The sequence below is a fragment of the Grampus griseus genome (assembly GCF_964374135.1).
Source record: "Grampus griseus genome assembly, chromosome: 3".
Taxonomy (NCBI): domain Eukaryota; kingdom Metazoa; phylum Chordata; class Mammalia; order Artiodactyla; family Delphinidae; genus Grampus; species Grampus griseus.
The window spans coordinates 155,267,394-155,844,109 of NC_139019.1; the positions used below are offsets into that span (position 1 = coordinate 155,267,394).

The following is a 576,716-nucleotide window of genomic DNA, read 5'->3' on the forward strand; positions in this document are numbered from 1 at the left end:
TCACGAACCCATGTCCCCTGCATCGGCAGGCAGACTCTCAACCACTGTGCCACCAGGGAAGCTCCATATGGTTCAGTTTTAAATATTTCTTAGTTTGCTTTCTGCTAAGAGTTATTTGGTAATACATTATTTACTTTCTTTCTTTGTTTTTCCTTTTCTTTTTTCCCTCCCAGCTCCCTTCCTCCTCCTTCCCTCTCTCCCTTCCTTCTCTCTCTTTCTTTCTTTCCATTTCCATTAGGGTTGGAGAACACAGCTGGTATGATATTGAATTTTTGGAATTATTAAAGTGTCCTTTACGGTGCAATCATATGTTTGCTTCTTATAAATGTTCTGAATGTGCTTGAAAATTATAAGATTCTGTTTATTGTGGCTATAGACACATACACACATATACATTTAAAAAGCATTGTGCAGGTCTTTCATATCTCTGCTTATTTTTTTTATCTGCTGGGTTTATTGGTTTCCGAGAGAGGTGTGTTAAAATTATTGATTCTGTTACTTCCTACCATTCTCTCAGTTTCTGAGAATGTATGTTAGCATTATTGACTTATTATTTCTCTTAAAAATTCTTCCAGTTGTGGCTTTCCATAACTCAAGATTCTAAGTTTTGGGCCAAATATGCCTGTGTGGATATATTTTTTTCTATTAGGGTAAATGTATATGTAATTTTGCTAGATATTGTCAATTTCTGCTCCACAGGGTTATAAAATGTGGGCTTCCTACCCAAAGTATATGAGAGTGACAGTTTCCCCAAAACCTTGCCAATAGGGTGTATGGTTAAGTTTTTAGATTTTTGTTACCGTGATGGATGAGAAATTATATCTCAATGTAGTTTTAACTTGCACTCCTCTTATTATAAGCTAAGTTGAGTCTTTTTCATAGATTTGAATGGCATTTCCATTTCTTTTTCTGTGATCTGTCTCTTCATTTCTTTTGTCCATTTCTCTTTTGGGTTGTTGATTTTTTTTCTTTTCAACATTTAGAAGATCCTCATATATTAACCATAATAATTCCTTGTATTATAAGTTTCAATTTTTTTTCTCATTTATCTTTTCACTTTGTGGTGGTTTTTGCCATGCAATTCATACTTTAATGTAATCAAATATATACGTCTTGTCCTTATTGGTTTTGGATTTTGAGTCATATTTAGGAAATCAGAATTTTGTTTCAGATGAGAATCATTGTGTGAGAAAACCTCTGAGGACCTTTGCCTGAAATGATTTCTTTTTTTATTACTCTCTCATATTGGAGTAAAATTTGCCTGGATATTTGGCTAGGTTCAAGTTTCTTTTACTTTGAAAAATTTGACTTGCTCATTTTGTGTCATTCAGTGTTCTACTGAAAAGTCTGATGTCAATCAGGTTCTTATTCAGTAGTAGGTGAACTGTTCTTTTGTTTAGAAGTTTGCAACTATTCTCAATGTCTTTGATCTGCTTAAATGTCATTATACTGTATCTAGCATGGTGTTTTTTCCTTATATCTCCTCTGTGTCACCCTGTGACTTTTTCAATTCAAGAACTTCCATCTTGCTTTGATTCTGGGAAATTTATATCCATTTTTGTTTTCAGGAATTTCTTCTGATTCCTTCTTATCTTTCTTTTGTGGGTCTGTTATCATCTAAATATTGACATTTCTACCTCTATCCTCTAAATCTCTTTCTGTCCCTTTTAATATTTTCTAACCCATTACCCTTTCCAGCTTTCTTCTGGGAGAACGCCTTCATCTGATATTCCAAATGACCAATTCTCTTTTCAGTACTACCTCTTGTATTATTTACACCATCTATTGTGATCTTGATTTCTACTATTACATTTTTGATGCCTAATTTTCCACTTATTTTTTATAGTACTTTTTGTTCTCATTTCCTGTTGCTAACATAGTCCCCTGAAGTTTCCTTAAGCTTATTTAAAGTCTCTGTTTGTTCTCTCTAACACTTTTGCTTCAGATGATGTATGTTATCCGTCTCTCTCTGTCTCTCTAGTACCTGTTGGTGCCTTTTGAGCTGATTGTACTCCTTGCATGTCTAGCTATTTTGAGGGTATCGGACATTTAAGCTGGCCATGAGATTGAAGAAGGGCTGTCTGAAGGTGAGGTTCTAGACTGGTGATTAAGGAGTGAAAGGGGATGGGCCCCACGATGGACTCTGAGATACCACAGAACCACCACTGATCACTCCTTGTTTGCTGCCACCACCGGGCATCTCTTCAGCTCTGAAATTTACCTTCGAATCCCCATGTTTAAAGGCAGCACCAAGAAGAGGCAGTTTCTATAGGTTGTAATCCTCTAGCCATGGGAACTGGAGTGAAAAAGTGGAGGAGTGATGCCCTGTGAGCCTACACCTCTCTTCATCAACTTTTTTTCCTAGCAATATGTTTCTTATTGTGATAAAATATACACAATATTTTATAATGTGATAACAGTTATCATTTTAACCATTTGTAAGCATAGAAGTCAGTGGCCTTAAATAATTAAATACATTCACAATGTTGTATATCCAGCACCAGTATCTATACCACAAATTTTTTCATCATCGCCAGCATAAACTCTGTACCCATTAAACACTAGCTTCCCTTTCCCCCTTCCGACAGCTGCTGATAACCTCTATTCCACTTGGTACCTGATATAAGTGGAATCAGGTAATACTTGTCCTTCTGTGTCTGGTGTATTTCACTAAGCATGTTTTCAAGATCCATCCATGTCAAAATTTAACTAAATTGATTGTGGCAATCATTTTGCAATATATATGTATTTCAAGCCATTATGTTATACACCTTAAACTAATACAATGTTATATATCAATAATGTTTCAATACTGCTGGAAAATTTTCATTCCTTTTTATGCTGGAATAGTATTTCTCCATCAGCTTTTATCTCAGCAGTTTTACACTGCCCTGACACCACCTCACGATCTGCAGCACCCATGGTCCAGGCAGTTACCACAGGTTTCTAGGGAGGACGTGGTGTCCCAAGGAAATGGGTGGGTTGGGGGCTGGGGGGTGAAGTAAAAAACTCTCTTCAATCTGCCTTCTCACTGCAGCTTCTGGCTTTACTTAAGTTTTTGTCTTTTCAGCGCTTTCTCAGAGATTTTTTTGGGGAAGGGGGATGGTTAGTTCCTGGTATTCATGCTTCCTTCTCCATTCTTGGGAGCAAGTCTGCAGCTTTGGTTTGCAAGTTGGCAGGAAGCAGGGCCATTGTGGCCTCTGGATTTTTTCTTTATCTTTAAAATTCCAATTTTATTTTATTTTTTTAATTTCAGTTTTATTGAGATATAATTGACATACTGCATTGTATAAGTTTAAGGTATACAGTGTGATAACTTGACTTAACATATATTGCAAAATAATGTTTACTTAACATTCATCATCTCATATAGATAGAAGAAAAAAAGAGAAAAAAAAATTTTTTCTTGTGATGGAAACTTTAGGATCTACTCTCTTATCCGCTTTCAAATAGACTATACAGCAGTGTAAACTATAGTCATCATGTCGTATATTTCATCCCCAGTGGATTTTGAATTATGGTTTGAAAGGCCTTTCTTCCATCTAGTGGACACTTTTAATCTGGAAACTCGTATCCTGCTTTTCTGGGAATGGTTTCAGATTATATCTTTGATAATCCTGCCTGCTTAGTTTCCTTGGATTTCTGTTTCTGGAACTTATATTATTCTTTTATTTTATGTCTTTGGGGTTTTCTTAAAATCCATCTCCCTGCCCCACCATCTCAAGATTCTAAACACTCCTATATTTTGCTTTAATACTATTATAGTTTTATTCTTTGTATCTATATATTGATCTGTCTGGAATTTATTTTTGTGTCTGATATGATACAAGATATAAACTTCTTCCCCAAATGTTAGCCATTTATTCAAACACATTTATTCAAAAGTCCGTCTTTCTTCCACTTAACTTGAAATGCAAAATATTGATATTTTGTATGTTGAGATTATAGCTCTCTATTTTATTCTTTTATTAATTCTTCACTTACCAATTGATTCTCCTGAACTTTCTAGGCAGGCAATCACATCTTTTGCAAAATATTGTCAGTTTTTTTTTCTTTTCCAACATTTATATCTTTGTCTTTTGCTGATTGAATACTTCAGGCTATGGCATTTGTTTCTTGCTATAGGTTTGTGGGGAGACATTTTTTAATTTTATGAAGTTAAACAATCTTCTTTCTATTCTTCAACTTTAAAATAAAATCAGGAATGGGATCAACCAGTATAAAATGCCTTATAGACACAGGTATCCCCCGCTTTATGCCACTTCACTTTTGCAAAGACTTGCATTACAAAGACCTGTTTTTGCTTTGAACTGAAAGAAATCTGAAGAGGATTTTTGCTTTTACAAAACAGTCAAGAAGCAAAAATAGCATTCAGCATTTGTTTTGCAGCCAGACGAGCTGGTATAGAGGCAGCCACTTCCCTGAGCATTAGAGCGGCCCCACCAAGCTCCCTCCCTGGGAAAGATACTCAGCACCTCAGCATGGAGCTGCTGAAGCTGTGAACCATGTCTGTGAGCATCTGTGCTTTACCTCGATTTATTCTGTGCATGCTTTAGCAAGATGTATCCTAAGGTAATCGCTTCCTAGCTTTATTGCCCCCTTTTTTTGTTTTACGAAAGGTTTCATAGGAACGCTCTACTTTTGGAGAGTAGGAGAAACCTGTGTTTATCGAGATAGTAATGAAATTTCTCTCACTGATCTGTTAATGTGGTAAGAAGAGATTTTTTACTCTTGAACTATTCTTGTATTTCTTTTTTAAAAAAATTTATTTATTTTTGGCTGCTTTGGATCTTTGTTGCTGTGCACGGGCTTTCTCTACTTGAGGCGAGTGGGGACCACTCTTCATTGCGGTGCGCGGGCTTCTCATTGTGGTGGCTTCTCTTGTTGCGGAGCACGGGCTCTAGGCGTGCAAGCTTCAGTGGTTGTGGCATGCGGGCTCAGTAGTTGTGGCACACGGGCTTAGTTGATCCACGGCATGTGGGATCTTCCCGGACCATGGCTTGAACCCATGTCCCCTGCATTGGCAGGTGGATTCTTAACCACTGCATCACTGGGGAAGCCCCATCCTTATATTCTTGAAATAAGTTCCACTTGGTTATTACTATTATTCTTTTAATAGAATGCTGGATTCTATTTACTAATATTTTATTTAGAAATTTTGCATTTGGTTTGTAAGGAGATTTTTTCCCTCTTTTCCCTTTCTTCCTTCCTTCCCTCCTTCCTTCTTCTCTTTCTTTTCTTCCCTCTGTCCATCTTTCTTCCTTTTAAAAAACATCCTTGTTTGTCTAGTTTTGGTGTCATGATTATGGCAGCCTCCAAGAATATTGTGGTCAGGGAAGGCAAATTTATACCCCAAATATGTGTCTGTCTCTGTTCGGACAAATCGCTGTCCCCTCCATGATAGAAGTGCCCAGTGTAATCACCTGGAGTGGGCTGAGTGGTCTCCCTGGGAAATGGTGCCATCATTGCATCTGCCTTTGGCAGGGTAGGCACTCAGCAGTGGCTGTGGCCAGAGCAGTGTCTATGAAGGAAAGTCTACACAAGAGCTTCCATGGCCACTTTGTACCTAGACCTAATGGACAAGCACTGGGCGGCTGGGGAAGAGGCTGAATGACATCCATAGAAGGGGTATGAGAACATTCTCTTCAGGGGATGGGTGCCGTCTTCTAGGTAGTCTGCTTCATTCCAAGTTCCTGACCAGCTGGCCAATCTGTTAGCCACTTCCCGTGAACCACTGTAGACCCATATCATAGGCCATCTTTCCTTCCATACAACATGGACCACCAGATGCCTTGTCTGAAATTCTGCCTTTGGGAAGGTCTCCCCTCCCTACTCTCTTTCAGGGTTTTCCCTGAGTGGCTGTCCACTTCAGGCTGGTGCTGGCATATTGTGCTTTTTTCCTCTTCATTTTCTGGTCACAGGGAGTCCCCACGAGATCATGGAATAGCTGCAGGCATGGCAGCAAAGCAGTAGGGGCAGGTCCTGTGGGATGTGACCCATAGGTAGTTTATTTGGGCCTTCTGGAGCCACTCAGACTGTCTAGCATGTACCACTTCCATGTTATAATGGAATGCTTCTGGGAACACCCAATTTTATGATTTGGTGGGTCAGATAGCACCCAGTTCCTAATGGGCAGTTTGGTAAAATTATCTCATAAAGAGGTTATATTTTTAATTAGATTTATCATTCACTGGTATTTCTTGTATTGTTTGTCTTCTCTTATCTTGAGGTCATTGTTCTGATTTAATTTTCATGTTCATGAGACTATTCTTGAGTTATTTCCTCAGAAAGGGCATATTTATGGTGGACTTTATGAGAAATATGTTGGAAGTGTGTGATTGTCTTTGGCAAGTATCCTGTTCTTTCTTCCTGGAAACTCCTAAGATTTTCTTTTGACAATCATAGTTCAAAAATTTTACAGGAAATGTCTATACTTATGACTTTAAAAGTTAGCTCTGCTTGGTACTTAGCTTGGCATTTTCAATCAAAAAATTCAAGCCTTTTTTTCAGATAAGGGAAGTTTTCATGTATATTTTTTAACATCTTTATTGGAGTATAATTGCTTTACAATGGTGTGTTAGTTTCTGCTTTATAACAAAGTGAATCAGTTATACATGTACATATGTTCCCATATCTCTTCCCTCTTGCGTCTCCCTCCCTCCCACCTTCCCTATCCCACCCCTCTAGGTGGTCACAAAGCACTGAGCTGATCTCCCTGTGCTATGCGGCTGCTTCCCACTAGCTATCTGTTTTACATTTGGTAGTGTATATATGTCCATGCCACTCTCTCACTTTGTCACAGCTTACCCTTCCCCCTCCCCATATCCTCAAGTCCATCCTCTAGTAGGCCTGTGTCTTTATTCCCATCTTACCCCTAGGTTCTTCATGACATTTTTTTCCCCTTAGATTCCATATATATGTGTTAGCATACGGTATTTGTCTTTCTCTTTCTGACTTACTTCACTCTGTATGACAGACTCTAAGTCCATCCACCTCACTACAAATAATTCAATTTCATTTCTTTTTATGGCTGAGTAATATTCCATTGTATATATGTGCCACATCTTCTTTATCCATTCTTCTGTTGATGGACATTTAGGTTGCTTCCATGTCCTGGCTATTGTAAATAGAGCTGCAATGAACATTTTGGTACATGACTCTTTTTGAATTATCGTTTTCTCAGGGTATGTGCCCAGTAGTGGGACTGCTGAGTCATATGGTAGTTCTATTTGTAGTTTTTTAAGGAACCTCCATACTGTTCTCCATAGTGGCTGTACCAATTCACATTCCCACCAGCAGTGCAAGAGTGTTCCCTTTTCTCCACACCCTCTCCAGCATTTATTGTTTGTAGATTTTTTGATGATGGCTGTTCTGACCAGTGTGAGATGATATCTCATTGTAGTTTTGATTTGCATTTCTCTAATAATTAATGATGTTGAGCATTCTTTCATGTGTTTGTTGGCAGTCTGTATATCTTCTTTGGAGAAATGTCTATTTAGGTCTTCTGCCCATTTTTAGATTGGATTTTTTGTTTTTTTGTTATTGAGCTGCATGAGCTGCTTGTAAATTTTGGAGATTAATCCTTTGTCAGTTGCTTCATTTGCAAATATTTTCTCTCATTCTGAGGCTTGTCTTTTGGTCTTGTTTATGGTTTCCTTTGCTGTGCAAAAGCTTTGCAGTTTCATTAGGTCCCATTTGTTTATTTTTGTTTTTATTTCCATTTCTCTATGAGGTGGGTCAAAAAGGATCTTGCTGTGATTTATGTCATAGAGTGTTCTGCCTATGTTTTCCTCTAAGAGTTTGATAGTTTCTGGCCTTACATTTAGGTCTTTAATGCATTTTGAGCTTATTTTTGTGTATGGTGTTAGGGAGTGTTCTAATTTCATACTTTTACATGTACCTGTCCAGTTTTCCCAGCACCACTTATTGAAGAGGCTGTCTTTTCTCCACTGTACATTCCTGCCTCCTTTATCAAAGATAAGGTGACCATATGTGCGTGGGTTGGGCATTTATGTATTTACTTAACAAACATTTTTGAGCACCTCCTCTTTGCCCAAATTCAGACACTTGGGTTATATCATGAACAATACAGAGAACCCTGCCTTCATGGAACTTACATTTTAGTGGGAAGAGACAGATGATTAGTAAAGAAGTAGATTCCATAATATATTCAATATTTGAAGATGATGAGTACTAAGGAAGAAGGAGACAAGTAGGGTAGGGTAAGGAGCGTTGGGAGTGGTGATATAGGGATGATCTGCAATTTAAAATGGGGTGCTCAGGGTAGGCCTCTTGAGAAGGTGAGAGTTAATAAAACAAGGTGAGGGAGTGAGCCTTGCAGGACCTGGGGAAAGAACATTCTATGAGGCAGCTAGTGTAAAGGCCCTAAGAAGGGAGTGTACCTTGTGTGTTGGATGAAGAGCAAGGATGCTCGTTTGACTGATACAGAGTGGGTATGGGGGTTCTGATGGGTAACAGAACCTGTAGGGTCTTGTAGGCCTCAGTAAAGACTTTGCATTTACTCTGGCTAAAATGAGAAGCCATTGTAGTGTTTTGAGACAGAAGAATAACTTGATCTGACTTATTATAAAAGGAAGAGGAGATTAGGGGTGGGATGGAGTGGGAGGTTGGGGTTAGCAGATATAAGCTATTATATATAGAATGGATAAACAACAAGGTCCTACTGTATAGCACAGAGAACTATATTCAATATCCTATGATAAACCATAATGGAAAAGAATATAAAAAAAGAATGCATATATGTGTATAACTGAGTCACTTTGCTGTACAGCAGAAATTAATACAACATTGTAAATCAACTACACTTCAGTAAAAAAAACTTTGTAGTATAGTGTTATAAAAAATCAGAGGATCTCTCTGGCTAACATATTAGGCATAGACTGTACAGGTATAGATTGTATAGGAATAGATTGTAAAGGTAGAAGCAGGAGACCTAATAGGAGGTGCTTCTTTAACGATAGGTGATAGTGGCGGGGATCAGGGTGGTAGCTGTGGAGGTTGGTAGCAGTGGACTCTAATGGTTAGTAGAGTTGCCACAAGCTGAAATGAGGAATGCTATGAGAGTAAATCAATAATTAAAAAGAAAATAAATTTATTTATTTTATTTTTGGCTGCGTTGGGTCTTTGTTGCTGTGCGCGGGCTTTCTCTAGTTGCAGTGTGTGGGGGTTACTCTTCGCTGCGGTGCGCGTGCTTCTCATTGCGGTGACTTCTCTTGTTGTGGAGCACGGGCTCTAGGCACGCAGGCTTCAGTAGTTGTGGCACGTGGGCTCAGTAGTTGTGGCTCGTGGGCTTAGTTGTTCAAAGGCATGTGGGATCGTCCCGGACCAGGGCTCGAACCTATGTTCCTTGCGTTGGCAGGTGGATTCTTAACCACTGCGCCACCAGGGAAGCCCAAGAATTTGGTTTTGAATATGTTAAGTTTGAGAAGTCTAACATCCCAAGTGGAGATGTTGAGTAGGTAGTTGGATATTTGAGTCTAGAATCCAGGAGACAAATTTGGCTGAATCTACAAATTTGGGAGTTATTGGCATAGAGATAGTATTTAAAGCTATAAAACTGGATGAGGTAACTTTATTGGTCAGGATAGGCTAGACTTCTGCCTTGGTAACAAATAGCTTCCAAATCCCAGTGGCTGACACACAGATGTTTATTGCTCAATGATATGAAGCTTGATGCAGGTCTGTGCTCATTTCCAGGACATCTGTCTTATAGAGTGACTCAGTGATCAGGCTGCTTTGGTTTTTTGGTTCCATACATCAACGTGAGGATTTCTCTGTATAGCTGCAGCAGGAGAAAAAACAACTAGAGAGTTGTATGCCAGGCTTTGCTGGGAAGTGACCCATCTCTTCTGCTCAGTCTGTTGGCCAGAACCAGTCCCATATGGTCTTCTAGTTGCTGGAAATATGTGGGAGGAGATGTGGATGTCCCCAGGGAAGGCAAGTAGATAGAAGGAAAAGAAGGTCATGGAGAGGAAGAGGAGCCAGCAGAGGAGATGGAGAAGAAATGTTCAGGGGGTGGAAGGAGTTCCAGGAGATGGTATCCTGGAACCCAAGGATGAAAATGTTACAAGGAGGAGGGGGTGACCAAGATGGGACAGTAAGATGAGGACAGGCCATTGGATCTAGGTGGAAATGATCTGTAACCTTGAGGAGAGAAATTTATTACTGCCGTGTGCAAAAGCCTGGTTGAAGTGAGTTAAAGAGAGATGGTGGGTGGGGAGGGAGGAGTTTGAGACAAGTATAGACAAGAAATGGGACAGATGTTGGCCGTGGAAGTAAGTTCAAAACTAGGGTGTTTTGGGGACTTCCCTGGTGGTCCAGTGGTTAAGACTCCTTGCTTCCACTGCAGTGGGTGTGGGTTCGATCCCTGGTCGGGGAACTAAGATACCTCATGCTGTGCTGTGTGGCCAAAACCGCCCCCCCCAAAAACAAAACAAAACAAACAAAAAAGACTAGGGTGTTTTTGCTGGTTCTTTTCAGCTGGGAGAGGTAACAGCATTTTTATATACTGTTGAAGAAGATCTAGTAGAATGAAAGAATGAGAACTGATGATGTAGCAGAGCGAGAGCAATGTTGTTGGAACAGGGCACTTGAATAGGTAAGGAGGGACTGGCTGTGGGTGGCAGCCTGGACAGTCCATCTCAGGGAGTGGGTGGAAGGTAGAAAAGGTGGACAGATTCTGGTGGAAGGGGGCTGGCAAAGGCAGAATTTTGGGGGTTGAGGAAGAGAGGGGAAAGTGTGAAACAGCCTCTGGAGACTGGGGATTGGACAGACCAGGGAAATGCAATGTGACCTGGGCAGGACAAATTGCCTCTTGAGGTTCACGGTCTGGAATTGGAGTGAAGCCCGTCAGGTCCATGTGGCTTGTGATTTTCCCAGTCATCTTCTGCTGGAGAGTTGGATTTAACATGGTTAAGGTTTCATCAAGAAAGTTCAAGGAAGTGAGGAGGGGCAGGAGTTTGGGGTGTGTGCAAGGGAGTGATAATCATGATAATGTTAGCTCTTCTTTTCGACCTTTGGATCATGAATTATGTTGCCAGCAGCATCCATTTTATTTTTCATTACCTCTACTGAATTTTATAATTTGAATGTATGTATATATGTTATGTATGTATGTATATAGAACAAAAACTGTATTAAAAATAAAGTATACAAATATATAAAAATGTATAAAGTTAAAATTGTAATAAAAATCTAAAAAATAATTGTAATGAGAACTCTTAAGGAGAGTCAAGAAGATATCACAAAGAAACAATAAGAAAAAACAAAGATTTTGGAATATATCTATTCCAAATCTATATCTAATTTCTGTCTCTATCTCTATCTACCTATATAGACATAACTGTCTTCTTAAGCATTCTCATTACAGTGTTTCTTGTGTTTCTCTCAAAGCTATTTTTTGTTTCCTCTCTGAAGTCTGCCTCTCCTGGAGCCACCTGCTCTGATGGTGGGCCTCTGTCCCCTTCCCTCAAGCCACTGGGTCCTTTGTATCAGTGCTCTCACTGTGGTCCTGGACCAGGACATTAGCATCACTTGGGAGCTTGTTGGGAATGCAGATGCTCAGGCTCCGCTGGAGACCCCCTGAATCAAATCTCTAGGGGTGGGGCCCAGGAATGTGCATATTTACTAGCTCCCCAGGGATTCTGTTGAGAACTGCTGCTTATATCCCTGTGGCCTTTACTCTCCTACTCATGTGAGGGATGTGGGCCCCTCCAGACCTGCACTGGTGAGGATCGGGGGCTCTTGGCCAGCTGCACTAGGGAGCTGGCATGAGGCATGGAAGCAAGTCCTTCCTTCTCTAGGGGTGTGGGGACAAGAGAATGGTGAGTGAGCTGGCCAACAAAGTCTGGCTCCACATTTCTCCACTTCTCCATGTGTATGTTTTGGGTTGAGTTGGCACCCAGCCAGCCCTGTGCATGTTAATTACTGTTCTTACCTCACTGTTCTCACTGTGATCCTTGAGGGCTTTCTTGGGCCTCTTCCTGGCCCAACAAAGGTAGGACACTGAGGTCTCAGACCCAGATATAACACAAAATCAGCTGAGTTTCGAAATGGATTTAAAGAGCTTACGGGCTTCCCTGGTGGCGCAGTGGTTAAGAATCCGCCTGCCAATGTAGGGGACATGGGTTCGAGCCCTGGTCCGGGAAGATCCCACATGCTGCAGAGCAACTAAGCCCATGCGCCACAGCTCCTGAGCCTACTCTCTAGAGCTCACGAGCCACAACTACTGAGCCGCCTGCCACAACTACTGAAGCCCAGGCGCCTAGAGCTCATGCTCCACAACAAGAGAAGCTACCACAATGAGAAGCCCCCACACCGCAAAGAAGAGTAGCCCCCACTCGCCACAACTAGAGAAAGCCTGTGCGCAGCAACAAAGACCCAATGCAGCCAAAATAAATAGATAAACTAAAATAAGTTTTAAAAAAAAAGAACTTACAACCGAGGAAAGACTAATTTGAAAATCAAGGTTTTTTTTTGATTTGCTTAAGCTAATCCTGAAGGACTCTTGTCTAAACATTTTTATGTGTGAAGAACTGAGTGGGGAAGATGGCAGGTTGATGTAGGAGCTGAGAGATAAGTCCACTGCCTGGGAGCCTGGCGGGACTGTGTGTGGGCTGTGAGTGTGTGCAAGAATTGCCATGAGCCTGAAAAGCCTGCTGGCTGCAGGGTCCCAGCACTCCAGCACCCCAAGGGCTGGGGACAGGGAGAGGAGCTGAACAGCCTGGGTCTCCTGAGAGAGAACCTCAGGGACGTTCTCAGTGGTGACAAAACACGAAGAGTGCTTCCCCAGCAGGTGGCCGTGGCTGGGGGTGAGCTTCAGTGGATGCAGTGGGCACAGATGCCAGTCCATCTTGTGCTGCCTTGGAGGATGCTGGTGGAGCTGGGACCAGGCATCCATTTCCTTGAAGCCGGGGCTCCACCTGAGGAAAGGGGGACAGGGTGGGATGAATCTGCCTGAAATGTCCGAGTGACCTTAGATGGGACTGAGTTTTCCTTCAGGGGACTAGATGAGGTGTACAGAAACTGGAATCAGAAATTCAGATTGCGTTATGAAAAATAGAGAGTTAGGTTTTGAACATGTAACTTTGAGACTGAGAATTTGTACTTGTTATTTATTTATTTATTTATTTTTGCGGTACGTGGACCTCTCACTGTTGTGGCCTCTCCCGTTGCGGAGCAGAGGCTCCAGACGCGCAGGCTCAGCGGCCATGGCTCACGGGCCTAGCCGCTCCGCGGCACGTGGGATCTTCTCAGACCGGGGCACGAACCTGTGTCCCCTGCATCGGCAGGTGGACTCTCAACCACTGCACCACCAGGGAAGCCCCGTACTTGTTATTTTATACTTGAATGTGAAAATATCGTGCATACAGTTGGTGCCCAGTAGGTGCTAGTTAACGTCTTTTCACTTATGCACAGAGCCTACATATGTGCCCACACATCAATGGAAAGGATAATGGAGCAGAGAAAATGTCCAGGTGATGCTGTCATACTATTTTTTTAAAATAAATTTATTTATTTTATTATTTTGGCTGTGTTGGGTCTTTTGTTGCTGTGCACAGGCTTTCTCTAGTTGCAGTGAGCTGGGGCCACTCTTTGTTGTGGTGTGCGGGCTTCCCATTGCGATGGCTTCTCTTGTTGCAGAGCACGGGCTCTAGGCATGTGGGCTTCAGTAGTTGTGGCACGTAGGCTCAGTAGTTGTGGCTCATGGGCTCTGGAGCACAGGCTCAGTAGTTGTGGCGCACGGGCTTAGTTGTTCCACGACATGTGGGATCTTCCTGGACAAGGGCTCGAACCCCTGTCCCCTGCATTGGCAGGCAGATTCTTAACCACTGCGCCACCAGGAAGCCCCTGTCATACTATTTTCATTCAGAAATTTGTTTGCCTTTTAGCACATTTTGGATCATACCATGTAGATGATTTTTATAACTTAGAGGTAATCATTAGTACAGATGATTAAATTCTTAGTTGATCAGAAGACCTAGGTCTGAATCCTGGGCTCACCACTCCCTAGGTGTGGAACCTTGAGCAAGTACTTTATCTCCAAGAGGCTTCCTTGTCAATGGAGATAATGCCTGATTCACGAAGCTGGTGGACAGCAATGAATGTCTCTTGAGGGCTTATACCTACCTACCTGGAGTTGTGCTAGGCAATTTAATAGGAGTTTTTTAAACAGTAGAGCAACTAACATAGGGCTAGGCACATATGCAGAAGACAGTGAAAGAGTAATTCTGTTCTCCCATGTACACACACAACACACACACCACATGCACACACACCACATACACACAACACGTGCACCCCAGCAGTACACACTGCAGGCACACATACCACAAACATGCATACTATAGACACGGTGCATGTACATACACAGACAACAAATACATGCATGCACACACAGACACCTAGACATACAATACATGCACACACACCACACAGGTGAAACACATGCACACATGCCACAACCTCACATATACCACGTACCACCCACCCACACACTTGTATCACATGCACACACAATACACATCACACATATGACCTATGTGAACACACACACGCACATACTCCACCACACACACGTACATACACTCCATACTTTCCATGCATACACACAAGTGTGGTAGCCAGGAACTGCAATAATTAGAGATACCACCAAGTGGCATCATGACACTTTTAATCAGGCATTTTTACTTGTCTGTTTTTATATAGTTGTGATTATACTCTCTATTAGTTCTCAAATGTTGCCAAAACTGTTTTCCTAAAAACACTAAGATGTCATTTGCCTTTTTTCACTGTTTCTCCCAGGAGTATACAGTGGAATTTTCCAGAGACTCCATTTTGTGTGACATTGCAACAGATTGAAGGCTGAGGCAGATCTGAGAATCCAGCTGTCTTCTACTAAGCCAGACATTAAAGAGGTTTGTAAATGTAAAATAATGCCACCCTTCTCACTACATTTTTAGAAGACATAGTTATTTTTCATAAAAGTGTTATTTATATTAACATGTATCGGGTTTATTATTGATATTTTAAAATAAATAAGTAAATATTTCAAAATCTCCTCAGTTTCACTAATACAGTTAAAATCGATAGATATAACTCACATAAACAAAAGTTATTTAGGGGGTCTGCAATATATTTTTTTAAGAGTATAAATGTATCCTGAGGCAAAAACATTTGACAGTCACTCTTCTATATGTAATCACACGTCCATAGATACATTTCAAGGTTTTTCTTTTATTATAAATTTATAAAGTACCAACACATTACAGAGAAAGGGAAAATCACTTTTAAAAAATACATATTTAATTTTTTATTACCAATCAAAAATAAATTCCATATATTGTCTAGCAAATATTATCATTGTTTTGTGATGAAAGACACAAGGGTTGTAACAACAAAACTCCCTGAGAATCAAACTCATAACAATGACAAAATAAATCACAAAAATATACAAATTAAATCATATGCAAAATTAATATAAGTTATTTGCTGTGATGGCTGTGACTTGCCTACCCATTTGGAGGCCACTTGGGAAGGTCTCCTGTTCATGGGAAGACACACAGGGGTGGACTGGTTCTAGGGTATGGCCAAGAGATGAGAGAGAATTGCTATTGATGTTTTGCCATGTTTTGACCCAGTGTTTCTGCACATATTTCTGCACAGCTGAGGTGTTCTGGATATAAGCTCAGAGTCCCAGGTTGCATCAGCCAAGTCCTGTCTTGTTGATGTTGACATGTGCATGTGGCGGCTCGGAGCCTTCACCTGCTCAAGCTGCAGCCCAGGATCCTAGGCGGGCCATGCCCCTCAGTATTTTAATGGCCTTCAATGGGTCTTACTTGAATAACCCTAGTTGCCTCTAGGTTGTCACCTGTGCATTCGGGCTAAGGTGTGTCCCCAGGTGATTTTACCTGCAGGCAGCAGCCCTCGGGCCCCCTGCCTTTGTCCCTCTTGGCCTTTGTGGGGTGTGGAGGGTGTCTCCCATCCTGTGAGGGGGCCATGGTCTTGTGGTGCCCTGTTCCTGCTCCTCTGACCTCTGCTCACTCTGCCCTCCCGGGTCAGGGCCCCTGCCATGACCTGCTGCTCCACTGATGCTATTTTCAGGCTCTTTGTGGGCCCCATGGTGTCCACTTCTTTAGCACCTGTGGCAGGGCCAGCTCCCAGGACCTTCCCATGCATCTCTCTCCTATGACAGAGCTGAGAAAAGCCTGCCTGGCCCACGTTCACCTCTCAGAGGGTATAGATTGCTGGAACTGCAGAGTTACATAAGACTCTTGGCAAGCCAAGGTGGGAAGGAGGTTCCTTGAACAGAGCAGCCAGTGAAGGGGGACTCCACCCTGCCTCCCCAGGGCCCATGGGACTCCAGGCAGGGCTGCCCAGGAGGGTTCAGGGCCAACCTCCTGCTATTGATACTTCTGCTCACCAGCACATGCCCTGTTGTTCCCTCTGCTCACCTGCCTTCTTCAGCCTCCTTCCCTACCATGCAGCAGACATGTTTCAATGTGATTGTGAGCCCAGTTGAAGTTCTTTCCTATGATTCGTCTGGGCCCTCAGAAAAATCTAGAGATGTGCCCAGACCCTGAACCCCACGAAAAGTGTTCCAGACTCTTCATGAGAGCACCGAGCTTTGTCTGCCCAGAGCCCGCTGAGTGTTGGGGGCTGTCCAGCTCCACAGATGAGCCTATCTGTCCCTCAGCTTCAGCCGGATACCATATCCAACTCCACACGTATACATTTTAAAATTGAGGTATAGTTCAGTCAAATGCACAGATCTTAAGTGTATAGATAGATGATTTTTGACAAATATTTATATATCTGTGTAGCCAACTCCCCAATCAAGGTATAGAACATTGTCATCACTCTAGAAAAATTCCCATCAGCCCCTTTCCAGTGTATGCATCTCCCCCCTGCCCCCATCCTGCTCCCCAAACAACCACTATTCTGATTTCTATTCCAAAAGATTAACTTTTTTTTTTTCTCCTGGTTTGAACTTCATATTAATGTATCATAAAGTATGAACTCTTTTGGATCTGGCTCCTTTAGCTCAAAACACTGTTTTTAAGGTTCTTCCTCGTTTTTGCTTGTATCAGTAAACCATTCCTTTTTAAAATTGTCAAGTAGTATTCCACCGTATGAATATACCACAATTTGTTTATCCATTTTCTTGTTGATAAGCATTTGAGTTGTTTTCAATTTTTTCTATTATGAATAAAGTTGCAATCAACATTCTTGTACAGGATTTGTGTGGACACATGTTTTCATTTCTCTTGGGTCAATACCTAGGGGTGGAATTGCTGGGTCATAAGGTAAGAGAATGTTTAACAGTATAAGAAGCTGTCAAACTTTTCCACAATACTTGTATCAATTTATACATCTTTTTAATGTGAACATCTTAGTGTGTGTGTAGTAATATCTTATAGTTTTAATTTGCACATATGTTCAATTTTACATATATATATATATTTTACTTATTAGTGTATTTAAACTCTGCCTTATTCTAAGAAGGATTTAAGGCAGTTAATTTGCTTTCTATATTTTTTCTATAATATACTGCCTTATATCATAATGTATTTTCAAAGTATTTAAAAAATGATTGTGTACTTTTTAGAACAGTTTGTACCTCTTAATCCCCTGTAATGCTCCTCTCCGCTTCCCTCTTCCCAATGGTAACCACTAGTTTGTTCTCTATATCTGTGAGTCTACTTCTTTTTTGTTATATTCACTAGTTTATTGTATTTTTTAGATTCCACATATAAGTGATACCATACAGTATTTGTCTTTCTCTGTCTGACTTATTTCACCTAGCATAAGAACGTCCAAGTCCATCCATTTTGCTGCAAATGGTAAAATTTCATTCCTTTTTAACGGCTGAGTAGTATTCCATTGTATATATACACCACATCTTCTTGATCCATTCATCTGTTGATGGACACTTAGGTTGCTTCCATATCTTTGCAATTGTACATAATGCTGCCATGAACATTGTGGTGCATGTATCTTCGTGAATTAGTGTTTTTTTCATATATATACCCAGGAGTAGAATTGCTGGGTCATATGGTATTTCTATTTTTAGTTTCTTGAGAAACCTCCATACTGTTTTTCACAGTGGCTGCACCACTTTACACTCCCGCCAACAGTGTACAGAGTTCCCTTTTCTCCACATCCTTGTCGACATTTGTTATCTTTGGTCTTTTTGTTGATAGCCATTCTGACAGGTGTGAGGTGATATATCATTGTGGTTTTGATTTACATTTCCCTGATGATTAGCAATGTTGAGCATCTTTTCATGTGCCTGTTGGCCATCTGCATTTCCTCTTTGGAAAAATGTCTATTCAGTCCTTCTGTCCATTTTAAAATCAGTTTTTTTTTGATGTTGAGTTTTATGAGCTGTTGTATTAGGCGTTAATATGTTGGATATTAACCCCATATCGGTCATATCATTTGCAAATATTTTTTCCCATTCATTAGGTTATCTTTTCATTTTGTTGATGGTTTCCTTTGCTGTGCAAAAGCTTTTAAGTTTAATTGGGTCCCATTTGTTTATTTTTGCTTTTATTTCCTTTGCTTTAGGAGACAGATCCAAAAAAATATTCCTACAATTTATGTCAAAAAGTGTTCTGCCTATGTTTTCTTCTAGGAATTTTATAGTATTTGGCCTTATATTTAGGTCTTTAATCCATTATGAGTTCATTTTTTATATGGTGTTAGAGAATGTTCTAATTTTTTTCGTTTACATGTGGCTGTCCAGTTTTTCCAGCACCACTTCTTTTTTTTTTTAAGATTTATTTAATATTTTTTTTTTTTTTTGTCTGCGTTGGGTCTTTATTGCTGCGCGCAGGCTTCCTCTAGTTGTGGTGAGCAGGGGCTACTCTTCTTTGCAGTGTGCGGGCTTCTCATTGTGGTGGCTTCTCCTGCTGCGGAGCACGGGCTCTAGGGGTGTGGGCTTCAGTAGTTGTGGCATGCGGGCTCAGTAGTTGAGTCTCGCAGGCTCTAGAGCGCAGGCTCAGTAGTTGTGGCACGTGGGCTTAGTTGCTCCACAGCATGTGGGATCTTGACAGACCAGGGCTCAAACCCATGTCCCCTGCATTGGCAGGTGGACTGTTAACCACTGTGCCACCAGGGAAGTCCCTATTTTTTTTTTTTTTGATAAATTTATTTATTTATTTTTGGCTGCGTTGGGTCTTTGTTGCTGCGTGCGGGCCTTTTCTAGTTCTGGCATGCGGGGGCTACTCTTTGTTGCGGTGTGTGAGCTTCTCATTGCGGTGGCTTCTCTTGTTGTGGAGCACAGGCTCTAGGTGCGCGGGCTTCAGTAGTTGTGGCTCATGGTCTCTAGAGCACAGGCTCAGTAGTTGTGGCACACGGGCTTAGTTGCTCAACAGCATGCGGGATCTTCCCGGACCAGGGCTTGAACCCATGTCCCCTGCTTTGGCAGGCAGATTCTTAATGATGGCGCCACCAGGGAAGTCCCGAGCACCATTTATTGAAGAGACTATCTTTTCTCCATTGTATATTTTTGCCTTCTTTGTTGTAGAGTAATTGACCATAAGTGTGTGGATTTATTTGTGGGGTCTCTATTCTGTTCCATTGATCTATGGGCCTGTTTTTATGCCAGTACCATTTTGTTTTGATTACTGTAGTGTTGTAGTATAGTCTGAAGTCAGGGAGTGTGATTCCTCCAGCTCTGTTCTTCTTTCTCAAGATGTTTTGGCTGTTCAGGGTTTATTGTGCTTCCATACAAATTTTAAAATTATTTGTTCTAGTTTTGTGAAAAATGCCATTGGTATTTTGATAAGAATTGCATTGAATTTGTAGATTGCCTTGTGTAGTATGGTCATTTTAACAATATTAATTCTTCTAATCCAAGAACATGGTTTATCTTTCCATCTGTTTGTGTCAATTTATTTAATCAGTGTCTTATACTTTTCCAAATACAGGTCCTTTACCTCCTTAAGTAGGTCTATTCTTAGGTATTCCCAGGGATGCAAGGATTTTTTAATATCCACAAATCAATGAATGTGATACACCACATTAACAAATTGAAGAATAAAAACCATATGATCATCACAATAGATGCAGAAAAAGCTTTTGATTTTGACAAAATTCAAAGTCCATTTATGATAAAAACTCTCCAGAAAGTGAGCATAGAGGAAACATACCTCAACATAATAAAGGCCACAGGTAACAAACCCACAGCTAACATCATACTCAGTGGTGAAAAGCTGAAAGCATTTCCTCTAAGATCAGGAATAGGACAACGATGCCTATTCTCACCACTTTTATTCAACATAGATTTGGAAGTCCTAGCCACAGCAATGAGAGAAGGAAAAGAAATAAAAGGAATCTAAGTGGGAAAGGAAGAAGCAAAACTGTCACTCTTTGCAGATGACATGATACTGTACATAGAAAATCCTAAAGGTGCCACCAGAAAACTACTAGAGCTCATCAATAAATTTGGTAATGTTGCAGGTTAAAAAATTAATATACAGAAATTTGTTGCGTTTCTATACACTAACAACGAACTATCAGAAAGAGAAATTAAGGAAACAATTCCATTTACCATTGCATCGAAAAGAAGAAAATTATTGTGCATTTTTAAATGGTTGCATAATAATCCAGAATGTGAGTGAATAGTATACTTTCTTTTGGCTGTTTTAGGCAGTATGCATGGAGGTTAGAACAATGGGCCCTGGAAACAGCAGTCTGGGTTTGAAGAGAAAGTGACTCAATCTCTCTGAGTCTCAACTGAGAGCATGTTGTGAGCATAGAATAAGAAAATGCATGTGAAAACCTTAGTGGAGTAATGTGCAGTAAATTCTTCTTTCTGTTATAAACCACATTACCCTTGTGCACAAAGCTTTTTTCCTTATTTAAGATTACTCCTTTAGGATCAATATTCAAAAGTGAAATTACTGGGTCAGTAGATGTGAGCATTTTTAAGAATCTTGATATCTATGCCCAAATTGCTCTCTAAAAGGAACCCATTTATCCTCCCACCAGCAGCATATGAGAGTGTCATCGTCACCACAACGTTCCTAGAAGTGATGACTTTTTACCATAGTGGAATGTTCTATCTACAGTGGGAGAAGTCATGTTAATAGGCAGTGACTCAGGAATTACTCCCTACATCTGCTGCAGTGACACCTGACACCTGTTCAGTGTCAGTTAGCTATTGCCACAGTTATGCTGCTTAACAAAACATCCCCACATGTCAATAACATACAGTAATAAGTATTTCCTACTAATTAGTTTGCAAATTGGCTTGTGTGCCCCCGTTTCATTCTTCCTGGGACTCTCACCATCCTCCTGGGACTAACAGGGACATACTCATCGCAGGCGCCTGAGAGAGGGCACACCTGACCACTCAAACACATTTCAATTTTTTGCTTGTGTCGTAGCTGCTAATATCTCATTGGCTGAGCCCAAAGTCAAGGGGTGGGAAAGTGGATCTCACTCACTAGGAGACTGTGGCAAGGGTGTGGATGCAGGGAGGATGAAGAACTGGGGCCAGTAGTTCAATTTACCACTCCCTGCTTCCTGTTGTTGTAAGTTAAAAGAAACTTCTTCATTGGATTTAAAAGGACAAAGGAGAGATTTCTTTTAAGCTTAATATGTTGATATATTAGTAATATATATAATATATATTAGTTATTTTAGAAGTTTTTCATACTTCAGCAATTCAACACTCTCTTTAAGAGAACCTGTCAGGATACAACTTTTCCTGTGCAGTTCCTGATCATATATGATCTCTCTTCTATCCCAGGCAGCTCTCCACCTAGCATGATCTGATTTACTGAAAAGGATATGTGATAATTTAAATGCATATCTTAGAGGTACTCCCCACCTTACTTCTGGCCTTGAGTGAGTTCAAAGACAAAATTTATAAACACGTTCATTAGCTTAAAAGAGCAAACCTGGTTTACTAGTCCAATTATTTAGTAAATCAGAGCAATTTATTGAAAATCAAAAATTGAGTTATTTTTATAGAGTATGAGAGTTATAATTGGATGCTTTGTAAAAGATTTGTCCTTGCAGTCGGCCAGTATCATATGAACTTTGAGAATGATTTCACTTCTTTCCCTCCTAGCTGCTCCCATTAACCCTGCAACCAGTTCCCTACCACAGCGAGCTCATTTGAGATTTTAATTCCAGATTGAAATTTAACTTTTTATTAAACCTAGTGCACCAACTCTAAGTTTTTACTTTACTTCCCCCTCCACTGTTTATTGGATTCTATATCTTCCATTTTCTTTGATTCTTTGGGGCAAGCTTTAAATAGCATGAACTGACACATGCTTGAAGATGTCTTTATTTAGCATCCCCACTTGAATGCTAGTTTGGCTGGGTATTAGATTCTAGGTTAAAAATGATTTTTCCTTCAGATTATTAGAGAAATTGCCCTACCATCTTCTAGCATTCAGGGTTGATAATGGAGATGTCTAATGTCAAGCAGATTTTCATTCTATTGGGATAACCTATTTTCTCTCTTTGGAAGCTAGTAGGATTTTCCTTCCACACTTGGTGTTCCAAAATTTTACCACAATATGTCTAGATTTTTGAAATTCTATTTTACTTTTCATTCACTCTGCTTAGCACTCAATGAACCCTGTTAGTCTGAAGATGGATGTCTTTCTTCAGCTGTTGAATTGTCACCCATCATCCCATTATTTCTTTGAGTATTTCTTCACTTCCATTTTACCTGTTCTTTCCTTTTGGTACTCCTGTTACACACATGCTGAAATTTCTGGGTCTACTGTTCATATCTCATGACTTTTAACTCATATTTTCTATTTCTTTGTCCTTCAAACTTAGCTTTAGGAGAATTCATTGGTTTGATATTCATGTCACTAGTTTCTTCTGAGCTGTGGTATTCTGGTAACACCCTATTTTTTTTTAAAAGGTATAATTCAGTTTGCCTATTTTTCAAAATTTATTTATTTTATTTATTTATTTTTGGCTGCATTGGATCTTTGTTGCTGTGCGCGGGCTTTCTCTAGTTGCAGAGAGCAGGGGCTACTCTTTGTTGCGGTGCATGGGCTTCTCATTGCGGTGGCTTTTCTTGTTGCAGAGCACGGGCTTTAGGCACGCAGGCTTCAGTAGTAGTAGCATGCGGGCTCAGTAGTTGTGGCTCGCGGGCTTTAATTTTTTTTTTTTTTTTTGCGGTACGTGGGCCTCTCACTGTTGTGGCCTCTTCCGTTGCGGAGCACAGGCTCCGGACATGTAGGCTGAGGGGCCATGGCTCATGGGCCTAGCCGCTGCGCGACATGTAGGATCTTCCCGGACCGGGGCACGAACCCATGTCCCCTGCATCAGCAGGCGGACTCTCAACCACTGCGCCACCAGGGAAGCCCGGCTCGCGGGCTTTAGAGTGCAAGCTCAGTAGTTGTGGCGCACAGGGCTTAGTTGCTCTGCGGCATGTGGGAACTTCCTGGATCAGGGCTCAAACACGTGTCCGCTGCACTGACAGGCGGATTCTTTTCTTTTCTTTTTTTTTTAACACCTTTATTGGAGTATAATTGCTCTACAATGGTGTGTTAGTTTCTGCTTTATAACAGTGAATCAGCCATACATATACATATATCCGCATATATCTTCCCTCTTGTGTCTCCCTCCCACCCTCCCTATCCCACTCCTCTAGGTGGTCACAAAGCACCAAGCTGATCTTCCTGTGCTATGTGGCTGCTTCCCACTAGCTATCGATTTTACATTTGGTAGTGTATATATGTCCATGCCACTCTCTCACTTCGTCCTAGCTTACGCTTCCCCCTCCCTGTGTCCTCAAGTCCATTCTCTATGTCTGTGTCTTTATTCCTGTACTGCCCCTAGGTTCATCAGAATCTTTTTTTTTTTTTAGATTCCATATATATGTGTTAGCATACGGTATTTATTTTTCTCTTTCTGACTTCACTCTGTATGACAGACTCTAGGTCCATCCACCTCACTACAAATAACTCAATTTCGCTTCTTTTTATGGCTGAATACTATTCCATTGTATATATGTGCCACATCTTCTTTATCCATTCTTCTGTTGATGGACACTTAGGTTGCTTCCATGTCCTGGCTATTGTAAATAGAGCTGCAATGAACATTGTGGTACATGACTCTTTTTGAATTATGGTTTTCTCAAGGTATATGCCCAATAGTGGGATTGCTGGGTCGTATGGTAATTCTATTTTTAGTTTTTTAAGGAACCTCCATACTGTTCTCCATAGTGGCTGCATCAATTTACTTTCTCACCAACAGTGCAAGAGGGTTCCCTTTTCTCCACACCCTCTCCAGCATTTATTGTTTCTAGATTTTTTTTTTTTTTTGTGGTATGTGGGCCTCTCACTGTTGTAGCCTTTCCCATTGTGGAGCACAGGCTCCAGACACACAGGCTCAGTGGCCATGGCTCACGGGCCCAGCTGCTCCACAGCATGTGGGATCTTCCCGGACCGGGGCACGAACCCGTGTCCCCTGCATCGGCAGGCAGACTCTCAACCACTGTGCCACCAGGGAAGCCCTGTTTGTAGATTTTTTGATGATGGCCATTCTGACCGGTGTGAGGTGATACCTCATTGTAGTTTTGATTTGCATTTCTCTAATGATTAGTGATGTTGAACATCCTTTTATGTGTTTGTTGGCAATCTGTATATCTTCTTTGGAGAAATGTCTGTTTAGGTCTTCTGCCCATTTTTGGATTGGGTTATTTGTTTTTTTGATATTGAGCTGCATGAGCTGCTTGTAAATTTTGGAGATTAATACTTTGTCAGTTGCTTCACTGGCAAATATTTTCTCCCATTCTGAGGGTTGTCTTTTGGTCTTGTTTACAGTTTCCTTTGCTGTGCAAAAGCTTTTAAGCTTCATTAGGTCCCATTTGTTTATTTTTGTTTTTATTTCCATTTCTCTATGAGGTGGGTCAAAAAGGATCGGCAGGCGGATTCTTAACCACTTCACCACCAGGGAAGTCCCAACACCCTATTTTTGAACTTAATCTTCAGTTTTTACTATTTGCAATTAATTTTTATGGGTAGAATATCCTCTCTTATCTTTCTGAAGATAGAAATTATAGTTATTATAATGTCTTTACTTTCCCTATTGACTGGTTGTAGTTCTTCTATGTTATGTTTGATATCTTTTTATTATGGTGTTGATTTTTCTCAAATGTTTGGAGATTCTTGGTTACCATTATGTAATTCTTTTTCCTTTCCTTTTCTCCCCCCCTTTTTTTGCTTCTTTTAATTAAACAAGTCTTTTCTGTCATTTATGGGATTTTAATTAGGGAGGAGGTCAAATGGGGGTGCTTGGTCCTCCATCTGGGTCTGATCTGCATTTTTAGCAAAACAACTAAGTTTGGAAGGTTGAAACAAACGACACTAGGGCTGAGAGATTTCTTAATGTAAATATATTTCAGCACAGTTAATGAAAACTTGGAGTGCTTACAAAGTTGGATATATTACATGTGTGACAAATTATATATAAACCAGATTTCATTTCCTGTTTTTTTTTTAATCAGCAAAGGAAAAATGGCAAGAAAACCAAATCTCCTATATTTTAGCTACACATTTTAAGGGATAATACATATTTAAACATTTTCAGCATTTGCTGCTAAAATGAATAAAACTTTACAATAAAATCCCCCCAAAGCATAAGTTCTAGCCAGCGATTAGCCCCTCATTCGAATGCTGACCAGGTTTTGCCTCAGAGGGCCTGCCGGCCTCAGGCTGCTGCTGTTAGCAACCACAGAGCCATTTCTCTCACTTGTCTCTCATCACTATGGAGATTCTCGTTAAATAAAGTGAACAGTCCTAATCATGTGCACTGGCCCTTATTTGGCATTTTATCTGTGGCTGTCAGTTTCCACAAAACAACTGCCATCTAACCGATAAATACTTGTTGAATGCCTACTAGGTGCTTGGACTGAGAGACACAAAGATCAATAGGACAAAATGCTTTCCCTCAAGGGAAGAAAATGCAAAATGTGTAGATTGCATAGATCATCAGCAAGTGCAGCCCAACTTGACACATTTTTGTGGTTCCTGAATTTAAAAATGTTTTGTTTGTGTAGGTATAATCCTTTAAAAATAATGTTTAATTTTCAAATGAGAGGTACCTTACAGGGTTCAAAAATCAAAATGACATGAAAAGTTATCCCCATCCACTCTTTCCTCATGTTCCACCCCCTCTAGCTAACCATTTTTATTAGATTCTTGTTTCTACTTCTAATGTTTCTTTATGCATAATATATGGATACGTATTTTAATTTTCCCTTCCTAACAAGGGTGACATGCAATATACTTACCAAAATACCCTGCAGATCTTTTCATATCAGTCCACAGAGATCTCCCTTGTTGTCTTTCACAGCTCTTAGTAGTCCCCTTGGTGGATGTATCATAGTACATTAACCAGCCCCCTATTGAGGGCCACTTGGGATGTTTCCAATCTTTTGCAATTACAGCGAACACCCCAATGAATAATCTTGTGTCTGTCATTTGTATGTGTGCAGGGGTAATTGCAGAATTGTTTTCCAGAAGTGGGGTTGGTGCATTAAAACGTACTTGTGTCTATACTTTGGCAGATTTTGCCAGCTGTCCCTTCAGAGCTGTCCCTTTACATCTTCCCCTCTCCCAGCAATGTGTGACAGCACCTCTTTCTCCTGGATGAGAATATTTCTAATCCTTTCTTGTCATCTAGTACCAAATAATACCTTTTCCCCTTTTCTTTGCAGTGTTGTCTTTGTTCTCCAGTATTGCCCAGGTTTCTTTTAGCACAAGTTTCTTATAGCTGCTCATAAGTAGACAATGTGTTATATTTGCTTTGTGGTATGCCAGATGAGGAATTGTTGAACCCAGAATATTTAAGGGATGGTGTGGAATTCAGGGTGGCTGGGGTCCATGTTCAAGCTGCTGAGTAGTGAGAAGGAAGCTCAGGGACAGATTGTGGAGAACTTGGGCTGCCAGACACCAAAAGCTTTGGATTTTTCCTGCAGGCAACAGGCAGTCACTGAAGGTTTCACAGTAAGAGGGAGGAGATGGTTAGAGCCATGTCAACGCAGATTTTAATTCCAGTGGCCTCAGGATGGGGGAAGAGACTAAAGACCGCAATTCTTAATTCTTACATGTACCTGCTGTGGCTTGCTATGGTAAGAAATGTGTAATATTGCTATTTAGCAGTTGTCTGTTACATCACATGCAGGGGGTTCGGGGGAGAATTCATTAGTCAGGAGGGGTAATTTCTCTATTATGCTTTCTGACTGGAAGAGGCAAGGGGCCACTTTCCCACTTGGCCCCTCAAGGGTTGGCCTCATCATTGTCATTCAATGCATAATAATCGAAACACTGAGTCCCTTTAAGCTCACAGAGCAGCTGGCCTCTTTGAACCAGGATTTCTTATCCGCTATTCTTTTGATATTATTTCCCATCCTCCAGGGAGAGGCGGTCCTCCTGATGGGGCAATCCCTCGTTCCAGACATAAGAAGAGAGGGTGTCAGACCGGAGAAAAGAAGGCCAGCTTCCCAAGGTTTCGCTCAGCTGTTTTCTATCCACCGAGTGGCCTTGCCAAACACTGTCGCCTGCTCCGTGAGAGTGCGAGAAGCCGCGATGCTGTGTGCGGTTTCCATGGCAGTGGGCTGCGGAGGCCCGCGGGGACAAGCCAGGTGGCTGGCTCGTTCCGCTCAGAGCTGGCTCACCTGCTTTGCTGTTGGTAGCCGCCCTCTTCGCTCCTCTTATTTCCTGGAGCTTTAGAATTTCTTTTGTTACTCCTTTTATAAGTCTGGTCTCTGTGTGAGAGAACCTTAAAGTTCTGAGCTTATAAAAAGTGCGACTTTAAGCGATTGAATGGGAGGAATTCAGAATGCGAAGGTGGAAAAGTACCGGGAGATAGCACGTCTCTCTGAATGGAGGCTGAAACTCCGAGGTGAGGCCGGTTCTGAGGGCTGAACTTCCAACAAAGGGTGGCAGGAGGACGCATTCCACAGCGGAAAGACAGGGTCGCCCCCAAAGGGCCACGGGATTCTCTTCACAGATGTCATTGGCACGTGGGCTGTTAGAATTAAGAGTCTGGCCATCTTTGTTTCGTAGGATCTCTTCATTTAATTAACTTCAGGGAATTCCCTGGCGGTCCAGTGGTTAGGACCCCGTGCTTCCACTGCAGGGGGCCTGGGTTAGATCTCTGGTCAGGGAACTGGGATCCCGCAGGCCCTGCGGCAAGGCAAGGCAAGGCAAGGCAAGGCAAAAAAAAAAAAAAAAAAAATTAACTTCAGAAGACTGTATGTGTTGCAGCTACTTGCTGACAGAAATGTCAGTTCAAACATTGTCCATAATTTTACAGTGAGGACACATTATCACAGGATTACTAGGAACTCAGGGTCATGGAAGGGAAATGAAGGATCTCAAATGGAGAAGGATGTCAAAGTCAGGCCCTAGTTCCCCAACGCTTTTTCAGCAAGTGCTTCTGGTTTCTATGTCAGCAGGCTGCAGTTGCTATGTTTTCAGCCCTGTGGTGTCTGGCACCAGCCAGCTCTGCAGGCATGGGACCCTGTGGGCTCTGCCCAGCAAGGACACCAGGCTCAGGGCTCTGCCCTCGGGGTAAGTTCTGGTGGACCAGGCTTTATTTGATGAGTTAACGCTTAAAAGGATTCCATGATGGGGATGGAGACAAAGGCTTGAGGTAAGGGACAGGACTTTGGCTTGGGAAATGAAGATGGAGTGGGTTCCATCCAAAACAGTCATGGTGGCACAAACAGCAGGGGCCGCCAGGACATGGAGCAGAGCAAAGCTCTTCTCAACTGCTTAAGACCCTAAAGAAGTGGCCCTGAAGCCACATATTCTCCTTGGACATACTGAAGAATCACTGAACAGAGTGGATCAAGTGCCACTGATCAAGTGCCACTGGGAAACAAAATATTAAACTCATTTTAAGCCCGTATATGAGTCAAAGCAATTTATTTAGTTTTCATCAGGGACAAAATATTCTTCATCCTAAATCATCTGCAGTTAGGTCATGAGCAGAGACAATGAAATTCCCTTTGGTAACCCCCTAAACTAATTAAACACATTTCTTTGGTTCTGTATCATGACCAGTAAAAGGAAAATGAGAGAAGGGAAGAGCGAGTAAATTAGTCCATTTGATGACTCCTTGGGTAGACATTTTTTGAGCACTTACTGTGGTTCTTGGCTCTGAAGTAGGAACTGAGTGAAGCCAGCCCAAGCCCTCACCACCAGGGACTGAGTTTGCTGGGGATTCAGGGAAATAAGCAACCAGCCAGGTGATAGCCCAAGGCCTGACAACTTGGGCTTAGACCCGTGGAGCAGTTGAGGAGGTGGGAAAGTTGAAGAAAAGGTGCAGCGGTGAGAGAGGGAGGCCCATTCCAGGCACGGAACTGAAGCGGGCAGTGGCTGAAGTAGGAGGTGTGGTGAGAGATGGGCAGAGCTCACTGGCTTAGGGGTGTGGACTCCATGCTGTGCAAGAGAGGTGTCTTTAAACAGGGAAAGTGGGTTTCTCAGAGGCCACTGTTGGCTGGTGGGTGGATGGGGAGGGTGAAGCTGTCATGCGGGCAGGGAGTCCAGTGAGATGGCTACTGCCAGAGCCAGAGGGAAAAGAGGTTGGGGTAGGGGTGGAGGGGTGGGCACAAATTCGAGATAACCACACTCCCTCACCTGCTCCCTCTGCCCGGCTGACTGGGTATATGAGGGGTGGGAGGGAGGAGTCAGGTCACACCCCAGGGCTTCTGACTTGGGGAGCTGCCAGGCAGGCCATGCAGTCCATCAGGATAGGACCGTGGGAGGGCACCTGGGTGGGAGCAGTGGTGGGGCAGAGGGAGCGAGAATAATGAGTTTGAGTTTAATTAATGGTATTAAGCAGTGTATCATTCAGGGTTCTTCCAGAGAAACAGAATCAGCAAGATATTAAAGAGAGAGAGAGAGAGAGAGGTCGATTTATTGCAAGGCTTACATGTAGAGTTGCCTAGGCAAGTCTGAAATCTGTAGGGCAGGCTGTGAGGAATGGCAGGCTGCAACCATCAGGGAGGAGCTGACACTGCATCCACAGGCAGAATTTCTTCCTCGGGGAAACTTCAGTTTTACTCTAAAAACTTTCATCCAATTGGATGAGGCCCATCCAGGTTATCAAGGATAATCCCCTTTACTTAAAGTCACTTGATTGTAGAAGTGAATCATAACTGCAAAATATTTTCACAGCAATATCTCAATTAGTGTTGGGTTGAATAACTGGATACTATAGCTTAGCCAAGTTGATACATAACACTAACCTTCATAGATGGTTCTTTCACAGAATCGTGAAATATTCAAGTAGTAGGGAATGAGTAAAGTAAAAAGGGTGTTCCCCCCATCCCAAACTCCTGGACCTTCTCCCCAGAGGAAACCACAGTTAAAAGTTCCTGTATGTCCATCTACAGATGGGAGAGGGACCTGGGCAGAGAATAGAGGTCTTAAGCATTTGGGTAGGATGTGAAGCCATAGGACTGGGTAGGAGCACCTAAGGAGAGTGTGAAAGTCATGGACACAGGAAGAGAAGGGCAGACTCTGAGGATACCACAGGTGGAGACTTGACAGGCAGGGGACCAAGAGAGGGGGCATAATGCAGCAGAATTCCAATCAGCTTGTGCATGGCGAGCAAGTCCAGAGCAAGTACCCAAGAAACCAGGCTGGGTGGGCAGCAGAAGGACAGACAGTAGACCCCCTGGGAGGATGGTGTTATTTGTCTCTGGTCTGGCTGGTAAAGTGGGAGGAAACACCTCACCCTAGCCTACCCTTGCAGTGGGGGCCCTGCTAAGAACAGACCCAGGTGTGTTGAAGGAGGAGGGGGTCAAATCTTCCTTTCTGTGCTGCTGAGGGCAGAGACCAAGGGTCCTTGGTGTTTTGCTTAAGGTTCCCCTTAGTGAGTTCATAGTTGAGTAGAGGTTGTCCTGGAGCCTCATTTGGGGTTTTGTATGGGAATTTGAGGATAAGAGACTGATACTGCGGGAGAAGAAGAGAGTAGACCCAGACCATGGCAAGAGGAGGTGTAAGGAGGATAGATGGCCAGTGAGCTCTGCTCAGAGGGGCTTTTGCAGACAATGCAATTTTGATGCTGCATCCTGTTGTATACAACAGTGGCTCCCCCATTACTCCACCCTCCCCCATTACTCCAAAAGCTGGAGGGGCAGGTTAGCACAGACTAACAAAACATTTACTGAGTGTGCATTGAGGTCTGGGCACTGTGCTGGGCCCTGTGAGTTTCAGTGATCCTTAGAGGTTACCTGGTTCCTTTCCTGAAGAAAGGTCTTTTCTAGCCTCCCATCACATGGGAGCCCAGAGATGGCAGCCACTGGCTTACATGCAGGTCCATTGTTGTCTCAGAGGGGTTCAAGTAGGAGGGACATTTTCTCCTAGTGATCAGCCTGTTTCCTGGGCCTGGAATTGCCTGTTCTTCTGAGCCCAGAGGAATAAGTCCCTTGTAGCTTCTTATGGACACAGCTCTCTGGTATGCCATCCTCTCTTTCCCAGGCCTTCTTTCTTGGTCCCCTTGACTGCTCTGAAGACAGGTTTCAGCTTCTCACTGTCTTGGGCACACTTATCTTGTAGTCCTTATGTTGTATGATAAAGAATTTGTCTGGTTTTTGTCTTGGGTTTCTGGGATGAAGCTTCTAAACTCTTGAAATTTTCCAAATGACAGGAGAGTCTTTGTTATTAATGGTGGCCCTTGAACCACACCTGAGTTTAGGCTAATAAGATGACTCAGGGGACTTCCCTGGTGGCACAGTGGTTAAGAATCTGCCTGCCAATGCAGGGGACATGGGTTTGAGCCTTGGTCCAGGAAGATCCCACATGCCACGGAGCAACTAAGCTCATGTGCCACCACTACTGAGCCCATGCTCTGCAACTACTGAAGCCTGCGCACCTAGGGCCTGTGCTCTGCAACAAGAGAAGCCACCACAATGAGAAGCCTGGGCACTGCAATGAAGAGTAGCCCCTGCTTGCCGCAACTAGAGAAAGCCCACATGCAGCAACGAAGACCCAATGCAGCCAAAATAAAAAACAAACAAACAAACAAAAACTTAAAAAAAAAAAGATGACTCAGGATGGGCTGGTCAGGCCAGGAAGACCATGGGATTGGGGCTTTGAGCCATGGGATATTAGCCCAAACTCCCAACCTCTGGGGATGGAAGAGGGGCTGGAGGCTGAGGTTAATCATATGGCAAATGATTCAGTCAACCATCCCTATGTAATGAAACCCCAGTAAAAACTCTGGACACTGAGGTTCAGGTGAACTTCCTGGTTGGTGAACACCTTGATGTGACAGGAGGGTGATGTGTCCTGATTCCAGGGGGAAGGCTATGGAAGCTCTGCATTTGAGCCTCTCCCAGACCTTGTTTTATGTGTCTCTTCATCTGGCTGATCCTGATTTGTATCCTTTATAATAAAACTATAAGTCTAGTGCTTTCCTGAGATCTGAGTCATTCTAGTAATTGACTGAAACTGAGGGGCTCATGAGAACCCCCAAATTTGTATCCAGCTTGTGTCTGAAGTAAGGAAAGGCTTGTGGAATCTGATGCTAGCTCTTGGTGGTTAGCATCAGAACCTAACTGAAGTATTGTACTCTGGCTCAATAATCCCAGTAAAAATGTGGCATTGAGCGTGCAAGGGGACAGTAGCCTCTGTTCCTTGGTGTGGGAGCCATGTTAGTGTAACCTAGGGTACCCCCAATACCATGGGCTAGGACAGCCCCCTGTTCCCTCTCACATGAGCTGTGGTCGAGACTGAGTTATTTGGTGATAAACTCCTTGGAACACCTGCAGGGGCTCAGGCAGGAGTTTGGCAGCAGCGTAATTCCAGACCTTCACACTTCTTTTTGGGGGGGGGCTCACTTTAGATTTATTTATTTATTTTGAGCTGTTCAGAACATTTATTACTCCAGAAATGATTTCTTTTATGAGTATACACTTAGTGGACTTTTAAAATTAAAAAAAAAAAAAGAAAAAACCTTGATTTGCCATAAATAAATGAGAGGTTATAGGGAATTCTCTGGTGGTCCAGAGATTAGGACGTGGCGCTTTCACTGCGGGGCCCAGGTTTTTTGTTTTGTTTTGTTTTTTTATATTGCAGATTCTTATTAGTCATCAATTTTATACACATCAGTGTATACATGTCAATCCCAATCGCTCAATTCAGCACATGACCATCCTCACCCCACCATGGTTTTCCCCACTTGGTGTCCATACATTTGTTCTCTACATCTGTGTCTCAACTTCTGCCCTGCAAACTGGTTCATCTGTACCATTTTTCTAGGCTCCACAAACATGCGTTAATATACGATATTTGTTTTTCTCTTTCTGACTTACTTCACTCTGTATGACAGTCTCTAGATCCATCCACGTCTCAACAGATGACTCAATTTCGTTGTTTTTTATGGCTGAGTAATGTTCCATTGTATATATGTACCACATCTTCTTTATCCATTCGTCTGTCTATGGGCATTTAGGTTGCTTCCATAACCTGGCTATTGTAAATAGTGCTGCAATGAACATCGGGGTGCATGTGTCTTTTTGAATTATGGTTTTCTCTGGGTATATGCCCAGTAGTGGGATTGCTGGATCATATGGTAATTCTATTTTTAGTTTTTTAAGGAATTTCCATACTGTTCTCCATAGTGGCTGTATCAATTTACATTCCCACCAACAGTGCAAGAGGGTTCCCTTTTCTCCACACCCTCTCCAGCATTTGTTGTTTGTAGATTTTCTGATGATGCCCACTCTAACTGGTGTGAGGTGATACCTCATTATAGTTTTGATTTGCATTTCTCTCATGATTAGTGATGTTGAGCATTCTTTCATGTGTTTGTTGGCAATCTGTATATCTTCTTTGGAGAAATGTCTATTTGAGTCTTCTGCCCATTTTTGGATTGGGTTGTTTGTTTCTTTAATATTGAGCTGCTTGAGCTGTTTATATATTTTGGAGACTAATCCTTTGTCTATTCATTCGTTTGTGAATATTTTCTCCCATTCTGAGGGTTCAGACCTTCACACTTTTTGTCCTAAAAACCATGCAGAACAGTGGAGACCCTGAACTTTCCCCCATCCCCCAATAACAAAACAAAGCTCCACCTTTGGTGAATCTAGGAGACAGAGTGAGGTAGGAGATAGATGTGCCCCTGGGCCAGACAGCTGGTGTTTGTCAGGTGGAGTAAAACTGAAGCTTTGTTCTCACCCAGACACTTCAAGGACAAAGCTAGTGGCAGAAGCTGAGCTCTGCTAAAGTAAAGAGATAAGGTGCCCACCCCTGAGGTCAAGGAAAACTTCCCTGTCTGCACATGTGCAGGAAGGCTCCTTGGGGATCAGAAAGGGAGGTGGCGCCACCCCATAACATGTATGGACATACACCCATAGGCCTCTGCAGTGGGATCCATCTTAGGAAAGAGTTGTGCAGGCATCTTGGGGAGGGTCCTAAGACTAGTCAGGTGTGAAAAAAAGAAACAAGATAATTGGCCAAATGTAAAAAAAGACCCAGAAGAACTGTCCTATATAAGTGATTTAAATCACCTCTTCATGCACTCCTCATTCAGGACGCTTGCACTCCTCTCTGGGTGTGTATTTCTGCTTTAAATAAATAAACTGTTTCTCTGTGTGCTCTCCCATATGTTGTGCTCTGTCTCTAACAATAAACTTTTTACCTGTTTTGAAGTTTTTGCCTCCTTGAAACATTTTTGCTTTCAAATGGAGTAAGAATCAGGGAACTTTGCTTCTAGCCTCTAGTCCCTGGTGGACTGGCAGCTAGGTTCAATCCCTGAACAGGGAAGTAAGATCCTTCTTCAAGACTACTGTCCCTCCAAGAACAAGAAGAAAGCTCCAAGCCTCAAATTGCATTTAACTGTGGCCAAAATCTCTCACAGTGGAGCACTAGGACTGGCAGAGAAGCAGGGGGAGTGGGGAAGAGTCTAATGAGCAGTCCTAGAAAGAGAAGGCCTCACCCTGAGGAGAAGCTGCCGTGATAAAGATTGAAAATCAGCTGGAGGAGGTTGAGAGAAGATGTGGATGGGCCTGGAGGAGGCCCAGATGTGGCCAACCTAGGGATAACTGCTTTGGAAAAAGAGTAGATCTCTGGAAGGCAGGCTCAGTGTCCCTTGGAAACAGCAGCTGCTGGTGAAAGAATTGAAGGAGCTCAGAGACTGGGAAGGCACCCTTCCTTAGGATGGTTTGCTCTCCTTTTTCCAGTGTCTTAATGTAAACCATTAGGTTACTGATTTTAGATCTTTCTTCTTTCTTAATACAGACAGTAACAGCTATAAATTTCCCTCTAGGCCCGCTTTAGCTGCATACCATAAGTTGTGGTATGTTGTGTCTTCATTTTTATTCATCTCAAAGTACTTTCTGATTTTACTTTCAATTCCTTCTTTGACCCACTGGTTATCTGGGAGTGTGTTGCTTAGTTGTATTTGTGAGCTTGGGGGAGCCCTTCTAGTCTGGTGGCCTGGCTCTGCAGAGATATAGGTGAAAGAAACTGTCCTTGGTAGTCACAGAGGAGGGAGCCCTGGAGCCATGTCCCCCAATCCCACTAACACCCAGGACTCCCCTGATAATAGCTACTCTAAGAAAATAGAACTCACCTAAATATCAGCAACATAATAGGTATTGCAGCACATTCATAAGAATACCGTAAGAAAAATCCTGAAAAGGGACAACAGAATTATTCTGCAGATGAAGAAAATACATCAGAAAAAATGCTGCTAAAGGAGGGGGAAAATTGTACCCTGACCGTACAACATACATTAATAATAATAACAATACCTCAATGAAGTATTTGCAGCTTTGAAGAAAGACAGCAAAGCAGAAATTTAAGACCTTAGGAAAGAAAAAGCCAAACAAGAGGAGGAGATGGGCCGATAGTCAGTGGACATTAGGGCCGTGTAGAAGTTAGGAGAGAAGCAGAAGAAAATACAAAATCACAAATGAACACAAAATTTAAAGGAGCTCAAAGGAGAATAGAGCAGAAAGCATGGTAAGACATATAGAGGTTATCAATGAGGAAAGAACTTGAAACAGAAATAAAGTGATAAAACAGATTAGAGAATCAGAACAAATTGTGAAAGACTTTGAAATGGGCCAAAAGAATTATTGGGCATCTTCAATGGAAAACTATGCTTTGGAGTGGGATAGAAAACTAAGCACTACCTTCTGGATTATTCCCGCATGTGTCTGCGCCTTTCATTGTCTTTGTGCTATTTTATAATTTTGTAAATTAAAGATAACCAATAGCAATGCAAATGATTTTAATCTGTACATATGCAAATTAATTCTTTATGATGGAAGAACAATTGACCCCCCATTTTTGTAGGCAGAATAATGCCCCCCCCAAATGTTCATGTCCTAATCCTTGTAACCTGTGAATGTGTTACTTTCCATGGCCTAAGTGGTTTTGCAGATGTGATAAGTTAATGATCTTGAGATGAGGAGAGTCTCCTGAAGTATCCAGGAGGGCCCAATGTAATCATAAGGGTCGTTTTGACTGGTCAGTGTTAGAGAAGGAGAAGTGTTAGAGAAGGCTACAGGCCTGAGCCAAAGAATGAAGGAAACCTGCCTAAGCTGGAAAAGGCAGAAATAGATTCTCCCCTAGAGCCTCCAGAGGGAAACAGACCTGTCCACCCATTTTAGACTTCTTGACCTCTGGAATTGTAAGATAATAAATTTGTTGTTTAAGCCAGTAAATTTGTGATAGCAGCAGTAAGAAACTAATACATACACCCCTAAAAAGGTCAATTTTATATCTATTTGTAGATTCATTTCAGGCTTTATGTATGTCTCTGTCCTTTGAATTCTCCTTTAAATTGGTTGCAACATCTTACTGATTTTATCATTAATCAATGAGTTAAATTAAATATTTTAATGTATTTATTTTATATTTTTATGAATTCATGATTTCAGTCTTTTAAAAAAGTTATTTTTGACAATGTTGCCAAGACCATTCAATTGGGGAAAGGGCAGTCTTTTCAGTAGTGTTGTGAAATGGTGCTGGGAAAATTGGATATCAACATGAAAAAGAATGAACTCTACCCTTATCTAACATATGCAAAATTTAAGTCAAAATGGATAAAAGACCTAAATGTAAGAACTAAAACTATAAAACTCTTATTTATTTTTTTGGCTGTGTGGTTTGTGGGATCTCAGTTCCCCAACCAGGAATTGAACCTGGGTCACAACAGTGAAAGCACAGAATCCTAACCACTAGACCACCAGGGAACTCCCAACTATAAAACTCTTAGATGAAAACATAGGGGAAATTTTCATGACATTGTATTTGGTAATGATTTCTTGGATATGAGACCAAAGGGACAGGCAACAAAAGAAAAAAATGGACAAATTAGATTTCATCAGAATTAAAAATTTTATGCATCAAAGGATACCACCAACAAAGTAAAAAAGTAATGGGATGGGAAAAAATATTTGCAAGCACCAGTTTGATAAAAGACTGATATCCAGAACGTATGGAGAACTCCTAAAATTCAATAACAAACCCCCCAAACAACCCAATTCAAAAATAAGCAAAAGACTTGAATAGACATTTATCCAAAGAAGATATATAAATGACCAGTAAGCACATGGAAAGATGCTTAATATCAGTAATCATAAGGGAAATGCAAATAAAAATCACAATGAGATATCACTTTACACCTATTAGAATGGCTATGATCGAAAAAACAGAAAATAAGTGTTAGTATGGACATGGAGAAAATGCAACCCTTGTACATTGCCGGTCGGAATGTAAAATACATTTGGCGATATTAAAACAGTCTTCCAGTCTGCTTCTGGAAAGATGGAGTAGATATAATTTTCCCTATTCCTCCTGCTAAGTGCAACTAAAACTCCTGGAAGTTATTTATAAAACAGATGTAAGAAGACTCTGAAAGGTAGAGAGATAAAAGCAGACTGACTAAAAGACTCAACAAAGCCTGCTCTCTGTGGCCAAAGGACTAGAAAGAGACAGCCTAGCAAGACAGAAAACTTTTAGACAATAACCACTTTACTTCAGCCAAACTCCACAGAAAAAAAATGATGGCCTCACCCCCATCTCCATCGTTAAAGGCTGTGAAGAAAGCCTAGACTTCATTCTTGCCAAGCTGTAATGAGATAGCCCAATCTATGCCCCCATCAGAAGCTTGGTGGCAGAGAAGGCCAAGTGAGGAGCCAGGACTTGTATCCTTGTTGGGTGAAAACAAAGCATTACCACCCCAACACCCTGCTTGTCAGTGGAGACCACATGGGGAGCCTGGACTTCCACCTCCATTTCACCTTTGCCTCCTTGTTGGGGTGTTGTCAGAGGAGGCCTGAGGGAGGGTCAGGAATTTAACAATTGCTCAGCAGTAATGAGGCCGCCTCCTCAAGGGGATCAGATGTGGGTTGCGGTAATAAGGTATTCCTTGCCCTCCTGGCAGGGTGGTTCATTGGAGGCTTAGTAAGGAGCTTGAACTCCCATCCCTGCCCAGCAATAACAAGGAGCCCCTTCTCCAACCTGGATGTCAATGGAGGCTGAGTGGAGAACCTGAGCTTTTACCCCACTTGGTATTAATAAGGCAGCATTCCCTTCCCCACTGGAGTAGTGTCAGAGGCAATTGGCTAAAATACAATATTTAAGTAAGATCCAGAGCCCTATAGCATAATCACCAAAACATCCAAGTTTCAACAGAAAATCATTCATCACACCAAGAAACAATAAGATCTCAACACGAGTGAGAAAAGACAATCAACAGACACCAACACCAAGATGACATGGATGTTAGAATTATCTGACAAGAAATTTAAAGCAGCCTTCATAAAAATGCTGCAGTGTGCAAATTATGAATATGCTTGAAACAAATGAGAAAATAGGAAGCCTCAGCAGAGAAATAGAAGATATAAAGGAGAACTAAATGCGAAATTTTATAACTAAAATGTACAATAACAGCAACAACAAAAACCTCAATGGATGGGTTTAGTAGCAGATTGGAGATGATAGGGGAAAGAATCAATTAAATCAATTAACTTAAAGATAGAATGATATGGTGCTCGCTTCAGCAACACACATACTAAAATTGGAATGATACAGGGAAGATTAGCATGGCCCCTGTGCAAGGATGACGTGCAAATTCATGAAGTGCTCCATATTAAAAAAGAAAGATAGAATGATATATATTACCCAATTGAAATAACAGAGAGAAAATACAGAGCGATAAAAAAGAACAGAGCTTCAGGGACATGTGGGTCTATAACAAAGATCTAACATTTATGTCATCAGGGTCCCAGGAGAGGAGAAGGCATGGGACTGAAAAGTATTTGAAGAAATAATGGCTGAAAAATCCCCAAACTTGGTAAAAAACATACATCTAGATGTAAGAAACAACTCTAAATAAGATAAATCTGAAGAAAGCCATGTCAATACGCAACAGAGTCAAACATCTGAAAAATAAAGACAAATAAAAAATCTTGAAAGCAGCTAGGGAGAAACAATATATTACCTGTGGAGAAAAACAATTCAAATTACAGCAGATTTCTCACCAGAAACCACGGAGACTAGAAGAAAGTGGTACAATATTTTTCAAGAGCTGAAAAAAAATGACTGTCAACCCAGAATTCTGTCAACCCGATGAAAATATGCTTCAGGAATAGAAGGATAATCAAGATATTCTCAGACGAAGGAAAACTAAGAGAATTTGTTGCCAGCAGACCTAACATAAAAGAATGGCTAAGGAAGTTCCCCAAACAGAAAGAAAATGAAAAATGGTGGAATCTTGGAACATCAAAAAAGAAGAACAATGGAAAGAGCAAAAATATAGATAAATACAATAGACTTTCCTTCTTGATTTTTCCAAATTAGTTTTGATGGTTGAAGTAAAAATTATAACACTGTCTAATGTGGGTCTCAATATATATAGAGGTAACATTTAAGACAACTATAAATAGTAGAGGGTAAAGGGACTTTAAAGGAGGTAAGGTTTCTTTCACTCAAACTGGTAAAATAGCAATACCATTAGACTGTGATAAATTATGTATGTATAATGTAATACTTACAACCACCACCAAAGGGCTCTACAAAAAGATACATTCAAAAACATCAGAGGGCTTCCCTGGTGGTGCAGTGGTTGGGAGTCCGCCTGCCGATGCAGGGGACACGGGTTCGTGCCCTGGTCCGGGGGGATCCCGCGTGCCGTGGAGCGGCTGGGCCCGTGAGCCATGGCCGCTGAGCCTGCGCGTCCAAAAAAAAAAAAGAAAAGAGGGAAAGTCTCAGATCAATAGTCTAAGTTTTCACTCAAGAACTTAGAAAAAGAACCCAAAGCAAGCAGAATGAAGGAAATAATAGAGATAAGATCTGAAATTAGTGAAACTGAAAAGAAAAAAACAACAGAGGAAATCAATTAACAAAAAGCTAGTTCTTTGAAATGATCAATAAAATTGACAAAGCACTGGCAAGGCTGACAAAGAAAAAAGAGAGATGACACATATTACTAATATCAGGAATAAAACAGACCCTGTGGACATTGAAAGAATGAAAGGGGAATACTATGAACAACTGTAAATACATACATTTGACAATTTACATGAAATGGACCACTTCCTTGAAAACACAAATTCCATACTCACCCAATATTAAATAGTTAATTGAATTAGCTCTATCACTATTAACAAAATTTAGTTCATAATTAAAAAACTACCCCAAAGGGAATCTCTAGGACCATGATTTCACTCCTGAATTCTTTCAAACATTTAAAGAAGAATTAACACCGATTTTACACAATCTGTTCCAGAAAACAGAGGAGGAAAGAATACTTCCCAACTCATTTAATGAAGTCAGTATTACCCTGCTAACAAAAACGAAGACAATGCGAAAAAAAAATAGAAAAGAAAAAAAAAAGAAAATGAAAAAGAAAAACCTACAGACTAGTGTATATATCCTTCATGCATATAGACAGTATGTATATATCCCTCATGCATATAGATGCAAAAATTCTTTTTTCTCTGCTAATTTAGTTTTATTTTACAATTTCAGTTTTATTGAGGTATAACTGACATATAGAATTGTAAGATATTTCAAAAATTCTTAACAAAATATTAGCAAAGAGATTTCAGCAATTTATAAAAACAATTATACACCATGATCATATAAAGTTTGTTCTAAGGATGCAAGGTTGTTTCAACATTCCAAAATCAATTAGTATAATCTGCTATATCAACAAAATCACAAGATTGTATCAATTGATATAGAAAAGCATTTGACACATTTCAACATCTATTCATGATAAAAACTCCTAGGTAACTAGGAATAGAGGAGAACTTCTTCAACTTGAAAGAGAACATTTACAAAAAACCTGTAGCTAACATCATACTTAGTGGTGAAAGATTAGATCCTTTCCCCTTAAGATCAGGAACAAGGCAAAGATGTCTGCTCTCACTGCTGCTATTCAACATAGTACCAGCAGTTCTAGCTACTAAGTGAAAAAGCAAGGTGCAAGATAGTGTGTAAATTATGTTATCTTTCTGTAAGGAAAGTATGGAAAACAGGAATAAATATATTTGCATTCCCTTATGTTTGCATAAAGAAATATAGAAAACTAATGAAATGATTACCTATAAAGAGGGTGTGGGAGTTAGAATTCTCTGTATATTTTTATACTTATTTTATACCACTTAATGTTCTTTTGACTTTTGAACCAATGTAAACATTCAACATATTAAAAGCCAGTTCAGGTGGTAGGGAGGGAGTGGGAATGGGGAATGACTATTGATGTGAATGGGGTTTCTCTTAATGATATTGAAAATGTTCTAAAATTAGATGGTGGAGATGGTTGCACAACTCTGTGAATATGCTAAAACCACAGAACTCTACACTTTAAATGGTGAATTTTATGGTATATGAAATGTATCCTGTTAAAGTTGGAAAAAAAGGGCACACATGCACACCAAAAATTTCAGAAATGAAGAGGAGATAGACTCAAGATAAAGCAAAGACAATAGGAAAATAACATGGAAGATTTGATGCCCTTAAATCCAGAACTTTCTAAAAACATCTAGAAAATACAATTAAACAGCACTGGCTCAAGGAGGAAGAAAAAAACCCTAATAATATTTAAAGAAACTAAATTATTAGTAAACAATACTTTGTAAATGAAACAACAGACTGAGGTAAGTTTAATAAAACTTTTAAGGAGAAGATCATTTCAGGGTTATATAGAATCTGGAAAAAAATACTCTCCAATTCAAATTTTAATACTAAAATAACCGAGATACTAAAACTAGACAAAATTAGAAGAAAAGTAAATCATAGGCCAATCTACTCCTGAACATGGGTGCAAAACCCTTCTAAGTAAAATATCAGCAAACTGAATCAAAGCAATATATATATTAATATAAGCATGTCAAGGTTGTAATATTCCAGAAACTCAATGTTGAGTTAGAAAGTCTACTAGTGAATTCAACACATTAATAGGCTGAGGGAGAAAATAGCAAATGATATTCTCAATACATGCACACAAAGAATTTGATAAAATTCAAAAGCTGCTCATGATTAAAAAGAAACAAAACCCTGGGCTTCCCTGGTTGCGCGGTGGTTAAGAATCCACCTACCAATGCAGGGGACACAGGTTTGAGCCCTGGTCCAGGGAGATCCCACATGACACAGAGCAACTAAGCCCATGTACCACAACTACTGAGCCTGAGCTCTAGAGCCTGTGAGCCACAACTACTGAAGCCCATGTGCCTAGGGCCTGTGCTCCGCAACAGGAGAGGCCGTGGTGGTGAGGGGCCCGTGCACCACAGCGAGGGGTAGCCCCCACTCGGCAACTAGAGGAAGCCCATGCACAGCAGCGAAGACCCAACACAGCCAAAAATAAATAAATAGATTAAAAAAAAAAACCCTAATGAACTTTTGGCAAATTAGAAATAGAAGAAGCTATATACTATATGGCAAACATTACACTCCAGGGTGAAATGCTAGAGGTAGTTCTTAGCCAATCAGGAATAAGATTGGATACCCAGTGTGCTCTTTCCATCTGGTATTGTCCTATAGGTCCCAGACAGTGCAGACAAAGAAGAAAAAGAAATTCAACATAAAGGATTAGAAAAAGGAAACCAAATAGTAATTATTGTCTGATGATATGCTTGTATAAATAGACCCCCTCCCTCCATTTAGAGACAGAAGACTGGAATTTATAAGGTAGTTTAGCAAGCTGCTGGATATATAATCAATAAACAAAAATCAATTGTCTTTGTATATACTCCAAAAAACAATGAAAATAAATAAATCTACTAAGGCAACAAAAATATGGGGTGGTTAACAATAAAGTCACAAATATTTTGCAAGGGACTTGTAAATGTCACAGTTCCAACAGCCTTGGGTCCAACCCAGGCATGGCAATGGAGGAGAGAAAAGGTGGAGTCTGGGGCTGTCACCTCAGGCACAGTCTTCTGCTGTGGGATTTTCTGGTACCAGCCTCCAAGATAGAGTCAGAATGTCTTGAGTTAAAGAGAATATTAAGTAGAGCAGCGGTCCCCAACATTTTTGGCACCAGGAGCCAGTTTTGTGGAAGACAATTTTTCCACGGACCTGGTGGCGGGGGAATATGATGGTTCAGGCGGTAATGCGAGTGATGGAGAGCGGCAGATGAAGCTTCGCTTACTCGCCCACCGCTCACCTCCTGCTGCGCAGCCGGTTTCTAACAGGCTGCGGACCGGTATGGGGGTTGGGGATCCCTGAAATAGAGGACGTAGGAATCTGCCCAGCAGCGACTATCCTAAAAGCTGGACCACTTCATCCTGCTTTCCCCTAGTTGCAGCTGGTGGCGTTGACCCAGCAGGGGCATCTCCAATCCCACCTAGACCACTCACCCTCACCAGATGTGCCTGCCAGGCCCAAGGGGAACAAAGGGCTTTGGCGGCCGGCCTGGTATGTTCCAGCCTCAAACTTCCATACATATTTTTAAGATAAATTTAATTTTGTGAATAGGTAATACATTTGTATTGTTAACCAAACCAAACCAAACCAAAAAACCTTGGTGATGGGTTACAGATGGGACACAGAGCTTGGAGCAGGAAGCAGCTTATTTGGAGTGAGCATCACTGGCTGTCTCAGGGCTGCTGTCCCAGCATTCCTTTCCTTTGAAGCTATCTTCTGCCTCATTCTCTCACTCTTCCCTTTATCCTTTGACTCTGTCTCCTGTAAAAACTGCATTCTCTGGCAACCTCCTAGAGGAAGGAAGAACAAAGACAGCGTTTCCTTAAACTGCTCTTCCACCTGAGAAGACAGCCCAGCTCCTCCTGTTCCCTGGGCCTGATGTGACCAAGAGGCAGGTGATGGGTCTAGCTAACCTCCAGGGCAGATTTCTCCTTGTGTTCCTGACCCCAGTCCCACCCCGTGAGCCATTATTGCCTTCCCTACATGGGGGGACAGGCAATGGCTGACCGTGGGAGCACGACTAGCCCATCAGGGTTGTCTACACCAGAGATGTGGGGGACTTGGAGAATGGAGGTAGTTGATCTTCTTTTGTTGCTGGGGTGCAGGTGAGGGAAGCCACCATGAGGGGTGTAGTCCTGTTTTAGGGGCAGATTGGGAGGGGCATTATGGTCCAACAGCAGCACTGCAAAGGCATGAAGGCAAAATGTGCTTGGGGCCCACATCTCAGACAGGGTTCAAAGCCTTCCTGGTCAGGAATGCACTGCCTGGCTGGCACAGACAGAAGAGGACTACTGCACTCACAGTGTTTCCTTTCCACGTGTGCTCCCTCCTGGGGACCTGGGAGGGACTGGGGAGGAGGCCTGTGTGTGTGGCTGAAAGGCCAGGGTCCCAGGATAAGGAGAGCCTGAGAGCAGAGATCTGGCAGAAAGCGAGGAGCCTCCTCCCCCCAGTCACTTGGATCCTGTTTGGGACCCGGGCAGAGGTGGCAGCTAGTTGTCACCGTGGTCTTGGGACTGAGCCTGGAGCAGGGCTGGGGGCTCTGCTCACCCAGTCCCCTGACCTTGTGTGGCTCAGTGAGTTTCTGAACTATATGCCAACTGCCCATTAAAAGCACCCCAAATTGTCCGGAGCAAGAAGGTGGTATGTTGTGATAATAGCCTCAAATTTCTGGAGTGGGCAGTGGCCTTGGGTTGTTGGCCTTGTCATTCCAAGGACAGGGAGAGGGGTTGTTCCTCTGGGTAGTGATGGATTAATGACAAACCTTAGGAGTCTGGGTGTCCTTGCCCTTTAAATCAAGCCCCAACATAGAATTTAGCATTTTCATTCTGATTGGAATTTAGGGCTTATTATTGCCACTAGAACCATCCCAGAGAGTGTGGCTTAAATGTCAAGATATATTTTTCAGGTGCATAAGACACCAAAGATCACAGCTGTCTGGAAGAGTGAATTTTAATTAGCAAAGGGATCCCATAAAATCTCACCAGCCCTGATGAAACAGCCATGCCAGGCTTTGTTCAGCCCCGGTATTTATTACATACTCAGATGGCTGGTGATAGTATCCAAAGGACCTCGGGACTGTGTTAGTGGGAACCGGTTTTAACTTTCAAACCTTATCTGTCAAGTCCCTTATGCCAAATACCTCTGGAGAAAGAAAGAGGGCTGCATAAAGGCACTCTATGAATACCTAATAGTGTAGTGTTGCCCCTAGGGTCTTCCATGCACTGTGCTTCCTTAGCAGTTAATTTATATGGTCTAGAAAGAATTTGTTCTTTGAGGGCTTGGGGAGCCACTCACATTTGGAAAGGAGCCCCGTTACTAGTTCTTACTTCATTTTCCCTCACACCTGCTTTCTCTACTCCCACTCTTTGAGTCCTCAGCACTGCCAGAGAAAGCCAAGGGTATCCCCTTCTTTGATGCCAGCAAAGACTCATCCAGTTCAGTGACAGTCCAGCCAGCCCTGCCCTGGTAGCTGGGTACTCAGAGATGAGTGGGGATGTCTTATGCTTTGAAGAACTCACAGTCTCCTGATGTATAAGCAAGCCGACTGTGACACTGAGTGACAAGGTACCCTGGCTACAGTGTGACTGAGGTAGGCAGTGAACACAGAAGAAAACTGAGGAAGGTGTGTGAGTGTGTGTGTTGGGAAGGTGGTGAACTCACTAAGTAAGAGCTGGATTTTACAAGATGAATAAGACTTTACTAAGCAAAAGAGGGGATATTACTACCGACGTTACAGAAATAAAAAGATTATAAAGGAATATTATGAACAGCTATTCGTCAATAAATTAGATAACAGATGAAATGAACAAATTCTAGGAAGACGAAGTGCAAAAGCTGACTCAGGAGGAACTCGAAAATCTGAACAGACCTACAGCACATAAACAGATTGACAACAAAATCACAGGCAGCAAAAGGAAAAAGAGATAAGTTGTACTTTGTCAAGAACTTTTGCGTTGTGAAGGACACCATCAAACATGTAAAAATATTTGTATATACGATAGGGCCCTGTATTTAAAATATTGAAGAACTCTTACATTTTACTAAGAAAAGACAAATAACCCAATTAAAATGGGCAAATGGGGAATTCCCTGATGGTCCAGTGGTTAGGACTCCACGCTTCCACTGCAAGGAGCACAGGTTTGATCCCTGGTTGGGGAACTAAGATCCTCCATGCTGTGCTGCATGGCCAAAAAAAAAAAAAAAAAGGACAAATGATCAGAATATACATTTCTTCAAAGAAGATATACAAGTGGCTAATAAACACATAAAAAGATGTTCAACATCATTAGCTATCATGGAAATGAGAGTAACATCGACATATATACTCTACCAATGTAAAATAGATAGCTAGTGGGAAGCAGCAACATAGCACAGGGAGATCAGCTCGGTGCTTTGCGATGACCTAGAGGGGTGGGATAGGGAGGGTGGGAGGGAGGCTCAAGAGGGAGGGGATATGGGGATATATATATACATACAGCTGATTCACTTTGTTATACAGCAGAAACTAACACAACATTGTAAAGCAATTATACTCCAATAAAGATCTATTTAAAAAAAAAACCACAATGAGAACCACTTCATACTTGGCTTGGCTAGAATAAAAAAGTCACATAACAACAAGTGTTGGTGAGAATGTGGAGAAATTGGAACCTTCATATACTGATGGTGGGAACATAAAACAGTACAGTCATTTGGGAAGACAATATGGCAATTCCTTGAAAGGTGAAACATGGAGTTACAATATGACCCAACAATTCCACTTCTAGGTATATGCCCAACAAAAGTAAAAACGTGTTCACACAAAAACTTGTACAGGCATACCTTGGAGATATTGTGGGTTCGGTTCCTGAATACCATAATATAGAGAGTCACATGAATGTTTTGGTTTCCCAATGCATATAAAAGTTATGTTAACACTATAGTCTATTAAGTGTGTAATAGCCTTACATTAAAAAAACAATGTATATACCTTAATTGAAAAATACTTTATTGCTAAAAATTGCTAACCATAATCTGAGCCTTCAGTGAGTCGTAATCTTTTTGCAATAGTAACGTCAAAGATCGCTGATCACAGGTCGCCATAACAAACATAATAATGAAAAATTTTGAAATATTGGGAGAATTACTAAAATGTGACACAGAGACACAAAGTGAGCAAATGCTGTTGGAAAAATGGCACCAATAGACTTGCTCAACACAGGGTTGCCATAAACCTTCAATCTGTAAAAATTTCAATATCCTTGAAGGCAATAAAGTGAAGTACAATAAAATGAGGTATACCTGTACAGGAATATTCATAGTAGTTTTATTCATAATAGCCCCAAAGTGGAAACAACTCCAAAATCCATCAACTGATGAATGGAACAAAATATGGTATACTCATACAGTAGAATATTATTTGGCAATAAAAAGGAATAAAGTTCTGATATATGTGACAGCATGGATAAACCTTGAAAACATTATGTTATGTGAAAGAAATCAATCATAAAAGACCAATTATATGATTCCATTTATATGAAACGTTCAGAAGAGGCAAATTTACAGAGACAGAAAGTAGATTACTGGTTGTTTAGGACTGGAGGGGAAAAGGGGGTGAAGGCTAATGGGTATGGAGGTTTGGGGGAAAGTAATGAAAATGTTCTAAAATTGATTTTGGTGATGGTTCATAACTCTGTGACACACTAAAAACCATTGAATTGTACACTTTAAAAAGGTGAACTTCATGGTATGTTAATTGTATCTCAGTAAAATTGTTAATAAAAAAAGAATTCACTAAGCAGTAAGAAGAGCGTGCTGGGCTGGGGAACGGCATTATAAATGGGTGTGTTTGGGAACTTGGAACATTTGATGTGATGATGGCAGCTGGCAGTGAGTTGGGGGCACTGGTGTAGCAGAAAACGAGAGCAGTGGGCATGGGCTGGAGCACATAGGCTGTGGTGCCTGGATTTTCTTTGAAGGCCATGAAAAACATGAACAGGAGGGTGGTAAGCAGAAGAAAGACTACTCCAGAATGAAGAGCATGTGGCTGAGGCCAGGGCTGAACCGGGGCAGTTGGTGTCAGGCGTGGGGAATAGGAGGTGGATTTCAGAGCCAGGTGGAAGGTACTAATCTTTTCACAGCTTTCTTGATTTTATTTTAATTGGAAAAGATGACAGAAAAACTCAAAATGGAATTTGAAAACAAACCAACAAATGAAAAGCCTCTGAACAGTCCTCTCTACCTTCAATGAATGCTCCTTTTCCTTGGAGAGTTGTGGCTGGGGATCACCGTCAAGCTACTTAACTCTTTTTTTTAAATTGATTTTTAAAATTGAAGTATGGTTGATTTACAATGTTGTGTTAATTTCTGCTGTATGCAAAGTGACTCAGTTATACACATACATTATTTTTTATATTCTTTTCCATTATGGTTTATCCCAGAATATTGAATATAGCTCCCTGTGCTATACAGTAGGACCTTGCTGCTTATCCATTCTATATGTAATAGTTTGCAACTACTAACCCCAAACTCCCAGTCCATCCTGCCCTCAACTCCCACCTTTTGTAACCACAAGTCTGTTCTCTATGTCTGTGAGTCTGGTTCTGTTTTGTAGAGAGGTTCATTTGTGCCATATTTTAGATTCCACATATAAGTGTGGTATCATATGGTATTTGATACCATGTCATATGGTATTTGTCTTTCTCTTCCAGACTTACTTCACTTAGTATGATAATCTCTGGTTGCATCCATGTTGCTGAAAATGGCATTATTTTATTCTTTTTTTATGGCTGAGTGATATTCCATTGTATGTATGTATCATATCTTCTTTATCCTTCATCTGTTGGTAGACATTTACATTGTTTCCATGTCTTGGCTATTGTGAATAGTGTTGCTATGAATATAGGGGTGCATGTACCTTTTTGAATTATAGTTTTGTCCAGATATATGCCCAGGAGTGGAATTGCTGGATGATACAGCAATTCTATTTTTAGTTTTCTGAGGAACTTCCATACTGTTTTCCACAGTGGCTGCACCAACTGACATCCCTGCCAACAGTGTAGGAGGGTTCCCTTTTCTCCACACCCTCTCCAGCATTTGTTATTTGTAGACGTTTTAATAATGGCCATTCTAACCAGTGTGAGGGGGTATGCCGTTATAGTTTTGATTTGCATTTCTCTAATAATTAACCATGTTGAGCATCTTTTCATGTGCCTATTGACCATCTGTATGTCTGCTTTGGAGAAATGTCTACTTAGGTCTTCTGCCCATTTTTCGATTGGGTTGTTTGTTTTTTTGTTGTTGAGTTGTATGAGCTGTTTGTATATTTTGGAAATTAAGCCCTTGTTGGTCGCATCATTTGCAAATATTTTTTCCCATTCCATAGGTTGTCTTTTCATTTTGTTGATGGTTTCCTTTGTTGTGCAAAAGCTTGTAAGTTTGATTATGTCCCATTTGTTTATTTTTGTTTTTATTTTTACTGCCTTGGGAAACTGACCTAAGAAAATATTGATACGATTTATGTCAGAGAATATTTTGCTTATGATCACTTCTAGGAGTTTTACAGTGTCTTGTCTTTAAGTCTTTAAGCCATTTTGAGTTTATTTTTGTGCATGGTGTGAGGGTGTGTTCTAACTTCATTGATTTACATGCAGCTGTCCAACTTTCTCAGCACCACTTGCTGAAGAGACTATCTTTTCCCGTTATATATTCTTGCCTCCTTTGTCAAAGATTAATTGACCATAGGTGTGTGGGTTTATTTCTGGACTTTCTATTCTGTTCCATTGATGTATGTCTGTTTTTGTGCCAGTATCATACTGTTTTGATTACTGTAGCTTTATAGTATTGTCTGAAGTCTGGGGTTATGCCTCCTGCTTTGTTCTTTTCCCTCAGGATTGCTTTGGCAATTCTGGGCCTTTTATGGTTCCATGTAAATTTTAGGATTATTTGTTGTAGTTTTGTGAAAAATGTCATAGGTAATTTGATAGGGAACGCTTTAATTCTGTAGATTGCTTTGGGTGGTATGGCCATTTTAACGATATTAATTCTTCCAATCAAGAGCATGAGATATCTTTCTGTTTCTTTAAATCATCTTTAATTTCCATTATGAAAATTTTATAGTTCTCAGCATATAAGTCTTTCACCTCCTTGGTGAGGGTTATTCCTAAGGCTACTTCTTGAAGCCTCGGTGTCCTACCTCGGTGTCCTAGCCTACCTGCCTGAGAGCCGTAGTGAATGTTAAATGTGATAGTATATGTATGTCACTTAGCACTGGTCCCGGAATAAAATGAGGGCCAAATAAAGACCCATTCTTGCCCACACATGTGGTTACTTCTTGTATATTTGGAAGGATGAGATGGATCTCATTCTGAGTTCTTCTTTCCCTCAATTGGGCATCATCTGTGTTTTTTTCATACTGTGTGTTTGTCTGTGTGTGTTTCTGTTTGTTGATATTGAGGAGGAGTTTTTTTTTTTTAAGTGGGAAGATGCACAAAAGAGACTATTTACTTTAAGCTTTTATTTATTTATTTTTAATTAATTAATTAATCCTTATTTTGGTCTCCTGCACTGTCATGGAGAAGAGATGTGAGCTTAAGGTTTTAATATTCATGGGTCTATTATTCTTTATATCTTCTGTAATTTTTGCTTTATGAATATTGATGCTATGTTATTTGTTATTTAGGTATCAGTATCTATGTTGAGAATTGCACCTTTGACCATAACAAAGGGCCAGTCTTCATATTAATTAATGTTTTCCACCATGAACCCAACCTCCTTTATACTTTTTCTCCTGCATTTCTGATATAAGTTGTTCATACTTTTATGTTTATCTTTCCCAATTATTCTGTTTTAGTTATATCTCTTGTACCTAGAGTGGAGTGGGATGTGGCTTTTTGGGACATTTTTGATTGCATAGGTTTTTTTTTAGAATTACAAAAAATTATTTATTTATTTTTGGCTGCGTTGGGTCTTTGTTGCTGTGCACGGGCTTCCTCTAGTTGCAGTGAGCGGGGGCTACTCTTCATTGTGGTGCACGGAATTCTCATTGCGGTGGCTTCTTTTGTTTCGGAGCACGGGCTCTAGGCACGCAGGCTTCAGTAGTTGTGGCTTGCGGGCTTTAGAGCTCAGGCTCAGTAGTTATGGCTCACGGGCTTAGTTGCTCCACGGCATGTGGAATCTTCCCGGACCAGGGCTTGAACCTGTGTCCCCTGCATTGGCAGGTGGATTCTTAACCACTGCGCCACCAGAGAAGTCCCAATTGTGTATTAATCTATGTACTAGCCCACATGACAAGTGTGTTTTGTCTTAGTTCTGTCATATAATTTAGTTTTTTAGGCTGTTAAAAAACTCCGTATATTATGTCTTTTTATGTGTATTTCTTCCGATAATTAGAAAGGTATCTATTATTATTATTGTTTTTATTGAGATAAAATTGACATGTAACATTGTATGAGCTTTAGGTGTACAACATAATGATTTGATATACGTACTACTTAGTCTTTATATCATTTTAAGGCCACATCCGCATTCTATTGTGCTGGTGTGTCATCATTGCTTTTTAGTAAATCTTGTGTGGTAGACTGAGATTGTCTCTAATTTTGCAGAGATGCTCTAAGCATCTCTGTGTTTAGTCCTGGTTTTAGTCAGGACTCTTTGGTTGTAAGTGACAAAGATGACTTGAGTAGATGAGGGATATTGGTCCCTAGGCCTCCTGGGGGAAGGGCCTTGCCCAGGAGCCCCATGTGCACCAGTGCACAGATTTCATCATGCCCTTGCCAGCATCCAGAGCTACCATTTAACTTTCCTATTCTTTGCTAATTTAATGGGTGTAAAATGAAACTTCAATGTAGCTTTAATTTTAATAGCAAGGGGTGAAGATATCTATAGATTTGTTTGGTGTGGGCTCTTTCTCCTGTGGTGGGACTGTGTTTATTCCTTAGCTACTGCCCATGGGGCTGCTTTCAGACTGTGCCGGAGAATTGGGGCACAGGGCCTGGCCTCCACGTGGTCTTCCCATTTCTCAAGAATATACAGAGCACGTCTCCAACTGTGTAGCAAAGGCCAGAGTGTTCTGCTCCCACCATGGGGCCAGCTCTGTTTCTGTGGGCTGCCTGAGAGGGGCCAAGGAGGTGATAAGTGAAAATCCATCACAACTTCTGGAACCAACTCAAAGGACACACTCGCTGCAGGAACACCAGCAGGACTCAGCCAAGCTCAGAGATGTTGTCAGGAGAATGATTCCATTTCAGCAGATGCAGTCCTTGTGTGGGGAGGTCTTTGGAGGATAGCTTACAAAAAGCCTAAAAACTGTCTGAAAGGTATATGTGTAGGAGGAGAGAAGGAGAAGGGAATTTGGTCTTTGCTTGAATCCAGTGTCCTTTGTGTTCTTCTTTTGTGGGGTGTCTGTGCAGCAGCTTCACCCTCAATTGTTTATTTTCCTCTTTTGGACAGAGCTGTGAGCAAAACATGACAAGTGGTGCTTGGTGTGGCAGGAGTATAAATCAGTAGTGGGACCTTGGTTTACACAGTGTCTTATACAGTGTCATCTATGTCTTATACATACGTCTTTTACTTGAATAACAACCTTTAGATTTCAGGAATTCCTGAGTGTGCTTCAGTTTTCTAAAATCTTTGAATGGAAAATGGTTTATAAGATGAATAGAAAATTTTATCTGATTAGTCATATTTTTCCTTATTAGAATTTTGGATTTCATCTCTGCAGTGTAACTGCAGGCACATGCCCTGGGTCTCAGGTACGTTTGGGTGTCGGGATCCCTTTGCAAGAGCAGCAAAGAGGTTTGGTGTGAAAAATAAATCCTCACCCAAAATGAAAGTTCCTCTGCTCTGATTTCTCTCATAAGTTGGATCTTATTTGCTTTCTATTTTTCAGAAATTCCTCAAAGCATGTGGTCCATCAAGAGCATCATTTTTATTTCCCCATATTGTTGGGGGGACTTATTCATTTGAAAATGCTGTTTTCTCCTGCTATTTCTTAGCTATTTTGGAAGTAGGGGATATGATATGAATATGGTTCACCATCTTGAATTGGCCATCTCTGTTTGGCTCATTTAGCTTTAAATATTTGATCCATGAGAACATTATTTTAGTGAAAGGAGTATGGTTGTGACCTGGCATTAAATTTTTAGTATTATTTTTAACTGATTAAATTTCCAGTTGTCTTAATGCCTTTTATTGAATGAGCTATGTTTGCCCTCTGATTCAATGGTTCTCCTCTAACACATATCAAATCCCTGCTTGTACTTATACTATTTCTGAACTCCCTTGTCTGCCCTGATTTCTCCTTCTTGGCGGTGGTGCTGGGTGGGTTTATCACATCCAGGAGAGAGTGCTAGTCCTGCTTTGTTACTTTTGGTTTCCAGAAATTTCCTGGATATAACTTTATTTTCCTTCTGATAGATTGGCTTTTATTTAAATGCCAACATTTAATTTATTTTTTAATATTTATTTATTTATTTATTTGATTGCACCAGGTCTTAGTTGTGGCTTGCGGGCTCCTTAGCTGTGGCTCGCCAGCTCCTTAGTTGCAGCACATGGGCTCGTTAGTTGCGGCTCCAGGGCTCCTTAGTTGTAGCATATGAACTCTCAATTACAGCATACATGTGAGATCTAGTTCCCTGACCAGGGATTGAACCCAGGTCCCTTGCACTGGAAGCATGGAGTCTTATCCACTATGCTGCCAGGAAAGTCCCAATATTGGCTTTTAAATCTCTTCCTTTTCCAAAAAAAGAAAAGAGAAGAAAAAAGTAGAACAAGATACTATCCTAAACCAGAAAGAAAGAAAGGAAGGAAGGAAGGAAGGAAGAGAGGAAGGAAGGAAGGAAGGAAATATCAAACCAAACCAAACTTCAAACCCAACCAAATCCTGTTAGGATTTTGTTTAGGATTGAATTAAGCTTATAGTTAATATGGGAGAGAATTGAGATCTGTATTAGTTTTCTAGACTTCAGTGACAAATTGCCACAAACTACATGGCTTAGAACAACAGAAATTTAATCTCTCACAGTTATGGAGGCCAGAGGTTTGAAATCAAGGGGTCAGCAGGCCCTGCTCTTTCTGAAGTATCTAGAAGAGAATGTGGTCCATGCCTTCCTCTTAGCGTCTGGTGGTTACTGGCAGTTCTTGGCATTTATTGACTTGTAGACATGATTCCAATCTCTGTCTCTGTCATCACATGGTGCTCTCCCTGTGTGTCTCTTGCCCTTTTCTTATGACACCAGTTGTTTTAGATTAGTTGTTTTAGACCCTACTCCAGTATGACCTCATATTAACTAATTACATCTTAAATGATCCTATTTCCTAATAAAGTCACACTCTGAGGATTCAGGGAGAATATGAATTTTGGGAGGACACTCAAACCCTGTAGAACATTTTTAAAATTTGTATCAGTATTGTATTCAAGAACAAGGTATGTCTATTTATTCAGGTCCTCCTTTACATCATTTAATATTTTTTTCATACAGTTCATTACTAGTTGAAAATTTTTTTGTCCTTTTTGTGAATGATATAGTTTCTTCTGTTACACAAGCTAGTTGGTATTGTTCTATGGGAAATCAATCTTGTTTTGGATATAGATTTTATAACTCAGTGTATTATCTTATTATTTTTAGTAACTTTCAGTGAGTTCTCTTGAGTTTTACAGGTTTGTAATTGTATCATCTACAAATAATGATACTATTGCCAACTCTTTAAGAATAGTTAAACTTTGTATTTTGTTCTCACATTTAATTGTGAGATTCCAGACTTTGGCTAAAGTGGTATTTTGAGGTCTTCAACTTCTAGAGTTACTTCTCATCTGGATGGAGCTTGGGGTGGTGAGAAGACAGCTCAGGTTTTCGGGGTAAGGCAGGCCACTCCTCAGGCCAACCACTGTCAGCATTAGAATCCACCAGGGCCTCTGGGAGCTACTCCTGCACCCCTGGCAGGCAAGTACCAGGGGTGGACAGCTGCTTATGCCTGCCCTGAATCTATGACTCCTACCTTTGTAGGGTAGTAGACCTCACTCCTCCCCCATCCAAGTCCATGTTTTAGGCTGACTCCAGTACTCTAGGTATGGCCAGTCACTGTATTCCATTCCCTGGGAATGGCAATTCACTTGGGGCAGGGGTGGGGGGTTGCACTCGACTCAAGCCAGGGCTGGGCAAGCTAATTTTGGGACTCTTTTTTTTTTTGTGCTACGCAGGCCTCTCACTGTTGTGGCCTCTCCCGTTGTGGAGCACAGGCTCTGGACGCGCAGGCTCAGCGGCCATGGCTCACGGGCCTAACCGCTCCGTAGCATGTGGGATCTTCCCGGACCGGGGCACGAACCTGTGTCCCCTGCATCGGCAGGCAGACTCTCAACCACTGCGCCACCAGGGAAGCCCTTGGGACTCTTTTTTATGAGGAAGTCTCTGCCTTGTGAACCTGAGATGGGGAAAGAGTAGCCCTGAAACTACTAGGGCTACACATGAAGGACAGCCTGCCTGAGGCTCAAACTAGCAATAATGACACCAAGTTATAACAGCATCATTTACTTATCTGGATGCAGCCACACCTGCAACTAGTTACTCTTAGATTTTTAAGGTACATGAGCCAATAAAGACCTTTTCAGTTATGTCATCTTAGTTAAGTTTTCCACTTTCAACTGGAAGACACTTGAAAGACATTCATCCTATTAATCTCTTGTCTTAAGCTTGGGAGGTTAAACCCAGGGCTGTACTCACCTGCTGTTCAAAAACAGTGTGGTCATGAGACATTTTGTATTTACTCACTCAAATAATACGTGTCGAGCACCTACTATGTACAAGTGCTGTTCAAGCCCTCGGGATACATCAGAGATCAAAACAGAAAATGATTCCTACCTTCATGGAGCTCACTTTTTAGTGGGGAAAGTGGGTAATAAGCACTAAAAATTAATGAATAAATTATCTAAGATGCTAGAATATGATCAGTGCTGTGGGAAGGCAAAGAAGGGTAAAGTAAGGGGGATGAAGATGTGTTTTCGGCATTAAAAAGGGTGGTCAGGTTAGACCTCATTGAGAAGGTACTTTTTGGGCAACAGTAGGTGGGGCATGAGGTCTGTTACTGGAACACCCCCCACCCCCTGAACTTGGGGCAGGGAGGAGGTGGTAGAGATGGAGAAGCAGGTGGGTTTGCTGAGGATAATTAGGAGCTAGAGCTGGCAGGACTGTGTGATGAGCAGGACACCAGGGAGGAGGACAAGGGAGGTTTGAGATGACTCCTAGGTCTGGGCCATTTGTCAGATGGGCCTGGATAGAGCAGGGAACTCCTGTCCTCAGGCAAGAGCTGAGTGTGTTGAATTTCGGTGTCCTGGAGACACCTAGGAGATCTGGACAGGCCCTGCCTCCCATGGGGCTGGTCTCATGGACTGGGCCCTGGTGTCCTTTCCATTATGTCTTGGCTGCTGTGTGCCTGTGGTCAGCATCCCTCTATATGCATGGTTGCTCGAGCTGGGAAGTGGGCTGGACAGTTGTGGGCCTGGTCTCAGGCCTGTCAGCTCCTGGTCCCCTCCCACTCTCCCTGCCCACTCCTGCGCTCAGCTGCGGGCCAGGCTCAGCTGCTACCCTTGTGTCTGGCCTTGGACGGGGACCCGGAGTCTGTTTCCCTCTTGGGCAGGCAAATCCAGAGCACCTGCACTGAGAGTGCCAGGACTGCGCCGGGGGTCTCCCAGGACTCCTTTCCCTCTCCTCTCTCCTCCCTCAGCCAGCACCCACGAAGTCCACACACTCCTGTTCATGTTTGTTGTTCACATTTCTCTGACGGATTTATTTGCCCTCATTTGCATAAGAAATACCACACTCCCCAACTTAATGAGCAGGCCCATCTGGCAGCGCAGGCCTCCTCTCGGCTGAGAGCTGTGCGGCCGTGAGCTGTTATAATTAGGCTGTTCCCTTTCAGGATTGAGGAAGGACTGTCCGAGCGAGCAGGTTCTTGACACAGCCCCTGAACCAGGGCTCTCCGCAGGGGGCCAGAGCCGGCTCCCTGGGCTGCTGGCTGTTTCACCCGTACGCCCATCTGTTTGTGCCGTCTGGGTTGGCCCTGCTTCTCCTGAACTGTCCTTGGCTGGGCCAGGGCTTGGCCACCATCAAAGTAGGCATTTCATAGTAATATTGCAGAAACAAGCTGGTAGCAACCTCATGGCCACTTGGTTGAGCTTGTCCCAGGATGGAAGCACTGGAATCCTAAAATATGATGTCTTGGAAGGGATGCTCTGGAAATTCAGCTCTGGGCAGTGCTTAACTGAGCTATGTCAGAGGTGACACTCCAGAGAATGTGCCCTAATCTCTCAGATGTCACTCTGATGACCTCCATACTAACCCCTCACCCGCCCATGGCTTCCATCCACAATGGTTACTGCCCATTCTTCTGTGCCAAGCAGGCTCCGTGCTGGCCTCAGAAGAGGTGAGAGACTCCAGCCTCATGGGGGTGGGAGCTTTAGGACACAGGCACCCCCATGTGAAGATGTACTGCTAGAATCGGGTGAGGGTTGAGGGAGCCCGGCCAGAAGAACGTCTGTGTCTGACTTGAGTGGGTCATGCCTGGTCCAGCACTGGGGAGTGTGCCCCCGGTCTGCCTGCCTGAGTGCAGAGTGCCAAGCCACACTTCTCTGCCCCAGGCTTCCTTAAAGCTTGGCTTCATCATGGCTATCCTGGCTCCACTCCTGCCCCCTGCCCACTCCAGGAGTCCTGTGTGCTTAGTGAGCACTTCTTGCCTTATTTCTAGTAATGAGATAAAAACTCATGCTGCTAAATGAGCAATTTCCAATAAGGGGTGATGGAACCACCAAGTATCCTAGGAGGGTGGGACAGGGGAGAACAGTGGTTGGAGAAGGTGGCAGTGGGTGGCATGCTGCAGTTCATTTTCCCTCCTTTTTGCCTACAGGAAGGCTCAGGGGAAATAGTAAGTCAAAGGGAGAATATGCTAAGTTCTAAGCTGGCAGCTGGAGAGAGACTGAAGGGCTCCTGTGAGTGCTCCTGAAGGCTAGAAGGGGATGGAACTGTGCCTGGACCCCTGAGACTGAAATCTGGGCTTGAGGAGGAGGATCCTGATGCTGGAAAGAGCACGAGGGGCCTGAGCGGTGACCGGTGAGAGTTAGTAAGTTCCTTAGTCTTAGTGTTTCTTCCAACTGAATTCTATATTTGTATTTTTAGAAAATTGAGGTATCATGACAAAGTGCATAAAGTGCACTCATATCATGACCAAGCAGGACCCTATAGGGCCTTCCTGGGACAGATTCACCCCACCCCCCAAACTCCGCCTGCCTCATGTTTGCAGAAAAACTTTAGTCTCCTGGGCCTTCCAAAGAATAAATTTAATCAGAGAAGTGAGAAAATGCAGAAACAAAGGAAAACAGTCAAGCAAGTCAAAATGATATTAGTTTAGCCATTAAACAAAGTCAAGGACATTTAGTTCCTCCTCAAGAGCTATAGATAATATTCTGAGCCATATCCTTTGAGCTGTTTTGCAGATACTGAAACCCCCACCATGTGGAAGAAGTTAACTGTATGCTACTCACAAACACCTAGACCCCAGAATGGTTGGAACTGGAAGGTTGATGATGTTGACTCCCAATTACCTCACCACCAACCAAGCAGAAGAATGTCCATGAGCTGATCACCCACCTCACAACACTCTCCCTCACCCTGCCTTTAAAAAAGCCATCGGTGGGGGGGGGGGGGGGCTTCCCTGGTGGCAGAGTGGTTGAGAGTCTGCCTGCTGATGTGGGGGACGTGGGTTCGTGCCCTGGTCTGGGAGGATCCCACGTGCTGCGGAGCAGCTGGGCCCGTGAGCCATGGCCGCTGAGCCTGTGCATCTGGAGCCTGTGCTCCGCAGCGGGAGAGGCTGCAGTGGTGAGAGGCCCGCGTACCGCAAAAAAAAAAAAAAATGCCATCGGGGGTTCAGATTTTTTGAGCATTAGCCACCTGGACTCCTTGTTGGTGCCTGCAATATATGCTGCATTTTCCTTCACCACAACCCTGTATCAATAGATTGATTTTCCTGCACATGGGCAAGCCAATCCAAGTTTGGTTCAGTAACAATATTAAGCAGATCTTTACAGTGAATATCTCTACCTGTATAGAGAGGCTTATCAGCACTCTGTAAGGCTCCTATACTAATTACATTTTTACTTTCAGTATTTTATCATGCTTTGACACCTTCTGATGCTTTGCTGGCTGGAGTGATACTGCCCCTTCCAGCCTAAAGGCAGCAAACAACTTGTCTATAAGAGTGTCTTTTATATGCAAACCAACCAATCCAAACTGCTTCCTTTATTTAACTCACAGGCTAAGCCAATATCCCCCTGCCCTAACTCACCCCCGGGACAGGAACCAGACAGCTAGAGACCATCCCCATAGTCCAGAGCTTGCCAAAATTATTCAAACTATCCAATCCTAAACTTGCCTACTTGCCTCTCCCATTTCTTCCCTGGGAACCACAATATGAGCACTGGCCATGCTTTCCTCTGGGTCCTTCTGCCTCCTGACCAACCTGGTGCTTCCCTAGGTGGCCCTGCATGGCCTGGCATGCCCTCTTCTCTTGGGAACTGTAAGTAGTAAACTTTTCTTTCAAAGGCAGTTGTCTCTCTGTCTGTCACCATAGCATATCTGATTAAAAACAAAATTCCATTTCAAGACAGCCCCCATCATGTCCCTTCCTAGTCTATATACTCCTCCATCCCAAGATGTACCACTGTTGTGATTTCTATTATAACAGGTTTGCCTGTTCTTGTCCTTTATATAAATAAAGTCATTCAGTGTATTCTCTTTTGTGTCTGGCTTCTTTCACTTGGCATAATAAGATTCATCCATGTTACTGAGAATATTCCTTTCTCTCTCTCTGTCTCTCATAGTATTCCATTATATACATAGGTCACAATTTACTCATTTCTTTGTTAATGGGTATTTGAGTTTTTGACAGTTTCACTCCCTCTCTATACCTATTTCTCATAGAGTTTCACACTTCATTGTTATTAGACTCTTTGTCAACTATGAAGTAAATTTCAAGTATCTTACAAGTCGCAACTGTGTGTGTTTTGTATTCTGTCTCTTAGAGCCCAGTGCCTAGTAACAGCTATTCTACATCCACTTAGCAAATAGTTCTTGAGAACCTACCATGTGCCAAGGTGTTGTCCTAGGTGCTGGACTACCTCCCACAGGGGGCTGCATTCTAGTGGCGATGGTGGTAGTGGGAAGAACAGATAGCAAATAAGCAAGAAAATAGATCATATAATTTCAAGAAATGGTATACATGAAGGAGAAACTAAAGCAGGGTGAGAGTATTCAGTGTATGTGTGGCAGTGATTATTACAGGCCAGGAAGTCAGGGCAGTGCTCTCTGACAAAGTGCTTTTTAAATCAGATACCTGAATGCAGTGGGGGCGGAAGCCCTGTGGGAGAAGAGCATTCTAGACAGAAGGGAATAGCATGTGAAAAGGCCCTGAGGCAGAGACATACTCTGTTAAGGTGCAGCAAGAAACTGAGAAGGGCTGGAGAAATAGACCTGAGGGGGAGAGTGGTAGAAGTGTGATCATATGGCCCTGGACTTGACAGATTGACTGACAGACACACTAAAAGTTATTCAGACTTAAGTATGTGGAATACATTCTATTGAAAAAGATCTAAGCTTGTCTGTTCAAAGAAAACAACTGATAGTATTTGTGGCTGAAGAGAAAATTTGAACTTTCAAGTGAAAATTAGAAATTTGGGAAACATGTACCTACCACTGTGAGTTTAACAGCTTCTCAATACATAACTTTTCTGATGAGATTAATGATGATTTAATGAATGTGATTTTTGATATTGTTTAAAGCAACGTGTCGACATTTGGAAGCTCTGTATGATTTAGAGAACCAGTGTTTTCCAAATGGCCATGCATCATGTTTCTGTTGAGAAGACAGTCCTCCACTGGGGCTTTCTCCCACTCCCACAGGTCTCACTGGGTGTGCCAAGAATGCAAGTCCTGATAATCTCTTTATTCAAGCTGTTTCTCGGAATTGTTTGTAGTGAGCTGCCTTGAAGGATGAGGCACTGTCTCCCTTTAGGTCAAAGAGCAGGCTTGCTTGCTGTGTGCTATAAAAGACATCGGTTCCCAAGCTCAGGGTCTGTCACTTGCAACACAAACCCACTGCTAGTGTAGCATCTATCTGGGCTGCTCTGCATCACCTCTGTGGGACTTGAGGGGCGAAGAGAAGTGCTGTAAACAGGTTGATGCTTACAGTGCTTGCTGTAGAAGCATGCTGCGAGTAATAAAGTCCTTTGTCTCTGACAAAGGAATCTCATGTCTTTTGCCAGCATTCATGAAACAGCAACAAGCTGATTTAGTACCTTATAAGTAGGATAAAGTCAATCCCAGTCCTGACAGTTACAAAATCATGCATGGGCAAAGGACCCATTCAAAGTACAAGACAGAAAAGTGAATTTTAATGGAACAGAGTACAAAACAAAGCTTACTGCTGAGGTTTCAAAGTTCACACTGCAACCAGCAGGGCTGGTGGTAGGTGGAAGGAATGAAGTGCAGGCACCTCACACCCTTGAGAATGAGTGCCTCCTTGAGTTTGTACCCTGAGTGCCTCACTCACCCTTGTTCTGGCCCTGGCAACTAATCTTTAAGAAACAGCTTCTTTAAAAAAAATTTTTTGAGGAACCTCCATACTGTCTTCACATATATATGTGGAATATAAAAAAATAAAACAAACAAAAAAATTAAAGACAAACAGACTCACAGATACAGAGAACAAACTATCGGTTACCAGTGGGGAGAGCACTGGGAGGAGAGGTAAAATAGGTCAAGGGGGTTAAGAGGTACAAACTACTATATATAAAATAAATACAGAGAAAACCATAATTCAAAAAAACACATGCACCTCAATGTTCATAGCAGCACTATTTACAATAGCCAGGACATGGAAGCAACCTAAATGTCCATTGACAGAGGAATGGATAAAGATGATGTGGTACATATAAACAATGGAATATTACTCAGCCATAAAAAAATGAAATTGGGTCATTTGTAGAGACATGGATGGACCTAGAGAGTGTCATGCAGAGTGAAGTAAGTCAGAAAGAGAAAAGCAAATATCATGTGGAATCCAGAAAAATGGTATAGATGATCTTATTTGCAAAGCAGAAATAGAGACACAGATGTAGAGAAAAAATGTATGGATACCAAGGGGAAAAGGGGTGGGGTGGGAGGAATTGGGAAACTGGGATTGACATATATACATTATTGGTACTATGTATAAAATGGACAACAGATGGGAACATACTGTATAGCACAGGGAACTCTACCCAATGCACTGTGGTAACCTAAATGGGAGGGAAGTCCAAAAGGGAGGGGATATCTGTATCTGTATGGCTGATTCATTTTGTGCAGTGGAGGCTAACACGACATTGTAAAGCATACTCCAATAAAAATTAATTAAAAAAATAAAACAAGTTACAAGGATGTAATGTACAGCACAGGGAATACAGTCAATATTTTGTAATAACTTAGGAGTATAATCTATAAAAATATCGAATTACTATGTTGTACACCTGAAACTAATATAATATTATAAGTCAACTATACTTCAGTTTAAAAAAAAAGAATGAAACGGCTTCTTGTTGAGTTCTGGTGTAGAATCAAGTAAGAATATCTGTAATTCTCTGAAAAAGCTATTAAAATACTCCTCTCTTTTCTAGTTGCATCTCTGCGGGAGTCCTGAGCTTCTTCTTATGCTCTAACCAAACAACACATCATAACAAACTGAAGCAGTAACAAAGATGGGAACCCAGCTGCCTCTCTTAATCCAGGCATTAAAGAGATTTGCAAAACTACTAAACAATGGCATACTTTGAGCTACATTTTCCCATTTGTCTCAGAAAATATAGCTAGTCTTTACTAAAAAATGTGTTATTTATAAAACCATGCAATGGGCTTATTATTGTTATTTTTAAACCGAGTTAAGGAATAAATATTTTTTAAATGTCTCAGTTTAAAATTTTAATGTGGTAAACATTGATGGGTGTAACTCACACAAAACAAAAATTCTTTGAGGTTCTCAATAATTTTTTTTTTTCTTTTGCGGTACACGGGCCTCTCACTGTTGTGGCCTCTCCCGTTGCGGAGCACAGGCTCAGTGGCCATGGCTCACGGGCCCAACCGCTCTGCGGCATGTGGGATCTTCCCGGACCGGGGCATGAACCCGTATCCCCTGCATCGGCAAATGGACTCTCAACCACTGCACCACCAGGGAAGCCCAATAGTTTTTAAGTGTACAGGTGTCTTGAGATCAAAAAGTTTGAGAACTGCTGGTCTAAACGTTTAAACGTTATGAATCAAGCTAATGAATTGGTAAATAAAATACGTTGTTGCTCCAGCCTTGAAAAACAAATCTTTAAAATGGCCTGGAAATCCAGATTTAAATTGAGAAATATTTTTTTAATAAGTTAATTTTATTTCCTTTTAAAAAAATAAATTTATTTATTTATTTTTGGCTGCGTTGGGTCTTTGTTGCTGCGCGCGGTCTTTCTCTAGTTGCGACTATTGGGGGCTACTCTTCCTTGTGGTGCGTGGGCTTCTCATTGCGGTGGCTTCTCGTGTTGTGGATCACGGGCTCTAGGTGTGCCGGCTTCAGTAGTTGCGGCACACGGGCTCAGTAGTTGTGGCTCACAGGCTCTTGAGTTCAGGCTCAGTAGTTGCGGTACATGGGCTTAGTTGCTCCGCAGCATGCGGGATCTGCCCAGACCAGGGGTTGAACTCATGTCCCTTGCATTGGCAGGCGGATTCTTAAACACTGCACCACCAGGGAAGTCCCCTGATTTTATTTCTTACTCAAAAAAAATTTTTTTTTTGGCCATGCCACATGGCTTGCGGGATCTTAGTTCCCCGACCAGGGATTGAACCCCTGTCCCTTGCAGTGGAAGTGCGCAGTCCTAACTGCTGGACTGCTGGGAATTCTCCAAATTGAGAATTGTTGAACTCATCAGAGTTCTATGCTGGAGCGTGGTGGAGAGGGGAGCTGTGGCCTGGCATCACCCTCTCTCCTCACCCCAGGTTCTAGTCACCTCTGAAAACAGAGGTATTTTGGTCACCCTCTAGGATACCCTCTAGGACACCCTCTAGGACAGATCCATGCAAGAGGCCTGCACAGGTCCTGAAAGTGAGCTTGGGCTTTGGGGTCAGGACCTGTGGAGTCTGGGAGACCCAGAGCACAGTCTGGAGGGTAAGGGAGTGGGCTTGGGTGGACACCTCCCCTTGACCCCGTAGATACCTCATCCCATGGAAAAGGACATGGCTAGAAGTTAAGTCTGAAAGGAAAGTGCAGGGTAGGTTCTAACAGGAGTCCTGCTCCCTAGCAGCTGTCTTGGTACTTAGCACCCAGTATAAAGCCTTGCTGACTGATTGGAAGATTCCAGGGCAGCACTGGAGCTTGTGTTCTCTATATCTGCCATCAAGGCCCTTCTTGACGCTGGGCTGGTCACTTCATTTCTCCTGGTCTGCACTTCCTTGTGTTAAGACTTGGAGGGTTGATAGGAGTGTCCCCAAGTGCTCTTTTGGGGGTCACTTTCATTCCAAGAGTCTATGATTTCCGAATTGTTGTTGAGACCCTGATAACCCATACGCTGAATGGATTTAGCTGGTTGATTAGAGAAAAAGTGTTTTTTCTTTTTTTTGGAAAAAAATGAATAGAAATATTTATGAAGACTTCTTTCTTAAATTACACTGCTATCTATTTAGTACAGGAGCCAAGTGAGATAGGCTCGTACTGAACCGGAAAATAAGACTATTTCTCTCATACATGTTTTTAGTCAGTTACATTTTCAAAGTAAATTTTAAAGGATACAATCATCTTTCAGAAAATAGCTTGGAAGTGTAATCTGGTCGGGGGGATGGCCATTACAAAATCACTCCTACTGATTTTTTCAGATTTTCATACAAATACTACATGGTACAGGTAGGATCTGAGGGCAATGTCTGGACACAGTCTGTTACAGTTAAGAAATACTTTGTGAAGCCTGTTTTGTGGAATTCACCATGGGCAACAACAAAGAAATAAAATGTACAGACCTACCTTCAGAAAGCTTACTTTCTGCTAAGAGAAATCCATCTATTTATCCATCTGTCCATCCATCCATCCATTCGTCCATTTCTCAATCATCTTCCCATTTGTTCATACATCTACCTATTCTGCCCATCTATCTGTCCATCTACCTATCACCTACTCATTCACTACTCATCCATCCATTCATCTATTTACTTATCTATCATCTTTCTATCAATCTATCTATCCATCTGTCTATCCCTACCATCCAACTACCCATCAGTTCATCTATTTATTCCATCCATCCGTCCATCCATTTATCCATCCAGCAGATATTTGGATCCTCTATCTGAGAGGAGCCAAACCTCATATAGGTCATGTTGTTGGGTGATTAGAAAACACCTCTGGGTTTCTAGGAACTGGCTGTGCCCTGGCCCTCTTCATTAAGTTTGGTGACGGAAGTCACTGTAGCCTGACACAGTAGAGGCAGATGTGTCTGCTCCCTTAGCCAAAGGAACAATGTGGTTATTAGTTCAACAGGTAAATATGTCAATAGGAAAAAAATGTCAGTCATGTGACTAGGAGCAATATTAATTTCTCATATAGACCTGATAATGGTGAATGAATCTTCACTCTGGACATTTTGGAAGTGAGCAATCTGCATCCCAGAGGGGAAGACCCTGTGACTCCCACCCTTTCCCCGCCAACTGGTCCAGAACTACCACAACCCCAGAGTCAGCAGACCATGAAGCAAACATCTCAGCAGGCTGGGAATGCCCAAGTGTCTCTGATCTTGGGTCTCTGCCACTCATGGGAGGGGCAGGGTCAAAAGTAAGGAAGTGGGGTACACAGATGGGCCAAGTTTAAGACACAGTCCACACTTGGGGCAGGAGAGGTGGTAGATTGCCCACTCTCCCTCAACTCAAAGGTCTGAGCAGAATCCCAGTGGAATGGTGGAGTGGCCATCCCAAAGAAAGGGACGTTGGGAGAGGACAGCAGATGTTCACTCCCTGGTCACCTATGGACAAGTGTTCTACCAGCAGGACTCCCATCCGGGATCTGCCCCTGCATCCACATTTGAATACCTACCTCCCAACTGCTAACAAGTGGGCACAGCTTGTTCTACATGCTGCAGTGTGTTTTTGCAGCAGCTGTCGCCTTCCAACATAGGTCACATCCCAGAGGCCTGGCTCTCCCCATTATGCTGGGTCACCTCATGCAGCTGGAGGGAAGCCATGACTTGTTCCTGCTGTCTCTGAGGATGAAGGGCCTGTCAAACCCTCCATCTGCTCATCCCTACAATGCCATGGCCTCAAGAGGGAGACGTGACGGGTAGGTGGCAGAGTGCTGGCATAGTTCTAGACTGGGGCCTTGTGCCTGCTGTCCAAGGCTGGTTAGTATTTACTGAGTAAAAGTCATTGCCCTGGAGACGCGGGGTTTATTGACACTGAGAGATGAATGCTGTCTGGTCTGTGGGTCTGCAGAGAAAGCCTCCTGTGTTTCTGGGCAGAGTCTCAGGGAGAAGATGTCTGCCAGAGGCTGGCAAAGCAGGGGGTACAGTGGGTGGCTGGAGGTGGCCTGGGCACAGGAGGCAGGTGGGCACTGCATTTGTGCTCTGAACAGCCTGGGGTCTGGGATGCTGCCTGCAGGTTTGCCCTGAGTGACAAGTCCTGGCTTCAGGATCTGCCTTCCTCTAATTTTCCTTTCATCTGGGGCCAGCTCTGCCCTGGTCCCTTCAAGGATTTCTGTGTTGGGCTCAGCCCTAGGTCCTGGGAGGGAGGGTCTAGCGACACCCTAGTCCCATACCTGGGGTCTCTGAAATCAGGATCGCTTTTGACCTGGGTGGTTGGGTCTTGCCCTGGGTCCCCCAGGCCCTCCACACTTTGGGGTGCCTTTCTTGAAATTGTCTAAGTGCCTTGGACCAGCTGGCAGATGTGACCAGGAGGTGCTCTCCAAGCCTGAACAGGACTTGTGTGGGCCTTGAGCCCTATTTTTCTTCCTTGGGCACGATCTAGCCCTGTACTCAAAGTGTGGAGTTGACCATATGCCTCAAGGGGCCCCAGGACTCAGGCTGATGGTCATTCTGCAGGCCCTATGGCTGGGCCCTGGTTCTAGGAAGGTGACCTAGTAAGTAAATGCTTCCCACTGGCTGGTGTGATCTTCATTTTGTGCAGTCAGGTGAGGTTGGGCTGCCAGAATGATGCTGACATGCTGATTTTGGGTGACTCAAATAGTTTACATAGACAGAGTCCCCATAAAAGATATTTTCCCAAGGGCCTGCACACCCTCACCTTCAGCAACTCACAAGCTGTCTGCGTGGTACCAGTAAATGCCTAAGCACCCCACCGTCTTCCCCCATTCTCGACCCCTCTTTCCAGCACAACCCCTGGGCAGACTGTCGGTTGCTTGTCCAATGGCTTTTTCTCCATCCCCAACTTATCTTTTGTAGCCATCACCCTGACTTTGATCAGAAGAGTTCTGGTGGGTGCCAGGCAGTCTTCACTCCCCTTGGCCACTCTCTGCTCCACCCGTCTCTGTGCCTGGCATTGAGGGACTGTAGGAATGGTCCATGTCCCCATCTGTCTGTGTCCCATGGGTGTCGGCACCTGCCACCTCCCTGGGCAGCTGCTGGGTCTGGGCATCCCCTGTTGCCATGGCCAGCCTGCCCCAGACAATGGATGTCTGTGAGGACAGGTTCGACGTGTGCAGGGACCACAGAGTGGAAACTTCACCCGGGTGACAGATGCTTCCTTCCAGACAGCAGATAAATATCGATCTTAAATTCCAGAATAAAAGCATCCACTTATCTGGAAAATGTCAGAAAGAAGAATGGCTGCCCTTTGCCGAGCTGAGCCCTGCAGGGATCGGGAGGGAACTGAGGAGGGCGAGATGCATGCCAGATTGGCTCAGGGGAGTCCACTTGTTCACTCCGGAAGGAAAGGACAGCGGTGGCCTCCCCCACAGGGTGGTCTTGAGGCCTGGGATCACTGGGCCTGGGCATCAGGGAAGGCGGCAGTGTGGTGGGGAGAGGGAGTGGGCGTGCCAGATCTGGCTGGAAGACTTGTTCTGCTAGATGTCACCCACAGTGATGAACTGCTAACTTGACATCAAAGCCTGGGTGTTTGGCACCTCTGAAGAGGGCTGCCCTGGGCTGACATCCTGCTGGCTCATCAGCAGGAGCTGGGGGGAGCCGCTCCTTGCGGGGGCCTGGTATTCTCCAGCTGCCCACAGTCCTGGGCCAGGCTGTCTCCCGGCTTGCTGGCCTGCCTGGCCCCAGTGGGCACCCCGGCTGGGGGCCCAGTACTCTGCTGTGAGCCCTCCATCAGGCCAGGTGGGCTCCAGGTTGGTTCACACCATTCCCACCTCTGCTCCTTTCTCTCGGGATGGCTCCCTTTCTGGAGCTTCTGTCCTTTCCTTTCCGCCCTGGTTCTCATCATTTAACACAGTTCTGCTTGATTCCGAGGCTATGGGCGTTCTTTCTTGCCTTGCTGCAACCTCCCCACAGTATCTCTTTCTCTATGGATCTTGTTCCAGAGTCAGATTGTGCTGGAAGCCCCACCACTTCCAGGGTCTATCCCACATCTCAGTCAGGAAAACCTAAAATGCCAAGCAGCCCTCTTCCTGCCCAGTGTCCTTCCCCAGGCAATGCACACGACAGCACATGCTCCGTTACCAGCACTGAAGGCCTAGGAACATCTTCCTCACAGCCCTCCTAGTGTGATTGGTGGTGGATGCTGGACAGCCCTAGACTAAATTCTGTGAGGGCTGGGCCTGCATGCTCTGTAACCCCAGTGCCTGGAAGAGTGCCCAGGAAATATTTGTGGGAGGAACTGCTACAGAAAGACTGCATTAGTCTGCTTGGGCTGGGTTGCTTAGGCAACAGAAAGTTATTTTCTTCCATTTCTGGAGGCTGGAAGTCCAAGATCAAGGTGTCGGCAGAGTTGGTTCCTTCTGAGGGTTGTCTCCTCAGCTTGTAGAGTGCTGTCTTCTCCCTGTGTCTTCACATCATCTTCCCTCTGTGCACGTCTGTGTCCTAATCTCCTCTTTGTATAAGGACCCCAGTCATATTGGATTAGGACCCACCCACATGGCTTCATTTTCACCCATGCAGGTGGGGCTGTCACACACTGCTAGCAGCCACTGCTCTTGGCCCTCAGGGATGGCGCAGCTGACAGACTGTGGGTCTTGTGGGGATGTCCCAGGTGGTCAAAGTGGTGTGGACAGCTGGCTTATTCATGAACTCCCCCTCCCCATGGGTAAGTTTGCCTGGGGCTGGAGATTCTGCCTGAGCAGGTGGGACCACGAGCCACTGCCTCCGAGTTCACCCTGTGGATGTAACTTCACCAGTGATTTCCTCACTTTGATGAGGTCTGGACATGTCCCTGCCAGTATTCATGATATGTTTGGGTGGCGCCTTAGGTCACCATCACTTACCATTTCAAAACTCATGGATCTCTGTGGACATTTGTGGAGAAAATATTAAACTCCACCCTCTTGAACTTTTAAATGAACATGTAGCTTTCACGAGAAAGATGCATTTCTGCCATCATAAAAATTAACGTGTATGTGGACACCTCTCCCTCAGTAAAATTTGAAATGCTGAGCTGACGTGAAAGACAGATGTCTACACTGTATCTGGTGCCGGCACAAGACGCTGCCTGTATGCCATTTCACTGAATGCCCAAAACAACTTCATGAGGCAGATTGCATTTCCAGTCCCATTTTATAGACAAAGAAATTGAGACCCGGCAGGGTTGGGCACCTTCCTGAGGTCACATGGCTAAAGAGTGCTGGGGCCCAGCCTCAGCCACCAAGCTGCCCTGTGAAGGATAACAAGGACCACCATGGCCTGGGGAGGCTGAGAAGGAGGAGCTACTGCTGCCACGATTTAGGACTTCACAGCGGAGCTTCTTCTGAAATGTCTGAGGGCAAACCCCATACCTAGATTCTCTTTTCAGGCTCACAGCAGGCTGGTCGTCATGTCAAAGTTCAAGCTGGCAGACAGAGTTGATTAGATTTGACTTTATCTCTGGCTTTGAATTATTCATGCCTCTACCATAATTTCCCCCGGACTAATTTAATAATGCACAGCAGCAGGAGGGTGCCTGGGTGCGTGGCTCTGCACCGTGCTGGCCCAGGACTCCAATAATATCCCCTGGGCAAAGGCTGCCTTGGGTACCTTTCCTTTATTTATTTATTTTTAACATCTTTATTGGAGTATAATTGCTTTACAATGGTGTGTTAGTTTCTGCTGTATAAAAAAGTGAATCAGCTATACGTATACATACATCCCCATATCTCCTCCCTCTTGTGTCTCCCTCCCACCCTCCCTATCCCACCCCTCTAGGTGGTCACAAAGCACTGAGCTGATCTCCCTGTGCCATGCAGCTGCTTCCCACTAGCTATCTATTTTACATTTGGTAGTGTATATATGTCCATGCCTCTCTCTCGCTTTGTCACAGCTTACCCTTCCCCCTCCCCATATCCTCAAGTCCATTCTCTAGTAGGTCTGTGTCTGTATTACTATCTTACCCCTAGGTTCTGCATGACATTTTTTTCCTTAAATTCCATATATATGTGTTAGCATACGGTATTTGTCTTTCTCTTTCTGACTTACTTCACTCTGTATGACAGACTCTAGGTCTATCCACCTCATTACAAATAGCTCAATATCGTTTCTTTTTATGGCTGAGTAATATTCCATTGTATATATGTGCCACATCTTCTTTATCCATTCATCTGTTGATGGACATTTAGGTTGCTTCTATGTCCTGGCTATTGTAAATGGAGCTGCAATGAACATTTTGGTACATGACTCTTCTTGAATTATGTTTTTTTCAGGGTATATGCCCAGTAGTGGGATTGCTGGGTCGTATGGTAGTTCTATTTGTAGTTTTTTAAGGAACCTCCATACTGTTCTCCATAGTGGCTATATCAATTTACTTTCTCACCAACAGTACAAGAGTGTTCCCTTTTCTCCACATCCGCTTCAGCATTTATTGTTTGTAGATTTTTTGATGATGGCCGTTCTGACAGGTGTGAGGTGATACCTCATCGTAGTTCTGATTTGCATTTCTCTCACGATTAGTAATGTTGAGCATTCTTTCATGTGTTTGTTGGCAATCTGTATATCTTCTTTGGAGAAATGTCTGTTTAGGTCTTCTGCCCATTTTTGGATTGGGTTGTTTGTTTTTTTGATATTGAGCTGCATGAGCCGCTTATAAATTTTGGAGATTAATCCTTTGTCAGTTGCTTCGTTTGCAAATATTTTATCCCATTCTAAGGGTTGTCTTTTGGTCTTGTTTATGATTTCCTTTGCTGTGCAAAAGCTTTTAAGTTTCATTAGGTCCCATTTGTTTGGTTTTCTTTCCATTTCTCTAGGAGGTGGGTCAAAAAGGATCTTGCTGTGATTTATGTCATAGAGTGTTCTGCCTATGTTTTCCTTTAAGAGTTTGATAGTTTCTGGCCTTACATTTAGGTCTTTAATCCATTTTGAACTTATTTTTGTGTATGGTGTTAGGGAGTGTTCTAATTTCATTCTTTTACATGTAGCTGTCCAGTTTTCCCAGCACCACTTATTGAAGAGGCTGTCTTTTCTCAATTGTATATTCTTCAGGCACCTTTCCTTTAAAGTGAAGCCCTCTCTGAGTGTGCTGGACTTGGGAACCCTGCCTGGGCATCCCAGAGTTCCAGGAACCTCCATCTTCCTGTGTCCCTGGCCTGAGACTCCCGCCCCCAGCCCTGTGTCCTGTCTCCCTGCAGGACTCCTGTGCTCGGCACCTGGCCGTGCTTCTGGAGCCCTGGACTCTGCTTCCATCACCCCTGGTCCAGGCCACACACCCCACAGCCCCAGAGGTGTGCGATAAACTACTCCAGTCACAATGCTCTCCTGTTCCAGATCCTTCGGGAGCTACCTCCCTATCTTGGGCAAAGGTCCAAGCTTGTTAGCTTGGCATTCAGGCCCTAGCCTACAGGGTCAGCCATTCTCCTGTCCTGCTCCCTACTGTGTGGAGCTGCTTGAAGGGCCAGCATACCTGCTGCTGTATCCCCTGGTCGAGGGCAGCTTCTTCCTTGGGAGGAACACAAGGCCTGGCTGAGGGCCACTGGCCCTGACCACAGAGCTGACCCCAATCTTGGGCTACGAAGAGTTGGCGGACTGCCTCAGGAGCCCTGCAAGACCCACCCCCCTCAGGCCAAGTGAGGTGCTGCCTGGGGCCCTGGCAGCTGGTCTTCTCATTCTGCCAGGGCTCCGGATGCTGGACCATACCTCCCACCAGCTAGGGAACAGATAGAGGTCCAGAGCCAGAGTGAACGCTTCTCTGTGGCCTTCAGAGGGAACAGAGAGAGGCCCAGGGCATGAAGGGGACAGCAAGGATCAAAGCCAGCATCTTTTCAGTGGTTGCCATTTGCTGGGAGCTGTGGTGAAGGCTCTTCATGGATTGTCCCATTGACCCGACAACCTATCAGGTGGGTTCTGCTACCGCTCCCATTTTATTGAGGGGGACACTAAAGCACAGAGAGGTTAAGTGACTCTTCCAGAGTCGCACAGCATTGCAGCCAGAACCTTGGTGTGCCTGATTTCAAAAGCTTTTCTGTTGGTTTTTACCAGGAGGTGCCAGGAGGGAGAGATAACTTCAGTGTCCTCATCCAGAATTGGAGAGGGCTGGGCTGCAAGGTTTCATTCACTCCCATCCATCCTTTCTTCCCTCCTCCCTTCCTCCCTTCCATCTATCCATGCATGCACCATCAAGCATTACTGAGCATTTACCACATGCCAGGTCCCATAATGGGTACTGGGAACCTAGACATGAATTGGGCCCAGTCTCTGCCCATGAGACTCCCAGGATGGGCAGAAAGAATAAAGTCCACTTAGAGCTGGGGACACCCTGAGGGTGCCTTGGTAAAAAGGGGCATGGTCTCCCTGGAGAAGGTGTAGTGGCAGGGCTGGCTCTGACCCTTCACTCTGGGAGGTGCCCAGGTGGTGAGCAGTCGCTAGGCAGGGCCTGGCACCCGTCATTCCTCCTGTCCCGTCCCCCTCGCTGACCCCACCTACAGTCTTGTCCCTGTGCTTGCTGATAGGATGAGGTCTGCATCTGGGGACACTAGTCTCTTTTGTCCCCAGGCTAACCTGGCTGATGGAGAGGATGGAGAGGCTTATTGGATTATGGGGGTGGGGCACAGAGCTGCCTTGAGTGGAGGCTGAGACCTGGTGATGAGGATGCTGTAGCAGATCATGGGGGAATAGAGGTTAGTGGGAGGTCAGCACAGGATGGGGTGGCCTCAGGCCACAGGGCCATAGGGCATCTGATGGGGGTGGGGAGATTCTCAGTCCTTGTAGGACAGGGGGTTTGTCCCAGGCTGCACAAAAATGGACACCGATAGGTGATTGATGAAGAAGAAACCCTGGTGTGGGGTTGGGGAGGGGATGTCAGGGATGGTGCCCCTGATGGACACAGGACTGTGTTGTGTGGGGATGTCACAGAGTGTTACTGAGGAGCAGAACTGTGTAGTGGGTAGAGAGCAGAGGCTCAGGGTGACTGTGGAAGATGAATAATGGCCCATTCCCCAAGAAGTCCCCATTCTAATCCCAGGAACCTTTGAATGTTACCTTATATGGCAAAAGAGACTTTGCAGATGTGATTAAATTAAGGCTCTGGAGATGGGAAGATAATCTTGGATTATCCACATGGGCCCTAAGTGTAATTATCAAAGTCCTCATAAGAGGGGGGCAGAGGGAGATGTGATGACAGGAGATGTGACAGTGGGAGCAGAGACCGAAGTGATGTGCTTTGAGGATGGAGGAAGCCAAGGTAGCCACTAGAAGCTGAAAAAGGTAAGGAATGGATTCTTCCCAGAGCCTCCAGAAGGAACCAGTCTGTCCACACCTTGACTGGAGCCCTGTGAGACTGACTTTAGACTCCTGACTGAAAGAGCTGTAAGAGGATAAATTTGTGTTGTTCTAAGCCACTGAATTTGTAGTAATTTGTTACAGTGGCAATAGGAAACAAATACAGTGACCATGCTCAGGGTGATCCAACTGTGTGGAAAGGTCACATTATAAGAGGTAGAGAGCCAGTACAGTGGAGGGCATGATTATCCTCTGTGCATGCCACTGGGATCTCAGTGTTTGGGCATCAGTTCTGGACTCTACACTCTGAAGGACAGAGACAAATCGGAGGGGAATGGCCACTTTAGTGGGGGTGTGTTTGTCCAGTCTCTCTCCTCTGAGAACTGCTCACCACCCCTCCCAAGGATGGATCACGATAGCTAACTTTATGCCACATGTGACTGTCGCACTGATCACACTTGGTCTGGCCAGGATGGACATTTGACCCTAGCTCGGTCGAGCTGATGTTCTCTTCTGGGAGTCTATAATTGAAGCAGGTTCTTGTTGAGTCTGGGCTAGTTGGTAAATTGAGGTGAGGTGAACTCAGACCTCTCACACACTCAGAGAGGCAGAGGAAAGAAGGTGCTGATAGTGAGGTGCTGTGAGCTGCAGAGAGGGACCTGAGGCCCATGGCCCTCTGACTCACAGGCATAAATTTGTTTGTGATAACCTCTTATCTTTTTTTTTGAAAGTTTTTGTTAAGACAAAGTTCTCATGACATAAAACTCACTGTTTTAAAGCGTACAATTCAGTGTATGAACAATTCATAATGTACAATTCATAGGGTACAATTCATAATGTTGTGCATCCGTCCCCTGTATCTCATTCCAGAACATTTTCATCATCCCCCAAACAATCCCTGTACCCATTAGCAGTCACTCTCTCTTCACTCAGCCCCTAGCAACTGCTCATGTATTTTCTGTCAGTATAGATTTGGGTGTTTCATATAAACGGAATCAGGTGCTCTGTGGCCTTTTGTGTCTGGCTTCTTAACATGTTTTTGAGGTTCATCCATGTTGTAGCACGTGTCAGTAATTTAGTCCTTTTTATGGCTGAATAATATTCCATTGTATGGGGAGAAAACATTTGCAAATGAAGCAACTGACAAAGGATTAATCTCCTAAATATACAAGCAGCTCATGCAGTTTAATATCAAGAAAACAAACAACCCAATCCAAAAATGAGCAGAAGACTTAAACAGACATTTCTCCAAAGTAGATATACAGATTGCCAACAAATGTATGAAATGATGCTCAACATCACTGATCATTAGAGAAATGCAAATTAAAACCACAATGAAGTATCATCTCACACTGGTCAAAATGGCCATCATCAAAATATCTAGAAACAATAAATGCTGGAGAGGGTGTGGAGAAAAGGGAACCCTCTTGCACTGTTGGTGGGAATGTAAATTGATACAGCCACTATGGAGAACAGTATGGAGGTTCCTTAAAAAACTTAAAATAGAACTACCATACGACCCAGCAATCCCACTACGGGGCATATATCCTGAGAAAACCATAATTCAAAAAGAGTCATGTACCAAAATGTTCATTGCAGCACTATTTACAATAGCCAGGACACTGAAACAACCTAAGTGTCCATCGACAGATGAATGGATAAAGAAGATGTGGCACATATACACAATGGAATATTACTCAGTCATAAAAAGGAGCGAAATTGAGTTATTTGTAATGAGGTGGATGGATTTAGAGTCTGTTATACAGAGTGAAGTAAGTCAGAAAGAGAAAAACAAATACCGTATGCTCACACATATATATGGAATCTAAGAAAAACAGGTTCTGAAGAACCTAGGGGCAGGACAGAAATAAAGACACAGACATAGAGAATGGACTTGAGGACACGGGGAGGGGGAAGGGTAAGCTGGGACGAAGTGAGAGAGTGGCATGGACATATATACACTACCAAAGGTAAAATAGATAGCTAGTGGGAAGCAGCCGCATAGCACAGGGAGATCAGCTCCGTGCTTTGTGACCACCTAGAGGGGTGGGATAGGGAGGGCGGGAGGGAGACGCAAGAGGGAGGAGATATGGGGATATATGTATATGTATAGCTGATTCACTTTTTTATACAGCAGAAACTAACACAGCATTGTAAAGCAATTATACTCCAATAAAGATGTTAAAAAAAAAGAGAAACAAATACCGTATGCTAATGAACATATATGGAATCTAAAAAAATGGTACTGATGAACCTAGTAGCAGGGCGGGAATAAAGACACAGACATAGAGAATGGACTTGAGGACCAAGGGGAGAAGGGGAAGCTGGGATGAAGTGAGAGAGTAGCATGGACATATACACTATCAAATGTAAAATGGATGGCTAGTGGGAAGCTGCTGCATAGCACAGGGAGATCAGTTTGATGTTTTGTGATGATCTAGAGGGATGGGATAGGAAGGGTGGGAGGGAGGTTCAAGTGGGATGGGATATGGGGATATATGTATACATATAGCTGATTCACTTTGTTGTATAGCAGAAACTAACACACCATTGTAAAGCAATTATACTCCAATAAAGATATAAAACATATTCCATTGTATGAATAGATCACATTTTGTTGATCCATTCATCCATTGATGGACATTTGGCTTGTTCTCCCTTTTTGCCACTATGAATAATGCTGCTAGAACATTTGTATGCAAGTTTCTGTTTGGATGGGTTTTCAGTTCTTTTGAGTCAATCCCTATGGATAGAATTGCTGGGTCATATGGTAACTCTATGTTTAACTTTTTGTCCTCTTGTCTTTTGAATGTCTGGAAGATCTTTAGTGATATCTTCTTTTCCATTTCTGACATTATTTTCTGGTTCCTTTTTTTCTGGCTCAAGCTCCTCAGGCTTTATCACTTTTATTTTGCTTTTCAATGAACCAACTTTTGGCTTAGCTGATCCTCTTTATTGCATAGCTTAAAATTTTAATTAACATATGCTTATGTTTTATCATCTCTTTCATTTTACTTTCTTTGATTTATTTTCCTGTTATTTTCAGCCTTGTCTTTTGTATTACTTGTGTTTAAAACCATAGTTCCAAGTAAGCATGCCTTCAATTGCAATCTCACAAATTTTGTTATGTGGTATATTCATTAAGTCCAACATATTTTCTAACTTACATTATGATTTTTCTTTTTGATCCATGAATTATTTCAATGTGTGTTTTTCAGTTTTCAGACAGCAGCTCCTTCCCTCTTGAAGCTCTCAAAGTGTCACTCAGGGTCTCAGTAGCGAATGTATTTTTTTTCAAATGACTACAAATTTAGCAGCTTACAGCAACACCTGTTCATTAGCTCACAGATGTGTAGGTCAAAGGTCTGGCACTAGGGGACAGGGTCCTCTGCACTAGGGGACAGGGTCTTACCAGGCTGAAATCAGGGTGTTGGCCAGGTTGCATTTCACTTGGAGCTCAGTGTCAGCTTTCAGTCTCATTCAAGTCTTTGGCAGAATTCATTTCCTTGCATTTGTAAGACTGAGGTCCCTGTTTCCTTGTTGGCTGTCAGCCATGGGCCATCCTCATCTCCTAAAGGCTGCCTGTGTTTCCTGCCATAGAGCCCCCTTCATCTTCCAAGCCAGCAAGAGAGAACCTTCCCCCACAGAGAATCTCTCTCACACTTTGAATCTCCTTTGCCAGAAGAACACTGTCCCTTTTAAGGACTCATCTGATTAGGTCTGGCCCACCAAGGATAATCGACTGATTTGGAAAATCAATCACATTTGCAAATTCACTTCACAGAAGCACCTAGATGAATGTTTGAATAAACCAGAGAAGGTAGGTATACACCAGGGGCAGGGATCTTGGAGCTTATTTAGAATTCTGGCTACCACTGTGGGTAGCAAAGGGGACACCTCTCAGACCTCCATCCTCCCTCAGGTCCTGGCAAGGGAGTTATTTATTATCTTCTTAGCTTTATGATGCAGTCTAACAGATTTTAAAATTTTTGGTTCAGTTTTTCTGCTTTTCCTCAGTGGGATGGTTGGTCCACATTACAGACCCATCATTATTGGAAGTAGAAGCTCTTCTATTCTTGATTAAAAACAACAACAACAAAACCCCCAACCAACTAAACTCTTAGGAATAAAAGAAAACTTTCTTAATTTGATAAAGAATGTCTGCCAGAAATCTAAAGCAAATATCACATGTAAAGGTGAAATATTAGGTTGATTTCTATTAAAAGTCAGGATTGAGATAAGTTCAAGTTCTCCGTCACTGCTTCTAGCTAAAAACTGGAATCTTGGAAATAAAAAAGCTAAAATTGCAAAGGAAGAGAAAAAAACCCTGTCATTATTTGTGGGTAGATATGATCCTCTACCTAGGAAATCCAAGAGCTTCAATCACCTGTCAAATTACTAGAGTTAGAGAGTTCAGCAAACTGGCAAAATAGAAGATCACCCTAAAAATCAACAGCACTCCTAACTGCAGCATTAACTAATTAAAAACATAATAGAAACAAGATACCAATGGCAATAGCTATGGAATACTGGAAATGCCTGGGAATGAATCTAACAAAACTTGAGAGGATTCAAATGTTGGAAATCATAAACCTTACTGAAAAGCATAACAAAAAATCTCAGTCAATGGAGAGAAATGTCACATTCAACGATGGAAATATCCAATATCCTGAAGACTTCATTCTCCTCAAATATAACTTCAATGACAATCTCAATCAAAATCTTAGTAGGGAGGATTTTTTTTGTGAAGCCTGTCAAACTGATCCCAAAATTCATGTGGAAGACACCATGGGTAAGAATGAAATGTTTCTGAAAAATAATGACAACAGGGCTCTTCCAGGTATCTCTAGAGAGTGAGGGACTCTAGAGTGTGCAATAGTGTGGTGTTGGCACAAGAAACAGAACAGCTGTGGGGCTAGGAGGAGGCCAGTGTGATCCATGCACTTATGGGAACTTAGTGCAAAATAGAGGTGGCATTTCCAATCCATGGGAAGAACTTTTTTTCTTTTTTTTTTAAGCAAATAGGGTAAGGTCAATTGGCTCTTTGCATCAGTCAGGGCATACTCAGGAAAGGAAAAGAGTATTCATAATAGAAGGAATTGAATGCAGGGAACTGGTTACACAGTGATGGAAGTAGCTGGGGAGTAGGGGGCAGAGATGCAGCCAGGTCTGGCCTAGGTTGGAGGGATAAAGTGGGTTGGGGTCAGCTGGCAGAGGCTGGGCGCACAGTAGGCTTACCTAGGGAGAGCCAGGGCCACAGAGCAGGTGTGGTTTGTTCCAGAGAGGCTACCTAGGCAGAGTGGGAGGGGCAAAACACCCTGGCTTTCCTTTCCTCCTACTCTCCAATCTCCTGCCAGTGCTTCCTGTAGCCTGAGCCTAGCTGGAAGCTAGGTGACATGGTGGGGCCGGGAGATGCAGTCTGCAGGGTCAGCTCTGCATGGGGCAGGGTCAAGCAGAGGAAGGGCCAGGATGCAGCTGGAGGCAAACAGGCAAGACTGGCAAACTATACTCTTGGGAGAAAAAAAAGTTAGATCTCTATTTCATGGCTTTAAAAAAATAAATTCCAGATCAATCGAACACCTAAAAGTAAGAAACGAAAGAATTGAAGCATTAAAGAAATATAGGAGAATATGGTTACAACCCTGGAGCACACAATGCTTTAAAGAACACACAAATTAAAAATAAACCATAAAGAAAGGACGGATACAATTTGTATTATGAAACTGAAATCTGCCATGGTGGTCTAGTGGTTAAGACTCCGAGCTTCCACTGCAGGGGGCACGGGTTTGATCTCTGGTTGGGGAATTAATATCCCACATGCCAGGCAGCACGGCCAAAAAAAAAAAGAAAGACAAAGGATTAATACTAGAATATGTAAGTAAGCACTTCTACAAATTGGTAATAAAAAGACAACGCAACCCAAGAAGGAAAAGTGGCAATTCCAAGAAGAGAAAATGAGGAAATTCTAAGATGGGAAACTACAAATAGATAATAAAAATGAAATGATGGCCAATTTCACTAGGTATTGGGAAAATGCAAATTAAAACAAGTGAGACACCATTTTAGGTAAACACAAGGGATAAAGTAATAACTGCAGGTGAGGGTGTGTGACGGAGACTGAAACATACCCCATTACCCACATCCCGTTTTTTGACAATGACCAGACCCCACACATTCAGCTTCACACAGGGCATCCCAGAATAAAGGCTGCATTTCAGTCTCCTTTGCAACTAAGTGTGGCCTCGTGGGTAGGTTCAGGCAATGACATATAAGGAGAAGGGTTGAAGGGCAATTTCTGGAGTCTTCCTTGAAGATAGTCTGTGGGTACCCTTTGCCCCTCTTTTTTGTCCTTTCCTTCTTCCTAATGCTGGGAATGCAGTTGTGATGGCTGGAACTGGAGCATCAATTGGGAGACCTAGGAAAGGGAGGTCAGGTATGATGGAGCCACCAGGTGGGTCCCTGGGGATTTGGGGAAGCAGCCCCAGCCTGCCCACCTCTGGGTTTTGAGAGAGGCCTACACTTCTATCTTGTCTGTTTTCAATTCCTGTTACTCTTAGCCAAATGGATTCCCAACTGGTACAGGGCATAGATGAGGACAGACATTGTTATAGGCTGAATTGTTGTCTTCCCTAAAATTTATATGTTGAAGTCTTAGCTCCCAGTACCTCAGAATGGGACTGTACGAAGTAAAAATGGGGTCACGTGAGTGTGCACTAATCCAATATGACTGGTGTCCTTAAAACAAGAGGAGATTAGGACACAGACACGCCCAGAGGGGTGACCATGTTTGGACACAGCGAGAAGGTGACCATCTACAAGCCAGGGAGAGAGGCCTCAGGAGAAACCAACTCTGCTGACACCTCGATCTTGGACTTCCAGCTTCCTGAACTGTGAGAAAATAGACTTCTGTTGCTGAAGCCTCCTAGTCTGTGGTCTCTGGCCTGAGCAGACTGACACAGGCACGCTGGCAGGCAGTTGGGCTGTTTATGAAAGTTAAAGCAGCTTCTACTCTTTGATGCAACGATCTGCTTCTCCTAGTGCAGAGGATACTCATGCCAAAACCTGGAGCTGTGCTTGGCTTGCAGCAGGCGCTGACTAAATAGTTGTTTCAATGTGTGAATCGTGCATAAAGCTCTTGGCCACAGTATTATCCACGTGAGCGTTAGCATGTGGACAAATGTCCAGATACACACATATACCCATGCCGTGCTGACAGTGGCACTTACCCCAGCAAAGGGAATGCGGGGCTTGGACTGCTCATGGGTACCTATAGCTTTATCCATTGTGTTTCAAATGGTTGAGAATATCAGATAACTAAGCAGACTTCAACCTCTCCCTCTCCACTCAGCAGTGGGCAGTGGGCACAGCAGAGGCCGTCCCTGGCTCACAGCCGCCACCCTGCTGCCCTGAGCTGAATTTTGGGCATGCTTGAGTTGGCTTGGCCAGAACTGGGGCACTGGCTCTCCACTGGGTCCACATGCTTCGGAAGGCAGGGTGCCTTCTGACCGGTGCCTGGAGCGGGAAGTTGGATCTTCAGGGCATGGGTGGTAGGTCTGTCCACTGCACCCGGCGGGGAGCTCCCACCTGGTTGTGCTGCTCAGGGTGGGGTTGGGGCAGATGGTGTTGTCCCTGTTGCCCACAGATCTGGCCTCCTCATTGGCTTCCTTGTCTCTCCCCGTCATGGAGTCTGCTCTTGGCAGGCCTGCCTCTGGGCTGCCTCCCTGCCCTTCTGGCCTGGAGTGGCTGGCCTTGCACCCAGCAAAATCAGTGCATGTCTCCTAGAGTTCACGGCCGGATTACAACCCAGGGAGAGTGGCTGGAAGTTTACAGCAGCCCACCAACATCTAAGGGCCACCTCAGCCAGCTATGAGGAACTGACTGAGCCACACGCTGGGGTTTCAAAGAGACTTTCTCAAGCCCCAGTTTTCCTTTGTGCATGATGCAAACCTTCAGGAGTACATGGCAAGTACTTGCTGAAATTCAAACTCTGAAGGTGGGAATCAGAGCAGGCTGGGTGGCTTCCCAGGCCTGGCCCTGAAATGGTCCGGAGGTCTGTGTCCACAGACACCCCTGCCAGCCAGAGGGCAAGTGAGTGGGGGCAGTGGTCCCAGTATGGACAGCTGGTGTAGATCGGCACCTGTCACAGGTAGGGGGCTGTGACCGTCCCTGCCGTGCTTACTTCAGTGGGGACTTAAATTACTTTCAGCGACTCACACAGAAAATGGAACCCATCCCAAATCCCCTGCCAGCCACCAGGAAAAAGAATTAAGCAGAAAACACAAATGTTCCCATTATTTCCTTTCTCCTGTGGGCCTAGAGGTCTGGAGGACAGGAAGGGAAATGAATTGCTGTCTCCTTCTGTCCAGAAGTCACTTTTCTCTGGGAGCCTCATCCTGCCCCATCTCTATGCCCTGAAGCTGCTGGGAGGAGAGAAGTCACCGTCTTGGGGTAGCTGTGCTTCTCTTTCATCCTGCAGCATGAATGTGTGACCAGACTCTGCCTCTGTCTCTGCCTTTCCAGACCCACTGGTGACCCCAGGCCCTGGACCCCAGCCAGCCTGGACAGGAGGATTCAGCTGGCAGGGCTGTGGGAGGCTGAGCCCTGTGTGTCCGTGATGCCAGCGTCCTGGGTACCCTGGACTGGTAGGAGCTGCCGCCCTACCTGGGGGTCTGTCCACAGGACCAGCCGCCACCTCGGTTACCAGTGTTCTGATGGCCTTGCGGTTTGCCCAGTGCTTCAGCTTGCTCCACAGTGCCTGGATCTTGTCACTAGCTGGGCCCTATTCTGGTGAGAACCACCTGGGGCACTTTCCAATCCTGAAGGTCCCCCACCCTGTCCCACGGCCTCCTCAGACCCAGCCCACCTCTGCGTTTTGTCTGGGACACTGGGTGGGGGAAGGGTCCCCTCTCCTCATTAACCTGAATAGCTCTTTCGGCTGGATCCTGCCTGGCTGCCATCTCTCCTTCCCGCCAGCTGGACAGGACTGCACAGGGCATGTGCCCTTCTTCCTGGTGGGCTGTCATGGAGGGGCGTGGGACCAGGGCACTGGCCAGGGGCAATATGGCCCCTGGATTCTGCAGCCTGGGCAGTGGGGCAGGAGCCTTCCTGGATCCGACACAAGGCCAGAGAGGCTGCCCCTCAGGGTGATGAGAGGAGGAGTGTAGCTGGGAGCTGGGCTACCCAGAAATGCTCAGAAGAACTGTTCATCCAGGAAGTAGTGAGGGGCGGGGTCCTGGTGGGCCGGGTGGTGAGGACAGGCGGGGTCTGAGAGCTGCTTCCCGGCTCTGAGTGGGGCAGGCCCAGGAAGGTTCTGTGGGATCCAGGGGAGCTGCAGGTCCTGATGGGGACATTGTGGATATGACTCTGAGGCTGTGTGCAGACCACCTGCTGCAGCCAGAGAGGCAGGCCCGGGCTCTCTGAGCCTCTACTTTCCCATCTGTGGAAAGGGGATGGTAACATTTACTTTGGAGCTGGTGCTGTACTTCAGTAAGATAAAGGCTATGAAGTCCCCAGCACTGGCCCAGGGCCAGAAGGACCCAACCGGCCTTTCAGCAGGGAAGGCAAAGGCTCAGAAATGAATTCCTCACAAGGAAAACCCAAGTCCCACTCAGGCTGACCGTTCTCTTGGGTCCCTCCTGGCATCTCACCCTCTCTGTAATGAACGTTGTTGTGTGTGCCAGGTGGACGCCTGCAAAGAGCCTTACCTACAACTTCTCAGTTGCTCCTTCCACAGCCCTGGGAAATGGGGGCTGGAATGCTCTTGGTTTTATGGATGACACCCCTGAAGGTCAGTCCGGGAGGCTCTGCACCCTGCCCGTGGTCATTTCGTGGGGAAGTGCAGAGGTGAATTTGAGAGCCAGCCACACACTCGAGGAGTTAAAGGCAGGCTAGCCCAGGCAGATTAGCCCAGGAGGAGCCTTTGCCCAGGGGAGGGACTGGGCACCAACTTTTGTCCTGGGAGAAGGGGGTGGAATGGGGAATGAACGCCTGTGTGTGGAACCCCAGAGGTCCTGTGAGGGCCCCAGAGCGGACGTGTGGGATGTTCTGAAGATATCTATTCTCTAACGGTCCCCAGAGAGGCTCAGAGACTAGAAGTGATTTTTTTTTTTCCCTTGAAACTAATTACTATGTTGAGATTTAGAGATTTAGGGTTCATGGAAATGTTTAAGCCCCTGGGAGTGGAATTCAGGTATCTCTCTTTGTGTTTCCCTCCTTGGTTCCTGTCTGAAGACTTACACAGAGAATCCTTCCTGCTCCCCTTGTGAGGGGCTTTGGCTTCCCGAGCCAAGAGCACGGGATGCTGACTTAGGAGAGGGCAACGTGACTGTGCCCAGGTGCCTGGGAGGGATCAGTGCCCACAGTGAGGCCAGAATTCTGGCAAGGTGAGCAGGGAAGGCAGGGCAGGCTTGAAAATGCAAGAGTGGACAAAGGAAAGCCCTGCCTTTTCCCTTGCCCATCTACTTGGTCCCTGACCAACAACCACCTTCATCAGCCTCCTGTGTGTCCTTCCAGTGTCTCTTTAGGGACATACACACAGATGCAGCTGTGTTGTCTCCCTCACCCTCCAGCTTCCTCACATAGCAGGTAACTACTATATACTCTTACTTATATGGCACCCTGGAAATCTTTCCAGATTGATACCTAGAGTGCATCCTCGTCCTTTTTATAAATAGCTGCTGCATCAGTCAGGGGCCTGGCAGGAAACAGATGGCTCACTTAAATTGGGCAATTTGAGGAGTGTTTACTGAAAGAGATTCTTTACAGAGGTGAGGGCAGGACATAGGGAAGTCATAAGCCTTCATCCTTACCGTCCAAGGTCAGAGGGGTGAGGGGAAAGGGGGAGAGACAGGTGAATAGGGCCGCCTGGCAGGAGCCATGACCTTTGGTTAAGGGTGCAGCCAGGCTTGGTGACCATGCAGGAGGTAATAAAGACTCCTACCTCTCTCTTCCTGCATCCCCTCCCCGATGGCTGAACCAGACCTGAACTTAGAGGGCAATGCAGCCATTGTCCCATACCACAGCTTTCAGGGGCCCTGAACAGGGTGAAGGGTGGACAGTGAATCTGAATGGGCAAATGGGTTTTGCATGTTCTTCTAGTTTGCTGGGCCATACTCATTTTGTTTTTTAAACAAGTAGCTTTGCTTAGATTTCCAATCTGTTGTTCTTAACACATGCAGGCATATGTAAAAGATACATTTCCAGAAGTGAAATTGCTAGGTCAAAGGGTAAATGCATTTGCTGTTTTGATAACCATCGTCAAATTGCCTTCCATGGGGAGGTACCTCTTCCCACATAGTTTCCCCAGCAAAGGGTATTGTCAAATATGTATTTCTGCCAAGCTGATAGTGAGAAGACACCGTAGGGCTAATTTGTATTTCTCTTAATGAGTGAATCGGGTATCTTTCTATGTCTGAGGTCCCTTTGTATTTCACTGTCTGTTCCTGTCCTTCGTCATTTTTTCCCTATTGCATTATTGATCATTTTCTTATTAGTTTCCAAGAGTTCTTCATATATTAGGGATATTAGCCCTCTGACAGTGATCTGAGCTGCAAATAGTTTTTCCCAGATGGTCTCTTGACTTTGCTTATAGTGATTTTTGCTCTGCAGAAGTTTTTGATCTTTGTGTTATCAATCTTTTACGGTTGTTCAATTTTGAGTCATAGTTTTTTTTTGCTGTACGCGGGCCTCCCACTGTTGTGGCCTCTCCCATTGCGGAGCACAGGTTCCGGATGCGCAGGCTCAGCAGCCATGGTTCACAGGCCTAGCCTCTCCTTGGCATGTGGGATCTTCCCAGACCGGGGCATGAACCCGTGTCCCCTGCATCGGCAGGCAGACTCCCAACCACTGCACCACCAGGGAAGCCCTTGAGTCATAGTTTGAAAAGCCTTCCTCGCTTCAAGTTGTAAAGCTTGATTATTCCCACACTTTTGTGGTTTCATATATACATTAAAATTTTTGATTCATTTAGAGATTGTCCTGATGTATGGTGTGAGGGATGGATCTAACCTGATCTTTTTCCAGAAAACTGCCAATCTCTCCCAACATCATTTATTCAAGAGTTCATCTTTACTAAAGGAGATGCTACTTTTATCATTGACTGACCTCCTGTGTATGTTTGGGTCTCCAGCTGCTCTCTTGGTCTGTCTCCATTGTATCTGCATATTGCCACACCGATTTGATATTAAGGTGTTACAGTATTTTAATATCTGATAAGATGGTTTCCTCTCATTGCTTCTTTTCAGTGTTTCAGGTACTTTTAAAGCTTGCATTTGCAAACTGAAGATTGATTAGGCATATACTTTCCTCATTTCCCTGGGCTGTGCCTCCCTGCCCTTCTCCTCCAGGTGGATATCCAATGGCGGAGGGTACCTTTAATCGGCAAGTTTATTTTTCAGCTGCTGTGTGTTCAGAATTGAATAAGGAAGAAGAAAATAATGTTTTTGGACACCACATTTGTGATGTAAGATGTAAGCCGGCCACACCATGTCCAGCCCTGCTCTTTCCCCTGCCTGTCCTCACTTACCCTGGCTCTCTTTGGGCACTGTAGATGTACCCTGTACCCTCCTCCACAGGCCTGCTTTTCCTCTGTTTCCAGGGCCTCATCCCTCCTCACCTCCCTCAGCAGACCTCTGCCTAAAAGCCCTTCTCTCAGAGGTCACTGTCCTTTATCTACATGATTACTAGATAGATGTCTGTGTCCCTAGGTGGGGGCTTCCTGGGGGCAGGTCCATGTCTCTGGCCCAGGGTGTTGCTAGGTGCCCAGTTATCTAAAACTCAGTGTGCCTACACTAGCTCACTGCCTTTCTTCCCACACCCTGTGGCCAGGCCCCATCGATTGCTCTTCTGTGGCCCTTGTCTCCCCTAGGGGCACCTCTACTCACGGGCAGTTCACACAGCCCACATGCCTCCCTCTTCTGTCCTCTGTCTACTGCTCACTCCATGTTCCACCCTCCCAATTCCACCTCTCAAATGTGTCTTGTATGGGTATCTCTCCCTTTATCTGCGTGGAACTTCCGCCAACTGGCCAATTCCTCTTCCTTCTTGAATTGCTCCTTCCTGGCAAGGACCCTTCTGGTCTGCTGTCTAGAGGCTGTCAACACGATCTTTCTAGAATGTGCATCTATCAGGGTCATTTCCCTGACTAATGCTGCTCATGGTCTCCCCATGGCTTTCAGGATGAAGCTCAAACTCAGTGGCTTGGCATCCTTAACCTTCAGTGGCCTGGCCTCAGTTTACCTCACCAGCACCCCAGCCCATCTTCACAGAGGCTTTCTCCTCACCCTTCACCTGACCCGCAGCCCCTCAGCCTTCAGGTCTCAGGATCTGTGTTCTCTGGGAAGACCCTTCTGGCCCACAGGTCTGGGTTGGAGGCCCACAGATCTGGGTTGGAGGTCCCCTGAGTGTGCAGCATAACCATGGCCTGGGAGGGCCGATCCTTACTGGACAACCTGGATCCTAGTGCCTGGAATGTTGGAGGAGCTTTTCTTACCTAAATTAAGAAATTAAAGCCCAGAAGTCAGGACAGCAGCAGTTGATAGAGAAGTATAATGTTTTTTAGGAACATCTTTGGATCTGCCCCTTGGCACTGAAATGCTCTCTCAGCGTCTGAAGGGCTTAAGGAAGAGTGGGCATCAAGCCAGCCCTGTAGACAATTGAAATGAGCCCAGGCAAAAGCTTCCATAATGCGTGTGCCACACCGCCAGTCCCCAGAGATCCATGAAAGATGGATTATGTTTTCAGCAGGAAGAAAATAAATTTGTCATCTCCAGTACTGGGAGCCAAGGTCACCCTGACTGTGGAGTTGCCTTTTTGATGACACCAGGAGTGTCCCTCAGGTGTTGGGAGAGGCGGGCGGTCTTGGAGGCCAGTGGGGCAGGCACTTCAGATTATCACTACCTCCTGGGAGGGGTGACACTTCTGGAGCGTCCCTGGCATGACTGAGGAGGGGCCCAGGGCAACCCTCTTCCCAGGGGGCCTCCCCGCATGCATGCCCCTCAGTTGTGGTGGTGGCATCTCCAGAGAACCGTGGCTCCCACCCACCCCAGCCCCTGGTGCTCCCGGGGTCTCCAGCCCCGTCCCTGAAGACCATGCTCCCATCTCTCCTACGGGCAAGAGTTGCCAACACACAGTGACCAGAGAATATGGCCTAAGAAGGCAAAGGCTGGACAGTTATTGAACGTGGTATAAACTACCGAGATCCATTCTTTTTTTTTTGCGGTACGCGGGTCTCTCACTGCTGCGGCCTCTCCCATTGCAGAGCACAGGCTCCGGACGCGCAGGCTCAGCGGCCATGGCTCACGGGCCCAGCCGCTCTGCGGCATGTGGGATCTTCCTGGACCGGGGCACGAACCCGTGTCTCCTGCATCGGCAGGCGGACTCCCAACCACTGCGTCACCAGGGAAGCCCCTGAGATCCATTCTTAAAGCCCTGACATTACTGTCCACCTAGCTGCTCCTTGTGCCCCTTCCTCCTTGTCTGTCAACTCCAGGGGCTTTACCCTCTTCCCCACCCGGTCTCAGCTTCTTATAGAGAACACGCCCAGCTGGGAGTTCCACCTTCTCTTGCACCCTGGGGGAAGATACCGCTCCATCTTTGAGGCTCAGCGTCCCCATGAGAGCTGGCAAGAGGGGGTACAAGCCTGGGTCAGACACTCAAAGCAGCTGTCTGACAGGAGGGGGCTGTCCCTGGTACTCACGGCTCCCAAGGGGCTTGGGACAGGGAGGGAGTCTGAGTCAGCCCGGGAGCACTAACTGGGCAGTAGGTGTCCAGTAAACGTTGTTTCCCAAGGATCCTTCAGTGGGGACAGCGGTTGAGCCTTGGGTGTGAGGGGTAAAGTGAACAGTTGGTGCAGACGGCGGGGTACAGGCATGCAGGTGGTTACTATAAGCAGGACCAGAGCAGCAAGTGCCCCAAGCCAAGAGTGTAGGAAATCAGGACTGACTGCCTGGTGGGAGGGCAGGGCAGGGTACTTGACCTTGAAAGATGTGAGGATTTTGACAGCTGCGCGTGTGCAAGGAGGGCTCTTCAGGCCTGAGCAAAGAGGAGGAGAAGGAACGTGCTGGGTTTGTATGGGTACACAAACGGGTGATTTGTGTTAGAGGTGAAAACGGGCAAGAAACACACAAAGAGGCCTCAACCCAATTATAATCAAAGGATGCAAATTAAAGCAATAAAAAGATGCTTTTCCCCTGCAAATATTAAGTAGGCAAAGATAAAACCAAATTAGAATGGGAGTTGGGAGATTGACCCTCTCACCAGTGTAGGCTGAGTCGATGTGGTGACGGGTGTAGAAAGCCGGAAAATGTCTATATGCCTTACCCTACTTCCAGGATACTTTTCTAAGGATATAATTAAGACTGGGCATCAACATTTAGCTCTACAAATTTTCATCAAAGCACTGTTTATGACCACATAGAAGTCTCAGTGTTTAACAGAGAATTGGTTGAGTAAACTTTGATCATTAAAAATCTTGCAGTAAAAGAACAGTTATTAATGGGAGAAAATGTTCCTGATAAGCTGTTAGGTGGGAACAGCAGGCTGTAAAACAGGATGAACAGAGTGAGGTGGGTTTTGTAGAAATGGACATAGGCACGTATGTGTGTGTGTCTTTCTCACTCCCAGCAACAGGACGCGGGGCGCTGTGGGCTCCTTCTTCCTTGATTGTCCTCTAGTGGGTTACTCTTTCTCTGAAGTGGCCACAGGTGCCCACTGAGCAGGGCCTGCCTCTTGGACTGTCCCGCCTTGCCTCGCAGGCGTTTTGGAGAACTGGTGCCTTGCCTGGGGGAACTGGGCACACACCCAGCTAATAATAAAAGGGGCACTTTGATTTGCCATGTACCACTGTCCTCCCCTTCCTATGGCTTCCTCGAAAACCTTGTGGGCAGGGGATGGCTGGCTCAGGAAAGGTTCTAGTGTTTCCCAATCCTGCCATAATTTATGCTTATATTTTTGAATACTTACTTTCAATTTTAAAGTTTAAAAGGCACAAAAGGGTGCAGAGTGAAAATACGATTTCTAACCATGTCTTCTAGTCCACCAGAACTACTCAGCATTATCAGTTTCTTGTGTAGCCTGCCAGAAATGTTTTAGAAATCTGATGAATATTCAGACAATTACATGTATGTAACCTCCCCTCCAGCGGCTTTCACATGACTGATAGTGCATTGTACCTGCTGCTCTGCAGCTGTCTTTCATTTAATGATGTGACTTGATGATGACTGCATACCAGTTCATGGAGAGGGTCCTTGATTGTGGCTGCATAATATTTCACGACACGCAAGCACCATTATTTATTTAACAGTACACGTTTAGGTTGTTTCCCATCTTTTGCTATTACAGTGAAGAAGCCTTTGCACAAGCAAATTTGAACATCTGTGACACTCCGTGTAGGATAAGACCACAGAAGTGGGCAAAGCTTTGTATCTTGGAAAGTTGGGTCAAAATTACCAAAGTATCTTCCACAGAGGATGTACCAATTTACACCCCACCACCATTTTCCACCCCCTTTGCCATCACAGTCAGTCCTCAGACTTTTAAATTTATTTATTTTTGGCTGTGTTGGGTCTTCGTTTCTGTGCGAGGGCTTTCTCTAGTTGTGGCAAGCGGAGGCCACTCCTCATCGTGATGCGCGGGGCTCTCACTATCGCGGCCTCTCTTGTTGCGGAGCACAGGGTCCAGACGCGCAGGCTCAGTAATTGTGGCTCACGGGCCCAGTTGCTCCACGGCATGTGGGATCTTCCCAGACCAGGACTCGAACCTGTGTCCCCTGCATTAGCAGTCAGATTCTCAACCACTGCGCCACCAGGGAAGCCCAGTCCTCAGACTTTTTGATCTTTGTAAAATAGTTTAAAATTGTTTCACTTATTATGGAAGGTGAATATCTTTCAATTTTTAAAAAGAATTGGGAATTATAGCACACATACAGAGAATTATACAAAACATTTATACAGTTAAAATGAATGATTATGAATAAATGCTCAGATAACCAACAATTAAATCAGGAATTAAAAGAGACTAGCACCCTAGGATCCACTCCCACTGTGTGCGCTCTCTCCTGTCTTAAGGTTCTCTCCACCCATAGGTAGCCACTCTCCTGAATCCTGTGATGGTTCTATTCTTTGAGTGGTCCCCCTAGAAATCACTGCACATCCTTAACTTATCAAAGCCTGTGGTTAATCAATACCTCCATCTTCCTCTGAGATGACACAGACCGTTGAACACTTGTGTCGTTTACGCCCACCCCCAACTTATACATTATTGTGGTCATATATTTTAACTTTACCTCCTTCTTAACGATTTCTCGGCTCTTTTTGTGTATTAGGAAATTATCTCTTTTTTGGTGATATGAGTTGCAAATATTTCCCTCCAGTTTTTTCCCTCCAAAATTTTTCTTTTGGCCATAGTAGTTTTGCCATGAAGAATTTTCCCAACTATATATATATTAATCAAGAGAGACTAGCAGGTTTTTTCACCAGAATGAGAGCAGCCACAACCAATGTTAGTGGTGGAATTATGGCTCATTTTTTTGTGTTTTTCTTTTGCCTTTTTAAAGTTGCTGGGTTGTGTGTGTTTTTTTTTTTTTTGTATTGAGAATATATTACTTTTGTAATCAGAAAGAAATATAGCAGGTGCCATAAAAGTAGAGTTGTTCATCTATAGCAGGACTGTCCAGGGCCTCGTGAACCTGGGGTGCTGATGGAGTCACTTTGCATCAAGGCTCAGGTGGGTTTGGGTTCTGTCTTCCTCCCACCCTGGTCACTGCAGTCCCCAGGGTCTTGGCCTCCCCCACGATCTCCCCAGCCGTTTCTGGCAGATCCAAACAGGGCTCTGAGGGGTCTTCACCTGTCAATCCAAGATGCCCCATGCTGCTGGCATCTGCAACCTCAAAACTCCCTACCAGGCTGCCCCAACACATGCCAGCACCCCTGGTCCTCAGGGGATTGTCCTGAGATGAGTCACGAGAGCTGGGTGGCCCCTTGACTCTGTGGCACCTCCTGAAAGCCGAATAATTGCAGGCAACTTTAGTTGAAACTTTTCTCTTTCCCTCTATAAACTTTACATCCCCATGCTACACCCAGTAGGTGCTTAGTTAATGCTTTCAGACTAAAGGTATGAGGGAGTGAGGATCTGAAGATCTGGGCGTCCAAAGCAGGAGTGGATGGAACTTGCAAGGTCCAGGGACATCCTGAGGAGGGCTTGCTGGCATTCTACTCCACCAAGCAGGAGGGGCCCCTGGGACATAGTCATTGGAGATCTCTCCCCAGAGTGGGGGGCGGGGGTGCTATTCTGAGGGTATGAGCAGGAGCAGGAGAGGCTGGGTACCATTCCCAGGGCGAAGCAGCTATACAGTCTCCTCATCATCCAGGTGTGGGAGCAGGGGGTCTAGAACCTTTCTTGTCCCACCCACTCACCCCCCCGTCCCTGCTTCCAAGCCCACAGCTCAGGAGGAACACCCATCAATCCTCACCTCCCATTGTCCTTGCATTGCCATTCCTTGGGAGACGTTCCTGGGAAACATACCCTGGGATGTCTCCTGGGTAATCGTGTGTGTGTGTTTTTTTTTTTTGCGGTACGCGGGCTTCTCACTGTTGTGGCCTCTCCCGTGGCGGAGCACAGGCTCCGGATGCGCAGGCTCAGCGGCCATGGCTCACGGGCCCAGCCGCTCCGCGGCATGTGGGATCCTCCCGGACCGGGGCACGAACCCGTGTCCCCTGCATCGGCAGGCGGACTCTCAACCACTGCGCCACCAGGGAAGCCCCCGTGTGTGTGTTTTAATGTAACCAACCCTGAAGCTTCCAGCAGACAGGTTTCTTTTTCTGGTGAGCTGCTAGAAAACGTTGGGACACATTTGTGGCTCGCTATAGCAAGCTTAGGGCTCATTTGGCCTTTGTTTTCAAGTTAGCCTTCTTTCTTGTTCCTCTTTATGTCCCTACCCTTGTTTTTCTTTCATTTTTGGCTCCCACATTTAATTTATGCGATCTTGTTATATATGTGTATCCTTGTAAGCACCTTAAATCCTTTCCAGAAACGTTGGGTAGAAATCATAAATACCATTTCTATCTTCATCCGGAGTCTGGAGGTGGGTAAACATCTCAGTGACAGCCCGTCTTATTAACCCTTACCTGGGCAGGCAGAGCGATGACTCCTGAGCAGAGCGGGCCGTGGGGTCCAGAAGCTTCCCCTGAAAGCCCACAGAGAGGTCCTGAGGAGGGGGCTGGTAGAGGGGAAGATCCGCTTTGGGTTGAGTGAAGGTGCTGGGTTTACGTAGGGGCCGTGGAGCCTGGGGGTGGTGGTTGGGAGCCAGGCACATGTGCTGCCGAGGGCCACTGGGGACCCTGGGTTTCTGTGGGGTGACTCTCCAGCCACCTCAGCCCCCTGGGTACTTGATTTTCACTGGTCTGGGATAGGCTTGTTTGGCAGTAGGATGAAAAGAAAGGTTGCTATGGGTGCTGACGGGAGAGTAGCTGAAGGGCTTAGCCACTGTTCCAGGCTAGGCAGGGCAGGAAGAGAGGTTGGGGAGTGTTGATAAGACCCAGTCAGGATGGGGGGAACCCCATCGGCTGGGATGAGGAGTTCAGGATCACTTCTTAGTGGCGGTGCTGTCCTGGGTGGTGAGAAGTTTTCGGGTTGGCCTCAGGAGAGGCTGGCTGAAGTGGTGTGGCAGGAGGGCCACTGGCTGCATGGATGGGTCACCCCTCTGGACACTGATCTCTCCTTGGGGGTGGCAGCGGCAGGGTGGGTCAGTGAGGAGGGGTACAGGGTGGTAGAACTGCGTGGGCAGCCCTCCCAGGCTGGTGGAAGGACATTGTGGTTGGGTCTATGGCTTTTCCTGTCCAGCAGCCATTTCGCCCTTCTCCCAGGGACAGTGCTGAGATGCCTCTGGGAACCTGCCTCCCCTTTCACCTCCATTCTCAGGCCACATGGCCTCAGTAGGGCTCCACCTCTTTTTCACAGCTGCAGTGTGAGGCCCTTCCACCAAGTTGGTTCAGTTGTACTGAATCCTGCGACTCATTTGGGAACTTCTGGGAAGAGATGCTTTCTTTCTTTTTGAACTTGAATTGGGAAGATGAGGCCCTGAAACTACTAGTGGCCACATTCTCACCATGAGGATGCTGAGGGCACAACCATCTGGAGTCGACTGGAGAAAGGAGTATAGAGACTAGAGGAATAGCAGATGTTTTGAGTCCCCAAATCCAGCTGCACCTGAAGATCATATTTTTTCTTTTCCTTTCTTTTTTTTAAATTGAAGTATAGTTGATTTACAATGTTGTGTTAGTTTCAGGTGTACAGCAAATTGAGTCAGATTATATATATATATATATATATATACACACACATATATATACACACACATATATATATACACACATATATATGTGTGTATATATATATGTGTGTATATATATATGTGTGTGTGTGTGTATATATATATATATATATATATATATATATTTTTTTTTTTTTGCGGTACGCGGGCCTCTCACTGTTGTGGCCTCTCCCGTTGCGGAGCACAGGCTCCGGACGCGCAGGCTCAGCGGCCATGGCTCATGGGCCCAGCCTCTCTGCGGCATGTGGAATCTTCCCGGACCAGGGCACGAACCCGTGTCTCCTGCATCGGCAGGTGGACCCTCAAACACTGTGCCACCAGGGAAGCCCCATCCATGTTTTTATGTGTATTAGTAGCTTAAAAAAAATTGCTGGGGCTTCCCTGGTGGCGCAGTGGTTGAGAGTCCGCCTGCCGATGCAGGGGACACGGGTTCGTGCCCTGGTCCGGGAAGATCCCACATGCTGCGGAGCGGCTGGGCCCGTGAGCCATGGCCGCTGGGCCTGCACGTCCGGAGCCTGTGCTCCACAACGGGAGAGGTCACAGCAATGAGAGGCCCGCATACCGCAAAAAAAAAAAAAAAAAAAAAAATTGCTGAGTAGTATTCCAGTTTATGAATTATCGTGTCGTGGACATATGAGTTTTTTCCAGTTTGGGGCAATTATGAGTAAAGACGCATTAAACATTCTTTTTTTTAAAAAATTTATTTTATTTATTTATTTTATACAGCAGGTTCTTTTTAGTTATCTGTTTTATACATGTTAGTGTATATATGTCAATCCTAATCTCCCAGTTCATTCCTCCCACCCCACCCCCTGCTAAAGACGCATTAAACATTCTTAAGCAAGTATTTTTGTGGAAATGTTTTCATTTCTCTTGGGTAACCACCTAAGAGTAGAATTGTTGGCTCATAGGATATGTTTATGTTATACAGTTTTCCCTTGGTATCTGCAGGGGATTGGTTCCAGGACCTCTGTGGATACCAAAATCTGAAGATGCTCAAGTCCCTTATATAAAATGGAGTAGTATTTGCATATAACCTACGAACATCCTCACATATACTTTAAATCATCTGTACATTACTATGCTATGTAAATAGTTGTTAATACAATGTAAACACCATGTAAATACTATGTGGACAGTTGCTGGTGTGTGGCAAATTCAAGTTTTGCTTTTTAAAACTTTCTGGAATTTTTTTCCTGAATATTTTTGACCTGTGGTTGGTTGACTCCTCGGATGTGGAACATACGGATATGGAAGGCTGACTGTGTTACAAAATGCCAAACGGTTTTCTAGAGAGCTTCCACCATTTTCACTTGAGCAATGCATTAGAGTTTCTGCTGCTCTACATCCTCATCAACACTTGGTGTTGTCAGACTTCTAAATTTTAGCCAACTTACTGGGTGTGAGGTAGTATTTCCTTGTGGTTTTAATTTGTGTTTCCACAGATGGCTTTGAACACTGGAATGGCATGCTCGGACAGGACATTTGACCGAGTCTCTACATTAAGGATCTCCTGGAGTGAATTGGCCTGGTTGCCCCACCTCTTTCTTTTGAGATCCTGGCTCCCAGCTTCTCTTCTCTCCCCTGTTCTCCCCACCTCTCAGTCCCTGTCAGAAGGATGTGTGGCTCCGGCACCTGCAGGTTGGTCTGCTTGTCCATTGAGAAATGGGGGCCAAAGTCCTTGTCAGAAGCTTCTCAGGGACACAAGCCAGGGGACCCGGGGACTCAAGGCCAGCCCAGTGCAGTGGTGTCTGCCCTTGGCAACTGCCGGCCCCCGGAAACGGGGGCTGGGGCTTGTTTTCAGAGACAACTTCTCAGGGTGGTTTCTGCTGGGGAGGGCACTCCATACCAGGGCCACCGTGGTCACTGTGGGTCCCGGAGTCCCCTCCCACTGCCCCAGTTTCTAGATGTCACGCTCTCCTCGCTCTCTGCCTTCCTCTCTTTCAGGGCCCCTGGCTCCTCAAGCCCCGCATGTAGAGCCTCCTCTCCTTTCTCATCTCGCTCCCCTTGGTGGTCTCAGCTCTGGCTCTGGGTTCCGAGGGCCTGGGGGAGCCAGCAAGTCCTGGCTCCCTCACTCGGGTACTGGGGGTTGCTGGGCTATGTGCTTGGCTCTGGGCCTTGGTTTCCTCGTCTGTAGGCTGGGACAATGACAATCTTCCTCATGGGTTGGTGTGAGGATTAGAAGGGACGTCCCACCATGGAGAGTGCACACAGCTGGGCCACTTCTAAACTCAATCTGTCCAGACTCAGGACGCCTTGTCATCTGAGAGGGGGAGGCCAAACACTGAGGCTGCTCTCAGGGTGTCTCCACTGCGGGCTGTGAGGGGCATCCCACTTGGCCACTCATGGTGATTTCCTGCATCCATCCTGTGGTGTCCTCTGGAATTGCAGCACTATCTCCTCACCCCCCCACAGTGTCCTTCTCACTCACTCTCACTTCCTGACACTTGCCTGTGTTCTCCCTCCTGCTTCCTCTTCTCTTCTCCCTTTCCCACCTGTCTCACCTGACCCATCTGTCTTTCCGGATCCACCTGTCACACCTGAGCCAGCTCACCTGAAATGTCCGTCTCCGTGCCTGCCAGGCTGAGCTCAGTCCACTGCAGTCATGGAGAGTGCCGGTACCTGGTGCATGGGTGGGGCCTAGTCTGAGTGTGTGTCCCCAGCACCGGCTCAGGAGCGTTCTTCCCTTGTCCACCCTCAGGTCCTAGTTCAGTGACAATCGGGAGGCATACAGGGGGGCATCTGTGGGGGCCTGCAGGGCCCCAAGGGGCAGGAGAGCCCTGCAGAGAAGGGGCGTGGGGGCAGCATAGGACCACAGTACACTGACTTTTCACAATTCATCTTTTCTTTTCCATCTCTTCACAGAGCCTCAGAGGACAGGACCATGGCAGACAATGGGGTGCCTCATTTCTTGGAGAACTGCCCCAGAACCTGCTGGAGGGAGTAGAACTTAGGGCTCCTCCCCTGACCCCCACCAAGCACACTGGCCTAGGCAGGCTCCTTTCTGCTGGCCCCTATCCCAGCGCAGGGCCCTCCCAACTCTGCTCCTTTTGGGTCCCCAGGGCAGAGGCTTTGGGGGCCAGGGTGGGAGTAGAGATGGGCTGGGGTGGGGCTGGGCAGGAGTGGATTGGCCCCTTTTTATTTACTAGGATTTGTGTTTTGAAATTGTGTTGCAAGGCCCACTAAGAAGACCAGCAATGCCAGGGACCAGCATAGAATTCCTTTGCTGACCTGACTCTGAGTCCTACCCCCACCCGAGGCCGGATAGACCAGGAGCCCCCCAGTGGCTGTCCTGCAGACCTTGCTGGGGGTGAGGGCTATTCAGGAGGAGGTGCATGAGAAGGTAGGCAGTGTGTGGCCTGACCTCAGGCACTGTCAACCTGCTGGGGATACGGCTGTGGCAGATCGACCGATGAACCAGGCCTGCCCTTGAGGCATTAAACCGTCCATCAGGCAGGGGAAGTAGACACTGTCTGTCCTGCCTGAACGGCCAACATTTGAAAGCCATGTATTGCATGGTGTAAAGACAAGAGTCCTGGTGGCTCTGCCAGGGAATGGGACAGGGAATGGGCCCAACCCTCCAGAGAGCAAAGGGACACTGCCAGTCAGACGGAGCATGGCCAGAGTCCCTGCAATGTCACCCCTGATGCTGTTCGTCCTGGCTGGCATGGGCACCCCAGGGCGTCAGGGCCATCCTGAGCTCTGCCCCAGTGAGAAGCTGTGAATCCCAGGGGTGCATAGTGCTGTAGCTGGGCCTTCACTCAGGGCTGAGTGGAAAAGTCAGAAATGGGGAGGTTGTTCTACAATGTAATGTCAATAAAGGCCCCCCCTCCCCATCTCACAAGGACATTCAAAGTGCAAAGACACGCGGCAAAGGCCCCAGATGCTGACCATGGCATTTGAGAGGTGGGGCAGGAGTGGGGATGCAAGGGGACAGAGAAATCACAGAATGAGTCATGGGCCTGTGGACCCTTATGGGATGGAAGCCACAGAATGAGGAATCTGAACTCAACCCCTTCCCTCTAAAGCCCAAAGCATGATGAACAAACAAGCAAGTAATTGTAGATCTCACAATTGCTTGGAGGAACTCAATGTGGAGAGAAAGGGATGGGAAGGAAGCATGTGAGGTGAGGCCACGGTCAGTGGGTGCTCAGGGAGCATCTGGGTGGGGTGGAGGTGAAGGGTCCCTCTGTTGGGAGCTTCCATGGGTCACAAGCAGCTGGGAAGGTTGGCTTCTCCCCATCTTGCGTGCACCTCCTGCTTCTCCCAACTCAGGTTCCAAGTCGGAATTGTTATTTAATCTTCCCTGACTCCACAGGTGGGGCATAGGCCTCAGCATAAATGCTGTTGTGCATTTGGGTCTCAGAGCGGTTTTCTGTGAAATTAGGGTCAGGGCTCAACCTGGGATTCAGCATCCAGGAGGTGGCTCTGTCCTGTGACTCTGCCCCCTGTTGATGAGGATGGCCTCTCTCCGTTTGGTTCTGGCTTGCCTGCTTTCCCAGAGCCCACCCTCCTGCCTGCTCCCCAGCGAGGGGGAAGGTGGGTCCTTGGGTTTCAAGGTCATTAGGTGGGTCAAGGCCTCAGAGCTGTGGCAAGCAATAGCTTTGGGGATTGCCATGGCTTCTGATAATACCAGAAATTGGACTAACACCTCCTGGGGCACTTCCATTTGTGCCATTACATTTGGGGCTCACTCCTGCATGTGCATTCATGTCTCCATTTTAGAAATGAGGGAGCTGAAGCTTAGTGGGGGAGCGCACTTGGAAAGGCCACCAAAGCCAAGGGGCAGTGGTCAGACTGGGTGTGGGGCTGCTACTGTTCCCTTACCGATGGCTTGTCTGTCCCAGGCTCCTGGCTTAGGGCCGGTGGGAAGGCTGTCAGGCTGCCAGGATCCCAGGAGTGGTGATGAAGCTGTGATGGAGCCGCATCCCAGGCCTGCTGTGCCCAGAGCCTCTAATTGCTGGGAGCTGGCCAACTCAAAGGACAGGACGGTTAGTGCAGATCTGGCGGAGTGTCCTATTCCTTTGGGTGTCGTTTTTTTCCATTGCAATTGAAACGACTTCACTCCTCGCATGACTGGGGCTGGCCTCTCCTGGCCTTGAGCAGCTGAGCTGGCCGAGGGAAACTCTGACTTGCTTGGGCTGCCTGGAAGTGTGGTGCTGTCACATCTTCAGCAGCTGGGTCTTCCCCTGGTGGTGACCTCAGGGGTGGGCCCCAGCCAAAGCCCTGGGCCCTGGGCAGGCGTCTGGGTCTGGCTTCCTGGTCCTGAATTTCCTGCCAGGGCCAGCTGTGGTTCTCATCTCTGCCTTGGGCCACCCGGGAGGAATGCGCAGCCTCTAGTGTCAACCCGACCTAGACTCCCACCCTAGTCAAGGGATCTGGACATAGGGAGCTTCAGCCAGGGCCTAGCTGAGGCTGCTGGACCTGCGTGCTCGGTAGTCTGAGCAGAAAGTAGGACCCCAAGTCGGGAGCATGAAGAGAGGAAGAGGCACTGGCTCAGTGCAGTCCTTCCTGGGACTCAGTGCAGTCCATCCTGGGCACAGTGCAGTATATCCTGGGCGCAGGGGTGTCAGGCTGGGCTCCTGTTCCTGCACGTGGGACAGCTGGCATGGAGACGTGTGCTCTCACTCCTGCCGGGCACAGGCAGCTGAGTGGGGCTTTCCTGGTATCAGGGAGGATCTGGCCTGCCGCTTGCTCTTGTGTGCCACCTCTTAGAGGTCTTGATCCTTGGGCTCCCCGGAGAAAGCAGATCCGTGCTGAGCTTCAGCCATAGCAGGGCCTGGGAGTCTGGGGGATGATGGGAAGGTCTGAGCTGGCTGGAGCTCTGCCACCAAGAGCCCAGGGAGAATCTGCAAGAGACCACACTACACCCCTGAGCCTGCCTCTGCCATCTCTGGGACATTCCAAATGGACACTCAGGCCTCCTCTGAGGGGCTGTTTAGAGCAATCAGTCTTCCAGCAGGAGGCAGGGTCCACTCAGGTGGAGCAAATAGAGGGAGGGAAATGAAGGCACCCTTGGGAGTAGGGAGGATTTGGGGCCGTAACAGTGAGGGAGTGGTACTGTCCTGGATGAGCAGGGCCAAGAAAAGACGCAGGCAACTTTTTTTTTTTGCGGTATGCAGGCCTCTCACTGTCGTGGCCTCTCCTGTTGCGGAGCACAGGCTCCGGACGTGCAGGCTCAGCGGCCACGGCTCACGGGCCCAGCTGCTCCGCAGCATGTGGGATCTTCCCGGACCGGGGCACAAACCCGTGTCCCCTGCATCGGCAGGCGGACTCTCAACCACTGCACCACCAGGGAAGCCTGGCAATTTTTAATTAAATGTACTTCTAGCAAGTTTGGATAACGGGTTTCTAAAAGGGTATAGTAGAGAAGCAGCAAATTCATGTGTGTGATTGTGTGAGTGTGTCTGTGAGGCATGAGTATGCAGGCCTGCGACACTCTACCCCAACCCATACCCTCTACTGCCCCACCAACGCTGTCATCCTCGTACTGGATTAAGGCACTGTGTCCTTTAATTCCTCTGTGCCTTCTCCAGGATCCTGCACATAGGAGCTCATCTGAAAATACCTATGGAGTAAATGATTCAATGAATAAATACGTTAATAATTGCAGCAGAAAGGGAAAAATGTCAGTCTGATATGTAAGAAAGGAAATAAAAGGAAAAAAGCCAATAAAAGTAGATGAGAGAAATATAAAGGCATTGCAATGTGGGACTCATCAGAGCAGCAGCCACGCATTCTATACAGCTGGAAGGATCCCGAGATGGGCCTCGTTCACCATTGGACTGATGGTCAGTTGGAAGCCTTGTTTCATCTCCTCCTCTGACTCTCTTGCCATTTTCATTCTGGTTCCCAGACACACTCACTTCTTCCTTTTGGTCTGAACATGCCAATAGCTTCATGTCATTTGGCTTTTGCTCATGCTGATCCTTCTATGTGGAATATCCTGCCTCGTTGACCTTATAAATTCTTCTTCAAGGTCAAGTCAAATGCCTTCTCCTTTGTATAATACAGCTCCCACTCCCAATTTATCCTCCCACTGGGACCCCACCGTGAGCTAATTACCTTATTCCCACTGCAGCAACTCAGACAGGCTTCTAGCCAGTCATTTCCACGGCTCACTGTGATGGTCTGGTTTTGCGTCCTCCTCTCCCATGAGTTCTTCCGGGGTTAAGAGCATTGTCTAATTCTTCTTGTAGAAACTCAACAAATTTGTTGAATCAAATCGAAGTTTGGGTATTTAAAGTCTCAGGTCTTTCAGAAATATGGCTAGTGAGAAAATCACGCCCCAAGGATCCAATGTATTTGAAGTTTTCTTTCAAAGTTTTAGGAGATAAGACCCATAAAGGTAGAGAACTGGCTTAAACCATTTCAAGGGAATTTGTCCAGCATTAGACCAAGATGCCTTATAGGACAGAACTATTTTTCAATAGCAGGAAGTTGAACTGTTAAACTGGACATGCTGGAAGCCCAAGGCTGCTCATGTCAATTTTACTTTCTTCCTCTCTCATTCCCTGTCTTTTAGAAGCGTCATTCGTTATCGTTTAATTCAAAATAGTTTCCAACCCTCAGGCCGCTGAGTTCAGCCAGTATTTACTGGGCCTGTGCCCTGAGTCAGGTCCTCTCTGGATGCTGAGCTTGGAGCTGTGTGAGGCCCACTTCCTGCAATGGGCTGCTCACCCTCGGTAGAGGAGGTGGGAGCTGTGGTGAGAGGGGTGGGTGAGCACAAAGGCCAGGTTGTCTGGGAGGCGGAGGCTGCAGGAGGCAACACGGGGGTGTGCATGGTGCAGAGGTTGGTGCATGCAGGGAGATGACGGTTCAAAGCCTGGCTCCCAGGCTGCTGGCTGGTTGAGGTGGCTGCTCTCCTCTCCGTGCTTTGTGTCGTCATCCGTAAAGAGAGTGAATGTCATGGAGTGCTTAGCATGGGGCTGGCACCAGGCGGGACTCAGGACATGGGGCTGTGCTTATTATGAAGCTGTCTGGGATTACGTCACTGTGAAGAGGGAGGCATGGTGGCCTGAAGACAGAGGCCACATGCTCAGCCTCACTCCATGACCCTGCTCAGTCCTTCTGCATCCTGCCATCGGGCCCCCTGCCACCAACAAGTCCTGCTCTGCTGCTAGGGCTCTGGCGCAGGGGCGAACCTGGTGGGGTCCAGGGTGTCGCCCCAAGGTGAACATCAGTCTCTGAGTGTGTCCGTGCTTTGAGCTCTCTGGTGCTCAGGCTTCAGGGGAGACTGTGAGGGAATCCAGATACGCCTTCAGGGAGGGTGAGGAACAGGCCAGAGCTGGAGGAGTTCCTGGAGATCGGCTTAGTGTCTGTCACAGCCAAGACTTCCCTCTCTGAGGAGTGATCTAGAGCCCAGAGCTTCTGCCTCATCCCAGACCACGCTTGCTCACAGGCCCTGGCTGTCTTCTTCCCTCTCCAGAGTCCATGCAGAGCTCAGACCCAACCGGGGGGCCCTACTGTCCCTGCCGCCTCAGTGTCTCAGGATTCCCGTGGGTGGAACCGATGCTGCTGCCGTCCTTGCATGCTGGGGCTTCGGGGACCGTGGCCTTCCCAAGATAGGCCTCTGAGGGCGGCTGTCAGTGACGGAGAAACTTTTTTACAGATGGAAGCACTAATTAAGACATTTGAATGTCTTCCATATTCCTAATTCTTTGTTCTTTTCCTTTATGTAATAGAGAAGATCCTGTCTAGCTCATTACCAGCTGGTCTAGTAAACATCTAGAGACTATAAGCGTATTTTATTTTAATTCCCTGAGCCTCAGGATTATGGAAACAAGATGGTAGGGGGAAGGGCTCTGCAATGAGGCTGGAAAGAAATGCTCTTCGAGAAGGGGTCACTTGGAAGCAAGTAGTCGGTTTACTTTGATTGTTGGAGCGATTTAGAGTTTTTGACTGGGACCCAGGAAAGATTGAGACCAATTTGGAGGAACAGATGGGCGGAGCCTGAGCTGCTGCCTGGTTGACGGGAAGGCAGGTTTGAGCCAGTCAATTAAACACATTTCTCCTTAATAAACGTGGCAAAACTGCATGAAAATATGAGTTATTTTCTAAGTTGCATGAATCAAAGTCTGGCAAGGGGCCTGAGAGGCAAGAGCTGTTTGCTCTGTGACAGACATGCACACAGACTCCTGATGCCGGCTCTGGGTTTAACTCATACAGGGAATGTGGCCCGCTTTCCAGAACAGGGCTCCCGAGCCAGCCAGGGTAGCAGCAGTGGATGCTGACCTACAGGCCGGCAGGAGAAGGGCAGGTGCCACGGCAGGGGTGAGGCCGCCCACTGGGAGGAGCTGCGGATGAAGGGCCACAGGCAGGCCGGGCCCCAGCTCAGCTGCGTGGACCCCATCAGGGTGAGGCCTTGAGGCTGCCTGCCCTGGGCTCAGGGCTCCAATGTGTCCGAGTGCCCCAGCTATTTTAGCGTGGGCTGAGGTGGGCCTGCAGAGGCCCAGTGAGAAGGCTGAGGCTGGCAGCTTCCCCCGTGTCCTCCCAGTGGGTCACTCCCAGGTCTGACCTCTGTGCTGGAAGAGCAGGGTCTGGCAGCAGCCTGCTCTGCTAACTAACATCCAAGGTGTGTGGGGGTGGTGAGGCCGTCCAGCTTTCCAGGGTCCAGCAGCAAGGGCCCACTCCATGATCTGGCTTTTGGAAGGTTCTGGTACCTCCGTGAACAAGCCTGACATGTTGTTCTCAAAGTGGGCACCCCTAGGATGTCACTACCCAGAGGGGAAGCAGAGTCAGCATCTCCTGGGGCCCTCTGTTACATGCCTGTCCCACCTCCCACAAGTGCTCTCTAGAGACGTCCTCTCCACCCCTCTGCACTTGGCCCGGTGGCTCTAGGAGGGAGGTGTGGCTGGGACTTCTGCCCACACAGCCCTGGGGGCGGGGCTGGCCACCCTGGGAGCTAGGCTGAGGATACTGCCTGGATGGGAGAAGCCAGAGCTGCTATGTCCTGTCCCCACTCCCCACAGGTGGCATTTCTCTCTGCTTAGCTGGCCTTAGAGTGCCTGCTTGGCCTTATTAAGAACTGGGATCCACCATAAGTGCTAATTCCCCACTCTTAACCCACAGTGTAGCGTTTACAGTGAAGAGAAACTCATTAGGGCCGAGCACTTCCCAGGCTGAGGAAGTGCTGGGCTCATTAGGGAGGCCAAATCCATCCTGGTGGTTCTAATGAGCTGTGAAAACCACTCAGGACAAGGAGGATTAGCAGAGAGGGTGTCTTCAAATTCCCAGAGGAGAGTTTTCTGCCTAATTTTGGAGTCCACAGGCCCAGGCATTTCATGGGAAGGGGGCTAGCAAACCAGGCCTTATCTTCTGCAAATCTAAATTAAGCCTTGGGGACAAAATTCTCCCACAGAGGAGGTGCCACTGTCCTGGATCTCTCAGCTTTTGGTGGGGAAGGAGAGATGAGGTGGGAGGGGATGGGGGCCAGGCTGTAAGGCCGCCAGGTCCTCAGAATAAGGTGGGGCACTCAGGCACTGGGACTGTGGTACTTGGGTAGGGACATGGATGGTGGTCATCAGGAGTGCAGACGGGGCCTGGCTGGCCAGACTGGAGCTCTGCCTAGCTCCTGGTTCAAGGAGGTGGGTCCATGGGGAGAGAGGTCCTGAATGGAAGGGTGTGAGATCTGTGTCAGTTTATTCTCAGAGACCTATCCCTGATGGGCTTAAGGGGGAAACGTGAGCCAGTAATGGGAGAGGCTGGTGCAGTCAGGCCCAGCTCCCATCTTGTCGGCAGGGATCAGTTCCCTGGTCCTTCTCAGCCCCCTGAACCCTGAACTCTCTGCAGCTCCTTCTGCAGGGACACGCTCCTCTTCCAGGACCTTGGCAGTTCTGGCTCCTGTTTCTGCCTTACTCAGCCCAGTGGGTGGAGAGGGCCTCTTGCTTAGAACTTCAGGAAATGCCCCAACCATGAGACTCATCACACTGGCCGTGCCCTCCCTGAGCTGGGGGCCAAGTTCAGTCACATTGTTGATTCTCATATGGAAGTGAGGAGGCTGTGGGCACCGGTAGAGCCAACCCCAAGTGATCCTTGAGTAGAAACACTCAAACCCCTGCAGAACATCTGGTTCTCCCACCAAAAGTTTACTGCAGGTACGGGAACACAGGGACCACGGGGTGACCAGGCATGCAGGGGTTGGGTCCTCTTTCTGGAAGGCAGGCAGCTACTTTCCAAATGCTGGCAGCCTCCTCCCCAACCCAGGATAATGATCCGTGCCCCTTGGTTCAGGTCAGCATGGTCAGGTGTCTGTGGGTCTAGTGGCCTGAAGGCCGTGTGCTCCCCCGTGTATATATATAAGTGATGGCAAGTCTCCAACTCACAGACACATCTGTGCCCTCTTGTTTCTCAGCTCATAGACTCTCCATGGAATTTCTCAGCTCACAGACCCTCCATGGAATTTCTCAGCTCACAGACCCTCCATGGAATTTATCAGCTCACAGACCCTCTGCAGAGTTTCTCCCTTTATTCTCTTGGCGTCCCTGACACAGCAACCTGCTATGTTTCTTTCTACTCTGTTGACTTCTCCTTCTCAGTCTCCCTTTCTCCCTATTCCTCTTTTACACAATCTTTAAACTGAGTCTCAGTCCTTGGCTTTCTTTCCTTCTCACTTTGAACCATCTCCAGGCAAAGCTGTCCAGCTGTGACTGTAAGACGCTTTATAGGCTGACGACCCTCGACTCTGTATCTCCAGCCTTGAGGTTTGGACTCACCCACTTGACATTTCAATTGGTCCCAGACTTGCACTTGCTTTCTCCTGTCCCATCTGCTCCTCCTCCTGTCCTCCCCGTGTGAGCAAATCCTTCAGTTGCTCCATCTAGAAACCTGGGGCAAGCCTGCACCAGACACCCCTGTGAGCTGGCTGGGGCTGCCAGCCAGGAGCTGAGTGCTGCAGTGTTCCCAGGCTTTGCACAGGCATGGCCCAAAGCAGACTCGCTCTGGATTGGAGCTTTCCATGGGTGTCCCTCCTAGTTCCTATTATCTTACTAGCACCTCCAACAAGTCACCGAGGAAGGGGATTTTGAGTGCAAGCGTCTGGAACAGGAAAAAGGAGTCCAGAGTGTTGGGGGCTTCTTGGCACCCAAGCAAGGAAACATTGATTTGGAAGTGCTGGTTCTTCCCCTTGCTCTTGTCACAGAAGCTGCCAAAGTGTACCAGGAAGTCATTCTGGACATCTCTTTGCACAACTGCCCATATCCAAACAATCCCAAGTGCTGTTTATCTTACCTCTCAGATGGATCTCAAACCCACACTTTCTCCTCCCTCTCCCTGTGACCTCTGGGCCAAGTCATCATTTTCTCTCTCCTGGACTCTGTAGTGGCCTCTAACTCATCTCCCTGTATCTTCTTCAGTCTGTTCTCCACTCAGCAACGATCACAGTCCCTGGCACCTAGTAGGTTCTCAATTAGTGTTTATGTTATGGAGGGAGGAAATTCCTCTCTGTGGGTCAGCAGGACCAAGTGGATGAGCTTTGCTTCTAAAGGTATATTTCATGCCCCTGGATGGTGGGGATTATTGCTACTATTTTTTGCCTTACTGGGAAGAAAAAGAACAACTCTTTGTTATCAAAACCGGAGAGGAACTACTGTTTTGTCAGAGCAGGTAGGAATTACAATGAGGACAGTTGATGTGTCACCCACAGGTCCACCAAGTTCGTGATTGGAATGATCTCTACTCATCTCTGCAAGTCTTGTCCTGTGCTTTTTTTAACTTTTAATTTTGAAAGAATTAACAGGAAGTTGCAAAAATTGTATATAGAGTCCCTTGTAGGCTTTCCCCAGCTTTCCCCAATGGTGACATCTTATATAACTGCAGTACAATATCAAACCCAGGGAACTGACATTGGTATAATACTATTAACTAGACTACAGACCTTATTCAGTTCTCACCATTTTTTAATGATGAGAACTGAATAAGGTCTGCAGTTTTAATTTTTTTTTAAAGAACTTTATTTTTAAAATTTTTTTTTAAAGAACTTTATTTTTTAAATTATTTATTTATTTTTTGATATGGACAATTTTTAAAGTCTTTATTGAATTTATTACAATATTGCTTCTGTTTTATGTTTCAGTTTTTTGGCCGAGAAGCATGTGGGATCTTAGCTCCCCGACCAGGGATCGAACCTGCACTCCCTGCATTGGAAGGCCTAGTCTTAACAAGTGGACCTCCAGGGAAGTCCCAGGTCTGTAGTTTTTAACTTGCAATAATGTATGTGTGTGTGTGTGTGTGTGTGTGTGTGTATGTGTGTGTGTAGTTCTGTGCAATTTTATCCCATGTATAGACCACCACCACAATCAAGACACAGAACTATGAGATGCCAGTAGCTGTAGTCTTGGGCATACAAAACAAGTCACCAGGAGGAATTTTCTCCATGTTAACATTACCAAGAAAAACCACAAGCTACAGAGTTCATGCAAATGAAGATGGGTTCCCATGGAAGAGATTCCTGTATTAACATAATTGCCAAGTTTGCCTGAGAATGAAATACTCATTTTCATGTTGTTTTTCAGGTACTCATACTCTCTTCCTTCAGTTACATCATTTGATGCATAGCTAGAAGATATGTGTATGAAAGAGAAAAAATACATGGTAAAAATATCTTTATTGTAATTATTGTGAGAGAAAACACCCTATAAAAGAAATAATAATAGCAAATACCTGGTAGTGTTTACTATGTGTTCAGGCACAGTAAAGCTTAAAAAAAAAATCCATCATCACAAATGTCACCTTGTGTCACCTCTTTGTATTCACAGCCCTGCCTCCCCTCTCCCTGTCTCTGTCCCCAGCTACTACTGATTTGTCCTCCATCTCTATAGTTCTGCCATTTTGAGAATGTTATATAAATGGAATAATATAGTGTGTCCACTTTTAGATTGACTTTTTTTCCACTTAGCATAATTACCTTAAGACCCATCAGGTTGTTGCACGTATCAATAATTTATTCCTTTTTGTTGCTGAATAGTGTTCCTTTCTATGGATGTACCAGAATTTATTCAATCATTATGAATAAATGTTCTATGAATATTCATGTACAGGTTTTTGTGCAAACATCAGTTTTCATTTCTCTGGTATAAATGTCCAAGCATGCAAGGACTGGGTTGTGTGCTAAGTGCATGTTTAGTTTTGTGAGTAACTGACAGTTTTCTAGAGTGGCTGTATCATTTTATGTTCTCACCAGCAGTGGATGAGAGGTCCTGTTTCTCTGCATTCTTGCTAGCATTCGGTATTATTGCTATCTTTTATTATAGTTGTTTTAATAGGTACATAGTGATGTCTCATCCTGGGTTTTCTTTGCATTTCCCTAATGGCTAATGATGCTGAACATTTTTTTCATGCTCTTACTTGCCATCTTTATCTTTGGCGAAATATCTATTCATGTCTTTTGCCCATTTTGTAATTGGGTTGTTTGTTTTGTTCTTTTACCATTGAGGTTTGTTTTTTTTTAATAGTAAAATATGCATACCAATAACCAGTAAACTTCTCTTCTTTCTTTTGATATTTTTCACAGTAATATAAGTTGATATACACCCAGAAGTCTGTGTAACATACCCATATCAGGGATTAGTTAGGGTGAGTATGGTAGCTGCTATAATAAATAACCTCCACTTTGAGAGTTTAAACACAATAAACATTATTTCTTGCTCACACAAAACCAGAAGTGTGTTGGGTGGTTCTTTTCAGCAGCTTTTGCTAAGCAGTGACTGTGGGATCTGGGTACCTTCCATCCTGATACTCTATCAGCTGGATCACATGGCCTCCAAAGTAGCTCTGGATAGGTAGAGAGAGAAGGGAAATACACAGGGATTTTATTTTTTTGACCAGTTCTAGTGGTGGTATACATTCCTCCAGCTTACATCTCATTGGCCAGAATTTAGTGAACTGATCCCAAACCAACTTCAAGGGAGACTAGGAGTGTGCTCTTCCTGTGTGTCCTGGAAGACATAGTAGGTTGGGTGAACACTGGGCCCATTTCTGTCATTATTGAGGCATAAGATGGAGTGTCGTGGAGCACACCGTGTTTGCTCAGGTGATACTTGGCTCACAGCTCCAAGGTGCCTTCGGCATCAAGCCTTGGATGAAAGGGATTATCACCACTGCATCTACTACCTTTTTAAAATGCTTCTATCCATATAGACTAAAATATAAGCCTATATTTTATTTTATTTTTAAAAAATTTATTTTGTATTGGAGTATAGTTAATTTACAATCTTATTTTCAAGTGTACAGCAAAGTGATTCAGTTATACATACATCTATTCTTTTTCAGATTCTTTTCCCATATAGGTTATTACAGAGTATTGAGTAGATTTCCCTGTGCTATACAGCAAGTCCTTGTTGATTATCTATCTTATATATAGTAGTGTGTATATGTTAATCCCAGACTCCCAATTTATCCCTCTCCCCCCACCTTTCCCCTTTGGTAACCATAAATTTGTTTTCTAAGTCTGTGAGTCTGTTTCTGTTTTGTAAATAAGTTCAGTTGTACCATTTTTTTAGATCACACATATAAGTGATATCATATGATATTTGTCTTTCTCTGTCTGACTTACCTCACTTAATATGATAATCTCTAGGTCCATCCATGTTCCTGCATATGACATTATCTCATTCTTTTAAATGGCTGAATAATATTCTATTGTATATATGTACCACATCGTCTTTATCCATTCTTCTGTTGATGGACATTAAGGTTGCTTCCATGTCCTGGCTATTGTAAATAGTGCTGCTATGAACATAGGGGTGAATGTATCTTTTTGAATTATGGATTTTTTTTCTGGATATATGCCCAGGAGTGGGATTGCTGGATAATATGGTAGCTCTATTTTTAGTTTTTAAGGAACCTCCATACTGTTCTTCATAGTGGCTCACCAATTTACATTCCCACCAACAGTGTAGCAGGGTTCCCATTTCTCCACATCCCTCCAATATTTATTGTTTGTAGATTTTTTGATGATGGCCATTCTGACTGGTGTGAGGTGATATCTCTTTGTAGCTTTGATTTGCATTTCTCTAATAATTAGCGAAGCTGAGCATCTTTTCATGTGCTTTTTGGACATCTGTATGTCTTCTTGAGAGAAATGTCTGTTTAGATCTTCTGCCCATTTTTTGATTGGGTTGTTTGTTATTTGACATAGAGCTGCTGAGCTGTTGTATATTTTGGAAATTAATCCCTTGGTCACATCATTTGCAAATATTTTCTCCCATTCTGTTTGTTGTCTTTTAGTTTTATTTAGGGTTTCCTGTGCTGTGCAAAAGCTTTTTTTTTTTTTTTTTGTGGTACACGGGCCTCTCACTATTGTGGCCTCTCCCGTTGCGAAGCACAGGCTCCGGACGCGCAGGCTCAGCGGCCATGGTTCACAGGCCCAGCCGCTCCGCAGCATGTGGGATCTTCTTGGATCGGGCCACGAACCCATGTCCCCTGCATCGTCAGGCGGACTCTCAACCACTGCGCCACCAGGGAAGCCCTGTGCACAAGCTTTTAAGATTAACTGGTCCCATTGGTTTATATTTTTTTCATTACTCTGGGTGGTGGATCCAAAAAGATATGCTGCAACTTATGTCAAAGAGTGTTCTGCCTATGTTTTCCTCTAAGAGTTTATAGTATCCAGATTTACATTTAGGTCTTTAACCCATTTTGAGTTTATTTTTGTGTATGGTGTTAGAGAATGTTCAAATTTCATTCTTTTACATGTGGCTGTCCAGTTTTCCCAGCACCACTTATTGAACAGGCTGTCTTTTCTCCACTGTGTATTCTTACTTTTTGGTGTAGATTAATTGACGGTAGGTGTGTGGGATTATTTCTGGGTTATCTATCCTGTTCCATTGAACTATAATTCTGTCTTTGTGCCAGTACTGTACTGCTTTGATTACTATAGTTTTATAGTATAGTCTGAAGTCAGGGGGCCTGATTCCTCCAGCTCCATTTTTCTCTCTCAGGATTGCTTTGGCTATTTGGGGTCTTTGGTTTTCATACAAATTAAAATTTTTTTTGTTCTAGTTCTGTGAAAAATGCCATTGGCAATTTGATAAAGATTGCATTGAACCTGTACATTGCCTTGGGGAGTATAGTCATTTTGACAATATTGATTTCTCCAATCCAAGAACATGGTATATCTTTCCATCTGTTCATGTCATCTTTGATTTCTTTCATCAGTGTCTTATAGTTTTCTGAGTAGAGGGCTTTTGGATCCTTAGGTAGATTTATTCCTAAGTAGTTTATTCTTTTTGATGCAATGGTAAATGGGATTGTTTCCTTAATTTCTCTTTCTGACCTTTTGTTGTTAGTGTCTAAGATGCAAGATATTTCTATGTATTAATTTTGTATCCTGCAACTTCATCAAATTCATTGATGAAATCTAGTGGTTTTCTGGTAGCATCTTTAGAATTTTCTATGTATAGTATCATGTCATCTTCAAATAGTGACAGTTTAACTTCTTCTTTTCCAATTTGTATTCCTTTTATTTCTTTTTCTTCTCTGATCACTGTGGCTAGGATTTCCAAAATTATTTTGAATAAAAGTGGCAAGAGAGGACATCCTTGTCTTGTTCCTGATCTTAGAGGAAATGCTCATCTTTTCACTACTGAGTGTGATGTTAGCTGTGGGTTTGTCATATATGGCCTTTATTATGTTGAGGTATGTTCCCTCTATGCCCACTATCTGGAGAGTTTTTATCATAAATCAGTTTTGAATTTTGTCAAAAGCTTTTTCTGCATCTATTGAGATGATCATATGGTTTTATTCTTCAATTTGTTGATGTGGTGCATCACACTGATTGATTTCCAGATATTGAAAAATCCTTGCATCCCTGGGATAATCCCACTTGATTGTGGTATACAATTCTTTTAATGTATTATTGGATTTGGCTTGCTAGTATTTTGTTGAACATTTTTGCATCTATGTTCATCAGTGATATAGGCCTATAATTTTCTTTTTTTTTGTGGTATCTTTGTCTGATTTTGGTATCAGGGAGTTGGTGGACTTATAGAATGAGTTTGGGAGTTTTCCTTCCCCTGCAATTTTTTTTGGAACAGTTTCAGAAGGATAGGTGTTAGCTCTTCTCTAAATGTTTGATAGAATTCACCTCAGAAGCCATCTGGTCCTGGACTTTTGTTTGTTGGGAGTTTTAAAATCACAGTTTCAATTTCAGTGCTTGTGATTGGTCTGTTCAAATTTTCTATTTCTTTCTGGTTCAGTCTTGGGAGATTGTACCTTTCTGAGAATTTGTCCATTTCTCTAGGTTGTCCATTTTATTGGCATATAGTTGTTTGCAGTAGTCTCTATGATCCTTTGTATTTCTTTGATGTCCATTGTAATTCTCCTTTTTCATTTCTAATTTCATTGGTTTGAGCCCTCTCCCATTTTTTCTTGATGAGTCTGACTAAAGGTTTATCAACTTTATTTATCTTCTCAAAGAACCAGCTTTTAGTTTCATTGATCTTTGCTATTGTTTTCTTCATCTCTATTTTATTTATTTCTGCTCTGATCTTTATGATTTCTTTCCTTCTATTAACTTTAGGTTTCATTTGTTCTTCTTTCTCTAGTTGCTTTAGGTATAAGTTTAGGTGGTTTATTTGAGATTTTTCTTATTTCCCGAGGTAAGATTGTATTGCTATAAACTTCCCTCTTATGGGATGCTTTTGCTGCATCCCATAGGTTTTGGATTGCCATGTTTTCGTTTTCATTTGTCTCTAGGTATTTTCTGATTTCCTCTTTGATTTCTTCAGTGATCCACTGGTTTGTAGTAGCATATTGCTTAGCCTCGACATGTGTGTGTTTTTTGCAATTTTTTTCTTGTAGATGATTTCTAATCTCCTAACGTTGTGGTTGGAAAAGATGCTTGATATGATTTCAATTTTATTAAATTTACTGAGGCTTGCTTTGTGACCCAGCATGTGAACTAGCCTGGAGAATGTTCCATGTGCACTTGAAAAGAGTGTATATTCTGCTGCTTTCAGATAGAATGCTCTATAAATGACATTTAAATCCATCTGGTCTAATGTGTCATTTAAGGCTAGTGTTCCCTTATTGATTTTCTGTCTGGCTGATCTGTCTGTTGATATAAGTGGGGTGTTAAAGTTCCCCACTATTATTGTATTACTGTCAATTTCTCCTTTCAGGACCGTTAGCATTTGCCTTACATATTGAGGTTCCCGTAGGTTGGGTACATATATATTTACAATTGTTATATCTTCTTCTTGGATTGATCCCTTGATCATTATGTAGTGTTCTTCTTTGTCTCATGTAAGAGTCTTTATTTAAAGTCTATTTTATCTGATGTGAGTGTTGCTACTCCAGCTTTCTTTTGATCTCCATTTGCATGGAATATCTTTTTTTTTTAACGACTTTATTGGAGTATAACTGCTTTGCAACGGTGTGTTAGTTTCTGTTTATAACAAAGTGAATCAGCTATACATATACATATATCCCCATATCACCTCCCTCTTGCGTCTCCCTCCCAACCTCCCTATCCCACCCCTCTACATGGTCACAAAGCACCAAGCTAATCTCCCTGTTCTATGTGGCTGCTTCCCACTAGCTATCTATTTTACATTTGGTAGTGTATATGTGCCCATGCCACTCTCTCACTTCATCCCAGCTTACCCGTCCCCCCTCCCCGTGTCCTCAAGTCCATTCTCTATGTCTGTGTCTTTATTCCTGTCCTGCCCCTAGGTTCATCAAAACCATTTTTGTTTTTAGATTCTATATATATGTGTTAGTATATGGTATTTATTTTTTTCTTTCTGACTTACTTCACTCTGTATGACAGTCTCTAGGTCCATCCACCTCACTACAAATAGCTCAATTTCATTTCTTTTATGGCCAAGTAATATTCCATTGTATATATGTACCACATCTTCTTTATGCATGCATCTGTCCATGGACACTTAGGTTGCTTCCATGTCCTGGCTATTGTAAATAGAGCTGCAATGAACATTATGGTACAGGACTTTTTTTTTTTTAAACTTTTTTATTGGAGTATAATTGCTTTAAAATGGTGTGTTAGTTTCTTCTTTATAACAAAGTGAATCAGTTATACATATACATATATCCCCATATCTCTTCTCTCTTGCATCTACCTCCCTCCCAACCTCCCTATCCCACCCTTCTAGCTGGTCACAAAGCACAGAGCTGATCTCCCTGTGCTATGCGACTGCTTCCCACTACCTGTCTATTTTACATTTGGTAGTGTTTATATGTCCAGATATATACTACTACTCTCTCACTTTGTCACAGCTTACCCTTTATCCTCCCCATATCCTTAAGTCCATTCTCTAGTAGGTCTGTGTCTTTATTTTCATCTTGCCCCTAGGTTATTCATGACCATTTCTTTTTTTTTTTTTAGATTCCATATATATGTGTTAGCATACAGTATTTGTTTTTCTCTTTCTGACTTACTTCACTCTGTATGACAGACTCTAGGTCCATCCACATCACTACAAATAACTCAATTTTGTTTCTCTTTATGGTTGAGTACTATTCCATTGTATATATGTGCCACATCTTTTTTATCCATTCAGCTGTCAATGGACACTTAGGTTGCTTCCATCTCCTGGCTATTGTAAATAGAGCTGCAATGAACATTATGGTACATGACTCTTTTTGAATGATGGTTTTCTCAGGGTATATGCCCAGTAGTGGGATTGCTGGGTTGTATGGTAGTTTTATTTTTAGTTTTTTAAGGAACCTCCATACTGTTCTCCATAGTGGCTGCATCAATTTACATTCCCACCAACAGCGCAAAAGGGTTCGCTTTTCTCCACACACTCTCCAGCATTTATTGTTTGTAGATTTTTTTGATGATGGCCATTCTGACCGGTGTGATGTGATACTTCATTGTAGTTTTTTTTTTTTTTTTTTTGCGGTACACGGGCCTCTCACTGTTGTGGCCTCTCCCATTGCAGAGCACAGGCTCCGGACGCGCAGGCCCAGTGACCATGGATCATGGGCCCAGCCACTCTGTGGCATGTGGAATCTTCCCGGACCAGGGCATGAATCTGTGTCCCCTGCATCGGCAGGTGGACTCTTAACCACTGCACCACCAGGGAAGCCCTCTCATTGTAGTTTTGATTTGCATTCCTCTAATGATTAGTGATGTTGAGCATCCTTTCAAGTGTTTGTTGACAATGTGTATATCTTCTTTGGAGAAATGTCTATTTAGGTATTTTGCCCATTTTTGGGTTGGGTTTTTTGTCTTTTTGATATTGAGCTGCATGAGCTGCTTGTAAATTTTGGAGCTTAATACCTTGTCAGTTGCTTCATTTGCAAATATTTTCTCCCATTCTGAGGGTTGTCATTTCAACTTGTTTATGGTTTCCTTTGCTGTGCAAAAGCTTTGCAGTTTCATTAGGTCCCATTTGTTATTTTTATATCCATTTCTCTAGGAGGTGGGTCATAAATGCTCTAGCTGTGATTTATGTCATAGAGTGGTCTGCCTTTGTTTTCCTCTAAGAGTTTTATAGTGTCTGGCCTTACATTTAGGTCTTTAATCCATTTTAAGTTTATTTTTCTGTATGCTGTTAGGGAGTGTTCTAACTTCATTCTTTTACATGTAGCTGTCCAGTTTTCCCAGCACCACTTATTGAAGAGGCTGTCTTTTCTCCACTGTATATTCTTGCCTCCTTTGTTAAAGATAAGGTGACCATATGTGTGTGAGTTTATCTCTGGACTTTCTATCCTGTTCCATTGATCTATAGTTCTGTTTTTGTGCCAGTACCATACTGTCTTGATTACTGTAGCTTTGTAGTATAGTCTGAAGTCAGGGAGCCTGATTCCTCCAGCTCCGTTTTTCTTTTTCAAGATTGCTTTGGCTATTCAGGCCCTCATGTGTTTGCATACAAATTGTGAAATTTTTTGTTCATTGTGAAAAATGTCATTGGCAGTTTGATAGGGTTGCACTGAATCTGTAGATTGCTTTGGGTAGTAGAGTCATTTTCACAATGTTGATTCTTCCAGTCCAAGACATGGTATATCTCTCCATCTGTTTGTATCATCTTTAATTTCTTTCATCAGCGTGTTATAGTTTTCTGCATACAGGTCTTTTGTCTCCTTAAATAGGTTTATTCCTAGGTATTTTATTCTTTCTGTTGCAATGGTAAATGGAATTGTTTCCTTAATTTCTATTTCTGATCTTTCATGTTAGTGTATAGGAATGCAAGAGGTTTCTGTGCATTAATTTTGTATCCTGCTACTTTACCAAATTCGTTAATCAGCTCTAATTGTTTTCTGGTAGTATCTTTAGGATTCTTTATGTATAATATCATGTAATCTACAAACAGTGACAGCTTTACTTCTTCTTTTCCGATTTGGATTCCTTTTATTTCTTTTTGTTCTCTGATTGCCGTGGCTAAAACTTCCAAAACTATGTTGAATAATAGTGGTGAGAGTGGGAACCCTTGTCTTGTTCCTGATCTTAGAGGAAATGGTTTCAGTTTTTCACCAATGAGAATGATGTTGGCTGTGGGTTTGTCATATATGGCCTTTATTATATTGAGGTAAGTTCCCTCTATACCTACTTTCTGGAAGGTTTTTTGTCATAAATGGGTGTTGAATTTTCTCGAAAGCTTTTTCTGCATCTATTGAGATGATCATATAGTTTTTCTCCTTCAATTTGGTAATATGGTTTGTCACATTGATTGATTTGTGTATATTGAAGAATCCTTGCATTCCTGGGATAAACCCCACTTGATCATGTTGTATGATCCTTTTAATGTGCTGTTGGATTCTGTTTGAGAGTATTTTGTTGAGGATGTTTGCAACTATGTTCATCAGTGATTTTGGCTTGTAATTTTCATTTTTTGTGACATCTTTGTCTGGTTTTGGTATCAGGGTGATGGTGGCCTCATAGAATGAGTTTGGGAGTCTTCCTCCCTCTGCTATATTTTGGAAGTTTCAGAAGTATAGGTGTTAGCTCTTCTCTAAAAGTTTGATAGAATGCGCCTCTGATGCCATCTGGTCCTGGGCTTTTGTTTGTTGGAAGATTTTTAATCACAGTCTCAATTTCAGTGCTTGTGATTTGTCTGTTTGTATTTTCTATTTCTTCCTGGTTCAGTCTCGGAATATTGTGCTTTTCTAAGAATTTGTCCATTTCTTCCAGGTTGTCCATTTTATTGGCGTATAGTTGCTTGTAGTAATCTCTCATGGTCCTTTGTATTTCTGCAGTGTCAGTTGTTACTTCTCCTTTTTCATTTCAAATTCTATTGATTTGAGTCTTCTCCCTTTTTTTCTTGATGATTCTGGCTAATGGTTTATCAATTTTGTTTATCTTCTCAAAGAACCAGCTTTTAGTTTTATTGATCTTTGCTATCATTTCCTTCATATCTTTTTCATTTATTTCTGATCTGATCTTTATGATTTCTTTCCTTCTGCTAACTTTGGGGTTTTTTTGTTCTTCTTTCTCTAATTGCTTTAGGTGTAAGGTTAGTTTGTTTATTTGAGGTATTTCTTGTTTCTTGAGGTAGGATTGTATTGCTATAAACTTCCCTCTTAGAACTGTTTTTGCTGCCTCCCATAGGTTTGGGGTCGTCATATTTTCATTGTCATTTGTTTCTAGGTATTTTTGACTTCCTCTTTGATTTCTTCAGTGATCTCTTGCTTATTTAGTAGTGTATTGTTTGGCCTTCATGTGTTTGTATTTTTTACAGATTTTTTCCTGTAATTGATATCTAGTCTCATGGCACTGTGCTCGGAAAAGTTACTTGATACATTTTTAATTTTCTTAAATTTACCAGGGTTTGATATGTGACCCAAGATATGATCTATCCTGGAAAATATTCCGTGAGCAATTGAGAAGAAGGTGTATTCTGCTCTTTTTGTATGGAATGTCCATATCAATTAAGTCCATCTTGCTTAATGTATCATTTAAAGCTTGTGTTTCTTTATTTATTTTCATTTTGGATGATATCTCCATTAGTGAAAGTGAGGTGTTAAAGTCCCCTACTATGATTTTGTTTTTGTTGATTTCCCCTTTTATGGCTGTTAGCCTTTGTCTTATGTATTGAGGTGCTCCTAAGGTGTGCGCATAAATATTTACAATTGTTATATCTTCTTCTTGGTTTGAACCCTTGACCATTATGTAGTGTCCTCCTTTGTCTCTTGTAATCGTCTTTATATTAAAGTCTATTTTGTCTGATATGAGAATTGCTACTCCAGCTTCTTTTGATTTCCATTTGCATGGAATATCTTTTTCCATCCCCTCACTTTCAGTCTGTATGTGTCGCTAGGTCTGAAGTGGGTCTCTTGCAGACAGCATATATACAGGTCTTGTTTTTGTATCCATTCAGCCAGTGTATGTGTTTTGGGTGGAGCAATTAATCCATTTACATTTAAGGTAGTTATTGATATGTATGTTCCTCTTACCATTTTCTTAATTGTTTTGGGTTTGTTATTTTAAGTCTTTTCCTTCTCTTGTGTTTCCTGCCTAGAGAAATTCCTTTAGCATTTGTTGTAAAGCTGGTTTGGTGGTGCTGAATTCTCTTAGATTTTGCTTGTCTGTAAAGGTTTTAATTTCTCCATGAAATCTGAATGAGATTCTTGCTGGGTTGAGTAATCTTGGGTGTAGGTTTTCCCCTTTCATCACTTTAAATATGTCCTGCCACTCCCTTCTGGCTTGCAGAGTTCCTGCTGAAAGACAGCTGTTAACCTTATGGGGATTCCCTTGTATGTTTTTCCCTTGCTGCTTTTAATATTTTTTCTTTGTATTTAATTTTTGATAGTTCGATTAATATGTGTCTTGGCATGTTTCTCCTTGGATTTATCCTGTATGGGACTCTCTGTGCTTCCTGGACTTGACTGACTATTTCCTTTCCCATAGTAAGGAAGTTTTCGACTATAATCTCTTCAAGTACTTTCTCAGTCCATTTCTTTTTCTCTTCTTCTGGGAGCCCTATACTTCAAATGTTGGTGCATTTAATGCTGTCCCAGAGATCTCTGAGACTGTCCTCAATTCTTTTCATTCTTTTTTCTTTATTCTGCTATGCTGTAGTTATTTCCACTATTTTATCTTCCAGATTACTTATCCATTCTTCTGCGTCAGTTGTTCTACTGTTGATTCCTTCTAGAGAATTTTAAATTTCATTTATTTTGTTGTTCATCACTGTTTGTTTACTCTTTAGTTCTTCTAGGTCCTTGTTAAATGTTTCTTGTATTTTCTCCATTCTATTTCCAAGATTTTGGATTATCTTTACTATCATTACTCTGAATTCTTTCTCAGGTAGACTGCCTATTTCCTCTTCATTTGTTTGGTCTGGTGGGTTTTTACCTTGCTCCTTCATCTGCTGTGTGTTCCTCTGTCTTCTTATTTTGCTTAACTTACTATGTTTGGGGTCTCCTTTTCACAGGCTGCAGGTTCGTAGTTCCCGTTGTTTTTGGTTTCTGTCCCCAGTGGCTACGGTTGGTTCAGTGTGTTGTGTAGGCTTCCTGGTAGAGGGGACTGGTGCCTGTGTTCTGGTGGATGAGGCTGGATCTTGTCTTTCTGGGGACAGGACCCTGTCCGGTGGTGTGTTTTTGGGTGTCTGTGACCTTATTATGATTTTAGGCAGCCTATCTGCTAATGGGTGGGGTTGTGTTCTTGTATTACTAGTTGTTTGGCATAGGGTGTCCAACATTGTAGCTTGCTGGTCATTGAGTGGAGCTGGGTCTTAGCGTTGAGATGGACATCTCTGGGAGAGCTCTTGCTGGGAGAGCTTTTGCTGTTTGATATTACGTGGAGCTGGGAGGTCTCTGGTGGACCAATATCCTGAAATCAGCTCTCCCACCTCAGAGGCACAGGTCTGACACCCAGCCGGAGCACCAAGACCTTGTCAGCCACATGGCTCTTCTTTTGGGCTTAGTGTAGTTTCATTTGCCTGTAGTGGCTGTGTGAAGAAGCCTCACACCTAACACACGGGATTAGTGTTCCCAGCGAAGAACTGCTGCGAGCAACATCACAATTTGGCGTGCAGCCCTGTGGAAGAGTGCTGCCCAGGACACCTCAATTCAAGATGGCCTGCATGGAATATCTTTTTCCATATCCTCACTTTCAGTCTGTATGTGTCCCTAGATCTGAAGTGGGTCTCTTGCAGACAGCATATATACGGGTCTTGTTTTTGAATCCATTCAGCCAGTCTCTGTCTTTTGGTTGGAGTATTCAATCCATTTACATTTAAGGTAGTTATGATATGTATGTTCTTATTGCAATTTTGTTAATTGTTTTGTGTTGGTAGGTCTTTTTTCTTCCCTTCCTCTTTTGTTTTCTTCTCTTGTGATTTTTTGTTTTCTTCTCTTGTGATTCTTCTCTTGTGATTTTCTTATCTTTACTGTTGTTTTTGGATTCCTTTGTGTGTGTGTGTGTGTGTGTGTGTGTGTGTGTGTGTGTGTGTGTGTGTAGCTATTGTAGATTTTTTTTTTTTAAACATCTTTATTGGAGCATAATTGCTTTACAATGGTATGTTAGTTTCAGCTTCACAACAAAATGAATCAGTTATATATATACATATGTTCCCATATCTCTTCCCGCTTGCGTCACCCTCCCTCCCACCCCTCCAGGCGGTCACACAGCACCGAGCTGATCTCCCTGTGCTATGCGGCTGCTTCCCACTAGCTATCTACCTTACGTTTGGTAGTGTATACATGTCCATGCCTCTTTATTGCTTTGTCACCGTTTACCCTTCCCCCTCCCCATAGCCTCAAGTCCATTCTCTAGTAAGTCTGTGTCTTTATTCCTGTTTCACCCCTAGGTTTTTCATGACATTTTTTTTTTTCTTAAATTCCATATATATGTGTTAGCATACGGTATTTGTCTCTCTCTTTCTGACTTACTTCACTCTGTATGACAGACTCTAGGTCTATCCACCTCATTACAAATAGCTCAATTTCGTCTCTTTTTATGGCTGAGTAATACTCCATTGTATATATGTGCCACATCTTCTTTATCCATTCACCCGATGATGGACACTTAGGTTGTTTCCATCTCTGGGCTATTGTAAATAGAGCTGCAATGAACATTTTGGTACATGACTCTTTTTGAATTATGGTTTTCTCAGGGTATATGCCCAGTAGTGGGATTGCTGAGTCATATGGTAGTTCTATTTGTAGCTTTTTAAGGAACCTCCATACTGTTCTCCACAGTGGCTGTATCAATTTACATTCCCACCAACAGTGTAAGAGGGTTCCCTTTTCTCCACACCCTCTCCAGCATTTATTGTTTCTAGATTTTTTGATGATGGCCATTCTGACTGGTGTGAGATGATATCTCATTGTAGTTTTGATTTGCATTTCTCTAATGATTAGTGATGTTGAGCATTCTTTCATGTGTTTGTTGGCACTCTGTATATCTTCTTTGGAGAAATGTCTATTTAGGTCTTCTGCCCATTTTTGGATTGGGTTGTTTGTTCTTTTGTTATTAAGCTGCATGAGCTGCTTATAAATTTTGGAGATTAATCCTTTGTCAGTTGCTTCATTTGCAAATATTTTCTCCCATTCTGAGGGTTGTCTTTTGGTCTTCTTTATGGTTTCCTTTGCTGCGCAAAAGCTTTTAAGTTTCATTAGGTCCCATTTGTTTACTTTTGTTTTTATTTCCATTTCTCTAGGAGGTGGGTCAAAAAGGATCTTGCTGTGATTTATGTCATAGAGTGTTCTGCCTATGTTTTCCTCTAAGAGTTTGATAGTTTCTGGCCTTACATTTAGGTCTTTAATCCATTTTAAGTTTATTTTTCTGTATGCTGTTAGGGAGTGATCTAATCTCATACTTTTACATGTAGCTGTCCAGTTTTCCCAGCACCACTTATTGAATAGGCTGTCCTTTCTCCACTGTACATTTCTGCCTCCTTTGTCAAAGATAAGGTGACCATATGTGCGTGGGTTTATCTCTGGGCTTTCTATCCTGTTCCATTGATCTATATTTCTGTTTTTGTGCCAGTACCATACTGTCTTGATTACTGTAGCTTTGTAGTATAGTCTGAAGTCAGGAAGCCTGATTCCTCCAGCTCCATTTTTCGTTCTCAAAATTGCTTTGGCTATTCGGGGTCTTTTGTGTTTCCATACAAATTGTGAGATTTTTTGTTCTAGCTCTGTGAAAAATGCCAGTGGTAGTTTGATAGGGATTGCATTGAATTTGTAGATTGCTTTGGGTAGTAGAGTCATTTTCACAATGTTGATTCTTCCAATCCAAGAACATGGTATCTCTCTCCATCTATTTCTATCATTCTTAGTTTCTTTCATCAGTGTCTTATAATTTTCTGCATACAGGTCTTTTGTCTCCTTAGGTAGGTTTATTCCTAGGTATTTTATTCTTTTTGTTGCAATGGTAAATGGGAGTGTTTTCTTGATTTCACTTTCAGATTTTTCATCATTAGTGTATAGGAATGCCAGAGATTTCTGTGCATTAATTTTGTATCCTGCTACTTTACCAAATTCGTTGATTAGCTCTAGTAGTTTTCTGGTAGCATCTTTAGGGTTCTGTATGTATAGTATCATGTCATCTGCAAACAGTGACAGCTTTACTTCTTCTTTTCCGATTTGGATTCCTTTTATTTCCTTTTCTTCTCTGATTGCTGTGGCTAAAACTTCCAAAACTATGTTGAATAAGAGTGGTGAGAGTGGGCAACCTTGTCTTGTTCCTGATCTTAGTGGAAATGCTTTCAGTTTTTCACCATTGAGGACGATGTTGGCTGTGGGTTTGTCATATACTGCCTTTATTATGTTGAGGAAAGTTCCCTCTATGCCTACTTTCTGCAGGGTTTTTTATCATAAATGGGTGTTGAATTTTGTCAAAAGCTTTCTCTGCATCTATTGAGATGATCATATGGTTTTTCTCTTTCAATTTGTTAATATGGTGTATCACGTTGATTGATTTGCGTATATTGAAGAATCCTTGTATTCCTGGAATAAACCCCACTTGATCATGGTGTATGATCCGTTTAATGTGCTGTTGGATTCTGTTTGCTAGTATTTTGTTGAGGATCTTTGCATCTATGTTCATCAGTGATATTGGCCTGTAGTTTTCTTTCTTTGTGAAATCCTTGTCTGGTTTTGGTATCAGGGTGATGGTGGCCTCGTAGAATGAGTTGGGGAGTGTTCCTCCCTCTGCTATATTCTGGAAGAGTCTGAGAAGGATAGGTGATAGCTCTTCTCTAAATGTTTGATAGAATTCGCCTGTGAAGCCATCTGGTCCTGGGCTTTTGCTTGTTGGAAGATTTTTAATCACAGTTTCAATTTCAGTGCTTGTGATTGGTCTGTTCATATTTTCTATTTCTTCCTGATTCAGTCTTGGCAGGTTGTGCCTTTCTAAGAATTTGTCCATTTCTTCCAGGTTGTCCATTTTATTGGCATAGAGTTGCTTGTAGTAATCTCTCATGATCTTTTGTATTTCTGCAGTGTCAGTCGTTACTTCTCCTTTTTCATTTCTAATTCTATTGATTTGAGTCTTCTCCCTTTTTTTCTTGATGAGTCTGGCTAATGGTTTATCAATTTTGTTTATCCTTTCAAAGAACCAGCTTTTAGTTTTATTGATCTTTGCTATCGTTTCCTTCATTTCTTTTTCATTTATTTCTGATCTGATTTTTATGATTTCTTTCCTCCTGCTAACTTTGGGGTTTTTTTGTTCTTCTTTCTCTAATTGCTTTAGGTGCAAGGTTAGGTTGTTTATTCGAGATGTTTCCTGTTTCTTAAGGTAAGATTGTATTGCTATAAACTTCCCTCTTAGAACTGCTTTTGCTGCATCCCATAGATTTTGAGTCGTCGTGTCTCCATTGTCATTTGTTTCTAGGTATTTTTTGATCTCCCCTTTGATTTCTTCAGTGATCACTTCGTTATTAAGTAGTGTATTGTTTAGCCTCCATGTGTTTGTATTTTTTACAGATCTTCTCCTGTGATTGATATCGAGTCTCATAGCGTTGTGGTTGGAAAAGATACTTGATACAATTTCAATTTTCTTAAATTTACCAAGGCTTGATTTGTGACCCAAGATATGATCTATCCTGGAGAATGTTCCATGAGCACTTGAGAAAAATGTGTATTCTGTTGTTTTTGGATGGAATGTCCTATAAATATCAATTAACTCCATCTCATTTAATGTATCATTTAAAGCTTGTGTTTCCTTATTTATTTTCATTTTGGATGATCTGTCCATTGGTGAAAGTGGGGTTTTAAAGTCCCCTACTATGAATGTGTTACTGTCGATTTCCCCTTTTACGGTTGTCAGTATTTGCCTTATGTATTGAGGTGCACCTATGTTGGGTGCATAAATATTTACAATTGTTATATCTTCCTCTTGGATCGATCCCTTGATCATTATGTAGTGTCCTTCTTTGTCTCTTCTAATAGTCTTTGTTTTAAAGTCTATTTTGTCTGATATGAGAATTGCTACTCCAGCTTTCTTTTGGTTTCCATTTGCATGAAATACCTTTTTCCATCCCCTTACTTTCAGTCTGTATGTGTCTCTAGGTCTGAAGTGGGTCTCTTGTAGACAGCAAATATATGGGTCTTGTTTTTGTATCCATTCAGCCAATCTGTGTCTTTTGGTGGGAGCATTTAGTCCATTTACATTTAAGGTAATTATCGATATGTGTGTTCCCATTCCCATTTTTTAAATTGTTTTGGGTTTGTTATTGTAGGTCTTTTCCTTCTTTTGTGTTTCTTGCCTAGAGAAGTTCCTTTAGCAGTTGTTGTAGAGCTGGTTTGGTGGTGCTGAACTCTCTCAGCTTTTGCTTGTCTCTAAAGGTTTTAATTTCTCCATCAAATCTGAATGAGATCCTTGCTGGGTAGAGTAATCTTGGTTGCAGGTTTTTCTCCTTCAACACTTTCAATATGTCCTGCCACTCCCTTCTGGCTTGCAGAGTTTCTGCTGAAAGATCAGCTGTTAACCTTATGGGGATTCCCTTGTGTGTTATTTGTTGTTTTTCCCTTGCTGCTTTTAATATGTTTTCTTTGTATTTAATTTTTGACAGTTTGATTAATATGTGTCTTGGCGTATTTCTCCTTGGATTTATCCTGTATGGGACTCTCTGTGCTTCCTGGACTTGATTAACAATTTCCTTTCCCATATTAGGGAAGTTTTCAACTATAATCTCTTCAAATATTTTCTCAGTCCCTTTCTTTTTCTCTTCTTCTTCTGGAACCCCTATAATTCGAATGTTGGTACGTTTAATGTTGTCCCAGAGGTCTCTGAGACTGTCCTCAGTTCTTTTCATTCTTTTTTCTTTATTCTGCTCTGCAGTAGTTATTTCCACTATTTTATCTTCCAGGTCACTTATCCGTTCTTCTGCCTCAGTTTTTCTGCTATTGATCCCATCTAGAGTACTTTTAATTTCATTTATTGTGTTGTTCATCGTTGCTTGTTTCATCTTTAGTTCTTCTAGGTCCTTGTTAACTGATTCTTGCCTTTTGTCCATTCTATTGTCCATTCTATCTCCAAGATTTCGGATCAACCTTACTATCATTATTCTGAATTCTTTTTCAGATAGACTGCCTATTTCCTCTTCATTTGTTAGGTCTGATGGGTTTTTATTTTGCTCCTTCATCTGCGGTGTGTTTTTCTGTCTTTTCATTTTGCTTATCTTACTGTGTTTGGGGTCTCCTTTTTTGCAGGCTGAAGGTTCGTAGTTCCTGTTGTTTTTTGTGTCTGTCCCCAGTGGCTAAGGTTGGTTCAGTGGGTTGTGTAGGCTTCCTGGTGGAGGGTACTAGTGCCTGTGTTCTGGTGGATGAGGCTAGATCTTGTCTTTCTGGTGGGCAGGTCCACGTCTGGTGGTGTGTTTTGGGGTGTCTGTAGACTTATTATGATTTTGGGCCGCCTCTCTGCTAATGGGTGGGGTTGTGTTCCTGTCTTGCTAGTTGTTTGGCATAGGATGTCCAGCACTGTAGCTTGCTGGTCATTGAGTGAAGCTGGGTGCTGGCGTTGAGATGGAGATCTCTCGGAAATTTTTGCTGTTTGATATTATGTGCAGCTGGGAGGTCTCTTGTGGATCAGTGTCCTGAAGTTGGCTCTCCCACCTCAGAGGCACAGCACTGACTCCTGGCTGCAGCACCAAGAGCCTTTCATCCACAGGGCTCCTTAATTTGGGATGATTGGTTGTCTATTCAGGTATTCCACAGATGCAGGGTATATCAAGTTGATTGTGGAGCTTTAATCCGCTGCTTCTGAGGCTGCTGGGAGAGATTTCCCTTTCTCTTCTTTGTTCTCACAGCTCCCAGGGGCTCAGCTTTGGATTTAGCCCCGCCTGTGCGTGTAGGTCGCCGGAGGGCGTCTGTTCTTTGCTCAGACAGGACGGGGTTACAGGAGCCGCTGATTCGGAGGCTCTGGCTCACTCAGGCCCGGGGGTAGGGAGGGGCACGGAGTGTGGGGCGGGCCTGCGGCGGCAGAGGCCGGCGATAAGTTGCAGCCTGAGGCGCGCCTGTGCGTTCTCCCGGGGGAGTTGTCCCCGGATCCCGGGACCCTGGCAGTGGCGGGCTGCACAGGCTCCCCGGACGGGCGTGTGGCTAGTGACCTGTGTTCGCACACAGGCCTCCCGGTGGCGGCAGCAGCGGCCCTAGCGTCTCATGTCTGTCTCTGGGCTCCGCACTTTTAGCCGCGGCTCGCGCCCGTCCCTGGAGCTCTCTCAAGCAGCGTTCTTAATCCCCTCTCCTCGTGCACCAGGAAACAAAGAGGGACGTAAGAGTCTCTTGCCTCTTCGGCAGCTCCAGACTTCTCCCCGGACTCTCTCCCGGCCAGCCGCGGTGCACTAACGCCCTGCAGGCTGTGTTCACGCCGCCAACCTCAGTCCTCTCCCGGCGCTCCGACAAAAGCCGGAGCCTCAGCTCCCAGTCCCGCCCGCCCCGGCGGGCGAGCAGACAAGCCTCTCGGCTGGCGAGTTCTGGTCGGCCCGATCCTCTGCGCTGGAATCTGCCCGCTTTGCCCTCCGCACCCCTGTTGCTGTGCTCTCCTCCGCGGCTCCCAAGCTCCCCCACTCCGCCTCCCGAAGCCTCCACCCGCGAAGGGGCTTCCTAGTGTGTGGACACTTTTCCTCCTTCACAGCTCTCTCCCGCTGGTGCAGGACCCGTCCCTATCCTTTTGTCTCTGTTTAGTTTTTTCTTTTGCCCTACCCAGGTACGTGGGGGGTTTCTTGCCTTTTGGGAGGTCTGAGGTCTTCTGCCAGCGTTCAGTAGATGCTCTGTAGGAGTTGTTCCACGCGTAGATGTATTTCTGGTGTATCTGTGGGGAGGAACGTGATCTCCGCGTCTTACTCTTCCGCCATCTTCCCGGAAGTCCCCTATTGTAGATTTTTGGTTTGTGGTTACCATCAGGTTTTGATATAGCAGTCTGTGTGTGTATTTGTGTGTGTGTGTGTGTATATATATATGTGTGTGTGTGTGTGTGTGTGTTAAGTTGCTGGTCTCTTAATTTCAAATTTATTTCAAATATCCTACGTTTATACTCTCTTCTCATGATTGTTGGTTTTGATATCATATTTTTGTGTGGATGATTTCCTACCTTTACTGTATGTTTGCCTTTACTGGTGGGCTTTCTCATTCATAATTTTGTTGTTTCTAGTTGTGACCTTTTCTTTTCCACTTAGAGAAGTTCCTTTAGCATTTGTTTTAAAGCTGGTCTGGTGGTGCTGAATTCTCTCAGCTTTTGCTTCTTTGTAAAGTTTTTGATTTCTTCATGGAATCTGAAGGAGAGCCTTGTTGGGTAGAGTATTCTTTTTTTTTAAACATTTTATTTTATATTGGAGTATAGTTGATTAACAATGTTGTGTTAATTTCAGGTGTACACCAAGGTGATTCAGTTATACAAACACATGTATGTATTCTTTTTTCAAAATATTTTCCCAGTTAGGTTGTTACATAATATTGAGCAGAGTTCCCTGTGCTATACAATAAATCCTTTTTGGTTATCCATTTTAAACTAACACATATATATGGAATCTAAAAAAAAAAAAATTGTACTGATGAACCTAGTTGCAGGACGGGAATAAAGAGGTAGACATAGAGAATGGACTTGATGTTATGAGGTGGGAGGGAGAGAATGGACTTGATGTTATGGGGTGGGAGGGTGAAGATGGGACAAAGTGAGAGTAGCATCAACATAGCTACACTACTGAATGTAAAATAGTTGACTGGTGGGAAGCAGCAGCATAGCACAGGGAGATCGACTTGGTGTTTTGCGATGACCTAGAGGGGTGGGATAGGGAGAATGGTAGGGAGGCTCAAGAGGGAGGGGATATGGGCACATGTGTATGCATATGGCTGACTCATTTTGTTGTGTAACAGAAACTAACACGGTATTGCGAAGCAATTATACTCCAATAAAGGTCTATTAAAAACAAACAAACAAACAAACAAATAAATAAAGCAGTGTGTACATGTCAATCTGAGACTTCCTAACTATCCCTCTGCCTCACATTTCCCCCCTGGTAACCATAAGTTCATTCTCTAAGTCTGTGAGTCTATTTCTATTTTGTAAATAAGTTCATTTGTATCATTTTTCTTAGGTTCTGCATATAAGTGATATCATACGATATTTCTCTTTCTCTGTTTGATGTACATCACTCAATATGACAATCTCTAGGTCCATCCATGTTGCTGCAAATGGCATTATTTCATTCTTTTTAATGGCTAAATAATATTCTATTGTATATATGTACCACATCTTCTTTATCCATTCTTCTGTTGATGGACATTTAGGTTGCTTCCATGTCCTAGCTATTGTAAACAGCACTGCAATGAACATTGTGGTGCATGTACCCTTTGAACCAAGTTTTTCTCTGGGTATATGCCTAGGAGTGGGATTGCAGGATCATATGGTAGCTCTATTTTTAGTTTCTTAAGGAACCTCCATACTGTTTTCCATAGTGGCTGCACCAATTTACATTCCCCCCAACAGTGTAGGAGGGTTCCCTTCTCTCCACACCCTCTCCAGCACTTATTATTTGTGGATTTTTTGATGATAGCCATTCTGACTGGTGTGAGGTGATATCTCATTGTAGTTTTGATTTGCATTTCTCTAATAATTAGTGATGTTGAACATCTTTTCATGAGCCTCTTGGCAATCTGTATGTCTTCTATGGAGAAATGTCTATTTAGGTCATCTGCCCATTTTTTGATTGGGTTGCTTGTTTTGACGATATTAAGTCACAAGATCTGTTTGTAAATTTTGGAGACTAATCCCTTGTAGGTCACATCATTTGCAAATATTTTCTCCCATTCTGTGGGTTGTCTCTTCATTTTGTTTATTGAGTCCTTTGCTGTGCAAAAGCTTTTGAGTTTAATTAGGTCCCATTTCTTTATTTTTGTTTTTATTTCCATTACTCTGGGAGATGGATCAAAAAAGACATTGCTACAATTTATGTGAGAGAGGGTTCTGCCTATATTTTCCTCTAAGAGTTTTATAGTATCTGGTCTCACATTTAGGTCTTTAATCCATTTTGAATTTATATTTGTGTATTATGTTAAAGAATGTTCTAATTTCATTTTTTTACATGTAGCTGTCCAGTTTTTCCAGCACCATTTATTGAAGATACTGTCTTACCTCCATTGTATAGTCTTGCCTTCTTTGTCGTAGATCAATTGACCATAAGTGTGTGGGTTTATTTCTGGGCTTTCTATCTTTTTCCATTTATCTATGTTTCTATTTTTGTGCCAGTACCATACTTTTTTGATGACTATAGCTTTGTGGTATAGTCTGAAGCCAGGGAGCCTGATTCCTCCAGCTCCATTTTTCTTTCTCAAGATTGCTTTGCCTATTTGGGGTCTTTTGTGTCTACATACGAATTTTAAGATTTTTTGTTCTAGTTTTGTGAAAAATGCCAGTGGTAATTTGATAGGGACTGAATTGAATTTGTAGATTACCTTGGGTAATATAGCCATTTTGACGGTATTGATTCTTTCAATCCAAGAACATGGTATATCTCTCAATCTGTTTGTGTCGTCTTCAGTTTCTTTCATCAGCATCTTATAGTTTTCAGAGAACAGGTCTTTTGTGTCCTTAGGTAGGTTTATTCCTAGGTATTTTATTCTTTTTGATGTGATCGTAAATGGGATTGTTTCTTGAATTTATTTTTCGGATCTTTTGTTGTTAGTGTATAGAAATGCAACAGATTTCTGTGTATTAATTTTGTAACCTGCAACGTTACCAAATTCACTGATGAGCTCTAGTAGTTTACTGGTAGCATCTTTAGGATTGTCTATGTATAGTATCATGTCATCTGCAAACAGTGACAATTTAACTTATTTTCCAATTTGGATTCCTTTTATTTGATTTTGTTCTCTGATATCCATAGCTAGGACTTCCAAAACTATGTTGAATAAAAGTGCGAGAGTGGACATCCTTGTCTTGTTCCTGATCTTAGAGGAAATGATTTTAGCTTTTCACCATTGAGTATGATGTTAGCTGTAGGTGTGTTGGATATGGCCTTTATCATGTTGAGGTACGTTCCCTCTATGCCCACTTTCTGAGGAATTTTTATCATAAATTTGTGTTGAATTTTGTCAAAAGGTTTTTCTGCATCTATTGAGATGGTCATACGGTTTTTATTCTTCAGTTTGTTGATGTGGTGTATCACACCGATTGATTTGTGGATGTTGAAAATTCCTTGCATCCCTGGAATAAATCCCACTTGATCATGGTGTATGATCCTTTTAATGTGCTGCTGGATCCTGTTTGCTAGTATTTTGTTGAGGATTTTGGCTTCTATATTCATCAGTGATATTGGCCTATACTTTTCTTTTTTGTGGTATCTTTGTCTGGTTTTGGTATCAAGGTGATGGTGGCTTCATAGAATGAGTTTGGGAGTTTTCCTTCCTCTGCAATTTTTTGAAACAGTTTCAGAAGGATAGGTATTAGCTCTTGTCTAAATGTTTGATAGAATTTGCCCCTGCAGCCATCTGGTCCTGGACTTTTTTTTGTTGGGAGTTTTAAAATCACAGTTTCAAATTCAGTACTTGTGATTGGTCTGTTCATATTTTCTACTTCCTTCTGGTTCAGTCTTGGGAGATTGTACTTTTCTAAGAATTTGTCCATTTCTTCCAGGTTGTCTGTTTTATTGGCATACAGTTGCTTGTAATTGTCTCTTATGATCCTTTGTATTTCTGCGGTGTCTGTTGTAACTTCTCCTTTTTCATTTCTGATTTTATTGACTTGAGTCCTCTCTCTTTTTTTCTTGGTGAGTCTGGTTAAGGATTTATCAATTTTGTTTATCTTTTCAAAGAACAAGCTTTTGCTTTCATTGATCTTTGCTATTGTTTTCTTCATCTCTATATCATTTATTTCTACTCTGATCTTTATAATTTATTTCCTTCTACTAACTTTAGGTTTTGTTTTTTCTTCTTTCTCTAGTTGCTTTACGTGGAAGCTTAGGTTGCTTACTTGAGAATTTTCTTGCTCCCTGAAGTAAGATTGTATTGCCACAAACTTCCTTCTTAGAAGTGATTTTGCTGCATCCCATAGACTTTGGATTGTTGTGCTTTTGTTTTCATTTGTCTCTAGGTAGTTTTTGATTTCTTCAGTGATCCATTGGTTGTTTAGTAACAGATTGTTTAGTCTCCATGTGTTTGTGTTTTTTACAGTTTTTTTCCCTTGTAGTTGATTTCTAACCTCAAAGCATTGTGGTCAGAAAAGATGCTTGATATGGTCACCTTATCTTTGATAAAGGAGGCAGGAATGTACAGTGGAGAAAGGACAGCCTCTTCAATAAATGGTGCTGGGAAAACTGGACAGGTACATGTAAAAGTATGAGATTAGATCACTCCTTAACACCATACACAAAAATAAGCTCAAAATGGATTAAAGACCTAAATGTAAGGCCAGAAACTATCAAATTCTTAGAGGAAAACATAGGCAGAACACTCTATGACATAAATCACAGCAAGATCCTTTTTGACCCACCTCCTAGAGAAATGGAAATAAAAACAAAAATAAACAAATGGGACCTAATGAAACTGCAAAGCTTTTGCACAGCAAAGGAAACCATAAACAAGACCAAAAGACAAGCCTCAGATTGGGAGAAAATATTTACAAATGAAGCAACTGACAAAGGATTAATCTCCAAAATTTATAAGCAGCTCATGCAGCTCAATAACAAAAAAACAAACAACCCAATCCAAAAATGGGCAGAAGACCTAAATAGACATTTCTCCAAAGAAGATATACAGACTGCCAACAAACACATAAAAGAATGCTCAACATCATTAATCATTAGGGAAATGCAAATCAAAACTACAATGAGATATCATCTCGCACTAGTCAGAATGGCCATCATCAAAAAATCTAGAAACAATAAATGCTGGAGAGGGTGTGGAGAAAAGGGAACACTCTTGCACTGCTGGTGGGAGAACAGTATGGAGGTTCCTTAAAAAACTACAAATAGAACTACCATATGACCCAGCAATCCCACTACTGGGCATATACCCTGAGAAAACCATAATTCAAAAAGAGTCATGTACCACAATGTTCATTGCAGCTCTATTTACAATAGCCAGGAGATGGAAACAACCTAAGTGCCCATCATCGGATGAATGGATAAAGAGGATGTGGCACATATATACAATGGAATAGTATTCAGCCATAAAAAGAAATGATATTGAGCTATTTGTAATGAGGTGGATAGACCTAGAGACTGTCATACAGAGTGAAGTAAGTCAGAAAGAGAAAGACAAATACCGTATGCTAACACATATATATGGAATTTAAGAAAAAAAATGTCGTGAAGAACCTAGGCATAAGACAGGAATAAAGACACAGACCTACTGGAGAATGGACTTGAGGATATGGGGAGGGGGAAGGGTAAGCTGTGACAAAGCGAGAGAGAGACATGGACATATATACACTACCAAACGTAAGGTAGATAGCTAGTGGGAAGCAGCCGCATAGCACAGGGATATCAGCTCGGTGCTTTGTGACTGCCTGGAGGGGTGGGATAGGGAGGGTGGGAGGGAGGAAGATGCAAGAAGGAAGAGATATGGGAACATATGTATATGTATAACTGATTCACTTTGTTATAAAGCAGGAACTAACACACCATTGTAAAGCAATTATATCCCAATAAAGATGTTAAAAAAAAAAAAAAGAAAGAAAGGGAAAATATAAATTTCCAATCTAAAAAAGAAAGAAGAAAAGGTGCTTGGTATGATTTCAATTTTCTTAAGTTTACTGAGGCTTACTTTGTGGCCCAGCATGTGGTCAATCCTGGAGCATGTTCCCATGTGCACATGAGAAGAATATGTATTCTGCTGCTTTTGGATGGAATGCTCTATAAATGTCATTTGAGCCATCTGGTATATTGTGCCTTTTAAGCCCTGTGTTCCCTTATTGATTTTCTGCCTGAATGATATGTCCATTGATGTTAAGTGGGGTGATAAAAACCGCATCTATTATTGTGTTAATGTCTATTTCTCTCTTTATGGCTGTTAATATTTGCCTTATATATTGAGGTGTTCCTATGTTGGGTGCATATATATTTACAATTGTTATATCTTCTTCTTGGATTGATCCCTTGATCATTATGTAGAGTCTTTTTTGTCTCATAACAGTCTTTATTTTAAAGTCTGTTTTGTCTGATATGGGTATTGCCACTCCAGCTTTCTTTTGATCTCCATTTGCATGGAATACCTTTCTCCGTCCCCCCGCTTTCAGTCTGTATGTGTCCCTAGATCTGAAGTGGGTCTCCTGTAGACAGCATATATATGGATCTTGTTTTTGAATCCATTCAACCAGTCTATGTCTTTTATTTGGAGCTTTTAATCCATTTACATTTAAGGTAATTATCGATATGTAAGTTCCTATTTTCATTTTTTCCCTTTTTTCTTTAGAACACAGTGAATTGCTTTTATTTTGGTATGCATCCACATCTCAACATTTAGTGGTCCTGAACAGAAAAGTGGAAAAACACAGCAGTTTGCTAGGAATCTTGGGGATCTGCCATGCACACCGAGTTCTTTCTTAATCTCTGGTGAGGGCCATGAGAAGCAGCAGCACCAAAACCAAAGTATGCACTGAATTCAAGTTTCTTTTTATTCCAGTTCTCAGATTCCAAAGTAGATCCAAATGGATTGCAAGGATGACCAAATGAGAGCCCTGCTTAAAATTTCTTCAATTCTTAAAAGCAAAAGCAATTATAGGAAAACCTTTCAGAGAGGTCACATGTGCTTACAGGTGTCTTCTGTGGCCTTTCTCCAAGTTTAATTACCAAGGACTTTGAGAGCTGGCAGGTCTGAGTAACACTGGTGGCTTGCTCTTTTTACCTTAGCAAAACCTGAGCTAAAAAAACACATCAGCTGATGATGACAGCAGAGGGTGGCAAGGCTGAGAACCCAATATTCATTTCCCAGGTGGGTGGAAAGTAAATAAATGTGGTTCCAAAACTAAATGAGGGAGGTCAGAGACTCTCTCCAACCTTACCTGATGGCTTCTGGCCAAAGCATGGAAGTGTCATGGAAAGTGTTGGGTGGTGCATGGGCAAAAAGTGACTTGAGGAGGTTAAAGGAAAAAGTGGGGGGAGAAGATTTGGGGAAAGCCCTGAATTCCTCACCAAAGGCCAATTTCAGAGGGGAGAAGTGGGGGTTACAATCTATGCTTCAGCCAAGGGTGGTAGTGGGGAGTGGGGAAAAGGATGATGGCTTGGAAGGAGAGCATCATTTAACACACTTAGAAAGAAACCAGGGATGCAGACAAACCACCCCCACACACCCAGGAGTAGTCCCACAGGCTGTGACATGAAACCTTCACATCTGCTCTAACTAGCCACTCCAAGATGGAGGGCTCTTGCAGGGAAGGAGGGAGGCAGAGGGAGGGAAAGGGGGAGAAGGCAGAGGCCCCAGGCCATGTAATCAGCAGCAAGGTGATTGTGTGATGTGTCTTTTCACATTTGAGTTAGATATGCCCCACCAGTTTTGATGGGAATCAATTTAAATATACTTTCTTGATCCCAGAAGTTCAACTATTTGGACAGTGGTTACACTTGACAGGTTGGTTTGTTATAGCACAACATATATTTTAAATGGGCAAAAATTTAGTACCATTTACAGTATCTTAAGATAAACTGCCTTTGAATGGGAGCTTCCTTTCCAGTACTTTGAGGTCTATAAGATGTATCTAGAAAATTTACTACTGTGGAGAATGAAGACTGCTTAAATCAAATGGGTGGGGGTACGGGAGGGCCTGTGGCTTCCTTTTTTTTGATTAATTGCTGTAACACTGTCCTTCAGGCAGCTGAGGGAGTTTCATATTTTATTTAGACATCATTAAGCACTGAAGCTGTTGCAGGAAAACTTTGATGTTCTATGAGTTCTGTCATTTTGTTAGCACTGATATGGCTCTTGGGTTCACCACTCCATTAGAATTATTAACTCCATTCATATTAGTTTTTGTTACAAATCTTACAAAGGTGGGTGCTTCTGGATATTTAGGTCCACATTCTATTTTAAGGCTGTATATTCTGTTTTCATAAATTGTTCTTGGAGTCCCAATTATCATCCCTGTCCATCTTGTAAGTGTCATGTCTTCATCATCTTCTAGACCCCAGCTAACTATGCCATCTCCTACTCCTTTCTGAACTTCTTTGAGCTCTTCCAACAGTCGGAAATTGTGAGGGACTTTTACTCCTGAGCCTGTGATGGCTGCCATCTTGCTTTGCTGTTGCTCCCTATTGCCATTTTCTTAATTGTTTTGGGTTTGTTTTTGTAGGTCTTTTTTCTTACCTTCCTCTCTTGCTCTCTTCTCTTGTGGTTTGATGACAATCTTTAGTGTGGTGTTTGGGTTGCTTTTTCTTTTTGTGTGTATATGTGTTGTAGTCTTTATGTTTGCTGTTCCTATGAGGTTTTGATATAGCAGTCTAGTCTATATATGTACAAGATTGTTTTACGTTTCTGGTCTCTTTTCCACCTAGAGAAGTCTTTAGCATTTACTGCAGAGCTGGTCTGGTGATGCTGAATTCTCTTAGCTTTTGCTTGTCTGTGAAGCTTTTGATTTCTCCATCAAATCTGAATGAGAGCCTTGCTGGGTAGAATATTCTTGGTTGTAGCTTCTTCCCTTTTATCACTTAAATATATCATGACGCTCCCTTCTGGCCTGCAGAATTTCTGCTGAAAAATCAGCTGATAACCTTATGGGAGTTCCCTTGTATGTTATATGTCATTTTTCCCTTGTTGCTTTTAATATTTTTTGTTTGTCTTTAATTTTTGTCAGTTTGATTATTATGTGTCTCAGTGTGTTCCTCCTTGGGTTTATCCTGCCTGGGACTCTCTGTGCTCCCTGGACTTGTGTGACTGTTTCCTTTCCCATGTTAGGGAAGTTTTCAGCTATTACCTCTTCAAATATTTTCTCAGGTACTTTCTTTCTCTCTTCTCCTTCTGGGACCCCTAAAATATGAATTTTGGTGCAGTTAATGTTGTGCCAGAGGTCCCTTAAACTGTCCTCATTTCTTTTTTTCTTTTTTCTTTATTCTGTTCTGTGGCAGTGATTTCCACCAATCTGTCTTCCAGGTCACTTATCCGTTCTTCTGCCTCATTTATTCTGCTATTGATTCCTTCTAGTGTATTCTTCATTTCAGTTATTGTATTGTTGAACTCTGTTTGTTTGTTCTTTAGATCTTCTACCTCTTTGTTGAACATTTCTTGTATCTTCTCTATCCTTGCCTCCATTCTTTTTCTGAGATCTTGGATCTTCTTTACTATCATTATTCTGAATTCTTTTTCAGGTATATTGCCTATCTCCACTTCACTTAGTTGTTCTGCTGGGGTTTTATCTTGTTCCTTCATCTGGGGCATATTCCTCTGCCATCTCATTTGTCTAACTTTCTGTGTTTGCAGTCTCTGTTCCGCAGGCTGCAGGACTGTAGTTCCTCTTGCTTCTGATGTCTGCCCCTGGTGGGTGAGGCTGACCTAAGAGGCTTCTGCAGGATTCCTGGTGGGATGGACTGGTGGCTGCCCACTGGTGGGTGGAGATGGGTCTTGTCCCTCTGATGGGTAGGGCCGTGTCAAGGGGTTCATTTAGATGCAGCTGTGGCCTCAGGAAGACTTTAGGCAGTCTGTCTTCTGATGGGTGGGTCTGTGGTCCTTCCCTGTTGGTTGCTTGGCCTGAGGCACTCCAGCACTGAAGCTTTCAGGCTGTTTTGTAGGGCTAGGTCTTGGTGTCATAATGGCGGCCCCCTGGAGAACTCATGCTGATGAGTATTCCCCAGTATCTTCTCCACCTGTGTCCTTGTCCCCACAAAGAGCCACAGCCACCCTCAGCCTCCCCAGGAGACCCTGCAAGACCATCAGGTAGGTCAGGCTCAGGATCCTATGAAGTCACTGCTTTCCCCCTGCTTCCTGGTGTGCACAAGACCTTGTGTGCACCCTCCAAGAGTAGCGTTCCTGTTTCTCCCAGTCCTGTGGAGTTCCTGTGATCAAACTCCACTGGCCTTCAAAGCCAAATGCTCTGGGGGCTCCTCCTCTTGATGCCAGACCCCCAGACTGGGAGCCTGATGTGGGGATCAAAACTCTCACTCCTTTGGGAGAACCTCTGCAATATATTTATTTTCCAGTTTGTGGGCCGCCCTCCCAGCTGGAATGGGATTTGATTGTATAATGAATGTGCCCCTCCTACCATACCATTGTGGCTTCTTCTTTGTTTGTGATGTAGAATATCCTTTTTTGGTAGGTTCCAGTATTTTTTTTCCAATGACTGCTCAGCAGTTAGTTGTGATTTTGGTGTTTTCGTGAGAGGAGGTGAGCTCAAGCCCTTCTACTCTGCCATCTTGTCTCCAACCTCTGCATCTACTGCTCATCACACTAGTTTCCAGAGAGGATGCTGGGCCCTGACAAGGACCTTTATTTGGATCAAATAAGGAGTTGGAATGATGGTAATTGGTGTCATTGTTTTCTTCTTCTTTTTTTTTTTTTTCTAGCATCTGCATCCAATAAAGAGCCTTAAAAATGTGTCTGTTCCTAAGAACATATAATGCAATTATCCCACTGGGTGGGGTCAGAAGGGTTGGGGAATGGTCGTCCTCATGCCATGGATTCTCTAGCTTGGTTTGCAAACTGGTAGCACATAAGTGTCATGCAGTTAACAAGAATGCTGCATTTGCCATATATGGTGTTTTTATATACATGTAAAAAACCCAGAAATAGAAAAATTAGAATCACTGGATCAGTAAAATCATATTTAGTAAGAGTTTATTGTGCATGTAAGAATAGTTTGTGAACTGGGAGCTCTCAAACCAGCAGTGGAATGAGGCACAGAGGTATGTTATAGGTCAATTTATATAGTGAAAATGCAGAGGCTGCTTATGCTTTACAATGATTGGTTATATAGCATTAGAGTTTTCTTAGAGATAAAAGATTGGTTAAAAGAAGATACCTCATGCCAATTTTGGGCAACAGTTTATGTTTCATTTATGATTTTCGCAGGCCAGAAGTGGCCCAGTGTTTTGTTTTGTTTTGTTTTGTTTTTTTGCGGTACGCGTACCTCTCACTGCTGTGGCCTCTCCCGTTGCGGAGCACAGGCTCTGGACGCACAGGCTCAGCGGCCATGGCTCACAGGCCCAGCTGCTCCACGGCACGTGGGATCCTCCTGGACCGGGGCATGAACCCGTGTCCCTTGCATCGGCAGGCAGACTCTCAACCACTGCGCCACCAGGGAAGCCCTGGCCCAGTGTTTTTGCTTACTTCTTTAGAATAAGCTAAATTGTTTCACTTATGTGGCTTAGTGTTTTTTCTGCTCAGGAAATTTTCAAGTTTGCTTTCCATTTTGTATTTTACTTTGTATCTATCTGCAATTATTGTTTATTTATTTGTTTATACACCCATGTAACTGCCATCTCAAGATAGAGGACATTTCCATTATCCCAAACAGTTCCAAGGTGCCACTTCCCAGTTAAGCCCAGTTAAACCCCCTTTCTCCAAGGCAAGAACTGTTCTGACATCTACACCACAGCTTAGTTTTGCTGTCCTAGAGCTTCATGTAAATGAATTGTAGATACTCTTTTGTGCCTGACTTCTTTCAGTCAGCATAATGTTTATCATCCATGTTGGTGCATGTATCAGTACTTTGATTCACTTTATTGCTGAGTACTATTCCATTGTATGAATATACCACAATTTATTTGTTTACTTGATGATAAACATTTGGATTGTTTCCAGTTTGGGGCTATTATCAATCAAGTTGTTATACAACTTTCTATGCAATTCTTTTTTTTTTTAATTGAAGTACAGTTGATTTACAATATTGTGTTTGTTTCAGGTGTACAGTAAAGTGATTTGGATATATATGTCCAATTCTTTTCCATTATAGGTTATTACAAGATATTGAATATAGTTCCCTGTGCTATACAGTGAATCCTTGTTTTTTATTTTATATATAATAGTATGTATCTGTTAATTCCATACTCCTAATTTATCCCTCTCTCCCTTTCCTCTTTGGTAACCATAAGTTTGTTTTCTATGTCTGTGAGTCTGTTTCTGTTTTATAAATAAGTTCAGTTGTACTATTTTTTAGATTCTACATATAATTGATATCATATAATACTTGTCTTTCTCTGTCTGATTTACTTCACTTAGTAGTATAGTCTTTAGGTTCATCCATGCTGCTGCAAATGGTATTATTTAATTCTTTTTTTATGGCTGAGTAGTATTCCATTGTGTGTGTGTGTGTATATATATATATATATATATATATATATATATATATATATATACATCACATCTTTTGTTTTTAACATCTTTATTGGAGTATAATTGCTTTACAATGGTGTGTTAGTTTCTGCTTTATAACAAGGTGAATCAGTTATACATATATATATGTTCCCATATCTCTTCCCTCTTGCATCTCCCTCCCTCCCACTCTCCCTATCCCACCCCTCTAGGTGGTCACAAAGCACCGAGCTGATCTCCCTGTGCTATGCGGCTGCTTCCCACTAGCTATCTATTTTATGTTTGGTAGTGTATACATGTCCATGCCACTCTCTCGCTTTGTCACAGCTTACCCTTCCCCCTCCCCATATCCTCAAGTCCATTCTCTAGTAGGTCTGTGTCTTTATTCCCATCTTACCCCTAGGTTCTTCATGACCTTTCTTTTTTTTTCTTAGATTCCATATATATGTGTTAGCATACGGTATTTGTCTTTCTCTTTCTGACTTACTTCACTCTGTATGACAGTCTCTAGGTCCACCCACCTCACTACAAATAACTCAATTTCGTTTCTTTTTATGGCTGAGTAATATTCCATTGTATATATGTGCCATATCTTCTTTATCCATTCATCCGATGATGGACACTTAGGTTGCTTCCATCTCCGGGCTATTGTAAATAGAGATGCAATGAACATTTTGGTACATGACTCTTTTTGAATTATGGTTTTCTCAGGGTATATGCCCAGTAGTGGGATTGCTGGGTCATATGGTAGTTCTATTTGTAGTTTTTTTTTTTTGTGTGTGTGGTACGCGGGCCTTTCACTGTTGTGGCCTCTCCCGTTGCGGAGCACAGGCTCTGGACACACAGGCTCAGCGGCCATGGCTCATGGGTCCAGCCACTCCGCAGCATGTGGGATCTTCCCAGACCGGGGCACGATCCCGTGTCCCCTGCATCGGCAGGCGGACTCTCAACCACTGCACCACCAGGGAAGCCCTATTTGTAGTTTTTTAAGGAACCTCCATACAGTTCTCCATAGTGGCTGTATCAATTGATGGTTTTCCTTTGTATTATTCTTGAGTTCCTTTCTGTTTGGTTTTTGTGAATCTAATGTATGTTTTGATTTGTGGTTACCCTGGCTTTCAACTATGCTAACATAACTATACTTTCTTTAGACTGGTAGTCATATAAGCTCAAACACATTCTAAAAGATCTATATTTTCTTACTCCCCTCCCCCACATTTTGTGATTTTGATGTTCTATTTTAAATCTTCATGTTTATCCTTTTGCTGGTCATTGTAGTTATAATTATTTTCACAGAATTTTTTTTAATATATGTATTAGCTTATTTAAATGATCTTAAATCATTTTATATATTTGCCTTTCCCACTGTAGTTTACCCTTTCACATAGATTCTTGGTTCTTTTCTATTTAGAGAAAACCTTTCAGTATGTCTTTTAGGATATGTTTATTCTATATTCTTTTAGCTTTTGCTTATCTGAGAAATTCTTTCTTGCTCTTTTTATTCTAAATGGTGATCTTGCTGGGTAGAGTACCCCAGGTTTCAGGTTTTTTCCTTTCAGGATTTTGAATATATCTTGCCACTCCCTCTGGCCTGCAAAGTTTCTGTAGACAAATCAGCTGATAACTTTCTGGGGGTTCCCTTGAAACTGACTCTTTGTTTTTCTCTTGCTGCCTTTGGAATCCTCTCTTTAACAACTTTTGCTATTTTAATTATGATATGCCTTGGTGTGTGTCTGCTTGGGTTCATCTTGTTTGGGATCCTCTGTGCTTCCTTTACCTGGATATCTTTTTCCTTCTTTGGGTTTGGGAATTTTTCAGGCAAAATTTCTTCAAATACAATTTTTTTTTTTTTTTTTTTTTTTTTGTGATACACAGGCCTCTCACCGCTGTGGCCTCTCCCGCTGTGGAGCACAGGCTCCGGACGCGCAGGCCCGGTGGCCATGGCCCACGGGCCCAGCCGCCCCGCGGCACGCAGGAGGCCCCCGGACTGGGGCATGAAACCGCGTTGCCCCACATCGACAGGCGGACTCTCAACCACTGTGCCACCATGGAAGCCCTCTTCAAATACATTTTTAATCCCCTTTTCTCTTTCTTCTCCTTCTGAGATTACTATTATGTGTAGATTGTCATGCTTCATATTATCCCATAAATCTTGTATGTTGATTTCATTTTTTAAAAATTTGTCTTTCTGGGGAATTCCCTGGCAGTCCAGTGGTTAGGACTCCATGCTTCCACTGCCAGGGGCCTGGGTTTGATCCCTCATTGGGTAACTAAGATCCTGCAAGCCACTCAGGGCTGCTAAATGTCTTTCTGTCTGTTCTTTTTTTAAAAAATATTTATTTATTTATTTAGTTGCACTAGATCTTAGTTGTGTCAGGCAGGCTCTTTAGTTGTGGCTTGTAGGCTCCTTAGTTGAGGCACATGGGCTCCTTAGTTGTGGCACATGAACTCTTAGTTGTGGCATGCATGTGGGATCTAGTTCCCTGACCAGGGATTGAAGCCAGGCCCCCTACATTGGAAGCGTGGTGTCTTATCCACTGCACCACCAGGGAAGTCCCCTGTCTCCTGTTCTGATTGGGTGATTTCCATTATTCTGTCTTTTAGATCACTTATTTGTTCTTCTGCATTATTTAGTTTGCTATTTATTGCCTTTAGCTCAGTTTTCATCTTGGTAATTGAGTGGTCTAATTTTGAGTGGTCTTTATAGTTTCTAGTTCCTTGTTACAGTGGTCTGCATTTCTAACAGTAGTCTTTCTTAATTCCTTCAGCATTTTTATCTCCCTTTTGAACTTGGGGTCTGGTAGACTGGAGAAGTCTGTTTCTTTGTTCTTTCAGCAGATTTCTCTTGTTCTTTTAATTGGGAATAGTTCCTCTGCATTTTCATTTTACTTATATTTCTCTGACTCTGTGAATTTAGGAGAAACAGTTATCTACTGTGGTCTTAAAGGGCTGTTTTCATGTGGGAGCAACCTTGTGTAGACTGTGTGCACCCAATATTTTTGGTGTGAGGGTTGTTTTTGGTGTGGATGCTTGCTATGTCTTTCCTCAGGGTGTGCTGTCCTTGTCCCCTTGATAAGGGGTGTGTTGGCATTGTGGTGACCAGAGCCTGCACTGGATGTTGGGCAGGGCCTCCTCTTTGCTCTGTGGTTGTCACATCCCCATTGGGGGCAGGATCTGCTCCCCAGCTGTTGGAGTAGAAGCCCCCAGATCTGATTCTAAGCTGTAGTGTAAAGTAGGTGGTACTGGACTGCTCCCTCTGGGAAAGGAGCCACTGTGTATTCTTCCCCAGGAGGTGTCTAGTGGGATGTGCAACTCTGTGATGCCACCTGCCACCCGGTGTGCACACCCACAAAGATCACTGTTGCTGGCGTTGCCCTCGGGGGCCACCTCCACCATGGTAGTGCCAGAAATTGGCTCAGATAACCCTCAGGCATATGTGTGCACTCAAAAAGCTGAGGAGGAAACCCACCAAAGCCATGCCCCTGCATCCACATAGGGATTGCCGGTAATCAGCTCAGATTTCAGCCCCTCCTCCAAGTGTGTATGCCCACAAAGTTCGCAAAATCCATGGTGGCCAGAGCCATGCCCACTCTGAGCATGCTGATAATGAGGCTGCTAAGGTGGACCTGCCCCCGCCCTTTCCTTGTTGACAATGGGGCTCCTACGGCAGACCTGTGCTTGTCCTGTGTGCACACCCAGTTGTCACCCTGGCCACACTTCACGCCCTTTGGACTGTCTCTGTGCAGCCAAATCAAATCCTCTCCCTGGGTCTGTTCCCTGAAGCCCCAGTCACTGTGCACACCAACAGGCACATGTCTTGCACTGGGAAGGGTGGTGATGTGACCAGGACCATCTGTGCTGGCCTCTCTTTACCCTGTGGAGCATAGGCCATCTCCCACACTCTCCTCTCAAGCCTCTGAAGCTCTCTATCTCTCTGGGTGGACCTCTCAGCTGGTGAAAGAGATTCCTAGGGTTAGGGAACATTTCCTCTTTCACAGCTCCCTCCCAGGGGCACAGTTCCTGTCCTGATTCCTTTTCTTCTCCCTTTCCCCTTCATCCTACCTGGTTATGTGGGGATCGTTCTTGCAGTTTTGGTTGTACGAGATCTTCTGCAGGTTTTCAGTAGGTATTCCATGAGAATTGTTCCACATGTAGATGTATTTTTGATGCATTTGTTGGAGGAGGCCAGCTCCACATCCCTCTACTCCTCCATCTTGATCTACACCTATGCAAGTCTTTTTATGGACATATGCTTTATTTTTTTTTTTGGTTGAATACCTATGGCTAGAATGTTGGGTTATAGGGGAGGTATATGTTCAATTTCCTAAGAAACTGTCAAACTGTTTCTCAAAGTGGTTTTATAATTTTATATTCTCACCAGAAATGTATGACAGTCCCAATTGCTTTATATCCCCTCCAGTATTTGGGATTTTCAGTCTTTTTAGTATTAGCCATTCTAGTGGGTGTGTGGTAATATTTCATTGTTGTTTTAATTTGCATTTCATTTATGAGAATGTTGAACATTTTCATGTGCTTATTGGATATTCATGTATCTTCTTTTATGTAATGTCTATTCCAATCTTTTGCCCACTTAAAAATTGGTAACCATTGTAATGTGTCATTTGTCTCCTTATATACTTGTAAGAGTTCTGTATATATTCTGGATATAAGACCTTTGTCAGGTGAATAAATTACAAATATTTTCTCCTCATCTATGGCTTTCCTTTTCACTTCATTAATGGTGTCTTTTGGAGAGTCTATGTTTCTAATTTTTATAAATCAGTTAAAAATTTTATTGTTACTGCTTATTATATTCTATCTAAGACAACTTTAATTATCCCAAGGTCATGAAGATTTCCACCAACGTTTTCTTCTAGACGTTTTGTAGTTTCTTTTTTTTTAATTGACAGAATTCAAAATATAACAATAATTCAGTAAATTTTTTTCAATACAGGTATACTAATGAGAAAATGGAATTTTATTTTGGGGATAATATTTTGCTTATTGTGATTCAAAGTTATGTTTCTTATCAAAATCTGTTGCAAATGCTGATCAGTAGTGATATTTTATGTATTTCATTTTTGATAATGTCTCTTCACGTAGATAGGTACTGCTGAGTACTGATACTGTCCATGAGCATATGATTTTTTCCCATTTAATATTTTTATTGAGATATAATTCACATAACATAAAACTCATTATTTTAAAGTGTACAAGTCAGGGTTTTTCAGCATATTCAATATGTTGTACAACTATCAGCACTATCTAATTCTGGAACACTTCCATCAACCCCACAGAGAAACCCTGTACTTAGTAGTCAGTCTCAATTTTCCCCTCTTCTCATTCCTTGGCAACTACTAATCTACTTTCTGTCTCTATCGATTTACCTATTCTGGACATTTCATATAAACAGAATCATAAAATCTGTGGCTTTTTATGTCTGGCTTCTTTCATTTAGGATAATGTTTTCAGAGTTCATCCACATTGTAGCATGTGAAAGTACTTCATTCTTTTTTATGGATGAATAATATTCCATTGTTTGGATATGCTATGTATTGTTTATCCATTCATCAGTTGTTGGACATATAGGTTTTTTCCACTTTTTGCCTATTATGAATAATGCTGCTATGAACATTCATGTACAAGTTTTTGTGTGAAAATATGTTTTAAGTTTTCATTGGTATAGTCCCTGAAATGATTGAGTCATATGGCAACTCTGTGTTTAAATGAAGAAGTACCACACTGTTTTCCACAACAGCCAAATCATTTTACATTCCCACCAGCAAGGCACAGGATTCCAGTTGTTCTACATCCTTGCCAAAATTTGCTACTTCTTTCCCTCTATCCTTCCTTCTTTTCTTTCTTTCTTTCTTTCTTTCTTTCTTTCTTTCTTTCTTTCTTTCTTTCTTTCTTTCTTTCTTTCTTTCTTTCTTTCTTTCTTTCTTTCTTTCTTTCTTTCTTTCTTTCTTTCTTTCTTTCTTTCTTTCTTTCTTTCTTTCTTTCTTTCTTTCTTTCTTTCTTTCTTTCATCATCTTTCTGTCTTCCTTTCTTTCCATCTGAGTGGCTTTCAAGTGGTGTTTTGGTGGTTTGATTTGCATTTTTCTAATGACTAATGATGTTGAGCATCGTTTCATGTTCTTATTGACCATTTGTATACCTTCTTATAGTTTTAGTATTCGTATCTATCATCAATTTTATTATTTTTTGTGTTTGGTATGAGGTAAGAGCTGAGATTCATTTTTTTTCTCCACTCATATGTCTAGTTGATCTAGCCCATTTGTTGAAAAAACTTCTTAAGTTGTCCCCTGGGGTAAGCAGAGTAAGGACTCTACAAAGATGTCCACATCCTAATTCCTTGAATATTACATTATATAGCAAAAGAGGAATTAAGGTAGCAGGTGAAATTAAAGTTGCTTATCAGTTGACCTTATGATAAGGATATTATCCTGGATTATCTGAGTGAATTCAATGTGATCACAGAGGTCCTTAAATGAGGAAGAGGGAGACAGAAGAGGAGGTCAGAGTGATGTAATGTGCTAAGAAATTGGCCTACTATAGCTGGCTTTGAAAATGGAGGAAGGCGCCATATGCCTCTAGAATGTAGGCAGCCTCTAGAAGCTAGAAAGGAAACATTTTCCCTAGGGTCTCTAGAAAGGAATGATGTCCTGGTGACTCCTTGATTTTAGCCTGGTTAGATCCATTGGGACTCTTGAATTGACAAATTGTAAGATAATAAATTTGTATTGTTTTAAACACTAAGCTTGTGATAGTTTGTTATAGCAGCCATAGAAAACCAATATTTTCCCCAAGATTCCTGCCCTCTGGTATACATGCTCTGTATAATCCCTTCCCCTTGGGTGTGATTAAGATTTATGAATATGATGGGTGATCATTCCTGTGATTATGTAATGCTATATGGCAGAAGAGATTTTGCAGATGTACTGAAGGTCTTCAATCAATTAACTTTGGGTCAATCAAAAGGAAGGTTATCTTCTATTGGCCTGACCTTAAAAGAGGTCAGAGAGATTCAAAGTGAAAGAGATTCTCTTGTTGGCTTGAAGAAGCAAACTGTTACATTAAGGAGAACACCACATAACAGAGAACAGTAAGTGGCCTCTAGGAACTAAGGGCTTCAGTCCTACAACTGCAAAGAATTAAATTCTTCCAACAACATGAATGAGCTTGGAACAAGAGTCCAAGTTCCATATGAGAATGCAAGCTGGTGGACAGCTTGATTTTAGCCTTTTGAAAACTTAAGCAGAGAAACCAGGTACACCACACTAGGGCTTCTGACCTACAGAAATATGTGAAACATATAACTATATATAAAATAATATATCAGTATTGGGTTTTTTTGTTTTTTTCTACATCTTTATTGGAGTGTAATTGCTTTACAATGGGGCATTAGTTTCTGCTTTATAACAAAGTGAATCAGTTATACGTATACATATGTTCCCATGTCTCCTCCCTTTTGCGTCTCCCTCCCTCCCACCCTCCCTATCCCACCCATCCAGGTGGTCACAAGGCACCGAGCTGATCTCCCTGTGCTATGCGGCTGCTTCCCACTAGCTATCTATTTTACGTTTGGTAGTGTATATATGTCCATGCCTCTCTCTCACTTTGTCACAGCTTACTTTTCCCCTTCCCCATATCTTCAAGTCCATTCTCTAGTAGGTCTGTGTCTTTATTCCTGTCTTACCCCTAGGTTCTTCATGACATTTTTTTTTTTTTTAGAGATGTGAGATGATATCTCATTGTAGTTTTGATATGCATTTCTCTAATGATTAATGATGTTGAGCATTCTTTCATGTGTTTGTTGGCAATCTGTATATCTTCTTTGTATATCTTTGTATATCTGTATATCTTCTATTTATGTCTTCTGCCCATTTTTGGATTAGATTTTTTTTTTGTTGTTTTTATTGAGCTGCATGAGCTGCTTATAAATTTTGGAGATTAATCCTTTGTCAGTTGCTCCATTTGCAAATATTTTCTCCCATTCTGAGGGTTGTCTTTTGGTCTTGTTTATGGTTTCCTTTGCTGTGCAAAAGCTTTGCAGTTTCATTAGGTCCCATTTGTTTATTTTTGTTTTTATTTCCATTTCTCTAAGAGGTGGATCAAAAAGGATCTTGCTGTGATTTATGTCATAGACTGTTCTGCCTATGTTTTTCTCTAAGAGTTTGATAGTTTCTGGCCTTACATTTAGGTCTTTAATCCATTTTGAACTTATTTTTGTGTATGGTGTTAGGGAGTGTTCTAATCTCATTCTTTTACATGTACCTGTCCAGTTTTCCCAGCACCACTTATTGACGAGGCTGTACTTTCTCCACTGTACATTCCTGCCTCCTTTGTCATAGATAAGGTGAACCTATGTGTGTGAGTTTATCTCTGGGCTTTCTATCCTGTTCCATTGATCTATATTTCTGTTTTTGTGCCAGTACCGTACTGTCTTGATTACTGTAGCTTTGTAGTATAGTCTGAAGTCAGGGAGCCTGATTCCTCCAGCTCCGTTTTACATTCTCAAGATTGCTTTGCCCATTCGGGGTCTTTTGTATTTCCATACAAATTGTGAAATTTTTGCTCTGGTTCTGTGAAAAATGCCAGTGGTAGTTTGATAGGGATTGCATTGAATCTGTAGATTGCTTTGGGTAGTAGAGTCATTTTCACAATGTTGATTCTTCCAATCCAAGAACATGGTATATCTCTCCATCTATTTGTATCATCTTTAATTTCTTTCATCAGTGTCTTATAATTTTCTGCATACAGGTCTTTGTTTGCTTAGGTAGGTTTATTCCTAGATATTTTATTCTTTTTGTTGCAGTGGTAAATGGGAGTGTTTTCTTGATTTCACTTTCAGATTTTTCATCATTAGTGTATAGGAATGCCAGAGATTTCTGTGCATTAATTTTGTATCCTTCTACTTTACCAAATTCATTGATTAGCTCTAGTAGCTTTCTGGTAGCATCCTTAGGATTCTCTATGTATAGTATCATGTCATCTGCAAACAGTGACAGCTTTACTTCTTCTTTTCCGATTTGGATTCCTTTTATTTCCTTTTCTTCTCTGATTGCTGTGGCTAAAACTTCCAAAACTATGTTGAATAAGAGTGGTGAGAGTGGGCAACCTTGTCTTGTTCCTGATCTTAGTGGAAATGCTTTCAGTTTCCCACCATTGAGGATGATGTTGGCTGTGGGTTTGTCATATATGGCCTTTATTATGTTGAGGAAAGTTCCCTCTATGCCTACTTTCTGCAGGGTTTTTATCATAAATGGGTGTTGAATTTTGTCAAAAGCTTTCTCTGCATCTATTGAGATGACCATATGGTTTTTCTCCTTCAATTTGTTAATATGGTGTATCACGTTGATTGATCTGCGTATATTGAAGAATCCTTGCATTTCTGGAATAAACCCCACTTGATCATGTTGTATGATCCTTTTAATGTGCTGTTGGATTCTGTTTGCTAGTATGTTGTTGAGGATTTTTGCATCTATGTTCATCAGTGATATTGGCCCGTAGTTTTCTTTCTTTGTGACATCCTTGTCTGGTTTTGGTATCAAGGTGATGGTGGCCTCGTAGAATGATTTTGGGAGTATTCCTCCCTCTGCTATATTTGGAAGAGTTTGAGAAGGATAGGTGTTAGCTATTCTCTAAGTGTTTGATCAAATTCGCCTGTGAAGCCATCTGGTCCTGGGCTTTTGTTTGTTGGAAGATCTTTAATCACAGTTTCAATTTCAGTGCTTGTGATTGGTCTGTTCATATTTTCTATTTCTTCCTGATTCAGTCTTGACAGGTTGTGCATTTCTAAGAATTTGTCCATTTCTTCCAGGTTGTCCATTTTATTGGCATAGAGTTGCTTGTAGTAATATCTCTTGATCTTTCTGCAGTGTCAGTTGTTACTTCTCCTTTTTCATTTCTAATTCTATTGATTTGAGTCTTCTACCTTTTTTTCTTGATGAGTCTGGCTAATGGTTAATCAATTTTGTTTATCTTCTCAAAGAACCAGCTTTTAGTTTTATTGATCTTTGCTATCGTTTCCTTCATTTCTTTTTCATTTATTTCTGATCTGATCTTTATGACTTCTTTCCTTCTGCTAACTTTGGGGGTTTTTTGTTCTTTCTCTAATTGCTTTAGGTGCAAGGTTTGGTTGTTTATTTGAGATGTTTCCTGTTTTTTAAGGTAGGATTGTATTGCTATAAACTTCCCTCTTAGAACTTCTTTTGCTGCATCCCATAGGTTTTGGGTCATTGTGTCTCCATTGTCATATGTTTCTAGGTATTTTTTGATTTCCTCTTTGATTTCTTCCGTGATCACTTCGTTATTAAGTTGTGTATTGTTTAGCCTCCACGTGTTTGTATTTTTTACAGATCTTTTCCTGTAATTGATATCTAGTCTCATAGCATTGTGGTCGGAAAAGATACTTGATACAATTTCAATTTTCTTAAATTTACCAAGACTTGATTTGTGACCCAAGATATGATCTATCCTGCAGAATGTTCCATGAGCCCTTGAGAAAAGTGTGTATTCTGTTGTTTTGGGGTGGAATGTCCTATAAATATCAATTAAGTCCATCTTGTTTAATGTATCATTTAAAGCTTGTGTTTCCTTATTTATTTTCATTTTGGATGATTTGTCCATTGGTGAAAGTGGGGTGTTAAAGTCCCCTACTATGAATGTGTTACTGTCGATTTACCCTTTTATGGCTGTTAGTATTTCCTTATGTATTGAGGTGCTCCTATGTTAGGTGCATAAATATTTACAATTGTTATATCTTCTTCCTGGATCGATTCCTTGATCATTATGTAGTGTCCTTCTTTGTCTCTTCTAATAGTCTTTATTTTAAAGTCTATTTTGTCTGATATGAGAATTGCTACTCCAGCTTTCTTTTGGTTTCCATTTGCATGGAATATCTTTTTCCATCCCCTTACTTTCAGTCTGTATGTGTCTCTAGGTCTGAAGTGGGTCACTTGTAGACAGCATATATATGGGTGTTGTTTTTGTATCCATTCAGGCAGTCTGTATCTTTTGGTTGGAGCATTCAATCCATTTACATTTAAGGTAATTATCGATATGTATGTTCCTATTCCCATTTTCTTAATTGTTTTGGGTTTGTTATTGTAGGTCTTTTCCTTCTCTTGTGTTTCTTGCCAAAGATGTTCCTTTAGCATTTGTTGTAAAGCTGGTTTGGTGGTGCTTAACTCTCTCGGCTTTTGCTTGTCTGTAAAAGTTTTAATTTCTCCATCAAATCTGAATGAGATCCTTGATGGGTAGAGTAATCTTGGTTGTAGGTTTCTCTCCTTCCTCATTTTAAATATGTCCTGCCAGTCCCTTCTGGCTTGCAGAGTTTCTGCTGAAAAATCAGCTGTTAACCTTATGAGGATTCCCTTGTGTGTTATTTGTTTTTTTTCCCTTGCTGCTTTTAATATGTTTTCTTAGTATTTAATTTTTGACAGTTTGATTAATATGTGTCTTGGGGTGTTTCTCCTTGGATTCATCCTGTATGGGACTCTCTGTGCTTCCTGGACTTGATTAACTATTTCCTTTCCCATATTAGGGAAGTTTTCAACTATAATCTCTTCAAATATTTTCTCAGTCCTTTTCTTTTTCTCTTCTTCTTCTGGAACCCCTATAATTCGAATGTTGGTGCATTTAATGTTGTCCCAGAGGTCTCTGAGACTGTCCTCAGTTCTTGTCATTCTTTTTTCTTTATTCTGCTCTGCAGCAGTTATTTCCATTATTTTATCTTCCAGGTCACTTATCTGTTCTTCTGCCTCAGTTATTCTGCTATTGATCCCATCTAGAGTATTTTTAATTTCATTTATTGTGTTGTTCATCGTTGCTTGTTTCATCTTTAGTTCTTCTAGGTCCTTTTTAAATGTTTCTTGAATTTTCTCTATTCTGTTTCCAAGATTTTGGATCATCTTTACTATCATTATTCTGAATTCTTTGTCAGGTAGACTGCCTATTTCCTCTTCCTTTGTTAGGTATGGGGGGTTTTTATCTTGCTGCTTCAACTGCTGTGTGTTTTTCTGTCTTCTCATTTTGCTTATCTTACTGTGTTTGGGGTCTCCTTTTTGCAGGCTGCAGGTTCGTAGTTTCCGTTGTTTTTGGTGTCTGTCCCCAGTGGCTAAAGTTGGTTCAGTGGGTTGTGTAGGCTTCCTGGTGGAGGGGACTAGTGCCTGTGTTCTGGTGCATGAGCCTGGATCTTGTCTTTCTGGTGGGCAGGTCCACGTCTGGTGGTGTGTTTTGGGGTGTCTGTTTACTTATTATGATTTTAGGCCACCTCTCTGCTAATGGGTGAGGTTGTGTTCCTGTCTTGCTAGTTGTTTGGCATAGGGTGTCCAGCACTGTAGCTTGCTGGTCATTGAGTGAAGCTGGGTGCTGGTGTTGAGATGGAGATCTCTGGGAGATTTTTGCCATTTGATATTATGTGGAGCTGGGAGGTCTCTTGTGGACCAGTGTCTTGAAGTTGGCTCTCCCACCTCAGAGGCACAGCACTGACTCCTGGCTGCAGCACCAAGAGGCTTTCATCCACACGGCTCAGAATAAAAGGGAGGAAAAGTAGAAAGAAAGGAAGAAAGAAAGAAAGAGGATAAAATAAAATAAAATAAAGTAAGATAAAATGAAGTTATTAAGATAAAAAATAATTATTAAGAAAAAAAATTTTTTTAAAAGAAAAAAAAAAACGGACAGATAGAACCCTAGGACAAATGGTGAAAGCAAAGCTATACAGACAAAATCTCACACAAAAGCATACACATACACACTCAGAAAAAGAGGAAAAGGGGAAAAAATAATATATCTTGCTCTCAAGGTCCACCTCCTCAATTTTCGATATTTCGTTGTCTATTCATGTATTCCACAGATGCAGGGTACTTCAAGTTGATTGTGGAGCTTTAATCCACTGCTTCTGAGGCTTCTGGGAGAGATTTCCTTTTCTCTTCTTTGTTCGCACAGCTCCCGTGGCTCAGCTTTGGATTTGGCCCTGCCTCTTAGCGCGGCTCGCGCCCATCTCTGGAGCTCCTTTAAGCAGCGCTCTTAATCCCCTCTCCTCGCGCACCAGGAAAAGAAGAGGGAAGAAAAAGTCTCTTGCCTCTTCTGCAGGTCCAGACTTTTCCCCGGACTCCCTCCCGGCTAGCTGTGGTGCACTAACCCCTTCAGGCTGTGTTCACGCTGCCAACCCCAGTCCTCTCCCTGCGCTCCAACCAAAGCCTGAGCCTCAGTTCACAGCCCCGCTCCCCCCGGTGGGTGAGCAGACAACCCTCTTGCGCTGGTGACCGGTCGGCACCGATCCTCTGTGTGGGAATCTCTCCGCTTTGCCCTCTGTACCCCTGTTGCTGTGCTCTCCTCCTCAGCTCGAAGCTTCCCCGCTCAGCCACCCACAGTCTCCGCCTGCAAAGGGGCTTCCTAGTGTGTGGAAACCTTTCCTCCTTCACAGCTCCCTCCCCCTGGTGCAGGTCCCGTCCTTATTCTTTCGTCTCTGTTTATTCTTTTTTCTTTTGCCCTACCCAGGTATGTGGGGAGTTTCTTGCCTTTTGGGAGGTCTGAGGTCTTCTGCCAGCGTTCAGTAGGTGTTCTGTAGGAGTTGTTCCACGTGTAGATGTATTTCTTATGTATCTGTGGGGAGGAAGGTCATCTCCACGTCTTACTCTTCCCCCTCTTTCTCAGTATTGTTTTAAGCTGCTAAATTTGTGCTAATTCGTCATGCAGTGATGGGAAAACAATGTATTTCCCATTGACTTGCCTTAGCAATGCATTGTTGAAAATCAATTGAGCATGTATGTCTGGGTCTATTTCTGGATTCTGTTCTTTCCCATTGATCAGTTTGTCTGTCTTTTTACCGAAACTACTATCATTTGGCTTATCATAGCTTTATAGTACATCTTTAAAATTAGATACTAGGAGTCCTCCAACTTTGTTATTCTTTTTCAAAATTGTTTGGCTATTTTACGTCCTGTGTATTTTCATATAAATAGTAGAATCAACTTTTCATTTGTACAAAAAATGCTTGCTGGAATTTTGATTTGAATTATGGTTGACCATTGAACAACACTCCATGAAGTGGAAAATCCAAGTATGACTTTACAGTTGTCCCTCCGTGTCCATGGTTCCATACTGGCAGGGTCAACCAACTGTGGATTATATATTTCTGTAGTCTGTATTTATTGAAACAAATCTGCATATAAGTGGACCTGCTCAATCTAAAACAGGGTTGTTCAAGGGTCAGCTGGAAGTTGAATTTGAAGATCAATTTGGGGAATTTTGACAGCTTAACAATATTGAGTCTTCTGATTCATGAACATGGTATATATTTCCATTAGTTTTAGTCTCCTTTAATTTCTTTCTTTTAATGGGGAGATCTAATTAGCTTTATTCAGTGATTCAGGAATCAGGCAGCATCCCATCTAGTAAATAGAAGGATGCTCAAGGGGTTGCATAAATGGAAGGTTTTATAATCAGAAGGAGGGTAGGGAAGAAGGTATTAGCAAAAGAAAAGAAAGGATTTTTTCAGGCCAGACCATCTTCCTTTAGGGGGAAGGGAACAGCAGAGGTCTTCATGATGCAGATAACCTCACTAGTGTTGATCCTGAAATTTCAGATTACGTGTTTAAAATTCACATTCCAGGGACTTCCCTGGTGGCGCAGTTGTTAAGAATCCACCTGCTAATGCAGGGGACATGGATTTGAGCCCTGGTCCAGGAAGATCCCTCATGTCACAGAGCAACTAAGCCCATGTGCCACAACTACTGAGCCAGTGCTCTAGAGCCCACGAACCACAACTGAGCCTGCGTGCCGCAACGATTGAAACCCGTGAGCCTAGAGCCCATGCTCTGTAACAAGAGAAGCCACTGCAATGAGAAGCCTGTGTACCACAAGGAAGAGTAGCCTCCGCTCGCCACAACTAGAGAAAGCCCATGCGCAGCAATGAAGACAAAACATGGCCAAAATAATAAATAAATAAATAAATAAATAAAATAAAATTCACATTCCTAGCTCTCTTTTTGCCTAGCACAGCCATGGCTCATGTCTCCCCTAATCATTTTCCTAAGGAACAGACTTAAGTATGCCCTAAAAGGAGATGAAATAAAGATCTGCCTGCAGTGTTTCATTAAGATTGATGGCAATGTCTGCACTGTTATAACCTACCCCACTTGTTTTATGGACATCATCAGCATTGGAGAGACTGGAGAGAATTTTCGTCTGCTCTATGACACCAAGTGTCGCTTTGCTGTCCATTGTATTACACCTGAGGAGGCCAAGTACAAGTTGTGCAAAGTGAGAAGGATCTTTGTGGGGACAAAAGGAATCCTTCATCTGATGACCCATGGTGCTTGCACCGCCTGCTACCCTGATCCCCTCATCAAGGTGAATGACACCATTCAAATTGATTTGGAGACTGGCAAGATTACTAATTTCATCTAATTTGACACTGGTAACCTGTGCATGGTGACTGGAGGTGCTAACTTGGGAAGAATTGGTGTGATCAACAACCGGGAGAGACATCCTGGTTCTTCTGATGTAGTTCATGTGAAAGATGTCAATGGTAACAGCTTTGCCACTGGGATCTCCAAGATTTTCGTTATTGGCAAAGGCAACAAACCATGGATCTCTCTTCCCCATGGAAAGGGTATCTGCCTTACCATTGCTGAGGAGAGGGACAAGAGACTGGCGGCCAAACAAAGTAGTGGATAAAATGATCTCTAGGTGACATGATTGGAAAAACCTTTGTACTTAATTAAAGATAATACCACATTAAAAAAATAAAATTCACATTCCTAGGAGAGGCTGAAACTGCAATGACGTCTTGGTTTGCTGTTCTGGGAGCAAATTACTCCATTTTGGGCTTTTTTTTAAAACAATGCCAATTATATCTCAAGAAAAAGTCAGTATTTCCCTAATTTTAATGTGTGAAGGAAGGTCTCCTTTAATTTCTGTTAGCAGTGTTTTATAATTTTCAGTATGGAGATCTTAGGTATCTTTTGTTAAATGTGTTTCTATGTATTTAATATTTTTTCATGCTATTGTAAATCAAAAAACATTTATATTCCAAGTTTTATTGCTAGCATATAGAAATACATATATTGTTAACATATAGAAATACAATTATTTTTGTTTTTACCCTTGTATCTGTGACTTTGCTAAATTTGTTTCTTAATTTTAGTAGTTTTGTGTAGATTCTTTAGGATTGTCTATGTAGACAATCACATTTTCTATGAACAAAGGCAGTTTTATTGACTTCCTTCCATTCTTTTTGCCTTTTAGTCATTTTTCATGCTTTATTGAAGTATACAGGACCTCTAGCATAATGTTCAGTAGAAGTTGTGAGAGTGTCATGCAGTATATCACATAGTATGATACTAATTGTAGTTTTTTCATAAATGCCATTTATCAAATTGAGGAAATACATTTCTATTTCTAGTTTGCTGAGAGTTTTGGTCATGAATTGGTGTTAAGTTTTGTCAAATTCTTTTCCTGCGTCTATTAAAATGGCTATATGATTTTCCTTATTTATTTCACTAACAGGATGAATTACAGATTTGTTTTTGATTCAACATTCAAAAACTTGCATTTCTTAGAATCCACTTGGCCATGATATATAATCATTTTTATATGTTGCAGGATTCTATTTATTAATATTTTATTGAGGAATTTTTCTTCTGTGTAAGATTGGTAATTTTCTTCCTTAAATATTTGATAGGACTCACCAATGAAATCATCTAGGCCTGTAGTTTTCTTTGTGGGAAGTTCTTGGTTATGATTATTTAACAGATTTATGTTGTGGTAGATGATCTCCAAAGCTGGATGTCATCCAATTCTTCCCTTTCTGTGTGCATACCTCTACATGCATCACCCTCACTTGAGGCTGGGGTGGTCTTTTATTTATTTTTTAACATCTTTATTAGAGTATAATTGCTTTACAATGTTGTGTTAGTGTCTGCTGTACAATAAAGTGAATCAGCTATATGTATACATTTATCTCCATATCCCCTCCCCCTTGAGCTTCCCTCCCACCCTCCGTATCCCATCCCTCTAGGTCGTCACAAAGCATTGAGCTGATCTCCCTGTGCTATACAGCAGCTTGCCACTAGCTATTTTACCTTTGTTAGGGTATATATGTCAATACTACTCTCACTTTGTTCCACCTTCTCCTTCCTGCCCTGTGTCCTCAAGTCTGTTCTCTATGTCTGCATCTTTATTCCTGTCCTGCCACTAGGTTCATCAGTAACATTTTTCTAGATTCCATATATATACGTTAGCATACAGTATTTGTTTTTCTCTTTCTGACTTACTTCACTCTGTATGACAGACTCTAGGTCCATCCACCTCACTACGAATAACTCAATTTTGTTCCTTTTAATGGCTGAGTAATATTCCATTGTATATATATGCCACATCTTCTTTATTCATTCATCTGTTGATGAAAAATTAGGTTGCTTCCATGTCCTGGCTATGCAATGAACATAGTGGTACATGTCTCTTTTTGAATTATGGTTTTCTCAGGGTATATGCCCAGTAGTGGGATTGCTGGGTCGTATGGTAGTTCTATTTTATTTATTTATTTAATTTTTGGCTGTGTTGGGTCTTCATTTCTGTGTGAGGGCTTTCTGTAGTTGTGGCAAGTGGGGGCCACTCTTCATTGCAATGTGCGGACCTCTCACTATCGCGGCCTCTCTTGTTGTGGAGGCTCCAGATGCGCAGGCTTAGTAGTTGTGGCTCATGGGCCTAGTTGCTCTGCGGCATGTGGGATCTTCCCAGACCAGGGTTCGAACCCATGTCCCCTGCATTAGCAGGCAGATTCTCAACCACTGTGCCACCAGGGAAGCCCTATTTTTAGTTTTTTAAGGAACCTCCATACTGTTCTCCATAGTGGCTGTATCAATTTACATTCCCACCAACAGTGCAGGAGGGTTCCCTTTTCTCCACACCATCTCCAGTATTTATTGTTTCCAGATTTTTTGATGATGGCCATTCTGACCAGTGTGAGGTGATGCCTCATTGTCATCTTTGATTTGCATTTCTCTAATGATTAGTGATGTTGAGCATCGTTTCATATGTTTGTTGGCAATCTGTTTGTCTTCTCTGGAGAAATATCTATTTAGCTCTTCTGCCCATTTTTGGATTGGGTTTTTTTTTTTTTTGATATTGAGCTGCATGAGCTGATTGTATATTTTGGGGATTAGTCCTTTGTCAGTTTCTTCTTCTGCAAATATTTTCTCCCATTCTGAGGGTTGTCTTTTCATCTTGTTTATGGTTTCCTTTGCTGTGCAAAAGATTTGAAGTTTCATTAGGTCCCATTTGTTTATTTTTGTTTTTATTTCCATTTCTCTAGGAGGTGGGTCAAAAAGGATCTGGCTGTGATTTATGTCATAGAGTGTTGTGCCTATGTTTTCCTCTAAGAGTTTTATAGTGTCTGGCCTTACATTTAGGTCATTTAATCCATTTGAGTTTATTTTTTATGGTGTTAGGAAGTGTTCTGATTTTATTCTTTTACATGAAGCTGTCCAGTTCTTCCAGTTCCACTTTTTCAAGAGGCTGTCTTTTCTCCATTGTATATGCTTGCCTCCTTTGTCAAAGATAAGGTGACCATATGTGTGTAGGTTTATCTCTGGGCTTTCTATCCTGTTCCATTGATCTATATTTCTGTTTTTGTGCCAGTTCCATACTGCCTTGATTACTGTAGCTTTGTAGTATAGTCTGAAGTCAGGGAGCCTGATTCCTCCAATTCCATTTTTCTTTCTCAAGATTTCTTTAGCTATTCAGGGTCTTTCGTGTTTCCATACAAATTGTGGAATTTTTTTTTCTAGTTCTGTTAAAAATACCATTGGTAATATGATAGGGATTGGATTGAATCTGTAGATTGCTTTGGGTAGTATAATTTTCACTATGTTGATTCTTCTGATCCAAGAACATGGTATCTCCCCATCTGTCTCTATCACCTTTGACTTTTTTTTTTTTTTTGGCAGTACACAGGCCTCTCACTGCTGCGGCCTCACCCACTGCAGAGCACAGGCTCCAGACGCGCAGGCCCAGCGGCCATGGCTCACGGGCCCAGCCGCTCCATGGCATGCGGGATCCTCCCAGACCAGGACATGAACAAGTGTCCCCTGCATCAGCAGGCAGACTCCCAACCACTGCACCACCAGGGAAGCCCTATCATCTTTGATTTATTTCATCAGTGTCTTACAGTTTTCTGCATACAGGTCTTTTGCCTCCTTATGTAGGTTTATTCCTAGGTATTTTATTCTTTTTGTTGTAGTGGTAAATGGGAGTGTTTCCTTAATTTCTCTTTCTGATTTTTCATTGTCAGTGTATAGGAATGCAAGAGCTTTCTGTGCATTAATTTTGTATCCTGTTACTTTACCAAATTCATTGATTACCTCTAGTAGTTTTCTGATAGCACCTTTAGGAATCTCTATGTATAGTATCATGTCACCTGCAAACAGTGGCAGTTTTACTTCTTCTTTTCCAATTTGCATTCTTTTTATTTCTTTTTCTTCTCTGATTACCATGGCTAAAACTTCCAAAACTATGTTAAATAATAGTGGTGAGAGTGGGCACCCTTGTCTTGTCCCTGACCTTAGAGGAAATGTTTTCAGTTTTTCACCATTGAGAATGATGTTTGCTGTGGGTTTGTCGTATATGGCTTTTATTATGTTGAGGAAGGTTCCCTCTATGCCCACTTTCTGGTTAGTTTTTATCATAAATGGGTGTTGAATTTTGTCAAATGCTTTTTCTGCATCTGAGTTTATCATATGGTTTTTATCTTTCAATTTGTTAATATGGTTTATCACACTGATTGATTTACGTATATCGACGAATCCTTGCATTCTTGGGATAAACCCCGCTTGATCATGGTGTATGATCCTTTTAATGTGCTGTTGGATTCTGTTGGCTAGTATTTTGTTGAGATTTTTGCATCTATGTTCATCAGTGATATTGACCCTTAATTTCCTTTTTTTGTGACATCTTTGTCTGGTTTTGGTATCAGGGTGATGGTGGCCTCGTAGAATGAGTTTGGGAGTGTTCCTCCGTCTGCTATATATTGGAAGAGTTTGAGAAGGATAGGTGTTAGCTCTTTCTAAATGTTTGATCAAATTCACCTGTGAAGCCATCTGGTCCTGGGCTTTTGTTTGTTGGAAGATTTTTAATCACAGTTTCAATTTCAGTGCTTGTGATTGGTCTGTTCATAATTTCTATTTTTTCCTGGTTCAGTCTTGGAAGTTTGTACTTTTCTGAGAATTTGTCCATTTCTTCCAGGTTGTCATTTTTATTGGCATATAGTTCCTTGTAGGAGTCTCTCATGATCCTTTGTATTTCTGCAGTGTCAGTTGTTACTTCTCCTTTTTCATTTCAATTCTATTGATTTGAGTCTTCTCCCTTTTTTTCCTGATGATTCTGGCTAATGTTTTATCAATTTTGTTTATCTTCTCAAAGAACCAGCTTTTAGTTTTTTTGATCTTTTCTATCATTTCCTTCATTTCTTTTTCATTTATTTCTGATCTGATTTTTATTATTTCTTTCTGCTAACTTTAGGTGTTTTTTTTGTTGTTGTTCTTCTTCTTTCTCTAGTTGCTTTCTTTAGTTGCTTCTTCTTTCTCTTCTTTCTCTAGTTACCTTTAGTAAGGTTAGGTTGTTTATTTGTGATTTTTCTTGTTTCTTGAGGTAGGATTGTATTGCTACCAACTTCCCTGTTAGAACTGCTTTTGCTCCATCCCATAGGTTTTGGGTTGTTGTATTTTCATTGTCATTTGTTCTTAGGTATTTTTAAATTTCCTGTTTGATTTCTTCAGTGATCTCTTGGTTATTTAGTAGGGTGTGGTTTAGCCTCCATGTGTTTGTATTTTTTACAGTTTTTTCCCCCTGTAATTGATATCTAGTCTCATAGCGCTGTTGTCAGAAAAGATGCTTGATACAATTTCAATTTTCTTAAATTTACCAAGGCTTGATTTGAGACCCAAGATGTGATCTATCCTGGAGAATGTTCTGTGTGCACTTGAGAAGAAATTTTCTTCTGTTGTTTTTGGATGGAATGTCCTGTGGATATCAATTAAGTCCATCTGGTCTAATATGTTATTTAAGGCTTCTGTTTTTTTATTTATTTTATGTTTGGATGATCTGTCCATTGGTGTAAGTGGGGTGTTAAAGTCCCCTACTATTATTATGTTACTGTCAATTTTCCCTCTTATGACTGTTAGCATTTGCCTTATGTATTGATGTGCTCCTATGTTGGATGAATAAATATTTAAAATTGTTATATCTTGTTCTTGGATTGATCCCTTGATCATTATGTAGTGTCCTTCCTTGGCTCTTGTAATAGTCTTTATTTTAAATCCCATTTTCTCTGATATGAGTATTGCCACTCCAGCTTTCTTTTGATTTCCATTTGCATGGACTATCTTTCTCCATCCCTTCAGTTTCAGTCTGTATGTGTCCCTAGGTGTGAAGTGGGTCTCTTGTAGACCACATATTTATGGATCTTGTTTTTGTATCCATTCAGTCAGTCTGTGTCTTTTGGTTGGAGAATATAATCCATTTACATTTAAGGTAATTATTGATATGTATGTTCCTATTACCATTTTCTTAATTGTTTTGGGTTTGTTTTTGTAAGTCTTTTCCTTCTCTTGTGTTTTCTGTCTAGAGAAGTTCCTTTAGCATTTGTTGTAAAGCTGGTTTGGTGGTGTTGAATTCTCTTAGCTTTCCCTTGTCTGTGGAGCTTTTGATTTCTCCATTGAATCTGAATGAGATCCTTGCTGGGTAGAGTAATGTTGGTTGTAGGTTTTTCCCTTCTGTTAATTTAAATGTGTCCTGCTACTCCCTTCTGGCCTGCAAAGTTTCTGCTGAAAGATCAGCTGTTAACCGCATGGATATTCCCTTGTATGTTATTTGTTGCTTTTCCCTTGCTGCTTTTAATATTGTTTGTTTGTTTAATTTTTGTTAGTGTGATTAATATGTGTCTTGGCATGTTTCTCCTTGGGTTTATCCTGTATGGGACTTTCTGTGCTTCCTGGATTGATTATTTCCTTTCCCATATTGGGGAAGTTTTTGACTATGATCTCTTTAAATATTTTCTCAGACCCTTCTCCTTCTGAGACCCCTATAATTCGAATGTTGGTGCGTTTAACTTTGTCTAGAGATCTCTGAGGCTGTCCTCAATTCTTTTCATTCTTTTTTCTGCTTTGTGGCAGTTATTTCCACCATTCTATCTTGCAGCTCACTTTTTCCTTCTTCTGCCTCAGTTATCCTCCTATCGATTCCTTCTAGAGTATTTTTAACTTCAGTTATTGTGTTGTTCATTACTGTTTGTTTGTTCTTTTGTTTTTCTAGATCCTTGTTAAACGTTTCTTGTATTTTTTCCATTCCATTTCTGGGACTTTGGATCATCTTTACTATCATTACTCTTAATTCCTTTTCTGGTAGTTTGCTTATTTCCTCTTCATTTATTTGGTCTTGTGAGTTTTTATCTTGCTCCGTTGCCTGCAAGATATTTCTCTGTCTTCTCATTTTGTCTAATTACAGTGTTTGAGGTCGCCTGTCCCTAGGCTGCAGAGTCGTAGTTCTTCTTGCTTCTGTTTTTTGCCTTTGGTGGTGAGGTTGGTCCAGTGGCTTGAATAGGCTTCTTGATGGGAGGGACTGGTGCCTGTGTTCTGGTGGGTGAAGCTGAGTCTTTTCCCTCTGATGAGTAGGGCTATGACAGGTGGTGTGTTTTGGGGTGTCTGTGAGCTTATTATGACTTTAGGTAGTCTGTGTATTGATGAGTGGGTTTGTGTTCCTGTCTTGTTTTTTGTTTGGTGTGAGGTTTCCAGCACTGGGAGCTGCAGGCAGTTTGGTGGAGCTGGGTCTTGGATTCAGATAGAGGCCTCTGAGAGAGCTCTCAGTGATTAATCGTCCCTGGGGCCATGAATTCTCTAGTGGTCCAGCATCCTGGACTTGGTGCTCCCACCCTAGAGCCTCAGGCCTGACTTCAATTTGGGGAATGAAGACCCCGCAAGTTGCTCATCCCAGTAATAAAGGGGAGTAAAAAACTTTTTTTAATTAAAAAAATGATAACAAACCCCCAGACAAATGGTAAATAGTAAAATCAAACAAACAAAAAGAAACAAGGAAATATGCACACACACAAAAGAAATAAAAACAACCAAATAAAACAAAAATCAAGAGAACAACCAGACAAACAAAGAACCCAAGAACAAAATCAAACAATTAAAAAGAAAACTAACAAAAACACAAAACCAAAAAACAAAACCAAAGCAGAGTGAGGCTGGGGTGATTAAGACTTACTTTGACAAATGGAATACGGGAAAGCGATGCTGTGTCAGTTCCAGATGTATCCCTTAAGAGCACTGGCCACTCATTCTTTCCCTCTCAGACTCAGCCACAATGTAGAAAATATGACTACTCTGAGGTTGCATTGCTAAGAGGGAGCACAAGAGGAGAGACCATCTGAAGGAGCACTGAGGTACCGGACATGTGACTAATGCATCCATGGACCTTCCAGCTTGGCCCAGCTGCTGGCTGAAAGTGGCAGAGTGAGTCATCCCAGCCAACACCATTTGGAGGAGAAGAATCACCCAACTGAAGTCAATTATTTTAGCAACAGCTAAATGATTGTGATTTTTGTTATTTTAAGTTGCTAAGTTTGCGGACTGGTTATGAAGCAATAGGATACTGAAAAGTAGGGCTTTCCATGTTTTCTCATTTTTCGTGTGTCACTTTTGGTTGTGTTTCAAGGAATGTGTCCATTTCATCTAAATTGTTGAGTTTATTATCATAAAGTTGTTTATAATATTTCCTTATTCTTTAACTATCTGTTGACTTTGTAGTGATATCTTCTATTTTTGATGTTTTGTAAGTTTTCCTCTTTTTCTTGATTAGTTTTGCAGGGTTTTTAAAAATTTTTGTTAATCATTTCAAAGAGCTATATTTTGGCTTTATTTTTTTTATTTGCTTGTTTTTTATTTAATTGATTTTGGCTTTTTATCATTTCTTTCTCTCTACTCATTGTGGCGTTAATATGTTCTTCCTTTTTAGATTGTTAAGGTGTAAATTTGAACTACTGATTCTTTTATATGAAAATATATTTTTAACATCTTTATTGGAGTATAATTGCTTTACAATGGTGTGTTAGTTTCTTCTTTATAACAAAGTGAATCAGCTATACATATACATATATCCCCATACCTCATCCCTCTTGTGTCTCCCTCCCTCCCACCCTCCTTATCCCACCCCTCTAGGTGGTCACAAAGCACTGAGTTGATCTCCCTGTGCTATGCAGCTGCTTCCCACTAGCTATCTATTTTACATTTGGTAGTGTATATAAGTCCATGCCACTCTTTCACTTCATCCCAGCTTACCCTTCCCCATCCCCATGTCCTCATGTCCATTCTCTATGTCTGCGTCTTTATTCCTGTCCTGCCCCTAGGTTCTTCAGAGCCTCTTTTTTTAGATTCCATATATATGTGTTAGCATATGCTATTTGTTTTTCTCTTTCTGTCTTACTTCACTCTGTATGACAGACTCTAGGTTCATCCACCTCACTACAAATAACTCAATTTCATTTCTTTTTATGGCTAATATTCCACTGTATATATGTGCCACATCTTCTTTATTCACTGTCGATGGACACTTAGGTTGCTTCCATGTCCTAGCTATTGTAAATAGAGCTGCAATGAATGAACTATTGATTTTTAATCTTTGCTTTTTTTCTATTATAGACATTTATAACTGTATATTTCCTTGTAGGCACTGCTTTAACCTCATTCCATAAAATTTGTTATTTTTTGTTTTCATCATCATTCAGTTAAACTATTTTCTAATTTCTCTACTAATTTTTTGTCATGAGTTATTTAAAAAAATGATGCTTACTTTCCAAATATTTGGGAGGATTTTCTAGGTATCTATTGTTCCTGATTTTTAATCTAATTCCATTGTGCTCAGGAAACATACTCTGGAAGATTTTAATCTTTTGCATTTTACTGAGACTTGTTTTATTACTCAGCATATGGTCAATTTTAGTAAATGTTCATGTGCACTTGAAAAAAATGTGTATTTTAAAATTGTTTAGTGAAATATTCTGAAAATGTCAGTTAAATCAAGATTGTTGATAATGTTGTTCAGATCTTTTATATCTTTACTATTTTTTTGTCTCCTCATTCTGCAAATTACTGAGGTAGAGGTGTCAAAATCTCCAGTCATGATCAGGAAATTGTCTATTTTTCTCTTTCCTTTAGTCAGTTTTTGCTTTATGAATTTTGAAGCTCGGTTATTATGTATAAAGTTAAGATTTTAATGACTTCTTCCTGAGCTAACTCTTTTGTTATTATGAAATGTCCCCCTTTATCTGTGGAAATACTCTTTGCCTTGAAGTCTACTTCATCTTATTTTAATATAACCATACTAGATTTCTTAGTTTTACCATTTTCATCTTTTTCCATCCTTTTACCTTCAATCTGTGTCTTTATATTTCACATTCATGGAGTTGGGTATTGTTTTTAAAAAGTTTACTCTGACAATCATTTCCTTTGAACTAGAGTATTCAGCTCATTTTTACTAAATTATATAGTGGATTTTAAGTCTAATATCTAGTTTATTTTTTTTTAATTTTATTATTTTTGGCTGCATTGGCTCTTAGTTGTGGCATGCAGGATCTTCGTTGAGGCATGCGGGATCTTTCGTTGTGGCATGTGGGCTCTTCATTGTGGTGCATAGGCTTCTCTCTAGTTGTGGCATGCAGGTTTTCTCTCTCTAGTTGTGGCGCCTGGGCTCCAGAGCACATGGGCTCTGTAGTTTGCAGCACGCAGGCTCTAGTTGAGATGCGCGAGCTCAGTAGTTTTGGCACACGGACTTAGTTGCCCCACGGCATGTGGGATCTTAGTTCCTTGACCAGGGATCAAACCTGAGTCCCCTGCATTGCAAGGCAGATTCTCTACCACTGGACCAGGGAAGTCCCTAGTTATTTGTTTTATATTTTTTCCATCTGCGTTGTGTTCCTCTTCCTCTTTTGTAGGCTTTTTTTGGATTAATTGAATAGTTTGTATTCTTTTTTCATCTCCTTTATTGGCATCAAAGCTATTCCTCTTTTTTATTTTTTATTAGTTGCTTTAAGGATTATAATATGTGTTCTTAATTTATCACAGTCTAATTATAATTATTATTGCTTCACTTCACACATTATTATTCACACTTCGCAAATATAAGAAACTAATAGCAGTATAACTTCATTTTCCTCTTCATCCTTTGTGATATTTTCATAATTTTAATTATATGCATATTATAAATCTCAATTTGTAAAGCTATTATTTTCACTTTAAATGGACATTTGTCTTTTAAGGAAATTAAGGGGAAAGCTAGTGTTTTTAATTTACATTTAACATTTTTCAGTATTTGTCATTTCTTCCTATAGATCTGTGTTTCCATTTGGTATCATTTATCTTTAGCCTAAGAACTCTTTTTAGTAGTTCTTATAGTGCAGGTCTGCTGGTAAACAATTCTTTCAACTTTTAAAAAATCTGAAATGTCTTTATTTCACCCTCATTTTTAAAGAATATTTTTGTTGGATACAAAATTCTTACATTACAATTTTTTCTTTCTTCATTTCAGTGTTATTCTGTGATCTTCTAGTCTCCATTGTTTCTAATGAGAAGGTGATTGTCTTTGTGTCAGTGCTTCTGCGTATTTATTTTGTCATTTTGCCCTGGTTGCTTTCAAAGTTTTCTCTTCATCTTTGGTTTTCAGCAGTTTGATTATAATGTACTTACTTGTAGTTTTCACTGTATTTATCCTGTTTGGGGGTTCGTTTAGTTTCTTGAATTGGCAAGTTGATGCTTTTCACTACATTTAGGAAAATTTCAATCATTATTTTTTCATAAAATTGTTTCTTTCCTATTCTTTCTCTGCTTTCCTCTGAGAATTGAATTGGACTTAGACTATTTAACATTGTCCCACAGGTCACTGGGACTCTGTTCATGTTTTTAAATTAAAAAAAATTTTTTTTCAGAGTGGAAATTTTTATGAATCTATCTCTAGTTCATTTACTCTTTCTCTTGTCATCTTATATTTGCTTTTAAGCCAATCTAGTACATTTTTGATTTCTGATATTTTCTTTTCAGTTATAGAATTTCCATTTGTTTCTTTTTCATAATTTCTGTTTGTCTGTGGACATTTCTTATATGTTCACTCATTAGGACAATATTTTTCTTTAAGTTTTTAACATATTTGGAATAGCTTTTAAAAAAAAATCCTTGTGTGCTGATTCTAACATCTGAGTCATCTCAGGATCTGTTTCTAACTGTTTTTTTTTCTTGATTATGAGTCATATTTTTTGCTCTTTGCATGCCTAGTAATTTTTTACTGTATCCCTGGACATTGTAAGTTATACATTTTAAGGAATCTGGCTTATTTTTTTTTCTTTAAAGAGTTTTGAGTTTTGTTCTGGCAGACAATTAATTTACTGGTAGCTCTCCTTGATCCTTTCGAGGATTAGTTTTAGGCTTTGCTAGGGCAGGGCTGTTGTATTTATCTGTTGCTCTGTAACAAATTACTTGGGGTAACTTAGCACTTTAAAACAACTTTTATTATCACACCATTTCTGAGGATCAGCAATCTGGGAGTGACTTGGTTTGATGGTTCTGGCTCAGGGTCTCTTATGACGTTGCAATCAAACCATCATTTGGGGCTGTAGTCATCTAAGGCTCCATCATAGTTGCAAAATATGCTTTCAAGAGCACTCGTGCTTATTGGCAGACCTCTTTCCACTGCTGGCTATGACAGAGGCCTCTGTCCCTCTTCATTTGGGCTTCTCCATGGGGGGGGGACTAGACAAAGGTATGAATAACAGGTGAGGATCATTGGGGAGGGGCTACCAGCTGCTACAAGGGTCTAGAGTAGCACTTACTCTAGGTTAGGGTTTCTCAACCTTGACAATATTGACATTTTGGGCTGGAAAATTCTTTACTGTGTGGGATTATCTTGTGTACTGTAGAATGTTTAGCAACATCTCTGGCTCTACACACTAGATGGCAGTAGTGCTTCCTATCATGACAGTGAAAAAAGGTCTCCAGACTTTACCAAATATCCTTTGGGGGAGGGGCAAAAATCACCTCTTCCCTCCAACTGGCAGCTACTTCTCTAGGACCCGAATCTTATTTGTGAGATGTGGGATAAATATTCTGTCACAGATGAATGTCTTAATGAGGTCTCTTTAATCTGGTTGGGCTAGAACTCCAGTGACTCCTAACACTGTGTGACCTTTAGTATTGCAGCTCTGCTTTCAACCATGTGTCAACTGCTTTCTGCTGTGTCTTTCTGTCTTTCTCTGTACATGTGCAGCCCAGGTCTCATCCAGTTCCCTTCTCTATGCTACTCAACTTTTTTTTGTAAATTAATTAATTAATTAATTTTTTGGCTGCATTGGGTTTTCATTGCTGCACGTGGGCTTTCTCTCATTTCGGTGAGTGGACATTTTACTCTTTGTTGCAGTACGCGGGCTTCTCATTGTGGTGGCTTCTCACGTTGTGGAGCACGGGCTTTAGGTGCGTGGGCTTCAGTAGTTGTGGCACGTGGGCTCAGTAGTTGTGGCTCGTGGGCTCTAGAGTGCAGACTCAGTAGTTTTGGCTCATGGGCTTAGCTGCTCCACGGCATGTGGGATCTTCCTGGACCAGGACTCGAACCCATATCCCCTGCCTTGGCAGGCAGATTCTTAACCACTGCACCACCAGGGAAGTCCTGCTACTCAACTCTTCACGTTTTGGGTGCTTCAACAGCCCCAAACTGTTATTTCTGCCTTTTCAACTCAACATTTGCACTCTCTCTGCTATTTGTGCTCTCTCTGCTATTTGTGCTGGGGCTCCTTCTTTGCCGTGGTCAGGAAATTGTCCTAGGTCAAGAGCCAGACAGCACATGGGGCTCACCTGATATGCTTCCTTCTCTTAGGGGTTGCAATCCTGAGCTGGCTACAACAATGCTTTACAGCATTTTCCTTAGGTATTTTGTCCTGTTACATCTATTTATGGCAGAATGGCAAGTGTGATGACAATTATTCCATTGTGGCTGAAGGTACACATTCTCAACATATTGTTGTTGTTGTTTTTAAAGGAACCAACATTTGAAAATCAGAAGATCTCACTGCTCTGGAGAATCACATGGGACTGGCAAATGACAGTATTTGTCCAGACTGATGGTTGCTGTTCATCTTCACATTTATGCTGTTGTTTTTCTTATTTCTATGAATCCAAGTGCCTCCACCTCTGTGTCTCACAAAAAATGGAAAGATGTTCTGAGTGGACAGTGTGGTTTTTCTCACACATGTCCAACCTCACTTGTTTTTGTCATCCACACTTGAGCTGGTAACCCATTTTCCTGAAATTTAGGGAAAGATGAGATCCAGGGGAAGAAAACATTCTGGTGTCATCTGTCTTGTCCATAAATAAAGCTTGGAAACTGTATGATTTGAGCCAGCGCATCGCCCATGAATTCATTGGGCTGGGGTTATCCACATGGTCACCACCAGGCAATTAAATGAACAGACTTCCTGAGGGGTTGGCTCTGATGTGGTTGTCTGAGTCTACTCAGAAGCTATTCATTTTCCCGAGGGCTCTGGAAAGAGACCCTTCAGTAGCACGTTACTGAAAGAAAACTCAAAGAGGAGAATAACTGTGCTTCACCATATCAAGGTCATCTTCTGAATCAGATCCCATTTCACCCTGTCTAGGGGTTCTGAAGGAGCAAGAACAGGCTCTATCCTAAATGCAGACCAGTGGCGTATCCCCCAGGAGGTCCCTGTGCACGAAATCAGGACAATCATCACTGAATCCATAAAAGCAGGAAGAGCGTTAAACTGCACTTAAGTGGGGTTTGTACACTTGAATGCCCAGAGGGGCCAGATATGCAACATAAATGAATCAAGCTAGATGTCGAACAAAATATAGTGGAGGGGTCTGTGGCCCCTGGAGGGCACCTTTCCTGGTTGGGCAATCCATTTACAGAAGTTTAAAACATGGAGCCAGTCAAACAAATCCACACCTGGGTTTACAGATCTGGTTCACATTCTTTATTAGTTCAGTGGAAGACACTGTTGCCAGTTTTCCCTGGGGGCATCAGCTGTCTTGTCGGGATGTGCACAGTATGGAGGAGGCTAGTTTCAGTAGCTTGGGCCATTCCTGGGGGATTTGGGTTGTGCCCAAGGGCAAAGAGCCCAGCATGAGCTTCATGGTCTGGACTGGATGGCTACTCTGAGCTGTCCCCTGACGGAGGAGTCCTGCCCCTCAGGATCTCATGCCTTAGAGAATGCACTCTTCTGAGAACTTTTCTCTTTTTGTTGGAGTTGTGTGATATTCAGTGAGAGCAGGGCTGCGGAGGGGAGTGGAGGGGAGTGAAGGGAGCTCCAGGTCATCCAGTCATTCACCATGAACTGACACTTTCCCTCAGACCATCCTAGTGGGCCTGACCCTAGCCTGCCGAGCTATGGCACGCACCAATGCTGCAGTCTGAGTTGCACAGGGAGGAATGGGGGACAGGCCCACCTGAGCCCATGGGGCCAGGAGGAGAGATCACACTGAAATCCCTTCACCCCATTTCTTGGCCACAGCAAGTAGCCCTCCTCCACCCTGCAGCCATCTCTCCTGTGCACACAGTCAGAAAAGCCCTCTTTTCCCTGCAGTCTCACTTTAGCTCTTCACATGCAGAGGTGTCTCCACTTTTTCTGCAAACAGTTCCCAGCAGGGCTGGGATAGAGCTAGTGGCCCAGGCTAGTTTTTCATCCTCCCCACCTGATTGGTTACCTTACAGTGTCTTCCTGGCTTCTCTAGATTTTTCTTGGTGTTCATGAGAAAACTGTGCACACTAGTCTTTTAAATATTATATTTTTTATAAAGTGCTGAACTTAAGTATTTTACTAGGTTCAGAAAAAACAGTCCAATGTTTACGTAAGATTTTTAAAAAATGATCAGAAAACTAGGAATAGACAGAAACTTCTTTAACTTCATAACAACTTCTATATTTCAAAAGCCTTCAGCAAATAGGATACTTGGTGAAAACATATGTACTATGAACAAGGCTGGGTGATAAGGCCCATCCCCACTGTTAACACCACATTTAAGGTTTTGGCACCAATGCTCTGTAGAATGGAAATGTCATAAGACCTGTCAGAATTGGAAGGAAAAAATTAAATCCTCATTAAAAGAAGAGAATAGCATCACATATATATTAAACTCAGCCCAATCAACAGACAAAATAATAGAACCAACAAGTTGCTTAAGCAATTTTCTGGATGCACAATCAGCCTACAGACAGCAACAGCCTCCCTCTATATCAGCAACAACCATCTAAAAAGTAAGAAGTCATTGAGCTTCCTGGTTGGTGACCATGTCGAGGTGCTGGGAAGGTGCTGCACCTGGAGAAAGCATGGAAACTCTGTGCCCTTTCCCCACACATCACCTAATGCATCTCTTCCATACAACTGTTCCTGAGTTGTATCCTTTATAGTAAACCAATAAACAGACTGAAGGCAAAGCCTATAATACCTTTTCTAAAACAGAGTTCTCTTTTTATTGATTCAATTTCGGGGTGGAAAATACAGAAGGCTCCTTGGTTTATACATGACTTTGTAAGGGAATCAGTACTTACAGGGCTATTGAAATTCCAGGTATTGAAGCAATAGCAGAATTACCCCTGGACTACAAATGAACAGGGTTCTCTTCAAACAATCTGAAAACAGCTGGCTACTAGCCAGATCCTCCATTGGTCCTGTCAAATGATGAGACATTGCCAACCAAATAAATTATCTTTACTGAAAAAGAAATGAGGAAACATATATGCAGCAAATGTACTGGACAGATGTTGATATTCAAAAAATACCATAAAGTGCTTTATAGGAACAAATTCTTAATGAAAAATGACCAAGAAACTTTAAAAAAGTCACCATTTGCAATAGCAAAAAAGCATCCAGAAGTCAGCCTAACAAAGAATGCAGAGGACTTTTCTGTAGAAAAATGGAAACTTCTAGTAAAGGACATAAAAGGAAACATTCCTACATGGAGAGATTACTGTGTATATGGGTGAGATTTCTTACTGCTACAAGGCTTTCAAGTCTCCCAGATTCATCTAGGTATTGAATGTAATCCAGATCAAAATTTCAGCTGGAATTGTTCAGGAAAGCAACAAACTCATTGCCAAATGTATATGGAAGAATCAAGGTATAAGAAGAGGTGAGTCACTCCAGGCCAAACACATGTAGGTTTTTCCACTGCTTCTCATGTGATAAGGTTTCCAGACCCTACACTATCCTAGGCCTCCACCTTAGTATATTGCAGTTCATCAAAATCCTTCATAAATTGCTTTTCCAAGTAGCAAATTCAATACCATTATGGTCACCACAAGATAGAGGAGGGCCACGAGCCTCCAACTAGGTACCCTGGAGTAATGGAAATGGCAGAAGCCTTGGAGTCTGGTAGCTGTGGTGGGACACCCCCCAGCTCTGATCCAACTTCCATCTGTCACTCAGCCTACACTCCAAGGAGGTGAATTTAACAAGCTTACCATGATTGGGGCATTTCCATCCCTTCTTTTCTTTCACGTTCAATCCTTTCCTACTCTTTGTCTTCACATATTACTTGGTTCTTTCCTTCTATCCTCTTTATTTTTAATACACTGATTCAGAACCAGTGTTCTTTTTTTTTTTTTCTTTTTGGCTGAGTTTGGGTCTTTGTTGCTGCTCGTGGGCTTTCTCTAGTTGTGCCGAGTGGGGGCTACTTTTTGTTGTGGTGCATGGACTTCTCATTGTGGTGGCTTCTCTTGTTGCAGAGCACGGGTTCTAGGTGGCGGGCTTCAGTAGTTGCTGCATGTGGACTCAGTAGTTGCGGCTTGTGGGACCTAGAGCATGTGGGCTTCAGTAGTTGTGGCTTGCGGGCTCTAGAGCGCAGGCTCAGTAGTTGTGGTGCACAGGCTTAGTTGCTCCGTGGCATGTGGGATCTTCCCGGACCAGGGATTGAACCCATGTCCCCTGCATTGGCAGGTGGATTCTTAACCACCGCGCCACCAGGGAAGTCCCTATCCTCTTTATTTTTAAAAGAGGTGGAAATATAAAAGCAAAAATGGAGGTGAATGAGAAAGGAATCTGTGCAGGTATGAAAAAGTTTTTTATAGCAATTTTATAAAAATTAGGCACACAGAGTATTTCCAATTACTAAATAAACTATAAATCAATCTAGTTTGCTAATTGGACTTCTCCAAGGGCATTGCGAAAGCCCAAGAGAAAGAACACTGAACCCATTGCAGATGAAAGGAACAGACCTGCTTACCACCCAGTGTCCACCAGTGAAGCCAGGAAAGGTCTGGAGAGGGGAGGAACTTCTGGAGAATTCCTGGCTGGAAAAAACGCTTAGGCAGGGCAAGGGTTACTGAGGAGATAGAGGGCCTGCAGGTTAACGGTGCTTTCCTCAAGGTCACTGGCCCTCTGCAGCACTTGAGAGGTGAAGATTGAGGCATATTAACCAGAGGAACTCGTGATATCTTAAAAGAATTTGAGAGCTAAGTCATATAGGTCTCAACTGTTGTAGACAAATAATAAATCAGAATGTCTTTCAAAATTAAAAAAAAAAAAAAAGAAGAGCTAAGTCAATCTTTCAAAATTTCTCCGTCACAGCATGTCATGGAGGCTGTGGTCCTGGTCATGGGATAGACTTGGGATGTCAATAGTATGAAATAGAGAACTTGAAACAGACCTGGTATTCATGGGAATTTGGTATACAAGTGACACCACAAAGAAAGGGGGAAAGGACAAGTTGTTCAGTGGATGACGCTGGGAAAACTGGCTCACTTTAAAACTGGAGTCTACTCCAATATCCCATGTGGTCTCTGGATGGATTAAAGGCTGACAGATGGAAGGCAAAGCTTTAAAGCCGGCAGAAGATTATGCAGGACAACATCTTTGAGATCTAGAGTGGTAGACAGACTTTGTAAACAAAACTCACCACAATGCAAACCCGAGGTGAAAAATTGATGCTTTTGGCGAAATCAAAATTAAGTATATCTGTTCAATGAAGAACTCCACAGCCCAAGTCAAGAGAGGGCAGACTGGGAGGAGACATTTGTGATGCCTGCAACTGCTAAAGGATTACTTTTTAGAATACAAGAAGGTCTTCGGCCAGTCAGTAAGAGAAAGGCATGCAAACCAATAAAAAAATGGGAAAGGAAAGGAAGAGGCATTTCTTATAAGGAGATGATGCCCAAATGGCCAGCAAGTGTCTGAAGAGATTTAAACACATCAGGGATCAAAGAAAGACAAAGCAACAGTAAGATGCCACTGGACATCCAGCAGAGTGACAATATTGAAAAGGTGGATGATACCAAATGTCAGTGGGGTGTGTGCTAGGATTTTCAGGCATGACTGGTTGGGGTGTGGTTCTGGCAACTATTACACAGAGTTTTGTGGACATGCCCTTTGACCCAGGAATACTAGAGAAGTGTTCACAGGGATGCCTGAGGGGACATGCATGGCTATGTTTATTATGGCGTCGTTTCTGAGGCAGAATGCTGGAGATAGGCTCCAGGATCCCAGCCAAGAGAACGTTACATGTTCGATGTAGCAGATGCAAAATGCCATGTATGAAGCAGCACGAAGAAACACTGAATGAGTTATTCATACAGTTCCATAGACAGAGCTCAAAAAACGTGTTAAAAGAAGAAAGTAGGAATGGAATGGAGTTTGTAGCCCAAAATTGTTTATGTAAGGCAACATGAGGAGGGTTCCATGCACACTTCACAGGGAAGCCTGCCTCTTTAAGGTCGGATCAGACATGTTAGAGAATGTGCTTATGGAGGGAGGCCGCGGAGGGGGGTTAGTAAGTAGGGAAAAATTAAGTGGAATAAACTAAATCAGGGGCTTGCATGCATCTCTGTTAACAGAGCTGTGATCTGAGGAGTATGGTTTTAGCACAAATATCTGAAGCTGAAGTTCAAATAAATGAGGAAATGAATAGGCAAGCAAGTTCCAGGTTTTAAAATAAATTCACAAGTCATCTGTCCCTATGTGGAGGAACCATTAAATAAATGTAGGTGGGGAAATTGGCTTTTAATCTAGGGAGAAAGGAAATCTTAATCCAGTTGTATCCCAGACATCATGATGAATTCCCCATGCTTTCAAATGTAATTAAAACAGTGAAAAGGCAAAGTGCTTGCATGTTGTCTCAACTCCGGAAGGAAGAAAATGCTGAGTGACAGGGGTGGTAATATAAGGATATAGATTTTAAACATGCTTACTATGTGTTAGGAACTATGTACTGTGCAATGAATTTTACATGGATGGTTCTTTTTATTGCTCATGATCATCAGCTGCTATCCATTGTACAGATGATGCTCTTGACTGGAGAGTTAAGGATCTTGCCTGAAATCATGGAGCAACGGCTTGACCAGCTTGGAACTCAGCCCGCCAGCCTCAGAGCCTGTGCCTTGACCCCGTAATGTGACGAGCATTGGGATAACAGCAAAACAGAGGTGGCTCTGCAAATGGAACACAACCAAGATAAAAAGCAGGAACAGATGGGAAATAGCGGGTTCCATAACGATGATAGGAAAATTAATATAAACATAAGGGCTTGTTACAACTCTCATCCTCCAGGACACAGTGTCCAAAGCAAGTGAAAAAGGAATTTACTTAAATGGAAACTAAAGCAGTAAACCAATTTCTCAAGAGGTTTCACTTTAAGTCATTAAAAAATGCCAACTAATAATGCATTTTCCCCTTACCCAGTTATTGTTATAAAAAAATAAGCACATGCCATAAAACTTTGTGTTACTGAGAATGTGGGGGACAGGCACATCCACGCACAGCTGGTGGAAGCCAAACATGTATGCAACTAATTTGGGGAGCAAACACCGCTTGAAGTGGAACGAAAATGCAACAGTGTTTCTCTTCTACTTTCCCCTTAATATGTATTTGGTTGGAGGACGTCTTGCCCTCTACACATGTGGGCAGGTCCCATGCCCTCTTAGTTCTCTCTCAGGTGACAGGTCTCCCGCAGACTCCATTCAGAAATCAGCACGACCAGTTCAAGGTTGTGACTAAACTCTTAATTCGGCAGAATGTTCCATTTTCTGCCTGTCCCCAGGTTGGGCTGACTTCTGGTTGGAGTCTTACCATGGGAAGCTGGTGGGGTTGCCACCTGCTCTGTTCCTCCCCCTGGAGCTTCTCTCCCAACCTTGCCAGTCAGGGTGGGTGGGCTGGCTGCCTGTTCTTGGCCTGGCCGGTGTTGGGCTGTATCTCTCACGTGTGCTGTTTGATGGTTGCTGGAAAGTTCCAGCTCTGTGACTATGGGGTTCTTGGGATGGAAAGTCCCCTATCTCACGGGTCCCTCAGGAAGAGACAAAGCTTTCCTCAGGAGGGGGCAGTGTAAGGGTGGGTGGTCGGGCGCTGCTGCAGTTGTTCAGCAGGTGAGCCATGTGCTTTTTCCTCTGCCAGCCCCTCCTCTTGTCTTCAGCTTCTGGTTCCTGCAGGTTCATTGCGTGCAGACTCCCCCTGAGCTCCTCATCCCCTCAGCCTGGGGGTTCTGTGTTCCACCACATCTGGTCACCAGGAACATCCTTCATCCTTGGTCCTGATGCAGCGGGAGGCAGGCTGTTCCTAGTACAGCAGCCCCCTCCAAAATCTGCTTCTATGACCATGATACTGGGCCCACGATTGGCTGGCACTGGCTCCCAAGTGGGAGTCAGGCATCAGTCCTCAGTGTCCAAGGCCTCCAGGTGGCCTCATGGAAGTGCCCTCAGTAGACTAGAGGTGAAGGAGGTGGCACTCCACACCCCTCCACCTTGGAGGGGGCAGCATTCATAATATGAAAGTGGCTCCAAATGTACTCCAATCCTTCAAAATCCTCTCTCAGCACCTTTATATTCTTCTAGTTGGTGAGGAGGTTCCGTAGGAATTGGGATGCAGGCTGAATTTGGGGTACCCACCTACTTTTGAATTCCTCATTGCTTCCATCTGGGACTGACCATTAATTAGGCTTACATGTTGGAACACCAGTGTGTGCTGGGCATACCACCAGAAGGTTCTGAGTATACAAACGTGCCTATGATATGGCCTTTGTCTTGAGCATTCAAGGAAGCAGACTGGATGCGAGGGGTAGGAAAGGACCAAGGAGACATCTGCCTGATGACACCAGGATGAAATTCATGGAGTTGATGGCATGTGTACCAGGCCCATGTCCAGGATTGGGCTATGGGGTCCACTAGGAATTTCTGTAAGTGACAGAAAATCCCACTTAAACTGGCTTAAACTCTAAAGGGAATTTATTGGCTCATGTTACTGACAAGTCCAGAGAGACTGGCTGCAGGTGAGGTGCAACTCACCATTCCAGTGACATCACTAGGAACCAGCTCCAGTCCTCTGGGATTCTCTTGGCTTTGCTCCCTCTGAATGCTGGGTTCATCCTTAGCCTGGCTCCCACCATGGCAGCTCCCGACCATACATTCTCACACCGCTCCCTCCTGCAGAAGAGCTCTATCTCTTCCTAAGGTACCCATGGGATAGAGGGACTTTCCATCCCAGAACCCCGAGGATCACTCTGATTGGACCCACTTAGGCCAGGGACATGCAACGTGCTGGCTCTCTTAAGTCCTAGTTTCCTGCTTTGTCCTGGTCAGGGGCAATTGGGAAAAGGTGACCAGCAACGTGAAGGGCAGAAGCAGCAGTGGGAAGGCTGCTCATGTTGCAGCAGAGTGACTTTTACATCGTGGCATTAGCTCTCCACCTTACAGGCAGCTAACTGCTTTGCCTAAGGTCGCATCAAGAATTAGTGAATATGGACCCATGTCTGAAGACTCTGAAGCCCAAGTTCTTGCTACCCTACTGCCTCCTTCTGGGTCCAGGGGTGCCCTCTGGCCTGGTCAGGGACTGGGAGGTACACAGACCAGGGCATGAAGCTTCTATTCTTGGAGGATAGGAGGGCATGTGGAGCTGGGGGTGGTGGGGAGCCCAAGAAGGGTGGTCTAGTCTGGATAACAGGCCTTGAAGGTCAGGCTAAGGCAGTTGCCCTTTATCTTGTAAGACTTGGGGAGTGATGGGCAGGTTTCAGTGAGGAAGTAGAGGGATTGGCTCCAGGTTTTGAAGAGAGCGCCAGGGCTCTGGGTGGATGGATCAGAGGCAGGATGGGCACTAAGACACAATGGCTGTGGTGACACCTGGGACTATATACCTGGGCTCTTCCTCCCGCAATTCCCTGTTATTGGCGTCCATGGCAGCACCTCCAGCTTTGCCCGAGCTCGATTTGGAGGCAGAGCCTTTGCCCGGATGCTGAGCTCTGGGAGAACCAGTCACCATCGTGTCCCTGACAGTTCACATCCTGTTGATGCTGGAAGGGATACCTATTCTCTGTTACTGATCAGGGGATGTTCTGTGTCCATCTCACGCCCTACCTCCTGGTCCTGCGTCCTCTTCTCTCAGCCTCCTCTTCGTGCTGCTCACCAGCCTGAGTAGATGAGAATTTTTCCCCAAATAATCATATAGGATCTAGTATGTCCTTTCCTAAAACAATGGAGAAATTGTGGCTAAATTGAGGACATCCAAACCCTCTCCTGAATTCCTGACAAAAATCTACCCAGAGTGATGTCCAAACCCCTTAGACTGGCTGAGTCATTCCCCTTCTCCAGCTTCACCCACAGCCCCATGCTGCTCCATGTCAAAGGCATTCAACTCAGCTCCCCTCCCTTACCAGGTCACATGCTTCGATACCTGCCTGGCTTCGCACAGGTACCCCACAAGACAGGGACCCTGCAGGGGCTGCATGTTTGTTCTCTTCTGAAGTTGCAGGCTGTTTTATGAAAACCTGCCTCCTCCAGGCACATCTCTTGCTCTGTGATGAAGGTCTCCCTCGGTCACATAAATGGGAGGTGAGACATTTTCACAGTTCTGGGACTCAGTAACTGGGCTGAAGTCCTCCCCTTCTAGACCTGCCCCCGTCTGGGCTTTTCTCTTTTCAGACCTAGCTCAAAGGCTCTCAGAATCAAACTATTGCTGTACCCAAGGGACCCTGGACCTAGGAGCGGCATGCCCGGACTGTCCTCTGTCTGTCTGTGGGATCTCCCTCAGACCAGCTTCTTCCCCAGAGGTACGGCTATCCCCTTTTTTCATATGAGGAAACTGAGGCTCAGAGACCTAAAGAGACTCTAAGAGGCCAGGTCACCAGCCTGCAGAGTCAAATCTGGGTCAGGGTCTACCAGGCTCCCAAACCTGAGTTCTTCCCTCCAAAAATGCCATTCATTACCCATGGCCAAGGCCATTCTTAGAAATCAAACAATAAATTGTAAAAACAAGATAAGGGAAGCATGCTAGATGAAATGAACTGACAGCTTCCATGATAAAAGGCTGAGATAAAACAGGAAAAGAACTACAAAATTTTTTTAAACTTAAAAGTACAAGAGTAAATGACATTGGCTAATGGAATAAACAATACAGAAGAAATAGTAAAATAGGGTAATTAAAAAAATGTGACTCTGGATGGGAAGAGGGGAATGGGCTGGCAGCACAGTCCAGATGAGCCTGGGGTGGGCTCCTGCCATCTGCCTCCTTCCCCAGGGCCAGTGGCTGGCAGCCCCACCTGGCAGGGCACCAATGGAAGGTCTCACTGCTGACCAGGCTCTCTTTGCTCTGGAATTAGGTACCCCAACCACACAAGCTGATGTCCAGTAGCAGTTCTGACCAGACAGGGAGGGGGTGGCCCAGAATCTCCACTGGGTCTGGGTTAGCACCCACTTCTGTAGCTGGTCTCTTTGCAGGATGATAATACCTTCCCGATTCAAGTAGCTGCATCTCCATAAAACATCCTGCACATATTTACAGACTCATATCTTAGCTGCTCGCATTTCAGACAGGACTCCCTGCAGTTTACCCTGATCTAAGAGGATTCACTACCTGCTAGGAAGGCAGCAGAACCCAAGCGCCCCACTCGGTGGGCTCTTTGGCCTAGACACCTTTCTCAGCCTTGCCTGCTGGGGGTTGGTCTCTGGCCCAGGAGGTGAGCCCAGGTGAGCCCTGAGTGTAGGCTTCAGGATCAGTGGCTCCAGCCCGAACTGGCTGGACTCTGGTGTCTGAGAGCAGCATCTTCTCAGTAGCCTGCAGACAAGAGGATGCGCGTGTTGTTGCTGGGATACGGTGGAGGCCGGGGAAGCAAGGCCTGGCTGATTGTCGGCCAAAGCATTGATTTTTACCAAGGGGCTCTGCAGGCTCCTGTGTCTGGGCAGACCTGGGGCTGGCTGCCAGGGGGCTCAGCTCTGAAACAAGCTTTGAAAGAGAAACCTGTTGTGGGAGGCTTCAGTCCTTGGAGGGCAAGGACCAGTTTAGCCCGAACATGCCCCTCTTTGGTTGTCACTTCCTCATCCAGCACCTTCTCTGTGCTGGCATCAGGGAGGGAACAATTTACTCCTACCTTCATGAACCCTGCTTCTAGTGGGAGGACCAACAAGGCCCAGGCAGTGCAGGTGCTGAGAAGGTGGTGGAGAAAATAAGCAACTGCAGTGATGGGAGGCAGACAGCACTATGGCTGGGTGACCTTGGATGGTTGCCTAACCTCTCTGAGCCTCAGTTTTCTCATCTGTAACATGAGGATGATAAAAATGGTGTGTGCCTCAGAGGGTTGTTGAGAGAATTACATGAGATAAGGGGTAAGGCACTTCGAATATTGCCCACACATAACAAGTGCTCGACAAGTGTTATGGGCTGAATTGTGTCCCCCAAAATTCATGTGTTGAAATCCTAGCCCCCAGTACCTCGGTCGGAATGGGACTGCATTTGGAGACAAGGTCTTTAAAGAGATGGCAAGTTGAAAATGAGGGTGTTAGGATGGGCCCTAATCCAGTATGACTGGTGTCCTTATAAGAAGAGGAGATTAGGAAACAGAGGAAAGATCATGTGAGGACACAGGGAGAAGACAGACATCCACAAGCAAGGAGAGAGGCCTCAAAAGAAACAAGTCTTGGCCACGCTTTGATCTTGCACTTCCAGCCTCCAGAACCATGAGGAAATAGATTTCTGCTGTTTAAGCCACCTGATCTGGTACTTTGTTATAGCAGCCCTGCGAATTAATACAAGTGTTAACTACAAGCATAGGTTGTTTTATTGCAACTTCGCAGTTACTGCAGTTTTTACAAATTGAAGGTTTGTGGCAACCCTGTGTTGTTGGATTATAGTTAGAATTTTTTTAGCAATAAAGTACTTTTTAACTAAGGTGTGCACATTTTTTAAATACAATGCTATGGCACATTTAATAGACTACAGTAGAGTGTAAATGTAACTATTATGTGAACTGGGAAACCAAAAAATTCGTGGGACTTGCTCTATTTCAATATTTGCTTTATTGTGATGGTCTGGAACTGAACCCTCAGTATCTCTGAGGTCTACCTATACTGTTGTTATTTCCTTGCCCCAGCACTCAGCCCAGGGACACACAGCAGGCGTTGGGGAATTTGTGGATGGAACCCTCAAGAGTAGATGACCCTACAAAGTGGCAGGCTGCAATGAGGTGAGCAGCACGGGAACCGTGGTGAGCCAAAGGCCCTCCTTGTAGTGAGAGTGGCAGGCTCCCAGGGGCATGGCCCCAGGGAAAGAGAAAGAGGTGGGGAGGAGGGAGAGGAGGGGGAAGAGGGGGAGGGGAGGGGGGAGGAGTCTTCTGTTGTTGCTGTCTGTAAATGGCATCATCTGCACTGCAGCACTGTGACTTGCATTCACCACATAGACAGTGAGAGCAGAAATCTGTGCTGGTGGTCTGCAGGTTCTCCCTCTCAGTGTGGGGGGCAGCTTATTCAGCTGGTCTACTGTTGATTGGGCATCACTGTTGTTCCCATTCTTCTTCTCTTACACACAACGCTGAAGGGAGCAATCTTGCACAGCCCCCCTTGGGCACATGGGCAAGACTTTTCTCATCCAGGTGGGTATGAAGAACTGCTGGCTTGTGGGGCACATGGATTATTTATTTTAATTTTAATAGATTTTTCCTTTAGACTCATCTTTTTAATGGTAACCTAAAAGTCAAAGTAAGGGGGCTTCCCTGGTGGCGCAGTGGTTGAGAGTCCACCTGCTGATGCAGGGGACGCGGGTTCGTGCCCTGGTCCGGGAAGATCCCACATGCCACAGAGCGGCTGGGCCCGTGAGCCATGGCTGCTGAGCCTGCGCGTCCGGAGCCTGTGCTCTGCAACGGGAGAGGCCACAACAGTGAGAGGCCTGTGTACTGCAAAAAAAAGAAAAGTCAAAGTAAGGGACCAGCAGGGTCTGTGTTCAGAAGCTTGGTGGGGCCCTGACATCCCTTAAGGCAGGTCACTGCAAGAAGGTACTATGAAGGGGCTACAGGCCCCTCCACCATTTTTTCATATAGTCTCAGTGGTTGGGGACCCTGTGGGTGACAGAGGCAGATCATTGCTTCCAGCATATGGATAGATGCTGGGAACTGGGGGAAAGGAACTGCTCAGTCCCCCTAAAATCTGCGGGCAGCTCCTCCACTGCCTCCACTGCATGCTCAAGCCTGCTCCTCGTCTCCCTTCTGGCTGGTACCATGTTTATGATCGTCACCCTGGGTGATGAGCAACCCAGAAGAGGGCCTGGTCACTGCTTTCCTTGATGACCATCGTATATCAGACCTGGATCCTGAGACCCTCCCCCTCTTCCCTCTCCATGTGGGGGATGCTGAGGTGGGCACGCATCAGGTACTCCTTGCCCCCAGGAAGGACTTAAGACTCCAAATGAGCTCAAGTAGATTCAATAAGCCAGCCTGCCCTGATTTATATTCCCGCAGCAGCTTGGGAGAGGACCCATTTCCTGCGGTCTGGCGATGCCATTCCCGGCTGAGGAGTGACAGATGCTGGCTGGTGGTTTGTCTGCACATCCCTGGCTATGGGTGAGGCCCTGCATCTTTGCCCTGGTTTATGTGGGCCTCTTCTCCTGTCGAATGGGTAGGATTGGGGCAGAAACTAGAGGTGTGAATTCCAGGTGGAAGAAGAAGCCCAGGCAAAGCAGAGAGGCAGGGTCATACGAGGTGTCTTCCAAGAACAGGGGCAGTGCTGAGGGCTGGAAGGTGAGGCCAGTTTGAGGCACAGAGGGTGGGTGGGGTGGCAGCCTGCAGGTCTGGAAGTGCAGGGAAGGACCTGGGCCCAACCCTGAGGGCGGAGGGAGTCAGGAGGACGAGGGAGGAAGGTGGGCTCCCAGGCTGCTGCAGGGTGGATTGGGAGCTGGGGGTGAGAGGGGGGAGGCAGCAGCCTGCCTAGAGCAGCCAGAGTGTGGCCAGGCAGTGGGACCAGTGAGGGGAGTGGCCTGAGAGGCCATGCAGGGGTAGCCCCAGGGGACAGTTGACTGACAGGTGTCGAGGTAGAGGTAGGGGGTGCTGAGGCTCTGAAGTGACAGCAGCGCCCTGCAGCACTGGCCCAGGAGACCACTCAGGGCTTCCTGGACGTCAAGCCTGCTGAGCCATTCCTTCCACTGGCCCCAGCATGGCCTGCCGGTAGTGGCTGGCAGCTTCTGCAAGCAGCTGGTGCTATGCCCAGATTGACTGGTGCCCCATGGATGAGGCAGCCCTCATGTTTGCCCCGAGGAAGGGAGTGGGGTCCCCTCCAAGCCACCTCAGGCCTTCTGTTTGTCCAGCGATAGGAAAAGAGGGCTGAGCCTGCTCCAACTGCCTCGGGCTCTGTAAGTCTCTCTGACTTGCAGAGAGGCCTTGTGGAAATAGCCCTGAACCAGGTTCCTGGAGCAGCCAGTCTAGGGGGCCCCTGGTGCTCACCAGTGAGCCGTTGGGAGCATGGGAGGAGAAACTGTTTGGGGTGGGAAATGTGGCTTTAGAGCCTGACAATTGTTGGTAGCAGACCAGTATTATCTTGGGAGTTCTGTGTCAGGGAATTCACCAGGGTCATTGCCTTGGGGATGGGGAGGGACCATCTGCGGAGCTGTCCCGCCCCTCGCACCTGTGATATGCTGGGAGGTGGGAAGGTCAGCAGGAATGTGTTTCCTGGTTGGCTATTTGCTCTGTAACTTTGTCCCACCCTTCACTGGGGTGGGGTCACAAACTCAAAAGTCCCCAGGCCAAGTGGCCCTGCAGGGCAGTGGTGGGGGAGCTCAAGCCTGGTGGAGAGGGAGTGGCGTTTCTTTTTCTTTTTTTTTTTTTCACTATTAAAGTCTTTTATTTGAATAACTCTTTTTTTTTTTTACATCTTTATTGGAGTATAATTGCTTTACAATGGTGTGTTAGTTTCTGCTTTATAACAAAGTGAATCAGTTATACATATACATATGTTCCCATATCTCTTCCTTCTTGCATCTCCCTCCCTCCCACCCTCCCTATCCCACCCCTCTAGGTGGTCACAAAGCACCGAGCTGATCTCCCTGTGCTATGTGGCTGCTTCCCACTAGCTATCTACCTTATGTTTGGTAGTGTATATATGTCCATGAAGAACCTAGGGGTAAGACAGGAATAAAGACACAGACCTACTAGAGAATGGACTTGAGGATGTGGGGAGGGGGAAGGGTAAGCTGTGACAAAGCGAGTGGCGTTTCCTGGCTCGGGGCTTCAGCCGGTTACTGCATCAGGACATGGGCCCTTGGATGCCTACTCTTGATTTTTCAAGAGAAGCTGCAAATCCAGATTTCCATGTGAAATCCTTTTGTATTTATTTGCCAGGGCTGCCATAACAAAATACCATAGACTGGGGAACTTAAACAATAGAAATTTATTTTTTCATCGTTCTGGAGGCTGGAAGTCCAAGATCCAGGTGGCGGCAGCCTTGGTTCTTCCACTCTCCTTGGCTTGCAGGTGGTCTTCTCACTGTGTCCTCACACGGTTACCTGTCTATGTGTACATCCCTGTTGTCTCTCTGTGTGTGCAAATTTCCTCTTCTTATAAGGACACCAGCAAGATAGGATTAGGGCCCATCCATATGACCTCATTTTATCTTATGTCTCTTTAAAGACACTATCTCCAAATATAGTCACTTCTGAGGTACTGAGGGTGAGAACTCCAATGCATGAATTTCTGGGGAGACACAACTCAGGCACCACATTCCCTAACGGTTAAATGTTGGCTTTCATTTAAAAAAATTCAAAAGCTCTGTAGGGGCAAATGAACTTGCCCGTGAATTGGATTGGGCTTGTGAATGGTCTTTTTGAGGCCTCTGATTTCAGGTCTGGCCTCAGACCCCCAGGAGCTCCCAGGTGTGATCCGGACTTGTGCACAGGTAACTTTAGCCCCAACCACAGGGTGCTGTGCATTTGAGCTCTGGGGATGAAGATCCTGCCCCCACTGCTGAATGAGCTGAGGAAGGAAAGAGCTGCAGAGGAAGGGAGATAAACTGAGCACCTATTATGTGCTGATGCTGTGCCAGGCACTGGTGACCCAGATGTGCGTCAGACACCCCTACCCCATCTGAGGGGCACACAGGGGCTTCCCTGGAGGCCTGCACAGGGCATGGGTGGGTGCTCAGATGAGCAGGAGCCTAGTACGACCTTCATGTGGGGTTGGGATGAGGGCGGCAGGATCGTGGGGCAGCAAGAAGTCTGGCTGGATGAAAGGCAGGACGGTGCATCTTCTCATGTGTTCTGACCCATCCATTGTGGGCTCCGATGTCAGTCTCAGAGCCTCCTGATGTTCTAGTCCAGCCTGCAGAAATGAGGGGCTGGAATAGACTTTCTCTAGGTCCCATGGGCTCCTCTCACCTATCTGCGCCGGAGTGGACATTGGGAAGTGGAGGGGAGTGAGCGAGATGGGCCTGAGCGGGCTGAGGGCGGGGCTGAGTATCACCCATCTCTCTGCACCCTCCCTGTGAAACCGAGAGGGATCATCTGTTAGATCCGTTACACCTGTAACCTGCCTTCACAGATCAAGCTCATTTTAATTTTTGCTACAAAAAACTTGCATGTCCTCCAAGAGCTCATGCAGCCTAAACAATGTTTGCCTGAGTTGTTTTCCAGGAACTTGGAGTCAGCTGTGTCTAGTTTGAGCTCCAGCCAGTTAAGGCTGATTAAGACCACCGACCCTGCAACTGGGCCCCTGCGAATGTCCCCTCAATGACCTTTCGACATCAGAGGGCTGAACACTCCACCCTCAGTGTGCACCACCCCTGCCATCTTCTGAGCATGCATCCCATGGAGAAGACTGTCGCTAAGTTGCACCTGTGCAGAACAACGATTATCTCACCTTTTTCTTATCTCCAATAAACTTTCCCCACGTTCCTCATGCCTCAGACCAGCCTGATTCTTTATCCCATAAATATCCTGAACCCCTCACCTTCCAGGAGGCCAATTTGAAATTTCTTCTCCCGTCTTCTTGCTTGGCTGCCCATGTATAAACTCATTCTCTGCTTTAGCGTTTGGCTTGCTGTGCGTCAGGTAGACACACCTAGTTTCATAAAACTGGGGTCTCAGGCCCGGCGAGGTCCAGGGCTGGGCCATGCAGAGCCATGGGAAGGAGTCGCTGACTCCGGCCAAGGGTACATGAGGCTGCGCCTGGGCAGCACTGCACAGGGCTGAGACGGAGATGCACAGGGATCATCTGCTCACTTGGCCTTTCACAAGCCAGTGTTTGGCTAGCGTGGGAGAATGGGAGACAAGGTGTGCTTTCCTTACCAGAAGTGAGCGTGACTCGGGAGCTTGGAGAAGTGGACCACTTCCTGCAGGACGAGGGCGCTGCATGGGTACGGGCTGGGGGCCCATGGACACTTCCCAGTACTTTTACAGTGTTACCCTGGGTGTGTGTCACTGCACTGTTTGTGTGTGGTTACAATAATTCTGGGTCCCATATCCTCAGAGAGAGTGACTGGGGACAGGTACCCCAGGCCCTCCCTGCTCATGGGGGCTCATATAGGCTCTGCTCCCCCTCTCTTCGGAGGCCTGAGCCTGAGGTGCTGCTGCCCCAGGCTGGCGGCTCCATCTTGGCTCATTCTACCTTCCCCTGCATCCTCCCCCAGCCCCTGCCCAGCCCGAGGGGCAGCCTGGGGAGCTTGCATGTTCAGAGCTGTGGTAGACAGACCGCTTTCCTCACTATCTCTGCATGTCAGCCTGAATGGGCATGAGGCCCATTTGTCAGGTGGGGAAAGTGAGGCTCAGAAGATTTCTCATATGGTATCAGCAGAGCCCACCACCCTGCCCTGCCTCCCGTCCCCATCTGAAGGCAAAGGTGGAGGGGGCTGGGACACTGGCCAAGAGAGGAGAGAATGCGGGATGGCGACGAAGAAGAGAATGGCCTGGTCCCAGAGGCAGGATGAGAAAATGCCCTGGAGGAGGCAATGAGGCTCAGCTGGGACCTTCCAGTGAGTTCCAGTCCCTCGAAACCCAAGACAATGTTGATGGTGCTGTGCTCGCCTGGCTCTCTGTCCTCTGCACACACCAGGGCTCCTGGGCCACCCCAGCCTCTCTCTGCTGGTGGCCTGTGCCTGTATCTCTCCAGTCTGAGCAGGGGGACACAGGGAATATGGACAGAGGAGAGCCAGGGCCCTGAAATTTCCAGGCTGTTGGCCCAGTGTGGGATCCGTTAACCTTTTCATTGATAATCTGGGCAGCGAGGAGGGGGATACCTCCATTAGAGCCGGAATTAACCCACTGGAGGCCGTTTCACGCATCTCATCGGAGGAGAAATGCCCAGAGGTGCTGAGGCCTACAGGACGCAGAGTGCCGGTTTGAGAGTAGGAGCTGAGGGGTCTCCTCTTGGGGAGAACCTGAGTCTTGAGGCCTCAGGGCCCCAGCATGGCTGACCCATCCAGTCTGCTGACCTTGTCTGTGTCCTCACCTAGGCTGGCCCTTTGGTAACAAGCAGTCTCGTGGTTACTTTCCATGTCACATACTGTGTCTTTTAAATACCTTTAGCTGTCCCGTCCAGCGTATTCATCACCATTTCTATAATAAGATGCCTCCTGCCCTGCTGGGGTGCTGTCTGCCTGGAGAAGGGGTTGGGTTGTCTTCCTCTCTCTGTCACTCACTGGGCGGTACAGTGGTGGGGAGCTGGGCCAGTTGGGAGTGTTCACAGGTGAGGGCCACTGCTGAGAGATGGCCCTGCTGTTCACCGATTCTTGGAATCTTTACCCCAGCCCCATGGCCCCCCCACTCCTTGTTGCAGCAGGGAGTCTCCAGATGTATACTCCTGACCCCCTCTGACTAGCGGGCCACCCTCTGGGGCAGGACTCCGTGTGAAAGGACCCCCACAGGGGTCCCACCCCAGTCTCGAGGCTCTACTGCTCTGAGGCCATCCTCTCACATTCATACCCTGGAAGGAAGTGAGGGGCCCAAAGTCACAGAACTGGTTCATAGGAATTCCCTTGAAAACCTGCTCTGTTACATGGCTCCCTCTTGGGGCTCCCAAAGCCTTTAAACATGTTTTCTAATTAACGTTTATAAGATGGAGCTGCTTGTTCAGGCTTTTACTGGACCACTCAGGTTATCTTAGAGCTAAAAGGACTTAGGGAGTCGGTCCAGTTGATCTCCTAAATTTACAGGTAGGGAAACGGAGGCCCAGAGGGGAAGGGGCATGCCTAAGGTGATGGCTACTTGATGGCAGAGCTGGGCTGGAATGGAATCCCTGTCGAGTTGCTTATATGAGCTCAGAGATCCCTTTTTTTGTTTGTTTGTTTTTGCAGTACGTGGGCCTCTCACTGCTGTGGCCTCTCCCGTTGCAGAGCACAGGCTCCGGACGCGCAGGCTCAGCAGCCATGGCTCACAGGCTCAGCCGCTCCGCAGCACGTGGGATCTTCCCGGACTAGGGCACGAACCCGTGTCCCCTGCATCGGCAGGCGGACTCAACCACTGTGCCACCAGGGAAGCCCAGGGATCCCTTTTAAAGGCATTTAAAGGCCACAACCCTGGTGCTGTTCACAACCGCTGGCCGCTGCTCTTCCCACACTAGTCCTCTGGTCACTCCATCCACACGGCTCTCCCTGAATCAGCTTGAGAGCTGTTGCTGAGTCCTCTGTGTGGCCTCTCCTGCTCTTCATCCCCTCCCCTCCCCGCCCTCTTCTCCAGCCTCATTCAGTTAATGCATATCCAGAGCTCATGGCCTCAGGAAAGCCTTCTCTGACCCCTCAGTCTCCATCGGGTGCCCCAGGGGCCTGTACACACACACAACCACTTCAGCCTCCTCTCTGGTGGTCAGGAGGTGCTGATTAAAACAATGAGGTGCCATGGTCACATATCAGATTAGCAAAAATGATGTGGGAGAAGGGCCACTCGTGCACACAGCTGATGGAAGTGAGAATTGTTCGGTCCTTTTGGAAAAGGCTAGTGACATCTGTTAAACTTAAAATACACATTAACTTTAACTTGCAATCCCACCCTGGGATTTTATTCTGTAGAAATAAAAGCACCAGCCTACAAGGAAATAAGGCTGTTTATTGCAGGACTGCTGGTAGAAACACAGACACACACACACACACACACACACACACACACACACACAGCCTGCAAACAACCTAAAGATGTCAATAAATTTGGAAGTGGTTGACAAACTGCAGCTATGGGCTTTCAACCAGCTGCTAAGAGAAGGCAAGAAGGCAGTAGGTACCTCGAGTTACCAGCCTGGAGGGATGGCTATGATGTGTCAGCAAGTGAGAACTGTTAGTCGCTGATATGTATGATGTGATTCCACCTTTGACAAACCTTCAAAGACCCTTCCATGTCCTTGAGGGTGGGCTGTGCCAGAGCTGGGAGTCACCAGGGGTGAGGGTGTAGCACAGAGAGAGGCAAGAGAGGCAGGTGGCTTCGATGGGGCAAGAAGACCCCCAGGTTGGGATTCTGAGACTGGACTCTAAAAGGAGGTGAGTGCAGCCATTAGGGCTGGGGTCCAAGGCCAGGGTGGACCCAGCACCAGCTGACCTGCCCTTGACTGCACCAGAGCTCCTCTCTCCCCCAGGGTGATGGTGGTCCTGGAGCAAGGCTGGGCTGGCTGGTGGTGATGTGAGGGAGGAAGAATTGTAGGAGTTAGGAGACAGTCAAAGTCAAGGTCATAGCCCTGACCTTTAACTCCTATTTGATCTGGGACAGCTCCTTACTTGCTCGCTAAGTTTGTATTTCATGGGATTTCATGCCATGCTCATAAAGGATCCAGTCGAGATACACAATTAGCTGGTTAGTTGGACCATTATTCTGGATGAATTGTGTCCCCCCAAATTTCAGGTGTTGAAACCCTAACCTCCAGAGTGACTATTTGGAGATAGGACTTTTAAGGGGGTAATTAAGGTTAAATGAGGCCATAAGGGTGAGCTCTGATCTGATAGAACTGGTGTCCTTATAAAACAGGAACAGACACTAGAGACAGATGTGTGTGTGTGTACAGAGAAGAGGCCATGTGAGGGCACAGAGTGAAGGCAGCAGTCTGCATGCCAGGAAGACAGACTTCACCAGAAGTGGACAATGCTAGTACCCTGATCTCAGACTTCCAGCCTCCAGAATTGTGAGAAAATAAATACTGTTGTTTAAGCCACCCAGTCTGTAGTATTTTGTTATGGCAGCCTGAGTAGACTAATACAGCCATTAAACCGGGCAATTCAGGATTAACTTCTTTTGTGACTTAACAGGCACACTCTAAGTCAGAACTGTTAGGGTGGTACAGGGGACATTTACTGTTTTGTGGCCACTTATACCCCTTTACTATGGGTCATATAATTAGGGTGAAATTGACCCAGCCCTGGCTTAGAGGGTGAATCACATGGCCCAGTCCTGGCCTCTCAGTGAATTTCACCATCTTTACCATGGGGTGGATTCAGGAATGGGCATCTGACCCCATTTGGGCCCATCGGATACTTGGGACTCAATCTGAGCTCTTGGGGGCAGCACCAGTTTTCCCTCAGTGTTTGAGGTTGTGAGAATGTGAAGCTGCAACTGCAGCAGCCTTCTTGGCACCATGAAGAGACTTCTTGCCTAAGAAGGGAGTGACCCAAAGGAAGAGGGGAAGAAAGTTGTAGGGAAAAAACCTGGGTTATGGGGACATAATTTCTTATGTCTAAGGCCAAACTATCCCTGGATTTTTAATTTTGTCAAGCAATAAATTCCCTTTTTGCCCGAGTCAGTTCCTGTCACTTGTTATATAACCATGACTGAGCCACAAGTTCTTCTCAACCTCTGATCCTTCCTGTGGTTGGGTGGGACCCCTCTGCTGTCCTGACATGGAGTGGGCTCCCTACTTATCTAGTGACTAGTTTTGGTACACTAGGTGTCTTTCTGACTTCCAGCCCTAGAGCTGAAACAGCCCTGTGGGCGAGAATTGCACCCAACCTCTGAGAACTTTGCAGGAGGAAGATGCGTTGAAAGGCATATCAGAGCATTTCCCTTCAGGAAGGCAAGCCGAGAGCTGAGTCTCCATGGCCCAACTTTAATTTAACTGACAATTTTAAAAATCAAAACCAGCGCCTGGGCATTTAGAATGTCTGTCTTCCTGGTTTAATTTCATGGGGATTGTGTTAGGGCTTTTGATAAAATGTTTCATTTTGAAGGACTGGTTTCATCAAAGCAGGGCTCTCCTTTACAGGGTCAGCTCCACCCATAAAAGACATTTTCATTACGAAAAAGTGGCGCCTGGCTTAGAATTAATTGTAGGTTCAGAGAGCAGAGAGGAAATGCCTGTGCCCTTTGGTGATCCCTCATGGTCCCTGAGGAGGCAATATAGCTGAAATCTGGAGTAATTTCTTGAACACATCATGCATGGTCACACCTCCTGACTTTGTCCATGCTGCTGCCTCTCCTTGGATGTCCTCCCTCTGCTCATGGCAGGCAAAATCCCATGCTTGCTGGCTTACCTCTGCCAATTCTGGGTGTGGTCTTGAGCAGCTCCCGTGGTTTGCCAGGGCTGGTTGGTTGCAAAATGGTGTAAATATGACCTTATTTGCAGGTATGATTTAATTTGAAGACTTCGAGATGAGGACATTGTCCAGATTTATCTGAAGGGGCCCTAAATACAATTACAAGTGTCCACATAATGGGGAGACTGAGGGAGTTTTGACACAAACACACACAAGCCATGAGATCAAGGAGGCAGAGACTGGAGTGATGCAGCCACAAGCCAAGAACTGCTGGCAGCCACGAGAAGCTGGGAGAATTGAGGAATGGAGTTTCCCCTAGAGTCTCTGGGGACAGCTTGGCTCTGCTGATGCCTTGATTTCGGCCTCTGGAACTGGGAGAGAATACGTTTCTGTTATTTTGAGCCACCTGTTTGGTGTTGATTTGTTGTAGCAGCCATAGGCCACTAATACAGAAGGGAAGGCCATCTGAACTATCTTGAGCAAACCAGGGACTTTGTGTTGAGGATGGTGGAGGGGGTAATTCGTGAAACCCAGAGTGGAAAGAGCATTCTACCCTCCTAGGGCTGGAAGCAGGGCCAGAGAGATGCCGGTGACCTGACAGCCCTTTACCTGCTTCTGTCTATCTCCCCCTCACTCTCCCTGGCTTCCTCGTGCATCATATGCTCCATTCTTTTCTAACCAGAAGGAGAAGAAAGTGGGAGGTTCACAGGGAAGAGATACTTGCTTTTTTTTCACATGATTTGGAATTGTTTCACTTGTTACGACAACTGGTACTTTCATAATCTGAAAAATGTCAAATAAGGAAAATTGAATCTAAGATCTTTCCCAGTTCCACGCCCAACTCTTTGTCCATGCCTTGTGCTACATCACTTTGCAACTTCTCCCTCTAGAATGGAATAGGTGTTCTGCCCCATTCATGTGGCTTTCCTGGCCCATGGAACATGGGTGGAAGTGACCGTGTGCTGGTTTGGAGCCCAGTCCACAAGGGGCATCGTGCTCTCACGCTCAGCCTCCTGGAAGCTCCTGACCTCCTCCATGAGATGGGCTTCCCCTGGGCCCCAGGGTGCACATACAGGGAGTAGAGCTGTGGGCCTGAGCAGACATTATTGTTGTTCTAAGTTTCCAGGTTCTAAGGTGGTTCAATATCCAGTGTTACTATGGCAGTGGGTAACTGCTACAGAAATTGGTACCTTGATAAGAAACCTGCAATATGTGGCATTGGCTTTGGAACCAGAAAGTGTTATAGGTGGCTGGGAAAATAATGGCATGTGTTATGGAGTAGCAGAACATTTGCTGAAAGGGAAAGTGTACCTAATACACTTGTGGCCTTGGGCTGGGACTGTCCAGGTAGAATGTTGCAGGCACGAGCAGGCTCCTGCTGTCTGCATTTAATATGGAACTACAAAGAAGAGACAGCTCAGGAAAAACCTGGCCAGATCTCAGAAAGAATTATAGGGAAGGAAGAAAGTTTGGAAAATCTGGGACTTACTGGGTTGAAAAATAAAACTATTTCTAATCTCCAGCTTCTCCATTCAATAAGAGAGTCTCAAATTAAGCACAGCCTGAGAGAAAAGTCAAATCAAGGGCATGGCTGTTAAGATATAGCTTGGGGGTCTAGAGTGAATCAAAGGCATAGCACTTGCACTCATGTGAAGGCCTCTGGAAGGATTAAATGGTGCCGAGAAGTTACTAAAAGATCAGTGGTGTGGTCCCGCAGCAGCCTGAGTTTCCCACAGTACCTGTAATTAAATACAGAGAGAGACATGTCTTACAATGAATTGTGAATATGGCTTTTGGCACATGATATCAAATATATAGGAAATCCACAATTTTTGAGAGGGCTGTATTGGCAAAAGCCCACCAATCCAGACCAAAAGAGACTCAGATTATTCAAGATGGAAAAAAAAATCTCTGGGCCACTAATTTGTCATGGGCAAGATGCAGGCTGAGAAAACATTCAGCTTCCATGAAGGGCATATTTTGGAGTGTCCTTCTCAGAAGTGACCAAGGAAAATGATGCAGAAGGAAAGATATCCTAGAGAGTAGAGCCAAGAACCACTGACAACAAGGGACTGAGGATCCAGGCCCAGGGAGTGAACCTGGAGCCTAATCCCAGAACATTCCCTACTCCAGGGTAGCAATTCCTGGCAACGTTTCTCCAACAGGACGTAAGAACTGCTGTGGACCAGTGACTGTTTGGGGCCTCCTGTCCTCCTCCTTTTTGAATGGGAGTGTTTTTTCCGTGATCTGTCCCTGTTCTACCATGGCGTATCGGGGCTGTGTGTGAGACATTGGAGGGGAAGAGGGGTGCAAACAGCTTCTCCTTTTGTTGCATAGGTCCCAGGAGCAAGGCGAGCTGCATTCAGATCTGACTTAGACTATGAGATTCTCATCTTCAAGCTTGACGCCATGATTGGGTGTCTTGGGTGAGAATGAGTGTATTTTGCAAGTGGGAGGGTCTTGAGTAACTATATCCAAGAGGGCAGTTTGTGGTAGATTTTATCATTATTCCCAATCCCTCACGCATCCTGTAGTGGTTTCCTAGAGTTGCCATAACAAATTACCACAAACTTGGGTGGCTTTAAACAACAGAGACATTGTTTCATGGTTCTGGAGACCAGAAATCTGAAATCAAGGTGTCAGCAAGGTTAGTTTCTTCTCTGAGGGAGAATCTGTCCCATGATTCTCTCCTAGCTTATAGTGGTTGCCAACAATCCTTGGCATTTCTGCCTCTACTGTCACATGGCGTTCTCCCTGTGTGTCTCCATCCCCTTGTCTCTTCTTATAAGGACACTGGTGACATTGGATTAGAGGTGGACTCTGATTCCTTATGACTTCATCTTAACTAATTACATCTGCAAAGACCCCATTTCCAAATAAGGTCCCTTTCTGAGGTTCTGGGCAGACATGCATTTTTTTGGGGGAACACGATTCAGTCTACTACACGTCCCTATATTCACACCCTTTGCCCTGTGACTCTGCAGCTTCTCTCTCCAGGATGGAGAGTATATCTGCGTCATTCACGGGGCTTGTCCATGTGTCTCACGTGACCAAGAGACGTGGGTGAAACAAACTGTGGGCCAGTTTGGAGCCCAGGTCTTAGAGGCATCGTGCATTCATGCTTATCCTTCTGGAAGCCTCTGATCTCCTCCGTGAGATGAGCTTCCCCTCAGAGCTGCTGTCCCTGCACCTTGGCCTACATATAAGCTGCCCCAGCTGGCCCGCAGACCTGCCCTGTCAGGAGAGCTGCCTTGGCCAGGCTGAAGAGCTGTGAGCCGGGGGATAACCCTTGTTGTCTTTCTCTACTAGGTTCTAGGGTGCTTTGTGAGGCAGTGTTCTTGGGACAAGAGTTAATCAATATGGTGGGAAAGGGGCAGCTTTTTCCAAGCCCTGCTCTGGCTACCATGCTGAAATGTGAGCCCAGTGTTGCCAGAGTATATTATTTTATCAAAAGGAGACAAGAATCTAGATTTCAAATCCATAATCTCCTAATTTTTATATGTGTGTATCTGATTCAATTAAAAATATCACTGTGCTTTCCCAACCAGACACACCTGAGGTTAGGATTCCGCCTGTAAGCTTCCAGCTTATGGCCTGGGCAGACTGGCCTGGCCAGGGGGATCCCTTTGTTCAGCTGCTTCCTGTCAGAGGAAGCATCCTGGGCAGATCCTGACTCGAGGAGGAGAGGGTCCTTCTATGTGACACAGAACCCAAGTGGGCCCAGCAGCAACCGAGGATTCCCATCAGGAGGAAGTACAGAGCCTGTCTCTGCAGATGGTCGTGCATAGGATGATAAGACCATTTAGGGGATCTGTCATCTTGGTGCCTTTCTGCCCCTTACAAGGGCATCTCAGTTTATGCTGTTAAGAAATATTTGGCAAGAAGATGCCCATGGTATTTCTTTTACAAAAATGGTGGAGTTTCAGGGATTGCTCTAAAAAACCAAACCAAACCAAATAAAGCCAAAACAATTACTGGAGAAGGGGGGAAATCAAACACCACCAAGGTGAAGTTGATTTTACTGGATGAACATCTCACTTAAATTTAAATTGAGTCCAAGTTCATTTTCTCTCCCAGACTTCTAGAAGGTGGCATTCAAAATGTTTACACTTGTTTCATCTGCCTTTTTACTTAGCCCTGGTCCCCCACCTCCTTCCCTTCACTTCACACTTATCGTTTCATTGCACACATATGCTCCACTTTATATTTACATATATCGAATTTTTATATATGTCTTGTGAAATATGCCAGACGAAGAATGAAACGGTCCTGAAACAGCTGGAAAATTATGCAACAGCGAGGAGATTGGGCACATTCACATTCTGTACTGCAAAGTTGCACAACAGACCAAGTTTGTTACAAGTGAAGCTGGGAGGTTTTTATTTTTTCTCCAGGGTGACAGCTTGCATGGTGGAGTAGGCTTTCTGCAGAAGGCATTTCCTCAGGAGCCTCAAACTCCCCTCGAAGGGAGAGGCAAGGCTGGAGCTGCACTGGGAGCACAGAGGCTGCAGCCCAGGGGAGGCTATCGAAGGGCTGGAGGCAACTCCAGTGGTCTGGTGAGGTCAAGGCCAAAGGTCCAGTGAGACTGAAGTCCAAGGTCCAGCAAGACTGAGGCCCAGTTTCTAGTGAGAGAAGGTCTGGCCTTTTGGAGGCATCCATGTCCCTGCTGCCTTGTGCTGGGAAATCCTGGGGACAGAGAGCCTCTGATGGATCTGGAGCCAAGTGGTCCCTCACTGCCTGCTGCTCCCAAAGCTCAGGGTCTTCGGCTGCCCAGCACCACCCCGGTTCTGCAATTCTCAGGTCTCTCCCATGCCCCAGGAAGATTCAGGAGAGTAGGGTCTTGGGCCCTCAGACCAGGGCTGGGTCATCCCTGGAGCCATCAGGCCCTGCAACACTGCTTGGCTGTGTACCTCGTCTGTGTCTCACAGGTTAGAGCCAATGAATCCTGCAACTGAGTTCAAAATCTCCATTGCCGACATCCAGTGGTGGGGGGAAGGCTTTACTATGTATACATTAAAAAGATCCTAGGGTCTCAGTCAACCTCAGGTATAACAGGGTGACCGATAATGTAATTTGGCTGCTCAACAATTTAAGATAACATTATGGTCAGCAGTGACCTTCTGTCTGGGCTCGGTCTGACAGCCTGTGTGGAGTAGGGAGCCTGGCACGTGCTGGAGGAGGGACTCCCCATCAGAGGGTCTGTGGTGCAGGTCAGGATGAATACGGACACCACAGCACAGCCCCATGGGGAAGGGAAGAGCCTCTGTGAAGCTGGAGCCCAGCCCTTGGCACAGGGTTTGAATTTACCCAGAGACATGGGCAGGGCTATTGGGCTCTCCCCAGTAATGATGGGGAAAATCAGGGGTTCTGTGCTCTGAGGGGGACTGAGAACAGAAAGCCTGTTGGGGGCTTTGGCTGCCCCAGCAAGCAGGCCAGTGGCTCCTGGGTGAGCTGGCAGGTCCTGTTCACGGCCTTCGTGGCCAGGGCAGGCCAGGACATGGCAGAGCCCGTAGGCCGGCCAAGGCTGGGGACCTGCTACAGTGTGGACCCTGCGGAGGGTTGCTAAAGAGTCTGGGGCTCAGCTGAGAACTTGGGCTGCCGCGGCCACTCAGAACGGAGATGGGAATTGCCGTGGGGGAACAGTGCTGCTGGACTCATTCAGTTTCCTCTTTCTCATTTTCAGAAATGCAATTAGGGAGGCCAAGGCCCTGCGTGGGCTCTGGAGCAAGTGTCTGTGTATCTGGGTCTGTGCGTGTTTGTGGGCTGGGGTCAGCGTGCGTCTGTGTGCTTGTTTGTGCACATGTATCACTCACTACATGTATGTGGCACTGTGTGTGTGTGTGTGAGAGTATGTGTGTGTGCATGCACACGTGTTCATAGGTGCAAATGAACACTCTTGCCTCCCATCTCTCGGGACAGTCGTCTATCAGGTGCCTCGAACTGGCTTCCTGCTTTCCATTCATATGAACTTGTTGTCAAGTCCCCAGACCTTGAAGTGACAGTTCTCCTGCGGCGCTCCCCAAACCCTGCACCCCCAGGTCCCCTCCACCTCTGCTCCCAGTATCCCACAGTAGCAGCCTGTGCTTTCAGACTCATCTTTGGAGGGCCCTGTATTCTCAGCCAGGGGGAACAATGTTGGTGGGCAGCAGGGGGCCAATGGTGCCAGGTGGGGACCATGAAAAAGAGTGTCTTGCAAAGTTCCAGCAACCTGAGGCCCTCGTGGAGGTCCTGAGTGAGCATAGCAGAGAAACCTGGGATGGGGGAGGGGATGCAAAGGCAATTTGTGCTGGAGAGCTTCCCCCATAGGCTGCAGGTGCCTCAAAGGCCATGCAGGGGCTGGTTGAGCACAGAAGCCCTTGTTCTAGCCTCCCCATCTGAAGAAACCAGAGATGGGCCCTGCAGTGCAGGGTGGTGGCCCTGATACCCCCTTAATGAAGCCAGCTGGGTGGAGACCATGACGTCAGGAAAGCATCTAAAGGCTGTGCTGCCCCTCAGATCCGGCTCAAGCCTGCCTGTGGCCTGCCTTACGGCCTGCCTTACGGCCTAGTGTGGCCAGATGTGCTTTTTTTTTTTTTTCTCCAAGAGAAGCGAGAGGTGCATATTTTAATGAGATATCTTTTGATTTTTTAAAAAATCTTAGCAAATAGTTTGAGTTAACAAACAAAACCCTGTGGGCTGCTGGTTGGCAGCCCCTTATGCATCAGTTATGATACTTGACTTTATAAGCACTAGCTAATGACTCCACTGCTTTAGGCAAAAAACAGGGGCTGATAGGAAGGAGGCTCCGAAGGCCTCAGAGGAGCACTCAGAGAAGCTCACTTTGTGGGTGATGAGTTCTCTGGCTCTGGAGTGAGTCATGAGGTCTGGTCTGGCTCTGTCCCTGGGGGCTATCATCTCTAAGGCTCAGCTTCTTCATCTGAAAGTGGGAATGTTGCATTTCCACCTGGTGGGATGTAGTAAGGATCAAGGGAGGTAGTTTATTTAAGAGCTCTGCTAATTCACCAACAGAGCTGCGGGCTTGCAGGGAATACTGTGATTGACAAAACACAGCCTGGTACATAGAGGTGCTTCCCAAGGGCACACTGCCCCCGGTGTCTTCACTGGGAAGAGGAAACTGTGGGGCCCATGTTGGCCAGTCATATTTGACCAGGGCACACAGGGATGGTCACGGGACATGGATGTGTGAGATCCTTGTCCTGAAAAGGGAGCCAGGAAGCCCCAGGACTCACCATTGTCCTAGTGAGTGCTCCCAGCTCCCAGAGCATTTTGAGATGAACACGATCTTGCTTCATTCTCCTACTTAAATCTCCCACTTAGAACAAAATGCAACCTGCAGGCCAAGGCCCTGCCTCATCTATGATCCCCTGGTTGCCTCTCTCTTCATCTCTTCCTTCTTTCACTACCTTCTGGCTTCACCACCCTTCTTTCCCTGGAGCAGTAAAAGCTCTTTCCTGCCTTCGGGCCTTTACGTGTGCTGGTCTCTCTGCTTGAGATGTTCATTGCTTAGATTGCCCTTTTCTGGTTACTTCTCTCTGATCAGCTTTCAGCTTTCCTCCATCTTCCTCTCCCTTGTCCCATGCATTCTATATCATGAACCTCGTTTTATTTTCTTCATAGCATCTATCTTTCAAATTTATCTTATTTTTTTAAAATTCACTCTGCAAATATTTACTGAGTGCCCACTATGTGCCAGGCTGTTTTTTGTCAATCACAGTATTTCCTGCAATTCTTCAGCAAGGTTCCTTACTAGGCCATGGCATCCCAGTCACCCATGTCCTGCAGTACAGCCAAGGTTTAGTTCTAAAGTCAGTGATGATATGAAAAAAGCACGTGGTCAACATACTTTGGAAAATTTCCAATCCACACAGCTTTGCATCTATAGGCCAACGCTGAACTACGCACAGCTGGGTACAGGGAGTGATGGAGAGCAAAACTAGCTAAGGTATGGAGGGCTTCATATTGTGTTAAATCATTTAGTTCTCCAAGCCACTCTGTGAAGTAGGTGATATTACACTGCTCATTATACAGTTTAAGAAACTGAGGCATGGGGAGGATAAGTAAGTTTCTCAAGGTCACATGATTGGAAAGTGACTGACAGAGCCCGAGCAACCTGTCACAGGGCTGCTATGAGGAGTTGAAATCAAATATCCTGGAGAGCCATCATGAAATTCCCCTCCCAGCAACCCTCAGGGAGCAAGGCCTCCACTGCTCAGGATGGCAACACTGACAGGGTATGGGAGGGAACACTCTCATTAGGAGATCTGCCTTGTTATTCTAAAGTAATACCTATGTTTTCAGCTGCCAGTGTGAATTGAGGGCTCTCACGTTCATCCTGCATTGAAAATGAGGGTGTGCCAGGCCCCAAGCTCTTCCTGACCCTGGGAGGAAGGCGTGTGGTCCCAGCCCTGCAGATGAGGAAACGGAGAGTGGAGAGACTGGGCACCATGTGAGATCACAGTGTGCAAGGGGCTGGAGATGCTCCATCTGACTTTTGGGAGAGAAAGTCACTAGACTCAACAGCTCAATTTCAGGCCTGATCCTAAGGGTGTTGCCACTGTGCCAGAGACAGGTGGCCAGGTCTGGGCTAGAGGGCGTGGCAGGGAAGAGGGGCAGATTCCTTTTCCTAATGAGAGGGTAGATGGAGCAATGACTGCTTTGTTGTGGGGGTAAGGGAAAGGAGGGGCCTCAGATGCCCCTGGGGCCCAGGAGGGAGAAGAGGTGCCAGATGTGAGCCCAGGAGGCTGCGGGTGGGGTGGAGGTGGGGGCTGTGAGGAGCTGGGTCTCTGAGACACCTCGATGGAGATGCCTAGGGGTTACTGTATTTACAGGTGGATGGACCTGGCTGGGGTGGTCTGTGAATAGACTCTTGAACCCATGGGAAAGGGTAAGATTGCCCAGGATGGGTGGGGCTGGGACATAGGTGAAGAGGAGTCATGTGTATGAAGAGAGAGTGGCATCCATTGGGACTGGCCCTGAGGAGTGGCCAGAGGCTTTGGGGACAGTGTGAAGGGTAAAGCCCTTTCCTGAGGGGCAGCCTGGAGCCAGATTTGTAGAGAGCATGCAAGGGATGATTTATTTTACCCAAAACAAAAAAAACCTTTAAAACATTGCAGAAAAGATACAGGTATATCTCTCTTATTTATTTATTTTTTGAATGATCAAAAGATGGGGACACTAATTTGCAGGGCTCCACTTTAAATATCCTGCAGACTTTGTGTCGGGTCTCAGCATTTCTTCAGAGGAGGAACCATCTGAAACTGGGAGGGAGACAGTCAAGAAGCACCCTCCTGTTAGCGATGGGGACTTTGCTAAGGGAGAGGCCTCCTAGCACCCCCCGGAGGGGCAGAGGGTCCCCAGGGAGTCTCCAACAGCAGCAGTGATGGCCAAAGGCCCTCAACCCTGCATCCAGAATTTCTTCCCACTGGGTCTTGGCCTTTGGATTCCATGGTTAGTGCTACTGCCAGCCCCAGCCAGAAGCTTTAGCCTCTTTAAGGCCCACATCCTAGATGCCGTGAACACTGCAGGGTTAGGCAGGACTGCAGTGGAAGGAACTTGACAAAAAGAGAAGGCAATCGAGAGAGAATAAAGCTCTGGAGGCCAGGGATCCTGGGGTTTAGCAGGGCATTGGCCAGGGCCACCCGTTGACATGCCCCAGATTGTAAGTGAGGAAATGTCCAGTTAAACTTACAAAGGACTTGAACACAAAATACCACAATGTAATAGGATTGTGTCCTTCACAAGTTACATACAGGATTTATATGTAAAGAAATTAATTCTCCAGGCTCTGTAGATGATGTCATCTGGGAATGGGATAAACAAAAATTCCAGTGAAGAACATAGTCTTTCAACAGACGGGGTAAGCCGGGGACTGTGCCATGCTCTCATTTGGACATAAGGGCAAACGAAGTGCTGGGGGGCATTGGGGCTGACCCCTAACATGTTTCTGTCCCAGATTGTTACACCCCCGCCCCTTGTCAGCAGCTGGTTCAGCAATGGGCATGTGAGCCAGTCTTGGCCCACAGATCAGAGGGGAGTCAGCTGGTCCAACTGGGAGAGGGGAGGACACCTGCATGTGGTTTGGTCATCCTGCTACCTGGTTGAGCTCCGGAGCTGTCATACCTGCAGACCTCCCGCATTTCCTTATGGTTTAAGCAGGCTGGGTTATTTGCATCCAGGGGCATCTTAAGGGACCCAGAGGCCTTTCTCAAATGGGAAGCCTGGACCAAATGTCCCTCCTGACTTCTGTGAGAGGCCAGACACAGCTAGACCCTGATCCAAGTAGACCCAGCACCTCACTACCTGACACATCCAGACATCTCCTTGAAAAATCTTGGGCCTTGCTGTCTCTCTGCCATGTTGAGCACTTGTTGACAGTCACAGATGGGCACTGAGCTTTATCTTTCCCCAGGTCGTTACTGCTTAGATTGAGCCTGAGCCTCCAGCTTGTGTCTCCCTGTAGAAGTGTTGAATGAGCCAGGATCCCCAAGCCTCCAAACCTCAAGCACCTTGCTTTTTACTTCCAGGCAGAACTGACTGCAGTGGGGGTGGGACACCTCTGTGTGAAACATGGCAATGAAAACAATTGTTGTCTGGACACCACCTACATTTCCTCTTTTGCCTGACACAGATCCCTGTCCGGGGATGCTCAAGAAACTGCAAGAACCACACCCCCAAAGGCCACCTGGCCACCATATTCTGCTTAATTAGCATTATTGCTTACCAAGGCCGCTCCTGGCCAGAACTCTGCCTGTGCATCTGACGGGGCCACTGCACCCGCTGTTTGCCAACAGCAGAGGGGGGCAGAACTGCTGTCTTCAGAGGCCCTTTGACAAGGTCGCCAAGTCCTCACGGCTTGTTATGCTCAGCATACGGGTCCCCAGAGGACTAGAAAAGTCTAGATCCCTTCCCACAACCCCCGGGAGCTTGCTTCTCGGGAGAGAGGGCAACGAACCCTCACTACTTCCATCTGCTTGTAGCCTGCAGTGCGGGCAGGTCCTGCCAAGGATGGTGACCTCGTCAAAGGGCAGAAGCACTTCTAGTTTCCATGTGGCCGCCAGGGGACAGGAATGGCTCTGATGAAGTCTGTGCTGGCACATGTGGCCCGGAAGTCAGAGATGGGCTGAGAGCCCCGCTTCTCCTTTTCAGAATAACGCAGGGCACTGCTCCCACCAGAGAGCTTGGGCAGGCACAGGGCAAGAAACGTTTCTTAACGTTCCTGCTTGGAGGCATGTGTGGTGATTTATGACACCCAAGATGACCAGGAAATGTGCCCATCTCTTTCTGCTCCTCACGTTGTTGGGAAGATTTTAAAGGGACTGGAGGGCTCGAGCTCACCCTGAGTTGTTCTCATCCCTTCCCCACAACATGGGGCTGTTCTAGATCAGCGTTGCAACTCATCCTTCAGGGATCAGACTGGTAACAACCATGAACAAAAGGCAGGTATAGGACAATAGGGAGTGGTAGGGACTGTCAAGTAGGAGCGTGAAAGCCAGACCTAAGGACACTCAAGTTCAATTAAAATCAAACACACATGACATGCACTTAATAAGTGTTCCAGCTGAGTTTGTTCTGTGGTCCTTGGGTTGTCTTTGGGATCTAGACTGAATAAGTAGACTTGAACAAAGAACCACTGGGGATTTCTGTGTTCCACTTTCACCTGAAGTAGAAGAAGGGGGAACAGAGAGGCAAGCACCAGTGGGTGGGGTAGCCTTTTCCAGAAGAGGAATAAGAGAGATCTGAACCATGGAGGTTTGAAGAAGTAGGGGTGACTCTTGTTTTTTTTTTTTTTTGAGCTGAGGACAAGTGATCAGGAAGCTGGGATGAGTCCACAAGGGCCCCCCACATGGAGGATTCAACCATAAACTGTAATGCATGTGTGCTTGGTTCTTCCACTCAGCCTAGAGGGGTGTCATTGTAGGGACTAAAGATGGGATGGTTAAGGGCCGTGGTCTGCCTTCCACTCATGAGGGGTCTCTGTCTGGGTGGAGCCCCAAGAAACTGGGAGTAATTTGGGAAGGAACAGTTGCCAGGAGTGACTCAGGAGTGTCAGAGAGACAAACCTTCTTTCCAAAAAGATATTCTAGAGCTGGTTTTCCAAAGTGTGCAACATAATTTTGTTACATGGACCCATCAGAAAATATCATCAACTTGCGAAGTGAGAGAGTCGGTCATTTTCAATTCTCCTTTTGTCCTTCTGATTGCATCAAAGGAAAGGGCTTTGCTTCTTCTAGTCTGTCTCACCACTTTTCCAACACTTGCTAATCAGCTTCAGCCTCCGTGCCTTTTGCAGGCAATAGTATTTACAATTTGATAACAGCTTTTTGTTTCATGTATTTATTTTTGGCAGTTATCTTTGATTTATGGCAAGATGTTGGCTTTCCCATTTACGGTAGTGATTTAAAGTCTCCTTTAAAAACTTAAGTACAGTATAAAGAAATAATGGTGGTGGTAGGAGGATTATGGTAGTCACCATAAACCTGGCAGGGAAGCAAGTGAGGTAGTAGAACATCACCCTCATCAAATAGGTGAGGCTGCTGCTTGGGTCTCATTCATCTTTTGAGGCGGATGAAAGCATGACAGCCACAGGGGGAATGAGTGGAAGTGTCGTGGATTCCAAGACAGCACCTAGCTGGACCCAGCTCTGGGCTGCCTGGCTTCCTCAGCCTTCAGGGTTCGACCCATGCCACTTCTTCTTCGACCCATGCCAAGTCCTCCAGGATACCTGGCTCTGGAGTCATCTCTCTTCCCATACACTGATCCCCATCCACTTTCTCTGGAACCATCAGAGGTTACAAAAGTGGATGCCTTCTGTGGGTAAGGGAAGGGAACCTACAGCAACCTGCAGGGCATTTGCCCCACTTAATGGCTGATAAGCAGAAATGCAGGCCCAGTGTAGTCACACTTTCCAATTTCTCAAAAGAAGTCAGAACTCTAAATTCTTATGTGAAATGTTACCATTTTTAACACTGACAACAGATGTTCACCATGCCTGGGGGCTGGATCCTGTTTGGGCACCCTCAGGGGTCACAGAGGAAAGCTTCCAGGTGAAGATGGCCATCAAGCTTCAGTGCCCTCTGAAAATGATGGGTCCTGAAAATGATGGAACTGAGAATATGAAATCACAGCTAGAGCAAGTTGTGTAAGTCATGTGTTTTACCCATAAGACTGGGCCCTTCTGGTGGGCAGGGAGGGACCTGAGTCATCAGGCCCTGCCTGACCAAGGCCAGCCCCAAAGCACTGGCCACACAGGCCTGGGGCAGAGTGAATGAGAAAATCCAAAAGGACAGGTGTCCACCCTCCAGGGAAGTGAGGCAGAAGTCTGGGGTCACATAGCAGAGGTGTTCCCACAGACACATGCTTGGGAGTGGGCTCCCAAGGGGAGGGAAGGCCATTGTGCTGGGGGACAGTAGACTTGGTGGGACAGGCAATGAGGATTGTGCTGGAGAGGAGTCCAGCTGGGAATGGGCTTTGACAGCAAACTGGCTCCAGGGTGGAGAGGGATGCCTTGGATGCTGAGTTGGGAAAGGTGGGCAGAGTGTAGAGAGGCTATTTCAGGCAGAGCCTGGGGGTGTGCAAAGACCAGGCGTCTAGACTCCCATGTAGGATTCAGGACAGGTGAGGGAGGCAACCTGACTGAGCTCTAGCAGGTGGAGCCCAGGTCTAGGTGGAGGAGACTGTGCTCAGAGGCTGCAATGGAGGGTTGGGGAGGCAGACGGAGGGGGAGAGGGACTTCAGGCAAAGAGGAGCTGGAGACTGAGGGAAACTTGCCTCTCTCTGTAAGGGTAAAAGTTGATCTTTGGGGTGGCTCTTGTGGTGCATGCACCCTCCTGGTAAAACTGTTTTTCAGCCTCTGGGGTCTCTAACTGGTCAAAAGGCCTGGCTCAGCCCCATGGACCAGTAATCAGGCCTCCCCGCCCCTTCCCAGCTCTGCTCCCTATCCTGCCCCAGAGCGCACAGAGAGGGAGAGGCGGCCCCTCGCGCCCCAGGGCTGACGGTTGGGACCCGGGTGCTCCGAGGACTCTTTGGGTGGGGATGCTCGGGCGGGCTTTAGCTCCTCCGAGGTTTCGCGCCACGAGTGCGCGGGGCGCCGCAGAGGGTGGCCAGCAGCGGGGCTCTCCCGACCCGGCCCGCGGCGTTTTTACGCCGCCGCCTCGGGGTGTCTCTGCTTCGTTACGAGCCGGGAACCGCGGCGGCGACGGCGCGAGGAGGGGAGCGGGCGGTGGCGGCGGTGGCGGCGGCGGCGGCGGCGGCGGCGGCGGCAGCGGCGGCCGCGCCAAGAAGCGCCGGGTCACCGCAGGCTGAGGCGCCCGCCGTCCCCGCCCTCCCCCTCTCTCGCCTTCTCCCTCCCTCCCGCCTCCCTCTCTCGCTCGCTCCTTCCCTCTCCCCGCCTCCCTCCGCTCTCCCCCGCCCTCCTCTCCGCGCCTCGCCTCCTCCGCCCCGCGCCCTGCGGTGCTGCAGCTGCGGGCGGCTCCAGCTGCCCCCAGATGTGGGCTGGGCGGCGCGCGGGGAACTTTCGCGCCGGCTGCGAGTGCGGGGCCCCGGCTGCGGTCCGGCTGCCATGGATCCGCCGGCGGGAGCCGCTCGCCGCCTGCTCTGCCCCGCGCTGCTGCTGCTACTGCTGCCGCTCCTGCTACCGCCGCTGCCCGCGGACGCCCGGCTCGCCGCCGCCGCCGACCCCCCAGGTAGGTGCGGCGCGGCCCTCACGCTTCGCGACCCCAGTCGGCCGGGCTCCTCCCCGCCCTGCGTGCCTCACCGCCCCCTCCCCAGGCGTCGTCCAGCCTGACTTGGGCAAACTCCGCGCGCCCCGCCCGGGGCCAAGTTGGCCAACTTCGGGGCCGGGTTGGTCGCGCAGGGGGCGCCCTGCGGCGCACCTGGGCGTCTCGGGTTGCGGGGAGCCTCGGAGCGCTCGCGGCTCCCGGGACGCGGAGCGTGGAGACGGAGGGCCGGGAAAGCCCCGCGGCGGAGAGCGCAGCGCCAGCCCCAGCGTGTCCGGGGGAGCCAGGGAGAGGCTGCGCCCCGGCTCGCGTCCGGGGACGCTCGGGAGGAGTCGGGTGCGGAGCGCGCCGCCTTGGGCCCTGAGGATTGGCTGGGGCGACCCGGAGGGGATCCTCGAAGATCTGAGGGACCCTCCTTCACCCTCCCTGCCCTCGGGCACGCGGGGAGGGTGGCCGGCAGCGGGCTAACCTGGAGCTGTACACGGAGGACAGGCCGCCAGTGCCCGGGGGAGCCGAGTCCTCGCCGCTCCGGAGGCGAGCGGTGAGGGCAGTCGGGCGGCGGGGACTGCTGAAGGGGTAGAGGCATACGGGTAGGGGGCCAGCCGGGAATGGCTTCGGAGCAGCCCCACGTACTGCCGAGGACGGTAGGTTCAAGGGGTGGAGGATGCTCTGACCGGGCCGTCCCTTGGGGAACTGCGAGGAGCCGCGGAGCCCCAACCCGGAACGGGGCAGGGTGCAGAGCTCTTGGCTGGGCGGGTTCTAGAGGGGGTCGGCCCGGGGTCGGCGGGGGTCGGGAGTGGCGGCCCTGTTAACGCCCCTTCCCGGTTGGAAGAAGGCTAGTTTCTGGGGGTTGCCTAGCGGAATGCCCTTCCCTTCGCAGTGGGGGAGGGGTTTGTGAGGATGCTGGACTCGGTGGCGGGGCCCTGGGGTTCCCAGGTCTCGACTGGTCTAACGTCCCTTCCCATTGCAGGCTGGCCCCAGGGGCACGGAGCGGAGCGCATCCTGGCGGTGCCGGTGCGCACTGACGCTCAGGGCCTCTTGGTGTCCCACGTGGTGTCGGCGGCGACGGCGCAGGCTGGGGTACGGGCCCGCAGGGCCGCCCCTGTCCAGATCCCGGGTTTCTCCGGAGGCAGCGAGGAGGACGCTGGCGGCCGCCTCTTCTACAATGTCACGGTCTTCGGCCGAGACCTGCACCTGCGGCTGCGGCCCAATGCCCGCCTCGTGGCGCCCGGGGCCACGGTGGAGTGGCAGAGCGAGTCGGGCGCCACCCGCGTGGAGCCCCTGCTTGGGACCTGCCTCTACGTCGGAGACGTGGCCGGCCTGGCTGAAGCCTCCTCTGTGGCGCTCAGCAACTGCGACGGGCTGGTGAGTACGCACTTCTCTCCCTTCTTTCTGTCCATTGCCCTCTCCTGGGCTTTGGAAGCTGTTTATCTGGGAGGCCCCTGGGAGGGCAAGGCCTGTATTGAAGACCTTCTCTGCACCCTTGTGCTTAGGGACCACTGGGTGCAGACTGAAGGGGTTGGCTCTAAGGCAAGTTGTTTCAATTGGACCGAGAGGGTGATTTATGCAGAGGGAAGGCCACATTTCCAAAGCACTTATCAAGTAGCAAAGTGTGGTCTCCCTTATGCCTGCAGGCACAGGTCTTCATCTTGCATCCAGGTGTGTGTATATCTCTGTGAGTGCGTGCGTCTGCCCATGTGTTTTGGAATGGGTACTAGTATCTGAGTACCTGTGTACTTGTGTGAACATGTGAATGTGCCATTGTGTCTTGTCCATGTGTGTATCTGCAGGTTTCTGTTCATTTGTGTGTCCGTGTGTGTTGCTGTGCATTGTGGCATGTGTGACATTTGTGTGGGGGCATGTGTGCTGGCAGTTGGTCTTCTCGTTTCTGTGTGTGCAAGTGGTGCCAGCCTAGGGACCAGGCAGTGGTGCTGAAATACCCAGTTATCCCTCTGCCCCCTGGCTGACCGGGAACCACTGATTTTTATGCTGTGGTTTCCTGTTGGACTTCAGCTGGTTATTTGAAAAGTTGGTTTTCTCTCTCTATTTTGAGCCAAGGGGAGCATTTGGAAATGCAAGCTCTGGTGCCCATGGGAAGGCCCTGAAGGACAGGAGAGGCTGGGGAGTGGGTCCCTTTTGGGACTGCCTGGGCCACTTAATGTGACCAGAGCCCTGGGAAGTTCTCCTGCTTCTGAGGGCCTAGGGGGACCATGGCCTGGCATAAGGGGTCCTTGGAGGAAGCCTGGATCAATGCTCAGGGAGGAGGCTGACATTGGCAGTGCTCCGTCCGGCCACCCTGAGGCCTGACACGTGGCAGAAGCCACTGCAGTTTTCTATTTTGGATTGGGTGTGTGGTGGTCAGGCTGGCTGTGCTGGCCAGACATCTGAAGCCGCCCACCATGGGTTCCGTTCTAATTGCTGCTCAGGGGACTCCTACTCTTAGCAAGTGGCCTCTCTCCCAGTCCTGCTGGCCCCTAAGCCCCCTGTCCTCTGTCTCGCCCTGCAGGCTGCAGAGCCAGCAATTACACGGAGCCCCACAACCGCTGGCGTTCTTTTTATGGAGACACAGGAAATGTCACTTGTTGCTTCGGAAAAATCACTGCCTTTGGCTGGATTTAGTTAGAACCTGGGTGTACTGCAAACAACTGTAAACGTCCTTGGAGGAGTTGGGTTAACACGGTGCAGCCCTTTATATCCTTGTTGCCTCTGAGGCTGCCCTGGACCTCATACGTGTGTCTCATTTTACACTGGAGGTGAATTTCCTAAATAAAAGGAAATTGGTGCTGGGGGCTCGGGGGGGTGGCCTGGGCTGGGGTGGGGGAGTTGACATGGAGGTAGTCTGTTGCTGGGCCAACTCCTGTGTGCTAAGTAATACTTGATGGAGAGCATTTCAGGGAGGCTTTGTACATGCATCGTTCATTCTGTGATTTGTTTGTTCAGCCAGCACCTCCAAGCGCCATTGTCCACTGTGCTGGTCAGAGATGTAGCTGGCCTGGTGCCCACCTGGGGCACACATGCTCAGCTGATGGGCTGGGGCCCACTCTGGTCAGGGCTTGGAAAATGTGCTCCTGGCGGCTATTTGAAGAATGAGTTGCCGGGGGCAAATGCACATAGAGAAGAGCATATGCAGAGAAGTACCAGGTGTGTATCGGCTTGGTCAGAACAGGTGCAGTGAGATGTCACGTGTACTGGACACACACCGGCAGAAGTGCAAGACACAGCTGGAGAGAAGACTGGAGTTGGAAGAGGGACTGGCGTCTACCTGAGTGGCCTTGAATGTTGTCAGTGAAAACTGGCCTTGAGATAGTGGGGCAGCATCATTAGTTCTTCTCTTTTTCCTTCTTTCTTTTTCGCGTGTGTGTGTCTGTTCTGATCTTATACACTTAATTCCTTAGCCCGTTAAGTCCCTCTGTTGCATCAGTGATAGGCCCACTTGCTAAGGGCCCGGGGTTTAAACATCATGTTTCTGGTCCTCAGAGACCCTGTGGGGGAGGATTCTTCATCCCTGGTTTACAGATGGGCAGCTGAGGTTCTGGGAGGTTGAGTGACTTGCCCAAGGCCACACAGCCTGTGGTGGCAGGAGTCTGGCCTGGTTCTGTCCAGCCCCTTCTGCCATGGTGCTCCCAAGTCTGGGTGGGTAGAAGCACCTGAGGTGTAGTAATAGAAGCTGCAATCCCTAGGCACTCCCTCTCAATAGTCATTACAAGGCTACATGCATCTCATCCTCCCAGCAGCCATGCCACACAGTACCCCTTCCTCTGCAGCCCTACTCTTCCTTCACAGATAGTGAAACACACTGAAGCAGGTGTGTCAGGCTGCAGTGTGTGCAGATCCCCAAGGATCTTGTTAAAATTCAGATTCTGAGTCTGTATGTCTGGGGTAGGGTTCAAGGTTCTGCATTTTTAATAAGCTACCAGGCTTGTGCTCCTGGGCTTTGGGACTGCCCTTTGAGAAGCAAAGCGCTACACCCCCATTGCTGCAAAGGAGTACTACAGGATTACACCACAAGTTTCTCTGGGCAAATGCGGTTCAGTGGACAACTGGTGTGGGAAACGCTGCACCTTTGCTTTCAGCCTGGGAGATTTAAGGAGGCCCACTGGGTTCTCTGAGAAGTTCTGTAATAAAGAAACCTCTTGAACTCCATGTAATGCAGTACTTCCCATGCAGATGGGACCATCAACACCTTCTTTGCAGAACATGTGGAACTAGCCTTCCTGGAAGACGTGTGGAGAAACCATGGAGCAGGGTCACAGCAGGCAGCTGTGGTCTTACAGCTTAAGTTTAGATGCTTAGGTGGGACAAGCCTCTCCCAAGAGCCATAGGCCCTTTCAGGCCTATCGTCCTGCTCCTGGCCTGGGACACACATTTGCTCATATACTTGCTTGGTCCCGAATTTGTTTCTCTGCCTTAAAGGAAGGCGGTAGTAGCTTTGTTTTCTGTGGACCGGAGTCTCCTAATCTATTCAGCCCAAGGGGATTCTTAGGATCAGCATCCTTTCAGTCACAAGCGAAGGAAAACTCAAGTCAAATTAGTTTAAACAGAAACGGGCAATTAGCAGCTCACATAATGGTCAGTCTTTAGGCATGGCTGGATCCAGGTGCTCCTGTCATTAGGACTCTTGCTGTCACTTGCCTCTGCCTTCTTATGTGTTGGCTTTGTTCTCAGGTGGAGTCCTTCTGTGGTAAGTCAAGGGGCCCCACCGGTGCTGGCTGACATCTTTTTCTGATAATTCCAGCTGAGTCCTGGGTAGCACTCTCTTCAGGCTGGGGCCAGATGCTCCCATGAGAATCAGGACATGAGGTTTGCAGAACCCCATGGATGGAGAGTGTAAGGGGTTCTGCTCCCTATAATAATATGAGATTGGAACCTGGGTGTGCCAAGGTGAAAATTCTACTAGAATCAGGTAGACGTACAGATTCAGGAAATGTCACATGCTTCATAAGACATACCATATACTTTATTTCCAGAGAGGTTGGTAGGTGTAGTTTCCAGGTTCTTTTACGGTCACTAGACAGGTATTGTTCATCATATTCACAGGGAAAGGTTAACATTTGCCTTTTCACAATGGGTGAGAAAGTAATGCTTAACAAAGGATTCTTGTATATTTCATTGCTATGGAAGAGTTTTCTAGTACCTCTCAGGCCACATGATAGGTGTACTAATTTCACATCATTCTTACATGCTCATTAAAAACCCAATGAGAAGCCTGTTGACATAAAAAGTAATAACAGAACTTCACAGTTCACTGTGCCCTTATTATGTGCCAGGCTTTCTTCTGAGCACCTTATGCTGTATCACCTTGATTAATCCTCACAACACCCTATGGTATATGCTGATATTATCCCCATTTTACAGATGAATAAACCGAGATAGCTTACTTCAAGCTTTGCAGTCTGTATTTAAACGCATGTCTGTTTGGTTCCAAGCCCAGCTCACTACATGTTATTGCATTTTTTGCACACCAACAAAAAGAATAAAAATGAAGAAATGCATTTCTTTAAAACATTTCTAGTCAACTCCTGGAGACCTTCTCAGTCAGCGGCATTGACTGTTGTCAGTGTCAGTGAGTGGGAGCTGAGAGCAGGTCTGGTGGCCAAGTGGCTTGGTGACTTGGCACTGACTTGCTCTGGACTGCAGCTCCTTTCAGGTGGCCTGAGTCCTCATGGCTAGGTGATGGCAGTGGGGACTCCAGTAGGATGGAAGCACCCAGCCATACCTCTGTCTCCTTCATGCAGTGCAGCTCAGGGGACCTCTCTGGCCTGGTGTTTCTAGTTGGCAAGGCCATTGGTGGAAGAGTCCATGGGCTGGGCAGTGACTCTGTGAGGCAGGCTCAAGGGTTGCTGCCTTGTGGGCTGGCGCTCCCCTGCTGGGCTGCCATCCTGGCCAGGCACCTGCTCTCTATAGTCTTGATGGGCATTAAAAGTCACTAAGGGCCACAGAGAGAAGTCATTTCCTGGACTAAGGGACTGAATTAATTGAGTTTCATTTCTCCTAGAAAGGCTGCTATCTTTTAGGCCACACACTGGGCTCCAGCTGGTTCAGGTGCTGGAATGTGGAGGGCAGGTGCAGCAGGCTTGAGCTGCAGGGCTGGGGGTGAGAGGTATGTGGGACTTGCAGCTGCCCTTTGTAGGGTCTTCCTACCTTTCACCTTGCCTTGGCACTGCCTGGAGGGCAATGGGAAGGTCTCAGGAACACCAAAGAGGGGCTGCGGGAACGTCCGGGTTCCCTGGGTGTTGGGGCTGCTCAGGTCAGAGGAGCAGAGGTACCTGCTTGGCCTCTGTTCTTGGCAGTCTACACAGCTGCCCAGGGTGGTCTCAGCCTCCTCCATGGCTTATTATTCTCCTTGTTGTTTAAGACTCATTCAGTTTAAGTGGCAGAAAACCAATTTGGATGAAACAAACAAGGGATGTCATGGGCCCAGTTATCCTTGGGGTCCTAAGGAGTTCCAGCTTCAGGCGTGGCTGGATCTAGCGGATTCAGGGCTGCTTTTAGAACATGCTTTCTGCCTTTCAGCTCTGTCAGTGTCTGTGTTCATCTCAGGATGGCTCTCCTCATGTGGGGTCCACCAGCAGCTCCTGGCTTAACTTGTCTTCCACGGTAGCAATGTCTTGGAAATGGAGAGCACTCCTTTTTGGATGGTTCTTGCTAGAGTCCTGGAGAGGGTTCTGTTGGGTCCTACTTAGGTTATAGGCCCACCTTTAAATCAATCACTGTGATGTGGGCCTGGCCAGAGTCTCTTGCCCCTCTTTGGGGTTGAGAGTGAGGGTCAGGTCCCCAAACTCTGGAATGGATTGGGGTTTTATCATAAAAGCAAGAGGAAGGACCAGTGTGCTGGGCTGCCACTCTCCACCCAGACTTCAAGCCCTGCATCTGGCCCGAATCTCTTTCTGTGCTCCAGACTTGCCTGCCCAGCTGCCTTGGGGGCTCTTTCCCTGAGTGACCCCATGCTTCTGAAATGGAACACAGGTCTCTCTACTCTCTTCCAGACCTCACCCTTCACTTGGGCAGGAATCCCAGGATCGCCCTTCCCCTCCCACTCCATGACTGCCACATCCAGCCAGTCATCGTCCTAGACATATCCGGACGTCATCCCAGTTCCCATCTTTCCACCACACTTAACTCCAAGCCCCGACTTCTGCCCATGTGATCCTTAGCCACTCCAAATTGGAGCAACTCTTTCCCACCACAGCTGCCAGACTGATTTTTGTCACTCCTTTGCTTAAGACCTTTCTTAAGTGGTGGTCTTAAGTCTTTCTTAAGTGGTGGTCTTAAGTGGTTCTTATTGCCCTTAAAAAAAATCCAAACCCAGAAAAAAAAAATTCAAAACCACTGGCCTGACATACAAGGCCTTTCATGACCTGACCCAGTAGCCTTCAGCCTCGTCTGTCACTGTGTCCCGCCTCATGCCTGTGCTCCAGTCACATCAAGCTTTCAGTTTCTCCACCACTGGACACTCCCATCCTAGGGTCTTTGCACAGGCTGTGCCCTCGCCTGGACCACTCTTATCCCTCCCTCTTTACCTGGCTCACTCTGTAGGGCTCAGCTAAATGGCACTTCATCCAGGAAGCTGTCCTGGACATTCACATGCCACGTTGTACCCCATGCTTCTTCGGTAACTTGTACTATGAGCAACTTGTACCTGGGCCCACAGGGCCATGCTGCACCTGGGTGGAGCTCAGCTAGGGGCCATGAAATGAGTGTGCCTGGGGAGTGGGGGCTGGAAGCCTGTGAAGTTCCTTGCCCCCTAAGACCCTGTGCCCCATGCCCAGGGGTGGCCCACCTCTCCTTGTATGCTTTGCTGCAGACCCCAGAATGTCCACACTCAGTGGGGTAGGCCCCCTTGGAGAACGGCCAAAAGCTCTGCTTCCTTTCCCGCAGGAAAGCACTTGTGCACACGTGTGGTTTTGCACAGTTGTCTTACCCCCACTTTGGGGTTCATGAAACGTGAGTTCAAAACCCGTGGTCTAAATGAAACTAAGTAAGGAGGGAAGCCCCTCTGGGCCTGTTTGGAGGAGGGTTGGAGGTGGTGAAGAGACCTTGGACTGGGCTCTGGCAGGTCATCATGCAACTCTGGGCAAATACTCCCACCATGAGCCTCGGTTTGTCCAGTGACAAGTGGGGCTGCATCAATTATTTCTGAGACCCTTCTAGGGCAACTCTGGGTTTCTTAGGGGCCAAATGGGGACCAGTTGAGGGATCGGGCTGATGGAGAGGTGGGGACCCTGGCTAGTCTATGCCCTGCCTCCCTTGATAGATTGTTGGCCCTCAGGAGCATGGGCTCCTTGCTGCCGGACCTATGGATGTTTCTTCAGAGAAGCTGCATTTCTGAGTCGGTTGATATCACGTGGGCAAATGACTCCAGTGTGAATCCAGTGAGCTCTGAGGTCCCCTGACTGGGCCTCCAGAGGCATATGTGGAAATGTTGAGAGCTATGCTGGCAGCAGGATCATTAGATGGGCCTGGGCTCCCTGAAGGCAGGGGCTGTCTTCGAGAACTTGCTGAGAACCCAGCCTTACTTCATCACAGCTACCCCATGCCCTCTTCTGGGGCATCCACAACCTCCTGTCTGGCCTCCTCACCACTTCTCACTGAGTGCCATTTGGCGGGAGGGAAGCGGCTTCCCAGGGGCTCTTCCCTGCTGGGACTGGGGAGGGATGTGCACTGACCTGTGGCTGCCATGGTGGAGGCTGGCTTGTCAGGAGTTTGTGCTAGGGATGGCAGAGCAGCAGCCCACGGCCCCTGCCCACCTTATGGTGGCCCCTCAGAATGGTGTAGGCATGTCTGTGGTCTGAAACCCAGACTCAGCAGGCTTCAGCAAATATGGCATCTGAAGGCACTTACAGTTGTCCAAATCTTAGAGACAGGGGGTAGAGTGGAGGTTGTCAGGGGCTGAAGGAAGGAGATGGGGCGTTGTTGTTTCGTGGATACAGAACTTCAGTTTTACAAAAAGGAAAGAGTTCTGGAGATAGATGGTGGTGATCGTTGCACAACATTATGAATATATTTAATACCACTGAATTGTACACTTAAAAGTGGTTAAGATGGTAAATTTTATGTTATACGTTTTTATTTTATTTTTAATATTTATTTATTTGGTTGTGCCGGGTTTTAGTTGCGGCTCGTGGGCTCCTTAGTTGTGGCTCACTGGCTCCTTAGTTGTAGTACGTGACTCCTTAGTTGTGGCAGGTAGGCTCCTTAGTTGTGGCTTGTCGGCTCCTTAGTTGTGGCATGCAAACTCTTAGTTGTGGCATGCCTGTGGGATCTAGTTCCCTGCCCAGGGATTGAACCCAGGCCCTCTGCATTGGAAACGCGGAGTCTTATCCACTGCACCACCAGGGAAGTCCCTGTTATATGTATTTTACCACACACACACAAAAGGCATCTGAGGACTGGTGGGATTGGGTAGGTAATTCAGGGGTGGAGTGGTGCCCCTGCTCGCCCAGCTCCCTCTCCCTAGTGTGACTCTGTTCCTTGGTGGACCATTGGCTGTAGTTGCACCCACACCCTCACATTCCCCAGGTATAACCAGGTGCAAAAGGGAAACAGACTACTTTTTGGAGGTTCCTGCTACAGTTCTGACTTCACTCTGAATGGACAGGCTTAGGTCATGGGACCTTTCCATAGCCAATCACTGTGGCCCAGCAATGCACAGTGCAGGAGCATAGTGAAGCCTGACTAGACCCCTCATGAAGGCCAGCATAGCTGGTCACCGATCTCTGAGCCTCAGCCCAAGGAGGCCAGCTCTTTCTGGACCGTCTTCTGTCACATTGCCATCCCTGCCCTGACTCCACTGCCTGGTTGTGTGTTTATGACATTGGTTCCCGAGTGTAAGGATGCTGCTCCTTCAGGTGTTGGCAGGTTTCAGGTTTCCCCTGCCTGATGGCCAGCCTTGACTGCCTATCCCCCCATATCCCCAGCACTTAGTGAGTGAGGAGTGACCCAGCATCAGCTGGGAGGCGGGGGAAGGCTGGGTCTTCACCCAGGCCTGCTGTGAGGACCACAAATGCCACAACCTGCGTGAGTAGAGAAGTCATCGAAGGGCTCATCTGCTCTGAGCCACAGGGATGCCCCCTGCCCCCCCCAACCATGGCCTGGTGTGTCCACTCAGCATAGAGGATGGCTTTGCTGTGTGGTGGCCTGAGCTGTGGCCTGGGCCTCCTCATTCTGGTCTCTGAGATCTGTAGGGTCAAGTATGCATGGGGCCTCTCTTGGGACCATGGGTCTGTACTGGCAGGCAGATGTGTCCTTGCTTATCCCTACTGCCCTCCTGCACTCGGGCAGGCTGGGGGGTTTTGTGTTGCTGCCAGAACACAGCAGGCTGCTGGTGTGTGTGAATGTGTGTGCATGTTCCTATACACGGGATGTGTGTGTATATGTATGTGGAAATGTGTGCATGTGTATGCATATCTGTATGAGTATGATGTGTGTGCATGTGAGTGTGTGTGGGTATCTGTGCGTGTGCCTGTGTGCATTTAAGTAAGCATGTGTGCGAGTGTGTGTATTCAAGTGTGAGTGTGCATGTGTGGTCATGTATGTTCTTGGCAGGGGTTTCCTGCAGGGGAGGGGACTGAGGTGGGATGGAGGTACTTAGGGGACGACTCCAGCCCCCTGAATCTTGGTGCTGCCTTGAGCCCCCCCTCCCCACAGTGGCAGGCATTCTGGAATGGGAGGGCCCAGGTAGGAACCTCTCGCTCTGCTGCCTATGTTTCATATTAAATGTCAGCTGTCCATTGGGTCTGCTGTGCTGCCATTAATATGGAGCAGTTATTACTGAGCCTGGAGCCGGCTCCTCAGGCTGATGCGTGAATTTCAGTTACACTGCATGTCTACTCCAGGGCCTGTGGAGAGGGGCACACAGCTTCTGCTCCGAGGCAGAGGAAACCCTAGCGTCTAGGACCAAGGCTCAGGCAGGCTCTGCACTGCCCTACCCTGCCCCTTACATTTCAGTGTTCGCCATGGTGAGCAGTGGACTTATTGTGGGCTGGAGGCTGCCATGTCACATGGTCAGCTTTTCCCTGCGCAGCTGGGCAGCCTGGACAAGGGCCACAAACACTGCCAAACATCAGTTCCTTGGATTGCCACTGGGCTTTGGAAGGGTGGGTGCACTTAGCCCAGGCCCCGGGTTTGGGAAGTGTTGGCCGTTCCTGTGTTTCATTGCATCTAAGGTGCCATCAATTATAGGGCGCCACAAGAAAGAGGGGACACTCCCAACTAAACCACACCACTGCACCTTAACTGTAGTCCCGTGAGGCGTAGGCATCAGCCACCCCGCCTCTAGTTGCTCTGAGTGGTGGGCTGTTTTTCCTGTCTTGCTCACTTTGCTTACTTAGTGTGTGACTGGCTTCGTCCACTTCTGGGTGTCTTCCTCTCTTTGGCAAAGGAATGAGGTTGCAGTCCTTCCTCCAGGGACATTTCTCATGGATGCCAAAGCTACACACTCTGTTGTCTCCGTGCCTTTCTGCATACACTGTAATTTTTTACATCACAGTGTGACTTCTTGAAGACATTTTGGGTGGGAAGGGTCTCAACACAAGAAATGCTGACCCTACAAGTAACTCAAGCGAAGTAACGGCAGTACGAAACACCGTGGCAGAGTTGGTGTGTGCCAGGCAATGCCAGCCACCCCATGGCTGCTGCCAGCTGCTGGCAGTGATAAGACCCATTGATTTCATCCTGAGTTTAGATGTGGTAAATGTGAAAAATGGGTGTCTTAGAGTCCCAGACACATAGTTTTATTATTATGATGATGTTACAAGTGATTTCAGGACCTAAGAGCCGGCACGTAATTCCCATGCTGGGGAAGCAGGGCAGCGGCAGAGACTGGGCTGTTCAAACTGGAGGGACAAGCCCTTGCCAGCTCTGTGAGCAGAACATTCAAAGATTTATCTTTGAGGGACTTCCCTGATGGGACGCGGGTTCGATCCCTGGTCGGGGAACTAAGATCCCACATGCTACGGGGCAACTAAACCCGCGCACCACAAAGAGGATCCCGCGTGCTGCAACGAGGATCCTGCGTGCCGCAATGAGGATCCCGTGTGCCGCAACAAGGATCCCACGTGCCGCAACTAACACATGGCACAGCCAAACAATAAAAACGACAACAAGAAAAGATTCATCTTTGAGCCTGGATATTTCTCCTTTGAAGACAGGGATTGGAACCACATGGCAAATAAGGTGTATTTATGTTTCACACAAGGTATGTCTAAGGCTCAGCGGTGGCCAGTCTGATTGACACAGAGCTTCTGGAGGTATGATAGAAACTGGCTCAAGAGCTGTGAGTATGTATAATTTTTTAAATGAATTATGCCACATACTGTCTCCAGTCAGTTGCAAATGAAACCTCAGGTCTGATATCACAGATAAATTCTTTTTTTCTTTCGTCCTCTTCTTGTACCAGTACTGAATTCTGTTCATTATAAGAGCTTTAAAGCTCTAATATCTAAAGTACTGGCTACTTGACAGCTGTGCTGTTCACTACTATGGTAGCTACAAGCCACTTGAAGCTGTTGGCTATTTGAGATGTGGCTGGTCTGAACTGAGAGGTGCTCTTGAGTGTAAAATATACTCCAGAATTCAAAGACTTAGTACCCAAAAAAAGAATAAATAAAATATCTAATTGATAAATTTAAAGTATTGATTACAGGTTAAAATAATAATAGATTGGATATATTGGGTTAAGTAAAATATATTGCCGAAATTAATTTCACCTTTTTTTTTTAACATGGCTACATGTGACATTCTTATTACATTTCTGCTGGATACTGCTGCTTTGAAACATCTGGCTGGATACTCCCCATTTCGCTGTTACTCTTTTGCAAAATTTTCTTGGCTGGTCACATCTGTTTATTTTTTCAATTGAATTTTAGAATTGTTTTGTCAGGTTAGAAAAATCCCTTGTGAATTTGATTGACATTAAATTAAACTTAGAAACCAATTAAAGGAGGAATGGACAACATTTGTAGTATTTACCAGGAGCATGGTGTGTTTTTCGATCGATTTAATTCTGCTTTGATGTTGATGTTAGTAAAGTATTACACATTTTTTATATGGGTCACCTATTGTTTTAAATCATGGCCATTTCAAGGATTTTTTTCTTTTTGCCATTGTGAATTGAATCATATCCATCTATCACTGGTATACAGGATGGCTATTGATTTTTATATAATTATCTTTTATCAGGATGCTTGATTGAACTCATTAATTTTTTTGTTTTGAACTCATTAATTCTAATACATCTTTGTGAATTCCCTTGGGTTTTCTGTGTATACAGTTGTACTGTCTGTAGACTATGGTAATTCTGGAGGCTCATTTTCAATCTGTGCCATCTAGAACCTTTGGAGTAACGTTAAGTAACAGCAGCGGCTTTGCGTATCCCTTTCTGGGCCTGACTCTGATGGGGACACCCCTGGCGTTTCTCTACTTGCTCGTGGACTAAGATGGATTTCATGCGAAGGCAGTATCCTTTGAATTCTAGTTTTCATCAGCAAAGGAGCTGAAATCTAGATAAAAGATGTCTAACCCTCACACTGCCACCACCCTCCTTAAAGGCTAAAGGCATTGCAGCTCCCAGGGGCTGTGTCTCCTGCTGTCCTGGACCTCAGAGCTGTTGCCAGTTCTCCTCAGTTGCAAGCTTGCTGGCCCAGAATACAAGCCAGCCCCTGTGTACAGCTGTCAGCCACTCACAGGAAGCGTTTGTGGGGTGTGGGGAGCTTTGCCGAGGAAGGTGGAGGAGGCTGCACCGCCCAGCCGTGCAGGTGGTTCCCTGTAGAACAGGGACGGGTTCTTAGAAAGCCCATCTGTGGGGGAATTGTCATTTTGAAGGCAGGTTCCCCTCCTCTCAGTGATGTTTCTCCCATCCTCCAATTTCTCTGGGGCAAGCCTCCTGGCTTCTCCTCTCCTGAGTCTTACAGAAGACTTTGTCCCCCTTTCTGAGTCACTGGTACCTGCCGACCCAGGCCCCCTACGTCCCGCTGTTACCTTTATTCCCACATGCTTCTAGAAGGTCTTTTTCCAAAGACTATTGCCCCCTAGAGGAAATCTGTGGCCTGTAAAAATAAATTTATTTTCCATCATGTTATCTGTCTGCCCACAGACAGGCATGGGTTTTGGGCAGCTTTGAACAATGCCTGTGCCTAGGTCTCACCCTGAGAGATTCTGACTCATCAGACCTGGGCAGGACCTGGGGGTCAGGAGGTGTGAGGACAGAACCAGGTTCGGGACCCTGCACTTCTTCTGCTGGCCTGTGACCCTCAGTTTCCCTACTTGCGATGCCACCTGCCTCAGAGGGCGTCTGTCTGTGAGGGAGTGACAAGGAATGAGGCTGGCTGGCCTCAGTCCAAAGGGAGATTGGGGCAAAAGGAGATGATGGCCAAGAGGGACGGCCAGGCCTCCAGGTGGCCTGGGACCAGGGGAGCTGCCTTTGGGGTGGTGGCTCCTGACCCTCTCTGCCCTGGGTCCCTCACCTAGGAATTCAGAGGGAGGACACCCTGCCTTTCATGGCCATTCCAAAGGCTGGCTCTGCATGCTGCAGGCACGTGGAACTCAGTGGACACTGATGCCACAGATCCTGTCAGCAGGGTAGGCACAGGGGCGTCCTGCTCCTTGAAGCCCCCCCAACCAGACTGCAGGCCCTATGAGGCTCCCAACCTTATCCCCTCTCTTCTGCTCTCTGCACCCGCCGGCTGGCCATTAGCCACTGGCCTGAGCTCACTAGCTCCAAGCTGGGGTCTGGGCATCCGGGTGTGTTGGTCCGTCACAGCCTGGAGTGGCTTGTCTGAGACCCGCATGCACAGAGCAAGGAGAGGTCCTGGCTCCGGGCTCAGCTCAGCTGACAGAGGGCGGACCTGTATCTCCTGAGCAGCTACCAAACAGGGAGAGGTGGAGGGTCTGGGGGTAGTGCTGGATCCTGGCTCAAAGGCCCCTGGCATCCCTTCTCTCCCTCTCTCTTCCCCGCCTTACCCTTCCCTCCCCTCCCCTCTTGTCCCTTGCTTCCCCTCTGTCTCTTTCTCTCTTCCCCCATCCTCTCCTTCACTCCTCACTCCACCCCTCCCTCCCTCCTTTTTTCTCCCCTCTTCTCTTTCCTCCCTTCTTTCCACTCCCTCCCTCCCCCTCCCTTCCTTTCCCTCCTCTCTGTCCTCTCCTTCTTTCCCAGAGTAAGGGGCGCCCCCTTCGTCACCCTGGATGACCCTTCCTGGGTGACCTTCCTGGGCAGTGGGCTCTTCATCGCTGGCCTCAGGCTGCGCCTGCATTGTCCTATTTACAGTCACCTCCTGTGATGCTCACAAGCTCCCACCGGCATCAGGCACACTCAGGGAAGGCGACATTATCCCGCCATACTTGGAGGAAAGCAGGGCTCAGAGAGGGGGGCAATGACCTAGCTCAGGTCACACAAAGCCCAGAGCCTGGGCTCCTTCTGCTGTACTTGGAGCTCTGGTTCCAGCCCCTGTGATCCTCAGAGGTACACATCACCCCCGCCCCGCCCCCACCCCCCACACACCATCCGCACAAACAGGGTTAATTGCTACCGGGGGAGGGCTGAGTTCTTGGTGCACTTCCCAGCAAATGAGGTCAAGGCCTTGCTCTGCCTTGCTGGAGTAGCCCCCACTTCAGATAGTGTGGCCTGGCCTTTGGGTGCCATCTTTCCTGCCAGGGTGCCCAGGCCCTTGCTGACTGTATCCTTACTAGAGAGGCTGGTCGGACCAAGCTGTGTTCCTGCCCCAGGGGTGCCATAGAAGGTTGTGCAGGTGGTGTCCTGCACAAGGGCATCCGGGCAAGGGGACGAATGAGGTTGGCTTCTGCGCAGTGTCTGGAGTAGAAGGCAGAGGGTGGCCAAAGCTGAGTGGTGGACACCAGAGGGACAGGAAGGGTGTGCCAGACATCTGCCCCCACCATCAATGTCACTGGAGTTGCTGCATTCTTCTCTCTGAGGAGCCCCTGGGTCTGCAGGATTTGGAGTACAAGAACCAAAGCCAGGGCCAGTCGCAGGGGGCTGCTCTCTGTGGATGATGGCTCTGGTGACCTGGGTGGATATTCTGGGACTGGGCATGATGGGGGAGGGCAGATGGTAGTCTCTGTCCAGGGGTCAGCTTGTCCTGCTTGGGGGCAGGGTCCTCGAAGTCCTCCCCAACCTGAAGGTGCTCCTTGGTTCCAGTGGAATGAGCTCGGCTCCTGAGTGCAGGGATTGGGCTGGGCCCCTCGGCCCTGGGCATTTGCTTTGGGTTAATTATATGGGTGTGGGTATGATCCTTCCTATTGTTGCTGAAACTTGTATTTCTGTGATAACTGGTGGTTGCTCCTCACCAACCCCCTCCCCCCCCCCTCCCTCACATGCCTTTTCCTCTTCTGAAGCTGGCTGGTCCTCCTTGGGGCTAAACATTAACCCTTTGTTATCTTGGGCAGATTTATATTCATGAAGTTTCCTTTCTTATTTTACCTTGATGACTTTCATTTCTTCTGGTCAACTCTGCCAGCCCCTTCCTGTTGATTTCTTCTGTTTATTTAAGCTGTAGAATATAATCAGCCTTTCAAAGAAGTGCTTCAGAGTTTTTGATTTTTTTCTGATTTGAATTTAAAATATTTAACTTCTTTAATTCCAGTGAAGTGTGTTTCCTGTACTGTATAAGGTATTGGTTTTAAGTATTTATTTTTTCTAAATTGCCTCTCTGGGGTCTCAGCACCATTCATTTACTAATTCACCCTTCCTCCTGACTTTGGGGTGCATATTCCCTATCTATGAAGTTCATGGAAGTGATCTGGCTTATTTCTGGCCTTTCTGCTCTTCTTCTTGCAACAGGACTAGGGTCTTTTAATTACTTTTGCTTAACAATATGTTGTGATACCTAATAGGGCAAGTATCACCATCGTGGTGCTTTCTGACCACCTAGAGGGGTGGGATAGGAAGGGTGGGAGGGAGGGAGACACAAGAGGGAAGAGATATGGGAACATATGTATATGTATAACTGATTCACTTTGTTATAAAGCAGAAACTAACACACCATTGTAAAGCAATTATACTCCAATAAAGATGTTAAAAAAAATGGCTATTTTTGTCCATTTTTCAAATGGATTTTGGGTTTGTTTTCTTATGGTTTTAAACAATATCATAAAAGGATCTTTATTTTGGATGATATTGCATGCTTAAATTAGTGTCCAGCATGCAGCAGGGCCTCAGCAAATCTTTACTGAACAAGTGAATGACATCTTCATGATGGTTAATTTTCTCAGGAAAATAAGAACATTAATTCAAATCTTTTAAAATATATCCCTTATTTACTACCAAGAGTTAGAATTTTATTGCCATTGTGAACAGGATCTTTTCCATTATATTTTATAGTAGGTTATTATTGTCTAGGAACATTTTTAATCTAAGATACAGCAGGTGATCCTTTACTCAGAATAGCTGGGACCTACTTGTTCCAGATTAATAATATTCTCAGAGTTTAGACACTTTCATTCCCAAAGAGCCAACGGAAATAAAAACAGCATGTGAGTACAAATTATATATGCATTTACACAATTGCAGCTAAACACACGACAGCCATTGTTGACCTACCAAACTCAAGCTCCATCAGGCCTCACTGGTTCCTTCTCATTTGCTCCCAATGACTTGAATCTTCCTCTTGCACTTCAGCAAAATCAATCTTCCATTATCATAGTGGCACAGATGCAAAACGTGGATAATCACAAAAAATCCTTTTAAAATAAATCTCTCGATTGGATGTTTCCCATGTTTGCACTCTAGATATGCAAGTTTCCATATTTATTTCGCATCTAGGCATTTTCATGAACTTCCATATTATTATGTTTGTCCTTTTTGGTGGATTATTTTTGCAGGAGAGGATTTTCTAAGTATGCAGTTATTTCTGCAATTCATAATATTTTCGCATCTTTTTCAATATTTATTCATTTTATGTCTTATTACGTTGGTTAGAGTATAAAATTGAATTTTAGTAATTTTGTGTGGGAGCCACAACCATGTCTTCAGATCACCTGGCCTGCCGCCATCTACGGGAGAGCAGGACCAGGTCCTGCTTCTCTTTCTGCGAATGCTGCAGACAGTGGACCTAAAGTGGACAAGTCTGGGTGGAAGTGATCTCCCGTCTTCACTTACCCTTGGTGGAGCAACTTTTCTTTTCCTGGTCTGTTGCATCAAGTAGAGCTTGAGCATAGAACATGGACGTGTGGTGGTTTTGCGGGGGATGAGTAGCAGTGACTGGTGGGCCCCCATTAGGCCCACCATTAGGTCAGGGAGTCTCTCTCAGCCCAGTGTGGCCTGTTAGGTGTCCCCTACAGCCAAGGAGCTGTGCACCCGGGCAGAATTGTTTGCAGGGCTGGCAGGAAAATGACTGTCTTTGAAAGACTGTCCTGAGTTTCAGCTGGGGAAGTGGTTCAGTGAGACACTTTCAGGGGAGGGCTGGCAGGTAGATCCAGATGTATAACCTGAAACTCTGAAGGGAATGAATGAATCTGAACTTTGAAACCCTGTTTTGAGTCCCTGCCTTGCCCCTTAGCAGTGTAATAATTTCTGAACTTCAGTGTTCTCATCGTGCAGGGCGGAGTTTGCAAACTGGCGGGCTGTGTGCCATGTCCACCCACAGATGAGTTTTGTTTGGCCTTCCCAGTGTTTGACAAATTTCTCACAGAGCTCCAGATTTCCAGTTTCTCTGGAGGACCTGGGAGAGCTGTTAGGCCTGTATTCCAGAGGGCTGGAACTGAGCAGGGCCAGAGCCCTCCAGAGGGATCTCACAGCCTCAGCACCACGCTCTCTGCTGCCCCCTGTGGTCCCCCCCCCCCCCGCCCCCCGCCCTCCCGCCTCAGTCACTATCATTTCCTGCGTGGGCCTTGTGTCGGCACCTGAGCATTTCTCTTATGCTGCGGTGGATGCCGGAGTGGTTCTGCGGCTGGTCGTCTCTTCCTCCCACCTCTGTCTCAGGATTTCGGCTTACAGACCATTGTCTCTGTGTGAGGCCCAGTGCGCTAGTCAGATGCGGTCCCGCCCCATGTTTGATTCTGGCTCCCTCATTCGCAGAGCCTCCTATTTCTCATCTGTGAAAGGTAAATTTGATGGCAGCAAACAGTCTGGTGGGTTATTATGAGGATTCAGTGAAGTGAGGCCCACGGCTGGCACTTAGTAGCGAATGGCCCTTGTTACTACGAGGTAGTATTTTCCTTATGGTGCTGTTAGGAGGAACCAAAGTGTGAAAGTACTTGGAGACGCATGAAGTGCAGTGCAGATATTCATCACTTCTGAGTGCTCCGTGGGCTGGGCTTGGGCTGGGTGGGCGGAGTGGGGAGGCAGGGCTGGGGGCCGGCAGGCCCCTGGGTAGGATGCTCTCCCTGCCCCAGGCCATAACCAGCCTGGGACGGTTATGTTGCCAGATGAGGCCGTGACTATTCTGAAATGGAATTCCTGGGTTAGAATAAGGAGAACAGATGTTTACTGGACGAGGCCAAGAGCCGCTGACATCACTGAGAGCCCGTCAGGACACAGACTGCAGCCCAGTATCCTCCGTGCCTTCCTGCCGACACAGCATTCCTGGGGCAGCTGCCAGGGCTGGGGGTGGACACACACACACACACACACACACACACACACACACACACCCACACACACACCCCAAATCCTTCCCACCTGAATACAATTAGCCAGGATGTGGGAAAGATTTCCAGCCTGGAAGGAGAGAAGACTGTCTTGTTGGCAGGCAGGCTGGGGAGGGGAAATTCAGGGCAGGTTGGTGAGTAGACTCTGTAAGACGGAGGACCAGGTTTTGGGGGTGAAGAGCTGTCTGGAGCCACTGGCCAGGGAAGGAGGGGACATGTCCTTTCCTCCCACCATCCCCTGAGGGGGAGAGCCTGTCCCCTAATTTCTTCTTTGGACGTGAATCTGGAGGGTGTGACTGAGAGGCTGAGCCGTCGCTCCTGTGCTTTCACCAGCACGTGTGCAGCTGGTGCTGCCGCCCTGTCCCTTCCAGAAGGCCATCCCCAGGTCCAGACCCCTGCCACTGCAAGTACAGAAAACCCAGTGTGAACCAACTCAGGCCAGAAGGGGATGCTCAGGCCTTCTGCCCTGTTTCAGCTCCACTTCCCTCCTCCTTAGCTTGGCCTCAGCAGGCTCTCCCCAGAAAGGAGCTGCAGGCTCACCTGGCACCAACCGCCGGCCCAGCAGAAAGACCTTCTTTTCTCCTGGGGTTTCAGCAAGCATCCTGAGTCTGGTTCTTATTGGCTTAGGCTAGGTCATGAGTCAAGCTTTGAGCAATCACTGTGGCCAGGGCAGGGAGCAGGGCTTCCACTGGCCAGGCCTGGTCACTTGTCCGCTGGCTCCAGGGGGTAGAGTCTATGGTCTGAAGCGCTGGGACACAGACAGGGAGCACTGCTCCGCCCTCCCATTTCTCCTGCTCTTGTCTGCCTTGCCGTGCCTTCCCCCTGAGTGCCTCCAATGGCTTCTTCATCCACTGGGTAAAGCACAAGCCCGGAGACCAGCATTTAAGACCCCTCGTGACCAGGCAGCATTTCTGACTTAGTTTACCCACCTCCCTCTCTTCCATCCTGTGGGCCTGGGACAAGAGCTTTCAAAGATCATACATTTCCATCAAGGTATGGGAATGTAGGCTCTGCCCATGTTGAAAATAGCCCTTGTCGCAGCACTAGGAGGGAGCTGATTGTCTGGGCTGCAGTTAAAACTAAAAACAATCTGAGGGTGAGAAGTTTTAACTGTGGCCTAAGACAAGTCAAGGGTGCGATTGGGCAAGGAAGCTGGGATTCTGTGGGCCCATCTGGGGTTGCACTGGGAGAGCAGATGGAGTGGGGGTGGTCTCCAAGGACCTCTGTGCCTTTGTCTTAAGTGCTGGGAATCCCACATGCCTGGCCGACTCCTCACCATCCCTGTTCCAGGAGGCCTTGCCTGTTCTCTGTGTCATGGCAGGTGACACAGCTGCATCACAGCACCCATTTTCTGGCCTACAGAATCCTTCTGTGTCATGAACCTTAGCAGTCTGTTGAGGCCCATGGACCCTTTATCAGAATAATGTTTTGGGGACTTCCCTGGTGGTCCAGTGGTTAAGAATCCGCCTTCCAATGCAGGGGACGAGAGTTCGATCCCTGGTCGGGGAGCTAAGATCCCATGTGCCTCAGGGCAACTAAGCCTGCGCCATAACTACTGAGCCTGCACGCTCTAGAGCCCACGTGCCACAACGAAAGATCCCGTGTGCTGCAACTAAGACCCAACGCAGCCAAATAAATAATTTTAAAAAAAGAATAATGTTTTTAAGGCATAATTTAAAATACAAAGAACATCAATACTATTGAAATAAAGCTGTTAACATTGAAAACAATTTATAATACAGCAGTACGTGTGCTTTAAAATTTTTTATTGTCATCATGCTTTTTTCTTTTTTTTGGTAATGGTTTATTGAGATATAATTCACATACCTTACATTTCACCCATTTAAAATAAAATTCAATGGCTTTAGTATGTTTACAGAGTTGTGCAACCATCACCCACCAGTTTTAGAACACGTTCGTCACCCCCAAAAGAAACCCCATACCCTTTGGCTATCGCACCCAATTGCCCTGTCCCCCCAGTCCCCGAGAACCACTAATCTACCTTCTGACTCTATAGACTTGCTTATACGGAACTCTCCGTATAAATGGAATCACACAATATTTATCCTTTTGTTTTCAAGGTTCTTCCATGTTGTAGCATGTGTCAGAACTTCCTTACTTTTTATGGACAAATAATATTCCATGGTATGGATAGACCTCAATTTTTAAAATTGATTCATTCATCGGTCAGTGGACATTTGGGTTGTTTCCACATTTTGGCTCTTATAAACAGTGCCACCATGAACATTTGTGTGCCAGTGTTTCATGTGCTTTTCAATTAATGCATGAAATAACAAAACCCAGCTGCATGTGTCACAACCTCTGTCATTTGAATCGTGCTGTTGTGTAAATGCCACTTGGTCTCATCCACACCAGCGGGAGTGAGAGACGCATAGCCCGGTCATGGCTGTCGTGATGGGCACAGGTTCTGCTACTTCTGCTGGGCTTGCTGCCTCCGCCCAGGGTGGAAGGAAATGTCAGTTGCTTTAAGAGCCATCCGGGAAGCTCCCCGAGGGCAGTGGTAGACTTCTTGCTGTGGGTGCCCAGTGCCTGGCACCTGGTACAGTGGCACAGAAAGACCTTGGTGAGTGCTGTGGCCTGTGGCGGGATGGAGTGTCCAGATCAAGGTGGTTGCTGTCCTGCTCTGCTCTCAGCCTGCTGTGAGGGGTGATGTCCTGCTACCGTTTCCTCCCCCCAGGTGTTCTCTGTGACTCTGGCTTGGGAGTCCTGCAGCTGGAAGGTGGGGGGCCCAGGCCCTCCTCGACTGCTGGGGACCCCTTCCCTTCACTGTCTTCCCGCTTGCCAGGTCATTTCCCTTCACAGCTGCTTAGGAGGGAACACCACCACAGGCTTGTCAGCAGGGGACTGCCAATGGATTGTACATCAGACACACAGACCCAGCTCCCTGCCACCAGCTGAGGGCACTGGGCCTCTGTCACTTCTTGTGCAGTCCCTGCCAGCCACGGGGCTGCTGAGGGTTCCTCGGCTGTGTGGTGGCCATGGCTCCTGCCTCTGGGGTGGGCTCAGCCTGGGAGGCTTGGGTTCTGCCTCCTGCTTACGGGCAGGATCCAGTCCTCCTGGCCCCATGCGGGCACTGAGGAGGGAGAGCACCCATGACTGGGAGAAGCCTTGCCAGGCACCTTTCCTTGGGGACACCTGCAGTTGAGGATCAGGCTTCAGCCTATGTATGAGAGACCAACTCTCCCCGTGGCGCTCCTTCTCAGGCCCCCGCTGGAAGGAGCTCTAACCACTCCAGCTCCTCAAATGATGTGCTTGGGTTAATACCCTGCCTGGCCTGGGCCCCACCTGCCTGTGGAGCTGCCAAGGTCCTTGTCTCCCAGAGGGGCCTCCTGTCCTGCTTTTCGTATTTCAGAGGCAGCTAGAGGCTTCTCTGACTCTGTGGTTGGTAGCAGCCTTGCTGAGCCATCTAGAATTGGCTCCCGGCCTCCCCGTGTCCCCTGGGTGTCTTATGTGGCAATGCAGCTCTATTTCAGGGACTGCGGGAGCCCTGGGATTGCTTCAGGGGTTGCCCCAAATTGAGGAGATAGCTCACAGCCTGTAGTGGGGACCTGGTGGTGGAGGGAGGACTGGGCTCCGGGCTCACTCCTTTGTGACCTCAGGCAGGTCACTTCACTTCTTGGAGCCTCCGGGGCTTCAACCATGAGGCTGCAAGTGAGGACTAATCCAAGGAGGGGTTGGGCTGGGGGCACAGCCTCTGGTCCTCTCCCCACGTGTACATCTCCCATCAGATCTTGGGAGGCCCGGCACCAGCGGTACTGGAATGGTTTTAAGTGGTTTACAATGTTTTTTTTTTGTGTGTCTGTCTTAAATCCAAGAGTGCCTGTGCATTGAAAACAGAATGCATAAATAAACCAAAGGAAGAAAATTGAAATACCTTGTAATCCCATCAACATTTTACTGTGTGTTTTGCACATATATGCACATGTGTACAAACATAAAAAAAGCCATATTGTACATCCTGTAATCTGCTTTTGTTCTCTCTCTATATATATGTATATATAAAATGAACATATTTCTGGATCATTTTATGTTCTGCCTTAATGTTTGGGCCAGAGGCAGCAGAATCTATTTAGGAAATGTGGAGAGGCCTGGGTGCTGGCAGATGTGGACCCGGTAGGTGAGGGAGAGGATGAGGAGAAACACTCCCAGGCCTCTGACTTGGGTGGATGGGAGGAAGGGTGAGAGGCGCGCTGGCTGGCAAGGAGGAGCAGCTTGGAGGAGAGCGTGTAGCTGGGGCAGTTTCCCAGGAGGCGTCCTGAGGCAGTTAGAAGTGCAGGTTCTATGTGCAGGAACAGAGTCTGGGCAGAGCTCACGAGGGAGCTGTCTGTGCAGAGGGCTGAGGGTGCCATTGCCTAGGGAGGGTGAGCACCAAAGGAGAGAAAGGCAGGAGGAGGACACTGCCTGGCCCTTCACCACCTCGGGGACAAGTGGGGGAGGCAGTGGACACCTGAGACACACAGGGTGCGCTGCTGTGCTAATGGATGAGAGAGATTTAAGGGCGTGGGGCTCGGTGAGGCAGGAGGCTCCCAGATGCAGTGCGCGCGAGGTCCATCATCAGAGAGCGGGCTTTGCAGATGTCAGGACCAGGGTGTGGGGAGCGGGTGGAAGTGAGACTGACCAGGGGAGGGGCCAGGGAGAGGTAAGGAAATGGAGGAAAGAGGGTGCATCATGGGGACAGATGCTGTAGCCGGGGGAGATGTCCGGGTGAAGAGGACTTTTCCTTTTTGAAAGATTTGAATGTACATATGTGCATGTAGTAGTCACATGTGCACATATGTATATGTGTGTTTGACCTCTGCCTCTTTGTACAGAGGAATTTTTTTTTGGAGACTTAAAAAATTTTTTTTAATTTTAATTTTTTTATTGAGGTATAATTGACATACAATATTATATTAGTTACAGGTGTACAATATAATGATTCAACTTTTTATATATTGCAAAATGATTATCAAAATAAGTCTCATTAATATCTGTCACCGTGGTTACATGCTCAGAGGATTTTAGTTGGCTTAAGTTTGGTCATAGATGGAGGACAAGGATTTAGGAGAGAGGGAAAGTTTGAAGATATGGAAAAGAACGGGTGTATTAGTCAGGAGTTATTCTGCAAGTGTCAGAAATCCAAATGAAATTGGCTTAAAGAAAGAAGAATTTATTGGTTAATAAGTCTGAAAAAAAATACAGGGCTGACTAACTTCAGGTATGGCTGGATCCAGGTAACCAAATAGTTTTGGTCTCTCACTTTTCTCCAGCTCTTGGCTCTACTCCCCTCAGTGTTAATTTCATTCATGCTCTTTTATTCATGTATGAAAAAAAGGCTGCAGGCAGGGTCTACCTCACATTCGTACAGTTTAACAACCCCAGGGGAAACAGCTCTTCTTTTCTAATAGTTACAGCAATAATTTCTGGATTTAATCTGATGGACTAGTGTCAAGTCCTCATCCCTGAGCTGTGTTTACTGCGGTTGGGTTGGCCTGACCTGGGTCATGTGCCCCCTTTCCCCCCATGTGACCTGGGGGGAGGCAGCAGGGAGTGGCTTCTGACAAACACAGGGCTGTGTTATCAGAAGGAAGGCCATGGACTCTAGACAGGCCTGAGGTCCCCAAGCAAGAGGCGGGGCTGGGATCGGGAGGCCTAGATGGCTGGAGGAGGCAGTTGCTGCCCCACAGGATGGAAGGAAAGAGAAGGATGAGGATAGAGGGCAGGAGGGAGTTTCCTTGTGGCCTCCCCTCACTCACTGGGCAGGGCAGGTACACCGAGGTTGCCAATGAGGCTGTGCAGCTCTCCTGGGAGTTGGCTGGCCCTAGAAGGAGAGTATTAGGCTGGGGGAGGTTGCCGACCACTGGCCACCTTGGGAACCTTCAGGCTGGGCAGCTAGAGTGGGCTGAATGCAGAACAACACGCACCAGGGCAGGCAGGGCTGTCTGCCTACCTCAGGAACCAGAGACCAGGAATTATCAGGGCCAGTCCGAGGTGGGGTACATTGGATAGGAAGGTGCTGGCCAGCAGAGAGACAGGCAAGATTGCCGGGGAGCCAGGCGTGACCAAGCTGCCCAGGAGAGGCTCACGGGGGCTGAGCCCATCCTGCAGACATGCTTTGTGTGACTGTCACTGAAAAGACGGGCACAGCCCTGCTTGGCAGAGGGTGGGGAGTTTTATTCTGCTGGATGAATGTGGGCAGGGTAGAGGTGGGGAGACAGGATTGAACATTTCAGAGAGTGGTAAGAACCGTGAAAATAGGTAAGCAGATAAAGAGGCCAAGAGCAGCTAACAGGGTGAGCGTATGTGCATGCGAGTGCATGTAGGTGCATGTGTGACACCTGTGCAGGAACAACACGTGCATGCACTTGTGTATGTGTAAACACATGTACGTTTGATGGATGTGTGCACACGTGTAATGTGTTGTGTGGGCGCACATGTGTGCATGTGATACATGTGTACAAGTGCCTGTGTGGTGCATGTGGATGCATGTGTGAGGCATGTGTGAGTGCACATGGGTGTACATGCATGTATGTGGTGCACGTGTACGTGTCAAAGGGCATCGCTGCTGGGCACCTGCAGTCGTAACTGAGAACAACCTATAATCTTTCACAAGACCTCACTTATGGCTGGAGGAAAACAGAAGAGAAATAACATGCAGGGGGAAAGCAAAGTCAACATGGCAAACATCGACCCTTTCCCCAAGTGCACGGTTGAAGAAGGCTTTCCTGCCCAGTGGCTGGTTCTGTCTGTGACCTGCTCCTTCGGATTGTGGTCTGACCTTCCTGGATGGCCCTTCAGCCCTGTCCCCAAGAAGAGGCCAGGGCTCAACGTCTCAGGGCCCAAGAGAGTAACATCAGTGCTCCTCCCAGGAAGTTGCCCTGGAGGACAGCTCCAGCCTGAGCCAAGGGGCCTCAGGGTTGCCCCCAAACCCGGGTCCAGGGCGGGAGCTGTCCTCTGCTGCATGGGAACGAATGCCAGCTGCTGGGCTGTGCCCCTTGTCTCTCACTGTTCAGTTTCAAAAAGAGGAGGCCCAGTGTTGCTGGAGCACCTCCAGCATGCACTTGGTTTATTCCCCCCTTGCAATCTTGTTGAGAAAGGACTGGAAGCAGCTGTAGCAGGCACATTCTCCAAAAGGGGTCTGTGGTGGGGCCTCTCCCCGCGACAGGGCCCATGGCCTTCCTGGCCCTGTCTGCCCCATGTCTCTCCCTCACGCTGTCTCTTCCTGTCCCCATCTCATGTCTGGCTCCCCCTCTGCCTCTGCTGCCTCTCCTGGCTTCAGTCTCATGCCGTTTTAATGAGGGCTTGGCCTCCTGTGTGGGGAGGCTCAGCAGCAGTGCATTTAATTAATAATCTTACATTGCAATTCTTCAGAGTAAACGCTGCCATTTTATTCTTCACTAATTGGAAGAGGCTAGTTAAGCTCAGAGATGAATGGCCCTTTCTGCTGGGGATGTGTTAGCCCAGGATCTCCATCTGGGTGGCCATGCCAGGCTGGGCCCTGTGGGCCCTGGGGTGGGGCTCTGAGCTAGGAGGGCAGAAGGGCTGGCCTGCCTCACCTGCCTGGTCCAGGGAGGGCCGTTTTCTAGTGGCCAGGGCAGCCATCTGGCCCAGGATCAGCCTGCTCGAGACCTGGGGAGGGCTTGCAAGTGGGGATCCTGCTGGGGGGGCAGGGCTTGGACTCCCTGTTGCCCATTCTTCGTGTCCCAGCTCTGTGTCAGCCCTGGGCAAGGCCCCCAAGGACCCCAGAAAACCTCAGTCTACACCCGCCTCCTGCTCACTGTGACCCAGCCCTATCTCCACCCTGCGTGCCTGCACCACTCTCCTCACCTGGCCAGGGCGTCCTGCCTGGTGCTGGCCACATGGCAGGTCCTCAGTGAGATGTGTGCTGAGATGGACGTTCCCCTAACAAGCATAAGCTCCGAGTTGCACTGGCTGTTAGAGAAACATCAGTTACCCCAGTGCTGCGGTGCTGCCGGTCACCTGTGGGGAGGCAGCAGCGAGGAGGCTGGTCTGCTGTGTATGCGGGCAAGGAGCACCCACTGGGTGGCCGCCCACCCTGTGCTCCAGGCCTTGAGATCTCCCCGAGACGCAGACGCGCAGGGCACCATCCTGCGAGATAAGACGTCTTAAAGTACCACCATGTCCGTCTGGAGGAGAAAGGTCAAATGAACTGCATACCCCGTGTTGAGCAGAGCAGCCTCGAGGAGTGAGGTGGAGGCGTGGGCACAGGGGTGGACAAGGGTGCACAGGTAGAAGTGGAAGGGAGGAGTGGACGGCAGGCTGACACACCAGTGATGCCCAGGAGAGTATGTTTACATAATACTTGTGTAATTAATGCAAGAAAGTAAGTGAGGTTTCCCTGTAATTATTGGGGCATGTGGTGTTGAATGCCACCAGCACTCCTGGAAAGTCCCAGTGTGCGTGTCCAGCCAGTGAGCCCAGTGGTCCTCGATGGCCACAGAGCTCTTGGCTGTGGTCCAAAGCGTGAGATCCTGTTTCCTTCCCACAGTTGGCCTCCACTCTGGACAGTTGGGTGGCAGCAGGGTGATGTGAGAAAAGTGGGGAGGGACGCCCACTCAGCTCCTTTGTGTCCCTGGGGTCTCCCTCCCTGTGGATGAGGTTCACTGCGGACCAGTGTCATCGCCTCCTTGGACACCCACCTGTTTGTGTCTCTCTCTCTCTCTATGTGAAGCTGTGCTCTGGGCTTTTGGGGTCTTCATGCTCCCTCCCTGTTGCGTTGGTGACAGAAATTGGGGTCAGAAGTGCACCACCTGAGCAGGCTGGCCCTGCGGTGTGATATTGTATTGTGATGTCAGCTGCTCTGCCAGGGACTTCAGGGACAAGGACGGCTCAAGCCAGAGCCCAAGCACAGGTTTATGAGGAATTATCAGGTAGCCATCAGGAAGAAAGAAACCAAGGGGGAAGAGCTGACAGCTGCTGGCTGCAGGCTGGCTCCAGTGGCCCACAGGTGGCCTCTGGGCAGAGCTGGCAGGAGGGTGGGGCTCTGCTTTTGTCCTTGCATTACTGCACTTGTATGTTGCTGAGAGTTAGCTGGAATTTCTTTCTTTCCTTCCTTTTGTGGTTTCCTCCTTCCCTCTTCCCTCCCTTCTTCTTTCTCTTTCCTTCCTTCCTCCCCCATCCTTTATTCAACCACATTTCTCCATCCTTCCTTTGCCCAGACCTTGTGGAAACTGTGAAGAGGCAGTGTTCTCTGGGAGCACAGTGTCCTGGAGACAGCATCCGGCGGGTCTGAAATCCCAGGGAGTAAGGGGGTGTTCTGTGGGTGGGAACCCCTAAGGGACTTAGGCAGGAACCTCACGTGCTCACGGTGGTGTGAGTCCTCTGACACAGTGGCTGGGACTCTCTCAGAGGCCCCGCATTCCACCTGCTAAAGTGTCCCCCAGGATGCTGACCCCCTGGGTCACTTGGTCTCTTTTGCTCTGGTGTGGCCTCTGCCACTGCCCACCCTCCTGAGGGGACTTGGCTGTTCTCTGCTGCCTCTGCTGTTACCCTGGCCTCAGGGAATGGGCTGTGTCCTTCCTCCCCACCGCCCCGCCCCCCACGAGACCCTTTTCTTGAATTCTTTGCAAATATTACTTCCTGATACTTGTCTCTTGTCTGTCACCACTGGTGCTTGGTTCTGATCCTAGCGTCTCATGTCTGAAGATGCTTTCCTCTGTATTGATCTGCTCTTTCTCTCTGGGAGCTGTCAGAACTTTCTCTTTGTCTTTGATATTCTTGGGCTTCATGATAATGTGTCTAGGTGGTTTTTTTCCTTAGATATGTCTTGATCAGCTAGCTCTCTGTGAATCCACTGAAGTTGAAATCTTTCATCTAATTTTGCGAAATTCTTGGCCACTATTTCTTCAAATGTTTCTTCTTTCTCTCCCTTTTTCTACTTCATGTGGACGATGTGGGTTCATCTACATCGTTTAAGTTTTCTCATATGCCTTCTCTGTCTTGACCCCTGAGCATCCGGAGTGAGTGCTCCCACCACACCCTCAGCTTCTGAGTTGGTTGGTTGGCTCATTCTTTGTGCTATTCTGTGCAGTGACTAGGTCTTTTTCTAATTATAAACATTTGTCCTAACCAGGTTTTTTTGTAGCTGCTCGTTCCTGCTCTGTGTTCCCAATGTTGTTTGTTACCTCTTTGAGAATACATATTATCTTTATTTCAATTTTCCCTCATCAGTAGGCTGTTCTGGGCATGGCTTTTCTTTTAAAGCAGTACCGCTCAGATCAGATGGACCTCTTATTCCCCAGGGAGTATGACCATGGCTGGTTATGTGGGTGGAGGGCTCACGTCCTTTCTTGTGAATGGGACAAGGGAGGTGGGGAGGAATGTCCCCGGACCTGGCTTTCTTCCCACCCCTGTGTGCACCTCCTGACCCCAGCTCCCATTTCCTGACCCTTGATCCCGGCTCCCTGGATTAACAGTGGCAGGAATGAATGCACTTGGGGACACCTCCACTTTACTGACAGGAGTGCAGTCAGCTGGCCTCAGGACCTTGACGTGACCCTTGCACAGTGATCTGGTCTCAGTGCATTCCAGAACGTGGGGTATTTAGTCTTATCCATGGTCACCTTGTGATGTGCATCTTGGGAAGAGCTCTCTGGGGTGGGGTAGAGGCTGTGCCAGACGGACAGGGCGTGGGCTGAGGCCCTTGGAGGAATAGGAGAGAGAGATGTGAGGCTAGTGCTGAGGCAGGGACAGGGAGAGGAGGGGTGGTTGTGGTGGTGGCAGATAATTGGGAAGTGGTAGGGTTGCGTCTTGGGGACATGAGTGGGAGGGAGGAGGAATCCAGGACAACTTCCAGGCTCCTGGCTCGCATGACTGGGAGGAAGGCACACGGCTGACTGTGATTAGGCTCCCAGGGAGGGGAGGAGCAGGGTAGAGAGGAAGAGGAGAGTTTCTGTCTGGATAGGCTGGGCTTGAGGCTCCTAGGGCCATGCTGAGGGAGCGTCCTGTGTTCCAGTGGCTCTTGGTTGGCCCTGGCACAGGGAGGTGTGGGGACCCCGGACAACTGGGTGGAGAGTCGGCTGTCATGGAGGCTGGGGCAGGACATGACCTGGATGTACAGAGGCCATGAGGACCAGGTGGTAGGGAGCAGCCTCCAGAGCTGGGGGTTGGGTTCTGGCCGGGGTCACCCCCGATGGGCTCTGTGACCTGGCAGGCACATTGGCCTCTAAAGGCTTTGTTTCCCTTATCTATAAAATGGGGCCATAATCCATGGAGATGTGGCAGAGTACACGCCATGAGAGGAGGGACATGGCCTGGGGCCTGCGGAGGGGCAAGCAGACAGGAGGGCTTGTGAGCCCGGGGGCTCTGAGTAAAGCTCGGTGGACTTATTACTCTTATTTCAAAAGGGATGGGAAAACAGTGTCTGTGCTGGCCACGATGAGGGAGGAGGAGCAGCCCTGTCCCTGCCCACTTCCCTGCACCCCCCTTCCACTGCCTGCACTCACTTAGCTCAGAGTTGGCGCCTGCCCAGCTCTGAGTGAGACGTGGCAGCCAGGAGGCTGAGGCCCAGCCAAGCCCCAGATGGCTGGTGAGAGGTGCTTCCCAAGAGCTGAGTGAGACAAGGACAGGGGCCGACCTGGTGGGGACAGGAAGGGGCCCGGAGCCCAGGAAGTGCCATCCCTGGGCCTGGCTTTGGCATAGCCCTGCCTGCTCTGAGTGGGTGCAGAAGCACGGCACTCAGGGGTGGGCCATGGGTGGCAGTGTGTGTGTTGGGTGCAGGGAGCCGTCATCAGGTTCTGGTCGGGAACCCCGAGTCCCAGAGCTGACACCCTGGCTCTGGTCAGGGACCCCTCTGGCTCCCCCTCTGGCTCTGTGTGGTGTATGAGTGTGTGTGTTCACGGGTGGGTGTGAATGGACGTGAGGATACGTGCAAGCGTGAGAATGCATTTTGAGTGTATGTGTGTGTGTGTGAGTGCATGTGTGGGTGTGAGTGTGTGTGATTGTGAGGATGCCCATTAATATAAGAGCATGCGAGGGAGTCTAGAGACCTCCCTTAGTGTGATCAGGGTCCCAGTGCCCCTTCTGTCATCTCTACTTCTTCTGCATGGCAAGGTGTCCACTGTTCACATTCTTCTCTGTGGCTGGACCTTTGCTGACAGGTTTATGTCTGATTCTTTGTGTGTTGCTCACAGCTGGCTGACCCTGGCCACTCACTACGTCTCTGTGCAGGGCCTGTGCCTGCCCTTAGGTTACTGAGAGCAGTGAGAGCACTCGGAGAGGGGCTGGGCTTACAGCCCAGCTCAGGACAGTGCAGAACCAGAGGCGTGTTCAGCCAGAGGCTAGCTCCTCCTGGGCCAGGAGGGCTGGGCCCTGAGCGGAAGTGGGCAAGGCTTTCCTGATCAGAGGGGTTGGGGAGGATCGGCATCTGGGCAAACATCTGTTGAACATATGCATTTTTTCCTTATATAATCTGGTTTGGAAGAATTGTTTCCTGTTGTTGTTGAGCCGGTGGACAGCAAGCACTGGTCCTGCTCTCAGGGGGGTCCTTGGCCCTACCCCAAAGTGGAAGAGAGGGGCCAAAGGCCATGAGGAATGAGCTAGCTGGTGGGCGGCAGCAGACTGGGGCAGGTGGGTGGCTTCGTCCTGGGTGCTGTGTGGTGAGGGTGGGCAGCCTGTTCAGGATAAGGCCTCCCTGACCCCACGGTGTGGCCTTGGTGTGGTGTGTTGGCCCTCTTACCATCACCAGGAGGCCAACCAAGGCCCTGGGGCTCCCGCTTCTCCAGCTTCCTCTCCCTTGGGCCTTTGCCAGCCCGAGAGATTCCTCTCATTTTACTGCTGGGGTAAGTGAGACTCGGTGAACAGGAAGAGCTTCACTACCCAGGCCACACAGCTGGTAAGGCGGGGTGTGGTTCAGCAGCCCAGGCTCCTCCAGGGGCCCTCTGCTGGTCTTCAAGGGGCCCAGAAGAGTGTAGAGTGGCATGTCCCAGACTTATTTTAAATTAAATTTTATTTTTTTAAATAAAAATTGTATATATTTAAGGTATACATGATGATTTGATATACATATACATAGTGAAGTGATTATTCCAGTAATCATACAGACAAATGGATGGATAAAGAATTGTGACATATATATATATATATATATATATGAGAATATTATTTGTTCTTAAAAAAGAAGGAGATCCTGCCATTTGTGACAACGTGGATGAACCTGGAAGACATTAGGCTAAGTGAAATAAGCCAGACAGAGAAAGAAAAACACTGCATGAGCTCACTGATATGTGGAATCTAAAAAAGTCAAATACATAGAAGCAGAAAGTAGAACAGTGGTTACCAGGGGCTGAGGTGGTGGAGGAAATGGGAAGATGTTGGTCAGAGGTGTAAAGTTGCAGTTATGCAGGATGAAGAAGTGCAGAGATCTAATGTACAGCATGCACATTATAGTTAATGATACTGTACTGGGATTCCCTGGTGGCGCAGTGGTTGAGAGTCCGCCTGCTGATTCAGGGGACATGGGTTCGTGCCCCGGTCCGGGAAGATCCCACATGCTGCGGAGCGGCTGGGCCCGTGAGCCATGGCCGCTGAGCCTGCCCGTCCGGAGCCTGTGCTCCGCAACGGGAGAGGCCACAACAGTGAGAGGCCCGCATACCACAAAAAACAAACAAACAAAAAAAACCCAACTGTACTGAATGCTGGAAAATTGCTAACAGGGTAGATTTCAGGTGCTGTCACAAAACACACACACACACACGCGCGCACACACACACACACCCTTAAAGGTAACTATGTCGCAGACTTTAATAAGCATCAGATCACCTAGGAACTTGCAATAATGTAGGTTCTGGTTCTCGGGTCTGTAGTGGAGCTGGGATTCCTCATTTCTAACAAGCTCCCAGGTGACACACTGTGGTCTGGGGCTGCTGACACACTCACTGGGCCCACCACCCCCAGGAAGAGGCACTTCTCTGGGAGGGCTCAAGGCTTCACCCCCTCCCTCCCCATTGATGCACATTTTGAGAGAATTTATTCTGTGAATACAGTTAAAAAATTCCTTCCAAGTATTTGTCTAGAAAAAGAAAATGAGGTGATCTATTGCGTGGGGTCTGCAGTGGGTGATTATCACATCACAGGGATTTCCAAGGCCCCTTGCCCTCCTGCACCCTTGTTCTGGGAGCAGTGGTGGCTGCCTGATGCCCACCTTCTGCCTGCTCGTGGGGCTACGCAGCTCCCCTGCCAGCTGGTGTGCGTGGCCTTTCCAGCTGGCATTTCAAGTGCTTTCTCCTGGTGCTGCTGAGTTCTGCGGATCCCCGAGGCGGTCATTTGTCAGATGGTCCTGGTGCCTCCCGACATCCCTTCAGATTCTCCTGCTGCTAAGATAATCCATGTCAGACAACTCCCAGTGCCTGTCTTCCCGCCTCCAAGCAAGCAACCCGAATGTTTTATACACCAGAGAGAAATCAGAGCACCAGAATTCTCAATATAAACATTTATTTTACACTTCCTCTTGTATATGCCCTGCTCATGCCAGAAGGCAGTGAACTTGGCCCATTGTGTGAGACGGTGACCTTGAGAAGGAAGCCCCATGCAAGTAGGGGAAATGGAGTCTTCAAAGGTGAAGCGACTTTCCCATATTTATTGACCACCTCTGAGGTGCTAGGCACTGGTCTGGGGGCTGCGGGTCCAGCAAGGAAGACTCCACTCTCCTGGGGTCTTCTGGTTGGAGGGCAGACAGTGACCCAGTAAAGAACCCGCATGTCGATTATTGGGAAATGGTGTTATGAAAAATATAGAACAGGATGGCAGAATAGAGTGTGACAGGGAAGGAGCACTTATAGCCAAGGTCCTTCTGCGGAGGAGATATTTGAGTTGAGACCTGGACTTCCAGGTCAAAGGAGCAGCAGGTGTAAAGGCCCTGGGGCAGGAACTAAGTTGAAGCGTGCTAAGGACAGAAAGAAGGTATCTGTGGCAGGAACTTTGAGTGAAGGAGAAGTCAGGTGACAGAGCAGTCATGTTGTGGGAAGCCTCTGGAGGATTTGGGGACAGGTCTGATTCATGTTTCAGAAATTCCCTTGGGCAACTATGCGGAGAATGAGGTCACATGGGCTCAGTGTGCCCTGGCTCCCAGCCTGGAGTGCTCCATGGCACTGTCAGCAAACAGTGCAGCCTGCCCTGGGAAGCCACTGCAGATTGGTGGGCTCCAGGACTGGGCTCCTTAAGCTGTTGAGCAAAGCTTCTGCTGTGTCACAGAGCTTTCCTCGCATGATGAGCAATGTCTCCCCTGGGCCAGTCTGGTGCTGGAACCCTGGGATGGCTGATGGGCTTCGTGGAGGGTAGTGATACCCTCACAGCACCTGCTGGGGTGGACGGCAGTGCACAGCAGGGACAGGTGACCTGGAGGCAAAGGTGCTGTGTGGGTGCCAGTGTTTGCCCCATACTGGCAGTGGGAGTTTGGGCTGGGCTCAGGCTGGCTGGCCGCTGGCTCATCTCAGGGTTCACCTCCCTTTGTTGTCCCTGGTGAATGCTCATCCTCTGCTATGTACTGGGCTCTCTCACCAGCCCCAAGGACTCAGGCCCAGGGTTGAAGCTTCTGGGGATATAACAAGGGTGGGACTGGCTTCCTGGGATGGGCTTCTCAGCTCATCCCCCACCTGGCAGCTGGCTGACCCCTATATGCCTTCTGGCCTCTTGCCCAGCTATGCTCCCTGAGGCCCTAGGGCCCTAGATCCAGTTGGGCCTTGTCCCAGGACAAGTGCTGTGTCCTCAGAGGGGCCCTTCCTGAGAGTCTCCAGTGCAGAATACTGTCCCAGAACCTGCAGGAGTACTTGGTGCTATAGGAGACCATCTCACAGCTTTGTTCCTCCTGGAGTGTCAGTTCCAAGGTCAGGTTCATCTGCATGGCTTTCTGCTAGCATGGGACCTGGCTGTAGAGATTAGCAGTCCAGCAAGGCTGGAGGATGGAGCAGGGGCTCCCTGCTTTCCCTGCAGCTTGTTCCCTGGGCATCTTCCTTCCCGCAAGAACATAGGCTTGGAGGAGAACTCTGGGGCCTCTTCCTGCCCATAGGCTGCCCTGGCCCCAAGGGTCTGTGAGTGTTGGGTGTGTGTGAATGTGTGTGTGAGCAAGCATAAGTGTGGGCCCTGAGAGAGTGTGCAAGCATCTGTTTGAGTGGTGTGCTTATGTGCCTGTGAGTGTGTGTTTGCGCATGTGAGTGGTGTGTGAGCATAAATTTGTGGTGTATGTCTATGTGCCTGTGTTTAAGTGGTATGTGTGTGAGACTGTGCACTGTGAATGTGTGTGTGTGGGTGTATGTTTATATATGTACATCCATGTGAGTGCATGTATTTGAGTATGTGTGTATGTGATTATGATGATATGTATGTGTGTGGTGTGTGCTGGTATGTATGTGCACGTGAGTGTGATGATGTGTGTATGCACATGTGAGCGTGTGTGCATGTGTGTGTTCTAAGCTGCCAGGCCAGCTTGCTCCCAGACAAATCTAACTGTGCCCTGTGGCCTGGGTGGGGCCCCTGCATTGAGCCTTCGTGTCTCCTGTGCCAGTGCCATCTCATCTCATGAGGGCGAGGATTGGGAATCCTGTGTGTGCAGCCCGGCCTCACCCTATGGGGCCCTGACCACCAGGGTTAGCCTTGGGGATTTCACGGCAGGGTTTTCTCTTTTGAAAAAAATTCTAATTGCAGTGAATTCATCTGCTCTCATTATATTTTAGTCACCCAAATCATTTGAATATGTTCTTTTTGTAAAGCCTACAGCTGTGCAGATTAGGCCAAAGCCCTGGCTGGCCCGCCCAGACTCTTAGCCCCCACCCCTTTGAGAGAATGGAGGCCCTAGAAAAATATCTTTCTAGATCTTTTTCTATGTGTTTACATGCTCCTAAATGCACTTTGAGAAAAATACATAGAATTGTTTGTATATTTCTCTCCTCCCTTTAAAAATATTACATATATATTTAAAACACATTCTATAATTGTCATCCTGTAATTTGCATTTTTCACTCAAAAGTATATCCCGGGGACCTCGCCATGTTGATGTGCAGAGATTGAACTCATTTTATAACCCCTCACCCAGCATTGTATCATGTGGATACCTCACAGAATATTTAATGGGTCCCTGTGGTTGGGTACTTGGGTCACTTCCAGCTTTTTGCCATTAAAAGCGAAGCTCAGTGAGCCCGTCTCCTGGTGCTCTGAGGTGGCAGTTGTGTCTGTAGGGTGGATATCATGAGTGGAACTGCTGGAACAGAGCCTGTGGGTGTTTTAATGATCAGAGATTCGGTGTGGTGGGCTGGTTCTTGCAGGTCTAGCTTTCCCATGCATGGGGAGTGGGGGCACTAAGGGGGCTGTTTCTAGCCTCTCCCACAGCACATTATTTGCTCACTGAATTTTCTCCTTACTGCCCTCCTTGCCCTGCTCTTCCTCCCACTTTCTGTCTAGGCCCAAGGTTGTGTCTGTAGAAGGAAGAGGGGGACATTGGAGTTGGGCCCTGAAGGTTGTGTAGGAGTTTGCCAAGTGGGGATGAGCGTCAGGGTATTCCAGAAGCTGTGCAGAGGCAGCCAGATTTTTAGCTTTCTGAACCCCAAGTGTGGAGGGGTGTAGAATGTGATAGGGCTCGAGAGGCAGAGGCCAAGCACACAGGCCCTGGGTGTGAGCTATGGGAGACCTGGCCCTTCCATCCAGTGGTTATCAACCTCCTGTCCCTCCTTAGGACACTAGTGAAGCTCACAGACAAGGTTCACTCATGGGCATTTGTAAGCACAAGTTGTATTTTCCCTGGCCTCACTCAGGACAGTTGCTGAGAAAGCCAACCAGTGAGTGTGGTAGGATTCCAGAGGCATCTCAGACCTATCTGCTCTGGCTTGTTGCAAATCAGAGTCAGCACCACCCTCCCTGTGCCATGTCTCTCACTGCTAGCTGCACCACCTTGGAAGCTGTGGCCCTTGGCTGAGGTGCATGATTACAGTTTTCTGGGGACATACACCTGGGTCCTGGCCATATTTGCTGTCTGCAGAACCCCCATCGACCTCAACTTCATGGATCTATGTGTCTATCCTTTTGCCAGCACCACACTGTCTTGATTACTATAGCTAAATTGCCTATAGCCTAATGGCTTTGATATTGGGCAGAGTGATTGGCCCCACTTTATGCTTCTTTTTCAAAATTGTCATAGCTAATTCTAGTTCCTTTGCTTTTCCATATAAATTTTAGAATAATTTTGTCTATATCTGTAAAAAGTCCTTGCTCTATAGACCAATTTACAGAGTACTGACATCTTCACTATTTTGAGTTTTTCAATCCATGAACATAGTATATATCTTCATTTATTTAGTTCCTTTAAAATTTCTTTTTATAAGCATTTTTTAGTTTTCAGGATACAAATCCTGCATATGTATTTTAGATTTATATCTAAGTTTTTTTTTTTTTTTTTTTTCCGATATGCGGGCCTCTCACTGTTGTGGCCTCTCCCGCTGCGGAGCACAGGCTCTGGACGCTCAGGCTCAGTGGCCATGGCTCACGGGCCCAGCCGCTCTGCGGCGTGTGGGATCTTCCTGGACCGGGGCACGAACCGGTGTCCCCTGCATCTGCAGGCGGACTCTCAACCACTGCGCCACCAGGGAAGTTCCAGTATTTTGTTTTTAAGTGTTGTAAATGGCTTACTTTTTTTTTGTCTCCAAGAGTTTATTGCTAGAATATAGACATATGATTGATTTATTGTGTTTTGACCTTGTATCCTGTTACCTTACTAAACTCATTTGTTATTTCTAGAATTTCCTATTATAGATTCTTTGAGGTTTTTTACATATACAATCATGTTATCTGGGAATAGGGACAGTTGTATTTCTTCCCTTCCAATCTGTATGCCTTGTATTTATTTTTCTTGCCTTACTGCACTGTCTAGGACTTCCAGTACAATGCTGAATAAGAGTAGGGAGAATGTTGCCTATCTTAGGGGGTAAAATATTCAGTCCTTCATGATTATCATGTTAACTTTAGGGTTTATTGGTAGATGCTCTTTATCAGGTTGAGAAAGTTCTTTTCTAAATTAGTTAGCTGAGAGTTTAAAATTTTTACTAAAAAATGAATGTTAAATTTTATCAAATTCTTTTTCTGCATCAGTTGATATGACAATGTGTTTTTTCTGTTTTAGTCTGTTAATATGGTAGATTACATTGACTTTAAAATATTGTACCAGCCTACATTCCAGGTAAAATTCTTCTTGTTTGTGATGTATTATACTTTTTATTCATTGCTAGATTAGATGCACCAATTTTTGTTTCAGATTTTTGCCTCTATGTTCTTGAGGGAAATTGGTCTATAATTGTTTTCCCCTGAACTTTCTTTGTCTGGTTTTAGTATCAGGGTAATGTTGGCTTCATAAAAGGAGTTGAGAAGTGTTCCCTCCTCTTCTATTTTCTAAAAGAGATTGTGTAGCATTGGTGACATTTCTTCCTTAAATATTTGGTAGAATTTGCCAGTAAAATAGTCTGGGCCTGAAGATTTCTTTTTTGGAAGCTTTTTGACTGTGAGTTCAATTTCTTTGATAGTTATAGGACTTTCAGGCTTTCTACTTTATCTTGGGGTGAGTTTTGGTAGTTTGTGGTTTTTGAGGAAATCATGAATTTCGTCAAAGTTGAATTATGTGCACAGATTTGTTTGTAGTGTTCCTTTATCTTTTTAATGCCTATGAAGTCTTTAGTGATATCCTTTAAAAAATTCCTGACTATTGTTAATTTATATGCTCTTTGCTTTTTAAAAAAATGTTAGGGCTTCCCTGGTGGTTGTGAGTCCGCCTGCCGATGCAGGGGACGTGGGTTCGTGCCCCGGTCCGGGAAGATCCCACATGCTGCGGAGCGGCTGGGATCGTGAGCCATGGCCGCTGAGCCTGCACGTCCGGAGCCTGTGCTCCACAACGGGAGAGGCCACAACAGTGAGAGGCCCGTGTACCGCAAAAAAAAAAAAAAAAAAAAAAGTTAGTCTTGATAGAGATTTATCAATTTTATTGATCTTTACAAAGAACCAGTTTTTGGCTTCATTGATTTTTCTCTATTATTTTTGTGTATTCAGATTCATTGATTTTTTTACTCTAATTTTTATTTCCTTCCTTCTGCTTGCTTTGGGTTTATTTTGCTGTTATATTTTTAACTATTGAACATTTTTTAGTATTTAAACTTATCTTTGTGTTTGACTGTAACTCTTTGTGTAGTTGTTTTAGTGGTTGCTCTAGGGATTACAATAAATATACTTAACTTTTCACTGTCTACTTAGAACCAATATTTTTACAACTTCAATTTGAATGTTGAAACTTTAGCATCATATAGGTCCCTTTACTCTACCTCCTCTCTGTTCTAGTCGTATTTTATACAAATACATATAGCGACCTCGCCATTAGACAATATTATAATTCTTACTTATAATAGTCTATTATATTTTTCCAGATATTTACTGTTTCCATTGTTCTTCCCTTATTCCTGATGTGCAAAATTTTCTTCTAGTATCATTTCCCTTCTGTCTGAAGAACTTCCTTAGGCAACTATTTTAGGGTAGGTCTACTGGTAATAAGTTCTCTTAGTTTTTCTTCCTCTGAGAATGTCTTTATGTCACCATAATTCTTGAAGGATATCTTTGCTGGAAATAGAATTCTGTGTTGGTAGTTCTTTTCTTTCAGTACGTTAAAAATGTTTTCCCACTTCCTTTAGACTCCATGGTTTTGATAAGAAATCTGTGCTAATTTGAATAATTTTTCCCCCTATAAGTAATGTACTGTTTTTCTTTGGCTGCTTTCAAGACCTTCCTTTTGTCTATAGTTTTCAAAATTTGATTATAACATGTAAGAGTAGAATTCTTTGGATTTATCCTGTTTGAGGTTCACTGTGCTGTTGAATCTGTAAGTTTGTATCTTTCACCACATTTGGGAAGTTTTCAGCCATTATTTGTTCAATTATTTTTTATCACTGTACTCTTTCTCTTCTCCTGAAACACTGATGACATCAATGTTAGATTCTTTTGGTATTTTATCACAGGTCCCTAAGGCTCCTTTCAATATAAAAATACTTTTTCTCTCTGCTGTTCAAATTGGATAATTTCTGTGAATCTGTCTTCAAGTTCACTGTTGACTCATTCCTTTGTTATCTCCATTCTGCTGTTGAGCCTGTTCAGTGAGGTGGTTTTTTTCTGTTTGTTTGGGTTTTTTTGGTTATTGTATTTTTCAGTTATAAAGTTTCCATTTTGTTCTTTATTTTATATCTTATATTTCTTTCTGAGACTATCTTTCCATTCACAGCAAGAGTTTTTGCCCTTACATTATAGAGACTTTTTATGACAGCTGCCTAAAAATCTTTGTCAGATAATTCCAACATATGTGTTATCTCAGTGTTGATATCTGTCAATTGTCTTTTCCTATGCAAGTTGAGATTTTCCTGGTTCTTCAGATGCCAAGTTATTTTGGACTGGATCCTGGACATTTTGATACTATGCTATGAAACTTTTGGTTTTATTTAAATGCTATGGTCTTATTTAAGTTCTATGGAGAAGGTCGATATTTTTATTTTATTAGATAATTGACCCAGCTAAGTTCAGACTGCAAGTTGCAACCTGCCTTCTATGGATTGTGGTTTCAATGTCAGGTCCATTTTTGAAGCCTCTGCAGTGCTATTTGTATCCATCCCATGTGTGCACCACCCACTAGCCAGTCTGGGACCTGGGCATTGTTTTGTTTCATAATTCAGTTCCCAAAGCCTGTAGTGTGTTGTTTAGAGTCAGATCCACGGATGCACAGCTCAGGGGTGAGCCCAGGAGATTATAAACAACTTATGACATCAGTTTCCCAAGCTCCACTTTGTCAACCATCTCTCTAGTATTTTCCAGTTTCCTGGTGCTCCCTAAGCCTTTCTGGCCAGAAAGTTGGGGCTGTCTTTACCCTGCTCTGTTGCACACTTCCTGCAACTGCATGAGAGGACACAGAAAGAAAAGAGCAACAGGTGTTTGCTTCACCTTCCTAGGACCACAGTTACTCTAATCAGAGAGTAAGGCTCCCCTCTCTCTTATTTTTTGAGTGTGCTGCCAAGGACTGGAATGTGAGAGAATGGAGAAGAGAAAAGGGAAATAAAAAAGAAAAATGGGGGATTTCCCCCACTCTGAGTATTAGGAGGTCCTTTCTGTCTCCTTGACCCACAACTTCTCTCAGCTCTTTCTGTCTGCAACCCCGTGCCCACTTCTGGGGTTTCACCTGCCTCGTATCCAGACTGAGAGATACTGGAAGATTAAAAAAATAGTAAACTCACTGTCAGTTTGGTGGTACTTCAGATTCTGGTCTTCTTCCTCCAGTTGCATGTTATTGTTTACTTTTCAGAGTCCTCAAATAGTTGCTCCATGCCTTCAGTCCATATTATGTAGCTGCATTCAGCGGGAGAGACAAGGCGAAGTGTGCTTACTCCATCTTACCTGGAACCAGAACTGGAACCTCATTCTTAGGAGACCTTTTGTGTGTTGGGTAGTTTATAATCTGGGGTGGGACTTTATCCACAGAAACACAGGCATGACTAGCTACCTGGGTAAGGGCATTTCATAGAGAGAGGGGAGGGAGGCTTTGTACCTCTTCCTCACTTACCCCCTGCTTTCGTACTTGCTGCCCTGCAATTCTTACAGCACGCCCAGAGCAAATGAGATGGGAATCAGATCTCATCAGGCCCTGCCTAAGACCTCCTGGGGGCTTCCCACTACAGAGAGGAGAAATGGGAACTAACCACAGCTGATGAGGCTCTACTCCATCTGTCTGGACCACCACTCATGACCTCATGACCTGCCCACCGTCCAATCACATTGGCCTTCTTTCCCTTCCTCAAACATGTCAGGTTCATTCTGGCCTCAGGGCATTTGCATTTGCTGTTCCCTCTGCCTGGAACCTGCTTCCCTAGATCTCTGAATAGCTGGCTCCTTGTCATTTGGGCCTCAGCTCCAATGTCACCTCTTCTGGGAACCTCTCCCTGCCCCCATTCCCACGACATTGCCCAGCACTGTTATCTTCATGGTTCTGTCACTCTCTTATATTTCCCTATTTCCTGCTTGCTTGTTTGCTGCCCATTTTCGCCACTAGGAGGTGGTGCCCATGGTCTGCATCCAGCCCCAGGTCACAGATGTTGGCCATGTGTGTGCATGTGTGTGGATACATCTATATGGTGTTGCTGTCAAGGTTGGTTTGGGGAGCTAGATGCCCTGGACCCCAGGCCCTCAGGGATCCTTCCTGGTCCAGAGGACCCCAGTAGGAGGCAGCTCTCCTCTGCTGAGAATCTTGATGACCTCAGCTTGGGGTACCCTGGCCTGACCACCCCATTTATTTTCATAAATGTGGTTGGGTAAGAGGCAGACATCCTGGCAGCCCAACCTCTGCTGAGGGCTCTGCCCCAAGTGATGCCTGCATGGGCTTTCAATTCACTCTACACTTTCCTTCCTAAAACTGGCCAGAGGCTGGCTGAAGGGCCATGCTGAGTGGGCCTGACTTTCCAGGCTCCTTTCAGGGAGTCCCTGAACCCAGAGCCTGGGTTGCTTCAGAGGGTGCCGACAGGCTGGGTGTGTGGGCCCAGCTTGTCTGGAACTGTAGGAGGCTTTTTCTTTCTCCTCTCCCCAGCATCCCCCACTGTTGTCTAGGTCTCTGGCTGTTCCCTCCCTCTTAAAGCCTCCACTGGGTAAGAGGACACTTCCAGGGGTTTCTGTCTTAATTTGTATTCCTTTCCCAGGAAGTGGGTTGGATTCAAGTTCTGCATCAAATCTAGAATTCAGCATACCCAAACCCAAAGCATTCATGAAGGAGACACTTTAAATTCACTTCAGTCCCTCAGTTACTCAGGCGCTATGCTGAGGAGGGAGATCTCTGTACAGCTTTGCATCTGGGTGGCATCCATGAGCCACAGGGCAAGCCTCTGGGGACCCCTGTCACAGTGTTTGGTGGGGGAAGAGTCAGCTTTGGGGTCAGCAGACCTGGGTCGGCCAGTCATTAGCTGTCTGACTCTGAAAGAATCATATAACCTTACTTCAGCTTCCCAATCTGTAAAATGGGAATAATGATGCTGAGCTCACTAACTTTGCCTTCATCATCTTGTTTTTATTCCTTAACAACTCTGTAAAGTAGGTAATATTGTTCCATTTTACATGTAAAAACACTGAGGCTAAAAAAGGTCAAATAGCTCAGAAGTGACAGGGCAGGGGTTTGATCTAGAAGCCTCATACAGGTCTCAGCGGGGCCCAGTTTGCTCTTTCTTCCAGCCTGGGGGATTCGGGGATGGCACAGCCAGGTTGAGCCTCTGAGCAATGCCCTCTGCTTTCTAGGGCTTTTTCTTGTGGGGGCAGGGATAGGCTAGGCCCCCAGAGCCTATCCCAGGTCACAGTGGGGTGTTCTTGCAGTGGGACCAATGTGTCCTTTTTGGCTAGGCTGAGGAGTTAAGTGATTTCCAGAAGGCTTGTGCTCTGTGGGGCCTTCTGGCTTTTAGCATCTCTATTCTGGCTCTGTACAGAGGAAGGGTTTTTTTCCAGAGTCCAAGCAATAACACTTTCTCTGTCTGCTGGATTGTCCTACCCAGATTGCTTCTGAATTAAGTTTTATGTATGAGGCCTTTTCAATAATATCATTGTGTTTATTTGGATCTTGGCTTTGAAGTGCGTTTCTGAGTGTGCACATCATTCCCCCAGAACCAGAGTCTTTGATAAAGGGATTTACCCTAAGTTCAAGAAACATTTGCTTAAGCCTGCTGTGCTAAAAAAAAAAAATGCCTTTGCTTGGTGCTAGGGACACAGAAGGGAAAGGGTCTGCCCTGTCCTTAGGCAGGTCACAGTCAGGGGAGGAGGACAAGAAAACCAGCCAAAAATGGTGTTGCAAAAGCAACATCACTGGGGCCTGTAAGAGGATGTTATTATTTCTTTTTTCTTTCCTTTTTTTTTAGTTTTCTATTATGTTCACCATTAAAAGTTTTTTTTGAGCATATAAATATATGCTTATTGTAAACCAAAAACATCAAACAGTGTAGAGAAGTATAAGGAAGAAGATTAAAAACATGAAATCCTACCATTTTGACACAGCCACTATGGGAAGCAGAATAATAGCCTCCAAAGAGCCCATGTCCAAGTCTCTGGGACCTGTAGACATGTTCTGTTATGTGGCAAGGGGGAATCAATGGTGCAGGTAGAAGTGAGGTTTTAATCAGCTGAGTTCACGGTAAGGAGGCTCTCCTGGATTGTCCAGTACCCCAATGTAATCACAAGTCTTTTTAAACGTGGAAGAGGGAGGCAGAAGAGGAGATCAGAGTGAGAGAGAGATTTGAAGATGCTGGCTTTAAGGATGGAGGAAGGGACCACAAGCCAAGGAATGTGGTAGCCTCTAGAAGCTGGAAAAGGCAAGGAAACAAATTCTCTCCTAGAGCTTCGTGAGGGAACTTAGCCCTGCTAACACCTTGATTTTAGCCCAGTGAGACCCATGTTGGACTTCTGACCTCTAGAACTATAGAATAATAAGGTGTGTTTGCAGTAATTTGTTACACCAGCCACAGAAATGAATGTAGCCACCATTGATATTTTGGGGACCATTTTCCTTTCTTTTTACATATATGTATTTTTTCATAAATGGGATTCATATCACACATGTTATTTTAATTATTTACTTTAGGTTCGTTTTTCTTCTTTCTGCCTTCTTGAGTGTCCACTTCATTTATTATCATTCTGTTCCTATAATTATGGAGCATTTGAGGCTGTGAATTTGCTTCTGGTGGCAGCTTTGTTCTTACCTACTAACTTTATTATGCTGAATTCTCATTGTCATTTAAAAAAGTATTTGTGCTTTTGATTTGAATAACCTGAGTTATTTAGGGGAAAGTTTAAAAAACTTCCAAGTGGTTGGGTGTTAGGTTGTTCCTTTAATGTTACTTCCTAGTACAAGCCAAGTGTTTTTAGATCTCAGTTCCTGTGGGTTTAAATCAGGTTTCTTCACCCATTCAATGACACCCACCTCTAGCCATCCCAGACTCAGTTTCCTGCAAGGGCCTGCTTCTACTTCCACCCCAACACGATCAAACACTTCTGGGCATCTCTGGATTCTATCTCAGTTCCAGAGAGCCTGTCTGCACCCTCCTGCCAGGTGTCTGGACATCCATAGTTCCCAGCCAGCACCCCAGGCTCCATGGAGCTTTGGGCACCTTCCTCAGCTGCCAAACTCCAGAGGAAGGAGAAGAGCCAGTCTCCATGGAGACTTGGCAGAGATGCCCTGGTCCAGGCCAACACATTCTGAGTTATGAGCATGGCAGACAACCTGGGTGCTATGAGCCTTTGGGAATTTCTGAAATTGCCCTTGTCTCTGGTGTTTGCTCAGCTTTGTAAATGTTAGGGGGCTTTCAAGGAAATGCACATTCTATGTTACAAGACGAATGCAGTAAGAGGGAACCTGTAGCCTCTGGTGCCATGGAAACCAAAGGGGACCAGAGAGAAGCTCATAGAGAGTAGTGAGAAGTCCCTGAAGGTTGGGCAGAGGACATGGGTGTTGGACGTGCAGGGTAGGAGATGTAGATCTAGGGTCAACACAGGCCAGCATGCTAGGAAGGGTGGGTGAGGGGGAGCAGAGGTTTTGGTGGTAACTGGAGGGAGAGGCAGGGTTTTCTTGCTTAGAATTGGAGAGACAGACCCTAGAGTGCTGCTGGCCTGAGAGAAAGGAGTCCTGGAGTAGAGGTGGCTGAAGATGCAGCTGGGCAAGGGACAAGGAATGCCATGCAATTCTTGGGCAAGTCAGGGTGGTGGAGCATTGTGGGTTGTCTTGGCTCAGAGGAATTCCTCCTCCTATGAGACTGCATAAAAGGGGGTGAGGGGGCCATGCCACTAGCGGTTTCATCAGTTGGTGGGTGGAGAGTTGGGCATTATGCCCCATGATGCCAGAGCAGGGGCTCTTGAGAGAGGGCCCTAGGACACAGTCCAGGCTCTGAATGTTGGGGCAGTGGGTGTGAGGAGGGCAGGTCAAGAGACAGGCCTCGCAGGCCCTGCTGGGGGGTGGGAACCTCTGACCAGGGAGCGTAGGCAGGAGAGGGGCCAGGTGGGGACAGCCCCCTCGCCTCTTGAGAAGCAGCATCTGGTGGGGGTCTAGGTTGTGGCTTTGTGAGGCAGCGGGTTGGGAGGCCGAGGATGAGGGGCTTGCGGGGCCAGGGTGACAGATCAGGGCTTTTAGCCTGGGCTGGCTGGAGCAGCTGGATCAATTTTTGTAAATGCTTCCATGTGCTTTCAGTCATAAGTTGTCATGTCCACTCGTAAATCAGCCCTACTTGTTTTGTTATTAAAATAACCTGTGCCTCCCTGCTCCTGTCAGAAGATCTGTCATCAGCTGAGGCATGCCATGGAAGTCCCACCAACACCGTCTTTTGGTCATTCTCTCCTCATATTTCTAACAGTGGCAGATGTTGCATTACTTGCTTTGCAAACTTTGTGGCTATTTTCACCATGAATTGTCAATAAAACAGGGGTCTCAGAGATATTTCATGCTTCTTGATCTGAATTCTCTGTTTATGATATTAAAGATCCCTTGCTTTCTCTGAGTACATTTTCTTTGTCTATCTTCTGGCATTTTTACTTATATTTTAAACAGCATTGTCATTTATTTTTTAAAACTTAACCTAATTACAAGGAAAAAAATTTTTATAACTATTGGGGCTGGCCAAAAGTTTCATTTGGGTTTTGCCATGAGATGTTACGGCAAAACCCGAACGAACTTTTTGGCCAACCCAATATTTGAGGTAATGGATGTTAACCAGACTTATCGTGGTGATCGTTTCGAAATGTATGTATGTCAAGTCATTATGCTGTACACCTTGAACTTGTACAGTACTGCATGCCAATTATATCTCAATAAAACAGAGAAAAAACCCCAAACTGATCGATCTTTAACCGGAAGGTAAACCCATTGCTAGTTATTAGTGATCCACGTGGTCTTGATGTTTGCATTGTTTCTTGGCCTGTATCTATAAGTGTGACTTGTCCCCCAACCCCCAGGAGCACACAGGGGAGCTGGTCTCACCAGACACTGCACCCTGACCCTCACTTTGCAGCCGCCCCCCCACCCCCTTACCTCCGTCCTGCCCTCTCAGGACCCTGTCCGCCCAGCCTAGCCCAGCTCCACCTGCCCTGCCTTCTTGTCCTTCCTCATCCAACCTGGATGCCCGCCACTGCTCCTCTTTATGCTTAGGCCTCCCCGGTCCTTGTCTTCTTTAATGAATCACTGGGCCAAACCCTATCCCACCCCCTCACTTTCCTGCCTGTAAGCAGGAGAAACTCTCCAGTCTAGCTGAAGGATCTACCTTTAAATTCCTGACTGCAGGCCTCAGGCTGGTAGTGTCCCCTCCTGGTGGGACGGCCCCTCCCCCTGCTCCAGGGCCCTGTCAGCCCACCTGCTCAGAAGCTGCTCTCTGTCTCTCCCTTAGTTCCCCCTTGAAGGCCATTTCCCACTTCAGGGCACATTAGGCCTGGTACTGCTGCTAAACCATAGCCTGCCAGTCCCTGGGGTTACTGGCCAGTTCCCCGCTCTCTCAGAAGTGTTGCCTCCATCCTCCACTTCCTCCACTGCCCCCTTGCATCATCGAAAGTGTCCAGACACGGTCCCCCCCAACCATGGGGTGTGGTCATTCGTCTGTCCCATGTCTCAGGCCTCCCATGCTCCCTCCCTGCCATCACAGTGTTGACCTCGGCACCCCGTCTCCTGGCTTTCTTCCCACTCCACTGGCCCTCTTCTACCCCCCTGGCCATGGCGGGAGTCCTGGAAGCTTGACCCCTTCTCCTTTCCCTGCACCTCCTCCCAGAGCCATCGTGACCATCCTCCAGCATTTGATGGCTTGGCTGCCTTTTCCCTGAGGTCGGTCTTGACTCTATGTGCCTGCTCGCCCACTCATGAGGGCAGTAATTCCAGAATGGAAGTCTTGACTCCTCCCACCCAGCTCCTTCAACCTCAACCCCCAAATCAAACCAAAAAAAAGGCTCCAGTCCTGCCTCCAATCCTGAGCTTTTACCATCTCGGTAATGGCACCCCCATGCAGGGGCTTCCACTGGGGGGCTTGGCCTTGGTCTTGATCTCTACCGTCCCTGCCCTACCACTGGTCCTTAGCAAGTCTCCTCATGCTGCCTCCAAAGGGTGCCTCGAAGCTGGCACTTCCACAGCCACGTCAGATCACCCTCCCCTCCTGAACACCCTCTGTTGGACACCACTGTTTTCAGAGGAAATCCCACAGCTCTGGCCAGGGCCCAGCAGCCTTACCCCTGTCTCGCCTCCCCCTCCCCTGCCTGCGAATGTCACAACTCAGCTTGGCCCAGCTCCTTTCTGCCCTGGGCCTCAGCCTGCATCTTCCCTTCCTTAGGTCTCAGCAAAGATTTGTTAATTCATGGTTTTTAAATTCTTTTCTTATCTTTTGTTATCTAGACTATGTTTTCTACTTTGTTCCCTTCTGCAGTGAATTCTTATAAGATACACATCCTGTTATTACCCTGCTAGCTATTATCTTTCAGTTTTTAAAACCTTCTTAAACTTAAGTTGCCTTAAGAATTAAACAAAGCCATGGACTGTTTCTGTTCAAAAGGACGGGAGCATCTCACTTCCAACCATATACAAACCCAACCGATTTCACTGTGGATAGAGTATGGATTTCTTATACTTGTTATCACTACGTTTTAAAAAATTAATATGCATCTTCTATTTCAATAGTTGTCTTTGATTTCTGTGTTAAGTTTCACAACTGTTCTAGGATGATGTAGACCTGCATAGTCCTGGGCAGTTGTTTGCATTGCTGCTTCTGGCTTAAGCCTTCCCTGTCTACCAGTTCCTTCTCCTTCCTCCCCGGCTGGCTGGGGTCCCTCCTGGTGGCAGGGCATCCCTCTTGTAGCCAGAACGGTGACCCTCTCCACGGGGCGTGATATCCTCGGCAGGTCTGTGAGCCACGTGTATGGTCCCCAGACCACTGCCCAGCAGGGTGTTTCCTCCTGAGATGGGGTGTCCTGGGTTGGAGGGTCCTTCCCTCTTCATGGGGCAGCCTCCTCCCTAGGCCCGTGGTCTACACGCCCCCTCGTTCCCAGCACAGATCTATCAGGTTGTTTCAGTTGGAAACAACTGAATGTTTAGGGCCTGTGTGTGGAGGGTGGCCTCAATGGGCCATCCCTAAATTCCTTTCAGAGCACCCAGTCATCCCAATCTGACTCTTTCCTCCTGTCTGGGACCGCCCACAGCAGCAGTGGTGGCGGGGGCGGGGGCGGGGGGGGTGAGGTGGGGGGGCGCGTGCCTTGCTCAGAGTGTTCTGGGCGGGTCTTGGATTCTGTCTGCCTGAGTCTGTCATGGTTGCGAGGAGCAGGCTAACCCTGTGTGCTTCAGGGCGGGAACGGGGCTGGCGTGGTGGAGTCCCATCCTGAACCGGAGAGATGGGACCAGCACCGTGAGACAGTACGGCTCTGTGGGAATGCCCATCAGCCAGGGTCCCGGAGGACCCGGGAGTCCATTGGCATACCTCATTGAGTCTTGGGCAGGATTAGGGAAGCCACAGGGTGGGTGGAGCTCAGGGACCACCGACAGTGGGAGCCGGGACTGCTGCTGGACCTGCAGGGCCAAGCAGAGAGAAAAGCCTCTCTCCAGCCGCTGACTTCCTGTTGGCACCTCCTTTTGCCAAGATAGCCGGGGAGAGGCCACCCACCCTGTCAGCCTCCAGCGCAGGACAGGACAGAGGTGAAGCGGGTTGGGTGGCAGAAGGAGAACAACCAGTCCTGAGTTTCAACCTGAAAGGAGAGAAGCCGGGGCCACATTCTCTCTGTCTTTTCAAAGTTAGCTTTCCTTCCCAATCCAGAGCCTATTTATTCAGCACCTTTTGCTGGATGCTGTCACATTGTGAGGATGACAAACCAACCAGCAGCCTCCAGGAGGGTGCTAGAGGCCTGGTTTTGGAGCAGAAACCAATGCACCATGCAGCCAGCAGGAGCCCTCCCAGCTCCCACCCCTGCCCTGATCACCTGGGAGGCAGTAGTGACGGGCAGACAGAAAGGGTAGCAGCACTGGACGTCTGCACATGGAATTTCTTTTCTTCCTTCTTTAGACGGCCTCGGTGGGTCTCCACATTTGTGTGAAAAACAGTTATCATATTGAGTGTCTACAAAACCCACATCTATTCAACCTGATGGGGGAATGGAGGGGTATTCAGGGATAATCTTAACATTTCCTGCTGACTCTATATCCCTCCCCACTCGGCCAGCAAGCCTGCCTTAGAAGCTGGGGCACTGTGCTGAGGCCACCCTGTGGGTTTGGCTGCAGCGATGTTGCTGGTGGGGACAGGGCCAGGACCTGGGGCAGCCCTGCCACTTCCCAGAGCCTGTGGTACCATGGGCGTACCAGGGTCACCACTCCTGAGCTCCACAAACTACCCGCCTGAGGCTATGCCGAGCAGATCAGACTGGCTGGGGCAGCTTGGCATCCCTGGGCCAGGCTGGGCCCAGCATCCCCAGGCGTGTTCCTGCTAGGACCACGCTCAGAACATAGGTGGAGCTCCCAGTCAGGGTCGCCTCATCCCTGTTCATTGGATCGAGTTGCTAAGGAAAAGAGCATTAACTGAAAATAATTGGCCGGATGGATGTGTTTCTGGGCTGTCAGCTCTGGCTACAGGCTACACACCTCCATCAGCACCACACACCCGTGTCCCAGGGATTAGGCTGAGTGCTCAGGATGCACCAACACCTAAAGAAACAAACAACTATACAAAACAAGACAACTCTGGAAAGCAACTTCTATTTCCCATCCTGGCCTGGGTCCTGTCAGGCCACTGGCACATTCTGGTCCACAGCCATGGAAAACTAATGTCCCTCCATGTCATGGCCTGTTAGCCATTGCCACACTCTGGTCCACGGTGAAGGGAAGGTGATGTCCCACATATGTCTGAGCCCAGGGCCCTGAGAGACCATATTATGAGGGAAAACACTGTTCACGCTGAGATGTCAATTTTCGCTTCAAGTCTGATTTCTGACCTGTAAACCAAGCCTGCGAGAACAAGAGGCTCCTCATGTGTGAATTGGCTAATTAATCTGACTTACTTAGAGGGACGCATAGCGCCCCGGACTCTTTTGTGAAGATTAGCACTTTTCGAAGAAGTGCAAGTTTGTGAAGATTAGCACTTTTCGAAGAAAGCAACACCATGAATGTCGTGACCCCTTTTTCGGGAGAGCAGAGGGATGAGGGGCCAGACTATTTTCCCGCATCTACCTGTCTGTAAACAAGGAGGGAGGCTGTGGTTAGCACTTAGTCCGTGCGTGTGAAAGAGGAGCCACGGGCCCTCACCTGGTGAGGTCACAGTGCCAGGGGCTGCAGGGGCCGTGGCTGGGGACCTCTGGTGCTCAGAGCTCCTGACAGCCTCTAGGAAGACGACGGGAACAGAGGTTGGCAGTGTCAGGCAGATCCCACCTTACTTAAGCAGAAGGGAATTAAAGGCAAGGCTTGGGGACTGGTGATGGAGACTTGGAAATGGGGTGCCTTGGAGATCCCCAGCCAGAGCCTCAGGAGCTGCGTGGGCAGTGGTCAGGGCTCCAGGGTGGGGCTTGGGGCTCGGGTTGGCCACACTGTAGTTCTTCTGTCTCAGATGTACATTCCAGGAAGAGAGCGTCACAGTGGGTGAGATGGCTCCCACCTCTCCCCACCCAGGGTCCTTTTTAACGATTCTTCTAGACTGTTTCCAGAGGTATGGCTGTCTCTAGGGTGTCCAGGGGTCCTGGGAAGATATTTTTTTCAGGGCCCTTGTCTATATAAACAATTTGATTAAAGTATATTCCAAGATCCACGAGCTGATGTGGGGTGTCGTGATATATTGATGCAGATGTAGAGGAATGGGGAAGAAGGGGTGCCAGCCTGTTTGTTTACTGTCCAATCCATGCAGCAAAGATCCTTCTTAGTGTGTACTCACTGTCTCTTCCTGTTTGGGTCCAGGAAGCATCTCTTTGTGTTCTTTATTGTCGAGTGTTCTGTTCCTATCTAATTTCATGTATCTCCGACAGTGAGGGGAAAAATAGCAATGTGGTTATTACTTACAGTGCATGGCTCTATGGAACCTGCTTATGTAGAGATGCCAGAGATCTCTTGATTCCACATTCCCGAAAATTCTATGTATTTAGTGCTGGTTACGTATGGTGTTTCTGCTGACTCAGTTTCATCCGTCCATCTGGAAATGCTGGCTTCTATGGCGCTCTCGTGCTTTGTTGATGATGACCACCAGTTCAGTTCTGACCCAGGGTATGCAGGAAAATGTGAACCATTGTGCTTTTCTGGTCATATTAAATTTACCGTTTGGAACTTAATAGTGTAAGCAAGGAACCACACATCCAGCCACATCTTCCTTACAGTCCTTGGGCTGTTATCCCGCACCCTAGACTAGGATCTCCTCCCTGCCTTCTGCACGCTGCCACCAGCAGATAGAGAGAAGAGCCGCCCCATCTGTGCAAGGCTTGCCATCCCTCGGCAGACCAACCTGTGAGAGTGTGGCATTCAGCGTGGTTCAGATGCAAGAGAGGACTCAGGGCAAGAGCTTCCAAAGCCCTCAAAGCTGATGAGTGTGGCCAGCCCCCGAAGCCTGCCCGCACGTGGCCTGGAGTCTGTGAGCCACCACCCTGGGCACACAGGGCAAAGGATGCCTGCCGCTGGGTGCTGGGGACTGGAGGTGCCACTGAAGCTGAAGCATGGGTGGATGAGAGCCAATGCCCGAGTCTACACATGCATCTCAAATGGAAGGCCAGGCCATTGGCACCAGAGCCTAGAGCTCTGGACTCACTCTGTGTCTGATGTGAAGGAGAGTCACCAAAAGGAGACTGTCAGCACTGCTCTGGTGGCTCAGCCCCATGCACGTCCATGAAGGAAATACCCCTTCAGCTAGTGGGAGTGACTTGCTTGCCCGGGACCCTGGGACAACCTCTCAGACACGAGTCCTGGAGTTCCTGGGGCACCTGGTGGGCTGCGTGTGCATGACAGAGGGTTGGAGAGTGTCCAGAGGGCAGCAACAGGGCGCATGTGGGTACTGGTCAGGTGTAGGCCTCTGCCTGAGAGCACTGCTATGGCCACAGAGTTTTCCTTGGTGTTTGTGGAACATGCCAGGCTTACTTCCTCCTCAGGGCCTTTGCACTCGCTGCCCTGTCCCCTGGAACTCACCGCTCTGGCGGGGTCCATTACTAGACTCTGGATGCCGCAGAGAAGCCCAGTATGCCTGTTCCAGGGGAGAGGCAGCCAACACACACCCAGCAAGTGTCTAGTGATCAGTGAAGAATGAACTAGCCAGAGGGTGCCAAGAACGGCCTGGGGTGCATGCCATTTTATGTGTTTAAGCTTTTTATTTTAAAATAGCTTTAGACATAGAGCAAAGTTGCAGAAACAGCATAGAGATTTCCTGTGTGCCCTTCCCCCAAGCTTCGCTATGTTAATGTGTCTGTGACCTGGAACGATGATTGAAACCAGGAGGTTCACCTTGAACAATGTTGTGTCATCACTTAGAAACCAGACTGCGTCTGAATTTCACCTATTGTCCGACTCCTGTCCCTTTTGTGGTTTGGGATCCCATGCAGAATCCCATGTGGCATTCAGTTGTTGTGTCTCTGAGGTGTTCTCCTGACTGAGATAGTTCCTCAGTCTCTCATTCCTGGCCCCAGCTCTTTTGAAGAGGACTGGTCAGTTATTTTGTAGAATGGGCCTGCGTCTGGGCTTGGCTGGTGTTTCCTCAGGTTAGACTGAGTCATGCGTTTGGGGCATAAATATCACGGAAGAGTTGTTGGCGCCACATCGTGCCACACGATGTCGAATTGTCTTGCTGCTGGAGACAATAATCCTCATCACTTTCAGAACTCCCTCTGCTGCCCTTATCTGTGGGGTTCTCCTCTGTAAACTTACTGGTTTTTCCTTTCGAATTCATAAATATCTTGTGAGGAGGTACTTGGAGATTATGCAAGCATTCTGTTTCTCGTCGTATTTTCACCCACTGATTTTAGCACCCGTGGGTGATTCTTATCTGCGACGATCCTTACTGTGGTATTTACCTTTGTGATTTTCTGTCTCCATCATTTCTTCTACATTTATTAATTGCATTCCACTGTGAGGAAGAACTGCTGTTCCTCCCCATTTATTTATTATTCAGTTATTTATTTATTTTTACATCTTTATTGGAGTATAATTGCTTTACAATGCTGTGTTAGTTTCTGCTTTATAACAAAGTGAATCAGTTATACATATACATATGTTCCCATATCTCTTCTCTCTTGCGTCTCCCTCCCACCCTCCCTACCCCACCCCTCTAGATGGTCACAAAGCACCGAGCTGATATCCCTGTGCTATGAGGCTGCTTCCCACTAGCTATCTACCTTACGTTTGGTAGTGTATATATGTTCATACCTCTCTCTCGCTTTGTCACAGCTCACCCTTCCCCCTCCCCATATCCTCAAGTCCATTCTCCAGTAGGTCTGTGTCTTTATTCATGTCTTACCCCTAGGTTCTTCATGACATTTTTTTTTCTTAAATTCCATATATATGTGTTAGCATACGGGATTTGTCTTTCTGACTTACTTCACTCTGTATGACAGACTCTAGGTCTATCCACCTCATTACAAATAGCTCAATTTCGTTTCTTTTTATGGCTGAGTAATATTCCATTGTATATATGTGCCACATCTTCTTTATCCATTCATCCGATGATGGACACTTAGGTGGTTTCCATCTCCGGGCTATTGTAAATAGAGCTGCAATGAACATTTTGGTACATGACTCTTTTTGAATTATGGTTTTCTCAGGGTATATGCCCAGTAGTGGGATTGCTGGGTCATATGGTAGTTCTATTTGTAGTTTTTTAAGGAACCTCCATACTGTTCTCCAAAGTGGTTGTACCAATTCACATTCCCACCAGCAGTGCAGGAGTGTTCCCTTTTCTCCACACCCTCTCCAGCAGTTATTGTTTCTAGATTTTTTGATGATGGCCATTCTGACTGGTGTGAGATGATATCTCATTGTAGTTTTCATTTGCATTTCTCTAATGATTAATGATGTTGAGCATTCCTTCATGTGCTTGTTGGCAGTCTGTATATCTTCTTTGGAGAAATGTCTATTTAGGTGTTCTGCCCATTTTTGGATTGGGTTGTTTGTTTTTTGGACATTGAGCTGCATGAGCTGCTTGTAAATTTTGGTTATTAATCCTTTGTCAGTTGCTTCATTTGCAAATATTTTCTCCCATTCTGAGGATTGTCTTTTGGTCTTGTTTATGGTTTCCTTTGCTGTGCAAAAGCTTTGCAGTTTCATTAGGTCCCATTTGTTTATTTTTGTTTTTATTTCCATTTCTCTAGGATGTGGGTCAAAAAGCATCTTGCTGTGATTTATGTCATAGACTGTTCTGCCTATGTTTTCCTCTAAGAGTTTGAAAGTTTCTGGCCTTACATTTAGGTCTTTAATCCATTTTGAGCTTATTTTTGTGTATGGTGTTAGGGGGTGATCTAATCTCATACTTCTACATGTACTTGTCCAGTTTTCCCAGCACCACTTATTGAAGAGGCTGTCCTTTCTCCACTGTACATTCCTGCCTCCTTTATCAAAGATAAGGTGACCATATGTGCGTGGGTTTATCTCTGGGCTTTCTATCCTGCTCCATTGATCTATTTTTCTGTTTTTGTGCCAATACCATACTGTCTTGATTACTGTAGCTTTGTAGTATAGTCTGAAGTCAGGGAGCCTGATTCCTCCAGCTCTGTTTTTCATTCTCAAGATTGCTTTGGCTATTCGGGGTCTTTTGTGTTTCCATACACATTGTGAAAATTTTTTGTTCTACTTCTGTGAAAAATGCCAGTGGTAGTTTGATAGGGATTGCATTGAATCTGTAGATTGCTTTGGGTAGTAGAGTCACTCTCACAATGTGGATTCTTCCAATCCAAGAACATGGTATATCTCTCCATCTATTTCTATCATTCTTAGTTTCTTTCATCAGTGTCTTATAATTTTCTGCATACAGGTCTTTTGTCTCCTTAGGTAGGTTTATTCCTAGATATTTTATTCTTTTTGTTGCAGTGGTAAATGGGAGTGTTTTCTTGATTTCACTTTCAGATTTTTCATCATTAGTGTATGGGAATTCCAGAGATTTCTGTGCATTAATTTTGTATCCTGCTACTTTACCAAATTCATTGATTAGCTCTAGTAGTTTTCTGGTAGCATCTTTAGGATTCTCTATGTATAGTATCATGTCATCTGCAAACAGTGACAGCTTTACTTCTTCTTTTCCGATTTGGATTTCTTTTATTTCCTTTTCTTCTCTGATTGCTGTGGCTAAAACTTCCAAAACTATGTTGAATAAGAGTGGTGAGAGTGGGCAACCTTGTCTTGCTCCTGATCTTAGTGGAAATGCTTTCAGTTTTTCACCATTGAGGACTATGTTGGCTGTGGGTTTGTCATATATGGCCTTTATTATGTTGAGGAAAGTTCCCTCTATGCCTACTTTCTGGAGGGTTTTTTATCATAAATGGGTGTTGAATTTTGTCAAAAGCTTTCTCTGCGTCTATTGAGATGATCATATGGTTTTTCTCCTTCAATTTGTTAATATGGTGTATCACATTGATTGATTTGCATATATTGAAGAATCCTTGTATTCCTGGAATAAACCCCGCTTGATCATGGTGTTTGATCCTTTTAATGTGCTGTTGGATTCAGTTTGCTAGTATTTTGTTGAGGATTTTGGCATCTATGTTCATCAGTGATATTGGCCTGTAGTTTTCTTTCTTTGTGACATCCTTGTCTGGTTTTGGTATCAGGGTGATGGTGGCCTCGTAGAGTGAGTTTGGGAGTGTTCCTCTCTCTGCTATATTTTGGAAGAGATTGAGAAGGATAAGTATTAGCTCTTCTCTAAATGTTTGATAGAATTCGCCTGTGAAGCCATCTGGTCCTGGGTTTTGTTTGTTGGGAGATTTTTAATCACAGTTTGAATTTCAGTGCTTGTGATTGGTCTGTTCATATTTTCTATTTCTTCCTGATTCAGTCTTGACAGGTTGTGCATTTCTAAGAATTTGTCCATTTCTTCCAGGTTGTCCATTTTATTGGCATAGAGTTGCTTGTAGTAATCTCTCATGATCTTTTGTATTTCTTCAGTGTCAGTTGTTACTTCTCCTTTTTCATTTCTAATTCTATTGATTTGAGTCTTCTCCCTTTTTTCTTGATTTGTCTGGCTAATGGTTTATCAATTTTGTTTATCTTCTCAAAGAACCAGCTTTTAGTTCTATTGATCTTTGCTATCCTTTCCTTCATTTCTTTTTCATTTATTTCTGATCTGAACTTTATGATTTCTTTCCTCCTGCTAACTCTGGGGTTTTTTGTTCTTCTTTCTCTAATTACTTTAGGTGCAAGGTTAGGTTGTTTATTTGAGATATTTCCTGTATCTTAAGGTAGAATTGTATTGCTATAAACTTCCCTCTTAGAACTGCTTTTGCTGCATCCCATAGGTTTTGGGTTATTGTGTCTCCATTGTTATTTGTTTCTAGGTATTTTTTATTTCCTCTTTGATTTCTCAAGTGATCACTTCGTTATTAAGTAGTGTATTATTTAACCTCCATGTGTTTGTATTTTTTACAGATCTTCTCCTGTAATTAATATCTAGTCTCATAGCATTGTGGTCGGAAAAGATACTTGATACAATTTCAATTTTCTTAAATTTACCAAGGCTTGATTTGTGACCCAAGATATGATCTATCCTGGAGAATGTTCCATGAGCACTTGAGAAAAATGTGTATTCTGTTGTTTTTGGATGGAATGTCCTATAAGTATCAATTAAGTACATCTTTTTTAATGTATCATTTAAAGCTTGTGTTTCCTTATTTATTTTCATTTTGGATGATCTGTCCATTGGTGAAAGTGGGGTGGTAAAGTCCCCTACTATGAATGTGTTACTGTCGATTTACCCTTTTATGGCTGTTAGTGTTTGCTCTGTGTATTGAGGTGCTCCTATTTTAGGTGCATAAATATTTACAATTGTTGTATCTTCTTCTTGGATCGATCCCTTGATCATTATGTAGTGTCCTTCTTTGTCTCTTCTAACAGTTTTTTTTTTAAAGTCTATTATGTCTGATATGAGAATTTCTACTCCAGCTTTCTTTTGGTTTCCATTTGCATGGAATATCTTTTTCCATTCCCTCACTTTCAGTCTGTATGTATCTCTAGGTCTGAAGTGTGTCTCTTGTAGACAGCATATATATGGGTGTTGTTTTTGTATCCATTCAGCCAGTCTGTGTCTTTTGGTGGGAGCATTTAATCCATTTACATTTAAGGTAACTATCGATATGTATGTTCCTATTCCCATTTTCTTAATTGTTTTGTGTTTGTTATTGTAGGGCTTTTCCTTCTCTTGTGTTTCTTGCCTAGAGAAGAATCTTTAGCATTTGTTGTATAGCTGGTTTGGTGGTGCTGAACTCTCTCAGCTTTTCCTTGTCTGTAAAGGTTTTAATTTCTCCATCAAATCTGAATGAAATCCTTGCTGGGCAGAGTAATCTTGGTTGTGGGTTTTCTCCTTCATCACTTTACATATGTCCTGCCAGTCCCTTCTGGCTTGCAGAGTTTCTGCTGAAAGATCAGCTGTTAACCTTATGGGGATTCCCTTGTGTGTTATTTGTTGTTTTTCCCTTGCTGCTTTTAACATGTTTTCTTTGTATTTAATTTTTGACAGTTTGATTAATATGTGTCTTGGCATGTTTCTCCTTGGATTTATCCTGTATGAGACTCTGTGCTTCCTGGACTTGATTAACTATTTCCTTTCCCATATTAGGGAAGTTTTCAACTATAATCTCTTCAAATATTTTCTCAGTCCCTTTCTTTTTCTCTTCTTCTTCTGGAACCCCTATAATTCGAACGTTGGTGCGTTTAATGTTGTCCCAGAAGTCTCTGAGACTGTCCTCAGTTCTTTTCATTCTTTTTCTTTATTCTGCTCTGCAGTAGTTATTTCCACTATTTTATCTTCCAGGTCACTTATCCGTTCTTCTGCCTCAGTTTTTCTGCTACTGATCCCTTCTAGAGTATTTTTAATTTCATTTATTGTGTTGTTCATCGTTGCTTGTTTCATCTTTAGTTCTTCTAGGTCCTTTTTAAATGTTTCTTGCATTTTCTCTATTCTGTTTCCAAGATTTTGGATCATCTTTACTATCATTATTCTGAATTCTTTTTCAGGTAGACTGCCTATTTCCTCTTCATTTATTAGGTCTGGTGGGTTTTTATCTTGCTCCTTCATCTGCTGTGTGTTTTTCTGTCTTCTCATTTTGCTTATCTTACTGTGTTTGAGGTCTCCTTTTTGCAGGCTGCAGGTTCGTAGTTCCCGTTGTTTTTGGTATGTGTCCCCGGTGGCTAAAGTTGGTTCAGTGGGTTGTGTAAGCTTCCTGGTGGAGGGGACTAGTGCCTGTGTTCTGGTGCATGAGGCTGGATCTTGTCTTTCTGGTGGGCAGGTCCACGTCTGGTCGTGTGTTTTTGGGTGTCTGTGGCCTTATTATGATTTTACGTAGCCTCTTTGCTAATGGGTGGGGTTGTGTTCCTGTCTTGCTAGTTGTTTAGCATAGGGTGTCCAGCACTGTAGCTTGCTGGTCGTTGAGTGAAGCTGGGTGCTGGTGTTGAGTTGGAGATCTCTGGGAGATTTTCGCTGTTTGATATTACGTGGAGTTGGGAGGTCTCTTGTGGACTAGTGTCCTGAAGTTGGCTCTCCTACCTCAGAGGCACAGCACTGATTCCTGTGTGCAGCACCAAGAGCCTGTCATCCACAAGACTCAGAATAAAAGGGAGAAAAAGTAGAAAGAAAGAAAGAAAGAGGATAAAAGAAAAGAAAATAAAGTAAGGTAAAATAAAATAATTAAAATTAAAAAATAATTATTAAGAAAATTTTTTTTAAAAAAGTAAAACAACAACAACAACAAAAAACGGACGGATAGAACCCTAGGACAAATGGTGACAAAATCACACACAGAAGCATCCACATACACACTCACAAAAAGAGGAAAAGGAGAAAAAATAAGAAATCATGCTCTCAAAGTCCACCTCCTCAATTTGTGATGATTCGTTGTCTATTCATGTATTCCACAGATGCAGAGTACATCAAGTTGATTGTAGAGATTTAATCCACTGCTCCTGAGGCTGCTGGGAGAGATTTCCCTTTCTCTTCTTTGTTCGCACAGCTCCCGGGTTTCAGCTTTGGATTTGGCCCCGCCTCTGCGTGTAGGTCGCTGGAGGGCGTCTGTTCTTCGCTCAGACAGGACGGGGTTAAAGGAGCAGCTGATTCGGGGTCTCTGGCTCACTCAGGCCGGGGGGAGGGAGGGGTACGGAGTTCGGGGCAAGCCTGTGGCGGCAGAGGCCGGCGCGACGTTGCACTGGCCTGAGGCGCGCCATGTGTTCTCCCGGGGAAGTTGTCCCTGGATCCCGGGACCCTGGCAGTGGCGGGCTACACAGGCTCCCCGGAAGGGAGGTGTGGAGAGTGACCTGTGCTTGCACACAGGCTTCTTGGTGGCGGCAGCAGCAGCCTTAGCATCTCATGCCCGTCTCTGTGGTCCGCGCTGATAGCCGCGGCTCGCGCCCGTCTCTGGAGCTCCTTTAAGCAGCGCTCTTAATCCCCTCTCCTCGCGCACCAGGAAACAAAGAGGGAAGAAAAAGTCTCTTGCTGCTTTGGCAGGTCTAGACTTTTCCCCGGACTCCCTGCCGGCTAGCCGTGTTGCACTAGCCCCCTTCAGGCTGTGTTCACGCCGCCAACCCCAGTCCTCTCCCTGCGCTCGGACCGAAGCCCGAGCCTCAGCTCCCAGCCTCTCAGGCTGGTGAGTGCTGGTTGGTACCAATTCTCTGTGCGGGAATCTCTCCGCTTTGCCCTCCGCATCCCTGTTGCTGTGCTCTCCTCCATGGCTCCGAAGCTCCCCCGCTCCGCCACCCGCAGTCTCCGCCTGCGAAGGGGCTTCTAGTGTGTGGAAACCTTTCCTCCTTCACGGCTCCCTCCCACTGGTGCAGGTCCCATCCCTATTATTTTGTCTCTGTTTATTCTTTTTTCTTTTGCCCTACACAGGTACGTGGGGCGTTTCTTGCCTTTTGGGAGGTCTGAGGTCTTCTGCCAGCGTTCAGTAGGTGTTCTGTAGGAGTTGTTCCACGTGTAGATGTATTTCTGATGTATCTGTGGGGAGGAAGGTGATCTCCATGTCTTACTCTTCTGCCATCTTGCCCCTCTCTCCACTGATTTAATTTTATATGATTCTTTTTGAGGATATAGGCTTGGTGAACCTGCTACTGTTGGAGGGTCTCCTGCAGAGGCGGGGGGAAGCTATGGCTCACCAAGGGACAAGGACACTGGCAGCAGAAGTTCTGGGAAGTACTCCTTGGCTTAGGCCTGCCAGATCGTGCCATGAGCCGCACCAAAAAGCCAGTTATTTATTTATACCAGTATGGACTTGTGGATATGTATTTTATTCTATGGGTTATAACCTGTTACTATTATTATTTGTTATTTTGTTAAAGTTATCCCAGATTTGGCAAATGAGAGCACCTTCAATTTGGATCCTCTATCCTTTTGACGTGCTTGGGTATGATTTAAAAAGTTGTTTTTTCATTATGGTAAAATACACTTAACCAAAGCTTTACCATCTTAAACCACTTTTAAGAGCACAGCTCAGTGGTGTTAAATACATTCATATTTTTGTGCACCTATTACCATCATCCATCCCTGTAACTCTTTTCATCTTGTGAAACCAAAACTCTATACCCATTAAGCAATAACTCCCCACTTCCCCATTCCTCCCATCCCCTAGCAACCACTGTTCTGCTTTCTGTCTCTAGGATATCAGTGAATTCATACAGTATCTGTATTTTTGTGATTGTCTGGTCTCACTTAGCCTAATGTCTTCAAGGTCCATCAAGGTTGTAGCATGTGTCAGAATCTCCTTTTTTTTTTTTTTTCCGGTACACGGGCCTCTCACTGCTGTGGTCTCTCCCGTTGCGGAGCACAGGCTCCGGGCGCGCAGGCTCAGCAGCCATGGCTCACGGGCCCAGCCGCTCAATGGCATGTGGGATCTTCCTGGACCAGGGCATGAACCCACGTCCTCTGCATCAGCAGGCGGACTCTCAACCACTGTGCCACCAGGGAAGCCCTCCTTTCTTTTTAAAGCTGAATAATATTCCATTGTATGTGTATGCCACATTTTGCTATCCATTCATACGTTGAGGGACACTTGGGTTGCTTACCCATTTTAGCTATTGTGAATAATGTTGCTGTGAACATGGGTGTACAAATATCTCTTTGAGACCCTGCTTTCAGTTCTTTTGGGTACATACTCAGAAGTGGAATTTCTGAGTCATACGGTAGTTCTATTTTTAATTTTGAGGAACCGCCATACTGTTTCCCACAGTGGCTGCATCATTTCACGTGGGGTGGTGAGACAAGCTGTCTTTGAAGACGGAGCATTGTTGTGAGTGGAGCCGTGAAGGAGGGGAGGCACTCCCAGGGCTGTGAGAGATGGCTGGAGCAGCAGTCTCCTCTTAGGGTTGGCCTGGGGTACATGTGGTCTGTACCTGCTTGGAGCTGCCGTCAGCTCTCCTGCCAGCTTCCAGTGGAGACCCCAAGAGCCAGGCTGGGCGCTGCCGGTGGGCAGGCTGTGTTGCCGTGTGTGTGTGCCATGCCATGCCATGCCCGGGTTTCCATGGGTGAATTTGGAGTAGGGAGGGGACCAGACATCTGTCTGATGTCACCTTTTGTACTCTGGGACTCTACCACTGTCTCCCAGTGCAACACATGGGGGTCCCCTGTTGGGAGCAGGAGCCTATGGGGCACTTGATTCCATGTGGGAACGTCCCCTGAATTCCCCGCGGCATCCAGTGACAGTGGGCCCACTGAGCCTGCCTTTATTTTGGATGTAGTGCCTTTGGTCATTGTTGGCCCTGCTGCTCAGGCCCCATGTCTAGGCAGTGATGACTCACAGAAGGGCCCAGGGGCATATGGGCTGCCATCCTGGCTCTGGAATTAATAAACATCTCAAGGTCACTGGTGCTGGGACCCATTCCCTAACCCAAGACCTCAATGCTTGATGAGGGAGGATGCAGCGTAGGCAGAATCTGAGGGCCTGTGGAGTAGCCTGGCCACAGCCCAGAGAACCTGGCCCTTATAGCCCTGTCTTTCCCCATAAATAAACCAGACAAGATCCTTCATCAGATGGTGTGGCCTGATTTTTGTTTTGGGAAATCTGGACAAGAAGGGACAGTGGAAAGCCTTGGGCCCTGGCAGGGCTGCCCACCCAGGAGAAGCAGCTGGACAGGCTGACAGAGGACGGTTGGCGGTCAGCCTGCCCCGGATACCACCGCAAGCCCTAGAGATCCGAGCAGGAAAAGAAGCCGGATTCCAAAGAAACCAAAGTCAGGCAGGGCGCCAGGTTCTCTGTGAGCGTGAGGCCTGAGGTGCCCGGAGAGGGGCTGGTTGCCCAGAGACCCAGGGAGGCGATGGCCTGTGGTGAACACGGAAAGCCAGGCTCCTCTGCCCGGAAAACTTCACGACCTGGGTGCCCAGCAGGTGTGGGCCCATAGGACACCCCCCAACCTCACCCTTGTGACATTGCCTTCTACCTTTGGGGAAACTGAGGCTCAGGAGGAGGAAGGCTGAGCCAGCACCGCACAGTGAAGCACAGGGACTTGCTTTGGGGTCTGAGTGGTAGCCTGCGCTTTCCCTGCCAGGGTTTTTGTGTCTCTGAGGGACACATCCGTTGGGCAGTGCATCTTCCCCTTGCTGCTCTGAGCAAGACCTAGTGTCCCTGCTTCCTGCTGTGGCCCTGGCTGCTCCCACCCTGCCCCCACCCCAACCAGATCTGTGTTAAGGGGATTCTGGGTTGAGGCTGTAGGCTTCCCATGGAGTCTAGCTGCCCCACAGCAACCTGGGTAGCAGCCCGGCCCACCAAACCAACTTTCGTCCATCAGCCAGGCCACTGGACCATTGGTGAGCCCGTGTCTCCCCTCTGGCCGAGTGGATCCTCCTGGAGCAGCATCCCATGTGGAAAGGAGCAGGACACTGCCTCCTGGGCCCCTGGAACTGAGGGCTTCCTTTCTAGAAGGGGCGTTGCATCTTCAGATGTTCTGCCCATCTAGAGTTACATCCCCATGTCTTCCACAGCTGGGTGGGCTCAGCCTTGGGAGCCCATAAAATTCTGGGGTACTGTGGACATGTGGGGAGCCCCTTGCCAGGAGCCTTAGCTCCTCTCTGCAAGAGTGGAGGACTGATGCCAGCCTGGAGCTGCCCCAAGTGGGGCTCTGGAGCAAGGCTCCCTCTGGTTCCCAGAAAGGGAGTTGGGTTGGAAGGCAGGGTCCTCACATGTGCTTATCTGGCTGTGCAGCATTCCCATCCCCTTGGGCCTGCGCTCACTGCTCTGTCTCATGGGAGTGAGAATGTCCACTCTAGAAGGAGGGAGTGTCAGGAGTCCCATGAGGCCAGCCTTGGGTGTGCTCCAACTTGCCTGAATGCTGGCCCACTTGGGTGTGACTCAGGGGTTGACCCTCCTTTCTGCTGCCCAGAGTCACTCTCTGAGCAGCAGACCTGCCCAGCTCTGTCATTCTGGGCCCAGGGACCACCTGGCACCCCTGCCAGCAGCCAGCTCTGAATCTGGGCAGCATTGGTGCATGGAGGCTGTTCTGGGCTAAATTGTGTCCCCTCAACCCCCATTCAAATGTTGAGGTCCTAACCCCTGGTACCTCAGAATGTGACTCCCAAACAGGAGATAAGTTCTTTCCAGGTGTTAACTAAGTTACATTGAGGTCATGTGGGTGGGGCCCTAATCCAATGTGACTTCCTTTTTAAGAGGAAATTTGGACACAGACAAACATAGAGGGGTGACCATGTGAGGACACAAGGAGAAGATGGCCCCCTAAAAGCCAAGGAGAGAGGCCTCAGAAGAAACCAGCCCTGCTGATAACCCTCCTGATATCTTGATCTCTGACTTCCAGCCTCCACGACTGTGAGAAGATAAATTTCTGCTGTTGAAGCCACCCAGACTGCAGTATTTTGTTGAGGCAGCCTGAGCAGACTAAGGCAGAGGTAATGGAGGAGGTGCTGGCCCTGGTATCTTGTGGGAGGATGTGTGTCAAAAGCTTTTTCCTGGAGCATCGGAGCTGGCAGGTGTGGAGTGAGCCAGTTTGAATGCCAAGGGGTAGTCCTGGGGTTGCCAGGCACGTGAGCCTTGTGGGCTTTGCTTGCCAGCGTGAGTCTCCAGGAGGTCCAGGATGACTGAGTGAAAGTGTGTGCAGAGTCTGGGGCTTCATGGGTACAGGTGGTTGGTGACACCTTCGCCCAGGGCCCCTGCCACCAGTAACATTGCTTATGGGGATATTAGCCCCTTCATAGCAGTCCTCAGCACCTCAAATAACACACATCTAGGGAAAAAGCAGACATCGGTGCTGTTAGGCAAGTGCCCCAGCTCCCCAGCCCCCGACCAGACCCTGACTGGACCAGGCTGGGGGTGGTGGTGGGGCTCAGACATGCTGGTCCCAGCCAAGTCGGAGGATGGGAGGAAGGGCAGGGTGTGCATGGCCTCCAAGGAGGCAGGGAGGCCTGCTGGGACAGCAGTGCAAATGTGTTGGGTTCTAGCTGGTGGTGTGTGTGTTATGCAGGCTGGGATGCCCTAGAGTTGGGTGCCAGCTCAGGGGAGTGTCTGTTGACAGACCTTGACATTGATCAAGGAACTTGGACCTTATCCTGTTAGCTCACTTCCAGCTTGAGTCTCAAGGCCACAGTCTGCTGGGGCCCAGCTGGTGAGATATGAGAAAGAAAAATTCCACTTTTTGATATTTTGGCAAATGTTCCTACAGCAAGAGTCATTTTTCTTCTCCAGTGGCGAGCTCCCTGTTATTTATGTGAATGTTAATTTGTGACTGGGGACATTCCCCGACACGGTCTTCATGCTGAGCAAGACCTGGGGAATGTCAGCCAGAGCATCTGGCAGGGATGGGTGTCAGGTCTTGTGATGGATGGGCAGGCCTGCTGTGGTCCTGGGGTCTGCGCCTGACCTGCTGACCCCTGTCTCTTGGCCAGGCTGGGAGACCAGCTCCTGGAGGCCCTCCCCGGCACTGGTGTGGACTCTCACAGACTGGACAGGCCAGCTCCCGTGGGAGCCATCCTGGTGCTGCCTGATTTAGTGAGAACACTGACTGGCCAGGCCCTACTTTGGTCTCTGTGAAGGGTTCTTGTCAGCATCTTGTTTATCCTATTTTTTTCTCCCTTATCTTTCTCTCCCTGCCCCTTTCCCCCTTCCCTGCTCCTTTCTTTAAACAAATTGTCTGTTTTGATGTGTGCCTTTTGTTAAAAAATCCAAAAAAACAAAAAACCTTGAAAACTACAGAAAATACTAATAAAAAAGCAAAACTCACTCCAAACCTTGACACTGTTAACTCTTTGTTATATGTGTGTCCAGACAACTCTCATTTCATCTTACTAATAATGATGATGTCGGGCTAGTTTATTATGCAGTGTGCCAGGTGCTTTATCTGGTTTAACCCTCAAACCAACTGTGCAATTACTTCTATTATCCTTGTTGTACCCTGGCAACACTGAAGCTCAGAGTCCACAGTTAGCCAGTGCTGAAGACAGCATTTGAATCAAAGCCGAGTGACTTGGTGGACTTGCCCTGCATTGTTAGGCTGTGCTGGCATTAGGCACGGAGACACAGATGACTTTACATAAGTGCATCATAATACTGGAGATGGGCCTGCCTTCCTTAGTCAACAATATGACATGGATATATTTGTTCCTTAAGTGGTGAAAAGCCTCACCTGTAAAACTCTTTTGGCCTGGCCTTTTTTGTCGTTTTTTTTGGCAAGTCATAAAGATTTTTGGAAGTAATCTGACCATTTACATTTATTATTATAACATATATTTATTGTTACTTTTGTCAACTTACTTATTTTTTTTGTTTTTATGCTTTTTTTGCTGTTTTTCTATTTGCTGTATGATCTGTCCTCCATCTTCAGTTATTCAGAAGGAATATATTAATTTTTCTAATTGTGACTTTTTTAGTATTCTTAAACTTATGGCTATCAACTTTAGCCGCTTGTCAGTAACTATTGATCCTTCTATGGAAATTTAAGAAATTAATGCAGTTAACTACTTCTTCTACCTCCTCTACCCTTTTCTTTCATTTTTGCTGACTTGTTTGACAATTTTTGCCCCATGTTATTAAAGTCAAATTATGAATTATTTTTACATTGCATAGATTTCCTTTCCAGAATATATGGTAAATGACTTCTGGTTTGTAACCATAATTATCACAGCAGAATGGATGAAGAGGTCAATTCTGGTATTTTAACCTGTGATTTCCCTATTTGTGGGGACTAGATTTTAGATTTTTAATTCAAGTCTGGGCTGCATTAAGTGGCAGGTGAGGAATGATGGAGAGAGATGTAAAGTGGAGCTGAGGTGGATGCTATTGAGAGGATTCTCTCTAGCAGTAGAGGTGAGTACAGTGCCTCTATACACCACAGCTTCCTAAGGCTCTGATTTGCTCAAGGTCACATATCTGGTTAGTCTGCAGAATTAAGGTTCCCATCCCAATCTCTTGGTTTCTAATGCAGTGTTCTCTCTAGGCAAGCATTCCTCGAGGGTTAGCATAAGAGGTGAATTAATGTGACACCAAACATGAGATTAAAAAACATTGTATTCTGTCACAATCCCAGTTGGCTTCTTGTCAGGAATTGACAAGCTAAAATTCATATGAAGATACAAGAAACCCAAAATAGTCAAAATAATGTTGAGAAAGAAGAATGAGGTTAGAGAACTCACTTTCTGATTTCAAAACTTACTACAAAGTTACAGTAGTCAAGACTGTGTGGTACTGGCAGAATGATAAACATATAGATCAATGAAATAGAACTGAGAATCCAGAAATAACTTCACATTGATTTTTGACAAGAGTGCCAAGACATCAGTGGAGGAAAGAATAGTCTTTTCAACAAATGGTGCTGGGACAACTGGATATCCACAAGCAAAAGAATGAAGTTGGATCCCTACCTCATACCATAGAAAGATTAACTCAAAATGGATCATAGATCTAAATATAAGATCTAAAACTATAAAACTCTTAAAAAATGTAGGAGTAAATCTTTATTATTTTGGTTTAGGCAAAGCCTTAGATATGACAGCAAGAGCACACAAATGATAAAAGAAAAAATAGATAAGGTGGACTTTATGAATGTCCTTTATAACTTCAAAGAACACCACCAAGAAAGTCAAAAGATAACCTACAGAATGATAGAAAATATTTGCACATTGTATATCTAATAGGGAATTGTATCTAGAATATATAAAGAACTCTCACAATTCAAAAAGGAAATTAATCCAATTAAAAGATGAGCAGTGAGTCTAAATAGTCATTTTTCCAAAGAAGAGAAACACATGGCCAATAAGCGCATGAAAAGATGACCAGCATCCTTAGTTATCAGGAAAATTTTAATCCAAACCGCAATGGGATATCACTCCATACACATGGGGATGGCTAGGAGAAAAAAGGTAGATAATAACAGCTGTTGGTGAGGACGTGGAGAAATTGGAACACTGCTGGTGGGAATGTAAAATGGTGCAGCACGTTTGGGAAACAGTCTGGCACAGAGTTACCATATAACCCAACAATTCCATTCCTAGATCTGTGCTCAAGAAAAATGAAAACATATGTCCACACAAAAACTTGTGCTTACATGTTCAAAGTGGCATTATTCATAAAAGCCAAAAAGTGGAAACAACCCAAATGTCCGTCAACCAGCGAATGGGTAAATAAAATGTGGTATATCTGTAAAATGGAGTATTATTGGACAATAAAAGTGAATTTAAGTACTGACCTTATTTGGAATCTTGAAAACATTTTACTAGGTGAATGAAACCAGTGACAAAAGGTCACATACTATATGATTCAATTTATATGAAGTGTCCAGAATAAGGAAATCCATAGAGAAAGAAAGTAGATTAGCGGTTGCAGGGGCTAGTGCGTGGCAGCAGGGTCGGTGGGGGTATTGGGAGAAAATGGGGAGGGACCGTAGATGTGTACGGGGTTTCTTTTTGGGGTGTTTTGAAAATATTCTAGAATCGATTGTGGTGATAGTTGAATTGTACAGTGTAAGTGAATGAATTGTATGATATGTGAATTATAGCCCAGTAAAGCTGTTATATATTTTAAAAAGCATGAGTTTCATAGTGAGAAAATTATTCCCTTTTTAACTCTATTTTAAGCTTTCTGATTGAGTCAAGGATAGTCTCAGTTTGATACTAACAGATCTTTAATGCCTCTGTAATTGTTTATAAGGGGAGAGATCAGGATTCAGGCTCAGATTCTTAGCAGTTAGGAATATCGAGCTAGAATTTAACAAAGTTGAGTAAGGCAAAAACTGCAATGGTGGTGAAGAGAATGCTGGGGTTTGGTGCCCTCCCTGCTGGATCTGCTGGGGGCCAGTGTTGGGAGGGCAAGGCTATGTTCCCGAGACTGTTCCTGCCCCGCTGGGAAATCTGAGCAGTAGTTTAACTTCTTTGAACCTTAGAGTCCTCTGGAAATGAAATGTTTTGCCTTAAAGAATTTTAGGGGGGTTTGAATTCACACTGTATTTGAAGGCTCCTGTAGAACACCTGGCTTACAGTGGGGACTGAAGCCCAGGGGTCACACAGGTGGCACCACGCCCCTAATTTGCAGGTCATCTGGCTCCGCTCCTCACTTTGCAGTTAAGGGGGCTGCAGAGGGAACAGGGCTGGCCCAAGACCAGGATTTGGAGCCAGGTATCCTGGCTCTGCATCCAGTGATTGCTCCCTGTGGCCATCTCTCCCTCCACCTTGCCCTTCAAAGTGGGGTCTGGCCTTCCTTAGCACCTGGCTGAGCACAGGGCTTAATGGTTTTGAGCCTCAGAAACTGACTCTGGCCATCTTAAGGCCAAAGAGGGACTTTCTGGAGCAAAGGATCCAGAGGTCCTGAAACCAGTTCCAAGAAGGGGCATGACCTGTCAAGTGAACTTGTCGGGGCTCTGTGGCGCTCAGGGATGACTCTGTTTGTGGTCACTCAGCTCAGTAGAACCCTGCAAGGCCCAGTTCCAGCCATAGCTTCCCCTCTGAACTGGGAGGACAGGCTGTGGCCTACACACCAGGAGGAGGAATGGCTTTCCAAGAGGAAGGAGGGGTGTGGATGGCACATGGCGAGGCCCCGTGGATCCACCAAATGAGGCAGAGAGCAGGGGAGGCAAGGGCATCCATAGACCGCTCCAGAAGGTGATGTTCTGGAAGGGTTAGAACAGTAGCTGACAGAGACACAGGGGAGAAGACAAATGACTCCATGGAATTGCTGTCACTTGCTAGTGGCCAGTTCCCCCCAAGAGATGGCTGGTGCTACTTTTGGAAAAGTGGAAAAATCAATATGCAAAACATCTGCTGTGATGCTGAACTGTGAAGGAGCCCTTAGTAGCTAGGATGGAGGGACGTAAATCCAATGGGATTTGGTTCTAATTCCTATGAGGGGTCAGCGGTTGGGGTCCAGCCCCCTCCCCATCAAGCTTCCAGGGTTGCCCTTGTCTTCCCCAGGGAGCTGGGAGGGGAAAGAGTGCCCAAGCAGGCTGGGTGAGATGCCCTGGAAGTGGCAGACCCCGTTTTGGCAGTGTCACCACTACACCATCATCAGACCAGGCCTCGCCATGTGGCCTCTCTCCCTGCAGGGGAGGCTGGTGCCCAACTGAATCTCATGGGTTCATTACCAAAAGGAAGAATGGAAGAAAGGATACAGTTCTCTTGGAGCTAAAATATCTCCAGGAGTAGGAATCTTACCAGATGCCAGCATTTTGGGGGAATTCCTGTGGCAAGAGAGTGTGTGTGTGTGTTTGTGTGTGTGTGCACATGCATGTGTATCAGAGCAAGGTTGAGTCTGGGGCGAATGTGAGCTGATGCAGATGCATGCTGTCTTGTCCTCTATCAAAATCTAGATCCTTCTGTTTTTCGAGCAACTTCTTTTTTTCTCTCTATTCTTGATTGTCACTTCTGCAACCTTGACAGACACCTGACAGTCTTGGTGCCGGAGGTTGCAAGAATGACAAGGCTGAGTGACAGACCTGGTCCCCATCACACACACGCAGGTGCCTGCCACATGCTGCAGCCTGTGGCTTCCACTGAAGGAGCCAGTGGGGATGGCAAACTGGGCACCTCACACATAGGACCAGGATGCACACTTGCTTGCCTGTGAGACCCCAACACTGAGAGTGTCAGTATCTCTAGTGCTTTAAAATTCAAAGTAACAGAGGATATCTGTCAAGCCTCTTGATTCTGATAAATGTTTAACTTTTAGTTTCCATTTCTAGTGACTACTTCATCAAAAACCAAACAGCAGGGAATTCCCTGGTGGTCCAGTGGTGAGGACTTGGTGCTTTCACTGCCAGGGCCCAGGTTCAACCCCTGGTCAGGGAACTAAGATGCCACAATCCGTGTGGTGCAGCTTAAAAAAAAAAAAAAAAAAGTAAAAAACCAAACAACAAAGGAACAGGGCATAGAGGAAGGAGGAGGTAGGGCAGGCATCTTATAATTCACCAAGATCTGAGAACTAGTGATTTGATTTGATGACCAAAGAACTGCCAGGTTCCAGGCCTCTGTGGAGCCACCTGAGGTTCGAGAATAGAGTCCTCCCATGAGCCTCCCTCCTGGCCACGTTAGGCTGACAGTCACAGAGTTCAAGAGCAGAGTGGATTTCAGGTGAGAGCCAGGGTCTGGGTGTCAGCCCCTCCGTGGAACACCAGTCTGGACAGACACGGTCAGGCTCCTGATTGAATGCCCTTCATCTCAGTGTGCTTCAGAGACTTCTTTAATATTTACCAAGTGGGGAGAAGAAACTGATTCTTATTAATAAAAATTACATGTAAAACCAGATATACTTACCACTGGCAGCAGGAAAATCAAAGTCCTGGAAAAAACTCAGCAAAACATAGCCCACGTTCTGTACCTTGTCCTCTTGTCAATTTTCTTTTGCAGTTTTTCAGACAGATTATTCCTGGCATGCATACTAAAATGCTTGAAAATCAGGCAATAAAAGGAACCCTGCTTTCTTTGTGGAGGGCCCCTCACCAGGCAGTACTCTGGCCAATGGCCTTGAGGGGTGATCAGCCGCTGGGCTCAGGTGGTCATCCATTGCTCCTGGGACGGTCAGTGCTGGTCTTGAGGTGGCCTCAGGGTGACCGAATGCTGGTCTGGGGTGGTCATCCACTGGTCTCGAGTGGTGACCTTCTGCTCTTGGGGCAGGTGGCATCCATGTTCATCAATGTGACCCCCAGTTATGTTCCACAGTACCTGTCAGAGACGGGCTGTTGCTGGTGAGGGGTATAACTTCTCCATGAGAGAACCGTCAATTTGAAGTCTCTGGTTGCACGAGGAAACCTGAGTAAACTGGTGCCATACTTCCGATTTATCTCAGGGCACTTCATTGCCCTTCAGATGGGCCCTTGGGAGGTTCCCTGCCAGGCATCTTGACCAACTTGGGCCCTGGCTTCCTGACAACAGCAAGGTAGAGGTCAGCATCAAAGAGATCCAGTGCCCGTTCGTCAGCCCAGCAGCCTTTCATCATAAGGCCGGTCAAGGAGAAGAACCCGACTCCTGTGTACGGGGAGACTCCAAATTGTCCTGGGGTCTCTCAGGCCAGAGAGGACTGCTCCTCACCAGATTGGCTTCTGGGTCATTGTCACGCTGGGTCCCTCCAGAACAACCCCAGGATGCTGGGCCTGTGGCATAGATGGCTCTAAGCCTGGGGTACAAGTGTCCCTCCAGAAGAGGGGGCTGCCCTGCTGGACCCTGATGCCCCAGTGCCCTGCCTTAATTGTCAGGATAGGCCTGGTCTCCACCCAGGAGATACTCATTCCATTTGGGGCAGGCCTTCCCGCCCCTCAGTCTCAGTTTTCTCCTTTGGAAAGCAAGCAGGTGGATGACATCACTTGGGTTGCAGAGTACTTCTTACGTGTGCCCTGGTTCTGAGTGCCTCCCAGGCTGCATATGCTCCTGCAGCAACCACGTGAGGGGAGGGAGAACCGCCCCCCTTTACAGGCGAGTAATTGGAGGCCCAGGAGCTTTGGCACCTGGGCCGAGGCAACCTGGCCAGACAGAAATGGTGCCGGGAACTCAGAACACCAGACTCCCAAACCGTTCACCTGCTGCCACCCTGCCACATGTCCTTGAATGGGTTCCATTAATTAGAGGGGTTTGAGACACCAGTCTTCCCCCAAACCACAAACATGGGAAATGTCAATGGCTGCGTAGAGAAATGTTTGCTATTGTAAACACTTTTTTTTTTAACATCTTTATTGGGGTATAATTGCTTTACAATGGTGTGTTAGTTTCTGCTTTATAACAAAGTGAATCAGTTATACATATACATATGTTCCCATATCTCTTGCATCTCCCTCCCTCCCACCCTCCCTATCCCACCCCTTCAGGTGGTCACAAAGCACCGAGCTGATATCCCTGTGCTATGCGGCTGCTTCCCACTAGCTATCTACCTTACGTTTGTTAGTGTATATATGTCCATGCCTAACCATGTGCCAGTAGAAGGGGATGGCCCACAGTATACTCACCCTGCCATCTGTCTCTCTCTCAGAGAACACGTCCTGCAGTTTTGGGGTCATTTATTTACTCATCTTGCAAACATTTGCTCACCCTCTCCAGGCCTGGAAGGGCCCTGGGACCCAGGGATGAGTCAGAGTGTGGGGGCTTGCAGGGTTCCCATGGGTCCTTCCTCTCCTGTATCTTCCCACAGTCTGGTGACCTTGGTGTCCCAATCTTGGCCCTCATCGCTCTGGCTCCTGCCCTTCCTCTTTGTCCTGGACCCCTTCCCCAGAAGTCCAAGATGCCTTAAACCTGTGTCCCCAGGGGTCTGCAGCTCTTGCGCCTCATTCTGTGCTGTTCAGTGAATGGCCACCCACTTCATCCCACTACCCACTGGGACCATGTATTAATTTCCTGCAGCTGTTGGAAATTACTGAAAACAATAGAAACTTTCTCTCTCACAGGTCTGGAGGCCAAAGTAGTTGCTGGCAGGGCTGTATTCCCTCTGGATGCTCAAGGGGAGAACCCTAAAGGGGACCTCTGGCCACTGCCAGCTAAGCGGATGGACAACAGGAAATGCCGGCCTTTCTGATGTTTTGAGAGAATCTGGAAATCTGCTCATTTACGTGGAACCCTCTGATTCTTAAGTCGGAGCAACTAATTCAAGCTTTTAAAACCCCCTGAGTGAAATCACTAAGTTGATGTGTTAGGGGACCCCAGCCTCCATCCCCCAACAAAGATGATTAATTAAACAGCTATCCATGAACAAAAACAACTCTAGGAGAGCTCAGGAGTCCACTTAAGAAACTTCAGTAACACAGTGGAACAAAAAACTTGAGAATAACTACACAAGAAGAGAGGGAAGATAGCTTCATTCTGCCTGCATCATCCTGTCATCCCCAGCAAGAAAGAGTTTCCCTCACTGGGAAAGGGAGAGTGGGGTGAGCGACCAGTTTCCCTAGCCTCTTTGGGCACCGCACAAAGGACCCACTTTGGTTTCACCCCACCCAGAGACCAGCAAAGGTGAGATGAATAGAAACAGCTAGGAACAAGGAAGAAGGACAGGGGCTCCCACCAGCCATGTAGTGGGAGCGACCATGGTTCTTTTGTGGCCTGCTCTGCAGAGGACCCCAGCAGCTTTCACTACTGAAGAAACCAATGGCCAGCACAGCTGCTGCAAACCTCCTGCAGATTTTAGAGCTGAGGTTTTGCTCTACAGGTTTTTGCATTCACAGACACCAGGCACCTGAGCCCTCTTGCTTCCTCCATCCCCACCCCGTCCTCAACAAGGATCTGCATGGGCAACTGGCCCAGGCCTTTGCAGCTGCATAAGTGCAAAACGCCAGACTAGACCACTATGGTTGACCCCTACCACTGTGCATACACTCAGGACTAGCCTCCAGCTGTGCACATGTATGCCATCAACCTGATTCCCATCACCAGCCTCCACTGCCATGTGTGCCCCCATGGTGAGACCCTGCAGCCCTAAGAGTGCACATCAACAGCCAGGGCTCAGGTAGCTGCTAGTGTGCCCACAGTTGACACTTGTCCTTCCTGCTGGCCCTGACCCTTGTCATGAGTGTGTCTGCAACTGGACACTGCTACTACCCAGGCACCTGCAGCTGGCCCCTGAAGCTGTGTATGTGCATGCCACTGGTTCTGGCCACCACCACTGCATAACCTGGTCCCTAGCTGCTGGACCTGGAGGCCCCACTGAAGACCTCGAGAGTCCTTGCAGCCATTGTGGACTCCCTGCAGCAGTTGTCACCAAGGACTACACAACTGTTGATGTCATGGATCTAGCAGCCTGAGCCAATGAGACATCACCTCTCCTCTGGACCCAAAGCCACCATACTCCCCACACTTGGTGCTCTGCATCACTAGATCCAGTGTGCCCCCCACCCCACTGCAGGTGAAGGTCTTTCTTACTGAAGTCAGTCCATAAAATCTGGAAATGTGCAGAAAGCTATGCAAGGCACAGAGATTTTGAAGAATTGGGGAAACATCACATCATCAAAGGAACACAGTAAATTTCCAGTAACTGACCCACAAGAAATGAGATACATGAATTGCCTGACAAAAAAATCAAAATTATTGTTCTAAAGATGCTCAGAAAGCTACAGGATAACACAGATAAACAATTTAATGAAATCAGGAAAACAATACAAGAACAAAATGAAAATTTCAACAAAGAAATATAAAACATAAAAAGAACCAAACAAAATTTTGGAGCTGAAGAATTCAATGGCTGAAGAATTCAATAGAGAGCATCAACACCAGCTGGACCAAGCAGAAGAGAAAATCAGTGAACTAGAAGACAGATCATTTGAAATTATCTAATCAGTGGAGCAGGAAGAAAAAAGAATAAAAAGGAATGAGGAAACCTATGGGGCTCATTAAGAGAAACAATCTATGCATTATTGAAGCCCAAGAAGGAAAATAGGGGGAGAAAGTGGCAGAGGGTTTATTTAAAGAAACAGTAGCTGAGAACTTCCCAAACCTTGGAGAGAGATTTAGACATCTAAGTTCATGAAGCTACTAGGTCACCCCAAAATGATCTTCTCCAAGACACATTATAATAAACTATCTAAAAGCAAAGACAAAGAGATCATTTTAAAAGCAGCAAGAGAAAAAATTTCTGTCATACAAGAGAATCCCAATAAGGCCATGAGTGGATTTCTCAGCAGAAACCTTGCAGGCCAGGAGAGAGTAGAATGATATATTCAAAGTGCTGAAAGGAAAAAACTACCAACAAAGAATGCTTTACTTGGCAAAGTGTCTTTCAGAAATGAAGGCAAGATAAAGACTTTCCCACACAAACAAAAAGAGAGGTTATTACTACTAGATCTACCTTATGAGATATGCTGAAAGGAGTTCTTTAAGCTGAAGCAAAATGACACTAATTAGTAATATGAAAACACGTGAATATATATAACACACTGGTAAAGGTAGGTATATAGTCAACTTCAGAATACTCTAATTCTGTAATATGGTGGTGTGTTAACTACTTAACTCTAGTATACAGGTTAAAGAACCAAAGTATTACAAATAGCTATAGCTACGATGATTTGTTAATGGATACACAATATAAAAATATGTAAATTGTAATGTCAAAAACATAAAATGTGGAGGTGAGGAATAAAAGTTCAGGGTTTTTGCATGCAGTTGAAATTAAATTGTTATTGACTTAAAATAAACTGTTATATCTCTAAGATGTTTCAAATAAGCCTCAGAGTAACCAAAAACCTTTATACACACAAGATAAAAATACACACAAGATACAGAGAAGGGAATCAAAGTACACCACTACAGAAAGTCATCAATTCACAAAGGAAGACAGCAAGAGAGGAAGAAAGGAATTTTAAAAAGTCCAAAAATAATTAACAAGATGGCTTTGGTAAGTCCTTACTTATCAATAATTACTTTAAATGTAAGTGGGTTAAATTCTCCAATCAAAAGATACAGAGTGGCTGAATAGATTAAAACAAACAAACAAACAAAACAAAACAAAAACCAAGACCCAACTATATGCTGCCAACAAGAGATTCACTTCAGCTTTAAGGACACACATAAGCTCAAAGTGAAGGGCTGGAAAAAAATATTCCATGCAAAGGGAAACCAAAAGAGAGCAGGGGTAAGCTATACTTACATAAGACAAAACAGACTAAGTCAAAAAACTGTAACGAGAAACAAAGTAGGTCATTATATAATGATAAAGTGGTAATTCATCATGAGAATATAACAATTGTAAATATATATGCACCCAACATCAAAGCACCTAAATATATTAATCAAATAGTAATAGATCTGAAAGGAGAAATAGACAACAATACAATAACAGTAGGAGACTTCAGTGCCCCACTTTCAGCAATGGATAGATCATCCAGACAGAAAATCAATAAGAAAACATCGGACTTGAGCTATACTGTAGGCCAAATGGCCCTAACAGATATTTAACAGAACATTCCACCCAACAGTAGCAGGATACACAGTTTTCTCAAGCCTGCATGCAACAATTTCCAGGATAGGTCATATATTATTAGGTCAAAAAACGAGTCTTAGCAAATTTAAAAGACTGACATCATACCAAGTAACTATTCTGACTACAATGGTATGAAACTAGAAATCAGTAACAGGAGGAAAACTGGAAAATTCACAATACATAGAAATTAATACACTCCTGAACAACCACTGGGTCAAAGAAGAAATCAAAAGGGAATAAAGAAAATATCTTGAAACAAACAAAAATGGAAACACAGCATACCAAAACTTATGTGACACAGCAAAAGCAGTTCTGAGAGGAAAGTTTATAGCAATAAATGCCTACAATAAAAAAGAAAGATCTCAAATAAACAACCTAACTTTATATCTCAAGGAACTAGGAAAAGATGAACAAACTAATCCCAAAGTTAGCAGAAGGAAGGAAGTAACAAAGATCAAAGTAGCAATAAGTGAAATAGAAAATAGAAAAACAGTGAAAAATATAAACAAAACTAAGATTTGGTTTTTTTGAAAAAATAAAATTGACAAACGTTTAGCTAGACTTACCAAGAAAAAGAGAAGACTCATAATAAATGAAAGAGGAGACATTACAACTGATATTACAGAAATATAAAGGATCATAAGAGACTACTATGAATATGTATACACCAACAAGTTGACCAACCTAGAAGAAATGGATAAATTGCTAGAATCATACAACCTACCAAGACTGAATCATGAAGAAATAGATAATCTGAACAGACCAATAATGAGTAAGGAGATTGAATCAGTAATCAAAAATCTCCAAACAAAGAAAAGCCCAAGACTACATGATGTCATGGGTAAATTCTACCAAACATTTACTGAAGAATTAATGTCAACCCTCCTCAAACTCTTCCAAAAATTTAAAGAGGAGGGAACACTCCTAAACTCATTTTTATGAGGCCAGCATTATCCTAATACCAAAGCCAGGTAAGGACACTATAAGAAAAGAAAACTACAGGCGAATATCCCTGATGAATATAGATGAAAAAATTCTTGACAAAATATTAGCAAACCGAATTCAACAGTACATTTAAAAGATTATACACCATGATCAAGTGGGATTCATCCCTGGGATGCAAGTTTGGTTCAACATATGCAAATCAATAGATGTGATATACCACCTTAATAGAATGAAAAATAAAATTTATATGAACGTTTCAATAGGTGCAGAAAAAGCACTTGACGAAATTCAACATCTTTCATGATAAAAACTCTAAACAAATTAAGTATAGAAGGAACATACCTCAACATAATAAAGACCATATGTGACAGCCCATAGCTAATATCATACTCAGTGGTGAATAGTTGAAAGCTTTCTCTCTAAGATCATGAATAAGACAAGGGTGCCCATTCTCACCTCTCCTATTCAAAATAGTACTGGAACTTGCTTTCTTGCCAGAGCAAGGAAAAGAAATAAAAGACATCCAAATAGGAAAAGAAGTAGTAAACTTACCCTGTTTCCTTATGACATGATCTTGTATGTAGAAAATTCTAAAGACTCCACCAAAAAAACTGTTAGAACTAATTAACAAATTCAGTAAAGTTTTAGGATACAGAATCAACATACAAAAGTCAGTTGCATTTCTATACACTAATAGTGAAGTATCTGAAAAAGAAATAAAGGAAACAGTTCCATTTACAATAGCATCTAATATAGTAAAATACTTAGGGATAAATTTACCCAAAGAAGTGAAAGATCTGTGCACCGAACACTATAAGATACTGATTAAAGATATTGAAGAAGACACAAATAAATGGAAAGATATACTGTGTTCATGGATCAGAAGAGTTAATATTGTTAAAATATCCATAGTGCCCCAAACCATTTATATATTCAATGCAGTCCCCATCAAAATTACAAATTCCAATAGAAAAAAAAATCCTAAAATTTTTATGGAACCACAAAAGACCTCAAATAGCCAAAGCAATCTTGAGACAGAACAAAGTTGGAGGCATCACACTTCCTGATTTCAAACTATATTACAAAGCTATAGTAATCAAAACAGTATGGTCCTGACATAGAAACAGACACATAGACCAAGGGAACAGAATCAAGACCCCAGAAATAATCCTATGCATATACAGTCAACTTATATTTGACAAGGGAGCCAAGAATAATTAATGTGAAAATATGGTCTTTTCAATAAATGGTGCTGGGAAAACTGAATATTCACATGCAAAAGAATGAAATTGGACCCCTGTCCTACATCACTTACAAAAATTAAATGGATTAATTTGGTAATGGATTAAAGACTTAAACCTAAGACCTGAGACCATAAAACTCTTAGAAGAATACATAGGGGAAAAGCTCCTTGGCATTGGTCTTGCCAATGATTTTTTGGCTATTACACCAAAGCATAAGCAATAAAAGCAAAAATCAACAAGTGGGACTACACCACACTATAAAACTTCTGCATAGCAAAGGAACTATCAACAAGATGAAAAGGCAACCTAGAGAATGAGAGAAAATATTTGCAAACCTCTTATTGGATAAGGGATTAATATCCAAAATATAGAAGGAACTCATACAACTCAAAAGCCATATATATATCAATTTAAAGTGGGCAAAAGACCCAAACAAACATTTTTCCAAAGAAGACATACAAATGGGCAGTAAGTATGTAAAAAGGTGCTCAATATTACTAATCATCAGGGAAACACAAGTTAAAACCACAATGAGATATCATGCCACATCTGTTAGAATAGTTATCAAAAAGACAAGAGATAACAAGTGTTGGTGAGGATGTGGAGAAAGGAAACCCTTGTGCACTGTTGATGGGAATGAAAATTGGTTTAGTCACTATGGAAACCAATATGGAAGTTCCTCAAAAAATTAAAAATAGAACTACCATGTGACTAACAATCCCACTTCTGGCAGTGTGCCCAAAGAAAATGAAAACAGGATACTGAAGAGATATCTGTACTCCCATGTTTATTACACCATTATTCACAATGGACATGGAAACAATCCAAATGTCTATCTGTGGATGACAAATTGATAAAGAAATGTGGTACATATGTACAATGGAATATTATTCAGCCTTTATAAAGAAGGAGATCCTGCCATTTGCAACAAAATGGCTGAAACTGGAGGATATTATACTAAGTGAAATAAACTAGACACAGAAAGACAAATACTGCAAGATCTCACTTACGTGTAGAATCTAGAATGGTCAAACTCATAGAAGTAGAGTGTCAGATGGTGATTGCCAGGGGCTGGAGGGAGGAGGAAATGGGAGGTGATTGTCAGACAGCACAGAATTTCAGTTATGCAAGATAAGTAAGTTCTGGAGATCTTTTATATAGCACAGTGCCTATAACAATATTCTATCAAAAAATATCATATACTTAAATTTTGCTAAGATGGTTGATATTACATGTAGTGTTCTTACCACAAAAAAATGATAACAATAAAAAGGGTGGGAGGATACTGTGAGAGGTGATGGATATGTTTATGGCCTTCATGGTGGTGATGGTTTCATGAATGTATACCATTCCCAAACTCACTGAGTTGTATATATTAACTATGTACATCTTTTTACATGTCAGTCATGCCTCAAAAAAGTGGTTTTAAAAAACCCCTAAACCCCGAGTGGGTCATAAGTGTGTGATCTAAAGGAAATACATCTGCAGGTTGACACAGTGGGGACTCCTAGTGTAAGACTATTGGTTTATGGATAATGGACCAAAAAATCAAAAGTGTGGGAGCTGGATGGGGCAGTGATGGCAGGATGGCCTCAAGGGGAGGGCAGGGCCATGTACCTGCAGTAGGGGCATGGCATTTGGGGGTCTGAGCCAAGCACTGAAGGGAGAATTAGAGTTTACCGGATGGCCAAGGCTGGGGGCAGGAGCAGGGCCTCCCAAGCTGAGGGCTTTGTGGGTTCAGGAGCCTGAAGGCCAGGCAGTGTGCACTCTATTGGACGGACAGGACTGTTTCAACGACTGGTGTGAGGTGTGAGCTGGGGGCAAAGAGGACAGTGGCAGGCTGAGAGCCTTGGATGCCGGAGTACAGAGTAGCCTGAATCCTGATGGGGACAAGGGTTCATCGAGGGCTTTGCAGCATGGAAGAGCCATAGCCAGTTTTGGGGGAGGCTTCGGTTGCTGTAGAGTCTGGGCTGGTGACTGTTGCGGATACAAGGATAGACAGCGGGGACTGTGGCCAGCTGCAGTGGCGCGTGCTCCATCCGTAGTGTCCACTGCTGTGTGCCATGCACTGTGGCCAGAGCCTGCATTTTCCAAGGAAAGATGGAATCCCATTTTTGAAACATGAAATCTCATCATTTTGAGTGTTGGGGTCAGAACTTTGAAAACACTCTTTGGGTCCAACTGAACATATCTGTGGCAGATTCAGTCCTGACAGTTTTGGCCTTTGTCTTGGACTTTGGGCTCCTGGGGGTGAAGGTGGGGGATAACCCAGGCAAGAACCCCTTCCTCAGACAGGGTTCATCACCCCCAAATGGCTCTGGCCTTGGTGGCTGGAAGTGGAGCTTCTGGAATGATGGGGCCTCTAGGCCCACCTGTTTGTGCCCTTCAGCCTGGGGTTCAAGCCTTGCACCTAGCTGGGGTGCTGGGCAGTGTTCACTGGGCCCTGCTCAGCCAGGTTGGAGGTTCTGCTCTCTGCAGCCCTCCTCACTGCTTCTCTTCCTTGGTCTGCTGTGCGCTGGGAATTTGAACTGTCTCATCTTTGCCCTGCAGGCTGGCCTGATCCGTATGGAGGAGGAGGAGTTCTTTATCGAGCCCCTGGAGAAGGGTCTGGCGGCAAATGAGACTGAGCAGGGCCGTGTGCATGTGGTGTATCGCCGGCCGCCCACCTCCAGACTCCCTCCTCTGGGGGGGCCACAGGCCCTGGACACAGGTAAGGCTGCTGCAGGTGGGAGGGTTGCATGGTGGATCCTGAATGTCCCCCCTGGGGAACCCAGGTGCCCTTTCTATAGCTCTGGTCCCAGGCCAAGGCTGAGACCCGCCCTTGCTGACCACATAGCACAGTGGGCATGCTGGGATGCTGGGTCAGGGACCTCTGCTTTGGGTGTATGTGGGCCATAAGCTTGTAGGTCTGAGGCCTCCACAGCAGGCGGTAAAGGCTGCCTGAGGGTCTTACCTTTGGCTGTCTAGGGCTGGCAAGTGTCAGGGAAGAGGCAAGACCCAGACCAGGCCTGTACCCTGGCCTGAGTCTCACGCCTGTGTCTCTGAGCCTATGCCTCTGAAGAAGATGTCTGCTGCCCCCTTGCCCCCATCCCTAGCCTCTTTCCCCTGCCTCTGTGCTGTGCTTTCCCTTCAGTGGTGATCACACCTCCCTGGCTGCTCACAGAGAAAGGCCCTGAGTGCTTCTTTGGCCCCGATTGGACCCTGCTCCCTCTGGGAGACAGCTCAGATGCCAGGAGAGGAGGGAAGTGCTCCACAAAGACCCCAGAAGTGCTCCCAGCAGCCTCAGCAACCTATGCACAGACTCATATGGTTTTATCTTTTTCAGCTTAGAATCAAAGTGCGCTCTGGGCCCAGGAGCGTGGAAGGAGCTACTGGGCAGGCGGTGCAGCCTCTCAGAGCCCTCCAGGAGGACACACCTACCCTCAGCCCAAACCTCCCCAGCATTCTCAGGATCTCAGGTCCCGGGCTTCAGTGAGGCCAGGTTGGGGTCTGGCTGTGGTCCTGGCAGTGCCCAGGCTCTGTGCTTGGCTCTTGCAGGGTGGGCTTAGCCTTCAGTTTTGGGTTCTAGATCCTGGCTGTGCTGGCCCATCACCAGGGCAGGTGGCAGCAGACAGGGCATTGAGGCCTGGGTCTTGAGTCAGGCTCATCTGCATGTTTACTGTGAGCCCCGGAGGCCCTACTGGGCCAGCCCAGCTATGCTGTGATTAGCCGAGACACCCCCATTGCCCCAAGTAGCCTTGGCTCATTTAATTTAGGTCTCTCTGAGTTCCCAGGTGGCAGATCAATTGGGTGCGGCCTGGCAAGGCACCATTCTAATTTCAAGGAATGGTATCAGATACTTTTGCAAAGGAATTGTCCCATCAGGAATCCCAGTGCTCTCCAGAGCCGATCAATACTTCCAGCTGCCCCTTCTTCCCAGATGATGAATCGTAGGTCTCCTGCCAACAGTGGAGGGGGCACCCCAGGCGCTGCCCATCTGGCCTTCCCCAGCTTCAGCCCCTCCTACCTCTTTCCCACCCTTGGGCTTCTTTCTCTGCATGGGGAGGAATGGAGAGTAATCCCATTGGGTGAGGGCAGGAGTGGAAATGGGGCAAGGGAAGTGCCCCAGACCAGGGATCAGGGCCCTGGTGTTGCTCCTCGCTGGCTGTCTGCCCTTGGGCAAGTTTGGGCCTCCGGCCTCTGCCTTCTCATCTGTCCTGTGGGATTAGGAATGCCTGTGTCTCACAGAGCTGAGGACCTGGCCACTTTGGGCTTGATCTCTACCGGAAGATTCAGGGGGTTCCCTGGGGGCCCACTTAGTCTGGGTGTGGTGGAGCCTGCACAGTGAGGCTGCCAGGTGCCCTGGGCCAGGATGCCAATCCCAAATTCAATGTGGTACCTATCTCCTGAACATGGCAGCCCTCCTTCATGGCCTGACGGGCCTTGCCTTATTTCCTGGGCTTCTGTTGGCCTTTGGCATCTTCTCTTGAATCCTTCCCCCAACCTCATCTGGCTATCTCTCGTGAGAGCTTGGAACTCAGAACACAGGAAAGGAATTTCAAACTCAGAATAAGCCCAGAAACCATTGACCTTAGAAGAGGGAAGGCCAATTGCATGGGTCTGGGGCTGAGGCTGCACTGAAATGGGGTGGGATGAGCTCTAGACCTCAGCCCGGGGCTGTGGGTGTGTAGGCTGAAGGCTGTGGGCCGAGGGCAGTAGGTCTCGGCCACAGGCCCAGAGTCTGGCGCCAGACCCCCTTTCCTTGACCTCCCTTCCCAGTGTCAGCGTGACCCTGTGTGGGTGACTTTTCCACAGAAAGCACATTTCTCCCTGCATGTGCTTGATTGTTTCCACTGGGCCCAGGGCTGAGGCCCACTCACTGACTGGAGGCGGTCCAGACATATTTTATGCTGGAGCTGGTCTGAGGGCCCGCGGTGACCCCCAACAGTCTTGCTCTCCATCAGCCCAGGCCTTGTCAGGGCCCGCGGTGGCAGCTGGGAGATATGTAAAAGGAGTGTCCTTGGCTAAGCATGTTTGCTCCGTGCTCTTTCCTGCAAGAGGACATGGCCTACTGGGCACAGAACACCAGGACCTCCAATGCAAAGGCTCTCAGGATGTGTGTGTGAGTGTGTGTGTATAAGGCTAGGAGACCCTTTCTTCTGGTGAATTCTGATGGAACCCTGATATGTCAATGTGGCTCTGGCCAAAGAAGGCAGGAGGTGCTGACTGGAAGTTTCCTCCTGCCCCCGCAGGGCAACTTCTGGAAGCAGGTTTGAAATACCCTGGCCATTTATCAATGGACAATGGATATAATGGGTCCTCGGAGGAAGGGGAAGGGGAAACACCTGTTCTGGGCCTCCTGGTCTGGGAGATTAGCATCTGGCTGGGTGTGGGTGTGCGAGTTGGGGTGGGGGTGCCTGCGGAGGGTGGTGAGGGTATGGGTGAGGGGGCCTGTGGGATGGGGTGTTTGTGGGAGCGTGTGTTGTACACAGCTCTTCCAGAGCATTGAGACACGCTGCCATTGCCCTGTTTTCCCTGAGCAGCCAACAGGCTTCCTGGGGTGGTCTCAGGGGCTTCCGGACCCTCAGAGCATCATTGTCACTAACCGTCTCCATCATCTTAGTTCAGCTACTGGGTTGCAGACTGCCCAGGGAAAGGATGGAAAATGATGCTTTTAGCGTGTCTTCCAGGACCCAGGCCACGGTTAGAGGTTGCACTGGGTAGCTTAGCCCACAGCAGTGTCCCCCTCAGGCCCTGGAGGAGGGTACCAGGGTGGGCAAGGGACTGAAGGAGACCAGGATGACTTTTTTTCCCTCACTGGACTCACAGGTGTTGCAGAAGTGTCTCTGCTTCGCTCTGCTGGGCCTGGGAGCCTGGCTGGGCCAGAAGGGCAGGGCTCCAAGGCCAGGGTGCCAGTGTGGCCTTTTGGGGAGAGGAGGTTCAGGCATCTCCAGGCCTCTGCTGGACTGGACCTTTCCCCAGCACCCTGAGTCCCTTTCTCAGCCTTCCCCAGAGCCAGCCCTGTACCCAGGGCCGTATGTTGGGAGGTGTGCTGTGTAACATTGGTCTCTCTAGCGTTTGCACTTGTGTGCATGCATGTGTGTTTGCATTTGTATACAAGCATGGAGAGAGCCTCACTCCCAGTTCTAGGCCACTGCCTGAGCACCACCCTGGCTGCCATCTGTTAACACTGTCCGGGGTTGTTGAGGGGGAGCCAGGGCCAGTGGGTACAGGATAAGGAGCTCAGCCCTGCTCACAGCTTGCACTGGGTGATCCTGGCATGTCATGCCCCTCTGAGTTCCAGGCTGCTATGACACATTACCACCAACTGGGTGGCTTAAAACAACAGCACTTCATTCTCTCATAGTTTGGGAGGGCAGAAGTCTGAAGTCAGTCAGTGTCACTGGGCTGAAATCAAGGTGTCAGCCGGGCTGGTTCCCTCTGGAGGCTCTAAGGCGAATCTGTTCGTTGCCTCTCCCAGCTTCTGGTGGCTGCTGGCATTCCTTGGCTTGTGGCTGCACCACTCCAATCTCTGCCTTTGTGGTCACATCACCTCCTCCTCTTCTGTGTGATGTCAATCTCCCTCTGCCTCCCTCTTATAAAGGATGCGGGTAATGGCATTGGGATTCACCCTGATAATCAGAATGATCTCCACCTCTCAAGATCCATAATCTAATCACATCTACAAAGTCCTTTTTTGCCATGTAGGATAACATTCACAGGTCCTAGTGATTAAAATCTGGTATGTTTGGGGGCCACCATTCAGCTTATACAGGAAGCAAATTAGCCTCCCTTTCAAGGCTGGCTATGCAATGAATGGGGTACACACCCATGGAGGAGAAACACTGTAAGTACCCTTCACTCCTTCTCAGGGTGCAGTGCTCAGGCACAGCCCAGGCAGACCCCTTGCCCCTCTTCTGCCTCTGCTGGACCCTAGTGCCATCTCAGCCAGACTGTGAGGCCTGGTGTGCTATGGTTGGTCTGACCCTAAGACCTAGTGCGCGGAGATGTGGCCTTGCTGGTCACACCAAGGAGGACTGAACTTGGGACTCTGGGAAAGTCCCCACTGTGTGGGAAAGACCCCTGGGTCACATACTGGGCATGTGGTCTCTCTGTCAGGCACATTTGCAAGAAGTTCTGCCATCCCAAGACAAGGGCTGCAAACTCAAGAGACCTGCAGTGCCCGGCAGGCAATGCCAATGAGGACAATGGCAGAGGGTAAGAAAAAGAATTACACCCACCCTTGGCCTGGCATTAATTTTCCTGCTTTTCATATAAACACGGACACAGAGAGAATGTCTCTGCTAAAATGGAAACGGCAGCGTGAGTGCAGTGGCACATGGCATTTGGCCCTGGCCTCACTGTGGGCACAGCACAGATGACAGACTTTGTCCACAGGGGCAGCCCCTCCTGAGCTCCCCTGACCAAGACCTGGTGGGACTGTGGGCCTGGGGCAGCCAATCCTCTCACTGTCAAGAGAATCCAGACATCAGAACTTTTATTTGAACCCTCCTGATTTTAAATTGTTGCTTCAAATTTCTGAAAAGCACCACATGGGCCAAATAAAACATGACCCCCATTGGCAACATGTGCTTTATGAGAGGCAGAGGTAGACGTGTCCTTTACCCTCCTCCACAGGCCTACTGAAGTCCCTGGGCATAGCCTTGGGACCAAGGAAGGGCTGTGAGCTCCTGCTAGGCAGGTGGTACCCCGTCCCGTGAGCTGCTGCTGGGCTGCAGTGTCTCCCACCCTGTCTTGCACTTGGCCCTGGGCTGAAGGAAGAGAAGCCAGACAGCTCAGTGTCTGTGACCTTGGCTGCCTCCTTCTCGGAAACAGCCAGTGCCAAGCCTTTGCCCGCTGCTGTCAGGCTGCGGCGTCCTCCCTGGCGGGCAGAGGAGACATGCTGCCCTCGGGAGCGCTCTGCCCTGCTGCTGCCAAGGAAAGCCTGTGAGGAGGGAAGGGCAGGGTGCCAGTGCTGCGTGGCTTCTCCACGTGGCCAAGCGTGGCCAGCCCGCGCAGTCTCCACCCGGCGGCCTGTAGCCCTTCCTCCCCTCCTGACCTGCTCGTGTCTCTGCCCCGTCCCATTGCCTTGAGCGACATAGTTTTCTGGGCTGCTGAGGAACCAGGAGTGAAGCTCATGTAGGCCCTCAGGGCAGGAGCCAGAGGGCTGGAGCTGATGCTGGGAGCTCAAAGAGGCTGTGTGGTGTCCTGCAGGCAGCCCCAGCAGGGAAGGGGCCTGACAGATAGTGCTGTATTTCAGCCAGCCTGCTGTGGTCCAGGCTGGAGGCAGGGAGGCCAGAGTGATGGTGCAGGGAGAGTGCAGCCCTGTCAGGACAGGCCATGGGTGGGAAGTGGGCAAGGCTCCACTTGGTGGTAGTAGGTTGCCAGGCATACCTTGGTGATGCAGTGGGTATGAGTCATAAGGGAGAGGGCCCAGTCAAGGGTGAGGCCTGGTGGGGGGTGAGGGGTGGATAATGGGGCAGGTGATGTGGAGGGGTCACTAACTTGCTGGAAGCCAGATTGGGGAGGCTTTCTGTGCTATAGCGGTTTATGTCGTAGTGTCCTGTTGCCACTGTAACAAGTTACCATAAACTCAGTGGCTTAAAAAAACACAGATTTATTCTCTTATAGTTCTGGAGGTTAGAAGTCCAAAATGGATCTTAAGGGGCTAAAATCAAGGTGTCAGCAATGCTGGTTCCCTCCAGAGGCTCGAGAGGGGAATCTGTTCCTTGCCTCTCCTAGCTTCTGGTGGCTGCCGGCATTCCTTGGCTTGTGGCTGCATCACTCTAACCTCTGCTCTGTGGTCACAGTGTCTTCTCATCTATAGTAAGTTTCTCTCCGTTTCCCTTTTTTTTATTTTTTAAATTTTTATTTGTATTTTTTTACATCTTTATTGGAGTATAATTGCTTTACAATGGTGTTTTAGTTTCTGCTTTATAACAAAGTGAATCAGTTATACATATACATATATTCCCATATCTCTTCCATCTTGTGTCTCCCTCCCTCCCACCCTCCCTATCCCACCCCTCCAGGCGGTCACAAAGCACCGAGCTGATCTCCTTGTGCTATGCAGCTGCTTCCTGCTAGCTATCTATTTTATGTTTGGTAGTGTATATATGTCCATGCCACTCTCTCACTTTGTCACAGCTTACCCTTCCCCCTCCCCATATCCTCAAGTCCATTCTCCAGTAGGTCTGTGTCTTTATTACTGTCTTACCCCTAGATTCTTCATGACATTTTTTTTCTCTTAAATTCCATATATATGTGTTAGCATACGGTATTTGTCTTTCTCTTTCTGACTTACTTCACTCTGTATCACAGACTCTAGGTCCATCCACCTCATTACAAATAGCTCAATTTCATTTCTTTTTATGGCTGAGTAATATTCCATTGTATATATGTGCCACATCTTCTTTATCCATTCATCTGATGATGGACACTTAGGTTGTTTCCATCTCCGGGCTATTGTAAATAGAGCTGCAATGAACATTTTGGTACATGACTCTTTTTGAATTATGGTTTTCTCAGGGTATATGCCCAGTAGTGGGATTGCTGAGTCATATGGTAGTTCTATTTGTAGTTTTTTAAGGAACCTCCATACTGTTCTCCATAGTGCCTGTACCAATTCACATTCCCACCAGCAGTGCAAGAGTGTTCCCTTTTCTCCACACACTCTCCAGCAGTTAATGTTTCTAGATTTTTTGATGATGGCCATTCTGACTGGTGTGAGATGATATCTCATTGTAGTTTTCATTTGCATTTCTCTAATGATTAATGATGTTGAGCATTCTTTCATGTGTTTGTTGGCAGTCTGTATATCTTCTTTGGAGAAATGTCTATTTAGGTCTTCTGCCCATTTTTGGATTGGGCTGTTTGTTTTTTTGTTATTGAGCTGCATGAGCTGCTTGTAAATTTTGGAGATTGATCCTTTGTCAGTTGCTTCATTTGCAAATATTTTTTCCCATTCTGAGGGTTGTCTTTTTGTCTTGTTTATGGTTTCCTTTGCTGTGCAAAAGCTTTGCAGTTTCATTAGGTCCCATTTGTTTATTTTGGTTTTTATTTCCATTTCTCTAGGAGGTGGGTCAAAAAGGATCTTGCTGTGATTTATGTCATAGAGTGTTTTGCCTATGTTTTCCTCTAAGAGTTTGATAGTTTCTGGCCTTACATTTAGGTCTTTAATCCATTTTGAGCTTATTTTTGTGTATGGTGTTAGGGGGTGATCTAATCTCATACTTTTACATGTACCTGTCCAGTTTTCCCAGCACCACTTATTGAAGAGGCTGTCCTTTCTCCACTGTACATTCCTGCCTCCTTTATCAAAGATAAGGTGACCATATGTGCATGGGTTTATCTCTGGGCTTTCTATCCTGCTCCATTGATCTATATTTCTGTTTTTGTGCCAATACCATACTGTCTTGATTACTGTAGCTTTGTAGTATAGTCTGAAGTCAGGGAGCCTGATTCCTCCAGCTCCGTTTTTCATTCTCAATATTGCTTTGGCTATTCGGAGTCTTTTGTGTTTCCATACAAATTGTGAAATTTTTTGTTCTAGTTCTGTGGAAAACGCCAGTGGTAGTTTGATAGGGATTGCATTGAATCTGTAGATTGCTTTGGGTAGTAGAGTCATTTTCACAATCTTGATTCTTCCAATCCAAGAACATGGTATATCTCTCCATCTATTTGTATCATCTTTAATTTCTTTCATCAGTGTCTTATAATTTTCTGCATACAGGTCTTTTGTCTCCTTAGGTAGGTTTATTCCTAGATATTTTATTCTTTTGTTGCAGTGGTAAATGGGAGTGTTTTCTTGATTTCACTTTCAGATTTTTCATCATTAGTGTATAGGAATGCCAGAGATTTCTGTGCATTAATTTTGTATCCTGCTACTTTACCAAATTCATTGATTAGCTCTAGTAGTTTTCTGGTAGCACCTTTAGGGTTCTCTATGTATAGTATCATGTCATCTGCAAACAGTGACAGCATTAATTCTTCTTTTCTGATTTGGATTCTTTTTATTTCCTTTTCTTCTCTGATTGCTGTGGCTAAAACTTCCAAAACTATGTTGAATAAGAGTGGTGAGAGTGGGCAACCTTGTATTGTTCTTGATCTTAGTGGAAATGCTTTCAGTTTTTCACCATTGAGGACGATGTTGGCTGTGGGTTTGTCATATATGGCCCTTATTATGTTGAGGAAAGTTCCCTATATGCCTACTTTCTGGAAGGTTTTTATCATAAATGGTGTTGAATTTTGTCAAAAGCTTTCTCTGCATCTATTGAGATGACCATATGGTTTTTCTCCTTCAATTTGTTAATATGGTGTATCACATTTTTTGATTTGCGTATATTGAAGAATCCTTGCATTCCTGGAATAAACCCCACTTGATCATGGTGTTTGATCCTTTTAATGTGCTGTTGGACTCTGTTTGCTAGTATTTTGTTGGGGATTTTTGCATCTATGTTCATCAGTGATATTGGCCTGTGGTTTTCTTTCTTTGTGACATCCTTGTCTGGTTTTGGTATCAGGGTGATGGTGGCCTCGTAGAATGAGTTTGGGAGTGTTCCTCCGTCTGCTATATTTTGGAAGAGTTTAAGATAGGTGTTAGCTCTTCTCTAAATGTTTGATAGAATTCGCCTGTGAAGCCATCTGGTCCTGAGTTTTGTTTGTTGGAAGACTTTTAATCACAGTTTCAATTTCAGTGCTTGTGATTGGTCTGTTCATATTTCCTATTTCTTCCTGATTCAGTCTTGACAGGTTGTGCATTTCTAAGAATTTGTCCATTTCTTCCAGGTTGTCCATTTTATTGGCATAGAGTTGCTTGTAGTAATCTCTCATGATCTTTTATATTTCTTCAGTGTCAGTTGTTACTTCTCCGTTTTCATTTCTAATTCTATTGATTTGAGTCTTCTCCCTTTCTCTCATGTAGAGTCTGGCTAATGGTTTATCAATTTTGTTTATCTTCTCAAAGGACCAGCTTTTAGTTTTATTGATCTTTGCTATCCTTTCCTTCATTTCTTTCTCATTTATTTCTGATCTGATCTTTATGATTTCCTTCCTTCTGCTAACTTTGGGGGTTTTTTGTTCTTCTTTCTCTAATTACTTTAGGTGCAAGGTTAGGTTGTTTATTCGAGATGTTTCCTGTTTCTTAAGGTAGGACTGTATTGCTATAAACTTCCCTCTCAGAACTTCTTTTGCTGCATCCCATAGGTTTTGGGTCATCGTGTCTCCATTGTCATTTGTTTCTAGGTATATTCTGATTTCCTCTTTGATTTCTTCAGTGATCACTTCGTTATTAAGTAGTGTATTGTTTAGCCCCCATGTGTTTGTATTTTTTACAGATCTTTTCCTATAATTAATATCTAGTCTCATAGCATTGTGGTCGGAAAAGATACTTGATACAATTTCAATTTTCTTAAATTTACCAAGGCTTGATTTGTGACCCAAGATATGATCTATCCTGGAGAATGTTCCATGAGCACTTGAGAAAAATGTGTATTCTGTTGTTTTTGGATGGAATGTCCTATAAGTATCAATTAAGTACATCTTTTTTAATGTATCATTTAAAGCTTGTGTTTCCTTATTTATTTTCATTTTGGATGATCTGTCCATTGGTGAAAGTGGGGTGTTAAAGTCCCCTACTATGAATGTGTTACTGTCGATTTACCCTTTTATGGCTGTTAGTATTTGCCTTATGTATTGAGGTGCTCCTATGTTAGGTGCATAAATATTTACAATTGTTGTATCTTCTTCTTGGATCAATCCCTTGATCATTATGTAGTGTCCTTCTTTGTCTCTTCTAATAGTCTTTATTTTAAAATCTATTTTGTCTGTTATGAGAATTGCTACTCCAGCTTTCTTTTGGTTTCCATTTGCATGGAATATCTTTTTCCATCCCCTAACTTTCAGTCTCTAGGTCTGAAGTGGATCTCTTGTAGACAGCATATATACGGGTCTTGTTTTTGTATCCATTCAGCCAGTCTGTGTCTTTTGGTGGGAGCATTTAATCCATTTACATTTAAGGTAATTATCAATATGTATGTTCCTATTCCCATTTTCTTAATTGTTTTGGGTTTGTTATTGTAGGTCTTTTCCTTCTCTTGTGTTTCTTGCCTAGAGAAGTTCCTTTAGCATTTGTTGTAAAGCTGGTTCGGTGGTGCTGAACTCTCTCAGCTTTTCCTTGTCTGTAAAGGTTTTAATTTCTCCATCAAATTTGAATGAGATCCTTGCTGGGTAGAGTACTCTTGGTTGTAGGTTTTTCTCCTTCATCACTTTACATATGTCCTGCCAGTCCCTTCTGGCTTGCAGAGTTTCTGCTGAAGGATAAGCTGTTAACCTTATGGGGATTCCCTTGTATGTTATTTGTTGTTTTTCCCTTGCTGCTTTTAATATGTTTTCTTTGTATTTAATTTTTGACAGTTTGATTAATATGTGTCTTGGCATGTTTCTCCTCGGATTTATCCTGTATGGGACTCTCTGTGCTTCCTGGACTTGATTAACTATTTCCTTTCCCATACTAGGGAAGTTTTCGACTATAATCTCTTCAAATATTTTCTCAGTCCCTTTCTTTTTCCCTTCCTCTTCTGGAATCCCTATAATTTTAATGTTGGTGCATTTAATGTTGTCCTGGAGGTCTCTGAGACTGTCCTCAGTTCTTTTCATTCTTTTTTTTTTTATTCTGCTCTGCAGTAGTTATTTCCACTATTTTATCTTCCAAGTCACTTATCTGTTCTTCTGCCTCAGTTATTCTGCTATTGATCCCTTCTAGAGTATTTTTAATTTCATTTATTGTGTTGTTCATGATTGCTTGTTTCATCTTTAGTTCTTCTAGGTCCCTGTTAAATGTTTCTTGCATTTTCTCTATTCTATTTGCAAGATTTTGGATCATCTTTACTATCATTATTCTGAATTCTTTTTCAGGTAGACTGCCTATTTCCTCTTCATTTGTTAGGTCTGGTGGGTTTTTATCTTGCTCCTTCATCTGCTGTGTGTTTTTCTGTCTTCTCATTTTGCTTATCTTACTGTGTTTGAGGTCTCCTTTTTGCAGGCTGCAGGTTCGTAGTTCCCGTTGTTTTTGGTGTGTGTCCCCAGTGGCTAAAGTTGGTTCAGTGGGTTGTGTAGGCTTCCTGGTGGAGGGGACTAGTGCCTGTGTTCTGGTGGATGAGGCTGGATCTTGTCTTTCTGGTGAGCAGGTCCACGTCTGTTGGTGTGTTTTTAGGTGTCTGTGAACTTATTATGATTTTAGGCAGCCTCTCTGCTAATGGGTGGGGTTGTGTTCCTGTCTTGTTAGTTGTTTGGCATAGAGTGTCCAGCACTGTAGCTTGCTGGTCGTTGAGTAAAGCTGGGTGCTGGTGTTGAGATGGAGATCTCTAGGAGATTTTCACCGTTTGATATTATGTGGTGCTGGGAGGTCTCTTGTGGACTAGTGTCCTGAAGTTGGCTCTCCCACCTCAGAGGCACAGCACTGACTCCTGGCTGCAGCACCAAGAGCCTTTCATCCACACGGCTCGGATGGACAGCTCTCCCTCTTCGTGTTGGGTATGTCTGCTGCCTGCTGCACGCCCGTTGGCACCTGCCCTCCGTGACACCCCGCTTTCCCCTGTCCACTCCACTTCTCTCTCCCAGGGGTGTTCTGCGCCTGCCTGGCTGCCTCCAAGCCCGTCTTCATTGGCGTCGGTAGTGTGTAGACTCGCAGAGGGTGGCCAGCGTCCTACCCTCCGGCCGGACCTTGGCTGCTTCCCTTTCGTACCCGCCACCTACCCGTGAGCCCCAGCGACCGGCAGATGTTCACCATCAGCAGCAGCGCCTCAGTCTTCTAACTTTGATAGTTCTCGAGCTTTGGTGGTGGATTTCTGTGCGGATTGTTCTTTTAATTAACTTCCCTTGGAGAAGTGGTTTAAGTGTCAGCCGAGGGCAGGAGTGAAACCCTAGACGAAGTGCTGCTGATTTCCTTTGAGTTTGTTCCCTGTTTTCCTTTTATAAAGACACTTGTGATTACATTTGGCTCACCGGGATAATCCAGAATTTTCTCATTTCAAGATCCTTACCTGCATCACATCTCAAGATCCTTACCTGCATCACTCTCTTGAGCAGAGCCTCTGTTTTACTTATAACAGATATAACAAAAGTTTAATATCCTAACTATATAAAGAGCTCCCAGAGATCAATATAAAGAATTACAAATTATCTGAAAAAACAACTGAGCCACAGATATTAAGAGGCAAATAGGAAATGCATTAACAGAGGGAAATACAGATCGTTAATAAGCATCTGCAGTCTCTTTAGCCATATAAGGCTATACTCACAGGTTCTGGGGATTAGGATGTGACATCCTGGGGGCCATGATTCAGCCTACGTGATATCAAAGTGTTGAAGGCTGAGGTCCTGGCAGAAGTGGAAGAGAGGCCCTTGGCAGGCTTTGCACCCTGATTCCCAGATCTGGCCAGAGTCCAAGTGCTGGGACCTCTCTCTGTGTCCCCAACCCAGATACTTCCTGAGCCATTTGCAGGAGCCTGCGGCCTGGCCTGGCACTTTCAGGTGGTGACCCAGGGGCTCTCCCACTGGACTTGACCCGTGCCCTGCCCAGCCGGCCATTGCCAGCTCACTGAATTGCAGCTGAAAGTCTGGGCACCTCAGTGCTAGATGCCCAGGGCCTTCTCAGTTCCTCTTCCTCATTCCACCCCTGAGCTGTGCCTACAGCTTGGGGACGAGAGGAAACCGAAAGAGAAGCACCAATTGTGAAACCCAAGGCAGTTGGCCCGACCACTGCCGGGGGGCGTGTTTCCGAGCGGAGTGCATCCTTGGCAGAGACCTCGGTGCTCCCACTGCTTGCGGCCGGCCCCCTGCACAGCTGTTGGAGATGCCAGTGTGGTGATGTGGCCACATGCCGGGGAGGTGGGCGAGGGGCCAGCGCTGGGACAGCCGAGGCTGCACATTCTCTGAGGCCTGATGCTGTCTGGGGTCAGACTTAGGAGACCACTCTAGAGCTGTTGGCTGAGCTGGGGGACTTTCTGACTGGGGTCTGTGGCCTGGGGGCTCTTCCGAGGGGCTATGAAGGCAGAGGTGATGCCTGCAACCAGGCAAGGGCTTGGGCCCGCCTCATCCTGCAGTGGAGACTTGCCTGGTGTGCCCCCCTCCTTCCTGCTGCCCAAATGCAGTCTGTGATGATACTGGACCTGGCTGGCACAGCCCACGAGCTCAGCTCCTCTCCTAGACAAAATTCACTGATACGCTTTCTTTCTTCCCCTTGGATTGTGTAGTGAATGTTCCCCAAAGAGATTTCTGTCGGCACGTGGTAACCACGCCGGGCTTCCAGATAGCACAACGTCTCAGGAGCAAAGCTGTGCTCTGCTCTGGGTGCGTCTGGAGTTTAATTAGCAAGAGTGGTGTGCCTGGCTGTCACATCGGCTGTGGGCTCTGCGGGTCTGCTCTTTGCAGGTCCCCAGCACAGCAGACCGGGATGTTTCTGGGAGAGACATGATGTCTCCAGTGGCAACTTTACACGTCTGTGGCATTTGTGCTTCACGTTTCGGCCGGCCTGCCAGGGTGGGAGCAGCTGGGCCCGAACATCCATCGGGACCCTGACAAGGTTCCCTCCACACCCCATGGGGCAATTGTGAAAGAGATCTGGGCTTTCTGCATGCTGTATCTACATGATGGGGGACAGGGGGACAGGTGTCCCACAATGGGTCCCTGGACAGAGGCCTCTCAGAGAAGCGGTGGGCCGTGATGACAGGTGAGAGGCGCTGGGTCCCAGCGTAAGAGGGATCAGGCTGCAGAGACAGCTCCAGGGACGTATGGAGGGGAGAGAAGGCCCTTTCCCAGAAGCAGTGAGGCTGGGCATAGCTCAGAAGCTGGGTTTGGGCCCGAGGTCCAAACTCTGCCAGTTTGGACCAGTCGGAGACCTCTGACCAAGGCCTGTTTCCTCTAAGAATTATCTGCGGGTTGGCAAACACTTCAGCCAGCTCCAAGCCTGAAGCGTTTTCTATAAAAATTTCCAACTTTCCTTGACCTATTTCTCTTTCAGATTAATACCAAGCAGTGCTGTGCACTTGGCCCTGAAGGAACTCTGAGCTGGGAAAAGGTCATGCAATTAGACGGAAGTGTTGGTGTCTGGCTCTCTCTCCCTCCCCCGCTCAGGCTTTATTCTTCTCTCCCTCAGTCTGGCCCTCTCTTTCACCCACACATACTCATGCGCACACGTTTGGAACCTGGGCTGGATTTTTGAGTGGGATGTTTCTCCCAGAGCTCTTGACCTGGCTCTACTGGCCTGGGCTCAATCTTGGGGTGTGGGCTTCACCTTGACCTGGAGCAAGGCCTCAGGGAGTATGACTGGAGCTCATGGGAGAGCCTGGTGGCAGAGTCCAGCTGGGGTACCTTTTGAGGGGTGTCCAGGCAAGATGAAGGTGCACACTTGGTATGAGGTCAGGGCTCAGGTGATAGCTTGTAGGATGGCACAGGATTCAGGGGAGTCCAGGGCCAGGACCTGGTGGAGGAGGTGGCCTGGGAGCTGGGCTTGCATAGGGAGGAGGGTGGGGCTGACCTGGACTGGAAGGGACCAGGCACCTAGTGATGTTCCCAGTCGTGGGGGAAACAATAAGAATAACAGTAGTACTCCTTGATGGAGCACTCAGGCTCAAGGGCAGGCACCCTGCCCACTGCTGCAGAGAATGGTAAAGCCATGAACAAAGCAAAAGCCAGGAAAGTGTAGACTGAGTCGGGGGGAGGTTTTCTGGGTCAGAGACAAGATGCACCTGGCTGGTGGGAGGGCCCAGCCTGCGAGACTGATCCAGACAGAGGGGACATAAACACTTGGCACTCTCTGAGGCAGGAGTCACCCCAGTGTGGCCGAGGGGCAGAAAGAGGGCCACATACCTGGCGCTGAGGGATTAATGGGGAGAGAAGAAGGGCTGGGCCTGGAGCGGTGGGGAGGGCTGGATTGTGTCCAGTCGTGAAGGAGGTGAGTTCTTATTCTCCTCGCAGTGGGAAGCCTTTGGAGGACTCTCAGTGGGGAGAGTGGCTGCAGGAAGGTCCTTGGGGGTCGGGCCCTGGGTGGTCCTGGTGGCCGATGGCAGATGGCCAAGTAGATGATTTCAGGATGCTTTTGGAGGTAGGGCTCACAGGACGTGGGCGTGAGGGAAGGATCGAGGACGGCTCCTGGCTTTTGAAAGGCCTGGGCTACTGGGAGGATGGTTGTGACACAGCCTGAGGTGGGGATGCTGGGGGAGGAGAGGCAGGCTAGGCGGCCCGGCCAAGTGCAGAAGCCAGAATTGGGGCCCAACCCTCAGACTTCAGAGCTGTGACCCTGAAGCTGTGACCCTCCTGCTGTTCCTTGCTGCCCTGGCTCAGAGGAAGGGATTTCCCAGGAGAGGTAGTGCTGGCCATGGGCCAAGCCCATTTGGCTTCCAGACTCTTGCGGAGGGGGACAGGGATCCCAGACTTGACCCCATACAGGTGGGCAGGCTCTGGGGTGTGCTCCCAGCCGCTCTTGCCCCGGGAGTCAGAGGCCCTGCTCTGTGGGACGGGGTAGCTGGGCATAGTGTAAAGTCTAGAGTCCCTTGGACGTGCATGTGTCCCGGCCTCTATGGTAGCCCAGGTCCTCCTTCCCAGCCTGCCACTTTGGCGAGGGGGCCCGGACCTGCTGGGGTGGATGGCAGCTTGTGAGAGTGGGCATGATGGGCTGTGTGCCTGCTTCTCGGGCCCTCCAGGCAGAGGTCTGCTGTCCACCCAGTGGGCTGGGGGCAGTGCTGACCAGCTGCTCACACAGCCTGGATGGTAGTAATGACCCTGCCCTTTGTGCAACCTCTCTTGGAATTTGAATTTGGGGACCTCCTGGCCAGGGGGCCTCAGTTCTTCTCCTGTGAATACGTATCTGTGGCTGACCCTGCAGGGTACGGCCTGAGCCAGCCCGGACACCCTCGAGCCCTGGCTGTAAACAGGGAGTACTTGCTGTGTGACCGAAATAATTAAGGGATCCAAGCGCGACAGACTCACAGTTCTGGGGCAGAGACAGACTGGTTTCCCACTGCAGCTCCCAGAGACACCAAGTCCTTACCAGGACAGGGGCTTTGCCAGCTGATACTTTGCTGATCCAGCAGTGAAGCAGTGCTGCTTTTTGCTTTAATTTGTGCTGCTTTTATGGTCGGCAAGGACAAATGATCTCCCCGCGTTTGATTACTTTGTGTGTCTCCTCTTCCTGTTTAAGTCCTTTGCCTGTTCATCTCCTGGGGTCTTTTTATATCAGAATAAGCCCTTTATCTGCTTTAGATATTGACTTTCTGTCATGTTTGATACAAGCCTTTTCCCCAGGCTGTATTTCCCTTTTCCTTTTCAGTTGTTAGTTTTTGTTGCACAAAAGCCAGTGTTTCCATAGCCCAGTCTGTGGGTGAGTCTTTTCCCCCATTAGAGCCGGTCAGTCGTTTGGGGACACGTACCTTTATTGAGGGCCTGTGTGAGGACAGGCGCTCTGCATCTGTGTGTCATTTAATCTGTATGGCAGCCCTGGGAGCAGACAGAGAACCGGGCCCAGGAGCACTGCTGTGTGAACAATAATGAGAATACAAGGCAGAGGAGAACGCAGCATTGGTGGAGCTCACCTCTGCAGGTGTCCCCAGAGCGCTGCAGGCACATCATCTCATGGATTCTTTTTTTTTTTTTTTTGGTGTGTGTGTGTGTGTGTGTGTGTGTGTGTGTGTGTGTGTGTGTGGTACGCGGGCCTCTCACTGTTGTGGCCTCTCCCGTTGCGGAGCACAGGCTCCGGACACACAGGCTCAGCGGCCATGGCTCACGGGCCCAGCCGCTCCGCGGCATGTGGGATCTTCCCGGACCGGGGCACGAACCCATGTCCCCTGCATCGGCAGGCGGACTGTCAACCACTGCGCCACCGGGGAAGCCCTCTCATGGATTCTTGTAACGACTCCATGGGCTTGGTTGGTGCCATCATGGTGCTCACTTTACAGATGAGGAAACTGAGGCGCTGACTGTCACAGCTCATGAGTTGTAGAGCCACAGTTGAAGCCAGGCTGTCCACTCTTGTGTGGGCAGGGAGGAGAAGGCTGGGAGCCAGGACTGCCTGGCCCCCTGTGCAGCACCTCCTGTCCACCCCCAAAGCCTGGGCCCCACCTGAAGGCTGGCCATCTTTGGAACACCTGGGGCTTTCCGAGCCCTGAGCCTCTGCCTACTGGCTGCAGGAACTGAGGCCCAGAGAGGGTGAGTGAGGAAGTGTCTCAGGTCATTTAGCACATCAGCTGTGGGGAGAATCTTTTGCTTGCTGCAAAATTCCCAGCATTGGGTGGGTTGCCGGCACATAGTTGCTGCTTAAATATCCATGAAAAGAAAGAAGGAACTTGGCTGCCTGGAAAGCCTGGCCACACGTTTATCATTCCTGAGGGAGCTGTTGTCCCTGGCAGGCACTTGAGGGCTTGCCACTGAAGCCCACTTTTACTGTTCCAATAGCTCTTACACTCCTGGCTTCAGATTCTTGGGTTTGTGCAGGTGGGACGTTGCTGGGGCCTCAGGCCGCCCCTGGGATGTCAGGTGGTTGTGCACCTTCACTGCTGCACTGGGGAGATGAGCTGGGCAACAGTGCCTGGGGGCCAGGCGGAGGTCAGCCTCGCTTCGCCCAGTGCACTCTGGCTACCATTCAAAGACCGTGCTGTTGTCTTTCCACATATTCCCAGTGGAAACCATATCCCATGTACTCATTTGTTCAATTCATTCAACTGATATTTACTTATGGCCCACACAGGGCCTGGCACTGGACCAGGCACTGGTACTCTGGGAACCAGACAGACACAGCATCCCCAAGCCCAGTGTCATACAGCTCATGGTGAACTGGTGGGTCTGCAAATGCCTGCACAGTTAGAAACAGTGGGAGATGCCACAAAGTGACCACACAGTAACTGGAGGCTGGAGTTGAGATCTGAAGTGTGGATTGCAGTTCACTAGGAGGTGGGCGGGGGGGCAGCAGGGGTGAGTGTCCTGAGGGGAGTGGACTTAGCCTGTTTAGGGGTCCAGCAGGAGGGACTGGTGAGGGCAGAGGGGTCCGAGGTGGGCTGTCTTGGTGCGGAGGAGTGGTCCTCTACTCTAAGTAGAGAAGCAGCGTGGCCCGGTTACTTTGGAGGAGGGTGAGAGGAGAAGAGGCATGAAGCCAGGAGGAGGCTGCCGCCATGAGCCCGGAGAGAGACTGTGGCCTGGGCAGGGTGGCCCTGGGAGTGGAGAGGGATGGCCAGATGCAACATAGAGCGATAGAGCAGCAAGGGTCTTGTGGGTCCTGTTAGGTATTCCCCATGGTGGTCAGAGGGGATTGCTGCCCACTGGGCAGAACCACATTCCGATCCAGGCTCACAGGGTCCTCCCAGGATCAGGGAGGAGCCAGAACCACAGCTCCCAGCCAGGCCCCTCCCATCCCTACCTCTGCCCAACTCTGGCCCTGCAGATCCAGGTTGGTGATGCTTGCCAGAATCATCTTTGTTGAGGTCCAGGCCTGGGAAGGTCTTTGTGTTTCTGGGCTTCTTTTTATTTTAAGGCTTCTATCCAGATCTCTCTGAACTCATGTTTGGGAGGAGTAAAAATGCCATCTGCAGATTCCTGGCTGAGGAGAAATGCTGCCTTGGGCCAACTGCAGGGACTTTGGCGGGGGGGCATGCCACAGGGGCCAGTATCACCCTTTTTATTCTCAGTGCTTTGGTGGTTCATGGGCCAGGGCCAGGGCTGGACAGGCATAGGGGGACAAGTAGGCTTGGCAGGTGATGGAGTCAGGGAAACAAAGAGCTGGGGCACCAGACCAGTCTGCTGATGTCCAACAGAGTAAGGGACCAAGGGCTGCCCTGGGATCCCCAGAGCCCCCAGGTGCGAGCCCCTAGTGGCCTGTGGGAAGTGGGATTCAGGGGGTCAAGTTGACTGAAGTTCAGTACAGATTGTTTGGGTCCAGGAGCTCAAGGGGGCTCAGGCTGGGGACAAGGGGAATGATGGCTTGCTCGACCCCACCCACCCAACCCAGAGCCACAGTTGTGGGTAGCCACAGGCTGGGATGCAGGCATAGTGTGCCCAGTGCCCAGACTCAGGAGGGGTGGGCTGGGTGGGCAGCAACACAGACCCCGGATGGGCCAGAACCCCCAAGGACAAGAGCTCATCTCCTTGCCACCTTGCGCAGAGCGTGGGGTCAGCTATCTGTGGAGGGCAGTGAGGGGCATATTTCTGCAGGGGTCTCCGATACCAGCATCGCTGGGGTGCAGGCCAATGTGGGGTCAGTCACAGGAGGGATTCCGGTTTCTCAGGAGTAGCCGGAAATTGTGATTTTATGTAAAACCTTTTCATTTTCAAATGTTGGCGGCTAATTCAAAATTTTCGAAAGCTGTGTATGAGCCAAGCAGGCCCCTGGCAGCAGCAGGGGTGAGAGGGTCACAGGATGGCTTCAGTACCAGGGAACCCAAGCCCACGGTGACCCTGTGTGGCTGGGACCGAGCTCTTGATGTGGCGGGTGATGCCACGGAGTTGAAATGCACTTCAGAGGAATTTTTATTTTCCTTTCGGGAACGTTGCGAGAGACCTTTCCAGCGGTTCCGTTTCTGTGAGGAGAGATCTGCTGTCGTTGTGTTTTTCTTGGAGGCCGCTGGGGAAGCCCATCTGCAGAGCATTAGTGGGAAGGGCGTGTGGCTGGGGAGGCTCCATCCCAGGCCTCCAGACAGAGTCTGGGCGGGGGGGGGGGGAGGGGTTTGTTTGGGATCAGCCCCCAGACCCCTGGAAATGGGCCCCCTGCCCACCAGGTGCTGGGCCCGCCCCGCCCCACTGGCCAGGCCGCATGGGGCTGAGGGGACAGACCCTGTGCTCATTGCATCTTGGTGCCGAGTGCCAGGGGCCTGAAGTTCTGCTTCCCCAGAATGATCGTCCCTTCTCAGGGTCCCTGCAGCTTGGGGAGCAAAGATCAGTTGTAGGTGCTAGAGGACTCTGGTCAGTGACTTCCCTGGTGGTCCAGTGGTTAAGAATCCGCCCTCCAATGCAGGGGACGCAGGTTCGATCTCTGGTCAGGGAACTATGATCCCACATGCCACGGGGCAACTAAACCTGCACGTCGCAACTACTGAGCCTGCACCCCACAACTAGAGAGCCCACATGCTGCAACTACTGAGCCCATGCGTTCTGGAGCCCACGCACCACAACTAGAGAGCCCACACGCCACAACTACTGAGCCTTCGTACTCTGGACCCCACACGACACAACTAGAGAGAAGCCAGAGTGCCGCAACGAAAGACCCCATGTGCCACAATGGAGATCCCGCATGTCACAACTAAGACCTGATGCAGCCACACAGAAAGAAAGAAAGAAAGAAAAGAAAGAAAGAAAGGAAGGAAGGAAGGAAGAAAGAAAGATAGAAAGAAAGAAAGAAAGAGAAAGAAAGAAAGAAAGAAGGAAAGAAAGAAAGAAAGAAAGGACTATGGTCAAATGACTGAGCTCCTCTGTTCTGGGCTGTGTCCCAGAAGCTACTTACATTCTTGGCAAAGTCACCAGTAGGACAAAACAGAGCTTGTGCTTGTCCTGGGACCTTGGACTGGGAAGGACACAAGGTCTTCACATGCAGAGAAGAGAGTGCACCTTGGGCTACCTCAAAAAATTCAGTTTGGGCCCTTGGTGACAGAGACAGCAGGCGCCAGGGCCCAAGTCCCCCTCTCTTGGTGTCTTCAGTTCCTGGAACGTGTGGGTGCTCCTCAAGGGCTATGGTGGCCCAGAGGGAGTGAGGGAGCCGAGGGGCTCAGCATGGCCCTGGCTTGTTGGTCCCTGCTCTGGCCCAACCTCAGTTTCCCCATTTATAAAATCAGGGGCATTGGACCAAAGCCAGGCTCATCTGTTAGCTTACAGGCTGTATCCCCATAACCTACCCCCCTCCCTGCATGTGTTATTTGATTTACACAATGTCTTCAAAAACTGTGAGAGTACACTTAGAAGTCAGGAGGTTTCACATTAAAATCTCAATTTTCAGTTTCTCAGAAAGATCAGAAGGCCCAGCAACCCTGGCCCTGTTCCTGAAGACTATATTTATAGGGAGGTGCCAGACCTCTTCTCCCCAGTTTTTCCTGTCTGGCTGCCCGCCTCACGTTGGCCCCACCTGCCCTCGTTGGCAAAGGAGAGAGACTCCAGGACAAAGATGACCTCTGGTCGGTAGTTATACACTCACAAACTCTCTGTCTCTCACACACACATGTACACACAGAGGTGTACATATGCACACACGTGTGCACACACATGCACATGCACACACATATGTACAGCGCAGACACATCTACATCTTTATGGAATGAACCTTGGGACCCTGAGGGGTTTCCCAGGTCCCTTTCCCTTTGGACACCCAAGACCCAAGTGAGGGGTCACAGGACTAGACATCCTGGGGCATAAGGACTCACTGTGCCCTGGGCCGAGCTGGCTGCTGGGCCCTCAGCCTGAGCGAGAGGCACCTGTGCTACCACCTGAAGGGGACGTGGGGCTGCAGTACTCTGAGGGCAGAACAAGACCCTCCAGGTCTCTGCAGGAAGAAGGACAGCCTCTGAGGGAGCTCACCATGGTGGGCACAGGCCAAGCTGTGGGAGGCACTGGGGGACAGTGATGGGGAACTGATGGGGTGATTTGCCAAAGCTTATGTGTGGGGACATAGGCAGCTCCTGGGCCTGCCAGATTGACCTGGGAGCTTCTGTGCAAAGGGACTTTCTAGGGCTGGTGGCCTGGTGGGTAGAGGGCGATTGTGCCCGCGTGTTCCAGGCCCTGGCAGCCTGGCCCCGCATCTGCTTCTGCAGAGTCACCTGCTCCCCTTGGATTCTGGCAGCAGGAGAGAGGGAGATTCTGGCCTCTTGTGTAATTCGTGTTTGTGTCACGTGTGGCTCCCGCAGTGGCTGAGGGCCAATTCCCTGAGAACACAGTGGTTTTCCCACCTGCTGTGCCTTGAGAGGAGGCAGAACGGGTCCCAGTTGCACTGTCTTTGGGAGCCAGCCCTGCCTCAGGGATTTGCCAACCTGCTCTGAGCTAGGACCTGGCTGGCTCCCAGGAGAGGAAGCAGTAGTGGGGGGACATGGATGGAGGGAAGGTGGGGGAGAAGGTTGATCTAAATCCAGCCCACTCTCAGACCCAGAGACCACATCAGCTGCTCCACCCCTGTCCCATCTCCCCAGCCTCAGACCCACACCCCAGAGCCCTCCTGGAGGTTTTTGCCAGGAGGCTGTGATGCCCCAGTCTTGAGTCAGACACCCCCAGGCCCAAATCCAAGCCCCAGCTCTGAGCCATTGAACAGTCCTCTGCTCCCTCCTCAGGCTCTGGTTGCTTTGAGTTACTGTGGATTCCAAATTCAGGGACGGAGAGCCCTGCAGGCCTGGCCTAAACTGAGTGCACAGTAGCTGAATTCAAGTTTGAATCTCCCCTGTAATGGGCAGGCTCCTCCTGTCCAGCTTCGGTGACTCCCTTGGCATTGCTGATCCCCTAAGAAGGTGTCCTGGGCTATTATCTTCAGCCCCTCCCTCACCCTCTGGAACTGATCTGTGAACAAGCCTAACCAGTTCTACCCTTAAAATGCCTAGAAATCGCACTACCACCATTTCTGCCCCTGACTTTGTTCCCTGATTCGGTTGTCATGGACGCAAAGAATTCACTTTCCAGTGTCAGAGTCCATTCATTCACTTGTTCATTCACTCATCCATTCATTCACTCATCATTTACTCATTAATTCATTCACTCACTCATTAGTTTATTCACTCACTCATCCATCCATCTGTCCGTCCATCCATCCATCTAACAAGTGTTTGCAAGCACCCCTGTGCCAGCCCTGTGCTGAGCATTGCACATGCACAATCTGGTCTCTGCTTCTGAGGAGTCCTGGTTTAGGGGAGAGGCAGAGAAGGGGATGAACCATGACAAATGCTGCTAACATGCTGTAGAGGCCCAGGGCGTGAGCAGCTGATGTTACCCTGGTGGGGTGAGCTCCAGGAAGCTCATCAGAGCGTGGCTGCCAGGCCCCAAGGCCAAGTGGCTGTGCTAGGGCTCCAGAGACAAGAGCAGGGTGTGCTAGCTCAAAGCACAGACTCTGAGGTCTTGCTACCTGGTTTAAATCCTGGCTTCTCCCTCCACCTCTGTGCCTCTGTTTCCTCATCAGAAAAATGGAGGTAGGGGATTTCTACCTGGTAGGGTTGTTGGGTGGATTAGTCCCCATCAAACTTGTGAAGAGCCCAGTGTGGGCCTGGTGTGTGCTGAGCACTGAAGTGTTGCCTTGAGCAGAAGGGAAGCCCCACACCTGTCTGTGGCCACCAGACTGTCAGGCTCCTTCTCACAGGTTGCCACCCACACTATATTTTTTCAGCAGATGGTTGCTGGGCTGCTGTCCTGTGCCCATTTCAGGCGGGCTCTGGGTGGGGCAGACTTGGGCCAGACCATTTTGCCCTCCTGCCTTGTCAGGTCAGGTGAGGGGAGCAGGTGCAGTGCAGGGCCATGGGTCCTGATGTACAGGGGGCACTGAGGCCCTGGGGGAGTGTTGGGGGGCGTCATTGACTCTGCCTGCTGCACCAAGACAGGCTTCCTGGAGAATGTGGCACTGGGTAGTCCTGAAACATGGTAGAACCTCTCATCAGAGCCTTCCCTGTGCACCCAGGACTTTATCCACTGAGCGGAAGATGCGAACTGCCAGCCATAGAGCTTGTCAGACCCCGTGGTATGTTTATCACAGTGACACACAATAAACTGAACAAACTGAACTAATATTTAAGAGGATTTATATACACATATGGATTTCCAGCTTTCCATGAGAGATCAGGACCCCTGGCAGCACCGGGCCTGCACTACGTTCCCTTGTGTCTCCAGTGGGTAGGTGCTGAGGGCCCCTGGGTGGGGGGAAGTGTGATCCTTTCCCAGTCCCCACCATTTCTACTGACTCCCTGGCCTGGAGTCTGGGGCTCGGGATCCTTCATCATCGTGCCCTGTTGTCTTTTTTTTTTTTTAGTCAAAATATATTTCTCTGGTTCTTTGATGCTATCACAAGTTGATATAGGACAGCCAAGCAGAGAAGGCCTGTGAGAGGCAGTGTGTGCGAGACCTGGTGGCGTAGAGCGTATTCTTAGGGCTTGATTTGCAGCCTTCCAGCTGGTGTCACTCATTTTTGTCTCCCCTGGACTCCTGTTAACATTTGAGTTGCTCCCCCTGGTCTTTATTTTTTTGTGACATAAAATTCATGTAACATAAGATGCATAACATTTTAACCATTTAAAAATGTATATAATCCAGTGGCTTTTAGAATATTCACAACGTTGTGCAACTATCAGTACCATTTAGTTCCAGAACATTTTCATCCCCCCAGATGGAAACCCTGTACCCACCCCCACTAGCAGTCACTCCCCATCCCCCCCTCCCCTCAGCCCCTGGCAACTATTAATTGACTTCCTGTCTCTATGGATCTGCCTATTCTGGACACTTCGTTTAAATGAACTCACACAATATGTGACCTTCTGGGTCTGGCTTTACTCCTGGTCTTTTAAAATAATCTGTTTTGCTGGTGTGCAAGCCCGTGGTTTACCCCATCCCGTGCCAGCTCGATCTTGTCCCTTGTGGGTCTCTGATGCCCTTGCCCGTGCCCTGGTTCTTCTGGGCAGGTGGTCGTGCTGTATCTTCTAGAGCCTCGTGCCTGTGACACTGACCACTCTTCAGGCTCCTGGCAGGGGCAGTGGACCAGCCTCCTGGCTCTTTCTTCTGACTTGTCTATGACTATAACCACTTCTCTATTGATTCCAGGTACTCTCTAGAAACAGGCATGAAGAAGCTTTACTTCTTTCTTCAGAAAACATTTAGTTTAAGGCTCTGTCACATACATTTTCTAAGCCAGTCCCCAGGGAGGGTGTGTAGTTCCAGGGCCCCTCTTCATGGGAGTATAAGGTACCCAGTGACATGAATGTAAAATGCTACTACTGCTGCTGCTCTTTGAATCCACAAAGTAGCACTCAGCGGCAGAAGGAAGGCCCTGCTGGGGCAGGGTTCAGGGCCTGCCTGCATCTCACATGCCTAAAATAGGCAGTTACGTGCTTTTATGAATCCCAGGGGCATGACACAGTAGGGAGCAGTGGGGACTGTGGTAAAAAAAAAAAATCCAGCACATTTCCATCAAAGGAGTGGCCTCCTCCACACTCCTGAAATGAGTTCTGTGTTGACTCTGAAGTGGCCCTTGAGGTTCCTCCCAAGAAGACATGCTCACACTGGCACGGATCAGCTCTGGACAAGTTCTAAACCAGGCAACGTGGAATCTGAGAAATAACACCACCAACCCCCACTACACCCCCATTCCCAAAGAGAAAATACCAAAACTATGAGAGCCCCCTACGGAGGCCAACCTGGTGCTGGTATTCAGATCTGGAGCTGGTGTGGACATTGTGTGTCTGTGTGTGCACATGTATGCACATGTCCATGGGCTGCAGTCAGGGCCCGGCCGGCCAGCATAGCCATGAAAGGGTGTGTTAGAGAAAAGGGGGTATCATTTTTTCAAGAAGAGTTAGGAGAACAGGGAAGCCAAAACAATGAGACAGAATAATAGAGGGATATGGGAGAAACAAATCTAAATTGATCAATTATCAGAGTAAATGTAAATGGATTAAACTCACCTGTTCAAAGACAGATGTTGTCATATTAGAGGAACAAAATCAAACCAAAACCCAAAATCTAAAATCCAGCTCTGTGCTACCACCAGAGCTACGAGTGCAAAGGCAGGAAAAGGTTGAAAGGAAAAGAATGGAAACAAATATCAGGCAACCCAAGGCAGGCTGTCACATCAATCTCAGACTCCATGGACTCGAGGCATTTTCAGGGAAGGATGGGTCACGATCTAATGAGGACAGGTTCATTTCCCCAAGATGACAGAATAGTTTTAAAGGTTCACTCATTCAATAAAGCAGCCTCAATGTATTTGATGTAAACTTTGTTAGAAATAGAGGAATTGACAAATCTATCCTCATTTTGGGAGATTTTCAGCCATTCTTTTCCAATTAGTGTTGGATTAAGTCGACGGAAAATCAGCAAAGACAAGAAAAGTTCTGAATAACACAAATAACGAGCTTGATTTAATGGAAGTAGATAGATTTTTCATCTGATGAGTAGAGGTCCCTCATTCTTCTCAAGCACATGTATAACTCCCATGAAAAAAAATTAATCAATTAAGTGCAGGTCTCATGTAAATTAAAAGAATAATTATGATGATAATTATGATGTCCTGTTCCCTCACCATCATGCCTGTAAGCTAGAAATGAATAACCCCCCAAATAAAAATCCCCATTATTTGGAAATAAAAAAACTCAAGTAATTCATGGATCAAAGAAGGAATAATAATGAAACTTCAAGGATACTTAAAACTGAATGATAATAAAAGCACTAAGTATCAAAACTTGGATGGAAATTTACAATAGAAAAGAAAAAAGCTGCAAATTAAAGAAATAAATTTCCAATATAAGAAGTTAGAAAAAAGCAAAAGTTACCCAAAGGAAGTAGAAGGGGAAAGATAATACAAGATAATATCAGAAATCAATGAACCAGAAAACCTCTCTCTTCTGATGACTGTTGCTATTACAAGGATGCAGGGTCAGTGTTGCCAGATCTTTTGGTTTTTCAACAGAAGTCAGAAGTTTGTAATTCTGCAAGAAATTTCTGTGTTAAAAAAATATGATGTGGGCCATTCAAAACATGTCGGTAGCCTAAATTGGGCCTGTGCACCTCTTTTATGAGCCCTGCCTTCTTTTAAACAGCCCTTGGAGGGGCCGTTCACCTCATTTAACGGGGGATGACAAAGGTGACTCAAGGAGAATGGCCAACCTGATTCTGGGCAGGAACTGAGCCTCGGCCCCAGGCCCTGCTCCCAGGGACCCGGGAGCCACCTCTGCACACAATACCTCCCCCGGGGCGGTCTTCTCCACTATGAGTTTTTGTGTTGACATATATTTTCTTTACTATTGGATACAAACCTAGAATTGCTGGGTCATATGGTAACTCTACTTTTATCCTTTTGAGAAAAGTGCCAGACTGTTTTCCAGCATGTCCTGAGCATGATGTCCCCTTTCCTGGGGATTGGTGGGGGGTGGTGTCAGGGCCGGTTACCATCCCCAAAACATTTCTAGGTCTATGGATGTGTGCTCAGCTCACTGTGAGTTCTCAGACTTCATCTCAGGGCTCCTGTGTGGATGCCTGAGAAGGCCTGCTGCTTGTTCCTCATTAGCAGGAGCCAGCCTCTCCTTGTGCAGGTTTCTGTCTCTCGTCTGAGGACGTGATGTTCTCAGGCCCCGGCCTGTTGGTTTTATCCAGAAACTGGGGAGGCGGTGGAGAAGGTTTGAGTTCTGCTTCTTTTGGCTGGAGAATAATTCCCACATTGGGTCTGTGTTGAAGTGAATCCCTAATTGGCAGAAATACAATTCCTGAGGCTTTTCTGGGATAGCAAGCTCAAATCTTCCCTGGCTGCCGAGCCTTTACACAGCTTTACTTCCAGTATCATGTGGATGTTCTTTTCACATAACACAGTTCACGATGTTTCACAAGGGCCTGGAGAGATAGGAAGAACCCCATAAATGGGTTGGAAATGGGAGGCTCAGAGATGGCACTTGAAGGAGCTGGGACTTGAACCTAGGTCTGTCTGATGCAGAAAGTGGGCTCTTTTTGCTACTCTAGCTTTAGGTACTTCCTAATCCTCCAGGATTTGATGAGAGACAAGCTGATTAGGTCTTTGCCTCTCCCCCTGACGAACCCTGGATATCTCTGGGTCTTTCTTGTTCAGTCAGCCAGGGCCCCTCTGGCAGAAGCCACCTGTGAGAGCAGAATGGAAGGTGCCCATGGGCTGACTACAGCTTTTGGAATACAAGCAGAAGCTGTTGTATGAGGGAGTTAGTATGGTGAGGAAGAGTGTACTTGTCTCTCACCAGAAGGACTCACCCCCCTTTGTGGTGAGAACTCAACTAACCCAGTGGCCTCCCACGACTTTGCACTGTGCAGCACTGAACAGCCACAAAGCAGGACCAAGAGGCCTTGTTAGCTGGTGCTTGAAGTGTGGGTGGTCATGTGGGTCACCACCAAGTATCACCTGGGGTCTGGTCCTGACTGGGAATGTCTCAGAGAAATCGGAGGTCAAGGGGCAGGTTATTCTTTTACTTTTTCTTTATTATAGGCTTATTGAGATATGATTCATATGCTATAATTCACCCATTCTAAGTATACAATTCTATGAGTTTTGGGGTAGTCACAGAGTTGTGCAACCATCATCACAATCAACTTCTGAACATTTTCATTGCCCCCCAAAGAAACCTCTTACTCATTAGCACTTATTTCCCATTTCCCCTCAAGAAGTTTTACTTTCTTCCTTTCCAGTTAGATACTTTTTATTTCTCTTTTGTGCCTACTTGCTCTGGCTACAACTTCTAGCATTATGTTGAATAGCAGTAGCAAAAGTGGGCTTCCTTGTCTGCTTCCTGATCTTAGAGGAAAAGCTTTCAGTCTTTTACCATTGAGTATGATGTTAGTTGTGGGTTTTATCATGACTTTTGTCATGTTGAAGGTGTTCCCTACTATTCCTAGTCTATTAAGTGTTTTTATCATGAAGGGTGTTGAATTTTGCCAAATCCTTTTTCTGCGTCAATTGAGATGATCATATGTTTTATTTTCCTCCATTCTGTTAATGTGGTGTATTACGTTGATTGATTTTTGTATTTTGAACCACCCTTGCATTCCTGGAATAAATCTCACATGGTCGTGGTGAGATTTTTTGGAAGAGTTTGACAAGGATTGGTGTTAATTCTTCTTTAAATGATCGGTAGAATTTACCAGTGAAGCAGTCCAGTCCTAGATTTTCTTTACTGGGGATTTTTCAATACTAATTTTGTCTCTTTTGTTATAGATCTGTTCACATCTTCTATTAATCCTTGAGTTGATTTTGGTGGTTTGTGTGTTTCCAGGGATTATTTTCATTTCATCTAGGTTATCTAATTTGTTACTATATAATTATTCATAGTATTCTCTTATAATTCTTTTTATTTCTATAAAGTCAGTAGTAATGTCCCGGCTTTTGTTTCTGATTTTAGTAATTTGAGCCTTCTCTCTTTATCTTGGTCAGTCTAGCTAAATTTTGTCAGTTTCAAAGAACCAACTTTTGGTTCCATTGATTCTTCCTATTATTTTTCTATTCTATATTTTGTTTATGTCTGTTTTAGTCTATATTATTTCCTTTCTTCTGCCAGCCTTGGTTTTAGTTTGCTCTCCTTCTTGTAGTTCCTTAAGGTGTACGTTAGTTATTGATTTGAGATCTTTATTTTTTTTTAATGTAGGAGTTTACAGCTATAGATTTTCTGATGAGTACTGCATTTGCTATATCCCATAAGTTTTGAGTATGTTGTATTTCTCTCAAGATATTTTCTAATTCCCTTGGTAATTTCTTATTTGACCCATTGGTTGTTTAAGAGTGTGTTGCTTAATTTACATATGTTTGTGAATTCTTCCAGTTTTTGTTCTGTTACTGATTTCTAATTTTATTCCATTGTGGCTGAAGAAGATACTTCATTTGAATTCAGTCTTTCAAACTTTATTGAGACTTATTTTGTGGCCTAACATATGGTCTTTTGGAGAAAGTTCCATTGTATATAAGAAGGATGTATAGTCTGCTGTTTGGGGGTGGGGTGCTCTGTATATGTCTGTTAGGTCTAGTTAGTTTATAGTGTTGTTTAAGTCCTCTGTTTTCTTACTGATTTTCTGGATGGTTGTTCTATCCATTACTGAAAGTGGAGTATGTTTATACAAACTATAAATGGAGCATAACCTTTAAAAATTGTGAATCACTATATTGTACATTTGTAACATATAATATTGTACATCAACTATAGTCCAATTTTAAAAAAAAGAAAGTGGAGTATTGAAGTCTCCTCCAACTACTAATGTAGAACTGTCTATTCCTCCCTTCAATTCTGTCATGGTTTTCTTCGTATATTTTGGAACTTTGTTGTTAGATGCAGATGTGTTTATCATTTTTATATCTTCTTGATGGATTGGTCCTTTCATCAATATATAATGTTCTTCTTTGTTATAAATATTTTTTACTAAAAGTCTATTTTGTCTGATATTAGTATAGCTACCTGAGATCTCTTTTTGCTTACTATTTGCATGGAATTTGTTCTTCCAACCTTTCACTTTGATCTATTTGTGTATTTGGGTCAAAATTGGGTCTCTTATAGACAGCACGTAGCTGAATCGTGGTTTTTTAAAAAATCCATTTTGCCAGTCTCTGCCTTTTAATTGAAGAGTTTAATTCATTTACCTTTAAAGTAACTACTGATAAGGAAGGGCTTACTTCTGCCATTTGCTATTTGTTTTCTATATTTCATATCTTTTTGTTCCTAAGTTCCACCAGTACTGCTTTTTTGTGTTTAATTTATTTTTTCTAGTGTACTGTTTTGTGTCTCTTCTTGTTTCCTTATCTGTATATTTTTAAGTCATTTTCTTAGTGGGGATTATAATTATTAACTTAAATGTATAAAAATTTAGTTTGAATGAATACCAACTTAGCTTCAACAATATACAAAAACTATGCTCCTATACACCTTGGTCTCCCCCACATTTTATGATATTATTGTCACAAATTACATCTTTATACATTGCATGCCCTTTAACATAGATAACTGTTGTTTTATGCATTTGTCTATTAAATAACATAGGAAAAAAAGAGAAGTTACAAACCAAGAATATGTTGTTCTTTATTTTTCATATAGATTGGAGTTATTGTCTAGTGCCCATTTATTTTAACTGAAAGGACTTCCTTTAACATTTCTTGGATGGCAGGCTGATTAGTAATAGATTCCCTCAGTTTTTGTTTATCTGGTAATGTCTTAATTTTTCCTTCATTTTTGAAGAATAGTTCTGCTGGATATAGAATTCTTGCTTGACAATATTTTTCTTTCAGTACTTTAAATATCAATATGTCATCCCTCTGTTTCTATCATCCCTCCATAGTTTCTGATAAGAAATCAGCTGTTAATCTCATTGAAGTTCCCTTGTAAGTGTGGAGTTGCTTCTCTCTTGTTGCTTTGAAGATTCTCTTTTTGACTTTGATTTTTGACAATTTGATTATAATGTGTCTCAGAATGTATCTCTTTGAGTTTATCCAACTTGGAGATCCTTAGCTGTGTAGATTCATGTTTTATCAAATTTGGGAATTTTTTGACCATTGTATCTTTAAATATTCTTTCTGCTCTTTCTCTCTTGCCTCTCTTTCTGGGACTCCCATTAAGTGTATGTTGGTGCACATGGGGGTTTCCCACAGGTCTCCTAGATTCTGTTCACTTTTCTTCATTCTTTTTTCCTTCTGCTCCTCATACTGGGTAAGTGGCCTATCTTTAAGTTTACTGATTTGCTCACATCTGTTGTTGAACCTATCTAGTGAATTTTTCATTTTAGTTATTATACTTTTCAACTTCAGAATTTCTTTTGGTACTTTTTCTAATTTCTACCTCTATATTGACATTCTCTATTTGGTGAGACATCTTTCTCCTGGTTTGCTTTAGGTCTTTGTCCATGGTTTCCTTTAGCTATTTGAGCATATTTAAGACAGTTGATTTAAAGTTAAGTCCAGTGTCTGGACTTCCTCAGGGAAAGTTTCTCTTAATTTCTTTTCTTCCTGAGAATGGGCCATACTTTCTTATTTCTTTGCATGCCTCATAATAAGTTTTTGCTGGAAACTGAACATTTTGAGTATTATAATGTGGCAACTCTGGAAATCAGATTTGCCTCCCTCCCCAGGGTTTGTTGTGGCTTGTTGTGGGTTTTTGTTGTTTGCCTAGTGACTTTTTTAAACTATATTTTTAAAACCCTGTACCCTTTGTTGTGTGTGGCCATTGAAATCTCTGTCCTGTTAGCTAGTGGTTTGACGGATTTTGGTAAATACCCTGGGCCAAAGGAGAAATAATACTCTTTCAGTCTTTCCAGATGGGCTCTGTGTGGCAGCACTCCTTCAATGCTTAGCCTATTTAACTATTTAAATTCTGTCTTTTTTTTTTTTACATCTTTATTGGAGTATAATTGCTTTACAATGGTGTGTTAATTTCTGCTTTATAACAAAGTGAATCAGTTATACATATACATATGTTCCCATATCTCTTCCCTCTTGCGTCTCCCTCCCTCCCACCCTCCCTATCCCACCCCTCCAGGCAGTCACAAAGCACGAAGCTGATCTCCCTGTGCTATGCGGCTGCTTCTCACTAGCTATCTACCTTACGTTTGGTAGTGTATATATACTAGAGAATGGACTTGAGGATATGGAGAGGAGGAAGGGTAAGTTGTGACAAAGCGAGAGAGAGGCATGGACATATAAACTGTCTTAACCTTCACTTCTTACTGCATGGAGCATAAGGGTCAACCAGAGGTGAAAGCTTTGGGTCTTCTCAGGTCTTTTTGGGCATTTATCTAGCCCTGGGTATGTGTGTGGCCTTCCAGATTCCTTGGTATATGTGGGAGTTTTCCAAAGACCTTATTTCTCCAAGTATCTTCTTCCCCAGCCTCTTCTTTCCCAGGCTTTTTGATTTGTGTATTGCTTGCATTGCCCTGACTGTTGTCCCTTGTCCCAAGTGGCTGTGGCTAATACATTTGCCTTTAAATGCTTTCAACAAACACTGCCCAGGAAGCCACTTCAGCCCTGGGGAAGGTCCAAAGCAGGAGAAACAGAAGCAAGCCCTTGAGCTGATCTTTCAAGGAGCCACCAGATAGGTCAAAACACAAAATTACAATTCTTTGGGAATAGGGTTCATATTGTTCTCACTGGTACCAACAACCTGCCCCAGGAATGTGGGCTGCCTTCTTCATGGCCAGCTTTGAGGTGGGGAGTAGGGGATGGTAAGTGGATAAATTAAAATGCCACAGCACTCTCTTACTGAAATTCAGCAGCGTCTTTCTTCATTAAGCATTTCCCTTGTAAATTTTTTGTCAAATTCTGGAGTTCCAAAAAAGTTGATTCTGACAGATTTTACCAGGTTATTTGTTGCTTTTGTGGAGACACAGATTTTTGGAGTACCCTACTCTGCTGTTTTAGTGATGTCCTCTCCCTTACCATATACATCTCATCAGAATGGACTTCAGATTTATGTTAACAATTCCAGTGAGCTATGAAATGTTACTCCTATGTAGCTCTATTTCTCCTTGCCCTCTTTGAACTATTGTTCCTATACATCTTATATTAATTTTCCTTCTTTCCTTTTTTTAAAAAAATTAATTTTTTTTTTGGCTGTGTTGGGTCTTCATTGCTGTGCGTGGGCTTTCTCTAGTTGTGGCAACTGGGATCTACTCTTCGTTGCAGTGCGTGAGCTTCTCACTGTGGTGGCTTCTCTGTTGCGGAGCACAGGCTCTAGGCATGCAGACTTCAGTAGTTGCAGCACGTGGGCTCAGTAGTTGTGGTTCGCAGGCTCTAGAGCACAGGCTCAGTAGTTGTGGCGCACGGGCTTAGTTGCTCTGCGGCATGTGGGATCTTCCCAGACCAGGGCTCGAACCTGTGTCCCCTGCATTGGCAGGTGGATTCTTAACCACTGTGCCACCAGGGAAGTCCCTATATTAGTTTTCTACTGCTGCTGTAACAAATTACCACAAATTTAGTGGCTTAAATAATACAGTCTTATTGACTTACAGTTCTGGAGGTCAGAAGTGTGAAATGAGTCTCACTGGGCTAAAATCAAGATATTGGCAGGGCTTTGTTCCTTACAGAGACTTTAGGGGAGAATCTGTTTACTTGCCCTTTCCAGCTTCTGGAGGCCACCTGCCTTCTTTGGCTTATGTTCCCTTGCCTCCAACTTCAAGCCAGTAACACCAGGCCAAGTACTTCTCATGCTGTCATTTCTCTGGTTCTCTCTCTTCTGCCTCCCTCTTCCACCTTTAAGGACCCTTGTTATTACATTGGGCTCACCTGGCTAATCCAGGAAAATTTCACTATCTCAAAGTCATCTGATTTGCAACCTTAATTTCCCTTTACCATATAACCTTACATATACATAGGGTCTGGGAATTACATATGGGCATCTTTCAAGGGCTGTAATTCTTCCTACCACACATTTGTATATTTTACACATAAAATATACACATCTGTATATTTTATAAACCCAACAACACGTTGTTATAATTATTATTTTATATAATTTTATGCTTGAAGAAGCTGAGAAAAGAAAGGAGAACAAGTATATATATTTATAGTTTGTTATATTAACCATTTTATTTACCATTTCTTACTCTTTTCATTTTGCTGCCATATGGTATCATTTCCTTACTTCAACATGGCTTTGTTCCCATCTACCTCCTTTGTGCTCTTATTGTCAAATTACATTTCTATATGACACAGAACCAACAATACAATTATATGCATATTGTTTTATAAAATTGCTTTTTAAGTCAGTTAAGGGAAGAAAGAAGAAATATACATTTATACTGTCTTTATAATTGTATAATTACCTTTACCAGTGCTCTTTGTTTTTTTGTGAGAATTTGAATTAATATCTGGAGTCACTTACTTTCAGCCTGAAGAACTTCATTTAAGATGTCTTGTAAGTACTTACAATTTCACTCAGTTTTTGTTTACCAGGGACTGCCTATATTTCATGACTTCATTTTATGAAAGATAGCTTTGCTGGGTATGTTTCTTGATTGATGGATATTTTTCTTTCAGCACTTTGAATATGCCACTCCACTTCCCTTCTGGTTTCCATTACTTCTGACAAGAAGTCAACTGTGAATCATACTGGGGCTCCCTTATGTGTGGCAAGTTGTTTCTCTTGCTGCTTTCACATTTTTCTCTTTGTTATTGTATTTCAGCATTTTCACTATGATGTCTCTGGGTGTGGATCTTTTTGAATTTGTCCTACTTGGAGTTTTTTGGGGTTTTTGGATAGATAGATAATATTTTCCATCAAATTTAGGAATTTTTCAGCCACTATTTCTTCTATTTTCTTCCATGCCTTTCTCTCTGTCTTCTCCTTTTGGTACTTCCATTTTGCATATAGTTGTGTCCTTAATGATGTTCCCCCTTTCTCTTAGGTTCTGTTCAATTTTCTTCATTCTTTTTCTCTCTGTCCTTCAATTCACATAAATGTCTTCTGCCAGTTCAAATATACTCTTGTGCCCTTTGCTAATTGTACTTTTCAACTCCAGAATTCCCATTTGGTTCTTTTTTTATCATTTCTGTCTCTCTCTTTTCTAAAAAATATTTATTTATATATTTGACTGTACTGGGTCTTAGTTGCGGCACGTGGGATCTTGTTGCAGCATGTGAGATCTTCAGTTGCAGCATGTGGGATCTTTAGTTGTGGCATGTGGGATCTTTAGTTGTGGCATGTGGGATCTTTAGTTGCGGCATGCGGTATCTTTTAGTTGTGATATGTAGGCTCTTAGTTGCGACATGTGGGATCTAGTTCCCTACCAGGGATTGAACCCTGGCCCTCTGCATTGGGAGCGTGGAGTCTTAACCACTGGACCACCAGGGAAGTCCCTATAATTTCTATCTATTTATTGACACTCTTTAGTTGATGAGACATTGTCATAATACATAGCTCCTTTACTTCTGTATGCTTGATTTCCTTTAGTTTTTTTAATGTATTTAAAATGGCTCCCTTGAAATCTTTGTTAAATCTAACATCTGGGCCCTCTCACAGGCAGTTTCTGTTGCCCACTTTTTGTTCCTGTATTTGGATCACACTTTCTCTTTTCTTTGCATTTCTCTCTCTCTCTCTCTCTCGCTCTCTCTCTCGCTCGCTCTCTTGCTCTCTCTCTGTTTTGTTAAAACTGGACATTTTGGGTACTGTATTATAACAACTCTGGATGCTGATTCTCCTCCCCTACTCTGGGGCTTATTTTGGTTGATGTTTGCTTGTTTATTTGTTTCTTGACCTGGCTAGACTATTGTAGTGAAGTCTAGTTCCCAGCAGTATGAAGCCTCTGATGTTGCTCCTCAGAGGGCACAGCCTTGAGCATGTGCACAGTCACCCTGGGACAATAGTGGCTTTAGTGGGGCTCTTGGACTCTCTCTCTCTCTCTCTCTCTCTCTCTCTCATCTCTCTATTGGCTCTCTGCCTCATTTGGTATCACCCCCAGCTGTTAGGCTCCACTAATTGATGCCTGATTATTATTTTTGACAATGCCTGGGAACAATAAATTGCTTTATAGTCTGGTCCAATTGAATTTTAGTAGGGCTAGTTTTTGAGGCAAGTCTTTGAGATCTCTTCTACCTGTAGGAGGAGGCTTCATAACTGTCTATTTTCCTGATTCTCTTTAGAAAACTATCAGGCTTATGTTTAACTTGTTGCTCATAGAGCTACCAGCCTCATCTTATATGCTTACCACCAAAATCTGTATTGTTGTTGAGAGCATGCTCACGCTTGAACTTATCCACACCCTGATTCAAATAAAGTCAGCCTTTTGGGGAGAGTTTCAGAGTGTTCTGTTCTTAGGAACTGTCTTTCTCCAGTGAAAATCTGTGAGCCACTCTGCCCCTGTGCTAGGCAGGGGAAGTAGCCTCCAAGCTTCTTAGCTTGCCTTTCCCAACATGGAATCTTTTTCCTACAGACAAGCTGGGGTGAGGATTGGGACCCCAGTATTCTCATTTTGCTGTTCCTGTAGTGGAGCCTCTTCCCTTTGAGTGAGGGTTGGATGGAGGAAGGGAGCCACTGACCTTTCAGCCAGACTCACCAGGAATTTTGCCTCTGCCACTTGGAGTTGGTGGCCAGCCTATTCCAGTGAGATACTGTATCCGTTGACTGGAATCTGATGGGAGAGGAAGCTCCATCTTCTTGGCCACATCCACCCATCATGGTGGAGCTTCCTTTTGATTTGGTGAGGATGGGATGGGGTGGGGAGAGTAGGGAGTGGGTTATGGTTCAAGTGCCACAGACTCTTGCTGTTCTTACTGAGTTTTTTTTTAAAACCAAGATTCAGTAGATTTCTTGAATAAATGATGTTTCTTCATTTGCTCTATGCCCTTAGGACAATTTCCAGAGACTTTAGATTATTGTTGTTGGTTTTCTTTTTAACTATTTTTGCCAGTTATTGTTTTGCTGAGAAATGGGTCCATGGGATTTCTCACACCACCATTCTAGAAGTGGAATTTGGGACAGGTCATTCTTAATCTTTCTTAGGGCCACAGCAGTGAGGAAGATAGAGGACCCTGTATGTCGGGGTCCTTCAAAGTGTAAGTGATAGAGACACAAATCTAATTAAGCCAGAAAAGGAAATGTACTGGCGCACAAGATTGAGACAGTGTGCACAGCTGGCCCAAAGGATGCTGCCAAGGCTCTGTCTCTCCCTCTCTTTCCTGACTTGGCTGTCTTCTGCACAGACATTCCCTCAAGTTGGCTCTCCACATAAGCAGCCCCAGGCTTGTGCTGTGAACTTCCTGACCCAGGAAGGGGCTCTTTCCCCAACAGAAATAGGGGTGCTGGCTTGAAAAATTAACAAATAGCCTCTAGTTGCCCCTTTTAAAAAGTGCACACAGACAGGTACACACACAGTATTGTGTACAATTAATTTTCACCTGCTGTAAATCTCTTTCACATACTCAGAACGTAAAAACAAACTTTTTGAGAGTTATAGCTCCTTTAACTGCACTTTTCATGCAAAATGATTGGTCACTTCCTGAAACACTGAAACAAATGCAAATTGCACAAGTAAAAGAAAGAGCAAACTTGAATCTTGCCCCAAACTGCTCTAAGAGGCTGCTATCATTCGACTTTAATAAATTGAAATTACAGAATGGCCTTTGACATGGTAATTTTCACGTTATTTTGGACATGAAATTGATTTTGATCTGTTTTGATGGCAATGAGACTGAAAACTCTGACTCACAAAAGTGCAGGTTAACAGACCGATCCCCCCTGGCTCTGCTGGAAGAGGGGATGCCTCGCTGGGCTGATTTGCTGTGGCCTCACTTTCCATGAGTGTGAGGTCATCTCTGGCAGGCGTGCCTCACGGAGGCTGCCTGGGGCGCAAGCACTGGCCGCTGGTCGGGGTCACATAGGAGGGCTGCCTGGGACGAGGAAGTGTCCGCACTGTCCTAAGGAGTTTCCGAGTGTCTGCACACTGTCTTGGTTGACATGGTGACAAGACTTGCTGCTCAGCCCAGCCTGCAGCGGCCTGGCCTCTGCCTCTGGAGGCCAGGCCTTTTCATCTCACACTTCAGTTTCTTCTTGGCCAAAGGACATCCTTGTTCTCCAGCAGCTCCCACAAAGGGGCTGGGTTTACCTCATCCATACAGCCAAGCCCATCTGTCAGCAAAACCAAGACTCAAGCTAAGTCACCCCACCCAATTCTCCTGAGAATTGGGTTTGCTCCTCCTTCACCGACCCTGAGACCCCCCTTCTGACTTGGGCTGAGTGCATCAGAGTTGTGCTCTGGGAAGTCTATCAAGTACTGCCAGGAGTTCCACTTCCCTTTCTGGACAAAAAACCCCAGAAGAGATGGGATGTGAACTCTAAATTTGAGACTGTTTATAATTTCCACAGCAGTGACCAAGGCTTGTGTCAGTGCCTCTCACAGCAGTGGCTGCCGGGTGGAGGGCAGCAAGGCACAGGGAGCTGGAGCTTCTGCCTCACAGTGCGACAATCCCGCACCATCACGGGAGCTCATCGGACAGAGGGTCGGGTTCCGCAAAACTTCCCACCAGTTCTCTGATGCCTTCAGACATGGTCTTTACCATCACTCACCCTGGGTGATCTGGCCCCCTTGCTTCTCTGATCCTATTTTCCTCCTGGCCTCCCTGCCCGGCACAGGCTCTTCCTCCTTCCTGGATGCTCTTTCATCAGATGCTCCCATGACTCCCTCTCTCCCCTCATTCAGGTCTTTGCCCACGTGCCCTCTTTCGGTGAGAGCTACCTGTAACCTACCTACCCGCACCCCCACCTTCTTGGCCCTGGCACCCCCAATCCCTCTGCTCTCCATTTTCTTTCTCTCCCGGGGCAGCTGCTCCCCCTACCAGAGTCAAGCCAACCCTGGGCAGAGGGCTGGGCAGGATGCAAGGCCCAGTGATACCTGGAAGCTAGGGTGTGGCAGGGGGGCTTCATGACTGAGCACCATTTCAGGACTGGGGGCAGAGGCTTTTCCTGTCTGATCTGTGCAGCTGGTACAGGAGGGCAGCTGGGACCAGGACTAGGGCTGGTGGGCACAGAGGTGACAGGAGGCAGGGCTGAGGCTGAAAGATATCTGAGAAGGGCTGAACCAGATGAGGGGCAACCTGTGCCATGGTGGAGCAATCTTGGTGCGGAGGGATCTACTCTAGGATTTACTAGGGACTACTATTGGGACTAGTAAGAGCTCTGCCTGGACTCACGTGGTTCATGGGGTTGGATGGGGTGGGGGGGTCCAGAAATAGACAGGACCAAACTGGTGGGTGTCAGTACTGGATCTTCTTCTTTTCTTTTTTTTAGTTTACTTTTGGCTGTGTTGGGCCTTCATTGCTGCACGCGGGCTTTCTCTAGTTGCGGCGAGCGGGGGCTACTCTTCGCTGTGGTGTGTGGGCTTCTCATTGCAGTTGCTTCTCTTGTTGCGGAGCACGGGCTCTAGGCGCGCGGGCTCAGGAGTTGTGGTGAGTGGGCCCAATAGTCGTGGTGAGTGGGGTCAGTAGTTGTGGCGCACGGGTTTGGTTGCTCCACGGCATGTGGGATCTTCCCGGACCAGGGCTCGAACCCATGTACCCTGCATTGGCAGGCGGATTCTTAACCATTGCGCCACCAGGGAAGTCCCAGGACTGGATTCTGTCTGAGGTTTGGGAAGAGGTGGTCCATCCCTCTTCCTGCCTCCCTTCCCCCTCCCCTTTCCCTGCCAAGGCAAAGCCTGGCACCCAAGCCCTTCCAGTGGCTCTGGGTGGACACCAGGGCTCAGGATGGGAAGAAGGCCCTCTCCTCCATTACCTAGAACTTTGGGCAGCACCAACCCCAACAGGCTGAGACAAAGAGCAGGTGAATTTCTTTAAGGCCTCCCAGCTGATTCTCTTTGGTGTCCATCTGATTTGCACTTGGCCTGGGCCTGTCACAGTTGGCAGAACTTGGACACACACAGAGAGATGGGCACTTGGTTCCATAGGCACGAAGGACCTCTCTCTGTTTCACACACCCTGAGCATTTCATGCTGTTCCGTAACATGAGGGCAGGCTCTTTTTCTTGCTCTTTGTTGATGCCTTCATCCTGTCATGCATAAGTCTTCACTGAGATCTTCCTCTCGGCTAGCGCTGGTGGTCCAGAGATGAATCCAACACACACTTTTCCTTCAGGAGCTCTTGAATTTAACAATTCCTTGTGATCAGTGTTTTAACGGAGGAAAGTGCAGGGAGCTATGAGAGTCTAGAAACGGGAGTGACTTCCTCTGTTTGCAGGGGCGATGAACTGAGCATGGGCCTGGATTTTAAAGACTGAATAGGAGTCTGTCAGAAAAGGCAGGGGTGGACATTCCGGGCAGAGCAAGCAGTGTTTTCTAGGACCCATGGCTGTAAATGCATTGCAGGGCACAGCGTCAGGCCCATCAGCAGCCCCTGGCCAGTGAGGCTTCCACTCCTGGGGGTCTGGGCTGCCCAGGAACTGCTGCAGGGCCTACAGACATGGGCAGGTCTGTGCAGAGGCTGCTGCCAACCAGGTGGAGGTAATGAGGCATGACCTCAGCCCCCCCAAGGGGGAGAAGGGGCAGATTATGAGGAACAGAGGGGAAAGGTGCCAGGGATGTGATGACTTCATGGTTGTGGAGGGGAGTTGGGTGATGGGCGGCATCTGCCAGGATTAGGGTAGGAGAGGCGCCAGTTCTCCTGGGGCTTGTTGATATGGAGATGCTTAGGGGCAGTTGCGCGCAGCTAGGTAGCAGGTCTGGAGCCCAAGGGCAGTGCAGGCTGCAGATGGGCAGGCACCTTCAGCCTTCACGTGGTCCTGTAGGTGGAGGCAGCAGACAGGAAGGAGGGGAGCGGAGAGTGAGTGTAAAGCCCGGAGGATGCACAGCCCTCCGTGGTGAACAGATCCGGGTGTGGGGGGCCAGAGTCACCCGAACTCTGTCTCCTGTGGGGATCCAGCTTCACTCCCTCTCTGAGCTTAGCCATGCAGAGCTGGCAGATTTCACCCAGGACTTCCTACCTGGGAGATGAGATTCAGCACGTGCAGAATTCCCTATAGAGTGGGGGTTAAGTCCCAAGGTGCCTGGGCTGTAGGGAAATGATGTCTCTGGGCGCTGTGGACACCTATGCAACAGGGAGGTTTAATGGTGGCAGACAGTATGAATGGAGTCTGACTGCCCTGGGAGGATGAGACACCCCCAGAATCAGTGGGGAGCCAGGGGGCCAGGCTGGAGAAGGACCTGGGAGCCAGGCAGCTTGGGTCCTCACTGCAGGAGGGGCTCGACAGCTGTGAGCCCTTTTTGGTGACTCCACAGCTTTTTTGTCTCCTGATTCACCTGGCTCAAGCGGGTGTCCAGTGAGAGAGGGATGCCCTGCTAGAGGAAGGTTGTGTGCACGTGAGGGACCAGGGATTCCTGGGAACAAAATTGGGGTGCTTCTCCAGGAAAGGGGAGATGCTGATCAGTCCCCCAAACCTTGGTGTCTGGTCCATGGCACCTGCTCAGCACCCAGGGGTCTCCGCGTGAGGAAGGACATGTGTGTGCAGGAGTGTGGGTCCAAGCACAGGGTACATGGCCGTGGACTGGGATGTGCCTGACTCCCTTTAATTTTTTGAAAGCCCCACTGTATTAAAAGGTGAAGGAGTGCCACAGAGGTACATTTTAAGTGTGTGCATGAAATAAAGGAAGTCTTGTACCAGATGCAGACACACTGCCGGACACCAGTGCCAACCAAGTCCATGGTTTCCAACAGGCAGGGGTTCCAGAGAAGGGACCCCAGGTCTTCCCCTCCAAACCCCACCCTCTCTGTGCACCTGTATGCACAGCCTCCTGGCATAACGTCACAGGTATATATTTGATGTGTATCTGATTCCAGGTCTCCCTCTGGCCTCTGCAGGAGCAGGCCCTGGATAGATCCTTGTGTACATTGCCTCACAGCAGAGCCCAGGGGAGCATTTTAGGGTGCATGCCTTGTGAGTATCTGGTTGAGCACTCGTGATGCCCACTGGCCCAGAGAGGGCCAGGCCGTACTTTCTAGTCCCCCCACCTGCCCACCTTGCCTGCTAGCCGGCCCCATCTGCCCACCTGGACCTCCTCTGCTGAACCACTTAATCCTGCAGCGTATTTCCTCCGACAGGCCAGCCCATCGATCGAGACTCTCAGGGACTTGATTACAGTGCTTTCTAACAAAGTCAAAAGCAAATTTCCACGAGAGGTTTATAGTTAAGTAATTATGGTGCTTGGTGTATGTGTGCCAAGGCACAGGAATGTGTGGGGCAAGCATGTCAAGAGAAATCATCAGAAAATTAAACGAGAAAGAAGGAAGGTGAGCATTAGTGAGAGAGCCTGGCAGGCGGGCAGGGGCTCCCAGGAGCCTGGAACAGGGTGAGAAAGGGGAGTTGTAAAAACGAGCCATTTCACGCTTAATTACAGTATCCCATAAAGTACCTGAAGAGTGATGATACGCATTGAACTTGGACAATTAATGTAATTAAACATTCGTGGTGTCTGCGACCCATTTCCTGCCTGGGGATGTCTTTGGAAGCAGAAGTGATTCTTCTTGGAGGTGATTTCAAGAGCAGCCTGGGAAGGAGGGTTTCCTAGAGGGCTGGACCTTGGGGGATGCTGCCCCTGAGCCCCACTTGGGGGCAGGACCCCTCAAAAGAGCTTTTGCTGGCAGCAGTTGGAGGCCCAGGCCAGGTTGGATACCACTGACCGATGGAGAAAGAAACAGGGGTCTGAGGTTTGTGACCAATTCCCATATTTTGCTCAGTTCCAAGCCATTTGAATCTGACTCTGGCTGTCACCTCCTTTCCCTCAATTCTCTGACAGAGGGCCTTTAAGGCCCCCTCACTCCCTGAGCCTCAGCTGTTTTATGTGCATTGAACATGTACTCTGTGGGCTGTTGCCAAGATCATTATGCCTATTTTTCATATGGGGAAACCTAGGCCCAGAGAGGGTGTGGCTTAGCCACGTCTCACAGCTGGGAGGTGGCCTTGCTAGGATCGGAACCCAGGGTGCCTCTCAGGTGTGGGCAGGGAGCACAGGGTCTCGCTGGACTGGCAGGATTTGTCTGGCCAGGGTCAGTGCTCACTGCTAAGACTTCCATCCAGACGACGAGACCCAGTGCTCACCTTGGAAGGGGTACGAGGTTGAGTGGCTGTAGACCTAGAACCAGGTAACAGGTGTGAAGGCACCACCTCTGGGGTCTCCTGTAGATGCTCAGGATCAGCCTGGAGGTGCAGTGAACACCACCTTCGTTTGGTTGGTTGGGATCCTGCTGGTGCCAAGGGCGGGGCCGGCAGACCCAGACACGTCTGGTGGGTGCTTCAGCCATGGGCACACTTGCTGCTCTGAGAGGCATCAGATAGCCAGATGCAAGGAAGCAGCCATGCTGGGCTGAGAGCCGGGACCTGTGGCAGGGACTCCTTCCATCTCACACCCAGGCTGGCCTTGGACTGCGGTGGGTAGAGGGAGCCCCTGCCCGGCCCGTGCTGCTGGAGGCATGCGCTGTGGTGAGGCGGCCCCCATCTGGACTGCCAGGCTGGAGAGGACAGGACAGCGGGCTGGTGCCCGGACAGGATCCTGGGGAGTGGGCCGGAGTCAGTAATGATGCTTCTCACTCTCTGTCTGCCTTTGTAGTCACTTTGATGTCCCTTCCCCCTTATGCATCCCGGAAGCCAAACCCCGTGGCTTACATACACCCAGACCCCAGACCACCGTCCAGCCCAGCCCTCTCTCTGTGCCCCAGACCCCTCATACTCAAGTGTTTAGTGGACGTCTGTCTTTGGGGCCCTTCAGGAGCCTCAGGCCCAACATGCCCCAACTGGCCTCCCCTTTTCCACGTGACTCCTCCCAAGGTTCCCCCTGCTGCAAAGGGCTTCCCAGGGTAGCGGGATGCCCAGTTCAGTCCCCCACTCCCTGCATCACATCATAACAGTGATGCTGCCTCTCAGCCCTCTGTGTGCTTGTCCACATGCCGTATCCACCTGCTGCCCCATTCCACCTCCTTACAGAAGCTGCCACTTCTCTTGCCATGTCCTCCGGATGACGCCCAGCTCCTTCACACAGTGGCCTCTCCGATGGCTTCTGCCCCTCTGCCCTCCTCCCTGGCTTCACCCCTCCTTGGCTTTCCATGCCACACCCTGCTTATGGCTTCCCTCACTCACCACACCGGAATATGTTTCCACCAACACGTGCTCCTGATCCACACATTTTAATTTTGGCAATCTGAGCAGGTATTTCTTTTATTAAGGGTGACTTAATAGAGCACTGCTTAATATTAAGCACAATGCTTAATAGAGCATTGACTTGAAAGAGCACTTTACTTTTTGAGGACATCAAGCCTTTGTGTGTAGTGCACATGATGTTGGGTGATTCCTTGGCTGTGTGTGGGACTGAGCCAAGACCCCTGAGAGAGGAACAGCCTGGGGCACAATGAGTGTTTGTTGCTGTGTGGATAACCAGCGGGATATAATGAGTCCTTGTGTGAGGACCCCACAACAAATCACAGCCCCCAGAACCCAGCTTCGAGGAGAAAGGGATTCTGGTAAACAGTGGATGAAGCTTTGGGCCGGTAAGTTTCAGCCACCATGAGGCTGCGGACTGTAGACTCAGTCTGGCTTGTTAGACCCTGACCATCCCACAGGCTTCGCAGGCAGGTAGGAGGGGCCCCTAGGAAATGGGCGTGCCCGGTACGGAGCTGAGGTCGCAGACTGACCTAGGAGCCCAGCTTTGGCTGGTTTCATCAGGCGGTGCAGGGCTCACATTGTTTTTAATTGCCTTCTGATATCTAAAGAACAGAGACTTCACATGCAAATCCAGATTTCAGACTCCTTTATAAACATAAGGGCCAGTAACACAGACCTACACTCTCCTAGCCACTGCCTTCCGGCCATTCCACCCCCCCACTTCCCCCACCCCTCCCTGCCCCCGCTGTGCCCCCTCATACCTGGCCCAAGACGGCACTGCCACCTGGCTTCTCTTAGGGGAGCAATATTTCTCAGTTAAGAGTGAAAAAAACAAGAGATAAGCCGAGAGGTCCCCCTGTTTCCAGGAAAAATGAGATAACATATTTCTTTCTGGAAATACAGACCATTTCTCTCTGTTCGATATGTAAACAAGGTGTGTCTTGGTCAAAGAGAGAAAGGGGACATTGTGACATGCCCAGCCTAGCCACCTGCCGGCCCTGCAGGCACCGAATCCTTGCCGCTGGCACAACAGGGACCCTGAGGGCTGGGGAGCCCCAGTGAGGGTCGCTTTGGAGTGACGTGTGGCCTGTGGCTGGGGCCGGCGGTATGTTCTCAGGTGGCTCCTGCAGGCCGTCGGGATGTGCCAGCAGCCGTGGCAGTGGCTCTCCCAGGAGAAGAGGGAAGGTCAGTAACAGCAGCACCCACTGCACGGCCAAGCTGGCGTGAACATGCAGCACCTTCCAGCCCCTAACCTCCCAGCCGCCCCCGTTCTTTTCTCCTGTAAACCACGGCCAGGAAAGAAGTAGACGCACCTCCCTTCAAGGTGCTGCCTGCACCTGCTCCTACCAAGGAAATGCTGGCTGTGGCTTCTTCCATGCGTGCAGCCCCGCGGGCTCTCCCAGCCTCAGTTGCTCAGACATAGCGTAAGAGAGACAGTCGTTTTCCATGTATCCAACAGGTGGTTTTGGCCCCCGGCTTATTGACTTGTTTTTGCCGAGCCCCTCTGGGTGTCTGGAGACCCGGAGAGAGGTCAAAGGGGGCCTCAGTCTTCCAGGAATTCCCCACAGAGGGTGTGTGTGTGTTGTGAATGAGCATGTGTGCATGTGTGTGTGAGTGCGTGTGTGCACTTGTGTGCACGCATGTGAATGTGTGTGTGTCGGGGAACAAGTGAGAGCAAGTCAGCAAGTCTGTGAAGGTGACGTAGCCCTGGAGGGCTGTAGTGGAGGTGATTCTTCAGGTAAAAGGGGCTTGGCAGATCACTGGGACTGAAATACTGGAGGAGTGAATGAACCAATGAATGAATGAATGAAAACATAGGTTTGGGGGGCCAGGGAAGGAGCCACTAACTCAGCCTGGTGGAGGGAATGGGGAGGGGCAGCCAGTCAGGAACTTCCCAAACAGGAGGAAGGTTGGCGCTGGACCTTCAGGGAGGGGCAGGATTTGCCAGGCAGACAGTGGTAGCTGGGTCTGGCACTCTGGCTGTTGCTGCCCCAGGGAGCAGCGTGTGCAAGCTTTAGGGGTGGGAGATGCCAGCAAGTGGAGACGGGCAGGTGGGCCGGGGTGGGGTCGTCTAGGGCTTCCTGTCCTACTTGGAACTGCAGGAGACGGGAGCAGCGGGCCCCAGCAGCCCTCTTGGTGTCTGCCTGCTGCACTGGCTGGGTGCCCTGTGTAGTCCACAGCACGCACAGCTGTGATGGTGGCCCCAGTGTCCTGCAGGGCCAGGCAGGAGCACTGTGGTCCATCAGTTGACTTGCACAGACCCTGGCTGGGTCACATCTGCTTTTAAACCAGGAGAGGAAACCCCAGACATTTTAAAGTAGAATGTGATGTTTCTTGTAGTCTCTGTGCACCCAGCCACTGGCCTGTCCTATGGAGCCCTTGGGGTGTCTAGGGCAGCCAGGAGCCTGGTGAACTGGTCCTGTGCCATCCTGTCTGCAGAAAGGGCAGCCCTTGGTGGCCACGGGACTCGGGCTTGGAGTGCATCCCCCGCACCGCCCCCCAGTCTGTTAGGAAAGACCCATGTAAGGCTGCATCACGGATTAAATTTACAGCGTTCAGCACTTGCTCTGATTTCTCATTTCCTCCCTTCTTTAGAAGGGACTGATCAAATTAAGCCCTATCGACACCGTGGTCTGACAGGAGGCTTGGCACTGTGTAGGGAGCACAGGGAGTGTCCCTCCATGACCACCGTGGAAGCACGGCAGTCCCGGGTCTCCAGGGAATTCCTCCTCGGTGACTGCAGGCTGTGGCCTTTCGAGGCAGGGAGCATCACGGGAGAGGGACATGTGGGGTCCATCAGGGCTAATCAGTGTCCCCTCCCCAGCCCCACAGGCTTCTGAACCCACCGAGCTCACACAGGAAGACAACAGGAGGAAAACCCAGTGTCTGCGGGCCTGGGTGATATGGCTGGGGCCCACGGCCGGCTGAACCGGGGGCCTCTCAGTGCCATCTCCTGTCTCTGCACCTTGCGATTTACCCGTGGCAGAGGTGGGTCTCTTGCTGGTGGAGGATGGAGAAAGGCCAGAAAGACAGAGAGGAAGGCCGAGCCTGCCTGGGGAGGGAGGGCCGACATCTCCCTGCCGCTCACTGGGAGGCTGGGGGCTGCAGGCTCCCAGTTCCTGGGCCAGCAGCGTGCAAGAAAGGAGGAGCACCAGCCCTCTGCGGAGCGCTTTTCCGGGCAGACCCAAGGTGACCACTCCTCCAGGTGTCCCTTGCCCACCCAGAGGCCGTGGGCGTGGAGAGTCCCATGAATCTCCCCGAATGTCAGTCAAAAGACCTCAGCCTCCAGGGCTGCCCCACTGCCCTTCTGGCCCCAGTCATGAGGGTGGCAGGGGCAGTCCCTGGTCACTGGCTCTGCTCTCTGAGCAGGCCCTGGACAGGAATAGACACGAGGAACATCAGGCAGCAGACCATCTCTCCTGTCAGAAATCCCTGCTCCCTCAGCCTTGCCCAACCTGGGATCTTTGGAATCATTCTGTCCATTTTCCTGCTCAGTCCACGGAAAGATTTTTTTTTTTTTTTTTGGTCACGCGGCATGCAGGATCTTAGTTCCCTGACCAGGGATCGAACCTGTGCCCCCTGCAGTGGAAGCACGGAGTCATAACCACTGGACACCCAGGGGAGTCCACTGAAAGATTTTAAAGCAGTAGGGCCCCATGCTTGTGCACCCACCGAGCATGCACTTATGAGCGGAGTCCATGCGAAGGACACCCTCACCCCCAGAACTGTGCAGGGTACCACTGAGTGTGGTGGCCCTGAATATGGGCCCTCGGCATCTCCCTCCTACCGTCCAGCACACACTCTCCTTTAAAATATCTAAAAGTTCCAGTTCAGAGCGAAACACCAACAATACAAAGAGTGAGGCGGGCAGGGATGCTGAGCAGCTAAGGCTACTTTATGCTGCCAGAGGAACGCCGTCCTGCCTCTCTCGGTCCTCGTTAGAGCCCCACACCTCAGGGCTGTGAGTGGACACGGTGAGGCGGAGTGTGGGTCTTTGTGCTACAGGGTCATGGTGGGTGTGGCTGTGGGATGAGGTCTCCAGTTTGGCGGGGTACCCCTGGAGCTTTCAGCTGCCTCTTGTCTACCAGCCCCAGTGCAGCTGGCTCTGAGTGGTGCTGTCCGGGGTTCAGGTGCAGTGGGCTGGATTCTGGGGTCAGACACCTTACCTGCCGCCCTTGATGCCATGAGGCAGTGGCTGGAGCATGACCTTCCTGGGTTTGTCCCTCCATCTTCATAGGAGGAAGTCCAGCCCGGCTCCACGGGACTGGTGTGAAGAATAAATAAGGGATGTCCGTAAAGCCCCGATGTTGCCGATGTCATCTTCATCGTCAACAGTGGGAGGCCTTTTCCCATCACGCTGCTGATGGGGGTGTCTGGAGGATTCTCCCTCCTGGAAGGTGGCTTGATGCTACAGTGTGGCTTATCCTGCATTGCCACCCTGGGTCCCAGCGTCAGCTGGGGGGAGCCATTTGTCCTGGCCCCAGCCCCTCTGTGTGACAGGCTCCAGGTAGGAAGGACCAGGATGGGTACAGCAGGTGGCAGGGAACAGGGGACAATGCCCGGGCTGGGGGTGGGGGTATGGGCAGGCTGCTGAGAGTTCCTGCACCCATGATCATGGTCTGGCAGGAGAGGGCCTTGAGCAGGGCTCTGCAGCACCCTGCACCTGCTGCATCTGTTGGCACCAGACCCCTCTCAAAGCACCAGGAACACCACCCTGCAGTGTCCTTGCCCACCCTGCATGACATGGGGCTCAATATCTGAAAAGATGAAGGGCCCAATAGGAGAAACAGGTTGGCAGCTGGAGAGAAATGCCTTGGAACTTGGATTTGGAGAATCCAAAGACTGAGTAGCTGTTTCCTGGTGGAGGCATGAACTAGGGCAATGACAGAGGGATGGGGGTGGGGGCAGGTTCAGAGATGCTTAGGATGAGGATGGAGCCAACTGTGTGGGTTCGGGAGAAGCAGTCCCTGATCCTGGTGTGGGCCTGGTGCCCTGCAGGTGCCATGGCCCCAGGTGGGCACTGCAACTGAAGGGGTGGGGTGGGGCGTGGAGGAGGCATTCAGTCCTGGAATTCTGAGTGTGGGGTGCTTGAGGGCCTTCCAGGGAGCGATGCCTAGGAGGTCGCTGAATGTCCAAATCTAGGACTCTGGAATGTGTGTGGGGCTGACGACAGGGATTTCTCTGTCAGTGACGCACTTGTACAAGCTGTGCCTAGACACAGAAACCATGAGGACTGTGGCCCCTCGACATTGGCCATCAGCGCCCCACTTGCCAGCCTCTCACTTCCCCTACATTCAAAGCGAAATCCCAGGGAATCCTCCCTTCTGTCGGGACCTGTGGGTGTCTGTGTTTTGTTCTGAAGTTCACAGTAAATATTTTCATTAAACGATCTGCCAGCCTCTCCATTGTATCCCGCCATCTGGCTGCTGAGTGCTGGTGAGAGGCAGTATAGAGGTAACTCAGGGGCAGTTTCCCTTCCCTCAGCTGACTGCCGCAGAAAGGACTTCGGTGTCCTGGAGGCTGAGGCCGGTTTTAGGGACCTGCCTGCCTTGGCCGTGTGCAAGAGCTCACCAGGGAAGGACTCTTAGTCCCCGGACCCCAGGGGCCTGGTTACTGAAGGAGACCTCATGTGTCCCTGGGGCTGGGTGGGCTTCAGAAGGCGGCTGGAGCATGAGTCGGGGGGGGGGGCGAGCAGGTGCAGAGGAGCCTAGGCCATTCAGCTGGTGCGGGAGTATAGCGCAGGCCAAGGCTGTGTGAGGGCTGAGGACGGCAGGCCCCAGGCCCCGCTGCAAGGAGCTCCTGGCCATTCAGGCGGCTCCGCCGGTTTGGGCCTAACCTCAGTGGCCTCAACACTTCTGCAGGCACCCTCACTTCCCAAGGACACGTATCTGTGGAGGGCTGAACCAGATCCTGGCCCCTTTCTCTCGGCCACATACCTTAAATTCACAGTGGACTTTCTCTGCCCCATCTACACTGGAGTCGGTCTAAAAGTAGGAGGTGCAACAGGGCAGCACCATGTGATATTAACAGTCTGAGGGCACTCTGGCTACAAAACCAAAAGCTGGTGTCTAGCTTAGGCCAGTGCATGAGATGTGTGTGTGTATGTCAGGACTCTTGCAGTTTCAAGACAGAAATCCAAATGAATCGACTCAAAGAGCTGGAGAGTCCAGGGGTATATCAGCTTCAGGTACAGCTGAAATAGGGACCTGAGGGGTATCACCTGTTCCCTTCATCTCTTAGCTCTGCTTCTCCTGGGAGGAAGCGGTGTCCAGCAGCCCCTGGCCCACTTTGTACACCACAGCAATCCCAGCAGAGAGAAAGGAGAGGGTGTCTTCCCAGGTACTCCAACAAATGCTTGGCATTGGGGTTCATTGGCCAGTCTGGGCCATGTGGGCGCTCCTGGACCTGGGGGTACAGTGGGGTTGGCTCCCCCTGAGCCATGTGAACTGGGAGGGGGGAGTGGTTCACCAAAGGAAAATCAGGGAGCAGCACCCAGAGAAGGGGCGGGTCACCATGCAGCACAGCTCTAGGTGGCTCTGTTCATCTCCAGCAGGGAAGGGGGGTGCTGGGCAGGCCAGATGTTTTATGTCCACCACCGAGGAGCATCATTGCCCCATCCCTGGGAGGGCATTCCCTGGGCGCAGTTTCTTTCCCCTTCTCAAGAGCTCCCATTTCCCCCTGGAGGTGCTAGAAGTTACCCTTCTAGCAAGCCTGGACTCCAGACAATTTATGCATCTTCCAGCTCTTGTCTCAGATTCGGTGCAGCTGTTACTGGTGTGGCCCTGATGGATGAGTGCCGAGGGTCTGGCCTGGCCCCAGCAGCCCTCCCCCTCCTCCTTTTCACCTCAAGTCATAAAAATGATACTGGCTGCCAGAGTTGCAAAAATTAATTCCGATTTGGTAATAAAGTTAGAAAGGGCTGGGATGAAATAATCCTAATGAGCTTCTTTTAATAAAGCTCACCAGTGGGGCTCTGTGCTGATGGCCCCCGTGGGGCTGAGTCTCTTTCTGCTCCCAGAGCCTCCAAAGAGACAGCCTGCTTCCAAACAGGGCTTTTGCTGTGTCCTAATTATGCTTCTATGTAAACATATTTTATCGTAATGATCATCTTTAGGGGAATTTGCAGTCACAGAGGGCTTGTTTCTCTGTCGTTAATAAATAGAGAGGATGACTTTCCTCCAGATGATCTCCCCTAGGTGGAGGTGCCAGGGTACTCCTATGGGCTGCTGGTGCCCAGGACCCTGGGCCCGGTCCACTGCCCCTGCAGGGGCCTGCACTGGTTGCGGAAGGAGAGCACTGGCTGCGGAAGGGCTTGCCTCTGACCCTGGTCTAGTTCCATAAGTGTCACTCTCCCGTTCTTCACAATACGGCAGTTTCTGCTCTGCAGGGCAGTTGTAGGGATTCGAGCTTCAGGGGTGCCTGAGCACTGGGGAAGGGAGAGTAATTTGTTCTCATCCACATAGCAGGGCCCTCAGCACACCCACCCATCCACCCATGTGCTTGTCCAGCAGAGGCCAGGCGTGTGAAAACTGCTCATGGGCAATGGGCAGTCGTAGGGGGACCTGGAAAGTGCACTGGCCTTGGAGTTCACAGCTTGCCTAACACGGAGATCATAAAAAAGCATTTAGCTGAACTTTCTTCTAGCAATTTTATGACTTCATTTTCATCATCCCAGGTCAACAATCGGCCAGGAACTGGTTTTTGCTTAAGGTGTGAAGCCAGGGTTTGACCTTTTCCTCCTTTATCTAACCAGTTGTCCCAACATCATTAAAAAAAAAGAAACCATTTATCTCCACAACCAGCTTTCTCTCCTTTTCCCTTGCAATGAGCAACCATTCTAAGGTGATCAAAAGGTATCCTTTTGTTAGTGTATATTTTTGCAAAATCAGTGTTGGTCTTTGACAGTGTTTTTAATTGACAAATGGTGCTGCATTGTATCTCATTCTGACTCTGTTTCTAAGATCCATCTGTCTATGTGGATGTCAAACTTCAAACCTCTGCGTAGCACTGTGTGGAGTGCACATGCCGCATTTGCCTCTCTCGCCCACTGATGACACCCAGGTTGCCTCCAACTCCCCCCAACATACCCAAACAACATTGCCATGAACAGCTCTCAGCTGCCTCCTGAGAGACCTGTGTGAGCTTGACCATCTGCGTGCCTAGTCCAGGGGACAGAAAAATTGCCCATGGGGCAAGGGTAAGTACAGGGAGGGGACTGGGATATCCTAAGGACACCCTATGTCTTTAGGACGTAGAGTGAAATTATTGGGCTATCAGGTTCTTACACATTGTTGAGTAAGTATTGCCAGATTGCCAGGATGTCCACACCTGCTCCACTTCCACCATTTACCAAGTCATCCAGTTTACTCACTATTTTATTATTTGATCAGCTATTTAAAATTTACATATAAATGAACATCAAAGGTGATTAATATTATTTTCTTTCACATCTTTATTGGAGTATAATTGCTTTCCAGTGTTGTGTTAGTTTCTGCTGTACAGCAAAGTGAATCAGCTGTATGTATACATATATCCCCATATCTCCTCCCTCTTGCGTCTCCCTCCCTCCCACCCTCCCTATCCCACCCTTCTAGGTGCTCACAAAGCACTGAGCTGATCTCCCTTTGCTATGTGGCTGCTTCCCACTAGCCATCCATTTTACATTTGGTAGTGTATATATGTCAATGTTACTCTCTCACTTCGTCCCAACTTACCCTTCCCCCTCCCTGTGTCCTCAAGTCCGTTCTCTATGTCTGCGTCTTTATTTCTGCCCTGCCACTAGGTTCATCAGTACTGCTTTTTTAAATTCCATATGTATGCGTTAGCATACGGTATTTGTTTCTCTCTTTCTGACTTACTTCACTCTGTATGACAGATTCTATGTCCATCCACCTCACTACAAATAACTCAGTTTTATGCCTTTTTATGGCTCAGTAATGTTCCATTGTATATATGTGCCACATCTTCTTTATCCATTCAACTATTGAGGGACATTTAGGTTGCTTCCATGTCCTGGTTATTGTAAATAGAGCTGAAATGAACATGTCTCTTTTTGAATTATTGTTTTCTCAGGGTATATGCCCCGTAGTGGGATTGCTGGGTCGTATGGTAGTTCTTCTTTTAGTTTTTTAAGGAACCTCTATACTGTTCTCCATAGTGGCTGTATCAATTTACATTCCCACCAACAGTGCAGGAGGGTTCCCTTTTCTCCACACCCTCTCCAGCATTTATTGTTTCTTGATTTTTTAATGATGGCCATTCTTACCAGTGTGAGGTGATACCTCACTGTGGTTTTGGTTTGTATTTCTCTAATGATTAGTGATGTTGAGCATCATTTCATATGTTTGTTGGCAATCTGTATGTCTTCTTTGGAGAAAAGTCTATTTAGGTCTTCTGCCCATTTTTGGATTGGGCTGTATGTTTTTGTGATATTGAGCTGCATGAGCTGCTTGTATATTTTGGAGATTAATCCTTTGTTAGTTGCTTCATTTGCAAATATTTTCTCCCATTCTGAGGGTTGTCTTTTGGTCTTGTTTATGGTTTCCTTTGCTGTGCAAAAGCGTTTAAGTTTCATTAGGTCCCATTTATTTATTTTTGTTTTTATTTCTCTTACTCTAGGAAGTAGGCAAAAAAGGATCTTGCTGTGATTTATGTCATACAATGTTCTGCCTATGTTTTCCTCTAAGAGTTTTATAGTGTCTGGCCTTACATTTAGGTCTTTAATCCATTTTGAGTTTATTTTTGTGTATGGTGTTAGGGTGTGTTCTAATTTCATTCTTTTACATGTAGCTGTCCATTTTTCCCTGCACCACTTATTGAAGAGGCTGTCTTTTCTCCATTGTATATTCTTGCCTCCTTTATCAAAGATAAAGTGACCATATGTGCGTGGGTTTATCTCTGGGCTTTCTATCTTGTTCCACTGATCTATATTTCTCTTTCTGTGTCAGTACCATAGTGTCTTGATTACTGTAGCTTTGTAGTATAGTCTGAAGTCAGGGAACCTAATTCCTCCAGCTCCGTTTTTCTTTCTCAAGATTGCTTTGGCTATTTGGGATCTTTTGTGTTTCCATACAAATTGTAAAATTTCTTTTTCTAGTTCTATGAAAAATGCCATTGGTAATTTGATAAGGATTGCATTGAACCTGTAGATTGCTTTGGGTAGTATAGTCATTTTCACGATATTGACTCTTCCAATCCAGGAGCCTGGTATATCTCTCCATCTGTTTATGTTATTTTTGATTTCTTTCATCAGTGTTTTATAGTTTTCTGAGTACAGGTCTTTTGCCTCCTTAGGTAGGTTTGTTCCTAGGTATTTTGTTCTTCTTGTTGTGATGGTAAATGGGATTATTTCCTTAATTTCTCTTTCTGATCTTTTGTTGTTAGTGCATAGGAATGCAAGAGATTTCTGTGCATTAATTTTGTATCCTGAAACCTTACCAAACTCATTGATTAGTTCTAGTAGTTTTCTGGTGGCATCTTTAGGATTTTCTATGTATAGTATCATGTCATTGGCAAACAGTGACAATTTCACTTCTTTTCCAATCTGTATTCCTTTTATTTCTTTTTCTTCTCTGATTTCTATGGCTAGGACTTCCAATACTGTGTTGAATAATAGTGGTGAGAGTAGACATCCTTGTCTTGTTCCTGATCTTAGAGGAAATGATTTCAGTTTTTCACTATTGAGAATGATGTTTGCTGTGGTTTGTCATATATGACTTTTATTATGTTGAGGTAGGTTCCCTCTATGCCCACTTTCTGGAGAGTTTTTATCATAAATGGCCGTTGAATTTTGTCAAAAGTTTTTTCCTGCATCTATTGAGATGACTATATGGTTTTTATTCTTTAATTTGTTAATATGGTGTGTCACATTGATTGTTTTGCGTATATTGAAGAATCCTTGCATCCTTGGTGTAAATCCCACTTGATCATGGTGTATCATCCTTTTAATGTGCTGTTGGATTCTGTTTGCTAGTATTTTGTTGAGGATTTTTGCATCTATGTTCATCACTGATGTTGGTCTATAATTTTCTTTTTTTGTGATATCTTTGTCTGGTTTTGGTATCAGGGTGGTGGTGGCCTCGTGGAATGAGTTTGGGAGTGTTCCTCCCTCTGCAATTTTTTGGAAGAATTTGAGAAGGATAGGTGTTAACTCTTCTCTAAATGTTTGATAGAATTAGCCTGTGAATCCGTCTGGTCCTGGACTTTTGCTTGTTGGAAGATTTTTAATTACAGTTTTGATTTCATTACCTGTGATTGGTCTATTTATATTTTCTAATTCTCCCTGGTTCAGTCTTGGAGGGTTGTACTTTTCCAGGAAGTTTTTCATTTCTTTCATGTTGTCCATTTTTTTGGCATATAGTTGCTTGTAGCAGTCTCTTATGATCTTTTGTATTTCTGTGGTGTCAGTTGTAATCTCTCCTTTTTCATTTCTAATTTTATTGATTTGTGTCCTCTCCCTTTTTTTCTTGTTGAGTCTGGCTAAAGGTTTATCAATTTTTTTATATTCTCAAAGAACCAACTTTTAGTTTTATTGACCTTTGCTATTGTTTTGTTTGTTTCTATTTCATTTATATCTGCTCTGATCTTTATGATTTCTTTCCTTCTACTAATTTTGGGTTTTCTTTGTTCTTCTTTTTCTAGTTGCTTTAGGTGTAAGGTTAGATTGTTTATTTGAGATTTTTCTTGTCTCTTTAAGTGAGCTTGATTTGCTATGAACTTCTCTCTTTGAACTGCTTTTGCTGCATCCCATAGGTTTTGGATCATTGTGTTTTCATTGTCATTTGTTTCTAGGTATTTTTGGATTTACTCTCTGATTTCTTCAGAGATCTCTTGGTTATTTAGCTGTTCACTGTTTAGCCTCCATGTATTTGTTTTTTACTGTTTTTTTCCTGTAATTGATTTCTAATCTCATAGCATTGTGGTCAAAAAAGATGCTTGATACAATTTCAATTTCTTAAATTTTCCAAGGTTTGATTTGTGACCCAAAATGTGGTCTATTCTAGAGAATGTTGTGTGTACACTTGAGAAGAAAGTGTATTCTTCCACTTTTGGGTAGAATGTCCTAAAACGATCAATTAAGTCTATCTGGTCTGTTGTGTCATTTAAAGCTTGTCTTTCCTTATTTATTTTCTGTCTGGATGATCTGTCTATTGGTGTAAGTGGGATGTTAAAGTCCCCCACTATTATTGTGTTACTGTCAATTTTTCCTTTTATGGCTGTTAGCATTTGCCTTATGTATTGAGGTGCTCCTATGTTGGGTGCATACATATTTATAATTGTTATGTTTTCTTCTTGGATTGATCCCTTGATCATTATGTGGTGTCCTTCCTTATCTCTTTTAACAGACTTAAAGTCTATTTTATCTGATATGAGTATTACTACTCCAGCTTTCTTGTGATTTCCATTTGCATGGAATATCTTTTTCCATCCCCTCACTTTCAGTCTGTATGTGTCCCTAGGTCTGAAGTGGGTCTCTTGTAGACAGCATACATAGAGGTCTTGTTTTTGTATCCATTCAGCCAGTCTGTGTCTTTTGGTTGGAGCATTTAATCCATTTACATTCAAGGTGATTATCACTATGTATGTTCCTATTACCATTTTCTTAATTGATTTGGGTTTGTTTTTGTGGGTCTTTTTATTCTCTTGTGTTTCCTGCTTAGAGAAGTTCCTTTAGCACTTGTTGTAAAGCTGGTTTGGTGGTGCTGAATTCTCTTAGCTTTTGCTTTTCTGTAAAGATTTTGATTTCTCCATCGAATCTGAATGAGATCCTTGCTGGGTAGAGTAATCTTGGTTGTAGGTTTTCCCCTTTCATCCCTTTAAATATGTCCTACCACTTCCTTCTGTATTGCAGAGTTTTTGCTGAAAGATCAGCTGTTAACCTTATGGGGATTCCCTTGTATGTTATTTGTTGCTTTTCCCTTGCTGCTTTTAATATTTTTTTCTTTGCATTTAATTTTTGATAGTTTGATTAATACGTGTCTCGGCATGTTTCTCTTTGGGTTTATCCTGTATGGGACTCTCTGTTCTTCCTGGACTTGATTATTTCCTTTACCATGTTAGGGAAGTTTTTGGCTATAATCTCTTCAAATATTTTCTCAGACCCTTTCTTTTTCTCTTTTTCTTCTGGGACCCCTATAATTTTAATGTTGGTGCATTTAATGTTGTCCCAGAGGTCTCTGAGACTGTCCTCAATTCCTTTTTTTTTATAAATTTATTTATTAAAAAATTTTTTTTTGGCTGTGTTGGGTCTTCATTGCTACACAAGGGCTTTCTCTAGTTGTGGCGAGTGGGGGCTACTCTTCCTCGCAGTACGTAGCCTTCTCATTGTGGTGGCTTCTCTTGTTGTGGAGCACAGGCTCTAGAGTGCAGCCTCAGTAGTCATGATGCATGGGCTTAGTTGCTCTGTGGCATGTGGGAACTTCCCGGAGTTGCTCTGTGGCATGTGGGATCTTCCTGGACCAGGGCTCGAACCCATGTCCCCTGCATTGGCAGATTCTTAACCACTGTGCCACCAGGCAAGTCCCCATCCTCAATTCTTTTCATTCTTTTTTCTTTATTCTGCTCCCTGGCAGTTATTTCCACCATTTTATCTTCCAGTTCACTTATCTATTCTTCTGCCTCAGTTATTCTGCTATTGATTCCTTCTAGAGTGTTTTTAATTTCAGTTATTGTGTTGTTCATCGCTGTTTGTTTGCTGTTTTGTTCTTCTAGATCCTTGTTGAATGTTTCTTGTATTTTCTCCATTTTGTTTCCAAGATTTTGGATTATCTTTACTCTCATTATTCTGAATTCTTTTTCAGGTAGGTTGCTTATCTCGTCTTCATTTATTTGGTCTTGTAGGTTTTTACCTTGCTCCTTCGTCTGTAACATTTTTTTTGTTGTTTCATTTTTTTTTTTGATGGGTGGGGCTGTATTCCTGTCTTACTGGTTAATTGGCCTGAGGCATCCAGCACTGGAGTTTGCAGGCAGTTGGATAGAACTGGGTCTTTGTTGCTGAGATGAGGACCTCTGGGAGGCCTCACTCCAATTAATATTTCCTGGGGTCTGAGGCTCTCAGTTAGTCCAGTAGTTTGGACTTGGAGCTCCCACCACAGGAGCTTGGGCCTGACCTCCGGCTTGGGAACCAAGATCCCACAAGCTGTGTGGCATTGCAAAAAAAAAAAAAAAAAAAAGAAAACAAAAAGGAACAATACAATAACAAAGAATAAGAAACAAAATAAAATTAGAAAGATAAAAAATATATTAGGAAAAATAAAAATATAATTGAAACAGCTGCAAAAAGGTAAAATAAAACCACAACAGAAAAAGGAAAAAATATGGGGGCGGGGGAAAACAAGCCAAAAGGAGCAGAACAATAACAAAGTATAAGGAATAAAATAAAATTAGAAAAATAAAAGATTTATTAGAAATACAAAAATATAAATGAATCAACATGGTAAAACAGAACCCCAATCTAAAAGAGGAAAAAAGAAAGAAAAAAAAAAAAGCCTTGGCTATGGGGGGCGTTTAGTTGGGGGTGGAACTTAGGCAGGGGGGTGACATTTGAGTGTGGGGCGGGGCCTAGGCTCAGGACCCAACCAGCAGGAAAAGGCCTTGGGGGCGGGGCCTAGGCCAGTGATGTTCAAGCATGGGGCAGCGCCTCTGCTTAGGACCTGTGTGGAAGGGGAGAGGCAGCACCTCCAAAGGAGGGCCTCTTGAGTGTGGAGTTCTGGAGTTTGGAGGTAAGGCCCTGAGTGAGGGTGTGTGGGTGGGGTTTAGGCCCAGCGTGTTGGAGGGGGTCTCCGAGTGTAGAGGTAGGGCCCTGGGTGGGGGTGTAGGGGCAGGGCTTGGACTCTGCATGGCAGGAGGGAGGCTCTGAGGGCAGAGGTTTAGGCCCTGGAGCCCAGGAGGCTCCCCCTAAGTGGGCAGGAAAAGTGCTGGCCGTGTTCCCTTCTGTTCCTCCGCCCCCCCACATGGTCTCCCCCAGGGTCTCCCTCATCCCTGCTGGACCCCTAACCATGGGTGGGTCCCGCTGGGTATAGGAACTCCTTCCCTCCCCCAGCCGTCCCTCAAGGGTGCCAGTCCTGTAGGTCCGGCCTTTACTTCTGCTCCCCTTTCCCTCCCTCCCACTCCTTCAGGACCCGCGTGGCTGGACGGGACCTAGGTGGGCCTGGATCAGGCCCTGGATCTCAGCAGGCTCCCAGGGGCCCAAGTGGGCAGGGGAAATCTGGCCACGCTCCCTTTTGATCCTCTGCCCTCCCAGTGTTCCCCCAATTTCCCCCTTCAGGCGTGGGATCCCTTCCCCTCCCCCCAGCCACCCCTCAGGGGTGCCAGTCCCATCCCGACTCCACTTCTCCTCCCTCACTAACCACCACGGCCCACGTCCTACCTGGTCACTGGGGGTTCCTCCCACCCCCTTAGGTGTCCATGGTCCCCCACTGGTGCCTGGTAGGTGCCCTAGTTGTGCGGAGACACGAATTCCGCTATCTTGTCTGCTATCTTGACTCCGCCCTCCCAAAGGTGATTAATATTAAAACTAAGGGCAAGCACACACCATTCATGCAAGGAGTGGGCAGCACTGTCTCCGCTGGGCAGAGGCTCCAGGAGGAGGTGAGTGGAGCAGTCTTGGGTCATGGTCTGACTTCCGCTTCTCTGGGAGGTGATAAGGCCCTTTCTGGGGAACTCATGAGCAAGGTCATGAGTGAGTCTTGGGAAACAGTGGGCTCTCCACAGTCGGGTGCCTGGCAAGACCGAGGTGTAGACCAGGTGCTGGACATGCAGCAGACGTCCGGTCAGTGAGAGTGGGCTGCTCTGTCTTTTCTATATCTGAGCCCACCGTGGTCTACCTCCCGCTCTCAGGGAAAAGCTGGAAACTTCTGTGAGTGATATGCGTGTTTTCAGCAGAGCCTGAGGGGAGAGACCCTCATCAGCACATGGTCAAGACAAGCCAAGTACTGATGAGAAGCTGGCCCAAGTTCTCCTGGGCGTTCTGTCCTCGGGTTAAGAAGACGGCCTGATGGAAGGGGGTCTTGGTGATGACAGTCCATATGCTGGGTCACACTGCTGCAGTGAGGCTCAGTTGCCCTCCACAGCTGCTGCAGAGCTGCCACCTTGGGATCACTTTTCACCATCCTCCAGGGGATTCCCTCCTCATCTCTCGTGTTGGGTTTCCTTTATCTCTAGTCTTCCACTTTCTTGGTTACCTCTTTTGTTTTGAAGGAGCACATCCTTCAGTACCTTCAAAGGGGTGCTGGACAGATAAAACTTTAGACAACTTACTTGTCTGGAGATATCTTTCATACTTGTTGAGAACTTGTCTGGGTATAGAAATTTTGAAGGCTTTGCTCTATTGTTTTCCTGCTTCTAATGCTGGTTTGGGGAAGTCTACAGCCATTCTGCTTCCAATCCTTTGTGACCTCTTCTGTAACTGCTTCCCCCGGCCCCCTCTTATTCTCTGTGAAAGTTTCTAGAAACTTCCTTGTGTTCTGAAATTTCATGATGATGTGCCATGGTGCTGGTCTGTTTTCATCTGCTGAGTTGGGTGCTAACTGGGCTCTTTCAGTCTGGGAGCACCTTTTAGTTGTAGGAAATTTTCTTGAGTAATTTCGTTAATTCTTTCCTTTCTGTTTTCTCCTTTTCTTAAAAAAAATTATTTATTTATTTATTTATTTTTGGCTGCATTGGGTCTTTGTTGCTGTGCGCAGGCTTTTTCTAGTTGCAGCGAGTGGGGGCTACTCTTCGTTGCGGTGCGTGGACTTCTCATTGTGGTGGCTTCTCTTGTTGTGGAGCATGGGTTCTAGGCGCAGGGGCTTCAGTAGTTGTGGCACATGGGCTGTAGACCGCAGGCTAGGTAGTTGTGGCGCATGGGCTTAGTTGCTCCATGGCACGTAGGATCTTCCCGGACCAGGGCTCGAACTCATGTCCCCTGCATTGGCAGGTGGATTCTTAACGGCTGCATCACCAGGGAAGTCCCTCTCCTTTCTTTTTGGAGCTTCTAGTATATGGATGATACACCTCTGGTCTGGTGCTCCAATTTTCTTATCTTTTTTCCTGATGGTTCAAGTCTCTTGGTCTTACTGTTTTACTTTCTGGGAGATTTTTCAACTTTGTCTTCCTAATCCTTTCATTAAGTTTTTTTATTTCTGCTGAAATGTTTTTAATTTCAAAGAACCCTTTTGATTGTTCTCATTTTGTTCTTGTTTAGTGAATGCGATATTTCCTTCTACCTCTCAGGGGTCACTAATGATAGGTTTCCCCACCTTCCTAGGTAGTTTTTTTTTCCTCCATTTTCCTCATTTTGATTGTTGTGTTGTATCTTGGTCTCCATCTGTTGAGTCTGGGACTAATCCCAGAGAGCTGGAGATCCTTGGCTGGCTGCTCCTGTGTAAAGTTGGGCAACAAAAGAGGTGACTGGGAACTTGATGCCCGTAGTTGAGGGAACCATGGACAGTAATATTGCCTTTTGTTCTTTGGTCAGATTCCCTAGAGAAGCCTCCTTCCAACTTCCTGCCTGAGGGGTAAAGGCTTGACTACCAACGTTCTGGGAGTGGATTGTGGGCTAGTGTCTCAGCATTCATTTCCTTTTCCTGTTCTTAGCATGGTACCTGTGCTCTCAACTACACCTGGTGCCTGCAGCCCAGAAACCTTCTTTTCCACCTTTTTGAGAGAGAATGAGCTTCCAGACCAATGCAGTGTTAGTTATTGGGCTGTTACTGGGACACAGGGTGTGGGGAGGGGATTTGGCATTGGCCATCAGCTAGTCCTTATTTCAATCCACCCATCATCCCACTTCCAGAGGTACTTGGTGCCTTTGGAGGATTCTGCAGTACAGACTGGAAGAGTCTTGGCCAGCTTCTCAGATATACTAAGTCCATCGCCACATGGACACCTGCTTTCCAGCTTACAACAGTTCTGTTATTTTCTTCCTCTCCTTCTCCCCCTGTCCGTGTAGGCTTGTGATTAAAAAAAAAAATCATACCTTTCCTAAAGTTGTAATGGGGTTCCAGGGAGGAGCAAAATTAGATGTATGTGTTCAATGCACCATTTTTACTCAAGGTCCCTCCTATGCTTGGATTTGTGTTTAGACATTGTATTCAGTTCCAAAATCCGTCTTTTCATGACACTTGTACCACTGTGATCTAATTAATGTTATTTTGTAGTGTCTTCTGAAATTTTGAAAGGTAAATACCTCCTTGTTATTATTCCTTTTTAATATTTTTTCTGGCTATTCTCTCATATGTAGTCTTCCAGTTGAACTTCGGAATTATTCTGTTGGATTTTAACAGTTTTTTGATGGGGAGACTGTGTTAAATTTATAGATTATTTTGGAGGAGAATCAACCTGCAATCCAGGATAGTGTCGTTGTGTCTCCAGTTACTGAGGTCTTCTTTTGTTTTGAGGGAGAGCTTTGACTATATTTTATTACTCTCTGTGTAGTCTTCATACATTCCTTATTTTTGTTTATACCTAGATATTTTGTAGGGTTTGTTCCTATTGTCAATAATCCTCTTTTCCCATTCTCTTTCCTAGCTGGTCACTGTTATGTACAAGAAAGGTATTGATCTTTGCATACTGATTCTATGTAAGATGAGAATTAACTATTTCTTGTAGGTTTGGTAAAACTCTTCTATAAAACATTCTGGGCTTTTCTTTGACTGCTTTTTTCCATTTCTTCTAAGGTTTATTCAGGTTTTCTACTTGAGCCAACAGTTAGTGTGTATATTCTCTATTTAGTCTAGGCTTATTAGAACTGTGTTTTTAATTTCTGGTGTTTAGGGTTTGAGGGTCCTCCTTGTTTTCTCTGATTTTGCTCTATGGTAGCAGCTGTGGACATGATTTTTGAGTTTCCTTTTTGTCCTAACATACAGTCAAATTTGGAACTTGTTCTGCACGTGCTTGAACAGGACACATTTTATGGTTGTTGGGCTTAAACATTAGGTTGCTTTAGTAATTCAAATCTTCTACAGTAATGCAAATCCTGCCTAATGTTTTATCTAATTCACCTGTTTCTTTCTGGAATAGATGTATTAAAAAGCACATAGCACTGTGGCTTTGCCTATTTCTCTCTGTATCAGGTTGAAGCTCTGTTAGGTGAAAAAAGTTCATATCTTTTATATCTTCTCAATGAATTGTTTATCAGTTTGTACCCTTAATGCCTTGGATTATATTTTATCTCATGAATGTAGTTACGCCTGGTTTCTTTTTGTTGGCAATTACATGGTAACTCTCTCTTCACCCCGTTTGTCTGAACTCCTCCTGGGTAATTTTGTTGTAGTTACACCTTGTATAAGTAACTTACAGCAGGATTTTGTGCCAGCTCCTGCTCCTTTGCCAGCCACCTGACTTTTGCTCCTGCTGCCCACCCCCCTCTGCCGCCCCCAGCCTGGGCTTCCTGGCCCTGCTGTACCTGCCTCTCCTTCCAGTCCAGCTCCCAGCTCCCAAGGGCACCCTCTGCCTCCCCACTGCTGGCCCTGTGCTCCCTCCCATCGTATCTCTGCACTGGCTCCTACCCCTCACAGCCCTGCGATTATCTGTGAGGCACTGAGGCATACAAGACCCTGGGCCCCTGTCTTCTGAGCGGCCTTCCACTCAACTGGAGAAGACAGATAATGCCCAAGTAAATTCACAGATGACATTCGAACTGCAAATGGTGGTGTGTTCCATGAAGGAAGACACTGGGGGAAGGAAGAGCCTATTTTAATTTAGAATGAAATAAGGCAAGTTGCCCTGAGGAGGGGACATTTCAGCTGACACTTGGAGGATGAAAGGGAGGAAGCCCAGTGAGGAATGAGGGGAAGATCATTCCATGAAGAGGGGACAGCAATCTTTCCCATCACTGAGCAGTGGCGTCTCAAGGCTCCGTGCCCCTCCTCCCCTTGTCGGTGTGCAGCTGGCCCTGAGCGGGGAGGCAGAGGGGGACCAACACATCTGAGTCCACTGCAGGAGGCAGTGGGTCCCTGGCACCAAGGGCTGCAGGTCCCCTTCGCTCTAGACCTTTTGGGGGGGCTTCTGCTGGACCTGATAGTGTTGCAGGAAGGGGGACCCCTTCCAGGGCCCGAGAGTGGGCTCTTGTCTAACACTCGGAAATGAATTGTCCGACGAGACATACATGCTGACAAAGCAAGAGACTCTATTGGGAAGGGGCAGCCCGGTGGAGAGCAGCAGGGTAAGGGAACCCAGGAGAGCTGCTCTGCCATGTGGCTCGCAGTCTCAGGTTTTACGGTGATGGAATTAGTTTCTGGGTTGTCTCTGGCCAATCATTCTGACTCAGGGTCCTTCCTGGTGGCCCATGCATCGCTCAGCCAGGATGGATTCCAGCGAGGAGGAATCTGAGAGGTTGGGAGGACATATGGACTGGCATCTCCTTTTGACCTTTCCCAAATTCTTCCAGTTGGTGGTGGCCTGTTAGTTTTGTGTTCCTTACCAGGACCTCCTGTCATAAAACATCTCATGCAGGGCTTCCCTGGTGGCGCAGTGGTTGAGAGTCCGCCTGCCGATGCAGGGGACACGGGTTCGTGCCCCGGTCCAGAAAGATCCCACATGCCGCGGAGCGGCTGGGCCCGTGAGCCATGGCCGCTGAGCCTGCGCGTCCGGAGCCTGTGCTCTGCAACGGGAGAGGCCAAAGCAGTGAGAGGCCTGCGTACTGCAAAAAAAAAAAAAAAAAAAAAGGAATTTTTTGCAAATGGTTACCTGGCCAGGGTGGGCAGTTTTGGTCAGTGGTTCCCCTAACAATAGGAAGGTTAAGTTTGGGCAGGAGCAGCAGCAGAAAGGACATCCTAGGAGAGGCCAGTGCAGCAAAGGCCTGGGCGTGGGATTTGCACAGGGACAGCAAACACCCAGGCACCCTTGAACCTACAGAGCCAGCACTTGCTGCATGATGCTCCCATGGCATTTACAGACTCAGGTCCCTGGGGTTTCTCTTCTCGGGAATAAACATGCTTGTTTCTATCAGCTTCAGTTTTCCCACACCATCCCTTGGTGCTGGTGAAGTACACAGGTCCCTCTGGGGCACATTAACAACTTTGGATGACATGACTTGGGCTGGGTTCCAGCCCTTCTCTGTGGTGTGACTTGTCTGAGTCACTTAATCTTCCTGGGGTTCCTTGATGCTAAAACGGGGACAGTAATGAGGATGGTGCGGAGCCTCCCGTTTGCTGTGAGGATCAGATGGCTGCTGGACATAGCGGAGGTTTGTTACTGTGAGGGGCTGTGCACATGCCCCACCCTGCCCCCAGATGCAGGGGCAGCAGGGGGCAGCAGGTTCTGGCAGGGGCATGTGATTCAGGGGCTGTGGCTGCTGTGACCCACTTATTCCCCTGGAGGGCAGGTACTTCAGGATGCCCTGGATGCAGTTCTGCTTCCCCTATTCCGTCCTCTCCACAGACTGTTATTGACTCTTTGGGGAATTCTGTCCGACCCTCTGTAGAGACTCTAAAATGAGGGACAGCTTTTGGAAGCTTCCTGTTGTGTCATCGTTTGCCTGAGACATGAACAGTCCAGAAAGGTCTCCCCAGCACAGAGAATGCCAGGAACTAAAATCCCTGCGGTTACCCATTGAGAATATAGGGTCCTGCCATAGACACCTCCGCTCAGGGAAGCCTCGGCCTACCGGGGTCCAGTCTTCTCCCATCTACCATGGATCAGCCACCCAGGGGGGACCAGCGGCTTCTCCTTGTGGGGAGGCTGTGCACAGAGGGCGATTGAGTCAGGAGCCAGGGCAGCATTGTCCTCCCACCTCAGCAGGAGATGGGCAGTGCCAGCTGCTCGTTAGTGGGTCAGTTACAAGCATGCAAGAGCTCCAGGGGGAGGAGGGGAGGGTGACAGAGAGGTCTGAGGGACCGAGAAGAACTGAGGCCTTTAGAGCAAGGAGGCAGCCCAGTGCAGGTGGACGGGCCCTGAAGGCTGGGATTGGTTTCAGAGAATCACTAGGCAGCCAGCTGAGAACCCAAGCAGGACTCAGCCTGAGGGATAGGCCCGCTAGAACCAGAGTGTGGTTGGGATCTCTGTGTGGCCTAGCCTTTAGGATCGGGCCCATTGTAGGGAGAGTCAGGAGACATCCAAGAATGACAAGGTGGAACGACAGCCTGGCTGCTGGGTCCCATCAACACTCATGTGGCCCCAGGTCTGGGTGCCTGGCAGACCCTGCTGACCTTGGAGCTGTTCCCTACGTCCTGCCAGGCCTGAGCAGGGCTTGGGCTTCCAGGGACCCGACTGTAGGGTGGGGCTGTCACCTTCAAGGTGCCCCGAGCGGCCCTGTCTTCCTCCCTTCATCTGCACTTTACTTTGGATTTGGACACATCTCTATAGGGGCTGGGCCTTGGGGGGGTGTTCTAGAACATAATGTCCAAGCCACCCTCTAAAATTATCATGCTCAAGATAATAATGATAACAATAATTATGCTTGTGGTGAAATTAACATTTCTAATGCATTCTTAGAAAACATTGCTGTTTTTAATGGGCTTGTAACATACAATTTAGTTAAAAACTGAGCTTGCGGGCTTCCCTGGTGGCACAGTGGTTGAGAGTCCGCCTGCCGATGCAGGGGACACGGGTTCGTGCCCCGGTCCGGAAAGATCCCACATGCCGCGGAGCGGCTGGGCCTGTGAGCCATGGCCACTGAGCCTGCGCATCTGGAGCCTGTGCTCCGCAACGGGAGAGGCCACAGCAGTGAGAGGCCCGTGTACTGCAAAAAAAAAAAAAAAAAAAAAAAAACAACACAAAAAACTGAGCTTGTTCAGCAGAAGCAGCTACAAGATGTACCCTAGCCAGCCCTGGCCTGGTGGCAGCCCCATTCCCTCCCCCAGAAAATGTCAAGAGGAGTCACTGCACGGTGACTTCTTGGGTTAGGGTTGGGGGCACACTCTGATGCCTTCAGAGGTTAAGTGGGCAGCAAGGGCGGCAGGCCAGGCAGCGGGCCCCTGTGTCCTGTTTCCAGGCATGGCTGTCACTCCACAGCTCAGTGTAAACTCCCCTCCCCCTCTACAGTGACTCCATTTCTTAATTTCTCAGATAAGCTGGCTATTCTAGGTTTTAACATGAAATCTCCAAATTTTGAAATACTGTCAACCAAATAAGGTATTTAAAAAACACCACATGGCCCTAACAGGCACCCCCATGGTCTGGTTTTGCTCAGGGACCACCTGTCAGTGACCCCTGGCTTGACAGGGGCAGGGGGTAACATCCAGCCTCTTCCCTGGGAAGAGCTTTTTATGGAAATTACCATCTTTCTGCTTCCCAAGGTGGTTCTGAAGGTGAGCTGTCCCTGCTTGTTGAAAATGCAAAGAAATAAATGTGTAAAAATAGAGTAGCAATTCCTCAAACCCACTGTCAGGTTTAAGTAGCTGATGTTTCCCCTGGGAGCAGCAAGGATGGCCCTGAATTACCCCCAGACAGCACAGCAGAAGGATGAGCTCTGCACTGGCACTCTCCCTGGAGTGGTCCTGGGCAGTGCCTGCCGTGTGCATGTGTGTGCGTGTGTGTGGAGTGTGTGTGTGCCTGTGCATACGGGGTGGACATGGGGGACTACAGGGCTGGGGCGGGGGCACAAGGACCCCAGGAGGTAAGGAATGCCAGCAGATGCTCAGCCCTGGCACTAGCCCATTCCTCTTTTCTGTGCAGCCCTTCCCCCTCTGCTGCTCCTTCACTCCCATTTTTCCTTCCATAGCCAGGTTGCAGGTTTGTGCCTGAAACCTAACAGACAGCAGGTGTAAAGAAGAGAGCTTCTGGCTGGCTGGGGAGCTCTCTCAGTCTTGTGGTCTGTAAAATGGAGGCAATAACGCACACCAGAGAGGCCTGTTGTCAGCACTGGATGAGGAGACATACTCGGAGGGCCTGGCTGCCTCACTGTGCCTCCAGAGGAGACCGGGGAAAAGAGCTTAGGGGACAAGTGAGAAGAATTGTTCTGGAAGACTCTTTAGTGATGTCATGATAACCTGAGGTCCTAGGTCCTTCCCAGGGCAAGAGTCTCTGAGACACACCTGTTCCTCCCCCTACCAGGAGTGCCAAGGAGGGGCAGGACCCTGGGGTCAAGGACCTGGCGTGGACACATAGACCAGTGCAGGGTTGTGAGGGGCTTCCAGAGGCTTTGGCACTGGGACTAATTGGACAGTGTGGTCTGTGGCTGCCGGCAATGCTGAAGGTCGGCCTGGCCAGCTCAGCTGCAATCCTGAGAGGTAGGGGCCAGGATTGGTCCATGGTGGGCTCCAGGCCCAGTGGGAAAGTAGAAGGGGATTGAGACAGATGCTGCAGCCCTGCAGATGGTGCAATGACATCCTGGGGTCCTGGGCCTGATGCAATCCAGCCCCTGGCCCCCTCAGCTGTGGCCCCTAAGGCCCCATGCCCCAGATGGTCTGCCCCGCTCTGAGCCAGGTGTTTAGCCTGTGGGGGACGGAGTGAGCCTCTGCCAGGCAGACTGTGGGAGAGTTGTCATAAGAGGGGCTCATCCTGATTCCTGCATGATTCAGTCAGGCAACCTTTGATCTCTTTGGCACTTGGCATCAGGGGCAGGCACAGTTCTGGGGTCGGGGTCACCCATGGCCTGGCCCCAACCCAGGAGTTGAGTGGGCGGGCCTGGCACAGAGATGAGGGACCTAGCTCCAACCAGGGACTGAGCAGAAAGTTCCAGAAGAGGAGCTGTCTGAAAAGACACTGTGAAACACATACCACCTGGGCTGGGCCTCAGTTTCCCCAGTTACAAATGGGGAGACCAGCCTGGGAGACCAGCTCTTTGGCACTGGGTGGCCCTTGGGGAGTGTGCGAGTGTGTGAATGGGTGAAAAGAGTCCACCCTGCCCATTCAGCTTCCCACCCTCTCTGTTCACTGCTGGGTGCCAAACCTGGCCTCTGTGATGGCCGAGCTGTGGATTTGCATGCTGCTGGGTCTGAGCTGACTTGGTACATCACTGCTGCCCTCTCTGAACCTCAGTTTGCTCTCCTTTGAAATGGGGACAGAAATGCCCTCGGTTAGGGTGCTGTGATGATGACAAGCTGATGGCCAAGCTGGCACCTGGCAGGTGCCGAGTTGCATCTGAGTGGGGGTTTGTCCTGCTGCGGTGTCCCTGGTGAGCCTGGGCTGCTGCTACAGGCTTTGTCCTCTCTCCTTCCAGGGATCTTCCCGGGTAGCCTGGACAGCTTCAGCCGTGCCCTGGGCATCCTGGAGGAGCGAGTCAACAGCTCCAGGCAGAGGGTGCGCAGACATGCTGCCGACGACGACTACAACATCGAGGTCCTGCTGGGGGTGGATGACTCTGTGGTCCAGTTCCACGGGAAGGAGCATGTGCAGAAGTACCTGCTCACCCTCATGAACATTGTGAGTGGGGGTGGGGTGGCAGGGGCAGGGCACTGGGGGTGGGGCTGGGAGGCTAGGGGTGCAGGTGGGCCAGGGCAGCTGTGCTTGCCACGGTTTCCTGGTGGAGCTGGGGATGAGTGACATGGTCACAGGGAGGCTGTCTGGATCTACAGGTGAGAAAAGGTGACCCTCCCATCGATTTTGTTGAACCTCAGTTTTCTCCTCTGCAAAGGGCGGGTGGAGGGGGGTGGTTCTGACTTGGCAAGGCTGTTTACATGCTAAGGCAGCTTTCCAGAAACTCGTCATTTGTGTACCAGTTTTCTTAATTTTTCATCATACCCACATGGTATAGGCTGTGTATTTTCCTGTAAATCAACTGACTTTTTTTAAAACTTAAAATTATTTACAAAGGCAACCTCGCTTTATTGTAAAGGTAACCTAGAAGTAAAATGTAAAGCGATGTTATTCAAATCCAGCTAGACAGTCCTGCCTTCTGCCGGGTCTGCACCACAGCCCGCGATATTCAAATGGGAGATTAGTGTGTGTTAGAGAGGAGGACAGACAGACCGACACCCATCCGAGGTTTCTCCTTGAGGTAGTTAGAGGAAGTGAAGATGGAAGAGAGCATCCGTTTCTCCCTGTGAGGTTGGGCTCCTTAACTGGGTGACTGGGTGCCACCTAAGCCTCCTGTGGCACCACGGGACACCTGCCCTGTCTACCCAATCCTGAGAGATTAAGCTGTTACCCCTCCCCTCATTCCAGCCCCTTCCACCCCAGGAGGTATAGGATGCTGACCTTGTAGAAAATGCAGTTCCTGCCTCTGCCCGGGGTGGTGTGGAGATCCTGCCCCTCACTGCCTGGTGCCTCATTTGAGCCCTGCTGGGAGAATATTAGGGGTTGGAGGGAGATGCAGTGGGCCTGCAACCAGGACACGCTGTGGGCCCAGCATTGTGGGAGGGGTGGATTTGTGGCAGGAAGCCTGGGCTTGTAGGGGGCTGGAGGTGGGCAGGGAAACCCAGGGGATAGGGGGCTCTACAGCAGGCAGGGCTGCTCCCCAGCCTGTCAGTGAACTGGGTCCTCCAGAGGTCCAGCTGGTGGCGAGCAGTGAGGGGGTAGGACATTTACTCCTGGCCTGGTTCTCAGCTCTGCTTCCTGGGCCATGGTGAGCCCCTGGGAATTCAGCTGATCCTTGGGCAAGACCTCCCAGAGCCCTAGTGAAGAGATAGGTCAGGGGCAAGAAGGAGGATATGAATGAGCTGGTCACTGGACCAGGAGTAAACCCCTGCCTGCCGGCCTGTCTTCCTCTCCACCTGCCTTAGGTAAGTCACTGACCCTCTGGAATGCAGCCATCTCATCTGCAAAGCAGGGCCGAAGTCTGTTTGCAGATGTTATTTTATTTTGGAGAGTGTTATCACACTTAATCTCACTTATTTTTGAAAAGTACCTTTAATATAATAATAGTAATAATAATACCATGATGGCTACAAATATTGAGCTCTTAATATGTGAATCTGTGTGCCAGGCTTGTGCTAGTCACTTATCATGCATTATCTTTGGAAATCTTCACACGAACTATAAAATTGGTAGATATAAAATCTTGTCTGCCTTCAAAATATATGTCTTTCCCCAAGTATTATACTGCCCTCCAACCCAGTGGACAAAAGGACTGGTTGTGGCATTCGGGAGTCCTGAATCCTGGTAAACTACTTGTTTCTTCACACCGGAATTAGCATACATCCCAGAGTAAGAGCTCAGTCTCATAAGATGGGCCCCACTTCAAATGTCGAGCTCAACTCCCAGGTTGTCAGCTGTGCTTCTTACCAACCAGCTCCTCAAGTTCAATAATTTGCTAGAACGGTTCACAGAACTCAGGAAACCACTTTACTTACTACCATCGGTTTATTATAAAGCACACAACTGAGGAACAGCTAAATGGAAGAATGCACAGGGCAAGGCATGGGGAAGGTGCGTGGAGCTTCCATGGCCTCTCTGGATGCACCACCGTCCCAGCAACTCGATGTGTTCCCCAACCTGGAAGCTCTCCAAACTTCATTGTTTAGGGTTTTTATGGAGGTTTTATTTTGCAGGCATGATTGGTGAAATCACTGGCCATGGGTTATTGAACTCAATCTCCAGTTTTTCTCTCCTCCCTGAAAGTTGGGGGTGGGGCTGAAAGTTCCAACTCTCTAATCATACAGTTGGTTCCTCTGGCTACCAGCCCCCATCCTGAACTATCTAGGGGCCCACCAAGAATCGCTTCATTAACATAAACTCAGGTAAGGTTGAAAGGGGCACATTATGAATAACAAGAGATGCTCCTCTCACCCCTATCATTAAGGAAATTACAAGTGTTTTAGGAGGTCTGTGCCAGGAATGAGGGGCAGAGACCAGATACATATTTCTTATTATTTTGCACCTGGGTTACCCCTGACCCCACCACTACCAGGTATGTCACTGAGAATGGGCTTCAGTCTCCTAAGCCTTGGTTTTCTCATCTTTAAAATGGGCAATAATTTTCATCTTGAGTTGTCGGTGAGGATTAAATGAGATGATGAAGGTGAACGTGCTTTACAGTCTCTAAATAAACGTGGTTTTGCTATCATGACGATGACAATATTTAGTTTAGCGACAGCAGGTTTAGAATTATTCTTGACAAGTGCAGCAAAGACTCTGAGTGTCTTCCTGAGGCTGGTGGATCAAATCCGCCTTTTCCCTGGTGTGGAGGGTCCCTCTGTCGCACACACCTTATGCCCATGAGCTGGTAGGAGGAAGTCTAGAGCTTTGTCTTGGTTTTGCCGGTTAACTTCAATGTATTCATTTACACCCCCGGGATCCAACTGTACCTCAATTTTGGATAAGGGTGTGGTTTGGTTAGTTTCTTGAAGAGCATGAGAAATATAAAAATTCTTAAATTGAAACAAATTTGATCATAACAGAAAGGGATTTTAGGAGACGAATCGGAGGAGCTGAGAAAGAGTACTTGGGCCGTGTCTTTTTTCCCCTGCTGCATCACGCAAGTGGTGCTTGTTCCAGGCACAGCGGCTGGTCCTGCAGAGACAGAGGGCCTGATGGACACTCCTGGGCTCAGGGAGACACGGCAGTGGGGGGTATCTGTACCTCCAACCTGAGCTCCCACAGTAAGAGTGCAGTGTGGTAGAGGGAGGTGAGGGCCCCTGCTTGGATCCTGTGTTGCCTTGACAGTACCCTCTAAGGCTCAGTGTCTTCATCCAGGGTACATGCATGCCCTGGGAAGAGTCCCTGGGGATGATCTAAGGCACATGAGCCCTTTGGTGGTCTTGGGGAGGAGGGGGATTGAGGAGGCAGGAATATTTGAGAAAAGATAAGCTTCTTTAGCAGTGCTGTCCAATAGAACTTTCTGCATTGCTAGAAATGCTCTAATTCTGCATGTCCAATACAACAGCCACTAGCCACCCTGACCCTTGAGCTCTTGAAATGTGGCGTGTAATTGAAGAACTGAAATTTTAATTTAATTACGTTCCAATAGAATTTAAAACAAATTTTAATTATGAAAAAATATATAAAATTTACCATCTTCACTGTTTATAAGGGAGCAGTTCAGTGACATTAAGTATACTCACATTATTATGCACCCATCACCACCACCCATCTCCAGAACTCTCTTCATCTTACAAAACTGACACTCTGTACCCGTTAAACAATAACTCCCATTGCTCCCTCTCCCCAGCCCTTGGGAAGCACCATTCTACTTTCTGCCTGCTGTGCCCTTCCTCTGAACTTGACCAGCACATGGCGCTAAATGGCAGTGTGGGTGGCCCTGGGTGTGGGGGCCTTTAGACCCGGTAGGTGCTGGCCCACCTGAAGCTGCAGCCAGAGCCCCATGTGACCCTACAAGGCCTGGCCAGGGTAGGGCTCCCTCTTCTTGTAAGCGCACAGCTGGTCTTGGGGCTTCCCAGCATTTGGAGCCAAAGCAGCAACGTGCAGGACAGATGTGGCAGCAGCTGACCCAGACTGTGCTCCAAGTGAGGCATTTGGTCAGCAGTGAGGACAGCCAGGACCAGGATGGAAGTATTCCCAGCTCCCAAGCCTGGGGGCCAGCCCTGGGCGGACAGTCTGTCCCCTGAGGGAGGTCACAGAAGCCCTGGGAGGAGGGTCAGGTGGGGGGTCCCGATGGCAAAAGACCTGGGGAATGTGGGCTCCAAGGAGCAGCAGAGGCCAAGGTGTCGGGCCAGGTGTCGGCGTGGCTCAGCCCTGGCAGCTCTAAGCCAGCTTGGTCTCCCTCATCGTTCAGTTATTCTGCTTGCAGGACTCCCTTTGGGGTCTCTTTGTGGCAGACCCTGGGCTGGGACGTGGGTCCTGGTGTGACACCGACATTTCAGGTTCATCAGATATCCACATGCTCCCCTCCCTTCCATTTCCCAGCCTCCCTTGCACCTCATTTTTGGGGCTGTGTGGCTAGTTTTAGCTAACGGCCTGTGTGGAAGGAAATGACATAGGTCGCCTCTTGGCCAAGGCAGTTGAGAGCCAGTGTGTCCACTTCCTCTCTCTCTGTCCTACCACAGTGACCTTGGAAGTCACGTGTCCCAGTAGCTGCAGCCGCAAAATGGGGCAGGGCCGCCCAACCTGCATAAGCCTGTGATGTGTGCAAGGAAACACACACCAGCCTTTACTGTATTAAGCCACTGAAATGTGGTAGATTCTCTGTTAACTGCAACACAGCCCATCCTATTCTAATACACACAGCTCCTGTCCATACAGTACAATCAGCAAATATTTACTGGGCATCAACTCTATGTCAGCCGTGAAATAGAGCCAATGTGGGGAACAAGGGGCCCAAGTAAGAGGGGAAGTTGGAGGCAAGGAAGGCCAGTCAATAGAGGAACTTGGATGTGACTCTAAGGGCAGTAGGAAATTGCTAGAGGTGCTACTTCCTTCCAACATTAATGGGCAAGACATTTAATGCCCATTTTTTCATAGGAAAATGGGAATTAATCCATCCCTCTTTCCACCTCAGACTCTCGAGGGTCAGAAGGGTTGGAAATATTTGCTGAGCATTTCGAGAGAGCCACCTGGATGTAGAAGGGGTCTCATGGTGTTCAGAACCCTCCCACAAACCCATTCAAGCACCTCTTTCGAGGTCCAGTTTCCTTCTTTTCTTCCTCAAGTCTAGAAAAGTAACATTCTTTGTTTATTAAAATATGCTATATTTAACATGTACCATATACTATTTATGATGGAAAATTAGAATATATTCATATAGGTTTGTGAATGTTTTCTCCTATCAATTATTGCCTAGTACTTCATTTTAATGATGGCATAACATTGCACCACGTGACTGTAGCATACTTTTTAGGTAATTGATTATTTATATTACTCATGTAACAAAATTTATTTCCCTTTTAGATGTTAGTTTGGCCACTAATAGTAATGAATATCATTATAGCTGAAACTATTACTCATCTTTACTATTTCCTTAAACTAAGTTCCTAAAAGTACAATTCTTGGTCCACAGTTATGTGCAGTTTAAAGTTTTCTGTGTCAGAAAGCTTTCTGTTCATTTTCACCTATTCATGTTCCATTGAGTAAATGCCCATCTCCTCACCTCTTCACACCACCAAATCCTTTTTAGCTTTGGCAGTTTGATAGCTACAATAGGGATATACTTTTGTTGTAAGTTGTAGGTATTTGATGGTAAGGAGGTCCCATTTAAATATATATATATATATATATATATATATTTTAAAACAGTGATCATCTTATATTTTTATGATTGGCCTATTCATGTTTTTTATTCCACTGGGACTTTAGCTTCTTTTGTGTTAATCTGAAGAACTGTTATATTAAAATAGGTTAATTTTTTGTCGGATGTTTGTGTGGGAAATGTTTTCCCCAGTTTTGTTGTTTGCCTTTTGTTGTATTTTGTTTGGGGTTGGTTGGTTGATGGCTTACATTTTTGTGTGTAGTCATGTCCTGAGATCTTTTCCTCCCTGGTTTTTCCCTTGGGGGCTGTCTTTGGCATTTCATGCCCTCTCCAGAAGTTAATCTTCTTGGAGTTTCTTTCTGTTTGCCCCCAACAGTGACTCCCATGGCCTGTTGTCAGCAGCATCATTTCCCAAACCCCAGTCCTCACTGACCACCTGACGATTCTTGCTGTGCATTCAGCTGCGGCAACCCCACACCCAGAATGTCTCCTGGGTACAAAACTCCCGGGGCCAAGTGCAAACTGAAAATGTGGTTCTCTTATTCAAAGAGCAGGAAAAAGTGTCATAAGACGTACCTATACAAAGCCTTTTCCTTTCGTATACAGTCTTTCAACTTGTCAAGATTTTAAAATTTTCTATTTATTATCACTCTAAGCGAAGAAAAATTAGGATTTTTAATTATAATCATGCATTTTACCATTCATCTTTATATTGTACAAGGCCTGTTTTAAATGCAGATATTAGAACATTTAACCAGCATGGGGAATCACCAAAATTAAACAGATTTGTACTTTATGGCTTGTGCCCGAAGGATGCTGCAGGCTTACCAGAAGTTCAGACAAAGCACCAACCAGACTTAAGAAGGTTGGGAGGAGGAAGACAGGCCCCCCCAGGAGTGGAGCCATGAGGGAGCACTCCCTGAGGGCCCCTGGTCCTGGCCAGTGATGCAGGGCGTGCCCCCGGGGCCTGACAGCTGCCTGTCCTGTCGCCCGACAGCTGCCACTGAAAGAACACAGGGCATCTCCCAGCCCCAACCCAGGTCATGCCCTGCCCCAAGATGCCTCAGGGCACATGTGTCCACCTGACCATCCCTGCACCTGCATGCAGGCCCCTGTAGTGGTCACTGAGTGGGGAGTAGGAAGACAAGAGCCTGTCCTGTGGAAGTGGGACCACGTGTGAGCCAAGGCTTCCCTGTCCCAGCGGATTTCACTCACAAAACACAAATTCAAAGATAAAATAATGAATTTCAAGATGGTAACCACAGAGCGTTAAGCCCAAGTGCAGAGCCCTCTTGGGCGTGGGCCCTGGTCACTCGCCCCTGAACCCAGGAACCTGAGCCTGTGCTTCCTGCCTCAGGCCCCGTTCTTATGGCCCCATCCCCATCCTCTACTCATCTGGAGGCTCAGCTCAAACCTACCACCGCTCTCAGTTCTCTGCCCAGATGAAGAAAGCTGGTGCCTTTTGAGCACTGAGGCCAGGCTGTGGGCTGAGGCCTCATCCCTTGGGGTCCTCTGCACTGATTTTTACCTCTCGTACACCATAGCCTTGAGATTGCTGGCAAACCCAGGATGAGGCCCTGTGTCCTGGGCCCAGGGTCCTTTAACCAGGCCAGAGAAGCTGGGACCCCTTGGGGAAGGCTGCCAGAGAGCCTCATCCACATGTTTGAGGGAGGAGGGGTCTCGATCCCACCACCAGTAGGCTGTGAGGATGGAGCGGGGAGCACTGGCAGATGTGCGGCCCCTCCAGCCATGCTGGCTCCTCCAGGGCCCATGCCCCACACTGCTGCTGGGTCCCGCCTTGGTCCCCTACTTAGGTGAGCCTCTCCAGCGCTGGCCTCCCCCTGCCACCATCCCGTTCCTGCTCCTCCCGAGTCTTCAGCTGTGGCTCATCTTCTGACCTTCACCAGGCTCAGCCCTGAGGACAAGGAACTCCCCCCTGCCCGGGGCCGCCCTCTGCACTGGGAGCTGCGGTCCTGTTGACCCCTCTTCCCTGGAAACGGGCTTCCTGCCTAGCCTGGAGCTCCCAGGCTGGGAGGCAGTCAACACTCCTGAATGTGCCTGCTGCTGACTCTGGTGCCAGCCCTTGAGCTAGTCTGTGCTTTCAAACTCAGTGCTGTGGCAGTGCAAGCCTGGCACCCCAAGGAGCCATGCAGTGACGCAGCCCTCATGTTCGCGGCACCTCCAGTTACCTTGTCAGGCGTGGACAGTGGGTCTTCTCTGGGCTCAGGTGAATGGGAGGCCAGGGAGGAATGCCTTCGGGGAAGACTCGAGAGCCATTATTAAAGTAATATGTTTACAAATGCACTTTAAAAAGTAAAACCTATTCATGCCAAGACTTCAAGAAATATAAAACTTAGGCACAAGACTAGTGCTTCCTATATGGCTTATAGCATTTAACTACAGCATTAATTTCAATCCTATAGTTCCCTGAGCAGCCAAAGGCCTTGGTGGTTGCTCTGGCTCTCAGGATCCATAGAGACCTAGCACTGCTGCCTGACTGAGCTGCTGGTCCGCTTGCACTCCTTCTAGATGTGAGACAGGCCAGTGTGTTGGGTGATGACCTGCCCCAGAAGACGGCTCTTTGCTCGTGGGAGCACGTCCTCTCAGCAGGCCTGCCAGAGGCTGCTGAGGCCACAGTACAGATGTGAGGTGTCTCCCCCTCAAGTGCCACTTTTTCCGAATGGCAAGCATTTTAAAACATCAATTTTATATGAAAGTAAACTGGGACATATTACTGAGTTAAAGCAAAATTCGCCTGAATTTTTCAAGATAAACTGGAGCATCTAAAGCAGGGTTGCCAAAACTATAGCCCAAATCCGGCCCATCATCTGTTTTTTGAAAATAAAGTTTTATTGGGACGTGGCCATGACATTCATTTATGAATCGTCTATGGCTGCTTTTGTACTACAATGGTGGAGCTGAGTAGTTGGGACAGAGACCATACGGCCCACAAAACCACTATCTGGGTCTCAAGAAGTATTCTCTCTCAGGGTGTAAAGAAATCTTCTACTTGCTTAGGGCTCACCTTGAGCTGTGGCCCCAGCGCTTTATAGTTGCATTTGCCTCCCACTGTTGTCAGTGCACACGGGCATACGTGTTAGGGAAGCACTGGGCGTAGAATGAGGACCAGCTTTGGAGTCAGAAGCAGTTGCATCCTAATCCTGGCTTTTACCTACCTGGCAAAGTTCCCGCCTTGCCCTAAACTTGGTTTCTTCATCTTTAAACCTCCCGCACACTCTGATCCATAAAGACTGGCACACTCACTGACGAGAGGTACCCCCCGGAGACAAGCTCCCTCTCTCCCTCTTCAGGCCTCTGAGCCCCGGCAGCTAGAGCAACCCTTTCTTGCTGGCCATTGCAGGAACCTCACAGTGAGCTGAGCTCCACCCTCTGCCTGCTCAGACCCCAGCCCACCCCCACCCCAGCTTTGCCAGCTGAATGGGTCTGTGAGGTCACTTTGGGGATTCTTTTTAAAGCAACTGAGTGAGCATTTTAAAACAACATAGTAGGAGGAGCAAGATTTCTGGGTCAGCAGATCTGCCCCTCCCACCTGGGCTAATTGCTCAGGTTCTGGAAGAATTTCTGCCCCCACCCCCACCCCAAGCATCTCTTCTGTCAGGGGCAGACACACTCCTTAGGCTCATGGAGAACATGGGATCCAAAGGGGCTTCTGAGCTTTCAGAGCCGAGGCCATACCCTTTGACCCTTCCTAGTGTGGGATCAGTCCTCTGTACAGTATGTTCTTAAACATTTTTTGTTGAATGATTTCTGTCTGTGCCAGGATTCAGATATTTTCCCTCTTTTCTTTTCTAATTTAATCCAGAAATTGGCCTGGGCTCACCAAAGCCTTGCCAGGATTTGCAAACAATCAGAGGCACATGGGCTCCAGTTCTCATCAACTTCCAAGAATGCTGGGGACACGTGGTGATGGTGGGGAAGGCAGTGACAGGACAGGAATGTTTTCTGCTCTCTCAGGGGTGATCTTGTGAACTGGCCACAGAGCTGCAAACCCGCCAGGGGGAAAGCGCAGACCCAAGTCGCATTCACGTGTCTCTGGCTCTGGTTCCTGGGGAAGAGAAAAACATCTCTGAAACTGGACACTAAAACTTGGTTCCCTTAAGCTGAAGGGAAGCAAGCAGCGCTCCTGGGGCAAGAGAGACACATTTGGGTTTGGGCCTGGCCGTAGCAAAGGATGTGAGGATGCAGAGAAGAAGTTCCCACTGTCATATGGCAGCTCCCCAGGCCCCAGGGTCTGCTGGTGCTGTGGCCACAGCCGCACGTTCCTGGCACTGTTCCTGTTCCTCATGCTTGTCCCGCTGGCCTGAGAGCATGGCCCTGTGTGCCACCAGGAAGTATGACTATCAGGGCCAGCAGTGTGTGAGGCTGATACAGTACTTAGAAGAGGGCAGCGCTCTCAGATGCTGACAGGAGCCAGGCAGGAGGCCTAATCAGGGTGTCCAGGCTGTGGACAATAGGGAGTGGTGGGGACTGGGGCGACAGGAGAGGCTACACCTCTGGAGATCCCCTCCTGGGTTCCATTCACTTGTGGTCATTTAGGAATAAACAGGCACACTCTTGTGAGCTCCCCACCCCACCCCGCCGAGAAGCTGGAAATCCAGCTTTTACAGGAAATCTAATTACTTTTCAACGTTGGCAACAAATTGAAATTAAGACCTCACACTGCACTAGTGAATCAGAACATGACTGGCCGGTCAGCGGGTGGATTGTTCCTTCAGGCCTAGAAGAAAGGAAGCGACTGCCTGCCCTGCCCTGCTGTATGCCGTGATGGGGGATAATTAGTGCCACCTCCTAGGGCTGTTGTGAGCATGGCTTGAGTTAAACACCAGAAAAGTGCTTAGTGGCACTCTGGGCACATGGAGAGCATGCCTCAAGTGTGAGCTGTCCCCGGTCATGTATTCGCTCCTTGGGCGCTCTCAGAACCCTGGTCTAAATGGGCCCCACTCTGGGCACTGGGGTGCAGAAGCAGGCAGTCGTGTTCCTGTGCTCAGAGAGATTGGAACACGGGAGGGGTGGGGAGCAGGGCAAGGAATACGTAATTTCATCCTGGTTAATATGCCTGCTGATCATGCAAGTACCACAGGGTCACAGGGAAGGGTGCCCCAGATGAGGGCCCCTTGCGCTGCCCCTAGTGCAGAGGCAGAGTTGACCAGGAGGGGAGCATGGTGTAAAGGCTCAGCGGCATCTCCACATCACAGTGCAAGGTTGGGCCCGACTGGAGTGTAGGGTGCTTGGGGAGAGGCAGGAATGAGGTTGGCAAAGCCTTCTGTGCCAGGCAGGGGCTTGGGATCCACCAACATACTGTCAGGGGAGTCATGAGTTTGCTTTGGGGTCTAAAGAGACAGAAACATCTCTCTTAGGGAGTTTGGGGTTCATGCGTTTTACTATTGGAAATGCCTCTCCCTATGGCCTAAGAGGCTGAGTTTTCACACATGCTGGCCCCAGGCAAGGAGGCACTTATATGATGGCTCTATGTTGCCCCGGTGGCCCTGTGAGGTTCCCTTTCCTGGGTAAGGTCACTGAGGCTCAGAGAGGCTGGGTGGCACAGGTAGGGTGTGGAAGATGAGATTCCCATACCTGTGTGGCCTGGGTGTGAGTCCTCTCCCCGCTGCCCACAGCCCCGACTGTCTTTTCCATCTATGACTCTCCTGGCTCTTCCCCTTGGCTTCTTCATCTGTTGTGTCTTCCTGTTCTCTCTAGGGTTGCTCACCTACCCACCCACTCATTCACTTAGTGCATGTCTCTAGAACACCTGCTATGTGCCAGACAACAGTTCTAGGTGCTGAGAATGTCGTGTTAGCAGGCCTGAGGCCCTGCCTGCATGAAGTCACATTCCAGTGGGGACGGGGGTGGACAGCAGATGCCCCCTCCTCCCAGGGATGATGATGCAAGCGGAGAACGTTCTGCTGGGGGGAGCCGAGGCCTGTCCTTACCTCTGCCTCTTCTTCCCTGAAGTGTGCAGCACTCTCCTGCCCCCTGGACACCCCCACACCTCCCTCCCCACTCTGGGAGGCCCCCTGACAGCTGATGAGGGAAGCCTCAGAGCAGCCTGTCCTTGGCCTCCCTGGGGAGCTGGCAGTTGTCAAAACAGGAGTGAGAGTCCCCCCTGAACGAGGAGGGCCGGGTAGTGTCACTCCTTGGTGACAGCTCTGGGCAGCTGCAGAGCTTGTCTCCCAGAAGCTCCAGCAAGGTGACAGCCGAGCCAGAAGAGCAGAGAGCACCACTTCCCATCTGGCTGTCCCTCCCATCCAGGTTCCTCCTTGGCTGCCCCCTGTGCTGCAGGAGTTGTAGCTGAGTGACCCTTGAGTTCTCCTCCACTGCCCAGGGGGCCCTTTGTTGGCATGTCTCGGGGGGTTAGGGGTTCACACAAAGATGCCAGAAATTTAATGTCAGATTCAGAGGGTCTACTTACCTGGTTTTGAATGTTCAGCACCTGGCGACGAGCCAGGCACAGAGTAGGTGTTGAGGAAATGTCTTGTGAATGAACAAATCAATGAGTAAATGAATTCTCATAGAGTGACTGTGGTCCCACCGACTCCCATAAAAAATAGGCTCTATCTGGGACTTCCCTGATGGTCCAGTGTATAAGACTCCGTGCTCCCAATGCAGGGGGCCCGGGTTCAGTCCCCGGTCAGGGAACTAGATCCCACGTGCATGCTACAACTAATAGCCCAAATGCTGCAACTAAAAGATCTCGCATGCCGCAACTCAGACCCAGTGCAGCCAAAATAATAAATAAATAAATATTTTTTTAAAAAATAGGCTTTATCTGTCCGTGGAAAAGACGTACCAGTAGCATAAGTGTTCTTGTCCCTTCTTCCTTGATGCTCAAGGCTGTTTGTCTCCACCATAGATGCTGGAAGTTTGAATCACCAGGTCGTAGGAATGTACAGTTTTAATTTCAGCAGATTTGCCAAATTGCTCCCCAGAGCCCTTTGCCCTGGTTCCCACGCATGGGTGAATCTCCCAGTTTCTCTGAGCCTCTGTTCCCCAGTAGGTAAACAGGGGTAGTAATGCTCACTTGCAGGGTGCAGGAGGTGAAAGGTAGTGCTGCGAGGAGGCACCTGGCACAGGTCTGGGAAGGTCAGAGCTGACCAACGAGGTGCAGCCGTTGTTCCTTCATCCACGACATCTGCCAAACCAGCCCAGCTCTTGTCCTCGAGAAGCTTGTCTCTCTTGGGGACACACTGGCTTGCCTTAGCGCAGCCAGAAGGACAAGGGCCTGGCTGGGGAGGTCAGAGCCGAGGTGAGCCTTGAGCTGATTGACCACAAGTTGGCACTTCCGAAGTGGACAAGGTGGGGAGGGTGCAATTCTGTGTAGACCTTCAGCGTGTCCTGGGAATGGGAGGCCTGGAGTGGGACAGACATGGGGGTGCAGGGCAGGGAGGCCTCGGAGAGTAGAGCTGGCTAGAACGGGGGAGCTTGAATTGATCCTGAAGCTTTGGGAGCCAGCTGGGTTCTAGGCATTGAGGATGCAGCAGCTAAGGATGCAGAAGAGCCCCCAGCTCTCAGTGGGCACAGACAGGTCCAGTGGAGGGAGGTGGCAGTTAGCAGACTAACAAACAAATGAAGGGATATGAGGCCGTGATGGTGCAGCAGAGGGAACGGCCTGGAGGATCCTCGAGCAGCAGCCAGGTGAGCCCAGCAAGCTCTGGGGGGATGTCCACTGTACACGCAGAGTGAGTGGGAGGCAGCCAGCTGCGGGGGTGGGGCAGTCCTCATGCCCCTCCCCACCTTAGCCTAGCAATGAGACGGGCCTTGTGGGCTCCCATGGCCCTTCCGACCCTGAAGTGACCTGGGGCAGGTACTTGCGTGTCCAAGAACTCAGCCCTTCTGCCTTTGGTTCTGGGCTCCCTGTGTAGCAGGGTATGTTCATCCATCTTCTCAGCTGCCTATTTGTTCTCTTCTTCCACGTTTCCAGGCGCCCGTTCCCAGCCTGGGCCCAGGTGGTTAACACACCCTGCCCGGGGACAGAGGCTGGCAAAGACAGTGCAGCTACTCAAACAGAATCTCGTGGTGCGAGGGGCCATGTGCTGCACGCAGGACAGGAGTGTTTCCCACTGTGTTCCGAGGTGACTCCTTACATTCTGGGTGTTAGGAATAGTGCCGAGGGATTTCACTCTGGAGGAGGGATATATTCGCAGCAGACAACCCTGGCAGTGAGCTGTGATGCTGCAAGGAGGGTTGCTCTGAAGCTTGCGAAGTTTTCTGGGAGGCTCACCTTTCCTGGTGAGCCCCTTGCCTTTGCCAAAGGCACAGGTGACAGTGTGAACGGTCAGGGTTTCCTTAGTCTCTTCTGTGTCAGTGCCTGGTAGGCAGGATCCCTCCCTTCTTCCTCATCACGTGGGGGACCCTGGGGCCCTAGTGGCAGTGGGGAGAGGCTGGCCTGAGTCCTCGCCATTTTTGCTGTCAGGTCTGGCCCCAGACTCTTTACCTGGACTGCTCCGGTATGCTGAGCCCCACCTGGTCCAGGTCTGGTGCCGTGATGACCCATCCAGTCTGAAGCCTCTCCCACCCTGACCAGCGTAGGCAGGAGCTTCTGGAGCCCACACACACCTCTCAGGGGCTGGGGCTGGGGGTGTTCCAGGCCAGTTTACTCCCAGGAGACCCTCCCGTTTCTCACCTCCTGCTAGAGCCACCTTGGGAGGGGACTCTGCTCTTGCAATGTGGTCTCATCTTAGGGTCCAAGTGGGGAGCAGGACCCGTAGCTCTCAGGATCTGTGTTTGACCCTAAAGGTGTGTGAGGGGCAGCAGCAGGGGTGGGGGGCCATAACCCTGGATCTGACTTCCTGCCTCCTCCCCTAACCTACATAAATCAGGGCAGTTGCTTCTCCCCTGTTCCCCTCCCCAGGGACCTCCCAGGTGCCATGGCCCCCCTCCCCATGGTGGCATTTTCCCTCTTTCTTTCCTTGGGTCACATGGTGATAGGGAAGCAGAAGAATATGAATTATAGGAGGGACGAAAAATCATTGTTTTTTCTAATGACATGCTGGTGCCCAGTTGCTCGCATCACAGGGGTGGGGTCGTGCTCACAGGCTCTGAGACAGGGATGGGGTGGGGGGCCGGGGAGGATGCCATGAGGTGTCGCCACCAGGGGCCTCCCTGAAGTGCTTCCTCTGGAGGAGACTCCAAGCCAGGCCCTCAGGGCTCTGGTCAGGGAGGGCTGAGGAGCTCATGGGTGACATCCCAGTGCTCTCCAGGGCCAGGGCCGCTGCCAACAAGAATCAAGATCCCTGCCTTCTCTCTTCTCCTTCCTGTCTGTGCCCTCCAAACTGGCCTTGGGGGGACGGTGGGCTCTAGCCTTTGGCCTCAGATGAGTTATTCTGTGTCCTGCGGCCTCAGCAGGGTCCGTCCTTCCCTGTTCTGCGGCATTATCCCTTTCTGATGAGTTCTCGGGTGATGAGTGGGAAGGTTGGGCCCCAAGTGGTGGTGTGGCTGTTGGCTACCCTGTGGTGGAGCTGGCAGGGAGAACCCCAGGTCTGGGTCACACACAGATACCTGGTGAGTCCCAGCATGGGCTCTGGAAAACAGCCTGGCTGTGCACTGCAGTCCAGGCAGGCCTTTCCCGGTGGCCCTGAGGAGAGCCCAGGGTGGGCCCAGAGAAAGGACTCAGGGTATTTGACCTTCTGTCATTTGATGACAGCTCTACTGAGTCTGTGATGTGTGCCTGGGATTTTGCTGGATGCTTTAAATATAGTGTTGAGGTCGGTCCTCCATACAGCCCGAGAGGCTAGAACTATTATTGCCTCCATTTCACAGATAAGGAAGCTGTGGCTCAAACAGACAAAAGTACCAAGCCCAAGTCACAGGGTGAGATGGTGGCCGAGCCCACCCTGGAACCCATGCAACCTGATGAAGTGACGAGGCATGGGCAGCTTCTTGGAAGGAATCAGCGCCAACATGGGCAGCTGTTTAAGGCATCTTTGTTCCTTCATTTGCACAGTAAACATTTGTTGAGCCTCCACCTAGATTCAAGGCACCTACTTGCCTGGGGGTGGAGGAGCCCGTCCCCACCCTGGGGACCTGCAGAGATGTCCCCAGGCCCAGGAGAGTGTGGCCTCATGCAGGATTGGGGACTGAACGGTTTCACCTTCGTGAGAGGAGTCACAGTGGGGGTCCTGGGGGCTGAAGAAGGGGCTCCACCTGCCTCCCATTTTTGTGCACAGTACGTATGACCTTAGTAATTCCTGTCCTGCCCATTTGCATTTCATGACAGTTTGATATTTTGAGCAGAGGCCAGAGTCGTGTTTGTTCTTGCTTTGCCTATGAAGCATTTGCTGAGAAACGAGTGGTAAAGAAGATCTGCAAAGGGAGTGTTTATTCTCACAATGAGACTGGGCTTTTGCAGTCCCGTTTATGTGTCATGAGATGCACACGAATGAAAATACTCACTGGAAGCCCGCAGACTTTCTGCCCCAGGTTCTACAGCACTTTCTTCACCTCCACCTCCACCGTGGCAGTCCAAGCCTTCTCCTGGGGGGCTCAGAGAGACCAGCCTTCTTCCCAGTTATGTCAAGGGTTCCTGGAGAAGCCACAGAGCAAAACGGGCTACGTGCCTACCTCCTGAGGCCCCACGACAGACTCCTCCAGACCTGGCTTCTCCCCCCAGGGTGCTCGGGCTCCTTCTTAGTTGCCAAAGCTTGGCTCAAGGGAAGAGGTGGTAACTTTCCTGAAAGTTGGACGTAAGGGTTGGGAACCCAAACAGCCTCTCTGCGCCTGCCTGCCTCAGTAGGAGCCCCACGACCTGGACCAGCCCCTCTGTCCTGACCTGTCCCTCCACCCTGGTAGGGGAGAAAGTCACCTCTGCCCAGCAGCCTCAGGGCACCTGCCAGGGCTCAGTGGTTGCCCAGGGCAGAACTCTACCACAAAGAAAGCAAACTTTTACATTATCATGCAGAGCTTGTGTCCTTCCTTATTGTCTATTCCAGAACACAAACTTGGCTGCATCTTTGCATAAGCAAAAGGCGCATTACGATGTATTTCCCCAAACAAGAGAGCTCTTGGCCTCTCTCTGCACAGAGAAGGGCTGCGGCTTTGAACCTTTTCCCCAAGGTTTAAAGATTCCAGGATCAATTTCTCAGACAGGGCTCAAGGACGTTGTCCCTGCTTCCCCTCCTCCTGCGGTCTCAGCAGAGGTGAGCACACAGGCCTCGGGAGGGCAGGTGGGGGTGGGGAGGCACTTGGGCACTTAGCTGGGTCTTTGATCATTACAGGGCATCATGCACCCTGCTGCTGTCACACATTTTGCCCATTTCCTCTTGTTTCACGTTTACCAACGTTATTCACTCATTCACGCATTCAGAACTCTTTACTGAGCACCTACTGTGTGCTTGACACTGCTAGGGACACAGCAGTGACTGAGAAGGAGGGGTGCCTCCACATCAAGTGCATAGTCCAGTCTGGGAGCAGCTACTTTAAGGGCTCACTTTGAACAGGGGACAGTCGTGCTGGGGGAGGAGGATGAGAAACCAGAGGGCACTGCAAGTGCAAAGGCCCTGAGGTAGGGATGGGCTCCCTGCGTAAGGAGCTCACAGGTCAGTGACTGGACCATGGTGAGCAAGGCGAGGGCAACCTGAGAAGAGGGAGCAGGTCTTTGATTTTATCCCAGTTGCAGTGGGAAGGCCCTGTGGTGGCGGTAGGGGGAGGATAACTGCCCTCCTCCTTTGAAATACATCGATTGCTCTTTGTTTTTTCAAATGCTCTTGTATGGGAAGCAGCCGCATAACACAGGGAGATCAGCTCGGTGCTTTGTGACCGCCTGGAGGGGTGGGATAGGGAGGGTGGGAGGGAGGGAGATGCAAGAGGGAAGAGATATGGGAATATATATATGTGTATGTAAAACTGATTCACTTTGTTATAAAGCAGAAACTAACACACCATTGTAAAGCAATTATACTCCAATAAAGATGTAAAAAAAAGAGGGCAATGCGGAGGGCACAGGTTCGATCACTGGTCCAGAAAGATTCCATGTGCCACGAAGCAACTAAGCCCGTGCCCGTGCGCCACACACACACACAAAAAGAATTCAGAGGCTGGAGAGGGAACTCCAGGTATGAACCATAGCACAAGCAGCAGGAGAGGGCAGCTGGCTTCCGGGAAGGCAGAGCTGTCAGGAGTGAGGGTTCCTGGAGGAAAGTAGCTGAAGTGGAGCTCAGAGAAGCCAGCCAGGGCCAGCTTAGAGAGGGCCCCAAGTGCCAGGCTGAGGGCTGAGGCCCGTTCCTGAAGGCACCGGGGAGCCATTGAGGGTTTCAGGCAGAGGAAGCAGGAGGTCAGACCTTTTCTGAGGTGACCATCGTGAAGAATGACCGTGAGGGAGACACGAGGTGGGAAGGTGCTGCTTCCTTGTCTACCTGTGGAGGAGATGGAATGGGAGTCAAGGGACGGGGGGGAGTTGGGAGGGAGATGTTTGGAAGCTGCCTTCTGTCTTTGTGGCTCTTTGTGCCATGTCTGTTAGCTCTCTGCTTGGTGGAAATGTTGTAGCTGTGTCCCTATTACAGAGGCAAGTGTTTTACTGGGCATCTTACTTATTCTCGGGGGTCTCTACACCACAGCGGGCCCTGCTGGCTTCTGGCCTCACCGGCAGCACCTGTGGAGAGTGGGATGCAGCTGGCCTCAGGGGGCTGTGGCAATTTCACAGCCCCCTGAAAAGTTGGCGTGGCCCTGGCGGGGCAGGGCAGGGCCCACTCCTCAGCAGAGCCAGCCTCCTCCATGGCCCACAAGCCCTGCATTCTGCCCTTTCTGTTCCTGATGAGTCGCAACGTGGGGCTTGGGAGCCAGACACTGGAGGGGAACCCGTTTGCAGGTGGGGGGATTCTGCCACACCACCGTAATGAGCAAGAAGACGTCCCAGGCCACCTGGTCACTGGGGGGGTCCCACCTGCTTGGGAGGGGGCTGCAGGGGGCCGGGCCTCAGGTGAGGCCACCGGGAGGGCTTGTGAGTGGGAATCCAGGTTGGGAAGCACCCAGAAGGTCCAGCAGTTGCCAAGAGGTGCCTGTGCTGTAGGGCGAGGCTGGGGCACACCCAGCTGGAAGCCCTTCCTCCCTAAGAGGAGCAACCTGTGTGCAGCTGTGTCCCTCTGTGGAAGGGCAGAGGCTTCCTAGGAGAAAACAGTGAAAGGTACACCACAGTGGAAGGCTACCAGGGAGGGCGGGGCTGGGGCATCTCGAGAGCAGGCCTGGCCTCCTTGCTGGCTATCTGCTGGGTGTGCTCCAGACGTGCCTTTTCTAGTTCCTCAGTAGTCCTGGAGGCCCAGTTGGTCTCTGAGGGCAGAGTCAGGGTGCCCAGCCCAATTGACAGGAGCTGGTGGCTGATGGGCAGCTCAGAAGACAGTGCTTCCCCAGCTGGGCCCTCGCTCAGAAGCCTGACACCCCCTGGCTCTGACTGCCTGGCCCTCACCCCCAGCAGGAGGTGGGCCTCTGCCTCGCAGAGTCCAGCGCCTGGTGGTGGGGATCCTAGGGTTCTGGCGCCCTCCTGTCTCTCGAACCAGGAGTCAGGGTCAGACCTGTCCAGCATCCAAGAAGGATACAAGACCCCTTACCCGAGATGAGAGTGGCTGCCATCGGCCCCAGTGGTGGGACCAGGAGAACAGGAGGATCCTGGGCCCCGATGGGCAGGGTCTGGGCCAGGAACTGAGAAGAAGCCCTGCATCTCCTTCCTCCCTTGGGGACCAGCCTCAGCTTCCTCATCTCTCAGGAGGGGCTGACACCCCTCCTTCTGGCCTCAAACGGCTGTTGGGAGCATAAAATGAGGTAATTCTTTGAACTCAGCCCTGAATTCCTTCCAAATAGCAATCTATCCTGCCACTGTCCCTGGATGCCCTAGGCATAGCTGGGAGCCGGACTCCATTTCAGCTCTCTGAATCCACCCCTCCTTGACAAGAACCTGTCCCCTCCCAGGTCCCAGAGAGCAGGTTCAAGCTCTCTCTGTTTTCATCTTCTTCCCAAACATCGGGGCTGTTTTTACCCTCTCTGCCCCGCCCCGGCCCCCCACTCGAAGCATGACCTGGGAGTCAGAGTTGAAGGGAGTAAAGTGAAGCTGGCCATTCACTCCTGTCTCTCTCCCCTCTCTCCTCTCCTGCCCGCCCTCCCCCAACTCAACCCCAGATGCAGCAGGACCTCCCTGTGTCACTGCCTTCTTCCTTTCTACACCACGACTATCAGTCAAACTCCGTGAGCCAAATCGGCGAGGCTCTGCTTGTGAAAGATAAAGCAATACTGTGGAGACAAAAAAATCCTCTCTCTTAGGAAAAAGTAGTTTTTAGGGCCGTTGTTTCACTGTGGACCAAAAAGTCTAGTTTGACCCTCAAAAGTGGGCAAGGACCTCCGTGTTTAGGGGGTGTACACCCCGTCACCGTGACCTCATGGGAGGCTGCGGGGCGATATGACTTAGCAGCAGTGACTAATACAGTTTTCCTGTTTTCACCAACATCATTCCATCATGCATGTGCGGAAGTCTCGTCCTCACAAAGCTTTGTGACATGGGGACCGTCATTCTTGTTCAGAAGGGAAGGTCCGGCAGGGGTGAGTTGGCAGAGCCTCCCAGGGCTCCGCCTTGTCAGCTGCAGGTGTCACCTTGCTGGTTGGTGGCTCTCAGTGCCAGCGTCCACCCTCTCCAGACTCATGCACCGAGTCACAGTGACCATCCCGTAGGGCTATCAGTCGTCCCTTCCCTGCAGGAAAGCCAGGTCAGGGCAGAGAAACAAATTATAATTGGAAGGTAGATGTGTGGGCAGGAGGCTTCCGGCAGGGACCGCACTTAGGGCTGGCTGGTGGCCTCCCTGGACCCCACCGTGCACATTAGCTCTGCCTTCCCATTGGTGCCGTCTCAACACACAGCAACGGTGACAGGAGCCACCAGGCTCCTTGTCTAGCATGCCCCATGTGCCTGCCTGTCCCATCCATCACGAATTGATTTTCCTTGCTAACGCTCAGATTTCCCAAAGGGTTTTCCTACTGTTTATAGGTAGCAATTACCATTGCTCAGATAGAGATTCTAAAAGCTGGGATTCAGGGGGAGTATGGCACTGGCCTGAGATGACAGAGTGGGCTCTGGGAGGCACGCTTGGTGGGGTCTGCCCTCACAAAGGGTAGGTCAGCAGCCTCTGGGCTCGGTCTGCATACAGGGAGGGGTTGCATGGTCAGTTCGTGCCTCTCCACTGAGTGATGGCATGAGTGGATCCGTTCTTTTGACGAGTGTGTCCTGAGTATCTGCTGTGTGCTGCTGCGTCCTGGGTGCTGGAGACATGCTGAGAAAATACAGGTGGCCATGCAACTCACAGTCCCTTTGGGGACACAGAGAGCTCAGGAAGCAATGGACCCTGGTGCTGGCTGGGAAGCAGATCAGACCTGGGGGCCCTTCCAGGAGGAAGCAGCCACGAGGCTGGGCCTCCGGAAGAGTAGGGTTTTGTCAGGAAGCGAACGAATGAAGTGGGTGGCAATGAGGCGGCCATTTCAGGTAAGATCCCGAGAGCACGTGAGGGTGGGAAGGAAGGCTTTGTCGGCCCTGAGCCAGGGTTAACCTGACTAGTGTTTCCAGAAATTCATGCTGGCTGTGCTGTGGGGAAGGAAGGGTTCCTCACCTTTCTTGTGCAGTGGACCCCTTTGACATCTGGTGAGGCCCCTGGGCACCTGCACCAATAATGTTTGTAAATGTAAAATATTAAATACATGATAATAAAAGAGTGAAGAAATACAAATGAAGCCAACAGTATGAGTCGCAGGTATCAAAACAGAGCACAATTTTGTGATATAGCAATATCTGTTCTTAATTAAGACATTAAAAATTAGATCTGTTGGTGTGTCTAGAATGACCCCCCTTTCCAAGTTGTGATGAGTGTAGACGACATTTCACAACCACCAGCAGCAACTGAGGAGTGATTTCTGCCAGTGACAGTCCCGGCATTGCCCCTGCCACTGGGGTTTGTGGCCTGCGTTCTCCCTGAAGGAAAGGCCATGTTGCGTTTACAGTGGTCAGTGTCCCCATCCCAGTGTAGGCTCCAGGTGGAGAATCCCTGAGTTGGTGGGAGGGGCTGCTGAGGAGGGAGTGGCAATATCCTGGCAGGGGTTAGAGGGAAAGGAAGGGATGGATTCAGAGTTGGTGGTGATGCCTGGGTATAAAGTGTGGCAAAGAGGAAGGAGTGGGGCTGGGTCCCAGGGTTCTGGCCTGGGGCCTAGCTGGGTGGTGATGCCATTTGCAAAGCCAGAGCTCGTCCTTGGGCCTGTGGTTTCTGCTGACACGTCCCTGGTTGTCTTTCAGGTCAATGAAATTTATCACGATGAGTCCTTGGGGGCCCACATCAATGTCGTCCTGGTGCGGATAATCCTGCTGAGCTACGGGAAGGTGAGTGGGCACTGCAGGCTGGTGCCTTCCAGACACACCAGCGCCCCGCCTCTGTGGGATGAATGGGGCCCTCCAGTGAGGTGCAGGCCTCCTATGGAAGCCTTTGTGTTGGCCAAAACCACCCTACCTCTCCCTGGCTGCCCTGTGGTTCCTACAAGAAACAAGGAGCTTGTGAGCCACGCCTACTCTGCGTTCAGCCTCACTCCTTTTAAAATTTAGGGTTTTTTTATTTTAAGAAGAAAAATTTTATTTCAAACAGGTTCAGTGGTATGTGCGCTACAGCAAAGGCTGGTTTGTAGCAGTTTTCTTTCAAACCTGTGCTGATGTATAAATTAGATGTTATTTGGGAATGATTAATTTCTGGTAAAATGTAGATTCAATCCAACATTATGCCAATTTTTACACTTATTGTAGACCCTATTTTAGTACTAGAGGTTAAATTTTCATCACCAAAAAATGAGAATAACCTTACAGCTACTCCTAAGGTAATGAGCTATGCAATTAATTCCTCACTATTGCTTTGAAAATATACCCCTAGGTTGTTAAGAGAAATTCCAGCTCCATCCAAATCTATTATTTACTTCTTCAGTCATCACCTACTGTTGGCTTGATTGTCACTCCTCTTCTTATTTGACCTCAACCAATTGAATGCCAGTGTTTCTCAACTCTTTGGCTAAGGGCAATTTTTTCTCCTACTTCCGTGCACACAGGGTTAGTCAAAACGATTTTGTCCAAATCAGCTTTGACTGCACTAACTCTTCCTCCTGTCGGCAGGGATCCTATGTTCACCATAAGCACTTCACTCTTAGACAGCTTTTGCACTTTTGCTGCTTTCTGGTCTCCTTCAGTGTGTACACCTAGAAGCCATCTAAGCAGGAAATAGGAAATTTCCAATTCTGTGAGGATTTCAGGTAAAGCTCCAACTGCGCCATTCTGTCAGCCCGGCACAAAGTGGGGTCAATTTTTCTTCCAACTCCAGTAAGACCTCCTGGAGCAGCATACTGAAGATCATTATGCTCTGCGAAAAGTGATACAATTTTGGAGAAGATGGGTTTACACATGAGTTTTCCTTCACTATCTTTGGAAACAATACCAGGTCTGACTTCTATCTCCTGGCCCAACTTTAATACTCCTTTTAGAATACTACCACCAGCTACACCCCCCTTAAGGTCATCAACCTCACAGCCAGGTTTGTTGACATCAAAGGATCTAACAACAATAAGTCGGGGTTCTGAAGTAAAGTCTCTTGGGGGTACTGGAATGTTCTTTACTAGGTACTCGCAGACAACTTCAATATTGTATTTTAGCTGAGTAGAAATTGGAATAATATGAGCTCCTTCTGCTACTGTACCTTGTACGAATGCAAGCATCTGTTCATGCTGATCTTTAGCCTGGCTTTCTTTTACCGAACTCATTTTATTCTGTAGAATCAAAATATGCTTCAGTTTCATGATTTCAGTAGCAGCCAGGTGTCCAGCAGTCTGAGGCTGAGGACAAGACTCGTTCCCAGCTATCAGCAGAAGAGCTGCATCCATCACTGCGGCACCGTTCACCCTAGTAGCCATCAAAATATCGTGGCCAGGACAGTCAACAAAGGAAACACGTCTGACTGATTTGAAGTTCCCTTTGGTCCCTGGAATGTCTGTAGGAAACTCATCAGGTGTACTACTTCCACAGGATCTATAACATTCTGGCCAAGGACAACTTGGGTCGTCAAGTTTATATAGCTTAGCATTAGCATAGCCAAGTTTGACTGTAATATTTCTTTCTAGTTCATCTTTGAACCTGACAATGTGAACTCCAGAAATAGCTCTTACAACCCTAGATTTCCCATGAGCTACATGACCAATTGTACCTATATTAATTGTGCACTGTCTGCTGATAACTTCATGTGAAAGTGGCATCAACTTGATAACATCCGAAGTGTTGAGATCTTGCTGAAAAAGGTGCGGCTGCCCTAAAGTCACACCAGCCTCAAGCCCCCCACCCCCCACCCCGCCCTGCTATCTTGCCTGGAGGCTAAAATTTAGGTTTTGTTATTATTCAAGTTTGGTGAGACCAACAGATCAGGAGGTGACTGCCATGTGTTTGTTTGTTTTTTTGCGGTACGCGGGCCTCTCACTGTTGTGGCCTCTCCGGTTGCGGAGCACAGGCTCTGGACGCACAGGCTCAGAGACCATGGCTCACAGGCCCAGCCGCTCCGCGGCATGTGGGATCTTCCCGGACCGGGGCACGAACCCGTGTCCCCTGCATCGGCAGGCGGACTCTCAACCACTGCGCCACCAGGGAAGCCCGCCTGCCATGGTTTTTTTACCCACAGTTTCTGGCCATGCAGGGCCGCACCGGAAACACCATGGTTGGTCAGGAGGCCTAAGGAAGGAGAAGGAAACTGTGGGCGAGCACCTTTATTGTGGTTTCCTCAGGAAGGACAAGGTAAGGTGGGGTAAGCAGGCTTAGGATTGGCCGGTGAGAATAATTTTCAGCAGGCTCAGGAGCATTGGGGCTGCCCTAGTTGTTTGGTACCTGGCCCTAGTGATTTGCACAGGGGATAGTGGGCTGGAGTGTGAGAGCCCAATGAAGGAGGGGGCTGGGGGTGTGGACTCTGAATTGGTTGGTTTGCATTTGAAGAGCATATGATCCAGAATTAGTTGTTTACTGTCTCTAGGAATTGGCTGACCCTGGGAGGAGCAGTTCCTCCCAGGTCAGCAAGGCCCTGGATGTCAAAGCATCAGAAACAACATGTGTCCTCCTCTTCTCATGCCACGTAGCTGCTGTTCTAACTGAGCAGTCTTGCCCTTCTTACTTCCCTTTGTTGTGAAACTTGGAACCGTCTTTCCTAGCAGCATGCACGGGTCTGTGCACCAGGATTAGAAAGCCCTCAGGCACAAAGACCTGAGATGGAAAAATAAGGGGGTGCCTGAAAGGAGAGCTGGTGAGGAACGAAGGAGCCCCATGGTGATGGCCAGTGTGGACTGAGCAAGTGCCTATGCCAGGCAGCTCGGGAACACTTTACACGAAATTATCTCACTTCGTCCAAGGACAGATGGGGAAGTGGAGCTATGAGGATCCCACTTCACAGATAAGGACACTGAGGTTTAAGGCAGTTCAGTGGCATGAGTAGCCAGTGGTATTTGGCTCCTCAGGAGTCCAGCTTCTCACCCTGGCAGCCAAATTCTGGAGTCCGTGGTCTGACCCCACGCAGTATGAAGAAAGTCAAGTCATAATAAGATGAGGCACATAAGGCATAGTAAATTATGCAAAGGGTTCTGCCTGCCGATGCAGGGGACACGGGTTCGTGCCCCGGTCCGGGAAGATCCCACATGCCGCGGAGCGGCTGGGCCCGTGAGCCACGGCCACTGAGCCTGCGCGTCCGGAGCCTGTGCTCTGCAACCGGAGAGGCCGCAACAGTGAGAGGCGGGCGTACCGCAAAAAAAAAAAAAAAGAAAGTTGTGAATTATGCAAAGCGTTAACTCCTCTACTCAAAGAGAGAGAATCTCAGTCTCACAAAATAAAATCGAACTGCACACAACGTACAAGGCGTGCAGTACAGAAATGACAATGAAGGACTTTATGGCTGGTCAAATTCCAGGAACAGTGGACCTTGAGCCCACTCTTCCTACCCTGGGAAGTGTGTCACTCTTAAGTGATGGAAGTGACCACAGTGAGGATAGCAGTCATGGTCCTTCATGCCCCATGGAGAACATATAGTATACCAAAGTGGACTGTCAGATCAAGGGAGAAATTTGCAAAAACCTTACTGCAAGAGTCTTTCATACCCTTTTCAAGACCTTTAACAGATCACATTTTAAAAGGCATAGGAGTTTCCCCTACCTCCATATCCTTGTTGCTTAAAAAAAAAAAAAAAAAGCCTTCTCAGTTCAAGCCTTCTTTAATAAGTTATTCAGTCATTTATAGCCAATAAAAACTTTTCATGATTTTTAAGAGACAGTATCCCTGCATTGATATCTTCTGTCTAGAGCTGCACTGTCCAGTCCAGCAGGCACTAGACACATGTGGCTACTGAGCACTTGAAATGTACTTAGTCCAAACTGAGATGTTCTGTAAGTATAAAACATATGCCTGGTTTCAAAGACTTAGTACAAAAAAAAAAAAAAAGGAGAGATGTAAGATACTTTCTTAATAATTTGATATTAATGAAATAATGTTTTGGATATATTGGAGTAAATAAAATATTTTATTAAGTTAAAAAAAAGGCATAGGAGTTTCAAGTAATATAGTGGATAAAGTTAAATTAGTAGTTATATCATTTTTTCCCCTTGCCCTATGGAAAAATGTGCCTTCTTTTTGAGGAATCATAGAACACTTAAAAATTACAGAAGTACTTTAGGTCATAAAGAAAATTTTAGTGAGTTTTATTTATTTATTTTATTTTTTGATTAATTAGTTTTTTTTTTTTGCGGTACACGGGCCTCTCACTGTTGTGACCTCTCCCGTTGCGGAGCACAGGCTCTGGACACGCAGGCTCAGCGGCCATGGCTCACAGGCCCAGCCGCTCCGCGGCATGTGGGATCTTCCCGGACCGGGGCACGAACCCGTGTCCCCTGCATCAGCAGGCGGACTCTCAACCAGTGTGCCACCAGGGAAGCCCTTAGTGAATTTTATACAGCAAAAATAGTTTGGGCTATTCTCTGACTCGGTGCTCTAAAACTAGGTGGAGGGAAGGGATATATAAAAAGAATAAATCCAGTCTCTTTGAAAAAAAAAAATCTCCTAGGAAGAATAATATTAGACCCTCAGTTGCAGACTATTGGGAAAACTAATGAAAACAAGAGTACTACAGATCAAAACCTGTGGGGTGTGGCCAAAGCTGTATTCATAGGCAGGTGCTTTCCAAGATCACACAGAGCGAATGAAAACAAGTTAACCCTGTATTCAGCTCGGTAAGTTAGAACAGATGTTAACAACCACCCAAAACCAAAAACCTAAAGAAAGTAAAAATAAGGAAATAGTTCAGAAAAAAGCAGAAATCAATACATTAGAAAATAGAAAGAAACAATAGGATCAATCAAGAGGAGAGCCTTGGAAAAAGCAAATCTCTGGCATATTCAGTCTAGAAGAAAAGAGAGGAAGCATAAACTAAAAGAAAGAGTGTGTATAATGCAGCCCACAGTGGGATGCTTATCCCAGCTGAAGAGAAAGCTTTGGAGGAGTTTGCTGCCCTAGGCAGCTGTTGGGAGATCTCCACCTGGGCCTTCTCCCCATCCCTCGACTCTGACACCCAGTGGTGGTCAATGGAGGAGGAGTGTGCACACCTTCTTCTGCATGTAAGCAGGCAGGTTTGTGGCATGGCGGTGCACTCTGGACATGCAGACACAGTACACAGCCAGGGAAGGCTGGGGTGGCCCAGGCCCAATGACACAGTTCCAGCCTCCGTCCTTGGAACGTCCCATGGGACTTTGCCCATCCCCACTGGAGCAGCCATCAACATGTTCGCCATCCCTTCCCCTCCTCAGGCTGGGCCCTACCAGTCCCTCCATTCCTGGCCTGAGACCCCCTTAGCATCCTCCAGGGTCTGAGGAATTTTTAGGTGTGTAGTGTGAGGGATGGGTATGATTATATCCAACCCCCTCCCCACTTTCTACCTCTGGAGAGGGGACATGGGAAACTTCACGTTGTGGGGTAGGAAGGGGAGGAGAGCCACCAAGTGGTCTGAGCCTTAAAAAAAAAAATTGGAGAATTGTGCATGGTTAATTGCTTACCAGCACTGGCAAAGCTTTGGCTCTTATTTCACCTAAAAACTGTCTGGTTCCTTCTCCCAGTGTTGATTACTCAATGGAACAAAGCCTTGTTTATTTTAACTACTTCCTGACAGGCTCTGTGCTAAATTGCCCCCACCCAAAGCTGTTTCTTCTTGTTCTTCTTTCCTTAAGTGTCACAGGCAGGTAGAAACCTGGTAGAAACCAGGTAGAAAACCTGAAGGTGAGATTTTCAGAACCTCCGTCAGGGACCTGGAAATCCTGGGAAACAAGGATTTCCTGGGGAAATGGGAATATTTCAAAGCTGACTCCAAAAAATGTAGAAAATACCACAATAAGCCTCATAACCATGGTGGGAACTCAAATTCTTCTCTGTTTTCAAAGTTATCTTAAAATTACCTCTAAATAGAGAGTCGGATAATATATTTTTGCCAGTCTATTCTTATTCATTTGCAAGGAATTATTAAGGAAAGATAATGCAATACCACATAAACTGTTTCAGAATATATATATATATATATGTTCTGAAATCCACCCAATTTATCTTTATAGCCAACATGATTCCTACACACAAAGCTGCCAAAGGTAGCATATCTAAGACAAAGTACAGACCTGTTTCACTTCTAAAAATAGATGTAGGAATTCCTGAGGCTTTAAGCATTTAATTCAATAATGCCTAAAGAGAAACTCTCACCATGATAAAATAGGGTTTATTCTAGGAATGTGATGATTGTTTAATATTAGAAAGTCTGTTCATATAATTCATCAGATCCATTTGCCTAATGACAAAGCTCGTCATCTAACAAATACTTTTTTAAAAAATATTTATTTATTTATTTGGTTGTGCTGGGTCTTAGCACAGGGTCATGTGCGGCACGTGGGATCTTTTAGTTGGGCATGCAGGATCTTTAGTTGAGGCATGTGGGATCTAGTTCCCCAACCAGGGATCGAACCCGGGCCTCCTGCATTGGGAGCGCAGAGTCTTAGCCACTGGACCATTAGGGAAGTCCCTAACAAATACTTTTTGAGGGTTTTTTGTGCCAAGCACTGTGCCGTGTCACCGACGTGGTCCCTGATCTCAGGGGCTGCTCTAGAGCAGAGGTGCAGACAAAAAAACAGTTACAACTGAGGGCTCAGGGACTTGGTCAGGGCAAGGGAGGCAGGCAATCTTATTTAGAGATTAGGGCAAGCGACTGGAGGCAGTGACTTTTCAGCCATGGGGAGGGAGTGAAAGGGGGAAGAACCAGCACAGGGAGCGGTGGCTTAGGAGAGGGTGGGAGGCATCAAAGGGAGGACCTTAGTGAGCTGTCCTGGGACCGTGGCCACAGGGTGAAGAAAGGAGAGAAGATGAAAGAGAACTTTAGGAGACCAAACCAGGAGCGGGTGGGTGCTACACGGGTGAATGTGGAGGGACACTGAGTCCTTGCCTTGGGCAACCTGGTAGATGATAATGCTGACCCCTGAGATGGAGAGCACGGAGCTGGGGGGAAGTGGCATGTGGGGGAGAGAGGCAGTGAGCTCAGGGGATACGTGCTGAGTTTGAGGTGCTTTGTGCCATCCCAGTGGAGATAGCCAGGGAGACGCTGGCATGGGGAACTGGAGCCTGGAGAGAAGAGATAAGCATGTTTTGCAAAGGCATGGATGGGGGTGCACAGAGAAGCACACCGAGTCGGGGGCACCTGAGAAAGAGCCCCAGGGGGCTCTGCTGAAGGCACCAGCAGGGCAAGGAGTGTGATCAGCTCCATAGGAACTGAGAGGGTATCTCATGGTTTTTAAAAGATCTGTGAAACTAGTAACAGATGGTAACATGACAACCCAAATTTTATTTAAAGGTGGAAAAAGAAGCACATTGTCCCTAAAAGTGTTCTGCATAGCTAATTCTCAGGATGTTCATAGATGTTTTCACAGGAGAATAGAGGGGTTCCATGGTCAAATGAGTCTGGGAAATGCTTATAAAACAAAGTAAAACAGGTATTCCTGACAGCAAAATTTCTCAGAGACTTTACTATGAAAATGTGCAGGGTGAATCTCTAGGAGATGGATCAGTATGCATGGTTTCTCCAAACTATTTCTCAACAGAACCCTTTTCCTCATGGAATCAACATTCTACAGAATTTGCTTTGGGACATGCTGCTCTTATGAAACAGTTACAGTAAAATTGGCAACAAGAAAGAGACGCATAACTTTGTTACTGAGGTTTTGGAATTCTGGACAATGTCGTATGACATGAAACCAGTATCAAGGAGAACAGATAAAATTATAATTGTTTGCTAATAATTATGTGCCCGGAAAACCTAAAAGAATCCATCAGAAAACCAAGGAGTTTAGTGACATGGCCAAATATAAGATAATTACACAAAACCCAATAATTTCTGTGTGAACCCACAATGCCCTGGTAGTAAAGATAATAGGGAAAGAAAGTTCCCTTAACGATAGTAACCAAAAATATAAAATACCTGGAAGAGTCCTAACAAGACAGCTATAAGACCTACGTATAGGAAGAAAATTGCACATTGTTAATGATAGGAAAAAAATAAAAATAAATGAAGAGACATATGCTATTCCTTACGGGAACACTGGGTATAGTAGTGACTTTTCCCAGATTAGTAATTGGAAACTTGATGAAATGATTCTAAGATTCATCTAGAAGCATAAACAGTCAAGAATGTCTGGGAAAACCTTGAAAGCCAAGCAAATAAAAAGGATTTACTTCAAACACCTTGTAAAGCAAAAATAATTAAAATATACTATATTTGCATAAGCATTAACAGATCAACTGAATAAAATATATAGCTCTGAAAATACCTCTCATATAAATAACATGCGATAAATATAAATGGAATGGTTATAAAGTGTTATAAATAAGTCTATGATAAATATAAATTTCATATATAGCAAATTAAATACATCAGATGATAAACATAGGCCAATAAAATTCAACTAGTTAAACCATACAAATCAAGAAGAAAATATTCATTGTCAAGGACTTCCTAAGCATAAATACAGTCGAAGGGATTGTAAAGAGGAGGATAGATATATTTGAATACTTAAAATATAAAGTCATCAAAAAACACAAACAGGGGCTTCCCTGGTGGTGCAGTGGTTGAGAGTCTGCCTGCCGACGCAGGGGACACGGGTTCGTGCCCCGGTCCAGGAAGATCCCACATGCCGCGGAGCGGCTGGGCCCGTGAGCCATGGCTGCTGAGCCTGCGCGTCCGGAGCCTGTGCTCCTCAACGGGAGAGGCCACAGCAGGGAGAGGCCCGCGTACCGCAAAAAAAAACAAAAAAAAACAAAAAAAACACAAACGAAGGGCAAACCACAATCAGGAAAAGCATTTGCAATATGGAAAAGATATCCTAATATATGAAGAGCCCTAGGAAAAACAGAATTGGCAATGGACATAAGCAATTAACTGAAGAAAAAATACAAATGGCAAAAAAAGAGAAAACATTGAACTTTACTATTAATCAAAGAAATAAATGTTTACCATTTTAAAAGCATCAGCTGTGTTAAGATTAAGACGAGGGATTTACTGCTGGCTTGGGTGAACGCAGCAGTACACGCCTCTGGTACGAGCATAAATGTGTACACATTTCTGGAAGGAAATGTGGCAGTTTGTCATTTCCCTTAAAAATGTTCTTCATGTTTGCCCCCAGTCATTCGTTTCTATGATTCTATTCCAAAGCAGTTAACAGAGCTGTGGATGAAGTTTTAGGAACAAGACAAAAGCCAGGGCCTTATTTCTAAGTGTAAACAACTGGAAGCAATGTAAATTGTCTGCCAATAGGGGTCTAGTTAAATAAATTACACTATGTCTATGTGGTAGATTATTAGACTGCCAATAAATCCCATTTTCAAAGCACGTTTAAGGGCTTGGGGAAATGGTTACAGCATGAAGTCAAGTTTGTTGGCTTTTCGGAAAAAAGGATATAAGCTTACAGTAGTAGGATCTCAATTTTGTTTGCAAGTATCTACACAGAAGGGACTGAAGGAATACATCAAACGTGAATAGTACTTATCTCTGGGTAGTAGGTGATGGATTTTTATTTTCTTCTTTGTACTTTACTGAATTTTCTTAATTGATCATGATAAGGATGTTTCCTTTATAATTGAAATAGTGCATTTTTAATTATGGAAAATTTGTTTATATTTTTAAAAAATCATTTAAAAATGGTAGAGTCCAAGTAATTCTGTGTAACTGAATGCTAGCATCTGGGGAAGGGTCTCCAGCGGCATGCCACAGGGCTCTGTCATGTCCAACATTTTAGTTCTGATTTGAAGGAGCATGTAGAAAGGACTTCATGCTTTTGCTGGGCACCTCTTCTCTGTGGTGGCTTGGAGGCACTTGGAGAGGGATCTCTGTTCTTCTGCCTGGGAACTCTGTCACCTGAGTGTCTGTGGAAACTTTGGGCGAGCCATCTTGGCCAGAGGGAGGATGCAGGCTGCCACAAGTATGTGGCCTTACCTACAGGTGAGGCTGTATTACCCAGGTGTTGCAGGCACCTCCCTCATGGCCATGACCAGTCTGGTCCTTTATGTTCCACCTCGTAGCAAGGGGTTCTGCTTTGCGTGAGCCATGTTGGTACCCTCCGAGTCCCCCATAGGCAGAGTAAGGGTAAGGGAAGCGGGCATGGACCCCATTGTGAGGCTACGGCCTACTCTTCCTGGGGACAGTATGGGAAGGAGGTCAGGCCATGGGGCTGCCTCGAGCCCATGGCTAAGAAGACGGGTGGCCACAGCACGCTTGGGCAAGTGGAGCAGCTTCAATGAGACCAGGACCAATACAGTGAGAAGTGAGAGGGCACAGGGGGACCAACGCCTCCCTCGCCTCCATGACTTCCCACTGGGAAGGAGTTTGGGAATCCATGATGGTGAGGCGACAGGAAGGGAGAATGTGGAACTGGATGTGTGCTTTCAGAACCGAGTCCAGGCTGCACCCACTGCACCCCAGCAGGGCTCGGCAGACCAGCCTTAGACTTCTGCTGATGACCTCAGAGGTGTCAAGATAAAAGAGGTACCAGGATGTGGAGTTAGAACCCCACATCCATCCCCAGCCCCTGAAGCCTGGCCAGGAAGGACAACATGCTGCCACCCCTCTGCTGGCCCCCAGCCCCTGATGGCAGCGGGGCTGACCAGTCTTTTGTAGCAAAGCCCACCCCCCACTCTGCCCAGCTTCTCCCACCTCCCCACCCCACCTCTTCTCGGGAAGCCATGGGGGAGGCTGGCGCCCATCAGGGCCTCTGTGTCCTGGGGGATTCCAGAAAGTTATAGGGCCAGACTTGGTCCTCCTCCAGCGAGTGGCAGGATTGTGAGTGGGGAGTGGAGTCCAGGGTGTGAATCTCACTTTCCCTAGGGAGGACACACTGCAGAAGCACAGGTAGGGGGAGAGTAGAGTTAGGAGGACATGGCTGGCCAACCACATCCAGGAGGGCTGGCGCTAGACAGATATCCGGACGCAGGGGGACTGTGGCCCCACCTGCTGGCCCATCGTCTCTGGAACGGAGCATTCTGTGCCTTGCACAGAGCATAGGAGCCTAGGGACAGTGCGGCGTGTTTGGCTGTGGGCTCAGGAGCAACCCCCGTGGGAAAGGAGGGGTCGTTCCACCGACCTGGAGCAATCAGACCATAAGTCTGAACATGACAGTCCGTGGAGAGTAGCTGTCAGGGCCAAGGGTGCCAAGCCAGACACACAGAACGCCTCAGAGCCAAAGGTCGCATCACGGACCAATATTTCTGTAAGTACATCTAAAAGGAATTTTCTAGAAAAGGGAAATGTGACAAAAACCAAGATTATACAAAAATACCGGCCCCTGGGCTTCCCTGGTGGCGCAGTGGTTGAGAGTCCGCCTGCCGATGCAGGGTACACGGGTTCGTGCCCTGGTCCGGGAAGATCCCACATGCCACGGAGCGGCTAGGCCCGTGAGCCATGGCCGCTGAGCCTACGCGTCCGGAGCCTGTGCTCCGCAACGGGAGAGGCCACAACAGTGAGAGGCCCGCGTACCACAAAAAAAAAAAAAAAAAATACCGGCCCCGACTTTTTATTATTAAATTCCACAGACATAAAATCACTCCATCAAACTGCTATGAAAGTTTCCCATTTCTGTGCTTGTGCTTATCTCGTTGTGGGCGATAAGTTTGTGTCCACTGGTCACAGACTCCACGTGGCACAGTGCTGGGGATGAGGCCCTGTTTTTAGGTGTCTGAGGGACCTCAGGGAAGTGGGAAGCATGCCTCCTGAGCAGGTGGATCCTGGGACCTGCCTGCCTGCTCCCAGGACTGGAGCAACAGCTCCCCATGAACTCACCAGTAAACAAGATTGTTTCGGAGTGGTGAGCACCATGGGGTGCCCTGGATGGGGTGACCCAGCAGGAGACTGCCTGGCTGGGATTCACGTAAATGGAATGAGCTCTGCTTGTTCAAGGAAAAGCCAGGAGGGGCTTCTAGATGGGGTTGGGGAGTAGAGTTTGGCTCGCGGAGAGGATGGATTCTGATGAGCTGCTCCTCAAGGAGCCACACATTTCCTGTCAGTGAGTGAGGCCCTGTCCCTGGAAGACTTTAAGCATAGCAAGGCCGAGGTGACTGGAGCCAGGAGCCCTGCCAGGAGAGGGGCCTGAGCTGTGTCCCCCAAGGCCTGGCCGGAAGCGCTCTAGGGGCTGTGAGGCCGAGACCCAGACTTGGGGCAGAAAGTGGCCCGGTATTCAGATGCTGTTATTTATTCCAAGCTGTGATGGAAAGAGAGCAGCTTCCGTACCCTGCACTCCCCCTGTGCCTGTCCCTAGGCCTCGCCAAGGCTCCAGTGGGGATAAAATCAGTAGCACTTGTGCAAGTGACATGTTGTTTGTCTTCCAGCTTATGAGAAGCCTCTGAGTTATCTCAAGTTTTGCCTAAAACAACATTTTTCTCCATTTCTTAAAAAAAAAAAAAAACACAGCAGAAGAAAAGAGATTATCTTATTTTATACAATATGCCATCAGCCAGGGAGCAGAACACCGGCAACACTTGAGGGTTGCATAGCAACTGGCTTTTCAATTGATTTTTTTTTTTTTTTGAGAAGGCACCAAAGCTACTGAACTGTTCTCATTTTAAATATTTCCTAAGATGATTAAAATCAAAGCAAATGGAAATCAGAGACTTGGGGACAATCAAAGAACATAAGGTATCTTGTCAGGTCAAGACAAAATATGGAATGCTCTTAGAAATTTTTCAGCGTTGGAGGGGAAGGGTCTGGGAAATTCTGACTGTGAGTCTCTTAGGGGAAGGCAAGAGAAGAGAATGCTGGGGCAGGGCTCAGTGTTCAAGGACCCAGTGCCACCATCTGCTTACTGCATGTCCTGGGCCATTGCCTACCTGCTCTGGACCTCCGCTTCCCTGACTGTGTGAGGGGCACTGTAGGGGATTCAGAACACCCCAGGGACAGCCCCTGGTTTCCCCAGAGTCTGGGTCCCAACCCCCAATCAGATGGGGGCCAAGCATGGTGTCCAGCCCCCACCCCCACCCCCAGTCATTGCGGCCCACCTCCTGAGCCAGACTTTCCATGGTCCAGAGAAGAACAGGAAGCATTAGGGCCAGATGTGCCCCATAGGCTTGAGCTGGGAAGGTTCATGTGAAGAATCCTGAGCTGGCTTTCTCTGGGAATAGCTTCCCAGCCTCTGGGAGGATGTCTGGAATGTTCCTTGATGATATGGGGGTTCTGAGCAGAGAAATAAGGATCATGCCTTCCAGCCCTCACTGGTATTGGGGTTGCCTGTCATGAGGTTTGAGCTCCAGGCACCGCCTTGTCCGCTGGAGCTGCCCGGAGAAGACCCCCAGCCTCAGGGGAGCCTGTGCTGCACCCAGCCTGGGGCTTGGTGTTAATTCTGGCCCTGTTGATCCTTGTGGGACCTTCAGTGAGCTGTTTACTCTCACTGAGCCTTAGTGTCCCCTGTAAGGGGAGTGCACACTAGCAATGACAACAGGAACAAGGGTATTCATGCAAGTCACAGCCTGCAGTGCCCTCTTTGGCTCAGACCCTGTCTGCAGCCCCTTATGTGATGTCACACACTTCACCCTCACAGCAGCTCTCTGGGGCAGTCACCTCATCACCCCCACCTGCCAGGACAGGTGAGTGGCCTACCGAGGTCACACAGCGGTGAGCAGCTTTGCTGGGCTGTTATTCCACAGGCTGGGGAACATGAGCTCCGGGCTCTTTGGCTATGCTCCCCACAGAGGGCATTTTGCTGCCCCCCACCCTGGGGATGCTCGTGGCATGTAGCAGGTAGAGGCTGGGATGCTGCTCAGCGTCCTTCAGTGCACAGGACAGTCCCCACCACAGAGAATCACCTGGCCCCAAGGGCCAGCAGTGCCAAGGTTGAGAATTGACCTCTGCTTTCTTTTTTTTTTTTAATTTATTTATTTTCTAATTTATTTTAATTTTATTATTATTTTTTTAACATCTTTATTGGCGTATAATTGCTTTACAATGGTGTGTTAGTTTCTGCTTTATAACAAAGTGAATCAGTTATACATATGTTCCCATATCTCTTCCCTCTTGGACCTCTGCTTTCTTGAACCCAGCCGATCTGGACTCCACTCTGTGCATGCTGTCCTGTTTTGTGCATCTTTGAGAGGGCGGATTGGACAGGAGACCCTCTGGGGTCATGGCAGTTGAGAAGGCTTCGGTGGGCTTCAGCTGGATCCGTGGGACATGAGCCAAGGGGCAGAGACAAAGAACATTGTGGGTGCTGATCACCATGGACAGAAGCGCCTGAGCTCCCAGCTCGGTGCTGCGGTTGTGCCCACTTTGCAGATGGGAAGCCCAGGACAGTGAGGTAACTTGTCCAAGAACACAGGGCAGATGACAGAGGAGCAGGCCTCCAACCCCAGGGCCCTGAGCTGCCCAGGTGAGCCCCACCTGTCACTTGCAGGTGCCCTGGTGGGAAGGGTTTGTGGTCTGAGGGGCTCCCTGATATGCCCCCAAGCCTGCAGAGCCTCCAGGCTGCTGGTCCCACTTTTCTCCTGTCTCCTTGACTGAGGGAGGTAAGAGCATAAATGTAATTCAGCTCATTCTGGAGCAAACAATGGAAATGTCAGAGAGCAGTGATAAGAACAGAACTTTCTGCTCAGATCTTAACTGATTTGTTTAATGTGGGACCACAGAGGCGGTCAGGGGCTTCCGTGGTCCCCCTTGAACCCGTGCCCTGGCGTCTCAGAGCAGAGCCCTGGGATCCAGGCGTCCCACCGGCTGAGGCCCCGCGCTGCTGTTCCTGCGGCAGCAGCGCCACCTGGTGGCCACCTTGGCTCTCGCCCTTCCTTTCTTGTCCCGCCTGCCTAGGGGAGATGGCCCTGCAGACAGAACACCTTCAGAGGTGGCGTGGCTTCCAGGCCCACCTCCACCTCTTTCTAGCGGTAGGACTTGGGGTGAGTTACTTCAGTTGTCTGAGACACGGTTTCTCATCCGGAGAATAGGTCAATAACAGCATCTATATCTTAAGGCAATTATACATTTTAAATTAGATGATACGTGTGAACGCAGAGCCCACTGCTACCACCCAGCCCCAGGGTGCATAAATGTCCTGTGTACTGTAAAAACAGTTCCATGCACTATGGACAGCTGGCACCCTTGGCTCCCTCGGGAGGAGGGAGGCTGGTCTGTGAGATCCCGGCTGGTTCTGGGGCCACTCCCTTACTGGGCCTGGGGTGCTGCCCCCTGGAACACCATGGCCCTCTGTGCAGTCCTCAGCCCAACACAGGTGGGAACAGGCAGAGAAGCCAATGCAAAAAGGAGCAGATAGACGACTTTGGGGCCAGGAGGATGCAGATGACTCCAGTGAGCTGGGTGTGAGAATCTTAACTGCAATAGCAACTCTCTCAGCCTCTCTCCATCACTTCTGAAGGAGAAATAGACACGTCTCCTTTCCTCGCTCAGATGAGGACTACAGCTCACGTGCTGTGTGATACATAGCAAAGGCACGGCGTGGAGATGTCTGAGGGCTGTGGATGTGGGCCGGGTGGCAGAGGAGTATGGGGAGATCCCACTAGAGCCCAAGTGACCCTCGTGGGTGCCCAGACCTCCCTCCTGGGCCCTCTGCCTGGACATCTCTGTCTGTGAGGAGCCCTTCAAGGCAGGCGGAACGTATGGGAAGGCTGGCAGCTCTCAGGAAGTAGGAGAAGTAGGTAGAGGAAAGGCTGAGCCTGGGGTGCTGGCTTCTGCCTAGAAGCTCGTGGGTGGTGGTTTGGAGGCTGCCACTAGGCAAGCCTGCTTCAGCCGTTTTTTCGTTCTTTTGAACCTCAGTTCTACTGACCTAACTTGAGTCCCAGGCTGCCTCTGGACTGTTCCCCCAGGAGCTGCACCCCGAGAAGCAGGAGAGCTCCCCAAAGGAAAACTGCTGAACTTTTACCGAGGAAACAAGCTGGGCCCAAAAGGATGATCCCTGGCCTGTGTCCCGGCATGCTGCAGACCCCACCTTTCCCTGCGAGTGTGTGGTCCTCTCCCCATGCCTCCTCTGCAAACCCCACTGCCAGAAACCATCCTCCCTCTCTTACCAGGCAACACCTCTCTTGCTCATCTCCTGCCACCCCGTGGTCCTGACTGCTGAGACATTACACCAGACAACACCCCCATCCATCTCAGCAAATGTCCCCCTCCCCTCCCCCCTCCCTCCTCACTGACTCAGAGAGCTCTTTCTAAAATGCACATGCATCTGGCACCTGCCACAGAGCACAAGGCACACTGCACCCTCCTGAACTCTCCAGACCCTATAAGGATCCCAGCCCTTAGCTCCTTGGTGGCCATCTGAGATGGGTTAGATCCTTGAGAAAGTTGGGACATGAGCAGAGAAATAGGAAGTACAGCAGCTCTGCACCTTGGATGCGGGAACACTGACATCACCCTCCTCCTCCATGTCTCAGGGTCCTGTCTAGGCTGCAGGTTCCCAGGGCCCAGCGCATGGCCATTGTTTTCTGTGACCTGCCCCCCCAGGGCCACCTCGTCCTGGTGTAGCCCCTCCAAGCCCTTCTCTCTGCCCCTTCTCTTGGGGAGTCTCCTCAGAACCCAAAAGCCAGGAGGGGGTCCCAGACAACTTCTGCTCTGGACCCTGCAATGCAAACCCCCATGCGGCTGGAGAACAGAAGTGGCAGGCTGTTTCTTGGAGTGGAGGAAGGAAGACGAGGCAAGAACAAAACGCAAATCAATATTTCAATAAATTACCCTATCCTGTCGCAGCAGTGAGATCACGGTGGCTGCTGAGAGGGGCTGGGAACCTGGGCTGAACCCAGGAGCCTGGTGTCTGGGAGGCAAGAGGCGCTCGCCAGTGTGCCAGTGTCGGGTCCAACCTGCTAAGGCCTTTTCTCCAGGGTTCTCAACCTGGTGACCTGAGAGATGTGTTTTCTTTTGTCCACAGAACTTATTTTAACTTGAGTCCGTGTTTTCCAGGAGGTACGCTTCTTTGTAAAATGTGAACATTGGCCTGAGTAGTCAGATCTGGCAGCCCTGGGCTCTGCCCACTGCATGCCATGCCGGTGGGGCTGGCGCTGAGTGTTGTTGCCCCTTCAGCTGGGCGTAGGCTCCTTGGTTGGCCACAGTCCTCGCCACTCCTTTATCCCCCCAACTTCTTTACCATAACAGGGAAATACTCTTCTGGAACCTTACCCCTTCTGAACTGCAAATAAAAGACAGACTCGTTTTTCCTTAGAACCAACCTGCCTCACTGACTTACATCACCGGCCTTGGCCTGTGGGCCTTTGGGTTTGCAACACCCACCCAGCACTTCCCACGAGCCCACCCGCTGAGCAGTCAGGCCTCTCTCTGAGCCCCCAGCTTGTTTGTTCTCACCCTGTTTCAGCCTTTGCCTCTGTCCCCAACTCCATGGCCTTATTTCTGCTCTCTGGCCCTGACACAGTGTGTCTTTCTGACTGGGCTCTTGACTCCTTGTCAGAGATGTGACCAGAGCTTCTCTCCCACTGGTGTTGGACATACCAGCTGGACCCTGGAGAACAGCCACTGGCTTTCCTTTGCCAGCCAGTGCCCTTGACTGAGCTTCCCACGATTCTCCAAGGAGGAAGTCCCCTGCTCATGCTCTTTCAGCTGCAAGTGACAACAACACAACCCAAATTGACTTTCATGGGAGGAATTTCCTGACACACAATATATGAGACACATATCTGCTGCAGACAGCTTCTGGAATGGCCCCTGGTGAGCCCACATCTTGGTATTCACTCCCCAGTGTGGTCCCCTCCCTGTGGATTTGGGCAGGACTGAGATTTGCATCTAAATGGACTGAGACTTCTGTCTTGGATGTGCCCTATCAATGCTATCTCTTGGGTCACTCGTGCTGGGGGGAGCAAGCTGCCCCGTGTGACTGCTCTGTGGTGAGGTCCATGTGCCCGTGAGGAACTGGATCCTGCCAGTAACCACGTGAGTGAGTGTGGGAGTGGGTCTTCCCCAGGGGAGCCTTCGGATGGGATTGCAGCCCCAGTCTCAGCTGCCAGCACTCTCATGGGAGACCTTGAGCCAGAAGACCCCGCTAGATTGCCTTTGGATTCCTAACCCAGAAGCCATGAGATAAGTGTTTGAGGTTTTTCAGACCATAAAGTTTGGAAGTAACTCATTTTGTGGCAATAGGTAACAAACAGGCCTGGGGTAGGCTGGCCTCAGGCCTGGGGGAGCCAGGTGGTTGTGTGAAGATACCAGGAATTGACCTCTCTCCACCCCAGGCCCTGCTCTATCTATGCTGGCTTCTTCCTCCCCTGGGGTCTCCTCCCCTAGTGGCAGCTCCAGGCTCGCAGTCTCACACCTTTCCAACTCCTTGGCCCCAACCATCCTTTGCTGGGAAGGTGCAGGGTGGGGTTGGCTGGGCCTGAGCCCTCCCACCCCTGAGCCTAGGGTCAGACCCAGATTAACAGAGAGGATATTTTACCAAAGGGGGACTGGGCTGCTGTTGTCAGAAGAGCCCAGGCAAAAGTAGCTGCAATCTACCAGGGGAACAATCCCCTGATGTTTGGGCTGAGAGACATGGCCCTGAGGGAAACAAGGCCCTTTTGTTGGAGATGGACTAACAAGGCTCTGAACTGGTTTTGGGCTTTGTGGAGCTGGGGGAGTCCCACTCCAGTGGGGGCTCTGCGGCCATCCTTGACCAAGTGGTCATCAGTGGCCTTTGTGATCACCCTCTGATCGGGACTTGGGCTGGCACTCTGAAGCCCAGTGGGGTCCATACTCAAGCACCAAATCAGATCCACCCATGAGGGTCCCTTCCTTCTCATTCCACCCAAAGGTCCTTCCCTAGAAAGGAGAGTCTTTCACTCACTTCCTCCTCCAGAGCTGTGGCCTCTCAAGGTTTTCTGGAGACAGTGATCACCTGGCAGGGTCTTGAGCTACCTGCTTGGATGAGATATAGATGCCACGTCCCCTTCCTTTGCCCTTTCTGTGTCAGGCGGGGCGGGCCGTGCTGTGCTGCAGGAACAAACAAGCTCCATGTCCCCGCAGTTTACAACAACAAAGATTGATTTCCCCCTCACACTTGTATGTTCATTGTGAATTGGCAGAGGACTCTGGTCTCATTGTCACTCAAGGCTTAGGTGACAGAGCAGCTACCATCTCAACATGCTGGTTCCATGCCAACAAGGAGAGATCTCTGGAGGCGCTCATGTGGGCAATTAAGTGCTTGGACCGGGAAGAGACACACGTCACTTTTACTCACAGCTAATTGGCCAGAGCTTGTCACATGCTTCTCCGAATCACAAGGCGGGCAGGAGTGTACCTCCCTTCCCCTTTTCCAGCACCCTCTGGGCTGTCCACCTCTGTGCCAATGTCTAACAGGTCCTGGCCACCAGACCTCTCGCTCCAGTCTATGATTGACTTCATTAGGACTCAACTACATCTTTTTTTTTTTCTTTTTTAAAAAAAATTATTTATTTTATTTTATTTATTTTTGGCTGCGTTGGGTCTTTGTTGCTGTGCGCGGGCTTTCTCTAGTTGCGGTGAGCAGGGGCTACTCTTCGTTGAGGCACACGGGCTTCTCATTGCGGTGGCTTCTCTTGTTGCGGGGCATGGACTGTAGGTGCGTGGGCTTCAGTAGTTGTGGCACACAGGCTCAGTAGTTGTGGCTCTCAGGCTCTAGAGTGCAGGCTCAGTAGTTGTGGTGCACAGGCTTAGTTGCTCTGCGGCATGTGGAATCTTCCCAGACTAGGGCTCAAACCTGTGTCCCCTGCATTGGCAGGCGGATTCTTAACCACTGTGCCACCAGGGAAGCCCCTCAACTATATCTTATTAAAACAAGTAATCTCATCTCTCAGGAGCAATTGGCTCTGTGCTTAGGACTTGGGAACTGGTCTGCCATCTTTTAAGCCATTGACTTGGGTAACTCACGAGATGCCTGGCAATGACTAGTCCTCCCTGGCCTTGAATCGTTCTTCCTTCTTCTGCAACATGCTGGCTTACTAACAATACCCTATACCTTATTCTCTGCTACTTATACACAAAAAGAGAAATATGTGGCTCTGCTTGATGGATATATTTATGCAAGAGAAGAGACAAAACATCTGCTTACGTGTCTACCAAAGAATGCATAGTTCTACTTTATGGACAGATGTATCCTTAAAGTGGAAAAGAACGTGCCCAGTACTCTCTGCCTAGAGGGAACCACTTTGATGGTGGGAGTATGTGGTGAGAGCAGAAACTGGAGTGTCTGCCGTGAGGATTGGGGAGAGAAAAGGGATGAGTGCAGCTTATAGGAGACTTGATTTTGTTTATGTTTTATTTGTGGAGGAAGTTTAGGGCAGTGGATTGAATATAAACTTTGGTTTCAGGCTTCCTAGCTGTGTGACCTGGGGCAAGTTACTTGACCTCTCTGAGCCTCAGTTTCTTGCCTCTTCGGGTGGTTGTGAAGACTGAATGAGAGAGTGAATGCCAATGCCATGGTGCAGATCAGGCTGCAGTGCTGCCAGTTTAGCAGCCAGCATTGGCTAGTAGGTATGTGTCATGACACAAAATGGAATGTGGTTGCTCCCAGTGGCTTCCTGTCCGTGGATCCCGAGGGAATTATCCCTGTGCTCCTGTTCCTCATGTGGCTCCTTTGCTGTATCTGCTGCAAGGTTTTTCTCTCCCTTGTGTCGTTTTCTGCAAATAGCTTCTATCAAGGGGAAAGCACAGGTCTCTGGGCTTGTAGTCATACTGGGAGTTCTGTCTCCCCTGTCCTGGGGCCTGCCAGAATGTAAGCTCTTCAGGGTGACCGAGGTTCATTGCATTTGCCTCCTGGCCAGGCCCTGCACAGAGCAGGGGCTGAATAGGATGCAGGGGCCCTGGAGGTGGGGTGGGCTGAATGGACTCTTTGAGGCTTTAGACGGCCTCAGAGCTTGGCTCCCACGTCTCACCTGAAATTGTGCAGTGACTTTGTGTGGAAACTTGTGCAGGTATGTGGAAAGGCCGGGGAGCCTTTCCATCCACTCAGGAGAATGGAGCCAAGTGGGAGGGGGTCTTGAGAACGGACTGGGCTTAGCGCCACCTGGCCCAGGTCCCCGGTAGATGGGGGCTGCTCAGCTCCCATCAGGACCACCAGACGCCAACCCCTCTGTTTGTCTCTCCTGCCCCTGCAGTCCCTGAGCCTCATTGAGATTGGGAACCCCTCTCAGAGTCTGGAGAACGTTTGCCGCTGGGCCTACCTCCAGCAGAAGCCAGACTCCGGCCACGATGAGTACCATGATCATGCCATATTCCTCACACGGCAGGACTTCGGGCCTTCAGGCATGCAAGGTGAGCCCCTGGCCCTGCGAGGGCCCCCTGGCAACTTTGGCCCGGGCTGGGAAGGGTGTCTGGGCAAGGGGGCCTGTGTCGAGGGGGAAGGGTAAGTGCTAGTGACCTCCTAGCTCTTGCAAACCACCAGGAACTCTGACCTTTCCCCCAGGAAACTGCATCTCTGGGAGGGGACAGAGAGGACCAAAGGTAGTGAAATGGGCAGAGTCTGGGGCTGGCAGCCTCAGCCCAGACAGGATCTGAGGCTGGGTTTCAGAGCTTTTTGCTTCCTCCAGCATTCACAAAACAAATTTGAATAAATTTTCAATCTTTAACAGTTAAGAAACTTTACTTAAAAATTCAAACTATATAAAACAGATCTAAAAGAAAAAGTTGAAGGTCTACAATCATCGTTGAAGATTTTCACACATAGCAAGGCTGCACACCACACCGTGATGGATCTCTTGCAGTGAATGTTGAGTGAAATAAGCCAGTCAGAGAAGAATATATACTTATGATTCCATTTATTTCAAGTTTGGAAGTGAGCAAAACTAATCTGTGGTGTTAACAGTCAGGAGTGGTCAGGAGGGAGGGAGTCGCTGTTGGAAGAAAGAAGAGGCTTCTGCAGTGTGGGGACAGTTTTATTTCTTCATCAGGGAGGTGGCTACACAGGTGTGATCACTTTGTGATAATTCACTAGTTGTGTCCTTATGATTTGTGCATTCTTATGGCGTATATTATACTTCAAAAGAAAGAGCTTTAACGACCTATATAAAAATGTATATTCAGGGGAGTGGACCCTGTTTCACTTCACCCCCATCCTCTACAGATAGTCATTTTTATTAGTTTCTAGTTGATCATTCCAGTGATCTTTTTTTTTTTTTTTTTTTTTTTTCCCGTACATGGGCCTCTCACTGTTGTGGCCTCTCCCGTTGCGGAGCACAGGCTCCGGACACGCAGGCCCAGCGGCCATGGCTCACGGGCCCAGCCGCTCTGTGGCATGTGGGATCCTCCCGGACCGGGGCACGAACCTGTGTGTCCTGCATCGGCAGGCGGACTCTGAACCACTGTGCCATCAGGGAAGCCCCAGTGATCCTTTTTATAAAAATAAGCATATTTATCTGATATAGGTGCTGATTCCTTCCAGCACTTTCTTCCATGACTTATTTCATATGCACCGCTCTGCTGTCTTAACCTGCAGCTTCTCTCTGGCAACCACTTGTCATATTCACGTAAATAGAAAGACTTCTTAAGTGACCCCTGATCAGAGCTAGGATTAGTTCATGTTAACAGAACACCTCTGAGGCACTACTGTTGCCCCCTTTGCCATGCAGATCAGCACCACAGTGGGAAGCAGGTGGGAACAGAGATTGTGACCCCAGATCCCACCAAGCACAGAATACGGCTCCTAGTTGGTGTGGGTGCCTCCCCACTGGGAGGGAGCTGCTAGCTCCCCTTCAAGCCCTACACCAGTGTGGCCAGCAGACAGACAGAGCACCCTGTCTGCCCTTGGTCCAAGTGAGAGCTCTAATAGGGAGCAGAATTGTTCCATAGGAGAGAAACCAATACAACCTTTGTATTAAGTGACCTCATTCTTCATTTAAAAATGTGAAAGGATAGCCAAGGATTACCAGACATGAAAAAAACGATAGGATGAAAAGGATGAACCAAGATGCAAAATAAAATTATAAAACTGTCGCCGGAGGAAACAGATAATTTAAAGAAGGGAAAAGCACAGTTTATAAAGTAATATCCCCAGAATGAGGAACTACATCTGTAAACCCAGAACAGGTTGCAAGGAAGAATTAGAGAACAAAGGGTTTTCATTAAATTAAAGATTTGACGATGTCGACTAAAAAATTAAATGCCCAACCTAAAGGCTGAGTCACAGAAATTTTTAGGACTTCAAGCCCGGGAGGCAGCATCTCAAGTAACCCTGAGAGAACTGTTTCGAGGAGGCGAGGGGGTAGCTAGGATACACAGGAGTTTTGCAACAAAGGGCAGGTAATAAGAACAAAAGATTACTGTTAATTAAAGAATACTAGAAACCTCAAGTTAAGGCATTTACTGCTTTCTGTGTATGGGAAAATGCAAGAGTCTGGGCTCACTGAAGTCATTCCTTTGATATGCACCTCAGCTATCTGGAGCCAGTATCCTGTGTTTTCATATCCAGAGTTTCCTCAGGGCTCACCGTGGGGATTGGCTGAAGTCTGATGGCTGCTAGAAGGCAGGTATTCTTTGCCTCAGGGTTCACCAGCTCACTGGTGGTGGCTGCAATCGCTGATTACTGTGACATCCTTTGTGGCAGGCAATATTCCATTTCTCAGTGGGTAAAATAGAAAATTCAAGAGCTGAAATAAAAAGTCTACGGATCAGGCTTCCCTGGTGGCGCAGTGGTTGAGAGTCCGCCTGCCGATGCAGGGGACACGGGTTCGTGCCCCGGTCTGGGAAGATCCCACATGCCACGGAGCGGCTGGGCCCGTGAGCCATGGCCTCTGAGCCTGCGCGTCAGGAACCTGTGCTCCGCAACGGGAGACGCCACAACAGTGAGAGGCCCACGTACTGCAAAAAAAAAAAAAGTCAACGGATCCAAAAAGATTAAAATATGAGAGAAAAGTTGATGTAGAGGCTTAATCCAGGAAATACAATATCTATCTAAAAAGATTTCCAGAAAGAAAATAACAGCAGAATAAAATAAGAGGGAAGGATATAAAGCAAATAATACAGATGCATTTTCAAGTCTTCAGATCCTAAAAGTTCATGTAATGCTAATGTAGGTGAATGAGAAATACTCATACTGAGGCACATATTCATGTGCAAGCTTTGCATGCAAAGGACAAAGAGAAGACCACAAAGGTTTGCTCTGGCGCTGATTGGAGAACAATCATCTCAAAATCTACAGAGCAGAAAATGCTTTACGACATAGATTTTCCTGTTTATTAGAAGGGAAAAAGACAATACGATGCTTTTACAGACCAGTCGAAAACCAGCACTCCCCCGTCACACTTCCTTCCCTTCTGTGCTTTTCTCTGGGAGCACGTTGCCTGGGACCTCCCTGTGGGGTCTCAGAAGAGTGAGACTGAGTCGGGGGTGTTGACTTAAAAAGGAATATATTCACAACGTGAGAGTTGCGAGTTAAGTTTTATTGGGGGCAAAATGAGGACTGCAGCCCGGGAGGACAGCGTTTCAGAAAACTCTGAGAAACTGCTCCAAGGAGGCGAGGGGAGGAGCTAGGATATAGAGGAGTTTTGCAACAAAGAGCAGGTAATTGGGAACATCAAAAGATTGTTGTTAAATAAAGAGAACCAGATATCTCAAGGTAAGGAATTTAGCGCTTTTCTGTGTATGGGAAGATGCAAGAGTCTGGACTCACTGAAGTCATTCCTTTGATATGCACCTCAGCTATCTGGGGCCAGTATTTTCACTTCCTGAGTTTCCACAGCGCTCACAGCAGGGAGTGGCTGCAGTCTGATGGCTGCTAGATGGCAGGTATTCTTTTCAGCCCTGAGTTTCCTCAGGCCTCACCAGTTCATGTTGGAGGGCTGCAATCATTGGTGACTGTGACATCCTTTGTTTATTAATATGGCGGGAAATATTCCATTTATAAATATTCCATTTATCAGAGGACAGGCTGGCTTCTCACTTGGTGGGCCACTAGGACGCCCAGGCTTCTAAACAGAGGCCCCCTCTGGCACACAAAGGTCTGTATGTACTTCTGTATCTTGTCCAGGGGCAAGTGGCTAGGCCCTGTTCTCTGGATTTCCTCCATTTTGGGTGGGGTCATCATGTACTCCCATCACCCTCCCCATCCCCGTGGGTGAGAATGTTGTCTTGTAAGGCTTCCCTGGGGACATCTTAAGACACCCCATGATCAGGCTCAGCCTAGTCAAGGGGGGTCATTCTTCCACGAACCAGCCATGCCACAGGGAGGCCTTCCTGGCCTTCCTGCCTGGGTGGTTCAGGCTCATTCCTCAGCCCTGCCCTCATTCCCTGTCGGGCTCCATTCCCGACTTCTCCCTTGGACCACACACTCTAATTGGGCTGGCAAAACCCACTGTGTCTCCTTACTGTTACCTGTGAATTCAGTGGCTCTTCAGAAGCCCTTGAAGGGGTGGGGTGGGCCCACAGGGCTGCTGGAGGGCCCGTGGCATCTCATGTCGGGGGTTGGCCTGCTGCAGCTGCTCCTCCCCATTCTCCATCTTGCCCGGGACAGACCCCTGGACCCCTCAGCAGGAATGTGGCTCATAAGCTCCTCAGTCAGAGTGCAGAGTTGCCGGGCCAAGGGCTCCGAGGGCCCCGTCGTCTGTGGCTGGTCTGCCCCCCAATCCACGCAGCCAGTCCCCTCTGCATGACTCAGCAGGGCAGCGTAGCACCTTGGCTGTCCTTGCCTGACCTGCCCCTGAACAGCCTAGGGCCACCCTCACTGTAGCCTTCTGTGCACTATGGAAATCCATCCAGTTGAGGACCCAGAGAAGGACCTATGGACCACGAGGGAGCCAGGGAAGGTCCCGAGGGAGTGGGCTCAGGGTATGGTGCCGGGCACCGGGGCCAGGGTTCCTGCAGCACCAGGGGCGGGTGTGGAGACAATGTGCTACCCAGGGGCCAGAAGGCCACCCAGCCAAGCGGGGGGAGGAGCGCGGGAGGTGGCCTGAAAGGGAATAGCGGGAAGGAGGTGGCAGAAAGCCTTAGCAGGTGAGACCTGGGCTCGGGAAACTGAGCTTGCTGCGGTGTGGCCACAGACGGGCAGGGCCGAGGCCCGCTGCCCTGGGGGAGGGGACAGGTCGTCTCCTGAGCCGTGCCAGCCACGGGGGCAGTTGGCTCTGCTCATTCGCTCTGGGGGTGTTGGGGTCAGGGCCCCCAGATTTGGGCAGGGCTCTGAGCCTGGGACCTGGAGCCACCCTTTGTCCCCTTCCAGGCTATGCTCCTGTCACTGGGATGTGCCACCCTGTCCGCAGCTGCACCCTGAACCACGAGGACGGCTTCTCCTCAGCGTTCGTGGTGGCCCACGAGACTGGCCACGTGTAAGTGGACTCACCATCCTTGTTGTCTGAGGAAGGTCGGGGTTCAAAGGGCCCCACTTCTCCTCTGTGCCCTGAGAGGGACAGGCCCTGTATGAAAAGCCCTTGGGATGGGATGTCCTGCCTCCGTGCTGCACAGGACGAGCTGGAGGCCCACTTTCTGCTGAAGGCCCCAGGCAGGAGCTGGGGGCTTTCCACCCATCATGCCATTCAAGCACCTGGGCAGGGTGGGGGGGTTCTTCTTACCCCATTTTACAGATGTGTAACTGAGGCTCTGAGGGAGCCTTCCCCAGGAGCACAGAGCTGGAGTTGGGGAAGTTACTCCGCCTGGGTGTGCATGCCGCTGGGTGTGTAGAGAGGGCTGTGGCTGCCTCTGCCTCCACTGCATTCTCATGTAACAGTGCTCTGCCTTGGGGACAGGATACCTGAGGGGGCTGCTGCTGGATGCTGTCACCTCAGAGTGCCCCTGGCTTTAAAGTTAGCTGGTAGCAAATGGGTACCACCTTGCTCAGGGCAGACCAAGTCAACTAAGGTGGGGGGGGCAGCTCGGGGAGGTTAGGGGTGCCCTCTGAGCATTAAGGTGGGGTGGAGCTGACAGGTGAGTGCAGCCAGGTGAGGGTCCAGTGAGGCTGCCTTGTCTTCCCGCACAGGCTGGGCATGGAGCATGATGGGCAGGGCAACCGCTGCGGTGATGAGGTGCGGTTGGGCAGCATCATGGCGCCCCTGGTGCAGGCAGCCTTCCATCGCTTCCACTGGTCCCGCTGCAGCCAGCAGGAGCTGAGCCGCTACCTGCAGTGAGTACCACCTGTATCTCCCAAAGACGAACCCGAAGTGCCGGTCTCAGTGCCTCCAGCCTGAGGTGCAGGGAAGGGGAGAGGGGGACAGCAGTACGGGACGGGGGTATCCCATTGTTGGGGGCTAGGTTTTGGATGGAAAGTGGTTATGACAGCTGCACCTTTAATGGACGCCTGGTCCTGGGTAGCTTATGCCAAAGAAAACAGGTGCAGCAGGGAAACTGAGGCAGCACAGCCTAGGGCTGGGGTGTGCAGGCAGGCCCACCCCCGAGGCTCCATGAGGGGCCTCAGTTGCCTCCTGGGCTGGATGGCCAGTCCTGTTGAAGGCAGCTTGTGGCACCCATGTGTCCCCTCCCAGCTCCTATGACTGCCTGCGGGATGACCCCTTCACCCACAACTGGCCAGCGCTGCCCCAGCTCCCGGGGCTGCACTACTCCATGAACGAACAGTGCCGCTTTGACTTCGGCCTTGGCTACATGATGTGTACCGCGGTGAGTGTCGGAGCCCACGACACCTCCAAGGGCTGGGCGGGGGGAGTCTGCCCCAGATCGGCCTGGCTTCCTGGGAGGCGGCTGGTGTTGGGTGGCTCCCTGGCACAGAGTGGAGCAGCCCTCCAAAACAGCAGCCTCTCCCTCCATACCCACTGGTCTTTCCCCAGTCTGCACCCAGTGCCCTCCTGGCTGGCCCAGACATGGCTTTAGGAGGGATTGAGGCAGTGGAGTGTTCAGCAGGTGAACAGCGGGTGCTCATGGGACCCTGCAATGACCGCCCCTCCTGCCTGGGCCAGAGGAAGGCCACCAAGCCTTCATGCCAAGCACACTTGTGCCCAGCTTTCTGTCCAGGCTCCGTGAGAGGTGCAGCCACCAAGGTCTGGAGGCCGGGGAGGCCGAGCAGCCTGCAAAGATGTGAAGCACCGTACTGTCTGCTCGAGGTCCTCACAGCCCCAGAATCACACAGAGCTCAGGGCACCACACAGGCCTGTCATGGGTGGACAAGTCATTTCTGGCTCTGCAGCAGTGCAAGAGGACCCTGGGCGACAGGGCGGCACCCCTGGAGGGTCCCTGAAGTGGGAGGTGGCCTGGCTAGCTGCTGGTGCTCTCTTCTAGTTCCGGACCTTTGACCCTTGCAAGCAGCTGTGGTGCAGCCACCCTGACAACCCTTACTTTTGCAAGACGAAGAAGGGGCCTCCCCTGGATGGGACCATGTGTGCACCTGGCAAGGTGAGTTGGGGCAGAGGGCAGGCACTGTGACATGCACAGATCTCCAGGGACAGGCCCTGCAGGGCCCTCGGAGTGGGGCCAGGGGTCTTCTCAGGGGACCCCTTCCTCATTTCTAACAACCCCACCCTCCACAGCTTCTGCCCCGTGCACTCTTTCTTCTACGGGAGGGAACCTGGTGTCTCAGAGTTCCTCAATGTGCTTCAAGCCCCACTGCAGGAATCCCCTCCTCTGAGGACCAGTTTCAGGGTTCCAGCAGCCTTCCATCTCCCCCTGCACACTATGGGTGACTGGGTCACCTCCTCTTGAGGCCAATATTGGCCAACATTCTGGTGACCACGGGATCCTCAGGCCCAACATCAGGCTTGGCCTTTCTATCCTCTGGCGCCTTGGTGTTTGGTCCCTGGTGGGCAGACTTGTCCCTGGAGGTAGCTGGATGGCCACCCACCAGCGCCTGCCTGCTGCCCCAGGCCCTCTTCCCACCTTCCCACCTCCTACTTCCAAAGCAGCAGAACAAAGGGCTTCTCCTTCCAGTCCAGACTCGGGCCTGATTCTCATTGGTTCAGATGAAATCGCACTCCCACTCCTCCGCCAAGCACTTGCTAGGGCGCTGGCTTATGCAGGTGAGCCTAAGCCTAATCCAGGAGGATTCAGCCCAGGGAAGACACGCAGACACAGCAGCACCCAGTGAGGCCCAGGAGAGGACTCCAGCACATGTCCCCCAGAGTCAGGCCTAGAAAGGCACCCAAACCCCCTGAGCCTGAGGTTCCTACACCGCAGGTCTTAAATTCTGCTTTATTTTAGAAGCCCTGGCAGAGCTCCTTAAAGTTATGGATTTCCAGGTCCACCCTGAAGATTTTGATTGGGGATGAGGACTGAGAATTGTTTTGTTTGGTTCTTTATTTGTAAAATTATGGTAAAGTTCACATAACTTAAAATTCATCACTTTAACCACTTTCAGTGGCTTTTAGTACCTTCACAATGTTGTGCAACCATCACCACTATCTAGTTTCCAAAACTTTTCATCACGCCAAAGAGAGACTTCATTAAGCAGTGGCTCCCCATTTCTCTCCTCTCTCCAGCTCCTGGCAACCACTAATCTGCTTTCTCTGTCTATGGGTTTGCTTATTTTGGAATTTCATGTAAGTGGAATGATACAATATGTGCCTTTTGTGTCTGGCCTTTTTCACTTAGCATAATAACTTCAAGGTTCATCTGTGTTGGAGCAGATATCAGTGCTTCATTCCTTTTTGGGGCCAAATAACATTCCACTGTATGGATAGACCACATTTGTTTATCGTTTGATGGACATTTGGGTTTTTTCCACCTCTTGGTGTTTGTGAATAGTGCTGCTAATGAACATTCATGCGTATGTTTCTTAGAAGACATGGGAAATGGTATTTTTAAGAGATGCCCCGGGTGATTTAGCTGTGCCCCTAGACTTAATGAACTGTCAGAAGTTGGAAATGAAATGTTGTTAGAAATACTCCAGGGACTTAGTAATGCCAGAACTGACCTGGTAGCCCTGCTCCCCACAGGAGCTCGAGGGAGGGAACAGGGCCCCCAAACATTTGCTATAACCCCAGTGGGGAGCCCAGTAAGTGCTAAACTGATGAATGAGACTAGCTCAGCATGGCCTCCTTCCCCGGTCTGCCCCTCCAAGTCCAGCCCTGGGTGGAGAGAAGGAGTGGGAGCAGACCCTGCACAGTGTGCTCGCCCAGGGGTGTGTGTGGCTGGTCTTCACCGACAGGACCACTGACCACTACAAAATGTGGGCCAAAGAGTGCCTGACCGCCAGCTGATTGGCCCACTTCTCCTGGGCGGGGTTGGGGGTGGGCGTGGGGTCTGGTGAGGAAGGTGGGCAGATGTGGCCAAAGTACCCTTTCTCACAGAAAACACTGACTCAGTGACGACCTTTCACTCTTTTTGGTGGTAGGACCCTTAGTTCATTTAGCCCAGTAAAAACCCCATCATTTTATGTATTAAAAAACAGTCTTGTGCTGATTGAGGGGGTGGAGATGGGGCTTAGCTCAGCCTGCCCTCGTGCACAAGGAGCATAGGTAGAAAGCTGACCTAGGTGAGGGATTCCTGGTGTGTGTGTGGAGTGGGGCTGGAGGGGCAAAGGGAGAGAGGAGGATGGGAAGGGGGAGAGAGGAGGACGGGAAGGGCACCTCCCGGGGGGCCTATCAGAATCCTCTGCCTCTATGAGTTTCTTATTGCAATGTAATCTTATATTTGGAAAGCAATCATCCTTTGTCTCTCCCTTTCCTGCAAGAACAGCCACAGGGCCCAGGAGAGAGGAGAGGCAGAAGGGAGCAGGGGGAAAGTCTAGGCAGGTTGGAGAAATAGCAGGTCATCTCAGGGACCAGGGCTTTGCCAAGCTCAGCTGTCCCTTTCCGTCCCTCTCTGCCCCCATTGCAAGACCCCTGGCAGGGGGTCACACAGCACTCAGGCTCTGCCTGGGGTCCTCATGTCCACAGTGGGTCATCCCAAGCGCATTCTCCCCTCTTGGCCTCCAGCACTGGATTATATCCCTGCTTACTCACAGTTTCCTATACCCACCATTTCCCAGAGACGGAACAATGTATCTGTATTCCATCCGCAGAGATGACCTGGGGAGAAGGAACAAAACTACAGACGAGCCAACTCCACTGCCTGCCCCTCAGTTGGATGGCTTTTTCATTGTCTGCCTGGGTTCCCACAATGGGATGTGAAGGGTGCAGAGTGCATGTGTTGGTGAGATCAAGTGGAGAGGGATGAAGGCCAGTGGGCACACGGCTTTCTCATGGAATCAGGAGTTGTGGGCAGGCGTGTTTGGCTGAGAGGGGAGAGGTGAGCTCGTTGCTCTTGGACATAGATGTGGGCAGCGGACCTGAGGATTAGGCTGATTAGTCACCTCAGCTTCATATCCATCCATCCATCCATGTGTCAGGCTCCCTCTGCCTCCATCAGACCTCGCTGTCTGTGGGGGTTGGCCACGAACGTGACGAGGCAGCCATGACATGGTGGTGAGGAACGGGTTGGGGAGGGGCCTGTCGGGAGCTCAGAGAGGCTTTCTGGTCAGCGGCCCCAGCCAAATCTCAAAGGGTGGAGAGACGTGGGACCAGTGCTTCAGGCGGGGGGACCTCATTGGGCGGGAGCATGATGAGGACGGCTGGGGAGGGTGGATGAGAGGAGCATGATGTTTTAAAATATAATGTGTCAGTAGAAAAGTTGAGGTACAGTAGGGCCAACAGATCAAGACAATTGCCATTGACAAGATAGTGTGTTCCTCACAAATCCCAAAGGGAGGGGCCACACCACACCGTGGCAGGGGGGCGGGGGGGGGCTGTCGGGCACACAGGGAAGCATCAGGATCAGTTGGAGAGCGGAGGGCGGCAGGAACTTCAGTTTCTGCAGAAAGGAATGACAAGGCAAGGTAAGCAGGCTTAGGTTTGGCTGCTGTGAATAATTTCAGTGCGCTCTGGGCCATAGGGGCTGCCCCTAGTTGTCTGGTACCTGACTGGCCCTGGAGTGATTAGGATGGAGGATGGTGGCCTGGAATTTAGGAGCCCTGATGAAGGAGGTGGCTCTGTGCGCTCTGGATTGATTGGTTTGCACTTGAAAATTGCACTTGTGGATGAGTTGTTTACTATTTCTAGGAACTGGCTAACCCTGGGAGGGACGGTGCCCCCAGGGTCAGCAAGGCCCGGAAGTTGAAGCATCAGAATCCAGAAAACAAAAGACCCGATTAACACACACGGCTCCGCAGGAGACTGGGTGATGGTGGGAGAGAGGGAAGGACTGATTGAACTGATGATGGCTGTTCCTGAGCCTGCTTCATCACCTGCCCTGTCCAGGGTGCTGGGGACAGGGCTCAGATCTGCTCTCAGACAGGTGCACCCTGTGGCCACACAGTGTATGCCCTGGATACCCTGGAGGCAGGGTCAGGCCAAGCACAGAGGGTCCCCCCAGGTGCCTCTACCCTGCAGGCCAGGCTTGTGGGCTCACCTTGCCCTCCTTGCCTGAGCCAGGGTCAGGGTCATGGGCGGGGTGCAGATCCAGCTGGGTCAGGATGGCTCCTGCGTCAGTGTGTCTTGTCAGGGAAGAGTCCTTCACGTGTCTCACATTCACCGGCAGTGTCTTGGGGAAGCAACGCCCACCCTAAGTTTTCATGAATTCAGAAGGACTGTTTCAGAAACACGTGCCACGGTGCTTATCCAGAGTGCAGAGGCCCTGTGATGCCCCATGTTTTGCTGCATAGTCGAGAACTGGCAGGCAGGCCTAGCAACAGGGACAGCGCATGGGCTGGGCATGGGGTTTAAGCCCTGGGTCCTCCCTCCTCATTGTGTGACCTTGAGCCATCCTTTACCCCTCGGGTGAGTCACCTAAGTGTCCAACTCAGTTATCCTCACATCCCAGGCTCCTGGCACATGGTACCAGCTTGGGACATGCTGGCGGGCGGAGAACGGAAACCCAGGATCACAGTGGTTCAGAAATGCTAAATGTGCACTTCCTGAAAAGAACAGTCTGCCTTTCAGGCTTTCAGACCAACCTGGCAGTGTTCCCAGCCCTGCTTAGGTGCACCAGCGCTCTCCGTGGTACTTATCCTGGTACCAGAGGCAGCCCTGGTCAGGATTGTCCATGGGTACGTGTGGGCTCTGAATTCACTCATGACATGTGACTTTGTGCTTTTAAATGTTTAAACCTCTCTATTGGATGAAATATTTGTAGGCATTTAAACATACGTTTATAAAGCATTTTAATAATATTAAACATGTTTCTTTTATAATAACACTGAGGCATCAGAGTATAAAATTGTTCATTTGGGATAATTGCACTCTTTTAAATGCTCATCATCATCCAGGAGTAAATAAACCAAATATTAGAGGGACAGCTTCTGCATGGTGGAATTAAGGGTGATTTTCCTGTCTTTCTGCTTTGCCTTGTTTTCATATTTTCTACAGTGCATGTGTGTTGCCTCTGTGCGTTTGGTTGGACCCAAGTCTGCGGAGGAGGTGATCCATCACACCATAGGCCTGTGGAGTGTCCTGAGTTGTCCCATGCCCAGCTCCCCATTTACAAACTGGGGACCAATTTGTTCAGTGGGGAAAGGGGGACCACTATGTGGCCTCCGCCATCCCCCCGGCCCTTGGTTCCCATGCCCACCAGTGATTTAGAGGCTGGACCCCGTCACAACCTTCAGAGGTGCCAGGACCCTTCCCATCCTCTTTGTCTTAGTCGATGGGGGCTGCTATAACAAAAAGCCAGAGACTAGGGTGGCTTAAACAACAGACACTTATTCCTTACAGTTCTGGAGGCTGGAAATCCGAGATCAGGGTGTCGGCGTGGTCGGATTCTGGTGAGGGTTGCAGACTGCCATCTTCTCTCCCTGTCCTCACATTTTGGAGAGGGAAATCATCTCTCTCTTGTCTTCTTTTAAAGGCACTAATCTCATTCATGAGGACTCCACCCTAATCACCTCCCAAAGGCGCCACATTCTAATACCATCACTTTGGGTTTAGGCTTCAACATGTGAATTTTGGGGCACACAAATATTCAGTCCACAGCATTCCCCTGCCTGGGCCCTCCTCCTTTCCTTCCAGCCCTCCCCTTGCTCCACCAGCTGAGGGGGACACTAACAAGAATTTCTGTGGGTCTTTCCCTTCCCTGGTTGAGTGAGGGGAGCTCTGAGGTGAGAGATGAGGTAACTGTGGCCCGGGAAGGATGTGAACAGCATCACTGGTGACCTGGAGCCAGGCCTGCCGGGCCCCAGGTAGCTCATGACTGTGCTTGTTGGCCATGTGCCCGGGTGCCCAATCTGGTGGTGGTGGAGCTCTTGATCACTTGCCCAGAGCCCGGGAAGGAGAATCCAGGGAATGGCAGCCTCTGCAGAGCCTCCTGTGGGCTCAGACTGGTGCAAAGGCAGGCCTGGTTGGGAGGAGTGAGAGGCCTGTGTAAGGAAGAAGAGGCAAGGTGGGCTCCCAAGCAGAGAGGTGCACAGATCTAGGGAGACAAGAGCCGAGAACCAGGAGGGATACATGGGAGCAACGTGGGCATGGAGACGGGAGCTTGGCTGCCCTGGAAATGGGCTCTGAGACAGAGATCTGATGGCAAGGTGTTTCCTGCGGAGCATGCTCAGTATCAACACCTGCAGAGAGAGAGAGTCATTGAACAGTGGTGTGGTCAACGTAGGTTCAGCCTACCCTGCCCGGCGCTCCGGGCTGGCCTTTCAGAGTTGTCCCCCACCTTGACCTCTGGCCGTGGCTGTCCCCAGGAAAAGGGCATGACTCCGGGCTAGGCAGCTATCTTTGGCTGAGGGCATCTCCTATAAAGGGATTCAACTGTCAGCCATGAGCAACAAGCAGCTCTCCACAGCTGGGAGAGTGAGCGTCTCTGTTCTGCAGGGGGATCCCTGCATTACTGCAGGGGTGGGGAAGGAAATGGAGCTAGGGCTTCTTTCGCAGAGGAGCTCCCAAAGGCAGCGTGGTCTGTTCAGAGAGCAGTCAGTGCTCCCGTGCCTGGTGTGGCAGTGGGAGATGGAGCAGGGTTGGTGTGTAGGAGCCAGGCCACAGGGCTAGTCTAAATCCTGCAGCAGTGGGGAACCCCAGAAGGTTTTGAGAAGGGAGCAGAGATGGGTTTACCATGAAGCTGACGATGTATGAGCTTCAGGGCCCCATACTTGCATAAGCCCCTTCCAGGGCCCTGGGACAGGTCTCACAATGTGTTCACATGGTCATATCTTTTCACTGACCATAATCAATTAGGATCACTCCTCCTTCCCCTCTGATACATTTCTCCTGTTGACATTAGAGGGGCCGTGGGTGTTTTGTGGCTTTGGCTAAGGATAAATTGGATTTGGGGTATATTTATTGGTTTATTTACATGGTTTTTAGTACCTTATGTGTACGGTTAGGTTGTTGTTTCTATACAGGTGTAAGAATAGCTTCTAGAAATACTCTTACTGCCTCTGTGCCAACTCACCCAGGGTTGTTGCAGAATATGTGCTGTGTTTAGCACAGTCTCCTCAATTGATTGGAGAAAAGGGGCCTCACATATACTAGAGGTTGTGATTACTTCTATCTTTGCAATAGTTTGTTTTCTTTTAGGGTTTGTCTTGTAGATGGGACACTAACACAGATCCAACTTGGATACTTCTTTGGAAATGCTAAGTTTAATAAGATGGTTCGTTTATTTAAAAACTGTCCAGACCTCCAAACATACACATTACAAAACACAAGGAGCACTAAAAATAATTTTCAAAGTCCAGGAGAGAAACCTGAATGCAGATGGGATGCAAAATGTTTATTCAAAATGTTGATAAAGCTGTTACTAGTTTAACTGCAATTTTGAAAGTTGTTTCAGAATGCTTCAATAAAGTAAGGGAGAAACGACAGAATTCTGATTTAGATATATGTATAAAGATACCTTCTTTTACCATTTTCAAATATATTTATTAAAGAAAATTCAGATAAAAATCAGTAGAAAATAAATAGAAGTTTAAAGTGAGTAAAGAAATCAGTAGCAATAAATCTGACTTCAAAAATTTAATTATAACGAAATAAGTTTTCAGATCAAACTAAAGCATTCATTAGGAGGAAGAGATAAATATCAAAGCGAAATAAGTAACAGGCTCTTGAAGCATTTAACAATGCAGTTAATGAAGAGGAGGGAATCAGATGAACACATTGGAAAAGCATTTAAATTTCTTTCTGATTTTGACATGAAATGTTGACAACATCAAAGGCAATGTAAAGCTCAGAATATTGCCCCTACAATAAGAATGTTGACAGCAACAGTTACTGAGTTGCTAATCCAAAAAGCATTTTAAATCAAGCTCTGACCAAGAAAACCTGAAATACCCTGAAATCCATATCCAGAAGCACACTAGATAGCAAATTTGATCATCTACATGTTCACATAACATCACCAATAACTTCTCTAAATTACTGAAAATTAAAAAATATTTTGCTCAACCTTCTAAAGCACACATACCAACCCCACCTGCCACCTGTTTTATTTTCCCCTAACAGTTTCATCAAGATGTGACTCACATATAAATTCACCCATTTAAAATGTACAGTTCAATGGTTTTCAGTATATTCACAGAGTTGTACAGCCATCACAACAATCAAATTTTGGAACATTTTTGTCACTCCAAAGAGAAGCCCCGTAACCATTAGCAGTCACTCCGATTCATCCCCCCTCCCCCTTAATCCTCGGCAATCACTAATCTACTTTCTGTCTCCTTAGATTTGCCTCTTCTGAACATTTCATACAAATGGAATTGTACAATGTGCATCCTTCTGTGACTGGCTTCATTCAGTTAGCATAATGTTTTCATGGTTCATCCAGGTTGTATTATGTGTCAGTACTTTATTCCTTTTCGTTGCTCTATAATAATTCATAGTATACATATACTGTTTTTTATTTATCCATTTATTAGTTGATGGACATTTGAGCTGCTACCTCTTTTCAGCTATTATGAGAAATGCTGCTATCAACATTTGTGTTCAAGTTATTGCGTGGATGTATCATTTTTCTTGAATATGTGTCTAGGAGTGGAATTGTTGGCTCTTATAGTAACACTATTTTTAACATTTTGAGAAACTGCCAAACTCGTTCCCAAAGCAGCTGTACCTTTTTACATTCCTACTAACAATTTCTCCACGTCCTCACCAAACCTTATTACCTGTGTTTTTATTATAACCATCCCAGTGGATGTGAAGTGTTATCTCATTGTGGTTTTGAGCACCTTTACATGGACTTAATGGCAACTTGTATATATCTTTTTTGGATAAATGTCTATTCATTATCCTTTGCTTATTTTTTAATTGAGGTATCTTTTTATTATCAAGTTATAATCATTCTTTATACATTCTGGGTACAAATCCCTTATCAGACTGCTCAGATATATGGTTTGCAAATATTTTCTCCCATTATGTGGGTTGTCTTTTCACTTTCATGATTGTATCATTTGATGTACAAAAGCTTTTAACTTTGGTGAAGTCCAATTTAGATATTCTTTCTTTTGTCACTCGTGTTTTGGTGTTGTAACTAAGAAACCATTGCCATTAGGTCAAGAAGATGTATTCCTGCTCTTGCATTTGGATCTATGATCCATTTTCAGTTAATATTTGTGTAAGGTGTAAGGAAGGAGTCCAGCGTTATTCTTTTGCATGTGAATATCCAGTTGTCTCAGCACCATTTGTTGAAGAAGCTATTCTTTTTCCATTGAATCACTTGGTACCTTTGTTAAAAATCAGTTGATCATATGTAAAGGTTCTTTTAGGGACTCTGCATTCTGTTCCATGAATAATTTTGTCTGTCCTTATGGCAGGGCCACACTGTCTTGATTATTGTAGTTTTGTGGTAAGCTTTGAAATACAGAAGTCTGAGTCCTTCCACTTTGTTGTTTCTAAAGATTGTTTTGGCTATTTCTGATCCTTTGACATTTGATATGAATTTTAGGAGCTGTTTCTCAATTTCTGCAAAATTCCAGCGTAAGTGTTGCACTGAATCTACAGATCAATATGGGGAGTACAGGCAACCCTCGTTTTATTGGACTTTGCTTTATTGTGCTTTGCAGACATTACATTTTTTTTTTTTACAAATTGAAAGTTTGTGGCAGCCCTGCATTATCAGTTGATGGTTACCATTTTTTAGAGATTAAATATTTTAAATTAAGATATGTACATTTTTTAGCGATAAAATATTTTAAATTAAGATATGTACATTGTTGGGCTTCCCTGGTGGCGCAGTGGTTGAGAGTCCGCCTGCCGATGCAGGGGACACAGGTTCGTGCCCCGGTCCGGGAAGATCCCACATGCCGCGGAGCGGCTGGGCCCATGAGCCATGGCCGCTGAGCCTGCGGATCCGGAGCCTGTGCTCCGCAACGGGAGAGGCCACAACAGTGAGAGGTCCGCGTACCACAAAAAAAAAAAAAATATATGTACATTGTTTTTTAAGACATAATGACACACTTAATAGACTACAGTATAGTGTAAACATAACTTTAACATGCACTGGGAAACCAAAAAAATTCATGTGACTCTCCTTATTTTGATATTTGCTTAATTGTGGTGGTCTGGAACCGAACCAGCAGTATCTCTGAGGTATGACTGTGCTGCCATATTAAACTCTGATCCATGAACATGGGATGTCTTTCCATTTACTTAGATCTTCAGTTTCTTTTGACAATGTTTTGTAGTTTTCAGTGTACTAGTTTTGCATTTTTTTCTTCAATTTATTCCTAAGGTTTTTTTCTTTTTCTTTTTTTTTGATGCTATTGTAAATAGAATTGTTTTCTTTTTTTAACTCAAAATACTTCTAATTTCTTAGTTGAATTACAATGTTATGTTACTGCTGTACAGCAAAGTGACTCAGTTATACAAATATATATATATATATATTCTTTTTCATATTCTTTTCCATTATGGTTTATCACAGGATATTGAATATAGCTCCCTGTGCTATACAGTAGGACCTTGTTTATCCATTCTATATATACCAGTTTGCATCTGCTAATCCAAAACTCCCAATCCAACCCTCTCCCACCCCCCTCCCCCTTGGCAACCACCAGTCTGTTCTCTATGTCCCTGATAGAATTGTTTTCTTAATTTCATTTTCAGTTCATTCATTGCTAGTTTATAGAAATACAATAGATTTTTGTATATTGACCTTGAATCCTGCAATCTCACTGAACTTTTAAAATTAACTTTAATAGTTTTTTAGTGGTTTCCATAGGACTTGCTATATAGAAGGTCAATTCATCTGCAAATAGAGATAGTTTTACTTCTTCCTTTCCAATCTGGATGCCCTTTACTTCTTTTTCTTGCCTAATTGTCCTGGCTAGAACGTTCAGTACAATGTTGACTAGAAGTGGTGTGATCAGACACCCTTGTCTTGCTTCTGATTAGGGGGAAAGCATTCATTCTTTTACCATTAAGCATGATGTTAGTTGGGGTATTTCACTGATGTCCTTTATCAGCTTGAGGAACTTCTAGTCCTGTCTTTTGAGTGCTTTTTTCAGGAAAGGATGTTGGATTTTGCCAGTTTTATCTTTTGAGTCTTGAGGTAATCATACAGTTTTTCCTTTATTCTGATGATATGGTTTATTACATTGATTGATTTTCAGATGTTAAACCTTGAATTCCTAGGATAAATTTCACTTGGTAATGGCGTATAATCTTTTACTATGGATTTGATTTGCTAGAATTTTGTTGAAGAATTTTTAAGTCTATTTTCATGAGATATTGTTCTGTAGTTTTTGTCTTTTGACATCTTTGATTTTTGTATTGGGGTAATATTAGCCTCATAGAATGAATTGGGAAAATCTTCTCTTCCGTTTTTTGAAAGAGTTTTTGAAGGATTGGTATTAATTTTTTTAAGTGTTTGGTAGAATTTATCAGTGAAGTCATCTGGCTTTGGCTATTTTTTGTGAGAAGTTTTAAATCACTAATTCAATCTCTTGTTATAGGTCTATTCCAATTTTTAGATCTTATTAAATCAGTTTTGGTAGTCTGTGTCTTTCTAGAAATTTGTCCATTTCCAGAACTCTGTCTTTTCATGTGGATTTGAATTATTCTCTGGTGTCACTTGCTTTCAGCCTAAATAGCTCCCTTTAGTATTTCTTTTTTTACAATTTTATTGGAGTATAGTTGATTTACAGTGTTGTGTTAGTTTCAGGTGTATAGCATAGTGATTCAGTTATACATATACATATATTCATTCTTTCTCAGTTTCTTTTCCCATATAGTTTATCATAGAATATTGAGTAGAGTTCCCTGTGCTATACAGTAGGTCCTTGTTGGTTATCTATTTTATATATAGTAGTGTGTGTATGTTAATCCCAAACTCCTAATTTAGTATTTCTTATATGGCAGGTCTGCTAGCGATGAATTCTCCCAGTTTTTGTTTATCTGGGAATATTTTTATTTCACTTTCATTGTTGAGAGGTAGTTTTGTTGGATATGATTCTTGGTTGACACCACTACCTCTGGCCTCCATTATTTCTGATTAAAGTCAGCTGTTAATCTTATTGGGCTTCCAGTGAGTCCTTTTGCTTCTTTTGACATTTTACCTTTGTCTTTCTATATTTGACTATATTGTGTCTGGGTGTGGATTTCTTTGCATTTAACTTACTTGGTTAAATTTCTTGGATGTGTATGTTAATGTTTTTAATCAAATTTTGGAAGTTTTCAAACATTATTTCTTTGAATATTTTCTACTCCTTTCTCTGTGTCCTCTCCTTCTGGCACTTTTACTGTGCACATTTCAGTGAACTTATGGTCTTCCATGTTTCTCAGAGGCTCTGTTCATTTTTCTTTATTTTTTTCCCCCTCTTCTCTTCAGATTGCATAATTTCTATTGATCTATATTCAAGTTCATGGAGTCTTTTGTCAGCTCAAATCTACTACTGAGCCCTCTAGTGAATTTTTCATTTGTTTTTTTACTTTTAAACTACATAATTTCTTTTTCTTTTTGTTTGTGTTTTTTTAGTTTCTGTCTCTTTCCTGATGCCATTTGGTGAGGCATTGTTCTTTAGACATGGTTTCCTTTTGTTCTTTGAACATATTTATAACAGCTATTTTGAAATTTTTGTCTGCTAATTCTAACATTTGGGACTCCTCAAAGGCAGCTTCTGTTGCCTGCTTACTTTCCTGTGTATAGATTTCACTTTCCTGTTTCTTTTCACGTCTCAGAAATTTTTGTTGAAACTGGACATTTTAGATGATACATTGAAGAAACTCTGGATAGTGATTCCCCTAGACCTTGTTGTGCTGTTGTTTGCTTGTTTACCTGTTTATTTCTTTAGTGACTTGGATGCACTGTTTCAATAAATTTTATTTGCCCTGCAGCATGCAGCTGTTGATATTGCCCCTCAGAGATCACAGCCTTGGGCATATGCATAGTCACCCGGGCCACACAGCTTCCCACCTCCACCCCCAGAACAGTGGGATTAGCCAGGTTCTCTTTGTCTCTTTCTTTGATCTTCCAGCTAAACTTCTGGCTGTTCTGCCTCTATTGTTATCACACCCAATTAGCTTTCACTAGCTGCTAGCTGATGCTGTATAGTTTTTGATACAGTTGCCCTGGGGTACAACTTGCCTACAGCCTGACCTAATCAGATTCTGGACCCTTCACAGAGGCAGGGTGTTACCAATATTTGAGGCTTGCTCAGACTCCAGGAAGGCTCTTAGCTGTCTTTTCCCTGGTTACACTTCTAGTTGGTTTACCATTTCACTTGTTGCTTACTAGTATTGTGGAGCTACTGGCCTCCTCTTAGTTGCTCACTACCAAGATTTCTATTGTTTTTGACAATGCCCTTAGGCATGAACTTCCTCATGCTCTGTTCCAAATAAAGTTAGTCCTCTTAGGGTGAGCTATGGAGCTCTCAGTTCTGCCTCTCCCTCTGGGAAGACTACTGCACCACTGCGCTGGAGCTAGGAGCAGGGTGGTCCACTTACAGAGTGACACTCCTGGTCTACGAATAGGTCACTGAATAGAGATAGTAGCTTCTAGTCTTCTTGGCTTTTCCCTTTCAGCATGGAACCTCTGCCCTACAAGGAAGCCAGAGAAGGGGCTACTAGAGTACTGTATTCTTGGTTTGCCATACCTGGAGTAGAGCCTCCAGTCTGGGAGTGAGGACTGGGTGGGCAAAGGGAGTTCCCTGACTGGAGCAGATTTTCTGCAACACAGTGTTTGGAGGTATGGGAGATGCCAGTGGCCTGCCTTTCCCAGAGTGAAACTATAGCCCTAGACTGGGAGCTGAGGAGACGAAGACCTCTGTCTTTTAGGCAGTAAAGCCTCCATCACACTGAGATGGGGAAGGAATGGGAGAGGGTTGTGGCTCAAATGTATAGACTTTTACTATTCTTAACCAAGATTTAGTAAATTCTCTCCATTTGTTGTATTGACCTTAGGACAATTTCCAGATACTTTATATTTTTTAATTGAAGTATAGTTGATTGACAATATTGTGTTAGTTTCAGGTTTACAGCAAAATGATTCAGTTATATATATTCTTTTTCAGATTCTTTTCCATTATAGGTTATTAAAAAATATTGAATATAGTTCCCCATGCTATACAGTCAGTAATTGTTGTCCAGATAATTTAAATGGTTTGTTTAGAAAATAATTTTCACCAGTTAAATAGTTGTTTTACTGAGGAGAAGGTTCACCAAGTTTCTTACAGCTCCATTCTAGAAGTTTCCATTTGCTGCCTGCTTTTGTAAACAAAGTTTTACTGGAATGCAGCCATATCCATTCATTTATATGTTGTCTATAGCCACTTCCATGCTCTAATGGCAGAGTTGAATAGTTGAAATAGTGAGCATGTAGCCTGCAAAGACTAAAACAGTTACTATCTGGCCCTTACAGAAAAAGCTTGCTGAGGAATGACTGCATTATCTTTCTATTCTCCCTATGGAATACAATCCTACAAAATTATTGTCATATGAAGAGGGCATGAAAGAGTATACAGTTAGAACTGCAGGAAATGTTGTGTCCATCAATCAATTTGAAAAAAATCATTGTTCTCTGTTTTTGGTGGTTTGTGGTATTTGTCAGTTTTTAAATTTTTTGTTTTATATTTTCTAATTCTAAATCAATATTCCATTTTATACCAAACTTAGTATTTTTAATTTTGCAATCTTATTCAAATGGGCCCTAAATTGTATAAGCTTCCTCTCTGGACTAGTGATAGATTCAAGTTGTAGACCTGAGTTTCCTCTACTCCAGTGTTCTACTTACTATATTCATGAATTTTTACCATGTCAACATATCACCTATCCTTCGTTTCCATATTTCTTTTAAATTGCTTATTTTTACTTAAACAGTAGACCTTACATGTCTCTAGAGTCACTGGCTTGATGTGCCGCTTACATCTTTATGAATGGCGCTGTGTGGGCACACCAGGCCGGGGGTTTCATCCTGCAGACACGGTGTGGGGTGGGCTTTGGCTGCGGGGACAGAGTAGGCTGAACAAGGCACTGAGGATGGTGGGAGACCAGGCTGGTGGTCGGGGGAAGCTGGGTGGGCCAACACCTTACCATGCCTCCCAGCGAAGTTCTGAGCTTCTAAGGGTGAGTAGGGCCTGTTCTCCCTGTGCCTCGAGGGCCAGGCAGTCATCACGGGCACTGCAGCTGAAGGGTGGGGGGCATGTGACCTTCTGTCTTTCAGCACTGCTTTAAAGGACACTGCATCTGGCTGACACCTGACATCCTCAAGCGAGATGGCAACTGGGGCGCCTGGAGTCCCTTCGGCTCCTGCTCACGTACCTGCGGCACAGGTGTGAAGTTCAGGACCCGTCAGTGCGACAACCCACAGTGAGTTGGCCCTGATGTTTCCCAGCCTTCCTCGGTGGCAGCTGTGGTCCCCAAGGGCCCTTGCTAGCCAACCCTATCCTGCAAGGCCCCTGCGGATGTCACTTCTGGAGACGATGTGAGGGCAGGCAGCTCTGGCCCCTTCTCATCTTCCTGGGAGGGACTGAGACTTAGAGAGTGGAGAGCTCATGCCACATAGCCTGCTGGGGCCAGAGCCAGCTCTGGAGACTTGGAAACCTGGTCTTCTGACCTGGTGGCCTAGGGCCATTCCTCCCACTTGGCCTGCATCCTACTCTAGACACCGACCTCCTCTGCTCTTCTTGGTTGAGGGCATCAGGAATAGGAGGTGAGGGCTTCCCTGGTGGCGCAGTGGTTGAGAGTCCGCCTGCCGATGCAGGGGACACGGGTTCGTGCCCCAGTCCGGGAGGATCCCACATGCTGCGGAGCGGCTGGGCCCATGAGCCACGGCCGCTGAGCCTGCGTGTCCGGAGCCTGTGCTCCGCGACGGGAGAAGCCACAACAGTGAGAGGCCCGTGTACCACACACACACACACACACACACACACACACAAAAGAATAGGAGGCGAAACAGAGATGGGGCAATGGGGATAAAGAGGAGGGCTCTCTCGGGCCCCAGGATGCCCGGAGCCTGAGCAGGAGAGCAGCTGTTTGCAATCAGGCAAGAGGCAGGGTCAGTGACATGCCACCCATTCCCAGCTGCCCAGGGGAGAAACAGCCTGGAGAGGCTGCCTGAAGGCCCGCTGGACTCCCACCTCCATCCATGCTCCCCATCCTGCCTCCCAGGCAGGCCCCATCCCCTGTGCTATCCTCAGAGCTCCGCTAGGGCTATTACACTTGCCTCAAGATGAGATTGACAAGACAAGAAGTTAGAAGCTCAGAGGCTACAGTGTGCTGGGTGAGGACTTCCAGGTTCTGGTCCAGGGTGCACAGTCAGAAGAGCAGATCTGGCCTGACAACCCCTCTCTCCCCCCACCAGGCCCTGACTCCTCGTGGTGTCTGATGCTGGGCTCTTGGGGTCCAGGGGACTCACCCCCAGGTCTGGCCCTGGGGGAGATCATGCAGGTTCTGGGTGCTCTATGTTCTGTCCCTCCCCACCTGCGCACTCTAGGGATTTTCTTACCCCTCTGGCTGGTTCAGCCTTCTTGGTGGCAGCAAGGGACAGGGGCAGCAGTGACGTGAGCAAAACTGCCAGAACTGCCTGCCATTCCATCTGTTCACAAACACCGTTGGGCCTGGAGAGTAGCTAACCCCTGGTCAGTGCCAGCATTCCGTGCATATCAGTGACCATCAGACAACACAGATGCGCCACACAGAGCTCTGAGCACGGTTCATTTATGCCAGCCTCACTTGCATCTGTGGGGAATACGCACAGCTGCAGCGCCCAGAGCATTTCAGAGCCCACAGGCCCCACAGCAATGCCAGTGCGCCCCGTGGGCCTCCCCTTTCCTGTGTCCTCCTGAAGATGACAGCTGGGCCTTATGCTGCCCCATCTTTAGTTACTGCTCCCTGGCTCAGTAGCTTTTCCTGGGACACTGTGGCCAGTGTGAAGACTCCTGAGTTTCCCAGCTGGGTCCCCGCTCACTGGATTGAGTTCCCTCTGTGTTCTTTGCCTCGCCACTCTTTTGATTGCAGAACTGCAAACCATCTACAGCATGAGCTCAAGCTCTTCAATTTCTCTTCCTCCCTGGCCTCCCCTGAATTCTCCAACTCACATTCTCTTTTGGAATTATCATGGATTTCCATTTGAATCTGTATGGCTCCTGTCTGGGCTGGCCGGGGCTCCAGCGACAGCCCAACCCCTTCCTGCTTTTTCCTGCTGCACGATGCCCCTGGGCTCCCCAACCTACACCCAGGGCTGCACCCCCTCCTGGTGATGCTCTGGTTGGTATTGTCGTTGGTCTGTGGTCCCATCAGTGGCCCTGGTGTAAATCTCAAAATCACCCTTTCTTTCATGGTCCCCATCAAACACTGAGGCTTCTTGGTTCTTTCTCCACAAATTTCTCGGATTGTTATTTCCACCGACTTCCCCTGAGAACATGGCACTGTGCAAGGAGCCTCATGGAAGCCAGCCCCTTCCATCATTCACTCTACAGTGCTATATGCTATACATCCATCATCACAGCAGAACATGACTTTTGCCCAAGTCTCAGGCGGGGCCTTGGGTTCTGCTTGGCTGAAGCTCCCCAGCTCCTCCCAGGGTGCAGGCCTGCCACACCCCATCACCCTGCCTGCCATGGGCACCTGTTGGCCACCAGCTGGTGCCTTTCCTGTGGGGTTAGTGCTTTGTGGACTGCTGGTGTTCTCAACAAAGTAAGGAAATTACAGAAACACGGACCAAGTTTTCTTGAGGTGGAGGAAAGCTGGAGATGGAGTGCCCACTGTGTACCTGACACTTGTTAAGAACACTTGTAACAAGATTCCACTACTTCAGAATTGCTCTGAGTTCCCAGCGTGTGTGAGGCCCAGGCCCAGGCCCAGATGTAGGGGAGCTCACGCAGCTCCACCACCCTGGGGCTTATGGCCAGAGGCACAGCAGAACCTAAACACCCTGTTACAGCTCACTGTTGGTTCACCGCCACAGCTACAGGAGCTGGGATGGGGGTGGGGGGTGCACAGGGGCTGAGTAGATGCTCCCTTCCCATGGGGCCCCCGAGAGAGGATTACCAGTGCCTTCTACAGTGATGCCCCAAGGCCCTGGAGGCTGGGGGATAGCCCAGGTCCTGCGGCTGGGACGGGGCAAAGCCGCGTCCCTTCACTCAACAGAGCTGCCCCCTGACCCCCAAGGATCATGGATTCCCCCCAGATCCCACAAGTGGCACCCCGTGTGCTGGCCTCTTCCTGGCACCGAGCTGCAAGGCCTTTCTGCTTCCTCCTCCAGCCCAGCCAATGGGGGCCGCACCTGCTCAGGCCTTGCCTACGATTTCCAGCTCTGCAACTCCCAGGACTGCCCTGACGCCCTGGCTGACTTCCGTGAGGAGCAGTGCCGGCAATGGGACCTATACTTCGAGCATGGTGACGCCCAGCACCACTGGCTGCCCCACGAGCACCGGGATGGTGAGCCCTAAGGGGAGTGAGCATTCAGTGTACAGGCCAGGGCTCACTGGACCACTGATTCTGCATGGGCATGCCAGCAGAGTCCACCCTGGGCAGGGTGGCTGCCGGCTTGGGGCTCACGGCAGGACTACAATCCCAGAAGAGCCAGGCAACTGCACCTGGCCAAGGATGCAGCGAAGAGGGCGGGGCCCAGCTGGCCCCAGGCTCCTGTGCTCGCCACCCAGTGGGCAAGGCTAGCGTTGCGCCTTTACCCTGGCTCAGCCTTGAGGCGGAGGGCAGGGGCGGAGCCTGCCAAGGAATCAGGTTACTTCTGACCTCTCATCTTTCAGTGGGAGCTCTCAGTTCCAAGTGACTTGCACTGGTTTAAGCATCAAAAGGCATTTGTTGGCTCCTAGAACTGAAAAGTCTGGTAGTTTCAAGCATGAGAGTGTTTATATTTCATTTGGGTCCCCCTCCCACTAAATGATGGAGAAACACAGTTTCTGTTCCTTCCAGGCATTGGGCAGAGGAGGGGAGTGGGGACTGGGGCATGCTCTGCTGTCTCCATCACCCCATGTGTGTCACACCGGCTGAGCACCTGTTGCAAGCCTCACGTGTGCATTCAAAGAGGCGGTGCCAGAGCAGACAGATCCCCCTCTCAGAGCGAGGCTTTCGTCTGGCGAAAAATCAAATAGTGACGTGGTGTCATAGTGACCACGGAGGTAAATGCTGAGAAGGGAAGGTGCCAGAGACCCGAGACTGAAGCAGGGGGCATCTCATTTGGGGTTTCAGAGGTTGACTGAAAAGGGTCTCCAGGTAGAGACCTGGCAAACAGCCATTTTCCCTTCCCCTCGATATGGGGGTCTCTGGGCAGGGCCTCGGGAATCTGAGACCTGGCTGCACCAACAACAGCCTGGCGCAGTTGGGAAAAGCTCTTCCTAAGTCCCACACAACAGGGTCACGAAGGGGGTTGCAGTTATCTGCCCCCTTTCGCTTTCTCTCCCGGCCCAGGGCAGGCATGTAGGGGGCTGGGTGAATCATAAGAAGACCCTCCTGGGTGAGAGTTTCTCCTTGCAGGGTGCTTCCCTTTAGCAAACTTGGGAAGGAAACTGCAAGCAAAGTGAGCGGTGCAGCTGGCCCTCCTCACCAACACCCCACTGCTTCCCTTCCAGCCAAAGAGAGATGCCACCTCTACTGTGAGTCCAAGGAGACTGGGGAGGTGGTGTCCATGAAACGCATGGTGCATGATGGGACGCGCTGTTCTTACAAGGACGCCTTCAGCCTCTGCGTGCGCGGGGACTGCAGGGTGAGTGCCACGAGGCCAGTGCGGTGCCACAGGAGCAGGGGCAGCCGCAGCTCACGGCCTCCGCTTTTTGGGGCTTTGGGAGCATTCACTGAGGTTGAGCTTGCAAAGTGTTGCAAACAGCATCTAGATCAGGGCAGGCTCTCAGCAAATGTTGGTTCCCACCCCCTGCTCCCTGCTGCCCCGCTCCATGACAAGCGTTCTCAGACTCGAGTCTGAGGAACCACCTGAGGAGCTTGGGGCTCCACCTCAGAGATTCTGCTTACGTAGGTTGAGGCTGTGGCCCAGAGCATGAGTTTACCAGTTTTACCAGGTGATCTTGATGCACATGGTCCCTGGGGGACCCCTTGTGAAGCACTGCCACGTCCTTGCACTCCTCTGGGCACTGGACAGCTTACCCTCGATCAGGGTGGCCCACCATGGCTCTCGTTGGTTTGGCTCTTTGTAGAAATGCCCTGCTGTGTTTTCTGTTACTTTATTGTCTTTGGCTTCGATCTTAGGCTGTTACAAGAGACAACTGTGGGGCACACTCGGCATAAAATAGTAACATGAGTGCAGAACTGGCCCGTCCCCTAGAAATGCCTGGAAGCCTCTGTGTAGATGAGACTGATTGTAGGTGTCCAAGAGGCTGATTCTCATCTTACCTTCCTGAGAAACGAGCATCCTCAGCATGTCCCTGGCAGAGAGCCTGGCAGAATGCCACAGGGCCCCTGGCGGAGACGGGTGAGGCTGGAAGAGCAGGGAGGTGGGGTGTGGAGTAGCTGGAGGCAAGCTCAGGGATTCTCTCCAGCCACGTGATTTCAGTAGGACTGCAGCCAGCAGGGAGGGCAGGCCATACAGTCTGCTCACACTCCAAACACTCAGCCAAATACTTAAGGACAGCAGTGTCTCCCCTGTACCTGAGGGGTTCTAATTGATGGAGGTGACCAAATGATGACACAGAGAAGTCAGTGCCATTGAAAGAAGAACTGATTACTTACATTTCCTGAGGGAAGGGTATGGCAGGCTGTGCAGGGCCACCTGGAGAAGCACCAGATTCAGCTGCGAGGCAGAGGGAGCAGGAGAAAGTCTGGGCCAAAGCTTTTATTGGGGTTTCCATGGGAAAGGCAAGGCAAGCAGAGTAAACAGCTTGGGATTGGCCAGTTTGAATAATTCTGGCAGGAGTGGTCTCTAGATTCCTGGTAGACCCTGGGATGATTTAGGGCAGAGACATATTGGCTTAGTGTGTGAGAGTTTGATAAAGGGAGGAATCAGTTGGTTTGTGTATGAAAGGTGTGCTTCCATTGCTGTCCCTAAGAACTGGCTAGCTCTTCTTGACTAGCAAGATTTTTAAGATGTCAAAACATCATAACACACAGAAAATATTAAAAACTCTGATTAAGAGAGGCCGTAGCATGGGAAACATTTAGTAGTGGAAGTAGCTTTAGATGGCAGCTGTGCGTATGGTACAAACATAACAGGGAAGTAGGAACACTAATTCACCCTCTTGGTTAGTGGGCGTGTCTAGAGCTTCACTCCTGACATTGACAACTGGAGAAGAATAGGGTATTTCATTAATTAATGGTGACTTTGAACAGATAACAGTAGAATGATAGAGTTTTGCATAATTAGAAAACGTTTACATTTATATATGGTCACATTGCAAAAGTTAGAAAACAAAGGAGACAGAAAGAACGAAAACACACAAAGGAAATGGGAGTGATAAGATGAAATGTAGGAGTCCTCACAATACATGTGAATGTGAAACTCTTAAAAGAATCTAATATCCAAGTGGATGCTGTCAATGAGAGAATATCAAAACACAATGACTCAGGAAGTTTCAAAGAGAAATGACAGCAAAAGACATGTCAGGAGAGTAAAGACACACACACATACACACCACACACACACACACACAGAGCAGGGAATCAAGAATTAAATGAGGCCATAAAGATTCTGATTCCAATCCCAGTTTGGGGTATTTTCCCCTACATGTCCAACAAGCAATTCTCTGACACCAGCTGGATGTTGTGGGCTGAAAAAAATTGCATAATGTGAGAGATGTTAGTTAAGTTTTATTTGGGGCAAAATGAGGACTACAGCTCTGAGGAACTGCTCCAAAGAGGTAAGCGGAGGTCAGTATTATACGTGGTTTTAGTGAAAGCGGGTACGTGCGGTCAAGCACACATTGTGGCGGAGGCTTGCTGCTGGTCACCAGGAGCAGATGTCGCCATTAATGACTTTGGTGCTTTCTTAGATAGAAGATGCAAGAATTTATGGGTTCATAAAATCTTCTCCTGAAAATATCTAACTCTCTGAAGGCCTGTTCTGCCAGTTTTTCCCAGAGCACAAGAGTGCCTCATTCCTGATCTCCACCCTGAACTTTCTGGTGTGTTGAAGGTCAGCGACTGCAGTGGCTAGTGACCTAATCCTTGTAGAAGCAGAAGGCAAGTGCCAATTTTTAGTTGGCAGTGTCCTAAAATTTAACTCAGTTCTGACACTACCTACCCAGAGATAGCATCAGATCCCACAAGTTAAGGCCTCCGTCCTATAAGACGGCCCCCTGCCTTCAGATGCCAATCACAAGTCCAGGTTGTCACCTGTGCTTCTGATTAACAGGCTGTAGATTGGAGGTTCCAACAGCCCCTTCCTTGGGTTCAATTAATTTGCTGGAGTGACTCTTAGAACTCAAAAAACAGTTACTAGATTACCAGTTTATTATAGAGGGATATAGCTCAGGAACAGGCAGATGGAAGATGCTTAGGGTAAGGTATGTAGGAAGGAATGGAGCTTCCAGGCCCTTCCAGAGCATGCTGCTGTCCCCAAATCTCTATGTGTTCACCAACCCAGAAGCTCTCCAAACCCCACCCTTTTGGGTTGTTATGGAGACTTCATTACAGGCATGACTGACTAAATAATGGGTCACTGACCACCTACTCACCCCCCCCATAAAGACAGCTTTATGGCTCTCACCACAGAAAATTCCAAGGGTTTTAGGAGGTCTAGCCAGAAACTGGATGAAGACCAAATATATATATATATATCATAAATCACAATATCACAACTGCCCTGGCTGGACAGGAGGTTCTCCCCTCCCTCCCTTCCTCTCCCTCCTCCCCTCTTTCTCTTCCCTCCTCCTCAGCATCAGCTTCATCCTTCAGGCAACGTGTGACTGTTTACAAGGACCATATCCTCTCATCTGGGCAACAGCCCTGGCAGGCCTTGCTGCTCTGACTCCATGTCACAAATGTGGAAACAAACTCGAAGTTTCTCTGAGACTGCATTGCCAGGAAGTGGCTCTGTAGCCCCTTCATAGTCTAGAGACCCTGCCCTCAAAGGTCTTTGTAAGACAAAAGTCAGAAATCAAAGAGCAAAACTAACAGAATATTGTGAAGCAATAAAAAAAAATTTTTTAAAGTGTGTATTTTAAAAAAGCAAAAATAAAATACGAAAAAGATGTATAAAAAAAATAAATAAATCAAAGAGCAAAGGGAAAGGAAGCAGTCTCACAAGAGGTGGTGATAGGAGGATCCTGAGGGGTGAATTGGCTCTGGGCTTTCTGGCAGCCAGGGCAAAGAGGGAAACCTGTGGTTCTATGGTGCACTCAGATCAGACGGTGAGCAGACCAGCTAGGAGGAGAGGTTGTCTTCCCTGCTGAGTGTGGTCATGGATACGAAAGTGGCCTCAGGCAGTGTGTTCAGACCCAGGGTCTGCTCCCTGCAGAGCTCTGGGGCCCTGGGAATGGTGTGCTATCGGCAGGGCTATAGAGAGTAACAGAACCGGAATTTGTTACTGCCTCTGCCAGGTGGCCCTGGGCAAGGAATGTCCCTGCTCTGTGTGGAACAATTTTCAATACTAGAGTGGACAGTGTTGAGAGGATTGGTTGAGAGAATGAAGGCAAAAGTGTTCCTACCAACTCTTGTCACCTCCTTCCCAGACACCCCGAGACAGACTGAAGAGGACATTGTTCCTGGGGGCAGTGTGAGGGAGGGACATCTTGGCCTAAGCTTTGGGTGTGAGCCATGGAGGGACCGCCTCTGGGGCTGCACTGCGTGGACAGCCGGGAGAAGGGGCAGAGGCCATGTCTGATATGTCCATTAGGACACCAGCGTGCTGTGGCAGGGCAGCTTCAGGACCAGGCCCTGTTTAGGCTGTACAGAGCCCTCCACAGGTCACACTGTCCAGACAAGTGGATGAGTGAGGGGGAAAGGCTGGTCCTTGGGTGGGCACACAGAGTCTGTCTTGCTCCAAAGCCCCCTCTCCTTCCCCTGCATCAGGAACTGCTAAGAAGGGGTGCCCTGACCTGGGCTGTGGAGGGAACAGGTAGGGAGAGGGAGTCTCGAGTGTACACTGCACCTCCCCACCCCTCTGCAGAAGGTGGGCTGCGACGGGGTGATCGGCTCCAGCAAGCAGGAGGACAAGTGTGGTGTGTGTGGAGGGGACAATTCCCACTGCAAGGTGGTCAAGGGCACATTCACACGCTCGCCCAAGAAGCTCGGTGAGTGCGCCCCTCCCTCCCCCTGCCCAGGGCACCCAGGCCTGAATGTCTACAGCACCTGGCCGGGTGGCTCTGACCGGGTTCTCAGATGTTTGCGGGAGAGGGGGTGTAAGTCTGGGAGGGTGAGGTGGAGAGAGAATCAGGTCGGGGCAGCTGCGCCAGGCCCCAGGGTGGGCAGGGACAGGGATAATGCCAGGGTATATGTGCACAGGGTGGGTCTTAGAAGTCTTTACTTGAGGGCACCCTCCCCAGCCCTCCAAGCCTTTCCGGTCGCCAGCTGGCCTCCCTTGCTTGCTACCCCCAGCCACCTGTCAGCAGGACTTTGATGGGCTGTCAGTGCAGCCTGTGGCTTAGGGACATGTAAGCCTGTCCCCACAGGGCCACAGGATGGGGCTGGGGAACTTGGGGTCCCTGGCCAAGGTGGGCTCTGGGAAAACAGACCGCTTGGTGAGCCTCCTTCCACAGTGGTACCTCCGTCTGGCTTCGTTGCTCTGGGTGGGCTTGTAGCAGCGGACTGCTCTACCTCTGTCCAAAATGGTGAGAAGCCACTTTGGTTCACCTCTTTTGGAAGAAGGCCATGGGACAAACCTGCCAGACTCCACTCAGAGCTGGTGCCAGGGTGCCAGGAGCTGACCTTCTGCATCGCCCCACGTGAGCAGGCTGTCTTCAGTTTGCGGATTAAGCCGCCGAGGTCCAGGGAGGGCAAGCAGCTTGCTGAAGGCCTCCCTCCTGGATGTGGCATCTTAGCTCCGTGCCCAGGTGTGACTCCAGGCACACTCACGAGGACGCCCACTAAGTTTTCAATGGAGGAGGCTGAAGGAGCCCCTGGATTTGAAGATGAGCAAAGGGCTGTGGCTGGCTGGGATGTGCTAGCTTTCCCGTGGACCCCTCTCTGGGTGGGCAGTCAGAGCCCATAAAACACTGGGGGCTCTGGAACCACCTTCGAGGGCAAGGCCCTCCTGGCATTGTCTGCATTCGACGGCCTCTCCCTTCTCATTTGGCTTTGTCTCCCCACATCCCAACAAAGGTTACATCAAGATGTTTGAGATCCCGGCAGGAGCCAGACACCTGCTTATCCAGGAGGCAGACACCACCAGCCACCACCTGGGTGAGTGTCGGAGCCCAGGCAGTGCGGTGAATCTGCAGCCTGACTCTTCCAGGGATCAGGGGCACAGCTGAGAGGCGTGGCTGCAGCCCCATCTCCCCTGTCCCTGGCCTGGCCCACCTGGTGGACGTCTCCTGGAGTCATTTCCCAATGGAGAGGCCAGGGGTTGGGATCAGAGGGCTTCCCTGGCAGCAGCTGTGGAGGGACATGTGTTTAAAACATGCCACACCTCCCCACCCTAAGTCCATCTCGAGGCCAAGGGGGAAGCCCTCTGTCCACTGGAAGGCAGGCAAGGTCCTTAAGCAGTGGCCGCTAAGGCCAGCTTGTAGATGGGCTTCTATGACATATTTGCATTTTTTCATTTAGTTTCATTTTAAATTCAAGTGATTCTTTTGGAATAGGGATTCCTGGCATCTGTTGAAAATTTGGATGTTCTAACAACTCTGAGTGCCCCCTTCTCACATGGCAGCTCCCTGTGGGGCTGTGCTCCTCCAGGCTGCCTAGGGCTCCTCAAAGGGGCTTCACCCATCCATGCCCCCCACCAAGATGTAAGGCCAAAGGAGGAAGTGAAGTAGGAAGTAGGTCACTGAGGGGACCCCATACAAGTCTCTTCCTCCAATTTGGGCCCCGACCTTCCTCCCTGTGCCCTGGAGGCCAGACTGGGTCAGGGGCTCCATGACTGCCTCCATCTGGCCCCCGCCACTGGCGTGAGACAGACAACCACTCTTTTTAATATGAATTTTTCTTTCTTCCTTATTTTAAGAGGAGACTTTATGTTGCTATCCCAAAATGCAAAGCCAGTGGCACTTGCCTTAAGTAGAAGGCAAATATGAAAGTTGATCCCTGAAAAAAAAGACACTTCTATCTAAACACTGTTTCCTGCTCTCCCTGCACAAGAGGAGGGAGGGTTAGTGACAAGCTGAGGACCTCCTGGCGCCCGCTGAGGCTCTCAGGGGATTCCAGGAGACTTGTGAAGGGAATGATTTCCTAACTCTGTGATCCCATGATTTTTGTGCCCAGTCTGTGACACCACCTAAAATCTTCCAGCAGACCCCCAGCAGACACCTTCCACTGTGGGAAGCGTGGGGCTTCCTGACCAGTGGATTCTCGGCTCCTAGACATTCTTTGTGGATGCCTAGTGGCCTGAGTGGTCCCCGGGCCAGGTCAGGCCTCTTTGGGTTTTAGGGAACTGGTGGGGACCCAGGCCGAGCCACAGTTACCAGCAGGGTGGGGAGACATATGGGACGTATGCTCACCCCAGGAAAGGAAGCCCTCACCCAGCCCTGTGCCCTGGTGTCCAGCAGATGCCCCTCACCCGGGGGGCTGGGGCAGGGAGGGCAGTGGCTCTGAGAGCCCACTGAGTGTTCCAAGTAGAGAGCAAGTAGGTGGCCTTGATGCCTGCCGAGTCCCTTGCCATGTAGCATCTCCTTCAGGGCCTGAGGGGCAGATCCAGGAAAGGGCCCTGGGCCTGGCAGAAGGGCAGGGTTAGAGGGAAACTTAGTTTTGGCTGAGAGACAAAGGGCAAGTCAGGTTCCCAAGGTGATTTGGGCTGTCAGTGGGACTGACGGGCCCCTGGCAGAAGACAGCTGGGAGACGAGGGGCTCTGCTCCCTGTAACTCCCCCAACCTGTTCAAACCAGCATACCCTGCCAGCCTTCCCGCAGTTCTGCCCCTGGGTGACACTGGCTGTCTTCTGCCATTCTCAGCCGTCAAGAACCTGGAGACAGGCAAGTTCATTTTAAATGAAGAGAATGACGTGGATCCCAACTCCAAATCCTTCATTGCCATGGGTGTGGAGTGGGAGTACCGGGATGAGGATGGCCGGGAGACGCTGCAGACCATGGGCCCCCTCCACGGGACCATCACTGTGCTGGTAAGTCGAGGCAGGGGCCAGGCCCACTGCGTCCTGGCTGCCCAGACAGGGGGCAAGTAGCTGCTAGGGAAGGGATGGAGGGGTGCCTGGGAACCCTGAGCCTCCCTGCATACTTCGGACCATGCTCTGAACGGCCTCTCTGGCCTGACTTTTGGACCAAGGGTCTCTATCTCTGTGTCAGAGCAAGGAACAGACATGGAGCTACCAGTTGGGCCCTGGGCCCTGTATCGACCCCTGGGTGACTAAAGACAAAATCCCCTGCAAGCGATTAGGTTTCCCCCTCTGGGTGACATTCATGACCACTTTTCATCATGCTTATTCATGTCTGCCACTGTATCCAAACCCAGCCACTCTCTGGGGGTGACCAATGGGGCTCAGGAAATTGGACTGCTAGACCCAGGTCACACTAGACTTTGTCCCTGAACAGGACTGGACCCCAGGTCTCCTGAGTCCAGGACCACAGGCTGCTCCTGGTGATGGGAGTACAGAGGGGGCTTGATTTCCTGATTCACTTATTAAAAATTAACTTTAATTGCATACATAATACATTTTATCAGTAAAAAAAGTTAAAACACTACAGGTAAGGCTCAGATGACTTTTGCCCCTCCGTTAAGGTGAGCACACCATGGTTGGGTTCAGGCACCCGGACCCAGCGCCCCACACCAGAGTGCGCAGCTGTGGGGATGGGGTGTTTCATGTGCGCCGTGCTCTGCTCTGCTCACCTCGGCTGCATGTACTCTGCATCCCCAGAAACGCCTTTGGTGCCCTGCCTTTGTCAGTGCATATACAGTCAGGCTTCAGTATCTGCCATTTCTGTATTGGTAAATTCACCTACTGAAAGTATGTCTAATCCCAAAATCAATACAGGCATACCTCAGGAGATACTGCAGGATCGGTTCCAGACCACCGCAGTAAAGTGAATATGGCAATAACGCAAGTCACGTGAACGTTTTGGTTTCCCAGTGTGTGTGATAGCCTTAGGTCTAAGGAAAACAATGTACATACCTTGACTAAAAATACAAAGCAAAAAATCAGTTACAACAATAACATCAAAGATCACTGATCAGAGATCACCATAATAAAAGTAATAATAATGAAAAAGTTTGAAATATTGTGGGAATTACCAAAATGTGACCCAAAGACACAAAGTGAGTAAATCCTGTTGACAAATGGCACCAATAGACTTGCTGGATGTGGGGCTGCCACAAAAGTTTAATCTGTAAATAAACGGGGCTTCCCTGGTGGCGCAGTGGTTGAGAGTCCGCCTGCCGATGCAGGGGACACAGGTTCGTGCCCCGGTTCGGGAAGATCCCACATGCCGCGGAGTGGCTGGGCCTGTGAGTCATGGCTGCTGAGCCTGCGCGTCCGGAGCCTGTGCTCCGCAATGAGAGAGGCCACAACAGTGAGAGGCCCGCATACCGCCAAAAAGAAAAGAAACCCAAAAAAACGTAATATCTGCGAAGCGCAGTAAAACAAAGCGCCGTAAAGCAAGGTCTGCCTGTACTTGCAGTGGAGCAGGGGAAAATGTGAGGAGGCGGAAACAGGCAAGGCTCTGCTTCTTGTTTCAGCTGCTACTGCAAACAAGCGTCTTTTTCACACTCTATTTACTGCCATGTTGTCCGCATTTTTGTGCTTTTGGGGGATGATTTCATTGTTTAAAATGGCCCCAAGCATGGGTCTGGTGTTCCTCTGATCAGGAAGCTGCAGGTTTACCCTAAAGAGAGAGCGCATGTGTTAGATGAGCTGCGTCCAGGCACAAGTAACCAGGTGCTGGCCGTGAGTTCAGTGTTAATGAATCAATGGCATATACTAATTAAGGTGTCTTTAAACAGAAACGCACATAGAATAAGCTTATGCATTGACTGTTAATGAAACTGTCACGACCAGAGGTTCGCAGGCCCTGATGCCATGTTCCCCTGCGAGCAGTGGTTCAGTACTGGCAGATTCGGTGTTTGCCGGGACTTTCTAGAACCTGAGTACCGTGACTAATGAGACTTGGCCGCGCATGTTCCTCGGGCTGACTTTCCTAACCTGGTCGCCGAGGGAGGGTGGTGGTGGGCAGACACATTCACGTCCGTCTCCGGGGCAGGTCATCCCGCAGGGGGACGCCCGCATCTCGCTGACCTACAAATACATGATCCATGAGGACTCGCTCAATGTGGACGGCAACAATGTCCTGGAGGACAATTCCGTGGGCTACGAGTGGGCCCTGAAGAAGTGGTCTCCCTGCTCCAAGCCCTGCGGTGGAGGTGAGGGGCCTTCTCAGAGTTGGGGCCCCAGAGGAGGTCGGGGCCGAGCGGGAGGGGTCTCCTGGATGAGGAGCTTCCTAAGTCCATGGTCCCTGCTGACCGCCTGGCATGAGGGATGTGCCAGGTATGAGAACACTAGACCCAAACCAGTGACCTTTGCCTGGGTGACAAGGGCCTAGCCCCACTAGGGAGGTGCCAGAGGGTGGGCAGGAAGAGCAGGTGCTCAGGGCAGCCAGGGGGCATGTGTGGGGCTTGGATGACACCAGCACCCACCTGCATGGTGTGAGAGGGAGGTTCGGCCTGGCGGGAGGTTGCTGTGAGGGTGTGGCTTGGATGGATTACTGTGACACCACAAGGCAGGTCACAGGAAAGGCTCAGGCCATGCTGGAGACCAATGAAGAGGCCCCCTCTACAGAGATCCCTCCTAAGATCCCTCCTTTCCGAATGCAGAAAGGCCTTGCCTCCCTGGGGCAGGGCTGGGTGCAGAGAGGTCCCACCTGCTTTGGACCTCAAAGAGTCCACAGTTGGGTGGGACATAACAGACAGACAGGAAGTTCTGATCTGCTCAGTGTAGTCACTGCTCCTATGGGGCTGGAGGAGATAAAAGGCAGGAGAAGAGAGCTCAGCCTACAGGAGCAGGTGGCCAGGACAGAACTCCTTCAGGTGCCATGAAGTGTCCCACACCTAGACAACAGAGGGAGTTTGCCCAGTGGGCGGGGCACCCACTGCCAGGCCCAGGCCGATGGAGAGCTCATCTTCCAGTGCTCCTGCCTGGGCGGATGGCACCCCAGGCTTCCACTGAGCCTCCCGGCCCCCTGGATTTTATCAGCACATCCTGTTGAGTCTCCCTCCTGTGTATCTCTTGGACGCATCTGCTGTTACCATCTTCCCAGTCCTGGCACCATCCTCGCTACCCAGCTGGCCCCGTGTGTCCACTCTTGCCCTCAGAGTGACCTATTAAAGGGTCAGATCAGACCATACCCCTTTCTGTGATCACAGTTTTCAGCAGCTCCTTCTGCTCTTGGGATAAAAAACAAAATTCTCCTCATGGCCTCCAAGGTACAAGCAACTTGCTGACTTCTCCCACTGCCGTTGGCACCCCCAACCCTTGCTCACTCAGCCCTGTCCACACTGGCCTTAAGTGCTTTTCCTGGACACGCCGTGCTCCTGCCTCAGGGCCTCTGCATAGGCCATCTCCTCCCCGGGGAGCCCCTTCCACCGCTTTCCCACTAAATCAGCACACCTCCGTCCTCTGTTTCCCGGGACACACCCAGATGCCCAGGCTAGATCAGGCTGCCCAGTCATATTCTCTCATGTCTAACCCACTAGGCTGAGGTTTTGAGACTTGGCACTGTTGACATTCTGGAGTCTATCATTTTCCATTGTGGGGGGTAGTCCCGTGCATTGTAGGATGCTGAGCAACATCCCCAGCCTCTACCTGTTAGATGTCGGTGGCCTCTCCTCCCCCAGTTGTGACAACTAAGTGTCCCAGACATCGCCAGATGTCCCCGGGGCAAAATCTCCACCAGCTGAGAACTGCTACACTAGACTGGCTGGAGGAGCCTTGCAGGCTGTATTCCATGTTTAGCCAGTTCCTCAGAGCACATTAATTCAAGGTGGAGTAAATGACTAAACAATGGGAGAGGAAATAGAACCTTCCCTCCTGCCCCAGGAAGCCAGCCAAAGGGCAGGAGAGAAGGGGGCTACTCTCCCTGGCCTGTCACCCTCACTTGGCCTGGGATGCTGGGTAGACACCAGGCTAGATGTGTCCCTGCTCGACCCCCCCACCCCATTAGCAGGGCGGGGAGAACGGGGCTACGTGACCTGAGGAGCCACCCCTCCACGCCTGCTGGAGGGCCCATACTGTCCCACTGAGCCCCCTCGAGCTCTCGTCTTCAGGGTCCCAGTTCACCAAGTATGGCTGCCGCCGGAGGCTGGACCACAAGATGGTGCACCGAGGCTTCTGCGACTCCCTCTCAAAGCCTAAAGCCATCCGCCGGGCTTGCAACCCACAGGAGTGCTCCCAGCCCGTGTGAGTGCCAGGACTCCCCGGCCCCCAGCCCCACTACAGGAGGGGAGGGAGAGCCCTGGGGCTCCTGTGGAGGGTGGTGCAGGATCGGGTTCCCTGGATGCTCTGAGCCTCACGTGCCCTGAGACGTTTGACAGATTCTTCCTCACTCCCCACGTTCTATGGAGTCTAAGATGTTGCAGGCTGTGCAGTGCCCCCCTGCTTCAGACCTGCTAGACGGAAACAATAATGTGCATCTTAGAAATGACAACAAGTGGTAATGCTCAGATGGGGAAACTGAGGCTCCGAGGGTGCAGGGCTTGCTTCTGGTCCGGTGGTAGATGTTTCCCAAGCAGCTCATTCCAGAGGCTGAGGCCTTGGAATGGCCACAGCCATGACCCTTTGGCTCCGGGGTTTGACAGGGCTGCATTTCTGGGCCCAGGTTCCTTTTTCAGGACCCTGAGTGGGGAAGATGGTGGGTAAAAGGCAGGTGGGGGCCGTTCGGGGACAGGTGCTGAGTGTGTCCATGCTGCTGCCCGGAAGGGTTGGTGATGTCAGCGGAAGCTGAGGCCAGAGGGCAGAGCCAGGAGCCTAAGAGGAGACAGAGGCCGGCTGTCCATGGCCACATCCCAATCAGGATCTCCCAGCCGTGGGCATGCTTGGGGTTCATCGTCGGCAGGCCCTCAGGCAGGGGCCCAGCTAGCCTCCAGGGCACCTTCCTGACAGTAGGTAAAGATGTGCCTGGAGGAGCAGGCTGCCTTGCTTCTGTCCACCAGGGCCTCAGCCAGGGTGATTCTCCAGGGGCTGACCGTGTGCTGCTCTGCCCTGACAGGTGGGTCACGGGTGAGTGGGAGGCATGCAGTCAGAGCTGTGGGCGGACGGGCATGCAGGTTCGCTCTGTGCGCTGCGTTCAGCCCCTGCACAACAACACCACCCGCTCCGTGCACACCAAGCACTGCAATGACGCCCGACCCGAGGGCCGCCGGGCCTGCAACCGTGAGCTCTGTCCCGGTCGGTGGCGGGCCGGACCCTGGTCCCAGGTAAGCAGTGCCCCGGCCCTGTGTCCTCAGCCCCCAAACCAAGCTTGGGTGGGACTGAAGTGGCCAGGGCGTTGCACCTGGGCCTGGATGCAGTTCTTGCCCTGGGCCACATCCCGTAGGTCTCAGGGCACCCGTGGTTCCACATGGCTATGGGAAACTCAGTGGAATGTGTATCTTCACTCTGCAGGGTAGAGGCTCCCATGCTCCTGGGGACAGGACCCCCAGGAGACTGGGGACAGCCTGGGCTCCAGGAAACAAAGGGAAGCCTGGGCTTTTGTCTCTGGGGGCCAGAGGTGTGGCTAGAAGGCCGGTCAGACTTGCAGGAGGAAACACGGGCAAGGGAGGACTTAGACTTGGACTGGAAAGGATAGTCTCGGGCTGCAGGAGCCGTTCTGGGGTCAGGGCTGAGCTGATGTGAGCACTGACATCCAGCCCCCGGGCCTGGTGGGTCAGGAGTTGCCAGGACCAACCTTGGGCTCAAAGATTTGCTCAGAAGTTGCTGTAGTCATGGTTAGGCTTTATTACAATGAAAGCACACAGCGTAGAATCAGCACAGGGAAAAAGTGTTTCGGTGAAGTCTGGAGGAAACCAGGCACAAACATCTAGGTGCCCAGGATGTTCACTGGGGATCAGTCACATAGGCATCAGGTGCCTGCGTGACTGACATCAGTTACTGAAGCCCCAGACCCCAGAGCGAAAGCGGATGCTCACCGTAAATCATCTTGTTGGTGTAAACCAACCGAACAAATTGGTGCAGCCTGATCGGAGGCCTCAGGCACGCAAAAACGCTCTTACCAGACAGACCATTCCATGAACTTGGTTCCCAGGAGTTGCCCAAGGGCCAGCCCTGAAAATAGGCCTTTCTTGGGACTGGGCAGGTTTGAGCAACCCCGTCTGCTGAGTCAACCCTTTGTCACACACAAGGCGAACACTTGAGAATCATCCTTTAGCAGGGCTGGGTTGAGTTGTGAGCAGAGCCACGAGTCTGGGCATGACTGCTCATTCGGGTCCCTCCCAATGTGGTGAGGCCAAGGGGGCCCGAGACTGGAGGGGACAGTGAGGGTGCTGGTGGTGTAGAACCTTGTGTCCAGAGGGAGGGAGGGTCCTCTGCCGAAGCCTCCTGGACCCAGGCAGAGCTTTCCCAGTGGCCCCCAGTGCATAGCAGTTCTTCTGGGCCTTGGGCCTCCTCTAGCCAGAGGAGGGAGGTGCTCGCTGAGAAGCCAGAAGTGCTAGGACCTATCTGGCCCTGCATATTTGTTCTCTCTAACTCACTCTAGAGCCCAGGAGATTGAAGCAGCTGCCCGGGGCTAGGGCTAGGCAGGGCAGGCCTCTAGTTCACCCTCTACCCTTTGTGCCTCCCCACCTTCCGCGTATTGTGGGGTCACCCGCTTGGGGAGCCCTTTCAGACCCAGCCTAGCATGGGAAGCGGGCCCTGACTGGTAACGCTCTGCCTGCAGTGTTCGGTTACCTGTGGCAACGGCACCCAGGAACGGCCGGTGCTCTGCCGAACCATGGACGACAGCTTCGGTGTCTGCCGGGAGGAGCGGCCTGAGACGGCCAGGATCTGCAGGCTTGGCCCCTGTCCCCGTAAGCCTTCTGCATGCAGCAAGCCCAGGGGAGGGCGGCGGTCCAGGCAAATGCGGCTCTTCCCACAACTGGTCGAACTCAGCATCTGTGAACTTGAAGGAGAAGCTAAGCCCGCCCAGGCCTAGGCTGGGACCTTTCTCTGGCAGGAAATGGAAGGAACTGGCATTTGCCATGCTCATCTCCAGGCCAGGCCCTAGTGAAGGATGGCGTGGACTCAGTCCATCCCTGCCTTCCTGACACTCCCTTTTGGTCTGGGAGACAGAAACCGGATTCACAGTGACTGCACATCGGGGCTCAGCCCATGCCCATGCGAGTAGGGGGTGCCTGTATGAGTAGGGGGCGCCTGTCGCCCTGCAAGGAGAGCAACCAGAATGCTGGCTGCGTGTAGATGCCTGGCCAAGTGCTGGACACACGTCAGCTCTTTCGGTCCCCACAACCGTTGAAGACGTAGATCCAGTCATGAGTCCCTTCTGCGGAGCAGGGAGCTCGGGGGGTCAGGTGTGCCTCCCCCAGCTGAGGAGAGGGTAGATCCAGGATTCACTTGTTCCCTGCACTTCCAGAGCCAGCACTCAGGGCACTGCTCATCCCAGAGCAGGGCACGGTGGGGACTTGGAGGGCAGTACAGACATAAGGAGGTGCTGGTAGGGCCTGCGTGTGGGGATAGTAGCTGAAGCTACTCTGCGTAGCTGAGACCCGGATGCTTGGTGTGGGAGAGGCAGGACTGGGCCTGGACAGGGTGCTTGGGGCCCATCTGTGCCGAGGGAGGCCTTGCAGGCCACACTGGGGAGTTGGGGCCCTCCTGTCACCCCCTCCCTGGGATGCCAGAATCCAGGGGGCCCTTCTGCCTGGGGTAAGTGGGTTGGGTGCCCAGACCTGGTGCCCCAGCAGCCAAGACTCCTTTCTTTTCCCTCTAGGAAACGTCTCCGATCCCTCCAAGAAGAGCTACGTAGTTCAATGGCTGTCCCGACCAGACCCCAACTCACCAGTCCAGAAGACCTCGTCAAGTAACCGGCCCGTTTATAACTCTGTCTCTGCCCTCCAGTGCATGCCCTGCGCCTTGTGGAGCTTGCCGTGGGCTCCCCTCCTCTCTTTCTATGGAAAACTGCCCTGACTCTTCCTGAGCGCTCTCTTGGTTGAATCTGTTTTCTCCGGGCCTCTGTGCTCGGCTGTCCCCTTTGGAGCCGCCTGGCCGGGAGGGCCAGTCTCGCAGCGGCACGGCCCGGGGCACCGGCCTCTTGTGGGGGTGCCAGGACCTCGCGGTGATGGCTTTTAAAGGGGCAAAGATCTGTCGCGGTGCTGGAGGGGCCAGAGGCCAAAGTTTGAATGTGACCACTTGGTGACCGCCTTGCGGGGCCACATCCCTCCAGGCTGGAGCTGCGGGTCGGAAATCGAGGCGGAGCCCGCCCGTCCTCTTTCAAACGCCGCTTACCAGCGAGGCAAGGCCAGAGGGGTCTCACGGGTGTGCAGTTTTGTTTCGCCATCCTGGGCGCCCGGCCCGTTTCCGGCAGTGTGTCGGCGGCTCCCTGGCCACCTCTGCTGTTGCTGCTGCTGCTGACCCTGTGCTGTGTGTCCTCCTGACTCGTGTGACTGTGGCCTGCTTCCTGTGGCCTTTGTGTCCAGCTTACACAACCCTTGGCCCCCGTACCCTGTCCCCTTGGGGGTTCAGGTCAAGCAGAGGAGGCAGGGGACGTGTCCCCGCAGTGGGACATCAGGACACACCACCACTTGCATTTTCTGTCCATTCGCTCCAATGGCCTTTCTCATCGTGCACACACGACCCTGTGCACGGGCGCAAGAGAGTGAGAGTGAAAGGCTGTCTCATGTGGATGCGGCCACCTACCCATGTGAACAACTACAGAATTACCTCAATTTTTATCGCTTTTTTGCTTAGATAAAACTATGTAGAAGATGCCTTAAAGTTGAAAGGTAACAGAATTGGCTGCTAGCAACCCAGGCAGGAGGCAGGCAGTGCAATCTAGAGGGAGGTGGCCCGCTCATCCACCTTTGGTCAAGGGTAAGGCTTCCCAGTCCAGTCTGTACAGGGCCCCAGGCACAGGCTCACCTCTGTGGAAAGGAGACCCGCTCCATGGCCTGAGCGGCCCTTCGGCACTGACTGTTGTTGGAGCCCCGGGCACTCTGCTGCCGGCGCTGCCTTACACCAGAGGGCGACTGGCCTGGCCCTGGGCGTGACCAGTGTAGCACTCCCGCCGGTCACCCCTCACTCTCCCCAGCCCCGTCCCCTGTTCATAGCATCCCCGCTGGACAGCTCCCAGCCCTCCCCTGGCACTAGTTACTGTTATGTAAATACTCGGTGTAACCCATACTAATTCTCATGACTGTTAACTTCCAACTTTGACTTAGGCAATGCGAGTGACATGAGTGACTCTGGGAAGGTGCAATACGGAATATGCACTTTGGTTTATCAGGGATATTTTATTAGTGTTTTGTATGTATTCAATGACGTATTATATAGGTTCCATTGTCGTTGCTTTTCTGGTTTTTTTATGAGACAACGTTAGTGTGTGCCAAAGTGACTGTGAAAATGACCTTTTACTCTTACTAACAGTGGAAAGACTTCCTGTCATGCATCCCACAAATAAACTCAATAAAAGTTCAGTGAAACTGGGTGCTTGGGTCTGGCACGCTGCTGCCTCCTTCTCTTCATCTCTGTGACCAACGGTGCTGCAGGGCTGCAGGTGCCATTCTGGTCCATTACTTCCTTGGTTTCTGATTCCCGTGACTTTTCTGTCCCCCTTACCCTGCCCAACGTAGATACTGAGGGCCCCTCCCCCACTGAGGCATGTGCCCCCTCCTCAGGCATTTTTCAAAATGTGACAGCAGCTCGTGCAGACACCCCACCGGCATTCTGAGTTTTGAATCCTTAGTGCTAAACAAGCACCTTGCAGGAACACCTTGGCTGTCTCCTTGTGGATAAGTTCTCACAGTTGGGAAAAGGGCCCCATGTGGGCTTCTCCCCATCTTTGGGATCCCAGCCCATGGAGTGGGAATATGGGTTTAGTAGCTGAGACAGTGTCCAGGTCACCATGCCCTGAGCCACAATCAGGCCACTACCCTGGCTCCGGGCACAGCTGTCAGCCTTGGGTTACCTGTTCAGGGAGGGAACAGGTCTGTCTTAGGAGAGTCTTAGGAGAGTCTGGGTTGGGAGAAGGGCAAGGCAGCCGAAGGTCTGAGCGCCTGGCCTGTGACATTTACACACGGGTGTGCTCAGCTGTGCCTGCCTTGTCTCCCAAGGCCTACCCTCAGGAGCCACAGGGCCTGTGTGTCCACTCCCCTTGCTGACAAGAACCACACAGCAGGTCAGGGTCCAACCAGGGACCTCCTAATCTGGGGCCTGGGCCATGTCCTGCCAGGGGGCATCTCTCCCTCCCTTTCCCATGAAGGGGTCCTGTTCCAGGGAGGAGGGAGGCCATGAGAAAGGACAACCACCCAGCGCCATGGAGATGGGCATCAGGACACAGGGCCGGGTTCCAGATGCCAGCCTTCGGGTGGGGTCACAGTAGCTGTGGCTGGGGTCAGCCTGCCCAGAGCTCTGATCATTGAAAGACTCCCAACTCAAGAGACGGGAGACCAAGACAACTGTGTCTGATGAACTGCGTCCACTAAGTCTCCTTGCCCAAACAGATCAGGAGAAATACCTGCTGAGGGAACCTTGCCTAGAGCTGTGGGCAGACCACCAACAGGGCTGCTCCGATAAAACTTTGATTACAAAACCAGGTGGAGGGACCGACTTGGCCCACAAGAGTGGTTGGCAGACCCTTACCCTAGACTGATGTGACACCCGCTTCTCGGATCCCAGCCTGGTGAAAGACAAGTGAGGGAGATGCTTGTTATTTGTGTGAAGGAAGAGGCACAGGTGACAGGAGAGGGTGTCTGTGTGGCAGGGGTGACCCCAGTCCCAGCAGCACGGCTAGGCCTGGCTGCATCCTTGTTGAGGCCTATGCCTCTGGCCTCCCCGCCCCAGCTGATGGCCAAAGCCTGGGGGAGATGCTGCACCTAGTATTACCAAAGTCCCCTTGTATCTCCTTGAGGGCTGTCATGGTGGTTTCCACACGCTTACCCCAGTGACTGCCAGGGAGCGGGGAGGGACCAGGAGGGGAGAAGGGAGCAGGGGCTCTGAACATGACCCGCCCAGCTTCAAACAGGACTGTTCTGGTTTCATCTGTCTCAGATATTGGATATCTGTGTAAAATTTTATCCAAGGTTTTAAAACCCTGAAAGCCACATCTCAGCATCTTTTAGTATGATTTCTGGAATCGACCCTCAGCACAAGGCCATCTGCCTTTCCCCTCCACATGTGGGCCTATTTCTCCATCTCAAGGTTAGGAAGACCAGGGCTTTTCCTAAACAGCCTATCTGTCCTTATCTCTTCATACCCTGGGTCCTGCACCTAGTCATGTTTCCTCCTTATTTTGGCTCAGAGTCCAGGTTGGGTCCCTCTCTAATGATACGTGCCTCTGTGTATTCTTCCCTGTAGCACTGACATTCTAAAATCCATGATTTCCTTGTTTTGGACTTGCTCAATTATTCACATTGGTCTTTTTCACCTTTGTGCATTCTTCAATTCACTGTTCTAGGCTCTGGTATAAAGGTGCATCCAGATACAGCTCGGGGCTCTGCCTTTTGGAGCTTCAAGATAATGAAAAAGTCAGGCATTAGTTACCTTATCCAACAACTAAATGTGGACTTGGTAGCTGGGATGGAATGCTGGGAAAGGGAGACCCATGGCACCATAAGACCACATACTGGGGGATTTAACCTGCAAGGGAAGTCAAGGGATGCTTGCCTGAGGAAGATGTGTTTCAGCTGAGCCTCGGGGATAAGAGGAAGAGGGGAGGCACAGTATGTGCAAAGGCCCTGTGGCCACAGAGAGCACACTGCAGAGCAAGGCAATCAAGGCCTGAATGAGACTGGAGAGGTGAAGGGGATGGGTCCTCGCCCTGAAAACAATGGAGGAGCAATACAAGGGCTTCAGTCTGGACGGTGACAAGGTCACATCTCCGGCTGAAGAACATCATTCTGCTTGCAGCAGGATAGCTAGATAAGAAGGAGGAAGAATGGAGACAGGCAGGCAGAAAGGAAGCTCTTACCACGTTGCAGCCAAGAGGCAAGGTAGCTTGGCACTGTGGAGGCAGGAGAGAGGGGAGCGTGGACACATCTGAGAGCATCAGGGGAAATACTGACAGACCTGGAGATGACCGCACAGGGGATGCCCGGGGTCTGGCTTGTGCACATGAAGGGCCATTCTCTGAGATGGGTGGTGCCAGTGAAGGCCATGGGCTTGGGCCAGACATGTGGAATCCACTTTTGGGACCACAGGAGTTGAGGGGTATCTAGTAGCCTGTTGTGTCCAAGTGTTTGAAGCTCCAGGAGTTTGAGGTTGGTGTCCAACTAAGTAGGTTGCCAGCCTGTAAGGGAAAATTATAAGCTGGAGCAATGGCCATGCAGAGGGCAGATGTCAGAACCACGGGCCCTGAATGGGAGAGGGCCTGCCTGTCTGTTATTGTGAGAACTTTCAGTGAGCTAGCATAGCTTCACATGCAGATGTAGAACGTGCCCTGCATTAATGCAGAGTAACCATGTCAGACGTGGTCCCCATCAGTGGCTGCCCCTTCCCTCCCTCCTTCCTTCCCACCTCCCCTCTTTCCTTCCTTTAAATAGGAGATGAGTTCACCTGGGAGACTGAGGGGAAAGGAGGGCACAGCAGAGGTTTATGTGGGAAAAGTTTGAAATGCCCATTATGAAGAATAGAGAGTGACTGAGCAGGGCACATAATTGGAGGGTTGGGCCCATTGAAGTCAGTGATCAGGAATTTATAATGGACCAAATATCCCCTGTTATACTGTTAAATGACTTATTCTTTTATGTTGAATGAATTTTTGTAAATCATCTCAATTTTTGTGTTGTGTGTGAAATTAGGTGTTAAGGGAAAGGGAAGGGGGTTAAAATTCAGGAAGAAGACAGAGAGTGAGAACAAGAGGAGTTGGATGGGTCATATTAATACAGCTGCAGCCAGGGTTGGAGCCAGGCCAGGGAGAAGACAGCCATGAGGAAAGAGGGAAAGAGAGAGACAACTATGGCCTCTGCAGAGAGTCAGGGCTCTCCATACAAGACAGACCGTGGATGACCAGATCTTGGGTGGGAAAGAAAGGGGAGGATGTGCTGGGCAGAAGAATTAGTCTATGTGAAGGCATCAAGCTCTGGAGCACTTTGGAAAATGGCCAGAAGCTCAATGTGGCAGGGCCACGTGGTGGATGAAGCAGTGGCAGGACATAAGGCTCTCAAGTAAGTTGAGGCAAGTGGAAGAAATCCCAGATAAGTCTACATGATTTTTAATTTCTATTTAGTCCCTTTTCAGAAACAAAGATCATCTGGAGAGTTTGGGTGAGGATGGGAACAAAATGTGGAGGAGTATGGTGAGGCCACCGCCAAGGCTCTGGGATGCGCTCTTTTGGGTGTTAGGAATTGGTTCTTTTAGGTTTAATTTTGTTATAGTTACTGCTTAAAGATTACTGTAGAGTCAAACTGTGCCAAAGAATGTCATTGGGGTTACCACTGGGCTATCAAACGTGAACATCTGATAAAGTCCCATTCTTTAAGATGAGCTTGGAATCACTCCCTGAGAATAGACAGGCCTCATTTCTGTCTCAGACTTTGAGAGATACTGAAAAATTTGCACTCAGTCAGGGCCTGCTTGGAGGAGGGGAGCATTGCTCACAGCTTGTGTGGCAGCACTCAAGGGTGGGGTCCCCGGATCCACCCTGCCCAAAGGCTGCCCGATATCAAAACCACACAGGCTTTCTGTGTGAGCTCGCTTGCCTCTGTGCTGTCTCTGGGCTCTTTCAAATGCCTCCTCCAGAAAACTGCTTCCTGTGGGGGAACAAGGTCCCCCTTACCTGTCCTTTGGTTATTTGTCCCACTTTTCTCTTTCAGAGGGCCGCTGCCAAGGTGACAAGTCAATGTTCTGTAGGATGGAAGTCTTGTCTCGCTATTGCTCCATCCCAGGCTACAATAAGCTGTGCTGCAAATCCTGTAACCTGCAAGACAACCTCACCAATGTGGACGACAGGGCAGAACCACCCTCTGGGAAGCACAATGACATTGAAGAGCTCATGCCCACCCTCCCAGTGCCCACTCTAGTCATGGAGGTGCAGCCTCCGCCAGGCACACCCCTGGAGGTGCCTCTCAATACTTCCAGCACCAGTGCCACCGAGGACCATCCGGAAACCAACGCTGTGGATGTGCCCTACAAAATCCAGGGCCTGGAGGATGAAGTCCAGCCACCCAACCTAATCCCTCGACGACCGAGCCCATACGAAAAGACCAGGAACCAAAGAATCCAAGAGCTCATTGATGAGATGAGGAAGAAAGAGATGCTCGGAAAGTTCTAATAAAATGGAAAGATAGCATCAATAGCATTTTTTTTTTCTTGCTTATAGAGATATTCCATGGGATGGCAACTCCTGTGTTGTGGAGATGAAGTCAGATTCCTGATTCCAAAAGATTTGGGGAAAACAAAGAGGGAGAATAATGTAAAAAGAAAAAATATATATATATATATATATATGTCCTGTACTGAGGTGGAGTGTGGGTTGGAGAGGAATATAGAGGTTCTACAACCCCCATTGATGAGGGAAGGCAGGAGGGATAACTCGGAGAGAGAAAACGTTTGCCCCAAGTTTCTGAGCAAGTGATTGGGAATCTTCTTTTCCTTGTGGTGACCACCTTGCTGGAGACACAGGACATTTCCTGCCAATCTGCAGACTGAGACACAAGCCCCATGGGACTCTTGGGAGAAACGATGATTTATTTACTAAGTGACCAGTCACTAAGATGAGTGCGGTGAAGTGGAGGCCATGAACTCCAATCTTCGAGGTGGTGAGGCAGGTGATGAAGATGAGTGTGGTGGCCAGCTGGCACTCCCAGGCTCTCCCAGGCCTCTTTTATCTTCACTAACCCGGGCCTTGCTTGTCACCTCTGGCCAGCCTGGCCTCAGACCCGGGGCTCCCCAGAGAGGCTCTCCCTTTCCCCAAGTGCACTGGAAGGATGAGGGAGGCATGCACTCTGCTGGAAAGTCCAGTGAGTGGGCAAGGCTCACTTTTTTTGTGTGTGTGAACATGCAGCTTAAACTTCCCAAAATGACAAGACCCAAGCACATTAGCTCCTTAGCTGGGCCTAGCCTGCCATGTAATTCTTAAGCTTTTCATGTCCAGGAAAGTTCTAAAGCCTTTGTATTCTCACCAGTCATAGATCTTAGAGAACTCTTTCTTATTTCATTCCCCATTCTGTGGATGAGAATACTGGGCTCATGATAGGTGCTAAAACCTTTATCGGAACCTGTGCATGTGTGTGTGTGTGAACCTCTGCAAGAGGTCCAAGGGACAGAGTAAGGGGGTAAGAAACAGTGAAGGGACATCTGGGATGATGCTTAACCTTCCAAATGGTTGAAAACTAGCCTCCCCATCTCCCCAGCATAGCCTACCTCTCTCCCCTCTGCCACCATGTTCCACACTTGCTCATACATGTCCCAGTGTCTCCAAGGAGCTTGCTGGCTCCTAAGAACCAAACTGGAGAAACCTTTCTGAATTCTCTCATAGTATCACTTCTTTAACAAGATGTAGTGTGAAGCACTTCTGCACCCTCGTCTCTTTATCATTAGGAAATGTATCCACGGCTTTCCCTCGTTGGTTGAACCCATGGCAGCTGGTGCTACTCACGGGCTGAAGGACTGGGCAGTGCTTGCTTGGGTCCATCCTGGAATGTCGAGGAAGCTCCGGACTAACCCTAGCCAGAGTATTACTCAGTTTACCCAGCTTGGGGGCCACAGAATGGGAACACTCCCTTCTCAGATCACAGCAGAGCAGGGCTGTGTGTCTTGGGGGCTGGAAGACTTTAGGGAGGGGCCCCAGGTGGGACACACCCAGGGGGATCTCTCTTCTGCTGCAGGAAGAAAGATGCCCTCTGGGAACTGTAGGCCAAGTGGCCACGGCCCCATATGCCATACTCAGTGCCTTGGGCCATATATCCACAAAGTTCTCTAGACTAGATGGTCCTCAGAAGTCTCTCTGTGTATGAAGGCAGTGTTCACCCGCTCTGAGACACTGCAAATTTCCACTGAGCTTGAGACAGGTGGAGAGCTGGCTTAGCAACAGTCCGGAGCTTCCAGAGCTGGCTGAGAGGCTTCTGCAGTCTGGGGAAGGCAGAGGATGTCTTTGAGCCAAGGTTTCCCAACACCAGGTTGAGACTCAGAGGTCCTCTTTGTTCACTGCTCTGCAAAGTCAGCTGAGGGGCCCAAGAGTCACTTCATGTTCATGGGAAGACTAGTGCTGGAGTTTTGGGACCTGGCTCTCTGATCTACTCCTTTTGGAAAACCCATGGAATTTCACGTATAAGCCTTTCATGTGTACTATAAAGTCGTTTGTTTGTTTGTCTGGAGTATATTATAAATGGTGCTCAATAGCAAAGTCTTTATCAGATGAAGCATTACGACTATGTACTCCTGTCTGACAGGCAGCTGCCACATGGGTCATTTTGGTGCTGAACTCACATCACAACATTTTATCTTACTGATGACAGCAATCAGTACGTTTGTTTTTCTGTATAGTAAAATTTGGCTCCTTGGTTTTATAACTTATTAAAGTCAAAATGTCTGTGTTTTTGCACATCATGCCTGTGTTTGTTTGTTACCTTGACTACACTTGTCCCCCATTCCCAGCCTAAACTTGGGCAGACAGAAGGATATGCTTCCCTCACAATGCCAAGAGATGTGGAGGGACACCAGTAGGCAGTGAGCCAAGGCTGCACAAGTCAGGATCCCATGAGGGGCGAGAGGTGCCCAGAAGGACCGATCTCTCTCCCAGCTCCCCGTGGAGTCAGTTCTCCAGGCAACACGACTTAGCCAAAGGCTCCCAAGTCAACCTTAGTTCAAGGAGGAAACACCTCCTCCTCCCTGACTGCAATCCCTTCTCTCTTATAATTAGGTTTCCAGAAAAAAAATACTAGATGTTGAGGTAAATTTTAAATTCAGAAAAACAGCAAATAACTTTTGAGTATGAAAATGGAACACACTTATACTAAAAATTATTTTTTGTTTCTCTGAAACTCACATTTAACCGAGAATCTTGAAATTTTATTTGCTACATTTGGTAACCCTACTTACAATCAGTATTCTACTTTTAAAGACAGGTGCATGCTCTCTGGTCCTCTGATATTAGCAGGTATTGGGGAGGAGGGAGGTTGAAGGACAGAAGAGGTGATTTCTTCTGCTACCCTGACCAAGTAGGAATCAGGCAATGTCACAGTGCTGGGGAGAGGGAACAATCAGAAATCTTATTCGTTTGTACAGGGGTTATACGTGGCTTAGGAATACACAGTATTTCTCCTTGTTCTTTGCTATAATTTGTTTTGACTCCTTTTTTAAAAAATATTTATTTATTTATTTATTTATTTATCTTTGGCAGAGTTCCGTCTTCGTTGTTGCGTGAGGGCTTTCTCTAGTTGCGGCGAGTGGGGGCTACACTTTGTTGCGGTGCACGGGCTTCTCATTGCGGTGGCTTCTCTTGTGGCGGAGCACAGGCTATAGGTGCACGGGCTCAGTAGTTGCAGCACGTGGGCTCAGTAGTTGCAGCTCTCAGGCTCTAGAGCACAGGCTCAGCAGTTGTGGCGCACAGGCTTAGTTGCCCCACAGCATGTGGGATCTTCCCGGATCAGGGCTCGAACCCATGTCCCCTGCATTGGCAGGCAGACTCTTAACCACTGTGCCACTAGGGAAACCCCTTGACTCTGTTTTTATAGTACAGTTAGTTATTTACAACGGGGAAGAGGAATTCGGAATGGGTATGTGTGAATGTGTGTGTTAGCAGTGGAGAGAAAGAGCCTTGGGTGAGCAGAAACTGGCTGAGACTAAATACCTGGCAAAGGTAACTCATAACTGGATAACCCAGAAGGTTATTTTAGAAAACAGGCCCTGGGTTGTAGAGGAAGTGGTAAGGAAGGCCCAATCCATGCTTCCTGAAGAATGTTGATAAATGGTTAGGAGGAGCCAAATGATGTCATTACTGAGGATTTGGCCACCACTCCCTCCTCTGGGCACCGTGTGAGTCCCTGATTTGCATGCACAGAGCAGCCATGCCATGGTCATACCCAGGGGTTTATACTCCACTGTGAATTCTTAGCCCAGGGGAACACAGTACACTCCCATTTAGAGGCTGTGTAGCCAATTCCCCCCGAACCTCATGACCCCACACTGTTGTTGCTTCATCTTTGGGGGCTCCCTCAGGGACTAACCTCAAATACACATAAAAGTTACACAAAGACAGTGTGTGAGCGCCCCACGGGGCACCGAAGCAACAAATGCCTTGGTTCAAATAAGATTCTTCTAGTTTCTTTATGTGAACACTTGGATCACTGATTTTCCACCTTTCTTCTTTAAAACTCCATGCATTTATGGCTATAAATTTCCATCTATACAGCTGTAGCTGCACCCCACAAAATTTGATATTTCATACATTTTTTGTCATTTCATTCCAACTAGTTTCTAGCTTCCATTGTGACTTCCTCTTTTACCTAAGAGTTATTAAGCATGTTGCTTAATTTCCAAACATTAGGGGGTATTCTGGTTATGGATTGTTACAGATTTCTGGCTTATTTTATTGTGGTCAGAAAACATTTTGGGGAATATTCCAACTCTTTGAAATTGGTTGAGGCTGGCTTCATTGCCCATGATGTGGTCAGTTTTTTTGTTTTGTTTTGTTTTTATTGCACATGTGCTTGAAAGAATATGCAACTGGTAATTGTTTTTTATTTATTTAGGTTGCGGCACATGGGATCTTCGTTGCGGCATGCAGGCTCTTATTTGCGGCATGCAGGCTTCTTAGTTGTGGCACTCAGACTTCTTAGTTGCGGCATGCATGTGGGATCTAGTTCCCTGACCAGGGATCAAACCCGGGCCCCCTGCATTGGGAATGCAGAGTCTTACCCACTGGACCACCAGGAAAGTCCCACAACTGGCAATTGTTGAATACAGTATTCTATATAGGTCTGTGATGTCAAATTGGTTAATTTATTATTCAGATCTTTTGTATCTTGACTTAGTTTTCTTCTTGTTCTATTAATTTGATAAAGAGTTGTTTTAATACCTCCCACTGATTGTGGATTTTTCTATTTCTCCTTGCAGTTTTATCCATTTTTGCCCTTCTTTTTAAAAAATAAGCTATTTTACTATTTTGAAGTCTCATAATGGGAGCATACAAATTTCTAATTGTATCTCTTGTTGGTAACATTATCCTTTCATCCTTATGAATTGATCAATTTTATTAAAAAAATTTTGAAATTTTCCCCCCTAATATTAGTATAGCTATATCAGCTTTTTTTTTGGTTAGTGGTTGCACAATATAACTTCTTCCATTCTTTTACTTGCAAATTTCCTAGATCTTATGTGTGCTATTTGTACTTTGTAAACATATAATTTTCAATATCATCTAACACTTTAATCTTTTGATTAGACCATTTAGTCTATTACATTTAATGTCATCACTGACACCAGTGCCCTTATATCTACTTCTTTTGTGCTATTTGTGATCTGTAATTTTTTTTCTCTTCTTTCTTGCCTTCCTTTGGATTGGGTGCTTTTTTTTCCATTCCATCTTAGCCCTATGTTAGTTTTGAAGCTACATACTACTTTTCTCTTATTTTAATGAGTATTCAAGACATTTCAACACACACTCTTAATTTACCATCATCTATTATTCTTCTTAAAGTGACCTTCTTTCCAACAATGCAAATCCTTAGAATAGTGGTCTCAAGCTCTATGTGATGAAAGATAAATTTTTAAAATTTTCATTTCATCATGGACTAATAAAATATGAAGGAATTAATAGAAAAATAAGTAAAAAAGCAAAAAGATATACAAAACACAAGCTTAATTTTAAAATAATTTTGAGGTATAATTGACGTACAATAAACCACACATACTTAGGTGTACAATTTGACAAGTTTTGAAATATATACAAATGGGAAGTTATCACCACAATCAAGATAGTGAATATACCCATCACACCCAGTAGTTTCTTCCCACCCCTTTGTAATCTCCCTCCCCTTCATTCCTATCTCCAAGCAACCACTGATCTTCTTTGTGTCACTACAGATTAGTTTTCATTTTCTAGAATTTCATAAAAATAGAATTAAACAGTATTTACTCTCTCTTGCTGCTTCCAGCCAGTATAATTATTTTTTACATTCATACATGTTATTGCATATATCAGTAGTTCATTCTCTTTTATTACTAAGTAGTATTCTATTATATGAATACATTACTGTTGGTTTATCCATTCAGCAGTTGATGGACATTTGGGTTGTTTATAACTTGTGGCTTTTACAAACAAAGATCTATGATCATTTGTGTATAGGTCTTTGTATGGTGTGTGTATTCCTTTAAGCAAAACACCTAGGAGTAGAATGGCTGGATCATATGGGAGGTGTATGTTTAACTTTTTAACCAGCAGCATATGAGACTTCCAGTTCATCTACACTGTCACCAACACTTGATACGGTCAATCTTTTAAATTTTAGCCATTCTAAAAGATATCTAGTAGATATCTCATTGTAGTTTTAATCTGCATTTCCTTACTGAATAATGATGTTGAGCATCTTTTCATATCCTTACTTGCCATAGGTAGATAAATCACTCGATCAACAAATAGATGTAGATTGATCAATAGATAGACAGATGATAGATAGAGACATATAGATTGATCAATTTTCTTTAGTGAGGTGTATGTCAAATCTTGCCAAATTTTCATTGCGTTATTCATTTTCTTATTTAGTTTGGAGAGTTCTTTATATATTATAAATACAAGTAATTTATCAGATGCATGCTTTGCAAATTTTCTACCAGTTTGTGGCTTATCTCCTCATTCTCTTAACAATGTATTTTGAGGAGCATAAGTTTTAATAAAGTTCAACTTATCAATTTGTTCTTTCATGGACTGTACTTTTCATGTTGTGTCTAAGAAATCTTTGCCTAACCTAAGGCCACAAAGATTTTCTTATATGTTTTGTTCTATAAGTTTTATATTCTTAGATTTTATATCTATATCTATGATATATTTTGAGTTAATTTTTGTATATGAAGTGAAATATGGATCCAAGTTCACCTTTTTGCATATGGATATCCAAATGTTGCAGCACTGTTTTTTGAAAAGATTATCCTTTCTTCACTAAATTACCAAAGGTCATGAAAATTTCCTCTTACTTTTTTTCCCTAAAAATTGAATAGTTTTTGCTCTCACATTTAGGGCTATTCTCCATTTTGATTTAGTATTTGAATGTGGTGTGACATTAGGATCTAAACTCATCTTTTTTGCATGTGGATATCCACCTTGCTGTATCATTTGTTAAAAGACTGCCTTTTCCCTGTAGTCCCTGTTAAAAGACTACCTTTTCCTTGGCGTATTTTCCAAAGTCAGGTTTTTCTCTAAATTCTGTTTCATTGATCTATATGTCTTTCCTTACACTAGTGCTACATTGTCTTGAGTATTATGGATTTTAGTAAGTTTTGAAATCAGAAAGTGTAACTCCTTTAACTTTGTTCTTTTTTTTACATCTTTATTGGAGTATAATTGCTTTACAATGGTGTGTTAGTTTCTGCTTTATAACAAATTGAATCAGTTATACATATTACATATGTTCCCATATCACTTCCCTCTTGCGTCTCCCTCCCTCCCACCCTCCCTATCCCACCCCTCCAGGCGGTCACAAAGCACCAAGCTGATCTCCCTGTGCTATGTGGCTACTTCCCACTAGCTATCTACCTTATGTTTGGTAGTGTATATATGTCCATGCCTCTCTCTCGCTTTGTCACAGCTTACCCTTCCCCCTCCCCATATCCTCAAGTCCATTCTCTAGTAGGTTTGTGTCTTTATTCCTGTCTTACCCTTAAGTTCTTCATGACATTTTTTTTCTTAAATTCCATATATATGTGTTAGCATACGGTATTTGTCTTTCTCTTTCTGACTTACTTCACTCTGTATGACAGACTCTAGGTCTATCCACCTCATTACAAATAGCTCAATTGTTCTTCTTTTTGAAAATTGTTTGGCTCTTCTGAGTCCTTTGTATATATTTCCACATACATTTTTTTTTTTTTTTTTTTTTTTTTTGCGGTACGCGGGCCTCTCACTGTTGTGGCCTCTCCCGTTGCGGAGCACAGGCTCCGGACGCGCAGGCTCAGCGGCCATGGCTCACGGGCCTAGCTGCTCCGCGGCATGTGGGATCTTCCCAGACTGGGGCACGAACCCGTGTCCCCTATATCGGCAGGCCGACTCTCAACCACTGCGCCACCAGGGAAGGCCCCGGTGTGGATTCTTTAGTATTTTCTACATACAGGATCATGCCGTCTATGAATACAGTTTTACGTCTTCTTGTTCCATCTAGACTTCCTTTTTTTCATCGTTGGACTGGCTAGAACTTCCAAACAATGCTAAATAGAAGTGGCAAGAATGGGTATACTTGTCTTGCTCTTGATCTCACGGGAAAAGCATACAGTTTTTCACCATGAAGTATGATGCTAGCTGTGGGCTTTTTGTAGATACACTTCTTTAGATGAAGGAAGGTACCTTATAGTCCTAGTTCACTGAGAGTGTTTATCATGAGTGGTATCGGATTTTGTCAAATACTTTTTCTGCATCTATTTAGATGGTCATGTGTTTTTTGTCGTTTATCCTTTTGTCATTGTATTAATTGATTTTCAAATGTTAAATCAACCTTGCATTCCAAATCTACATCCAATTTGGTCGTGGTCTGTAATTCTTTTTCTCTATTCCTGAATTTGGTTTCTTAATATTTTTTGTTGAGGGTGATTGTACCTATATCCCATAGTTTTCTCATCATGTCTGGCTTTGGTATCAGAGAATGCTGGCCACATAGAATGAGTTGGGAAGTGTTCCCTCCTATTCTATTTTGTAGAAGAGTTTGTGAAGAATTGATATTATTTCTTTTATTTTTATGTTTGATAGAATTCATGAGTGAAGACATCTGGCCTGAGCTTTTTCTTATACCAAGATTTTAAATTACAAATAAGTTTCTTTACTTATTATAGGTTGATTTCTTCTTGGATCAGTTTTGGTAGTTTGTGTCTTTCTAGGAATTTGTCCATTTCATCTAAATTATCTAATTTGTTGGCATACAGTTATTCATAATATTCCCTTATAATCTTTTTGTCTGTTTCAGAGTCAGTAATGACATCCTCTTTTTTACTCCTTATTTTGGCAATTTGTATTCTTTCTTTTTTTCTTGGTTAATCTAGTTCAAGCTTTTTCAATTTTGTTGGTCTTATCAAAGAACCAATATTTGGTTTCACTGATTTTTCTCTCTTGCTTTTCTATTTTCTATTTTCAGTTTTCATCGAATAGATTTCCTTTTTTCTCCTTGCTTGAGATTAGTTTGCTCTTCTGGTTTCTTTTTTTTTTTAATCCAGCATTTTTGTTTTTTAAACTTTATTTTCATAGAACATATTTTCACATTAGAAAGCCCCACAGTGGGAAAATAATAATTTATTACCAATAGTTTTGTATTTGTGGACAGGTTATTTTAGGACAAATAAACACATTTGAGGATCAGGTCTTAGTTTAGAATCTGCAATATTTTGACACATCAGCAAGGGGGACCTCTTCCCTAAACGGGACTTATCTATATTTAGAACCTCTCCACACTCTTCTTCCTATGATTTAGAAATTAGTAATGTGAGATATCAGCACTTCCCAATTTTAAAGTTTCCCCAGGACATGTAACTATCAGTAGCTGGTACCAACTGAACAGAGGAGTAAGTTTTCAAAACACTGTTTAATTTTCTGCAAAATCTTTACTTATGAATTAACAGTCTTTCCCTTATTCGTCATTCTCAAGACAAATGTAGAAGCTTGATCATGTATTGATAGTAAGAAAGCTGAATTTACTCTAAGAGGTTGATAAATTAAAAGGCCAAAGCTCATATATAATGTTAAGTTATACTCTGAGTCTTGTGAGAAGCTGGGAGACAACCCCATTAACGCATCAGAACGCAGAACTCAGTCTTACAATTTCTCAGATACAAGTCCTCTCAAACCTTGTCCTCAAAGATTAACCTCTGAAAATAACCATGTGATTAGGATAAAGGTTTGTCTCACCAATGGCTTATATGTTATTTCCTCTTTATTGTCAGTGGAATGGCATGGCAGAGCAGAGGCAAAGAGTTGTACAATCAGTTCTTAAGATATTAAGTCATAAAGCCCAGGGCTTCCACAGCATGACAACAGCTTTCAGATGCCCACATCATGATAGCTGAAATAACAAGGCACAGCAAAGTTTAGAGCTGAGCATCTGAAAGGCCTGCCTTGGTAGCTTTCTGAGATGTACCGCACAGGCAGAGTCAGCAACAACTTGTCCAAGGCCCCAGTAACTATGTAGAACATGGGCTGAAGCCAGGAGTCCATCGCAGAGCAAGGATTCAAATACACAGCTGGAAGCAGGGCCAGGAGCAAACACTGACAACCCTCTTACCAGTCCAGGGTAGAGATGCAGCTTTGGAACCAGGATGGCGGCTGGGTAACAAGTAAATGTGCTGTGCTCCACAACATTCTGGGGTGGGCTGGTCCTGGAGAAATGCTGAGACATGAGTAGGTATGACCACTGGGTTTGAAGGAACAGACCTCAGTCTCCTTGGGCATGATAGAGGACACTCAGCCTCCAGAGAACCACCGTCTTGCTCCCAAGGCCTCAAGGTCATCCAGTAACCTAGAAGCAGTTATCTTCTTCTGGTTTCTTAACATGAAAGCTTACATTTGTTTATGTTATTGATTTGAGACCCTTCTTGTTTTCTAATATAGCCATTTACAGTTATAAAATTTCTCTCATGAGCTATGTTAGCTGAATTCCATAAATTTTGATATGTCGTGTTTCATTGCATTCAGTTCAAATATTTTAAAAGTTCACTTGTGATTTCTTTGATCTATGGATTACTTAAAAGTGCGTTTTAAATTTTCCAAATATTTGGGTATCTCCCAATTTTTTAATTCTGTTGATTCTAATTTAATTTTACTGTGGTTAAAAAAAGAACTACTTTGTATTATTTCAATCCTTTTAAATGTATTGAGACTTTTTCTGGCCTTGTATATGGTTTACCCATACATAGTTCATGTGTGTCTGAAAATAATGTGTTTTCTGCTATTATTGGGTAGAGTGTTCTGTTGATGTCAGGTCAACTTGGTTGATAATGTTGTTTAAGTTTTCCAGTGGCCATGGTTCACCTCTCTGAGTTCTAATCCTCTCCCTGAAGTTGGCTAAGAATTTCTAAATATCCTTTTAGCTATTTGATACTTTCAAGAGTTTCGTTTTCCTTGTTCAGTCTTTTTAGTTGCTTTTAACAGGATGTTTGGCCTGAATTATCTAATCTGACAATTCTGGAATCCCATTATCAATTTTTAAGACAGGGTTGTCTATTTTTATCTGTTGGAATTAGGCTAGGTACCATTTCTAATAACATTAGGCAAACTTTTTTTTTCTTTTTTTTTTTGTGATAAGCGGGCCTCTCACTGTTGTGGCCTCTCCCATTGCGGAGCATAGGCTCCGGACGCGCAGGCTCAGCAGCCATGGATCACGGGCCTAGCCGCTCCGCGGCATGTGGGATCTTCCCGAACCGGGGCACGAACCCGTGTCCCCTGCATCGGCAGGCGGACTCTCAACCACTGCGCCACCAGGGAAAGCCTAGGCAAACTTTTAACACAAGGTTTTACCGGTAAAAGAGAAGAGAACTCAAAGCCTTTAAATCCTTACCAAAGTGCCCAAATATAACAATTCTTTCTCTATTCCTAAATCAATTTAAACTAAAATTTTTATATATAAAGAATTATAATTCTATGTAGATAGTTGGCTTCCTACTATTAATGTTTCAAAAAACATTACTGGATAAAGAAAGGTCATCATATAAATATTATAAAAATGTAAAATTTCAATTAACCAGGTTAATACAGCAAAAGTTGTCATAACTTCAAGGAGAAATTGACAAAGTCCCCATCCTAAGGAGAACATTGAACATGTCTCAGTAATTAATATATCAGTAGTGAAAAGAAAACAATAATATATAGAATATTTGAATAATACAATAAACAAGCTTGATCTAAGTAACACACATATATCTCTGTTCCCCCAACAATTGAACAACTCACACTCTTTTCAAATACTATGACATATTTATGAAAATTGATGATATATAGGGCCATTAAGGAAGAATAAGAAATTGAATAGATTTAGTAATTAATCTAACTACAGGTAATTAAATTAGAAATCAACATCTAAAAATTAATTTAAAACATACATTTGAAATGCAAAAACTCACACTTCTAAATAGCTCACAGGTTGAAAATCATATTGAAAATTAGGAAATACTTATAATTGAATACCACTTACCGAAACTTGTGAAATGCAGTCAAGGAAGTGCTTGGAGGTTCTTATGGTCTTAAATACAAATATTAGAAAAGAAAAAAGTTTGAAAATAAATTAATGAACTATGTAACAGAGTAAACCCAAAGAAAGTAGAAGGAAATAAATAACCGATATTATTTATAAGGATAGAATTTAATTAATAGAAAAGAAATTTTAAAAGATCAACAAAGCCAAAAGTTCATTTAATATTTACCGACTCTGGTAATAATGATCAAGGATTAAAGACAGGACGTACAAATCAACAACTTTAGGAATAAAAAGCAGAACTTAATATTGAAAAGGTAGAGATTAAAAGGTTTATAAATAAATAATATGAACAAATTAATGCCAAAAAATTGAAAATAATTAAATGAATAAATTCTTAGAAAAATAAAATTTGTCAACATTTACATAAGGAGAAATAGAAAACCTAGTTAGAATTATAATCATGAAAGGAATTGAACTTGCAATTCAAAATAGTCCACCAAAAAAATACCAGGCTCAGACAAGCAGACAATTCTAACATCATACATATTCTTCTAGGTAATAGGAACAGAAGGAAGCATTTTTCAGTTTATTCCATGAAGTTAAGATAACTATCTTACCAAAAATAGATAAGGACCAGAAAAAAAAAAAAAAAGCACAAGAAAATTGCATGGATGCAAAAATCCTAACCCCAGTATCACTAGACCATATCCAGTCATGGACCAAAAAGATGCTCTATAAGACTAAGTTAGGTTTATTCCCAGAAATTAAGGATGATTTAACTTTAAACCTATTGATTTCCAAGCAAGATGGTGAACTAGCATGAGTTTCCAGCTTCCTCCCCACTGTAACTCTAGAGTAGGTACAAAACTGACATGGGATTATTGACCTGATGAATGAACATAGATACTATGAGAATGCCTGAGAAGGCTGTTTTGAAGTGGTACAAGTGTGCCTGTGGCAGAGGGTTAGTTTGTTTTCTGTTTTGTTGGGTTTTTTTGTTTTTTCAAAACTTTGGGGTGTGGAGCAGCCGGTCCCCTCAGTGAGAAGACAGTGTTAGGCGAGAGTTTATAACTTTTACCTCTTTCTTCCCATACCTTGCTTTGGACTGATCATTTTCTGCTGCATTCACCCAGAAATTATTAGCAATAGCTCAGGTTAGATGATGTCAGTTGTGACAGGTCAGGATAGCATTTAAACCCAATGAAAATGAGAAACTGGTGGAAAGAGGTGCAGATTGGTCAGCTCCACTCCCTTCTAACCCTGAGGCAGCTGAACTGAAAGCTAAGAAGAGAGACTTCTGGTCTCAGCTCTGACATGTGAAGAGTTTGGAAGCCATCACTCCCATTCTCACAACCTCATAAAAGCTAAACAGACTGAAAATCAATGACTGTTCTTAGATCCATCAGAGAATTGAGGTCAGAGGGCACATTTTGTCACCCTGGAACTCAAGTGACAAGTGACTACAGAGAATTGCAGCCAAGATCAGCTTACTGGGAGCAGAAGCTTCTGGAGCCAGTAACTGATAGAAATATTTAAATGGTAGTTGACAAACTTCTAGAGGCAGTGTGTGGACTGGTTTAAGGGTGGGGTCCACAGTCTTAGGGAGTCCCCCACTCTCCTGCGTTTTACTTCCAGAAACCTCACTGGTTCTCACAGTGAAGATGTGAGAAAAATCCCCTTGTGCTTCTGGCAGCAAGAAGGGAAAAGTAGTCCTTTTTAAATATGCCTAGGAGAAAAGTTACCATTTTGAAATACACCCAGAGTGTCCTCTAAAATAGAGGTCTGCTTTCAAGAGCAATACTTGATCAGAAACTTATCTGACCTGGAGAAAGGCAATTAGACAAAGTCAGCCCCTTCCAGCCTCCTCTCTAGGGGGAGGAAGAAAAGACTAACAATGCCTCTGAAAGTCACAGCCCAGGGACCCAGACCCACTAAAAAACAGATTTAATCAGGAGATTTTATTTATTTATTTATTTGTTTGTTTGTTTGTTTATTTAGGCTGTGCCGGGTCTTCATTGCAGCATGCAGGATCTTCACTGCAGCATGCAGGATTTTTTTTAGTTGCAGAACGCAGGATCTTTTAGGTACAGCATGCGAACTCTTAGTTGCAGCATGCATGTGGGATCTAGTTCCCTAACCAGGGACTGAACCTGGTCCCCCCGCATCGGGAGCTCGGAGTCTTACCCACTGGACCACCAGGGAAGTCCCTAATCATGAGATTACAGAATTGCTTCCCCTCCCCCACACCTTCCCACCACATCATTAGGGCCCCAGTATAAAAATAGTGGATTACAATTGAGAGAGCTGCAAGACAGACTCTCCCTAAGAAGAAATTCTGAAGAAACCCAAAGACAACAGGGAAGCAAAAAACAAACAAAACAAAACACACACACACACACACACACACACACACACACACACACACACACGTGGAAACTAGAGGAAAATAAAGCCTCTGGCACCTATAGCTACAGCGGATTAGAGGTCTAGGAGCCCAGCTCCTAGGGATTAACACAAAAGCCTGTGTACCTCACTTCCTATTACCATATACATCAAGTGCAGCTTGAAACAAAAAATTACAAGGCATGCTAGGGCTTCCCTGGTGGCGCAGTTGTTGAGAGTCTGCCTGCCGATGCAGGGGACACAGGTTCGTGCCCCAGTCCGGGAAGATTCCACATGCCGCGAAGTGGCTAGGCCCGTGAGCCATGGCCACTGAGCCTGCGCGTCTGGAGCCTGTGCTCCACAACGGGAGAGGCCACAACAGAGAGAGGCCTGTGTACAGCAAAAAAAAAAAAAAAAAAAATTAAAAGGCAAGAGAAAACAGTCTGAAGAGAGAAAGCAAGTGTCAGAATCAGACTCAGAAAGGACACAGATTTTGGAGTTATCACATAGGGAATTTAAAATAACTGATTTATATGATAATGACTCAAATTGAAAGTAGACAACATGTAAAAACTTATGGGTGATATAAGCAGAGAGATTGAAACTCTAAAAAAAAATCAAAAGAAAACGTTGAAATCAAAAACACTGCAGCAGAAGTGAAGAATGCCTTTGATGGGTTCAACAGTAGACTGGACAGAGCCAAAGAAAAGATAAATGAGCTTGAAGATAAGTGAATAGAAACTTCCCAAACTGAAATGCAAAGAGGAAAAAGAATGAACAAAATGGAATAGGACCTTCTTATACAGTCTTCTTTCTGCATAGAACATGTCCTGCTTCTCAATTGCCTCAAGATCTCTGCCTAAGAGTATTTACTCAAGGAAGCCCACTCTGACCTCATACCATGCTCTGGAGTACTTACAATTTTCTAATCAATGCTTTTGTGATAGTCGGTGGTTTTCTTTAATAGCATTTATCAAAATTGTAATTTAAGGATTACTTCTGTACATGTACACTACCATCCACAATTACAAACGTATTACTACACTAGGCTTTCCAAGAAAAAGAAACTATACCTCTAGAAAAACATTTTTTTTTTCAGATTTTGGGCAACAGGCAACACAGAACTCTAATCCCCAAGTGAAAGGAAACAGAAGTAAGCCCTTAATAGCCCAGCTTTTTACCTGGAGGCACTTTTCAGACCATGGTTAAGAGAAAAAGAGCCCAATCAGAAAACAACAGTGTTACCGAGCTGAAAAGACATAAATCAAAGATCAGAGCTAGCTGCTGAGGTGTTAGGAATTTGTGGTGCAACTACAAGAATAGAAGGTAGCTGCACAGAGATGTAGCTCCAGAAGTCTGCAGGGTTCTCGAGTTTTGGGGCTGATATGCTGCAGATATGTGGTGAAAAAGTGCCTGAAGAAGGGCAAAAAAAAAAAAAAAAATCAAGTAGCTGGGAGCTGTGAAATAAATGAAGATTCTGGAGTTGACACAAGGCTGGGAGACACTGAAGTTTCAGATAGCTGGAGATAAGAGACCTTGATGAAAGCCCAAGCATTCAGTTGATGGCTTAGAAGGACAGCCTCAGGAGCTTCTAGCCCTAAGTAAAGGGCACTCTAGACCCAACTCCTAGAGACTGAATGTTTGTGTTCCTCCCCAGATTCATAGTCCCCAGTATGATGGTATTTAGAGGTGAGGCCTCTGGGAGGTGATTAGGTCATTAGGTTGGAGCCCTCATGAATGGAACCTTATAAAAGAGGTCTCACCACCTAGAGGGGTGGGATAGGGAGGGTGAGAGGAAGAGAGATGCAAGAGGGAAGAGATATGGGGACATATGTAAATGTAAAACTGATTCACTTTGTTATAAAGCAGAAACTAACACACCATTGTAAAGCAATTATACTCCAATAAAGATGTTAAAAAAAAAAAAAAGGTCCCAGGGATCTTCTTCAAACCTCCCACCATGTGAAGACACAAGGAAAAGACGGCCATCTGTGAACCTGGAAGCGGCCAGGAACCTTGATTTTGGACTCCCGACCTCCAGAACTGTGAGAAATAAATGTCTGCTGTTTATAAGCCCAGTCTGTTGTTGTTTTGTTATAGCAGCCCCAACTAAGACATACCTCTAAAGGTATGTCAGTGGACTAGAATAGGGCCCAGAGATAGAACCACACATACATAATCAACTGATTTTTTTAAAGGTACAAAAGCGGGCTTCCCTGGTGGCGCAGTGGTCAAGAATCCGCCTGCCAATACAGGGGACACGGGTTCGAGCCCTGGTCCGGGAAGATCCCACATGCCACGGAGCAACTAAGCCTGTGCGCCACACTACTGAGCCTGCGCTCTTAGAGCCTGCGAGCCACAACTACTGAGCCCGCGTGCCACAACCACTGAAGCCGTGCACCTAGAGCCCGTGCTCCGCAACAAGAGAACTCACCTCAATGAGAAGCCTGTGCACCGCAATGAAGAGTAGACCCCGCTCGCCGCAACTAGAGAAAGCCTGCGTGCAGCAACAAAGACCCAACACAGCCAAAAGTAAATAAATAAATATTTTTTAAAATAAAAAGGTACAAAAGCAATTAAATGTAGAAAGGATAGCTCTTTTCAAGAAATGGTGCTGAAACAGCTGGATATCCATGTGCAAACAAAAACTAAGCTAAACCGAGAAACAATAAAGCATTATATGTCAATTATACCTCAAGTTAAAAAATCAATGAAGCAATAAACAAACAAGAAAAGCCTTATACGTCACACCCTATATAGAAATTAACTCAAGGTGGATCATAGACTTAAATATAAAATACATAGTTATAAAACTGCTAGAAGAAAGCATAGGAGAAAATCTTCGTAGCATTGGGTTAGGTAAAAATTCCTTAGATATGATTTATAATTTTTTTTTTTTTTTGCGGTAGGCGGGCCTCTCACTGTTGTGGCCTCTCCTGTTGTGGAGCACAGGCTCCGGATGTGCAGGCTCAGCGGCCATGGCTCACGGGCCTAGCCGCTCTGCAGCATGTGGGATCTTCCCGGACCGAGGCACGAACCCATGTCCCCTGCATCAGCAGGCAGACTCTCAACCACTGCGCCAACAGGATTAAAGGATTTATGGACTTCTAATATCGGCTCCATATTTGCCACATGGCACACTATATTTCAGATGTAGTAATCTGGAGCACTAGAAAAAATGGTTATTATTACTTATGAAATGTTCTTGCATCTTCTAATATAATTAGTGGATTACTTTTGCTTTGCTAGAGACACTTTAAAAATAAAAAGTGAAGCTGCATAACTGGGATAAGATATTTGCAAATCAATTATTTGACAAGAGATTTGTTTGCAGACTATATACAAACTCTCCAGGCTCAGCATTAAACAAAGAAACACACAAACTGGGCAAAGATTTGAACAGACTCTTCACTAAAGAAGATGAATGGATGGCAAATAAGTATGTGAAAAATAATCTAGGTCATTAGTCATTAGAGAAATGCATTTAAAAACTACAATGGGATAATATTACCAACCTATTAGTATGATTAAAATGAAAAAACAAACAAATAAGCAAAACAAATACACCCGGACAATACCAAGTGCTGGTAAGGATATGGAGTGATAATGCAAAATGGAATGACTAGTTGACAAGCAGTTTGGCAGCCTCCTGTTAGGTTAAACATTCATTTCCAACATGACCTAGCAATCCTATTCCTAGACAGTTACCCAGTAAAAATAAAAATAACCTCTCTCTCTCTCTCTCTCTCTCTCTCTCTCTCTCTCTCTCTCTCTCACACACACACACACACACACACACACACAAAATAGAACAGGAGATCTAAGACTAAGAAGATCTAAGATGAAAAGTATAATATATGCATAATGGAAATACCAGAAGAAGAAAGGGAGAATGGAGCAGAAGAAATATTTGAAGTAATGGTGGCTGAGAATTTACCAAAATCAAATGACAGACACTAAATCATAGACCAAGGAAGCTCAGAGAACAGGCAGGATCAATACCCCCAAATCTAACACCTACCTAGGCATTCAAACTGCAGAAAACCAACAAAAAAAAGGGGGGGGGGAATGCCAGAGAGGCAAAAACACATTATTTATAGAAGAACAAGAAAAATGATATCAGCTTCTCACAACAAACCATGAAACCATGGAGAGTGGAGTGAAATATTCAAAGTGCTGAAAGAAAAAACCCCACCAAGCTAGAACTCTGTATTCAGTAAAATTCTTATTTAAAAGTGAAGGAGAAATACAGAGTTGCTCAGACAAACAAAAATTGAGATAATTTGTCACCAGAAGACCTTCCTTGAACAAAGTATTAAAAGAAGTTCTTTGAAGAGAAAGAAAATGATATAGGTCAGAAACTCAGATCTACATAACAAAAGGCAGAGCATCAGAGAAGGAATAGATGAATGTAAAATAAAATCTTCTATTTTTCTCATTCTTAATTGATCCAACAGATAACTGTTTGTCCGAAGTAATAAGAACAATGTATTGAGTGATTATTGCATATGGATAAGTGAAATAAATGGCAGCAATGTAATTAGGGATTCAAGAATATTGTTTTAATACTACATTGTGAAGTAGTAGTATAGTATCATTTGAAAGTGAACACAACATTAGTTGTAAACCTATATTGCAAACTCTAGGGCAACCTCTAAAATTTTTTTAAAAGTAGTACAATTGATACGCTAAAAAAGGAGAGAAAATGGAATCATATAAAATGCTCAATTAAAATCAGAAAAGGCAGAAAAGAGGGGAAAATAAGAAATAAAGAACAAGTGCAATAAATAGCAGACAGTTACAAACATGGTAGATATTAATCCAATGATATCAATAATCACTTTCAATGAGAATAGTCTAAATCTACCAACTAAAAGACAGAGACTGAAAATGGACAAAAAACAAGACCCAACTATACATTGTCTACAAGAAACTCACTTTAATTATAAACACACAGAATAAAAATAAAAGGATGAAGCATGATATACATACTAACACTAATCAAAAGAAAGCTGGAGTAGCCATATTAATTTCAGACAAAGCAAACTTCAGAACAAAGAAAATTATCAGGAACACAGAGGGGTATTACATAACGATAAAGGGATCAATTCTCAAAGAAAACATAACAATCCTTAATGTGTATGCACCTAACAATAGAGCATCAAAACAGGTGAGGCAAAAACTGATAGAACTGCAAAGAGAAATAGACAAATATACTATTACAGTTACAGACCTCAACAACAGCAAATGATAGATCCAACAGACAGAAATTCAGTATGCACATAAATCAACTCAACAGCACCATCAATCAACTGGATCTAATGGACACTATAAAATACTTCATTCAAAAACACAGAATACATACTCTTCTCTAGCTCACATGAAATAGTCACCAAGATGGACCATATTCTGAGCCATAAAATGCACCTTGAAAAATTAAAAAAAATAGAAATCATACAAAGTATGCCCTCATGCAAAACTTAATTAAACTAGAAATTGATAATAGAAAGACAGCTGGAAATTCCCCCAAACATTTGGAGATTAAACAGTGCACTTCTATAAAGAGCACATGGGTCAAAGGAAAAGTCTCAAAAGAAAATAAAACTACTTTGAACTAAATGAAAGTGAAAATACAAGTTACCCGATTTGTGGGATGCAGTGAAAGAAGTGTTTAGAGGGAAAATTATACCTTTCAATGCATACATTACAAGAGAAGAAAGTTTAATAATTCAATAATTCAAGGTTTCAGCTGAGGAAACTAGAAAACAAAGAGCAATATAAACCTTTATTGCAGAAGGAAAGAAATAAGAGGAAAAATAAATAATAAAAACTGGAGCAGAAGTCAATAAGATTGAAAACAGGAAATCAAAAAAGAAAATCAACAAAACCAAAAGCTGGTTCTTTGAAAAGATCAATAAAATTAATAAACCTCTAGCCAGGCTGAGCAAGAAAAAAAAAGAGAGAAGACACAGTATTCTTGCTCACCGGGAAATAATGAAGAGAAGAATTTCTGACATGGAATATCTCATCACAGCATAATTTCTTCATGATAATTAAAAATTGAAAATGACACTGCAACATAAGTAAGTTTCTGAATGGATCATTTGTCAGCTAATCAAGGAAATCTGTTTACTGATGATAAGTTAATTAAATCACATTTAATTGCAGCAGCTAAAGAAATATTTCCAGAGAAAATAAACTTGTTTAAGCCTTTCAGTGAGAACAATTGTTCAAAAAGTTGAGGGCATTGTGAGCAATGTCAATAGTCAGTTAAAGATATGGGTTTTTAAAAATAAATTTATTGATTGATTTATGGCTGCATTGGGTCTTCGTTGTTGCATGCGGGCTTTCTCTAGTTGTGGCGAGAGAGGGCTACTCTTCGTGTGGTGCGCGGGCTTCTCATTGTGGTGGTTTCTCTTCTTATGGAACACTAGGCACATGGGCTCAGTAGTTGTGGCACACATGCTCAGTAGTTGTGGCTCGCGGGGTCTAGGGCACTGGCTCAGTAATTGTGGCACACGGGCTTAGGCTTAGTTGCTCTGCAGCATGTGGGATCTTCCTGCACCAGGGATTGAACCCGTGTCCCCTGCATTGGCAGGCGGATTCTTAACCACTGCACCACCAGGGAAGTCCCAAGGCATATGGTTTTAAGTGGTTTTCCTTGGCTCTTGATGAATCAACAAATGTCAATGACACTGCTTGATTGTTGTTTATTTGATGAGTCACTATTGCGTTTAAAACAACTGAAGAATCAGCCTCTATAAATAGTCTGTGTGGAACAACTATAAACAAACCAGAATATTTTTAAAGTTGAAAAAATGCTCAGGATAACCTGAAGTGGAATCTGCTGTGTTCCAGCTGATGATAGTAAAAATATGTAAAGAGCAGAAGGAGGCTTAGTTGAACAAACTTACAAAGATTGTGAAAATGTAAGGTTTTTTTTAAACCTGTGGATATTCATCAGCAGGTAACATGCAGAAAATATTTGAGCTTATCATGTCTTATTGAACAAGTAGTGGCAACACTGAACTTTACTTGCTCTTGTGGACTTAACTATTGTCAGTTCTGTGATTTTTTTTTTTTTTTCAGAAATAGAGGCTGAATACCCTGTCTTGCTCTGCTACATAGCAGTTAAATGTCAGCAGTAGTGAAGTTTTATTGCAATTTTTTTCACCTCAAGGCTGGGGATGAAATTTTTCTGAAAGTGAATTGTATTCGATCACTATTTTAAACACGGCATGGCTTTGGAAATTAGCTTTTGCTGCAAACTTAATAAATGTTCCTCAATGAATTCAATTGCCTAAAATTACAAGGCAAGTGAGAGCTTATATGTAAAAATATGTAAAACTTATTCTGGGGCTTCCCTGGTGGCGCAGTGGTTGGGAGTCCGCCTGCCGATGCAGGGGACACGGGTTCGAGCCCCGGTCCAGAAAGATCCCACATGCCGCGGAGTGGCTGGGCCCGTGAGCCATGGCCGCTGAGCCTGCTCGTCCAGAGCCTGTGCTCCGCAACGGGAGAGGCCACAGCAGTGAGAGGCCCGCGTACCGCAAACAAAACAAAACAAAAAACGTATTCTGCTGTAGCCACATAGCACAGGGAGATCAGCTCAGTGCTTTGTGTCCACCTAGAGGGGGTGGGATAGGGAGGGTGGGAGGGAGACGCAAGAGGGAGGAGATATGGGGGTGTATGTGTATGTACAGCTGATTCACTTTGTTATAGAGCAGAAACTAACACACCATTGTAAAGCAATTATACTCCTATAAAGATGTTAAAAAAATTTATTCTGCTGTAGAGTCATTTCAACAACAATTAATATTTGAATCACAAGTAATGTTAAGGTGCTTTATACATGTTCCATGCTGTCAAAATTTAAAAGAAAAAGTGATATCTCCACTCCCACAAATATTCTCTGCAGATATAGTTTCTGAGCACAAACTTCAGTTCAGCAGTGCTTTTTTTTTGGATCTCAGTGCAGGTACAAAGGAAATTTCCGTATTCCAAAATCCATTTAACAGTACAATGGAGGAGCATCTACCTAATCTTCTATTGGAAATAATCTTCAGTGTAATGATAACGTTAAAAGGAAAATATCAAACGAATAATCTAACGGATTATAAATGACGTTCAAGCAATGAATATGTGCAACTAAGATCATATGCTCAAATTGGGAGACTGGGATTGACACATATACATTATTGATACTATGTATAAAATGGACAACTGATGGGAACATGCTGTATAGCACAAGGAACTCACCTAGTGCAGTGTAGTAACCTAAATGGGAGGGAAGTCCAAAAGGGAGGGGATATCTGTATGTGCATGGCTGATACATTTTGCTGTGCAGTGGAGGCTAACACAACATTATAAAGCAACCATACTCCAATAAAAATTAATTTAAAAAATTAAAATCATGTGCTCATGGACTGATATCTGTATTTGGCAATACCTAAATGTGAAAGAACATTTTCAAAGATGAAATACATAAAACTTCATTATAGATCAACATTAACAGATAAGCATTTGCAATCCATTTTTTACAACTTTACTAAGACAGAATTCACATGCCATGCAATTCATCCGTTTAAAGTGTACAATCCAATGCTCTTTAGTATATTTTCAAAGTTGTGCAACCATTAGTACAATCAATTGTAGAACATTTTCATCATCCAAAAACAAATTCCATATCCATTAGCAGTCACCTCATATTTTTCCAACCATCCAAGCCCTTGGCAACCAATAATCTATTTTCTGTTTCTATGGATTTGCTTATTCTGATCATCAAATATAAATGGAACTATACAATACATGATCCTTTGTGACTGGCTTCCTTCACTTAGCACAATGTTTTCAAGGTCGATCTATATTGTAGAATATATCAGTGTTTCACTTCTTTTTCTTGCCAAATAATATTCCATTGCATGAATATACCACATTTCACTTATTCATTCATCAGTTGGTGAATATTCGGTTGTTTCCATTTATTGACTGTTGTGAATAATGAGTATACAGGTACAAAATTTTCAATGGATGTATGTTTTCATTTCTCTTGGGTATATACTTAGCTGTGGAATTGCTGAGTCATATGGTAACTCTATATTTAAGCTTTCAGGAAAATGTCAAATTATTTTCCAAAGAGGTGACACCATGTTATACTCCAACCAGAAGTGTATGAGAGTTCCAATTTTTTTCCATGATTGTCAACACTTTTTATTACCTCTCTTTCATTCTAACCATCCTCGTGGGTGTGAAGTGGAATCTCCTTGTAGTTTTGACTTACATTTCCTTGATGGCTAATGAGGTTGAGTATATTTTCATGTGTTTTTGGCCATTTGAATATCTTCTTTGGAGAAATATCTTTTCAGATAATTTGCCCACTTTTATTTGAGTTATTTGTCTTATTATTGAGTTGTAGTAGTTCTTTATATAATCTAGACAGTACATTAGCAGATAATATAATTTGCAAAATTTCTCTTCCATTCTATGGACCAAATTTGTACTTCCTTGATGGTGTCCTTTGGTTCACAGACATTTTAAATTTTGGCGATATTCAATTTATGCATTTTTTTCTTTTGTTTTTGTGGTTTTGGTGTCATATCTATGAAACCACTGCCTAATCCAAGGTCACAAAGATTAATGCCTATATTTTCTTCTAAAAGTTCTATCATTGTGGTTCTTACATTTAGGTCTTTGATACATTTTGAGTTAATTTTCATATATGGTGAGGTAGGGATCCAACTTTACTCTTTTGCATCCAGTTGTCCCAGCACCATTTGTTGAAAGACTATTCCCACTGGATTATCTTGGTATAGTCAATTTTAATGATAGGGAATACTAACTTTAAGCAAAACAGTTATTCCCTCCCACAAAAGATTTGTAAAATATAACAACTGTACTCAATTGTTGTGTTTTGAATTTCATCATTAAAAATTTGTGGAAATTTGTTTCTTTCTTGCAATACAATAAATATAAGTATCTACATAACATCCTTGATTTTGCCTCTTGGTCCACAAAACCTAGAATATTTACTATCTAGCCCCAAAAGTTTGCTGGTTTCTGATTCCTGATCATTATACAATGTCTTCCATGGTGAATCTTAGATCAGCTACATGCTACAGGACTCAAATTATTGTATAACTTTTAAGTCACTATTGAATGACTTATGACATTTCAGAAACAACTCACATCTACAACACTAATAAATGCTTAGTATGATATACATGCAGTTCATTACAGCACAGCTATCACCAATACTGTTTTGAAGCTCAAGTTGCAGAGCCATACACATTCTAGATCAAGAGGAGGATATTTCATATTGATGCTAGGCTGAGGATCAATAGGGAGCTGCACTGCTTGGGATAGCCTTTCACCCTATAAACTTTTGCTGTGCTGGGATCCCAGACCCAAGGAGAGTGATATTGCCTTTCTTTTCCTCTGGGAGCAAATTCTTCCCTGGGTTCCATTACACTTGCTATCTTCCATCTCTTCACTTGTTGTAGGTGGGAGCAGATTGCCTCTTTGTCTTATAGGGGCAGTGTTATGCTGACCCTAAGAAACCAATTTTCCTTCCAGAGGGAGCAGCTTTTTCCAAGATAAGCATGGATTCTCCTGCCTTTTAAAGGTAGTTCAACTTTGATCCCAGTCTAGGTTTTCAGAGTGCATCTCCAGTTTCAGCCTCTTCATTAACTTTGTTAAGTATCAATATAATTTATATAATATAGCAATATTATAATTATGTTATAGCTATAAAACTATATAATAAGTTATTAAGTATAACTTATAACATATTTAACAAATAAAGCCCTTTAAAATATCTGTTCATTCTGGTGTGGTAAATATGACTTCTGTGGTTGAAGGAAGAAATAACTGGGGGAAGTGGGTGGAGCACAATACAAAGCTATCATAGCAAACAGTGTTACAAGTAATCACATGAAGCAAACTAATCTCTCTACAAGTTACTCTCCCAACAAGACATAAAAAGGCCACCAGCACCTTGTTTGGTGTTCATCATACAACTCTTTATCTTTTACACCAGGACCTCCTAAGTACTAATTATAGGGTTGAGAGAAAGCGTTATTTTCATCCTGCATTCATTCTGACAAGGTTTATTCTCACTTATCCTGCCACAGTCTTCTTTAAAGATCTTTCTTATAAGAGGGAAGAGCAAGGGTTGGGATAGGGAATGGGAGAACGAATTCACTAGGGGACACAGGATGTAGATCAATAAAAGTGAGAAAGCTTCTTGCATTAAGTAACTAATTGCCGGGGATTCAATGTAGGAACTTCTTGGTACAATAATGAGTGGAAATCACTCAGCAGAAACATAGACCGGTGAGGCAGTTTTCTTTGGTTTAGGATATTTCAGTGATATAAATGAAAATATTCTGTCAACTCATCTGGTCCACACCTATATATCTACTTATCTATATGTGTATATAGTTATTTTTACAGATATATAAAACTAGGATCCAGAAAGGGTATCAAACTTTCCCAAGTTCACAACAGTGAGTGGTAAAAACTAGCTCTTTTAACTCAAGTCTTTTGATTCTGAAAACAATTTTCCTTCTATATATTAGAATTGTGTTTGAAACCAAAACCTCTTCACAAAGTTTTTCTGTAGCTTCACTTGTAAACCCTAGCATTTTCCCATATGGGCCGTGATATCCTTCACTTGTAAGATTTCTGTTCTTCCTTCACTTTTCCTCATTAGGTGTGGCCTTGCAGGGTTACACGTGAACTCTATACCAACTTCACTTTTCCATTAGCTGTGAATTTTGATATAAATTCAGACTCATGTTTTTTTTCTCTTGGTTGCTTTTATCATATTAACTAAGGCACAAGATTCACCTCGTTGGTCTTGAAATGCCTAGCTCCTCCATTGTTCACCCATAGTATAATGCAACATCATGCAGACACACACAAACGCACAGGTCCTGAACAGACACAAATGTTTTTCTTGTTTTTAAAAACTATGTTTAAAATTTACATACAATAAATTTGCATTTTCTTAGAGTTCTATGAGTTTTAACACTTTCACACTATAGATCCGTGTAAGTACTACTAACCAGGATATATAACAGTTCTATCCCCCAAAAAACTCTCTTGTGCTATTGTTTTCTAGTCAAACCCTCTCTTCACCCCTAGTCCCTGGCAACCACAGATCTAGTCTCTGTGCCTATAGTTTTTGCCTTTTACATAGTGCCATATAAATAAAATCATATAGCATATAAGCTTTGTGACAGGCTTCTTTCACATAGCATAATGCCTTTGACACTCATCCACGTAGAATGTATCAACAGTTCATACCTTTTTATTGCTAAGTGGTATTCTAATATATGGATGTACCACAGTCTGTTTAACCAGTCTATTTCTGGACTCTCTTTCTGTTCCATTAATCTACATGTCTATTCTTTCACCAATATCAGTGTCTTTATTACTGTAGCTTTGTAGTAAGACTTAAAGTTGAGTATTTTGAGTCCTTCAACTTTTTCAAAATTGTTTTGGCTACCGTATTTCCTTTGCCTCCCCACTTAAATTTTAGAATCAGCTTGTCTGTATCTACAAAAAAATTCTACTGAAATTTTTATTCAAATTGCGTTAAATCCGTAGAATAAATTGATGAAAACTGCCATACTAACTATATTGTCTTCCAACTTGTAAACATGGTATGTCTCTCCATTTATTTAGATCTTTGTCATTCATCAACATTTTGTAGTTTGCAGTATTTTTATCTATGTACAATATTTCTTTACTTTCCACTTTTTTCCTTTCAGAGTTACTGCAAATGCAGTATCTTGTTTAAATTCATTTTCTAATTGTTCATTGCGAGTACAAAATACAAAAATTTTTACATGTTAATCTAGTATCTTGTGACCTTGTTAAACTCATTAGTTCTAAGAGCTTTTCTTGTTGATTCCTTGGGACAATCATGTCATCTTTGAATAGAGGCCATTTAATTTCTTCCTTTATAAACTGAATGCTTTTTTTTTGCCTGATTGCATTACAAGGACTTCCAGTATGAAGTCAGTTAGGAGTGTTCAGAGTGGACATCATGACTTGTTCCTGATCTTAATCTCATTCACTTGATCACCATTAAGCATGCTGTTAGTTGTGAGTTTTTGGTAGATGTCCTTTATTAGGTTAATTTCTCTTTTATTTGTAATATTCTGAGTTTTTATCATAAATGGATAATTTTGTCAAAATTTTTTTCTGCATCAATTGATATGATCATGCATTTTTTTCTCTTTCTAGTTCAGTTTGGATATATGTCAACGTATCTTCAGTTTACTGACTCTTTTCCCTGTGATCTCTATTCTGCTACTAAGTCCTTCCAATGATTCTTTTTTTTTTTTTTTTTTTTGGTAAATTTTGTGACTGTATTTTTCAGTTCTAAAATTTCCATTTGGTTCCTTTTAATATATTATTTTCCTGCTGAGAATTTTGAAGTTTCCATTCAAGAATGCTCACATTTTTGGAAACATTTTTATAACACCTACTTTATAATTTCAACATTTGTGTCATCTTGGGGCAGTGCCTGTCTTCTTTTTCCTGATGAATTGTTGCAATTTTCCTGATTTTTATACTTTGTGCAATTCTGCATTATATCCTGTGCGTTTTGAATGAGACTCTGGGTCCAGATCAGGGGTGAGTCTGGGATTATATACACAACTTTATGAGATGGCTTTCCTGAGTTTTCTTTTCTGTCACCACTCTGACACATTCCAGCTCCCAGGGGCCACTTCTATTCCTGGTCTTCTGGTTAAAATACCAAGGCCTTAGGTTCTCCTCTCTGGTACACACCTAATGGATATATCTACCTCCAGGTCCAAGTAGCAAAAAGATAGTGAGAGAAGAAAAGCAGTGGGGATTCTTCCAACCTTTTGGCCCACAGTTCCTCTGACCAGAGATAAGGGTTCTCCTCCCTCAGAGGTTTAGATGTCTGTTCAACCACCAGTGTCCTCACCACTGGAATGTCTGGGAGTGCCAGACTGGCCTTATTTCAAAATCCGGTTTCCTTCCCAAATCTGCCTGCTACCATTACTTTTCAGGATCCTCAGGCAGCGGCTCCATACATTCTCTAGGATTTTTAGTCAGATTTAGTGGGAGATATAAGGTGGTGTGTGCTTATTCCATAAGGTGGAACCAGAACCAACCAAAGTTATTTCCAATGATTATATCCATATGGGATAAACTCTCAAACAGGAAATTTATAAGTACAAAGGAAGAATATTGACTGCAAGTTTCATATTCATCACTTTTCCAATCACATTTTGCCTCAATTTTTTATTACAATTTTAACATACAGAAAAGTTTAGAGAATGACCAATGAACATAACTATATCCTCCACAAAGAGTCAACAACAGTTGACTAATTTTGACATATTTATTTGAAATATGCTGCAAACATCATGACTCTTCAAACTTGAAAAACTTTTGCATGCATCTCCTAAGAATAAGGATATTGTCCTTTATACCTCAATACCCCCATTATACCTAGGAAAATTAAACATACCACATTATCTAATACCAATTCTATCCTCGTATTTCCCCAAGTGTCCCCCCAAATGTCCTTACAGTTGTTCTGATTTTTCTGAATCAGATCCCAAATAAGAGTCACACCTTGCAGTTGGTTATATCTCGAGTGTCTTAATCTAGAAGACTCCATTTTTTGTTTTATTACATTGGCTTTTTGAAAAGTCCAGACAAGCTGTCATGTGTAGTAACTCACATTCTGGGTTTAATTCCTTACTATGTAATTCAACTTGTTCCTCTATTCCTTGTATTTCTTGTGACAGGAAGATCAGTCTAGATAAGAGATTTAATTAGATTTTCATCAAAATTTTTTTGGCAAGAATACATCACAATGATCATGTGTACTTCATACTGCATCTTGTCACGAGTCACATGTCAGGTTGTCCCACTAGTAGAGAAATTAAGTTTGACAGCCAGATCTCTCCATTATAAAGGCATATCTTTCCTTTGCAATTGGTATCTGTGATCTTTTGACATCATGTAAATAATGTTTGTTAATTTTTTTTCACCTAATAGGGTTTCCCCATCCATTGAACATGCCTGATTTAATTACAGTAAGGGTTGTAAGATGGTGGTTTTTCTAAATCTATCACTCCATGTACAATGAACGATGACATTCTTCAAATAAGTACATAAAGAGCTTTTCTTTTTTTTCTCTATTTTTTCATTATAGGCTCATTTTATTTTACTTAACATGTTATAACCAATTACTGTGATTATTCTTTTTGATGTTTAAATTGTCCTAAATTTGACCTGTGGGAGCTCCTTTAAATTGTCCCCCAGGTCCTTCTGACATTATCCCATTAGTCTCTGCGTGCTTTGTTTCATTAAAAATATTCCAGGCATACCTTACATTTTCCATGTTCCAAATATGGAATCAGCCATTTCTCCAAGGAGCCCTAGTTCCTTTTAGTGGGAAATGGCATTTAGAAACCAAAATCTTCGTACTAAGTTTGGTCACTGCTATTGGGTAATCAAATATGTTTTTATCTAGAATATCTTGCAAATGGCTCTGTATGATGTTAAAAACTGGGGTTTAAAATCTTCATTTTCCTTATAAATATACTTAAATATATAAGAAAACACTTTTTTTGGCCGTGTCATGCAGCTTGCGGAATCTTAGTTCCCTGACCAGGGATGGAACTAGGGCCCTGGCAGTGAAAGCACTGACTCCTAACCACTGGACCACCAGGGAATTCCCAAGAGAACACTTTCTAATGAGCTAAGACAAGTCAAATGCTGAATGCTTGAGTTTAATTCTAAAACCTTTCTCAGATAGAGAGTTCTAGATAATTTTATTAGAACAATTTTTTGAATGATACCAATTGTGAAAGTAAAATATAAAATTGGAGGAAGTAGGCCCAGGGGAAAATGAAATCTTTCTAAAAAACAAGGAAAATGTTTGGATAACCAGTTTTAACTGATGATTAGAATGTTTAATAATAAAATATTCATGTATCACTTTACACAAAAGAAGTCCTAAAAGATGTGTAAACAAAAATAAACAAAAAGGCAATCTTGTACGTGAAACCCCCAAATGCAATTTCACCATCCGTACCTCAGCTGGGTTTCAGGATTTATGTACAGTTACTAAAACAGCAGGTATAATTAGGGACATATAATAAAAAGGAAAAACATGATTTTAAGTCAATTATTAAGATTAAAGTCAGGGGGAACTTATCAAACATAAAAATAAAACTGATTAAATTAATGCAATTGTGCCTAACCAGTTTACAAAACAAATAGCTTTGGGACTTGGACTCTTGGGACTTGAGGTTGGAAATGGACCTAAAATTACCACAGAAAACTGAAGACCTAGATTCCAGTCTTAACGCTACTCAATAAGCTCAATTTCTTCATTAGTAAAATGAAAGGCTATAAATAAACTAAATTAAAATCTCTCCTGGCTCTAATGAGCTACCAGGTGTATAATCAGATTCTGGAAATATATCCCTTCTGCAACCTATAAGAGAGTATTTGCATGACAGTCTCTCCATTTGTTTCAGTTTACTCCAACTTCTAAAGACTATTCAGCAATCATATCATATAAAAAATAATATAAGGAAAAGGAAGAGACACCACTGGGTAAAATTTTAATTTTCAAAACTAAATTCTAAATTAATAAAACCACATTTTTTAATCATCAAAGACTTTTGGGAAAAATATACATATAATCCAAAATTCTGTGTGTGTATATATACACATGCATACATACACATTTATGTGGATACATGTATAAGTATAGATTGCTGGTGAGGCAGTTCATAAAAAGTGAGCTTGATTATTTCCATGTGAAAATCTAAATTTAAAGAAGTCCTTTCTATTTTTAGCTTCTCTTTATGAAAGAAAGCATGTCCTACATCTGTCTGCCATTTTAGAAAATAAGGCTCCATACTTATTCACGTTATTAATAACTCAATGACTATTTTTAAAAGAAAATTCATATTGAAGATTACTGTTAGAAAGGAATAAAATCTAATGAAGGAAATAAAACTTACATTCCATTATTTTCATTTTTTTTAAACTTAGGACTTTTACATTTTTCTATGAATTTAAAATTTTTATGTTTTTAGAAATCTTATAATTTACTGGTTCTTATAAAATTTGACAAGTCAGTGCTCTTAATATTCGTTGATTAATTTTACCATTACTTAATGGTAACTATTTTCTCTAGAAGAAGAAAAAAAAAAGACTTGATCTATCAGAAGTCTGTGCCCTATTTATTATTCTCCTGATTATTCTCCAATGAAAAATCTTAAATTATTTGAGAGATGAATTAAACCTCACAGGGCTTTTCTCCTCTAAGAAATTCTCTGATCCCATATTCCTTCCATTTATAGAGTTTTTCTTTATTGTGAACTTTTTTGTGTCTACAAAGGTTTGATCTGTAACTGTAGGCTTTCCCACATTCCATACATTTATAGAGTTTCTCTCCAGTATGGATTCTCTCATGTTCAGTTAGGAATGAATATTGGCTGAAAGCTTTTCCACACTGATTACACTGATAGGGTTTCTCTCCAGTATGAATTCTCTGATGCCTATAAAGGTTAGATTTGCAACCAAGGGCTTTCCCACATTCTCCACATGTGTAAAGTTTTTCCCCAGTATGAATTTTCTGATGTTCATTAAAGGATGAATACTGGTTGAAGGCTTTCCCACATTCATTACAGTGATATGGTTTTTGTCCAGTATGAATACGCTGATGTTCAATAAGGGTTGAGATGCGAGTGAAGTTTCTCCCACATTCCAAGCATTTACACAGTTGTTCTCCAGTATGAAGCCTCTGATGTTCAGCCAGGGATGTAAACTGGATGTAACTTTTCCCACATTCACTACATTTATAGGGTTTCTCACCTGTATGGATTCTTTGATGTCTATGAAGTTTTGCTCTACAATTGAAGGCCTTCTCACATTCTCCACATTTATAGAGTTTCTCTCCAGTATGAATTCTCTGATGTACAGTGAGGGTTGAACACTGGCTAAAGGCTTTACCACATTCCTTGCACTGATAGGGTTTCTCTCCAGTATGCACTCTCAGATGTTTGATAAGGGTTGAACTACTGCTAAATGCTTTCTCACATTCATTACATTTGTAAGGTTTCTCTCCAGTATGAATTCTCTGATGGGCAAGAAGGGATGATCTGTGGCTGAAGGTTTTCCCACACTCATTACATTTGTAAGGTTTCTCACCAGTATGAATTCTCTGGTGTTCAGTAAGATGTAGACTCTGGTTGAAGCTTTTTCCATATTCACTGTAAATATGAGCTTTTTCTCCTGGGTAAATCTGGAAACACCTCATTAGATCAAAATTCTGTTTAAAATCTCCCCCAGAAGTATAATATATATTGGGTATCCTTTCTATAGGAGCACTTTGTTGTCTAACAAGAACTGTATTTATAAATAAGCCTTTCCCTAATTCAAGACTTGTCTGGTTTCCAGCTTCACTGATGGTTTTTTTGTGTGAGGCCATCATTTGCCTGAGAGGTTTTTTCTGTTGCTCTTGCTGTCTCCTGCCCTCAAATTCCAAAGTTTCTCCAAACGTGACATCCAAGTGACCAAACTTAATGGATTTTTTCTTTATTATTCCCTGAGATGTTTCTTCTATAGAAATGTCCTGTTCAGGAGGCAATGCTTCTATTTCAGGCCATGTCTTGAAACCTGGAATAAATCAGAAGAATTAATGGCTCCTCTGCTGGAAGAGATAAATATGCATCAGTGGGACAAAAACATTGGCAATGATACATATAAAAGAGGTTTGATACCATCTGATCTCCAATATGAACTTGAATCTGGAGAAAAACAAAATGGAATGGAAGGAGAAGTAAATAGGTTAAGGAATGTGGGAGAATACAGTGGACAAATTAACAGTGACAGTGAAGACACTGAGAGAAGTAAAGGTAGGAATCTTTTAGAGAATAATGAAAGTCTACAAGAGATGTGAAGTTCTGAAGTATGCCCAAGCTCCAAGCTCAGATCTGATTCTAAGTGAAAAGATTTAGTTTGAGCTGATTCTAAGAAACTCTGAGTTAACTCTTAGCTTACTTTAATCAATCCATAATTGAAAATAGATTAAAATTAGATCACTGTAATTAGGTAATTGTATGAATTTAAATAAACTATACAACTTAAGTAAAATATAGGTTATTTATGTTAATAAAATCCATCCAGCTTTAGTATTAAAATATATTTTATTAAAATTAAATAAGAACAAGAAATACAGGCTATAAATCTGTATACAAATATAGATTTTTCTTAATGATCCATGGAAAACCTAACAGTTTGGATTTTCAAGGATCAACCAAGGTACTTTCTCTTTTTATCCTTTCCCACAATATGACCTTCCCTGCCCATCTAGAAACTTACCCTACTACTCTAATCTCATTTACTTACAGAAACTCAATTATTTAAGCCTAAATAATCCACCTCTTTCTTAGAATTTCAAAACACATTTTCAAAATATTTAATTACTTAACATATATATAAAGTCTGTGAAAATAATTCAAGTATTTGTTCCAGGAGAGCAGTGGATATGTCTTATGATGATTTGTTAATTCCTTATTGTGTACAAGACAAGTACACAATTAGAATGTCTTAGATAAAAAAAAAAAAAAATGAACGAGCACAGGGAATGAGGTGCAAAAGTTATTCTGAAGGTCAGGTGACCTTGAAAAGGAAAAGAGATTCTCTCTTCTCTTACTGGACTCCTGAGAATCAGTCATTTATTGAACAAATACTGAATAATCAGCAATGATAATATGAAATAAATAAATGGCCAAACAGTAATAGTTCATTTCTACATGATGTGAGAAGCCTCAACTGCATAATTCAGGTTTGAGGTTCAGAGAATGAAGATACAAATATCAACAATATTAGTAAAGAATGGTTGTATGAAGGAAGATGGACAATAGAGATGAGTTGGATTTCAATAGAAAAAGAAAAGAGGATCCTGTGAGTCAGAAAGAAGGCCTGTCAAAGTCATCTGTGGGGAAAGTAAACCTATTTAGGGGAGGCTGATTGACTAAAGAAGGAAATCCAGGTTGGAATTAGTTAAAATTTTGGTTAAGCACAGTGAGGACAAATATAGAGTTACTGAATAACTAGTAGAAGAATTTAGAAAAATCTAGATAACAGAAGGTGTCATAAGTTCTTAGACAGATAATAATAAGACAAAAGTGGTCATATTTGGTAAACTGAACAGCTTGGATCAGAGGAAGGACAGAATGGAATCTGAAAAATAATGTAGCTGCAATGATCTGGCTGGACTGAGTACTTTGAGCCTCACTGGCACTGAGTTAATCACAGAGGCAACTCAATTCAATTAAAATTGAATTTGAAAAATTTTTAAAAATATTACTAAAGCCAATATATTAGATGCTAGAGGCACAAAATTCAAAGACCTGGTCTCTCCCTTAAGTATGCACAATCTTATTAGAAAAATACCTAATACTAATAAATATAAACACAATAACTATAATTCATCATGATAGATACCATAATAAATGTGCTCAAGGTATGTAGAAAGTGATATATGAACACAAATGATGGAAAATTAATGCTAACTGGGAAGTAGGAAAGATAAGGAAAACCTACAGATAAGAGTGGCATTTTAGGTAGACAGATGGATCTTGAAGGATAAGTAGTCTTCCAGTGGATAAGGTGGAAGAGGTGACTCAAGCTGAAGGAATAACACACAAATGATAATGAGTACACAGATATGGCCAGAACACTGATCTGAAGTGGAAGTGGCCATTGATGAGACCATAAAGGAATATGGAGACAGGCTATGAAGTAGGTTTAATGTCACATTAAGGAATCTTACTTTACTCCAAGGATAACAGAGAAACAATATAGTCCCTTAAGGTATAGGGTTAACACCTGAGTTTCAAAAAGATCACTTTGCTGATGGCATGGAAGGTGGGTGAGGAGAGGCTCAGAGAGGGTAGGTAACTTTCCCATAGCTCATAAAACTTGTAAGTAGTGGTAAAGTGAAATTTGGAATGTCTAAATTCAAACCATGATCTTGAATGTTATACTGCACTGCTTACTAACCCTTTATTTGTAGAAAACTGTATTTTAATAAAGTTGAAAACTATTTGTTGAGAGAAGAGTGAAAAAAAGATGTTAACAAAAGCAAGAATCATAGATTAAAGGTTAAGCCACAAAGACGGAAGCAAAATATTGGCAAATCTATGTCCTATGGTGAATAGAAATGACATTGGGGATCTATTTAGGTTTCTTTCATCAGATTTCAGCTTTCTAGCTCTGTGACCAAAGTACTTTAAGATCTTTGATACTCTGTTTCTTCAGATATAAAAAGAAGTATATAAATTTGATCATCTTTAAGTGATCCTCCAATCCTGACAACCTACAGTTTTATGATAAAGACCAACTAGATTAGACTAGGCTAGAAGACTGGTCAGCAAACTATGGATCTCTGGACCAAATTCAGCTGCTACCTGTTTTTGTAAAGTTCTATTAGAATACAGCCACACCTATTCGTCTAAGTACTGTCTCTGGCTGCTTTTGCACTACAACCACAGAGTTAAATGGTTGCAACGGAGACCTTATGGTCCCCAAAGCCAAAATATTTACAATCTGGCCCTTTATAGGAAAAGTTTGCTGACCCCTGGACTAGAAAGGCTACAGTGGTTATGTTAATGACAGCTGATTGAATATAATAGTGGGAGATGACAACCCAGTCTCCAAGAAAATAAAAGGGAAATGTTAAGAAATCAGAGACAAAGGAATGTTGACAATACTTTGAAATGTGTGGGTGGTAGAAGAAATGAAAAAAATTATAAAAAATTCAAAATATGGCAGAAGGTGTAAAGTATTTAATATCTATCAGACATGAACATGTGTTAACGCAGATGGAAAGAAAACCATGAAGACCAAGAGGCCAAAGACAGTAGAATAACATGAATGAGCCTGCAAAAAAAGGGAAAGGGAAAGAGAATGCAGGGAGTGGTATGAGAAGGAAGATGTCAATACAAGGACCTTCTTGATGCAAAGAAAACCATTACAACCAAGGAGCCTTGTCAAGGGGTCCTGAGCATTTCAATAAGGCTCAGAATTTCCAGGGAAGTTTTCAGAGCACTCCTCATGACCTGCTCATGTATAAAGACACTTGTGCCCACCCCCCAGTCACTTACTCACCTAGGCAGGTATCTTGAGGGATTTCTCCTTCCACCATACAGGGATCTTCTCCATGTTGCAACTTGCAGATCAACTTTGGCATTGAAAATGGAATCCCTGCTCATGAGTAAGGAAATGGAGTTTGAACAAATGGCATGAAGAGCAACCCCAGAACTAACTAACTGGAGCCTATAGGGCAGAGAAGGCAGCATAAGCACTCCTGAGGGGGACTGAGGCCTTTAGGGGGATGGAGGAAACAATATAGGGCCCTGGCTATGAATCCCTCTAAGATGTGAGTCCTACATGTTTTTCAGAATCTAAACTGGGCTCTAGTCATTGGAATAGGAGGGAACTGATCAGGAGGTGGGGCGGGAGGAAGGCAGAGGATGAACAGCAGCATGAAGGGCATCACAACAAACAGGTACACTTTCAATTCTACACCGATTTTTCCTTTCCCAGGGGCACACAGGATAGAAACCTGCAGACTCTGAACCTCAGAGGGAGCTCTAAAGTGCTCCCACGGCAGACTCTCCATGACAAGCAAGGCTCCTTACCCAGCGAGACCAAGGTGCTGTAGTTCTCCAGCATCACCTCCCGGTACAAGGTTCTCTGGGCAGAGTCCAGGTGCAACCACTCGTTCCGGCTGAAGAGCACAGCTATATCCCTAAACGTCACTGACTCCTGTAATGGCAAACCCATTCCTGTTCACCCAGGAACATCTTCTCCTCTGGAAGACTTGGTAAGAAGGTGACACTGGGATGTGTAGTAACCATTCTGAAAATGTCTCAGGATTCTAAATATTTCAAAGCAACTATTTACGTTATTTTTGGAACCACCCATCAACTATTAAACAAATATTTATTGAGTACCCACTTGGAGCAAAGACACATGGCATGTACTGTGATATGGAAAAAAGGGCAAATTTCCTGCCAAGAGGGAATTTATATCCCACCCTGGGATCTGTCAGAGTAACTGAACACATCCATTTACCTCCCTCCCACTCAAAATCCAAATTAAATGAAAGGAAAAAAATCAGAGAACATTTAGAGCAGTGCTGGAAAACTAGGGAAAATATCATTAGTAGAACAGAAATAAAAAGGAATTTCTGAGACATAAAGCAAATAATAAAAATAATATTAGTTAATGTTTATTGAACACTTACATGTTAGGGACTATGATAGAAACTTTGTATACAGTAACCCATTTAATTTTCACAGACATTCTATTAGGAAGATACTATAATTAAAACATTTTGCAGATAAAGAAACAGTTCAGAAAGGTTACAAAATTTTCCCAAGGTAAAACTGTTAGAGTGGTGGAGCTCCTAACTGAATTCAGAGAGACAGGTCTCTAAGATATATTGTCAGATGGGTTTCCACTGACTATGAAAATTAAAAGAACCAAACTACCTGCAAGACTATAGAGGTGCAAAAGGGAACTGCTGAGAAGGTAAGTTCTTCCAAAAGAATCCCAGTTAAACCCCAAAATGTAAGAAAGCAGAGGTTGGACAGCCACCAATTCTTGTATGAAAGAGTCTAAGGGAGTAACAGTACAATGCTTAGTGGGTATTTTGTTGAGAATCTATCAAAATGTAAAAGGTATATTACTTTAACCTTGCATTTCTAAATACTTCTAGGATTCTACTTCAAGGAATAATCACACACTGTGTAGGGATATTTGTTGAAGGATGTTCACTAAAACATTACTTTTAAGTTAATGGTTATGGTAGGCTGAATAATAAACCTGTAAACATTATACATATGACAAAGGGACTCTGAGGATCTGCTGAAGGGTTTTGAGAGGGGGCGATTATTCTGGGTTATTATCCAGGGGGATCTATAACGGTCCTTATAAGAACACAAAAGGAATCAGAGTCAGAAGAAGAGAAGGCTATATGATGATGGAAGCAGAGACTGAAGTGATATGCTTTGAAGATGGTTGAAAGGGCCATAAACCAAGGAACAGAGGGGGCCACCAGAAGGTGAAAACAAGGCCAGGAAACAGATTTTCACCCCAGAGCCTCCAGAAAGAAGCAGCCCTGCTGAGAACTGGACCTTAAGCCAGTGAAACTGATTTCACACTTCTGACCTCCACAACTGTAGGAGAATAAATTTATGTTATTTTAAGCCATAGAGTTTGTGGTAATTTGTTACAGAAACAATGGGAAACTAATACAATGGTGAAAATTTGAAGACAACCTACGTTATCAATAAGGGAATTTATACTGCATAAGCAGTATAAGCAATTTATACTGCATTTAGTCCATGAAATGTTATATAGCCATTAAATAGAATGAGATAGATTTGTATGCCTGACATTGGAACTTGACCGTGATATACTACTGATTCATATGAAAAAGCAAGCTGCCAGTCTGTATGTGTTGAAACATTCTTTATCTATATATGCATATGTGCATACAAAAATATCTGAAAGAATACAACAAGCTGTCCACCCAGATTACTCTTTGATATTTTAGAAAGGGACAGAAAGGCAACCTTTCACTTATTATGTTATACCGTTCAATTAGGCTTAATTTTTTTACAGGGTGTATGCTTGTTTTGAAATTTTTTTAGATTCCACTTTAATTTACATGTTCACCTTTAGCTATACCTCTTTGCATTTTTAGTGGTTGCTGAGAATTATAATACACATTCTTAGTTCTTTATAGTGTATTTAGAGCTAATATATGATTTCACATAGAATGCAAGAACCTCGCAAATATATGGTTCTTCTTCATGCTACAGTTATTACAAAGATTTTCTCAGTTCATATAGTTGACAGGACTCATCAGACTGCTCTGAGACTACTCATGGAAGGCAAAGGGTACAATGCAGCAAGATAAACACTGTGCAAGAAAGTCTTTATGGAAGTCAGAGATATTCCATGTGCAATCTCCCCTTATCCGCACGCACAGACTATGCTGTGTCTCTGGAGCTATACAAGAAATTTTGGTTTAGGGGAGCTCAAAGGAGAAACACTCGGCAGGGGCCTTTTGTGTATCAAGCAAGGCTTGTCAAACCATATAGGCCAGCTGCAAACCAGCAGTGAAGAAGATGACCCCGGGGGTGGTCAGTGGCATTTAAGGACCACATCCACTTCCCTTATCCTGGCCAGGAATCAAAAACAGCCATCCAGGCATCCCTGGAGACAAAGATAGAGCTTTTCCAGTCCAGACATAAAGGAATTCTATATCCACGGTAGTTATATGCATTATTACATCCACTTACACGATAAACTCCATAACACAGTATTATACTTTTGCTTTAAACAATCATATCATCTTAAAGAAACTGAGAAGAAAAATTAGTTATATATTTCTAGAATATAAATATATTTATTCAGACAAATATAAATATATATTTATATTTATCCATTTCTAATACTCTTCATTTCCTTCCTAAGATTAGGTCTGGTATTATTTCCTTTTAACTTGAAGAACTTCTTTTAGAATATCTTGTAGTGCAGGCCTGCTGACAATGAATTAGCTTTGTTTTCTTTTATCTGAAAATGCCTTTATTTCATCTTCATTCTTTTTTTTTTTTTTTTTTTTTTTTTTGGTACGTGGGCCTCTCTCTGTTGTGGCCTCTCCCTTTGCGGAGCACAGGCTCCAGACGTGCAGGCTCAGTGGCCATGGCTCACAGGCCGAGCCGCTCCACGGCATGTAGGATCTTCCCGGACCAGGGCACAAACCCATGTCCCCTGCATCGGCAGGTGGACTCTCAACCACTGCGCCACCAGGGAAGCCCCATCTTCATTCTTGAAGAATCTTTTCATTGGTTATAGAATTCTGGGTTGACAGTTTTTTTCTTTCAGCATATAAAAGGTCATTATTGTTTTCTGGCCACTGTTGTTTCTCATGAGGAGCCAATGGACATTCAAATATTGATTCTCCGTATGTAATGTGATATTTTTTTTCTGTCTGCTTTAAAAATCTTTGGTTTTCAGTGATTTGTCTATGACTTCTCTGCCTAATATCATAGGCACTAGCCACAAATGGATATTAAGTGCTTAAAATGTGGCTAGTCTGAATTGTGATGTGCTGTTATATATACACACCAGAATATATACTAGAAAATATTTATATATACACAAATAAATATATATACATATGATATTTCAATAATAATTTTGTACTTATTACGTGTTGAAATAATATTTTGGGTATACTGTGTTAAGTAAAATATTAAAGTTAATTTATCTGCTTCTGTTTATTTTTTAATGTGACTACTAGAAAGTTCAAAAAAATGTTTTACTTGAAGTATGGTTGATTTACAGTGTTGTGCCACTCTCTGCTGTACAGCAAAGTGACTCAGTTATACACATATAGACGTTCTTTTTTATATTATACACATATAGACGTTCTTTTTTTTATATTCTTTTCCACTGTGGAATATCACAGGATATTCAATATAGCTCCCTGCACTATACAGTAGGACCTTGTTGTTTCTCCATCCTATATATAATAGTTTACATCTGCTAATCCCAAACTCTCAGTCCTTCCCTCCCATACCCTCCTCCCCCTTGGCAATGACAAGTCTGTTCTCTATGTCTATGAATCTGTTTGTTTTGTAGATAAGTTCATTTGTGCCATATTTTAGATTCCACATGTAAGTGATATCATGTGATATTTGTCTTTCTCTTTCTGACTTACTTCACTTAGTACAATAATCTCTAGTTGCACCCATGTTGCTGCAAATGGCATTATTTCATTCTTTTTTAAGGCTGAGTAGTATTCCATTGTATATACGTACCACATCTCCTTTATCCATTCATCCATCAATGGACATGTTTCCATGTTTAGGCTATTGTGAAGAGTGCTGCTATGAACATAGGGGTGCATGTATCTTTTTGAATTATAATTTTGTCTGGGTATATGCCCAGGAGTGGGACTGCTGGATCATATGGTAATTCTATTTTTAGTTTTCTGAGGAACCTCCACACTGTTTTTCACAGTGGCTGCACCAACTGACATCCGCACCAGCAGTGTAGGAGGGTTCCTTTTTCTCCACACCCTCTCCAGCATTTGTTATTTGTAGACTTTTTAACGTTGGCCATTCTGACTGGTGTGAGGTGGTACCTCATTGTAGTTTTGATTTGCATTTCTCTAATAACTAGTGACATTGAGCATCTTTTCATGTGCCTACTGGCCATCTGTATGTCTTCTTTGGAGAAATGTCTATTAAGGTCTTCTGCTCATTTTTCAATTGGTTTGTTTTGTTGTTGCTGTTGTCGAGTTGTAGGAACTGTTTGTATATTTTGAAGATTAAGCCCTTGTTAGTCTTATCATTTGCAAATATTTTCTCCCATTCTGTAGGTTGTTTTTTCATTTTTTAATGGTTTTTTTATGGTATCCTTTGCTGTGCAAAAGCTTGTAAGTTTGATTAGGTCCCATCTGTTTATTTTTATTTCTATTGCCTTGGGAGACTGACCTAAGAAAACATTGGTACAATTTATGTCAGAGAATGTTTTGTCTATGCTTTCTCCTAGGAGTTTTATGGTGTCACATCTTACGTTTATGTCTTTAAGCCATTTTAAGTTTATTTTTGTGCATGGTGTGAGAGTGTGTTCTAACTTCATTGGTTTACATGCAGCTGTCTAACTTTCCCAGCACCACTTCCTGAAGAGACCGTCTCTTTTCCCATTTTATATTCTTGCTTTGTTGAAGATTAATTGACTGTGAGGGTTTATTTCTGGGCTCTCTATTCTGTTCCATTGATCCATATGTCTGTTTTTGTACCAATACCACACTGTTTTGATTACTGTAGCTCTGTAGTATTGTCTGAAGTCTGGGAGAGTTATGTCCCCTGCTTTTTTTCCCCTCAGGATTGCTTTGGCAAGTCTGGGTTTTATGGTTCCACATAAATTTTTGGATTATTTGTTCTAGTTCTGTGAAAAATGTCATGGGTATTTTGATAGGGATTGCATTAAATCTGTAGATTTCTTTTGGTAGAATGCCATTTTAACAATATTAATTCTTCCGATCCAAGAGCATGGGATATCTTTCCATTTCTTTGAATCCTCTTTAATTTCCTTTATTAATGTCTTATTGTTCTCAGTGTACAAGTATTTCACCTCCTTGATCAGGTTTATTCCCAGGTATTTTATTTTTGGGGGGTGCTACTTTAAAAGGTTTTTTTTTTTACATTCCCTTTCCGATATTTCATTTTTAGTGTACAGAAATGCAACCAAGGGACTTCCCTGGTGGTCCAGTGGTAAAGAATCTGCCTTCCAATGCAGGGGATGCAGGTTCAATCCCTGGTCAGTGAACTAAGATCCCACATGCCATGGGGCAACTAAGCCCGTGCACCACAACTACTGAGCCTGCTCTTCAACTAGAGAGCCTGTGTGTCACAAACTACAGAGCCCACACACTCTGGAGTCCACACGCCACAACTACAGAGCCCACGTGCCCGAGAGCCCGCATGCCACAACCAGAGAGAGAAAACCTGCATGCCACAACTAGCAAGAAGCCCATGCACCACAATGAAGAGCCCACACACCACAACAAAAGATCCCGCATGCCACAATGAAGACCCGACACAGCCAAAAAAAAAAAAAAAGAATGCAACTGATTTTTGAATGTTAATCTTGTATTCTGCTACTTTGCTGAATTCATTTATTAGATCTAGTAGCTCCTGTGTTAGGTCCTTAGGGTTTCCTATATATAGTATCATGTCATCTGCATATGACGATTTTACCTCTTCCCTTCCAATTTGGATATCTTTTATTCCTTTTTCTTGTCCGATTGCTGTGGCTAGGACTTCCAATACTATGTTGAATAGAAGTGGTGAGAGTTGGCATCCTTGTCTTGTTCCAGATTTTAGTGGGAAGGCTTTTAGCTCTTCACCATTGAGTATTATATTGGCTGTGAGTTTGTCATAAATGGCTTTAATTAAGTTCAGATATTCCTCTATTCCCACTTTTGTAAGAGTTTTTATCATGGATGGATGTTGAATTTTGTCAAACGCTTTTTCTGCATCTATTGAGATGGTCATGTGGTTTTTTACTTTTCTTTTGTTAATGTGGTGTATTACATTGATTGATTTGCGAGTGTAGAACCATCCTTGTGAAGCTGGGATGAATCCCACTTGGTCATGGTGTATGATCTTTTTTATGTGTTGTTGGATTTGGTTTGCTAATATTTTGTTGAGATTTTTTGCATCTATATTCATTAAAGATATTGCCCTGTAATTTTCTTTTTTGGTGGTGTCTTTGGTTTCGGTATCAGGGTGATGATGGCTTCATAGAACGTCTTTGGGAGTATTCCCTCCTCTTCAATCTTTTGAAAGAGTTTGAGAAGAATCAGTTTAAGTTCTTCTTTATATGTTTGGTAGAATTCGCCTGTGAAGCCATCCGGTCCTGGACTTTTGTTTGTAAGGAGTTTTTTAAATTACAGATTCTATTTCACGTCTAGTGATTGGTCTGTTCAAATCATCTATTTCTTCTTGATTCAATTTCAGTGGGCTGTATGTTTCTAGAAAGTTGTCCATTTCTTCTAGGTTGTCAAATGTGTTGGCATATAATTGTTCATAGTATTCTCTTATGGTTTTTTGTATTTCTGTAGTATCAGTTGAGATTTCTCTTTTTTCATTTCTTATTTTGTTTATTTGGGTTCTCTCTCTTTTCTTCTTGGTGAGTCTGGCCAGAGGTTTTTTAATTTTGTTTACCCTTTCAAAGAACCAGCTCTTGGTTTTATTGATTATTTTCTACTTTTAAAAAAATCTCTATTTTATTTATTTCCTCCCTGATCTTTATTATTTCCTTCCTTCTGCTGACTTTAGGTTTTGTTTGTTCTTCTTTTTCTGATTCTTTTAGGTGGTAGGTTTGGTTGTTTACTAGAGATTCTTCTTGTTTTTTTGATGATGGCCTGTATCACTGTGAACTTCCAGCTAAGAACTGCTTTTGCTGCATCCCATAGATTTTGTATGGTTGTGTTTTCATTGACATTTGTCTCAAGGTATTTTTTTAAATTTTCTTTTTGATTTCCTCGTTGACCCACTGGATTTTTAGTGGCATGTTGTTTAGTATCTACGTAGTCGTTTTTTTCTCATTTCTTTTCCTGTGGTTGATTTCTAGTTTCATGCCATTGTGATCAGAGAAGATGCTTGAAATAATTTCTATACTCTTAAATTTGCTGAGGTTAGTTTTGTGCCCTCGTATGTGGTCAATCGTAGAGAATGTTCTGTGTGCGCTTGAAAAGAGTGTGTACTCCATTTTGTTTTGTTTTGGATGTAACGTCCTGAAAATATCAATTAAGTCTAACTGCTCTATTGTATCATTTAGGATCTCTGTTGCCTTACTGATTCTCTGTCTGGAAGATCTGTCCATTGATGTGAGTGGGGTGTTAAAGTCTCCTACTATTATTGCATTCCCACTGATTTCTCCCTTTATGTCTGTAGGTATTTGTTTTATGTATTTGGGTGCTGCTACATTAAGTGCATATAAGTTGATGAGGTAATATCCTCTACTTGTATTGATCCTTTTATCATTATATAGTGTTCTGTTTTATCTTTCTTTATAGTCTTTACTTTAAAGTCTACTTTGTCTGATATGAGTATTGCAACTCCTGCTTTCTTGTCATTTCCATTTGCCTGAAATATCTTTTTCCACTCCCTCACTTTCAATCTACGTGTGTCCTGGGACTTCCCTGGTGACACAGTGGTTAAAGACTCCACACTCCCAATGCAGGTGGCCTGGGTTCAATCCCTGGTCAGGGAACTAGATCCCACATGCATGCCACAACTAAGAGTTTGCATGCCACAACTAAGGAGCCCGTGTGCTGCAACTAAGGAGCCTATGTGTCACAACTAAGTAGCCGGTGAACTGCAACTAAGGAGCCCTCGAGCCACAACTAAGGAGCTCACCTGCTGAAACTAAGACCCAGAACCAAATTAAATTTAAAAAAACTATGTGTGTCCTTTGCTCTAAGGTGGGTCTCCTGTAGGCAGCATATTGTAGGCTTTTGGTGTTTTTTTATTCAGTCTAACACTCTATGTCTTTTGATTGGAGTATTCAGTCCATTGACATTTAAGGTAATTATCGACACATATGTATTTATTGCCATTTCAAACCTGTTTTTCCAGTAGATTCTTTGTTTCTTCTTTGTTCCTTTTTCTTTTTGTGATTTGATGATTTCCTTTTATTTTATGTTTGTGTTCTCTTCTTTTCGTTTTTTGTGAGTCTACTGTGTTTTTGATTTGTGGGTTGTCCCATTTTTCAAGTATGTTAAACACTTACTATATCTGCTTGCTTTAGACTGATAGTCATACAGTCTCAAACATATTCAAAAAAAGAAAAAGAAAGAAAAACAATCTGCATTTTCTTACTCTCCTTCCCCATGTTTTATGATTTTGATGTCCCTTTTTACATCTTCATGTCTATGTCTTCATGTCTTTGCTGTTGCTTATGTTTAATCATTGCTTTCACAAATAGCTTTTTTTTTTTCTTTTTGATCTGTATACTAGCTAATTTAAGTGATTTACTTTCCAATTGTGATTTCCTCTTACCTATATCTTCTTGCTTCTTTTCTAGAGATGACCTTTCAGTATTTCTTTTAGGATAGGTTTAGTATTACTGTATTCTTTTAGTTTTTGCTTGTCTGAGGACTTCTTTATTTCTCCTCCTATTCTAAATGATAATCTTGCTTGGCAGAGTATTCTAGGCTGGAAAATTTTCTCTTTCAAGCCTTTGAATACATTTTGTTACTTCCTGCTGGCCTGCATTGCTTCTGTAGAGAAATCAGCTGATAGCCTTATGGGGTTCCCTTGTAATTAACTCTTTGTTTTTCCTCTTGCTGCCTTTAGAATCCTCTCTATAACTTTTGACAATTTTATTATAATATATCTTGGTGTAGGTCTGTTTGGGTTCATCTTATTTGGGACACTCTGTGCTTCCTGGATCTGGATATCTGTTTGGGAGGTTTTCAGCCATAATAGCTTCAAATACATTTTCAATCCCCTTTTCTCTTTCTTCTCCTTCTGGATCCCTACTATGCATAGATTGGCCTACTTTATATTATCCCATATGTCTCATATTGCTTTCATTTTTTTCATTTGGCTTTTGTCTGGTGTTTGATTGGGTAATTTCCATTCTATCTTTCAGGTCACTTATTCTTTCTTCTGCATTAATCATTCTTCTTCTTTGCCTTGAGCTCAGCTTTCATCTCGGCAAATGAATTTTCTAATTTTTCTTGGCTCCTTCTTATAGTTTCCAGTTCCTTTTCACAGTAATCTGCATTTCTGTCAATAGCCTTTCTTAATTACTTATTTTCATTGCCTCCTTTTTGAACTCATTGTCTGTTAGACTGAAGAGGTCTGTTTCATGGTTTGTTCCTTCAGGGGAATTCTCTTGGTCTTTAACTGAGAGTGGTTCCTCTGCTTCTTCCTTTTGCTTATATTTCTCTTACTCTGTGAGTTTAGGAGAAACAAATATCTACTGTAGTCTTGGAGGGCTATTTATATGTGGGAGCTTCCCTGCATAGCTTGTGTGGGTTTAATATGTTTTCAGTGTGAGGGCTGTTTTTGGTTTGGATGCTTGCCATCTCTTTCCTCAGCATGTGCTGGCCATTATCCCCTTGATGGGGGTGTGCAGGTGCATGGCCTGCGTGCACACTCCCAGGAAGGCAGGGGCAGCAGTTGGCTCCCAGTCACGGGTCCCTCAGCAAGGGCAGCTAGCTGCACATACTCCTGGGGAGGCAGGGGCAGTGGATGGCACTTGGCTGTGGGACTCTTGGCAGCTGCAGGAGGTTGCATGCACCCCTGGGGAGGTGGGGGCAGTGGTTGGCACCAGGTCACAGGATCCCTGGCATTGGTGGGCTGCGCATACTCCCAGGAAGGTAGGGACAGCGACCTGCACCTGCTCATAGGACCCTTGGTGGCGGCAGCAGTCCACGCCCATCTCTGGAGTCTGAGATGGCAGTGGCTTGTACCTGCCCCTGTAGCTTGTGTAGGTGGTGCCCTGCTGCCTGAGAGCACTAGGAGAAAGAAACTCCTATGGTGGGCATGCCCCCCAACAATGGTGTCTTGCCTCTCTGGTGGGCGCAGGCTTCTTCCCGGATTCCCTTGGTTGTGGCGCACCACACCCTAGCCCCCTCAGGCTATCTTTGCTTAGCCAACCCTAGTCTTCTCCCCAGGGTCTGACCTCCAAAGCCTGAGTGTCAGCACACAGCCCCTGCCCACCCCAACAGATGAGCTTCTCAGGCTGGGGAGTGCCTGTCAACACCAATTGTCTGTGCAGGTCTGTCTCTCTGCTTTGCCCTCTGCAAACCTGCTGCTGTGCTCTCCTCTGAGGCTCCAAAGCTCCCCCTGTGTCCTGGCTGACCTCCCACCAGTGAGGGGACTTCTCCATTTGTGGAAACCCTTCCTCTTTTACAGCTCTCTCCCAGTGGCGCAGGTCCTGTACCAATATGCTTCTCTCTCTCTCTCTTTTTTTTTCTTTTGTCCTATCCAGTTATGTGGAGATTTTCTTGCCCTTTTGGAAGTCTGAGGTCTTCTGCCTGCATTCAGTAGATGTTCTGTGAGAGTCGTTCCACATGTAGATGTATTTTTGATGTATCTCTGCAGAGAAGGTGAGGTCCGCATCCTACTCCTCTGCCATCTGGATCCGCTCCCCCAAAATTTTAAACATGTGACTTGCATTCATGGCTCACATTATATTGCTGTTGCACAGCACTGGTCAATGATGTGCCTAGCTGTGGTTTCCTTTGTATTTATTCTGCTTGAGGTTCAGTGAGTGTAGTCAATCTGTAAATATCTGTTTGTGTTTTTTTTTAAACAAATTTGGGAAAATTTTGGCCATTATTTCAATATATTTTCTGTCCCATTCTCTCTCTCTCCTCTTCTTCTTGCATTCCAACTACATGTATCTTAGACCTGTAACATTGTTTTACTGGTAACTGAAGCTTTTTATCCCTATTCTTCAGTTAGGACATTTTCTGTTGATATATCTACAAATTTACTAACATTTTCTTATGTTCGTTTCCAAAGGTTAAGCCTATTCAGTGATTCTTTTTATGTTTCAGATATTTTATTCTTCAGTTACAAAATTTCTATTACTTTTTCATAGTCTCTAGTTCTCTGCTTGGATTTCCTATTGACTTATTTATTGCATGCATATTCTCCTTTAAATCCCTGCACATAGTTATAACAGTGGTTTTAAAATCTGCTGGCTGCAGAGAAAGACAAATAACATATGATACTGCTTATATGTGGAGTCTAAAAAAAGGGTACAAAGTGAATTTATCTACAAAACAGAAAGAGTTACAGACGTAGAAAACAAACTTATGGTTACCAGGGGGCAAGGGGTGGGGGGAGGGATAAATTTGAAGATTGGGATTGACATATACACACTACTATATATAAAATAGGTAACTAATAAGGACCTACTGTATAGCACAGGGAACTCTATTCAATACTCTGTAATGGCCTATATGGGAAAAGAATCTAAAAAAGAGTGTATATATGTATATGTATAACTGATTCACTTTGCTGTACAACTGAAACTAACACAACATTGTAAATCAACTACACTCCAATAAAAATTTTAAAATATAAAAATAAAATAATATCTGCCCACTAATTCCAGCATCTGAGCCATCTTGGGTTTGGTCTCTGCTGATTGCCTTTCTCTTGAATATTGGTCACATTTTCCCATCTCTTCATATGTCTACCTTATCCTGGACATTGTATAGTTTATAATGTAGACTCTGGATTTTGTTATGTTTCTTTAAGAAGTACTGATTTTTTTTTTAAGCAGGTAGTTAATTTAGCAGTGCTCAAATATCAAACTCTGTCATCTCAGTAATAGGCAGCAGCAAAAATGTCTCTTCAGTTCTTTGTTGGGTTACTGTAAGTCTGTCTTGTGCATGGTGTGGTTCAGGGATCAGCCAGAGATTTGGGCAGAGTTTATGCACAGGATACAGGGCTCCCCCTCTCTGGCTCTCTCCTTTTTAAGGCCCCTCCACTTTCCAGATGCTAAGGTTGCCCCAAACTCTGTCTTGTGATTCTTCATGATAGTGGGATTACAGGTTTCTAATCAAGTTTTAACCATTCTATTGGCGCTGATTGTGGCCTGTCCCTAGGCAAAAGCTGTAAAAACTAGAATATTTACCCTGTGACAGTCTCTTCAGCCAAATGTAGACAGTTGTCCACTATCTGTCTGCTTTTGGTTTCTCTTCAATGCCTTCAGGTGGTTGTTTCTCATATTTTGTCCAGAGCTTGGTTCTCATCCACAGATGAATTGGTCTGATAGGAGCTATTCTTCTATTGTCAGAAGCTGGAAGCCCATGTATTACTTTTTAAGTATAAAACAAAATATTCAGTGAGTCTAGGCAAGTTCATGAGATATCAAGAAATAACAAAATGACGGAATCCTAGAAATGCAGACCTGAAAGATATCAATCATCTAGACTTGTTGCTCTCATGAGTGTATGGTATCCTCCCCCTTCCCCAGGTTAAGTTTGGAGATGTGTGAGGGCCTTTTTCTTTCTCACAATGACTAAGGGAGGTGCTAGTGGCATTTAAGGGAAGGGATTAAGGTTGTTAATCATTTAAATACGCTCAAGACAGTCCTGCACAATGAAAGATGGCTCCATCTAAAATGCTAAAATGACCCCATTTAGAAACACTGGTGGGACTTCCCTGGTGGTGCAGTGGTTAAGAATCTGCCTGCCAATGCAGGGGACAAGGGTTCAAGCCCTGGCCTGCATGCAGCAATGAAGACCCAATGCAGCCAAAAATTAATTAAGTAAGTAATTAAAAAAAAAAAAAGAAACACTGGTAATCTAAGCTGTATTTTAAAGATGTAAAATACAACTCTGGGTTTCAGCAGGTAGCTTCATAAGAAGTATATCTGTCAAGTTTCTTCGGTTTCAAGCAAAAGAAATGGACTCTGGCTCATGTACAAAGAAAATGGACAGGGGAGCTGTAAGAGCATTGATAGTCACAGAACTAGGCTTGGAAAATGAGCATAAACCAGGGAGGCCAGGCAACATTCTGGACTACAGTCAGGATCACACTAGAAAACCAGACTTGTGAGAACACTATTGCTATTGAAAAGTGGATGGTACAGCCTTACCACCACTCCCACACCCAGCAGACAGACTCTGCTTTTGCTGAGCTCCTCCTCCTCCGTCCTCTACAAACTCAATGTTACTGCTGCCGCCACAACCACCAGAGTGCACTCTACATTGTTCCTGTTCCTTCACATTCCTAGCTTCTGTCTCAAAGTCCACGGTGAGTACAACTAAATGACCAAACTTGGATCACACACCTGTACTTGATGTATAAGGGAAGCTGGAAAATCAAGTATATGGTCATTTTAGCCTCTCGAATGTGAAGTGGTCTCTCTTTCCTACTAAGACTGAAAAAGAGGAGAATTCCCCAAACACAGGAATATGGTTTAGATGTTATGCAGTCAAAAAATATCTGCTGGGGCTTCCCTGGTGGTGCAGTGGTTGAGAGTCCACCTGCCGATGCAGGGGACACGGGTTCGTGCCCTGGGCCGGGAAGATCCCACATGCCGCGGAGCAGCTGGGCCCGTGAGCCATGGCCACTGAGCTTGCGCTCCACAACGGGAGAGGCCACAACAGTGAGAGGCCCACGTACCGCAAAAAAAAAAAAAAAAAGAAAACTCTGCTGTATGCTAACTCCCTATTTACTTAAATTTCTAGTTCTGGGTCATGGCCTCCTTGAGAAAAGCCGCTTAGCTCTGCTGGGACTAGAACAGGTAACCTGGGTGTTTGGAACCAGGGTCAGCCATGGGCTCAGAGATTCTGCCTCAGCCTAGCCTTTATTAGGCTTACAGACCACACACTCTATAATCCAGAGATCACATGAAAGGCCTTACAGAGAGAGGCCACAGAACTATGTCAAATATGTTTGAATTGAAAGAATGAATGGGATGATAGGAAAAGCAATCTTTCTATAGGACCCAATGAAAGGGCTTAATTATGAGCTGAATTATCCCTCCCACCCATTCATATGTTTAAGTCCTAACCTCTAGTACCCTCAGAATCTGGAGTTAAGGTCTTTAAAGAGGTAATTAAGTTAAAAGATTGCCTTTAGATTGGGCCCTAATTCAGTATGTCTGGTGTCCTTATAAGAGGAGATTAGGACACAGACAGGCACATGCACAGAGGTAAGACCATGTGAGGACACTGAGAATGCAGCCTTTCTACAAGCCAAGCAGACAGGCCTCAGAAGAAACCAAACCTGCCAACATCTTGATCTTAGACTTATAGCCTCTAGGACTGTGAGAAAATAAATTTCTTTTGCTTAAGCCTGTGACATTTTGTTACAGCAGCCTGAGCAGGCTTCTTGCTGCTGTAAGCAGAATACCCATGGCAACCCCACATTCTATCTTTACTTCCAGTCCCATTTCCCTGGGCCTTAGAACACTCCCACCAAAATGACATTCTTTTTCTTTTTAAATTTCATTAGCTTTTAAAAAAGTACACAGATTAAACATAAACACTTTAGAAAAATCTGAAAAAAACTGAAAACAAAAAGAACAAAATATATATCACACTAAATCCTATTACAGACAGGTTTTAAAAACATATTACAAAATTCATATCCAATTGCATATCCATGTGTTCTTTTGGCCATTTATTTAAACAAGAGGAAAACAGACACATGCTAAAGAATATGAAGAGCACAAAAGAGCACACAGTGATATGTTAGCAGCTCCATCCTATAGGTAACTGGTATTAAGTTTTTATTCTTTCTTTCCAGAAATGTTTTGTGCAAATACACATATGTATTCTTGTTTTTAATGGAAAAATTCTGAATGTTTAACTTGTATCTTACAGATCTTGCCATATCTGCATATACACACCTTACTGTTTTTAACAACTACATGATATATGCCATTGTACAGATACCAAAACTTATTTACCATTTCCTTTATTGATGGGTATTTAGATGGTTTCTGTTTTTTGCTGTCACATACAATGCACAATGACCATTCTCATGCAGATATCTCTGGGTATATGTACATCTATATTTATAAGATAAACTGGTAGAGGTTGAACTATTGGCTCAAAGTATATGTGCATTTTAAATTCTGACAGATGTGGCAGATTGTACTTTCCCAAGATGACCACACCAATATACCTCCCATATCACGTGCTCTTCTATAATGTGACACTGACACTTCTCCCACCAAGAAGTGAGGTCTATGTTTCCTTCCTTTCAATCTGTGCAGGGGATTCTAGGTGCCGTGACCAGTAGAATTCAGTGGAAGTAATGTTATGTGACTTCCGAGGAAAGAATACGCTTTCCACCTGGCTCACTTGATGCTCACCCTTGGAATCTGGCCACCATATTGTAAGCCCAAGACACACAAAGGGACTACAAGTGGATGTTTAATCCAACAGCCCTAGCTAAGGTCTCAGCCACGAGCTGGCATCAACTACTATACATGTGAGTGAAAGACACTTCAGATGATTCTAGCCTCTAAACTTTGAGTCTTTCAGCTGAGACCCCAGGCTTTGTACAGGAGAGATAAGTTGTCTCTGCTGCCTGTCTGCATTCCTGACCCAGAGAAACTGTGAAAAATAATAAATGATTATTGTTTCATGCCTTTAAGTTTCTTATTGATATATCATATATATCCTCCCATGTTAAAAATACAACATTTAAATTTGATCATTTAAAATTACTTGATAATTAGAATACCAGGAGGAGAAGAAAAAGAGAATAAAATAAAAGGAATATTTGAAATAATAATGGCTGAGAATTTTCCAAAATTAGTGACAGATACAAACCACAGATCCAGGAAGTCCAGAGAATGCCAAAAAGGATAAAAACCAAAAATGTACACCTAAGCATATCATATTCAAATGCCAAACACCAAAGATAAGGAGAAAACACATGTTACCCATAGAGGAACAAGGGTAAGAATTACAGTGGATTTTCTCATTAGAAACCACACAAATAAGAAGAGAAATATTTAAAATATTTAAAGAAAATGCCAATCTACAATTCCATATTCAAGGAATTCAAAAGGGATGAGAAATAAACTTTCTCAAACAAGCAAAAACTTCATTACCAGCAGACCTGCCGTGCAAGAAAATGAAGAACCAAGTTCTTCGGGGAGAAAAGAAAATAATGCAGGTCAGAAACGTGAATCTACACTAAGGAAGAGTGACAAAGAAGAAATAAGTCAAGGTATTTTCTTATTCTTAGTTGATCTAAAAGATAACTGTTTGCTTAAAGTAATAATAACAATGAATTGGGTGATTATAGCATAGGATGAGTAAAATGACTGATAGTAATGCCATAGGGATGGGTGGGAGGAATTGGGATTACTCTATTACAAGGTATTTGTAATACCTAGGAAGTAATATAGTATTATTCAAAGGTAGACTTAGATTAGTGGTAATTTATATTGCAAACTGCAGGACAACCATTAATTTAAAATAAAAAAGTAGTATTACTGATATGTAGAGACAGTACGAAGATTTGCAGTTGCCAGAAGTTTGCAGTGGGGCAGGGGAAGATGGTTGAATAGGTGAAGCAAAGGGAAATTTTTAGTGAAACTATTCTGTATGATATTGTAATGGTGGATACATGACACAAGGCATTTTTGAAAACTCACAGAAGTTTACAACACAAAGAGTTAAACTTAATGTATGCAAATTTAAAAACATCATTTAGGATGTTGGGGGGGGGTCCCAGAATGGAACACAGAATCTGACACAATGATCTAAATATAATACAAATGTATGACAAAAACCAGTGAAGGAGGTGGTGGAAAAGGTGCTGACCTTACTAACTTTGGAAATGAGTGGGGTCTGTAAGACAAAAGGAACTGCACATAAGTACTGTACTCTGGTTAATAAAGTAGTTTTCTGGGCAGTATGGATTAACAATTCAGATACTACTACACATGCAGACTGGAACTGAATGGTTAAAGTCAAAGGATGGCAGATGGCGGGAGCTAGGTTTCTCACTGTTGTTGGAATGGCACGTTATAAGTAAGGAAGGGGAGCAGGCTAGAATGATCCGTGTGGTAATAAATTAGAGTTGGAGACATTAGTATGAACGAATATGTAGCTTAACACAGACACAAGTGGTTACATATAGAAATATACACACACACATACACTCACACATGGTTACATATAAAATATTTATACACACACACAGAGGTTAGTATATACATATATTCCCTTGCTCTGTCAGTTGAGAGGATCTAAAAGCAAAGACACCCCAGTAGCAATGAGTAAACCTAAGGCCTAAATCTTGCTTTCTAATATGATTCTCCAAGAAAAGAAACCAAGGCCACTAGAGAAATAGATGATTTCTGGGCCAGGGAAGACACAAAATAAGCCTAGAGCACCTTACAGTACCAAAAGTAAGGAAGTGCTCCAAAAACAAAACAAAAAACTACACAGTGATAGGGGTATGTCAAAGGGACAGAGGAACAAACTGAAAGAGCTCCCACTGGCCAAAGATGGAACAATTTGAGCAACAAAATAAAGCAGTATTAGATTATAACCCAAAATATAAAATAAGCATCTGTGAGTCTGTACTGATATAAATGGGGGAGAAGCGACAATCCTCCATTTAGAATTCCAAATAATTTATGTAGATTCTCTGCCCTCAAGGAGATGGAGCATAACTCTCTACTCCTTATGTGTGGGCTGCACACAGTGACTTCTTTCCAAAGAGGACAGTGTGGGAAGATGGAAAAAGAGAGGAAGTTTACCGTGGAGAAACCTGGCAAACACACTTCAGTCAGGTGATCAGGTCAATATCAACAGTGATGAGTCATGTTATTTAATATGTAGTTTTGATGATGTGATGAGAATTACACTTTACCTCTGTGGTCTTCCTCCCCAAAACCTATAACTTCAGCCTAACATTAAGAAAAATATCAGACAAATCACAATAGAGGAACATTCTACAAAACATCTAACTAATACTCCTCAAAACTGTTATGGTCATCAAAAATGAGGAAAGGCTGAGAAACTGAGAGCCAGGAGGAGCCTAAGGAAACATGACAGCTAAACATAATATGTGATCCTGGATGGGATCCTGCAACAGAAAAAGGACTTTAAATAAAAACTAAAGAAATCTGAATAAAGTATGGACTTTAGTTAATGATAGTATATCAACATTGGCTCATTAATTACAACAAATGTTTCATAATAATGGAAGATGTTAGTAACAGGGAAAACTGGGTGCAGGGTATACAGTAATTATGGTACTATCTTTGCAATTTTTCTCTAAATCTAAAACTATCCTAAAAAATAATTTTAAAAAATAGTGACAATCACAAAAACAAATACTGATTTACTACAAAAAGAAAGTTAATTGACAAACTATGACTATAAATCAATAAACAGCAAGTTCTATGTATCTTTTCCCCACAAGGTAAATTATATGCTGCATGGAAACAGAAGAGAATAAAGAATATTTGTAAAATCTGAAAATATCCTGCTTGTTCCAAAAATTGGTTATTTGCTATTTGATTTTTCTAACAGACAGCAGAGAGAAATTCACCTCTGAGGACCGTTAATGAGGAAAGAAGTTGATATTGAATATTACCACTGAACTGATTCAAATGGGGTAATGAGACCTGTGATTGGGTCACCTCGGGGTCTCTAAGAGACTTAATTAAAAGGGTTAGATACTGAATTAGTGGTCCACAAAAACTGGCTCTGAGTTGCAAACATACTTCTCTACATCTTCCTTTAGCTATAATCAAGTCAGTCTCTCCAGCTTGGGAGTGTGGGAAAGCTCAGACAGTGAAAGCTGGGTTTTGCTTTGCACTGCATTTTGCTGGTTTTATATTTTGGTTTCCTGAAACACTCATCTTCTTGTAATTAAAGAATCAAAGTAAAGTCTAGCCTAGTGAGAAGATATGTACCAAATTTGGCAGGTCCTAAAATAATGCTGCTGTTGCTGTTACTAATGGTAGTGACAGCCAGCATTTACTGAGATTTAATATGTATTATGAGCTGTTCTTAGCACTTTACATATACTTTCTTAGAGCATGTTAACTGTATAGACTGTTTTGTTGGGGTTCAAAAGCCAGCTGTACTACCTTGATTAAGTTACTTGCTTCTCTGTGCCTCAGTTTCCTCATGTGTAAAATGCAAATATTAGCAGCCCTCTTGTAAGGATTAAATGAGGCATGTGTATTACTAACCACACTTACAAATGAGGAAATGAGGCACAGAGGGAGAAAATAATTTGCCCAGTCACATCTCTAGCCTGCATGTGAACTCCAAAAATCAACTTCCAGAGTTCACATTTTTAACCTGTGGGCTACCACTACTTTTTAGAAAAGCAGCCAGTGACAAACAGAAGGAAAGGAAGCTGGTATTGGGGGCAAGATGGGACTTCCATGTGGAAATATTGCATAAGAGTTTGGGAATGACAGACTGGATCTATAGGAAAAACTTCAGGCCTGGGGAGAGAAATTTGAGAAAGATCCTCAGAGAAGTGAGGGTTAAGTAATGAAAACAAATCTCAAAAGGGGAAAGACCAAAAAACAAGAGCCCAGGAGGGGGGTCTGAAGTAGCAGGGAAAAAACAATCATAGAAGGAGATAGAGGCATCAGTCAGATAGATGAGAAGGACATTTGGACGGTTTAGTATCTAGATGCACTAGACAGAGGAACTCCCAATAAAGAGGGAGCCCTCTGTCCTCCCCAGTGCCAGTCTCAGAGCCCAGGCCACATTGAACTCCTTCTGTGATGCCCATCAGGTATCAGTCCTGACCTTTAGTATTAGCTCAAAATAACTCCACTTCTTGGATCTCTTCCCTGAATCCTCTTGGACATTCATTCCTAAGATCAGGACCAAAAACTCCCTGAAGACAGAAATAACAACTTTCCTCTTTGTACCTCCAATGCCCTACACAGTATCCTGTACATTGTCATGCTCAATATCTGTTGAGGGTGTCTCTTCTGGCCCTTCCATGGCTTTGCTCCAAGTGACACTATATCATCTGTGAAAATAAAGACTCCCTAATACTCCATACTCCTCACCAAGCACTTATCCTATCTGGAAGCCTATGTTCAGAGCTGACTCAATCTTTGGTCATGAAATGACTTTGGGGTGAATTAAGAGTGACCTCTGTCTGGGGACAGAGGATGTACATTCCTCAGCAACCCCTTGATAAGGCCAGGACCATGGGAAAAACCCATCAGGCTCTGGATTCTCAATAGTTTTCACTGGAAAGCAAAGTACCTGGACAAAGAATGGAAATATGTCCACCATCTCTGAACACAGAAGGCAATTCATTAAAAAGACAAAATTTACTTACTGTCACCTGAGCAGGCAGCAAATCCACAGCCATTCTTTCCTTCTTAGTTTTCCTGTCAAGGGAGAGCAGCGTGCTTGACAAGGTAGGTCTGCAGAGAGAAAAAGGTATTGTGAAGAACTCTGGCGTCAAGGGATGGCTTGGAGAAAGGAAGTTACAACCACCCACAATGTCCATCAGGTCCCTACAAAGCCACCCCACATAAATGATGCAAACCAACTGTGTGCCTACTAAGCCAATGAAGTTCTAAGACAATTTGCCAACCTCCACCTCCTCCTTGTATTAACCATACTTCTAATTTCCATAAACTGATGCTTTAACATCCATCTGGGATCTATTAGCTACATCTAAGCAAATTGTGACTCACCACAGATTTCTGGAGTCCTTAAGATAGCTTTAAACTACACACTCAGACAGTCACAGCAAGTGTGAGATTCCTGGGCTCCCACTTTCAAACATAGCTAGCCAATCCTAAGCCCATTTGCCCTGCCTCACCTTTTCCTTCCTGAAGAAACCACAATAAAGGAACTTGCCCACATGTGCCCTCTCTTTCTCTGTGGAATGACCAACGCAGGCGCTCCTGAGTGGCTCCTTCCTGGAGTGCTGTGCTCTTCCTAGGGAACTCTCACACAATGCACGCCATATTGCTTGCCACTCCCAAACACAAATTCCACAGGTGCCACCTCTTGCAGCATCCACAGCTCCAAATAGTCCTTTGCTCTTCATATACAAACCCCAACAGGGAAAACAAGGTAAGAGGAGCAGCCAGACAACCGTCAGAGAAAAGCCGTGGCCACAGCTGCCTGCATTGGCCGCCTAAGTTTGTAGCGGGTTCTACAGGTATAGCACCTGGCATGAAAGCTCAACAAGCTGAGTATGCTGTGTAAACTCAGCCAGGGAAGGGAAGCTGCTGTACAAGTATCATAGTTACTCTATGATGCACATCTTCTGCCCGCCAGGAATCTTGCATGCTTTACATGTATTATTTAATCCTCACAACGACTCTAAAAAATATTGCTACTCCGTATTACGGATGTGAGGAAGACTGAGAACCAGGGAGTCTAGTGACCTGTCCAAAGAAACAAAACTGGTAAGTAGTAGAGGCAAAAAGTGACCATGGTCTGAGTCCAAGGCTGGCAAATTACCTCTTCACTCTGTGCCTCATTTTCTTCATCTGTAAAACGGGGACCTACCTGTTAATCTGAGGATGAAATGAGTTAATTCATCCAAGGCGCCAGACTAGTGCCCGGCACACATAAAGTCTCCATAGGCATTAGCTATTGTTTCATTGTCTGTTTCATTTAGATGTCTCAGAAAAGCCAGCCACAAAAGACCCCCACTGACAGCAGTCCCGGGCCCGCCCCAGCTCACCTGGAAGGGGTGCTCCCTCCCCGCGAGTCTGGGGGGTAGGGGGTGGGGAGGGAGGGAGCGACGCCCTCGAAGCACCGTGGCTTGGGCCGTGCAGACAGCCTCCAGACCCACCCGCCCGGGGCGTCTCCCTGGTGCCCCAGCGCGCGTCCCCGCCCGGCCCGCGCACTTGCCAGCCCAGACGGTCACAGGCGCTGGCTCCGACCGCCACCCGAATGAGGCAACCGGGAGCTTCTCAGTCCCAGGCACGGTGCCCTAGCAGTTCCGGTATCACCCGCGCCAAAAGCCCCAGAAAGGCCGCGAGCCCTCCCCGCCGCCCCGCGAATCCAGGAGAACTACGACTCCCGGCATGCCTCTGGCCCCGCGCCGACTACACTTCCTAGGGAGCGCCGCTGGCGCCGGCCACTTCCGAGAGGTGAAAGTTCTCGCCTCTGGGGAGCTTCTGGTCCCACAAAAGAGAACTTGATCAGAATTTTGGAAGACTTGTCCATGATGCTCCCCATTTTTCTAAATTTTGTTAAACATTCCTTTCATTAGCCTGATGAGTAGTAGGTCATATTGATACAAAACAGGATTCTTGGCCTTCCCCAATCAATAGAAATTGACAAAAGGCCAGACAGGAAATTCAGGCAAGGCTTTATTGGGACCCCTGCTGCAGCAGGGGGGAGCAAGAACAAGTAACAGGTTTCCTTGCTCACTTGCTTGGGGGGAGGGGTAGCTTGTTCCTTATATGGGGTGAGGGTAGGGGTGTGTCCAGGGGTCCAGCGGGAGGGGTGGCTTAGGTGGTTTGCCCACCCTTTAGATGGTGTTGTGTGCAGGGGACATGGGCAGTAGCCTGCTTTTGCTCGGGGCTCTTCAAAAGTGGCAGTTGGGTTTTTTGGTCTCTTTATATCTTTTGTCCAGAATTTGCTCCAGCTGCACATGCAAGCAGTTATTTTTAGTCCCATATAGTTTCTTTGTACTTTGTTGCTGGAGGAGAGGTGTGCCCAGGTGCAAGCATTGCAGCACTACAGCAAAAGGTCCCAGTCCCAGTCTGTCTCAATATGTATGTGTCCCTAAAACAGTAAGTGTTTACTTTTGCAAGGTGTTTGATATTTATATAAACAGAATCTGCTATATGTTCTTCTGTGACTTACATGCTCAACATGAACACTTATTAGGTTCACCTATCTTGATATATGAAAACTTCATTTTCACTGCTGTATGATTCCATTATTCATTCATTGAACAAAGAAAAGTATATTTAACACCTGTCTTGCGCCTGGCATTGTTGTAGATGCTAGAAATAGACCAGTAAATAAACCTGGCAAAACCTCTGCATTCATGCAGCTTAAATTCTCATGGGAGAGAAAGAAGAAAAATAATAACAAAAATAACTCAGCCATAAAAAAGAATGAAATAATGCCATTTGCAGCAACATGGATAGACCTAGAGATTATCATACTAAGTGAAGTAAGTCAGGCAGAGAAAAACAAATACCATATGATATCATTTATATGTGGAATCTAAAAAATGATACAAATGAATTTATTTACAAAACAGAAACAGACTCACAGACACAGAAAACAAATTTATAGTTACACCAAAGGGAAAAGGGGTGGAGGAGGGATAAATCAGAAGTTTGCAATTAGCAGATACAAACTACTATATATAAAATAAACAAGGTCCTACTGTATAACACAGGGAACTATATTCAATATTGTGTAATAAACTATAAAGGAAAATAATCTGAAAAAGAATATGTATAGCTGCATAGCTGAATCACTTTTCTGTACACCAGACACTAACACAACATTGTAAATCAACTATACTTCAGTAAAGTAAATAAATAAATAGTATGTGTTTGGAAAGTGATGAGTACTAACAAGAACAAGAAAGGGGAATAGGAACCTTGGTGGGAGAGGAATTTTACAATTTTACACAAAGTGATTATGAAACATTTGACCAACAAGGTGACATTTGAAGAAGGACCTGCAGAAGATGAGAAGTGAGCCAAGCTAAATATCTGGGGAAGGCTTTCTGATAGACTAACAAGCAGATGCCCTGAGGCGGGAGCATGCCTGGCCTGTTTAAGGAACAATAAGGAAAACAGAAATAAGGAGGGAAAGAGAAGTAGGGGATCAGCGGCAAGAGGACTAGAATTTATAGGCTCTTATTTGTCATTATGTCACTGGATTTTATTCTCAAGAGAATGCTCTGGGCACTGGAGAGACATACTCTTATGTCCATTTTTTTTAGTGATCATGCTGACTGCTGTGCCGAGAATAAACTAAAAGTTCAAAGTAAGAAGTAGAGAGACTAGGACTAGTTAGAAGGCTATTGTGGTAAATCTGTGAGAGAAAACAGCAGTTTGGACTGAGTAGAAGTTATGAGAAGTGGTTGGAAAAAGTAAAAATTCAAAATATGGAAAAGATGAAGATGTTAAGAACATTGGAATATAATGTTTTTCAACTATGAATTATATATATTCCTTTTAAATTGTCCTGGTAATATTACACTCTAAAAAATATTCTTTATGTTCTGTTTTTCTGGTTATAAAAATTAAGGATTAGTTTATCTCTTGACTTCCTTTTGTTGACCTAAAACAAATAGACTGCCAGTTTTTTCTCCAGCGAAAATGTGTTTATTCAGGATTAGCAAAGAATTGCAATTTGGGGTCTGTAAATATGGTTGTCCAAGTCCTCAGCAAAAATGGAGAGGAGAAATTTTTTATAGAGGGGAAAAGGAAGTTGAGAGGGCTATAAAGAAAGAGCCCATGGCTTTTTCATTGGCTGAGTCCTGACAGACTCTCATTGGCTGAGCTCCTTCCAGGAAAGAAGGGGAAGTCTTTTCTTTTCCTGTTGGGCTCTTCCTGTTGTAGGGGTGAGAGCACTCCCTTCTAGTCTCCCATTTCTATTTAATTGAGTTTTCTGTTTATTAATTTCTTACACTTTAAACCAAATGCAATTTAATTTTCTGTCCCATTTAAAATTTTAAAAAATATGAGCTAATAGGCCTATCTAATTTTAGTACTTCCATATTCCATTTTCTCTCTCAACTATGAATTTTGGCAATTTCCTTGAGTTTTATAATTTATATTTATTTGTAATTAAATTTATATTTAATCTGTTTCTCTATTGACCATGTCTATACCATCACTTCCTTAATTTTCTCTTTTGGTCTTGACATTTCTGGGTTTTTTCACATTGATACTGCCTAGTTTTTATTTGTGTCCTCTCAGTTATTCCATGGGCCTCTTTTACTTAGTTTTCTGGAGATATCTGAGGCCAATTTCATTTTTCTTCTCTTATAGGTAATCTTCTTCTGTTTATTTATTTCTGTACATTGACTTTTATAACCCCCCCTTTATTTCCTGTATCTTTAAGTATTTCTATTTTTTTCCCTGTATCTAGCAATTGGTTTTTTCCATTATTATTATTTTTTTAACATCTTTATTGGGGTATAATTGCTTTACAATGGTGTGTTAGTTTCTGCTTTATAACAAAGTGAATCAGTTATACATATACATATGTTGCCATATCTCTTCCCTCTTGCATCTCCCTCCCTCACACTCTCCCTATCCCACCCCTCCAGGCGGTCACAAAGCAACGAGCTGATATCCCTGTGCTATGCGGCTGCTTCCCACTAGCTATCTACCTTACGTTTGGTAGTGTATATATGTCCATGCCTCTCTCTCGCTTTGTCACAGCTCACCCTTCCCCCTCCCCACATCCTCAAGTCCGTTCTCCAGTAGGTCTGTGTCTTTATTCCTGTCTTACCCCTAGGTTCTTCATGACATTTTTTTTCTTAAATTCCATATATATGTGTTAGCATATGGTATTTGTCTATCTCTTTCTGACTTACTTCACTCTGTATGACAGACTCTAGGTCTATCCACCTCATTACAAATAGCTCAATTTCATTTCTCTTTATGGCTGAGTAATATTCCATTGTATATATGTGCCACATCTTCTTTATCCATTCATCCGATGATGGGCACTTAGGTTGTTTCCAACTCCAGGCTATTGAAAATAGAGCTGCAATGAATATTTTGGTACATGACTCTTTTTTAATTATGGTTTTCTCAGGGTATATGCCCAGTAGTGGGATTGCTGGGTCATATGGTAGTTCTATTTGTAGTTTTTTAAGGAATCTGCATACTGTTCTCCATAGTGGCTGTACCAATTCACATTCCCACCAGCAGTGCAAGAGGGTTCCCTTTTCTCCACACCCTCTCCAGCAGTTATTGTTTCTAGATTTTTTGATGATGGCCATTCTGACTGGTGCGAGATGATATCTCATTGTAGTTTTGATTTGCATTTCTCTAATGATTAATGATGTTGAGAATTCTTTCATGTGTTTGTTGGCAATCTGTATATCTTCTTTGGAGAAATGTCTATTTAGGTCTTCTGCCCATTTTTGGATTGGGTTGTTTGTTTCTTTGTTATTGAGCTGCATGAGCTGCTTATAAATTTTGGAAATTAATCTTTTGTCAGTTGCTTCATTTGCAAATATTTTCTCCCATTCTGAGGGTTGTCTTTTGGTCTTGTTTATGGTTTCCTTTGCTGTGCAAAAGCTTTGAAGTTTCATTAGGTCCCATTTGTTTATTTTTGTTTTTATTTCCATTTCTCTAGGAGGTTGGTCAAAAAGGATCTTGCTGTGATTTATGTCATAAAGTGTTCTGCCTATGTTTTCCTCTAAGAGTTTGATAGTTTCTGGCCTTACATTTAGGTCTTTAATCCATTTTGAGCTTATTTTTGTGTATGGTGTTGGGGGGTGATCTAATCTCATACTTTTATATATACCTGTCCAGTTTTCTCAGCACCACTTATTGAAGAGGCTGTCCTTTCTCCACTGTACAATCCTGCCTCCTTTATCAAAGATAAGGTGACCATATGTGCGTGGGTTTATCTCTGGACTTTCTATCCTGTTCCATTGATCTATCTTTCTGTTTCTGTGCCAGTACCATACTGTCTTGATTACTGTAGCTTTGTAGTATAGTCTGAAGTCAGGGAGCCTGATTCCTCCAACTCCATTTTTCGTTCTCAAGATTGCTTTGGCTATTTGGGGTCTTTTGTGTTTCCATACAAATTGTGGAATTTTTTGTTCTACTTCTGTGAAAAATGCCAGTGGTAGTTTGATAGGGATTGCATTGAATCTGTAGATTGCTTTGGGTAGTAGAGTCATTTTCACAATGTTGATTCTTCCAATCCAAGAACATGGTATATCTCTCCATCTATTTGTATCATCTTTAATTTCTTTCATCAGTGTCTTATAATTTTCTGCATACAGGTCTTTTGTCTCCTTAGGTAGGTTTATTCCTAGATATTTTATTCTTTTTGTTGCAGTGGTAAATGGGAGTGTTTCCTTGAATTCACTTTCAGATTTTCATTATTAGTGTATAGGAATGCCAGAGATTTCTGTGCATTAATTTGGTATCCTGCAACTTTACCAAATTCATTGATTAGCTGTAGTAGTATTTTGGTAGCATCTTTAGGATTCTCTATGTATAGTATCATGTCATCTGCAAACAGTGACAGCTTTACTTCTTCTTTTCCGATTTGGATTCCTTTTATTTCCTTTTCTTCTCTGATTGCTGTGGCTAAAACTTCCAAAACTATGTTGAATAAGAATGGTGAGAGTGGGCAACCTTGTCTTGTTCCTGATCTTAGTGGAAATGCTTTCAGCTTTCACCATTGAAGATGATGTTGGCTGCGGGCTTGTCATATTTGGCCTTTACTATGTTGAGGAAAGTTCCCTCTATGCCTGCTTTCTGCAGGGATTTTATCATAAGTGGGTGTTGAATTTTGTCAAAAGCTTTCTCTGCATCTATTGAGATGATCATATGGTTTTTCTCCTTCAATTTGTTAATATGGTTTATCACATTGATAGATTTGCGTATATTGAAGAATCCTTGCATTCCTGGAATAAATCCCACTTGATCATGGTGTATTGTCCATTTAGTGTGCTGTTGGATTCTGTTTGCTAGTATTTTGTTGAGAATTTTGGCATCTATGTTCATCAGTGATATTGGCCTGTAGTTTTCTTTCTTTGTGACATCCTTTTCTGGTTTTGGTATCAAGGTGATGGTGGCCTTGTAGAATGAATTTGGGAGTGTTCCTCCCTCTGCTATATTTTGGAAGAGTTTGAGAGGGATAGGTTTTAGCTCTTCTCTAAATGTTTGATAGAATTCACCTGTGAAGCCATCTGGTCCTGGGCTTTTGTTTGTTGGAAGATTTTTAATCACAGTTTCAATTTCAGTGCTTGTGATTGGTCTGTTCATATTTTCTATTTCTTCCTGATTCAGTCTTGGCAGGTTGTACATTTCTAAGATTTGTCCATTTCTTCCAGGTTGTCCATTTTATTGGCATAGAGTTGCTTGTAGTAATCTCTCATGATCTTTTGTATTTCTGCAGTGTCAGTTGTTACTTCTCCTTTTTCATTTCTAATTCTATTGATTTGAGTCTTCTCCCTTTTTTTCTTGATGAGTCTGGCTAATGGTTTATCTATTTTGTTTATTTTCTCAAAGAACCAGCATTTTGTTTTATTGATCTTTGTTATTGTTTCCTTCATTTCTTTTTCATTTATTTATGATCTGGGTTTTTTCCATTATTATTGTCTGGGGCACAAAGAAAGGATAAGACTCTGTTCTATTTTTTTCTGCCTTCTTCATTGGCAACATATTAAACTGTTATTCTTGATGTCTGGCTTTCATGTCAATGTGCAAACCTCACACTTAATTCTTTGTCCTTTCCTCCATTTTCTGGGAGGAATCTTCAAATTTATCTTCCAAGCTTACAGAATCCAGTTTACAAAGTGACTATCCTTCTCCACTTTCTCTTTCTAATGTAGTTTATCCTTTTAAAAGAAGTGACCATCTACTTTGTTTGAAAAAATGTCTGCACTGCATATGATATCCATGAAATAGTAAGTAACGCAATATCCTGACCCAGCAGGTTCCTTGGGTCCATTGTGGTGTAACTGAAGGTGGACTATTTTTTTCCTTCCTTCCTCCCTCCCTTCCTCCCTTTTTCCCTTCCTTTTCTGTACAATGGGGAAATTAAAAGAATAATTTTAGAAAACGAAAAATGGGAATTGTTCCCAAGTATTCAAAATTTGAAAGTCTAAATTGAAGTACATGCATAGTGTTTAAAATTAAATTACAGCTCCTCTTCCATCTTATTCTCTTAATCAGCTGATTATCTTAACAACATCCATCCCTGTGTACATGTGGAATTGAGGTTGATGGACTGGCTAGATTGGGGAGACACAAGGGTGTATACTGTTTAAAATGCCATACAGATACTACTGCAAACCTGAGTGATAGAAACATGCAATAAGTTATTTATATCTTCCTGTCCTGTATGAACTCATAGAAGTTTAAAGGATTTTTGTAAAAGCACATTTAAGAATGACTGCAAATATTTGTTTCGAAAAAATAATCCCATTGACCTAAGTGAAGAAATGTGCAGGCTGGATGGTATTGAAAAACAGGAATCCAAGGTGTAATTCTATCCTGGTTTTTCCATCACAACTTTTATGGGGTGAGTCATGAAAACCTACAATTTTTTATTGTGTATAATCTATTTGCTTGAAAGAAACTGAAGCTCTGCTAGCTTGTTTCCCTTTGCCCATATCTTGCTACTGAAGCAGAGATCACAAAGCAAATGTTGGAGCACTGGCTGCTTTTAGACTTCTTGCCACAGGCATGACAAGGTTTTGCTCTGTTACAGAAACAACAAACTTTTTTGGATATGGCACATAATAAGCACTTAAAGAATATTGTTGGAATAAAGAGAAATAAAAATCAGGAAGAAATTCTGTGGAAATTGGATAACAAAAATGTTTCTTCAGGTAATTCTTGGAGGTGAGGTAGCGATGGTGGTGTAATCTAAAACTTCCATCATATCCTTTAAAAAAACAATAAAGAATATGCAACAGAAAAGAGAAGAGGTAGTGGTGTTCCTAAAATTGATATTAAAACCACCACCAGAAAGAGAAAGTACAGCCTATGTGTGAAAATATGCAAAAGTTTACAGTATATAAGAGAACTATATATAAGTACTTAAAAGTACATGCAGGACATATAAACAACTTCCATAGCTCAATAACAACAACAACAAAACAATGCAATTAAAAAATGGGCCGGGGACTTCCCTGGTGGTCCAGTGGGTAAAACTCTGTGCTCCTAATGCAGGGGGCCTGGGTTCGATCCCTGGTCAGAGAACTAGATCCCGCATGCCTGCTGCAACTAAGAGTTCGCATGCTGCAACTAAGAAGACCGCATGCTGCAACTAAAAAATATCCTGCATACCGCAACGAAGATCCTGTGTGCTGCAACTAAGACCCAGCACAGTCATAATTAATTAATTAAAATCATTAAATAAATGGTTAAAAAAAACAAAAATGGGCAAAGGTTTCAAATAGACAGCTCTCCAAATAAGATATACAAATGGCCAATAAGCATCTTAAAAGACGCTCAATATCCCTAGTCATTAGAGGAACACAACTCATAACCACAATGAGATACCACTTCACACCTGTTAGAATGGCTATTATATATAAAAAAAAAAATAGCAAGTGTTAACAAGTGTTGGTGAAGATGTAGAAGAATCCACATTCAAACTAGAACCCTTGTGCATTGCTGATGAGAATGTGAAATGCTGCAGCCGCTGTGGAAAACAGTTTGACAGTGTCTTATAAAGGTTAATATCCACTTCTCAAATGACTATGCAATCCCACACTCTTAGGTATTTACACGAGGAGTAATGAAAACTTAATGTTCACACAAAAACCTGTATCCAATTGTTTGTAGCAGCTTTATTCATAACTTCCAAAAATCGGAAATAACCCAATTGTTCCTCAAGTGGAGAATGGATAAACAAACTGTGGTACATTCATATAATGGAATACCACTCAGCAATTAAAAGGTGCAAAATACTGATACAACAACATGGGGGAAATCTCAAATGTACTAGCCTAAGAAAAAGCAGCCAGACATACGATATTCTATAAAGGCAAAACTATAGGGAAAGTAATTGAAAGCACGGAGTCAAACAGATACTTGTATGCCAGTGTTCATGGCAGCATTATTTACAATAGCCAAAAGGTGGAAGCAACTCAAATGTCCATTGACAGATGAATGGACAAACAAAATGTGGTCTATACATACAATGGAATTTTATTCAGCCTTTAAAAAAGGAAGGAAATTCTGATAACATGCTACAACGTGGATGAATCTTTAAGACATTACCCTAAGTGAAATAAGCCAAACACAAAAAGAAATATATTGTATGATTCCACTTATATGAACTAGCTAGAAAAGGCAAATTATTGGAGACAGAAAGCAGAATAGAGGTTACCAAGGGCTGAGGGAAGGGGAAAATGGAGAGTTACTCAATGAGTACAGGGTTTCTGTTTGAGATGAAGAAAAAGTTCTAGAAATACATTTTGGTGATAGTTACACCCACATTGTGAATGCGCTCAATGCTACTGTACACGTTAAAATGGTTAAATGATACATTTTAAGCTATAAATATTTTACAAAATTTTTTTAAGTATATGCAGGATGCAAGGAGGCATTAGTGGGAAGGTAATGCTTCGGGGGAACATTGTTAACAGAAAATAGAGGTGTGGAAACCATGTTTCAAGGGGGAAAGTAGCAAGAGGAGGAAATATAAGATACTGCAGAAGAAAAAGAGAAAATCCCCCCACTTATTTTTGACCCCACAATTCTTCTCCCCAACCCTCAAGTCATCTAGTTAATAAATCATACTTTGCTACACAGCAAGAAGTAGGTGTACTTGAATTACAAATCTTGGACACAATTCCAAGCTTGTGACAGAAAGGACACAGATACCAGCTTGCAGGGAATCTCAGAGGCTAAGTATGTGACAATTTCAGCATCAAAATAAATAATATTAGCAGATTACAGTCCATTGAATATAATAAGAAACTGTGCTTCCAGAGTCATAGAAACAAATAGAAGATAAAACTCTTCCCTAAAGTAGAAAGCCAGTTAATAAGTGTAGAAGGAATGATGGAATTAGATAATTTCCATTTGGAAACCATTATAATAATAATTGATTACAGCAAGTGCCATCAATAGATGCTAAAACTAGTGGAGGGGAGTTTGATCAGTAAAAATATACATGCATACACTCTAGGATTTCCTCTCAAGGTACTAAAGATTACGATGAGAAAAACGGTAACTTTACAGTGGGAAATTAGGTTGATACCACCTTAACCAACAGAGCAAAGTTAAAATTCCCAGGAATAGGTTAACTCAACATCACAAGCCTCCTAATGTGATAATATAATGTACTGAGATGAATATCATATTACTTGGTGACTTTCTTACCAAAAAGCAAAATCTAATCATGAGGAAATATTTGATAAATTCAATGGAGCGACAGCTGAGAAATAAAATGATCTATTCATTTCACAGATCTCTTCATGAGAAAACATGTTTGATAATGCAACCCAAAGCGCTTGAAAAGATGAATATTTTAAATAATTTAATCACTTTGAACACTATAAATATATCAGGCATGTCAATTATCACAAAAATTAAAGCATAGTTTGCTTTTTCAGGCTGCTTTGAAAATGGCCTATTAAGAAGCTATGAAAATGGACATTTTTCTCTTTTGCCTAGATTCTGAACAAGTCTCTGAGAATAAGAGAAATTAGGCAAAGAAAAACCTATCTATAGCTTAATGATGATTGTTACTTCTTTGCCTTGTTCTCTTATGATGCACATGTTTTGGTTTACTACGTTTCCTTACTTGTGATAGGAACCAATATTCTCTTCCTCTGGTGATCTAGGGAGATGAATGAGAAGGGGAAGGTGCAGACAGGAGGGAGATGTTGGTTCTGTTAATGAGACACATTTAAATTTAACAGTGGCCTGAAGAATGTTAATCACTTTGGAATAGCCCTTGGTACAACATCTGAGGTCATTACATCTTAAACTTTATCCTAAACTTTATCCTTAAACTATTTGTTCCTTAAACTTTATCTTAAACTACATGTTCACTTTATCCAGGATGATCAGGCATGAAGATGTCTGCTTTATTCTCTCTCAAATCACGCAGTACAGTGTTGGACCAAAAATTTATACTTAATTATTTTTACTGACATACACACTGGCCATCATTCTAGCTGGCCTGGGCAGCCTCTTCTTGACAAGGGAGCCTCTTTCAGGCATCAAGCAAGCTGAAGAATTCTCTGCTCCTTCCCAAGTCATTTCCTTGCCTCACACCCTGAGGTAATTACCATCCAGAATTTTGTGTTTATGTGGTAGCTAGTCACCAAATATGGTCACCCAATGAACCATGCCCCCTGGTATTAATGCCCTTCTATAATCTTCTCCCCTTGAATCTGGGCCAAATCTGTGAATAATTTTTGATCAATAATATTCAGCAGAATTAATGTTGTGACTTCCAAAACTGAGTTATAAGATTTGCCACTTCTACCTACGTCGCTCAGAATGCTTGCTCTAGGGACACTCCCTTTCAGAAACCAGCCACCTTTCTGTGAGAAGCTCAAGCCACACAGAAGCCCAACCATGCTCCCACCTGGCAGTCATCAACAACGGCCCGCCACCTTGGGTATCAAGCCCAGTCGTGCCTTTAGCCCCAGCTGCCACTTGAACGCAAACACATTAGACACTCTAAGTAAGAATTGCCCAGCTGAGCCCAAACGTGGAACCAAGACAGATATTAATAACTTGTTTTTTAAGCCAGTAAATTTTGGGGAGAGTTGTTACACAGTAGTGGATAATGTGGACCATGAACAACAAAATGGAGTTACTTATGTCAAAGGGATCTAAAATGGAGCCAGGAGGCCACTAAGGAAGTAGAACTTACACACATTCACCCCCGGATGCAATATAAACTTTTGACACAGCCATCCTGAGACCATCTGGAACTTATTTTTTTTATGGAACTTGTTTTCTTTTCTCCCTCGAGACCACAGCTTAGCAACCAATCTGCTGTCCCCAAGTGACTGAATGCCACCAATCGTAGTTCTCTAAAAATAACGTGTATATAATGTTACTGGGATGTTTTTGTCTGTTGCTTTTATAAACCCTAGCCATTTTTTATTTCCCTCCGAACATATTTGAGTGGCTGCTAGAATCTATGCCTCTCAAGTTGCAATTCTTAGGACCTCAAACAAACTCTTTTTTCTTATTTGCAGTCTTCTGCATTTTGGGGGTTAACAATAACTAAAACACTGTCTCATCCAATCACTTGCTGTTTTTATGATCTTCACCACATGTACATATCACTTAGTATAAACTTAATTTTGCAAAAAATGATATACCACATGTAGCTTCCTATGACTTTAGAATTCAGCATGTTTTACAATTCATCAAAGTTTTGTATATAGCTTTGGTTCATCAATTTTCATTGCTGTTTACCGTGTTAATACTCTAAAGTGTATCCATTCTCCTACTAATGGACATTCAGAAGACTACTTCCAAATATTTGCTATTATGATCAGTATGTCTTTACACATAATTCTTGGTGCTCATCTGCAAACATTTATGTAGCATGTATAGGTGCCTGTGTATTACAACAAGCAGGTGTTCAACTTTGCAAGATGTCATGACCTGTATCAATTTATACTCCCACTAGTAGAGTATGAATGCCAGTTATTCCACATACATTCCAAAACTCAGTATTGTCATACATCTTATATTTGCTCATGTGTACTTTAAAATCATGCCTGTGGTCCTAATCTACATTTTTAAACTAATGAAGTTAAGCATCTTTTCATGTTTTTGGAAATTTGTATTTCCTCTTCTATGAAATAAGTAGTCATGTATTCAGATCACTTTTTTCTAGTTTTTCTTTTTTGTTGTTGTTCTTTATTTATTTTTTACTATTTATTTGGTTGTGCCGGGTCTTAGCTGTGGCAGGCAGGCTCCATAGTTGCAACTCACCAGCTCCCTAGTTGAAGCATGCATGTGGGATTTAGTTCCCTGAACAGGGATTGAACCCAGGTCCCCTGCATTGGGAGTGCGGAGTCTTTTCCACTGTGCCACCAGGGAAGTCCCAAGTTTTTATTTTTAATTGATCCATACAAATTATTCAAAATTTCCAGAAAACATATTGGGCATGCTGTGGAAAGATTTCCTTCTGTTTTGTGTCTTGATTTTTCATTTCCTTTTTGGTATACTTTGATAAGCATAAGTTCCTTATTTCAATGTGAGCAAATAATATAAATATTTTATATACCTTATTTGTATCCTGTTTAAAAAAATCCTTCCCTACCTTGAGGTCATAAAGTTATTCCTTACATATTCTTCCAAAATCATATAACTCTTGATATGGTGAGGGTAGGCATCCATTTTTTTTTTTTTTTTTTTTTTTTGGTATGTGCATGAACCATTTCTGCTTCTTAGAACCATTATTGGGTAGTTCATTCTTTCCCCATACTCATCATGTCATGAATACTTCTAACCTTTTATTATTTTTTTCAGCAAGTTTTTTGTTAAATACCTTTTTATCTGGTTAGAAAGTTCCTTTCTACTGCTGCTCGGCTAAAAGTTTTTATCATGAGTAGGTACTGAGTATTTTGGGTTTTTTCCTACATGTATTGAGATGAACATATGGACTTCTGTTAATATTAAGGTAGTGCACAGCATCTGTAAGTTTCCTAATGTTAAAATAACCCATGCATTCCCATGAAAATTCTGTATTTATCATGTGTTATCTATGTTTAGGTACTTTGGTTTACATTTGCTAATGCTTTGTTTGGATTTTTACATTTCTGTTGATAGATGATTTGGCCTGCAATTTTTCTGTCTTGTATTTTCCTTGTCTGATTTTGGTACTGGGTTATATTAGAATCATCTGAAAGATCCTGCAAAAGACTTAATCTGTTACACTCAAGTTTGATAGACCTCGCCTTAAAAATAACTAGGCTTAATATTTTGTGTGATTTTATTTAATTTTTTGATGATTTTAGGACTATTGATACTTAGGGAATGCTATGGTCTGAAAGTTTGTGTCCCCTCAAAATTCATGTTGAAATTCAACTCCAAAGGTGATGGTATTAGGAAGTGGGGCATTGGGTGATGATGATCATGAGGGTACCTCCCTCATGAATAGATCAATGACCTTATAAAAGAGGTCCCTGACAGCTCCCTCACCATGTGAGGACACAGTGAGAAGTCACCAGACATAAACCAGGAAGAGGGTTAACCACAATACAGCCATGCTGGTGCCTTGATCTTGGACTCCCCAGCCATAATCGTGAGAAATAAATTTCTGTTGTTTATAAGCTACCCAGTCTCTGGTATTTTGGTATAGCACTCCAAACTAAGATAGGGAATTTATGTGTTTCCTAGGAATTTTCCTTAGGTAATTAGAGAATTTAAAAGAATGGTTGTTGGGAAAGAGACATTGCAGGTAGAGTACTAAATGACCCAGAAGAGTTTGTTCCTCACAAGTCTGAAACAATGAGACTGATTAGTCCAAGGCAAAGCTGAATTCACTGATTTTTGCTTTGCTAAATCTCCATCCGAAATAATAACATTTTGGAGTTTTTGTTTTGTTTTGTTTTAGCACCTCGGCAAATAGAAAAAAAACTAACAGTTTTTAAAATGAAATGAGTATTCCTGTCCTTAACTGCTTGTCTACTCCTGATAAAATTGGCAAAACTGGATGTTAACCTCTGAACTTCTGTGAAGCTCAACAATTTTAGTATGACTTGTTTTTAGCTTGCTCAAATTATTGTTCACATTTTAGAAATGCTTTACTGGGATAAATAACTTGTTAAAACACATAGCCCATTTTTTGGAGGAAAAAGCATCTGAACTTAGAGCCTGAATTTTTGTCTAGTGGCCCTCAGAGTGTGCGAGGGAGAGAGCATCACGTGATGGAGGTGAAGGTAGAATGTAAGAGTGAAAGTTATCTTGTTCACTTGACCTCCTAGGAGGACAACCCAAGTTCCATGTTGTTCCTGGGCCTTACTGGTGGCTGGTAACCAGAGAACTCAAGGAAGCAGGTACAACCTGGGGGCCAAGAGTCATACTCCCTATGGCTACATTGCAAGATGATTTTTAACAACATTTATCAGTAAATTAACTTGCAAAAGCAGTTATCTAAACAACCTCTAATTCTCAGCTTAATACAGCAAAGGTAATCAACTTATGAGAAAAACAAGTGAAATATCATGCCTTCCATGATTTGAAATCATGTGACTTTAGATCTGATTCAGAGTTTGGAATAGTTGGGGAGAAAACTCAAAGGACTTATACCTGCAGTTTACAGAGTGATTTTACTTTCAGGTGAATGGCTTAGGAAGCAGGGGAGAAATAACTCAAAAGTTTTAACAACCACCAAGTACAGAAGTTGCTTTTAAACTCTTACAAAAACAAATTTTAGTGACAGTGAGGTAGCTCCAGGTCACCTGCTTACATTTCCTCTCCAATACATTCTTCTTAGTACAACTGGTTTGCGTAACACTCAAATGCAGTTTCAAAAAAATAGAATACTAGATTAATCTGAAGTCTGGATTTTATGGCTGCACTTTTCCATAAATCAACATGCTTCCCAGTGATGCCTGTGAAAGCTGGTGGCTGTTATCATACATCACTAGAAAGAAAATAAAATACTAACCCTTTGACCTGACAAATTTTCTATTTTATAGTCAGTAATAACTTAAGAATATATGAAAACTACATCTTATAGAAGCTTTCCTAATATTCCTAAGGTTATCCTGCATCATAAAGTTTCTGATGTTTGATGAGGTCTAAATTCTGAAGTTTAATTCACAATTAACTAATCTTCATGATTTTCTCCCCAAGATGAATTCTTTGATATTTCATGTGGAATTAACTTCAGTTGGAAGGTTTTTCCCCATGCATTTAACTTATAGTTTTTCTCCAGTATGAGTCCTCTGATGATTTGTAAGGGATGAGCTCTGACTGAAAGCTTTCCCACATTCTTTACATTTATAAGGCTTTTCTCCTGTATGAATTCTCGTATGTGTCATAAGGGATGAACTCTGTCTAAAGGCTTTCCCACATACTTTACAGTTATACGGTTTCTCTCCAGTATGAATTCTCTGGTGCTGAATGAGAGCTGAGCTTTGGTTGAAGGCTTTTTCACAGTCATTACATTTATAAGGTTTCTCTCCAGTATGAATTTTTCGATGAGTATTAACTGCTGAGTGGGAACTGAAGGCCTTTCCACATTCCTTACAGTTATATGGTTTCTCTCCAGTATGGATTCTGTTGTGTATATTAAGCCGTGAAATCCAGGAGAAAGCTTTCCCACATTCATTACATTTGTAAGGTTTTTCTCCAGTATGAATTCTTTGATGTTGTATAAGAGCTGAGCTTTGGCTGAAGGCTTTCCCACATTCTTTACAGGCATAAGGTTTCTCACCAGTGTGAATTCTCTGATGTATAATAAGAGCTGAGTGGTAACTAAATACTTTTCCACACTCATTACAATTAAAGGGTTTCTCTCCAGTATGAATTCTATGGTGTCTACTTAGCCGCGATATTGAAGTAAAGGCTTTCCCACACTGACTACATTCATACGGTTTCTCTCCAGTATGAATTCTATGATGCTGAATGAGAGATGAGCACTGGCTAAAGGCTCTCCCACATTCATTACACTTATAGGGCTTTTCTCCAGTATGAATTCGCTGGTGATTATTAAGGGATGAACTACCTTTAAATGTTTTTCCACATTCATTACATTTATAGGGTCTCTCTCCAGTATGCATTCTCTGATGTCCAATGAGAGATGTAGTGAAACTGAAGGCTTTTCCACATTCACTACATATATAAGGCTTCTCTCCAGTATGAACTCTCAGGTGCTGAGTTAGAGATGAGCTTTGGCTAAAAGCTTTCCTACATTCCTTACATTTATAGAGCTTCTCTCCAGTATGGATTCTCTGATGTTTACTCAGAGAAGAACTGTGGAGGAAGATTTTCCCGCAGATACTACACTTGTAACACTTACGCACTGTGTTGATTCCCAGCTGTTTAAATAGAATTGAATACTGCTGTGAACAGGGTTTCCTTCCTCTGGAAACAATTCTGGGTTTTCTAATAAGTGATAATTTTAGATCAAGATTTTTCCCAAGGTCAATACCTGTAAAGCTCTTCTCCTTCATACAAGTTTTCTTGATGGTAACTAAGACTCCCCTCAAAGGTCTGTTCTTTTTGCCTTGCTGATTCTCTAGTTTTTCCTCATTTATGTAAATTTCTCCCAACTTGAAGTCAAAAGGACCATCACCTATGAGTTGATTCATTACTTCCTGATTTTCTTCTTCAGAAACTGTGGTTTCAAACAAGCTGTCCCATCCTAAAATAAATGAAACATGTAAGTCTCTGTTGCACTGAGAATAAAGAAAAATGACATCAACATATACAAGGATGGCTAACAAATGTATCCTGGGAGTCCTTAGAAAAGGATGAAAAAAGAAGAGCAAGAGAAACAAGCAGGATGGAAGATGTGCCTGGGTGGGAAAGGGTCTGAAGAAACCTATGTGTGGGTGGGCTGAGTAACTGAGAGGGCAGCTCTTCCAGTAGAGCCAGGCCTGATCTAGTAACAAAGCAGAGGTCAGCAGGGTATACAGCATTTCTGTGTACAGTAGGTTGTACTGTTATTCAGCTTCATCTCCCAGGTCAGCCACCAGTGTACTGAAGCCAAATCCAAGAGAAAACTGCAGAGGGGCTATAAACAAAAAGTGGAAGAAGCACTGCCCTTAAAAGGCTCTTTGAAACACCAGACCTCAGCTACTGAAGTTCTGGGACTCATTTGAGTGCTATGCATAATGTTGTAATGAACTTCACTGACTCACTCAGACAATATCTACTGAGTATCCACTGTGTATTACCATGCAAAGGTCAAGACTCAGGGTTACGGGGAACATGCCAGATAAGAGTCCAATTTTCACAAGGTTTACATTCTAGTAGCCAACACTGACAATAACCAAGTAACCAAATAAAGTATTGGGAGTAATGAGAACTGTAAGAAAATATACAAAAACAAGGCAATGTGTAGTATGAGTGAACAACCTGATATTTTAAACTGGGTGGTGAGGAAATAAAATTAAACATGAGATCTAAATAACACACAAGAGCTGGCCATGAAAAAACATGGGTATAAAGATGATTCCACCTAGAAAGAAGAGCCATTACAAATGCACTAAGGCAGGAGTACGCTTCATGTGTTTGCAGATAAAGAACAAGTGTGGCCTAGGCAAGAGGGAACTAGGGGAGAGTGCTACAATGGGAGGAAATGAGGTGGGCAGGGGCCACATCATGTGGCATCTTGTAAGATATAAGAATGTGTTTGGAATTTCTTCTAAGGATCACTGGGGGATGGTTGTGTGACAAATGGGCTGTAATTGGGGGCAGAGGAAAACAGAACAAAGACAGGTATAGAGCAGCCAATTAGGAGACTGCCACAGTCTTCCTGGAGGAAGGTGATGGCAGTCTGCACTGGCATGGTAGCAGAATCAGGCACACTGAGATATTTTAAAGGCAGAGATGACAGGTATGTTCACCTGTGAATAGGGGGTACAGAGTAAGTGAGAAGACTCAAGAATGATGGCTTTTGGCTTGGGGAACTCAATGGAGATGGGTGCCATATAGGAAATACTGCGAGAAGACTACGTTTTTGAAAATGATTTTCTGTCTACCTTTTTGATCACTTAGGATACAGTGCAAGAAATGGGATCACTGATTCAAAAGGAATGAATGTACCCTATGAAAGAGCTTTCATTTTCTTAACTAAAAAGGAAATATATAATCATTGTAAGAAAAATTAAGAAAATACAGAAAACTATAAAAATGAAAATACAGTTCACCCATAAACACCTCATGCAAATATAATCACTGCTATGTGTGGAATTCAGCTCACCAAAATTTTTCTGTATATAAAGAAAACATTTTTACCTAAAAAATTAAAGTGGTTAAAACTTCCCCCTCCCCCACTTCACTTAAAAAAAAATCATGAACTCTCTCCATGTCCATAAATGTAGGCTGACATCATCGTTTTGATGGCTGCATAATATTCCAGTACATGAATATATCATATTTAATAAATCTCCTTTGGAGTCATTTAGCTTTAGTTACTCCTAGTAATGCCTCATGTTATAACAAACATTCTTTTACACTATCTTTGCAACTTTGCACAATTATGGAATTATTTTCTTAAGATAAATTTCTAAGCCTGGGATTGATTTTAATAAAGCCAGAAAGACTTCCAATCAAAATCCCACTAAAGATATTGCTTATTGCTCAGAACAGTAGCAAAACATTGGATGTGTATTTCTTAACCTTTGGTAATATTCCCTATTAAAGAGAAAAATGGTATCTCATTCCTTTAGTTTGAATTTCATTGATTTATAATGAAGTTGAGTAGCTTTTCAAGAAATCTTTTTAATCATAATGCTCATGCCTTTGTGCTATAATTATTCAGACCTTCTTCCCCTTATATTTACTTTTGTATTCCATAGCCATGACAGCAATATTAATAGGGAAAAATGGGAAACTAAAATTTCCAAAAGGAAGATTGTTTAATAAAATATGGCTTAACAATACACTAGAGTTCTTTCAATGAAGTAGACCTCTATTCAATGATGGCTAAATAATTGAATGACATTCATAATTAAAAACAAATTCAAGAACAATATGTATAATCAATCTGTTTCTCTGCGTGCATGTGTCTTTCTCTCTCATGTACAAATACACTCAAACAAATATTCACAGTCTGAAAAGATAAATAGTAAAATATTAACAATGGCTCAGCACAGTTGGTAAAATGTCAAGTGAATCTCCTTTTTTTACTCCTCTTTTTTTACAATAGCATGCACACCTTAAACAAATTTAAAATAATTAATTTTTTTTAATGCTTGCAAAAGAAGAACACAGTCAATTTGAAACTAATGATTTCTTTGCCAACTAGAAAGCTCACAGCCAAATTTGAAACTCATCCTTGGCTACCATCCTGGTTCTTATAATAAATACATTTATTTTCTACAGTTCTGATTGAATTTCTGTTTTATTATATTGTTATTCTTACAGTGAGGCTTCTCCAATTGTCCATGGTATATGGCAGAATATATTTTAGTATGTGGTAGAAAAAAGATCCCTGAACTGAAAAAAGACTTGGGTCTTCAAAGCAAAGGGCCCCGTGAATGCCAAATATTAAAAACAAAAACAAAAAAGTCAAACCTCCTTGATATAACTTAATGAAACTTCTGAATTCCAAAGACAAAGAGAATATCTTATAATATTCTAGACAGAAGACAAAAAAGGGGGAAAATGTTTTCTATACAGGAAACAGAGGGGAAAAAAACTCCAGAGGACTTTTAATCAATAATACTCAGTGCCCCAACACAGTGGAGCGAAGTCTGAACAATTCTTGGGAATAAAAACTGATGCCAGAACTCTAGATACCAAACATAATTCCCACAGGAGAGGTAAAAGAATTGATATTAGACATGCACAAATACAGTACACATGAACCTTTCTGAAAACATTACTCAGTAAATATTCTAGTCAGACCAAAGGAAAAAATCTGAAGACAGAGTTCATGAATAGAAACACAAGACTGAACTGACATAGAAAGGCTATCTCTTGCTATCAAGAGAAATAAATTCTGGACAAGCAGCAAAACTCAAAAAGCGAGCCATCCTCTGGTGTCAGAAACAAAGACAATATTCAAAGTAGAACAGAAAGCAAGAGCTTATGATTCAGCAACCCACAGGGATTTTAGAGATTGAGAGATATGTCCTAGAAGCCAGGGTCTGGAACATATTAGTTTAAAATTTTTCACACAAAAGAATTAGGAAAAAGGCATGTTGAACATCTGCAAACCTTCTGCCTGAATTCAGTAATTGTTACCACTTTGCTAACCTTGCTTTCTCTCTCTTGCATAGTACAAAATATACATGCATCTTTTTGTTTGTTTGTTTTTTCTTTTTTTGTATTTTTTTTTAGCTGAAACATGTGTAAAAAGTTACAGATAAGTCAAAGCAAAAACCCAAGATGGGACAACGAGAAATGCACTGTAGTGATAAAAGGTTTGTTCAGACCATAAAAAGAAAATAATTTAAGAAAATAGTCAATCCAGTAAAAGCAAGGAAAAAGGGGGAAGATATGAATCACAAACCTTTACACATTACATACTGCATTACATATTCTGCATTCAAATTACAAAGGACATATGACAAAAATGCAACCCATATTGGAAGAATTCAACTCTCCCTCTGAACCTGCTGTACCAAGTACTCAAAAAGGTCAAGTGAGGATATGCCCTTCCCAGCATTTCTCACCTGGCCTGGTACATCAAGGAGGGCCTTCATCAATATCTCCTGCGTGCAGCCTCCTCACTGATCAGCAAAGCCCAAGCAGTCAGAAAATGCTATACCCATTTCCCAATTACTGTCACTCACCTAGACATGTGCTTTGAGAAACTCCATTTTCCACCATCCAGGGGTCTTCCCCTTGCTCTAACTGGAGGATAACTTTTGGTTTGGAAAACAGAATCCCTGTTCATGAGCAAGAAAGAGAATGAATCCATGGTGCAGACGTGAGTGGCCAGTCTGACACTCAGATCCAGCCCCAGAGTCTGGGGCAGAGGGACAGTTGAGAGGAAAGAGATTTGTTCTGAGAAGGGTTTAAAATTGGGCTCCCAGAGGATGGCCAGGAGGTGGTCTCAGGAAGAAAGTTAGGGCTCTGGCTGTGCACTCCTCTAAGCTGGAACCTCCTGTGAGACCCAGAGGGACAGAGTTCAGGGGACAGAAGACAGGAAAAGCACAGAGAGGATGCCCATCACCAATTCTACCAAGCCAAGACTTGTCCCGGCGGCCAAGGGCAATAGCAACCGCTACTTTCTGAGTCCACCTGTGGGCTGAACCTGGCCATGCCGTCCAAGTGTCCTCCTTGGAGAGGGCACCAAGGTGCTCCCCCAGCAGATTCTACATCACAAGGAAAGGTCCTTACCCAGCGAGAACAGAGTGCTGTAGTTCTCCAACATCACCTCCTGGTACAAGGTTCTCTGCGCAGAGTCCAGATGCAACCACTCATCCCGGCTGAAGAACACAGCCACATCCCTGAATGTCACAGACTCCTGTAACAGAAACCCATTCTTGCTCACCCAGGGCCATACCCTCTGTGGGATGACTGGGCAGCAACACTGTCACCACTCTAGGTTCTGAGCATTTCAGGCTGAATACTTCCTTACCACCCCTCAATTACTGATCACATATATATTTGTCACCTACCTACTGTCAGTGATGCACTGTGTCCCCAGAAAAATGAAACACAGCAGCCAAACAAGGTAAAGCACTTGAAATAATTAAATAAAATCAGAATGACGGAAACACTGAACTCTAGACATGGACATGTACAATCACCTAGACCAAACTCATTTTACAGGTGAGACATGAGAATTGGGTTTTAGAAGGTTTTAGAGCCTCCAATACACTCACTCAAGGAGGAATAGGTGTGCTTGGATTCTGTCATCACCGTGGGCCATCTGTGTCCCGGGCAAGAGGACACTGACAGTCACAATAAGGGAGGCTCGGAGAATGCCCCAAGCATGGCTTTCCCAGGAGCGGGCCCAGCGTGGTGAGCTGCACAATCTTTGAAGAGCCAGGTGAGAAGGCTGCAGTTGGGACTCTCTCTCCCCACCACATAAGTCTTTGTTCTACCTCTCTCTGATACCAAGCAGGACCCTGTGGGGCCCTCCTGTATACAAAGAGCCTTTCCATGTCCCCCATTTCTTGTTTGCAGAAAAAGGGTTTCAGCTTCCTAGACCTTCCTGAACACCAAAGAGCATATTCAAACAGTTGCTAATCAAGGAAGTGAGGGAATGCAGAAACAAAGGAACAGACAAACAAAGGAAACTGTTTCTGTTGTCAAGAAACAACAGTGCAGCCAAAAAGTAGGGTCCTGGTTCCTGCTCAAGCGACATACATAACAATGTATCTTTGAGTTCTTCTGCAGGAACTAAGGCCCCCATCCAGGTAGAGAATGTTACTTAAGGCTGAGCGCAAGAGTCCTGGACACTGCCCTGTTACCTCACCACCAACCAATCAGAAGAAAGTCACATACTCTGCAGCCCTCACCCCAAATTTTCCCTAAAAAAACTTATCCCCGAAAACAGTCAGGGAGTTCAAGTTTTTTTTAACACAAGCCATCCTTTCTCCGTGCTTGGCCCTGCAATAAACCTTTTCCACTCCAAACTCCAACGTTTTGGTTAGTTTTGCCTCACTGTGCATCAGGGACACGAACTTGCCTTCAGTAACATCTCCCGCTTCACTGCATCACAAGTCACCTCTTTTAAAGTAGTGGCCCCTTTCTTTTATTATTAAGAATCTTTTTTTTAAGCAAATTAGGAATAAGCAAAAGAAAAAGGAATGTTAATCTAACTTTCTACCACTAGAAACAAGGTTTATTAACTTCTTGCTGTATGTTCTTTCAGACTTTTACATGATAATATGGCTCTAAGTTTAAACAAAAATAAAATGTTACACAGGTAACTTTATCCAACAACATTTTTTATTTGCTGCCCAGCATCTCACTGTATAGATTACTTATAGATTATTAGATGGTTTACTTAACTAATCTACTGGTGGGCATTTAGGTAACTAAGCTACTGGTGGGCATTTAGGTTGTTTCCATTTTTGTAACCCTAAAAATTCTGGATTGAGCATCCCTGCACATCACAAAAAAGCGTGCAAAGCCTATTTCCTTAGGACACATTTCTAGAGGCAGAAATACTTCCACACTTTCTCTTTATCCCCAAAACCCAGAAAGGAGATCACAAGGCCAGGGATGTTCTCTGACTGATAAGGGCAAAAACAAAACTAAGAGGCTGTTGGAAATAAGTGAGAAGACTCCCACTCCAATCTCCATTTTCTTTCTGAATTTCTTTCTTCGTCCTTACCAAATGTATGTAAATCTTTTTAATAGCTAAATAAACCATCTGTCAGTCTCACAACTCAGGACTGTTTCCTCAAGGACCTTGCAACCATTTCTTTGAACGCGCCAACATTCCCAATTCCTGGGAGGAGATGGGCCTAACTTGTCACCTGACAAATTTCCAAATTGCGAAATTGGGTTATAGCACTTACCTATATAAGAATGAGTTTTCTGTCTTTGCACTCTCTTTAGTGGATTGCCTGTGATGCACATTACATTCTGGCTTAATGTTTATTCAATAATAAAAGTGTTTTCTTTCTCTTCTACCTTTGTGGAAAGGTTTCCTGGGTTGGGAAGAGATTATGTTTTTAATTATAGTTCCCCAAGTGAAAGGGCAAAGAAGGGAAAAAAATCACTGTGAACCAGATGCTTCCCACTTCAGGGAAGGCTCACTTCCCGAATCTGTCCCCGCAAACCACTGCCCAAATTGCGACTTCTTTTCCTTTCACCATCTGTACGAGCCTAATCCTGCTTGCATGTGCAAAATCGCACAATAGGAGGGAGTATCCCTGACCACACCTGCTGACTCAGAGGTCTTCTTTCTAGGATCTTCTTAGAAAATCACCTGGACCCTCACCAGGTATTACTGGAGTAGACTGGTTCTCAATACCTTGAGGATAGAGACCTTCCTCTTCGATTTCCTAGCATTATGGAAAGATCTGACTCCCCCATGTCTCTGCCCTCCCCAAGGCAAAACAGACCTGGATCCCACACAAAGCTCTGGGTGTGGCACTGGCATGGGGCCTGTGGGCCCATTCATTTCCTAGTCAACAAGCACTAACTGTTACGTAGAAAATTCAAAATGAGACTGGCCCTGCAGCAAGGGAAACACCTTCTTTCTGAAGTTCCTCAACTACCAGGCCTTCTAGTCCCTCAATGGGCTTCATTACCGAGAAAAGCTCAGCAATGGATGAAGCATGTTCCCCACCTCTGAACCCAGAAGGTAGTTCAAGAAAGAAGCCTTCACATACCAGAGCCTGGGCTGGCAGCAATCTTGTGGCCATGTCTCCCTCCTGCTGCTCCTCTTGGAGAAGGCACCTGAAACGTTGAAAGAAACTGTGAGGTCTCTCCATCCTGTCTGCACTCCCGTCCTCATCAGGGTTAGGCTAGGTTAAGAAGTCTCCACACACTGAGCACCTTGCAGAAGGAAACCAGAAGGAACCTGGAAGCCTAGGCATTCCTGAGTGGGAAGGGCCCTGTGCTTGACCACCAAAACCAGGAGTGGGCAGTAAGAAGACTGCCAGTCACTGGGCCTGCTACCTTTCAGCCAGTGGTTTATGAATAAAGAGGAATCAAACTAAGGGCTTAGAACTATCTGATATGCATTAACAGTGTAAAGAGCAGTCACACCGGGCTCACAGAAATGGTTAATCATTGAGAAATGACATAAATATTCCACACACCTGCATTTAGGTACTTTGAGCTACAGTAATTATGATATAGTAATTCTTCAAAAGTCATTTTAAGAATTGATGTCCTTTTCAGAAATAGTCAACCAAAAATTAGCTGTGTTTTTGGAAACTGTGTTTCCTTTCGAAGAAAGAGTTATCAATGCTCCTTAAACCTAAAAGGAAACATTACCTATCCACCTTCCCTACTCCCACACCCCCAAAAATACAAGACTTAGAAGAAATAGCTTCGTTGGCTAGAAATGAATTTAAAATTTAGAGAAAAGGGAAGTAACTTTGCAAGCGTACAAAATTACTCTAAACAAAAAAGTAAACAGTTAAATCACTTAGGATTCACTCTAGAACAATGTCAAAAAACAAGGTTGGCAAAAACGGATAAACATAAAGTTTAAACTCTAGGGGGGAAAAAACCAACCAACGGAAAAAGGTGAAAACCGCCCCAGGGTTCACGAACCCTGAAAAGAAGGCACAGCTTGCTGCAATCTCTTTTCGAGTGCCGTTTCTCCAGGAGCCTTGCCCCAGGCATAGGCCCAGCTGTCGGGCGGGGAGACCTCCCCGGGCAACGCCCCCTCCTCGAGCTGCGTTCACCTGCCAAGGCCGCCTGGGCTGGCACGCCCAGAGCTGGGGCTCGCGCCGCGGCTGGCCTTCTGTCCTGGCCCCGCCGTAGGAGGCGCACACCCCGGGCCCATTCTCACCGGCAGTCTGTACCTGGGCTCGCCAGGACGGGGACTCGAAGCTGCGGCCCTTACTGCAGGCAAGGGGAACACCTAGAGCAGGGATATTTGTTGTCGCCGCCGCCGCCAGGCCGCCGGACAAAAATGCGCGTGCGCAAAGGAGAACCGCAGAGCTTTTCCTTTCGAACTATACTTCCCAGACGTCTGCACTCTACGGCACTCTACGGGGTACGAGAAGGGCCAACAGTGGGAAGGCTAGAGTCTTGCTAGAAAAAGCAGTCTTGCTAGAAGGCAGAGGAAGTTGGAGCCTCTGCTGTAACCACATGTCCTCTCTCGCACCCTTTTTATTCATAATTATGATGACAATGATAGTAGGAGGGAAAGTGAATATGTAATAGAAAATGTGGACGACTAGACGTTTGCTGCTCCTTATTGGTTATTGAGAAAACTTAGAATCTAACAAATTTTTGAATTAAAAAAATTGTCTAAATTTTGTAGCCTATGATAAAAGATATATTTTTTAACTGACACACTGGGTAAAAACAAAAACATAGACCTAGTATTGCCCTTTTCATGACACTCATTACTTCTTTTAAAAGGGTTCCTTTAAATTGTAAAGCTTGTCTTCCAGTATTGACTGTACTTCCCTTCTTTACAACTGCATCCTCATTGTCTGGCACTGTACATACCAAATAATACGTATTCAATAAGTGTTGAATGAATGCTTTTCAAAATATCCACCATTACGGTTTACAAAAACAGACCTAAAATCAAAGGGTACCTTAAGGTAGAAAATAAAGAGATGAATTAAGATATACCTGGAAAAATAATATGAAAAAGAAATCTGGGATCACAATGTTACAAAGACAAGTATATTTCAAAGTAAAAATAGTTAAGTTGGACAAAATAAGTTTGTTATGTATCGATAAAAGATAACAATACACATTACTTACCATTAGGGAAATGCAAATCAAAACCACAATGAGCTATCACTTTACACCCATTAGGATAGCTGCTATCAAAACAAACAAAGACAAAAACAAAATAATACAGAAAAAAACAAGTGTGGGTGAGGACTTGTTGAAATTGAATCCTTGTGAATTGCTGGTGACAATGTAAAATGGTGCAGCTGCTGTGGAAAATAGTAGGGCGTGTCGACTTTAAAAAATGCACAACGTGCAAGTTGTGAGTCAAGTTTTATTTGGGGCGAAATGAGGACTATAGCCTGGGAGATAGCATTTCAGATAGCTCTGAGAAACTGCTCCAAAGAGGTATTGGGGGAGGTCAGTATATTTGTGATTTTGGTGAAGGGGGAGTACATGCAATCAAGCACATATTTTTTTGCAGAAGGTTTCTGCTAGTCACGAGGAGCAATCATCACCATGAAGGTGCTTAGTGCTTTTCTAGATATTAGGAGATGCAAGAATTGGACTCATAAAATTGTCTCCTGAAAATATCTGACTATCTGAAGACATGTTCTGCCAGTTTTTCCCAGAGCACAGAGTGCCTCATTTCTGCTCTCCACCCTGAATTCCTTTCAGGGGGTGTTGAAAGTCAGCAGCTGCAGCAGCACATCTACCTTGTAGAGGTAGATGGCAAGTGCCAATGGTAAGTGCCAATTTGTAGTTGACAGGCGGTTCCTCAAAAAATTAAAAATAGAATTACCATTTAATCCAGCAATTCCACTTCTAGGTATATTCCCCAAAGAATTGAAAGCAAGGACTCAAGCAGGTATTTGTACACTAATGTTCACGGCAACATTATTCACAGTAGTCAAAAGGTAGAAACAACTGAAGTGTCAATGAATGGATGAATGGATAAACAAAATGTGGTCTATCCGTACAAGGAAGTATTATTCAGCCATAAAATGAAGGAAAATCCAATACATGCTACAACATGGATGAATCTTGAAGACATGCAAAGTAAAATAAGGCAGACACAAAAGGACAAAAATTCTATGATTCCACCTATGTGAGGTATCTAGAAGAGTCAGATTCATAGAAGGAAAGTAGAATAGTGGTTACCAATGGTTGAAGGAAGAGTGAAATGAGGATTTATTGTTTAATGGGTGCAGAGTTTCAGTTTGGGATAATGAAAATTTTCTGGAGGTGACTAGTGGTGATGATTGCACAACAATGTAAATATGCTTAATGCTATTAAGCTATATACTTAAAAATGATTAAAATGGTAAATTTTATGTTATATGTATTTTACCACAATAAAATATAAAATAAAATAACAATTATGAACCATTACTGGCAAGACAGCATTGAGATTTACAAAGTAAAAACAAGGTGGCAGACTGAATACACATAATTACCTCCTTTTTTTCTCTTCATATTCTTTAAAATAATAAAAACACATGTATAATTTGAAAAGTAATAAAAACCATACAACTCTAGAAAAATACCACCAGAACACCAGAAATTGATAATCTTGGAAGGCATGCAGCAGATATGTGCCCTGAGAGACAAAGGCCATCTAACAGAGCCATATGTCTCCTTGCATGGCCCTGCAATAAACCTTTTTCTGCTCCAAACTCCGACTTTTCTGTTTGTTTGGCACATGAACTTGTGTTGGATAACAAAAGTATTTACACAGATTATAGTTCCTAGAATAGCTCTGATGGAATTAATTACAAATATAATTCATTACAACATCAAAGAAAGTAAAATTTGTATGGATTACAAGGAAATGAAGTAAGTAAATTAATCAGTAAAACATTTGAGTCAAAATTAATGTTGAGGCATATTGTGAGGGTAATTAATCATGCAGTTAAAACCCAAAATATTACAAAAGAGAGTGGCAAAGAGAATATGGTAGCAGGTTAGTGTTCTTGATTATTCAGGAGAATGACATAATTTCAGAAATAAGTTTTAAAAATCTTTAAATGTGTATGTTAAATATTCAATAGAACCCACTAAGCAAATCAATATATGAATATCTAACCAGCCACTGCATAATCTTTTTTTTTGTAGGTTCAAATCTTACTTATTTATTTATTTTTATAATTTTTATTGGAGTATAGTTGATTTACAATGTTGTGTTGTTTCAGGTGTACAACAAAGTGAATCAGCTATACACATACATATATCCACTCTTCTTTAGATTCTTTTCCCATATAGGTCATTACAGAGTATTGATTAGGGTTACCTGCGCTATACAGTAGGTCTTTATTAGTTATCTATTTTATAAATAGTAGTGTGTATATGTCAATCCCAGTCTCCTAATTTATCCATCCTCCCCTTCCCCATGGGAACTATACGTTTTTGTTTCACTTTGTTTTTGTTTTTAAAAAGAATTGTTTATTTACTGGACCTGGGGCAGATTAGATACACAACCAATTTTAAATTTACATCTTTTAACTCAATTTTGAAGTGTTTTCACCCACACACGCACACAAATTTGCATGCAACAGTTGTCCTAAGGTAAAACACAGTCACCATAAACTGTTGCAAGTATTTTCACCCAAGGTTGAAAAATTGTTTATCCTGAACATGAAAAACTGTAACAGATTTAAATTAATTATATAAAACTTGTTACTTGTAGTTTTCCCCTTGCAAAGATCCAAAAAAAAAAAATGTACAAGTAACTAATATACATCAGTCACAACATAATCCTGGATCATCCCCACACAAAAACTAGATGCTTCTTTAATTTTAACCCATCATCAGAGGCCAAGAGAAAGTCATTTTGTTTTATACAAAACAAAATTCACATATGCCAAAAATGAAAGACCCAAGAAAAACAAACACCCTAGTGCTGACAGTAATGCTCAGTACACTAATTAAACAGTGGCCAAAATGCCACTGATCAAAAATAAAATGGTGGCTGTATATCACTGCAAAGAAATCCAAGAGGCTTTTAACCCTTTGGCATCAGAAATCCAGATTTTTCCAATTATGTGAACGCATACCTCCTCCATGCTAAGAGTAGAGAAAGTGGATAGGCCATCATAGAAAGAAAAAGAACTACCGTTCACTGCAACACCCAGAGAATTGGCTTTAATAACAACTTCTTAAAAGGTTAGGCAGAAACCAAAAAATGGTTATTAGCTGCTTGTGTCAACAATTTTAAGTGGAGGTGATTGAGTTCTAAGGTTCAAAGTAAAACTTTAAAGGGAAAAAGTTGTTGGTTTAAGTCTTATCTTTAAAGCAAAAACAAGATAGACAAAGTATAAAAGTACCAACCTGGTAGCATACTCTAGTCACAGAGCTCTGCCATTAGGCTGGATAGAAAATGTCAAGATTCAGATTGTTGTTTCTGATAAGGACTCAACAAAATGAATCTTTAATGACTTGAACTGCAGGATTAGGGATCCCAAGAATGCAGTCATTTTTAGTAAAGTACTATCAGTAAAGTACAATCCTGACCAGACTGCATTTTATTATAAAAACAAAGGAAAGAAGATATAATAAGGACTATGCACCTATATTCCACTTACAGTGCTTGAGTTCTGGAAGGACCTGTATAATGGAGGAAGAATTCAAATATGAAATCATGCCAATCACATGTCAAATTTCACTATGACTTTCCTAAAAAATGTTTCTCCCCAATATATATTAATCACAAAGAAACATAAGCTGTGAATGTACAGTTTAGAAAATAAAAACATAGAAACTAATGACATTATTACGACCAAGACGTTTGGTAAACAGCGAATTATGAGTTTGGGATCATTAGAAAAAGCCTTTATAAACAACCCTCTGGACTTCAAAAAAGTCTCTTCAGGAGTGGAAGGATGTGCTCTCAATCCCTCTTGTGAGAGCACCGGAATCACAACTGGCTGCTTGATAATCATCGACAGTGGGACACTGGAGCTCACCAGGGAAGATGCCCCACATCCAGAGACAGAGGAGAGACCGCAGTGTGATGGTGGGAGGGGTGCAATCACAGTAGGGTCGAGTCCCATAACTGCCGGGTGGGTGACTCACAGATTGCAGAACACTTGTACCACAGAAGTCCACGAAATAGAATGAAGTCTCTGAGCCCCACGTCAGGCTTCCCAACCTGGGGGTCCAGCAATGGGAGAAGGAATTCCTAGAGAATCAGACTTTGAAGGCTGCTGGGATTTGATTGCAGGACTTCAACAGGACTGGAGGAGGCAGGGACTCCATTCCTCGAGGGCACACACAGAGTCGTGTGTGCATCGGGACCCAGGAGGGGGAGCAGGGACACCAGGGGAGACTGAGTCAGGCCTGCCTGCTGGTGTTGGGGGGGTCTCCTGCAAAGACAGGGGGCAGGCGGCTGTGGCTCACCATGGAGACGGGGACACTGGCAGTGGGAGTTCTGGGAAGTGCAACATGGCGTGAGCCTTCAAAGAGACTGTCATTGGCCCCACAAAGGAGCCCGAATGGGCTCCAGTGTTGAGTTGCCTCAGGCCAAACAACCAACAGGGAGGGAACCCAGCCCCACCCATCAGCAGTCAAGTGGATTAAAGTTATACTGAGCTCTGCCCACCACCAGTCCCTTCCATCAGGAAACTTACACAAGCCTCTTAGATAGCCTCATCCACCAGAGGGCAGACAGTAGAATCAAGGAGAACTACAATCCTGCAGCCTGTGGAACAAAAACCACATTCACAGAAAGATAGACAAGATGAAAAGGCAGAGGGCTTTGTACCAGATGAAGGAACAAGATGAAACCCCAGAAAAACAATTAAATGAAGTGGAGATAGGCAACCTTCCAGAAAAAGAATTCAAAATAATGACAGTGAAGATGATCCAGGACATTGGAAAAAGAATGGAGGCAAAGATCAAGAAGCTGCAAGAAATGTTTAACAAAGACCTAGAAGAATTAAAGAACAAACAAACAGAGATGAACAATACAATGACTGAAATGAAAACTACACTAGAAGGAATCAATAGCAGAATAACTGAGGCAGAAGAATGGATAAGTGACCTGGAAGACAAAATGGTGGAATTCACTGCTGTGGAACAGAATAAAGAAAAAAGAAAGAAAAGAAATGAAGACCGCCTAAGAGACATCTGGGACAACATTAAATGCAACAACATTTGCATTATAGGGGTCCCAGAAGGAGAAGAGAGAGAGATGGGACCAGAGGAAATATTTGAAGAGAATATAGCTGAAAACTTCCCTAACATGGGAAAGCAAATAGCCACCCAAGTCCAGGAAATGCAGCGAGTCCCATAGAAGATAAACCCAAGGAGAAACACACTGAGACACAGAGTAATCAAATTGGCAAAAAATAAGACAAAGAAAAATGATTGAAAGCAGCAAGGGAAAAATGACAAATAACATACAAGGGAACTCCCATAAGGTTAACAGCTGATTTCTCAGCAGAAATTCTACAAGCCAGAAGGGAGTGGCATGATATACTTAAAGTGATGAAAGGGAAGAACCTAAAACCAAGATTACTTTACCCAGAAAGGATCTCATTCAGGTTTGATGGAGAAATCAAAAGCTTTACAGACAAGCAAAAGGTAAGAGAATTCAGCACCACCAAAGCAGCTCTACAACAAATGCTAAAGGAATTTCTCTAAGTGGGAAACACAAGAGAAGAAAAGGACCTACAAAAACAAACCCAAAACAATTAAGACAATGGTCATAGGAACATACATATCAATAATTACCTTAAATGTGAATGGATCAAATGCTCCAACCAAAAGACACAGGAGTGCTGAATGGATACAAAAACAAGACCCATATATATGCTGTCTACAAGAGACCCACTTCAGACCTAGAGACACATACAGACTGTAAGTGAGGGGATAGAAAAAGATATTCCATGCAAATGGAAATCAAAAGAAAGCTGGAGTAGCAATACTCATATCAGATAAAATAGACTTTAAAATAAAGAATGTTACAAGAGACAAGGCAGGACACTACATAATGATCAAGGGATCAATCCAAGAAGAAGATATAACAATTATAAATATATATGCACCCAACATAGGAGCACCTCAATACATAAAGATACTACTAACAGCCATAAAAGAGGAAATCGACAGTAACATAATAATAGTGGGGGACTTTAACACCTCACTGACACCAATGGACAGATCATCAAAAGTGAAAATAAATAAGGAAACACAAGCTTTAAATGACACAATAGACCAGATAGATTTAATTGATATTTATAGGACATTCCATCCAAAAACAGCAAATTACACTTTCTTCTCAAGTGTGCATGGAACATTCTCCAGGATAGATCACATCTTGGGTAACAAATCAAGTCTCAGTAAATTTATAAAATTTAAATCATATCAAGTATCTTTTCTGACCGCAAAGCTATGAGATTAGAAATCAGTTACAGGGAACAAAACATAAAAAACAGGGCTTCCCTGGTGGCGCAGCAGTTGAGAGTCTGCCTGCCGATGCAGGGGACATGGGTTCCTGCCCCGGTCCGGGAAGATCCCACATGCCACAGAGCGGCTGGGCCCGTGAGCCATGGCCGCTGAGCATGCGTGTCCGGAGCCTGTGCTCCGCAATGGGAGTAGGCCACAACAGTAAGAGGCCCGCGTACCGCAAGAAACAAAATCAAAAACAACAACAAAAAAAACATAAAAAACACAAACAAATGGAGGCTAAACAATACGTTATCAAATAACCAAGAGATCACCGAAGAAATCAAAGAAGAAATAAAAAAATACATAGAGAGAAATGACAATGAAAACATGATGATCCAAAACCTACGGGATACAGCAAAAGCAGTTCTAAGAGGGAAGTTTATAGCTATACAAGCCTACTTCAAGAAACAAGAAAAATCACAAATAAACAATCTAACCTTACACCTAAAGGAGGTAGAGAAAGAGGAACAAACAAAACCCAAACTTAGTAGAAGGAAAGAAATCATAAAGATCAGAGCAGAAATAAATGAAATAGAAACAAAGAAAACAATAGCAAAGATCAATAAAACTAAAAGCTGGTTCTTTGAAGAGATTAACAAAATTGATAAACCATTAGCCAGACTCATCATGAAAAAGAGGGAGAGGACTCAAATCAATAAAATTAAAAAAAAGGAGAAGTTACAGCAGACACCTAAGAAATACAAAGCATCCTAGGAGACTATTACAAGCAACTCTATGCCAATAGAATGGACAACCTGGAAGAAATGGATAAATTCTTAGAAATGTATAACCTTCCAAGACTGAACCAGGAAGAAATAGAAAATATAAACAGACCAATCACAAGTAATGAAATTGAAACTGTGATTAAATATCTTCCAACAGGGCTTCCCTGGTGGCATAGTGCTTGAGAGTCCGCCTGCCGATGCAGAGGACATGGGTTCATGCCCCGGTCCGGGAGGGTCCCCCATGCCATGGAGTGGCTAGGCCCGTGAGCCATGGTTGCTGAGCCTGTGCAACTGGAGCCTGTGCTCCGCAACGGGAGAGGCTCCAACAGTGAGAGGCCCGCGTACCGCAAAAAAAAAAAAAAAAAAAAAAAAAAAATCTTCCAACAAACAAAAGTCCAGGACCAGATGGCTTCACAGGTGAATTCTATCAAACATTTAGAGAAGAGCTAACACCCATCCTTCTCAAACTCTTCCAAAAAATTGCAGAGGAAGGAACACTCCCAAACTCATTCTATGAGGCTGCCATCACCCTGATACCAAAACCAGACAAAGATACTACCAAAAAAGAAAATTACAGACCCATATCACTGATGAATATAGATGCAAAAATCCTCAACAAAATACTAGCAAACAGAATCCAACAACACATTAAAGGATCATACACCATGGTCAAGTGGGATTTATGCCAGGGATGCAAGGATTCTTCAATACATGCAAATCAATCAGTGTGATACACCATATTAACAAATTGAAGAAGAAAAACCATATGATCATCTCAATAGATACAGGAAAAGCTTTTGACAAAATTCAACACCCATTCATGATAAAAACTCTCCAGAAAGTAGGTAGAGAGGGAGCCTACCTCAACATAATAAAGGCCATATACAACAAACCCACAGCAAACATCATTCTCAATGGTGAAAAACTGAAAGCATTTCCTCTAGGATCAGGAACAAGACAAGGATATCCACTCTCACCACTGTTATTCAACATAGTTTTGGAAGTTCTAGCCATGGCAGTCAGAGAAGAAAAAGAAATCCAAATTGGAAAATAAGTAAAACTTTCACTGTTTGCAGATGACATGATACTATACATAAAGAATCCTAAAGATGCCACCAGAAAACTACTAGAGCTAATCAGTGAATTTGGTAAAGTTGCAGGATACAAAATTAATGCACAGAAATCCCAGTCATTCCTATACACTAATGATGAAAAATCTGAAAAAGAAATTAAGGAAACACTCCCATTTACCATTGCAACAAAAAGAATAAAATACCTAGGAGTAAACCCACCTAGGGAGACAAAAGACCTGTATGCAGAAAACTATAAGACACTGATGAAAAAAATTAAAGATGATACCAGCAGATGGAGAGATATACCATATTCTTTGATTGGAAGAATCAATATTGTGAAAATGACTATATTACCCAAAGCAATCTACAGATTCAATGCAATCCCTATCAAATTACCAATGGCATTTTTTTTTACAGAACTAGAACAAAAAATCTTAAAATTTGTATGGAGACAGAAAAGACCCCAAATAGCCAAAGCAGTCTTGAGGGAAAAAAACGGAGCTGGAGGAATCAGGCTCCCTGACTTCAGACTATCCTACAAAGCTACGGTAATTAAGACAATATGGTACTGGCACAAAAACAGAAACATAAATCAATGGAACAAGATAGAAAGCCCAGAGATAAACCCATGCACCTATGGTCAACTAATCTATGACAAAAGAGGCAAAGATATAAAATGGAGAAAAGACAGTCTCCTCAATAAGTGGTGCTGGTAAAACTGGACAGCTACATGTAAAAGAATGAAATTAGAACACTCCCTAACACCATATACAAAAATAAACTCAAAATGGATTATAGACCTAATTGTAAGACTGGACACTACAAAATTCTTACAGGAAAAGATAGGAAGAACACTCTTTGACATAAATCCCAGCAAGATCTTTTTTGATCCTCCTCCTAGAGTAAGTGAAATAAAAACAAAAATAAACAAATGGGACCAAATGAAACTTCAAAGCTTTTGCAGAGCAAAGGAAACCATAAACAAGACAAAAAGACAACCCTCAGAATGGGAGAAAATATTTGCAAATGAATCAATGGACAAAGCATTAACCTCCAAAATATATAAACAGCTCATGAAGCTCAATATTAAGAAAACAAACAACCCAATCCAAAAATGGGCAGAAGACCAAAATAGACATTTCTCCAAAGAAGACATACAGATGGCCAAGAAGCACATGAAAAGCTGCTCAACATCACTAATTATTAGAGAAATGCAAATAAAACTACAATGAGGTATCACCTCACACCAGTTAGAATGGGCATCATCAGAAAATCTACAAACAACAAATGTTGGAGAGGGTGTGGAGAAAAGGGAACCCTCTTGCACTGTTGGTGGGAATTTAAATTGATACAGCCACTATGGAGAACAGTATGGAGGTTCCTTAAAAAGCTAAAAATAGAATTACCATATTTTTCAGCAATCCCACTACTGGGAATATACCCAGAGAAAACCATAATTTAAAAAGACACATGCACCCCAATGTTCATTGCAGCACTATTTACAAGTGCCAGGTCATGGAAGCAACCTAAATGCCCATCAACAGACGAATGGATAAAGAAGTTGTGGTACTTATATACAATGGAATATTACTCAGCCATAAAAAGGAACAAAATTGGGTCACTTGTTGAGAAGTGGTTGAATCTAGAGACTGTCATACAGAGTGAAATAAGTCAGAAAGAGAAAAACAAATATTGTATATTAACGCATGCATGTGGAACCTAGAAAAATGGTACAGATGAACTGGTTTGCAGGGCAGAAATTGAGACACAGATGTAGGGAACAAACGTATGGACACTAAGTGGGGAAATCCACGGTGGGGTGGGGTTGGTGGGGTGATGAATTGGACGATTGGGATTGACATGTATACACTGATGTGTATAAAATTGATGACTAATAAGAACCTGCTGTATAAAAAAAAATTAAATAAAATTCAAAAATTAAAAAAATATATTAGGACACACAAACTAGCAATACATAAAAATGGTAATAATATATGAACCATGTTGGACTTTTCCAGAATACAGATAATTTTAACTCTAAAAATAATGTGATTCACCACATTAACAGATTAAAGAAGAAAATACACACAAACACACACACACACACACACACACACACACACACACACACACACAAAATCTCTTTAGGTAGTAGATCTGTCCCAATGTCATGGTAACTAGAACAAGAGCTTCAAAGAAGGATCAAAGGACCACTCTGCTGTTTGTTCTGCCATTGGTTGCTCTGTGTATTCTCTCCCGAACTTCCATGTATTCCTGTTCATGCTTTACAGGTGTCATCGCCACTGTGAGCTCATTAATCGTTTCTTCTAGCTTGTTCTGGTGAGCTTCTGTTTCCATGTTTTGTCCTTTGGGCGCCTCCTCAATATCAATGGTGAACATCACTATTTTTGGAGTCATGGTGGACATCCTATTGCTGAAACAAAACTTACATGTTCCATCCATGTGAGCAGCAAATGTGTATTTCCCACTGGACTCCCAGTCTTCTTTATAAATTCCTTTATTATCAGGCCCTGTAATCTCCATGTCAATGCCCAGGAAGATGCCCTCGGCCACCTCGAAGTTGAGGCCCATCTTGGTTCCCGAGGTGACCCGCTAGAAGAAGCACTCCTCTGCATGCACGTCAATGCTGACGAAGTAGTCCAAGGCCATGGCCAGGATGGCAGCCAGGAGCACCAGCAGCTCAGCGAGTGTCACCATGGTGGGGCTGGGGCCAAAACCAGGACCGGGACTGTGGCCTCCAGAGCCGCCATCGCTGCCACCACCACCTCAGCCCATAAGTTTGTTTTCTACATCTGTGACTCTATTTCTGTTTGTAAATAAGTTCATTTTGTACCTTTTTTTTTTTTTTTAGATTCCACATATAGGCGATATCATATGATATTTGTCTTTCTCTGACTGACTTACTTCACTCAGTATGACAATCTCTAGGTCCATCCATGTTGCTGCAAATGGCATTATTTCATTCTTTTTTTTTTTATGGCTTAGTAATATATCACATTTTCTTTATCCATTCATCTGTCAATGGATATTTAGGTTGCTTCCATGTCTTGGCTATTGTAAATACTACTGCAACGAACATTGGGGTGCACGTATCTTATTTTACATTTTTAAAATTAATTTTCATTGGAGTATAGTTGCTTTAGCATGTATCTTTTCAAAGTAGCATGTATACTTTTCAAAGTATATTCTCCAGATATATGCCCAGCAGTGGGATTGCTGAATCATATGGTAGCTCTATTTTTAGTTTTTTAAGGAACCTCCATACTGTTCTCCATAATGGTTGTACCAATTTACATTACAACCAACAACGTAGGAGGGTTCCCTTTTCTCCACACTCTCTTCAGCACTTACTGTTTGTAAATTTTTTGATGATGGCTATCCTCACCACTGTGAGGTGATACCTCTTTGTAGTTTTGATTTGCATTTCTCTAATAATTAGTGATGTTGAGCATCTTTTCATGTGCTTTTTGGCCATCTGTATGTCTTCTTTGGAGAAATGTCCATCTAGATCATCGCCCTTTTTTTTTTGGCGGTATGCAGGCCTCTCACTGTTGTAGCCTCTCCCCTTGCGGAGCACAGGCTCTGGACGCGCAGGCTCAGTGGCCATGGCTCATGGGCCCAGCCACTCCGCAGCATGTGGGATCTTCCTGGACTGGGGCACGAACCTGTGTCCCCTGCATCGGCAGGCAGACTCTCAACTACTGCGCCACCAGGGAAGCCCTGCCCATTTTTTGATTGGGTCATTTTTTTTAATATATTGAGCTGCATGAGGTGCTTTGTATATTTTGGAGATTAACCCTTGTCTGTCACTTCATTAACAAATGTTTTCTCCCATTCTATGGGTTGTCTTTTCTTTTTGTTTATGGGTTCCTTTGCTGTGCAAAAGCTTTTAAGTTTCATTAGGTCCCATTTGTTTATTTTTGTTTTTATTTTCCATACTGTAGGAGGTGGATCAAAAAAGATATTCCTGCAATTTATGTCAGAGAATGTTCTGCCTATGTTTTCCCCTAAGAGTTTTATAGTATCTGGCCTTACATTTAGGTCTTTAATACATTTTGAGTTTATTTTTGTGTATGGTGTTAGGGAGTGTTCTAATTTTATTCTTTTATATGTAGCTATTCAGTTTTCCTAGCACTATTTATTGAAGAGGCTGTCTTTTCTCCATTGTATATTCTTCCCTCCTTTGTCATAGATTAGTTGACCATAGGTACATGGGTTTATCTCTGGAGTTTCTATAGTGTTCCATTAATCAATATTTCTGTTTTTGTGTCAGTAACAAACTTTTTTGATTACTGTAGATTTGTAGTATAGTCTGAAGTCAGGGAGCCTGATTCCTTCAACTCCGTTTTTCTTTCTCAGGTTTGCATGTGTTATTCGGGGTCTTTTGTGTTTCCATACAAATTGTAAAATTTTTGTTCTAATTCTGTTGAAAAAGTCATTGGTAATTTATTAGAGATTGCATTGAATCTGTAGAGTGCTTTGGATAGGATAGTTATTTTGACAATATTGATTCTTCCCATCCAAGAACATGGTGTATCTCTCCATCTATTTGTGTCATCTTTCATTTCTTTTATCAGCATCTCAGCCTTCAGAGTACAGGTGTTTTGCCTCCTTAGGTAGGTTTATTCCTAGCTATTTTATTATTTTTGATGTGATGGTAAATGGGATTGTTTCCTTAATTTCTATTTCTGATATTTTGTTGTTAGTGTATAGAAATGCAGCAGATTTCTGTGTATTAATTTTGTATCTGCAACAGTACCAAATTCATTGATGAGCTCTAGTAGTTTTCTGGTAGTGTCTGTAGGACTTTCTATGTAGAGCATCATGTCATCTGCAAACAGTGATAGTTTTACTTCTTCTTTTCCCGTTTGGACTCCTTTTATTTCTTTTTCTTTTCTGATTGCTGTGGCTAGAACCTCCAAAATTAAGTTGAATAAAGGTGGTGAGAGTGGACATCTTTGTCTTATTCCTGATCTTAGAGGAAATGCTTTCAGTTTTTCACCACTGAGAATGATGTGAGCTGTGAGTTTGTTGTATACGGCCTTTATTATGTTGAGGTATATTCCCTCTGTGCCAGCTCTCTGGATAGTTTTTTATCATAAATGGGTTTTGAATTTTGTCAAAAGCTTTTTCTGAAGCTATTGAGATGATCATATGGTTTTTATTATTTTTTAATGTGGTGTATCTCATTGATTGATTTGCATATATTGAAGAATCCTTGCATTCCTGGGATAAATTCCACTTGATCGTGGTATATGATCCTTTTGATTTGTTGTTGGATTCAGGTTGTTTGTATTTTTTTTGAGGATTTTTGCATTTATGTTCATCAGTGATGTTGGCCTGTAATTTTCTTCTTTTGTGATATCTTTGTCTGGTTTGGGTATCTGGGATATGGTGGCCTCATAGAATGAGCTTGGTAGTGTTCCTTCCTCTGAAATTTTTTGGAGTATCAGAAGGATAGCTATTAACTCTTCTCTAAATGTTTGAGAGAATTCGCCTGTGAAGCAATCTGGTTCTGGACTTTTGTTTGTTGGAAGTTTTAAAATCACAGTTTTGATTTTAATACATGTGATTTGTCTGTTCATATTTTCGATTTCTTTTTAGTTCAGTCTTGGGAGATTGTACCTTTCTAAGAATTTGTCCATTTCTTCTAGGTTGTCCAGTTTATTGGTGTATAGTTGCTTGTAGTAGTCTCTTATAATCCTTGTATTTCTATGGTATCAGTTGTAACTTCTCCTTTTTCATTTCTAATTTTACTGAATTGAGCTCTCTCCCTTTATTTCCTTATGAGTCTAGCTAAAGGTTTATCAATTTTGTTTATCTTTTCAAAGAACCAGGTTGTAGTTTCATTGATCTTTTCTATTGTTTTCTTCATCTCTATTTCAACTATTTATGCTTTGATCTTTATGATTTCTTTCCTTCTACTAACTTTAGGTTTAGTTTGTTCTTCTTTCTCTAGTTACATTAGGTATAAGGTTAGGCTGTTTATTTGGGATTTTTCTTGTTTCCTGAGATAAGATTGTATTTCTATAAACGCCCATCTTAGAGCTGCTTTTGCTGTGCCCCATAGGTTTTGGATTGTCATGTTTTCATTTTCAATTGCCTCTAGGTATTTCCTCTTTGATTTCTTCAGTGATCCATTGATTGTTTAGTAGCATATTGTTTAGCCTCCACGTGCTTGTGTTTTTTATAGTTTTTTCTTATAATTTATTTGTCATCTCATATCATTGTGGTTGGAAAAGTTGCTTGATATGATTTCAGTTTTCTTAAATTTACTGAGACTTGGTTTGTGGCCCAAGATGTGAACTATCCTGGAGAATATTCCATGTGCACTTGAGAAGAATGTGTATTCTGCTGCTTTCAGATGGAATGCTCTATAAATAGCAATTAAGTCCATCTGGTCTAATGTGTTATTTAAGGCTTGTGTTTCCTTACTGATCTTCTGTCTGGATGATCTGTCCATTGGTGTAAGTGGGGTGTTAAATTTCCCTGCTATTATTGTGTTGCTGTCCATTTCCCCGTTTATGGCTGTTAGCATTTGCCTTATATATTGAGTACTCCTATGTTGGGTGCATATATATTTACAATTGTTATATTTTCTTCTTGGATTGATCCCATGATCATTATGTAGTGTCCTTCCTTGTCTCTTGTAATAGTCTCTATTTTAAAGTCTACTTTTTATGATATGAATATTGCTACTCCAGCTTTCTTTTGATTTCCATTTGCAAGGAATATCTTTTTCTATCCCCTCACTTTCAGTCAGTATGTGTTCCTAGGTCTGAAGTGGGTCTCTTTGTAGACAGCATATATATGGGTCTTGTTTTTGTATCCATTCAGCCAATCTATGTCTTTTGGTTAGAGCATTTAATCCATTTATATTTAAGGTAATTATCAGTATGTATGTTCCTATTGCCATTTTCTCAATTGTTTTGGATTTTTTTGTTGTTGGTCTGCTTTTGTTCTCTTCTCTTGTGATTTGATGACCATCTTTAGTGCTGTGTTTGGGTTGCTTTTTCTTTTTGTGTGTGTATCTATTGTTTTTTGTTTGCAGTTTCCATGAAGTTTTGATATAGCAGTCTGAATATGTACAAGACTGTTTTGAGTTGCTGGTCTCTTAATTTCAAATGCATTTCCCATTTCCTGCATTTGTACTCTCCTCTTTTCATGGTTGCTTGTTTTGATATCATATATGTGTATGATAATTCCCTACTATTACTTTATGTTTGCCTTTACTCATGAGCTTTCTCATTTGTGATTTTCTTATTTCTAGTTGTGGCTTCTTTTTTTCCCTCTTGCTTAGAGAAGTTCCTGTAGCATTTGTTGTAAGGCTGGTTTGGTGGTGCTGAATTCCCTTAGCTTTTGCTTGTTTGTAAAGCTTTTGATTTCTCCTTCAAATCTGAATGAGAACCTTGCTGAGTAGAGTATTCTTGGTTGTAGGTTTTTCCCTTTCATAACTTTAAATATATAATGCCACTCCCTTCCAGCCTGTAGTTTCTGCTGAAAAATCAGCCAATAACTTTACGGGGATTCCCTTGTATGTTGCTTTTCCTTTGTTTCTTTTAATAATTTTTCTTTGTATTTAATTTTTGTGAGTTTGATTAATATGTGTCTCAGTGTGTTCCTCCTTGGGTTTATCCTGTATGAGACTTTCTGTGCTTCCTGGACTTGGGTGACTGTTTCCTCTCCCATGTTAGGGAATTTTTTGGCTATAATCTCTTCAAATATTTTCTCAGGCCCTTTTCCTTTCTCTTCTTCTCCTGGGACCCCTATAAGTTCAAGTTCCCTTGTTTCTCCTGGAATTTACCTCTACATTTCCAAATTAAATAAAACAAAAACAAAAGCAAACTTATGTTGCTATTTTTCTACTTTAAGATATTAAATATCTCGGGCTTCCCTGGTGGTGCAGGGGTTGGGAGTCCGCCTGCTGATGCAGGGGACATGGGTTTGTGCCCCGGTCTGGGAGAATCCCACATGCTGTGGAACGGCTGGGCCCGTGAGCCATGGCTGCTGAGCCTGTACATCCAGAGCCTGTGCTCCACAGCAGGAGAGGCCACAACAGTGAGAGGACTGTGTACAGCAAAAAAAAAAGATATTAAATATCTTAATGTTTTATCCATGGTTTCATTTGTTTCTATTTTTTTTAATTTAGGAAATATTTGGTACAATGGTTAGGAAGTATAACTTGGTATCCTTCTTTGTAGAATGCAGAAAGTACTAGTAACTACCATTGACTTGTGAGGATTAAATGAGCTAAAGTACAGAAAGCATTTAGAGCCCTGGCAAATGTAACCACTATACAAATATTAGACATTATTATACTATTATTGCCATTATTTTTTTAATCTCCATTCTCAATCTAATCCTCAACACTCCCTCCACCACCACCACCCCGCCACCAGTGGTAACCATTCTCCTGGATTCGTGTTGGTGTGTTTAAAGTTGTCCCAGAAGTCCCTGAGACTGTCCTCATTTCTTTTCATTCTTTATTCTGTTCTGTGGCAGTGATTTCCACCACTCTGTCTTCCATGTCACTTATATGTTCTTCTGCCTCAGTTATTCTGCTATTGATTCCTTCTAGTGCATTCTTCATTTCAGTTATTGTGTTGTTCATCTCTGTTTGTTTTTTCTTTAAATCTTCTATGTGTTTGTTCAGCATTACTTGTATCTTCTTGGTCTGTGCCTCTATTCTTTTTTTTTTTTTTTTTTTTTTTTTTTTTTTTTGCGGTATGCGGGCCTCTCACTATTGTGGCCTCTCCCGTTGTGGAGCACAGGCTCTGGAGGCACAGGCTCCGCAGCCATGGCTCATGGGCCCAGCCGCTCCACAGCATGTGGGATCCTACCAGACCGGGGCACGAACTCGTGTCCCCCACATCGGCAGGTGGACTCTCAACCACTGTGCCACCAGGGAAGCCCTGTGACTCCATTCTTTATCTGAGATTTTGAATCGTCTTTACTATCATTACTCTGAATTCTTTTTCAGGTAGATTGCCTATCTCCTCTTCATTTAGTTGTTCTTGTGGTTTTTTCTTGTTCCACTGTCTGCAACATATTTCTCTGTTGTCTCATTTTGTCTAACTTTCTGTGTTTGTGGTCTCCTTTACACAGGCTGCAGGACCGTAGTTCTTGCTTCTTGTGTCTTCCCCTGGTGGGTGAGGTTGGTCCAGAGGCTTGTTTAGGCATCCTGGTTGGAGGGACTGGTGCCTGCCCTCTGGTGGGTGGAGCTGGGTCTTTCCCCTCTGGTGAGGGGAACCATGTAAAGGAGTGTGTTTTGAGGTGGCTATGAGCTCAGCACGACTTTAGGCAGCCTGTCTGCTGCTGGGTGGGGCTGTGCTCCTATCTTATTGGTTGTATGGCCTGAAGCTTTCCAGCACTTGGAGTCTGCATGTTGTAGAGTGGGGCCAGGCCTCAGTGCCAAATTGGGAGAGCTCAGGCTGATCAACATTCCCAGAGGCCTCTACTACCAGTGTACTTGCCCCCACAGTGATCTACAGCTGACCCTTGCCTCCCTGGGGGACCCTCCAAAACCCCTAGGTAGGTCTAGCTCAGGTTCTTGTGGAGGTACAGCTTTGTGCTGGTCCCAGTGCACATGAAACTTGTGTGTGCTCTCCAAGAGTGGAGTCTTTGTTTCCCCCAGCCCTGTGGGGGCTCCTGCACTAAAGCCCCACTGGCCATCAAGGCTAAATGCTCTGGGGGTTCTTCCCCCCAATGCCAGACCATCAGGCACTCTTGGAGGGCTATTTTTATATGAGAATATCCCTGTGTAGCCTGTGTGGGTTTAATATTTTTTGGTGCAAGGGTTGTTTTTAGTATAGAAGTCTGCCATCTCTTTCCTCAGTTTATGCTGCCATTATCCCCTTGATAGGAGGTGCAAATGATGTGGTGACCAGAGCCTGCACTGGATATTGAGCAGGGCCTCCCTTTTGCTCTGTGGTTGTCACTGCCCTGTCAGGGGCTGGGTCCACTCCCTAGCTATTGGAGTAGAGGACCCCAGATCTGTTTCATAGCTGTGTTTCTGATCTGTGGTGTGAGGTAGGTGGGATTGGAGCACTCTCACTGGGAGAAAAGACACTGAGTGTTCCTCCTCTGGAGATGTTCACCTGTGGGTGTTCTCTGTGTGTCACCTTTCACCTGTTGTGTGAACTCTCTGATTTCACTGTTGTTGACACTGCTCTTGGCCCCATCTTAACTGTGAGTATGTCAGCAATTGGTCCTAGTGCCTCTCAGATGTTGTTTTCAGCAGACCACCAGTATAGACCCACTGAAGTCAGGTCCCTGATTGCAGTAATCATGGATCTAGACCTGCTCTGGGTGAGTGGGGGCAACTCAGACTCTACTCTGGCCCAACCCCTGCATGTACGTGCCCACAAAGTCCATAGCTACTAAAGCTAGACCTGTCTTGGCTGTGGGAGCACTCATTGCCTGTTCAGATGTTCTGCAGGCGCTGAGTTTACAAAGTCGGTAGCAGGGGTGTAAATCTGCAATTTGTACAGTTGTGAGAGATTTCAGCTCTTCTTCCTTAGTTGCATGGCCCCTGGGGTTCAGCTGTGGTTTCAGCCCCACCTCTGCATATGGGCCACCCACAGGCATCTACTCCCAAGGATGCCCTGGAGCACAAAAGCCCACCCTATGGGGGACGGGGTGCGGAGGAGGAGGAGGCAGCCAGGGGCATGAGAGCCTGCCCTGGTGGGAGCACTTTCTAGTGTCCAAGGAGGCAGGGACCAGTGCATGGAGATAGAGGCTGCAATGGCAGCCCTGCCCTTTGCACATCATTCAGCAATGGCACTTCGCTTCTATGGCAGTCTGGACTTCCTCCACGAGCATTCCTGGTTGCAGAGCTCCTCACTCCTGTACCCTCAGTCTATCTCTGTACAGCCAACAGCAGTCTTTTCCCTGGGTCTACTCTCCAATCCCCGTGTTCCATCACCCAGACCCCGTCCACACCGGCAGACACATGTCTCAGGTTAGGGCACACATGGCTGTGGCACAGACCATCTGTGTAGGTCTCACTCTGTCCTACCTGCCACAGATTGGTTGCTGCGCTCTCCTCCGAGCCCCCAAAGCTCCTCTTCTGTTCTAGCTGATCTCCCTGCTGGTGAGGGGGCTTCCCAAGATGCGGGAACCTCTCCTCTCCTTCAGCTCCCTCCCAGGGGTTGAGGTTCCGTCCTGCTTCCTCTCCTCTTCCTTTTCCCTTCTTCTTTTTTTTCACCCTACTCAGTTACACGAGGATCTTTCTTGTCCTTTTAGGTGTCTAATTTCCTCTGCTAGTGTTCAGCAGGTGCTCTGTATTTTTCCACTTGTATTCTTTAAAGATTTGATTCGATTTTTATTTTTTTGGCTGCGTTGGGTCTTTGTTGCTGTGTGCAAGCTTTCTCTAGTTGTGGCAAGTGGGGGTTACTCTTTGTGCGGTGCACAATCTTCTCATTATGGTGGCTTCTCTTGTTGTGAAGCATGGGCTCTAGGAGCTCAGACTGAAGTAGTTGCAGCACGCAGGCTCATTAATTGTGGCATGTGGGCTCTAGAGCACAGGCTCAGTAGTTGTGGCACACAGGCTTAGTTGCTCTTTGGCATGTGGGATCTTCCCAGACCAGGGATTGAACCTCTGTCCCCTACATTGGCAGGTGGATTCTTATCCACTGAGCCACCAGGGAAGTCCCTGTGGATGTATTCTTGATGCATATGTGAGGAGAGGTAAACTCCCTGTCCTCCTACTCCTCCTCCATCTTGACTCCCCTGAGTAATCTTAAACTACATTCAACATTCTTTTTTAATATAAATTACTTTATTTATTATAGTAATTATATCTTTACAATCAAAGTTGTCTTTTCACTATGTTCTGTTAACAAGAAATTAAATGGTAGTTATAAGCAAATTTGGTTGCCTAGGAAACAAAAATTGTTTATTCAGTTTAACAGAAATAAAAGAATTCGTGTCTGAAAATGCAAGATTGTTTGTTACATAGCCTTTGGCCTTGCAAATACAGTATAAAAAAATTCAGTTTCAAAGTGACAATTACTTGTGCTGTTTGAGCTTTAAGGGTTGGAACGTTAAGTACAACATCAGCTCCTTAAAGACAAAGCAAAGTGATCTATGATATGTCTCCCCTGCAAGAGGGTATTTAGATATACAATTAACACGAAAATCTTTTATCAGACTTCAGTGGGAGATTCTTCAGCATACCTTATCCAGCATATTCATAGTCCTATACCTGGTACGTACCTTGCCAACCTCACTTTCCCACATATGGAAGTACAGGTTCCCACGTACACATGGTAATAGAAAATAAAATCACTAAGTTAGCACTCTAAATTTCAGTTCTAAGTCTCCTTGTTGATATTAGTACTTAAGTATGCTGGCCGTAATAAGATAGACTGGGACCTGGGACACTTTACCGGAGTGCTTGCACTTGCACCTGGACAAAGATCTCCTCCAGCAACAAAATACAAAGAAACTAAATGGGACTAAAAATAACAACACTCTTGTGCAATTGCGGCAATTATGAACAATAAACTATAAAAAGTGCACAAACTAACAGCCACTTCTGAGGTTCCCTGAGCAAAAGCAGGGTACTGTGCATGATCCCTGCACACAGCACCACCAAATGGGTGGGCAGACGACCTAAGCCACTCCTCTGGCTGGACCCACTGGTCTGCCCCACCTTCACTCCATTTAAGGAACCAGCTTGCTCCTGCTACCCTTTGGAGTGTGAGCAAGGGAAGCTGTTACTTGTTTTTGCTCCCTCATGTCCCACCAGTCCCAATAAAGCCTTGCCTGAATTTCTCATCTGGCCTCATAAATTTCCATTGATTAAAGAGTTCAAGAACCCAGGTTGGTATCAGTAATACTACTCCACGAGATGCAGACAGCAAAAAATACATTCCAGGATTTTGGAGGTAGTTGAGGGGAAACAAAAGCACTGATGAGTTAGAATCAATAAGGATGTTAAACTGCCAACCACTAAATTGTTCATTTGTTCCTTGGCTGAGGTTTCTCCGAAGAGGCCTGTGGTCTAAGCCACTGGTGCCTTAGGTCCTGTTGGAAAAGTTCTCCTTTAGGGTGTTTCTTCACTCTCACCAAGCCCACTCAAAGCCTAGCCAGCACTACCTCCCAAGGTCTCAGGTTCACGCCTCCAAACGCAGAAATGTTGGATGGGCTGGCATGTCCCAGGGCAGTGGGTGGGCGCTCAGAACTGGGGCACCCTAAAGCCCAGCTCTTCTCCCCACCTAGAGCAGCTAGGCAGCCCTGGTGCCACACCCCCACCCAGATTCTGTGCAGAGGCTCAGGGCCCAGGCAAGACTTGTGGAGAAGGCGGAGACCTCCAGGGCCGGCTCTCAATTATCTTATTGAGATTTTTTAAAATGTTGCTTCAAAGAACTTAAGTGGAAAAGCCTTTTGCCTAACATGTGAACTGGGAAATATCAGAAATCAAAGTTTGGTTCTCAAAAAAAAAAAAGGTTTTTCCTGTCTCTATCTACTGTAAAGGACTAGAAAGAATGGCAATCCAATAGCAATAACAAATTATGGTCTCTAAGTAGCATTTAATAAAAAAAAGTTTCCATAGAGAAATGGCTGATTACAAATCCAAGACAGGGAGTTCACAAAATAAGTCTGGTGCTTGAAAGCTGGAAAACTATCCACGACTACTGGGTCATGTCAAAAGGACATAGGAACCAACTTGAAGAGTTTCCGTTGGACAAAGATGGAAAAATTTGGGCATCAGAAAAGAATATTAACTGCAATGGATTCAAATGCATCTGATGCCAGAAAAATCTGTTTACCTGTGCTTCTGGCTAAGACAGAGTAAAAGGAACTAGAGTTATCTTCCCACCTTAAACAACAGCAATAACAACAAACACAGATGAGATATATGAAATAATATTTTCTAGACACAAGACATCAGGCGACAAAGGACATTGGTTCCTGAGAGACAAGAAACAAAGGAGAAGAGCCCTACAAAACCGTCCAAGCTTACTTCTTTGACAGAGTTTTCAGGTCAAGGCACAATAAAAGCATTTGCAAAACCCAACATCCATTTCTGATTAAAAACACTCACCAAACTGGAAATGGAAAGGAGCTTCCTCATCTGCAATGTTAACAGTAGGTTTTACAGCTAACATCATGCTTGATGATAAAAGACAAAATGCTCTACAATCAGAAGCAACACAGGGATGTCACTCTCATTACTTCTATTCGTCATTTTAGTGGAGGTTCTAGTCACTGCAATAAGGCAAGAAAAAGAGAGAAAAGGCATCAAGGTTGGTAAGGAAAAAGTAAAACTACCTTTATTTGCAACAACACGATATTCTTTATAGGAAAATCTGATGGAATCTATGAAAAGGTTACTAGAACTAGAAAGTAAGCTTAGCAAGATTGCAGTATACCACTAGGTTGCAGTCAGCCACTATAATTCGGAAAAGGCAAGGAAATGGATTCTAATCTAGAGTCAGCGTGAGTTCGGCTCAGTGAAACAATTTTTTTGGACTTCTGGCCTCCAGAACTATAAGAGAACAAATTTATGTTTTTTTAAGCCAACTGAATTTCAGCAGCAATACACCTATTAAAATTATTTAAATAACTTTTTAAAAGATAATACAAAATGCTGGTGAAATGTGAGGCAACTTAGCTCTCATACTTTGGAAAACAGTTTGTCAGTTTCTATAAAGTTGAACATACACTTATCATATGACTCAGCAATCTCACTTTTAGGTTACTCAATAGAAATGAAAATATATGTCCATACAAAAATCTGTATGAAAATTTTACAGCAGCTTTATTCATAATAACCCGTAATTGGAAGCACAAATGTCCACCCACTGATAAATGAATAAACAAATTTTGGTATACATTTTTCTTTAAAAAAACCACTACCGTTACATGCAATAATGTAGATGAATCTCAAAAGCATTATGTTAAGTGAAATAAGCAAGACAGAAAAAGGATACATAGTGTATAATTCCCTTTATACAACAAACAAGAAAATGCAAAACTATATGGACAGAAATCAAATCAGTGGTTCCCTGGTGCAGGGAGTAGAAGGAGGAGGAAGGGATTGACTGCCAAGGGGCACAAGGGAACTTTTTGTGGTGATGTAAATGTTCTACATCTCGATTTTTCTGGCAATTACATGACTGTAGGCCAAGATTCAACAAACAACATTGAAAACATGTGTATTCTACTGTAAGTAAATTATGCTTCAATAAACCTGAATTTTAAAAATGAGTACATCCCTGAAAAAAAAGCAATTAATATAATCACTCATATTAAAAAATGAAAGGAGAAAGGGACTTCCCTCATGGTCCAGTGGTTAAAACTCTGTGCTCCCAGTGCAGGGGGCCTGGGTTTGATCCCTGGTCAGGGAACAAGATCTCACATGCCGCAACTAAAAGATCCTGCATGCTGCAATGGGGATCCCGCGTGCCACAACTAGGACCCAGTGCAGCCAAATAAATTAATACGTATTTTTTCTAAAAATTAAGGGGGGCCCAGTCTTACCTAAGGGGCCCCACACTTTTAAAAAAATGAAAGGAGAAAAATCACATGGTCGTCTAAATAGATGCAGAAGTTTCATGAAATTCAACAACCATTCATAATAAAAATTTGCAGCAAATTAGGATAGAAGGGAACTCAATTTGATACTGGATTTCTATCAAATACCTCCATCTTACCACCATTCCAAATGATGAAATAGTGAAAAAAATTTTCCTTTTGAGATCATGAATAGGACAATGGTTCTGGTATCATCCCTTCTATTTGAGTTTTTTAAGAGATAATAAACAATCAAGAGTGGTTAAAAAAATAAAGGCATAAGGATTTAATGAAAGTAATCACATTATTTGTAGGTGATATGCTTCTGTATATACACAATCCAGCATAATCTACTGATAATTATTAGAATTAATGAGTTAGTGAAATTGATAGCTGTAAAACTGATATAAAATAATTTGTTTTCCTATATATCAGCCACAAACTATCAAAAAGTGAAATAAAAGAGACACCATTTATAATAGCATCAGAAATATGCAGTCCTTTAGAATAAATCTAACAAAGATGTTCAAGGCCTTGATGAAGAAAATTATAAAACGTTATTGGCAGATATTTTAAAAATGTAAATAAATGGAGAGAGAGACCATATTCACAAATTAGAAACCTAAAAATTGTAAGTATGTTCAATTACCCCCAAAAGATTTACCAATTCAGTGCAATCCCAACAGGTTGTTTGCTGAAGTTAACAGGTTGATACTAAAATTTGTATCAGCGTGCGTAGGGTCAAGAATAGTGAGGACAATAATGAAATAGAAGTATATGGGAGGAATTGCTCTCTAAGATACCAAGCCTTATGATAAAGATAGAATAGTTATGACGTGTTGTTGCAAGATTACATAAACAGATGAGTGAAATGAATTGAAGAGCCCAAACACATACCTATGTGTAATTGGCCACTTAATATATGACAGTTTTAGCATGGCAGATCACTGAGGAAAGCATGAACTACTCAATGAATGGAATTTGGATAGTTGGATACCATATGGAAAAGAAAAAAAGGAACTGGATCCTGCATCAGTCTGTTTAGAAGAAGTTATGCTATAGTTAACAACCCCAATATCTCAGTTGTTCTCAAATTTTAGCTCACATAGGAATCATCTGGAGGACTAATTGAAACACATTTCCTGGCCTCACCCCCAGAGACACAAAAAATGTTTGAATAAATGAGTAAATGGGTGAGAATAGATAAATCACTCATGCAGTTATTATAGAAACTCTGTCTTCAAGGGAGTGGAACATAACTTCCTTCCAAAGAGGACAATACAGGAAGGTTTAAAGAAAAAAAAAGAATAACTTGACAGTGGAGAAACATGACAACACATGTCAGCCAGGTGATTCAGGTCAACATCAATAGTTGTAAATTATGTTGATAGTATGTACCCTTGAAACAATGTAATGAAAACAGCACTTTACCTCTGTGGTCTTCCTCCCAAAACCCCATAACCCCAGCCTAGTAATGAGAAAAACATCCAAAAAATCACAATAAGGGGAGATTCTACAAAATGCCTGACCAGTATTCCTCAAAACTATCAAGATCATCAAAAATAAGGAAAGTCTGAGAGTGTCACAGCAAAAAGGAGCCTAAGGAGGACATGACAACTAAGTGTAATTTGTCATGGATGGGATCCTGGAATGGAAAAAACTTAAGAAATTATTCTGAATAAAGTATGAACTTTAGTTAATAATAATTTATCAATATTGGTTCATTAATTGTGTGAATGCAAGATGTTCATACTATGGGTTGAGTTGTATGGTAACTGTACTATTTTTGCAACTTTTCTGTAAATCTAAACTATTCTAAAATAAAAATTTATTTTAAAAATGAGTCCTGGCCCAATATAAGGAGTTAGCTTTAATTTTAAGCAGAAGAGCATTATATGTGTTTAAATATTTTCATAGAACAGTTAGGATTTCTTTGATTTATAAAACATTTTCTCATATTCTTATTTTCATTTATATTTCCTTTTTGTAAAAAAAAAAATAGTCCTTTCTTTTCCTGCTTATCTCTGTAAGCTATAGGAAAAAAATGAGACAGACTTTGAAATCGACCAAAAAGTTTACTGAATGTCCTTTTGGGTTATTTAAGCCTTTCATTGTCTTTCAGCCATTTAACATTTCTGAAAGTTGTAAAAAATTGTTAATAATGCAAGCTGTTCTTATTTACAGAAATGCAAATAAATTGTGTCTGGGGAGTGCAATTGATTCTGCATTCCTATGAATAGAAACTTTGTGCATCTATTTGTAGATCCAGATTTCCGCATTCTGGATTTGCCTATATATGTGTGGTCCTTTGAATTTTCCTGTGAGTTGATTTTAAAATCTTACTTTTTCCCTCATTAGTTAATAAGTTAAATAAAATCCTTGGCATGCATTCATTTTATATTTCTATGAGAGCCATGGTCTTACCTGTTTTCTTTATTCCTTAAAAAGGCCTTTGTGTTTCTCTCATTTTTTGAATCATTCAAATATTTTATTAGGCTTTTAATTTTTCTTATAATCCTTCATGATATTCAGAAATTTAAAATACTTTTGTAACTCAAGTATCACAATATTTTCTGTGTCATTTATGCCATTGAGGAAAACATAAAAAAACCTTTACCATTCAGAGACCAGCTAGATCTCGCATATTTTTATTCTAATTATATTTTTCATTAAATTCTTTCTATCAAAAAAATGCATGCATATAGTATATATGTCAAATGGGAGGGGCAATTTTTATCATCAAAAGGCAGGGCCCTATACAACTCCTTCCTAAAATGGAGTACCACATCTAGAGGAAACCTCTTTCAAGTTCCCTTGTTTCTCCTGGAATTTACCTCTACATTTCCAAATTAAATGAAACAAAAACAAAAGCAAACTTATGCTGCTACTTTTCTACTTTAAGATATTAAATATTGACAATGTTTTATCCATAGTTTCATTTGTTTTTAATTTAGGAATTATTTGGTACAATGGTTCGGAAGCATATCTTGGTCTCCTTTGTAGAATGCAGAAAGTACTAGTAACTACCTATGGACTTGTGAGGATTAAATGAGCTAAAGAATAAAAAGCACTTAGAACACTGGCAAATTTTAAACACTATACAAGTATTAGACATTATTATACTATTATTGTCATTATTTTTTATCTCCATTCTCAATCCAACCATCAACACCCCTCCTCCCCTCCCCCCACACCAGTGATACCATTCTCCTGGATTCATTTTTATTATACCATTGCTTTTTAAAAACAAATATTACAAATACGTATCCCTAAAATATCTGCCTAGTCTCCCGTAGTTAAATGTTTTTCTCATTGCCTTGTTTGGAAGCTTCATCTATCTTAATACACGTGACTGAAGTTCTTAATTTTCATTGTTCTTTGGGATGCCATTGTGTGACTTTACTACAATTTATTTATCCATTATTCTGTCAGTTGTCCTATGGTCGCCACTCCTACTACACTGCCTTTTCTCTCACAGCCTGCACCCATGCCTTCATAGGGAGTTCCCTCTGATCAGTGGACAAAGGAAAAGAAAATTTGGGCCTGGTTTGCAGATGGTTCTGCACAGTATGGAGGCATCACTGGAAGTGTTTCAGTAAGAACAATACAGATTCTGTATCTGTGGCTCCAGTCAGATATCCAGTAGTACAAATTAGCTTCAAGTTATACATACTTAACAAAAGAGGTTGAGGAGTGAGGAAGGGGCAGGGCCCAGGGGGAGAGGGAAGGAGAAGAAACAAAGAATTGAACATGCATGCAGGCTTTTCCATACCACCTTCAGTGCTAACCTGCTTCAGAGGGAAAGTAAAAGTAGGCAAGAATGAGCAGCCATGGATTATTGAACTGTTACCAGCACCATGCTTTTCAGCAACATTTCAGCAGAGTTTGAAACACTTCTTACAGCAAAACCATTACAACAGACTCCCCAAACGACTTTTAACCACCTCAAGCTAACATCCAATTAATTTTAAACATTGGTATCAAATTAAATTTAAACAATTAGAAAAAGTAAAAATGATACCACTTATGCCTCTACAGTGTGATTAACCTTTTTCTTAGATGCTTGCATCACCTAGGAGTCTAATCACTTTTGACTGTTCAATAAAATTTCCATTTCTAATGGTGATCTTGCCACATCTGGCAGGAGACAATACAGTAAAGCTGAAAAAGCCTCTATGCAGTCCTGTTAGTGTCTTAAAGAGCTAAAAACTGGGACCAGTAAAATCCACAGAAATTCACCCTTGCCTTTAAGAACTTTCGAAAACTGTTTAAAAAACAAACCAACAAACAAAAAACACAACAGGGCAGGAACCTAAATTCTGAGACCAAATGTAAAAGTCAGATCTGGTGGTTCTCAGTGACAATGGGGGAATTTCCAATAGGGGTGGGATGGGAAGGTATGGGGTGGTCAGAGATGGTTTCTCTTGTTGGCTTTTATGTCTCACTGATTTTCATCTTCCACATCCTGCAGCGCTTCTTTATTCTGCTCTTCACCATCAACCTGCATGTCTTAAGTCCATACTGTCCTGGGCATCACTGGAAGTGGATAGTTGCAGCACTACTCCTCCTTTCTGGGACATCCCTGAAGGACTTAGGTGAAGGGAAATCCTCCCTGTAGAACTTTAGCAGTGCACCTAGTTGTTCACTTTGTTTGGAAGAAGAAATGGCCAGATGTGAGGTTATATACCTATTCATGGGCTGTGGCCATTGGTTTGGCTGGATGGTCGGGGAATTGGAAGGAACGTGATTGGAAAATTGATGACAAGGAAATCTGGGGAAGAGATACATGGATATATTTTCTGAATGAGCAAAAAATGTGAAGGTATTTGTGTCCATGTGATTTCTCACCAAAGGGTGACTTCAGCAGAGGAGAATTTCAATAATCAAGTGGATAAGGTAACCTGTTCTGTGGAAACCAGTCAGTATCTTTCTCTAACCACCTCTGTCATCAACCAATGGGCTCATGAGCAAAGTTGTCATGGTAGCAAAGATGGGGGTTACATGTGGGCTCAGCAGCATGGACTTCTACTCACCAAGCCCGACCTGGCTATGGCCATTGTTGAATGCCCAATCTGCCAGCAGTAGAGGCCAACACTGAGTCCTTGATATAGCACCATTCCCATGGTGATCAGGTAGTTTGATGCTTTATCCACCATTATAGTATTCCACACAGCATTGTTTGTGATCAAAGAACTCACTTCACAGCAAATGAAGTGTGGCTATGGGCCCATGCTCATAGAATTTGTTGGTCTTACCATATTTCTCACAATCCTGAAGTAGCCAGCTTGATAGAATGGCCTTTTGAAGATCTAGTTACATTGCCAACTAGGTGAATACCTAGCAGGGCTGAGGCAAGTTTCTCCCTAAGGCTGTATATGCTCTGAATCAGCATCCAATATACAGTTCGGTTTTTCCCATAGCCAAAATTCACAGGTCCAGGAACCAAGGGGAGGAAATGGGAAATAGTGGCACCCTCCACTATTACCCCTAGTAACCCACAAGCAAATTTTTTGCTTCCTGTTCCTGCAAACTTACATTCTACTGGACTAGAGGTCTTTGTTCCAGAGGGAGGAAAACTTTCACCGGAAGACACAATGATTCCATTGAACTGGAAGTTAAGATGGTCACTTTGAGTTCCTCATGACTCTGTATCATCAGGCAAAGAAGAGTTATGATGTTGGCTGGGTGATGGATCCTGACTACCAAGGGGAAATTAAACAGTTACTCCAAGTGGACATAAAGAAGGGTATGTCTGGAATACAGGAGATCCCTTAGGATGTCTTTAGTATTACGGTGTCCTGCAATTAAGGTCAGTGGAAAACTAAAACAAGCAAATCCAGGCAGGATTACTAATTGCCCAGACCCTTTAGGAATGAAGGTTTAGGTCACCCAACCACATCAGAAACTTATACCAGCTGAGGTGCTTGTTGAAAGCAAAGGGAATACAAAATGGGTAGTAGAAGATTGTTATAAATACCAACTATGACCAAGTGAAGAGTTATAGAAATGAGGACTGTAATATTATGAGTTCATTTTTTGGTTATGAATATGTTTTCTTCCTTATCTTATACTCTTATCATGTAACATAAGATGTATTGATTTTATATCATAGTATTTAAGTTACAAGATATCAGGAAGAGTAAACATTCCTCAAGGACATTACCTACTCTTTTGTGGAAGGGCTTAGTGAGTTTTTGATTGTAGGCAGGATACTTGTATCATTTGGGGTAGAAGTATGACCTTGTTACTATCTTTATTTAGAGATTGAATATGGTTTAAAGAGATGCATATGGGGGCCAAGTTGACAAAGTGTGGTTAATTTATTGTTTCAGTTTGAATAAGCCATAGGGCGCCCTGATATTTGGTCAAACATTATTCTGGGTATGTCTGTGAAGGTGTTTCTAGATGAGATGAACATTTGAATTGGCAGACTGAGTAAAGCAGATTATCCTGCATGATGTAAGTGGGCCTCATCCAATCAATTGAAGGCCAGAATAGAAGAAAAAGGCTGATTCTCCCATGATGAACAAGGAACTTCTGCCTGACTGTCTTAAGATGGAACATTGGTCTTTCCCTGCCTTCAGATTCAGACTGAAACATTGGCTGTTTTTGGATCTTGAGGTTCTTTGTTTTTGTTCTGGAATTTTTCCCATGGGCTCTCCTAGTTCTCAAACCTTTGAAATCGAACTGAAATTACACCATCATCTCTCCCGGTCCTCCAGCTTGTCAATTGTATATCTTGAGACTTCTCAGCCCCCATAATCACATGAGCCAATTCCTCTTAATATAGTCATGTTCTGTTTCTATGGAGAACCCCAAATAATACAGTAGACAATCATATATATAAATGATGAGAGTTGTATTTTTTTTAATTTTATTTAATTTATTTTTTTATACAGCAGGTTCTTCTTATTAGTTATCAATTTTATACACATCAGTGTATACATGTCAATCCCAATCACCCAATTCATCACACCCCCACCCCCACCCCACTGTGGCTTTCCCCCCTTAGTGTCCATACGTTTGTTCTCTACATCTGTGTCTCAATTTCTGCCCTGAAAACTGGTTCATCTGTACCATTTTTCTAAGTTCCACATACATGCGTTAATATACGATATTTGTTTTTCCCTTTCTGACTCACTTCACTTTGTATGACGGTCTCTAGATCCATCCACGTCTCAAAAAAAGACCCAATTTCATTCCTTTTTTTGGCTGAATAATATTCCATTGTATATATGTACCACAACTTCCTTTTTTAAAGTTTTTTTAAAAAACAGCTTTATTGAAATATGATTTACATAACATAAAATTCATGCATTTAAATTGCACAATTACAAACACCACAGTCAATTTTAGAATGTTTTACTCACCTCAAAGAGAAATCTATCCCGTTAGCTATTACTTCCTATTTTATTGTCTTCATTTTGCTTGTTTTAGGTTTAGGTTGCACTTTGTTTCCTATTTTCGTAATTTGGAAAGTAAGGTTGTTGATTTCAGATGTTACTTCTATTCTAAGGGAGGCATCTACCAGTATAAATGTCCCTCTAGCTGCATCTGATAAATTTTGGCATGCTGTGTCTTCACTTTTACTCAGTTCAAAATATTTTCTAGGGTTTCCCTGGTGGCGCAGTGGTTGAGAGTCCGCCTGCCGATGCAGGGGACACGGGTTCGTGCCCCGGTCTGGAAAGATCCCACATGCCGCGGAGCGGCTGGGCCCATGAGCCATGGCTGCTGAGCCTGCGTGTCCAGAGCCTGTGCTCTGCAACGGGAGAGGCCACAATAGTGAGAGGCCCACGTATCACAAAAAAAAAAAAAAAATTTTCTAATTTCCCTTTCGATTTCTTATTTGAGCCATTGGTTATTTAGGATTGTGTTGTTTAGTTTCTACATATTTATGAACTTACCAAATTCTATTTGTTATTGATTTCTAAATCAATTCCTTTGTGGTTTGAGAACATATTTTGTATGTTTTTTCTATTTTGTTGAGGTTTGTTTTATGTTCTAGGGTATGATCTACACTGCAGAATATTCATTGTACCACAACTTCTTTATCCATTCGTCTATCGATGGGCATTTAGGTTGCTTCCATGACCTAGCACTTGTAAATAGTGCTGCAATGAACATTGGGGTGCATGTATCTTTTTGAATTATGGTTTTCTCTGGGTATATTCCCAGTAGTGGGATTGCTGAAAAATATGGTAATTCTATTTTTAGCTTTTTAAGGAACCTCCATACTGTTCTCCATAGCGGCTGTATCAATTTACATTCCCACCAACAGTGCAAGAGGGTTCCCTTTTCTCCACACCCTCTCCAACATTTGTTGTTTGTAGATTTTCTGATGATGCCCATTCTAACTGGTGTGAGGTGATACCTCATTGTAGTTTTGATTTGCATTTCTCTAATATTTAGTGATGTTGAGCAGCTTTTCATGTGCTTCTTGGCCATCTGTATGTCTTCTTTGGAGAAATGTCTATTTTGGTCTTCTGCCCGTTTGTGGATTGGGTTGTTTGTTTTCTTAATATTGAGCTGTATGAGCTGTTTATATATTTTGGAGATTAATCCTTAGTCCCTTGATTCGTTTGCAAATATTTTCTCCCATTCTGAGGGTTGTCTTTTCGTCTTGTTAATGGTTTCCTTTTCTGCGCAAAAGCTTTGAAGTTTCATTTGGTCCCATTTGTTTTTGTTTTTATTTCACTTACTCTAGGAGGTGGATCAAAAAAGATCTTGCTGTGATTTATGTCAAAGTGTGTTCTTCCTATCTTTTCCTCTAAGAGTTTTATAGTGTCTGGTCTTACATTTAGGTCTCTAATCCATTTTGAGTTTATTCTTGTGTATGCTGTTTGGGAGTGCTCTAATTTCATTCTTTTACATGTAGCTGTCCAGTTTTCCCAGCACCACTTATTGAAGAGACTGTTTTTCCCCATTGTATATCCTTGCCTCCTTTGTCATAGATTAGTTGGCCATAGGTACGTGGGTTTATCTCTGGGATTTCTATCTTGTTCCATTGATCTATGTTTCTGATTTTGTGCCAGTACCATATTATCTTGATTACTGTAGCTTTGTAGGATAGTCTGAAGTCAGGGAGCCTGATTCCTCCAGCTCCGTTTTCTTCCCTCAAGACTGCCTTAGCTATTTGGGGTCTTTTTTGTCTCCATACAAATTTTAAGATTTTTTGTTCTAGTTCTGTAAAAAATGTCATTGGTAATTTGATAAGGATTGCATTGAATCTGTACATTGCTTTGGGTAGTATAGTCACTTTCACAATGTTGATTCTTCCAAACCAAGAACATGGTATATCTCTCCATCTGCTGGTATCATCTTTAATTTCTTTCATCAGTGTCTTATAGTTTTCTGCATACAGGTCTTTTGTCTCCCTAGGTAGGTTTACTCCTAGGTATTTTATTCTTTTTGTTGCAATGGTAAATGGGAGTGTTTCCTTAATTTCTCTTTCAGATTTTTCATCATTAGTGTATAGGAATGACAGAGATTTCTGTGCATTAATTTTGTATCCTGCTACTTTACCAAATTCATTGATTAGTTGTAGTAGTTTTCTGGTGGCATCATTAGGGTTATCTATGTATAGTATCATGTCATCTGCAAACAGTGACAGCTTTACTTCTTCTTTTCCAATTTGGATTCCTTTTATTTCTTTTTCCTCTCTGACTGCTGTAGCTAGGACTTCCAAAACTATGTTGAATAATAGTGGTGAGAGTGGACATCCTTGTCTTGTTCCTGATCTCAGAGGAAATGCTTTCACTTTTTCACTTGAGAATGATGTTTGCTGTGGGTTTGTCATATATGGCCTTTATTATGTTGAGGTAGGCTCCCTCTCTGCCCACTTGCTGGAGAGTTTTTATCATAAATGGGTGTTGAATCTTGTCAAAAGCTTTCCCTGCATCTATTGAGATGATCATATGGTTTTTCTTCTTCAGTTTGTTAATACAGGATATCACATTTATTGATTTGCGTATATTGAAGAATCTTTGCATCACTGGGATAAATCCCACTTGACCATGGTGTATGATCCTTTTAATGTGTTGTTGGATTCTGTTTGCTAGTATTTTGTTGAGGATTTTTGCATCTATATTCATCAGCGATATTGGTCTGTAATTTTCTTTTTTTGTAGTATCTTTGTCTGGTTTTGGTATCAGGGTGATGGTGGCCTCATAGAATGAGTTTGGGAGTGTTCCTTCCTCTGCAAATTTTTGGAAGAGTTTGAGAAGGATAGGTGTTAGCTCTTCTCTAAATGTTTGATAGAATTCACCTGTGAAGCCATCTGGTCCTAGACTTTTGTTTTTTGGAAGATTTTTAACCATAATTTCAATTTCATTACTTGTGATTGGTCTGTTTATATTTTCTATTTCTTCCTGGTTCAGTCTTGGAAGATTATACCTTTCTAAGAATTTGTCCTTTACTTCCAGTTTGTCCATTCTATTGACATAGAGTTGCTTGTAGTAGTCTCTTAGGATGCTTTGTATTTCTGCGGTGTCTGTTGTAAGTTCTCCTTTTTCATTTCTAATTTTATTGATTTGAGTCCTCTCCCTCTTTTTCGTGATGAGTCTGGCTAATGGTTTATCAATTTTGTTTTTCATCTCAAAGACCCAGCTTTTAGTTTTATTGATCTTTGCTATTATTTTCTTTGTTTCTATTTCATTTATTTCTGCTCCGATCTTTATGATTTCTTTCCTTCTACTAATTTTGGGGTTTTTTGGTTCCTCTTTCTCTACCTCCTTTAGGTGTAAGGTTAGATTGTTTATTTGCGATTTTTCTTGTTTCTTGAGGTAGGTTTGTATAGCTATAAACTTCCCTCTTAGAACTGCTTTTGCTGCATCCCATAGGTTTTGGATTGTCGTGTTTTCATTGTCATTTGTCTCTAGGTATTTTTGGAATTCCTCTTTGATTAAATCTAAATCTATCTGGTTTATTGTGTCATTTAAAGCTTGTGTTTCCTTATTTATTTTCACTTTGGATGATCTGTCCATTGGTGTAAGTGAGGTGTTAAAATCTCCCACTATTATTGTGTTACTGTCGATTTCCTCTTTTATAGCTGTTAGTAGTTTCCTTATGTATTGAGGTGCTCCTATGTGGGGTGCATATATATTTATAATTGTTATATCTTCTTCTTGGATTGATCCCTTGATCATTATGTAGTGTCCTGCCTTGTCTCTTGTAACATTCTTTATTTTAATGTCTATTTTATCTGATATGAGTATTGCTACTCCAGCTTTCTTTTGATTTCCATTTGCATGGAATATCTTTTTCTATCCCCTCACTTACAGTCTGTATGTGTCTCTAGGTCTGAAGTGGGTCTCTTGTAGACAGCATATATATGGGTCTTGTTTTTGTATCCATTCAGCACTCCTGTGTCTTTTGGTTGGAGCATTTGATCCATTCACATTTAAGGTAATTATTGATATGTATGTTCCTATGACCATTGTCTTAATTGTTTTGGGTTTGTTTTTGTAGGTCCTTTTCTTCTCTTGTGTTTCCCACTTAGAGAAATTCCTTTAGCATTTGTTGTAGAGCTGCTTTGGTGGTGCTGAATTCTCTTACCTTTTGCTTGTCTGTAAAGCTTTTGATTTCTCTATCGAACCTTAGTGAGATCCTTGCTGGGTAGAGTAATCTTGGTTTTAGGTTCTTCCCTTTCATCACTTTAAGTATATCATGGCACTCCCTTCTGGCTTGTAGAATTTCTGCTGAGAAATCAGCTGTTAACCTTATGGGAGTTCTCTTGAATGTTATTTGTCATTTTTCCCTTGCTGCTTTCAATAATTTTTCTTTGTCTTTAATTTTTGCCAATTTGATTACTATGTGTCTCAGTGTGTTTCTCCTTGGGTTTATCTTGTATGGGATTCACTGAACTTCCTGGACTTGGGTGGCTATTTCCTTTCCCATGTTAGGGAAGTTTTTGACTATATTCTCTTCAAACATTTCCTCTGGTCCCACCTCTCTCTCTTCTCCTTCTGGGACCCCTATAATGCTAATGTTGTTGCCTTTAATGTTGTCCCAGATGTCTCTTAGGTGGTCTTCATTTCTTTTCTTTCTTTTTTCTTTATTCTGTTCCACAGCAGTGAATTCCACCATTTTGTCCTCTAGGTCACTTATCCGTTCTTCTGCCTCAGTTATTCTGCTATTGATTCCTTCTAGTGTAGTTTTCATTTCAGTCATTGTATTGTTCATCTCTGTTTGTTTGTTCTTTAATTCTTCTAGGTCTTTGTTAAACATTTCTTGCAGCTTCTCGATCTTTGCCTCCATTCTTTTTCCGAGATTGGATCATCTTCACTATCATTATTCTGAGTTCTTTTTCTGGAAGTTTGCCTATCTCCACTTCATTTAGTTGTTTTTCTGGGGTTTCATCTTGTTCCTTCATCTGGTACATAGCCCTCTGCCTTTTCATCTTGTCTATCTTTCTGTGAATATGGTTTTTGTTCCACAGGCTGCAGGATTGTGGTTCTTCTTGATTCTGCTGTGTATGTGCCCTCTGGTGGATGAGGCTATCTAAGAGGCTTGTGCAAATTTCCTGATGGGAGGGACTGGTGGTGGGTAGAGCTGACTCTTGCTCTGGTGGGCAGAGCTCAGTAAAACTTTAATCCTCTTGACTGCTGATGGGTGGGGCTGGGTTCCCTCCCTTTAGTTGCTTGGTCTGAAGCAAACCAACACTGGAGCCTACCTGGGCTCTTTGGTGGGGCTAGTGGCAGAGTCTGGGGGGGCTCATGCCAAGGAGTACTTCCCAGAACTTCTTGTGCCAGTGTCCTTGTCCCCACAGTGAGCCACAGCCACCCTCCATCTCTGCAGGATACCCTCCAACACTAGCAGTTAGGTCTGGTTCAGTCTCCTATGGGGTCAGTGCTTCTTCCCCGTGGGTCCCAGTGCGCACACTACTTTGTTTGTACCCTCCAGGAGTGGAGTCTCTGTTTCCCCTAGTCCTGTCAAAGTCCTGCAATCAAACCCCATTAGCCTTCAAAGTCTGATTATCTAGGAATTCCTCCTCCTGTTGTCAGACTCCCAGGTTGGGAAGCCTGTTGTGGAGCTCAGAATCTTCACTCCAGTGAGTGGACTTCTGTGGTATAAGTGTTCTCCAGTCTGTGAGTCACCCACCCAGCTGTTATGGGATTTGATTTTACTGTGATTGCGCCCCTCCTACCTTCTCATTGTGGCTTCTGCTTTGTCTTTGGATGTGGGGTATCTTTTTTCATGAGTTGCAGTGTCTTCCTGTTGATGATTGTCCAGCAGCTATTTGTGATTCTGGTGTTCTCAGAAGAGGGAGTGAGAGCACATGCTTCTACTCCACCATCTTGGTTCAGGCTCCTCTCTCCGTAAAGGGGACATCCTCAAGGCTGCCCATGGAATAGCAGTTGTCTCCAGGGTTGACAGCTCCGGTGAGTACCTAATGCAGATGCATCTCTGGAGCCCCGGCTGGCCAGGTGAATGCACTAGAGACTCAACGAGCCCCGCTCTCTGCTCTCTTCCACCCACAAGAGTGCTTCCCACTCCACCTCCCTCGGGACCCACCCTGCTGTGGCTCAGGCTTAAGGCCTCGCCCCCCTTTTGCCTTCCCCCCTCCTGGTCCCAGGCGTGGGAGCTCCTCAACCGCTTCCACCACAGCTGCTGCCATCACCAGGATCACCACTTGGCTGCGGAAGTGCCCGGATGCTCCCCGATAGTTGTATATTTTTTAATTAGATTATTATGCTTATTTTTCTTGCACTGACTAGGGCCCCCTACAGGGGGTGATAATTGGAATTACAGTTGACCCTTGAACAACACAGCTTTGAAATCATGGGCCCACTTATACACAGACTTTTTTTTTCAGTGAATTCGTACTACAGAACTACACAGTCTGTGGTTGGTTCAATCTGTGGATGCAGGTCAGTCGTTAAACATAAAGTTATACATGTGAAGGGGGTCAGTGTCCCTAAACCCTGTATTGTTAAGGATCAACTGTATTGTCTTCTTCTGGTTTTAAAGGAAATAAACACTTGAAATGACTCATCACTGAATACAATTTTTTCTGGAGGATGTTGGTAGATAATTTTATCAGGTTAAAGAAGATCCATAGATTACTAAGTTTTTAAAATTATGAATGAATATTGGATATTCTCAAATGCTTTTTCACATCCATTTAGATAATGTTTTTTCCTTTAATCTGTTAATGCCGTGAATTACATTAATAATTTCCTAAGTCCTTAATCTGCTAAAGTGCATTTCTGGGACAAACCAGTCTTGATAATGATATTTTTATGTTCTTCAGCTTGCAAATGTTTGACAAGGATTTTTGTATTTGTGCTCCTTGGTTTGGATGTAAATTTTATTTCTTGTCCTAGGTAATTATTAATATTTATATTATATAAAATATATATAATATATTTTATAATATATTATAAAATATATTGTAAGATGTTTTCTTTGTCTATTTTGAATTTTTGTGAAGAATATGTTCTGCTGCAACAGGTGCTTCTGTATTATGGATCAGTTTAGTGTGATGTGGAAGGTTTCTTGGTTCATAGGAGATTTTTTCCTCTAGCACATTAATATGTTAGTCTTAACTAAGAGGATTCTGAGTGAAGGTAAACCAACACAGCTGAGAGCAGTGCAATTGGAGAAAATAGGACTGTTCCTGATATGCCTTTAATTCTCACACTCTCTCTCCTAACTCAGTGTGGCCACATGCTTTCTCTCTCAGAAACACTTCTGAGTCTTCATGACTCAGTGGCATCAACCCTTCATCAATTTCTCTTTATCCAACGTACTTTCACCCCCCCCCCTTTTTTTTTTTTTTGGGTCACACCACACGGCTTATGGAATCTCAGTTCCCTGGCCAGGAATTGAACCCTGGCCACAGCAGTGAAAGCACTGAATCCTAACCACTAGACCACCAGGGAACTCCCACTTTCACCTTTCTTAATAGGAGAAATTCTCTCTCTCTCTCACTTTCTCTCTCTCTCTCATGCGTGTGCATATATAGGTATCTAATAACTAATTATGTCTTTTAAATTATGCTGTTTTTTATTAGGATTGTTCCAAACCTGCTAAGGTTTGAGTGTTCTGTTCAAATTCTATTCTTCCCATAACTCCAGTTTTTTTTTTTTTTTTGGTCTGAATTTTTACTCAACAGAAGATTTTTCAGAGATATCTATACTGTACTCCTGCAGAAGCACCTATATTCACTCCTTGATTAATTTGTGTCATCTGTCTGTACCTGAAGTCTCCAATTGCTGTCTCCTCTGCCTGGTAGATATCAACATTGCTTTATCACACTTTTCATTCAGTCTCTGCCCAAGTACCACCTGCCATAGAGATCTACATATCAAAATGGTTATCCACTTGCAAAAAATTGAAGTTGAACCTCTGCCACCCACCTGAGGTGTACCTCAGAGATATCACAGGTTTGGTTCCAGACCACTGCAATAAAGTGAATATTGCAGGAAAGCAAGTCACACAACTTTTTTTGGTTTTCCAGTACATATAAAAGTTTT

The 576,716-nt window shown here is 45.2% G+C and overlaps 1 protein-coding gene and 4 pseudogenes across 5 annotated transcripts; 2 read left to right on the forward strand and 3 right to left on the reverse strand.

Moving 5' to 3' along the window:
• Positions 1 to 135,725: 135,725 nt before the first annotated feature.
• LOC309820559 (ubiquitin-conjugating enzyme E2 variant 1-like) lies at positions 135,726 to 136,169 on the reverse strand (annotated as a pseudogene). The gene is made up of 2 exons: positions 135,927 to 136,169; positions 135,726 to 135,824 (listed from the first exon to the last, which is right to left on the reverse strand). The product of its transcript is annotated as a ubiquitin-conjugating enzyme E2 variant 1-like (transcript).
• A 19,028-nt stretch (positions 136,170 to 155,197) lies between these two features.
• Positions 155,198 to 155,889, forward strand: LOC309819922 (small ribosomal subunit protein eS4-like; annotated as a pseudogene). Its single transcript has one exon. The product of its transcript is annotated as a small ribosomal subunit protein eS4-like (transcript).
• A 50,579-nt stretch (positions 155,890 to 206,468) lies between these two features.
• On the forward strand, positions 206,469 to 451,894 carry ADAMTS2 (ADAM metallopeptidase with thrombospondin type 1 motif 2; the record flags this gene model as incomplete). The annotated part of the gene is made up of 22 exons (XM_082650498.1): positions 206,469 to 206,592; positions 207,596 to 207,990; positions 289,470 to 289,629; positions 359,244 to 359,446; positions 381,379 to 381,462; positions 402,748 to 402,904; positions 407,799 to 407,904; positions 408,552 to 408,695; positions 409,054 to 409,186; positions 409,802 to 409,915; positions 425,075 to 425,220; positions 428,117 to 428,292; positions 429,444 to 429,577; positions 433,928 to 434,051; positions 435,079 to 435,159; positions 436,862 to 437,028; positions 439,118 to 439,277; positions 441,177 to 441,309; positions 442,118 to 442,325; positions 443,783 to 443,912; positions 444,827 to 444,916; positions 450,864 to 451,894. 22 exons carry the CDS (start codon positions 206,469 to 206,471, stop codon positions 451,319 to 451,321), a joined length of 3,627 nt encoding a protein of 1,208 aa, XP_082506624.1. The 3' UTR covers positions 451,322 to 451,894.
• On the reverse strand, positions 382,048 to 382,913 carry LOC309820944 (eukaryotic translation initiation factor 2 subunit 3-like; annotated as a pseudogene). The gene has a single exon. The product of its transcript is annotated as a eukaryotic translation initiation factor 2 subunit 3-like (transcript).
• Positions 451,895 to 536,660: 84,766 nt separating the features above from the next.
• LOC309819923 (transmembrane emp24 domain-containing protein 2-like) lies at positions 536,661 to 548,415 on the reverse strand (annotated as a pseudogene). Its single transcript has 2 exons — positions 547,831 to 548,415; positions 536,661 to 536,810 (listed from the first exon to the last, which is right to left on the reverse strand). The product of its transcript is annotated as a transmembrane emp24 domain-containing protein 2-like (transcript).
• Between the last annotated feature and the right edge of the window lie 28,301 nt (positions 548,416 to 576,716).